The sequence below is a fragment of the Ochlerotatus camptorhynchus genome, unplaced genomic scaffold (assembly GCF_037179485.1).
Source record: "Ochlerotatus camptorhynchus isolate MF236.1 unplaced genomic scaffold, CSIRO-AGI_Acam_v1.1 ptg000162l, whole genome shotgun sequence".
Lineage (NCBI taxonomy): Eukaryota > Metazoa > Arthropoda > Insecta > Diptera > Culicidae > Ochlerotatus > Ochlerotatus camptorhynchus.
Genome location: NW_027040652.1, coordinates 701,288 through 1,187,979, shown reverse-complemented (window position 1 = coordinate 1,187,979; position 486,692 = coordinate 701,288). Strand labels below are relative to the sequence as shown.

Genomic DNA, 486,692 nt, shown 5'->3' with positions numbered 1-486,692 from the left:
AAAATATTATCTCTGCCTTTATGTTTATACAGTTGTAATTATAACTTTGAAATTCATTTGAAATTCACTTTGGTAGCATAATGTTGCTATTTTTCTGTGCTAGAAATTTCGATTTTTTTTTCAAAACATCTTTAAAACTCGGTAATTTTGAGGTATTAACGTTCTGGAAGTCTTTGATCTGCTGCCACTTCGCATTTTCCGGAGTATATATATCAGCTAGGGTAAGTGAGCCAGTTTTTGGCCCTAGTGATTCTCTAATTGACCCTATATTAATTTTCAAATTTGTGCACTATTTACCAAATTTATTTCGATGCAAGGCTAGAACAGGGATTTTGCCATATATCCTCGCCAACATAACCATGAAAGTTAATTTTAAATTTGAGTTAGGCCCTAGCTCAAAAAACTGGAGCACTACTGCCAGAACTGGCGCACTTATCCTACCAGACAACATACAATAACTAAACTGCTTCCCCATGTTTTATGCGACGCATCAAATTTAATAGGGGAAATGACGGCTTCGGCATGACAGACTATTTTCGGCAACACAAATTGAAACACTATTTTCACTGGATTTTCTAACGAAAACACTTTACGCTTTCAGCTTCAACTTGACTATATTTTTACCACTGAGAAAAAGCAATCTACCAGGGTTTTCTTGAAATGAAACACACGCACTACAAATTGTAGCTGATTTCGAGTTGCCGATAATAGAACAGCAGATTTACATGCAGTTCAAATGGAACGGTTGCCGAAGAAAAACTGGTTGCCGACAATACTCGCTCTCACTAGAGAAGATTGGAGCTTTGTAAAAGCGTTTCAAAACAGTTTTTGACAATTCTTTCGACTCAAGTTGTTAGAGCAGCTGCCAGCAAAACATTGTAAACAAACCAATACTGCATATGTGTGCGTTCCTCAGAGAAAAAGGCTATAGAAAGAAGGTCGCTGCTTAGGTTGCCGAGAATACGTAAATTCCCCTACTTGAAATCGCAATATCGTATCATTTTAAATTTTATTCCATGCCAAATTTGTAAAAAAAAATTCAATTATCGAGATCTCAAGAATAAACAAATTATAACTTCCAGATCCCAATTTTTTAAATATTTTCCAATATCAGGATTATGAAATTCTTCGGAAGTTCCAATATTATGTAAATGTTAAAGAACTTTCCTTGTCAAATAGTTAAAAATCTTATGCCAGGAAGTTAAAAAAAAATCTATCCTGAGCAGGGCTGTGAAGTCGGACGTGAGGAGTCGGAGTCGGAGTAGGAGTCGAAAAAACAGGTACCGAATCTGACTTTAATAAAAATAATAATTTTAAACTTGATAGTCCCAAAAGTTGGTCAACCGTTTTTGGTTCATGATCAATTAGATTGAATTTAAATGCCTATCGATGAAAACTAACATGAGTCGTCTAAATCCACATTCACTGTTGATTTAGGTCTAACAAACCTTCTTATATTACAGTTTTTAGTATGTGTCTTATCTCTTCAATTTCATTAAAATGTCTGAATTTTTCGATTGCTAATTTAATTGAAGAGGAGAAACAATTACAAATTTGGTTAACGTTTCAAAATTAGTGAAAAAACTTTCAAGCTGCTTTTGGTAACAGTTTGCAAAATTTCAGTTCGGTTCGGTTTAAAAAAAAAAGTAAACAAATCGTTTATCGATTGTGACCAATTTCTTTTATACAAAATTTTGATTTTATTTACAAATTGCTACAAAATGGTCAAATGTTGTGAAAATTTCCGATCTAACTTGTGCCAATTTTTCGTTATAAGTGGTGGCCCTTTTCATTAGCAATAACAGAAATATTTGTTTAAATGTCTGCACATTTTTAAGGGCTGCGAGCGAACCGGGAAATAACGAGGAATTTAAAAAGTTACGGGGAAAACCCCGGGAAATTGACGAGAGAACCGGGAAAAATAAATTAACCATATCATACGAACACATTTTACCTCAGAATTGCAGAATAAACCCAATCAAAAGAATTACTTGATCTATTTGCTGCATGATTTTTTTGTAATTTAATCACTCAGCAATAATTCAAATTGATTTTTGTTCTATTTCTATTTTAGATGTAAAGTTCAGGAATCTTTAAAAGAACATATTGTAGATTGTGGGCTTTGGAAAAAAAAATATCTGTAAAAAACGAAACTGAACTATTCACTTTTGGGATTTTATTTTTTTTAATTCGAAATCAAAATAACCATGCTGTGTTTTATTCACAATTCCCATTCAAAAAATAACTTGGAATTCTACTCTGAAGTATCATGGATTATTATAAAATTAACTAGGAAACTCTTCTCGTACTTACCGCTGATTTCTTTTTGGAATTTCCTAGAAAGTCATTTAACGAATTTGATTGGAATCCTTCTGAAAAAGAGAGAGTGAGTCACTTTTACTTATTCGTATGCAGTACTGAAGAAATCAATCTTCTTAAGAACATTACTTTCAATGTTCAGTAAACGAAAAGAACTCAGCCATTCATCAATTATCGATGTCCTCAATAACCTTAACTTGCAAGTAATCAAAGCTAATTTTCTGAAAGATCTTTTACCTCATCACAACAATTGGTGACCAACAATCACAGATATATTGGCAAACCAACATATGAAATTAAATCAGAAGTTCAGAACTAAGCTTTTTGACTGATCGTAAAATGAAAAATATTTGCTATAGCAGAAAATATATGATACATTACAAAATTCAAAAAATATTTGAGCCTCCATGGCTATTGCCCCCCCCCCCCCCCCGCTCATATGCGGCTCTGTTCGTAAGGAGAAATTTATAAAAACGTAGAAGCACTTTTAGAAATTTCTCCATACCCTTACCCATACGGGACCCTTTCTGCGAGTACCGGTATTTCGGTACCGATAAATTACCGGTACCAAGGGATTTTAAGAAAATAATTGAAAATATTAGAATAATAATTTATTTAAACGAGTCCGTCTTGGTGTACTCTCACGCTTAAGGTCACTTCTTTAAATTTGTTGCCCATTGTCGGGAACTTCTACTTATACCGTAATGGTCTCTCGTGGTTTGCCATAATCGTCTGTATATTCCTCTACCTTAGTCTCAAACACCCATAAAAGTCACGAATCGCCTTTCATATGAGAGGGGGCGACCCCGGTGTAGTGGTTAGCATCCATACCTCTCACGCCAAAGTCATGAGTTCAAATCTCACCCCGGACAAGTCACAAATGACCCAAGAACGTTAAAGTGACTATAAAAAAAAATCATATGAGAATGAACACTAAATAGTCACGAAATTTCCAGACACAGAAAAGTACAAACAGTTCTGTCATGCCAAATTTAGAGCTGGTTGGTCACGGATATTACATATCTAGATAGAGCTGGAATTAGGGTGTAACAGCTTTTGAAAACAATGGCTTCTCTCGTTGATTTCTAGAAATTCATGGCACGCCTACACAAACCAACATCCATCGGGTAGGGGAAGTCTTCCCCTATTCGATGGTGATGTCTATTTGCCAGGGTGAGCCATGACTTTCGAGAAATCATCAAATACATGCGTCTCCTTTAAGGAGCGTCGATAATCGTAATTAAGGGAAGTACACACAAAACTAGAGTACGGGTAAAATTAATCTGCAATCAGCAAAACTTAAAAATACTCTTTTATTGTGTATTGGATTTTCTGTTTAACGCTACGATGTTTTATGTCCAACGTTTCAGTTTTTGGCCTTGACATTCTTCATGGGATATAAATTTGTACCATCTGCCGTTCAGCGCAAAAAGTTTTACGATCTACTAAAACATCCTAAAGATCCCAACCCGTAGATCGAAACTCAAACATAACTAGCAATTCTTCAAGATCTTTAAAAGTGTGGACTTTTCAGATGTTTTCGGTCTTAGCAATTAATTGAAGAAACCGCTTTGAAGATCACTGAACCTCCTTCAAATACTCTGAACATTTCAAAAGTAATGAAAGTGCCTAAACATATTGAAACTTCTCTTAAGTTCTCAGGGCTTGCTGAAGTTTTTGGAAATTCCCTGAGTTTCAAGTTACGTTAATTAAACTGCACTGAGGCTTTCTGATCTTCTCTGATGTTCTAGACTTACCTTACCAATCAGGCTAAGGCCTTGTTGTCCTCTGCTGTCCGAAGAAGTCGTCTCCACTCTACTCGACCCATGGCCACAGTTCGCCAGCCTCGTAGTCTGCGAAGGGTCCGCAGGTCACCTTCTACTTGGTCGATCCACCTTGCCCGCTGAGCGCCTCTTCTTCTTGTTCGTGTTGGGTCGCTTTCTAGAACCATTTTCACTGGGTCATCGTGCGGCATTCTTACGACGTGCCCAGCGCACCAATTTTTGCAATGTGGACGATGGATGGTTCTCCCAGGTGCAATTCGTGGTTCATTCGCCTTCTCCACGTTCCGTCATCCATCTGCACTCCACCGTAGATGGTACGCAACACCTTCCGTTCGAAAACACCAAGGGCACGTTGGTTCTCCACGACCATAGAGTGGGTCTCGTGGCCATAGTCTACCACCGGTCTAATCAGCGTTTTGTAGATAGTCAACTTCGTGCGGCGGCGAATTTTATTCGACCGGAGCGTTCTCCGGAGTCCAAAGTAGGCACGATTATGCGTCTTTGAATTTCTCTGCCGGTATCATTTTTGGCGGTCACCAGTGAGCCCAAATACACGAACTCATCGACCACCTCGATTTCGTGACCGTCAATCTGAACTCGGGGTGGGAGGCTAACATTGTCTTCCCTAGAACCTCTTCCTTCCATGTATTTTGTCTTCGATGCGTTGGCAAGTCCAATCCGCCTAGCTTCAGCCTCCAGTCAGATGTACGTTTCCGCCATTGCATTGTCTCAAAGTTCCGTGCCATAATGTCAATGTCATCGGCGAAGCCAAGAAGCTGGATGGACTTCCTGAAGATCGTGCCACTCGTGTCTATCCCAGCTCTTCTGATCACACCTTCTAACGCGATGTTGAATAGCAGACACGAAAGTCCATCACCTTGCCGTAAACCCCTTCGAGATTCAAAGGGACTCGAGAGTGTCCCCGATACTCTAACAACGCATATCACTCGATCCATCGTCGCCTTATGTTCTAGAAGCTACCCGAAAGCTCGTGCAGTTCTCATAAAGTTCTACACCTGAAAATTTTCTAAATTTCTCAGGAGTTCTCTGGACTTAAGTCACCGATGAACCGACATGCCACAGGGGCATTTCGATTGTCCACAATTCGATTTGTCTTACGAAAGATTCGATCTGTCAAACGTAAGAGCAGATCTTTCAAATGAGGTGAAAGGCAAACCATAGCAATATAAATTCTACGTGTGTTCGTGTCCTTGCTCCTGATATGCCGCAATCGGATGAGTAGATCGCGGTAGTGTATAACGTATTTTAAATATGGCGTCTTGGGCAAGAATTTGAATGTAGCTTGTATGAGCTGTCACGTCGGTTCGTCGGTGCTTAAGTTTGCTCGAAATTTTCCTATAATTCGTGGCGCTATCCTGAATTTATATAAATTACACTTTACAGATATTTTTTTTAAACTTTATTATTGATGGTTAAAGATCCTAAGTTTCAAACAGACTTAAAGTGGTCATTTTATACGATGGATGAGACTATGATAGTATAGAGTTGATAGTTCCGTTAGAGTACGGCAGTGTGAAAATTGTATTTAGAGAGTAGAAAGCGAGCAAGGACAACTTTGAGAAAGGTACGAATCGGGTTGATCATCTCTCTTTACCAAACTCCCCAGTTAGAGGATAGTGAGGGGTAACAACATTTTTCTAATATTTTTCTTAACAAAATTTACGAGTAAAAACATTTTAAGTATATCATCATGGCACATAGTTGGACTTTAAAACCACAAAAATTAACCTGTCGATTTTGTCTAGTCAAAACATTTTTCATGATGAGATAGAAAAAATATGTATTTTGCATGTATTTTGTTTTTAGGAATCCAACCCAAAAAATCCAAGAAAATAGGTTTTTCCTTAGATTCCTGCGAAAATTTACATGTTAACTTTGTTTCTATCTGATGAATTGGTTGTCGTGAGTGATGCGATCTATGTTTACGATTTAAATTTATTAGGCGTATAAAATAAACAAAGAAAAAAACAGGATTGAGGTTGGGATTGAACTCGCGACCTTTTATTTAGCAAGCAGAAACGGTAACCACTATACTACCAATTTCGTTTTGTTGCTAGCCTGAAACAGTGTTGCGGAATAATTAATGAATACGCCGTTTGTTAAGCATTTACAAAGCATGCAATTAAAACATGGACGCTTAGTGGTATAAGAGCTATTATGCTGACTGTATGCACCTTTAAACAGCAATTACAATATGGAATTCAATATCATCTAATAATGGAGCTAGAAAACAATTATTAGCTGTACCCAAGCAACACGGCTTGTCATAAAGAAGTTGAAAATACTTTTTAATGACTTACGTAAAGAATCAATAATACTGTAATATACGTCATTTAATAAATTTATATAACCTAAAAAGCGCAAGGCGCAGAGCTTATACAACTAAATACTGGTCTTATAACATGTTTTGGAAACATCAAAAAACCAACGGCAAAAAAAAAACAATAAAAAAAAAACTTGAGCATGGGATTCGATCACTGGTCCTTGGCGTGGTAGACTTATTACTTCCTAGTTAGACCAACTCCGCTTGATGAGAGGTTGGTTATAAGTATCTATCATATTCTTGTCAATAGCATGAAAATTATATTCGCGTTCAACACACTTTCGATCAGTCATAAAGATGTTTTGTTAGCAGCAATTGCCATTGCCAGAGTGTTATTTTAAAGTATTTTCAACTCCTTATAAGACAACCTGCACATTTTCAGTTGTATTAATTTATGAGATGTCATAAACAAGTGTTTTCAACTTTCTTTATAACAAACCTCCGAATACCTCATAAGAAACTGTCAATCACTGCGTGAAGAGACAGTCCGGCTCAATGGCGCCGTCAATGTTTACGTCAATCTGGAAAGTTCAGAATCTCTTCAAGAACTTTATAAATTCAACTAAGATTGATTTTGTATACGACAAGATTTATAGTGGTATTAAGACAGTAAGATGCACGTTTGAAAAAACATTTTAATATAAAACTATTTTGGAAAATGTTGAATCTAGGAAGTATGAAGAAAACATCTATACACCTCATACATAACGTGGGATGTTTTCTGCATCACTTATAATACATTTATATAACAAGCCGTTCTAATTATTTTTCAAGAAGATGTTTTATGTGTTACTTGGGTATAATAAAGCATCATTAATTCAATTGAAAACAATCGAATTTAAGTGTCCATGTATGTGCATATTACACTTATTCAGTATGTTATAACACACTAAGATTATTTCACCAAAATCTGTGAAATTTTACCGAAATCTCAACAGCTGAGTAGTTCGGTAAACAGATCGGTGATTTTTCACAGATTTTCTGTGATTTTTCACAGATATTCGTTGAAAAATTACAGGAAAACTGTGAAAAATCACCGAACTGTTTACCGAACTGCTCAGCTGTTGAGATTTCGGTAAAATTTCACAGATTTCGGTTAAATAATCTTAGTGTGTAGATCAAACTTCTGGTGTTGAATCAGGAAGACAGCCATCGTTTGTATAGCTTTTAATAAGTATATTAAACAAATCAGAGCAAACAATGAGGTTTTTCAGCACATAATTTGGCAACCCGTTTTATTCAGCATTGAACACTGTTATAAAGCATTTATTCAATATATATAACTTTTGGATGTGTCATCCAGACTTAAGTTTTAAAAAAAACACTAGTTAACTCTACTGAGGTCTAAAACCAACTGAACTGATTTATTGAATTATATTATAACCAAACCTACCGAAGCCCTATCAATCAGCTGAGTAAGATAAATTTAAAGAGGGAACGTGGTCGCCGTGTTGCTGTTGCAAAGGCGACAAAACTGCTGAGGTGTCTTCCGTCGTTGGCGGGTCCAAGGGTTGGTGACATCGTTAGTTGGTGGTGAAACTGCTGAGGTGTCTTCGATCGTTGGCAGGTCCAAGGGTTGGTGACATCGTTGGCTGCCGGATGACCATTTGCTGATGTAGGAATATGCCTTGCTCGTTACTGAGCTACCTTTGTGTTGCTGGGGAAGAATTGCTGATGCTTGGACTTGGGTGCGGGTTAGTGATCGTGCTAACTGCTATGCCGATTGCTGGAGTCTTAGTCGTCGTCATCGGCGTTGTTGTTGTTGTTGTTGGTATGCATGATGACGATGATGACGATAATAGAGATGTACCAATGAAGTGATTGGTTGCTGTTGTTGCTAATGGTATGGATGACGGTGATGATGATAATAGAGATGCACCGATGAAGCGGTTGGTTGTGGTCCAAGAGAGTTCGTTCTTAACTTATATATGCTTATTTGTGACTCTAAATTGTTTGTTGGGCTGTTCTGAAAATCTCTTGACATTCCGACGGTTTTTGCAGTTACTAGAATTCATTGGAGCTTCCGTGAAGTTTCAGAAATTTGTATTGACTTTATTTAGCATCCCGTCATAGAACTTCTTGAAATTTCCGTAAATTATTCTTGAAACATATTATAAACTCACATAATTTTCCTGAAGCTCCCGCCATTTTTATGTTATTCATGGAACTATTTTAAAGTTCTCAGAACAGCCACAATGTTCACGTAACTATCCTTAAAATCTTTAAACTCAATTGAAGTCATTTAAATTCATTAAACTTTTGATAAATTCCTGAAATTTCCTATAACAGTTCTTGATTTTTTTTTTAAATTTATGTAAAAGCCCTGAGACAGTGGTATCTACTATTTAGGATCATAAAACATTCCCGTAGTTCTGGTCATATTTAAAGTTCTCAGATCTGCCCTGACGTTATCAAAAGTTTATTAAAAATTTTAAAACTATGATTCCCGCAATTTTTCTGAAGTTAATGAGAAGCTTAACAACCAGAAAAAATATTTCGTAAATCTATAAAGGAAAAAAAAAAAAGATTTAGAAATAAAAAAAAAAAAAAACATTTTTCCCATAGTTTTCTTAACAAAATTTACGAGAAAACATATTTTTCTATGTCATCATGGCACATAGTTGGACTATAAAACCGCAAAAATCTACCTGTCGATTTTGTCTAGTCAGAACATTTATCATGATGAGATAGAAAAAAATGTATGCTGCATGTACTTTGTTTTTAGGAATCCAATTAAAAAAAATCCAAGGAAATCGGTTTTTCCTTAGATTCCTGACAAATTTACATGTAAACTTTGTTTCTATCTTAAAAATAAATCTGATTGACCGCCCACGGTTGCTGCTCTGTTATTACCAGATCAGCTGCAATTACACAGAGAACCAACAGATGATGTTTGGGACTAACATTCATCCTCAATGTGTAAGAACTGGAGATCTAATATTTAGCAATACCAGCGCCGGCCGTGTCCGAATGCAGGTCAACTAGGGAATGGGAAGGAATGTGTTGACGTGGTACTCGCTGTGAAGGAAACCGAGAAATCCTCTGCGCTTCCACGAGAAATCACTGGGATGTTGGATGTGGGGAAAGGTTGCACGCACACGCAGGGATCGAATTTTGGTAGAGCGATTATAATACACAAACACACACACACACACACACGCGCGCGCACTCATCCAATTTCTATTTTTTTTAGATCAGGACCCACACTGTGGTAAGTTATGCGATCCGGTGTTAAAGAATAATTTGTTTTCTTTAAAATCTAGTGGGTATAGAATAAGGCAAAGTGAAAAATTGCAAGGAAGGGGACGGGCCTGAGATTGAACTCCCGACCTTCTGCTCAGTAAACGGCAACCACTGAGCTACCGAGCCTCGTCTTGTAAACTTTGTTTCTATCTTATCATGAAAAAGTTGAACTCTACAAAAAACCGATAGGTCTATTTATGTGGGTTTTACCAAGATGATTCAGAAGATTTCTTGAAGTTATTGTAAAGTTCATGAACTTGATGAAACTGTCATGAAGCTCTCTGATCTTCATCAAGCTCGCATTTTGTGTTCATGGAACTGCCGTAAACTTCTCAAAACTTAACCTTAAAGATCTTTAAACTTCCCTTAGTACACGATTTTCATGTAGTCCTCGGAACTTACTTGAAGTTTACATCATAGATCGACTTTTTTGTGCCCAGCTAGTTCTGATTTTAAATACCTATAAATCAAATCGATTTACGGTGCTGGTTACTCATAGAGTAACCAAAAAGAACCACCATGACAGACCTGAGTACAAATATAAAATATATGGGAAATGGCTCTTATGATGGCATATGTATCTAAGATTGGGCCAATCGCTAAAAATCTGCTATTTATCAATTTTATCTAGTAAAACGCGTCATTGAGACGGTACTAATGGATATTTTTGGTTGCTATTCAAAATTTAGTCGATTGCTGAATTTATGTATGGGCCCAAATTAGGGCCACTTAGGCCGACATTACATACATTTCCCCTATTTCAAAATAAATACTCGTTGACAGTGCTGCTAAAAATACTATAAACTCTATTTTAAATCATTAGAAATTAGTTTTAGCATTTTTCAAATGACCATTATCAAAAATACTGGTATTTTCACATGCCAGTATTAACGGCGCCGGTGGTGTAGTGGTAAGCGTGATTACCTCTCACCCCAGCAGGCCTGGGTACAATCCCAGTCGGCGCCGCCGGGATGTTCTGAGGCATAACATCTCTGATCACGCCTTTCTTCGGATGGGAAGTAAAGCCGTTGGTCCCCGGTTCATGAGTTGATGGGTCGATAGGTAGGGTCCAGGAGGGAGCTGCCTTCCTGGCACGTCGGTAGCGTTGGTGCTCAGCACGGAAAACAAGATCGATGGAAAAAATAAACCAAAGGAAAAAGTAGAAGGGTCTGTGTCTAGTCTAGGGGCACGAACGGAAGCTTCACGTAGGACCGCTAGTGGACGGAATAAATGTAAAGAGCATTTAAGTTCATAGGGGCCTCATAGCCTAGTCAGTAAACGCACGGTATTACCAAGCCGGAGGCGGCAGGTTCGATTCCCGGTCCGGTCGAGGGAATCTTTCGGGTTGGAAATTTTCTCGACTTCCCTGGGCATAGAGTATCATTGTGCAATCACTAGCAATAAGCTTGAAATGCGAATAAGAAGAAGAAGCGTTTAAGTTCTTTTAATTGATCAATTATCTATTATCTCAACTCTTTCCGTTTTTGAATTGTAGGCGTACCAAATTTGTAGTAATCTTTTTCAAAGAGAAAGTTAATTAAGAGAATCAATCAAAATCACTTGCACCCCTGCTTGCAAGTTTGGTTACAAGATTACAGCTCTGGAGAGCATTTTGTGTGGTCGTTGGGGGCTTGTGGTTCTGAATACTGATTTACTGATTAAGCTGTAAGCTTGATGGCCCTGAAAAGGGCCGTTTTATTGAAGAGGACATCCATGGCCACTTACGCTTGGCGTGTTTAGTGTAGGTGACAGCATCACGGATCTCATTTTTCAGGAACACCTTCAGCACACCTCCTAAATCAGACCGGAGATTTGTCAGACACCGCCACGGCCAGCCAGACGACGGATGGTGGTTATCTCGAAGAATTTGCGTTTGGTTCTGAATATGGCGATGAGTGTGCAAAATATTACGCAATTCCATCCTCCCTATTTGCACGCGCCCGAGGATCGGAGGCGAATGCCACTTCGACTTGTTTCGTCTACTTACTGTTCTCTGACGACTGTGCTGGGGAAGCAGCATATGCATGTAGGTAATTGGTGGATTTGTTAGTTAATTCGACGCTTTTGGACAATGCTGGATGATTACCAGTTTTTCAATAGTTTCTTGTTGAAAATCAACATTCGGAAGCATTGTTATTGATGCGTAGCCATATTTCTGATCGATTGGTGATAAAATTATTGAAATTGGACCAGGGACAGCTGAGTTATTAACGTTCAAAATCTTTCTTAATTTGTTACATGTTCTATTTTATGTTTTCACAAAGTGTACCCCCATATAGAAATCAAAGAAGTAGTCCTACGCCAAAAAAAAAACATGCCAGTATCGGTAATTCGGTACCAGAAATTCACCCGGTATTACTGGTGAAACCGGCACCTGTACGATCAGTACTACATCCCTAGCCATGACGTGCCATTGGGTTTCCTTCGTTCTACATAGAACTTCGCACGTATAGGCTTTGATTTGTAGCTTATGAGCTAACACATAGAATCAAACGTATTATTGATTTGTGCACGGTGAAATCATTGATATTATTATTGTTTCACGTATTGTTGTACTGTACCGAACGTATGATTCATTCGTTCACGTCGGAATTATTGCTATATTTGATGTTTCCGTTCGATTTGACGGAAATGGGCGCTTATGCTGAAGTAGTCCTCTACCCTATTCAAGAGATTAAGATTCCAGATTTTCAAGTTTACAGATCTGACGACAAAGATCAAGATTGGGTTGTGCCTTGATGAAATTTTCAGGATTCAGGATCAATCAGGAATTTTTAAGTTCTTATGATAATTGCGAAATAATTTCGTCCGTATTCTTACGGACGTATTAAATCTGAGGTGAATTCATAAAAAGTTCTAGGCAAAATTCCAACAACGCGAGGTTTTGAAATCTTGAGAGTGATTCAGAGGAATAATTTATGGGAAATTTAAGGTGAATTCCATTGAAAATGATTGGTGGTGAGGGGGGGGGGGGACACCATGCTTGGCATGCACAGTTGTACACACCAACTGCTCATTTGGTAATAACTTTTCACTCAGATGTTAAAATTTGTTTTTCTTTAAAGTAATTGATAGATTAGGCTCATAGCTTACTATAGATATGCGAAGATTAGGTAAAGCTTAACATTTGAATCAACACTAATCAATTTAACACTTAAATTCCGAGATGTGTAGTGAGCAATTCTCACCTCATTTTTACAACGCAAAAACAAATACCTTTTACTACTAGCATTAAAATCTACTTTTTTGTACATATCTATAACAAGCTTACACTCTATTCTATCTACTGCTTCAAAAAGAACTATGTTCCGTCAACTGTGTGCAAAGTTATAAGCAAATGAGCAGTTCGTGACCAAAACTGTGTATGCCAAGCATGGGGGACACCCCTCACCATCCCTCTCCAAAGTTGTCCTAGCTCGCTTTTCTAATATCTATATGCAATCTTCACACTGCCGTACTCTAACGGAACTATCAACTCTATGCTTTCATCTACTCCATCTATCGTATAAAAATTACCACTACAGTCTGTTATTTGAAATTAGCATCTTCAACTATGTAAATCGTTGACTTCACGTAGAAGTAATACTAAAACATATAGTCAAAGTGCAATTTTTGCAGGCAATCGGTGATAATTTTAACTATCATAGCAACAGTTGCACATTCGTGCAATTTTCAATAGAGTCATTTTGAAAAATGGTAAAGCCTTAGGTTTAACAGATGCGTAGAAATATTTCTGATCGATTGGTGATAAAATTATTAAAATTAGTCCCGTGGCAGCTAAGTTATTAACGTTCAAAATCTGTCATAATTTTGTTACATGTTCCATTTTCGGTTTTCACAAAGTGTACCCCCATATAGAAATCCCAGACGTAGTCCTACGTCAAAAAAATGAAGGAGAATTTTAAGGAAGGTAATTGATCGAACTTGTGAGAATTATGTTGTGCATATTTAATTTGAAGAACTTCCACTTATTTCTCTAAACAATAGATACCATAATTCTACAAAAATTCTATAACCGGGATTTTTTTTTGTTTGAAACGGGAAAACCGAAAAAAAAGTCAGGAATTCCAACGAGAAAATTTTCTTGTTAAGGGAATAGATCCGGGAAATCGTTTGATAATTGTAAAGTACAATTTCTCCAATCGTTTCTAAGAAGTCATCGAAGTTTCTTACTAAAAAGTAGGGTTTTCATCAAGTACTTTCGCTTACTGTTCGTATTTTTATTTTAAAATCAAATCTAAAAAGCCTTAAACGTCCAAAAGTGAGTTGGATAGATATATAAAGTATGCTTTGTCATTTGTATTGGTTGTTTTGAATTATGGAGCTCACGAACCCCGATTTCTGAAATAACTGGATTCCGGTTAGTTTGTTACGGAAGCTTACCACTTTGTGCCGGGACCGTAAAATTTTCATAATAAACCTTTATTTGAGTTGCAAGACTTTAATGGTTCCGGAATCAAATATTTATCTCTTCAATAGTTAAAGAGTTTGACTATGAATTATTTAAAGGGATTTCTATCATAAAAAAGAATAATTCCAAATCTTCCATTTTGCTTAAGGGCTGTTCATAAACTAAGTAGACAGTTTAGGGGGGGGGGGGGGGGGGTTAGCAATTACCCATACAAATTAAAACAAAAAATGTATGGAAAATTGTCTACGCAGGTGGAGGAGGGGGTCAATAATCCCAAAAAACTGTCTACGTAGTTAATTAATAGCCCCTTATCAACTTTAGTCGGTTGTTTTGTATTTCATACCTTCTATAAAATTACAGTGGGTGTCCAAATTTGTTGCAGTATACCTTCTTAGTCCGTTCGTTCATATTAAACTATCTTGTTTGTTGTTCCCATCTCCAGTAAACCGCTCCAATCCATCCACTGTTACATACTAATGTCTTAATAAGCGTATGTGGTCCCACTGAAAACTACTACATGTTTCTTCTTCCTTTCATCTACCGCAACATTTTCAGTTAAGCAGTTTTTGTTAATTTTGCTACTATATTTGCTACTTTTATATTTGCCCTACATCAATAACATTTATTTAAACAGTGAAGTTTTCTTATCAGTGTGATTTTCCTTAATTTTTTTCTAAATCGCTCTTTTCGTGGGAATCTGTCCAAAAAATCTCCTTTTTCCTTCGTTCTTCAGCTTTCCTAGGGACGCCATGAACACATGTTTCGTTATTACTACTTCGGAGTTTAATTTTTATGTTGCTGTGGCAATCGTGCGCTTCGCGACAAATACAGAACCCAGTAGAACACGTTGATGGCCAGGAACAGCAGTGGGAAGAAAATCCTTGATGCCCGGTCTATCTTGGACACCGAATTGAAGCGGGGTGTCCTTTTCTTTCGCTTCCGACGTCGCTGAGTTTGGATGGAACCACCTAGAGGCAGCTGAAGCGAACTTCGCTTGGTCGACGGCACCGGTGTTGAGAATGAAGAACTTTCGAAGCTAGGAGGAACGTCCTCATTCTTGCTGCCAAAACAGGAAAGGTCGGCCCAGGAGGTTTTCGAGGACTTTCGGACCGGTGTCATCGGAATTGAGCACATCGATAGCGGGATTACTTCTATCACTTTGGAATCGGTTCCACCGGCTCCGCTGATGGAGGTTACGGTTGAGCATTTGGATGAGATTTTGATCGAATGAAGATGGGAGCTGTCTCCGCCGTTGACACCGCATTCTTGATCGCTGTCCTCATCAGAGCTGGATGTCAGTTCGTCTGCATTGAAGTAGCACTCGCCGGAGCCGTACTTGGTGAAGTAGTGGACCACTGCGAATTGGATGATGGTCGCGAAAATGAATGCAAACGAAAGGAACACGAAAAAGTCCAGCGCCGTTGGGTAAGGAACTTTCGGTAGATCCGTGCGGGCTTCCAGACCGAGGAAGGTCATCGTGAGCACGGTGGTGATGCCGAGGGATACGCTGAAATGAATGGATGGAATTTTTGGTTTAACTGTGGGATGAGGTATGCGCAGAGTGGTTGCAAAATTACCGATCTGCCGTGGCTTCGCGGTTTAGCCAGAAAGAAACCCACGAAAGAACGACCAGCAGCACACACGGCCCGTACACCTGGATCAGGAAATTGCCCATGTGACGTTGAAGGTGGAAGCTTACCAGCAGCATCGAGTAATTCGCTGTGTGGGAAAAATAAGAATATGTAGCCTATGAATAACATTATTTATGGTAGGTCGCTGGTGTTTTCTACACGTGGAAGGATATACAATTTATCGTAGTATCAAATTTTGGGCAAACACCAATATAAGGGAGGTATTCAATTTAGTTTATTTTATATAAAAGTAATTTCAGCAAATTTCTAAAATAATGAGGGAACTATGGGAAGTATGGGCTTATGTAACATCCAACCCCAATTTATATCTACCTGGCTTTGATACTCTTAGACAGGCTTTCTAAGCCATCCAATGCATGTGCATGATTTCTTTATAAAATCGCTTCTTGTTTGCTAAAACACACCGTGCCATAACCCACTAGACTATCTGAGGCAATTTGACAATTTATTTGATACTATAAAATCTTTCTCCCTTGTATCCTCGTGACCAACAAGACAAAGGTCACTTGGGCAGCCACTGAATACCATCCTTAACCTGTACTTTAAAGTCACCAATCGAAGGGACCCATCTCGCCACGTTATCTTTCCTTCTAAACAAGCCCCCATTGTAGACGCGAACAAGGCCAGCCGACATCAGTGTCTGTGCCAGTTTGTAGCATCCAGGCAAGACCACCGCCGCCGCCCCGCACTTGACTTTATTCACGTTCATTGCGAGCTTCCATTATTATCTGGCATGTATAATGGACAGCAGCCGCCACCATCAAAAGCTCCCTTGGATAAATGTTACAACATCAAACATGCTGCTATCGAACGAGGAGTCCCTTTAACAAACCTGTGTTGGATCAAATCGGCTGAAGTTAGTATCTTCAAACCACCAGAGTATCCTTTACCGTTTGCAGGATTACAAGCTCAAAAACTCAAGCTCATCTTTCAATTTGCATGATTTACATTTTGGTACGCTTACCGTGGGATGTTAGTTTATTTTGAATTGTTCGATTGGTGTAATACAAACATTGGAGTGCTCATGAAGCGCCCATTTCTGATGAAACACCGGGACCAGACTGTAACGGACTACCAAGTGCGATTCTACCGCTGCTTGCTGTTTCTGATGTGAAATGATGTTTGTATTTGTATTGATTCGCCGATATCGAACCGAGCAATCAATTTTCAATAGCTGCACGCTGTTTGCTCCTCGGCAGTTGATTATCCTCAATTAGTCGAGTTGAAATGCGGTGTAACTAACGGGACTCTGTTTTGTTACAAGTGATTTGATTGGATTGACTGCACGATGAAATTGCAAATCTGGTTCTGATTTGAGAGGGCTGGTTATGGCAGATGCGAGCTCCTAATTGGCTAACTGAGTTGCATTGCAACGCCGTGTGCCACCCCGTTGAAGAGACCATGAGGGAAATGTGAGAAATTCACCGTTGGAAATACCATCTATTTCTGCGGTATTCGCTCATTTAAATATCCGGTGTAGCTCGTTGAATGTGAATGAGCATCTCCCGAGCAGGAGAAAATAGCTAATAAATACCTAGTTCTGACCTGATAACAACATTTAGTGTTGATCAGCATGACATTAGAGGTAGAATACCAAAAAATTGCATGCAAAATACTTTGAAAATAACAAAAAATGACATTTGGATACCAAATACCACCCAGGTATTCTACTAGTATTGCATTTGCAAAATTTGGTATGGGAATGGTATTGTGGAAAATTTTTTTTGGTAGTATTTTTATGGTATTTTACCTCTTATGTCAGGTTCATCCATACCAATTTAAGATACTGAGATATTCGTTCCTGCTTGGGCTGGTAGCATTACTGTACTAGAGAGGGATCTCCCTTCCATGTTATATTTCGGCTTTTACAAGAGTGGAAGTCTGTGTTCCTATTTCGTCGCGTATTTGTTGGGTGTTTAAGAGGATGGATTAGATGGTCAAAATGTAAAAATTGACAGCTCGAGAGAAATTAGTTAAAGGTACAGATTTCAGAAGAGGCTTTTTTAATTTGAAGGACTGTAAAAACTTCCAGAAATTTTAAAAGTTCCAGATACGTAAAGAATCCAACAACTTTGGGAAATTACGAAGCTCAGAGAAATTTCCATATTATAAAAACTTCATCATCACCAACAAGTCTGGAAAGTTCCTGAACTCTCAGAACTAAGAACATTAAAAACACCCGAATCTGCGAAAGTTCTCTAAACTTTAGGCATTTTCAGAGACAAAAATACTCCGTTAATTCTTTGATCTTACCGGATTTAATCTTACTAATTTAATGCAGACGCTTCATGGAAATCTTACGTTTCAATTTCGATGGTCTTATGAGTCAACTTCAAAGACCTTATAAGTTTACACTAGGTCAACTTAGGATTTCACATTGGTCAACTCCGGAGGTATAGTGGAATAAGTTTCCTATTAAGTACAAGTCTATAAATTTTGATCTGACCATGATGCAAGAAATCCATGGAATACCAAATCACCATCGGTCGATGGTTGTTCCCTCAATTTTTGCAGTCAAGTACCACCACTGGATCTGGTGTATTTAATCAGTTTCATAGCGCCTCCTATAAACTGCAGAAAGCATGCTCCGTTATACGTGGCGAAGCTCGCAGCTATATTTTACGCAGTAGAGCGAATTGCCTCACTACCTTCTGACCATTATTTCATTTTTACGGATAGTCTTAGCTCATTGTAGGCTTTTCGTTCAATGAGGCCGATAAAGCACTCCTCGTATTTCCTGCCTGAAATACGATCTAAACTGAGTGCTTCATCTAACTACTCCTATCACCTTAGCTTGGGTCCCATCTCATTGCTCAATTCCGGGTAATGAGAAAGCTGACTCGTTGGCTAAGGTGGGCGCTATGGAAGGTGTTAATTGCTCGTCAGCAAGTCCTCATCAGTTATCAACAAAAATGGAATGATGGTGATTTGGGAAGATGGTTAAATTCTATTCTCCCACAGGTGTCGAACAAACCATGGTTCAAAGGGTTGGACATGAGCCGCGACTTTATACGCGTTATATCAAGGCTTATGTCCAATCACTGCTCGTTAGACTCGCACTTCTATAGCATTGGGCTCTCAGACTGCAATTTATGTGCATGTTGTTTAAGGGGGGAGTACACTTTGATTTTTCAAAAAAAATGGCTTAAAATGTTCCTTGGGATATATACTTTAATTTAAAAAAGACTCCAAGTCCGCCAGAATATTCCTTACCGCTTTGCGAAGCGATTTCCTAAAACATGTACCGGCGCGCTGAGAGAGCATTTGAGCGCGCTCGGAATTTTTCTGTTTTACCGCCGTTACCGACGTAGCCAGCGGTCCGGTGATGCCCAAATCGGGTCTTCGTACATTGTAGATGGCGCCACTGTCGCACAATCGATTTTCACGTATACCTATCTCATCGCATGGCGTTTAGTTTACGGTGCGTCACTGTACGAAACACGTGAATCATGAGTCCGAACAAAAAAGTGTACGCAACGAAAAAAGGCGATAAAAACAGCAGTTACCGGATATGAGATAAGGGGAAACGGAAACTGCGGAATAGGTTTCAGATCGAAGGTGACAGCGAGGATGTTTCGGTGTCAGCGAAAAAACTTCGGATGTCGAAAGGACAGTACCACGTGAACGTGAACCAGGCTTTTGGCTACCGGCTCATCGAATTTACTGTCGGTGTTTTCTGCACTATCGGAGTTGGTTGTCTGTAGGCAGTGCGGTTCGGATTTAAAATTCCAGGAAACCAGTGTTCGTGGGTTGGGGTTCAAACTCGCTGTTTGTTGCTCCAAGTGTGAACCACGATACATATATAAATTCGTGCCCGCTAATCGGCCACGGATTCGAAATTAATCGACGTATAGTACTGGCTATGCGGATTCTTGGTGTCGGATTGAATGGCATATCAAAGTTTTGCGCCTTCATGTGTTTGCCGAGTCCAGTTTTCAAATCATTCTACACGAAACTCATAAAAACGATTTCCATCGCCACATCTTCCGGATGTCAAATGTCTATGAAGAATGCAGCTACTAAGGAGAAGGAGTTATCGGAGAAGAACGGCGAGACGAGCGGTCTGACGGTTTCCGGAGACGGCACGTGGAAGACAAGGGGCTTTTCTTCTTTGCTGGGCGCGACGTCTCTCATCGGCTGGCACACGGGGAAAATCATCGACCTGGAGGTAAAATCCAAAATTTGCAAATCCTGCGAAATCTGGGAGAAGAAGGAGGGGACCGCAGAGTACGAGGAATGGAAGGAAACTCATCATGACAAGTGCGAACGAAATCACCAAGGGTCATCGGGAAAAATGGAGGTGGATGCTGTAATCGAGATGTTCTAGCGGTCCGAAAGTCTACACGGAACGAAATACAGCAAATACATCGGGGACGGCGACGATGTGCGGTATAAGAGGTGAGGAGAAAGGAAACTAGTGGACTCTTTTGTTCTCGCGTCTTCTTATGCAGCAACAGACGTGACGTCACGTCTGCTGTTGCATAAGAACACCGCCAGAATGAAAGAGTCCACTAGTTTCCTTTCTCCTCACCTCTTATACCGCACATCGGGACGGCGACAGCAAGACCTTTAAAGGTATTATTGACAGCCAGCCATACGAAGATTTGATCGTGCAAAAGAAAGAGTGTATCGACCACGTGCAAAAGCGTATGGGGAAACATCTTCGGTCACTCGTTAAAAACACGAAAGGGCTCGGCGGAAAGGGGAAGTTGACGGGAAAACTCATTGACGAGCTGACGATGTACTATGGATTAGCTATTCGGAGGCATTCTTCATCACTCGAAGACATGAAACGAGAAATCTGGGCAACTTTAAATCATAAGATATCGACTAACGACAAACCGTAGCACAGCAAATGTCCAGTACGCCGGGATTCCTGGTGTTCCTGACAGAAGGCGAAACCGACCGGTGAGCTGGAGGACTACAATCACAATCCTACTATGAAGAAGGAAATTTTTGTCGCTCTCAAACCGGTTTACACAGAGTTGTCCCGAGATGACTTGCTGCAAAGGTGCCTCGGCGGGTTTACTCAGAACGCGAACGAGTCTTTCAATGCAACTGTGTGGCAAATGGCACCGAAAACTGTTCACAGCGGGAAGTCGGTGGTGGACATCGCAGCTGATATTGCTGCGTGCAATTTCAATGATGGGATGATGGGTATCATGGAAATAATGCAAGTACTAAATCTGGAAATCGGCCCGACCTGCTACAACTTCTGCCTGGCTGCTGACGCCGAAAGCACGAGCAAGGCGGAGTCGCGCCTCACGGATGCAGCGAAAGAAGCCCGGAGATGCAGTTTGGCGACCCGAAAACACAAGGACTTCTTGGATGACAACATAGAAGGCCAAATGTATGGAGCTGGCATCGCCGATGAAAGGTAAATATCACTTTTCCACGAGAAAAATTAAATTTTATCTTTAAACGCGTTTATCTCGCAACGGGGTTTTTCAAACTGGCGTGGGAAATAACTCTAACCAGTTATCATCAAATTTAGATATCGCCTAGGTTATCTTGTTCAGAATTATATTCTGCTAAGAAATAAGTATACACATTTTCGATTTTGTCAAAAATTAATTTTAAATCCACGATTTTGTAAGCATTTTTAGGGTGAAAAAATGGACTTTTTTTTCCTGAGGCCACAATTTTTGAAAAAATTAATTTAAAAAAAACGGAATACGTATTTCTAACCCAAATTTCATTACTAATCAGGATTTTTGTTCGATTTATGTTCCAGGATCACATGGAAAGGAGTATTTTCCTACGCCGTTTTCCGACTTCCGCGCGAGGACGCCCGCGCGACCTGGTGCACCGGCCACGGATGGACGCCAATCGAGTTAAAAAAAATACAAATTGTAGTTCGAAGGATGACTAATAAATGGGTTATAACATATTTGCCCTCCCTGAGTGTTTTATTGCTTAAAAAAAAATTAACGTACCTTACACTGTGTTGCCAGATCTGAGCTATCCACATCTCTCAGGGCCCGAGGAAAACAACCCGCGATACCCGTTAGAGATGTCTTGGCGAGTCGAGATCTCGACTCTTTGAATTTAATTTATGTATTTTTAAAATGGATAGATCTGAGGATTAAGTAGTTAGTGTCATCTTGTGTTCTCCCAAGTTGTTAGTTGCCCATCGGTGTACCCCCATGTTTGTCTTTTCATCAGAGTGTCGCTTAGTTCGAGATCAAGAGCACATTGCTCTCCAAACCTTGTGTTCACAATCCCTACCCTGCCATCCATTTGTTACAATTTGTTACCCTTAACCGAGATAGCCGCGAGTATGCGGCCCGGCTTTACTAACGTTAGTTCTAAGTAATTTTCTGATCTAAACAATGAATATCGGCTCCGCAAAGCTACAGCAAATGAGCCTGAAAAATAAACGCATTATATATAAAAAAAATTAGAAGGGTCTGTGCCTAGGGGCACGAACGGAAGCTTGACGTAGGACCACTAGTGGACGGAATAAATGTGAAGAGCATTTAGTTCTTTTAATTGATCAATTATCTATTATTTGAACTCTTTCCGTTTTTGAATTGTAGGCGTACCAAGTTTGTAGTGGGGGAGGTAGCTCATCGATTCTTCCGGTTCGCCTCCTAGCATCGTGCTATAAGGTACCAGGCGATAACCAGGGTAGTTGATCGATAGCTCGATGACATCATTTCGTTGGCGTCTGCAATGGGAAATTCTCATAGCAGGCGTTGACGATGGGACGTTGCGAGTTGTTGAATAGCAACTATCGTGGTAACTCACCGATTACCTGTCGATCTGCCAAATTTGGAAAGACGTCTGCATTGAATTGTCTCATATAATAATATTCCGCCCACTATATCACAAGAAATTGCGAGTAGCTGAGTGGAATGGAGATAAGTTAAGCATTGGGTACAGGACCAAGTCTCCCCTGGGTGGTGCCAAAAGATGAGCGCAATAGAATCATCAAGTTGCCATTAGGCACGGAATGAGACTATTGCATGGCTGGGTAGTCAAAGTCTTCCATTCGTTAGTCATTTCAGGTGGATTAGAACAGGTTTGGATTTTTCAGATATAAGATACATTCATACCATTGGCATTTGGTATTTGAGATAAAGACAGAGACAGGATGCGGAGGGCCCGCTTAGGGGGAGCGTAACCCATGTTATGGCTTCCATTTATTAAATAGTTCAGATAGGCTGGAAATGATAGGTTCATGGTGAGAAAATGTACCATATGGTGCCCGTTCACTGATCATTGCAACGTTGATGATTTCCTATAGTGACACATATCACCTTCTTAATGCTTCAGTATGCCTCAAACGATTAATTCTTAGTTGTTAATAGAACTTCCTTGATGAAATCGGCTGCTTCATGCAGACTGAGCAATTCTGATTATAGTGTCAGATTTGTTCTGTATACAGAGGAACTGGGAGGGCTTATTAGAAACTTATCACCAATAAAATAATGATCTTCTAGTAAATTTTGCATTTAATTTTATTAATATTTTATTTTATTTAAGCATATTATTTTTGTTACAGTCAATTTGCATTAGCATATGATACAAGAGATTTAATATTACTTGCTCGTTTTCGCGTAAAATAATCAATATTTATCTTACTTGTAATTACCTTTGAAAGTTTTTTTTTTTAAGTTTTTTTTTGTGATCTGAAAATTTACCCAGTTTGGTTAGAAGTTTCGAAGCTAACGCATGTCCACAGGCCTAATAGAAAGATAGGCAGAACAAGTGTATCATTAAGAATGGTTGCATGCAGGGTTGCTTCCACTCACTTGCTATAGATGAGTGATTTTCGGAGCTTTGAATTCGTTAGATGTTGTAATGGAGATTTGTGCTGTTGGATGCGGGTGGAGATTGGAGGGCGGGTGTTTGATGCATAGAGCCTGTCAATTTCGCTTTCAGAGTGTCGCAGTCAGCGGTTTTATGATTCGTGAGCGCTCGCGATTCGTAGAATCGTTGATTGTGACTGCTAGTGGATTTGACGGGTTTTGTGTTTCGGACGCTTGTTTTTGGCCTTTTCTTGTGTCTAACATGTGCAGAGTATCATTATAACGTCTACTGGTTTTGAGATTCCTGGTGGCGTGAAATATATTTGTGAGAATATCTTTTTGAGATTTTAACAGTCACGTTTTGTTTGTAGTTTATATTTTATTTATTCATGTAATTATCGTAAATAATAGTTATTCAATAATAGATAGTTCATCCATATATTCGTACTTTGACGCGAAGCGCTGTGGATTATGAGATGCTCGATGACCCTGGAGGGATCGATTTTGCTTACTGAGCAGAAAATCATAGATTTAACCCCAAGCTCTTCAACAGCACAATAAATCGCCACCATCATGTGTATATTTGATATTAAACATTAACCTTGGAAACTATTTGCATATCAAGCGAAAACGTAGTCCTGTATTGTCGCGAAGCGTTATGGTTCTGAGATGCTCGATGACCCTGGAGGGATCGTTTTTGCTTACTGAGCAGAAAATTATGGGTTTAATCCCAAGCTCTCCGTCATGACTCTTAAAATTCATTATCACTAAACAAAATTAATATGTTCTTTCGATAGCCGGCTATCGAGAGATTAAATAAACAACAAATAAACAATACATACTTTTGGTTGCATCGCCAACTTGAGGTGAATCCTAACCGAATACCCTACCCAACCCTCCAACTCCGTAGCACTTATGAGGGTATCGCTAAGTCGGTGGCCTCTCGTTAAGTAAGTACTACATCAACATTTCCTTCCCTATCCCTAGTTATGGTAAAGATGGGCGTGGCCGGGAATAGCGACAGTCATGCTTCTGTTACTCTTGTTTAGATTGGAACCAATGTTTACTCCTCAGCATTATTCCTGAAAGTAGTCTAACTGAGAATTTCAGAAGAGACGTGAGTGTCGCTAGTATCCAATCTACGAAGTATATCATAACAACGCTAACGCTAACGCTAACGCTAACGCTGTAGGCGTACCAAGTTTGTAGTATTTTTTTAATATCTTTATTAAGGAGACTTTCAGCCGTTGGCTGGCTCGTCTCCGAGAAAGTAATTTTTTTCAAAGAGAAAGTTGATTAAGAGATTCAATCAAAATCACTTGCACCCCTGCTCCCAAATTTGGTTACAAGATTACAACTCTGGAGAGCATTTTGTGGTCGTTGGGGGCTTGTGGTTCTGAATATGGACAAACAAGCACAGATAAATTCTATTCTAACTCTTTACTAATGTAAGCTTCATGGCCCTGAAAAGGGCCATTTTATTGAAGAGGACATCCATGGCCACTTACGCTTGGCGTGTTTAGTGTAGGTGACAGCATCACGGACCTCATTTTCCAGGAACACCTTCAGCACACCTCATAGATCAGACCGGAGATACGTTTGACACCACCACGGTGAGCCAGACGACCGATGGCGGTTATCTCGAAGAACTTTGCAATGACGCTTGGCGCCTCCTTTACCACAACAATTGTTGCTTGAGTGGACTAGCCACCACCTTCCTACTGCTGCTATTGCGGTTCACCACGTCGTCCGAAGCGAAAATGAGCTAATGCCATACAGCAGCGCTCTTTTATATCTTTTCAGGTTAAAGCAGAATGATGTGCAACCAAGTGGTATAAAAGCTACAAAGACTCCTCCCATTATGAGTAGTTTGCTATCAAGTAGCGACACTGGCTCTTTTCCTTTTGCGTACACGGCGAATGAGAACGACCAAAATTTGAGTTTAGCTCACTCATAATCTTCAAAAGTGCAGGAATTCAGCGATGTGTAAATTTGTCTCATGGTTTCCTGTGGAAAACCTAAAAAATCTGCCAGAAAATGAGGAAATTGACGAAAATTTTATTCAGTCTCGGAGTAGTACCAATAAACTGAGTGAATCCAATATTTACTTTTCTCGAATTCGGGAATTTTTCCCTGGAAAATCCTTGAAAATCCTGGAACAACCTGGGAAAACATGAGGCAAAATTACTCATCGCTGAGTTCCTGCACTTTATTTCTTATTTCTGAGATAACTAAACTCAAATTTGGGTCGATCTCATTCGCCGTGATATCGCCTTGAAAGATATGGGCGCCGGTGGTGTAGTGGTAAGCGTGATTACCTCTCACCCCAGCAGGCCTGGGTCCAATCTCAGTCGGCGCCACCGGCATGTTCTAAGGCATAACATCTCTGATCACGCCTTCCTTCACTTTTCAATAGGTCCTATCTACATTGATAGATTCTCTTCATCGACACTTTCTTTCGTAAATAATTCGGCTTCACAAATATTTCCTGCCGCCTTCGTCGAATTAGATGCTAGATTGTTGCTTCTTCCATCGAAAATATCCGGCCGTGGCGATTCAAAGTTGATCAAGGTTGATCAAAATAATTTGTACCCCTCTTTATTCTAATAAGCTTGGTGGCGCTGAAAAGAGCCGTTTTGTTGCCAAAGTTGGTGATGATTTAACCTCCGAAACCAAACAGAGTGCGTCTTTGTCACTTCAAAACGTAGATGACATCCATGGCCGCTTACGCTTGGCGTGTTTAGTGTAGGTGACAGCATCACGGATCTCATTTTTCAGGAACACCTTCACCACACCTCGTAAATCAGACCGGAGATACGTCAGACACCGCCACGGCGAGCCAGACGACGGATGGTGGTTATCTCGAAGAATTTGCGTTTGGTTCTGAATATGGCGATGAGTGTGCAAAATATTACGCAATTCCATCCTCCCTATTCCCGCGCGCCCGAGGATCGGAGGCGAATGCCACTTCGACTTGTTTCGTCTACTTACTACTCTCTGACGACTGTGCTAGGGAAGCAGCATATGCGTGTAGGTAATTGGTGGATTTGTTAGTTAATTCGACGCTTTTGGACAATGCTGGACATTTACCAGTTTTTCAATAGTTTGTTGTTAAAAATCAACATTCGGAAGCATTGTCATTGATGCGTAGCCATATTTCTGATCGATTGGTGATAAAATTATTGAAATTGGTCCAGAGGTAGCTGAGTTATTAACGTTCAAAATCTTTCTTAATTTGTTACATGTTCCATTTTCGGTTTTCACAAAGTGTACCCCCATATAGAAATCAAAGACGTAGTCCTACGTCAAAAAAAGTACAAGTCTAGCAGACCTGTGTGGTATGTTCAAAGGTCATAAAGGAAAAGTTCAGAGCAAGCCCTGAGATCATATGAGTCAAGTTTATGGGACTATGATGGGTCTTATTGGGCAAATCTAGCGGTTTATAACATCGCCATATATTCGCAAGAGAAGTCAAACATCAACAACGTTCAACATAAAAAAGCGCATGCATTTATTTGTTCTACTATTGATAAACAGTATTCCCAAAAAAACCTCGCCATTCTACAATGCATAAAGCTAAAACCGCTCAAGCGAGATAGTCATACACGTCCTTTTCGCCCGCTCGCCGTTCGATGTACTCCTTGTCCACCAAAGCGTCAATACACTTCCGAACAATCTGAACCTTCGGTATGAAACGCGTCGCTAGCTGGTTCAAGACTTCCCCCACCAGCTGCGAATGCAGTAAGCTTCTCCGGGTCTTCATGATCCTCACAATCGCCGCCTGAATCATAAACTTTCGATCATTTTCAATGGATCGATTGGAAGATTCCTGCTCCACCTTGACTTCCGCCTTCAATGGGTGGTTGATATTGATTCTGAGCTTCTTACTGCCGAAGGCTGTGTTCAGTTGAACCGAGGATTCTTGTTTCAAGTCCCCTTCATCGCTGCTCGTCAGTAGTTTCACCTTAAGCAAAATTTGAATTACCTGTATCAAGTAGTCTAGCTTGACGTTGACGTGTTCAACCAATTGTTGAATGGTACAGGAAGGATGTTCATTGAACTGCATCAATACAGCGATCTGTAGAGTACTGACCTGTAGCGTGTACCGTTGAAGGAAGCAATTCGTTACGACTTCACCGCGTGACATGCTGTACAACCAGATGAGCTTTCGTCCGGAAAAGCGTCTTGCGTAAAACTTTTGAAACGATTCCACAGCCTGTTCCACCGAGAACGGAAGCGTCAGTGTGAAGCTTGGACTAAGCGGCCACGTTCCATCCGACAGCACTAGAATATTGAAATCAATGTCGCTACATGAACTGCAGCAATTGTTTGACATCTGTTGGTATTTTGCGTTGAGTCCCTTCGATATTTCCATATCCTGGAGCATCCTGTGCAGCTTGCGGGCGTATTCGAAACCACAAGTTTCCTTAAGTTTGGAGATCATCAAGGCCTCGGCATCATCGCTGGTCGAGAGTTGTAGACACAGCCGCTTGGATAGCAGCTTGCTGTAAAACTTCTCGAAAGCGTCCTTATCTTCGAGAAATTTGAACACGGTAATTGCTTCGTTTAACGAGTCGTCAAAGTCCTGTTCCTCCAGATGCTTGCTAGATTTCCTCAACAGCATGTCACAGTATCTGGCAAGATTTTCCGAGCTTTTGCAGAAACTTTTGCTGGCATCTATGATGGCGTTCCGGTTGACAAATTTCCCGAAAGCTGTATTCATCGCAGCTATGAAAATGTTATCGCTGTTGAACGCCGCATGTATCAAGGTACTGTACCTTCTGTAAACCGTTAAAATTGTCTGAACGTAAAGCATCGGATCAGTCAATGCCGGGTCTCCAGCTTTGAGCATCGCGTTCAATCCTTGTTTGTGAATGTAGACTTCCAAATGTTTGCCCAATTCGGTTAGTACTCTGTCGACTTTCAATCTAACCATCAGCTGATACAAGCGAATCAAATCCGGGATTTTCTCCAAATCTAATAGATTTTTGAACTCGCCGTAAATCCGAGACAGGTACTTCTTAATCAGTACTCGTTCGCAAACAGTCATCAGTTTTTCCCGAGTGCTATTGTGCAATAGAACAACGGCACGTTTCTCCTCTTCCTTCAATCGAACTTCTACGTATTTCAAATAATCGGAAACCGAATAGTTCTTCAGAAACTCTGCGCTCTCCGCTGTGTAGAACTCTTCGGTATGCTCCAAAAATGCATCTTGGAAACATTCAATATACGTAGACAAATTTGGTCCGTCGAAAAGCGGTTCGCTCTGATCGAGATTGCTACTAAGTTCCACGTAGCTGCTGATCGTTTCCGTAACCAGTCGCGTATTGATGGTCTCACCACTTCGTTCCCGATCGAACAACTTGAGCAGTCCCGTGCTCATCTGTTTGCTCAAATTTTTCAACAGGTTCTCGCGCCATGTGAACAGCGCTAGCTGGTAGATCTCATGAACATTCGTACGCCTTTCTTCACATTCTCGTTTCTGCCAGTGCCGGTTGAGGTAGGAGCATAGGCCATTCAGAACTTTGCTGGAGAATTTAAAGTCTTCCCATTGCTTTGTGTAGAAAAGCAGCATTTCGTCATCCATCAGGTCGGAACCATGGCTGTGCAAATCTTCTAAATAGCCTTCGAGGAATCTCGTTAGGTAGTAATACAATTCCCGACCGGAGTGTTGGGATTCATCTGCTAGTTTGGTGGAATCACTCCGGGAAAACAGCGTCTGGCCAAGCTGCCAATCGGATGCTGAACGTTGTACCTTTACGCTGCAGTTGTACACGTGAGTGTACAGTTCCATGTAGCGCCCAGATCGGATGTTTTGGTCCCGTCGGAAGATCTGCTGGATGCCAGCTTCCAAATCGGCCCAAACCTCGTCTATCTTGATTTTCTGCCGAGTAGCGGGACAGGACATGGTGCACAGTCGATGGAGGTGGAATTCTCAGGTATCTTCGGAAAACGATGTATGCGCGTTGCGAACGGGTTCACTCAAGGAAACTAACTAGAAAGATGACTCCGTAGTTAAGCGTTTTCAAAGGTTGGTTGGTAGAAATGAAGGTTTGGATGGAAGAAACCTCAACTGAATATTAGCTTTCATTCATACCTGCGGGGATTCACAGCAGAGTTGTCCCACTTGCTTTCAGTGATTAATAATTATTGAAAGAAAAAACATTGAGGGTGAATAGGTCTAGTTATACAACTCCCATGCAAAGTCAAAAGGTTCGGTAGACATCAAATAATTGTTTTGAGAACCTTCAATAAGTTCTCTCCAGCAAAAAAAAACTACCATTAGAGCATAAAGAACTCTGACAGGAACCGCGGACAATTTATGAGTAGATGTTCCACCGTTAGAGGAATCTGGCAGAACTGGCATGTTGGTTCTAACTCCAAGACGAGATAATTCTTGTTGTTCTCTGCGACTTTTCCTGTCCGTCCATCTTCGTACATCTCCTTTTATTTTCCTCAGAAAAAGGACTCTGTTTGCGGCCCACTGCTGATGCCATTGTTAATGGAATGCGCGATTGTTCTGCGAATATCAGAACTTGGTATGTTGAGGTCCAATTTTTCGGAGCTTCGGTTGAGGCAAGCGAGACGGTCTGCTTCCTCGTTGCCTTTAATGCCGCAGTGGACAGTTATCCAACACAATGTGATGTTAGCTCGGGCGGCAATCTCAATGGCTTTAGTTAAGGGGTGCTTGGGACCGATGCGATTCCATATCCGATCTCCAACCCGGTGGACTTCTGCTACCGGAGGGAAAACGATGTTGGCGTACTCTTGAACAAGGTTTTTAGCTTTTTCAAGGATGATAATGTTTCTGGTTTCTCCGTAAGTGTTTTTTTTTTAAATATAGCTGATGGATCTACTGGATGCTTCGGTCGCCAGTAAGAACTGAAACGGAATGACACCAACTTCTACACATGTGGCCAAGGTAGGTGAGCTTGGAATCCGGAAGTTAGTCGCATCATCCTATTGTGCACGGGGCTTAGAGTGGGGGAGGTAGCTCATCGATTCTTCCGGTTCGCCTCCTAGCATCGTGCTATAAGGTACCAGGCGATAACCAGGGTAGTTGATCGATAGCTCGATGACGTCATTTCGTTGGCGTCTGCTATGGGAAATTCTCATAGCAGGCGTTGACGATGGGACGTTGTCGAGTTGTTGAATAGCAACTATCGTGCTAACTCACCGATTACCTGTCGATCTGCCAAATTTGGAAAGACGTCTGCATTGAATTGTCTCATATAATAATATTCCGCCCACTATATCACACGAAATTGCGAGTAGTTGAGTGGAATGGAGATAAGTTAAGCATTGGGTACAGGACCAAGTCTCCCCTGGGTGGTGCCAGAAGATGAGCGCAATAGAATCATCAAGTTGCCATAAGGCACGGAATGAGACTATTGCATGGCTGGGTAGTCAAAGTCTTCCATTCGTTAGTCATTTCAGGTGGATTAGAACAGGTTTAGGTTTAGGGTGGGCGTTGGCCAGATTTGGATTTTTCAGATATAATCCTAAATAGGACCTAGATTATTTAATACACTAGTAACCTCAACTTCTGTCACAATGTTTCATTGTGACTAATCAACACTCAATGGGTAAAATATCAAATTTGCGGTAAATTTGAAAAAAAGGGAACTTGGAGTGTAGAGTGCACTGCCCACTGGACGATTCTGAAGCCTGACCAAGTGAGTGGGTTACGGGTTTATTTGATTGTACGTCATTTCCAAGTTATATATAGATACATTCATACCATTGGCATTTTGTATTTGAGATAAGACAGAGACAGGATGCGGAGGGCCCGCTTAGGGGGAGCGTAACCCATGTTATGGCTTCCATTTATTAAATAGTTCAGATAGGCTGGAAATGATAGGTTCATGGTGAGAAAATGTACCATATGGTGCCCGTTCACTGATCAAAATTAGATTCAAATCGTCAGGCCCTGCCCTGGAATAAGGGAATTGACGATGATTTGTCAAGTTTCATTTTGCATTTGCATATAATTGTAAGTTTAGGTTTGCTTTTGTAATTGTAAGATAGATAGTTTGCCTCAATTGAAACATTGAGTTAAACATGACGAATCATACCTCTAAAATAGTAGTAGTTACAGTGCCGCATTATCTAACTTTTGTTTTGTTTGTTTACATATAACTAATACTAATACCTCCTTGTTTTCTCTCTAATTTGTCTGCTATGTCCCACCATCACGATGAGAGATGAGCTACCGTACATGGTACACGCTCATATACACTCCCAAAATAGTATGCCGCAAGTAAGTATATCACAGAGGCAACTAAAGATCCAGAAACAAAAACCGATAACGCTGAACGGCAGATTGGTTTACAGTGGTCGACCAGGGTGTGTGCGGATAAATAACAAAATTACAATTAGGGTAGATGTACCAGTTATGGCTGTGCGTTCCTGTTGTGGTGTGTTCCAATCATGGCCTATGGAAATCCTATATGCCATAATTGGAGCACATCATAGTAGGAGCGTATAGCCATGACTGGTACATCTATCCTACATCATTATTCCATACATCAGCTTGAATTACGTTGATCGATATTACATTTTTTTTTGCTGTGCACTACACCACCCGAGCCAGCAAAGTTCAACAATCCATCGTTGCTTATGCCTTTGTTGTCGTTTGGAACCAGTTTTGCGAGGTAGGTGACGATTGTGCGTATTTCTCGCGTAAATTTTGAAAAGGGCCTAGCCTGAACAATACGTAAAGAGCAAATTGAAACATTGTACGTCGCGTGAATGTGGAACTTAATGAAGGCCTAAGTACTTTTTCGTAGTTTTTAGTTTTCGGATTTGAAAGATCGTCGGTTACAGTAGCCTGCTTACTGAGCAGAAAAACGCGGTCCCAGGTCCTTACATATCAAAGAGATTTATAGTAAAATCGCTTGTGTATCGTGTATTTTGCGAAACTCGTTGTTGTCGTTGGTTCCGGGTTTGAATGGATACAAAAATTTGAGCAACGGTATTATGTGATATGAGGGGCTCGGTGGCCTTAGAGCAACCGTTTTTGCTTACTGAGCAGAACATCATGAGTCTAATCTCAGGCCCATCCACAATCAAGATTCGTCAATCGTTTTATTTGTTAATATGACTACATGGTAATAACAGCAACTCGGTGATTAAAAAGGTGCTCGTCTGCCTAGTGGCAAACGTTTTTGCTTACTGAGCAGAAGACCGTGGGTTTAGTCCCAAGCTCCTTCGCGTTATATGATCGTTAGGACATTAATTCAGCTTATCGTTTACCAAAACGAACCCTGCTGCAAACCCAACCCTCTTATCCAACATCCCAGTGATTCCTCGTGGAAGTGCAGAGGTGTTCTCGGCTTCCATCAAAGCGAGTGTCATGTCAACACAATCCTTCCCATTCCTTTCTTGACCTGTGTTCGGGCGCGGCCGGCGCTGGTATTGCCTAATTCAAGATCACCAGTTTTTACACATTGAGGATGATTGCTAGTCCCAAGCATCGTCTATTGGTTCTCTGTGTAATTACAGCTGATCTGGCAATAACAGAGTAGCAACCGTGGGCGGTCAATCAAGCTCAAGCTCATCCTATTGTGCACGGGGCTTAGAGAGTTTGCTGCCGATGACCCAACAGTAATTTCCAAACCGTAAAGTAATTTGCTGGTAACTACCTATACTGCGTCCGATGTTCTGAAGAGCTATTCTGTTGTTTGTTTTGTGTCTACCGCTAATCGCTTTAATCAGACAGATTCTACTTTCAGTTTCTTTCTTAACCAAATTGAAGTGGGCGTCGAAGTTGCATTTGCGGTCGAAGGTAATTACAGGATTGATCCACGGGTGGTGTTACGAATTACAGAAAAGTGAAATCGAGCATTTCTCGGCAGCCACGGTGAATCCGATACTGTCCACCCATTTGGAGATCGCTCAGAGAGCTGTTTGTAGTTTTGGACGAATAATTTTGGGGTTTGCACCTACCACAACAATTACAAAAATATAGATGTCCTTTGGTAAATTCGTAAATACTGAGCTCATTGCGACCAAGAATAAGGTGATAGCGGTGCCGGTGGTGTAGTGGTAAGCGTGATTGCCTCTCACCCCAGCAGGCCTGGGTTCAATCCCAGTCAGCGCCGCCGGGATGTTCTGAGGCATAACATCTCTGATCACGCCTTCCTTCGGAAGGGAAGTAAAGCCGTTGGTCCCCGGTTCATGAGTTGATGGGTCGAAAGGTAGGGTCCAGGTGTGGGAGCTGCCTCCCTGGCATCGGTAGCATTGGTGCTCAGCACGGAAAACAAGATCGACGGAAAACAAATCAAAGAAAAAAAAAAGAATAAGGTGACGGCAAGGACTGAGCCTGGAACTTTGGTGTCACCGATTAGGACTTGGAATGTTCACTCCTTCAGAAAACCCTGGACGAATTTGCCCTTGTTACCTACAATATCCCTGCCTATAAACTGTTGTAGTACAGTAGGACGCCAAATTCGGTTGTATGCTTTCGAAAGATCTAAAGCTGCGATGTCAACATGCTGCTCATGCGATTTAAACGATTGTGCTCTTGTAGTTCGGTGATGAGTCGTCGGTTGACCATGCGCTCCATAACCTTTGAAGCGCAGTTAGTAAGTGGAATTGGTCGATAATCATGTGGATTGGGATGACAAAACTGTGATGCCAGTCGGTGGGGAAGGTTTCGTCGGCTCAGATGTTGATCGCTTTAGCAAATGATAACTCGCATCGTCGGGGTCTGCGGACTTTCCTTTTGTGGAATCAAGAACGAAGATTAGTTCTGCAAGGCTGAAGGATTTGTTGAAGTCGCGATTGTTTTTGTTATCGTCTGGCATGAAGAGGTCGACTGTTGCACTTTTTTTTCTTGAGCAGTGAGAAAGCCGCCTCGGAATGCTGCGAACGATGATATTTCAGCGAAGAATTTTCCTATGATATTGGCAACAAAAAGATCATCATGGGAAACGGTGTTATCATGTTTGATACCGATACCTTTCCACCTTCTACGACCACTTAGTGCGTTAACCAGTGCTGAGATTTGTCATTGTCATTGACAGACTTTCCCGCGATATTGACAAAATTGTTCGCCACATAGTCATTGACAGACTTGATCCTCAAAAAAACCTTCGTCGAAATTTCATTCATTTTTTCGTCTATGACAACAATTCAACAGGTAAGAAAATTGTAATTTCATACATTCTGTGTTACATTATTGTTATCCAAGCAGTTCAGGACGTAGATGAGTGTTCACATTAACGGCTCCATGTAATTGTGTTGCTCAAGTCATTTAATTTCGTTTCAAATTTAGTTAATATAAAAATCTACACATGTTCGTCACTGACATTGACAAATGACATGGTTTGCCTTGACTGTGACTGTTAGTTCAAATGAGTGACCAAAGTAGAATTTTCAAAATCACCGTGTATTGTCGAGATTTTGCAGTCCTCTAATGCCGTTTTGCCTGGTTTGCTGCTGGTTCTTGGAATGTTGACCTTTGCTGCTTCGTAAATTAAACGACATAGACTCACAAGATGGTATGTTCAGCCTAGTACCACAAACGAAGTGACAGACGACTAACTGGCGAAGAAATCAATTAAAATAATGTGGTTCGCTGTAATAGAATTTTGTTAAAAGCTTGTGCCATCATCCACCAGATGGGATAGTATTTTTGTTTTGGTTTTGCACAAAGTTGATTTTGTGTACAATGATTCTTTGACAGTGTGCAAAGAGTGTATCATTTTGTCATTTATTTATGAATTTCAGTTTTGAGTAGAGTGAAAGAGATAGAACCAAAACATTCTAGTACATTTGGAGAAAATGCTAGTTCAATCCAGTAGTAGTGTTGCCATGTGGTACAATCCAGTAGTAGTGGTGTTGCCTTGTGGTACACTGAAAAATTGCAATAGCAGGTTAGTCACCAAAGTTTTCGAGCCGCTCCGTCTATCACTTCGTTTGTGCTAGTACTATCGAGGCGAGGATTATATCTTTCAAAGTCCTCCTGGTTGCCGTTATCATAGCGCCATCTAGGACGTCTGGTTGCAGGGTGGCCAGACCTACCGATTTATTGGTAGTCCTACCGATTTTCGGGATGCCTACCGATTCACAGACGAAAGGTTAAAAGCTACCGATTTTTTACTTTTCCTACCGAGAATCACAGATTTTTAGTAATCTTGAAAAATGTGCAATACCTATGTTTTGTTTTCCGTGTCGTCAGAATTAGCATTAGAATTAGAAATATTGATTTCGACACGTTTAAAGTAGAAATACTCAGAAGGAGAGATGGGCGGAGATGAGTCAAATGAACTGTCAAAATTGAGCCAATCAAACATTCTCATTAGATTTTTTCCGAGGATTTCTTATTCTTACTAGATTAAATTTGAGAGTATTGCAATCGAACAGAAATTCAATCACCTTTATGTTTCGTGTGCTTCTCAAATTCAACTAGTTTTTTAATTCAAAAATAATATTCTAACTTTATTGATTAATTGATCTTAGGTGGTAAATTAATGGAGCATGTGCAAAATATTGCGATGCAATCAATTATTATTTTTCACGTAAATCGAATAAAAAAAAAGGCAGGTGAAATGCTAGTTGCAAAATAATTTAGGTATAAATCCATGCTGCGAATTGTATTTTGTTTTCACTGCCCATCCCTCTGAGTATTTCAGGCCTGGTAACGAGTCACTTCACTTTTTTCAAGTCAGCCACTAAAAAGTCTCTTTTTTTTTTTAAACCAAGTCACTAAAGTCACTTTTTCTTTTGATCAGTCAGTATTTTCAATTTTTTTAACGTGAATTTATTTCAAGTTGATCATTCTTTGCTTTATGGCGTTTAATAGTCTTTCTCTATCGACAGGGTGTCTACTCATCTTTCTAAATATAATTACTTGAGTTTTCCAGAACTTTACCGGATAAATTCCAGGCTTATAATAAGAAAGCTATTTTTTAAATGTGTTAAAAATATGCTTTTTTGTTTTGGTAGATCAAAAACAACAGCAATTTACCCAAACGTTTTTAAGATATGGCAATCACTTGTAAAGAAACAGCTTTACAATCAAATCCATTGAAGGATGAAGTTTAACATTTACTTAATTTCTCACTTTATAAAATTAAAAAAAAACTTACTTGATTTGAGTAAGTACAAGATCTAAAATTATTCAATATCTTGAAGTTTCGCATTCCATGTACAAGTTCAAGATATTGAAAATTTTCGAAGCGCCAGAATCAAGGAAAAAAAAATAAATGATTTATTTTAAGATCGTTATTAATTTTATGAAAGATAAGAGATCTTAAATGCAGTCTCACTATCATCAGAACAATTGTAGGAACTTTGGAGAAGTTCTGAGTATTGAAAAGAAATGCTGAGAATTTCAGAGAAGCTCCATAAACAAGCTGCGGGAACATAAGGAAAGTTAATACGCTGAAAATATGGGGAACTTAAGAATTTTAAGAACTTCAAAGCAGTTCGTTTAGCATCCGAACATTTTCAGGAACTTTTATGACGTTCCTAGAATTTCAGAGAACTTCACAGGTGTCAAGCAAACTTGAGAAATATAGAAAATATGAGGGGTATCATGCAATTCGTTAAGAAGTTCTAAGTACCTCAAAAAAGCTAGATCTAGAGATCTTTGGGGAATTTCAGATCGTAATGGCAGTTTCCATAGCTTTAGTCCTGACTTTGGGAGCAGTTTAAAAATATATAATCGTAAATTTAGAAACATTCAAGATAGTTCCATGATGTGCTGAAAAAAAAAGGAAAACCCTTAAGATGTTCCGATTCAGGGATGTACAGAAACCTTCAGAGAATTTAGAAAACTTCTGAAATATTTCAGGAACATAACAAAATTCCAAAGAATTTCAGGGAAATTTAAAGGTGTTTACGGGAATTCCATTTAATTTCAAGTAGAACGGAGACCCTCAATATAGTTCAGAGCTTTAGGGAAATTTGGAGAACATCAAGACAGATCAAAGAATCAAAGGGCAATTCAAATAATTTCAAGGAAATGGTAAAACCTGAAAGTAGTTTAGAGAAACTCAGGGAATTTCTGGAAACTTCAGCAAAGCTCCGAAAAAAAATCTGGAACGTGATAATTATATGAACATCCGGAAAACGTGAGAGTAATTTAAGGGTGTTATATCATGGAGATTTCAAGAACTTAAAAAATACGAAAATTTAGCTTAGTTGATTAGAGAACATCAACGCGAATTTCCGAGTACTTCGAGGACGAACAGATAGCTTCAGAATAATTTCATTAACTTAAGCAAATTTGAAGCGACTTACGGAGTTCCGTGGAATGATGGGGTATTTCAAGAATTCTATGATTGATCCAAAAACGTCAAAAGCGTCAGGGAATTATGAATATATTTCAGAAAATTTGCCGGATGATTAAACAAATTTAGAGAACTACAGGTAAGCATATATAAGATCAGGGAAAATTAGTGAGCGTTTATAATGATTATAATACTTAAGGAAAATTGTCGAAACTTCAAGGCAAATCATTAAATTTCAGTAAAGTTGCGGGTTCTTAAAAAATACTGATTAATTAAGGGCAGTCTAGTGAACTTTAAGGAAATTCAATAATCGTTTAGGCAGTTTTAATACCACCAGAAAAGTCTAGACTGTTGATAAAATTATTTAAGGGAAGTTTCATGAACTTCTGAAAAATCTTTAGAACTTCAGTAAAAATCATAGAACTTCATTAATTATTTCGTTCTAATTCCAAGAAAATTGCGTGAGCACAAAAGTTCCAGAAATTTAGAAAAACTTCGAAATCTTCACAGAAGGATAGTGATCTTCAGGAACATTTCGAGAACTTCCTAGAAATCTATGGAGCTTAAGAGGAGATCCGCGAACTTCAAGAATTTGTATGAACATTAGCAAATTGCGGGAGCATTTTTAAGAAGTTTAGTAAGCTTCGAATTTCAGAGGGAGGTCTATTCCATTAGTTTCAGAAAACTAGTGAAAATTTAGGGCAGTTCCCAGATTTACAGATAACTTCAGATACGTTCAAAATTTATTTGAGGTCTTCCCATTCAGTAAACCTTAAACATTTTTAGGACGGTTCAATTAAATTCAGCGCAGTACAACAAGCTTCATGAAAACTGCAAAAACCTTAGCGAAGTTTTGAGAATTTCAGAAAAGAGCAGAGAACCTCAGAGCAGTTCCGTTAACATTGGAGAAGTCACATAGTTTTAAAGAAGTTCAAAGAACTTCAGCGAATTATTGAACCTTTAGAAGAGATCTATGATCGTTAGAAAAATTGAGGAAACTTTAGGAAGTCCTATAAAGTTAAGGGAAGTTTAAGAATTTAATGAGAAGTTTTGTGAGCATCAGACTAGTTTCTCAAACAAAAAAGAACTGCAAAGCAGTTTCATTAACTTCTGGAATTTTATGGAACTTTCAAGTAGTTCTGAAGACCTATCCATCAGAATAGTCCATTCTGATTTCCATTGAAATATACGATGAAGCTTCGAATTCAATTTTCTTTTAGTTTTTCTCGGAATTATCTTCAAATTCACCACAATAAGAAACCCTTAGGAAAGATTCTCCGATATTCATTGAATTTATTTCAGATTTCTTTTTGAATCTCACACCTTCCCTTGGAATTCTACTCACATTAAATGTCTCCTAAGAATTCATTGGCATTTCTCCTCACAAATTCCTTAGATTTCTGCTCATAATTTATTTGGCAAACTCTCCTGAATTTATTTTTCAAATTCCCTTGAAGATGTTCTGGAGTTATTCTCAGATTTAATTGTAATCCTCCTCTTAGTATTTTCAAAAAGATTCCAATGGCCTATGCCCCGGAGTCGTTTTCTCCCACAAACTCACAAATTATCCTCAGAAGGCCCTTGGAATTTTCCTCTGAAGAAGTTGTGCTTCTCAGAAATTACTAAGAGTTTTCATTAAAATTTGCTTTTAATTCAATTCAGGGTTTCGTGAAATTCAACTCAAAGCTATCAGGCTTCACAAGAAATCTAAAATTCTTCAGAACTACCTTGAAAGCAGATTGCATTTGATGTTTTTCTGAAAGATTTTTTTTCCCAGAACTTTCTTGAAATTAGGTCCTAAGTAATTATAATAAAATTTCACGAGCTTTTAAACTGTGCATGGAATTTAACTTCAGATTCTTGAAAATTTCTTGAAGTATTATAGCTAGTTCAAATTTGAAATTTCTGAAAAATATGTATGTTCCAAAACAAAGCAAAACAACATTACAAGCCTGTTTTTTTAAAATATATTTGTTACTGAAGATTAATCCCCTGTGCATCTATAATGGTCAAAGTGCGAATGAAACTCACGAGAAAAAATAAATGCTTGTATTTTAAAATTAATACTTTTCTTTAAAATATCCTTAGTAATAAAATTATTAAATTCTCTGAGTCTTCCAGGTATTTAAGGAAAAAACAAAATTTCCTAAGCTATACCCACACATCCCTATACATTCACTAAATTCCACACGTCATCATCATGTGTCTCAAACTTAATTTTGCACTTATTGTGAAACACATCCATTTCATGTGTGAATCTTATGCTTTGAACCCATGACTCAACACTATTGGTTCAAATTGTGACAAACTTGGACTCTATGTGCTTCACATGGTGAAATCAATAGCTTTGCACATCATAGTTCAATGTTCCACAATATGCTACTCTATCGACTTCTACTTGACCGACTTCAAAATTGAATCGATAAATATAGAAACAAAGCTGCCAAAGGGCAGAGCATGCACATGCCTTTTTTAATGGGTCTAATTTGGCCCTGGACTCTTGGGATGTGCTGCTACAGTTGTCTTGGTTCGATCTCACTGGGCCACGGTTGTTCTCATATAAGAGGCTGGTTGATAAGTATGAAGTCACAACTCATATTTTCGATGTTTACCTTGCAGAACAAGCATTTCACATCGCATTGAAATGCTAAACACTTCAAATCAATCTATTTTGAACAGTAATGTGATTCAATGTGCAATACACTTGAATTGATAGAGAAAGATTATCAAGATTTCAAAGTTTAAAACACTAGAAATCAACATGTGCAACACATTGAAACATGGTGAAATACACTTAAAATAAATGTAATTGTGCATATGAAAAATCAAGTGTTTAAACACTTCGATCAGATGAGTGGACTTTTTTGAGTGTATGTTTACTCGTTTGTGCTTAGTTCTATATCCCTGTTCAGACGTCATTTTGATTAGAAGAGGCTGCTACGATTTATTGAAACCGGCAACGAATACGGCATTTAAAAAAATTAGGTGTAGGAGAACTGTGGGTAAGACGGACAGTGGGGGTAAGACAGACAGTTGATTATTTCGAGGCTCAGCTATTGAATTATAAGGTTTTATCACATCCACTCTAAGTTTGCGATATTTAATGAATTTCACTATACACAACCTGCACTCAAAAAATTTCACACGTTTGATCGAAGTGTTTAAACACTTGATTTTCTAAATGCACAATCACATTTACTTTAAGTGTATTTCACCTTGGTTCAATGTGTTATACACGTTAATTTATAGTGTTTCAAACTTTGAAATGTTGAAAATCTTTCACTATCTATTCAAGTGTATTGCACATTGAATCACGCTACTGTTCAAAACAGATGGATTTAAAGTGTTTTGCATTTCAATACGATGTGAATTGCTTGCTCAGAAAGGTAAACATCGATAACAAGAGTTGTGACTTTATCCTATCAACCTGCCTCATATATAAGAACAACCGTGGCACAGTGAGATCGAACGAAGACTTCGGCAGCAGCATACCCCAACAGTCCATGATCGAATCCCAAATCAGACCCATTAAAAATATTTGTGAAAGCTCTGGCCTCTGGCAGTTTTGTTTATATATTTGTCGATTCATTTTTAGAGTCGGTAAAGTAGAATTCGATAAAGTAGAATATTGTAGAATATTGAACTATGGTGTGCAAAGCTATTGATATCACCATATGAGGCACATAGAATCCAAGTGTGTCACAATTCAAATCCATAGTGTTCAGGCATGGTTTATAGCATAAGATTCACACATGAAATGGATGTGTTTCACATTATGCGCAAAATTAAGTGTGAGACACATGATGATGACGTGTGGAATTTTTTAAGTGTGGTACGGGAGTTGTCAAATGGGAAAATATAAACAAAAACAAGTATAAATTGCTCTTGTGGTGATGGATGTAAATTTCGATGTGGAGTTCCTGTGATTGTACAGCACCAAATGCTTACAACAATATTTACGATCCTGTTCCTGGTTGCTTTCTAGATTCATTGTTGAAATAAGTAATTAAATTTTGATTTTACACAGGCTTGTAGAGGCTTTGTTCTAAAAATTTTACCAAGGGGGTTAGGCTGGTATTTAATGCTAATGATTCATTAGATCGGATTTACTGAATTTTGTGGTTGTCTTGAACACATATGTGCTAGATAGATCGACCGTCATCGCTAATGATCCAATTCTTGAATTTTCAAGTGTGTCACATGCAGGCATGGAAAATCATTTGCATTCATTTACATTCATTTGCCCCTAACTTTTTTTCATCAACAGAATTCAAAAATGATGTATGGAGCTTTTATAGGTTTTGTTATTAGCTACAACTTTTGTTAACAACTCAAATCCGTATATCTTATGTATGACGAACCAGAGCGAACAGAAGCCACTACTGTTTTTCAGTGAATGTATTTTACATTCACTGAAAAACAGTACCAAGTTCTGCCCGCTCTAATTCGTGATGCATAAGAGATACAGATTTGAGTTATGGGCAAAAGTTGTAGCTAATAACAAAACCTACTAAAGCTCTATACATCATTTTGCGGAATGTTGTTGATGAAAAAAGTTAGAGGCAAATAAATGTAAATGATTTTCCATGCCTGGTCACATGGCGTGTTTCGGATCTGGTTCTATTGGTCCCCAGGTGAACCCGAGACGTATTCAGACGTGAGCAATGTGTTTTTTTTTATCCTTATTATGATCTCAAATAATCACACAAATTGTGCAGGAATTCATTTTTTTGTGCGGGTGAAACCGACAGATGCTGGGGGTAAGATGAACAGTCTTGGAAATTCAATGTTTCTATATTTTAAAAACAATTGAACTGTTTTATAATATAGAAACATTGAATTTCCAAGACTGTCCATCATCTGTCGGTTTCACCCGCACAAAAAATGAATTACTGCACAATTTTAAAAGATTGTTTATAGCGAACAAGGTTTCATGGACATCGCTTTATCATTTCGCTTGAAATTATCCATAGATATCTTTGCTTAAATTTAACTTCGTAACTTGATATCCTCCCACACTTGATGTCTAGTGTCGAACTAGGAAGAGTTTATTGTAGGCACAGAGATCACATCTTTAGGAACACAAGAAGAAAAAGAAGGTAACACACGCACAATCCTCAATACTTACAAACATATAGTTTCGTCTCAATGTCATCGTCCGCGTTGAGCACCGTTGCGCCCGCCAAGGCTGTGTTGTGGACGACGCTGTCCGTCATGTTGCCCGCAGGACAGTCAACCAAATCGAACTGAGACAGCTTCATATCCTCGGCAATGGCCACGGCTGAGCGGCCACTGTTCCACCGGTACAGGACATCGTGCGTTGTGTATCCAACTGCAAACGGAGAGCAAACGAGAACGAATGAGAAGATGCTGTTGAAATTCACCGAACACAACTATGTGCTAGTAGACTAAGAAATGAACAGTAATGAATTTAATTGGGACGAAGCGTCCCACCAAGGACGACGATGACGATTTTGTCCTTAACAAACCGGACATAGACTGAGCAATTTCATTTCACTTGTACATGTTTAATGTAATTAGCTAAGGCGACGACAGAAAATTCAGGATAGTGTGTGGTGGGCTTGAGGGAGATTCTACGTAAGATTTGGTAAGTGTGATCCGAAGTAGTTTCGTAATTTGAAACATTTCCTAATAAGTAGTGGTACGGGCTTATGAATAATTAATGCTCACAAGGATCCAACATTTAGTCGCGAACGGTAGTAGGTAGAGATTGGCACGATACATTATCTTCATCCGTCTTTCAGGACGTACATCTTTTACATACTCGTAGCGCGTATGATGAATATGCATCGTAACTTTCACTTGAAGGATTCCACCGACTGGCAGGCGTTTTGTAACACATGCAAGCACATAATAATAAAGTGATTTCAACACCACCATTGTGGCGTGCATGGCAAACAAACAAGCAAACCACCACCGGTTGGTACGCGACTAATCCGTTCACTTTAGACAAAACTTGTGTCTGTAGCAGCATAAAGCAGTTGACGCTGGGAGATTGTAATGGAGTTTTCAATGTGAAATGCATCCGTTGTTTCAACGGATTTAATTTATTCACTTTTGCTGGCACGCGATTGTCTTCCCTTTGGTTGTCCTACATATTATACTGTAGGTATGGTATGATCCCGCATGAGTGTGTGACGAGCGTTCTCTCACTCTCGGTGAAGAAGTTTTACTGCTAAAGTTGGGTCCTTTCCAGTGAAGTGGCATTCCGGATGAACGGCATTCCATAGGGGAGATTTGTTCAATTCTACGAAACAATCCCGAACCATGGATTAGGATGGTTTCCCAAGAACTATCTCTCGAACTCGGTTGGATTTGCATACAGATGAGGTTGGATTCCAGCTTGTGAGTTGCACGAATCGAGTGCAATAATTAAATAATTTCAAGGATTGCAGCTTACCTACTAGGAATTAAGGAAATTGGCACGACCAGCCGGCTTTTTCTACGAACTGTTTACAACCAATAACATTTATCATCTCCGATTTGCTCTTTTTTTCTCGTTGCCAACAGATGGCATAAATCATCGGAAAAAGTCTTCCTGTTTTTCATGTCAGTTTTTTTTACTTCTGCTGTTAAATCGAAGAAAAACATATTCTGCACGATGCCAAAAACCACTCAACGCACTCTGGTTGGAAACTTTCCCACACGTTGTACCTCAAACCAGGATCCAGGAGGAATGCAGCAGAAGTATGAATAGTTCAAGAAATAATCAGTTTCACCTGAATTGTAGGCTCAGTAGTCTAATCCAATTATCTCATGTCAACTTCTATAAAAAGCTATTTATTCCATTCACTACTCATTTTCTGCAACTTGTTGTATCAGACGTGTACTAGATTTTTTTAAATCAGGAAGGATATTGGGTAAAATAGACCATTTCCTATAGTCTGCGTAAGACGGGAACCATTCATCATTCGATTCTCCGGACATTTTTTACATAAGTACAGTGCAAGTGAGTGTAATATTAATGAAGCCAATCTTTAAAACCGCTTGACATATGGGGGCGACCCCGGCGTAGTGGTTAGAATCCATACCTCTCACGCCAAAGGCACGAGTTCAAATCTCACCCCCAGACAAGTCACGAATGACCCAAGAGCGTTAAAGTGACTGTAATACAAAAAAAAGGGGTTTTACAGAGGTCACCAAAAGGTGAAACTTGCACTATTCGGTTTCTTGGATAATTATAATTCTATAATAGTTAAGTGTATAAAGTTCAATATTTTGACCCTCAATTCTACTTTCCTTCTGATTAATCTTGTTTTAAAAGGTTAAGGAAAAATCGGGCAAAATGAACTACTCCCTGACGTCTGATCAAAGTTAAACTAACTAGCTCCTTTCAACTCACCAGCTTTTTTTTAAGAAGATACAGTTCACGGTAGCTTAATCTAAGCGCTGTTTCTGGATGATAATTATAATTTCCTTCCTAAATTAATGGGGAACATGAGGCTAAACGATCCACTTCCTGAAGTCAACCGTAAACGGGACCATAACCAAACGATTTTCCGGATTTTTTTTTCACAAAAGATAGGCTATTTCACAGGACTCTTACCGTGTACCGTCTAACATAGGGCCCATGCATTAATTATATCACGCTAAATCGAGCAAAAAATTACCCCCTACCCCCTTATCGTGACGTTTTTCCTATACCTAATGCATTGCTTGTCACACAATCTTAGACACCCCCTCCCCCCTTAGAGCGTGAAATAATATATGCATCAACCCATACTGGGGCTTAAGATTCGAGTTGGGCTGATTTTCCATACGTTTCCAAAACAAATTTGTTGAGTTCATACAGTAGTATAAAAATATGGGTGATTAGTATTATGAAAATATTGGGTGAGCATGAGCATGATTGACCACTCACGGTTGCTACTCTGTTATTGCCAGATCAGCTTCAATTGCACAGAGAACCGATAGACGATGCGTGGGACTAGCAATCATCCTCAATACGTAAAAACTGGTGATTTCAAACTAGGCAATATCAGCGCCGCCTATGCCCGGATGCAGCTCAAGAAAGGAATGGGTACACACTTAGATTTTTTGCCGAGATGGGCACCACCGAGCAGCTCGGCATTTTATTTTGCTGGAAATTCAGCAAAAATATGTTTGTTAGCTGAGATCTCGGCAAAATTCCCGTTTGTTAGCTGAATCTCGGCAAGTTTTTCACTGAGATCCAGCAAAATAAAATGCCGAGCTGCTCGGTGGTGCCCATCTCGGCGAAAAAATCTAAGTGTGTAGGAATGTGTTGACGTGACACTCGCTTTGATGGAAGTCGAATAGTCCTCTGCACTTCCACGAGGAATCATTGATGTCCTAACGATCATATAACGAAAAGGAGCTTAGAATTGAACCCATGTTCTTCTGCTCAGTAAGCAAAAACGTTTTCCACTAGGTAAACGAGGTTGTTTTTTAACCATCGAATTGCTGTTATTACCATGTAGTCATATTAACAAATAAAACGATTGACGAATTTTGAATGTGGATGGGCCTGAGATTAGATTGATGATGTTCTGCTCATTAAGCAAAAATGGTCGCTCTAAGGCCACTTAGCCCCTCATATCACATCATACCGTTACTCGAGCTGTTGTAACCATTCAAACCTGACACCGACGATGCATTACTCTATATGCATTGTTCAGGCCATCGAGCCTTTTACGTCAGCTAAGACTGACGTGACGATTATTTAAGCCCCGATTAAACAAGATATTAAAATGAAATTATGTTCTCTAAAGCAGTAAATAATGTATCCCCAGCTGGGTCAAGCATGCACCCTTTTTTTCGAAACAATCAGAAGCGTTCCGCCAGAGATATGTCTGATTTTCTACAATAGTGACTTGGGATAGATCGTAATGTCTTTTCCCGATAAAACTATGTTCCGGCACTCGGGTGCACACCTTACCGACGGTATCGCTTTTTCTTATGTTCTTTTCTAGTTTTACTGATTTTTATCCAGATTTACTCAAAAGTGAGCCGATTTTTCCAGACAAAAGCCGTGGAAAACCAGGAGAAACCTCTCGAATATAAGAAAAATCCATGAATACCTCACTCAGTCTAGGATTATACTAATAGACTGAGTGAAAGATCCATCGACCCCCCTCACACTCGAGAAGCTCCCCCATGAAAAATCCGGAAAATTCATCTCACTTCTGAGTTAATTCACTATAATAGAATCCAAGTGAAATTCATGCGACGCTAGTGGTGGGAAATAGTACTAGTCGATAATGATAAATTTTTGACAGCCGGTTCAAATTCCAGAGTTTGAATGGTAAATTATTGTAAAAAAAAAGTTCAAAATAGTGAGATACGATCATTATTATGGATGATACATGTAGGAAATTTGTCAAATAATGTAATGTTATGTTTATTTTCATTACAATGTCCTTGAAAGTTAATGATAATGCGTTTGTTTCATGCACTGATATTATTTAGGTTATGTTTTGTATGATTACAGATTCCTATCCCGAAATCGACGTCCAAGTCCAAGCTGGATGTACTGGATTATGTTGGGGACTCCGTGCTAGCGGATTTAGAAATCTAGCATATTGTGTGCCTGGGCTACACCAGTAGATCAGCAGCAAGAATTGAGGGGAATGGGTTTGTGCTGCAAAGTTCCCATTCCGGGGAGCCGCCACATGAAATTAATCTCAAATTACCCCACGACAACAAACTTTGGGACTCATTATCAACAAAATGATGAGAGTATATCCGCTCTGTCTCTGATCCGTGAACAGTGACAACCTTTCTGCACTGCGCTCCCCGAATTCGGAACCCAAAAATGAAAATGTTAAGCGGTGGAGCTTGTGTTTACGTAGTTTAAAAAATCAACTTTTTTCCTGACTGCAAGCAGTGATATCATTGAAGTCATTTGTCATTCTGAAGAAGGCCACTTTTCCTACAATTTTACAAACTTTATGGTCATCAAAAACGTACAAAACAAAACAAATTTTCAATTTAAAAAGTGAAAATTCTGATGTGAGTCACGTTTTACAGATGTTTACCTTTTTATCACCTCTACGACAACAGCGCCACGGGTGGCCAGTGGTTGGTTGGATTTCACTATTGCCGAAATTGAGTCGGCCTGATTGATCGTGTACTCCCATACATTTAAGACCAAACATAAACAACAACAACACATACGGATTTTGTGTTTGTGTTGCATGTACAGCCAACTCTCCCTTACTTGATATTCAAGGGACCATATATTTAGGGATATACTAAATTACTGAACATCAGGGAAAAAATTAAAATTTCTGAATTCACTCACATTAGCCAAGAATTTAATCGTTAGATGTGATTTTCGAATGAAATTGTGTTCTCCAAGGCTATTGAGGTAATTGGTACCATTTACATTGAAAAACTCAGTTTTAACAAAACCGGAAATGAGACCGGCTTACCGGTAGTTTCGCTCAAAACTCGAGCCAAAAAATATCTCACTCGCTGATTTAAATCGTTAGCGTTTGGTTTTTACACTTTCAATCGGGTTCTCCCTCGGTAGATAAATTTCTTCGGTTGCTTTCAGTTTATCCCTCATTTGTACCATGGTGGGTATATAAATGGTGATACAGCTTTGTCACTATATAGGCGAGGAGGTCGCGGGGGGGAAAAGTGCGGTTTTAGAGCAAATTGTAAACAAACTCGGTCGCTGTCCCATACAAAAATCCAACATGGATGAATCATGAATTTGACACATTAGAACACCTATATGTAGTCACCTTGATTTGTACTACTGCTTTCAGTTCCTACGCGCTATTTCTAAACTACAAAAAATTGGGTAGAATCCACCCAGATCGGTCAAAACTGAACCTGAAGTGGTTAATACTAGGGTTCAGATGCATGGTCATTATCGGTGTCATTGCTTTGTTTTGTTGCTAAGGAATCCAATTTTTACTGACAAAGGGGCGTGCCTTTGGAGGGTGCTCTAACTCTTCGAAGGGTATAAATAGCGGGACCTTTCAATTAGAATCGATTCCTTGCGATGAAGGCAAGAATAACAACTCTATCAAAACGAATACAGGTATACCTCGATATAACGTAACTGTCACTTTTGACTTCCATCGCTGATTTCTAGCTAACAATCATTCAATCAAATAAAGTAATAACACCATCGGATGTATGAGATAATCCTTCATCTATTGATCATGCCAATTTATATGACTTAATTGTTATTTGTACCCATCGACGATGGAAGTCAAAAGTGACAGTAACGTTATATCGAGGTATGACTGTACTTCGTCATTTCTCAATAGTGATGGAGTAATACGACATGTACTACACTCAAAAAATAAATCACATTTCCAATGGAAAATATCCATTAGAACTTCACATAACATTCATGTGATCTCATAATTGGGATGTCCAATGAAGCTTATGTGATTTATCACATAACATTCATGTGATCACATTAATGTTATGTGAATTTCTGATAAAAATCATTAATTTTGTTATTGGAAAAATATCAAGTGCATTCCCATTGGAAACTATATGAAAACTTTTTTCAGTGTAAACTAAGGACACGGGCTATACTACAATAGATCAAATTACTGGTCACAGTGGGTTTATGTCCCGAACAGAGGAAACAAAAGTAGAAGGGTCTGTGTCTAGGGGCACGAACGGAGGCTTGACGTAGGACCGGCTAATGGACGGAACAAATATGTTGATCATTTAGTTCTTAACTCTTTCCGTTTTTCAAATGGTGGCCACACCAGTGCAAGTCGATGCCGACCGGATGACGGTGGCCTAGTCATGCTGCATATTGTGGGAAGCCTTTCCTCCGGTCGATGTGGGTGCTTTCGTCGTCGTCTCAGTGATGTCACATATACAGACTTTTCTAAAAATTTTGATACAGATATCTGTATTTACAGATTACAGACTTATTATAAAGATTTTTCAAATATGTGGAATATATGTTTAACTCTGGATTGTATTTATTAATATCCATAAATAATCCTTTCTTCCTTTTGGGTAGGTACGAGTACCTAACCAAATGCCAATTTTCCACTTTTTATTTAATTATCTTCGTTAATTTTGAACGGACTTTTGATGTTCTGTTTTCAGATTGCTCGTTAGAATGGGTGTTTTTCATTCTTATTGAATCCTGATGAATGTGGGCGTCTTAGTGGAATACCTGTATAAAGAGAGAGAAGGATTAGTAATTTCCATAAGGTAGTGGAATTAAATGGAAATTACTAATCCTTCTCTCTCTCTTTAAATATTCTTATTGTTTAATTAACCATATCACATGGTGACAGGTACTACGATTATTATTATTTTTATTTGTCAAATTGGTAAACAAGCCGTTTTAACAACCCACAAGCTGATTGATTACAGTTTGTGAGTCGAAGAGTCAACTGGATATTTTGAGATTTGATTAGGTTAATATTAGAAATAAAGAATATTCCATGCAATTCTACTAAGCCTCCAAATAAATGTTATGTGTTGTGACAAAATACAATAAAGTTGATAAGATATATGAACACGATTGCAAATATAGAGAAATACAGATGAAACCATCCCAAAGTTTGTCATAAAAAAATCCTGAATACACTTAAGTATATAGGTTCGAGCAACCGCTAGCGAATTCAATATACTTTTAATCTGCCAAATGAATAGATAAAGTTGAAATTGAGCATAACTAACACTTCATAAAATTTTAATGCTTATTTTTCATTTTCTAAAATGGTTGAATAAAAAAACAAATGACCTGACAAAGATTTTCGTAATCTCGAATATAAAAAAAAAATCAAGTTTTACGAAAATATGATTGTTCCTTCATTAATTTTATTTTTCAGGTTTGTCTCTCATTACTGGGACTTGATTTGCCTTTTATAAAAGATAGCAATCACTCAAAAAAAATAATCAAGATTCAGGATTTCGGGGTCGATTAATTCTTTAGAAAGCAAGCTTCTAAAATATGAACAAACCTCGGAACAAACTATTTCTGAACTTCAAATAAACTCAAAGTATATTTACGACGATCCGCAATATGATCATACTATAGAATTGAAAGAGATTTTTGTCAGCCAGAAACAGATTGAAAAGATTCTTACGGTGAAAATACAGATTGAAATTGGAAATAATGTGGCAACACTGCGTCGTATTCGTATTTGGGCCGATGCGTGCTATTCCACTCATACGTCGTGTCCGACGCTTATCCGTCCGTGGATCGAAAGCGAATGGCGAAGAAAACGATTTGGCAAGCGTTTTTACTATCGCTACTTTTCTCCTCCCTTTCTTTCATTGGTGAAATGGTGAGAGCCAGTGAAGATTTATCTATAATAATACAGATTTTTGTCAATATTTTGATACAGATATCTGTATATACAGAATACAGATTTTTCAAAAATATACAGATTTTTCAGATTTTTCAAATAAGAGAAAAATATGTTAAACTAATTTTTATATTTTTAATTCCAAACTATAATCTTTTCTTTCTTTTGAACAGCTTGACTTCAATCTGAGAATCAAACCCAAATCGTCTTTTTCATTCAATAAATTATCATTGTTTTAGCTTCAAATGGACTTGGAATCTTTTGAATGGACTTCTGATGTTCAGATGCTCTGATTTCTCGTTGGAAGAAATAGTAGTTTCCTTTTCTATTTGTCGAAGAGTCAACTGGGTATATTGATATTTGATTAACAAAATTTCAGAAATAAAGAATATTGCAAGGGGCAATCAAACCTGCCAACTGTGCCGAAACACAGCATGACACATTGTTCGGCGCATTAAGGCACACTTTGACAAAGAAGACACAAACAATATAATATTAAACGGCACCACTGTTCATAGTTGACATTTTGCCAATCGTTTCTAAGGTTTACTACTCGGGTCAAGAATTACAAGAATTCAATCAAGAAATTGTAAACGACAAACGGATACCCACTGGTGTTGGGGATCATTCGAAAAAATCTGTGAATCGTGAATCTCTTCAAACCTAGCAAAACTAAGTCCGTCTCTTCCGAATCACAGCAAAAATCACAGCGGATCGTGTTTTCATCTAGAACAGCTTCTATCGGGGCCTCACTTCAGTCGAGTTCATCTATGTATACCATGGCCGGTCCACAACGTCTTGTCGATACGGCAGTCAATACGGTTGAAACGGGTTTCCTCTAGAAACGATTCGTTTTCGATTGAGGATGAAATCATTGTGAAAAATGCCCGATGGTTGCCTTTGATGATAAATTCGAACGGCCACACCAACAATTTTATCAATATCAAGCAAATGGATCCCAACTATACAACAGGAATGGCAGAACACCTACACTATGCTGTTATTCGTATGAAAATAATACCTTGCATCCTGCGAAGATTGGATTTAATTGTGGAACGATGAGCATCGGGCATCTATAGTTTGATGAATCTTCATATTCACTATTGGAAAAGTTCACCAAAACGCACTAGGACTCACGAACTTTTTCCTTGATGAACTTCGTGAAATATCGTGAAAAATTTTCCAATGCTGCTCACATTCTAGTCCACATGCTGTCCCATTGGATGATTTATTCCAGAACACCCTTCTTATTTTTGAACATAACATTTGATACTGTCGTGTGTATCCAATCTCGAAGCGTGCAACGAAGGATCAGAGCAATATCTTCTGCGAGAGTTGAGGTACATCAACAATTTTGTTATACATAATGAACAATAAAGAAGAAAACAAGCTTATCCTAGGGGCGGCCACATTTGGCTCCCAGTCTTGCCGAGCATCTTCGGGACGGAAATATTCACATTTTCTCCTGCGTTTTTCCTCGGATATTCTTGTCAGTCATTAGTCTTAATTGCTGTAGTCTGTGATAGGACAACCACAGGACTTTAAAGCGATGTCCATAGAATAATGAAAGGTGTATCTGTAATGCTATATGCTCTTGAATCACGAATCACCCACGTTTGTCATCTGTGTGGAGCTGACTGGATTGGGCGGAATCTTCTCGAGTTCTATACAGATCTAAGGCGCCTGATAAAGCGCTTCCGCTGAAGTCTGCGTCAACGTATGACAGTTCTTCAGGGAAAGGCATCATAATCAGCAATACGGTAGACTTGGGTTATATCTTTGAGGACACGTACTTCTGAGTCGATCAGATGATTTAAAACTGGTTCGACGATGTTGCTCCAAGCGTGGGACTGAACTATGCTTGGTTTGATGGTTTGCAGTTCCTCTTCCACCTCCCGACCCGCTAACGATCTAATGAGAATGGAGGTGAATGTCTACCATGATCCATCAGAGAAATTGAGAATGTAAACAAAATTACAAAAGTCATAAGTTTCAGGGTTGCCAAACACCTTGATAAGCATACTTTAATTGTCCTTGATAGGTACGTTCGGCAGAGCGCTTGGCACAGCTTTTGACGCAACTAATAACTCGGCACGAATTAAGGTGCGAGAGTTGAACACCCTTGGAATATTGCATAAAATTCGATAAAACTTTCAGTACAAGTTTTGTGTTAAAACTTATTGAAAAATAACGGAGTTGAAAAAAAAAAAACAAATGTCCAGATAAAGGTTTTTGTAATTACAGACATACAAAAAATAAAATTCTAGAAATTTTGATAGTTACTTCACTAAGAAAATCTTCAGCCGGAAACAGATTCGCCTCTCACAACTGGAACTTAATGTTTTATATTTTCAATCTATAAAAAAGATACGCATCACTTAACAAAAATTGTGTAGGATTTGGGGATTTTTCAAATAAAATTCCTTAGAAAGCACCCATTAGTAATTTTTCAAGATTCTAAACTTAGAATAAAGTTCTTCTGAACTATGAATTAACTCAATGGAGATTTACGTAAAGCTGCACTAAGACCATAATAAAGAAATTTTACAGATTTGTTTACAGATTTTTGTCAGTCAGATACAGATTAAAAAGATTTTTTACGATGAAAATACAGATTGAAAATCGAAAAAATGTGGCATCACTGGTGAGAGCATTGAGCTCGCTTATGTGAGCATGGGCAAAGTGTCGTTTGTTCGATTTGCGCTCTATCGTTGCGTCCGTGTTTGGGATTTTTCGTTCCATGCCTGAATTTAGATTTTTTTTAAGGTGACCCCCAGTATAGAAATTAAAGACGTAGTCCTACGTCAAAAACAATACCAATTTGTCGGATTTGAGTTGGTTCCGAACTGATATTTCAGTTAAAATTACTGATCATAGTCAGTTAAAATAAACACCGAGATGCTAGTAGTCTATATAGCATTTCCAGATCTAGAACATTAGGAATGTATCTAGTCACTTCTGGAGCTCCTCTGAGTTGATTCCATAAGCTTGGATTTTCTTATAGGCATTTGATATACACTTAATAGTGTATTAATAGTGTTTAGTGTAATATTTAAAGGATAATTTACTACTATCCTTCGGAAGTTCTGGAAACTTTTCTCGTCAGAAGCTTTAGTTTCTGCAACTCATTGTGCGCTGCTCAGGCATTGATATTTTTCTGCCTGCATTCTATCACATTTAAAACTTTTGAGGCCCAACATTTGATTGTTTATATTGTTTATATCAGGTCAAGGCAAGGCTGAATATTTTCAACCATGATCCCAACCGCTCATTATTTTCAGTGGATCATTTTAAACGCTACCCGTTCTTACTGTAGGAATAAACCTGTAACGTCACTGCATGGATTCAGTTGTACCTAATTATTTGATTGAGGTACAATATTACGTTGTTTATACCTGTGAGAAGTAAATGTTAATAGTATAAAAGCCTGTAGTTGAACTGTGTACATCATCATTCTTTGAATCGGAGTCGAGCGATAAACTGGTTAAGCATGCAGTTATCCAAGCAAGCTGAAGTTCTCCTCCACCGCACCGATACAATTTGTTGTCATAAACTGACGTGGTGAGCGTTCAGTTTCTGGCAGCAAATTTAATAGAAATTACAGTGGTTGGTATCTTTCCGCTCTCGCTTCGCTTAGCTTAACATTGTATTAGAGAATGGTTATAAAATAAAAAACAAGTAAAAAAAAATTGTTGTTATTAATTCTCATCGGACAAAACTCAGAAAGCCTGATGAAGTTCCTACAACAAGATCGACAATAAAAATCCAAGTGTTTTCTACGGAAAATCCATTGTTTTCAGCAGCCAGTTTTCCTTCCATGGAGCGATGGAACCATTCACCCACCGCAAAACTTAACTTGACCTCACTTTGTCACACTTGCTGGCAGTGTATCCTTCGGTATTAGGTTCATCCGTGTTAGGGCAGCTATGGGACTGGTTGGTGGCTGGCTGCACTTTTATTTCCCTTTCCGACACGACGACCCGATCCACGTTGTAGACACAACAGACAGGCGGAACGAAGGTCGGGTGTTCCTCGAAATCCCCGTGGGAAGAGTTATGAGTATTGCTCTTAACCTGAAACCATCCCATTTTGGTGGCTCCCGCAACAGCAAACAGACGACGACAAAAGTAAGGGCAAAAAATCGGTTACAAAAGTTTTAGATGCTCTTTTCATGTTTCCATACTCTCGTGGCAAACAGATGAAGCAGCAGCAACAAGGTGAGCGTGCGACGAATGATGTTGCACATCCGCAATAAAATATATTGGCTTCCGTCTGTCTCTCGACAGCGTGGAAGTTTTATCTCTTCTACTTTCTTGCTCTTATTTTGCTGGAAATTCAGCAAGCTGATGTGGCGGGAAACATGATCGTTTTTGTCTGTATCTATCGGTTTATCAAAGCGTGTAATCAGTATTTCATTTCAGATCATCTTTCTCGACTGGAAAATGGAGACTACTTTCGAGTGAGTGAATATTTTTGAGTGCATTATTTGTGTGGCCAGGAAAGTTTATCAATTTGTCATACGGTTTGTCATAATATGTTTTGCTCTACATGACATCAGATATATGCTACCAACGAAAATACTTACATGACCCAAATTTGAGTGGGCATCTCTGGATATCCATCGGAAAGTCCTCGAGGTTCATGGGGCATCCCGCTTTGATGGTGAGTCTGCGAAAATTAAACCATAGAAAAAGCGAAAAACGTCATCATTAACAGTTTCGCTACCAAGCCATATAATCAGCACTAATGAAGATTTCGGTTCCGTTGGCATAGGAGAAAAGCTCGTGTATCGAAAAAAGCTCTATCAAATTTCCTGACAGGCACGAGATGGGAGATAAATGAATCACACCCCCTCGGCGCAGCGTCGGCAGCCCGTCCGCCCTTTGCCACGCGAACTTAACGATTTCATCGTTGTAATAATGTAGGGATAATTGGCAATTTGCTGTGTGTCTTTTTGGCGCATAAGTGAATAATGTATGAAAGCTGTGTCCTCTCGCTTGCATGGTTCATCATCCTCCAACCATTGACTGGGAGAGGAAATCGAATAGCAGATTTTCCTATTGAGTTGAGCAAAGCCATCAATTATGTGTCTAGATTTTACAAATTGGGACGAGTTGAAGATAAGCCAAACCAAGCTTAGCCGGGTAGCAGCAGTTTACAGTTGATTTTCTGAATTTGCTTTATCGTACATCGTAGCCCATCTCTGTCAGTGACAGTGAATGGGAGTAAAAATTGAATTGCTGATTGAAAAGTTTGTTATTCACCTGTTTTTTTCTTCCCTTGACCGTATTTTCGTACCTGGCCCGTAAGGGTAGGTACTTTTTAATTTCATCTGTGTCAAAGTTTATCCTGCACTGCATCGCCGCTGCCTCTCTCTGCTATGAAATTAAATTCAATTGCCTGAGTTGAGTTTTAACTGAATTTGGAACACACATAAACACACACACACACATATGTGACGACGTGCACAGTTCAGGTCTGTTCGTATCATCTAAAATCCATCAGACCTGCTGCTGGTGACCTGTGTACCAGATTGACAATGGCTCTCCGGTGGTTCCGCTTTACTAAACAACAGGAAAATTTACAAATGACTCCCTTGCTGACTAGTTTGGTTAGGGTTTCCATCTTGCTTGCGTATCGTGGAATAAATCAACAAATCTAAAAAACCGTTCGTTAGAAATAAAAACTAAGAGTGCAGTGCAATCATGGCAAATATACTTTATAAATTTGGGTTCCCTGAATTCAAATCAGATGTTAGAATTGTTTTGTGAAGAGTATTTTTTAGCAAAAATGCGATCATAGATTTATCAAAATGCACAGTTTCGCCTAAATGTAGTCAATTTCTTTTAAATTCTTCGGTAATTTGACGAAAATCCTTATATTTCTTGATATTGGAATCATTTTCAGTTTCGTAATAATTTAAATTATTGGAATTTTTTTTCACCGTGTCCTTAGTTTAGTGCATGTCACTCCATCACTATTGAGAAATGATGAAGTATTCGATTTTTTTTTTACAGTTGCCACTCTTGCATTTATCGCAAGGATCCAACTCTAATTAAAAGGTCCCGCTATCTATAACCTTCGGAGTGTTGAAACACCCTTCAAAGGCGCCCCCCTTTGTCAGTCAAAATTGGATTCCTTTGCAACAAAATTAAGGTATAACACCGAAAATGACCATGCACCTAAACCCTAGTATTAACCACTTCAATCTAGGGAGCAACGAATAGAAGATTAGGAATCACATAGATGAAGACTAACCAACCCATTTTTTCCTTTGCTTCAAGATCATCCACGGTGGACAACATCAAGTCTTGTTACATCAACAAGGCATAAAAAGTAACAAGGACTAAGATGTGTTCCTTGGAATACTGAAAAATCCTGTTCCCCTAGTTTGAAGTAGTCAGGACTAGGAATCGGTGGTAGATCTTACATCCCGTAACGTACCACGAAAAGATGATCTACCCACGTTACGGGGTTTAGTGACACTTAGTTTCGTCAAAAACCACTTTAAAGCTAATAACAACAGTCGTTGCACCCCTTAAATCTATTGTTGGAATGATGATATTGCCTACTGGTATTACCAGTGATATAAAATTAAAATTTATGCAATTAAGTATACAATTATTAGAGTTCTTAGATGAAATGCTATCAAGATTTCTCTTGATATCTATGGAACAGTTGAAAACGCAAGGCATTTTGATCAATTTCCATTCCGGTTATCCCGGATTACAATATCGATAGCGAAATGAGTATTTGCAGAAATTCTAGAAAGTGAGTAGTGCTAGCAGTAGCGTCCCGTAACCTCACTTTTTACCTGTGCACCAACTTTTAAAACCAGATTTAATTGTTTATGTTTTGAGAGTTGGTACACAGGTAGATTGAGGTCAAGGAAACGCCACTGGGTGGTGGGTCTGTCACACACAAGGGCGGAAACGAAATCTGCAAGCAACCGCTGGATTTTGAACGCTACCCGGCTTAACTGTAGGAATATACCGGTAGCTTCACTGCATGGATTCTTATACTTATACCTAATTATTTGATTGAGGTACAATATTACGTTTTTTATACCTGTGAGAAGTAAATGTATAAAAGCCTGTAGTTGAACTGTGAACATCATCATTCTTTAAATCGGAGTCGAACGATAAACTAGTTAAGCATGCAGTTATCCAAGCAAGCTGAAGCTCTCCTCCACCGCACCGATACAATTTGTTGTCATAAACTGACATGGTGAGCGTTCAGTTTCTGGCAACAAATTTAATAGAAATTACAGTGGTTGGTATCTTCCTGAACACCATTTAAATGATAAGTATAAATTACTGTACATAATGTCTAAAAATGAATGTAATAAAGATCTAAAAAAAAAATAACTGGGCGAAGATAAATTATTCAAGGTTGTGAAATTGGTGCGGAATAATGCGGATCTCTAGAGTTTTCGATTCGTAACATTCAATATCGGTATTAATAACATTCATCGAGAAGCTGTGTTAGATGCTGACTCTTGGCCTGACAATGTAAACCCCGCTACCCCCGCCCGCCTGTCGCTTTCTTGAAGCCCTCAATCCTCCCGACCTAGTCCCGCTTCCTGGTTCCTGTCATTATTGTTGTTCTGGTCCTATGATCGGAGATGGCAATGGGGGCTTCCAACATCATTCTACAGGCAAGTATGTGTGCTTGAATAACATCTCGCCGCCTGATAAATTTTCGAGTTCCAGCATTGTACTTCTTGCTTCTGACCCCATTCATCACATTCATCAACCGCTATCATTTAATTATTATTAATTTATTTGATAAGGCTCAACCAAATTAACTTTACAGAGCCGAGGATTCTTGTTCACTATACAATACATCTTAAAACTATAGTCAAAAGGTACAACACAATAAACATTTTAACTTCCGTTATCAATAAGCCTCCTCTACCAGAACGGGAGCCGCTTCAGTGGTTTACTTGTATGGCTGATTCGCCAACGAGGGTCAGAGCGTTTCCATTGTAGCAATGGACGCAAAACGTGGTCAGCACTCACACATTCATCACGAAACGTTTGGTTTGAAAAGTCGACGACGCATCGACTGAAAGAACTGCTGATGAAGAACAATGAGGAGGACCACACAATGGTTACTGCCGAGTAAACAGACGATCGCGTGATACACATTGAGAGTGGTCTGCTTCTGTCGACATCCGAGTGAACACTGAACCGGTAATGATAAATATTGTCAGCTTGAAAAGGGACGTCGTCTATTGTCAACTTAGCTAAATCTACAATACCAGAACGAACTGTTTTTTGCATCATGGGAGCTTTTGAGCCACTCAACCCAGTCGCGTCTGCTGATTCCTGCCACCATACTCGTTCTGGCCCTGTGGTTGAGATCGGTGAAGGAGGCTCCCAACCTCCTTATTCAGGCAAGTATGTATATTTTCAAGTTTACGTTTTGAGTTCAGGCCTTTCAAGTAATAATGGAAAAAAAATTGACTTATGGAAGCTTGCTCGAGTACCACGACCAGAACGCACGTAACAAGGTACCATGGGAGCCCTCGTTCTCTCTGACACAGTTTCTTGTCGATCATCTGCGGTTTCCTGCCCTGAAAGTCGTTCTGGCGCTGTGATCAGATATGGGATCCCGATCTGGTTCTTCATGCAAGTACGCATTCTTTCTCGGTGATTCTCCTCGTGATAAACGTATGGATTTCAGCACATCATCTACTGGACAAACAAGATTTAGTTTATGGCAACCCTTGCGTCGTTACTACTAGAATGTACGAGGACTTCAGAATAAGATCGACATGTTCTTCCTAGCTACAACCGACTCGGAATATGATGTTATCGTGCTAACTGATACTTGGCTGGACGATATTTTTGTCGACTCAATTATGTGACGTATCCTATACTGTATTCAGAACAGATCGCAGGTCTCTCAATAGTTGAAAAACTCGCCGTCTCTTCAAAAATGTGTACACACTTAGAAATACTGAATCTTACACGTGACGCAATCCACCTTCGACATAAAGGATGAGACGTAAACAAACATGTCATGTAAAATTAAGTGCTCCGAGACTGAAAAGTTCGAAAGTACGTTTGATTGAGCTGAATTTTGCGTTTGTTATGACTCAATTTTATGTCAAAATTGATGCTCGTATATGTCAGTCTCAGAGCACCTAAATTAACATCAATTTTTCTAAGTGTGTAGCTGTATTGATCCAGCTCTGATGAGCAGTGCTCTATTGAACAGTTTTGGATCAATATCAAATTGCAACACTGTGATATCAGCGTTGAAGTGCATTATCTGCCACCTGATATTAAATCTTATCTAAATTGATTAAATCTTTCGTACATGAAGCCTCACGACATTGCTCTCCTGTTTGGAGACTATAATCATTCCGAAATGCACTGGAAGATATCAGGGAATGGTGGCCTCACAATCGATTCTTGCAGATCAAGATTATCGGATGCACGTAGCGCATTATACGTCTTCTTCTTCTTCTTTTTCTTCTTTCCTTTATTTAACGTCGGTCTCTGTTCCGCATTCTAGTGCCAATCACCGACGGACATCGATTGCCATCCATTGACGCCTATCGAAAGTGCAGGAAGGCAGCTTCCACACCTGCGTAGGATATCGCACCCATTCAACACACATGGGCCGGGACCAACGGCATAACTTCCCTTCCGAAGGAAGACGTGACCAGAGATTTTTATGCCTAAGAAAAATCCCACCGACCTCGGCTGGGATTGAACCCAGACCCATCGGGGTGTTAGAAAGCAGTTACGCTTACCACTACACCACCGGCGCCGGCTACGACGTCTTCTGCTTCCAGGATCTCACACAGGTCTCCATACACAACAATAGGTTTCTAACGTACCGCAACAATAGGGCTGTTTCCCCTTCTGCTCATCCTGCTATTGACATCACCGTTTCTCTTTCGCTACCAGTGACATTTGAACCATCTCTAGTCAATTCTCGATTACTTTTTCGAAGGGACGTATCAGCTTTTGTAAACAATGCATTTGATCGTCGATTTGACGTAACTGGTAGCTCGCTCACGCATTCTAACACTACCCACAGATAGGGACATTTTTCTATTACCTGATAGTGGTGTTAGTATGCGTGGGCGAGCTACCAGTTACGTCAAATCGACGATCAAATGCATTGTTTACAAAAGCTGATACGTCCCTTCGAAAAAGTAATCGAGAATTGTCAGTTTGATTTTGGTCAGGCCAGCTCCAGCTTGTTAAATGATGCGCTAAAGACTGACTAAAAGTAAATTGGTACGTCCCTCGCGCGCCTCTAGCACGCCTATAATGTTGGGAATCGAAAATCTTTGACAGTGGTTTGTTTACACTTCTAGTGCAAGTTTGATCAAAGTAGTCGATTGCGTTCAGAAATAACGTCAAATGGAACTCGAAAGAAGAAAAATATTGTGTACAAACATCTGGAAAATCCGGAGTGGTCCGCTTCCAAGCTGGCTGAAGTGCTGAAGATGCCGGTGTAGTAGTGAGATAAATATTGAGAACTCGCTCCGAAAGAGCAATGGACAGTTGAGAGAGAAAAAGAGATATTCAGCTATGCAAGAGGAACAGGGGAAATATAGAATCAGAAGTATTGTGACTACCAACGGAACAAGACGTGTTTTACGCTAAACCCGAAATCTTCATCTCTCCCATTTCAATAGACATTTTAGTGGCGTACGAGGATAGAATTTTTTTTCAAGCAAAGTGAAAAATTGCAATTTTCTTTAGTTTTCGCGTGTGATTAGCGTGCATTTTCGTGGAGTTGGGGAAAATCCACAAATTTCGCCAAGGAGCTCGGCGTAAGTACTACCATTTTCCTCTTTGTGATTTGGCTTTCCGCCAATTTTCGCGCTTGGTTGGCCATTGTTCTGCGAAAATCTTTTGTGAAAAACCTCTTTTGTGTCAGAACAATACCTCGCATTGTTCTTTTGTGCCAATTACAAGCTGTAAAGAAATTTTCCGAATTGTGAAAGCCTTTAGAGAAAACGCCATTTTGAAAACGTGTAAAATAACGAGGTTGAATTTTGTCGACGATCATTCTTCTACGCACACATTTTTGGTTCTCCAACATTTTACACCGTTTACACGGACCTCAACAACATAACAACTTTCTCAGTGTGCGAAACCCAGTGACCGAAGGAAATCAGCGACCGAGAACGCGAAAAGGGAAGTTCTTGACAGTTTCCGCAAGAGTGTGCGTGGGACACGCGCGTTCTACCATCTCGACCTCACCACTACCGACAACCCGTGCGACGGAGCCAGTCGAGTCGGTGCCCGCGGTGTAGCAATCGAAGCCAGCGAAAACGACGAAGAAAGTGCATCAAAAGTGCATCGAAGAGCGTTTGAGCTGACGGAAGTCATCGAACCGATCATCGTGGTGAACACTGTCGATCAGCTGATTTGGAGTTCGAGTGTGAGTCAGTGAGGATCACTATCGGAAGAATTGTGTTGCTGTTGTGGAGCTGCTGCTGTCGCCGGCGGGATTGCTGCCTGTTTTTATCGTCGGAGAAGGACATTCCGGTGCGAGTTTAGCTGCTGCTGCTGTTGTTTTGGCGAGGATTTTGTCGACGGAGTGCTTTTTTTTTCGGATCGTTTGGTGCATCATAAATCAGGTACGTGGTATTTTGTTTACTTTTAGTGATTGATTTCATGCGAGGAAATTTTTGATTTTATTGAAGTTGAAATTTGTTTTGGTGCCATTTTAATTTTGTTTTTTTTTTGTGTTAAATTTTGTACATTTTTTTTGGGAAGGATGACTATGACATCGATAGCCGATCCCTATGTGCCTTACTCTATGCCATTCAGCCAGTATCAAGAACAGCTAGAATGGATTTTCAAGCACAATGAATATCCAGAATCGCGTTACAAAACGTCATTCCTGGCAGTCTGCGGAAAAGAAATTTTCCTAGAGCTAAAAAGGCTTTTCCCAGGGAAGGATTTTAACGAATTAACGTACAAACAAATGACGGATGAATTGAAAAAACGCTACGACAAGAATGATTCTGAAGTAGTGCATAGTTATAAATTTTGGACAAAAAGGCAAGGAAGGAATGAGTCTATGGAAGATTTTGTGATTGCAGTCAAGAATTTGGCTGAAAGATGTGACTTTGGAGATTTTAAGGACAGGGCTATTCGCGATATGCTGGTGATAGGAGTGAATGATAGTCAATTGCAAAAGAGATTGTGTGACGAAGAGGATTTGTCTGCCACTAAAGCAGAAAGGTTGATTCTCAATTCAGAGATTTCAACCAATAGAACTAAGCAACTTAAGCATGATGATGATAGGCGTGTCAGTGTTGTAGCAAGATTAGGTCATCGGTCAGACTTTTCGCGATCTAGGAGCAGATTCCGAAGTCGGAGTCGTAGTTTCGATCGTAATCGATCATTTTCTTCTAGAAGCAGAAGCAATAACAGATTTCAAAGCAAAAGAGGAGGAAATTCATCCAAACCCCTCTACATTTGTTCCTTTTGCAAGAAAACTGGTCACACCAGAAAGTATTGCTACCGTTTGAACTCAAAAAGCCCACGTAAAGGTCAAGCTAGTGTCAAGTTCATAGATTCTCCAAAGCCATCTACTTCCAAAGACTTAGGACTTTTCAAAAGACTCAAGAAGGATTTGGACTCTGACTCGGACGAGGAAACGCCTTGTCTTTTGATTTCGTCTTTCGTCAACAAGATCAATGAGCCCTGCTACGTAGAAATGTTAATAAATCGAAAGCGTTTAACCATGGAAATCGACTGTGGATCAGCGGAGAGCGTCATTCCAGAAGAGCTATACCTGAGAAACTTTGCGAACTGCGAAATGCAACGGTGCAACAAGAAACTTGTTGTCATTGACGGTAACAAACTGAAGGTTGTAGGAAAGATCTGCGTTGAGGTACAGCTCGCTGGAAATAGGAAACAGCTTAGTATGGTGGTTTTGCGTTGCGACAACGACTTCATCCCGCTGGTGGGCCGATCCTGGTTGGACGAATTCTACTCTGGATGGCGAAACACCTTCACCAATCCTCCTTTGACTGTTGGGAACATTGACTTAGCTGACGAAGAGACTGTTGTTGACGAAGTAAAGAGTAAGTTTCCGACAATTTTTACAAAAGATTTTTCAAGTCCAATAATAGGTTTTAAGGGAGATTTGATCTTGAAGGATGATACACCTATCTTTAAAAAGGCCTATGAAGTTCCTCTTCGTTTAAGACAGCAAGTTGTTGATTATTTGGGAAATTTGGAGAAAGAAGGAGTAATCACGCCGGTTGAAGCTAGCGAATGGGCATCGCCGGTCATTGCCATTATCAAAAAGGACCAAAGTATTCGTTTGGTGATAGACTGCAAAGTCTCCATCAATAAAGTTTTACTTCCAAACACGTATCCTTTGCCTTTAGCACAGGATCTCTTTGCCACACTTGCCGGATCGAAAGTTTTTTGTGCTTTGGATCTAGAGGGTGCTTATACCCAGCTGCTTTTGACTGACCGCTCGAAGAGGTTTATGGTAATCAATACCATTAAGGGCCTCTATACCTACAACAGACTACCTCAAGGGGCTTCGTCTAGTGCAGCGATATTCCAAAAGGTCATGGACCAAGTATTACACGGTTTGGAAGGCGTAACGTGTTACTTAGACGATGTGCTGATTGCGGGTAGGGACTATCACGATTGCAAAAGGAAGCTTTATCTGGTTTTGGAAAGACTGGCCAAAGCCAACATAAAAGTCAACTTAAAGAAATGCAAGTTTTTTGTATCGCAATTGCCTTACCTGGGGCACGTTTTGACAGACAAGGGATTGCTTCCCTGCCCCGATAAAGTTCAAACAATCCGAGAAGCGAAAGCTCCACGGAACGTTTCGGAACTGAAGGCTTTTCTAGGACTTGTAACTTACTACTCTAAGTTCATTCCTAATTTGTCCACCCGTATCAGCTGCCTTTACAATCTTTTAAGAAAAAACGTAACGTATAGTTGGACTGACAACTGTGCAAAAGCATTTGATGATTGTAAAGGATTTCTTTTAAAACCAAACCTTTTGGAATATTTTGATCCATATAAGCCGATTGTGGTAGTAACTGATGCATGTAACTATGGATTGGGAGGTGTAATTGCTCATAAGGTTGAAGGCGAGGAGAAACCAATAAGTTTCACCTCATTTTCTTTGAATAGTGCCCAAAAAAACTACCCTATTTTGCATCTTGAGGCATTGGCAGTTGTAAGCACCGTAAAGAAATTTCACAAATTTCTCTACGGGATGCATTTTACGATTTATACCGATCACAAGCCTCTAATCGGCATATTTGGCAAGGAGGGCAAAAATTCCATTTCGGTTACGCGTTTGCAAAGATACGTTATGGAACTTTCTATTTACGATTACGAGATAGTCTATCGGCCTTCTTCAAGAATGGGCAACGCCGATTTTTGTTCTCGTTTCCCTTTAGCCCAAGAAGTTCCTAGAGAACTGACTCGTGAATACGTGAAAAATCTCAACTTTTCCGAAGAAATTCCAATCGACTACAAGGAAGTGGCCAGAAAAACGCTTAGCGATGAGTTCCTGCAGACAGTTTTGAAATATTTGAAGGCAGGTTGGCCACAACGGTTGGAAAGGCGATTCGTAGACGTGTATTCCCACTACCAGGAACTTGAGGAGGTCGATGGCTGCGTTTTATTTCAGGATCGTGTTGTTATTCCCGAGAGTATGAAGAAAAGGGTTCTCAAGATGCTTCATATGAACCACTCGGGGATGAGCAAAATCAAACAACTAGCTCGAAGAACGGTCTATTGGTTCGGACTGAACAAGGACATCGAGGATTTCGTGAAGACCTGTGGGATATGCAACCAAATAACATCGACGAACAAGAAGGCACCATACTCCCAGTGGATACCTACGACCAAACCCTTCAGCAGGATTCACGCTGACTTTTTCCACTTCGATCAGAAGGTTTTCTTAGTCGTCGTAGACAGCTTTACCAAGTGGATCGAGTTGGAGTACATGCGATACGGAACGGACAGCAAAAAGGTTTTAAAGATTCTTTTAGGGATATTCGCAAGGTACGGTCTACCAGATGTGGTGGTTACAGATGGAGGACCACCATTCAACTCGGACCATTTTGTGACATTTTTGAAACGTCAGGGAATTTTGGCAATGAAAAGTCCGCCGTATCACCCGGAGAGCAACGGACAAGCCGAAAGGACTGTAAGACTGGTCAAAGACGTACTAAAGAAGTTCTTGCTTGATCCGGATATGAGGAGATTGGACGTAGAAGAACAAATTTCATATTTTTTATCGAATTACCGCAACATTTGTTTAGACAACAAAGGCCATTTTCCTTCAGAAAGATTGCTCTCCTATAAACCTAAAACCTTATTGGACTTAATGAATCCTAAAAGTAGCTTTAAAAACAACTTGACTAACTCGCATGATGACCACAATTTTGTCAACGCTAAAGGTTATAATAAGCCTGATGCATTTACCAAACTTAAAAATGGAGAACTGATTTTCTACAAAAATATTAATCCTACAGACATCAGAAGATGGTTGCCAGCCACATTTTTAAGACAAGTCTCTGATGCTACTTTCCAGATTTCTCTTGGGGGAAGGATAGTGTTGGCGCATAAGCGTCAGCTTAAATTGTCGCCACACCCTCAACGAAAAGGAACTTTGATTTTCCCACTTGACAGCATGGCAAACTCAAGACACGATCCAGCACTCATTTTATCGCCGAATCCAGAAGCAGCACCACTTTCGTCATCTGTAATTAGCCAAGAAGCACCACTTTTGTCATCGTTACCATCGGTAGAATCCATTTCGTCACCAGTGTCAGTAAGAGATAGTAACAGTAGTAAGAGAAGAAGAGAAGAAGAAGATAACGAATCCGATCAGTCTAATTTAGATTTCGAATTTTATGGCTTTCCGGCCGATTCTTTCATGTTCTCAAATGAAAATCAAAATCAAGATGAAGTACAGCATGAAGAAGTTTCAGATCCACTCCCTGTGGTTTCGACTAGACGTTCAAAACGAAGTAGAAACAAGAAGAGAAGGAGGAGTGATTTTGTCTACTATTAGTAGAATCAAATGAATTAGAAGGTTTTAAATTGCACGATTGTAAATATTGTTCTATGAATTTTCAAGCATGAAATTTGTGCTGTCGATAGTAAGAATTAAATTGAAAAGTTTAGTAATGAAATAGAATAATCAAATTTTGAAAAATAATACTATTTTCAATCATAAGGATGGAGGAGTTGTAGTAGTGAGATAAATATTGAGAACTCGCTCCGAAAGAGCAATGGACAGTTGAGAGAGAAAAAGAGATATTCAGCTATGCAAGAGGAACAGGGGAAATATAGAATCAGAAGTATTGTGACTACCAACGGAACAAGACGTGTTTTACGCTAAACCCGAAATCTTCATCTCTCCCATTTCAATAGACATTTTAGCCGGAAACAACAGTTTGTCGAGTGCTCAAAACCTACAAAGAAACCCTGAGTGTGGAAGGACAAAAAAAAAAAAACAAACTAGAACCAGGGATCGTCAGCTGCGCAGCAAGGTGTTGAGGTGCGTTAAAGCCAACCCCGGTCTTTCGATCCCAGATGTGACCAGAAGGTACAACGCCAACTTTCAAACGGTGTGGAACATCCTTGTCAGGGAAGGATAAAAGTCGTACAAAGCCAGTTAACATCTGAACTGGCACATGTAGCAGAATTCCGTGGCCAATAAGCGTGCAAGGCCGTTGTACGACCGTGTTTTGACGAAACACAAGGGCTGCACTTTGATCGATGACGAAAAATACGTCAAACTCGCGACTGGACGTGGGGATGTGCCGGGAAGATTCAAGTTCCTGTTTGCCGACAAGTTCGTGAAGATGGCCATGATTTGGCAAGCGATTTGCAGTTGTGGCCAGAAAACGGAACCATTCGTCACATCCACAACGATGACATCCCAAGTTTACAAGGGCTAAGTCATCTTTTGGCCACTACCAAGGTGGTTCTGGAGTGGTATGCTGCCAGCAAGATCGATTTTGTCCCTAAGCTAATTAATGCTCTAATTAATGAACTATACTGGGTAATTTCAAAGCAGCCACTTCGACGAAGTGGCGGGGTAGTAAAGGACATCCAGCAAATGCGGGCAAAATGAAATAAATGCGCTGATTCCGTGTCCGTTTCCACTGTGCGGGCGCTGATGGGCTCTATCAAGAGAAAGGTTCGAGATTTCGTTCGAACTGGAGAAATGTAACAATCTAACCATTTTCATGAATAAAAAATCATGAAATCAAAAAAGCTTGCCATCCCATGAAATCGTAACAATGATTTATGATTTCGTCATGGAAATTCATGGTTTCATAATGCAGTGGAATCAAGACTGCTACAAGCGTTACACGTACTTGGCAAACCATGTTCATAAACCGCACTCCATAGGTATCTGTCATACGCCTTTTGTCTTCCATCTTATACAAGTACTGATAGTCTAGTGTTCAAAGTATGGGTTTAATGATCTCAAGGTTCTTGGTTCGAATCCAGTCTGATGCTTTATTTTAGTCCTTTTACATTTTTTGGTTAAAAGTTACACCCATGAATTTAGATCATGGTTTCAACTCGGATGATTCATGATTTTGGGAATGTTTGCTGCGTTACGTAAAAGTCCAGTGATGCCAAATGATCAGTTTAAGATCCACGTTGTGGTAAAATGACAGCTGATTCAACTGTCTAACTGGCAGTTTTTCTGTAGCGGATCACTAACGGATACAATGTGCGTGAGTCTTAACATAGCTCTAAAACAGTTGGTTATGATCAGAGCTGGTGAACACACAATTATCGAAGAAAATGGACTGGAAAATTTATTTCAGACTCTCTGAGAAATTTTCCTCCACCATGGCCCACATTTTTCAGTTTTCATTTTTTATGGATTGCTGATATATGTAATTGTCTTATTTTTTAACGAAAACAAGTTTTCTACGATACTTGGTTTAAAAAAATACCAAGTTATGAATTTTCAAAGTTGTGTGTGAATTTCGGATAAATCAAAGTAGTTGAAGTAAATTTTCCAGGCCATTGTTTTTTGGTTATAACTCAAAAACAACTCTGATATTTTCACCAGTGAAAAATCAGAAGTATTGAATTTCCTTGCAATTTTCCTCTACCGTGACAGTATTATATATTTTTTTGGATTGCTAAGAGAATTTCCTTATCATTTCACTACACAACATTCTTTCTACAATGCCATGAGTTATAAATTTTCAAAGTACGGGAAAATCCGAAAACTTCAACTGAAATTTTCCGAAAAAATTAACCACTTGGTAGTTGAAAAAAAAAATCATAAAATTCTGCGACCCTTCGACCCACACCTGTCCCATAATAACAAAAAAATCCCCACTTGTTCGTTGGCAACCCTACGCCTACTCCATAGAACCGACAGACAGCTTACACAAACCAACTACCCGACATCCAATCGGACGGAAACAAGTGATAGCAATTAAAGTCACATTTGCGTACGCGTATTTAACGGTTCCATTTCGATAATTATTTGTGTCGGTACGTATGTTTCGACCCGCTCGTACACATGGCAAAAAGGTGCGCGAAGCAATCACAAAAGTGCATCTGCCACATCCTCCGTTCGGTTTGGACCAACTGGAACAGATCCCAGCGGGACACACTAACTGCACATATGCACACCATCATCATCGCCATACTCACAGGCTAAACCATACCTGATACAGGATTTGATAGCTCCTAACCGCAATTATTATTGCGCTTGGTGGCGGTAGTGGCTTTGGCTCAAAAGGTAGCAGCGTCATATTGTAACTGTTTCGTTCTGGCGTGGTTGTGGTTGAATGGTGGATTAAGAGTTTACACTCTCGGCTCCATGTAGTCTAATCACTCCGACCGGTGCCGGTGTGTGACTCGGTGGTTGACTACGGTGGCGGTGGTTGCCTGTTGTGGCACTCAATTTGATGCGCGGTTATGAGTGGCGAAATTTCAGGAAGTGTTTACTGTGGTTGGTTCCGGCAGTTTCTGCGCGGTTTATGCATGGTTTTGAGGTATGATAAAAGCTAGAAAAGGTGGCAATTGCAATGCTGGTGAATCATCGAATCCATTCTTTTTGAATGCATTAAATTTAGAAAAAAACATCTCTGATGACATTCAATGCTGCTAAAATGCTTGCGGTATGAATGTACACTAGGGTGCTTCATTCTGAAAAAAGTGATGAATTTCTGATGGGCCACCCTCCAGTTCGATTCATAGCCCCAAAATATGAACCTGTGCAAAAATTGGTAAAGATTGATGAAGGTTTAGAGGTCGCGCCAATGATTTGAAATTTGTATGGGAATTACTATGGAAGAATTTAAAAAATCGCTTATATCGCTATAACTTTGCTTCTACTTGTCCAAATGTCGAAAAAATTTAGTATGTTATTGCTATGGCAATAAACAAAAAGCCTACAGTTGCTACGCTCAGTTTTGCAGCGTATCAAACAAAATTATAAAAATGTGAAAAAATGGCAAAATAGGGTAAATTGACAGATGAATATGTACAAGGCAACAACGCCAATTTCATCGCAACAACAACAGGCTTGTTGATCATTGTCATGACAACCACATATTTTTTTTTTCAACGTTTGGACAACTACAACCAAAGTTAGAGCAATGTAAACGAAAATCAATAATTTCCCATACTAATTCACCAAAATCTCCATACAAAATCCAAATCATTGGCGCGACCTCTAAACCTTCATCAATCTTTACCATTTTTTGCACAGGTTCATATTTTGGGGCTATGAATCGAACTGGAGGGTGGCCTATCAAAAATTCATCACTTTTTTCAAAATGAAACACCCTAATGTACACTAAAGCTAAAAGCAAAAAAAAAAGATGAAAAGTTGAAAATCAAAGTGCTTTTGCTCCATTATTGATGAGTATAATACATACGATAGCATTTTTTGCCGCACCAAAATTGTGGTGTCGTTTTAATTGATATGACGTTCGTATTTTTTTATTACTGTTCAAATAACCCGATTGATTTGTGCGCTGCCACTGAGAATAGATCACCGCCATGCTAATCAAAAATAACAAGAATTTCTGAAAATAAAAACGCATCGGGCGCAAAAAAAAAATATCAAGATGCTGCGATAATCCACGTTGCGGAGATAACACAATTGGTGGTGGAGAAGTAGATTGTAAGATTGTGTGCCACCGAGCGAACGGCCTTGTTTGCTTGTCGTCGAGTAGACAACATTGCAGCTGAATGAATGTAATCTACTTACTGATGCTTCGTTCGGTATGTTTTTCGAAGCAGGATTTTCCACCAGTAGGAACCATAACCATAAGGATAGAAAGAGTTGAAGGCAATATTCCGCTATGTCGGGCTCAGGCAAGCAGCTGTCCTTGCAGAACTCTATATACAGCGATCAATCTGTGTGTCTGTGCGATAGTAAACTAGGTTATTTTGGATACGTTGACATATTTTGTCAGGATATTGGAAAATTGCTTCAGAATGGGAAGTTGATGAGAGCAGTTGAGAAAACGGTGACAGAGCCGTGGTTTTCTGGTTCTGTTCAATCTTTCCAAATCGGTTACAGTCTAGTTTATTGAAGAATAATAGATATCGAACTATGAATATATTGGGGCAGGGTTGCTTCCACTTACTTGGCCATAAAAAAATGTTATTTATATAATTATGAAATCATTAGATGTTATAAAGATATGTTGTACTTGTAAGTTACAAGACGAGGTTGTGAATTATGTGTTTGAAATACCTGTAAATTTTGCATTCTGAGAGTCACAATCAGCGATTTGACGATTCGTGAGCGTTCATGAATTATATAATCGCTGATTATGACTTTATGAAAGCGAAATTGACAGGTTTTATGTGTCAAACACGTACTTCACAACCTCTTCTTTTAACTTAAAAGTACAAAATATCATTATAACATCTAATAATTCAATTGGTACTTATTACAACATTTTTTTTTATAGCGAGTGAGTAAGCCAACTGAAAAAACAACCCATGGAGTAGCTGCTTCGAGAGTTGTGTGGTTTCCTGCAAAGTTTTTCTTAAACTAGGTGGAGTGGAAAATAACCTCCTTGGGAATGATTTTTTTTTTATTTTCAATACAGTCCCCTTTTATTTCGATACACTTATTCCAGCGATTTTCCAACTTCATGATCTCGTCCGAAAAGTAATTTTCCGGAAGGTCTGCAAAATAATCCTCCGTGGCGTCGATGATTTCCTCACGTGAGCTGATTTTTTTTATTGATGAGGCATCTTTTGAGGTTTGGGAAGAGATAATAGTCTGAGGGAGCCAAATCGGGTGAATACGGTGGATGTGGAAGCAATTGGAGCCGTAAGTCATTCATTTGATCCGTGGTTGCGATGCTCTTGTGCGCCGGCGCATTGTATTACGAGGCCGTTTTGCAGCGATTTCGGCCATCAGTCACTCCAATAATGCACAGTAGTACTCGCTGTTGATGGTTTTTTCTTTTTCGAGGTAGTCCACGAAGAGTATGTCATGTGTCATGACAATCCCAGAAAACCGACGTCATAACCTTTCCGACCCATCGAGCCTCCCTCGGCCGCTTCGGAGCACTCGTGCCGGCTTCAGTCCATTGCCGGGCACTCATTCTGCTCTCTAGTGGACCCTACACGATTGCTTTTATTGACAATAATCGTATTGTCAATACATTCTATATTTATGTCAATACATCGAGATTGACAATATTTCTGCATTCACATCATCAATATTATTGTCAATAATTCCCCTTCGCGTCAATATATTGATGCGTGTGGGGTTTGCTTCTGGGTTATAATAGTGGTTCCAGGTTTCATCAACAGTTACCAAAAGACGCCAAAAGTCCGCCCGAATCCGCTTCAGCAAGTCCAAACACTCTTTCGAAGTGCTCTCGCGTTTGTGTTTTTGGTCAGGAGTGAGCTAGCGCGGCACCCAGCGGCAGGATAACTTTTTCATAAGCAGAATCTCACCCAAAATATGGCGTGTGCGTTCAGTACTAATCTTTGCGATATCTGCTAGATCGCGCACCTTCACTTTCCGGTCAGTCAACACCATTCCATGTATTTTTTTGACATTGTCCTGCCGCTGCGGACTTGCGGCCACTACAAAACTCTCGAAACCAATATTTGACGGTGTAATCTGACGGAGCATTAGCCCCATAATATTTATCCAGCTTTTCTTTTGTTTCCTTCGCCGTTTTGCCTCTCAAAAAATAATGTTTTATGAGAGAACGAAAATCGTTTTTATCCATGCTCAAAATGATGCCAAACACGTCAACAACAATCAGCTGTCAAAACAAAACTAAAGGCAGTATCGAACTGAAATTTGGCATGTCTGCCTAAATATGAACGGACTACAAGGCACCATAAGCTTTTTTGCAGTAGCAGCACATTCTGGCGGTCAAGAAGGTTACTTTTCACCCCACTTAGTATTTGCTAGATTTTAGACTGACCAATTCAAATGATCTAGGATTTCAAGATTTGGTAATTTCTAAGGACATTCATCAAATAAAGCTTGTTTCTTGAAGAGTGCTAACTTAATATTGTAGTTTGATTAACCTAGTGTTTAGTTTGTATTTTGTGTGTGTGTGTGTGTGTGTGTGTGTGTGTGTGTGTGTGTGTGTGTGTGTGTGTGTGTGTGTGTGTGTGTGTGTGTGTGTGTGTGGTGTGTGTGTGTGTGTGTGTGTGTGTGTGTGTGTGTGTGTGTTTTTTGTATTTTTTGTATATTTGTTTCTGTAATAATTGTATAATTACAGAGCTGATATAACGTTGATAGTATTAAGTATATGTTTTAGAAATAGTGATTTTTTTAAATCATAAATCATATTTAAAATAACATTCTTTCTCTTCTCATACATACGATTGTCATCCACCAACCTCGAGAAGACCGCGAGAATTTGGTTCAATTCCTGTAATTTAGATTTAAAACATTAATAATATATAACGCAAATGATAACTTGGCTCTGTAAAGTTTATTCGAATGAGCCTGTACAAATAAAGTAATAAAAAAAGCTTGTTAAATCAACAAATCGATTCAGAACGTACACACTTAGAAAAATTGCTGTAAATTTAGGTGCTCTGAGACTGACATACACAAGCGTCAATTTTGACATAAAATTAAGTCATATTAGACGCGAAATTCAGCTCAATCAAACATACTTTCGAGTTTTTCAGTCTCGGAGCACTTAATTTTACATGACATTTTTGTTTACGTCTCATCTTTTAGGTCAAAAATGGATTCCGTCACGTGTAAGATTAGGTATTTCTAAGTGTGTATGGCTAAAACGTAGAAAATTCCAGTTTTTATTTGTATTTCGTGTACCAAAATGACTTTACTATATTACATGCTTCAAAACTGCTATACTTATTCTTAAATTTTTGGTAGTAATAGTAGGGGAAATGGCTCTAATGTTGGCCTATGGATCTAAGATTGGGCCCATCGCTAAAAATCAGCTATTTATCAATTTTATCTAGATGAACGCGTTATTTAGACGGTACTAATGGATATTTTTGATCGCTATTGAAAATTTAGTCGATTGCTGAATTTATGTATGGACCCAAATTAGGGACATTTAAGCCGACATTACATCCATTTCCCCTATATATTTTTTTAAATACTTGGATTAGTAGAGTTGGTATTTTCAATCAAGTTTACTTTGATTTTTTTTAATTGTGGATGAGTAAGGAATGTAATTTCAGTTTGTTCATGCGAATCATTGACAAAAGTAGGAACAAGACAACAATTCAGATCGAATAATACAGCAATCAGCACCCCACCACCACCACGAAATTTTTCGCTCTTCACATGGCTGCGGTCGTTTCGAAAGATGGTGTAGGAGTTGCCAAATTGCTGTGCAGAAGAGATTTGCTCATTTAGTCACGTTTCAGTAAATATGATGACATCATAATGGCAGCGACTGGATTGTCCCTTCAGCACAATTCGCAGATGAATCCCCATAACTTACATTTTCACGCAATATCGCATTACCATTAATGTTGCAACCACCACTGCTATTGTTCGCTGCTAGGCTGCGTGGGTAATCGGGCTTGCGTTGGAAGAAAAACTGTTGGTTGCAGCCATAGGCGTCAAGATAGGAGGGGCATGGATTTTAGGCCTCCCAATTATTTTCAAAAAGAGCAAAGTATCCTGTTGTCCCTCCAACAATGTTCATACATTTGAAAAAAAAATGCCGCATTAAAAAAAAAAAACATTACCGAGCCTGTCTACAGAAGCTGCTAAATTTTTATTCAACCGTGTGTGTGTCATCCTCTACCCCTCATCCAGCTGTGAGCGTTGTACAAATAGAACTGCAAATATTTTGATCAAATCTAATGCTCCGTAATGGCACCCTTTACGATGTGAAGATTAGTACTTTAAAAAGGACAACAACTTTAAGGAAAAGGATGTACTAATGTCAACAACAGGTACAGCAAAACATAACATAGACGCCCTTATTCGCACTATCTATTCAGGGATAGAAGAAAAAGAAGAGCCACCGCAGCCAACTGAAGCTTGAACCTACAATACCCGGGAAACCTACAATACCCGCGGCAACAGCCAGCAAACGATGCCCTGTCGTATTTAGCTTTTGACTGTTGTTGCATTTAGAAATGTATTTGATGTTATATACTGGAATAAACTTTAATTTTTTTGAGTTGGATGGCTCAATTTGTTCCAACAGTAGCATTATAAAACCTCCGGTAACGCTTAAAAACAACGAGTAAGTCGCATAGGTACACAACGACAGTTGTTCATTTTATTTCCTTTCGTGTGCTGCTTCAATCTCAACCACGGAACAGTTCAAATTACATTTTTGGACATGTTGTCTAAAAGCTGGTTGACCACTGAACCGGAAAAACCGGTCAAACTGTGAATAAAGAACAACCGGTAAAAAACGGCATGTAACCTGGAATTGGATTGCCTCCTTAACATATGTTGTATACCGTTTTAAGTCAAAATTTATTTTGAAAATTTAAAACTAGGTCTAGGATTTTAGATATTTTTCATAGATAAAGATCGTGATGCTTTTTGAGGTGGCGTGAAATGTTTTGATCAGTCCTTAAAATTGGTCCTAGTCTGAGATCTCAACTTTTGTTCGGAGCTCTAGGATCTTGCAATTAGAATTTTTGAAGTCCTAGAAATTTGAATAAATATCTAGAATTTTGATTATTATTATTTGATGAGTTCGAGATCTGAAACCAGGCTTGCAATTGCTCATTACAGCTAAAATGCAAGTTTTCGTAATTATGAAACTATGGGATACTATAGTGAAAATTTTTATTTGTAAGAAGCAAGAAGAGGGGGTAAAGTTTGTGTATGACATATAAAATTTGTCAATTTTGCTTTCAGAAGGTCACAACTAGCGATTTTATGATCGCTGATTGCTCGCTCATCGTTACAGCTAATTGCTTTTGTGACCCTTTGAAAGCTAAATTGGCAGGTTTTATGTGTCATACACACATTTTACCTTCTTGTCTTGCATCTTGTAAATAAGAATTATCATTGAAATGTCTCATTGCTTCATAAATCCGAAAAATACAATTTTAGCTCTAATGAGCATTTGCAAGCTTGTCTGCAACTGTTATACACATTTTAATTTTTGTATCTTTTACATTAATCCTGATGGATGTGGGCGTATTAGTGGATTAGATTAGTAAAGAAAGAGAGAAGGATTAGTAGTTTCCATTTTATTTTCACTACCTTATTTGCTTATCCTTGACAGATACGCGTATTTCGTCTACAATGTGCAGACTTCTTCAGGGTATTAGTATTTTTCGGCAGTCCTTAATTTTTCCTTTCGCAAACTAGATTTTTTTTCTGAATGCTAGGATTTTGATGAAATTCCAAAACCTCGGATGTCATAAATAGTTTTTGACATCCCGTACTAGGAAACATTGATTTGACTCAAATCACGATCTTACAATTCATTCGGTTTTTGAAGAGAATAATGCAGCGCAACAAGGAAACCGTCAAAATGTGGAGCGATGCAAACCGAAGCAAAAAAAGCACGACATAATTTCTAATTGGAATACGTCTGAGCAAAAAGGGCTGTTCATTAACTACGTAGTCAGTTTTTTTGGATTTTGCCTCCTGCGTAGAAAATTGTTCATACACAATTTTTTTAAATTTGTTTAGGCCGTCGATACTTGCCAACCCCCTCCCCCCTAAACTGTCTACGTAGTTAATGAACAGCCCCAAAGTTGTTGGGAAAAATAAAGTCAACAACAGAAACATATACACGGCAAATTTGTGTTAACAATTTGTACTAAAAATTCACAAAGTGATAAAAATTTAAGTAACTCAAAATGTTCATATTCAAGTTTTTTGATTTTGTTTTATACAAATGCTTATGAAAAATGCAACTTTTTGGAATGTTAAAAACTTTGGACATTTGGACAAGAACAATTTTTTTTGTTCTTTTAAAACTGTTGAAGTAAAATTCGGAGACGCATTATCGCCGGGATTCTTTTTTCGTGAACTTTAATACCAGTACCAAGCACTTATGGGCAGCTTTTGAAAAATTATGTTAGTTCCATTAACATCAGAAAGATTGCGAGAACCTTCAAGAAGTTCTGAGAATTTAAAAAAAATCTAAAAATATAAAGAAAGTTCCTAAAACTTCAGGCCGGGTTCAAAGATTACAGGAAAAGTTAGAGAACTTCAGTGGAGATCAAAGAGCTTCATGGCAGTTCCATTCAGGAAAATTTCAAGAACCGTACTGATTTTACCAAAACTTCAGATTAAAGGTCTTTAGGGAACTTAAGTCATTACGAGCAGTTCTGAGAACTCAGGGAATTTTCATTATTATCAGGAAAACTAAGGGAACTTCAGGCAAGTTCCGGGAATTTCAACTAAATATCGAGTACTCAAGGGCAGTTCCATCCAAAGAAAAAATAGCGAGAACCTTCAAAAAGTTCCTAAAATTAAAAATAGTTACATCAAGTAAAATTTTGGAGTGTTCACTCGGCTGTCGACAGAAGCAGGCCACTCTCGATGTGTGTTACGCGATCGTCTGTTTACTCGGCACTTCGGCAGCAACCATTGTGTGGCCCTCCTCATTGTTCTTCATCAGCAGTTCTTTCGGTCGATGCGTCGTCGACTTTGGAAAGCAACCGTTTAGTGATGAGTGTGTGAGTGCTTACCACATTTTGCGTTCATTGCTGCAATGGAAGCGCTTTACCCCCCGTTGGCGATACTGCCATATAATAAAACCACTAGAAGCGGCTCCAGTTCTGATGGAGGAGGCTTATTGGATAGTGGAAGATAAAGTGTTTTGACTAAAACTTTAAGATGATTTTTATGGTGAAGAATCCTCGGCCCTGTAAAGTTAATTCGGTTGAGCCTTATCAAATAAATGAATGAACAAAAAAAAAAGTAAAATTTTGGTTATTTCACAAAATTTCATTTAAAAAAATTATTTCAAAATTTTTTAGGAAATGCAGAAAACGTCGGGAATTTTGGAGATCTTTAGATCAATTTTATCAATTTCGGGGCAACTCCAGGACCATCAATGGAAGAGTAGCGAGAGCTTCCTTTAAGTTCCACAAAAGTCGTAGGAACTTTAAAGAAGTTCAAAGGAATGAAAGGAGCAGGAGATGTATTTTGAACAGATTGTGAAATAGTAAGGATCTTAACATTTTGGTCACTTCAGGGAAACTTAGAGAACTTCAAGGTGGTTCCTTCCATCTACTTCAGGGAAACTTCCGGAACTTTTTGAAGATCTAGGAACTTCAGGGATATACAGAGAGTCTCAAGGGAGTCAAGAAAACTTCAGAGGAATCCAGAGAGCTGGGAAAAAATGTGAAAACTTTAGAGAAGATCCAAGAGCCTCAGGGAAACTAGGTCTAGAGATCTTCAGGGAGGCTCGGAGATCTTAAGGGCAGTCACAATAACTTCAGAAACGTTCTGACTTTTGGACATGTTAAAAGATCTGTGAATGTAAATTTCAATACATACCAGATAGCACCATGAACGTTAGCATAAGTTTGAGAAACTTTAAGAAGTTTCGAGTATTTTAGGGGCACTGGCAGTGTTCGAAAAAAAAACTCGTATATACATTGAAATACATATATAAAAGGAAAGAGACGGTCCAACAGGGCACCCGATTGAAGCGATTTGGACGGAACATTTCGTGGATAAAGGACGGGCTCTTCTCCCCACTCATTGGGGCATCTTCCTGTTTGAGGGTTCGTCGTTTTGACCAATTGTACGATCGTGTTGCTGAAAGGACTTTGCCTATCGATCTACCCAATCCGATTTTGGCCCGTCATACAGCGACATGTTGATGATGATGATGGTCCCACCTCTTACCCCTACAAAGGTTTGAGCTGGACGATTTATCTTTAAGATAATTAAATATGACATTTTAACCAGGTTGGCAAACAAAATCGAACTGGTTTCAGTTACAGATATAAATTCTAGAGTTTACAGTTGCTTCATAGCGATATAAATGTTGAAAAGCTCAGGCGTCCACCTCTTAGTTCGCCTTTTTGTCTACCTAAAATATTCATAAGTATTACAAGCAATCAAGAGTTAATGAACAATCAACAAAGCATCCTATTACACTAGTAACCCCGCAATCTGATGCTATCATAATTTTCAGCAATGTCAGGAATGCTCACGAACCCCCAACATTTGCCAGAAAACTTACTACTAACTCAAGGTATCTTCCAAATAAGCTTCAAAATTGCATTTTTTTTTATCGAATGTTAAATTCAGTCCTCTATATCCGTAATACGCGCGCGAGGCTCAAACCTTTGTAGACTACTATTTTTTTTTACTACTACTATTAAATCAAATATCAAAAATCCATCATCACCATCGTGGCGAACAAAATAGTTTTTGCAGTGCTACAATAATTATTAAAAAGTCGTTATAACAGCTATCCATACAAAGTAATCCGTTAAAAATAACTTCGTCAAGATACATAATTTGTCAATTCATAAAAAAAAATCACTGGATAACCGTTCAAAAGACAGTTTTAACGTGTGAAATGCAATGTCTCTTAAATTCTGCTAATGTTGTTGAACGTTTAATGTGTCTAGGCATCGAATTGAAAACATTTATTCCTTTAAAAAATAATGAATTCTGTGAAGCACAAGTCAAGAAATGTGGTGTTCTTATTTCATCCGCGTTTCTAGTATTATATCTATGATAGTCACTTCCTCTTTCAATTCGATCACACAAATATCGAGGCAGCAAACCGTTAACTACTTTAAAAATGAACACCATAGTCCAATATACAATTCTTTGCTTCACCGACAACCATTGTAAGGCGTCTAGCATCAAAGTTGAGGAAGTGATGACATTCAGAGGTTATTAAGCTTGATCAAGACAAACAGAGAAGAGAGCCCACTGCTGTCGGACTTAGTTTCCGTGCTAGAATGGGTGGTAAGCCACTATCATCATATATCACTATCATCATATCACTGGCAGAGTTCGGAAATACTCAAAAATCGAATCTCATGCATGAGTTTATGCGCCTATGACCTATAAATCACCGCTGAGTTTTCAGGTTCAAAATTTATTTTCTTTGTATGCCGGTGCTATTATTTGTTATTACTCTTGTTTGTGCAGCAGGGGTTGGAAAACTAATACAACATGCATGAGCATGTTATCAATTGACGTTTGATGGTTTTTATGAGTTTGAAGCTGGAATTATTTTTCGGCGTTGTGATTGTGAGTGCGTGAATATGCATGAGAATCGCAAGCATTGCTTGCCACATTCGCACGCGAGTTTATTCTCGCAGGGAGACTAAATGAATGAGGTTTGAGATTTCCGAACACTGGGCACTGGAATATTTCAGATAACTTTAGACATTTTTTTAGGAACATTACACATATAATGACTCAACTTTTTCAGAGAATTTTAAAGATTTTTAGGGCAGCTCAATTAATTTCAGGACAGTACAAAGAACTTCAGGACACTTGTAAGGACTTTGGGATAGCTTCAAGATCATCAGGGAAGATCAGTTAACCTCAGTGCAGTTCAAATAACTTCAAGAAAATTGAAGGAATTTTACAGAAGCTCCAATATACAAGATACTCTGGGACTTTTCGAAAGCTTTAGTAATGTTCTGAGACTTTCAGGGTAGTCCAGATAATTACAAAAAAGATTAATGAATATTATGCAGTTTGCCTTTTTATATCCTTTCATTTATTTGTAAGGTTTAACCAACAATCAATACGAAACTAACGAGTTTAAATTGGTTAACTACTTGACTAGCCTATTGGTCCCAAGCAAATCGATTACGTACCCCATTTTAGTCAACATTCTAGTACTACACTATGTTTGTTTTGATTCGCTATGAAAGTTTGATAGATAAAATGAGCGGTTCGTGGATTTTCCTATGTTTCGAGGGGTGCATCGATTAGCTTGGGACCGAAGAGAGTACCAGAGCAGAGCCAAAAAGTTGAGCACGTTTCTTCGGGACCTACTAGTCTTAGAGTTACCTCTATGGTATAACCGCGTTAGCTTTACGGAACCGATCAATAATGTTTTTCTTCATTTCAATAATAATAAAAAAAGAAAGTAATTTCTTTCTGGGATACGGCTGCTTGCTTTCTCCCACGCCCGTAACTTTGTCCTTTCTTCTGTTTTTTTTTGCTTTTATGATATGCTGTTGTTGATCAAACAATTCTTTTGCCATCAAGTAAGTCAGGTCTTTACGGTAACACTAGTTTACAGCATATTTGAACTTTGTACGCTGGTGGTGATTTCGCATGTCAAATCGTGTGCTGAATCCAAAAAATGTATTCAGAAAAAATCTCAGTAGGGTAGCTTTCTAGATACAGCAAAAGAAAAAGGAATTTCTCTCAAAAAAAAAAAAAATTGTTCATTAAATTTAAATATCTCCGACTGTAATGAGACTATATCAATTATTTTAACGCCAAGTTAAAGGTAAAAAAGATTGCTTTTGATCAACTGAACGTCATTTTTTAGTTAGATTTGTGGTATTGTTGGGACAAACAATACAACAAAAAAAAATTTACCATGCTTAAAAACTTAGCTGCACGCCGATTTTTCGTGGAAATATGCTAAAAAAAAATAAACAAACTATTAATTTACAACAATGCCACTAATCGAACTAAAAAATTATGTCCAGTTAATTAAAAAGCAAAATTTCTCACCTTTAATTTGACGTTAAAATTATTCATATAGCTTTATTACAGCCGGAAATATTTGTATTCTAGAACACCAACTTTTTTAAAGGGAAATATCGGTTTTTAGCTGTATTTAGAAAACTATCCTACTGAGATTTTTTTGACTATATTTTCGGATTCAGCGCACGATTCGTCTCGTCTAGCACCTCAACTAGCGTACGAACTAGCTTCCAAACTGCTGTCACTTTGATCTTCGTCCTGATCGCACTTTTCTTCATCCTGCTTCCGTTCTTCGTCCAGTTGTTGTTTCACGGGCTGCTTCTGGGCCTTCCGCTTCGGGCAGGAATTCATTCGGTGCCCCTCCATCGTGCAAACAAAGCACACGTTCTTATTCCCTTCATAGAATACATTCCCCTTTCCGATTCTGTATATAGCTTCTATCTGGACAGGATCCGCGTGCAGCGCTTTAGCGAAATTAATAATTTCACCTAACGACGGTCTTCCAGCACCAGTTCCAAAGCTGACTTTGATGGCATTGTTCGCTTAAGGGGGTAGTCCACTCTGGAAATTTCAAAAAATCTTTTTTTTTTGGCTCAAAAAATACTTTGGAATGTCTACTTTGACATAGACTTGACCGCAAGTCCGCAAGTGACATCGTTCCAAAGTTATAGGCCGATTAGTGGACTCGTGGTCAGACGCTCCAAGCGCGCTCAGGTGAGCGCTCGGAGTACCCGCCCGTTACCGGCGAAACGGCGTGTCTTAGTAGTTCCAACTGCTGCCGCGATTATCTCTAAACGATGTTTTCAAAATTGGCGGGCCCTGTATTTTAGAAACGGCTGATTCGATTTAAATGACGATTGAATTTTCGAGCTAAGTACCTTTTTTTCTAGTCTTGTACGTAGCCGATTTTCAGAAGAATCAAAAATGGATTTTTGGTGCAAGCTTTTATCTCCAATTTTAGGGTACAAAAACGGACTGTTTTTTTCAAAACGTCGCCAAATTTTTATTTTTCAACCAAATCAGAAACGGCTACGTACAAGACTGGGTCATCTATCAGAGAATAACCACAAAAAAATTCGTTGTTCCAGCTCCAGTGGTGTGACCGCCAGATGTCCCGCCCCGCGACGACTCAGACGGGAGGTCTCCTGGGGAACCTGGTGCAGCGGCTACAGGAGACATCCAATGGCGCCAAAAAAAATCTCAATTAAAGAGGACAATTCAATTGACAAAACCATGCATTCCTTTTTTTAAATTGATCGTTATTTAACCTCAAAAAAAAAAATCGTTAAAATGACCTATTTTTCATGCCGCCAGAGTGGACTACCCCCTTAAACACCGCCACCCACTCATCTTTAATTTTTGTAACAAAAGCAACCACACATGACCAAGTTGCGGTTAGAGACAACCCGAGCAACAAACAATACACTGATCGAGAAAACAACTGTCGATAGCACTGTCGACATCGAGAATCAACTGCTGCTATTCACAGCTGAAAGCAAACTAATGCAGTTTTCTTATTTCCAAGGATGTTACTAGTATTTCGTGGAAGATCAGAGAACTTCAGGAGAATTTAATTAATTGCAGGAACTTTCAAGAAGTTCCGACACTTTCATGAACGTTGAAACTTTTCCTAGAAATTTGCGGGTCTTCATAGAAAATCCATAAATAGCTGGAAAATGTGTGAACATAAGAGAAGTTCCAATAACTTTTTTGAAATTTGGGGACGGTTAAAGATTTTACAGGAAGTTCTATGAGGTTCAAGGAAGTGTCGAAATCTTCAGGAAAATTGTGAGAGCTTCAAGATAGATCAATAAAATGCATGGCGTGGTATGGGAAATTGTGGGAACTTTTAAAAAGTTCTGAAATTCAGGGATGTTAAGCGAATATTATTGAAGTACGGAGATCTTTAGGGCAGTTTAAATTACTTGAGGGAAGCACCGACAACTTAAGGAAAGTCTAAACATTTGGGGATGGTTAAAGATCTTGAAGAATTAGTCATTTTGTTTCGGCTTTCAGTCTTTAAGAAAAAGTGTAGCAGTTTTACCAACGTCAACGCTTCGATCCAGGGGTTGCGATCTTCAACAGGGTTAGTTTTAGTTTAAGATCGTAAAGATGTTTGCATTGATCGAAAAACTGTGGCCCTTATTACGAGTGTCAATTTTACGATGAAAACCGAGAGAAGTGACCACTCACGGTGAAGTGTTTGCCGTGTAAATCAAATGGGAATCACTTCACTGTGAGTGATAAGTTGTCACTTCACCGTGAAGTGACATTGGTAATAAGGGCCGGTACAATTTTAAATCGCCTGAAGTAGGCCAAGTCTAAACTCCGAAACGTCTTTCATAAAACACCGTAGTGTTTTGATCCACCGTTAATCTCCAATATCCGAACAATTTAGAATTTTCGGATTTTATGGTGATTAAAGGGTGTCCACGATGAAATTGCCACATACAAAATTGATTCGCAAAATTCGAGTTTTCATCCGATTGCCATCAAATTTTCAGGGATTGAGAAATAACTATTAAACTTCATTTTACCATTTTACTCGTATTTTATTTACAGTCCATACGCAAATGCCCGCACCTTGGCCTTAACCCCGGCCATAAGATTCTGCACAACCTGTGAATCAACCGTTTTTTGCATGTAAACCCATACTTTCTTCAGTTCCTCGACTGTCTTCACTACCTTAGGTCGTTTAAGAAGGTGCTGCTTCATAATCGCCCAGTACTTCTCGATGGGGCGGAGCTCCGGAGTGTTGGGAGGGTTGAACATTTTCGGCACGAAATTGACTTTATTGTCCGCATACCACTTCAGCACGTCCTTGGAGTAGTGGCATGAGGCCAAATCCGGCCAGAAGATTGTTGGGACGTTGTGGGTCTTCAGGAGAGGAAGCAGCCGCTTCTGGAGGCACTCTTTTATGTACACCTGTCCGTTCATCGTGTCCTGGGTCACGAAAGGTGCACTCCGCTTCCCGCACGTGCAGATGGCTTGCCAAACCAGGAATTTCTTCGCAAATTTGGACATCTTCTGAGTGCGGACATGCTCCGGAACGCTGAACTTATCCTTGGCCGTGAAAAACAGGTTGCCGGGGATCTGTTTGAAGTCGGCCTTCACATATGTTTCGTAGTCCATGATGCAGCATTCAACTTTCGTCAGCATGTTGAGGTACAACTTCCTGGCACGGGTTTTGGCGGACTTGTTCTGCTTCTCGTCGCGATTAGGGGCCTTTTGTACCTTGAACGTTCGAAGCACAGCCTTAGTTTTGTCCTTCTGGACAAAACTTCGGCTTAGGTGCAGCTTCTTAGCCACATCCCTAACGGAGGCGTTCGGATTTCGGTTGAAGGCCCCAACTACGCGGTTGTGATTTTTGGTGTTGTACGGAATACTTTTTCCTTCACTTCTGGGCTTCCGATCGGTGGTCAACCGTTCCTCGAACCGCTTAATCACTCGCAACACCGTGGAATTCGCGATTCCCAACGTTTTAGCGATGGAACGATGCGAGAGATCCTTGTTCTCGTGATGAATGCGCAAGATTTTATCACGCACGAGCTGTTCTTTCGACTCCATTTCCGCGAGTTTTGATCACAGGACTTTAAAACTTGCAGGATGTAAATAATGCACTATAAACTAAATCCACCCAAATTTTCATTAAATTCTACCTAACGGTTAAAAAGTTAGAGCAATTTCATAGTGTGGCAATTTCATCGTGGACACCCTCTATGATAGCTGATATCAGACAAGTTTACCCGTACTCTAACTTTAATAAGAGGGATCTAAATTGTGTGTACATTCCGAAATTGCAATCATGGATGCTCCTCCAAAAAATCAGTGACTAACCAGCTCAAAGTTTACCATTGCTCATCCGGCATTACGACTGATTTGGCCTAATAACGTTCGCTTTAGTGGCATTCGGCTTACTGATGTATCACTCGATAGTCTTCAATCTGTAGAATGCCAATGATGGAGCGTTTTCTTCATAAAATGAACTGAAACCTCGCGTAATATTTGAAAAGGGCCTATGTTCAAATGTAAACAAACTAAGCCTTTTCGTAACGGTCCGGCATCAAGCAGTAATGTGAAACTAATGTTCTGCCCGACAACAACTCAGCACCACGAGACTCCTTGAACTCTGTCTCAGAGTCGGCGCACTACTGGGCAAACTGGAGGGGCTACGCGGATTAAAAGGCACTCAAGCTTTCAGTTAAACTGAAACACAACGCGGATCAATTTAAACACTGTATTTCTCCAATTACCGATAGTGTGGATTGTGTGGTGTTGTGTTCGATTTCCTTAGCACATACCCTTGATGACGATGGAGACTACGACGACTGCAGACCAGCAAGCACTCGCTGTGGTTCCGGAAAGATCCTTAAAGGCCGATCTTGTCGGCAAGATGGCGGTACCACCGCTCGGTGAAATTGCGGTACAATTCCGACAATGGCGGACGAAGCGAGGCTGACCGAACGTCGGCCGTAGTGCGATGGCGGGTTGGTTTTACCGGGCTGGTATAGCGGTTTGTGGAGATGGTTCCGATGCACAGGCGCTTCCTTCTGACGAAGCCGGTCGACGATGGCAAGGCCGCCCTCTGTCGAACCGGGAAGGGAAATTCTCCTTGGCGCTTAGGGCCTTCAGCCTGAGAACGATGTCCTTTACGGTTAGGTCAAGGTAACTAAATGTCACCTAGACCTTAGCGTGCAATGGCGGTCTTTGACTCGCCAACCAGAAAACCATTTGATTGATTGAAAAGAAAGATCCTGAATCAGCTGAATTGGTGATTTCCACTTCACCTTGATTCACTACTCGCACTGTATTCTGTTAAAATGTATCCCACAGACACTTCTGGTCTACACGCTCGCCTGAGATAAAGTGAACGATGGCCGTTCTCTAAGCATCGCAGAACCCTTCAGCTCATCACCCGTGACTCCGTGTCACCATTATGCCGCGGCCATGCGTGCCTTATTCAGCAGTCGGCCGTTAAGCATGGCCGTATCGTCTGCCCAGTGGGTTTCACCGCAAGTGTTACACAAATTTATTTGAATGCTCGATCACATGGTGCATATTTAAAATATTGTATTGAACCTTTGTAACAGAACGGTTACAAATGGCTAGCTTTGATTTGAAAATTTTCAATCATCGGCCCTTCTACGTCACTAGGCTTATCAATAGAACCTAATGGAAGAAAAAATCATTCGAACAATTGAGTTGATTGGCCGTTTTGAAAATCTAGTTATTTTTAATGATTTTTATCGATAATTCGGCACATTCTTATACGACTGGTAGCTATATGAATGGTATCAAAAATCGAACGAATTTGTTACGCGAGAAATGCACTATTTATTATGAACATGAAATAGTTCATAATAAATAGTGCACGTAGTGAAAATGTGATCTTTATCTTAAATTGGAGCAGGGAGCAGGATTGATCTTTGATTGTTCACTATATTTTGGTATATGTATTTGGATCTGTGTTTCGAAACGTTAAATATAATTTCAAAACTGAATGAATGGGCCCATTTTTTCCGCACTTTCGATCACCCTTTCTTTTGTGAAAACACTGAACATGATCTAATTTTCCATCCCCAGCCATCCATTCCAGACAAATTCCGTAACATTTCTTCAATCTAATTGCACTACACACTCGACTGGTGTTTGAGCGAAACCCAACGGAAACAGCAGGACACTTGCTTGCTCCACAACTGACCGATGTGGTGGCAGCAGATGAAAAAGTGACAATCCCACGTGCGGCTGCGGTCACGTGTGAGTTGCTCTCTGTGTAGTCCTCAATTGCTAACGACTATGTTTATTTTCCTCCTACGGCTTCATACACGTCCAATGAGATCAACCCAAATTTGAGTTCAGTTTACTCATAATCGCAAAAAGTGCAGGAACTCAGCGTTTGGTAAACTTGCCTCAAGTTTTCCTATGGAAAAACTCAAAAATCTGCCGGAAAATGAGGAACGAAAAATTTACTCAGGCTAGGAGAATCCAATTTTTGCTTTACTCATATTCGGGATTTTTTTTCCTGGAAAACATGAGACAAATTTATTTATCGCTGACTTCCTGCACTTTTTGCGATTTATAGGTAAACTAATCTCAAATTTGGGTTGATCTCATTGGCCGTGTTGGACTCAGCTAGCTTTCTTCCTTCGGCCTGTCTGTCAAATGATGGCCGTACTATGACGAGAATGGCGCAGACGGAACGAGTGCAGGTACACTTTTGGAGCCGTAGTTTCCCAAAACAAGCTCGTTCGTTGCGGATTCTACCGAGGAAAACGAGAGCAATTCAATTTGGGAAATGTTTTCTTTGTCACATAAACGGACTGACGGCTGCTTCGAGTCCGATTCGAAAGGGAAATGATCAATTTTGGGAATTGCTTCCTAATGAAAGTACAAAAAGTGATGAGTTTTGAGTTGATAGGTTTTTTTCTGGTTGGGTTCCAACTTCTTCGATTGGGTTTAGAAGGGAGTGATATGCATTTGAGGTGGACGTTTGAAAAATTGAATTCCAGTAGATTGGAAATCCGACAGAGTAACTAATTCCTTTTGGTTTCTACTGTACGTTCTAATTAATAACCAATCGTTTTTCTCCATTGCCTCAGCACCTGGACCTGGGCCAGAGGCATCAGGCCAGCCAGCAGCATTTTGTGTGAAATACTTACCGACTAGAGTAAAGCACCCGACCGTCCTGGTTAATGCGCACAAACTTGTTCGGTGTGGTTATGGTATGCAGGTAGCTTTGTTTGCCGTTGTAGAAGTACGTGTCCGGTTTCCAGATCCGCCCAAGCATGGAAATGCTCAGAGCTAGGGTTTCATACTCCCCGGTGAATGCAAGCCGTCGGTCGACCCACGACTGACGGAAGTAGCAGTCCATGGAGTAGGTCTGAAATGAAAGTTAAATGGCAGGATTAGTCTAGTCCATTTTATTTACTATGGTCAGGACTTGAGTATTTTAGATTGAAATTTCAAATACTGTAGGAAGCTTAGTTTGCAAATATATTCTGTTTGTTAGATAAAGCATTAATTGCATGCATTGGAGATGTTGATTCACGATCGACCAAATGTCCGAAATTATAATCATCCATACTCTCGTTTACGTTCGTACCGTATTTTCCATACAAAAAAACTACCGTTCGAAGGAAAACGAGAATACAATTGAAGAAGTATTTTGTATAAAAAAATATATTGGTTTAATGTCCCTAATGTTGGCCTAAGTTATTTTTTTTTTTTTTTCCTTTGGTTTGTTTTTTTCCGTCGATCTTGTTTTCCGTGCTGAGCACCAATGCTACCGACGTGCCAGGAAGGCAGCTCCCACACCTGAACCCTACCTATCGACCCATCAACTCATGAACCGGGGACCAACGGCTTTACTTCCCATCCGAAGGAAGGCGTGATCAGAGATGTTATGCCTCAGAACATCCCGGCGGCGCCGACTGGGATTGAACCCAGGCCTGCTGGGGTGAGAGGTAATCACGCTTACCACTACACCACCGGCGCCGTTCTAAGTTATTTTATTGTTATTGTTATTGTGCCTGGTCGCCAGTGTTATTTTGGTGATCAATTATACACCTTCCATGCAGCAATCAGATAGATAAAAATGAGATGGCTCTTAGATAATGCCTCATCAGAGTCGATTGAAAGTAGCCGAATATTAAATGAGGGTTAAGTTGATCCTTAACATAGAAGCGTAGATGCATAGGTGAAGGATAAGAGAAAGGAGAATTGGTAGAGAATGAGTGCTCATGCATATGCATTTGTGTTTCATTTAGTTATAGGGTAGAGCGCTACTTCGTCGTAATCGTCCATTTCCGTTCCATCGAGCAGAAAACATCAGTATACTCAATGATTTCACCGTGCACAAATCAGTAATACGTTTGTACCGATGCGTTAGGTCACAAGCTACAACACAAAGCCTATTTGAGCGTATATTACACTCATTGGTCTCAAAACAAAAGAAGCGCTCCTAGCAAACACGCTTTTTCTACCTTCATCCGTAAGACGAAGAAAATCCAATGGCGTTTCAATGCGTTTGGACGGAATGGAAACTCGTAGGACGAATTTGAAATCAAGAAGCAGTGTTAGATTCTGAACAATATCTTAATAATGTGTGGCGCTTTATCAAATTCGACGGTACCTAATGAAAGGGGAATAAATTTAGAAGTCATCTTTGATAGAAACATATCATTTGTTGTTAAAACCCGTACAAGAAAGAGGGGTTGTCCTTAGTAGGATGGAAATTAGATCAAAAACCCTATGGTTATCAATAATATTCTGTTCAGTGAGTTCTTCCGTGTCTGCGAATTCGATTCCTTGTTGCTTTCCGTCTAAACAGCTACCCGCTATCCACTCCTTGATTTTTTTAGAAGCCAAGATGGCGGCTATCTGTTTTAGAAATACTGCCGTGCCAAATACCTTATAATATGGGTATTTCCGAACGGGAACGACGTGTAGATGTCAAAATTCGATGTCCGCCGCCATTTTGAAATCCAAGATGGCGGCCGTCGGTTTTATAAAAACTGTCAAATATCCAACAATATGCACACTAAGATTATTTTACCGAAATCTGTGAAATTTTACCGAAATCTCAACAGCTGAACGTTCGTTAAACAGCTCGGTGATTTTTCACAGATTTTCTGTGATTTTTTACAGATATTCGTTGAAAAATTACAGGAAATCTATTGAAAAATCACCGAACTGTTTACCGAACTTTCAGCTGTTAAGATTTCGGTAAAATTTCAAAGAGTTCGGTAAAATAATCTTAGTGTGTGAGCATTTCCGGAACGAGGATGACTGTAGATGGCAAAATTCGATGTCTGCAGCCATTTTTAAATCCTTCGGTTTTTTGACAAAACTTTCAAATACGCCACAATATGGGTATTTCGAAAACGGGGACGACTTGTAAAGGTTGAAAATCGATGTTGGACATTCAGTTTTAGAAATTCTGTCAAATTCCCTACAATATGGGTTCAGCATCCACTTTTTCCATATACTATCTTGCTCAAAATCTACGATCCCCATAACTGAATTCACCAATACCGCCTAGAATATGAAACGCCCCTTTATTGGTTGGCTTGCCATCCCTCATTAAGAAGCCTGCACACGTATATGGAAGCCACGCACAATTTTGTGTGAATTTATGTAAACTGTATGCACTCATCCAATGCTTTGTAGCTACCCATAATTAAGAGTGGATCCATGAAAACTAGGGTGGGTCATGTTTGCATAGTGGATCACAACTCCCAACTTTCCACTGGTCTTTAGATGTGTATTGAGGTCTCCAAAAACTGCAAAATTTCAACGAATTTGGTTATGATCTGGATTTGCGGGAGAATTTAAAATTCAGTATGGGAAATTGTATGGGAAAAATTGCTTGTCAAAAATTCTAAAATGGCTCGAATTTTGACCTTTACACGTCGTCCTCGTTTCGACAGGTATTTATATTGTTGGGTAAATGACAGTTTTCTAAAACCGATGGTTGTCATATTGGATTTAAAAATAGCGTCCAACATTGATTTTCAACCTCTACACGTAGTCTCCGTTCCAGAAATTCACATATTGGAGGTATTTGACATTTTTTTAGTATTGTAGGGTATTTGACAGTATTTCTAAAACAGATGGCCGCCATATTGGATTCCAAAATGACGTCTTGCATCGATATCCAGCTTCTAAACGGCTCTCTGCGCCGGAAATATTCACATTGCACAGAAACATCCTATATGGGCAGGCTTTCGAAACATAGCATATTAAGGAAGTTCGCATGCACACTAGCGCCACGTAGTGATAGAGTTCTGACCTAATATTAACACCACCCGCATGATCGTGCTGATCTGAACAATTTTGCTGAAGACAGTAACCTTCTATATGACCAGGGTCCCGAGAATCAGCTTAGACAGGAAGTTTATGTGCACAATAGCGTCGCGTAGTGTGAGAGTTCTAAACTAATATGGCCACCATCCGAAGGGACTTGGTCACTTGCACAATTTTGCTGAAGACATCAACTTTCTACATGGCCAGGATCAAGAGATATTCTATACACTTAGTTTTTTTTCTACCAAGCTCGGCTGTGCAAATCTCGGCAAAGAAAGTTTTACTGAGATCTCAGCAAACATTTCATTTGTTTGCTGAGATTCAGCTTAGCATTATCCGAGACTCAGCAATCAAAATGTCACTTTTGCAGAGATCTCAGTGAAACTTATTTTTGCCGAGATTTGCACAGCCAAGTCGGTTGAAAAAGCTATGTGTGTATGTTGAACCCAAATTCCATATAATAGGCGCACGTCATAAGTAATATGAAAGTGAAGCACCTCTAGCGACGTTGTTCCCAATTGAACCTGAATCGGATGACACAAGCTTGTTGGTCTAAACAGTATAGTTTTATATTTTGAAACAAATGAGATAATCTACCACAGCCCTAATTAGTGAAAATCCCATAAGATGTGGGTATCCTTAATCGCGGTTCGTTATTCACGCCCCCGTTACCCCGGCAATAAGGATTCCTGACTGTATTTACAAAGCTATTTTGCGGCTATATGGTTACTTGAGTACTCATAGGTCATCAGAATGGTTCATCGGTTGGGAAGTGATGCGTTATATTTGAGGGGGTTAGAAGAAAAGGGGTGTAAGTGGCTTTGATCGATTCTCTTCATCGACTTTCTCTTTTGATAGCCACAGCTTTATAAACAGATTTTGCGCTATTTCTGCCACATAGTTTGATAAAGGAGGTTCTTATCTAGCATCCAGAATGTGTTTGCAGTTGAATTATTAACGAAAGAGAAAGTCGATGAATAGAATCGATCAAAGTCATTTACACCCCTTTCCTTCTATCCCCCTCATTTCTCAATGTTTTGACTTTATCCTATCGTTAACTTCACTACCCAACCAGCATTGTAAGCTTTATGAAGGTTTCAGAACATTTTACAATTTTAAATAATCCTCACAAAATTAGAATTGCTACTTGGGTATTGCAACTGAGTGTACCCCATTAGGCATAAATACGTTAGGCATATGAACGTTAGGCATACGGACGTTAGGCATAATGGACGTTAGGCATAAAGTCTTTAGGCATAATATATGTTAGGCATAATGGACGTTAGGCATATAATACCTTGCTGCTGTTCAACTCTAAAAACCTGTTTCGAGCATGGTAAACAATGCTTAAATTAGGCTAAGCGTTGAATAAAAGATGATACAAGTTATACAAACATAGTTTATTTAATAACCACAGTTTGGAATCCATTATTTATCATATCGTAAGTGACGTACCTAGATATTTACTAAGATCCAAGACTAGTAGCGATAGTGGTTAATCTGGCAATAAAAACTCAGCATAGTTTTGAACTATATCTTGAATTCAATCGCATCTAGAAATAAAAAAATCACTCATTTGTTGTAAAATATTCTTAAAGACATATTGCAATTGTCAAAGAAGAAAAGGTTTTCCTCAAAGAACAGCTCATGAAATAAAGAATGGTGAATTCTGTGATTTTTCATTCAATAACAATACAACAGCTGAGATTGAATAAAAGATGATGCCAAAGAACAGCTCATGAAATGAAGAATGGTGAATTATGTGGGTTTTCATTCAATAACAAAAAAAAAAAACATACCTGCTGCTTCCAGGATTCACTCCCATACTTTTCGATACGATGATTCTGTTTTGAATGAAAATTAGCGGAACCGTCTGCTAATGTGAGGGAGCGATACTTCCATGAACAGTGACGAATGGCCAAAACAAACAAGGAACAGTGGCAAACGTACCATCTGCAACCCATTACTTTGCCTGTCCAAGACGTCACAAGTTTTAAGGCTCTTTCATTATTGTCACCGATGTCAGCAATCAATAGACGGTCCCCATTATCGTCCGTCTGGAATTCATCGGGTAGATTATAAATAACGTCCACTATGCCTAACGCCCATTATGCCTAACGTCAATTATGCCTATCGTCCATTATGCCTATCGTCCGTATGCCTAACGTCCGTATGCCTAACGTCCGTATGCCTAACGTCGTGTACCCATTGCAACTACGGGTAATCATCGAAAGTACTTGAAATTTGCTCAGGCACCTTTGAATAAAACTGCAATCACTTTCGCATACTCGCAATGTGTCACGACCTATTTGACACAACGACACCCTATACGCTCTCTCATTAAAGCGCAGGGTATGTCGCAAATGTCGGCCTAAGTGTCCTTAATATTGTACCCATACACAAATTACTTTAGAAAGCATTTTACGACAATGGAGCAACCGAAAATATTCATTTGTAGTGTCTAGATGACGCATGGTTAAAAAAAATTTAAATAACAGAAGATTTGTATCCATGAGCCCGATCTTTTGATCAATAGTCCAACACTAGAGCCATTTCCCCTATGTGGCTCTGTTAAGTAAAAGGAATTGGGTCAGTAGATTAGAAATTAAGTTATTGTGTTATCAAAGAGTTTATCAAGCGTACTATGCCACTGATTTGCAATACTCGTCTACCCACGCACCTCTCATCATCCCGGATGTTATTTGTCCTTCTCGTTTTCCAACTTCGTGACACGAAAATAAAGTTTGTTTGATGTTCATGTAAACAACGAGAAGTTTTTGATTGCTGATGTTTCGTCGCAGAATGTATTCTCCCCACCATATCAATCAAACAGGGATTGATTTTCTTACGTTACGAAAGTTTTCTTTTACTCCATTCGCCCCACCTTCCAGCCTACTCAGCATTGTGATCCTAAATCCACCTTCAATCGAATCCCTTTCATCCTGCTATTGTTCCCGACCGTCATCGCCGACCGATCGGCCGACACTTGACTTGGGTTCGGTCGCTTCAACAACAGGCTCAGACTTCGAACCCGTTTGACAAGGGAGAAGGGTGCAAGCCACCTGTCTTTTATTACATGTCTCCTTTAACTTTGAACAGTTCACACCAAGCTCCCCGCAGGTTTTCGCCCACAGTTTCACTCGAACGGCGCCCGTCATTGTTTCCTGTCGTTTGAACGCGCTGACGACGAATACACAGACCCCATCCTTGTCTGACGCAATTGTTTTTTTTTTTTTGGTTTTTCACCTCTCTTCAACAAAGGCTGCCGTCTGCTGCTTGCTTGGCTGGAGGAAGACATTTTTCGCATTCACACCACATTTTTCCAACTACATGCGTCTTTTGTTGCAAAATACTGTGACGACGACGACGGAAGATATTCCTGGCCTGCACACCGGGAGGAATCTTGCTAAGCAAGCAAGTAAGCATCTTTCGGGCTATGTGCTTTGCAAATACGATGATCCACCTTCTTGCTATCCCGTACTCACGCTTCTATGAATGTGCTATCGAGTGAGAGGAAGATAAAATTGTCTTAAGCACAATAATAGGAGCTGTTTTCTCGTGGTTAAACGTGCGGAGGAGATGGATAAAAAATGTTTGAAAACGTTTAACAGCACCACTCATCTTTGACTTTGAGCATGGTTCATTTCACTTTCGTATTATGCTCTCACCCTCTCTATGCATATATGAATAAGGTTATTACTTTGGGATGTGACGAAGAATGTCTTATCATGGACAGGATTTGCTGTGGTTAAGATTTCCTTTATCTGTTTTTTTTTTCTTCAAGCACTCCTTCGTTTCACTGGAATTCTTCCGGTGTTACCTTAGGATTTCGCTAACCATTCCTTTCGAGTTGTGCCTTGAAATTCATCACAGATTCTCTTGAAGTTGCTGATGTCAATTTTTATGAAAATTATTTTTCATAAGGGGTTAGATCATTATTAGCTCCTCCTAAATTTTTCCTGGATAGACAAGAGTGATTTTTACGCTGATCTGAAGCACATAATAAATATGAATAGTTTTGGTATGCACATATTTATATGTTACATGGATGAAACACGATCAATAGCATGCTTCAAAGGAGCTTTTCCGTGCAATTCACTCCATTCAAATTTTATTCATGGATGATGCCAGAGGAGTTGGGTGGCATGCTTGGCATACACAGTTTCGCTCACAAACTGCTCATTTGCTAATAACTTTGCACAGAGTTGACGAAACATAGTTCTGTTTGAAACCGATAGAGTTTAAGCTTTTAATAGGTATGCAAAAAAAAAGAGATTTTAATTATAGTAATAAACTGTATTTGATTTTGCGTTGCAAAAATGAAGTGAGAAATGCTCGCTGCACATCTCTGGCTTAAAGCCTTAAATTCATTGGTGTTGATTCAAATGATAAGATTTACCTACTCTTTGCATGTCTACAGTAAACTATGATCCTAATCTATCAATTACTTTAAAGAAAACTAAATTTCAACAACTGAGTGAAAAGTTATTAACAAATGAGCAGTTGGTGTGTAGAACTGTGTATGCCAAGCATGTTGAGTGGGGTTGGTGGGGAAAGTTTTCCTCCTTACTCAAGAACAAAATACATTTTCTAAACATTGAATTTTTGTTTTTCAAAGTTCAAGAATCTAGATAAAAAGGTTATGAATTACAATTTCTACGTTTTCTGTGTTACAGAATTTAATTAACATTTTGTTGTCCCAAATCTCTAAAGTTTTCCATGTCCTAGAATATAAGAAATTTTGTTGAGTTTATTAGCATCATGAAAATTACGACAAAACGCAATTGAGCTGAATGGGTCTTTAGGTCGAATTTTGGATAGTAAGAGATTGTTGGACTCCACGTTGTTAAATTTCCACGATCCCATTTATGGAAAAGAAATCAAGATATTGAACCCTGTGAAATATTCAAGATTCTTATATTTGCATGAATTTTTCAATTTTCATAGAATTTTAGCATATTAACCCCCTGACTAGCCATATTATCTATGTACCGTATGGGTTCATCGAGGTGAGCTCTGCAAATACTCATTTAAGCTAAAACAAAGTTTTTTGACGGAGGACTATGTCTTTGATTTCTATATGGGGGTATGGGTGTGAAAACCGAAAATGGAACATGTAACAAATTAAGAAAGATTTTGAATGTTAATAACTCAGCTGCCCCTGGTCAAATTTTAATAATTTCATCACCAATCGATCAGAAATATGGCTACGCATCGATAACAATGCTTCCGAATGTTGATTTTCTACAAGAAACTATTCACCTTTACAGAATCATACAAGAAACTATTTAAAAACTGGTAAATGTCCAGCATTGTCCAAAAGCGTTGAATTAACCAACAAATCCACCAATTACCTACATGCATATGCTGCTTCCCCAGCACAGTCGTCAGAGAGTAGTAAGTAGACGAAACAAGTCGAAGTGGCATACACCTCCGATCCTCGGGCGCGTGCGAATAGGGAGGATGGAATTGCGTAATATTTTGCGCACTCATCGCCATACTCAGAACCACACGCTCCCAACGACCACACCACTGACTGTGTGGTGGTGTTCGGCCGTCGAAATTAGTAGCAGCAGTAGCAGTGCTTTCGGCGTGTGGTGTTGAAAGTTGTTCTCCAGTAACAACGAAGGGCTGCCTGCAAGCAGCGAGCTGCAGAGCCCACATAAGCAACCACCAAAGGAGGAAGAAGCTGCACCGCTATGCTATGGATCGGAATCAGTAGCTCTTCGTGAGTCGCTGCGGGTCGGTCATCTATGCCAAGCGTGTCACCCTGGCTCCAAACGACATACAGCTCGACAGCCTCATCCGTGTTGAACACCCAGCTCAGAATTACTCAACCATCACTGCAAAACGGTCCTTTTCAGGGCCACCAAAAATTTGTTAAAGAGTATTATTTGGACTTTGGTCAAGGTCATCAGTTCCCGCAAGCAGCTAGCTATCAAGGCTCAACCTGTCTATAGAAGGTGTAGAATTGTAGGCCTGAATGTATTGGTGAGATTAATCATCGTCCGACCATTTTCCAGAACACGCTGGCAGCAAGTGTTAAAAATCCATTTAGAATTTGAGAGAAGTGGGAATAATTGGCTTTGGGTGTATATTCAGTCACCAGAAAGCCAATAAAATCAAATTTGTGAGAAAATTAGCTCTCACGAGTTCAATCTCTCGAAGTCCCTCCTTTTTTACATATTCTGCACAAACGATACTTTCCGCCCCGCCCCATTCATATAATTCGGAAGGAAATCCTGTGAGGGGTGAATTGAATACACTTTAATCCCAAAATGCACAAAACTTAAAAATTCATAAATAACAAAAAAATCAAAATACACCTTTTAAAGTCGGGTAGATGAATCGAAAATACTCAAGTTGACAGTCCCTTGGATTCTCTTCATCAACTTTCTCTTTGAAATAAATACTACAAATTTGATACGCTTACAAATAAAAAACGGAAACAGTTAAGATAATTGATGATTGATCAATTAAAAGAACTAAATGTTCACATTTGTTCCGTCCACTAGCGGTCCTACATCAAGCTTCCGTTCGTGTCCCTAGGCACAGACCCTCCTACTTTTTTTTTTAATTATGAAATAATTAGATGATATGATCATTTTTTGAATTGGTAAGATACAAGAAGAGGTTGCTTTAGCTAAAATGAGTAATATATAAAACAATGCTGGGATTGGGAGGAACCATCAGGGCACCCGATTGAAGCGATTTGGACGGGGAGAGTGGGAATGCCAACTCCCTGGTGATAACATTTTGAGGGTAAAGGGTGTACTCTTCTCCCCATTCATTGGGACATCTTCCTGTTTGGGGGCTCGTCGTTTTGAACAATTGTGCGATCTTGTTGTTGGAAGGAGATACTTTACTGTCCCGTAGATGCGTACAATCAGAGGTTATTAAGCTTGATCAAGACAAACAGAGAAGAGAGCCCACTGCTATCGGACTTAGTTTCCGTGCTACAATGGGTGGTAGACCACTATCATGCATCATACACTAGTACACCAGTTTTGACCCCTAGGTCCGTACTAAAATTTGGAATAAATGTTCATGGTTTTATTTGCGTAGATATGTATGTATGTAAAGGAAACCACTCATTGTTGCAGGCACAACCATTAGATAGTGGACTGTCGACTTGATCAACACCTGATTGTATTCAATTTACCATTGTATACAGGGCCAAAAACGGAGGGCGGACCTGTAAGCGGAGACACTTACGCTTAGTCCCCGGGATCAAAGAGAATCTCCTTCCAACAATAAAATCCTATAACCCGGTAATGTACAAGCCATCGCACCAGGGGTTGTCCCAATGAGTGGGGAAGAAGAGCCCGCCTTCAATTCACGTGTTAACGACAGGAAGTTGGCAATTCCTCTCTCCCCATCAAAATCGCTTCAATCGGGTGCCCTGGTTGGACCGTCCCATACCCAGCATATAATGTGTCATATAATAATGGAATGAATTTTAAGAGAACAATAAAGGAAAGATCTCATTCGATATGTTGCAAAGGAATCCATGACTTCACGGCGATTTCGAAGAGCTCTCATAGATTAGAGGACGATTTATATCCTTCTGCAGTTAAACATAAACTATCGTCTCTGAATGACTCTCGATAGAACTACACGATTATTTGCGTAGATACCGTTCCGATTCAAATTTCGGACGATTCAAATTTCGGACACTTTCATTTTTAATTAAATATTACATCCAGTTAGAAACAAAGTAATAATGTTAGATGATCGTGGAGGGCACTAGTCAAAAAAAATTAAAATTTACAAGACATGTGGATCATATTCGACCGAGATAATCAACTTTTAAATGTGTCCGAAATTCGAGTTTAAGTGTCCGAAATTTGAATCGGCACGGTATATGCCAAAATCTATGTTCTTGCATGGACATAAATTTGGTAAAGAATGAAAAAATATTGAAAATTAATATAGGGCAAATTACGGAACCTCTTGGGCCCAAAACTGGCTTACTTACTATTTTTCTCACTACGCGGCGCTAGGTGCAAGTGAATTTTCTGAATATGCTATATCTTGGGATCCTGGCCATATAGAAGGTTTCTGTCTGGGGTAAAGTTGTTTAGTAAATCAAGAACTTTTGGTTGATGGACATAAGTTCAGAGTTTTCTCACTACGCGGATCAGTTGGGATGTTGTCAAATATTTGCGTGGTATCTACAATATCTTCAAAGATGTACTAGCAAGATGAGCGTTTATCACGATGTATTTTGGATCTACTATATTCCCGTTAAAGTTTTGCGGTCACCGATGGTTGGATAGTGCTGCTGTTCAGAGGTCAATCAAAATTACGCCGCAAATACGAAAATTTATTCAAGGCGTCCAGAAAGACAAAATCGAACCAACGTCAGCTTCCTACCAAGTGTTAAAAACTGTTTGAATGACTCGCTGCTGATTTCTAATAGTACGTTCAGACTATAGATTTATAACATGTTATAGCCAGTGGCGTCCCGTAACCAAACTTTTTACCTGTGCACCAACCAGATTTAATGCCATATTCATACTCGAATCGGTTGAAAAATAAACTTAATCTTCTAGTTTACTCGATATCTACACACTACCAAAAAGTTATGTAAATTTCGGTTCCTTGAGACCGACACATGGAAGCGGGCGTTTTGACATAAGAATCAGTTGAATGAAACGACGTTCTCTTCGTCGACTAGCTGATGTTTTGGTTTGAGAACACTTAATTTTACATGAAATGTTTGTTTACGTTCTATGATTTACGTCCAATGTTAATGTTTTGAGAGTTGGTGCACAGGTCGATTAAGGCTAAGGAAACGCCACTGATTATTGCACTATCTTGATGGTGGTTACTGTGTTGCAACTGATTTTATAACTCTGTAGTCTGAACGTGGTATAAAGCTAGCTTTCTTCAAATTTGTTGAGCCATTTTTATGCGAATTTCAGACGGACAACCCTATGGTGCCTTTTTTGTGTAACGCGATGTCTCAAATAGTTAAACACTGTCCTGACTGGAGAGTTATAACATGTTATAACGGTTGCTAAATAATTGCAACAAAGAAACCACCATCAAGATAGCGCTATAACATGTTATAACTCTGTAGTCTGAACGTACTATTAAACGCTGTACAGACTGGAGAGTTATAACATGTTATAACGGTTATCAAATAATTGCAACACAGAAACCAACATCAAGATAGCGCAATAACATGTTATAACTCTGTAGTCTGAACGTACTATTAGAGGCATTATGGAAAGGTTCATTAATTTTAATCATCTGAACAATATTGCACATGTATGGAACGGTTCGACTGGGAATTGATGTGTGTTGTGAATGGCTGTTCAGTCTCGACAAAATCAAAATACTGCTATTTAATTTTTGTCCAACGTTTCGGTCCGTTTGGGACCTTCTTCAGGGACTCTAAAATTGTTTATTAACATTTTAGTTGTTTGAAAATGTGTTTTAATAATTTTTACAAAATATGTTATTTTTACCAATTTTTACAGTTTTCTCGTCTAGTGTGGGTACAAGCAAGTTTATAACACACACATACACGTATTGATCAGCTGAGGAATGATCACACAAACACAACGGACTGGGTAGAAAAGCAATGGTGATCATTCTAGTGCCGTGTACTGAATTCCAGAGCGTAGAAATTGGAAAGGGTTTTCGACGGATAAATGAATTCGTACCGTTTGTGTTTGAGCGGGAGTAAGTACACGATAAAATTCAGCGTGAGTGGATACCAAATGCTAACCATATAAACACATTTTAAAAACAAAAACAGAAACTCTGACCTCGGGACATCTTCAGGTTCCACAGAACCACACTAGACGAGAAAACTGTAAAAATTGGTAAAAATAACAAATTTTGTAAAAATTATTAAAACACATTTTCAAACAACTAAAATGTTAATAAACAATTTTAGAGTCCCTGAAGAAGGTCCCAAACGGACCGAAACGTTGGACAAAAATTAAATAGCAGTATTTTGATTTTGTCGAGACTGAACAGCCATTCACAACACACAATATTGCACAGGCAAATACACATTTGATCAATATGATCGCAAAAAGGAACGACTGGACGTTTTTTGGCACAGGTTATTGGTCGGCGTATTCAGAACTATTTTCGGTTGTGAAAACGATTTGCTGCTTTTTGCATGGCAACGCCAATGCAGAGAAAGGTTTTTCGGTAAATGCAGAATATCTATTTGAAAACATGAGGGAAGAATCAAGGCCCAAGCGCAATGACAGCGGAACGGCAGTGGTAGCGGAAAAGCCCTATCTGAGTAAGCCTACTTGTTGGATTGAAAACTAGTTAGAATCAAATCGAGTGCGGTTAGGCATCTTGATGTCATTTGTGACAATTGTCAAACTTGCCGTTTCCGTTCCGCTTCCGCCCACATTACGTTTCAGTCGTAGCGCGACGTCAAATCTATGATTGTGTTACTCATGCAGGCGGGTTGGAAAACTTACAAATTTTGAATGAACTTATTCAGCGAGTTCGAAAAATCGCATTCGCTTTCCATGTAGACAAGGATCGTCGTATGAAAGAAGCTCTCGATTCCGAGAGCTCAAGATGCTCAAAAAGAATCCGAGAGTTTGCAGGAGAAAATTATTCTGCTCAAATGATAAACATTTTTAAAATTAATCCAAAAATAATCACGTAGGTATTCAACTTGTAAATTCTCTTTGTAATGTGAACTCACTGATAGAATAAAATGTAAATGATAATTAAACATAAATTATTCTGCCATATCTGCGGTTGTCATATGGAGTTCCAGAGAGTACGAAACTAACTAATGCATGAGCAGTGCATCCTCAGGTTCGGCTGCTAAAGCAAGAATAATCACTGCTCTGTTATTTTACAACAATTTATATGTTAAGAGAAAGGATCGTCTACGGGTTGATTTTTATTTGGCTGTGAAATTATGAACACAAATTGAGAGCTTGGTGACATTGATTAAATATTCCTATTATTACTTAGTAATGAATAGTGAGTCTAGTTGTGAGCAGTAGTTATTCATTATTATCTTATAATGTGTATTTATAGCCGTAGGCCTATTCACATCCTTCGTTGGTAGTCAGTCATATGTTCTGTAAAAATTGTGTGTAATTGTTTAGTTGAAGATGCTAATTTCAAATAACAGCCTAAAGTTTATACGATAGATGAGGAGATGAAAGCATAGAGTTTATAGTTCCGTTAAAGTACGGCAGTGTGAAAATTGTACATAGAGAGTAGAAAGTGAGCAAGGACAACTTTGAGGAGTGTACAAATTGGTTTGATCATTCGAACAAAACCTTCCTCAAAGTTGTCCTTGCTCGCTTTCTACTCTCTATGTACAATGTTGACACTACCGTACTTTAACGGAACTATCAACTCTATGCGTTCATCTCCTTATCTATCGTATAAAAAATACCACGTAAGTCTGTTATATGAAATTAGCAGTTTCAACTATGTAAATCACGCAGAATTAAAACACTCTGTTTCATAACTATAGAGCCAGTCTTTTTTATGAGATTCCTGAGATGTAGAAGAGTTTGTTCAAAGTGAAGTGCATAAGAAGATAGGTAATTACTACCTGTATTTATTGGAGTATGTTCATACCTCAAATTGTTCTGGTAAGGTGCGTAATAAATGAAACAAAAATTAATCTGTGTTTCATAACTAGATAGCCAGATAAAAGTTTATTTTTCTCTGTAAAATAAACATCGATTTAACATGAATTATAGCATTTTAATAGTGCGTAGGTCCTCCCTTGTTCTCAACAACCTATTCGGCATGTTTTCAACCAAGATGCGGCACGTAATTTCTTGCATTCCGTTCCACGCTGATAGGACTACCTGTTTGAGCTCTTGAACATTTTCGTACTGCTTGTTGTCTGCGTATACTTTTCGTACAATCAATCCCCATATATTTTTGATTGGATTCTGATCTGAAGAACAAGCTGGCCATTCCATAATCTGAATGCCATGGTTATTGAACCACGTCACGGTCGCTCGGCTTTTGTGAACTGAAGCGTTATCTTGTAGGAATGTCCTGGCAACTTGATGGTTTTGTTGTAAGAATGGTAGCAAATAGTTTTGAAGAAGCTGGGTGTACTCCTCAGCGTTGCCAGAATGTGTTAAAGCTTATCGGTATCACAAGTTTAAAAAAATCGGTATTAATCGGTATTTTCTATTTTAATTAATTTTATATTTTTGCCGTTTTTGAAAGCGAAAATTTTAACTTTTGGACTATGATTGGAAAATTCCGGAAGAAAACTCCGGGGAATGCTTGAAGTAGCTTCTGGAGGAAGCTGAAAATAACATCCAGAAAAAGAAGAACGAAGCTCTCCTGGAGGAAATTTGAGGAAAGTTCTGAGATAAGTCGGAAAAACATCTGCGGAACTTCCAATACATAAATTGAGAAACTTCTGGCGAAAATTTAAAGAAACATTCAGAAAAAAATCGGATTTCACATTCAAAGGAAGACAGAAAAGTTTTGGAAATCGGAAATAAATTCCAGAAGTAGCCATTTCCAGGGGAAGCCAGGAGAAACTCGGAAAAACCTTCCTTAAGAAGTTAAAAAACCAACTGGACAAAATTCCAGAACTAGACGAATGAAATTTTTGGGAGAAGTTCAGTTGAACTTCCAGAAGAAGACGGAAGAAACTTCCTGGAGACGCTGGCAGAAACTTCCTAAGGTAGATTGGAAAAACATTCTGGAGAAAGGCGGAAGCCAGAGCGCTTACGAAACAGTCGAAAGAAACAAAGGCATAATTCTGGAAGAAAGAGCTCTTGGGAGAGGTTCTAATGATCCAGAAAATTTTCCAAATGGTCATAAAACATCCCTGAAGACCCCGCAATGCCCCTGAAGTTTTTGGAACATTCCTGAAATGTACATACTTAGGAATATTCCATATTTCCTCGGAATGTTTTGGAGTACTCTGATCCTCTTTGAAATACTTGGAACTTCCCTGATTATAATAAGACTACCGGAATATCTCTAGACTTTCTTGAAGATTACGAAATTTCTTAAGCGCTCTCACAATTGTCTTGAATTTATTGTAACATCAGCATTGAAGTTCTCTGATCTTCCCGATTTTTCTATTTTTTAAAAGTGATCGACACTTCCATTAATAAGCACGGAACTTCCCATAAAATGTTCTCACAATGTGCTAATGTTCGTGTAAGTTCCCTTACATTTCTTAAATTTGCATGAGCCCCTCGGAACATTGCTGAAGTTTTCGAAAATTGCTTGAGTTTCTCAAAACTCCTTTAAAATTTACGATTTTCTTGAAATTTATTGATCTGATCTGATTGTCTCGATGTTCTCGGAGCTTCCTAAAGTTCTCTTAATTCTCGTGAAACTATTGGAACTGTTCTGAAAACCATTAAATTTTCCAGAAGTTCTTTGGACTTGTGAAGTATCCAAAATATTTATTATGTTTCCTTAAGTTCACTGGTGTTCGCTGGACTGGGTTTTAGAATTTTAACATTCTTTAATTTATCAAAACTTACACAAAAGTCTGGACTTTTATGAAGTTTCCGCAGTGGATCTGCAATCAAAATCTAGAAGCATCCCTGAAGCTCCGGTGAGGAAATTGAAACATTAATCGAAAGAGTATGTACAACATTTTTGAAGATGATTTTTTTTTTTAATTTTAAAGACTCAAAAAATTTGAGACATTCAAAAAGATACAAGTCATACACAATAATTTTCTCCGAAATTATTATCGCGGGCAGGCAATAATCATTTGATTATTTAAAAAAAAAATCGGAATAAATCGGTATAACACCTCAAAAATCTGTATTCTGAGGAACCTTATCTGTATATCGGTATCTAGTTCAGAATTCGGTATAAATACCGATATATCGGTATATCTGGCAACGCTGGTACTTCTGACTGTTCATTCGTGTTCAAGGAAAGCAATGTTCACCATTCCACTCTGACAAAATGCTCCCCAAACCATCAAACTATCACCATCTAAGTTGCGTGTGAAAAAATAACGGTGTTCTTTTCGTAAATCCCTCCAGTAAGAAGAAATACCATCTGGCCCATCCAAATTAAATTCCTTCCCATCAGAGAAGATCACCTGAAGGAATAAACTAAATTAAAAAAATATTTGATTGTGAATTAACACAGCTAAAGGGTGATACGGTCAAAATTTGGTCAAGGGAAAACGCGTGTTTTTTTAAAAAATCAAATTAAATTTCTTTTTCAAGTTCAATTAGTATAAAATTCAGGAAAAATATTCAGTTAGGCTTCCGCTTTTCCAAATCCGAATTGCCGGGCCTTACGCTTGACCCCTGCCATCAGATTTTGTACAGCCACCTTGTCCACCTTCTTCGCCGCAGAAAGCCAGTTTGCCTTGAACTGCTGCTCGCCCTTAGCAGTTTTTTTGGTCTTCTTTAGGTTTCGCTTGACAATAGCCCAGTATTTCTCAATTGGGCGGAGCTCTGGCGTGTTGGGAGGGTTCTTGTCCTTGGGAACCACCTGCACGTTGTTGGCGGCGTACCACTCGATGGCCTTTTTACCGTAATGGCAAGATGCCAAATCCGGCCAAAACAGTACGGAACAACCGTGTTTCTTCAGGAAAGGCAGCAGACGTTTATTCAAACACTCTTTCACGTAAATTTCTTGGTTGACAGTCCCGGAAGCTATGAAAATGCTGCTTTTCAAGCCACAGGTACAGATGGCTTGCCAAACCAGATATTTCTTTGCGAACTTTGACAGTTTCATGTTCTTGAAAACATCTGCTACCTTTCCCCTTCCTTTTGCCGTATAAAACTCCTGTCCCGGAAGCTGCTTGTAGTCGGCTTTGACGTAGGTTTCGTCGTCCATTACCACGCAGTCAAACTTCGTCAGCATCGTCGTGTACAGCCTCCGGGATCGCGCTTTGGCCGTCGTATTTTGTTTATCATCGCGATTTGGAGTCACTACCTTCTTGTAAGTCGATAGTCCGGCTCGTTTTTTGGCTCGATGCACGGTTGTAGACGATACACCCAGCTTATTTGCGGCATCTCGGAGAGAGAGGTTAGGGTTTCGCTTGAAACTACCGGCAACTCTCTTTGTCGTCTCAGCGGCTTCCGGTTTTCGATTTCCCCCCGATCCAGACTTCCTGGCTGTCGACAAACGTTCCCCAAACACTTTAATTACATTTGTAACGGTTGATTTGGCAACTTTTAGCGATTTTGCCAACTTTGCGTGCGAGTAGCTCGGATTTTCGCGATGCGCGAGCAAAATTTTGATACGCTGCTCTTCTTGCTTGGACGGCATTTTGACAACTGAAGAGTGAATTCCAAAATCAAAATAGGAGCAACATTCTACACACACACACCTTCAAAATGAGGGGTGTTCAGGTTTTTTAAATGCAAAATTGAAAGAAATACGTCAAGTTGATATTGACCAAATTTTGACCGTATCACCCTTTACATACCCTACTCCAATCCTACTTCAAGCTCTAGTGAGTTGCTTGCAGCTTGAATTATTCTGCGTTGCGTCCTTTCAGATAGCTTTTTCTTAGGTTCTCTTTTGTTATGTCCACCATATCCTTCAGAATTTCTTTAAAAAATGCTGATAACGTTATGTAATCTTGAACGGCGCGCATTTTCACGAATACTAGTATCACTTTCACGATAAGCCAAAATCTTTCCTTTTTCTTGATTCGACAAATACGTTTCACGCGGCATTTTAGAGCTTACACAATCGCGTCACAACACGATTATTGATGAAAGAAAACTGGACTGCAACTAAAGCGAATGGTTTTATACATAGTTGTGAAACAACAAATTTCACACATTTATCTTTTTTTATATTCACAAACCATGGTTATAAATACAAATGTATTGAGGTGTACGTTAGCTCTCTCACATGGTCATCATGTGCTAATGAATGAAGTAAACAGATACACTATCAAATACATATTTACATTTTTTCAGTGGTTCTATTACTATGAAACGGAGTATACAAACAAATAGTTAAAGTACATGATTGTTGTTTAATTTTGTAATCAAACAAATATATAAAATGACTCAACAAGTGATCACATTGCTTAAATTGAACAATTTATTAATTTGTCATGTTTTTTAAGTGAGCTGGACCACGAGAACACTGTTATTTGGTATACGAGTTAAAAACATAACAATTTTGAAATAGCTGATTTGCACGTTTCCGAAAACTTTTGATGTATATTTTGTAAGATCATATTTGAGACAGCACTATCGCGGCAACAGGCGTAGACAAAAGTTTTACAAGTCAAAATTACCAAAATTACTTTTACATTCCGATCCATGCCAGTTTGCTCGTCAGAAGTTACTCGTTCTTCGTATTAACTTGTCTTTCAGCGGTGGTTGTTATGTCAAATTCTGGTTGTCTGGGGTCACCTTCAGAAATAAGTAGACAGAAACTTATTGTTGAGCCATACTAATTTCTCTAGAACTTCAAACTATCGTCAAGTCGTTGATGCGAACAACACTGCTGTCTGCCAAATTGGAGTGAGATCAAATAAAGCCTGTGCTCCATGGTGGATCAGTGAAATATAATAATAAAGTTTTCCTTCACCTTTCCGTTCTGACATTTCCTCCGAATCGTGTTGTTTCGTTTTGATAAAAAAAAACAACAGCAACAACAGTAAAACCGCAATCGTTTCGGTGTAGTAACTACAACAAACTGGAAAACTGGGTGCTGCATGCGGTCTATTGTGGTTTGCCGCTTCCGAGTGGAGTAGATGCTGGCTTTGATGGAAGCTGGGAAGTGATGGAATCTCGATTCTTTAATGTGGTTTTCGTCCCTCCTTCTCGTTTTCATACCCAACAGCAGGGCAAAGAGCGCCTGATAGACAGCAGGTTGAATCAATCGTCAGTAGCTCATATTGAGTAGGAGTCAAGAGCTGAGTAATAAATATGGGGTGCTTCAGCCGAGATGAAATGTGAAAAACTTGCTGAAAGAGAAAAAAGTTTGGCGGGAAAAGTTTTTCCGCCTTTTGCTTTGCAACACAATAATGATGGTTTGCGTGAACCGGTCGAAGGTTATTTTGTGTGAATTATGATCCTGTTCTGGTGGTGGTGGTGGTGGTGGTGATGGTTCCACCGTTTACTCCGAATAGCATATTGAATACTTTCAAGTACTTGTTAAACAACAAAGAAAGTAATACTGAGGTTCTGTTACTTACCATGTCCACTTCCGAAATCGGTCCCATGCTTCGTACCATGATGTCGACTTCAATGACAGCGGGTGGCCCTGATTTGGAAAGAAAAGAAAGATGAGAATGAATGCAGAGAAAATTTACTTGGAATGTAATTTTACTTTTTATCAAAGAAACTCGGAGTTGATACGGACAGGTGTTTTGTTAGTTGGCTATCCTCTTACCACCTGCAGTTGATATAGGTACCCATGTTCTAGATTTCTAGTTTTCACAGAACCCTAGCTGAAGCTGACGGTTTGTTTTCATGACAAACCGAGCGATTGATACGGGTAATTACATTCGCACAGACCGCCCTTAAAGCACAAACGTTATCGCCCCTTTACTACCCGCCGTAATCTTTCGGTAATCATTTTCGATTGACTTGCAAAAAAGCAAACCAGAAAAAGTATTTTCCTCCCCTGCCATCCCGCCGCACTTACCGCCAAAGTCCGGTCGTATGCTATTATCGTAGCCCCGCAATAAATTATCCAATAATTCGGAAATGTTTCCGTGATTGTTACGTTGCGTCAGCCGGATGGCAGCGTCGACGACGGGTCCCGGCGAGCCAGTGTGAGCAGCCCAGAAGAACGACGTTCCGATCCCGAACACGGCACTGCTGAAGGAACTGAAGATGATTCGGTTGATGGCAATGAATAAATTTGCTTTCATTAAGCCCGTCGTCGTGGTGCTGCCGATGCTGCCGCCACAGGGCCACCATCGTAGCAACGGTGAAGCTGCTGTCGTCGATGGTGCCATACTTGGTTTCGCCTAGGTCGTCGTTTTTACTGCGCGGAACTACACGGAATGTCACGACGAGAATCACTTGACTAGCAGCGGTTCCAGAACGGACGCTTTCGGATAGTGGTGTATGGTGATTCCTTCGTTTCTTTCTGGTTAGTGGTTTCTGGTGGTTTTTGTGTTACGGTTACGAGACGGCCAGGACGCTGCAGATGTAGTAGTTGAGGATGCTCTCAGGGTCGGTGGGTCACCACTTTGCACACCGCCGAGATAGAGACGATGCTGATGAGGCGAATTTATCTTCATCCAATAGTGGTCTGTTAAGAAGGGAGAAAGAAGATGGTTTTTAGTTGCGTTTCTGTTGAGAACAGGTTTTGGATTTGGCTTAAGCTTATCGCAATTTTGTTAAACAAACCAGTCATTTGAATTGACCTGAAAAAAAACTGCATTTATGCATTTTTTTTAATATTTAAAGCAGTCATTGCACGTTGTTTTGTACAGATAGTGCAAATCAGCCATCATGACGGTAATGCAAAATAAATAATTTATTCGCAAATTTAATATTTTTTGTTAAAATAACTTAAATTCATCGTAAAAGTTCAACTTTTTCTAAATGATACAAACATAGAAATATATAATTCTTTAGATTCCAGCTAAACTGTTGGTAACACTAATGGTCTGGAATTGTCTATTTCAAAATGAAATTTATTACCAGTAATCTTTTAAATTCTCCTTCAAATTACCAGTGAACTATTCCATCGTCCTTTCGGAAACTTTCGGAATTTGTAGCATAACATGTAAAGAAGTCACATTAAAATCACACGTACTCCAGTGAGTCTGGGTTCAATATCCACCGAAATCGTTTGGATTTTTTGATTTTAAAAATCTCGTGACTTCCTTCGGAAGGAAAGAAAGTCCTTTGATCCTGTTGATCCTTTGTTGACGATTATCGTTTTCGCTTATATTCAAATCCGTTATCGAAGTAGTTAGCTGCGATAAATTGATATTCAAGAAGCGATAATAATCGACCAAACACCAAAGTACTTTTACCACAGTAGAATTCTGCTTCTATTGGCTAGTACCTACTAAAGATCTGCGCACAATTCATACGAATTTGATACGTTGCGGAAAATCTGACATTCAGGCAATAGATTTAGCTGCAATTTTTTCTGTAACGCCTTAACATTTGTAAACTTTTAAAGTAATTGACATCCTTATTCCCTGTTTCAATCGAAACTGATTTCTCATACAATTTTTATTTTAAGGAATAAATAATAGACTTCTATCTTTCAAAGTCAAGTATTAAAACCATGTTTTTATTCCGTTGATTGTTATTTGTTGTTACATTTCAAGTGTTCTAGTAACTATATTAGCTGTTTGCTGTTGCCATTCGTCATTCGGATGCTTGAAAACAGGCGGCTGCTGTTTATGAGCATCGGTTGCTTTCTTTTCACTTATTTTCTTGGCCTCCGGGGACGTCACGTCCATTTGCACCACCTCTTCCAGCACCTCAACTGATCCTGTTGAGTCTATATTGTTGTAGTCTATTGACGATGTACCTCCAGTCCCTACCAGGCTTCCAAATAGTACAGCCTCCTCGCGACAGTTGGTTTATACCTGAATTGACTGTTGCTTTGTGTGCTTTACTGCCGCTTGCTACCGTACGTTCAGCTCTGAATTCGAAGTGTATTGGCAACAGCACACGCACGAACGAATGAAAGCTGTATTAGAACAGTCGCATCTATACCCGCATTGCTAAAATCATCGTGCTTGGAACGTAGTGAACCGAATGGGCTGTATTTATACATTTCTTTATGACCAGGTTCTCAATGTTTCTGTCGTCATAACAGCCTTCACAAACCGACGACTTCACTCAGCTTACCCAAGTGGCTGTCACGAAAAGGCTGTCACGAGACATTATATACAATTGATATACGGCAGTGGAGTATGGAAGAAACCCAGAATAATGATCCCGAACAGATATGTCAGCCCGATGTCGGATCAATGTAAGGTCAATTTATGGTCGACGTCGGGCAAATGCCGGGTCGATGTCGGGTCAATTTTGTGTTTATGTCGGGTCAATGTCGGGCCAACATCGAGTTGGGGTTGGTTGGGGTTTGGTAGAAGTCAGGTTGGTGTCGGGTAGGCTTATATTTTTCGCCGGAGACCGCGCGTTTTTAAAAAAATATCGGATGAAAATTTTGCAATGGGCAGCACGAACGTGATAGCAACCGAACGAGCTCCGGCGTGTAGTAGTGGTAGTGTAGTAGCAGTCTTACGACATACAAACAAAATTTCAAAGACAGCAGCAACGAATCGGCAGTTCGACGGACTGCTTGTTGTATGTACGAGGAACGTTAAGAATGACCATCCGAGGCTGTCATAGCCGAACGAACAAAATACGTGACTAAGAACGAGCTGTCGTGTACTGCACAAGACGGCAACGTTGCATGTCATATAACAGCCTCACTGTGGGCTGTCGCTTATAGCTCAATCTCAAGGCTGTCGTAGGGAAAAGAAAGCGACAGCCGTTGGAATACTGTCATGAGGCGGTACTTTTGGTATGCCTGGTCCCTACACCAGGGTACGTACTGCTACTGCTCAGTTCTTTGTTCCGTTGTTTGTTTTCTTCTTCTCATTGTTGTACTGCCTACTTCCAAGCCTTTCTGGAGCAGGAATTCAATCGATGTCCATCCATTTTACATAGGAAACACACATTTTTGTTCCCTTGATAGTATATATTCCCCTTCTGATTGATGAAAAGCAGCGAGTTGGGGATTTCTCCCGTACGACACGGTTCACATAACCATATTTACCCAGCACCCACGCTAGATTGCAGTCAGAAACCTCTTGGTGGAAGATCGTACACTTGCACGTATTGAACGTTGCTCCCTCAGGTGACATGTGTACTTCGACTGCCCTTATATCAGCATAATAGAAAATTAATTTCTCACGGTTAGGTAACAAGCGGTTAATCCGATGTAAAATTATGAACATAGATTTCAGCTCCGCAATCCGGTATGTAGCGATGATTTAAACGGGATCTGTGTCCAGCACTTTCTCGAAATGGCTAATTTCAGCCGTGGTGGGTTTCGGTTAAAATTTTTCAATTCGATCGTCAGCTTTATTTCAACAAACATCTACAGTTGTTTGCTTCCAACGGCAACTAACACAAGTGAACGAGCTGCAGTCAATAGACAACCACCGAAATAATAGTTGCTATTGTATAAAAAGACTATCGTCGGTTCGCACCGAAAAACAGGTGTTTCAGTTGGCAGCTAAGAGCAAACTGACAGAACCTGAATTCTAGATAAAAACTTCAAAAAGTTCTATCTGCTTTGATTGACTCTCTTCACCGACTTTCTCTTTTGATAGAAAGAACTATGGCTGTGCAAACTTATTTCGTGTTATTTTTACCACATACTTTGACATTTCTTATCGAGCGTCCAAAACATCAAACACAACTGGGAATGTTTTTGCAGCTGAGTTATTGACGAAAAAGATAGTCGATGAAGAGAATCGATCAAAGCAGATAGGAGCTTTTTGAATGCCCTTCTAGAATTGTTGTCGAATGGAGTTCAGTAGCACAAAACCACCATTGCAAATGTTGTCTGGTTTTATTTAAATTAATTAAATCCTTTGAATTTCATTGCAAGTCCAACAAAGATATCGCTTTTAAAAATGCAGTGAATTTTATATCCCAATGATTTACATATGAACATAATATAAGACATACACACTTATTTTTTTTCGCCGAGAATCCAACAGCCGAGTGATTCTGCAATTTATTTTGCTGAGATTCAGTAAAACAATTGCCGAGACTCAGCTAACAAATAACATTTTGCTGAGATATCAGCTAACAAACAGATATTTTGCAGAGATATCAGCAAAGGCAAATGCCGAGGTAATCGGCTGTTGGAGATTTTACCGAGCTAGATTAAGTGTGTATATTACGGGGACTATACTGCCCTTATGCACCGTGGGACTCTTATGCGTATAACGGCAGTATACTCATGTAACAATTTTGGGTTTATCATAGTCTTTTAGTCCATGATTTGATCTTGATGAACGCTTTAAAACCTTGAAAACATTTTCGGAAAAAAAAAGATTCATGTCATAAGATTTTAAAATAGTGTAAATCTATATGCAGTTCAATGGTGTTTACAAGTCGTTTCTTTGAACAATTACTTTACTGTAAAAACAAAAAAAAACATTGTAAACAAAGTCGAGATTCTGTGCTGTCTAGTTCAAAAGCAAATGTAATGATCAACAAATGTCTTGACGCTATTTCCACCGAAAGATTTGACGAGACAGATTTACCATCGAAATGATTGAAGAATTTTAGTACGTTAACAATAAATTATATCATCCAAATAGAGGTGGATCTACAGCTGCAGCGAAAATAGATATCGCTTAGTGGTTATCGTTAGCTTCCGATAATTTTATAATTAATAGATCGTTAGGGGTTATCGAAGCTAGCGTTTTAAATTAGTGGATTATCGGATATCGAAGCTAAGTTTTCGGTTAGTTGTGCCCATCTCTGTGGGTTCAATATCCACCCGACCAGAATGGAATAGCTAAATTATAACATTATTATATCAACTTCTGTTATTAATAACAAATGTTGATATAATCTTATTTCAGAGCCCCTGTGTGCAAAAAATCATTACAACAATTGAAACAAAATTATAACCAGGGGGTAAGTCACTCTGCCACCTTGTGTTTGTGCGTATTGTGTTTCATGTGTGTTTCTGGGTGCTTCATCGTATTGACGGAGTTGTCAAAACTTCAACCGAAAAAAATAATTTACTGGCAACTAGGGGAAATGTCGGCTTTGGCAATACCTTAACCTATTATCGTCAGGGGGGTAAACAAGGTCCTACAGCACTCAAATTTGGCCAATAGTTGCTCTGAAACACAATGTATCCACATGCCAAAATTGAGCTCTCAAGGACGTTATTTACCCCCCTGACGATAAAAGGTTAAGGTATTGCCGAAGCCAACTTTTCCCCTATATCCTCAACCATAACATAACGCTAAAAATGACAGGCCCTCTGCGATTCCTTAGCTGTTGTTTGTTTAAAGAAAAAGCACAACCGACGGGAGGATTATTGGAGCTAAAATGACCGCCGCCAGGAGCTCCGGATATCAGAGTAAGACATGAAAAGGACCGCCAGCTATACTACTGACTTGCTCCGTCAGAAGCAGTAGTAGAGTTCCATAACCGTTTCGCAACTGTAGAGATCGAATATTAATCAGCAGCGGCTACCATTCAGAGTAACTTGTCTGAAAATTAGTTCTTGACACGGGCATTGGCCCTCTTGCTGCAGGAGGAAGACGAATGAGTACGTGTGACCCGAGAAAAAGATCAAGCAAAGGGTGCATTTGCAACTAATTGTAGGGGCCTTGATTGGGATGCCGCTGATGATAACCTAGGATTTACAATCAGAAACTTTTCCGTTGCGTTTGTCTTGGTCCGCTGCTTTCGTGGATCCAAACCGGTTTAGTATTTCTTTTCTTTGGATTGGAGATTTTCAATCCAGATCAAGAATGTTTTTATTTCAAAGCAGGGCGGTACGACCGCTTTTTTCTTTTCAAAACATAATAACAATCGAATGTAAACATTATTTGCAGTGGTGCCAGAATTGATTAAAAAATTGCTTGTCATGTGGCGGAAGGGTGCTTGAAGTGTGTCGATGTGTGTTTCTGTGGGTGTTAGCACAATGTGGCAGAGTGACTTACCCCCTGATTATAACACATATCACTGTCGCAGTCAGGGTCAAATCCATTAATAACGTTACGCTTTAAGAAGGGAGGGGATTGTGTATAGAATTATTTGACGTTTCTTTCTTCAGAGGAAATCAGTGAGCTTTTTTAAATGCACAAGACTCTTTATTGAAGTTAAGAAAATCTCACAAAGACTCAGAAAACGCCTAAAGGATGTTTTGGTGCATTACAGGGGAGTTTAGTAAACTCTAGGGATGTCCTGAATTTTAAATAGGGCCAATGGACTTCAAATAAATTCAGCGAATTTTAAAGAAGCTTATGGAAGTTTATTATAGTTTAGGTAATATCAGAAAAACTTAAGGAATATCTCAGCGAAGTTTGGCAGAACTTGAGAAAAGTTTAGGAACCTCACATAGGCTCTTCAAACACGTTGAAAAGATCCTTAGGAAAGCTTATAGTAATTTTAGAGCAGTTCAAATCAACCATAGTTTTATTTGCGGTTCTTCAAAGAAGTTTAAAAAAAATTAGGAGATCCTGAAAATGTTTTGGAAATCAAGGAAATTCAGAACTTTATATATGTCTAGAGAACCAAAAAAAAATTCAAGGAACCCGAACAAATCTTCAAAAGCATAAAATATGGTCAGGTAATCTCATAATAATTTAGGGATTCATATGGAAGTTTAAGACACTTCGTAAAATTTCTAGATAGGTTTAGCGATGTTCAAATAGTTCCCAAAACCCGTTGAGATATTTCACGTTGAAAGTTCCTAATTACAAAGTTCACTTTAAACCTTTAATTCAAAGGATTGAAGTGGATTGCTGATGTTAGGCCAAATGTCTCGTAACAACCCAGAAAATTACAGTAACTGTCATTGGATGTGAATACAGACATTAGATTCATACAGAAACTTTGCAAAAGTATCTGGGATCCCTGATCCCAAGTATCAATTCTGGTTTTATTAAGGTTAGAAATATATCATAATATCGACTTGAATAATGCTTGAAAATCTCGATAAAACTTGCAATGTTGCTTGGGCTGTTTCATGTACATATTTCATAGCATGTAGTCAATGAAAAGTAATCCTAACAAATCAAATGCTGAATTTTTCTTTTCTTATTCACATTGCAATATTTCACTACTAGCGAGCTCCATCAAAATTTTTTTTAAATAAAAAATTAGCGATCTTCCGGTAAAATTTGACACTTTCTCAGTTTTAGCACGTTCGGTAATTGTCTCGATTACCAAACTGATGACCGAGCGTTCGGCAATATTGTCATTTGGATGGGTGCACAAATCCCTAATGCACCTTTATTTGGCATAGACTTCACAGAAATTAAATCAAACTGGAAACCGATACGAAATATACATTATTGGACAAAATTTGAATCTCATGAACACAGAAAAGCTTTCATAAAACAATTTACCAGGCTTTGAAGGATCGTCGATTACGTCGGTTGCAGGTGTTTGTTAAGATGTAATGTTGATGTTAAATTTGCCTTTCCCACTACCTAGATCTAAAATGTCCTTCCTGTGACGGCCATAAAGGTACAGAGATGTATTTGGTCTCTACTAACAACGTATTGCGAAACAATAGATAACCTCACCTCACGATAAGACACCTTAAACATCTTTTATTAGTGAAAAAGAAATCAACCTAGAGCGAATTTTCCACCCCTTGCTATGCACGCTAGAAATAGGAAATATCTTTCTTTTACCTTTCCTTATTTAAGAGACTTTCAGCCATCTGCTGGTTCTCCTCTGGGAACCCCAAAATAGAACACATCTTAAGGAACATTTGACTCGAACATTTTAAAATGCTATCTCGATGCGTCTGCCTTCAGTTTGGTGATGCTTCTGATACTGAGGCACTTTTTCAGGGCCTAATAATAAAACTTTGGCTGAGGGATGCTCCAAATCTGCTCAACTAAGTAATTAATTTAAAGCTGACACTTCACATGTTTCATTGGATTTATGTCAACGATGGCTCATCAGCTCCTTCTCCACTCGTAAAAGAATTTCCCCATCATACTCCTTTGGTTATTACTGTTGAAGACAATCACAATCGAGATTTCGAAGACATCTCCAATACGTTGGTTGACTTACAATTTCCGGAAATCTGATCATGATTGCATTGCCTGTTTTACTGTCAATCTAATCTGATCGATTCTGATAACGTCGAAATCACTGCTCAAACTTTTTCACATGTCTTGGCTTATGTCATTGACAGACATGTCCCTAAGAACGTTCACCAGCTGAAATGGATCAAGAGAGCTGCGTTGAGGAAATTCACTAAATATCGCACGATGTCGCTGAAACGTCACTACGTTAAGCTCAATTATCAGTTTAAGCGAGTCATCCGGCGCTTGCATAATCTGCGAGGGATTCAAAGGAAAATCAATTCGCACCCGAAGTCTTTCTGGAAGTATGTGAAGGAGCAGTGCAGAGAGTCCGGTTTAACATAATCCATGATATTGATCGACGAAGTAGCTTCCACTCCACAGGAGGTCTGCCGCTTGTTCGCCAACAAGTTTGCAAGTGTCTTCTCTGATGAGAGTTTAACCAACGAATACGTGACGGCAACGTTCCAATTTCCGGTCAAGCTCTGGGTGGAATTATGTCAACACCGAAGTGATAACGACTGCCGCACTAAAACTTCCTTCAGTAATTCTGCGATATGCTTAACTTACAGCTTTCTGCTTACTTGACTGCTTACAACATCTGTTCCGATTGTCCATCTCGTGTGGCATTTTTCCATCAAACTGGAAATTTGGGCATATGTTCCCTGTATATACAAAATGTAGTAAACGGGACGTAGATAATTATCGTGGAATAACATCGTTGTGTGTAATTTCGAAGCTAAACATCGAGTAAGTCATTACCTCCGATCGATCTACTACCGCGACATCTGACATCGTACATCACGCAAAGTATGGTTGAAAGATGACAAAAAGACGTCATCAACACTGACTTGTCTACTGCCTTCGATAAGATGGGTAAATCACGCTATCGCGATCGCCAAGTTGGGAGGACTCAGAGTTAGCGGAAATCTCTTGAGATCGCCGATCGTCAATGGGTGCTAACCTATGATGACAGCCAATCTGACATTTTCGCTGCTACGCCAGGAATACCTCAAGGAATCTGGGACCGTTGATCTTCTTACTTTACGTCAATGAGGTGAATTTCGTATGCAGACGATTTTAAAATCTACTAACGAATCTGCTCAATCGATGATTGGCAATTCTTCCAACGTCAACTTGAAGCATTTGCCAGTTGGTGACATTTGAACCGAATTACGGTGAATCCTGCGAAGTGTTTACATTTGCTCGAAAGAAAGAACCAGTTATTTTCCAATATACTCTCCGGGACACCATTATTGAACGTGTGAGCCATGTAAAAGATCGAGGTGTCATCCTGGAGTCTCAACTTACGTACAAGCAACACTTGTCGTACATCATAGACAATTCGTCAAGGACATTGGGCTTTACCTTCAGAACCGCTAAGAATTTCTCCAACATCCATTGCCTCAAGTCACTGCTCCGTGGTACTTTCCATTCTAGAATATTGTTCTGTGGTTTGGAATCTGAACTACAACAATCGTACTGAGAGAGTCGAGTCCGTTATACGCCGCTTTCTGCGATACGCTTTAAGAATATTACTATGGAAAGACCCGTGAAAGTCGCTGTCAGCTGCTTGACTTGAAGCCTCTTCGCACCAGAAGAAATAGGGTTTTTGATCTAATTTCCGTCCTACTAAGCACAACCCGCGCTTTACCTCTCTTTTCCGAACGAGTTTAAACAAAAAAAATTGAATATTTATGTCAAATATGACTTCTAAATTTATTCACATTTCCATACGTACCGTTGGATTTGATAAAGAGTCACAAATTGTTGAGATATTGTTCAAAATCTGATACTGCTTCTTGATTCTAAATTCGTTCTACGAGTTTCAATTCCGTCCTAATGCATTGAAACGCCATTAGATTTTCTTCGTCCTACGGATAAACGTAGAAAAAGGGGATTCGCTAGGAGCGCTTCTTTTGTTTTGAGAACAATGTGCGTAAATATTCATACAATGTGCTCTAACAGGGTTTATGTTGTGGCTAATGAACTAACGTATCGGAACCGAATGAATCGAAGTGTGCTCTGCTTCTTTACGGACGCGAAAAATTTCCGAGTGTCAAATTTACGGTTTTATTTTATCTTGGCATTTTCTAATTTTAGTGCAAGAAAGTGAAAGTGATCGGTTGGAAATGCATTCCAAAGTGTTTTCGTTTATCATAATCGATGATTCTGATTGGAAGCAGGTGCAAGAGCTTCTTTGAAGATCCGAAGGAATGTTATGAAATGTTTAGCTAAAATTAAGAGGTGCACCAGTCTTTCAAGTATAGGCTTCACGTGCAAACCATCGTTCATTTGGTGAGTTCGTTCCAGTTTATTTGTTTACTTGTTTCGATACCATCTATCAGTTTTCTACAATTTTGTCTTGAACATCTTTTCAAAGAGCCACGTTCATGCTGTAATTTGTCGAGCTAACGCATGTCCACAGGCCCAATAGAAAGATAGGCAGATTTTCGGAGTTTTGAATTCGTTAGATGTTGTAATGGAGATTTGTGTTGTTGGATGCGGGAGGAGATTGAAGGGCGGGTGTTTGACGCATAGAGCCTGTCAATTTCGATTTCAGAGTGCCGCAGTCGGCGGTTTTATGATTCGTGAGCGCTCGCGATTCGTAGAATCGTTGATTGTGACTGCAAGTGGATTTGGCGGGTTTTGTGTGTCGGACGCTTGCTTTTTGGCCTCTTCTTGTGTCTAAAATGTGCAGAGTATCATTATAGCGTCTAATGGTTTTGAGATTCCTGGTTGCGTGGAATACATTTGTAAGAATATCTTTTTGAGATTTTAGTAGTCACGTTTTGTTTGTAGTTTATATTTTATTTCTTTCATGTAATCATCGTAAATAATAGTTATTCAATAATAGATAGTTCATCCATATATTCGTACTTTGACGCGAAGCGCTGTGGATTATGAGATGCTCGATGACCCTGAAGGGATCGATATTGCTTACTGAGCAGAAAATCATGGATTTAACCCCAAGCTCTTCCACAGCACAATAAATCGCCACCATCATTTGTATATTTGATATTGAACATTAACCTTGGAAACTATTTGCATATCAAGCGAAAACGTAGCCCTGTATTGTCGCGAAGCGTTATGGTTCTAAGATGTTCGATGACCCTGGAGGGATCGTTTTTGCTAAGTAACAGAAAATCATGGGTTTAATCCCAAGCTCTCCGCCATGACTCTTAAAATTCATGATCACTAAACAAAATGAATATGTTCTTTCGATAGCCGGCTATCGAGAGATTAAATAAACAACAAATAAACAATACATAATTTTGGTTGCATCGCCAACTTGAGGTGAATCCTAACTGAATACCCTACCCAACCCTCCAACTCCGTAGCACTTATGAGGGTGTCACTAAGTCGGTGGCCTCTCGTTAAGTAAGTACTACATCAACATTTCCTTCCCTATCCCTAGTTATGGTAAAGATGGGCGTGGCCGGGAATAGCGACAGTCATGCTTCTGTTACATCGAACTTGTTTAGATTGGAACCAATGTTTACTCCCCAGCATTATTCCTGAAAGTAGTCTAACTGAGAATTTCAGAAGAGACGTGAGTGTCACTAGTATCCAATCTACGAAGTATATCATAACAACACTAACGCTAACGCTAATGAACTAACGTATCGGAACAAACCTATCATTGATTTCAGCACGGTGAAATCATTGATATTATTGATCTTTTCTGATTGATAGAACGGAAATGGGCGATCACGACGAAGTAGCGCTCTACCATACTTTAAGCAGGTGTCGTGGACAAGTAAACATTATCACCCAACCCCGAATGCTTCGTAACAATGTTATGCTGAGAATGCCACTACGTCGGACAAACCATGCAAACAAGGGAGCAATAGGCCGATTGTCCTAAAATCTAAACCTCTCCTTTGGTTCACTTTAGGGTTCTGACCCAAATTTCGAACAGTTCAAGAGTCACATGTGAAAAGGGCATACAAGCTTTTTGTAAACCATCCTTTGTAGGCTCTTTTCTCGCCAACCGAGTGTCGCCCACGCAAACCAACAACATCATCGGGAAGGGGAAAGTTTCTCCTACCCGGTGATGTTGATAGTTTGCGTTGGTGTCATATGGGTGGCGAGAAAAGGGCATAAGAAGGTTTGTTTGCAAAAAGGGTGTATGTTCTTTTCACATGTTGTTCATGAGTTTAAATTTCATACATTTATTTTGCTACCAATGGAAACATTTTGTGAACAATGTCTCTGGATCAAGTTTTATAGCATTAGTAAAACCAAGCTGATTTAGACAGATATTCTGCATGTTTTAATTTGTCTAATAACCTATTATTTCTCTATTTTTGACACAAACAATTATTTTCGCAAAAAAACCGATAAAAACTAACCTTTGAACCCACTTTCCATCAGTACACCTCGTCCAAACTCCTTTCACTCAAGGTACAGCTGTGTAGCTCGTTATGAATTATGATCCGTGTAAATAAGTTATGACCCGTCGCGCGCAATAAAAACACTAAAACCCACATCATCTCTTCGCTACCAGCCATTGTCTATTTCCCGGTTTCCCACAGATTTCCATCCCACCCACCATACTGCCGCGGGAAGCAATAAATCCTTGATTTATTGACAAACCGCGTCACTCGATAGAACCCACACCCGACCGATCCGGTTGGATGGACGAAAGCTGCTATCATAGTGGTATAATTGAAGGCGACAAAATCTGGAGGCGATTTTTTTCCTCTGTCTGTCCTGTACATTCTCTCATCAATATTGACGTTTGAGACGGAGATGGAGGAAACAGAAATAATAATCATTTGTTGCGCGTTTCCTCCGCACCCCGCTTACCGATTTATGCAAAAAAAATCACGGTATGATTTGCTTTTATCCGTTTTTTCTGTCATGAAGACGGGATAGATTGGAGGTACTAGGATGGATGTTCCTATGATCATAGGGGTCCTAGCGGTGTAGGTCTTTTACCGGAGAAAATATTTAGACGTTAACTTAATTTTCATCGATAATTCTTACACTCACTTCGCTATTAAAATCGTTTTTTGGAATCCTAAAATCTTAGATATTTTATATTTATAAATTACAAACTCTAAAGTATGTGTTAAACAAACGTCACACGACACCAGTCATTTTCGCTTTCAGAGAGTCACAATCTGTGAATTTATGATTCGGGAGCGTTCACTCTGAGTGAACGCTCACGAATCATAAAATCACTGATTGTGACTGTCTGAAAGAGGAATTGGCAGGTTTAATGTGTTAAATATATACTATACAATCTCTTCTTATAACTCACAAGAACAAAATATCGTTATATCATCTATTGGTTTCATAATTCCACAAACAAAATTTTATAGCGAAGCGAGTGGAAGTAACCTTGCAATATTTGAACCATCATCAAGTAAGCACTTAACCGTAATCAAAATGAAATAATGTTGAACAAAATCGGCTGAATAAAACAAGCTCCACCAGACTTATCCACCCTATTCCAGGGCCTGTAGCGAGCCACTTTTTAGTGACATGGTCACTTTTTTTCAAGCCAGTCACTAAAAAGTCTCTTTTTTTAAGGCCAAGTCACTAAAGTCACTTTTCTTGTAATCAGTCACTATTTTCAACTTTTTTAGCGTGAATTTATTTCAAGATTGATCATTCTTTGCTTTGTGACGTTTAATCGTTTTTCTCTATATATGTACAGGGTGTCTATTAATTTTTCTAAATAAAATTTCCTAAGTTTTTCCAGAACTTTAATGGATAAGAAAGCTATTTTTAAATGCGTCCAAAATATGCTATTCTGGAAGATTAAAAACAACAGTAATTAACTCAAACGTTTTTAAGACATGGCAATCAGTTTTAAATAAACAGCTTTACAATCAAATCCATTGAATGTTGTAGTTATGCACTTGCTTAATTTCTTACTTTAAAATAGTTTTTAAAAAACGCACTTAATTTGAGTAAGTCAAAGATCTAAAAATATGCAATGTCTTGAAGTTTCGTATTCCAAGTACAAGTTCAAGATATTGGAAATTTTCATAGTGCTTGAATTAGGGAAAACAAATAAATGATTTATTTCAAGTTCGTAATTAACTTTATGAAAGATTAGAGATCTTCATTGCTTTCCCGTTAACTTCACAACAAAAACCCTGCTTGTCGCGGTGTAGGAACTTTGAAGAAGTTCTGAGGAATAAAAGAAAAGGTTGAGAATTTCGATGAAGCTCCATAAACAAACTGCGGGAACATAAGGGAAGTTAACACACTGAAAATATGGGGAACTTACTGTAAGCTTTAAGAACCTTTTAACAGCCGAAACACTTTTATAAAGTCTCCAGAATTTCAGAGGACATCATAGGTGGATATTTTGCAAATGTTAAACAAGTTCTAAGCTCCTCAGAAAAGCTAGATCTAGAGATCTTTGGGGAATTTTAGATGTTAAGAGCAGTTCCCGTAACTTTAGTCCAGACTTTTGGGGCAGTTAAAAGATCTATAATCGTAAATTTAGAAAAATTTAGAACCCTCAAGATGTTCCGAGAATTTTAGGGAAGTACAGAGACCATCAGAGAATTTTTGAAAACTTCAAAAATATTTCAGGAACTTCACAGACGTCCAGAGAATTTCTGAGAAATTTATCTTCAATAGAATTGAGAGCTTTAAGGAAGCTTCGAGAACATCAAGACAGATCAGAGAATCAAAGGGCAGTTCAAATAATTTCATGGAAATTGTAGAATCCTCCGGATACTTCAGCAAACCTCCGAGAGAATTTCTGGGACGTGATAAAAATTATATGAACATCCGGAAAACGTGAGAGTATTTTAAGGAGATTTCAAGAACTTTAAAAAATGCGTAAATTTAGTTAAGTTGATTAGAGAATATCAACGAAGTTCCATTAATAAAAATAAAAATGCGAGAACTTTTAGCAAGCAGCGATATTTTCAAGAAATTCCAAAGAACTTCTAATAAATTTAGATAGTTTCATGATATTCAGCGAAGCTCCGAGTACTTCGAGAACGATCAGATAGCTTCAGAATAATCCCATTACTTAAGCAAATTTGCAGCAACTTACAAGGAATTCCGTGGAATTATGGGGTATTCCAAGAATTCTATGATTAATTCGAAAACGTCAGAGAATTTTGAATATATATCAGAATATTTGCTGGATTACTAAACAAATTTAGAGAAGTTCTGGTAAGCATAGATAAAATAAGAAAATAAGAGAGCGTTTATAATGGTTAGAATACTTAAGGAAATTTTTTTTAAATCAATTAATTTCAGTTAAGTTGCGGTTTCTTAAAATATACTGATAAATTCAGGGCAGTCTGGAGAACTTTAAAGATATTCAGTAATCGTTTATGCAGTTTTAGTAACACCAGGAAAGTCTAGACTAGTAAAGAAGTTTTAAATTAGTGTCGATAATTTAATGGAAGTTTCATGAACTTCAGAAAATGCTTGAGAACTTCAGAGAAAATCATAGAACTATATTAATAATTTCGTTCGAATTTCATGAAAATTGTGGAATCACAAAGGTTCCAGAAATTTAGAAAAACTTCGAGAACTTCACAGTGGTCTTCAGAAACATTTCAAGAACCTTATAGAAATCTATGGAGCGTAAGGGGAGATCCGCTAATTTTTATGAGCATTAGCAAAATGCAGGAGCTTTTGAAAGAAGTGAAGTTACCTACAAAAATTGGAGGAATTTCGAGGGGAGTTCAGTTTCACTAGTTTCAGAAAATTTGTAGGAAACTTAAAGCAGTTCCCAGATTTTCAGATAACTTCAGAGACGTTAAAAAGATAATTGAAGTGTTCGCATAAGTTAAGAAGTTCACTGAAGGTTAAACATTATTAGGACGGTTCAATTAAATTCAGCGCATTACAACAAGCTTCATGAGAACTGCAAAAACTTTAGAGAAGTTTTGAGAATTTCAGAAAAAGGACAGAGAACCTCAGAGCAGTTCCGTTAACATTAGAGAAGTCAGATAAATTTTAAAGAAGTTTAGAGTCCAAATTTGATGCGAATAAGTTGTTTGTAAGAATGTAGCTTCACAGGCATTGTTACATTATTTTATGAAAATTATTAGTAAATTGAATTAAAATTCAAAAAATTCAATCCAAAAACGCCTTCTCTTTTCCATCAAGTCGCGAACGAAGCGCTCCAGAAGTGACAAAGTGGAAAAAAAGACAAACACAAACAACGCGACTGAAAGCCGTGCCAACAAGTGTAATTAAAGTGCACCTAAATGTGATGTGTAAATATTTAATTCAACTTTTATTGTCACTGCACAGCACACGATGGATGATGCTTTCTTCCGGACTCTGTTTGTGTTTTTTGTTTTGTACTTGCTTTTTTTGCTCTTCACGTTAGTAGAGCAAAGCCAGGAGGAAGCCAGGAAAAGTTTCACTTTGTGCTTTCGGGTTCTCTTTCCCTCTGATTCACTTACACGTGTTATATCTAGCAGCCTTGGTTGTTCCAGAGGCATTGCCGAGCGGGCTGCAAGGAAAAGTTCAAGTTGACAAAATACTACTGCCCAACTGCATGGAACGAAATAAATAAAGTTGACTTCGGTTAGCATAGCTTGAGTAGGGTGTATTATTTTTTTTGCGTTGGACGGTTCGGTGTGTTGTTTACAGTTTATTCGCGCTTGTTTTGGCGCTACGATGTCAGCGAAAAGGCACTTTAAATGGGAATGATAAACTTTTGAGAGCACAGTTTTTACATATATTGAAACTGATCAGCTTCAATGTGTGGAATGCTGGGGGAATAGTTTGATCGCTTAACCTAAAATTGTTAATTAAAATGATGATATTCTGGCGATATTTTTACTTTTATCCCGGAGTATTTAAGTTCCTTACATTTTTCCAATGTTAAAATATTGAGAAAATTTTATTTTTCCTTGATTGGGTCTTAGATTACCAATTAGATTGATCAACCATCGCGTTTGAAGAAAATAACAACCAAGTGTCCAATATACAAAAGGGTTGACACGTTATAATGTGAGTGAATTTTGAATAAAATAAAATATTACAGTCGTACCTCGATATAAAGCAACGTTACGTTATATCGAGTTACGTTATATCGAAGCAAAAAAAAAATTATTTTTTAAATCGAAAATTGTTCATTGTAACCCAAAGATGACCCAATTTTTTTTTCTAGTCATCTAACAGGCTTACAAAACCTTTCTTATTTAATTTTCCCTAATTTTATTAGATAAGTTCCCAAAGCTTACATGAAAGATATGAAAATGAAAAAAAAGTACTAGAGTTTGTGCCTAGGGGCACGAACGGAAGCTTGATGTAGGACCGCGATTGGTCTTTTTTGTGCTTAGTTCTTTTCGTTGTTTAAAATCTATATCCTTAAAACACTTTAAATATTTCAAATGGTGCCGTTTGTGTGAACATGGAATCGATATTAACAGTGAATGAACTGCGGCACCGGTGGTTTAGTGGTAAACGTGATTGCCTCTCATCCCAAAAGGCCTGGGCTTCAATCCCAGTCGGTGCCTGTGGGGTATTTCTGAGGCATAAAATCTCTGATCACGACGCCTTCCTTCGGAAGGGAAGTAAAGTCGTTGGTCCCCGGTACATGAGTTGATGGGTCAATAGGGTAGGGTCCAGGTGTGGGAGCTGGCTCCCTGGCGTCGGTAGCACTGGTATTCAGTACGGAAAACAAGATCGACGGAAAATAAATGAAGGAAAAAAAGTAAATCAACTTTTTAGTACAACCGCTGAATTTATTTAATATTACCGATGAGTTTTCTAGCGGTGTCTCATAGTCTAGTCAGTAAAGGCACGGTATTACCAAGCCAGAGGCGGTGGGTTCGAATCTTTCGGGTTGAAAATTTTCTCGACTTCCCTGGGCATAGAGTATTATTGTGCTTGCCACACAATATACAAATTCATGCATTGGTAATGCATTGAGGCGAATCTAGGAACCTAATGAAACGTGCCACACACTGTTAGTGTTAGTTTGTGATGTCCGTGCGAGAGAATATAGATTCATCCCATCCGTTCGCGATTCTGATTAGTACGCGACATATTCATATTTTATTTGTTAAATTTCTTAATTGTTCAATTGTTCTATTTTCACTATTTGTACTATACAAACATCAAAAAACTACAAGGGACAGCCCTATGGGGTTGTACGCAATGGTGACGTAGGACTATGTGGTCTTATATGAAAAATGTTATTTGTTAACTGCAGAAGGAGATTTTTAACAAATTTATGGTGGTCCAGAAAAGGACCGTTTTGTCGTGATGATTGAGTAATGCTGAGCTACTATTAGGGTGTTCAACACTGATGAAGCTGACGAGCTGTATGTTGTTTGGAACGAGGTTGACGCACTTGGTATAGATGGCCCACAGCGGCTCACGACGCGCAACTGAATCCGATCAGTAGCGGTGTGGCGTCTTCCTCTTTCTTCGGTGATAATTTTGATCACCATCGCAACAGTTGCACATTCGTGCAATTTTCAATGGTGACCTTTTGCAAATTGATAGTCTTATTCTTATTTGTAAAAAAAATTCCAATCGATTGGCGTTTACGAATTAAAATCCATCATCCCTGCATCAAAATCAAATCACTTTCATGCCGCGACCAACTTTGGTTTTTGTAATTGTGGGTTGTCTTAAAAATTCATGGAATGTTAGATCGAAACTTATGGGAACTGATATCCAATTAATGACCTTGAGAAATGTCCAGAAAAAAAAACTATTAAACAAATTTATGGTGGTCCTGAAAAGGAACGTTTTGTCGTAATGGTTGAGTAATGCTGAGCTACTATTAGAGTGTTCAATACAGATAAAGCTGGCGAGCTGTATGTTGTTTGGAACGAGGGCAATGCACTTGGAATATATGGCCCATTGTGGCGCACGACGCGCTACTGAATCCGATCAGTAGCGTCGCGGCTTCGTCCTCTTTCTTCGTAGAATCGAAGGCTGAATCGAGAGCATGCAGCTAGCTGCATGCCGGCAGGCTTTCATTATGTACTGGAGAACGCCAAGCACCGAAAGCACTGCTGCTGCTGCTGATGACGACCGAAATCAATTTTTAAATCTGTGTTAGGAAAAGCACTTTTCGCAGGCAATCGGTGATAATTTAAATTATGATAGCAACAGTTGCACATTCGTGCAATTTTCAATAGTGACCTATTGACAATTGATAAAGTGTTCATTTTAACAGATTTGTAGATGCCTTTCCAATCGATTGGCTTGTTTAGAATTAAAATCCATCCGATATGGACAGAGTTATAACTGTTCAAAATCTTTCATAATTTTGTTACATGTTCCATTTTGGATTTTCACAATAGAGATCACAGACAAAATTGCTGGATGTTTTCTCCGTCGAATGAAATATTTCCCAGTATGTATTGGTTTATTTCTCAATTTATAAACTTTTCGTGACATGCCTCCCATGCCTGAAATAATAAAAATCTGAGAGAGAGGAGACAGCTTTGCTATCGATCACGCAAACGTCATCGAGATCCAGTCATGAACTGTCACTGCAAACTAGGCCGAACATTAGAAATGGGGCTATCATCCTTTTGAAAACAACTTTTTTCGTGCGGGCCCAGGCTTGCCTTCGCAAACCAACAACACGATTGGGTAGGGGAGAAAAAAAAAAGAAGACAAAGAAAACAAACGATCCGTCATTGAGCTGGCTTCTCTCTCTAGGATAAAAATGATGTTTATTCAAGAATTCGGCTATGGCGTATTCAGCCCCAACCTAGATACCAGCATAGGCCTTCCTAAGCCTACATCGATCTTCTCGGCTGAGGCAGCTGCCATCTTCTCAGCCGTAACGGAGTCCAGTTTTTTCTGAAAAGCCATCATTACCGATTCGGCCAGTGTGCTGAAGGCCCTTGAGAGTCCGAAGAACCGACACCCGTTGGTGCAAGCAATCAGAATGGCTTCGAACAGTAACACCGTATATGTCTGGGTTCACAGCCACTGCAATATCAGTGGACACGAGGCTGCGGACAAGCTGGCAGCGATCGGCAGATCGAAAACCCCAGTGGAACCGGAAGTCTCTGCAGTGGATTTAAAAATCTGAATCAAAACGATTCGGCATGGGACAAGGAATGGGCTAATACCCGAGACCCTTTCTTACGCAAAATAAAAGGAGATACGAAATGCTGGTCCGACACCAAAAACTGGAAGGACCAGAGAGTACTGTCCAGATTACAATGCGGCTACACCAGATTCTCACACGATCTCGGATCCCGTGATGGATTCCACAAACAATGTATGGGGTGCTCAACCAAAATGCCAGTTGAGCATCTCATAATAAATTGCCCTGTACTTAAAAACCTCCGAGACCAATGCGGTATCGGTCTCAGCATCAGCAGAGACGCATTATCCAATGACCCAGACAGGGAAAGATCACTTCTCAACTTCCTTAAAGACACAGGCTATTATCAATATACGTAGAACCCCGCAACGAACAATGACACGACAACGGACGAACGACGGCACTTGGACAACACCAGCTCTCTAAATGACATGTCAAACGGAAGAACAACGATTACAACCCCGCAGGCTACGGACATTGACTCTCTCTCGGAAATTAACCACAGCTTCGTTCACCTTCCTTACTGTTAAAACAATCGACACAGAACTCTGAGATACTTAAACTCTGTAACAAACACTATGTAATTTATTTATTTTCTCTCTCCAGGACCCCCTCAGGAGCCCCAATCCTTCAAAGAGACAAACCAGTTACAGGCTGAAAGTCTCTATAATAAATCAAAATAAAAATGTTTATTCAACCCAGCGTTACATGAAAAATTTAATAATACTATGTATAAAATAATTTAAAATGGATTTGTAACGTTAATAATTGATTGTGGGTAGATATTTTTCAATTTTTTGACTTAAAAAAAAAGTTACGTTATATCGAGGTGGAAGTTACGTTATATCGAGGTTGCTTTATATCAAGGTATGACTGTATGATTATCACATTCTAACGTGTCAACCCTTTTGTATATTGGGCACTTGGTTGTTATTTTCTTCAAACGCGATGATTGATCAATCCAATCGGTAATCTAAGACCCAATCAAGGAAAATTAAAATTTTCTCAATATTTTAACTACCGAGCGATCAATATTCTCAACGTAGTCTACAAAGTGCTGTCTTAGATTATCTTTCATCGTCTATCGCAGCAGGTTTGTGGGAAGTTATCAAATTTTTACATATCCTCCGAAAGTGTCGCGAATATCAAGTCTCCCTGTGATCGATTTCAAGGCCGATTACTAGACATACTATTAACCGTGAAGAGCTATGAAAGATTGAGAACGAGATCGGATTTCTCGGAAAACTGACCAAACTGATCAAGGCTGATTCAGTGTTCACTCGGCTGTCGACAAAAGCAGGCCACTCTTGATGTGTGCCACGCGATCGCCTTTTTTTTAAACCCTTTATTTGTTTCAAATTCAAAATAAATTACATTTCATTTTAACCTAGGTGCTCCAGTTACTACAGTAACTTACCAGCCATAATTGTTATGATATATATCTAAGTATTTTTACATTGTTCCTGTCTTGGCAATTCAGTATTTTAAACAGGTTTTTTAAACCTGCATGTCAGTATAAAAATTGATATCTTAAAACTAAAAACTAAAACTAAATCTTATCTAAGTATGAAGAGAATTAATCGTTGCAATTGACGATTGCAACGATTTTTGCCTGAAATTATTAATTATTTTGTTGGACATTTGTTCTAAAGTCTCAACATTCGAAATTCTACATATATACTTCGGTAGTACTGTACCAGGGAGGCAACTTCAAAATCATTTTCAGAACTTTGTTCTGAATCCTTTGAAGTTCTTTTTTCCTGGTAGTGCAACAACAAGACCATATTGGCACAGCGTAAAGCATGGCCGGTCAAAAACTTGTTTAAATATTAGAAGTTTATTCGTCAGGCAAAGTTTGGATTTCCTGTTTATAAGAGGATACAAACATTTAATATATTTGTTACATTTAGCTTGAATGCCCTCAATGTGATCTTTAAAAGTTAATTTTTGGTCAAGTATTAATCCAAGATATTTCACTTGGTTTGACCAGGAAATTGGAACTCCGTTCATAGTGACTATGTGACTATTACTAGGTTTCAAAAACGAAGCTCTAGGCTTATATGGAAATATTATAAGTTGAGTTTTGGAAGCGTTGGTAGAAATCTTCCATTTTTCTAAATCAGAAGAGAAAATATCTAAACTTTTCTGCAGCCTGCTGCAAATAACACGAAGACTTCTTCCTTTAGCGGAAATGCCTGTGTCATCAGCGAACAAAGATTTGTGGCAACCTTGAGGCAAATCAGGGTGGTCCGAAGTGAAAATGATATACAATATAGGCCCAAGAATGCTACCCTGAGGAACTCCTGCTCTAACAGGTAGTCGATTAGATTTGGAATTTTGATAATTTACCTGCAGAGTTCTGTCAGTTAAATAATTTTGAACTAATTTCATAATATAAAGTGGAAAATTAAACTTTTTCAATTTAGCAATCAAACCTTCATGCCAAAAACTGTCGAATGCTTTTTCTATGTCTAGAAGAGCAACTCCAGTTGAGTGGCCTTCAGATTTGTTTGAACGAATTAAATTGGTAACTCTTAAGAGTTGATGCGTAGTTGAATGCCCATGGCGAAAACCAAACTGCTCATCTGCAAAAATTGAGTTCGTATTGATGTGAAGCATCATTCTATTTAAAATTATCTTTTCAAAAAGTTTACTTATTGAAGAAAGCAAACTTATTGGACGGTAGCTAGAAGCTTCAGCTGGATTTTTATCCGGCTTCAAAATTGGAACAACTTTTGCATTTTTCCATTTATCAGAAAAGTATGCCAATTGGAAACATCTGTTAAATAATTTTACCAAGAAAGACAAGGTACTCTCTGGGAGTTTTTTGATGAGGATATAGAAAATTCCATCATCACCTGGAGCTTTCATATTTTGAAACTTTTTAGTTATAGACCTTACTTCGTCCAAATCAGTCCCCCAGGAATCATCAAAAATATTTTCCCGAGAGAAAATATTCAGATAATCCCGAGCAACCTGATTCTCAATAGGACTAGTAAGACCCAAACTGAAATTATGGGAACTCTCGAATTGCTTAGCAAGTTTCTGAGCTTTTTCCAAATTTGTGATCAAAATTTTACCACCTTCTTTAAGCGCTGGAATAGGCTTTTGAGGTTTTTTCAAAATTTTTGTGAGTTTCCAAAAGGGTTTGGAACTCGGGTCTAATTTAGAAACATTATTTTCAAAAGTTTTGTTCCTCAGGACAGATAATCGCTTTTTAATTTGTTTTTGCAAATCCCGCCAGATAACTTTCATGGCAGGATCGCGTGTTCTTTGATATTGTCTCCTACGGACATTTTTAAGACGGATCAAGAGCTGAAGATCGTCGTCTATTATAATTGAATCGAATTTAACCTCGCATTTTGGAACTGAGGCAGCTCTTGCTTCAACTATAGAAGTAGTCAGAGATTCAAGAGCATAATTAATTTCATCTTTGGTTTGCAAAGGAATGTTTGGATCGAAGTTATATTCCATAAATGTTCGATATTGCTCCCAATCAGCCCTATGGTAATTGAAAGTAAAGCTGTTGGGATTAGAAATTATTTCTTGGGATATTTCAAAAGTTACTGGAAGGTGATCAGAACCGAAGTCAGCATGGGTAACCGGTAACCAATTGGCTACAAAGATGACATGAATCAGTTAAGACCAAATCAATAGTTGAGGGATTTCTTGCAGAAGAAAAGCATGTTGGGCTGTTTGGATATTGAATAGTGTAATAACCTGCAGAACAATCATCAAACAGAATATTACCATTGGAATTGCTTTGAGCATTATTCCATGAGCGGTGTTTTGCATTAAAATCACCAATAATGAAGAATTTAGACCTATGACGGGTAAGTTTCTGGAGGTCACCCTTGAGAAAATTCTTTTGCTGCCCTACGCATTGGAATGGCAAATAGGCAGCTATAAACGTAAGTTGTCCAAATTTTGTATCAACAGAAACTCCCAAAGTTTCAAAAACTTTGGTTTCAAATGAAGAAAGAATTTTATGCTTGATTCGTCTATGAATAATGATGGCAACGCCACCACAGGGTCCATCAAGACGATAATTTTTATAAATCAAGTAATTTGCGTCCTTCTTAACCTTATGGCCAGGTTTAAGGAACGTTTCAGTTATAACGGCAATATGCACGTTATGAACTCTCAAAAAATTAAATAGCTCGTCTTCATTATCTTTAAGAGATCGAGCATTCCAATTTAAAATGTTTAATACTTTAAAATCCATTACTGAATTTTAAAGTCATGACAATATTATTAGCAAATTTTACTCCAGTTTGAATAGCATCAAACATGGAGTTAGATTTAAGCATATCAGAAATCATGTCAATTAATGAATTCTGTAAAAATTCCATTTTAGGAGCAGTAATGCTTCCTAAGTCAAAATTGTCAAAATTTCCGTTAGAACGTTGGTTAGTATTTTGATTTCTACCCGCTGCAATAGCAGCATAGGTAGCTCCATTAACTCGCTGAACATTGTTAGCAGCGAGGGGAGTAGGTACAGATGAAACATTTGAAGCAGGGGAGATATTTGTACCTACGGGTACGAATGTAGAATTTGTTCCTCGCTGACCGTTGTTAACAGCAGAGGAATTTGTACCTGGTCGGAAACGTGGAGTGTTTCCTACCTGACGGTTAGAACGAGATTGTAGGATCGCTTTGCGAGTCTTACATTCCCAAAAATTGGATTTGTGGTTTTCACCACAATTTGAACATTTAAATTTCTTAGGATCTTCCTTCACAGGACAGTCGTCCTTTGCGTGAGAGGAATCACCACAATTCATGCATTTAGCTGGCATGTAGCAATTTTTAGTTCCGTGACCCCATCCCTGGCACTTACGGCACTGGGTGAGGTTTTGGAAATTTCCTCCAGTCTTCCTGAAGTGTTCCCACTTCACTCGGACATGGAGCATAAGGCTAGCTTTTTCTAAGGCCTTAAGGTTGTTTAGTTCACTAGACTTGAAGTGAACTAAATAAAAATCATTAGAAATCCCGTTGCGCGAATCGCCAGGACGGGATTTCATTTTCATTTTGATTACTTGGAGTGGCACAACTCCAAGTAATTTTGCCAGTTCATCTTTGATCTGATCCAGGGATTCACCACTGGGCAGTCCTTTCATGACAACCTTGAACACACGTTCAGTTTTGGTGTCGTAAGTAAAAAATTTGTGCTTCTTCTCAGTAAGATACTTGAGAAGACATTTAAATCCGTCCAAGGTTTCAGCCAATACACGGCATTCACCCCGACGTCCAATTTTTAGTGAAAACTTAACTTTCACGAAATTCAAAAGTTCCATGCGAAGAGCATGGAAATCGGTAGTGGTTATCACAATAGGGGGAATCTTTTCCTTCTTGGCATTAAGCCGGGAAAGTTTACTAGAATTTTTCTTGGATGATGGATCATTCTCATCATCCGTGAGCAAATCAAATTGATTACTCAAATTAATTTCATCAGAAGGGGGGTCGAGAGTTTGCCCCTTTCTTTTGCGTTTAGGCGCCATGGCGGCAGTAAATTTTTTATCCAAATCGACTTCCAAGCAGATTACTATAAGAATCTGAAGGATCGAAGAGGAATTTTCCAAATCGATATCCAAGAAGGATTACCTCGGGTAGGGTCCAAACAAGGATCGAAGAGGAATAAGAGGAGTTGAACAAGGTAGAAAATTTTTACAGGTTGAGCACTGAAAAGTGCTGTTTAAATTTGTTGTAGCTTTAGGTAGTAGTAACACTTCCTTAAGCAAAAAGCAAATAGATCCGCACGGCAAGAGAGCACGATGCGGACTGAACATGGAATCGATATTAACAGTGAATGAACTGCGGCACCGGTGGTTTAGTGGTAAACGTGATTGCCTCTCATCCCAAAAGGCCTGGGCTTCAATCCCAGTCGGTGCCTGTGGGGTATTTCTGAGGCATAAAATCTCTGATCACGACGCCTTCCTTCGGAAGGGAAGTAAAGTCGTTGGTCCCCGGTACATGAGTTGATGGGTCAATAGGGTAGGGTCCAGGTGTGGGAGCTGGCTCCCTGGCGTCGGTAGCACTGGTATTCAGTACGGAAAACAAGATCGACGGAAAATAAATGAAGGAAAAAAAGTAAATCAACTTTTTAGTACAACCGCTGAATTTATTTAATATTACCGATGAGTTTTCTAGCGGTGTCTCATAGTCTAGTCAGTAAAGGCACGGTATTACCAAGCCAGAGGCGGTGGGTTCGAATCTTTCGGGTTGAAAATTTTCTCGACTTCCCTGGGCATAGAGTATTATTGTGCTTGCCACACAATATACAAATTCATGCATTGGTAATGCATTGAGGCGAATCTAGGAACCTAATGAAACGTGCCACACACTGTTAGTGTTAGTTTGTGATGTCCGTGCGAGAGAATATAGATTCATCCCATCCGTTCGCGATTCTGATTAGTACGCGACATATTCATATTTTATTTGTTAAATTTCTTAATTGTTCAATTGTTCTATTTTCACTATTTGTACTATACAAACATAAAAAAACTACAAGGGACAGCCCTATGGGGTTGTACGCAATGGTGACGTAGGACTATGTGGTCTTATATGAAAAATGTTATTTGTTAACTGCAGAAGGAGATTTTTAACAAATTTATGGTGGTCCAGAAAAGGACCGTTTTGTCGTGATGATTGAGTAATGCTGAGTGACTATTAGGGTGTTCAATACAGATAAAGCTGGCGAGCTGTATGTTGTTTGGAACGAGGGAAATGCACTTGGAATATATGGCACACTGTGGCGCACGACGCGCAACTGAATCCGATCAGTAGCGTCGCGGCTTCGTCCTCTTTCTTCGTAGAATCGAAGGCTGAATCGAGAGCATGCAGCTAGCTGCATGCCGGCAGGCTTTCATTATGTACTGGAGAACGCCAAGCACCGAGAGCACTGCTGCTGCTGATGACGACCGAAATCAATTTTTAAATCTGTGTTAGGAAAAGCACTTTTCGCAGGCAATCGGTGATAATTTAAATTATGATAGCAACAGTTGCACATTCGTGCAATTTTCAATAGTGACCTATTGACAATTGATAAAGTGTTCATTTTAACAGATTTGTAGATGCCTTTCCAATCGATTGGCTTGTTTAGAATTAAAATCCATCCGATATGGACAGAGTTATAACTGTTCAAAATCTTTCATAATTTTGTTACATGTTCCATTTTGGGTTTTCACAATAGAGATCACAGACAAAATTGCTGGATGTTTTCTCCGTCGAATGAAATATTTCCCAGTATGTATTGGTTTATTTCTCCATTTATAAACTTTTCGTGACATGCCTCCCATGCCTGAAATAATAAAAATCTGAGAGAGAGGAGACAGCTTTGCTATCGATCACGCAAACGTCATCGAGATCCAGTCATGAACTGTCACTGCAAACTAGGCCGAACATTAGAAATGGGGCTATCATCCTTTTGAAAACAACTTTTTTCGTGCGGGCCCAGGCTTGCCTTCGTAAACCAACAACACGATTGGGTAGGGGAGAAAAAAAAAGAAGACAAAGAAAACAAACCATCCGTCATTGAGCTGGCTTCTCTCTCTAGGATAAAAATTATGTTTATTCAAGAATTCGGCTATGGCGTATTCAGCCCCAACCTAGATACCAGCAGAGGCCTTCCTAAGCCTACATCGATCTTCTCGGCTGAGGCAGCTGCCATCTTCTCAGCCGTTACGGAATCCAGTTTTTCCTGAAAAGCCATCATTACCGATTCGGCCAGTGTGCTGAAGGCCCTTGAGAGTCCGAAGAACCGACACCCGTTCGTGCAAGCAATCAGAATGGCTTCGAACAGTAACACCGTATATGTCTGGGTTCACAGCCACTGCAATATCAGTGGACACGAGGCTGCGGACAAGCTGGCAGCGATCGGCAAATCGAAAACCCCAGTGGAACCGGAAGTCTCTGCAGTGGATTTAAAAATCTGAATCAAAACGATTCGGCATGGGACAAGGAATGGGCTAATACCCGAGACCAGTGCTGCAAAATCTCGACAGTACACGGTGATATTGACAATTCTGCTTTGGTCACTCATTTGAGATAACAGTCATAGTCAAGGCAAACCATGTCAATTGTCAATGACAATGGTGTAAGTGACGAACATGTGCAGATTTGTTTATTAGCTAAGTTTGTAACGAAATTAAATGACTTGAGCAAAACAATTACATGGATCAATTTTAGTGAACAAGTATCTACGTCCTGAGCTACTTGGATAACAATAATGTGACATAAAATGTACTAAATTACACTTTTTGTTTCCTGATGAATCTTTGTCATTGACGAAAAAATGAATGAGATTTTGACGAAGGTTTTTTTGATGATCAAGTCTGTCAGTGACTATGTGACGAACAATTTTGTCAATATCGCGCGAAAGTCTGTCAATGACAATGACAAATCTCAGCACTGCCCGAGACCCTTTCTTACGCAAAATAAAAGGAGATACGAAATGCTGGTCCGACACCAAAAACTGGAAGGACCAGAGAGTACTGTCCAGATTACAATGCGGCTACACCAGATTCTCACACGATCTCGGATCTCGTGATGGATTCCACAAACAATGTATGGGGTGCTCAACCAAAATGCCAGTTGAGCATCTCATAATAAATTGCCCTGTACTTTAAAACCTCCGAGACCAATGCGGTATCGGTCTCAGCATCAGCAGAGACGCATTATCCAATGACCCAGACAGGGAAAGATCACTTCTCAACTTCCTTAAAGACACAGGCTATTATCAATATACGTAGAACCCCGCAACGAACAATGACACGACAACGGACGAACGACGGCACTTGGACAACACCAGCTCTCTAAATGACATGTCAAACGGAAGAACAACGATTACAACCCCGCAGGCTACGGACATTGACTCTCTCTCGGAAATTAACCACAGCTTCGTTCACCTTCCTTACTGTTAAAACAATCGACACAGAACTCTGAGATACTTAAACTCTGTAACAAACACTATGTAATTTATTTATTTTCTCTCTCCAGGACCCCCTCAGGAGCCCCAATCCTTCAAAGAGACAAACCAGTTAGAGGCTGAAAGTCTCTATAATAAATCAAAATAAAAATGTTTATTCAATCCAGCGTTACATGAAAAATTTAATAATACTATGTATAAAATAATTTAAAATGGATTTGTAACGTTAATAATTGATTGTGGGTAGATATTTTTCAATTTTTAGACTTAAAAAAAAGTTACGTTATATCGAGGTGGAAGTTACGTTATATCGAGTTACGTTATATCGAGTTACGTTATATCGAGTTACGTTATATCGAGTTACGTTATATCGAGGTTGCTTTATATCAAGGTATGACTGTATAATTATCACATTCTAACGTGTCAACCCTTTTGTATATTGGGCACTTGGTTGTTATTTTCTTCAAACGCGATGATTGATCAATCCAATCGGTAATCTAAGACCCAATCAAGGAAAATTAAAATTTTCTCAATATTTTAACTACCGAGCGATCAATATTCTCAACGTAGTCTACAAAGTGCTGTCTTAGATTATCTTTCATCGTCTATCGCAGCAGGTTTGTGGGAAGTTATCAAATTTCTACATATCCTCCGAAAATGTCGCGAATATCAAGTCTCCCTGTGATCGATTTCAAGGCCGATTACTAGACATACTATTAACCGTGAAGAGCTATGAAAGATTGAGAACGAGATAGGATTTCTCAGAAAACTGACCAAACTGATCAAGGCTGATTCAGTGTTCATTCGGCTGTCGACAAAAGCAGGCCACTTTCGATGTGTGCCACGCGATCGCCTTTTTTTTTAAACCCTTTATTTGTTTCAAATTCAAAATAAATTACATTTCATTTTAACCTAGGTGCTCCAGTTACTACAGTAACTTACCAGCCATAATTGTTATGATATATATCTAAGTATTTTTACATTGTTCCTGTCTTGGCAATTCAGTATTTTAAACAGGTTTTTTAAACCTGCATGTCAGTATAAAAATTGATATCTTAAAACTAAAAACTAAAACTAAATCTTATCTAAGTATGAAGAGAATTAATCGTTGCAATTGACGATTGCAACGATTTTTGCCTGAAATTATTAATTATTTTGTTGGACATTTGTTCTAAAGTCTCAACATTCGAAATTCTACATATATACTTCGGTAGTACTGTACCAGGGAGGCAACTTCAAAATCATTTTCAGAACTTTGTTCTGAATCCTTTGAAGTTCTTTTTTCCTGGTAGTGCAACAACAAGACCATATTGGCACAGCGTAAAGCATGGCCGGTCAAAAACTTGTTTAAATATTAGAAGTTTATTCGTCAGGCAAAGTTTGGATTTCCTGTTTATAAGAGGATACAAACATTTAATATATTTGTTACATTTAGCTTGAATGCCCTCAATGTGATCTTTAAAAGTTAATTTTTGGTCAAGTATTAATCCAAGATATTTCACTTGGTTTGACCAGGAAATTGGAACTCCGTTCATAGTGACTATGTGACTATTACTAGGTTTCAAAAACGAAGCTCTAGGCTTATATGGAAATATTATAAGTTGAGTTTTGGAAGCGTTGGTAGAAATCTTCCATTTTTCTAAATCAGAAGAGAAAATATCTAAACTTTTCTGCAGCCTGCTGCAAATAACACGAAGACTTCTTCCTTTAGCGGAAATGCCTGTGTCATCAGCGAACAAAGATTTGTGGCAACCTTGAGGCAAATCAGGGTGGTCCGAAGTGAAAATGATATACAATATAGGCCCAAGAATGCTACCCTGAGGAACTCCTGCTCTAACAGGTAGTCGATTGGATTTGGAATTTTGGTAATTTACCTGCAGAGTTCTGTCAGTTAAATAATTCTGAACTAATTTAAAACTTTTTCAATTTAGCAATCAAACCTTCAAGCCAAACACTGTCGAATGCTTTTTCTATGTCTAGAAGAGCAACTCCAGTTGAGTGGCCTTCAGATTTGTTTGAACGAATTAAATTGGTAACTCTTAAGAGTTGATAAGTAGTTGAATGCCCATGGCGAAATCCAAACTGCTCATCTGCAAAAATTGAGTTCGTATTGATGTGAAGCATCATTCTATTTAAAATTATCTTTTCAAAAAGTTTACTTATTGAAGAAAGCAAACTTATTGGACGGTAGCTAGAAGCTTCAGCTGGATTTTTATCCGGCTTCAAATTTGGAACAACTTTTGCATTTTTCCATTTATCAGGAAAGTATGCCAATTGGAAACATCTGTTAAATAATTTTACCAAGAAAGACAAGGTACTCTCTGGGAGTTTTTTGATGAGGATATAGAAAATTTCATCATCACTTAGAACTTTCATATTTTGAAACTTTTTAGTTATAGACCTTACTTCGTCCAAATCAGTCCCCCAGGAATCATCAAAAATATTTTCCCGAGAGAAAATATTCAGAAAATCCCGAGCAACCTGATTCTCAATAGGACTAGTAAGACCCAAACTGAAATTATGGGAACTCTCGAATTGCTTAGCAAGTTTCTGAGCTTTTTCCAAATTTGTGATCAAAATTTTACCACCTTCTTTAAGCGCTGGAATAGGCTTTTGAGGTTTTTTCAAAATTTTTGTGAGTTTCCAAAAGGGTTTGGAACTCGGGTCTAATTTAGAAACATTATTTTCAAAAGTTTTGTTCCTCAGGGCAGATAATCGCTTTTTAATTTGTGAAAAGTGCTGTTTAAATTTGTTGTAGCTTTAGGTAGTAGTAACACTTCCTTAAGCAAAAAGCAAATAGATCCGCACGGCAAGAGAGCACGATGCGGACTGAACGCGATCGCCTGTTTTCTCGGCAGCAATCATTGTGTGGTCCTTCTCATTGTTCTTCATCAGCAGTTCTTTCGGTCGATGCGTCGTCGACTTTGGAAAGCAACCGTTTCGCGATGAGTGTGTGATTGCTGACCACGTTTTGCGTCCATTGCTGTTATGGAAACGCTCTGACCCCTGTTGGCGTAACTGCCATACAATGAAACCACTGGAAGCGGCTTCAGTTCTGATGGATGACGCTTTTTGGATAGCGGAAGATAAAGTGTTTATTGTGTTCGTACCTTTTGACTATAGTTTTAAGATGTATTGTAAAGTGACCTACCTTAGCTCAGTCGGTAAAGGCGCAGCTACAAAGCAAGACCATGCTGAAGGTGGCTGGGTTCAATTCCCGGTCCGGTCTAGGAATTTTTCGGGTTGGAAAATTTCTCTACTTCCCTGGGCATAGAAGTATGATTGGACTGGCCACACAATTATACCAATGCAAAAATGGTACAGGCATCGAAAGCTCTCAATTAATAACTGTGGAAGTGCATCTAGAACACTAAGTTGAGAGCACGCAATAAGCTAATATGCGATATGCAATAAGCTTGAAATGCGAAGAAGAAGAAGTATAGTGACCAGAATCCTCGGCTCTGTAAAGTTAATTCGTTTGAACCTTATCAAGTAAATTAATAAAAAAAAAAATCAAGGCTGATGGTGTGCAGTGCTGTGTAAAGATATCGGATGTGTTATCGAACTCGATTGAAACTCGCAAAGGACTTCGACAAGGTGATGATCTTTCCTGCCTCCTGTTCAGCATTGCGCTTGAAGGACATGTGCGGGCTTTACCATGCGGGGTTTGATCTTCCAACCAGTTCATCTGCTTCGCTGACGACGTGAATACTGCCGGAAGAACGTTCCAGACGATTGCAGAGCAGTACATGAGACTGAAAGGTGAAGCAGGAAAGTTTGGAAATACGTCGATTATAAAATATCTGTTCACGTTGCCTGGAGGAACCAAATGCGAAGTGCAGAAGTCAAGCTGAACATTGCATTAGGTTCTAAGTAACATTGATCGATTCTCTTCGTCGACTTTCTCTTTCTTTAACAACTTTAGCATCACATAACCGTTTCTTGTTGTGTTCGTCGTATGAGATGCTAGATAGAATCTTCTTTCATCGGTGTGTGTGTGTGCTTAAAATACCTGGGAATGTCTTAACATGACCGTTGGGATGCACAGAGAAAGTCGAAGAAGAGAATCTGTCAATGCTACTCAGGACCTAATGCAATGTTCAGCTTGAAGTGTGATAATCGACGGAAATGATTTCGGGGTGGTGGATGAATTTGTGTACTTGGATTATTAGTTACGTTGGATAACAACTGCAGCAAAGAAATTCGGAGGTGGATTATTGTCGGCGGTAGTTCTTGCTATAGATAAGTACAAGACCTTGAGGTATGGTAAACTTCGCCCCCGTACTAAGTGTACCATGTTCAAGACGCTGTTAAGACCTGTAATTCTATACTGGCACGAGACGTGGACAATGCAATCACTGGGAGTTTTTGAATGACGCGTGCCTAGGACCATCTTTGGTGGAGTGTATGAAGAGGTGTATGGAAGAGAAAAATGAACCACGAGCTGGCAACTTTATGGCAGAATACATTGTAAGAATTCCGGAAACCAATCTCGCAAAAATGGTGTCTGCTTCGAATCCGGCCGGTTCAAGACAAAAGGGTCTAGGAAAAGAGAGGAGCTGGTTTTGAGCCAAATGAACTGTCACTAGAACTTCTGACTCAGCTGGTTGTGTTAACTGCTGACGATGCCTCGCTTGCAAGAGAATGCAAAAGTGCTAATGCGATATGGTCGGTTTGGTTTCACTATCGTCACTATAGTCACTTTAACATACTTGGGTCATTCGTGAGTTGATGAGGTTTCAACTCGTAACTTTGATGTGAGAGGTATAAATGTTAACCACTACACCTGGGTCGTCCCCTAGGTCATTATTAGGGTTGTTTTACCGGTAGTCTCCAGAGTGCGATACAAAAATAGTGTTCAGGTTTCATAAGATTAGAAGTTAACAACTACTCGGTTCTGGATCAACTCAAATCATTGTGCAGAGCACAATGACATGATTAATTCAAATTACAATTTTAAAATCAGTTAAACCTCCAACTCACTGAACAAACTTCAATCTGAAATCCATCCTTTCCCTTTTCACCTCCCAAAAACCTTGCCCTAACAATTCACTTAATCCCTCTAAATTTCGAGGTGTAATTCTGTGTCCTTCTACACCAGCAGGGTGCTGCTGTGCCATCAGCCATTCCCAGAAGCGAGGGTATTATCCTCGTTATCCGTTTGTCTGCGTATCGCCATCACCACACAAAAGTATGAGTGCGAAAGCGTGCTCTCACACCGTCAACGTCGACGGAAAGTGCTGAAAAACACTTTGCTTTCCGGTTGTCTGCGCTTTGCCGGGCGTGGGGGTGGTTTTTCTGGCCGGCCGCCACCAAAAAGTACTGTGTTCTGTACGGACAAATGCGAACTCGAATCTGTAGGAGGCGGAACAGAAGCAAGTTGTTTTCTTTCCGTTTTGTGGCTACTGGGTGGCGAAGCCTACCAGTTGACTCTGGTGACGATTTTGGACGGCCAGAGCGAGGTTTTTGATCATTTCATTTGTTGTTTGCGATGCACGAGTCGTCGGATGCTTTGGAGTACTAGCTACAGTCGTCGCCAGTCAGTAAAACCGATTACCTTTTGTCTCAGTCGATAATCGTTCCTTCGCTGTGAAAACAGACGGATTCAAACAGAATCGGCGAGGGAATGTTATGAGAATGGGACGCCGGCTGTTAAACCTCAGAACACATCCCATTAACTGTGCGTCTTCTCTTGTTTATTATGTTTCTCTTGGAAGAGTTCGAATTTCGAAATGCTTGTTTGCACTCCGGTTCGGGGGTGATGCGAGTATATTCAGTCACCCGCCCGTAAGGCATGAGCCTTTCCGAGGATATGGTTAGTTAACGTGAAATCGGATGTTTGCTGAGTCGACTTGGCAGTGACTCGTAAATGTCACTTTCTGCTAGAACGACTCCATAATACCTACTTTCTGATTCTGTGCGGTTCTGTGAAGTTTTTGCTTCGAATGGAATTCCGGTCTGCATTCAAGCGATGATTTACGTTCGACTCGGATAAATTTTTGTTCTGCATCCAGAGGTAACTGTCGCAATGAATACACTGTTCTTTATACGACCCAAGGAATGACTGCGAAAATGGAATGTTTGAGTTGTCAAAAGATTATAATTTATCATAAATTTATTGATTTGGCAAAGTGTTGCTAAATAGAATTGTGAATCGAAGAAATTTATCGTTGATTCTATTTTCTTTATTGGTGTCTGTACACCCAAATGTAAGATTCTTTACAGATGTCCATGAAAAGTATGCAAAATTTGCAATGTTTCGTGACACGAACAGATGCCAAAGGGAATAGATTAAAGCTTCAAGATAACTTGGAAATTAGTTATCTTGAAGCTTTAATCTTTTCCCAAGCTTCTTTTATAGCCAGGGTTGCCAGATTTGAAGATATGTCTTCATTTTGAAGACATTGGAATAACTGTCAATACATTTTGTTTTCGAAGATATTTTGAAAGCATTTCATGATTTGTGAATACTTTTGAAGGCATACGAAGATACTTGAATATTAGTTTTCCTAAAAAGACAAAAATTTGACTTCCAATTTAAAACCGTTTCTAGAAAATGTTAATTTTAAGCAAAAGCGTAGTCAGGTTTACAAAAATCTAGAATCTGGCATTTCATATATCTGAGTCCCACAGTCTTGATGAACTGAGTTGTTAAACCTCTTCTTAGTATGGAAATTTACATATTTTTCAATGTCGTGTGATTTTAAAACCCTTCGTAAATCTGGAACTGGATGTCTTGGATCGTGAAAATTTGTTTATATAGGAATTATTTTGAAACCTTGCACAGGATTTTTTATAAGGAATTTCCTTAGTACTATCATAGTATTTCTTCAAAATCCATATTGGTACTTTTTCTGGTATTGCTTTTTAATTTTCTTCATTATACTCTAGGAACTATCTACAAACTGTTTGATTTCTCAATCGAAATTTTCTCAAAATTCTATTGGATTTTTTCCCAGCGATTTTTAAGCAGTCTCCCAAAACTGAAATGAAATATTGCTAAGCATTATTTTAGATTTTTACTCTTTGTGAATTCTTTGAAATGTTTCTAGAACTCTCATGGAATCCTCCTTGAAGTTTCATTGAAATTCTCAAAGGCATTGCGTTAAGTTGTTTCCTTAGAGAGATAGAGATGGTGCTCATCTCGGCAAAAAAATCTAAGTGTGTAAGTGATCAAGTGATGATCAAGTGACAAGTGATCCCGATCTCTGCTGGCGCTTCGATGAAGATATCAACTGTCATTTACCATCAAACGTCAGCGCCCAAATGGATGTCACCTATCTAGACTTCAGAAGATGTGACGTTAACCTATTGAACAATAAACTTTCGTCTATTGATTGGTTCTCACTATTAAATCTACACACTACTAAAAAGTCATGTAAATTTCGGTTCCCTGAGACCGACACATGTTAGCGGGCCTTTTGACATAAGAATCAGTTGAAAGAAACGTGAAAATCAATTGAATCAAACGTTCTCTTTATCGACTAGCTGATGTTTCGATTTGAGAACACTTAATTTTACATGAAATGTTTGTTTACGTTCTATGATTTACGTGCAATATGGATTACGTCTCGTGTAAAAGTAGTTATTTCTAAGCGTGTACCCTCGATAGATGAAACTGCGTCAGTTTTCTACGATACGTTGCATAGAATCTTTGACGTGGTTGTTCCTCGTCATCATTGCACCTCTAATGCGTTCAGCAGAAAACCCTGGTGGACAAGTGAACTACGTCAACTACGCAACAGGCTTCGAAAGGCTCGCAATTGTTTTTTTAGTCTGAGATCTGACGAGAATAAAAACAACCTCTGCCATATCGAAAGCAGCTACAATGAACTCCTTGCATCGACCTACGAAGAATATGTCAACAATCTTCAGTCAAACCTCAAGCAGAACCCTGCATCGTTTTGGAAATTCGTGATAGACAACAAAACAAACAATGTTTTCAAGATGAATAGAAATAATTTCATGCTTTAGGATTAATTAAATAGTTATATCGTAAACCACATTTAAAACCTCCTTCTTCCCTTTTCCCATCCAAAAAATTGTAAATCTCCACTAACCTCGGTCCAGTTCCTTTAACTTTAAATATAAGACAGTAATAATGTATAACGCAAAGGATAACTCGGCTCTGTAAAGTTTATTCGATTGAGCCTGTACAAATAAAGTAATTACAAAAAAAAAACAAAACAAACAAACGCATTCCCTGGAATGTCGAGTATGACGGAACAACCACAGCTACACTCAGTGAAACTGCATCTCTATTTGCTGACTTTTTCAAAAGTGTGTTCAGCAACTCTTCACTGATTCCTCATCCCGGAAGATTCCAGCGAGTGCCATCGTACGACGTGAACCTGCCTGCCGTATTTCTTTCTCCAGAGGAGGTATTGAAATTATTGAATGACCTGGATCCTTCGAAGCGAGCTGGTGTAGATGGATTGCCTCCTTTCATCATCAAAAGTTGTGCACTACAACTAATGACTCCCGTTACCTTGACATTCAAGCAATCTCTATCGAAAGGTGAAATGTAGATAACTGCTAAAATGGTGCCAATTTACAAAACTGGTAACCTAAATCGCGTGGAAAACTATCGAAGCATTTCGAAACTTTGCTGCCTAAGTAAGGTTTTTGAGAAACTTGTTCACCAATTGTTGTACAATGCAACTAAACCGATAATATGTGAGATCCAGCATGGTTTTGTCGAACGGCGATCAACAATGGCTAATTTGCTGTGTTACACCAACACACTGTTCCACGAAGTAGAGGCTCGTCGTCAGGTTGACTCAATTTATGTAGATTTTTCTAAAGCCTTTGACACAGTTCCACACACTCATATTGTTGTTAAACTTCTGCACATGGGCTTCCCGATCTGGATCATTATGTGGCTCAGATCTCATCTAAAAAATCGCACCTATATGGGCATCTCTGCGTCAGCTTATCAACTTCAACGCTCCATCTCGTTCACTTCGTACTCATGATGCGCTTCACGTACCTTATCATAGACCAAGCTATGGACACAACAACCCTCTGAGTATACGTGATTTTAACACTGTTTATGATCTTAGCTTAGCTTGACTTTAACATTAGTAAAATGTGTTTAGTTATAAAATTAGAAATTTAGATTAAGTCGCAGTCTGAACGATTACATCGAATACGAAGGAATGAATAAATAAATATAAATACAAATCTAACAAACTTAAATATTCAAAGATTTTCTGAAAATTTTGAAATCTTACTTCGATTTTGGGGGGAGCGGGGGTTTTTAATAAATCACTAAAAACTCTTACAGAATTTGTGCATGACCCATTATCACACTTCGCAATTTCAAGATCTATGAGGTTTATACTGCGGCTCGCTCATGACAAGTCCTCCCATAGCACAAATCAGCAAACCAAGAAAAACGCGTTTTAAGTTTACATCGCACCATAGCTTCTTAACGGGTGTTCAATAAAAAATGAGAATTTTTTCAGTCATATAGGGGAATTTACGTATTCTCGGCAACCTAAGGGGCTGTCCATAAACTACGTTGACAGTTTAGGGGGGGGGGGGGGGTGTTGACAATTATCCACGGCCAATACAAATTTTAAAAATTTTGTATGGACAATTGTCTACGCAGGGGGAGGGGGGGGGGTCAAGAATAAAAAAAAAACTGTCTACGTAGTTTATGAACAGGCCCTAAGCAGCGATCATCTTTCTATAGTCTTTTTCTCTAAGGAACGCACACATATGCAGTATTGGTTTGTTTACAATCTTTTGCTGCCAGCTGCTCTAACAATTTCAGTCGAAAGAATTATCAAAAACTGTTTTGAAACGTGTTTTTCATTTGTGTGTTTCATTTCAAGAAAACCCTGCTAGATTTAATTTTCTCAGTAAAAAAATGTAATCAAATTAAAGTTGAAGGCCTAAAAAAACGTTTGAATGCATTCAAAGAAATGTTTTCGTAAGAAAGTCCAGCGAAATTAGCATTTTAATTTGGGTTACCGAAAATAGTCTGTCATGCCAAAGCCGTCATTTCCCCTAGCTAGTAAAAAAAAATTCAACGAATTCAGTATTTTTTTATTAAAAACATAATGTTTATTCTTCAAACAAACGTCAATGGCCCTGGGCAGCCGTACGACGTAACTTAGTAGCGATGCTCTCACAAGAGCGCTAGACGGCACTGAAATCATTCTCATTTTTTATTGTACACCCGTTAGTAATGAGCCAACCCGTTTTGCTGTTCTATGATTAACTATTATTGACAACATCAGTTTTGACAAAAGTGCAAATGGGACAGACTTGCGATGACCGGCAGTATAAATTTGTAATTTTCAGACATTGCTTGCTCTTTCACAGCAAACAACAAGTAGTAGTTTGAGCTACGTGCATTTACAAAAACACAATATTTTGACTAGTGGCATCCCTTGACTCGGTCAGTAAAGGCGCAGCTATTCATCAAGACCATGATGGAGGCGGCTGGGTTCGACTCCCGGTCTGGTCCACGAATTTTTCCGGTTGGAAAGCCAAGAAAGAAGAAGAATATTTTTACTTGTGAAATTGCGAAGGGCACTGCTAAAATGGACAGTGTAACGAATCCTCTTAAATACTCGACCGAATTCCATTGAAGCTTTCCGTTTTATTTACTGCGGAGTTCTTCTTAGCATTCCTATGGAATACTCCTAAGAATTCGTCTAGAGTCATCTTCAACATTTCCATCGAGTTCTCTTCAGAATTATTCTGGAATTCTTCTCACAGCTTCCTCCTGAGAACCTATGAAGAATCTATTTAAGAACATCCTTGAAATTCTTGGATTAGATGAATTAGAAATCTCCAATATTTTCTTGGAATTATTATCAGAAGTTCCTTAGGACATTCCCAATGCTGTTGTATTTTATATGTACTGTTCAATTTGAAACTAGAACAGAAACCCAACCCTCAAAATGCGGAGTTTGCAGATTCATTATTCGAGTACTAGTTTGCACCATATATGCAACTGCTCGAAAATTCTGTTTTATTTATGAGCGGGTTTGAAACACGAATGGAACTCTGTTTCAAATTTCTATGGATGTGCTTGTGGAGCTTCTAATCTGACCGATGGCAGGTGTATAAAACGAGGTGACGAAACGAAACGAGATTCTGTTATTGTACGGAGCGACAAATTGAGTGAGCAAATAACTTTGGTTTACATCATAGACATCTCTCAAGAAACCAGGTGACTCCTAATTTTCCCAACATCTTCAGGTGATTAGAGATCAACACAAACTTCTCTGGGTATTTTTTCAATACTTTTGTTTTATCAATTATTCTGAAGATCTTCTCCTGTCCAATAATTCAAATCGCGTCTCTCAGATATCCTATTATGATACCAGATTGATCAGAAATTATTCAGGGTGTCGACTACCTGGAAAAACCTGGAAAGTCAGGGAATGTCAGGGAATTTTATTTATGATCTGGAAAGTCAGGGAATGTCAGGGAATTTTAGTGTAGGTCAGGGAAAAAAATTATGTTGATCACATTGCAAAAAATCATGTGTTGAACACAAAAAAAAAACAATCTTTGAAATTTTATCAGTGCATGACGTCAAAGTTTTTGGAAAGATCCGGGCATCAGATCTACTCGTTGCGTTTATGGACGCCCTTGCCGGTATCTTTTCGAACAAGTTGCTCTTAAGTGTCCATGTCCAATGTGGATTGCGCCTAGAGGTACAAAAAGGTCGTGAGAAGCTGATAGATCTGGGAAGCTGTGGGCTATATATTTTGCATAATGCATTCAAGGATAGTGTTCGCAGTATCAGTTGGGATGTTCGCCTCCTTCGGGACCACATTAACGCCCTTCGCTTCGTACCAATCCATTACAGGCTTGGCGTAATGGCACGAAGCGAGATCCGGCCAGAAAAGCGTGGGACCACGGTGAGAGCGGAGGAAGGGCAGCAAGCGCTTCTGCAAGCATTCCTCTCGATAAATCTGCCCGTTTATCGTGCCGGTTGTAACGAACGGCTTGCTGTACCGTCCGTACTCGGAGATCGCCTGCCACAACAGGTACTTCTTCGCGAATTTGTCCATCTTTCTCTTCCGGAAATTTTCCGGAACCTCCATGCGGGACGTACCGACAAAAAACTCGAGGCCGGGGATTTGTTTGGTGTCCGCCTTGATGTATGTCAGCGTGCCGGTCGATGGTCTTCGTCTCCTGGAACATCTTCACAACGCGGGACACGGTGGAATGGTGGAATCCAAGCCTTTTGCCGATCCATCTGTGCGACTGATCAGAATTATCGATCACCGCACCCAAAATTTGCTGGTGTAGCTCTTCTTGTTTCGAATGCATCTTGAAAACTACTTGACAGATCGCGATAAAATTTTGCACACATATACACAACATTCTAAACTACTAGTATTAGTATTACCCAAAATTTCATTAATTTTTTCCCCCGCGATAAAAAGTTACACCCAAAACAAAGTGTCGCATTTTTTCCGAGTCCAGTCTTTATCTTCGAAAATGTACCAGCAAGATGAGCGTTTAACACGATGTATTCTGGATCTACCATATTCCCGTTAAAGTTTTGCGGTCACCGATGGTTGGAAAAAAGTGCTGCTGTTCAGAGGGCAATCAAAATTACTCCGCAAATACGAAAATTTATTCAAGGCGGCCAGATAGACAAAATCGAACCAACGTCAGCTTCCTACCAAGATGTTAAAAACTGTGTGAATGACTCGCTGCTGATGGCTAATAGTACGTTCAGACTACAGATTTATAACATGTTATAGCACTATCGTGCTATTACCACCCTGTGTTGCAATTATTTGACAACCGTTATAACATGTTATAACTCTGTAGTCTGAACGTGGTATTAAGCTAGCTTTCTTCAAATGAGTTGCTGTCGAAGTTGAGCCATTTCTATGCGAATTTCAGACGGTGCCTTTTTTGTGCAACGCGATGTCTCAAATGGTTAGAGGCATTATGGAAAGGTTCATTAATATTGATCATCTGAACAATATTGCACAGGTAAATGCACATTTGATCAATATGATCGCAAAAAGACGTTTTTTGGCACAGGTTATTGTTCGGCGTATTCAGAACTATTGTTGGTTGAGAAAATGATTTGCTGCTTATCGCATGGCAACGCCAATGCAGAGAGAGGTTTTTCGGTAAATGCAGAATATCTTTTTGAAAACATGAGGGAAGAGTCAAGGCCCAAGCGCAATGACAGCGGAACGGCAGTGGTAGCGGAAAAGCGTGATCTGAGTAAGCCTACTTGTCGGATTGAAAACTAGTTAAGGCCGGCGCACAATGCATACGTTTTCGGGTTTTTTGACAGATAATGCATGGGCTAACTGTCAAAAAACCTGAAAACGTATCAATTGTGCGCCGGCCTTTAGAATCAAATCGACTGCGGCAGGCATCTTGATGTAATTTGTGACAATTGTCAAACTTGCCGTTTCCGTTCCGCTTCCGCTTCCGAGAGAAGCTCTCGATTCCGAGAGTTTTAGATGCTGAAAAAGAAGCCGAGAGTTTGCAGGAGAAAATTGTTCTGTTCAAATGATAAACATTTTTAAAAGTAATCTGCAAATAAACACATATTCAACTTGTAATTTCTCGTTGTAATGTGAACTCACTTAGAGAATAAAATGTTAATGATAATTAAACTTAAATTATTTTGCCATGTCTGCGGTTGTCATATGGAGTTCCAGTACGAAACTGACTAATGCATGAGCAGTACATCCTCAGGTTCGGCTGCTAAAGCAAGAATAATCACTGCTCTGTTATTTTACAACAATTTATATGTTAAGAGAAAGGATCGTCTACGGGTTGATTTTTATCTGGTTGTGATATTATGAACACAAATTGAGAGCTTGGTGACATTGATTAAATATTTCTATTATTACTTAGTAATGAATAGTGAGCCTAGTTGTGAGCAGTAGTTATTCATTATTATATTATAATATGTATTTATACTCCTAGGCCTATTCACATCCTTCGTAGGTAGTCGGTCATATGTTCTGTAAAAAATGTATTAGTTATAAGTTCTGTTGTATGTGCCATGAGTATGCTATTCTTGAAATTTTCGAAAGCTTACCCTGCTGCTCATTTTAAACTAACCTTAATTTGCACTACGGTACATCAAGCACATCACGTTGTAGCTTATTAGGTTAAAATAACGAAGTTTTGTGGACTGGAATTTATCTAAAAACCGACTGGAAAGTCAGGGAAAGTCAGCTTTCAGGTTAAATAGGTACTACTCTGAAGATATCCATCAATTCAAAGTGTGTCTCTCAGATATTCTGAGAAACTTAGAAATTATACCAAAGATTTTCAGGTGACCAGACCTGATCAGATCAGCCCTCCAAAAAATCATTTGGATATCTTTTCAATATTTCTGGATGATCAACTATTATTCGGAAGATCTTTAACTGCCTAACATTCAAATAATGTCTCTCAGAGATTCTCTCATGATACCAGGTGTCTCAGAAATTATTCCAAAGGCCTTCGGCTGCTCATAGGTTTTCAAAAACTTCTCATGATATTTTCTCAATACTTCAGGATAATTAAGCTTTATTCTGAAAATATTCAACTGTCCAACAATTCAAATAACGTCTCTCAGATATTATATCGTGATACCAGGTGTCTCAGAAAATATTTCAGAACCTTACAGGTACTCACAGGTCTCCAAGACATTTTTTCAATACTTCAGGTTGATCTAGTACTATTCTGAAGATCTTCAACTGTCCAACAATTGAAATACCGTCTCTCATAGATTCTCTCGAGAGTGGAACATTTCGCCGTAGGACGTTTCGCTAAGGGTAATTTTTCGTCGAAGAGCAAGCCATTTTCTACGGTTTTGAACTTTTCTCAAAACTCAGTAAATTTTGAAATCAATCACGAAAAAAGAATAAGAATGTTCGTTTTTTTCAACCTGGCAAGCTATTTAACTGTAATGCTTCCTTCTTTTAAACATGAGCATTTATTTGAGTTGTACTGAGTTCAGAAATGTTCAAATAATAGATTTTTTTGATTTATAGGAATGCTTCCTTCTCTTAAACATGAGCAGTTCTTTCAAGTTGTACTGATTTCCGATTTTTTTCATTTCAACCACCATTTCCATCTATTGGTATTTCTTATTCATATTTCTTATCCAGTACATATTCTAATTCTTATTACTTTCCTAGCAGACGATGTTAAATTATACGTAATCGTAAATTGCATCCATGATTGCGACCTGCTACAACAACTGACTATCAAATTCGAAGAGTGGTGCTCAAAAAACTTATTAACGATTAGTATTCCTAAATGTAATGTAATAACGTTTCATCGGAAACTGAACCCATCGGAAACTGAACCCATATACGTGATTTGGGAGTTCTGCTAGATTCTGAACCCACATATCGGCTTCACTATGATAGTATCATCACAAAGATCAACAGACAACTAGGATACATCTTCAAAGTTGCTAATGAATTTCGTGATCCTCACTGTCTCCGGTCACTTTATTGAGCACTAGTTCGTTCGATTTTAGAATCCAATGCAATCGTGTGGTGTCCATATCAGACCACGTGGATAAGTAGATTTGAATCAATTCAAAAGAAATTTGTGAGATATGCTCTTCGTAGTCTTCCATGGCAAGATCCTGTGAATTTACCGCCGTATGAACATCGATGCAGGATACTTGGACTTGATTCATTGGAACGCAGAATTGTTGCACAGGCTGTGTTTGTCGCGAAAATTATGTTGGGTGATACAGATGCAGCAGAAATACTGGCCCAACTGAACGTCTACGCACCCGAAAGACTTTTACGACAGCGAGGTTGCTTGTCATTTGAAACACGTTATTCAGGGTATAGTCAACATGATCCGAGTCGATTTATGACGGCAATATTTAATTAGGTTTACCAGTTCTTCGACTTCAACTCAACTGCAGCATTCCAACGTAGATTACTGGACGGATGACACATGAGACTGACGATCAGGAACTGAATACCAGACGAGCTTGCATACAGAATCGCCCACCGCAGCATGGCTCTTCGTTCTATTGGACATAGGTTTAATTACCCATTGACATAGTTTTAAGTGTTTATCTTCTGACCTTTGATAATGTACTTTGTTAGCATGAACTTATTGAAAAATCTCCTAAATAAAGGGAAAAAATGAACTTATTTAATTTGTGTAACTGTTCAATGTGGGGCCTCCCTTAGCTCAGTCGGTAAAGGCGCAGCTACAAAGCAAGACCATGCTGGAGGTGACTGGGTTCGATTCCCGGTCCGGTCTAGGAATTTTTCGGGTTGGAACATTTCTCGACTCCCTGGGCATATGAGCACACTTATACTAATGCAAAAATGGTACACCCAACCGGTGGATGTAAGATTCGCTTACAATTATGTGGGATTCATCATCAGAGGATGTAAGTGGAGACCGCATGAACCGAGGATGCGATATACCTAGCTGCGGTCCGATGTAAGAAAATTGGAGACCGAAAAATGTGGAGTGTATTAGTGAGTGAAATTAATTATGTCGAAAAAAAATAGAAAAAAAGGTTGCCGACTGGACTCGAACTACGGACGTTGCGACTATCAGACCTGTGCTTTCTTCACTGCTCTCTCCATGCTTCTGAATATGGTTAGCCTAAAAGCAAACATGAAGCGCTCATTTTCTCGCATGCTCGACTTCGTATGCTTTTTCTGCTGGAGAGATTCGAGACAAGTGTGTGCGTCGTTCTACAATGTTCTACAATGTGCGTCGTTCTACAAGCTTACTGGTATAGTCGAAAGCGTAGATGGAACACGAAATAAAAAAAGACAAAAAACCATTACATCGCCTGCATGGTCAATTCCTAACATTCGTTGCGATGTTCATGAACAGAGGATGATAGGAACTGGAACTAACATTCATTGCAATAGATTTTTGGTTTGCGTGTAGCAGGTATCGAAAGCTCTCAATTAATAACTGTGGAAGTGCATCTAGAACACTAAGTTGCGAGCACGCAATAAGCTAATATGCCATAAGCAATAAGCTTGAAATGCGAAAAAGAAGAAGAAGAAGAACTGTTCAATGTAATTAGCTTGTAATGTGACTAGAACTGATATGTGAAGTTTTTATGCCCTTTCAAGTAAAGTCATCCTGCTCAAATGGGCTTTTCCTCATCGTGCTACATTTCATTAAAGCGTCAAGCTAGATGAAAGTAAGTTAAAAAAATAAATAAATAAATAAATCTCTAAGGGGTTGCTTTACATGGGAATATCTGTTATTTAAATGCGTTTCAAATTCATTTTAATTATACATTGATTAATGATTAAAATTCGGTTTTCGACGAAACGTCTTTCGCCGAAACGTCCTTCGGCGAAATGACACAGCCCCATTGCAAATACCTTCAGGTGCTCATAGGTCTCCAAACACATCTCTGGATATTTTTTCCAAGACATCCTGGTTCAGTGGCAGTGTTTTGTTTTGACAGCAGAACCGTCCTGAACCTTTTCTAGTGGTTCAAACTTGTTACCTGACACAGGATTACGTTGTTGTAATCATTTTGTTCCGGGAAACATTCTTGAATCAGAATCGTGCTAAGATCACCGAAGCAAACAAAATTTGCACACGCACACATATGTAGGGATGAACATCAAACACTTTTAAAAACTGTGCGTTGCGCTGATCGTGTTGTATTTTCATTTTTGACAGTTTCAAATTTTAGAACTGTCGAGTAGTTTGAAACTCAGCATTGTGAGCGGCCTTACAGTTCTCTTCAGAATTCTTTTGGAATGCTCCAATAATTTTCATCAGGATTCTTTTGAGATCCTCCTCAGAACTACCTTGGAATCTTATGCTCTCATCGCAATTTTCTGAGAATTAACATTAGGTTACAGCCCGAATCATGAGGTTCTCAGAGCTACCTTGGAAACATTCCTAATTTTTTTCTTGAAGCTCTTCTCATGACTACATTTAAATGCTCTTCAGACTTCCTTGAGATATATCCCATGAATTGCCTTTATGTGCGATTGAAAGTTCTGTAGAAATTCTCATCGAAATAATGTTTATAATGCCAAAAATCAAAATTTCTACTAGCTTGGATTTCTTTTCATTCAAGGTCCTGGATCTTCTGGAAATTTGTTCTTACTTTTAGTGGTTTGAAATGTTATTAAATTAAGCCTCAGAATAGCCGAACTACCATTCATACTGGCGACAACGCTCTGATGAGACAACGAAAATCCACCCCTAAGCTCCTCCCCTGATCCAATCCTTCGACTATGTACCCTTCTAACCTCGAGTAAGCCGTTCGGCCCAACTTCTACTAGACATAGAATTAAGTGAATTTTGTTACAAACAAAGAACAATGAAATATCGGCTCCGTAAAGCTAACGCGATTGAGCCTTCCAAATAATCGAACTGAAAAAAAGCCTCAGAATTTTTATTTTTAGTTCCACGTTCTTGCAAATTCATGTTAGTCTGAAATCGCTTCGTGATCTGTTGACATTTTCTAAAATAATTGCAATTCCATATTTTTTCTGTCCAAAATTTGGCTTAATCACCCATATGGTCAATTCCATTGATTTGCTCAAAAAATCTTTGGTTCAACAATATTAATACGATGAAACAATTAGAAAAGTTTTCGAATATAATTTACTGTAATCTTAAGGCAATAAAGTATGTAGAGATCCCCGCAATCAAGATTACGAATATTGTGAAATTTTCAAAATCCTGAATATTAGAGAAAGAGGAATTGGGGGGTTCGCCCCTCCCACCCAAAGAAACAATTTAAAAAAAATGACGACGAAGATATTTGAAGATATTATTTCAATCGTATTAAATACATTTGCTAAAACCATCTGGCATCCCTGTTCACAACTGTCATTTTCCAAATTTCCTTCGTTCCCCTTTTCAACAACCAACGCTTCAAACAGTTTGAAATTTGTTTGATAACACCTTGAATCGATTGTCGTTTTCTCTGAGTAGCACATTTGTTACCACCTTACAAATCGGCATCAAGTGTGCCACTGTAAATTTTCCCCCGATTGACATTTTCACCCAAAACTTAGCGCAAACTCTTGGGAATGTAAAAGGTATCACTCTGTTGCCTCCTTCCTCTCTTCTCGAATGAAAGTTAACAAATGTCTCGTCATGCATGTAAAGCACCGAGGAAGCATGTGTAATTTTAACTTATTAAATGAATTTTCACGCGAATTGAACCTTCACCTTCACCGAGGCACCAAAGTCAGCATCCATGCCAACGGAATTCCGATCTCTCACCCGCTAACGAAGATCAGATTTGTATTCATTATCATTGCTCCGATAAAATGCTCGTTTAAAATCGCATTTTCTCCGGATGTCTGCACACGTGCGCCTTTTATGTCTGCGGGAGGTGAGCGAGGAGGAGTTGATTCAACAGGAAGGATAGCTAGCTGCTATCCATCGGTTCGCTTCACGTGAAACCTTCCAAGATGCTCTGCAGGAGAGTGTGAAATTCTTGCCTCCTTCCAGCTAAGGCTAAGCGAACGTAGGTAGGTATGTGTTCAACAGGGTGCAAGGCGTTAGCAAGACGGTAGCTAATAACAATTACCAGCTCTTATCGTTAAACGCTTCAGTGCCGAGCGCTCGTTGTAATCCTGGAGGAAGTCTATTGAGATATAAAGTCTTTAACTGGATCAATGTGCTCTAGTGTCTCGTCACCACCGTTGCCGGAGGCATAAGTAACTTCTGATCAGTGTACTTAATCAGCACACACAAGGATTAAAGTCATTGTGTAATCGATTTTTGTCGCATGCTTCGAGTTTCCATCACTCTTGGCGGAGGGGGCTTCAATTGTAGGAAGATGAAGGAAGCTGTTGACCTTCGAGAGCATAAAGACACTCAATTTGTTGAAACTGGATATAGCGTACCGTCAGCAAGAACGTACGATACGATGTATAGGGAGGGAAAGGAGGCAAGCAAGCGAGGAAAGAGTTCCAAGTCCACGTGCGTGTTACGTCGCGTTTTGCACCCATCTGCACAATCTGAACGATCTCTGGCAGCTACTAGCTATAGGGCTAGGACTCCATCATGTCATTGGTAAACAACTTGTTCTTGGCCGTCACGTGGTGGCAGAAGAGAAGGGAAAGGCAAGTGCACTTGCTCTCAAGTGAAATCGATTTTTTTCTGGTCGATCCATATTCTATCAACTTTTTTGATCTGTGATAACTGGATTATGAATGAAATTGCAAAGTAGGACAGTTGCAGCCTTGTTTACCACCACCGTTTCGGAAGGTGTATCAGCTTTTGATTCAACAAAGTCACCCCATTTCGAGTAACTTCAGTAGTAAAACGTTTGACGAATTATTTGCAACAGCTGCGAATCATGATTGTCCCGAAAGCGAAGACAACCCACCTTAATCTCACCACAAACACGTTCGTAGCCTCCAAAGAGTTATCATCGTGAAGATTCCACCCACATGTGAGCAAACCACGAAAATCCACGCCATCCAGTTTTTATTACCGTCGTTAGGTGGGAGGCAACGGTATTCACGAGGTTAAATTAAATCATATCCCGACACATAACGAGCGGTAAATCTCGACAAGCCAGAAATTGCATCGTATTTTTTTCGACGACACTTTGGAAAAGTTTGCCCTGGGTACATAGGTACCTTCAATCGCACGCCCCATCACCTTTCAATCAGCGGCTCTTATGGTGGTGCTACCATGCAAAGCGTCATGCCATCTTAGCGCCAAAATCTGATCAAAAAGCTGCTAAGCTGCTGTCTAAGGAGGAATCTGCATCTCGGATTACTACGGATGCTCCTACTGGAACTCATATACAACATCTTGCACATGCACAACCACAGCTATCAATAGAGATTCAGTTCAATTCAGTTTACTTGCCAATATTCGACGATACCCAATGGGATTCGAAAGTTGGCAAGTACCCTGAACACCTACAGCGGGCCAACAAAGTTGGTAATGCGATGATTTCATGTTTACCACCTAAAACTGAAAAACTTCGATAATTTCAGACGGCTTTTCCAGGTAGGTATAATGTTTTAATAGGACGTACCTTGCGTGATGATTCGTCGCACTACACTTCATCAGTTCTGCTTATTTATTGGTCAACCCTTGCTACGCATGCTTTTCGACTCCGGACGCATCGTGAAAGACACTGGAGACGTTGCTAATTTTAAAGTTGTTCGAAAGGTCTAATTTCACTGAAAATTTTCAAATTTTCTATTCTAAAACTCCGGCAGCTTCCCGAAATTCAATAACTCATCACTGCTTTTTGATTTTAAATTCGTCTTACGAGCTTCAATTTCGACCAAACGCATTAAAACGCCATTGGATTTTGTTCGTCCTACGGATGAAGGATACAAGTGGACTAGAATGATATCACTGCTGAACAGTTCCAGCCAAATAAGATAAAACAAATAAACTTGACCTAATCCGAATTTCATGTATCTTAGCATAATTGTGTTTTGGGCAATCATTCACATTTTTACAAAAATTCGGCCATTTGGATTTTGTATTTTTTCAAAATGGTGTCTGAAATTTTTCAATAAATTGTAGCACGAAAACTAGGGTAGAGAACTACTTCGGCCTAATCGCCCATTTTGGGCCTATCGAGCAGAAAACTTCAAATAAATCCATGATTTCAGAGTTAACAAGTCAATTATGCGTTTGGTATGATACTTTAGTTAATAAGCTACCGAACGAAGTCAATGCGAACGCGTGGTATGAAGGTTTGCACCCATTATTCCCAAAAACAAAAGAAACGCTCCAAACGAATCAATTTTTATCTTCATCCGATAGACCGAAGTAAATTCAATGGCGTTTCAATTGCGTTTCAATGCGTTAAGCCGAGTTTAAAATCCGTAGGCCGAGTTTGGTGTCAAGAAGCAGTGTTGGACTTATGACAATATCTCAACGATTGGTTTCTCGTTTTCAAATATTACGGTTCGTACGTAAAGGTAAATAAATTTGGAAGCCATCAGTAATAATAACTTTCCGTTTGGTGCTAAACTGAACTAGATTAAGATTGCTAAAAGGGTTATGCTTAATAGGCCAGAAATGGGGTAGTTAACCCTACTAGGAAACAATACGGGGGTTAAAACTAACCACTTTTCTGTCAAACACGAACCAGCTCGTGTAGAGATAGAGATAAAAGAGTAAGAAGCTAGTTGTCTTCTCTTCCTCTTTGCACGAAAACTTCACTTCTGATCGAAAGGACATCTGAGACAAAGTTGTTTAGAAATGTAAAATCATTAATTTTTTTCAGTAATTTTGAGTTTTTAATTTATACATTAAAAACTGAAATATATCTTTAAACTGTATCTTTAATGTTTATAATTTAGTTTTTTTTAAATAATGCTCACCGTGAAAGGAATTGAAAGCCATAAGCTCGAAAATCGAAGTTACTTTCAATGAAAGGGGTGAACTAAACAACAACGAGAAAATCAACAGCCAGCCTTTCATTCTAATCGTGATTCTTTTCATTTTCGTTTCGTGCCGATGGTCTAGCTAGGTGTTATAGGAATGATGCGTTAAACAAGTTTCATGAAAGAAACAAAATTCGAGTTCATTTTAGAGCCTCGAAATTGTAGAGCCCTGCTTGTGAGTTTTTCACTGAAAATTTTCAGATTTTCCTTTCTAAAACTCCGACAGCTTCCGGAGTTTTAATAACTCATCACTGCTTCTTGATTCAAAATTCGTCTGGCGAGCTTCAATTTCGTCTTAACGCATTAAAACACCTTTCTTCGTCTTACGGATAAAGGATTGGACTAGAATGATATTATTGCTGAGCAGTTCCAGGCCAAATAGGGTTGAACAATAAAAAAAAAATAACTCGACCTTCTCCGATTTTCTTAAATCTTTGCATAATTGTGTGGTATGGGCAATCATGCACATTTTTGCAAAAAATCGGAAATTTTTGATCTGGTGTTTTTTTTTTAATGGCGTCTGTCATTTTTCAATAAATTCTAGAATGAAAACTTCACTTCTGATCGAAATGACATCTGAGACAACGTTGTTTAGAAATGTAAAATCGTTCAGAAAAATACCGATGGATTACCCGGAAGTACGGCGGAAAGCCAAAATATACAATATGTGCCAAAAGACCGGAATCTGACAAATCTGTCGCAGTGCCGTCCTATAGAGGTTTTTTTTTTCGGTTTATTGAGCACTATGGTACACAAAGATAATTGGAAAGCCAAGGACACCAAGCAACTCACCAACGGGATCAAAAGTTGCATCCGGAAAATCGATGTGGCAGCCGTCCAACGCTCATGTTCCAATATCATGAGTAAGCTGCGCGGCACGGCGGACCACGTGTGATCAGAGATTTTATGGCTCAGAAAATCCCGTTGGCACCGACTGGGATTGAACCCTGGCCCTTTGTGGTGAGAGGCAATCTCGCTTTCCATTAAACCACCGGCGCAACTAGTATTTACTACCTTAGAAAACCTTAAATTACTTGGAAAACCAGTATTCCTAAGGGACTTTTGTGTTTATCCTGAAAAAAAACCTGGAATTCCCAGAATTAGAATCAGAATAGAATATATTAAAATTTGCCAAGAATTTCAAAACATTTTAAAATGCAATCAAGTTTATCTTCCTTGTTATTCACTTTTACTCTTTGAACATAATAATTCTGGAGAGGATTTATCGTCAGTAACAACTTGAATCCTGAAACTTGAATTCTTTTTTTCGAGTTCTCAACCATGAATAATTTTTACAGATTTTAAACATAGACACATTTTTGAGACTCTGGACCTAATAAAATCATACCTGGAGAAGTTATCAAGAATCTGGATCGAAAATAAATATTGAAGACGTCGGACATTGAATGTTTTCCAAGAACCTAGATTTGAATAAAAAAAAGAGCCTTGCGCAAAGTATAACAGATTATGGACTTTGATGAACAAATTTGATGATACTTTTCAAGGAACTCATAATGATTTGAAGGGAATTCAGAGAAGAATGGTTAAGGAAACTTGAAGTGAAATCTGAGAATTCGTTGCAAGTTAGCTCTGTTGAACTCCACATGAAAACGAAGGTGTAACGTAAAGAGAATTCTAAGGTAGTTCTGAGTATAATCCCAAGGGAAACCTGAGTAGGATTCAAATTAAATTTCCAACATTCTTAGGAGGATTCCAAGATTTTATTTTTCGTTGATTTGTTTTCCGTCGATCTTTTTTTCCTTGCTGAGCACCAATACTACCGACGCAATGGGAGCAGCTCCCACACCTGAACCCTACATTTCGATCCATCAACTCATGAACCGGGGACCAACGGCTTTACTTCCCTTTCGAAGGAAGGCGTGATCAGAGATGTTATGCCTCAGAACATCCCGGCGGCACCGACTGCGATTGAACCCAGGCCTGCTGGGGCTCGACCGGCGCCGCTGAGGGTTCCAAGAAAATTACAAAGAGATTTCCAAGAGAGTTCTGTCTAAGAGATTTGTAAGGAGAACTACAAGATACTTGTGAGTAGAATTCCAAGAGATGGTGGAGAATCCAAGGGAAATTGAGGATGATTTTATAGTAATTCTAAGAAGTATTCCAATGTAATTCTGGGGAGTTTCATGGTACATTTCAAAGGAACACTTAAAAGATTTTCAATTCTATTACAGCAATAATTTTAAGAGAAATCAAAGTAAAGTTCCTAGGGAATTCTGAAGAGTATTTCATGGAATTATCGGGACTGCAGCTAGATAATTCTGACTGGAATTTAGAAAGAATTTCGAAGATCATTCCATGGGAATGTTAGTAGATATTTAGCAAATATTTTAAATTAACAATATGGTCCACTTCCCGAATTCTCATATGCTTCTGAAAAAACGCAACCATCTCCCGGTGAGAAAGGTAACTAGAACCATTCGTGGCATTATTATTTAAGCCTGTAATCAATTCATAAGGTTAGTAAGATAAAAGGTGTGGCAAACAGTATGCATGCATTCTTACATGCATACCCTGACGTCATGACATTATAGTAGTTATCACATTGATATCACGTAATATAATATGATATCAAGATAGCCTATATTACGTGATATCAGTTACAGTCTGAACATATTATTAGCTTAAAGGTGAACAAAACAAATAAAGAAAAAGGCAGATTATATCTGCCATCCATCTTAACATACCAGATTGGCAACTAACAGGAAGCAAACTGTCAACACGCTAAGAATCTTTTACCTAAATTTGGGTAATTGGTTTACACGACCACTGAGAATAGCTCAGAGAGAAAGAATCGGTTATACTTTAAGGTATGGAGAAATTTCTAAAAACTGCAGGAACTCAGCGCTGAACAACTGAGTAGAAGTGACTCTATGTCTGAGTTATTCTCAATGGTCGTGTATACAGATTTGAATTCACCAGAATATTCTCGAGCAACATGTGAAAAAGGCATACAAGCCAAACGTAAATAATGCATTTAAATGGCAATTGTTCACGAATTACAACACGCTCACACAAACTAACTAGGTATAACATCTGATGGAGCAAAATTTTTCTCAGATGCTGATGTGAGTATATATTCCGATAAATCGTCGTTTAAAGTAATTGTTTTCATTTAGCACATAGGCCCTTTTTACATGTTGCTCTAACTACTAGCTTCGCAACAAACAATGCAGAGTCACAAATAAGCATATAGGAGAAATGGCTCTAATGTTGACCTATGGATCTAATATCGGGCTCATCGCTAAAAATCTGCTATAAATCAATTTTATCGTGATGAACGCGTCATTGTGACGGTACCAATGAATATTTTTGGTCGCTATTGAAAATTTAGTCGATTGCTGAATTTATGCATGGGCCCAAATTAGGGGTATTTAGGCCGACATTACATTCATTTACCCTATATAGAATAAATGCTGTATTACAGTGTACAATGCTGAATAAAACGAATTGTCGAATTACATGCTGAAAAAGCTCATTGAGATCGATAGACGCACTTCATTCCACTGTTTGCTCTGATTTGATTAATTTACTTATTAAAAGTTGTATAAACGTTGACTGGCTTCCCAATTCAACGCCAGAAGTTTGATCTAATAACAAACTGAATAAGTGTAATTTGCACATTCATTGAAACTTTAATTCGACTGATTTACGTCTACTAAACGTTTTCTAGCTCCGTTATTAGATTTCATTGCATTGCTTTACAATATTGCTCACGAAAACGAATTCATTGATCTAGTTTAAATCATAGTATCATTTACTTAGAAATTGTAGAGGTGAAGATATGACGTTGAATTAATTAATCATTCCTACATGACCTTGATGAATCTAGAGTTGCGATCGGGAGTGCTGATAGCTTGCTTGACAGCTTTTATTGATTATATGATGTATTCTGATTTCAGGAGAATTCTTCGGGAACTCCTAGGTAATAAATCGAACTTATTAAATAATGTTGAGGGAACTGTAGAGTGAACCAAAGAGCCTTCTGGAGATAATTTCTATAGTATTATGGAGAAAATTTTAAGGGAATACCAGAGAAAGACGAATTCTGAGGAAACTTTGAGATGAATATAAGAAATCCTGTACAGAACTCCGAGAGTATCAATATGATTTAAACATAGATTTTTTTCGAGATCACAGAAGAAAAGTTATGGTTAAAAATAAATAAAAAATCTGAGTCATCGAAATGTTTTGTTTTTTTAGCTTGAGATATTGCTTAGAAATTTTTGCTTAATTTTGAATTTGGAAAACTCAAGTCTTCAAGATTAGGGGAGTTTTTATTGCTTGACATTCATGGTTTATAAAGTGTGAGTCCTCAGACCAATATTCCGGGCTTGGAAAAATTTCCAGGATTCTGGACCATGAAAAGCTTTCAATATTAAAAACTAAAAGAAATATTCGAATAGCATGGTTTTAGCCTATTTTGATTAAAGGTTTCATTGATAACCTGAAAATTTTCAGTTGAAGTCCTGTAAAAAAACCTGGAAAACTTAGGGAATAATATTTAGCATAATGACACCCTGATAGAATATTAAAAAAAAAAAGTATTTAGATTTGTTTAATGGTTTTCCTGAAATATCTAAATCTTTTGATTGCTGCATTATTATTTTTTTTTTCATTCAAGAGGCGATTTGAAAAATAAAACTTAAAATCTTATAAATTGTTTACTACTATTCACTTTTAATATCCGTGCATTAAATAAAAATTGCATAAACTTGGTTGTTTTTGATAACTGCTGGGCTACTTCAATTAAAAGTTCGGCTTGGATTTCACAAAATATAAAATGTGCTTATTTGAATCCTTTTCTTCTAAACTTATGTCCGTTATGTCTATTTTTGTAAGAAATGGTCAAAAGTTGTGAAAATTTCCTTTCAACTTGCGCCAGATTCCCGTTCCAGTTTGTTGAAAGTTGTGATTGTTTTCGATTTCGATAAGCATTGGGATCAATTTCATTAAAAGTTTACAATTCTGACCAATTACGTAGTGGGCATTGCAATGCAGGCTGTGAGCACAGTTGGATATTGGTTTGATCAATCCCATAAACAGTTATGGCCAGTTTCTTTGAAAAAGGACATGATTAATTTTTTTGATAATCATGACTGCTGAAAAACTAGACCCTACAGTTTAATTGGAATTAGAGAAAAATTGCGATCAATTTCGTTCAAAGGTTTTAATGTTTATCTTGATGCAGTCAATTTCTTTAAAAAAATATGAACATTTAATTGTAAGATGGCGCAAATTTCGTGATGTGAAAGTAGTGATTAATTTCGTTATAAGTTGTGACAAAATCCAATACAAATTCTATTAAAGGGTTTGTTACTTCATACATGAAGTTGGGAGTTGAAAGAAAATGCTACACCAATATCAACATGGTGCTTTTAGTGCGATGATTAATTAACTAGAGAAAGTACTGAAGATGATAGATTGATACTACCGTTAGAGTACGACAGAGTGAATATTGAACAAAACTTTATGGGTTAGGGGACTTGAGGTATTCCATGATGTCACTTTCGACAACGTTAGGCTTAAGGTAGTGATGGACATCGCTAGAACTATTCCCCGCCACAGACAGTGCGTGAGTAAGTCAAACGCGCATTCTTTTACCTGTGAATTTGCGGAAATACCTCAAGTCCCCTCACCTATCAAGTGAGCTAGGCAAAGGAGTGTGTGCATTTGATTAGTATTGTCGTATCAATGGTCCTTCGCTCAATTTCAACTTCTGTTAAATTTTCAGACTGCCGTACTCTAACGGTACTATCAATCTATCCTCTTCGATACTTTCTCTAGCTAATAAATTGTCGCACTAAAAACTTCATGTTGATATTAGGATAGCATTTCTCCCAACTTTCCAATAATAATTTTATCAAGTTTATAAGAAAGACCGTCTTTTTTACCAGAGGCGTAGTTTCTTGCTCGAGACTTTGGTGAATTTCGAATAATAAAGTGTCCATTTTCTATCCAGAAGTTTGCACTCGATTTTGTTAGAATTGACGATTATGTTAAAGATTGTGATCGCGCACGGACAGAACTTTTCCTACGTTGTGTTTACGGATGTATGAATAAAAGACATAGTTTGCTTGACCGTCCTGCCATGGCGGAGGTATTCGAGATACTGCTCTATTTATTGATAGTGTATAGGGATACAATACAACACACAGCTGGTAGGGTAGAAACACAGGTAGTGGACGTTTGCACAAACAGATTGAGATCAGTTTACTTCAAAGTTATTCAACATCGTTTGGAGTTGTATTCAGTTTATTTTAAAATCACTATTTTGATAAAAATCTATGGCTTTTATCGTTCGAAAATAATACTATTTTTTAAAGGTTGTTGTCAGTTATATCGAATTAAAGGCGTTGAAGTGTTTCATACCTACATACCTACTTGGTATTATTGTTCAAGTATATTCCCATTATATACCAGAATACGTTAAATATATCACTGGAATGGTTGACTCTGCATTTCCATCGACCAAATACTTGTATCACCAGCAGCATGGATCTCTTTGAGTCTGTTTCTATTTAAAATTAGCCTTGAATCAATTTTATTAAAATATCTTCTTATCATATTCCTTATAACGTTGGATCAGAGACTCCAAACACATAATGCAACCAACGATACAGACAAAACGCTTGCTACGACTACCACGACAAACTCTCTCTGCAACACAGCTCGATCGGAGTGGTAGAAGGGTAATGATATGGACAGTGAGCATGCATAAGGGCGTCAATGCGTTGATAATAACTCGCTAGATTTAACGTTTCTCGGTGCGTTCGCTGTTGCTTTTGATCAGAGATGCCTGCTTTACAGACTTTTAGTTTTTTTCACAGACATTTTTTTATTCGTTACAGACATTTACAGACTTTTCAGCTTTTCACAGATATTTACAGACTTTTGTAATCAAGCGAAAATTTTAAAATTTATTTGGTTACACTGTTTTACATCTTTAATCAAATTAAACGTGAGATGCATTTTGCAACACGCATTAGAAATTCGCCCGTTTTCAAATCCACCACCCGAACGAGCTGTCCCTGTTATAGACGGTCATAGAGATTGCTGACGTTTATCGTACGCTCACTACGTCACGTATACGTATACGCAAAATGTTTTCATCAGGAAAAAAATTTTCTTCTTCATTTCCAAATTATTTCCCAAGAAATTCTTTGGTTTAAAAGTGTTTGAAAATTCAATGGAATTTTCGGAGTTGGAGACGGTAAATTTCAAATCAGAGGAGTCGAAGTTAATCGATTTTCTTCCGCCTCCACAGCCCTGGTTGTAGCTAATAAAGTAACGCAACGGAACAAACGCATTATTGATTTGTGCACGATGAATTATTTAAATGAATCAACTATGGTCGAACTTTTGCCCCACCTTACTCTATCAGTAAAAGCTACCTACCGATGGATAAAAAAATACTAAATCTACCTAATAGACATACAAAAATCTGAAGCGCTATTTGTATTAGGTACTGACGAATTCAACTCACCCTGCAGTATAAGAACCCTGTTTTTGAAATCCATCATCACACACAGGATCAGATCATCCCAGATCAACATACCAGGATCATTATGGAAAATAACGGCAGTTCCAACGTCCCCACGCAAGCCGATGCTCATCGAGACTCGGTTCAAATAAGTGACGACCTGCTGTATTTTATTCGGATGAAAAACGTCCGGAGAAGGCAATACCAAAGAACGCGGGATCCCGCTCTACTTGAGCTGTATAAAGCTATGAAAAGGGAAATTAGGCGACAAATGAACCATCTGAAGAGTGAACATGCCCGAAATCAAACTGCTCAATGTACTTAGAGTGGTTATGAGATGATTTTGCGGGTTGTAATTAGTTTGTGAATTTTGCTGATAATAAATGTTTTAATCAAAATTTAACTTTGTTATTAATTTTTGATCTCATATCTTCTGCCTGTGCCTGTGTTAAATCTGATAACACATCGGCACTCCTTTCCGGTGGTAAGAAGTGGATTCAAAACCGCGCGACATGACGGATCAGTGAATCTCTCACGTGTGAGTCTGTTATATCTACATGTGACCTCAATGTCACCCCCCCTCTACACTGTTTAACACAATTTCCAACAGCGGAGGAAAAAGAGTCACCGTGGAAATGTTCCCAGCTCTGATTTATCTCGTGACTTACCTATCGGGGAATCTCAAATCCTTAGTGTAAAAGGGAATTTGCTCGCTTGCTGATCAACCGAAATCCCTCGTGGCGGAATAGGAGATGACAAATACCGAACAGCGTAGGGTGGAGCTACAGGTTTCCCATTGCCTTACCCAGTCCTACGAGGATGCTCTTTCGTAACCAGACTTTTGGAATGCAGAACATCGACAGTGAATCGTGTCGCTTGATAGATTTGCTCACAACACCTTTTTAGCATCGCCGAGATGGCGGGAAAAGGGGCTGTAGGGATTTTCGAGGTGAAAATCTCTGCTGCTCCGTTTCGGTACAGTAGTTAGGTAGATAGGTATAGGTATGCAAAGAGCAAACGCAAGGGAGGATTCGGAAATAGTTTATCTTCTTTTCCAGTGCATTCACAGGATTAGTTGGAGCGAGTAAAAGAATTCCGTAACATGTGCATGCACTGCGGAAGGCACAGAGTGGAGCTGGTAATTCGTACACAGTGGAAGGATTTATTTGCATTGAACTGTAAGGTGGTTGTCGTTTCCACAGAGGCTCCATAAAATCAGAGTAAGAGTAAAATCACAGACAAACAGACATAACACATTGAATATTTCTCACTGTAAAACATCGTCGCTAAAACATTACCGCCATCTGTTGAGTACACTGTGGTGGGTAGTACGCTGAACAGATGGGGGTAGTGTGTAAACGTCAAACTCAAGGGAAATGACTATGCGCGCCACAGGTGGCGGTACTACCAACTACGATACTTTTAAATTGACCGTTAAATGCTTGTTCGATGAACAACCTGCGAGAGTTATGTCTGTTTGTCTGTGGTAAAATGTTGACTCACTATAACAGGACTTCAAGTTTCACTGTTTTCATCAATTATACGTTTGGTTTACATCGAGGCCCTTCATGACTAGATCTTTCAACCTTTAGGGCAATTACAATTTTCTTCAATTCTTAGAGTTGAAAACCCGTATTCAAAATTACAAAATCTCTTGAATAATGTCATATAATGCATCCTACTTTTGTTTCCTTTAATTAAAACACCGCATGGTGTCACATAATCCTCATTAATTCACATGGCACCGGTGAGATCCGGCCGGTAACGAACTAGCCCACCCGACAAAAAGCAATCAATCAGTATCAAGTATTCATCCCCCGACCGAGGCCAACCCAGAAAACCGCTAATCCTTCGAGCGGCTTATCCACCTCAGAACACGACGGGGTCCATTCCCAAAATAATCTCTCCTACTCTCTGACCCACGAATTCACATGTTCTTACATCAAACGGTCCCCCACAGACACGGCTGCCTGGCAATGGGCCAATTCCCCAGCATCTCACTCCTTTCCCCTCCGGACAGTTAGGGGTACGTGGGGTTATACGCCCCCTTAAGGGAATGCCCCATTTTCATTACATATTAATCAAAACTAATTCCATTTCAGCGCATTTATTAGTCTGCATAATCTTCTTGATGTTACCGAAAACATCATGCGAAAATATGCATTCATCACCGAAAAAAATATTTTTTACATAAAAATCTTCTCAAAATAGCGTTTTTTTCGGAGGTGCGCCGCATCGTTAGTGTTATGATTGTTGCTAGATGTTATATAGGTTGCATACATTTATGCGCATCCGTAAGTTATTATTGCGGGAAGTATAAATTTACGTTGCATTTAGAACACTATCTGTATCTCCTGTTTTTCGTAACTCATAAGAGCAATGGATCATTGAAGATGCTGAGGTTTTGACAGCACCGTACTGTGGCTACCACAGTATTTTACATTGGTTCGTCCGTATACAGTAACGCCAAATGAAAGCTGTGGTGGGTTGAAAACTCAGCCATCTAAAATGATCCATTAAAACGTCAATGGCTGTTTAGGAGTTACCAAACCACATGGGCATATGCCCCACCCTCAACTCAGAATTTTGTTCATTAAAAACGCTAATTTTTAATCGATCAACATTCCGTTTTCACACTGATCACGAAGGTAGGTAATGCCGCAAGTTGATTCATATATCAAATGTTATGAATCCTCTTATTTTTGCGTTACAAACCGTTGAACAAATCTTGCATCAAAAGGCACTACTACAGACTTTTATTTTTATATTTTTTCAGAGAGCAGAAATAGTAATTCTCTAGATTAAAATAGCATTTAGCCCCAAAATACTACCTTTTGGTGCAATGTCGAGTTGATGAAAGTGTCTGTGAAGGGAAATATCGTGGTGGCGCGTATTAGACCATTTCCCCCTACAAGCAACTCCCGCCCCACCAGGTAACGCTATTGTGTCACATGACAATCAAAAGTGATTTTTTGTCCCTTTGTCCCTGCACATTCAGTTTTTACCCTCTGACGTAATTCACGCATCCACTGCGATATGCTGCCTCGAGCAGAAGAGATTAAACCACTGCACCCACCTGAACAGGCCGCGTGATACAGGATGTGCGTTGGGCTGTCGGTCGGAAGGAAGGTACGTCTGCCTTGTTGATAATTCATCGACACCGCAAAACGGTAAGCCGATAAACAATTATTGTTATTGCTGCTGCTGCTGCTGCAATATCAGTGGCGGGGGATGATCATTATGATGGCCGATTGCGATATACAAGTGCTGCGTGTGTATCGCGCGATGTCCAATTCCCTTGTTCAACGATATAGGTTTTTCATGCTGTGCCGTGCCGATGGGAATCAGAAATCGGAAAGTGATTTCTGTCGATGAGCTGGAAAATGAGTTGACAATGAAAGTAATCATAAGCATGAGGATTACCATTGAAATGTGGAGCAATTGTAGTTTCGACAAAAGCTCTTCATACGGAAAGAGCTCTTGGTTACCGAATTAGCAGCATAGCTGAAGTAGTTGTAAGTACCTAAATTGATGGAGTTATACTATTCGATTGTACCTGGAGGTAGCATATTTGACTGTACAAGCCTATGACTGAACCGTTCATTCATTCAAAACTACAGAATCAGAACGGAGTTCTTCTATACCGACCTGATACAATAAGTTGTCATGAATTTACTTTCTGAATTACAGGTTAGAAAGTCAGTCATGCAACAAATTTAATAGAACTTACAGTGGCTGGTATCTTTTCAAGCTAGTTATAAATTTTTAAATGATGTCAATAAAATGTTTCGGAAAAAATATTGTTTTTCATTTAGTTGCGTTCATTTTTTCATCGTAGGTTTGATAACACAACTATCAGGGAACATAGTCTCTTTTATCATGTAACACTCCCTCACACACTTACGACATCAGAAACAATCGGGAACTTCCACGAGCCACCCTGTTTCGATTATTTTCTCTACTTAATATTTATTATTTAAACGTAAAAGGTAACGTACCGAATACCGGATGGTACGTTAATCCATATATTTTTTCATCTATTGAAATTATATGTTTCTACAAAAGATGACTTCTAAATTTATTTACCTTTCCATACGTACCGTTAGATTTGAGATATTGTTTAAAATCTAACACTGCTTCTTGATTCAAGTTCCGTCATACGATTATAAATTACGTCTAAACACAAGGAAACGTCACTGAAAGCGTTTCGGCATACAGATGACGACTAAGAGTGTTTCTTTTGTTTTTGAGAATAATGGATGTAAATATTCGTAATATGCATTCTTACAGATTTTGTTTTGTAGCTTTTGAGCTATACGCTATGTACCAAACATATGCTTAATTCGTTCACGTCGGAATTCTCTACCCTACGTCTGACTTGCAAATGTGTGTGATGAATCTGAACGATACTAGTAGATAAGTGACCCCTTCATGGAGCGTTCAACGGCTCCACCGTGAACGATCTTGAAACAAAGTGTTGGCGCTCGGCCAACGGGAATTGAGATAAGATTCCGGTTTTTAATAACTAGCATAGGGGAAATGTAGGTAATTTCGGCCTACATGTTCCTAATTTGGGCCCATACATAAAGGCAGCAATCGACTAAATTTTCATAGCGATCAAAAATATCCATTAGTACCGTCCCAATGACGCGTTCATCTAGATAAAATTGATAAATAGCAGACTTTTAGCGATGGGCCCAATCTTTGATCCATAGGCCAACATTCGAGCCATTTACCCTATGTATGTATGTATGTATGCATATACATTCCAACTTCCAATGTCCGGCAGTGCTTTTATGGAAGAAACATGTTTGAAATATAATCTATTATTATCTTATAGGGTAGAGAACTACTTCGGCATAATCGCCCATTGTGGGGCTATCGAGCAGAAAAATTCAATTAAATCCATGATTTCAGAGTTAACAAGTCAATAATGTGGTAATTTGTACGATACTTTAGTTAATAAACTACCGAACGAAGCCAATGAAAAAGGGGGATTTGGGGGTTTGCATCCATTATTTCCAAAAACAAATGAAGCGCTCCGACCGAATCAATTTCTATCTTCATCCGATAGGCCGAAGTGAATTATTGGCGTTTTAATGGCGTTTCAATGCGTTAGGCCGAGTTTAGAATCCGTAGGCCGAGTTTGACGTCAAGAAGTAGTGTTAGACCTTTGACAATATCTCAAAGATTGGTTTCTCTTTATCCAATCTTACGGTACGTACGGAAAGGTAAATACATTTGAATGCCATCAGTAATTATAACGTTCCGTTTGGTGCTAAACTGCGCTAGATTATGAAAGACTAAGTGCGAGTTGTGCTTAATAGGCCGGAACCCTACTGATCCCATTGCAAACATTTTTAGCCCGGAAGTTGAAAGGTGATAGCTCTGTTGAGATTCAGTAACCCATTTCAGAATGCCTGGTCACTCACGTCCATTCCGAGGTTACTTTCACTTACAACAAACCACGCACACACGTAGTACCGATATAAAATGTAAATTAGTACTGCGTGTACACTTCCATCATCTAGTTGTAATCAGTTAGATCTCACCGCTTATGTATTGTGTCCTCGACACGGAAGCATCTTATGTCGTTTTCGTTTTTGCGGTGTAGCTACACCGGTGCTACACCGCCGAACACCGAAAATTTTTAGGGTGTAGCTATCGGCTGCACCTTTGTTTACAAACAAATGATGATAAACTGTCAATGACTCGCGCTTATTGCTGCTTACACTACACCGGTGTAGTGTAGTAAAAACGAAAACGACATTAGTCTAACCTGCAAAATCATCTTTCCCGGTTATTGTCCAGGGGAAGAACGCAGAACACAACTCTTCAAACAAAATTCTTGCCCGGGAATTTTCACAATAATTTACAATATTAAAACACTGATAAATTAATCATGATGAATCTATACACATGATAATAATGAATACGAATTACTTTTTGCCTTGGTACAAGCCAAAAACCACGCGTAAAACACGGAACTTGTGACAGCGAATTAAAACTGACCGTTTTCGGGCAGAGCCTACTGCGCCCACTTTCCGGTTTTTAATAACTAGCGTGTATTAATAATCCTACAATAGTGTAGCTAATTATGAAATTTAAAACATTATACATAATAGCCAGTACTTACGTTTAGTATTTTTAATTGTTAGATAAACGGCCTTTTGTTCCTATTTTCCTGTCCTCTATATGTGTTTTTGCTGTAATTTATTATATTAATCATCTATCTTTTCTGGTTTCAAATTTCTATTACAGTATACGGCGCCCAGTTCAATTTCCACGATGTAAAGTTTCACAAAGAGATTTTTACTCTAGTTTTAAGGTAAGCTTTAAAAGATTTTAACTGTAAGCTTTCAACTCAATGTTATGTTATAATTTAATGTTTACCGTAGCGTTACACTTAACTGTCGATATTATAGTATGAGTTTATGTGATTCAGGGAATAGTTCACTATTATTTTAGTTTTTAATAATTGACGTTTGTAAGAAATTTGTAGCCGTCACTGGTCGATCTCGAATAAGTATGCGGCTTAAGCGCCACTCCGGTAAAGGAGACCGCATACCATGTTGAGTTTGCCCGGATGAGACTGCCTCAAGGGCGAGTCCAAGTGTAATCTTCCTAAAAAGAAGAGATCGAGCCAGCTTCACTACCACCGAAATTGATCGGGTAGAAAACCTTATTGCTAAAACAGCATAATCTCTCACACCCCGAAATATTTCCCCGAAGCTCACGGTAAGAGATCACACAAACCTAAGCGACGTTACACGTCAAGCTTTCCTCATCGGTAGTTCCACTTATTTCCGCCAGAGGTGCAGCTTCAACAAAAGAGGTACGCCACATACAAGTCAAATTCCGACCACGCGAAAGACAACATAATTACCCGGACCCGAAACAACGTGAAGACACTTTCTTCCTTTCATTCAAAAGTTTTAATAGGACTGATCAACAACATTACATTCAATTCAAATCAAACATTTATTTTATAACGGAAAACGGTAAGTTGAGGTTTATTGTAAACTCATGCTTTTCAGAACTTTGGATTGCTTGTATTTTCCTACTCCTCTTTCTTCTATTCCTCTACCTATACTTGTGTGCGTGCGGTTCTTCTATCTACCTATCATATTGTGCTGTGCTCTTGTGTTTTTCTTCTCGGTTAATCTCGACGACGACGATGCAGCAAGCGGGGAACGGCAAAGCTTGGCACCCGGGTGTCTCACATTAAAGGGTTGGGTGGGCATCCATATATTACGAAACGTGTGCACGTTGTCCTGCCGACACCCAACCTCACAAATATTGGACTTATCCAAATCTTAGCAATTCATGCTCTTCGACCTTATGGTCGGCAAAAAAGGTCCTCCGTGGCGCCCTCGCCGGACGCCACACTCAACAAAGAAACAATTGGAACGGACTCACCAGTTGATGATGCTGCTGTTGATTGCTGCGCTGCTGTTACGGGCGGCGACGATGCTACTTAGCGTTCGACCGTTGGTGATTAAACGGCCAACGATTTCCACGTGGTTGGACGGATGGTAATTCTACCACAGGTGGCGCTTGACAACCACCAAGCCCCGACAAGCGATGTGGATGCGGATCGCTTTCCACCGGCCAAGGTGACGGTTGCCGGAATCTTTCGCCCCGGGGATGCAGATGATGGCGTTGGAAGAGGATGTAGCCGTCGGCTGTTGAAAATACCATTAAGCACATTGCACAGATTTTCTTTACCGAGCAGCACATTACCTGGTCTAGCTTGTTTTTTGCACACACAAAGTCTAGCCTATGACGCACACTACTTTTAGATTGATAGCTATAACTAAACAATCAACGAGGAGAAATTAGAATTCAAGAATAAAGTAAAACCACGTTGCTTTAACTCACTATACAAATCTATCAAATAACGCGAACAAAAAAGGACACACTTCCACTGTTATCTGCGGTTCGGACGAAAGTGAGGCGAAACCGTGACCCTCAGATTAGGGAAGGTGACCTCGGCCGAACTTAACGGAAGTTCGATTTTCCCGCGAATTTCTTCGAACTAGATCGGCAATGCGAGAGATCATTCCGATCGCTGGTCCTTCGTTCAATGTCGGGTGTAGCCACAACTCTCTCTTTTCCCAACTTTCCCGAAGATTTCACTGGACTCGGCCTTGGGAGAAATTGCACAAGGTCGTGTGGCTTTACTCACGAGATATTCTATTTTTATAGTAAATCGACCAGTGTCGTTTCGCTACTGGCGTAGTTTTTGGCGTATAGATTAGATCCATTTCATCCTACTTTAATTATAGCTAATTTGATATTTACAACAATGAGTGACTGGCTGTTTTAATATTTGCAACATGGAGTGACTGACTGATTTAATATTTACAACACGGAGTGACTGACTGATTTAATATTTACAACATGGAGTGACCGTTACATCACTCCCTACTGGATTACGAAAATTTAGTTGAATTGATTCAACTAAATTTTCGTACCGGATTTCTTAGATAAATGTTTTAAATTGAAAGCTAGCTTAACTATTGAAGTATTAACAGTTCGTGGTCATATGTGGTCATCGTCAATCCGAAGATCGACTCATCCACTATTTAGTCCTCACAATCCATCACAGACCGTGGCACGTACTGACCATCAGCGTTTCTCAACTCAGGTCTCCAGCGAAACGTCAATTTACTTATGCAATTTAATTATGCTAAACTTCCATCTATGAATTTGGATAATTGGAATCTGGTCTAAATAACTTTACAACGGAAAACAGTTCTGATTGCTGGCTTAATTCGGATTGTTTAGTGCTTCCCTTTATCCCCACAACATCATAATATGCTTTCCTCCGAGTTCGTTCCAAACTCAGTGAAAACATCCCCAAATCAAAAATTATCCTTAACACAAGCTCATTCAGCGTTGATCCCTACCCCAATCATTACGTTGAGCACCGAAATCTCGACTGAATTCACCGCAAAAACTGTTAAGCAAAAACTGGCCCACCCCGGAGCTTCCCTCCAGGCAAATTGTCCATTTCTTACAAAACGCAAATTCCCCAAACTCTTAATTGAATTTCCACATCAGATTTATTATCTGATCAACGGAAATTTAACAAAGACTCCAACCGATAACGCGTAACGCCTACGCTTCACACTTGACTTCACACCCAAGCACTAAACGCACCTCTTGCCATCACGCAATCGAACTGTCAGAGCAAAACTGAACCTCAATCAAAACGAAGTGAAAAAAATGTGCTGCTGTAGCTGTCCGTAATTTTATTGTTTCGGGAAAAAAAAAACTGAATTTCATGTCGGAAATTACTTCAAAACTACGATGTTGCTGATCTGCTGGTTTTTCATCGCAATTGGATTACGGGGAGAGTATTCTACTGCTGATTCTAATTGCAAGATTTAATGTACTTTGTGTTTACTTCACAGGAGCTGCGACGTGGGATACTATTGCAACAACAAAAGGACTACTTCGGATTACTGTTCACTACCAATGCTATGGATTTGGATGCTATTACACGAAATTGGCCAATAAATTATCTGAATCTGATGTTAAATGGACAAACTGAATGAAACTGCTCTATCTACCAATTCTGAGGAACAAGAACCATGAATGGGATTGCGCAGGCTTGTTACCGTGAAAAAAATGTGAACTGTTGCCCGGATGATTGACACACAGACAGCGACACGAAAAAGGACTCAATACTGACGATGGAAGCGCAACTTAAAACGAAAACCTACATCTACTATGTACAACAAGCAAAAAGGACGACTGAAGCAAATCAACCGACACCAAACAAAATGATTTATATTACAAAAATGGATATGTACAATACTGGTGTCAACTAGAAACTACAACTAACCCTAGAAGTAAGTGCTAATATAGAATTAATGTAGGATAACTAACAACTAATATTCAAATTCTTCTCTTTGTTGCGTCGTCAGAATGCTCTAAGCTGTCGTTAATGGTCAGCTGAGATACTGTTGTTTCATTCATTACTGCATTATATCCGAGCCCATTCATAAAGTTCGTCACCAGTAGATATTCATTTTTTGTGGGACGGCTCAACTCTTTGCTTGAGGAGCACTTTCTGAACGGCTGGTTATGTTTTTGTGCTAGCTCGAGGCTGCTTTGTCCACTCATTGAGAATTCATAGCTTGACGAGGACTCATCTCGATAAACGAGGAATTGATAAAGTTTCTGCAAATTACTTGATTTTGGTGCATTCTAGATGCTTAGTTGCCTTTAAAAAAGGTATCATAGCTGAACCAACTGCATCTACTCAACTCGTTTCCAAGAAGTGAGATTTGATGCCATAAATGTTTTTTTCGAGTATCCATAGGATACATCGTTACCTTGAAGAGGCTGCATAGCTTAAAGACAAATAAATTAGGAGGCGGGCAACCTGAGCTTTTTTAGGTATCGACAATTAAATACCCCGAGCCTTTTGCCCACTTCGTCCTCTAAATCATAACAGTGATCTCCTACTACTCTCTTGACAACCGCAGGGACGTACTTAGGGGCCAATTTCGCGCAATAACCTTTCCCCTTGTCCGAGAGTTCTGTGTTTTTCTTCAAAACTTTTTCTCCCACGGTAAACTTTGGACAATCCGTATTGGCTCTCAGATTGTAATATCTGGAATGCTTTTCAAAGGCTTTTTTAATGTTTTCTCTAATTTCCGAAAACAGTTTCTCTCTATCCGGGTCGCGTAGTATCTGGACTCCATCCGCCGTGTCTCTCAGATGCCGATACTCTGTGCCATCTGAGACCATGTTCCGGCCGAACATGACAAAATAAGGTGTGTATCGGGTAGCCTCGTGGACTGAATTTCTTATGGCGTTGGCAATGGTTTGAATATTGTTCGCCCACTCCTTGTGGTTGTTCTTAATAGTCGCCCGAATGGCTGTTGTAAGGACACGGTTAACTCTTTCTGCGTCGTTTATTTGAGGATGGTAATTGGGAGTGCGCCAATGAGTAACATTGTAGCGCTTCAGCAGTTCCTGAAAGGATTTCCCCACGAATTGAGTCCCATTGTCCGTAAGAACAACTTCAGGGACGCCAAATAATTGGAACACCATGTTCTCTACGAACGGTACTAAAGACTCCGCTGTTGCCTGTCTAAATGGTTGGATGAGCACAAATTTGCTAAAAACGTCCGTGATTACGAGCAGACACGTATTCCTGCTCTTCCCTGACACAGGAAGCGGTCCAACGTAGTCCATGGTAATGAATTGCCAAGGGTAGTCAGCAATCTTCTTCTGTGCTACCAACGGTGCTGTTGTATTGATATTCGTTGCCTTGCTTGTTTGGCCCACCATGCAGTCTCGGCAGTACAATTTGACTTGTTTACTCATTCGTGGCCAGAAATATTTTTCCCTAATCGACGACAGTGTCTTTTCAAAACCCAAGTGCGCTTTCCCGTGAATGCTCTTGATAATTTCCTCTCGTTCCGTTTTTGGTGCGTATCGTTTCCATGAAAATCTGGTGTCTTCCACTTTCCCTTGCTGTTTCACCAATTTGTAGATTTGGTTGTCTATCACTCGAAAATCTGCGTAATTCTGTGGGTCTCGATTGATTTGGTTCCTTAGGTCTTCGTGCTCCGGGTCTATTGCTAGGGCAGATATCATATCCAGTGAACGCGACAAACAATCTGCTGTGATATTCTGTTTCCCTTTCCGATACTCTAATTCCACATCGTACGATTGGATTTTTAAGGCCCATCTTATTAGCTTAGAATTCCCAGATTCGATTCCCATCTTAAATAGCCAGAGTAGGCTTCTCGCGTCCGTGATCACTTTAAATCTCGTATCCTCCACAAAATGACGGAAGTGCTCTATTGCGAGTATAACTCCAAGGCATTCTTTTTCAACACTGGCGTATCTGCGCTGTGTACTAGACAGCTTTTTACTGAAATATGCGACAATTTTTGACTCTCCTTCTACCTTCTGAATCAGTGCAGCTCCAAGTGCATTATCAGATGCATCTGATTCAATAATAAAAGGTTGAGTGAAATCGGGATTCACCAGTATAGGTGCTGACACCAATGCCGATTTCAAGTTTTGAAACGCCTCTTCTGCTGCCTCGGTCCAAATAAACTTCTTTTGCCCCTTCCTCAAAAGATCCGAGATTGGAGCGACGATCTTGCTGTAGTTCTGAATGAATTTCTGGTAAAATCCGGCTAGTCCCAAGAGTCGTCGAATATCTTTTATAGTCTTTGGCCTTGTGTAATTCAGGATCGGTTCAATTCTCGAGTTGTCGATTGCCACTCCCTTTTCAGTCAACACGTATCCTAGGTAGTTGACCTGTCTTTGGCAAAATTTAGATTTGTCCAGAGAAATTGTAAGGTTAGCCCTTTTTAGACGTTCTGCCACCGTTTTTAACAACTTAAAATGTTCTGACAAGGTTTTTGTCGCCACCACGATGTCATCCAAATAAACAAACACGTGAGGTTCCAAATCAAACCCTATAGCTTTGTCCATTAGTCTGCACATCGTAAAGGGTGCATTTGTCAGACCAAATGGGCAAACTTTGAAACGGTAGAGGCCTTTGGCTGTCCTGAATGCGGTGTAATCCCGTGATTCTGTTTTCAAAGGAAACTGGAAATATGCGTCCTTAAGATCAATCACCGAGAAAAACCTCGCGCTTTCCAGACGATGAAAGATTCCCCTCATATCCCGCATAGGATACGAATCTTTCTTCGTGAGAGCGTTTATTCTACGGGAATCTAAACACACTCTCAGTTTCCCGTTCGCTTTGCGAACCGGAACTAGAGGGTTTGCCCATTCGCTAGAGCATTCCTCGATAGCGTCCAATTCTTTATATCGCTCTATCTCACGATCCATTTCGGCTTGGATTGCAGGCAAACATCGATATACCGGTTGTCTCCGAGGTCTTGCTTCCTCTCTGATTGTGATCTCATGCTCTATTAACATCGTGCGGCCCAAACGACCATCCGACGTGCACGGAAATAGTTTGACCACATTCGCCAATTCTCGTCTCTCATCTTCTGTCAAATCGTGTTCCGTTTCGATAGTATCGGGGGTGATTTTTGACGGCTCTGGAAGATCTATTCCCGGAATGTCCAGTGAAGCTACAACAAAGTTAAACAGCACTTTTCAGTGCTCAATATACCTGTAAATTTTCTACCTTGTTTGACTCTTATTCCTCTTCGATCCTTGTTTGGACCCTACCCTGGGTAATCCTTCATGGATATCGGTTTGGAAAATCTCTCTTCGATCCTTCAGATTCTTATAGTAATCTGCTTGGAAGTCAATTTAGATAAAAAAAATTTACACCGCCATGGCGCCTAAGCACAAAAGAAAAGGGGCAATCTCTTGATCACCTTCTAATAAAATTAATTTGAGTAATAAATTTGATTTGCTCACGGATGATGAGAATGATCCATCATCCAGGAAAAATTCTAGTAAACTTTCCCGGCTTCATGCCAAGAAGGCAAAGATTCCCTCTATTGTGATAACCACTTCGCACGGAACTTTTGAACTTCTCGAAATTTAAGTTTTCACTGCAAATTGGACGTCGGGGTAAATGTTATGTATTGGCTGAAACCTTGGATTAAAATGTCTTCTCAAGTATCTTACCGAGAAGCAATACACATTTTTTACTTACGACACCAACACTGGTTGTCTTGAAAGGTCTGCCCAGTGGTGAATCCCTGGATCAGATCAAAGATGAATTGATAAAATTTACTTGGAGTTGAGCCTGTCCAAGTAATCAAAACTGGATTTCTAATGATTGTTACTTAGTACACTTCAAGCCTAGTGAACTGAAAAATCTTAAGGCCTTAGAAAAAGCTAGCCTTATGCTCCATGTCCGAGTGAAGTGGTAACACTTCAGGAAGACTGGAGGAAATTTCCAAAACCTCACCCAATGCCGTAAGTGCCAGGGATGGGGTCACGGTACAAAAATGGCTACATGCCAGCTAAATGTATGAATTTTGGTGATTCCTCTCACGCAAATGACGGCTGTCCTGTGAAGGAAGATCCAAAGAAATTTTAATGTTCAAATTGTGGTGAAAACCACAAATCCAATTTTTGGGAATGTAAGACTCGCAAAGCAATCCTACAATCTCGTTCTAAGCGACAGGTAGGAAACGCTCCACGTTTCCGGCCAGGTACAAATTCGTCTGCTGTTAACAACGGTTAGCGAGGAACAAATTCTACATTCGTACCCGTAGGTACAAATAGCTCCCGTGCTTGAAATTCTTCATCTATACCTGCTGCCAACAATGTGCAGCAAGTAAATGGAATTACAGAAACCAGCAATCGACATGATTACTGATATACTAAACACTAACTGTATGTTTGATGCTATTCTAACTGAAGTTAAAATTGCGAACAATATCGTCATGACTTTGAAATTTAGTAATGGATTTTAAATCATTACTTATTTTGAACTGGGATGCTCCATCTCTTAAAGATAATGAAGATGAGCTATTTAGTTTTTTGAAAGTTCAAATCTGAAACAAATGGTGATCTCTAAATGGCCAAACTATAAGCGTTTTAAACCACCACGTTTTAAGACACTCGATCCACTTCTTCAGGCCTTTAATATAAAAAAAAATGGTTTTGAGTCACCAACATTCCCGCATTAAAGCTAGCGATAGCTCATCTCCTGTCATAAATCCTCTCGACCATCATAATTCCCAGTGAGAGTGTATAATTCTTTCTTCATTAACACTTTTATTGCCTGGGAATGTCCCCTGTGAAGTGCTCGGTACTTCCAGCAATGAATGCGCATATCATATACCAGAATTCGTTTGTCCCTAGCAGTGAGAAACGAATAATGTCCTCATTCGTAATGAAGATATGAATTTTATTTTCACGGGGATGGTAGCTATGTGGGAATATGCGGAGATTTTTTTTTTTATTTTAGATTTCAGTCGGATGGTTGTTGACGGTCGCTAAACGTGCTGTTCCCCGTACTCGGCATAATCTATTTGCATATGAGTGCGCGCGTGGCTGCTGCTGCTTCGGTGCTGCATGGAAAACGATTTATACATTTTACACCATAAAAGCGTTTCCAGTAGCCGAACACAAAGGCTACCCCAGACCGACGTCGATGACGATGATGAGATGGGAGAACATTTGCGTGAATTTAAATGTGTTTGTCTCTGAAAGTGCGAAGGATTTGCTGTTTACCTTTTTGTTTTAAGTGTACTTTTTCCCGTTGGTCTGAATTTGATTTTCACTCAAACGTACAGTTGAAGGTGGTTGGGAAAAGTTTCGCCTTTCATGTTGATGTTACCGGATGGTTTGTGTGGTTTCGTTAGGAATTTTCTATGCTTCCATTTGTGGGTGGTATATTAAATTTTGGGCAAGGTAAAACAAAATAATTCCCAAATCGCTTTTAAAAGTAATCCACCAACGACAACTTAATTACAGGTTAATTGATCCACTCGCTGGCATGCCATCGTTATAATTGACACAAATCCCACTAGCGTTGTGCCCCAACTACCATCCGGAACACTCTTACTTATTGTCGTCAATAGCAGAAGTACCTCTACATGCTACTGAAATTCTTCTCCCTCAAAGGAGGTGACATGCTACCACCCCAATAACTCGCAACGCAGCATGAATTCTAATGAAGAAAAACCCATGCCACTGCAGGAAATGTCACATCCTTTCCTGCATCCGTCGTACCACCAGCCTTGGTAGAATTGAAACACCTACTCCATATATACTACTGTGACAACAACGGCAGCCAGTCAGTGGTGTGGTTTCACGCAATTTTAAAATAGGAAAAGGATGAAAAAGTGCAATCCCTTTTGCAGGAACAACAGCGACGACAAGCAATGGCAACCGAGGAATCTGGTGCACATGCAAATAAATTACAGCTGAATAATTGCAAATAATAGCATTTTCCGACCCAATCGATTTAATTGATTTTTAATGCCCTTGATGGAACTGTCACGGGTGATTTCTTTCTGTTCCGAGGACGGTGAAACAATTCGTTGTACAGTCTTCTAGATTAAAATCTTGTATTATTTTAAAGATCGCCGCTTCAGGTCATTGAAATCTCCGTGTGATGCAACGAAAATATTACTCTAGTTTTCTTAAATTTTAACAATTCTTTTAAAAACCTCTTCCAGAGAGGACAACCGCGTTTTCATTTAACAGCGTGGGTATGAGTACCTATCTATAGCAGCCAATGTCACTCATTGTTTTCCCGCACAGCAGAGACCGATGATGGGCACTGCACACTATCAGCTGCGACTGCAGTACCAAAGGTGGCCGTTTTTCTGCCTTTCTTTCACGAGCATCCAGCCAGACACAAAAGAATGTCGTACCGGAACCCGTGGGGAGCTCATTATGGAAAACATGCGAAGGCGCTCGAATGGAAAGGTGGCATGGTGTAGTGAGTGAGGTTTTGTCTAGTCTGCTCCGTCATCGTCGTCGTTGACTTTCCCTGTGTGGAATTCTGGATCTCAGTGGAATGCATTGTATGGGAGTTCTCTTACCGCTTTTTGGTGTAATTTGCATTCGCTTGGCATGTAAAAAGCACGGTGGCATTATGAAAATGATGTGAATAGCGGAGTAGTTTGTCACAATCGGTGACAATCTCAAGGAGGTTGGCAATCGGCTTTAGAATCAAATGCCTTCTGATCCATCCGGACGTTGTTTTTTTCCTGGTTGGATAATGATGGAAGCTCTCAACTTTGTATCCCCCACTCCCCATTTGATAGACAATGTATGAATTGTATTCCCTCTCCATATCTTAGTAGGATCTCAAAATGTAAACCTGCAAAATCAGAATCGGGGTGACGTTTACTCACTTACACTTTAAAATTACGGCTGATAAAAATCTGTGTTTTATAGCGACAAGCCCACACTAGAAGCACAGACAGACGTAACTCTTTGAAAAAGTTTTTTTTTTAAAACATAGTATCTCAAAACATAGGACCTCAGTAGCGACATCTTTCAGGCTTCTCGCGGAAAACAAGCTTGCTCGCTAACTCGCAAACAATATTGCATAAAAGTTCTATAGAATGTATAGAAAGGTCAAAGTGATCCGATGCCAGCGCTGCGGCGAGTAGTTCGCGGAACTGATAATATTCAAATCAACCGTTATATGTGTGAACGAAGATACACAATAAAGAGTTACGTCTGTTTGTCTGTGCTAGAAGCATAAGCTTATATTTCTGTATGTCTATTCGGAGTTTTTCAAATGTATATGCCTATTTTTTAAGCTTATAACATGTTGTACATATACAGGCAACGAAAGTAAATCAGTTGAGAACTTTGAATTAATTAGTTGCCTAAACATTAGCATCTGGATTTTCAGTGAAATGAACACACGTAAAGTGTTAGGGAATAATGACATAATGGTGGCATCTTGCGAGATCCAATCATATAATCAATGAACGTGTGAAACATCAAGTTGTTATTAACACATTAGTGGCCTCGTAACGTGGGTAGATTACCTTTTGGTGGTGCGCTACGGGATGTAAGATCTACCACCGATTCCTAGTCCTAACTACTTAAACAGGGGAACAGGATTTTTCAGTAATACAAAGAACACATCTTAGTCCTTGTAACTTTTATGCCTTGTTGATAGTGACAAGACTCGGCTTTGTCTACCGAGGATGATCTTAAAACAAGAAAAAAATTAGTTAGTTAGTCTTCATCTATGTGATTCCTAATCTTCTATTCGTTGATCCCTAGTTTGAGGTGAATAAGACTAAAGGTTCTGATGCATGGTCATTATCGGTGTCATTCCTTAATTTTGTTGCTAAGGAATTCAATTTTGACTGACAAAGGGGCGCGCCTTTGAAGGGTGTTTCAACACTTCGAAGGGTATAAATAGCGGGACCTTTCAATTAAAGTCGGATCCTTGCGACAAGGTTGCAAATACTCATTTCAGCTAAAATAATGTTTTTCGGAATAATAAAACCAAAAGATGGCATGATGACATGTTTTACTTGTAACTTACAAGAAGAGGTTACAAAGTATGCGTTTGAAACAAAAAACCTGTAAATTTTGATTTCTATGAGTCACTGTGAATGTGTGAAAAATCGCTGATTGTGACTCTCATGAAGTGAAATAAACAGGTTCAATATGTCAAACACATTTTTTGCAATCTCTTCTTGTATCTTACCAATTCAAAATATGATCATGGCATCTAATTATTTCATAATTAAAAAAAAAAACATTGTTTAAGTTGAAATGAGTATTTGCATCCTTGTCTTGCGATAAATGCAAGAATGACAACTGTAAAAAAATCGAATACTTCATTATTTCTCAATAGTGATGGAGTAATACGACATGCACTAAACTAAGGTCACGGGATACACTACAATAGATGAAATTACTGGTCGCAGTGGTGTTAGGTCCCGAACAGAGGAAAAAAAACACACATTAGTGGTGAGAACTCCAAAACAATTATTATTACTTTTGACATGATATCAATGCATAATATCACTCAAAATAGAGCATTTCCACGTGAAACAGTAATCTGGTTGGTGATGATTGTTTCCGATTTGAGTGAAACTTTGCTCATATGTTGGTAATTTTGAAAAACGACGTATCTTAAAATGGATTTATTTTTTTCAAAAAATCATAACTTGAAAACGACTTATTTGATCAAAATTACATCTGAGAAGAACACAGCAAAAATTAATTTTAATATTACATCCACGAGGATGCACTTCAATCATGTCGAAAATCTCATGTAATTTTTATGGCCACAAAAATTAACAATGCAGTCAAAGCAACGTAATGTCAGTTCATGCACTGTATTAATGATAATTTTGTCACTTTTGGCAAGTAATAATACCCCATGTTTGGGGTATTATTTGATGTGGTATCGAAATTTATTTTTTGCTGTGAAGTTGTAGCTCATTATATGTTCTTTGATAAAAACAAACATTGAAATTTCAAAATAATCAGTTAATTAATGTCATTCAATAATAAAACGTTGATTTTCTCGGAGGATCCACCCACTTCAGTAAAATCAGCGTTTTGTCAGTTCAGTTTCCTTTTTGACAAGTAATATTACACCATATTTTTGAGTTCATGATTTGATGGGTCGATAGGTAGGGTCCAGGTTTGGGACCTGCCTCCCTGGCGTTGGTAGTATTGGTCCTCAGCACGGAAAACAAGATCGACGGAAAACAAATCAAGGAATAAAAACGATATTCGTAGAAGTTGAGCAAACTTGGTTGACAATCAGAAGAAGTTTGTATAAGCTATGGAAAAATCTTAGAAGTTCACGGAACTTCTTATGAATTGACGATACTTTCCACAGATAACCAGTGAAGCAAAATATCATGACACTCACGTGACACTCGTCTTCGCATCAACCGACTATCGCTGACAGATAGTTTTGTCAAGCAGTGAGAGTTAGAGCACAGAACAGAAGGGGAAGTGCAAACAAATCGGTGAATCAAAAAGTGCTCGTTTTTCTGCTCAACGAGCGATGTGATGTGGTAGCGTTCCACATAGGCTTTCTATGTGCACTCACACTATCATAGCATGCTGCCTATCTTAACTGCAGGCCGAAGATGCCTTCTACCGCTAGGTGCGCTAGTGTGCGCAAATGACCAGTGGAGCCACTTTCTGATTTGAAGTTCCACTCCTGTGGTTAGAGCCATGGCAAACAACAATCACCAGTAATGGTCGGTGCTCACAAGCAAAACGTTACACTCGCTGCTGATAATGAAAAGCACAACGAAAACAGTAAAGACTTCTGCAGTACGATCATAAGATAAAGCGAAACGACAGAAGAAAATGAAAACAATGCCTACGCATTCCAAGTTCGTCTCGGCAGGCGCGAGTGTGTGAGTTACAAACAAAGTAGGCAACATTAAACGGAAGCTGTTGGGCTCACTCACCAACACACTCACATAAGCAAGCAAAGCAGCAACTGCTTCAAAACGAGCACAGATAAGTCTCGTGATTGTCAGGAATGACCAGATCGGTGATGGATCACAACAGAAGACGAGATTCACCAGTTGCTTTTTACTTCTTTCGTCAACTTGATGGATGGTCATGGAGAGAGCTTCGACGAGCACATTGATAGGAATGTACAAAGCGTTACTACCATCAGCTGTTTGATGATGGTGATTGTGATAGGTCACAACTCTGCAGATAACTTCATCAAATTTCAGGGAACATTGGGCAACTTAATGGATTGAAAAGATGTTCAGGAAAATTTGTGTGGGTTCGACTGACGTTACGTCAATGAAACTTTGTGGAAGAACAGGAATCTTCGAAGATGTTCAGGAAACTTCCTAGAATTTTAGAGAACTTCGCTGATGCTTATTCGTGGGATTTTCAATAAGATATCAATATGTAAATATCATGTCTTCTGAATATTTTTCAAGACTTAAACTGTTATGCTGTTAAATTCAATTGTCGTCCTCCGATATTTTCCCAAGACGGCAGGTTGACCATGAGGTATTCATGATATTTTCAGCTGTTCGATGATTCCAATAAAATTCTCTGGTATTGTTCAATGCTTCAGGTTGATCCAGTATTATTCTGAGTTCTTCCACTATTCAAAAATTCAAATGACATCATTATCAATACGGCAAGGTCGGCAGGTTGATTAGGAAGTATTCAAAAAAATCCAGCTGATCGAAGGTAAAAAAAAAAGTCATCTGGATATTTTTCAAGGCTTCCGGTTGATTTCTTCTTCTTCGCATTTCAAGTTTATTGCTTATCGCATATTAGCTTATTGCGTGCTCTTAACTTAGTGCTCTAGATGCCCTTCCATAGTTATTAATTGAGAGCTTTCGATGCCTGTACCATTTTTGCATAAGTATAGTTGTGTGCAAGTACAATCATACTCTATGCCCAGGGAAGTCGAGAAATTTTCCAACCCAAAAAATGCCTAAACCGGGAATCGAAACCAGCCACCTCCAGCATGGTCTTGCTTTGTAGCTGCGCCTTTACCGACTGAGCTAATCGAGGCCCCAGGCTTCCGGTTGAACTAGTATTATTTTGATACAAGTTATACAGAGCATTTCCAGGTCAAATAGCAATTTCATGAATTTCAGACTTGAACTTCTCTGATTTGCATGAAATTTTGCATAATTGTTTGTTTTGGTCAGTCATTAACATTTAAGTTAAAATTCGACCATTTTGAATCTCGCGTAGTCGATATTTTTCAACAAATCTTAACTCGATTCAATCGAAATGATGGTAAAGATAAAGTTTTAATCCCTTTTCAGGGAAAATATACACGGTAAACAATAGTAAGTAACTTGGGGTAAAAAATCCCAAAAAGTGTTATAATTTTAAATAACAAAAAATGATCTTCTGTTAAGTTTTCAAGTTGGATATTTTAAAATGACTCAATCTGTAGGACAACAACATTTAGTCAACTGTTTAAACATTTTGTTTCTACATTTTTGGTAATTTTTTTTAACAGGAATCGATTTTGTAAGTCTAAGAAATGTTTTTCTGTGCCAAATTTCTAAGATTTGTCCATTTGTTCTATGATTTTTTAGTTAATAATGTCAAACTTTAAAATTTCACAGCATTTTTCATAAGTTGTTTAATGAAAAATATTGATAAAATATTGAAGAGAGTCGTTTCTTACTATTAAAAGTTCTAATTTTGTTTTCCAAAAATGCAGCAAATTTTTTACCGTGTATTTTTTTCCTGAAAATAAATTGTTTTTTCCTACAAATTTGTTTCGGCCATCATTTCGATTGAAAGTAACATTTTCGAGTTAGGATTTGTTGAAAAAAATCGAACATGTAGTTTGAATTTTGAAATTACTGGCTGGGCTGGTAGCAAGTCACTTTTTAGTAACTTGGTCACTAATTTCAAGTCAGTCACTAAAAAGTCACTTATTTCATCAAAAAGTCACTAAAGTCACTTTTTTTTACGATGAGAGTAAAAAATTTTACTTCAAAAACTCACATCAAATCTCAGCTTGATTGGTAACACATTTGTGTTAGAAAGATTCTATAAAAATCAGTGTGTAAATCTGACTGACAAGAAGATTTGCGAACACACGGAAATGTTAACTGTTCAATTAATGTTGACGGAATCACTCATATTTGATTTTTTTTTTATCTTGAAATTGTCATAGATCGGTTACAAACTGTCAAAGGTTTTGAAAAAAGTTTCAGACTCAATATTCTGACTATTTTACTTCGATATCTTGATTTATTTCCTAGCCTAAATCTCAAAAAATAGTCTAGAAAAAATTTCAAGCACTCGACATTTTTTCATATACCAGAAATTGGAAAAATCATTGACACCTGGTAGCTTTAGTATTTGTCCAAAAACCAAAAAAAAAAATCATGACACAGAATCTTGAGTTCCTTTTTAAGTCCATTGAATTGTATAGTATTTTTTCCGTAATAACAATCTGGTACTACAGAAGCAAATGTCCTGGTTCTTGTTTAAGAAAAAAACATTATGTTCATGATTATACAATGTTTTCTATGTTTCAAGAGCATTTAAAATGTTCAAGGATTGGGTTCAAAAATAATGGGGTAAAATGTTCAAAATAAAGAAAATCATTGCAGGTTGCACAATTTTCTTAATTTGTTTGTCTAGGATGTTTAAGTCCCAGCAATAAAAAATATGGTCCAAAACTCTCTAATTTTTCACGATCGAGATTTTAAGTCCTAGACGCTTTCAAATTTTGTTATATAGGGGAAAATGCCAATTGTTATAGGCCTAAATCCCCCTAATTTGGGTCCATACATAAGTTCAGCAATCGACTAAATTTTCAATAACGACCATAATATCCATTAGTACCATCCCAATGACGCGTCCATCTAGGTAAAATTGATAAATTGCAGATTTTTAGACCAACATTAGAGCCATTTCCCCTATTCGTAATCTTTCCATCTGGGATAATTTTCCTCGTTCATAATAATAAGATTTTTACTTATAGCGAATTCGTTTATTATTCAGTTCCAACCTGGATCGGGTATCAAGTTTGGGTCTGCTTGTTTTCTGACAAACGTCAGTTTGCTCGTTTGTTTTTAAAACCTAGCTCAGGTTGAGGTTCGCACTGACAAAAAGTTCGGTTTCGCACTGGGTTGGAACTGGTTCCAACCCCGATAATAAACGAATTCGCTATTAGATTGCGCGCTCCAAAGAAGAGCACGATGTGTTTATTAGAATGCTCATGGCTATCTTAGATCATTTAATTTTAGACTGCAGTTATTCACGTCGCTAAACGTTTCGCTTCATATATAACCTAGATGTTTAAAATGTACTGTCCTAAATTGTCAAAATTTGTCCAAACTGACTATTGGCCACGAAAAGGCTTGCCAATGCACATCAAAAATCGATTACATACATCCGAACATTTGTTTATCTCAAATCGACGGAAGACATTTCGCGCAACTACCATAAACCAGACTAGTTCATGTTGATCTTCGTCAAGCTTCGTCTACAATTTGGACTTCTACATCAACACATGTCAGACAGCCTTCAGGTTCAATTGGCTAAACTTGGTGAGTTCGTTCCATTTTGTAAATTTGTATCATTTCAAACCAGTAACGTTGGGAGATCACCTTTTTGTGGTGCGCTACCATCGAATCCTAGTCGTGACAACTTCAAACTGGGGAATCAGGATTTTCCAGTAATCAAAGGATCACATTTTAGTTATTTTTTCCTTATATGACTTGATAATAGTGACAAGACTCGGGTAGTGACCACCGCCGTTATGCATTTCTAAATTGTATACAGTAATGCCCCGTTTTTGTCAGCCCCTGATGAATTTAGGGCTGACAAAAACGGGACACTGACAAAATCGGGACATTTTTTTTCGCTTAATATTTTAACATAATATCTTTAAATGCTGTTTGATAATGCAAGATTTATGCTTTAGGAATCATTCAATATATACGAGCCCATTTAGGGGGGCGGGGGAGCTGGAATTCCAATCTTTTCATAAGTGTCATATAAGAAAAGACATTCTTCCATTAATGGTGTGGAGGGGTGGAGGGGTGGCTAAATGGACTTAGGTAAGAATTAAATGGCCACTCAATGCATGTGTGGTGAAGCATTTTCTGTAAGAAGAACAATAATAATACATAGTGCATAATAAAGACTTGCATATGTCCCATGTTAAAATTCTCTCACACACACACACACACACACACACACACACACACACACATACACACACACACACACACACACACACACACACACACACACACACACACACACACACACACACACACACACACACACACACACACACACACACACACACACACACACACACACACACACACACACACACACACACACAAGAGAGGCCAGGGCTGCACTGAAACGAAAGATAAAGCTGAGCAAGTCAAATAGTTTCAAGGAGTTGTGCCGCGATGCCGATGCCAACCCCTGGGGCAACGCATACCGAGTTGCGATGGCGAAGATCAGAGGCCCAACAATGCCGGTTGAAATGTGTCACAACAAGCTGAAAGTCATCGTGGAGGGACTTTTCCCACAGCATGACCCAACGAACTGGCCACCTACACCATATGGCGAGGTAGATGAAGACAACGTTGAACAAGTCTCCAACGAGGAACTCATAGCAGCAGCGAAAGGGTTGAAAGCGAATAAAGCTCCCGGCCCGGATGGAATTCCCAACGTGGCGTTGAAGGCGGCGATCCAGACGTTCCCGGACATGTTCAGGATGGTGCTGCAGAAATGTCTGGACGATGGTCAGTTCCCTGATAGGTGGAAGGTACAAAAGCTTGTGCTGTTGCCGAAGCCCGGAAAACCGCCGGGGGATCCTGCATCGTATAGGCCAATATGCTTGCTGGATACTGTAGGAAAGCTCTTAGAGAGGATCATCCTCAACAGACTGACGAAATGCACGGAGAGTGAACACGGATTGTCGGAGAGACAGTTTGGATTCCGGAAAGGGAGATCGACGGTGGATGCAATTCGGACAGTGATTGACAGAGCCGAGAAAGCTTCCAAACAGAAGCGGAGAGGAAATCGATACTGCGCTGTGATTACGATCGATGTCAAGAATGCATTCAATAGCGCCAGCTGGGAGGCCATCGCCAAGGCGCTCCATAGAATGAGGGTTCCAGGCTACCTCTGCAGGATTCTAAGTAGTTATTTCCAGAACCGGGTCCTTGTCTACGTGACAGACACGGGGCAGAAATCGCTTAGAATCACGGCGGGGGTTCCCCAAGGCTCCATTCTAGGTCCCACGCTGTGGAACGGAATGTACAATGGCGTGCTGACGCTCAAGCTGCCCAAAGGAGTTGAGATCGTTGGCTTTGCGGACGATGTCGTCTTGACGGTAACCGGTGAGACGCTGGAAGAAGTGGAAATGTTGGCGGCTGAGGCGATAGATACGATTGGTAACTGGATGCAAGGAGCGAAGCTGCAGATAGCCCACCACAAAACAGAAGTGATGTTGGTCAGTAACTGCAAAGCAGTGCAGCGGGCAGAAATTACCGTTGGAGAGCACACCATTGCTTCGAAGCGCATGCTTAAGTATCTGGGAGTGATGATCGACGACCGGCTAAACTTTAATAGCCACATCGAATATGCTTGCGAGAAGGCGACGAAGGTCATCAACGCAATAGCCAGAATCATGCCGAACAATTCTGGTCCAAGCAGCAGCAAGAGACGTCTTCTGGCTAGTGTTTCCTCATCAATACTAAGGTACGGAGGTCCAGCCTGGATTGAAGCGCTGAAAACGAAGCAGAACCAAAGGAAATTGAGCAGTACGTTCCGGCTCATGGCCATGCGAGTCGTGAGTGCGTACAGAACCATTTCGATGGAGGCAGTATGCGTTATCGCCGGTATGATCCCAATCGGCATCACCTTGGCGGAGGACTACGAGTGCTATATGACGAGAGAAACCAGAGGAGTACGAAAAATGGTGAGAACGGAGTCGATGGCTAAGTGGCAGCAGGAGTGGGATGCAGCAGAGAACGGTAGATGGACACACAGGCTAATACCGACTCTTTCGACCTGGGTGAACAGGAAGCATGGAGAAGCCAACTTCCACTTGACGCAGTTCCTGTCTGGTCATGGCTGCTTCAGGAAGTACCTGCATCGGTTCGGACACACAACGTCACCCTTCTGTCCGGAGTGTGGGAATGTGGAAGAATCACCAGAGCACGTGGTTTTCGAATGTCCTAGATTTGATGATGTGCGAGAGGATATGCTCGCCCTTAGCACGGAGAATGTCGTCGAAGAAATGTGTCGAGAGGAGGGCACCTTTAACGCCGTCAGCAGAGCAGTAACGCAGATCATGTCAGCGCTGCAGCGAAAATGGCGGGAAGACCAACTAGAAAGTAGTAATGTGCTCACACAAGTGCGAACTGAAAGCCGAAGCCGGGAGAACTCTCCGTCAGAGTAGGCTGTATCCACCACCAGGGATAACCGAGTAGAACGTGACGCTGGGAGATAAATGGCTCACAAATTGGAGAGACGATCAGCGAACTGGAAGCGCCAATTAGCTGAGGTAAAGTGAGGTGCGTAATGCACGGCCCCCTCCGAAGTAATACGACAAGTGGTTCCGGGGGAAAAGGGCAAGGCGTCAAAGGAGGTTTTAGTGCGGTAAGAATCCCACACACCGTGTCACCGCGACTGTGCGCCCAGTCGTCAAGCGGTGGCACGATGGCCTTTTTGAAGGTTTCCTCCTTGCCAAAAAAAAAAAAAAAAAAAAAAAAAAAAAAAAAAACACACACACACAAACACACAAACACACAGTCGTGCTGTTCTGCTCCCAAGAAGAGTGACACCTTCTTGAAATGACGAGTGGGCTAATAGTGCGGCTGCCCCTGTCCCGGTAAAACCTTGGCAGGCCTCCGGATACGTTCAAAACTCGTCACCAATTGGTAATTGGTGAGTAGTAGGCACAGATATAACATTACTGACTTACGCCGATCTGGCTCTGAACACGGCCCCCATGAAGGACCGTGTCAACCCTAGCATGGCTTCCCTGCTTGCATAGACAACCATGGGATCACGATAGGAGACTACATACAAAGAGTGGAGATAGCGGCCCGGAGGGGGGACCCATCAGAATGGAGAAAATCGGAGAAAAAAAAAACATAAAAGACGAAAATGAAAAAAACAAAAAAAAAAAAAATGAAGGACGATGGCAAGACGCCAGACAGTGAAAACGGAGGAGCGAACGTGTTCGCAAAAAGCGGAAAGCTGCAGAGATCACCAGCGTCAAACCAGGTGACCACAGCGAGTTCCAGTAGTAGCATACCTCAAGTGGAACAGCATGGACCCCAAAGAGAGCAGCTAGGTGCGGTGCCATGCCCAATATTCACACCGAAATCCAGCAGTGGCAAAAAGCAAGAATTGCAGCTTGGCAGAACCAAAATGACGGAGGTTAGGAGGAAGATCGATGAACTCTATGTGTTCGTGAAGGATAAGAACAACATACACAAGGAGGTCAAGCTACTAGCGACGGTCATCAAATCCGGCATAACTGTGGCAGATCGGGAACTGCAAGAATGGAGAAGAAGAGCTGAAGCGGCCGAAAGACTCTGCTTGAGGCCAAGGAAAATGCAATGCTGGCTGAAGCGCAGGAGACGCTGAAGGGACCAACGAACCCACGTCCGGAGAAAAGAGATAGGGAAACGCCATGAGACGAAGAGGACCCCAAAAAACACAAGGACGACGGATACGGGGACAAGGAGCAAGAAGATGGAGTAGACAGTGATTGGCGTAAAGTCGAAAACCAGAAGGAGAAGAGGAAAAAACTGAAGGAAGAGGAACAAAGGAAGAAGGAACAGAAGAAGAAGGAGGAGAAGGAAAAAAAAGGAAGAGGAAGAGAAGAAGAAGAAGACGGAAGAGAGGAAGAAGGAAGTCAAGAAGAAGGAAAACCCCAGGCATCGTACGGAGAGAAGTAAGGGCGACGCTCTGGTATCGAGGCGAAAGACAAAACGACATACGCAGCACTCCTCCGGAAAGTGAGAGAGGATCCGGAGTTGAAGCAACTAGGCGAGAACGTGGTGAAAACCAGGCGCACCCAGAAAGGCGAGATGCTCTTCGAGCTGAAGAAGGAGTCGTCGGTGAAGAGTTCAGCCTTCAAGGAACTCGTCGAAAAATCTCTTGGCGAGGACGCGAACGTAAAAGCCTTATCGCAGGAGTCAGTGGTCGAGTGCAAGGATCTGGATGAGATCACAACGGAAGACGAGGTACGATGTTCGCTGAAGGTGCAATGCAATCTGGGAGATGTGCCTATGACAATCCGGTTGAGGAAGGCGTACGGTGGTACACAAACGGCGTCGATACGACTTGCGACGGACGCAGCTAACGAGTTGCTGAAGACAGGACAAGTCAAGGTTGGGTGGTCAGTATGCCCCCTGAAAGCTATCCCTCGGGTTACCAAGCAAATGAAGAGATGTTCATGCACTTGAACTTTGGTCACCAGGCGAGAAACTGTAAAGGCCCTGATAGATCGGATCTGTGCAGGAAATGCGGAGAGAAGGGGTACATTGCTAAAGACTGTATGAAGCAACCGAGGTGCATGCTATGCAGAAAGGCGGACGGAAACGGTCATTTGACGGGAAGTTTCAGGTGCCCAGCTTACAAAAAGGCGATAGCGGGCCAATAGTAATGGAGATAACCCAAATAAATCTCAATCATTGTGACACAGCACAGCAACTGTTGTGGCAGTCGACAACGGAAACAAAGTGCGACGTTGCAATGATTGCGGAGCCGTATCGAGTCCCTCCCGATAACGATAACTGGGTGGCCGATAGAGCAGGGATGGCGGCAATACAAGTTATGGGCAGGTATCCCATACAAGAAGTGGTGACGAGGTCTTACGAAGACAAAATCGGGGGTAGACAAAATCGGGGGAGACAAAATCGGGGGCTGACAAAATCGGGTCACCACTGTATTTCAAATCAAAAATATTATTTATTTTCATAGAGTTTACATAATCCTTTTCCCTTTGTCCTTCTTCTTTTCCTTTCCCTCTTCTCTTTTCAGAAAGCGAGTAATGGCGCTATTTATTTGTTATTTGTTATTTATTTAATTACATAACCATAAGCCATAAATGGCTAGGACAAAAGTTACTGCTCATGCCTCAACCGTCAGAAGAAAATAGAGCATCACTTAACCTTTCTAGCTTTGATGCTTCCAACAATCAACCAATTACATACACTGTAAATTTAAAGGCACTTTAGGGGTGAATCAGGTGTGGGGGAATCGGGATTTATAAATCTGCGTCAAGCAATGCATAAGGTATGGGTAAGATGTATCGAAAGGGGGAGGGGTGTTATTCATCAAGAATGTCACGTTACGTTTTTAATGCATGCCGTCTTATTGAACTGGAAAATATAAGAAAGGTTTAAGCACCCGAGTAGGAGAGTGGGGCCTCCTTTAGCTCAGTCGATAAAGGCGCAGCTACAAAGCAAGACCATGCTGGAGGTGGCTGGGCTCGATTCCCGGCCCGGTCTAGGAATGTTTTGGGTTGGAAAGTTTAATCCTTTAAATTTGTCTAACCTCTTAACCGAATCCCTTTATGAAGAGCTTTGAGTGGATTGGTTTATTTCCTTTAAATTCCGTTATAATTGCTTATCTTTTGACAGATACGCGTATTTCGTCTACTACTTGCAGACTAAAGAGTCTCGAGTATTCGTTTCTTTGATCCATTGCTTAATAGAGATCAAGGAAAGGAAAGGAAATAAACCAACCAACTCAAAGCTCTTGGAAAATTTGTCGACTTCCCTGGGCATAGGCTTCCATCTATTAACGTCCTTTTAAACAAACTACCTAGAAGAGGTGGTTATAGTTCATTCAGGACGGCTAAATCGTTACCAGCACCAAGCCGGTTAGCATCCCCAGGTAGCGATAATCACGGGCTACTTAGAGTTTGCTAAAACCTATCTATTTGCTCTGCTCTGTCATCATCATCACTAACACTAGTGACTTATAAACAATAGTGCATTAGTGACGACGATGATCGCCCGTTCTTGTTCGCATTACTGACGGCAAATATCACCGCCAGCAACCCCACCGGGCACCGCGAGGAGGTAAGAATCGGAGTTCAGGTGCACAGAGGTCGCAAATTGACAGAAGCTGGCAGAGCCCGACAACCATTGATAAGCGTTCTTATGCACCTGCTTTGCCCGGCCCCTGGGCATAGGGTATACTTTTTATTGCTACACAATTATACTAATGTAAAAATGGTACAGGCATCGAAAGCTCTCATTTAATAACTGTGGAAGTGCATCTAGAACACTAAGTTGAGAGCACGCAATGAGCTAATATGCATATGAAATGCGAAGAAGGAGAAAATATCTTATTAATAACAAATCCAGATATTAAAATAACATAACTGGCCACCTAAATATGGTATTGACGAGCCTGACATAGGACGTAAAATACCAAAAATAATACCTCAAAAATGTTTTACCAATAACGAACTAATAGGGGACGACGGGTAAGACGACCACCCTTTAGTTTATTGAAACAATCAACACTTGAAAAAAAAAATAATGATGCAGAGTTCTTCAACTGGATTACTAAGAAGCGTCTGTCGTCAGTTACCGGCATTACATATCGGAAAATTGAGCCTACACCCTAGTGCACGATTTTCAACTTTTTACTTAGTGGATTTCTAGGAAAAGGCATTTTTTCTCAAATAGCTCTTACTTTTAATAAACGCAAGCAAATAACCCAATAATTGATAAATTTATGATGATTCAGCAGCCAGAAATTCAGAAACACATCTCTTTAAATTGTGCTTTTGAAACTGTTTTTTCTAAAATTTAAGGGCATCTGTACGCCCAATTTTGATATACACTGTACATAAACAGAATACCAAGACCAACGATTAATTGCATAAACATAATAATTTTCGTTGATACACTCAAAGTTATTTCCAAGCATGTTATTCTCTACATTGAAGTGAGATGATGAAATATTCACTGCACTGGAGTTAGGGAGCCTTGCATTTGTTATGTCGTGCGAAATTGTAGAAAAAATGTTCGAGAAATTTAGGAACCCAATGCATTGATTTTTACATAATATTATCATTCTCTACTCCCTTAGAACGTAATATAATAAATGTATCACCCCTAAAAGCTATCCCAATCGAGAGATTTTTGTTTATGTCTCTTTACTCTCACATTTTGAGACACAAAAACCCTCTCAAAAGTTTTCACTGGAGATGCACTGAAGAGGTATGAACTGCTTTAAGGTGAATCGCTGTGGAAACCCTGTTCCTGATTAATCTCATTATCACATCGAAATACCTAATGCACAAATATTAGCTATCACTAAACACACGACAATGAAACTGGTACTTCACCTTCGCTGCAGTGCATTAAATAGGAAGTAGCCATTTCATGAGCATCGTCGCAACGGTGTCCGAGACTTGTGGGCTAGAAAAATTGAAGCGATAGGGCATTTCAGCTATCACGACGGCCATGTTTGGACTCTTCAAAGAATCACCTTAATGGAGTGCGTTAGGGATCATCCATAAATGACGTAGCCCATTTCAACCAATCTTAGACCGCCCTTCCCCTTCGTAGAGTATTTGGTTATACCAGCTGGGTGGCATGCCGCCATGTTATTGAAACCAACATCTGAAACGTCACAATTCCAGTGTGAACTGCAAAAATGGATTGACTGAATTGTCTTATTTTTATCAAATGAAATTATTTTCCCTTTTATGTCATATAAATGGTTGACTTCGTGGTAGAAAATCAGAAAATAATATTTTATGAGTCCTAAGTTTATTTTTCACAAAATGTAAGCAAAAATATTAAGAATATCCAAAATATCAGTCACGCCTTTTTTGAAATTCTGGCTTGAATCTTCTATTTGTTTACAAATTATGAGCTGTCAGTGGGGCCCGCAATTCGCGGGTCCGCAGCGATGTTAGCTCTTTTCAAGGCAAGGCAAACAAGATAGGGATGCCACCTAGCTGGGTTATACCTAATACATGGTGGGTCACATCTTCTGACATCCCCCCCCCCCCCCTTTTCCACTCAAATGCTACGTCATTTATGCATTGTTCGCTTTTTTGTTTCTTTATTTAAGACATTTTCAGACTTAGGCTGGTTCGTCTCTAGCATTGTTCACTTACTGTGGGCTTAAACTATCGACATTTGGTATTACGACCAATATCACAAACGCAGAAAATACATTGAAATATTGTAGATTTTTTTTTTCCAAAAAAGACAGTACATTTTTACGGTAACTTGCTGAGAAGAACATTGGTGGTTAAAAGATGAAAACCACTGATTGAAAGTTTCAACATTCGAAATCAACATTCATTTGGCTCAGGGTTTTAGATATTGTTGTTAGGTCATCGGATTTGTTTTTCAAACAATGTACTGTACATGATGCATCCTCATCCAGAACATGAGCGCTAATGGACAATAAGCAATGACTGACTTGTGATGTTATGAAGCCGCACTTTTTCCCAATTGTTCAAAGCACACTCCATCTGAAATCATTTATTTTACCAAATGGGAGCCATCCTTTTCAACAAATAACCTCAATCATCAACGTCAACATTACTCACCTCATGAGAATCCGTCAGATCAATCCCCTCAAACAGTAAAGTGATATGTCTTGACTTCTGCTATCTGATCACTTATCATCTCCCACCCTCTAAGTCCCCATCAACAGAAGTAAAATTCTCACATTTTCTTCGATTTTCACTTCTTTGGCCCAGTATTTCTCTACAGAGAGGTACCGTTATTTGCGGATGAAGTTTTAGTCGGTATTCCTTTTCCAAATTCCTAGCTGCCTTATCTTTGGTAGTAAGAATACAAGCCACAAATTGTATATTTATTGCCAAAAACCAGCAATCAAGGAATCCAGAAAAACAAAGACACCCGGCTAAAACTCCTTCCGCAATCAATGGTACCCCTCTGTAGTTACATCAGCCAACATCATTGGAACGTGTGCTCTGTGAAGTTATGGAGCCAGAGCAACAAACACTTGCACAGTATATTTCCTGTTCTACTGTCACCTGTTTGGCTATTTGAGCTGGGAACTTTCTAATTTACAGTTAGAAACTGGAAGCCAAACTGTCGTTTGCAGAATGTGTCCGGGAGGAGCGTTCCCATGGCAACAATTTCTAGACGGAGGCTGCACACACAACATTTGGTAATGAATCTTTTGTCTTCTTCTTTTACATCGTTCGGCATTTAGAGGCCAAGTCAGTGCTGGGACGAAAACACAGGGTAAATCTCTAGACTGGGAAAAAAAATTGTCGTAACTTTTAATTTAAGAGCCTGGCTGGAAGTGGTCCAATTTGTATGGAGGGCGGCTATCTTTCGGGTGTTGGTAGAAAGGGACACAGATTTTAAATTAATTGAAATGCCCTTCAAATATGTATCCTATTAAAAGTTCTTGCCAGGCTGCCTGTTGTGATTCGTGCAAACTTTGCTAATTGAACGATAAAAACAATTAATGGAAAAGTGTCGAAGCGGTGCAAACGAAGACATCTAATTGAATAATAATGATCCTCACTCACTGGTACTCAATCGATCTCAGATGTCAGGATTCGAAACTGCAAGTTAGTAAATATCTGTCAAAGATAAACATCACTTTCAATCTGTTCAGAGTCTTGGTCTCGTTTCAAATCTTACGACCTAACTCATACCCAAAATTCACATCTCTTGCAATGGCCCTCGAAACGCTCAACACCAGAACAGAAAACGCACAATGTAACATGTTCAATTTGTCCCATTTCCTCCTCTGGATCCTTCTCCTTGGTGACATTTTGCATCCGGCAAGCAAATTGATTCCATACAAGAAGAAGCCGGATAGACTCGGAGTGTAAAAAGCAGAGGAAATGATGGATAACAAGATAAATTTACAGTTCGCCTGATGCTTTTCACTAGAGCTGCCATGTTTTCCAATGTATCCGAGCAAATTTCCAGAAACGATTGATTATCCGCAATCCCTGCGCAGAAATGGACGATTCACTCTCCCAGTGGACCGGGGAAAGATTTCAGCTTCCTGTTATTAGATTATGATAGCTTTCGATACGGATCTGAGCCGATATTCCATAAATAAAGTTATCGAGCATTTCACATTCCTTCTACTAACGTTCACAGCAAGAAAACGAATTGATCAAATGATGTTCTAAAGCTTTTAGATGTTTTCCGCTGGAAACTAGTTGCTAATTGAGCGTTGAAATGTAACAGCAGCAGTTCGATCGAGCGAAGAGAAGCGTGTTTCGCGAAGCGCTAAATTAGTTTTCAAACGACTCAACGAATTGGAAGCAATGTACCACTCCGTGTAGATTCAGTTGGTAAGACTAGCGTTACAAGCATTAAACGGAGGATGTGGGCTGGAGTAAAGATGGTTATATAGATAGAAGCGAATGTTGTCATCTCTGATTGTGTTTACGTATGGTTTATAGGAAAGTTTTGTTTGATGAGAAATTAATCAAATTCGAAGCCACTGTGATTTTACCTACGGTACTATGGCATACAGATTGAAACATAGCTTGTATGCATAATTGGCTTGTTCCATGAAATTTTGTATGACTGAGCTAATTCTGCTGATAGAGGGCAAAAAAATGTATTTTTTCTCCAACGTGGTTTTACCGAACTGGTGGGAAATTTTCGTCCACTTCCCAGGGCAAAGAGTATCACTGTACTTACGTTTGGTATAAGGTCGATCATTTGGTCGTGAGACAAATTGAACGTTTTGAATTTTACGGAGTTGGCAGTGAGGAATTTATCACCACTGATGGTCGTTTGATATCAAACCACGATAGCAAATCCTCCAGATTATTCGGCTTTGTTCAAAAGTCAAAAGGTCGGAAAGGCAAAAGATTGATCAGACAAAGGTCTGAAAGACAAATACAAGTGAACCAGGAATTCGAGACATCAAGGAAAAAGCCGGGAATTTGAAATATACTAATATATACCCCAAGTAACCAAAAGATCCGCGTTCAACGATAAAAATCACTTCCAAGTTCCATAAAGCTCAAATAAAGTTCCGACAGAACCTTCAAGTTCCATAAAGTTCGAATAAAGTTCTGACAGAACTTACAAGTTCCATAAAGTTCCGACAGAAGTTCCATAAAGTTCCATAAAGTTCAAATAAAGTTCCGACTTTCTCCCCAAGCAACCAAAAGTTCCGCATTCAACGATAAAATCCATTTTCAAGTTCCAAGTGCATATAAAATTCCAACACAACTTTCTGGCTGGGAGCTATAGAAAGCACACGAGGAACTTCAGGCTCCAAAAAGTTCCGAAGCTTACTCCTCGCAACTTGAAGTTCGAAAACAGTTCCCAACAGCATCCCTAAGACACTTCTGAAGGCTGAACACATGGCCACAACAAAGTTCCAAACAAGTTCCCAGCGGAACTTCTTAGCAACTTGAAAGTTTCTAAAATGGTCCACCATAGCCCACATGAAGCAATCCGTACAAGTCTTTTTTAGGAACAAAAATTATTGTACGTAAATATGAAATGATCAGTGCCTCAAATAAATCATAATTCTTATATTTGAAGGGCAAATTTTCATTTTGTCGAAAGTAACATTCGCACCGATCCGAGAAAAATAAAGTTTTGTTTTTATGATCGAAAAGTTATAATCTGCTTATCTCATAGTGATAGCAATGTTTAACATATTATGCAGGGTTTTAATCATAAAAAAACATGCTTCATGCTAAAAATACTGTTTTTTGAGTCAAAAGTTAATATACGTCGTTTGGTGGCCCATAATGTTACTTTAGTCAAAGTCTATTACCAGGATATTTGGGAGAGTTATCAATCACGTCTCCTCGTTATTTTAGGACCACCGAAATCACCTTAGCAACAAACAGTTCGATTTATTCACTTTAATAATGAGAAAGCGAAACGACGAACCCACTTAAGACAAACGGCATCTCCATAGAAATCGGGTGATTACGTCAAAAAGCAATTTGACTGGTAAATAAATTTAAAAATGGGATATGTGTGTGTGTATTCCCTCTAACCCCCAGTGGCCGGCAGTATTATTATGGAGGAACTCTCTCTCTCTCTCTCTCTCTCTCTCTCTCTCTCTCTACAATGTCACATGTATGGTCGTTGTAGACAGCTTTAGTTCGGGAGTAAGAAGGTGATAACTCTATTGCAGATCCAGCAACCCATTTTAGAATGTCTGAAGAGTCACGCCCATTCCGAGGTTACTTTCACTTACAATAAGCCCCGCATGTATGCATCACCGTTATCAAATGGATATTGGTCTTACATACACGCTTCTAGGTTCGAAAATATTCTTTGCAAACCTGGCACCTTATTTAGTTTATGTTTTTTTAAATTGTAAAATGTATTTGGACTAGTCTCACCATGTTAATTTGATCCTCCAATCCATGGGTTCCGTAATTTTGATTTTCTCTAAGCTTTGCATCTCATTTCGTGATGCACCTTTGTCGTAATACTTCCTTTAACGAACACAAACTTTCTTGCATTGCCATGGTCATCTGGGAGGAGGCTCGCGTGTAGTGCTTTCCCTAGGAACAGTTCGCGGCCACCAACCGCCAACCGCCCAGTCTTGGGCGTATCCAGCGAGAGACCAGCAGCCGAGCACTTCTGCAAGTGGAAAACCCGCTGATTCACGGCAACGTCGGCCACCGAATCACTACCAAAACTCGCGACGAACACATTATCAACACGTGCCCGGGCCAATTCACCAACAGGACCGATCTCTCAACAAAACTACACGCCGAAAGTGTTGTATCCGAATTTGGATACAATAGATTCAAGTTCAACCGAGCCACTCAAGGCACACACAGGCAAAACACGATATATCACTAAATTACACAGCAAAAGAAAAACACGACAACTTTCAAGCGAGGCCTACTGCGATCAAGAATTTAAAAAAAAAATGAGATATCATCCTATATTCGGTCAGTAGGGGAAATGGCTCTATTGTTGGCCTATGGATCTAAGATTGTGCTCATCGCTAAAAATCTGCTATTTATCTCTTTTATCTAGATGAACGCGTCATTGGGACGGTACTAATGGATATTTTTGGACGCTATTGAAAATTTGGTCGATTGCTGAATTTATGTATGGATCCAAATAAAGGGCATTTAGGCCGACATTACATCCATTTCCCCTATTTAGTTTAATAGCAGAAGCATCGATTGACACTGATAGCTCGACTTTGTTTACCTTTGTTAATTTCAACGTAAAGAAAATTTGCTCTTGATTTATGCAGTGCAGAACTCGCCCAGAACGGAAGATGTTCCTGCAACCACTTCTGAGTGCGGTTCGAGGTGTGGCACGGAGCCCCATCTTGTTACAACATTTGGCTTCGGATCGTACTGTTCTCTGGCCCACGAAAGAACATACTTACTTAAAATCCCGATGTAGACCTCCGTGTTGACCTTGTCGCCTTCTGGAATGAAGACCGGGTCTATTTTTTGCCATCGGAGGCCACCAATCCAAACACCATAACGCTACAGGATGCTTGGTCAGATACACGTTCTTGTGCTCGTCGGCCACGTCTTTTACCGGAAGAGAACTTATATACCGGTTGGTTCTGGAATTTGATACGGGATCGACGGTAAACATGCTCTCGTCGGTGAACAGGATTACCGGATTTTTCCGTCTAAGGAAGTTCAAGATTTTCTTGCATCCTTCGATTCGTTGCTCCCGGATGCGGTTGGTAATCAGTGAGTTTTTTTCCGTGCCCTCGACTTCACCTCGCAATCTTCCTTTACGATCTTCCGTGTTCCTTTGCCATTTTCCTTATTGAACGCACTGGATTCACCCGAATCTTCCTTTTGATAGCAGCGATAACCCTCGGAACCCGAGCTGACCTCGGACGACCTGTGGCCACCTTCGCGGATAGTTGTCCTTTCTTTTCTCGGTCTAAAACTCTTTTGACGGTCCACCGGGACATTTCCACGGCGATTGAAATGTCTTTTTGGGACAAATCACGAATACGCTGCCACTTCGTCATGGTGCAACTGTCAAACTAAGTAAATCATTTTCTTTTATACACAGCCTACTACCATAGAGGTAACTCTAAGACCAGAAGGTCTCGAAGAACTTTTTGGCTCAGCTCTGGTACTCTCTTCGATTCACCCCTCGAAACAAAGGAAAATCCACAAACCCCTCATTTTATCTGCCAAACTTTCATAGCGAATCAAAACAAACATTGTGTAGTGGTAGAATTTCGACTAGAATGGGGTACGTTAATCGTTTGCTTGGTACCAATAGGCTAGTCAAGTAGTAAGCCAATTTAAAATCGTTAGTTTCGTATTGATTGTTGCTACTACGGTATGAGCTATAGATTACGTGCATGCAAAGAAAACCAAGGCATTGTATGCACAGGTGAAACGGGAACCTTATTTGTACGATGGTGCAAACATTATCACGCATACGGTAGAATAGATTTTAGAGATTACAACCAGGTATTTCAGTTTTCAAAGGAGTTTTTGGAAGAACTTTTAACAAGAATGCCAAGTCAATTTTGTGAGTTCAAAGTAGAATGTTTAGGTGTCGATTGTAAAGAGGATAACAGGTATATGTCTAATGCATATAATCAATAAGTTCTGAGAAGAGTGTTAATGAAAATTCCATAGAAATTTCGAGCGTATTGACCTTTGAGGAAATTAGAAAGATAATTTCCAGTGAATTCTTAAGAACTTTCCAAGGGAAACTGAACTATTCCAAGGGTTTTGAATTTTCAGGGTGTAGAACTTCAAGATAAATCTGAGCAGAACTTCAAGAAAGTTCTGAGGTGAAATGGATGAGAGTTTTAAAAGAATTTAAGTGACCTTTAAATATGCAGAACTATTGAAGGAAGCTGCAGTGAATTCTTGGATGAATCATTACCAATTCGAAGAGAATCCTAGGATAAATTCCGTGAGGTTTTTGGGTTGTTTTGCAGAGAATTTTCAAGGGGCCAGAGAGACTCTAAAATTTTAGAGAATTTCAGTGAAGGAATATGATTCTAAAGGAAATTCCTAAGAACATTCATAAGAAATCCTGTATATAAACAAAGTCAAGGTCCAGAAAAAAATGTGCTGTCTTCGTAATTACCCATTTAACATAGTGCTTCATTCGGTGGCTGTATATCGCATAGCCGAGAAAAAAAACCGAAATTCCGGGAAAAAACCGGAAAATTAATCATATCGTCCGGTCATTTTCTACAGAGATGGCGCTGTTCCGCTGGTTGGAAGTGATAAAAATCACCATATGGAAATTGAGAGAAGCAGGAATATGTCACTTTCGGTGCATATTTAGGTAAAATAAGCGAACGACAACCTAAATTAATTAGTCAGGGACTCTGTCGTTCAGTTTTTTCCCGGAAAATATTGTTAAACAAGCTACAATTAAATAAAAATTAATTTTCCCCAAATAGTTTTACCTGCTTTACTACCAGTCCCCAGAAAGCCAAAAAAATCAAATTTGAGAGAGAAAATTTGCTCTCACGACCGCAATCTCTCAACGCTCTCAACACGCCCTTTTTTTGATGGCACTCGATTTGTGATTTCCCTTTCACAGATTACAAAATAGAGTACCTAACAGTACAAAACATGTCTGGTACCTCTATATATATATATGCATTTAGATTAACATTCGAAGTCCCTCCTTTTTTACATATTCTGCGCAAAAGATACTTTCTGCCTCACCCCTTTCATAAAAATTGGTGGGAAATTCTGTGAGGGGTGAGTTATTTATGTGCAGAATGTGTAAAAAAGGAGGGACTTCGAATATTAATCTTAATGCATATATAGAGGTACCAGACATGTTTTGCACTGCAGTGTCCTCTGTGAACAATTAACGAAAAACAGATTGTGTGTAGTTTTCGATAGATGTCACCGCAGGCAACAGCAGTGACATCTGATGCAACATGAATGCAGAAGCTTGACAAAATGATTAATTTCCAATCGGGATTTGCTGACTACCATCCAGCTCTTAAGGACGAATGGTTATCGACGAATTACCGTTTAAAATTTAAATTATTTTAAATTATTTTAGAGAGTTATATTTCATGTTACTTTTCTTGCCAGTCCAGCCAGAATCAAGGATTAAATGAACTGTGTGTGGTCAATTCTTCCCAAATTTAATAAAACAAATTATTGTATTCTTAAGGCATGGATATCGTGCTTGCAGTTTTTAAAAATAAGCGGACTAGGATCAGTGCTGTCATGGTAAGTTTCTTCTTCTTCATTCCTTTATTTAACGTCGGTCTCTGTATTGCCATCCATTGACGGTAATCGAATGTGCAGGAAGGCAGTTTCCACGCCTGCGTAGGATATTGCACCCATTCAACACACATGGGCCGGGACCAACCCTTCCGAAGGAAGACGTGACCCGAAATTTTTATGCCTCAGAAAAATCCCACCGACCTCGGCTGGGATTGAACCCAGACCCATTGAGGTGTGAAAGCAGTCACGCTTACCACTACACCACCAACGCAGCCACGTTTCATGAGAGTCCATAATTGTATCGTAGAAACGTATAAATACATGTAAGGACAATTTAGTTCCCTCTAATAGACACTGAGGCATTTGTATAGTTTGTTTGTAATCAACTCACCATAAATCATAAAAAAGTACTTACAGGAAAGAGAGTCATTCATATAATCCAATCACTTCGGTTTGTTACCCATCGATTTTTTTTATTTTATAATAAATGTTATTTGTTAACTGCAGAAGGAGCTTGTGTTTTGTGTATGAATAGGAATTTGAGCGGAGTTCTCTCTGTTTATACTTTTTAGTATGACGCGCTTGGCATAGATGGCCCACAGCGACTCACGAAGAGCTACTGATTCCGATCAATAGCGGTGCGGATTCTTCCTCGTTCTATGGATGCTCATGGGAACTGCAGCTCGCTGCTTGCAGGGAGCCTTTCTTTGTGTACTGGAGAATATCACCACTCACCACGCGGTGATTGAACAAACACCGTTTGGTGAAGCCGGATGGAATTCAACTTTGACATCTGTGTTGGGGAAATTGCTTTTCGCAAGTGACACTGATCGATTGATGATAAAATTATTGGAATTGGTCCAGGGGCAGCTGAGTTATTAACTCATTATAATCTTTCATAATTTTGTTACATGTTCCATTTTCAGTTTTCATAAAGTGTACCCCCATATTACAGACGTAGTCCTACGTCAAAACATTCGTAAACTCGATAGGGGCTTCCCTTAGCTCAGTCGGTAAAGGTGCAGCTACAAAGCAAGACCATGTTGGAGGTGACTGGGTTCGATTCCCGGTCTGGTCTCGGAATTTTTGGGTGGGAAAATTTCTCGAATTCCCTGGGCATATAAAGTATGATTGTATTTGCCACACACTTATGCTAATGCAAAAATGGTACAGGCATCGAAAGCTCTTAATTAATAACTGTGGAAATGTACCTAGTAGAACACTAAGTTGAGAGCACGAAATAAGCTAATATGCGATACTCAATGAGCTTGAAATGCGAAGAAGAAAAAGAAGAAACCTTGATAAGCTACTCTATTCCGACATGGTTATTTTACGTGACAAGATTCATCTAATGCCAAAACTCTTGTGCGACACAACAAATCATCTCTGGTAACACAAATTCATAAATATTGTTGAGCAAACTACTTAACAGCCAAAACTAGTCATACAAAGATGATATAAACTTGTATCGAACATGTATGTAGCTTGGAACGTCTTCCTTCGGAAGGGAAGTAGTTGGTCCCGGCCCATGGATGCGATATCTACCGAGGTATGGAAGCCGCCTCCCTGACCATTCGATTGGTGCCAATGGATGGCAATCGATGACCGTCGGTGGAACAGAGACATAACGTAACTGTCACTTTTGACTTCCATCGTCGATATCTCAAAAATAATAATTCAATTATTCAAATTGGCATGACCAATAGATGAAGGATTACCTCTGATGGTGAAATTACTTTGCTTGTTTTAATGATTATTTGCTAGAAATCGCCGATGGAAGTCAAAAGTGACAGTTTCGTTATATCGAGGTATACCTGTAATAAGAAGAACAATAATAAGAAGGGGGATCCAAACTTTTTATTATCATTTCGATGTTTTTGTGGTGTGACAAGCTCCATCCGCGAGTTTGATTCTGTGTTTCTGTAGTGTTGCAATTTATCGGCCTTGTGTGCAGAGCATAAAATTGACCTAGTAGCGGGAAAGCAAAGTGCATTTCCCACAACAATTTATAAGAAGAGTGATTAAGAGCTAAACAAAGATCATTGACTCAAGTCCAAGTATATGTCAAGGCACTGCATCCTTCAGCAATAGCCAAAACCACAAACTCCGAACCAGATAATTGCCTGTCCAAAAAGTCCATCCAACCAGAAAAAAAAATCATCATTCCCATAATGAATGCACTTTACCCTTTCCCCTTTTTCGATTCAACAATCCCAAGATTGCACATTTGTATGATTGCAGTTGAAACATGGTCAGGCATTGAACGGAAAGCCAAGAGCCATCAGAATCATTCCATCAGTTGCACATAGCAAAAAAAAAAATGGAACCGCACACACTCCCCGCATGGAACAACGCAGCGTAAGCCAAGCCAAGGAGGGGGGGGGGGGGGGTTGAATGCTACTATATTCCTATTGAAACACTGTTATGGGCGATGCGCTGCTGATATGGTCGTGTCTGTTTCAGCACAGCACAGAGTCCTTTCGACGATGACGATGATGCCCGGTCAAGTCTAATGGTGGAGCGATAAAAATAACAATATGCCATGCTTTCAGCATTGTCGGTGTGTGCCTGGTTCCCTCGGTCCCTTCCCCTCGGTTTCCATTGTATTGAAATCTGAGAGACAAGAAATTAATTGAATACATTTCACATCATGACTGCCTGGGTGGAGGGACAGTGCTGTGTTGGTGGATCGAGTCCAAAATCTGTTACGGGACTAACCACAAAGGAATGGGCACTGCTGCTTTAGCCTTCCGACCGAGTTCGGGCTTGTGACTCATGTGTAAGAGATTTTTGTTCCCCAAGGATGTCTGTCTGAGTTCAGATTGTCTCCATTTTAAAGAGACTGATGGGGGGTCCTAGAATCAGTGTTATTAATGACAGTCATAATTGTTGCATCCGTCTCGGCGTTAATGACACCTTCTACATCCGGTAGTTGACGGACTGTATGTCGTTAGCGCCGTGTAATCACCGTCAATTAACTCCCACGAAATGCATGGCACACTATGAAGCATTTGTTATACGTATCCAGTTGGTGGGTGGTTATGGCGTGATTAATTAATGTTACACTTATTTTCTAGCTGTATTCTGCATTCCATGGTGCTTTCTGGCATTGGTAAGTCATTAGTGGTAGGTCTACATAGCAGCTGCAAGCTGCAGACCGAAGCACACGACAATGGTGCAAGGGCAGGCTTTTAATAGCTTGCAACCCATTTGGAGGAAATTAAACTTCCGCTTAATTGTAGTGGACAAATTAAATATATGTCATCAGCTGCAATCTTTCATCTACGTTTCACCTGCTGCTTTCGGGCTACGCATTTTTTTCTGGTTGCTCTGGTGATGGTGGATGATTCGATTTGCTTTCGTTGATGGAAAACTGGTGATTAATTTCGTTTTAGTGTGTCATTCTGAAAAAACGTAGGCAAAAAAGAAAACAAAATTTAAACACCAACTTCAGTCAAAATATGTATGTTTGGAGAAGTTAAACTTTTTGGATATTCTGATCAAGATTTCTACCTATTTCTTAGAAACCGAAGATCATAGAAGAACCTCTGTCCATTTTTATAAAACGTATAATGAATCAAGCTTGACAATACAATTGGACATTTATATCAGGAGATGGAGGGGTTAATCGAATGTTACTAAACTGATCGCCATAAAGTTGAATGAGTAATTTTTTTTTTTTTTTTTTTTATTATGGTCACTTTAACACTCTTGGGTCATTCGTGACTTGTCCGGGGATGAGATTTGAACTAGTGACTTTGGCGTGAGAGGTATGGATGTTAACCACTACGCCGGGGTCGCCCCTTATTTAATATATGTACTCATATAATGAGTAATTAGACAAAAGCAGCATCGTAGTGAATTAAAGGTGTTTCTGCTTAACATCTTTTCTGAGGAAATTAATTCCATTGACATGTAATCTATGGGTAGCGTAATTATTCAAAATCAAAGGGAAATTTATGAAGGCAATAAATGACAAGTATTGCATTTTAAGTAAAAAGCGAATTGTTATTTTTTTTTCAATGCGCTTCAAAATAGCTCCCACGATCATGTTCCGTTCTGTCGGTGCACTTGTAGTGCATGTACACAGGCTTGATGGAGATTCACTCGCGAGTTTGAAATGAGCCGAGCGTACCCAGTAAGAATTGTCGGTCCGATGCGACTCCGATGAGAAACCGATGCATCGGACTATCGGCCTGACGTAAGTCCGATAAAACAGTCCGATTTGACCCCTTGTATCGTGCTAATTTGCAACCAAAACATCGGAATTGTAGACCTCGAGAGCGTGCTCTCGCTCGGTTTGTAGCACTGATGTGACTCCGATGTGGAACAAAATTTTGCATGGCGCATCGGGCTCTCATCGGGGTGTCGATTTTCGCTTTTGAGCGTATTCCTATCAGAATGACACTCCGACGTGAAGCCGATGCGGGGCAAAATTTTGTTCCTGGCATCGTGCTCGCATCGGGGTGTAGATTTTTATCAAATTTGGATAGGGTAGGGAACATCTACGGCATAAACACCCATTTCCGTCATATCCAGCGGAAACATCAAATAAATAAATAAATTCGCCGAATCAATCGAGCCCTTGGTATGACAGTTTACTTCAAAAGCTACAAAACAATTTATAATTATGAGAACGCATCAAATGAATGTTTACATTCATTCTTCTCAAAAACAAATCAAGTGCGCCGAGCGACACCATTTTTTCAGCCTGCACTCGTATGCCGAATGGATTTCAATGGCATTTCAATGTGTTCTGCCGGAATTGAAACCGTATGACGGAATGGGCGTCAAATAGTGGTGTAAGGATTTTATCATTATCACAACAATTTGTTACTCATTTGGTAATCAACCGATGCGATTGGTAAATCCATTTAGAAGTTGATTGAAACATTCTACTATTTGTTAAGTGGTTAAGAGCAAAAGTGTTTTGCGCTTACTATGACGTACACTAGGGTATTTAACCCAATTGTTATAAGAATTAGCATAATGAATATAACAAAAAATATAACAATAATGAGAATAAGAATAACTATACGTTAATAATAAAAGAAGGAATAACAAAAATAAAGAATAGACGTAACAAATAAAATAATTTAAATAAATTAAAATTTAAATTTTCTGAAATTGTTCAAAAATCACATTTTTATTTAAATTATGCTAAATGTGATGAATCTACACGCTAGGAAGTTCTTTAAATTATATTACGTAATTTTAGCACAAGTGGAAAAAAATTCGATTTGACACATAGATGAAACAGCTGGGTTTCCAAAATCGACATCCATGTGTAATATGAAGAAGCATAATAAATAAAATAACTACCGTAATAATAAGGGTTAGCAAAATAATAATAAAAGTAAGCATAATAAGATGGCGGACTATAGTTACACTGAAATTGGGAAATATTGTCAAATACCCCACAATATGGGTATTTTTGGAATCAGAATGACGTGCAGAGACCAGAAATAGATATCTAACGCCGTTTTGAAATCCAAGATGGCGGCTTCTGGATATAGAGAAACTTGGAAATACTGTCAGATAACCCACAATATTGATATTTTTGAAGTCGAGTTAACGCGTAGGGTCCGGAAATCAATATCAGATGCTGTTTTAAAATCCGAGGTGGTGGATCTGATTAGAGACAAACTTTACAAAACCGTCAACTACCTCACAATATGGATAATTTTGGAATCGGGGTGACGTGTAGGTACCATAAATTGATGACTAACGCCTTTTTGAAATCCTAGAGGCAGCTTTTGCTTAGAGATAAACTGTGGAAAACCGGTAAATATAGCATGGCAAACTTAGTAATGGACTTTTTTTTTGCTTATTACAGCGCTCGTAGTAGACGTATTGCGAAGCTTTTGACGTGTATTTGTTGACATCGACAATAGCAATAACAGTGTTTTTTGAGTTTATAAAACGCTCTTGTTTTGGAGTCAGTAATATTAAGGGAAAAGTTCGAGAATTTCGAGTAACCAGGAATAGTATGCACTTGAGTGAAAACCGATTTCAAATCCGATAATTCATATTCGAAATAGACCCAAATCATGTTGTTTCATTACTAAGTGGGCCATGGTTTACCTCACAATATGGGTAGGGTAGGGGGGGGGGGAGAGGGAGGTAAGATAGGTCACCAAAGGATCATGTGATATCTTTCTCTGTGATGTTATTTGGGGGCTATTAATGGTAAAGGGTGATACGGTCAAAATTTGGTCAATATCAACTTGACGTATTTCTTTCAATTTCGCATTTAAAAAACCTGAACACCCCTCATTTTGAAGGTGTGTGTGTGTAGAATGTTGCTCCTATTTTGATTTTGGAATTCACTCTTCAGTTGTCAAAATACCGTCCAAGCAAGAAGAGCAGCGTATCAAAATTTTGCTCGCGTATCGCGAAAATCCGAGCTACTCGCACTCAAAGTTGGCAAAATCGCTAAAAGTTGCCAAATCAACCGTTACAAATGTAATTAAAGTGTTTGGGGAACGTTTGTCGACAGCCAGGAAGTCTGGATCGGGGGGAAATCGAAAACCGGAAGCCGCTGAGACGACAAAGAGAGTTGCCGGTAGTTTCAAGTGAAACCCTAACCTCTCTCTCCGAGATGCCGCAAATAAGCTGGGTGTATCGTCTACAACCGTGCATCGAGCCAAAAAACGAGCCGGACTATCGACTTACAAGAAGGTAGTGACTCCAAATCGCGATGATAAACAAAATACGACGGCCAAAGCGCGATCCCGGAGGCTGTACACGACGATGCTGACGAAGTTTGACTGCGTGGTAATGGACGACGAAACCTACGTCAAAGCCGACTACAAGCAGCTTCCGGGACAGGAGTTTTATACGGCAAAAGGAAGGGGAAAGGTAGCAGATGTTTTCAAGCACATGAAACTGTCAAAGTTCGCAAAGAAATATCTGGTTTGGTAAGCCATCTGTACCTGTGGCTTGAAAAGCAGCATTTTCATAGCTTCCGGGACTGTCAACCAAGAAATTTACGTGAAAGAGTGTTTGAATAAACGTCTGCTGCCTTTCCTGAAGAAACACGGTTGTTCCGTACTGTTTTGGCCGGATTTGGCATCTTGCCATTACGGTAAAAAGGCCATGGAGTGGTACGCCGCCAACAACGTGCAGGTGGTTCCCAAGGACAAGAACCCTCCCAACACGCCAGAGCTCCGCCCAATTGAGAAATACTGGGCTATTGTCAAGCGGAACCTAAAGAAGACCAAAAAAACTGCTAAGGGCGAGCAGCAGTTCAAGGCAAACTGGCTTTCTGCGGCGAAGAAGGTGGACAAGGTGGCTGTACAAAATCTGATGGCAGGGGTCAAGCGTAAGGCCCGGCAATTCGGATTTGGAAAAGCGGAAGCCTAACTGAATATTTTTCCTGAATTTTATACTAATTGAACTTGAAAAAGAAATTTAATTTGATTTTTTAAATAAACGATTTCACCGATTTACACGCGTTTTTCCTTGACCAAATTTTGACCGTATCACCCTTTATACTCTGACAGAATGAAGTATCATGCAACCCTCCTACAAGAAAAAAATGTGATACATAATACTTTTTTGAACAAGATTTAATTTTTTTATGTGGCCTTTGAATAAGCGCGGAGCAAGATGGGGCAAGAAGGGTCAGTCACCAAAAATTAAAATTAAAATGTTAAACCTTGTCAAAACATTGAGTGTATGTCAACAATGATGAAAATGCAGGATAAAATTTAATGTCGGCAACATCAATACTTTTACCCATTATCGTCAGCGACATCGGCCTTCGCGTTTCTGCGGACATCGGGTGGCCAACATTAAGCATTCTTAGACTTTATTTACCCCACCCACACGATAATAGATAAATGATTTGACGAAGTCAGCATTTACCATGCTCAGCAAACTAAAAAAACAGCTTCTATTCACCTTTTTTCAATACATTTTTAAGATAACAATTTATAGAATGTATATCACGACCAAGGATCATGATTAGGCTACTTTCTTGGCAGTTTTATAGAACTGAAATTAATTTATCAGCCGATAGTGTACCGTCTGTCTCGCAATGCCAAAAACGTCGCAATTAGAAACACTGGAATAAGAGATTAATTAATTAATTTAGTTTTATTTAGGAGGCTTTCAGCCTTAGGCTGGTTCGCCTCAACTGGAATAAGAGACCAGCGGAGAAAAAAAAAACATGAATTTGGCAACAAGATAAACATCAAAGTAATCCTGGCATCACTTGCATTTGTAACTGCTTGCGAGTGACTTCGCCAATGCACCGACGATCGAGTACATGAGTGATTGTTAAACGATTTCAATACTCCTCCCTAATTGAAACAAACCATTTGTAAACATTTCAGATTTTAACCGCTTTTGACAGTTCGATTGGAATCATAACAGTGTCTCCGCTGGTCTCTTATTCTAGTGTTTCTAGTCGCAATGCACCTCAAATCCAAAACAAAGCTTAGGTTGATAGATGGCCTATTCTGCTCCTTTCAAAATGATTAGTTTTGCCGCAGTAAAGGTGAAACAACATGTTTTTTTTTATTTATTGTAATATTTCTATGCAATATGTCAATCTTTGTATATGATGCGATGGATAAATAATGTATGTATATTTAAATACATGTTTTTTTTTATTTTAAATAAGCGTATGGTTCACCCTGTCACGTATTGCTGATGGCGTGTATTGCCTAAGGAAAGCTGACATTTTACTATGCATATTTTTAAAGAAAAAAAGGAGAAGGGTCTGTGCCTAGGGGCAAGAACAGAAGCTTGACGTAGGACCGCTAGTGGACGGAACAAATGTGAACATTTAGTTCTTTTAATTGATCAATTATCGTAACTCTTTCCGTTTTTTGTTTGTAGGCGTATCAAATTTGTAGTATTTATTTCAAAGAGAAAGGTGATGAAGAGAATCCAAGGGACTGTCAATTTGAGTATTTTCGATTCATCTAATCGACTTTAAAAGGTGTATTTTGAATTTTTTGTTATTTATGAATTTTTAAGTTTGTGCATTTTGGTATTTAAGTGTATTAAATTCACCCCTCACAGGATTTCCTTCCGAATTATATGAATGGGGCCAGGCGAAAAGTATCGTTTGTGCAGAATATGTAAAAAAGGAGGGACTTCGAGAGATTGAACTCGTGAGAGCTAATTTTCTCACAAATTTGATTTTATTGGCTTTCTGGGGACTGAATATACACCCAAAGCGAATTATTCCCACTTATCTCAAATTTTATATGGATTTTTAACACTTCCTACCAGCGTGTTCTGGAAAATGGTCGGACGATGATTAATCTCACCAATACATTCGGGCCTACAATTCCACACCTTCTATAGAGACCAGGTTGAGCCTTGATAGCTAGCTGCTTGCGGGAACTGATGACCTTGACAAATGTCCAAACAATACTCTTAACAAATTTATGGTGGTCCTGAAAAGGACCGTTTTGTAGTGATGGTTGAGTAATGCTGAGCTGAGCACGACGAGCTACTGATTCCGATCCTAGCCTAGTGGTGGGACTTCTCCTTCCTGCTCTATGGTTACTCATATGAGCTCTGCAGCTTGCTGCTTGCAGGCAGCCTTTCGTTGTTGTTGTTGAAAGCACTCCTGCTGCTGCTGCTGAACTCGACACAACCACTTATGGTGATTGAAAGAGTACCATTCAGTGGGACCGCATCGAATTCGATTCTTAAGTCTGTGTTAGGGAATGCGCTGTTTTCAGACATTCGGTGATAACTTTGATCACCATTGCAACAGTTGGACATTTGGTATTTTTCAATAGTGATAGTGAGATTGAAAATTAACGAAGGGTTCATTTTAGCAGATTGGTAGATACATTTCCAATCGTTTGGCTTTTTTTTTCCTTTGGTTTGTTTTTTTTTTTCGTCGATCTTGTTTTCCGTGCTGAGCACCAATGCTACCGACGTGCCAGAAGGCAGCTCCCACACCTGGACCCTACCTATCGACCCATCAACTCATGAACCGGGGACCAACGGCTTTACTTCCCATCCGAAGGAAGGCGTGATCAGAAATGTTATGCCTCAGAACATCCCGGCGGCGCCGACTGGGATTGAACCCAGGCCTGCTGGGGTGAGAGGTAATCACGCTTACACCACCGGCGCCGTTTCAATCGTTTGGCTTGTTTAGAATTAAAATCTGTCTGCTATTGGTCGAAACCTGACCTCTTTTCGTAATGCTGTGCATTTTGGTTTTTTTTTAAATTGCGCGGATTCTATAGATCCTGTGGAGATCTATCTAGCCCTGATGTATGTGTTGGTAGAGGGAAAAATGTAAACTTTGCGGGAAACGATGTCTTAACACTCGAAAGCAATTTTGTGAAATATGTTGTAAAACGAACCCTAGCTAGTTCTGCATGTTTGATTTTATTTATTTGTAAAGACGGCGGGAAATACCAGCTGGCGATTTGTTTTTATGATAGCTCCTTACTTGAAAACAGGCAAAAACTCACAAACAGGCTGCTTTTTCATGGTATACAGTGTGATAATTCAATAATCAATAAATTATCTCAACATTTAGTGGCAAACCATTCATAAATTTTGGTAACATAAAAAAAAATGTATAATCCACATTAAATTTCATATGTAAGCGCCGATTGAAACAATCTTTGTTTCACTATTGTTGGTGATTGGATTAAACGAAAGAAACGAATCGTGCGGAATGAAAGCCGAGGAAAAACTAATTGCACCAATATATTCAGTCCTACAATTCCACATCTTCTATAGACAGGTTGAGCCTTTATAGCTAGCTGTTTGCGGGAACTGATGACCTTGACCAATGTCCAAATAATACTCTTTAACACATTTTTGGTAGCGCTGAAAAGGACCGCTTTGTAGTGATGGTTGAGTAATTCTGAGTTGGGTGTTCAACACAGATGAGGCTGTCGAGCTGAATGTCGTTTGGAGCGAAGGTGACACGCTTGGCATAGATAACCGACCCGCAGCGACTCACGAAGAGCTACTGATTCCGACCCATAGCATAGCGGTGCAGCTTCTTCCTCCTTTGATGGTTGCTTATGTGGGCTCTGCAGCTCGCTGCTTGCAGGCAGCCTTTCGTTGTTACTGGAGAACAATTTTCAACGCCACACGCCGAAAGTACTGCTACTGCTGCTACTGCTGCTACTAATTTCGACGACCGAACACCACCACAAAGTGGTGTGGTCGTTGGGAGCGTGTGGTTCTGAGTATGGCGATGAGTGTGCAAAATATTACGCTATTCCATCCTCCCTATTCGCACACGCCTGAGGATCGGAGGGAATGCCACTTCGACTTGTTTCGTCTACTTACTACTCTCTGACGACTGTGCTGGGGAAGCAGCATATGCATGTAGGTAATTGGTGGATTTGTTAGTTAATTCGACGCTTTGGACAATGTTGGACATTTTTGGACATGTTTGGACATTTGCCAGTTTTTCAATAGTTTCTTGTTGAAAATCAACATTCAAAAGCATTGTGCGTAACCATATTTCTGATCGATTGGTGATAAAATTATTGAAATTGGACCAGGGGCGGCTGAGTTATTAACGTTCAAAATCTTTCTTAATTTGTTACATGTTCCATTTTCGGTTTTCACAAAGTGTACCCCATATAGAAATCAAAGACGTAGTCCTACGTCAAAAACGGTTGATTACAAAACATTAAAAATTATTCATAGCAAATCGATTCCATTTAAGACACCATGAATAAATATGATTGTGCAAGAACAAAGAAAAATAGACATGAAACTATCACTGACTTATCTTACCCCTCTTTACCCTATTTTTGGAATGGAGGTGACGTACACGGTAACCAGCGTAAACACATTAATGAGTAAAAAAATACACATTTTAAGAATGTAGTACTAGTCAAAAAATGTGTATTTTTATACTCATTAATGGGTCAAAAACAACTTATGCTTCGTTGATGGACGCCATTTGCCTTGGCGAAAAACTTTCAGCAATTTTAACAGAAAAATGGAGAAACTATGGTCCAAACTGTAACACAGCAACGGTGGACAAGCTAGAGGGTAAGTGATTTATATTATTTTCATAGCTAGGCCCTAGAAAAATAATCTTTATTAAGATTTTCATTGTCCGGTGTCTGGCTGTGATTTTTTTTTTATAAAATATTATTAAATCCGATCAATCTTTATTTTATCATTGACACAAATAAGAAATCTCCGATATTAATAAAAAAAATCATGCGTCCTTATAATATTTAATTTCTTTGAATGATTACTTTTTACACATTTTGCGTTCTTGAAAAATGTGTAAAAAATACACTTCTTTTGACGTTTGATGGGTTTACACATAAATGTGTAAACACAGTTTACACATTTTATGAGTAGATCCCTTTTTTCACGAAATGTGTGAAATTTTACACATTAATGTGTTTAGGCTGGTTAGCGTGTATAGGGACTAGAAATTGATATTTCACGCCATTTTGAAATGCAAGATAGTGGCTTCCGGTTAGAGCAAAAATAAGATAAAGCAGTCAATTTTCATCGATAACTGATCCAGCCGAAGCAAACACATTAGAATGTAAGTCAACCGACGAATGCGATCCACAGAGCTTGGCATAAAGACAGCCCGGTGAAGGGTTGGTTGGAAATGCTAACATGAAGCTTTAGTGTGATAATTTATTAGCTAGATAATGATCTTTAGAAGAGGGTAGGTGGATAGTTCCGTTAGAGTACGGCAGTATGAAAATTGAATAGAAGTTGAAAATGAGCGAAGGGCCATTAATGCGACAGTTTTTAAAGTCAGACGCACATCTTTTGCCTAACCCGTACGATGTACGCGATGTGCGTCTGACTTTAAAAACTGTCGCATTAATGGCCCTTCGCTCATTTTCAACTTCTATTCAATTTATTAATTACGTTAATTTTTTTCAGTTTATTCATCATTATACAAAAAACGATCGGTTGTTGCTCTAACCCTAAAAACTCATCCCAGAGTAATTGATTTATTCTATTTAGTTGAGCTTTGCAATAAGTTGATTCACTTACCGCTTTTAAAATTACTATTGTGAGAGTAATTCTCCGGATTTTTGGTTGGTTTTAGTTTGATATGAGAGTTGCTTTGGGATGAGTTTTAGAAGAAGATCGTTGCAAATATTATCATTACGTTGTGTCAAATATGCATGGTGGATCACAGCTCCCTTATATTTCATATAAATATTAAGGTCCTCAACAATTGCGCCAAATTTATACGAATTTGGCTACGATTTGAATTTGAGGGAGAATTTGAAAGTTTGTTTGGAAGAATCGAAATAAAAGAATTCATCTACCTGTAGTAAAATCAAAAATACATTAATCTTCCAGCAATCGCGGTACGCTGAGTATACGTGTAAAAAAACATACTATTCAAACATGACTTTTTTCAACAACATCCATGGATATTTAAAAAAATGTGTAAACATCACTAGAATGAGAAAGAGTTAATTTTAAAATACAATACAAATCCGGAAGGGTGACCCCGGCGTAGTGGTTAACATCCATTCCTCTCACGCCAAAGTCACGAGTTCGAATTTAACCCCCGGGCCCAAGAGTGTTAAAGTGACTATTATAAAAAAAATCCTATCCGAAAAATTCCTAGACCAGACCGGGATTCGAAACCAAGCCGCCTCCAGCATGGTCTTGCTTTGTAGTCGCAGCCTTTATCGACTGAGCTAAGGGAGGGCCCTGCTTTATACCTACAGGTATAAAGAGATTGAATATATGTACCAAGCACTAAGCCTTAAGTATCCTTGGCCAATATTTAGTAAGTTTTGAATGTTTGGAAGTTAAATGCATACACTGGAGTCGCTTTTTACGCGGGTGATACGTCCCGCGTAAAAAAAAAACCGCGTAAATTCCGGAATCCACGTAAAAAAAACGGCGTAAATTCCGAAATCCGCGTAAAAAAAAACCGTGTAAATTCCGAAATCCGCGTAAAAAAAAAACCGCGTAAAAAAAACAGTGTAAAAAAAAACCGCGTAAAAAGCGACTCCAGTGTACTTTTATGTCAATTCCCATACAAAATATGATATTCTCCCACAAATCCACATCCTAACCGCATTCGTTTAGCTTCCACTTGGCATAGAGACCTTAATACACATCAAAAAGCATTGAGAAGTATGGGATTTTAATGTTGACTCACCCTAAAGATCAATTTAAAAAAAAAAACAATGATACTTACCGAGCTGTTCAAGTTTTTTTTTTAATTATTTCGTCAGTATAACCTATATTTATTTAGGGATAAAAATAATTGAATAACGATAAAAGGATGAGAATAAATAACATAATAAAATTATTCACGGAAATACGATAGAATTTTGTGAAGTCATTAAAATTTGCAAATCGATTTACGTACTTTCGGTCATGCTTGGTTCCATTCATTTCTCTGCATTGGTTCTTGGTCTGCAAATCGAACTTAGTCAATAATACGTTAACTTATACTTTAAAATGATGTCGTTAACTTACATTCTGGTGTATCAAATTGAGAAAATTGTTCTTCCGGGACTTAAAAAAAAATCGGAACCGACAATGATTTTTTTGTAATCGTTTTAGTCGAATATTGAAAGCGGAAAACATGACAGAAGGGTCTAACTCAAAACTTAAACAATGACTTGGATCATCGGTTTCTTACGAATGACAACACACCCACTCAAACTAACTAAATCATCTGACAGAGAAATGTTTGTTCTATGAGCTAGTGTAGTCAGATTTCGTGGGTGTGTGGTCATTCAAGAGAAATCGACATGCAAAGTCATTGTTTACGTTTCGAGTTATACCCTTCTGACATGTTTCCCCTATTTTGTAACATTTCAGGACAGGAGCACGACAGCTCATTTTCTCATTTTTTCATTTTACTTTGCATTCTACTCTCTTCTTCGCTCAGTTCAAGTAATTCCACTCGCGAAAAGCAGAGAAGAGTAACTCTCCAGCCCGACAGCAGCTAGTTCGTCCGACGGCATTCTTACTGGGTATCATTTTTCTGAGGAGTAGAATGCCTACTGCCAAATCATTCCACTGAGCTTCAGAGCTTGTGAGCGAAGGGGGATAAAATGAGAGTGAGGTTTGCTGCCATTCATGTTCATGTTTTCTATCACACGCTCTTACTCTCACTCTGGGTGAACTCTGAGCTTCATGCGTCGAACTAAAAAGTCATCCGTCAAATCATCCTCTTGCTGAATTTCACTGTACCTCTCTCTCGAGGAGATTTGTTTTTACTTCTTCCATATTCCTGCCGCCACTCACTCGAGGTGAGGGCTAGCTAAACTCGCAGGACAAGAGTGTTTTAAAACCTCCAGTGAGTTTGAGGAGTTTCAGCAAGCCTGCATGTACATACTCTTTTTGTAGCTCCTCATCAGTGACGGCATAATCATTAGCAAATTTATATTTTCCGCTCTCATACGCTCCTTATATCACGCGTGATATTGTAGCAAAAGAAAATGCTTGATATTGATTTACAAGCTCCTTTAAAATTGCGAGACTATTCAAAACGTGTAAAGTTTAAGCTGAAAGTTGATTCGACGCAACATGATTCCGTTGCATCTCGTTTTCTTAAGGCCGGCGCACAATAGATACGTTTTCGGGTTTTTTGACAGTTAGCCCATGCATTATCTGCCAAAAAACCCGAAAACGTATCTATTGTGCGCCGGCCTTTAGAAAGAGAAGGTATAATACGAGGGGTGCGGCAAGTAGATGGCAGACAAGATTACTCTCTTTTTTTAGATCAGTGTATTTTTGTCAGATTTTTTTTTCTGTTTTTCGTTGGATTTGCTGCATCCACTTTTTCGATGCTGTAAAAGATGCATGAGATTGCAATTGATTTCAAGGTAGATGGCAGAACAGCGATAGGTACGAGGATAGGTATTTCTCTAGGAAAATACATTTTAGTGTAAGTACGTAGCGAAAAACGTTCGTTGTTTAAAATTCTGTAAGGAGTTTGACGCTTGAAGTGATGTGTTAATGTAGTGATATTATTATGAAGTAATTTATCGTTTCTAGTGAATCTAGCAGACATGAAACAATTCAAATGAACGAACCATGATTTTAAATTGGCTGCCCGTATATATTTTGTACTTAAATGAAAACGATCAGCTGCAACATCGGATAAACCACGAGGATGTTATTCCCCATTTACAGGTAAATAAATTAAGCTCAAACCATATTACATGTTAAGCGTTTATTCCAGAGAAGAATCGGTAAAATTGTTCGTAGCGAGACTGAACACCTACAGTGGTGCAAAGGCCCAACGCGGAAGACTTTTATCATGGGCAGCTGCTTGCTGCTAAGTTTAGTCATCATATCGAACAGTAATAATCCATCTCTATAAGTGCAGACATTAATGTGTTAATAACTTCTTTTTTTTCTTCAATGGGATTCGTCCACGGAGAAAACGTAAAAACCACCACTTAATCTGAATGCACACAAAATCAATCAGCTGCAGCTGAAGCTGATACGGTTCTTTCAGAATATCCGGAGGAAAGTCTTCAAAAAGCAAGTTGAGAAGACTCCTGGCTTAGGGCGTCTATATATTTATACTATAATATACATGTATACCAGTAGTCATAGTTTCATCAGACATGTTTATCATTTATCAAGGACGTATGGGTTAAACACTCGGACGTAGGTCAAGCCTCTAGAGCAAAGATATCAAATAAATCAAATAACAGCTATGTCAATCAACATGAAGAACCATATCGATACCTATTCGGGTTACGCGTGTGGGTACTTCCATCGAGGAAGACATCTTTTTCTTTAGTCGAACGAATATAGCTTAGATGATTAGTAATCGAAAGATAATTTAAAATAATATTGTCAATGTTAAACTGGTAAACTTACAAGCTATTTCTCTTTCAGAATTTCTTCAAGAACTAGACTGTGGACACGTTCAGATTTAGAGGAAATTGAGAAGCTTCGTCCATATGCTACATAGACAGTTTAGGGGAGAGCGGTTCAAGGTTTCTTAAATCTCACATATACTGTCTACGTAGTTAAGCAATAACCTCCCTTTTCTTTTACAATCCAGTGTAGTAAAATCTGTGATAATGTGAGCAGCTACATATCATATTGCACACATTTGAAACATGTTCGAAATAAGATTCTCTAAATTTACATTGTTCCCATCAGCACTCGAATTTTCCAATATTTTTTTAAAAGTGATTTTCGTATCTTAGCCAAATTGCCCCACTTTTCCCGTGAAGTGGGTTTTTCAATCACAAGCTTCTTTCATGGCGTTCGCAAAGGTTTTAGAACTTCTTCCAAAAATTGTGATGTCTCAAATAAAGTTTAAAACATATTTTTTTAAAGATTTTAGTAACAAATAATAATGCGTCATTAGTAATATGGTTGGGATTTAATCCATGGACTCAAACCGCTAAGTCTAAAATGCAAATCACCTACATTTTTTTTTATATTTCACTTAACTACCAGTAGTAGATATTAATAACCAATTAACGAAAACAGTCAGTTCGTTATCAACATTTCAAAAGGGCACAACTGCTTTTGTAAACGATTACTACCCAAGCAACAATTTTTATTTTATTTAAGTTTTATAGCAGTTGATATAACCAAATTATAAAACCTTCACTGACGACCACATTGCTTTAACAATCTCCTGAGAACCGCAATACAGCCATGTCATGGCCAATTGGCCCAGTTTTAATGCAGTCATTAAAACTTGATATGCGAACTACTTTAGGAGCATAGGATTTATGTCAGTTTTATCACACTCTAGACGTGATTGTTAAAAATGAAAACATAAAACCTCCTCCAGGTCAGAAAGTTTTAACAGCCTTCTAATGACTACCATAAAACTATATTACAACCGCATAAATCGCTCCTGAAGAAGTTGATAAAACATGATACGCAAAACATTTTGACAACTTTGAAGGTTTTAAGTTGGGGTTTTTGGATGATAGTTATAATTGAGAAATATTTTATTGTGGTTTTATTCTTTCGATGTTTGATGTGAAATCATGATCCTTGTCAGTTGGTAATAATGGCTGATATTATTGTACATTGAAAATAAGACGACTTTATTATAATTTTAAACCAATCTGTATATGCTTCACAGCATGCCGTGCAATATTTATGGTGATTATTATACCAAATAGGAGCATAAATTTAGTGCGCCATACGAATACTAAAATATAGGGATATTTTTAATTTGTCTGCATTAGCACCATGCATTAAAGAGTCATTCAAAGATTATCTATTTAGGACAAAACTGTTACTACTGTTGAGCAATAACCAGTCACATATTATTTAATTATACATAGATGTATGAAAGTGTTTTATTGCCTATCAATTAAAGCGTAATTATTCATACTGTGTGAAATTTGTTCATACGGCGACATTTTTTTTCGTTATAACTTGCTACTCCTTAAAAATACCTCAATATAACATATTCTCCTAGATTGGAATTCTATAGCATAACATAAACCTAATGGTTGTATCTTAGCATTTCGTAGTCCAAATTGAGAGCGTTAAGTTATATTTAAGCTATATAACTAGCTTGCTGGTTTTATTCGGTACAGCGAATCAAAACATAACAAAAACCATGCCCACCTGTCAAAAAGTCAACATTCCAAGCGATCCTCCTATTTTCGCTTGTAATCAAGATGTAAGAAATGCTTATTGGATCCACTAAAAGCTTTTTCAATACAAGGTTTAAAGCCGTGATGTCAATACTGGCCATCTCCAAACGGATTTAGTGAAACTGTCGGCGTTGCTTTAAGAAGGGTTCGTGGATCTTTCGGAAGTGTATCGGAAAGCCGCTTGTTCAATATTTTTAAGAGCTCCTTCACCGCACTGTGCCTTATGTAGGGATCGTATAACTGTAGTTCCTCCAGGAGTTTCATATTGTCGATCGTCTCATCTTCATCGTGTTCAGAAGCACTGAAGGGGTTTTCATTTCATATATCTGAATAGATTTGTTTTTTATAATGACAAAAAATTTCAGAGTATTTTTTGTTGTAGCAATATATTTCTTATCTGTGAATCTTAGGCCTCTGATAAAGATGATAGTTGTAATGAAGCTTTAATGAAGGCCTAAGACTGCTTCAAGTTTTATATCGGTCATAAAAAGTGTACCATAAAACATAATTGTATGTTTTGTTTTGGTTTTATTCTTCAGTTATAAGTAGTGATGCAGAACCACCTTACAGCTACCGTTAAAACTATGAAGTCTGAGTTTTAATTTAGTAGTCATAAAACAGTTTTATAGACGACTTGACGGCCTGATTTTATGACAAGCACACAAAACCGTAACACAACCACAGGCTGGAAGGGATGCTATGATAAAACAATGATAAAATAAGAATAAATCTTCCAAGCATTTAGATTGTTACTTGGGATAATGCCTTCGATTTCTCACGAATAAAAGCTCACATATGCAAACTTACAACGTCTTCTAGTAGGGGGATGTATAATCTACCTGTTGGTATGTTTAGTTAGCAAGAGTGAGCTTTTTTCACAATGAATCGTGGGATGAAGTCATTGCTTACAAAAGCAGATTCGCCCTAATGAAATGTTGACGTCAAGTTGATTTTCGAAGCAGCCCTTTCCTGGAAATATAATCTTGTTGCTTCTGTGATGACTGATTGCATTCACTCAATGGTTGAGTTCAGATTGAAAAATTTCCTGTGGTTCCTCCAGCAAGACCTCCACCGATATCGTAGTCATCTCCTCCGGTTGCTTCATTATCTCCTACTGAATATCTCATGTCTAGGGTTTATATTATTTTTTTGTATGGAAAATACGGTTCGAACGAAAAGGAGAATATGGGTGAATGACTTGTTATTCAGCAAAAGGACTTGATTATTGAGCAACAACGAAGCAGCTTCATGGGAGTTAGTTCAATAATGGAAAATTGCCTAAAATGATTTTGGAATGTTATTAGATCATAGCACAAGGAACTCACTTGTTAGCTTTATTCTGATTTGCCTTGGTTTGCTGCTCTTTCAGTTACAGTGTTGCACCACTTACCATAGATTCACCGCTCTTTGGCCGGTGTATCATCATAATTCATTTGTCGTATGTTTTCTTCAGAGTCACCATTTATTTTGTTTCCCACTGATGATATATTGGGATAGGTTTCGGAATCACTCATATCTGATCCGCTCGGCGATTCTGAGGGCTGTGTCAAAATTTACTGCGTAGTGTTGTTGATCGACTATGCAATGCAGCCGTTCCCAGGTTTTATTCTTCTGCTTCCATCACGTTGGAGATAATGGACTGATATGAGCATCCAACTAAATAAGGAAAATCATAATTTATAATAATTTCTCGTAGACAACACTCTTAGCTCTTACGCAAGTATATAACCGTTTATCGAGCGATCTGATTCAGCTGTCTTCCACACATACGTCGAGCATCACGACCAGGACATTTATCCAGACGTCCATATGTTCAGGAACTCTTCCATTTCCTTGAAAAAATGTCACATTAACCATTGTATTTTGTTTTGTTCATTGGACGTAATTTCCAGCGTATATATACATACTGATTCCTTTAACCGTCTCCAATGATCTCCAAACCATCTCGCGTTTACACAAGCAAATTTTCTCCACTACATATAACGATGCTGCAATACTAATTTATTATAAATTAACACGTTTAACCTCGCCTTTAACTTATAATTAACGTAACAACGTTATCACTTGAGCAAAGTAAAACAACTCGGAGAAAAACTGATGTTGAAAAAGGTAAATAAACAACATTCGTTTTTTTTTTTCGTTCGATGATTGGTTCGTTCATGAGAAGATGCGAGCGATGTGAAAAAAGATGAAAGATGCGAGAGTCGATGGAAATAGATGTCACAGATAAAAACAGATAGTGCACGGTGCATAGATAAAGTAAAGATGAGTGTTATTTATGGAAAATAGGAGATAATCTGGATGTGTCGCCCCCCTCGGTATAATAATGCTATCTAGTTGAAATTCTAGTACTACACTATGTTTATTTTGATTCGCTATGAAAGTTTGACAGATAAAATGAGGGGTTCGTTGATTTTCCTATACTTCGAGGGGTGCATCGATTAGCTTGGGACCGAAGAGAGTACCAGAGCTGAGCCAGAAAGTCGGAACATTCTGGTCTTAGAGTTATGGTACCCAAGTAACAATTTTGGTTGTATGAGGGTTCTGTAGACCATGATTTAGACTTGTAGAATACTATAAAACCGCGATAAAACCTGCAATGTTACTTGGGTAGTATACCCTTCTTAATCAGTTGGCCGTCTTGACTGCCGTATCGATCCTCTCGACCGACCATGGTGTGGAACAACTTTGTCGTTGTGAGGCTCGAACAGAAGCTTTTCTGGCTGAAACCACGAGCCGCGGGGATTTTCGCTACGAATCGGATGAGATAAACTTAGTTTTGTTGGTTTTGAAGAGGTAAGATATTCGTGGTGCACACAATACTCACAGAATTTTTCTTTTGAATTCTTCGAATAGTAGCAAGGCACGATCCTCTAACCACGAACTAGGAAAAGAGAAGCGCGGATTGAAAACAAACTGCCTTGGCAACCTATACCTAGGCAGTTTCTAGCATCACTGCCAATGCAACCAAAATAAGCGCTGCTCGATTGGCTTTGGCTTTGACAGTTCGTTTGGCTCAAAACCAGTCAGTCCGCTCGTCTCTTATACTAGACCCTCTCTAGTCGAACCCAATGTGAAGCCCAATAGAGTAAACAAAGAAGTCAACCTTAGCAACGATTGGCAACACGTCAATACTCGACAGTGATGCCGTTTTACATAATATTGTTTGTATCCTACTTGTCAACGTGTGCCGAATAGCGTGCCAAGCTATGGTTCGGCACAGTGTGCAGAGTTTATTACCCTGAGCTGAGATGATTTCAAGCTACTTTGCTGAGAAAACATTTTTTCTATCTCATACCGTTGTCATTTAGAGGCATTTTTTTCTGAATTGACTTAGGGGTGGGCCTGAAAAATTTAGTTGTCACCTTAAGATGTTTTTTAGGACTAGTTTAAATATTAAATACACTTTTTTGTTGTACACAAGTGCGTGATGAAAATTTAGCAAAGCAAAAGTCCTAGTGCTTTTGGCTTATGTTTTAGCAGATTTGTGTCTTCTGTTAGTTTAGCTCTTCAGTAAAGCTGTAGCTGAAATGACTTTCTAATCTAATCTAATCTAGTACAAACGTAGCCAGTACGAGAAAGCATCCTGGAAAGTGATTAGGTTAGATAACGCCTAAACAAATTTCTTGTCAACATTGATATCTTTGATATGACACAAACATCAAAACAGCCAGGCCTACTGCGTTGTATTTGCCGCAAAACTGAAATTGTGAAATAACTGTAGTTTAAAAAAGTATATTTAAACAGCGATGCATTTTGTGAATCTACATGGGTGGAAGGATACTGACATACTGTCCGAGTTATGTAAGAGTAAATGTAACAATAACAGGTGATGAAATGAATGGTTTATATAATATAGCGTAATGGAAAGATCTCACCAAATGCCTCCAATGTTAACCAAATTTCTAATGTATAGTAAAAAATGGAATGATCTCACCAAAACTGGTCTACTTGACTGATCATCAACTTTTCTGGGCTCTGAAAAACTGCTATGAATTGTTACAAATGGAGTCCTCCTTCGGTTGCTTCTTCTTGATGTGGCTGCATTGAACGATTGGATGTTGGAGGCAGCGTTGCCAGATATACCGATTTATCGGTATTTATACCGATTTTCAAACTTGATACCGATATACAGATAAGGTTTCTCAGAATACCGAGTTTTGAGTTTTAGTACCGATTTATAACGATTTTTTATTAATAATCAAAATGATAACTGCCTGCCCGCACTGAATTGTCAGAGGAAACTTTTATGATAGACTTTTATCTTCTTGAAAATTAAAATTTTTGAGGCTGCTCTAAACAAATGTCATCTTCAAAAATGTCTTATGCTTGATACACTTTCGACTAAGAGGCTTCCATTTTCTCGCGTTTTTTGGTAACCAAGGAGCCGAGAAACAGCTTATGGTTCATCCCAATAATTTCTGTAAATCGGGAAATACTGTTATTCAGTGGAAAAATAGGCCCATAAAAACGTTAATTTTTGAACTTCCTGAAATTTCTTTAATCGTCCCTTTGAAGTTTCCTCCAACTTTCCCTAGGAATTTCCGTCCACCTTACCCTGCCCTGTTAGTTATTTTCCGATTCCTTCCGGAAAGCTATTTCGACTTCCCTTGGAAGTTTCTTCTGGCTTCGCTCGAAAGGTTCTTCCATCTCCTCCCGTCAGTTTTTTCAATTACCCCGGAACTTCAGAAATGCTTCCAGAGTATTATTGCGGTTCCATTAGTTTCAGGAAAATTTTAGGAACTTTTCAGAAGTTCTAAAACTTTAGAATAGTTTGGACAGTTTCGTTAACTTCTGTTCAAATTCGAGAACTTGGGAATCTCAGGGAAGCCCAGAGAACTTCAATGGAAACTGAAATATTTTGGAAACTTCACAAGCCCAAAGAACTTCAATGAAATTTAATGGTTTTCAGGATAGCTCCATTTGTTTCAGGAGAATTGAGATAACTTTAGGGAAGCTCTGAGAACATCAGGACATATAAATTCAAGGAGATTTCTGAACCTTTAAATGAGTTCCGAGAAACTCAGGGAATTTCTGAAAACTTCAGTCGAGTTCCAAGAGGTTCGTGAAAATGTTAGAAACATGAACATTAGAAAATTGTGAGAACATTTTAAGGGAAGCTCAGTGTTTTTATCGGCAGTTTCGAGAACTTTAAAAAATTAAGAAATCGGGAAGATCAGAGAACTTTAATGCTGATATTCATTAATTTAAAAAAAAATGATTGAAAGCGCTAATGAAGATCCAGGGACTTTTAAAGAAGATAAGTGATTTTCCGGTAGTTCCATAATAATCAGGGAAGTTCCGAGTACTTCGAAGATGATCAGAGAACTTCAAACAGACCCATAAACTTTAGGAAAATTTCAAGAACTTTCAAGGAGTTCCGGGGAATTATGGGATATTCCGAATTCAGGAATGTTCCGAAAACCTCAGGAAAATTGTGGGATTTTCAGGGATGTTTTATTAATCTCAGGAAAATTGCTGAAACGTGCTAACATCCCCCAGAAATCTATTTCTTCCAGATATTTTCCCATCTTCTCCTTGAAGTATCTTTCAACTGTAGCGTACGCCTTCTGGCGTCCGACTTTTTCCAGAAGTTTCTTCCAATCTACCTTAGGAAGTTTCTCCCAGTGTCTCCTGGAAGTTTCTTCCGTCTTCTCCAGGAAGTTCAATTAAAGTTCTACCGCATGTATCTATCGAGTTCTCCCAGAAGTTTCTTTCGTATTCCTCTGGAAGTTTCTCCATAAGTCACTCTCTGTAGTATTTTTTTCCGACTTATTGGAAGGTTTTTCCGAGCTTCTCCTGACTTCCCCTGGAAATGGCACCTCCTAGATTGGATTGCGATTTCCAAACTTGGTTGGCTTCGGGATTTTTTCCGAAAGTTTCTACAAAAAAATGCCAGAAGTTTTTCAATATTTGTCTTAGAAGATCCCCATCGGATTTTTTTCGAAATCTTTTAAAATTTCCTTCAAACTTCCTCCACGACATCTTCTTTATTCTTCCTTTGGAAGTTTTGTCGGTACCATTAAGAGACTAATTCAAATATTTCCCAGAAATGTCTTCCAACTAACATGGAAAGTACATCTTTCGAGTTTAGTCCAAAAGTTTGAAAAAAAATTAAAACTAATTAAAATAGTGAATACCGATAAATACCGATTTTTAAATCATGAAAACAATCTGGCCACGCTGGTTGGAGGTTCAATGGAGATTGCTTTTATTTGTACCTGAAACTTCACTGGGGATCCAGCGTTTTTGTTAGGGGGACAACTCAATTTTTCCTGTACATTACGTGGACCCTGATGGAGATCTCTGAAGTTTAGCATAATTTTTCAGACTTTTTCTAGAATTTAACTATAAGAAACGGAAACACCAGCACTTAATTCTATCAATAACAAAACCAACGCGGAGCGAAAGCCCAAAAACGTCATTTTTCTTCTAGAACGGCCTACTTCGATCCAATTTTTCTAAATCAAGTTATCTTATTGCAACCATTCGATGATGTGCATTAGACTGATGCAAAATTTAAAATTTTCGCTCCACAGTGCTCAAACGGTACCAAATTGGACCCTGATTAGCCTCCCAAAATTTTAACTCATTTTGTTAGAAACTGACTTGGCACAAACCATTTGAAGTTTATATGGGAATTACTATGGAGAAACCATAATTTCGGTTCATATCGATCTTAAAATTCACCAGTTCACTCTACTTTAGAAAATGATAGCTGAGCTTGTTGAAAACTTTGTTGAACACCACTTTTCGATCAAATATAAGGAACAAAAATTATTAATGATTCAAGGCACTGATGTCTTATGATTATGCTCAATCAACTGTTCAGCAGACCACATTGGTGTTTATGGCGCGTAGAATGGAGGCCAAAATTATGGCTACTATGTCACACTGCAGAATACAGTGTTGCCCACAATTTAGTTGCTTAATCTTGCCATAAGATTATCAATCTCTTAAACAATTAATAACTATTTAATTTGACGTATGGCTGAAAAATAATTTTCTGCAAAGTTGTAGCTGATGAAAATTTCCATAAGAATAGCAATGGAATTTGTTAACAGTACAATATGTAAAAAGAGTAGAAAACAATGAACAAAAAGTTTTGTTTTCCCATAGTAACTTCAAATGGTTTGTGCCAAGTCAGTTTCTTATCAAATGAGTTTAAACTTTCGGAGGCTAATCAGGATCCGATTTGAAACCGTTTGAACACTGTAGAGCGAAAATTTCAATCAGTCTAATGTGCATATTGTCAGAAAACTCTCTTGAACTTCACATATTCACAAAGGTTTTCAGAACATTGTTCAAGACTGTATTGGTCGTGTAGAAAATCAAGATCATGACTCCACAATAGTTTAGAGAGTATTACATATCTCGTTCGATGATGTGCATGTTATCAAAAGGCTCATAGAGACCATTGAGACTCCATTTAGCCTATAGATCTTGTAGATCTTACCTCCAGAATACTTTGGAGAAGCATTAAATATCTTATTGAAACCATTAAATGATGTGCATGTTGTCAGAATGCTCTCTTGAACATCACGAACTCATAAAAACATTCAGGACATTGTTCAAGACTTCATTGAAATATCTGCACACATAGAAAATATTTGGAAAAGGAGGTAGTTCTGGTGGTTCTTCAAAGATTCAAAAGCCCAATATTGAAATTCAGAGGACCCTGAATGTACCAATTTAAGTATAGAACGGTACCTGGAATTTTAGTCCGTGTTCCTTTTTTCATAATTCATAGATCATTGCATTTAGTTTGATTTAATTTTTAAGTTTGAAATGTTTTTTTAACGACAGGTCTGAGTCTCAAACGTTTTATTTGCACGGGATTTAAATATTGATGAAAATAAAAGATCCATATAAATGTTCTAAATTGCATTTTAAAGAATGTGTAAGAGGAATCTTGATAAAAAAAATCAATTGTTGAATATTGTAATATCATATAGGAGAAATGGATATAATGTCGGCCTAAATGTCCCTAATTTGGGCCCATACATAAACTCAGCAATCGACCAAAAATATCCATTAGTACCGTCCCAATGACGCGTTCATCTAGATTAAATAGATGATAGAGAGCAGATTTTTAGCGATGGGCCCAATCTTAGATCCATAGGCCAGCATTAGAGCCATTTCCCCTATGTCTTGAAAATTTACATTTTTATTAAATAAGTTACGGACTCAACTTATTGTTTAATGTTGTCATGTTTTGATAGATCGACGAACTGAAATTTGATCGTGAATCAATCCAGGCTGAATATGGTCACAGTTGAACAAAGCAAACGTATCATACACATTAAACGTACCCCAAATTTTCAGAAACACAAAACTCACTTAGGTTGAAGCAAACAAAGACTGAAACATCAAGGTGTTTATACTGTTCTCAGACCAAGTATAGCAGAACCAGAATTTGCTCACAACCAACAAAAACAAATTTGACGACAAACCGCCGAAAGCAATCGGTAAACACGTTTTGCATGTCCTCGAAACGACCAACCGAAACCGGGCAAAACCGGGAGAAACCCCGTTAAATGAGGTGACGAAAGGCAAACATCCCTGTCTTGTGGCGACTGACAATCCGTGAAATGAAAAATGATACCGGAAAAAAAAAATTGAGCAAGCAAAAATTGATGGGGTCCTTGTGGATTTTCCCATTATTTATTCATTCATTTATCTGTTTGTCAAAATCTTTCAACACCGTCTAAACTCCAATTTCCTCCCCTGGGGGGTATCCTAACCATTTGCTGCCCGAATGGAAAGTGTTTGATACTTCGACAGAGATTAGCGATAGGAAATCTCGACTAATACCAAATTTATCACGTCACAAGTTGGGTAAAACTTTTGCTTCCTTAATGTCTCTCGTCCGACACCACAGCACAAGATGGTAATAAATAGAGAACGGTGGTGCTGTGGTTGATGATAGATCCTCCTCTCTCCGGTATTTCTTCCATCACGAAGGTTATTATCAGCTCAAATCGCTTCCAGCGATTTGTCCATCCGTCCGTGGCATTTCCCTTGTGCTTCCTCAGAGTTCAATGAAACGAGTGCCATTGCGGGCAAGAAAAGCTTCAATATTCCCTCATCCTAACCTACCATAGAGAGTAAATGACTCGAGGATGAATTTCTTTGCGCCTTTGTGAAAGGGACGACTACTGTTCTACTACTCGTTTCCTAGTAGGTCATAGCTTGTACGAAAGATACAGCGCCGAGCGGGTACTGATATCTTCAAGATAGCCTAAGATTTTGAGAAGGTCGCCCTCCAAGCAGTCTCTGACGAACCGATCATAAATCTTCGCCCTCTCAGCACTTTGAACGAGTTCTAAATAAGAGCCTCGTTATCACTTTTCCATTAAATCACATGCTCTGTAGGTAGGTCGATTGTTAGTGCAAGAGGCGCCAGTTTGGCTCTCACATGTGATGGATTTCCTTGTCTACAGCACGTCCATCACCCCCACCAACCGACGCCGGGCGTAGAACTTGGGAGTCTAACCCCGAAGAGGAGAAAATTAACATACTCTCGAGAATGAAGGTTCCAAGAATGTCTTCTTGGCTCGTTCCTTTCTCAAGATTTTATCTGTTGCTTGTGGGCATATGTACGATATGAATGGGAGATCCCTTCCGCACTTTTGTTGAGGGTTGTGGCAACGAAAAGGATTCGTTTAACTGACCTAGACGACGGCAGGGTCACCGACGGGGATGGCTGTCATTCGGATGGACGTTCATCCTATCCTCTGGCGAGTAGAGGATCGAATAGATAACAATATTTATTGCCTTTCGACTCGTGCGAACTCTTCGTCCCATTTGGCGCTAAATTGTCCGTTCGATTAGGTTGACCTTTGTCACGTATGTCTGGAGGAAGATATATCATACAGGACAAACCTTGTTGCTTCAAGGCATGTGTACATTTTGGTTAAGTGAGTTGTTACTTTCGTAACGGATGGTGTATGAATTTACCTTTGTTGTTCGATATCGAGACAGCAAGAGTTGACGGAATGTCCATCTACTTGATTTTGACGCTCGTATGCAGGGTGTTCGGTTCCTTAGTGCAAATATTTTAAGGAGTGATAGAAGATCATATTTGATGAAAAAAGTTGTTCTACGCATATGATAAAATTTCCTAGATTACTGACAGTTAAGAAAAATTTATATTTAATAGTGTCCTTTCTACTTCAAGTAAGCAGAATTTAGTTACATTATAGAGATAAACATGTCTAAACTTGGTTGTGTTTGCCTTTGTTATTTCAAAAGATACGTTATAAACTGTATTGTTTTGTCTAACCAAACCATGCCTCTCAAAGCGTTCTACAGCTCTCTCTTTGACACCAACTTTCTTTCTGGTTTAGTTTGGTTGCAATTTTGTTGTAAGCACATCTTGCTGGGTCGTTAATTAACGGTTGCATAAAACACGAATTCAACCCCACCGTGTGTTACTTTTGACGTCTGTATGAGTGCGCACAGCACACTTGATCGCTGCGGTGAGTGACGGTCCGGGAATCAGGGATGCCAGATATATAGCAATTTTTGTATTTATACAGGCATTTGATCATGTATACATACGTCATACAGAGTACAGACTTTATACAGACATTGATACAGATTTATACAGACATTGAAAGCCATCCACCAACATCGAAACATAGTTTCAATAAAGAAAACATATATTTGTTGTACAGCTGATCTTTACCAATATGCTGGGTTGTACTACTACTTGGAACTGGCCTAATTTTGCATGGTTTAATCTTTCTAAGTCTGAATTCAAATAAGTTTCTATTAAAGTTATTTGCAGACTCCATTCCAATTGTTTCAAGGACATATTTCCCAACAGACACTAGTGCAGTTGAATTTTCTCAAGGGGCCTCAGGAGGGGCATGAAGTTGTTCGCCACCTCGTGGTGTGCCCTGGAAACGTTAATTATCGAACCCAAGGGAGAGATATTGCGGCTAAACGAACTACCGCAGAGTAAGGACGCTGGAACCCCATCCAGCTCGTCCTACACAGCTAAAAAAAGTAGTGTAAATTTCCGTTACTATGATGCACATAAATGGAGCGTCATATATCATACAAGTTTAGATTATAGATCGTGTAAATTTATGAGACATGTCATGCAATATTCCATATATTGTATGCAACTGTCCACTTTTGTTTGCAACATTTCTTGCTAGCTGCTAGTTTACGTGAAAAGCAAATTTAAATGTATTAATGTTTGCATGCATGGATGTTTGCATCACCAGTAAAATTCAGAATTTAGGAGGTTGATAAGCCCTGCACAAACCCTCGTTGTGCAAAGGCAGGGGGACACCGGGTTCTTAGAGTGCTTAGCACACGCAGCTGGTAAGCGGTCACATCTGTCCTGTTTGGCCCTGGACAGTTGGCTGGCTATCACGTCTGCTCTAGAACTCAGGCGAACAACTAACAGCGATCAACAAGAGGAAGGCCCTGCACAGTTGCTCACTGTGCAGTAGCGAGTGTCACGTCTGACACAACACTTAGTGATGCGCCATAGCGCAACCGGCCCCCTCCCATGACGTAATGCTTTCGGCCGGTTCCGGGGATGGCAAGAGCCTAGAGCACATGATAAGGTTTAGTGGGTCGGGAGTGCTACTTCTCCCATCCCCACACTCTGAGTTAACTTCTCAGGTGTCTGGGTGCAAATTCCCCCCTGTAAAAAAAAAAGAAAAAAAAAAGAAAAAAGGGACCTTAGGAAGAACAAATTACTTCTTGGGAACGATTGAAATGATTTTTTATGGATTCATTAAAATAACGCTCTGGTTTTATGATGCGGCAGTGTTTAATGGAATTTTCCGATGGTCCCTAAAGTTTTCAGAACGTTTCAGGAGCTTTCAGACCGTATCTGATCCTCTCTGAAGCTCTGAAATTGGCACATCCTCTCTTTGTAATGCGCACTATTTGAGTGTACCAAAAAGTGTTTCATCACTTAGTCCTGAATCAGTCAAACCAACGAATCCTCAAATTCTAATTCCACAAAACGACTTAAGCGCCCCTCCGTTGAAGGAGGCCGTCTGCGTGTTCTGAGTTCAGGGATGCCCAGCCTGATACCCGTATCCACAGGCGAGTCATTATTTAGATTCAATCCAAAAGTTTAGCAACGCATCAAGAACCTAAAAGTCAAGTAAAAAACAAACTCGTTTCGACAAACTTAAAAATTACTAACGCGAAAAACAAAACTTATATCAATTTTTAAAGATTGCAACCAGAAATCATAATATATTATCTAATTAATAATTTAATCGACCAAACATAAGTCCAATTAAAAACAGCTCAATGTTCATCCCGGGTCTTGGGTTTAGTCTGTAGAGCTCATATTTATCGTCAGAACAATCTTTCGACTTTTTCGGTCTATTCGTGCTGTCCTACACAGACCTCCCTTAGCTCAGTCGGTAAAGGCGCAGCTACAAAGCAAGACCATGCTGGAGGTGGCTGGGTTTGATTCCCGGTCCGGTCTAGGAATTTTTCGGGTTGGAAAATTTCTCGACTTCCCTGGGCATAGAAGTATGATTGGACTTGCCACACAATTATTCTAATGCAAAAATGGTACAGGCATCGAAAGCTCTCAATTAATAACTGTGGAAGTGCATCTAGAACACTAAGTTGAGAGCACGCAATAAGCTAATATGCGATATGCAATAAGCTTGAAATGCGAAGAAGAAGAAGAAGAAGAAGAAGTACACAGACAAAATTCTGAATTTTAACTGTAGCATAAAATCTCCCTTCGTTTAATTTTGAGCTATACTTGGCATAAACAGCGAAATCGTCTACAAGATGGCATACAATATTCCTAGTTTATGCGATATTGCGCTTAAATTTACACGAAATATCGTGTAAATATACGCCAAATTCAGCGATAATTTTATGTGCGCTATATCTCACAGAAATTTACATGATTTTTTTTTCAAACGGTGAATCTACACTAGGGTGTTTCATTTTGAAAAAAGTGATGAATTTTTGATAGGCCACCCTCCAGTTCGATTCATAGCCCCAAAATATGAACCTGTGCAAAAAATGGTAAAGATTGATGAAGGTTTAGAGGTCGCGCCAATGATTTGGATTTTGTATGGAGATTTTGGTGAATTAGTATGGGAAATTATTGATTTTCGTTTACATTGCTCTAACTTTGGTTGTAGTTGTCCAAACGTTGAAAAAAAAAATATGTGGTTGTCATGACAATGATCAACAAGCCTGTTGTTGTTGCGATGAAATTGGCGTTGTTGCCTTGTACATATTCATCTGTCAATTTACCCTATTTTGCCATTTTTTCACATTTTTATAATTCTTGATACGCTGCAAAACTGAGCGTAGCAACTGTAGGCTTTTTGTTTATTGCCATAGCAATAACATACTAAATTTTTTCGACGTTTGGACAAGTAGAAGCAAAGTTATAGCGATATAAGCGATTTTTTAAATTCTTCCATAGTAATTCCCATACAAATTTCAAATCATTGGCGCGACCTCTAAACCTTCATCAATCTTTACCAATTTTTGCACAGGTTCATATTTTGGGGCTATGAATCGAACTGGAGGGTGGCCCATCAGAAATTCATCACTTTTTTCAGAATGAAGCACCCTAATCTACACTGACCTGACTGTTCTTCTACGTGGATCTCTTGGCGGTTACGTTGTGATGATCACAGTGACGCGGTTTGAATCCGGCGTGACACTGTTAACCTGCCGTAGCGTTCGGGTCGAACGTGACGTTCGAACGGAGGTGTAACGGCGGAAATATTTCACATAAGCGGATAACGGTGCGTGGCTGGGAAAGCTCGTCGGGATGAGTATGAGAGATCTCGTAAGGCGGTGTAAATTCACCGTTCTTGACGGACTGGTGACGTCGCCATCAGTTTTGGTAGTGCGGAGTGCTCCCTAGCACTTGCCCCAAGGAAGTGGGTGATGCGATTTCCTAATGGCGTTCGTTTTACGTTCCCAGACGAATATACGGCCCGAGACCAACACCCATGCAACCCGCCTATTAACATGGAAAAAGGACTAAGCAATAATTCTTCGGCAAACCATAAGCCATTTAATCTTACCTATTGCCTACCACAGCTATTGCGCAGTGATGGTTTAACGCTTGTTCAGCGCTTCGAACCTTTTTTTAGTTCCTAGAAGTTTTCACAAAACTTCAATATTCAACCCTTGTCTAAGAACCTTGAATAAACCAAGCATTTACAATCAAAAACATCTCACTGATTGTTTTAAGGTTTTGGGAATAAATTGGGTTCTTTAAGGGTATTGAGGTAAATGCATATTCGTAATATGCATTTAAAATGGGGCTCGAGAGTGGTTGATTTTCGATTTGGCTGTCACGTTTTTGCTTCCGGTAGAATTTTCCCTTAGGGCCGTTGAATTTAAGTAAAAGTTTCCAATTATGTCGCGTGTTACCACCATATTCTGTGATCGGTAGTTGGTAAAATCATATACGCAAAAGTGTTTTAAAATAATCGGAAGAGGAGAATCCATTAAATGCGATTCGTGTTCATAAGAGCTGTACTGAAATGGCTGCTTCTGAGCCCCGGGCAGCGTGTATTTTTACAAGTGGCTTTGAAACCAAGGTGGAGCCTCAAACGAACTCGTGACTTCCCGATATTATGATGGAGGTGTGGCGGATCGCTGAACCTATAAAAGGAGAACATTACTCGGGGAATTTCAGACAGATGAACCAGAATGGTATATGTTGGTTCCTGTCATGAAGTGGATCATCTACAATTGGGATTGGGACAGCGGCTTGTTACAGACTTGGTGAGATCGTAATTTTTATCGTTTTTTGTCAGTTACTTTGTTTCCGCGAATCCATGTTTGAGGTTGATCATGTGCCCACGGTTTGAGAAGGAGTAGAGATCGAACGTGACGTTTTTTTTTTCGTGGAGTTTTTTTTTATCTATAATCGGTTACTGATCAGGTCAAAACCAGGCCCAGGAGACGATTTCTAGATTGTCAGCGAGTTCATTAAGACAGAAGAAGTCCTGCGAGAGCTGCATCTCATTGTATCTAGTTCTAGTTCGTCCCGAGGGGGGCGACACATCTAAATCTCAATTCTAGATGCTCAAAAAATCTCACACTAGCCAATAAATCTTTGAAAAATCTTCTTTCATTTCTCGCATCTACTTGCATCGCGCATCATCTTTTTGCAGGAAATCTTCAAAATCGTGATAAATCTTCTTTCTATCTACTCAGCGTACGCGCAGCTAGCCACAGCAAAACACAATATTACCTGCATCGTAGGTAGAGTCGTACCCCTCCGTTCGTCCCACGATTAGTTCCATCATTCGTCTCAGCGTTGAGTCGATATAAATATAAATTTAGGTGCTCTGAGAGCAATATATACAAGCCTCAATTTTGACATTAATTTGAGTCATAACAGACGTGAAATATAGCTCAATCAAACGTACTTTTCGTCGAGCAACGAAGTTATCAGTGTCGGGGTACGTAATCAATTTTGGTACACTGGAACTATTTTAAATAAAGGGTGATACGGTCAAAATTTGGTCAAGGGAAAACGCGTGTAAATCGGTGAAATCGTTTATTTAAAAAATCAAATTAAATTTCTTTTTCAAGTTCAATTAGTATAAAATTCAGGAAAAATATTCAGTTAGGCTTCCGCTTTTCCAAATCCGAATTGCCGGGCCTTACGCTTGACCCCTGCCATCAGATTTTGTGCAGCCACCTTGTCCACCTTCTTCGCCGCAGAAAGCCAGTTTGCCTTGAACTGCTGCTCGCCCTTAGCAGTTTTTTTGGTCTTCTTTAGGTTCCGCTTGACAATAGCCCAGTATTTCTCAATTGGGCGGAGCTCTGGCGTGTTGGGAGGGTTCTTGTCCTTGAGAACCACCTGCACGTTGTTGGCGGCGTACCACTCCATGGCCTTTTTACCGTAATGGCAAGATGCCAAATCCGGCCAAAACAGTACGGAACAACCGTGTTTCTTCAGGAAAGGCAGCAGACGTTTATTCAAACACTCTTTCACGTAAATTTCTTGGTTGACAGTCCCGGAAGCTATGAAAATGCTGCTTTTCAAGCCACAGGTACAGATGGCTTGCCAAACCAGATATTTCTTTGCGAACTTTGACAGTTTCATGTGCTTGAAAACATCTGCTACCTTTCCCCTTCCTTTTGCCGTATAAAACTCCTGTCCCGGAAGCTGCTTGTAGTCGGCTTTGACGTAGGTTTCGTCGTCCATTACCACGCAGTCAAACTTCGTCAGCATCGTCGTGTACAGCCTCCGGGATCGCGCTTTGGCCGTCGTATTTTGTTTATCATCGCGATTTGGAGTCACTACCTTCTTGTAAGTCGATAGTCCGGCTCGTTTTTTGGCTCGATGCACGGTTGTAGACGATACACCCAGCTTATTTGCGGCATCTCGGAGAGAGAGGTTAGGGTTTCGCTTGAAACTACCGGCAACTCTCTTTGTCGTCTCAGCGGCTTCCGGTTTTCGATTTCCCCCCGATCCAGACTTCCTGGCTGTCGACAAACGTTCCCCAAACACTTTAATTACATTTGTAACGGTTGATTTGGCAACTTTTAGCGATTTTGCCAACTTTGCGTGCGAGTAGCTCGGATTTTCGCGATGCGCGAGCAAAATTTTGATACGCTGCTCTTCTTGCTTGGACGGCATTTTGACAACTGAAGAGTGAATTCCAAAATCAAAATAGGAGCAACATTCTACACACACACACCTTCAAAATGACGGGTGTTCAGGTTTTTTAAATGCAAAATTGAAAGAAATACGTCAAGTTGATATTGACCAAATTTTGACCGTATCACCCTTTAAGTACGATTACATTTGCAAAAATCACCTTATTAGCGCCCCTCGGTGTCACTTTGTATGGGAGCGAGCTGTCAGTTTGTCAGTCACGCAGACCAAAAATATATGACATTGAATGTTAGTTACATTTCCTATCTATTTACATATTTATTTATTCACTTCAGCAGAAAAAGCATACGAAGTCGAGTATGAGAAGAAATGAGCGCTTCTTATTCGCTTTTAGCCAATCCATATTCCGAAGCATGGAGAGAACAGCGGAGAAAGCATAGGTCTGATAATATTTATTTTTTTTTATTTTTATCGACTTGATTCATTTCACTCACTAATACACTCCACATGTTTTCTTCTCTATTTTCTGGCATTGGGCGACCGACCAGTGGATATATCGCGTCCTCCGTTCATGCGATCTCCACTAACATCCTGCGATGATGAATCCCTTATAATTGTAATCCTTCCGTTGCGTGTAGCGTTAATTACGTGTTCACTATATTTACGGTGCAGGAGTTTGATACAACCAAGGTGATTTTCTGAATTTCAAAGAAGGTCTTTGGCCTTCAGAAAAATTCAGTTACATTTGTAAATGCACAAGACTCTTCATTGAAGAATCGCACAAAGACTCAGGAAACGTCCAAAATATGTTTGGGTGCATTGCAGAAGAGTTTAGTAAACTCTAGGGATGTCTGGTAATTTTTAGAGAAACTTCCTGAATTTTAAATAAGGCCAATGGATTTCAAATAAATTCAGCGAATTTTCAAGAAGCTCAATGAACTTTATTGCAATTTAGGTAATATCAGAAAAAACTCAAGGAATATCTCAGCTAAGTTTGGCGAAGAAAAGTTTAGGAACCTCAGATAGGCTCTTCAAACACGTTGAAAAGATCCTCAGGGAAGCTTATAGTAATTTTAGAGCAGTTCAAATCAACCATAGCTTAATTTGGGGTTCTTCAAAGAAGTTTAAAAATAATAATTAGGAAATCCTGAAAATGTTTTGGAAATTACTTTAAATATCCAATAAATTTACAGGACATTTAAGGAAATTCAGAACTTTAAATATGTCTAGAGAACCAAATCAAAATTCAAGGAAACCAAACAAATCATCAAAAACATAAAATATGGTCAGGTAACCTCATAATAATTAAGGGATTCATATGGAAGTTTAAGGCACTCCGTGAAAGTTCAAGATAGGTTTAGCGATGATCAAAGAGTTCCCAAAACCCGTTGAGATATTTCACGTTGAAAGTTCCTAATTACAAAATTCACTTGAAACCTTTAATTCAAAGGATTGAAGTGGATTGCTGATTTTAGGCCAAATGTCTCGTAACAAGCCAGTAACTGGCATTGAATGTGAATACAAACATTAGATTCGTACAGAAATTTTGCAAAAGTATCTGGGATCCCTAATTCCAAGTATCAATTCTGGTTTTATTAGGGTAAGAAATAAATCATAATATAGACTTGAATAATGCTTGAAAATCTCGTACATGTTGCATAGCATGTATTCAATGAAAAGTAATCCTAACAAATCAAATGCTGAGTTTTTCTTTTCTCATTCACATTGCAATATTTCACTACTAGCGGGCTCCATCAAAGTGTTTTTGACGTAGGACTACGTCTGTGATTTCCATATGGGGGTACACTTTGTGAAAAACGAAAATGAAACATATATCGAAATTATGAAAATTTTTGATTGTTAATAACTCCGCTGTCCCTTAACCAATTTCAATAATTTTACCCCCAATCGATCAGAAATATTTCCACGCATCGATAGCGTATTTTACCAAAACCATTGAAAAACTGATAAATGTCAATCATTGTCCAAAAGCGTCGAAATAACTAACAAATACACCAATTACGTAAATGCATATGATGCTTCCCCAACACAGTCATCAGATAATCGTTTCAAGACGAAACATGTCGATGTAGCATTGTTGCTTCCCCAACACTGTCATCTGGGAGTAATGATAGATTCTCATCGTCGATTTTCTCTTTTGTTAATAACTCGGTAGATTTAACGTTTATCAGTGAGTTTGCTGTTGGTTTTGATAGCCAATATAACCTTTTACAACTATGCATTGAACAAACTCTAGAAAATTGTTTCGCTTATCTGTAGCTGTAGTTGCAAAGAGAAAATCGATGAAGAAAATCGATCATTGCGTATATGCATGCTCACTGTCGAATAACACTATTTTCTAGGGATGCCTAAAAGGCCAATTATTCGATTAACGATTAATCGTAAAAAAAATCCAGCTATTCGATTGACCGACTTCTCTTCTTATTTCTACACGTTTGATTTAGCGCAGTAGAGAAAATAAATAAAAGTTTATTAATTTATCTGAACAGGCATTGAGAAGAACTATGACGTGAAACGTTTCACGTCATAGTTCTTCTCAATGCCTGTAAGTTTAACACATAAGTAACAATTTTGGTTTCATGAGGGTTCTGTAAACCATGATTTAGACTTGTAGAATGCTTTAAAACCTCGATAAAACATGTAATTTTACTATGGACAGGATCATAAATTCGACGAAAAAAGTGTTAAGCGTCTTTCTGCTAAAGGCTAAGATTTACCCACTTGTTGAGAGAAGGAGTTTAACGAGAAAAACTCAAAAGGGGAGGACCTTTAGCTGGGTGGACACTGATATTCTGCGGCCTTCCAACCTGTCGCAGACACCAGTTTAACCCCTGTCTAGCAGCAGACGGACCGAGACCCTTGCGAGTGCCCAATCATTGAACCGAAGAATATGGGATTGTCCAGTCCGATTTGCTGATCCAGCTGCCTAAACGTCATCATCATCTTCCAAAGGCTTTAAGTCTGTACTGCCATCGGCCCTTTTCAGGGCCACCAAGATTTTCCAAAAGAGTTAAATCTCTGAACATGTCCCAACTAAAAATCATATCAAAAGGTTCTTTTCAGGGCAATCATAGTCATATTAAAAAGTATAAACAGAGAGAACCTCGCTCAAATTCGTATTTCTACACAAAATACAAGCTCCTGCTGCAGTTAACAAATAACATTTATTATATAAGATCACGTAGTCCTACCCCACAGGGCTGTCTCTTGTAGTTTTTATAAAAAAAATACCGATCTTCCTTTAAAATTTTACATTTTGTCGGTTTTAGCACGTTCGGAAATTGTTTCGATTACCAAACTGATGACCGAGCGTTCGGCAATATTGTCATTTGGATGGGTGCACATATCCATAATGCACCTTAAGTTGTCATGACGTCACAGATCCGCATGTGACTTTATGGGACGCTAATTAAATCAACCTGGAAACCGATACGAAATATACATTATTGGACAAAATTTGAATCTCCTGAACGCAAAACAGCTTTCATAAAACAATTAACCGCCCTTTGTCGATGACGTCGGTCGCAGGAGTTTGTTAAGATGTAAGGGGCTCTGTGGCCTAATGACGGCCATTTTTGCTAACTGAGCAGATGGGTTCTATCATCTATCGTGGGTTATATCCCACTACCTATATCTAAAATGTCCTTCCTGTGACGGCCATGGAGATACAAAGATGTATTTGTTCTCTACTAACAACGTATTGCGAAACAATCGATAACCTCGCCTCACGATGAGACACCTTAAACAATTTTTATTAGTTAAAAAAAAATCAACCTAGAGCGAATTTTCCACCCCTTGCTACGCATGCTAGAAATAGAAAATATCTTTCTTTTACCTTTCTTTATTAAAGATACTTTCAGCCATCGCCTGGTTCTTCTCTGGGAACCCCAAAATAGAAAACGTCTTAAGGAACATTTGACTCGAACATTTTAAAATGCTATCTCGATGTTTCCCCCCTTCAGTTTGGTGATGTTTCTAATACAGAGGCAGTTTTTCAGAACGCGAGTTTTGTAAAGCTCGCTGATCTTATCACACCTGTAGGGTGACAGATCGGTACCGTATATTGTGAACTTTAACATAGCTTTAACTGTAACTTTAATGTAATTCAGAAGACCATATCAAACTTATATATGGTTATTTTTTACTATCCAAGAAAAGTGTGATGCAATTGATCAAATATACGCCAACTGACGAAATGATCCAACTTTGCTCTCTCCGATTTTCGTGAAACTTTAGATAATTGTTCGCTAGGGGCAATAGACCAATTTTGGGATGGATTTCGGCCATTTTTGACTCGCATCTAGTTTTTCAAAATGGCATATTCGATATATTTCAATAAATCATAGCACGAAATCACGGCTCATCAAATTTAAATCACGCCTCAGACAAAGTTGTTAAAAATTGAATTTGTTTTCAAAGTGGTTCATTTGATATTTCAATCTATGAAATCGGTCCAGTGGTTAAAAAGATGTGAATTTTGAAACAGTAATTTTTGACAAAAATTGATTTTTTGGACCACCTTAACATGGAAATGGTCATCGCAATGATAAAATAAAACAATAATACGGGTCTAATATTTTGCGATAAGGAACAAAACTAAAAATGTTTACAAAATTCTGAGAACCATTATATCGTTTTGCTATGGAATGGCTGAATATATATATACCTATATGTTTTTTTTTTCATTTGATTCACTTGAAAAATGCCAAACAAAAGCAGAAATCACCCCTGACAGCCATCAAAAGTTCGGTTACCCTATCGCAATCGTGAAGCGAGCGTGATAAAATTAACAAAGGCATAAAATCGATTGTTCTATCGCAGAACATCGGAACATTCAAGTGAATTTCCACAACCCCGAAAAAAGGGGAACCCTTCAAATGACACAAAAAAGTGGCAGCCGCTTCGGGGAGTTTTTTTTAAGGATCGGCTGCTGGAAGCCACCTAAATCAAATTGTTATAAAATTTCAATCTGATATCACGGATCCCGCACCCGCACTCTTTCCCAATTTGAAATCAAACTGTATGGAGTCTGTTTCAAAGATTTGATCGTGCACACCCCCACCGATATCGCTTGATATCTACCCTCTTTTTTTCCGTTTTTAAACATCAGCACCAACGGATTCAATTTACACGATGCCTTTTTTTCGGTGAGGAAATTATTTTCCTGTTGGTGGTAACCCGTCCTTGTCGTCGTCATCGTCGTCGTTCGAGAGATGCTTTTCGGTTTCACTTACAAAATCTGTCGAGCAATTTACTGGTTCGCGAAGGATATGAATAGCAGCAATGACAACAAGACAGTAAAAGTAGATAAAGCAGCAATGTGCTATGAGCGTCAGGAACGAAACAAGACGCGTGGAAAAACCGAGGAGTTTTCATCTGAATAAAAGATGGAAAAAATCACCGCAACCATAAAACCTATCGTGGCAAGGCGGGAGCAGATTTTGTCATGCTGCTACCCGGTGCTAAATTAAATTACATCATTCGATATTGAGATCCGGAGATATGGTAGCATGTTTAGATGGAGGGAAAGCCGGAGACTAAATGAGGAAGTGGAAAATTGATGCGATAACAGTATTATGATTTTTATTGTTTTATCCCGAGTGGATTCACGCGACGCGTCGTTGACTTGGGACGAACGAGGGAGGAGGGTAATGCTTTTATCGGATTTTCTTTGAGGCAATTTTTACCTCAATTAAGCAACATGACAAGTGCTTTCCAGGGGTTTGAGAAATTGGCATTGGCGTAGCTTTAGGGTGTGCATTTACGGTCAGACACATTCAAATTTGTGTAGAACTTAAACCTCCGGGCCTTTGATCGTAAATTTAATTTTCGAGGGAAAACATATTTTCACGGAAGAAATGGAAGATCTCATTCGAAGATGGTTTTTTATTTGATAGAGAGCTAGACACACACTAGCGGCGCCGGTGGTGTAGTGGTAAGCGTGATTGCTGAGGCATAACATCTCTGATCACCCCTTCCTTCCGAAGGGAAGTAAAGCCGTTGGTCTCCGGTTCATGAGTTGATGGGTCGATAGGTAGGGTCCAGGTGTGGGAGCTGCCTCCCTGGCGTCGGTAGCATTGGTGCTCAGCACGGAAAACAAGATCGACGAAAAACAAATTCATAGACATACAAAGTTGCTTGAAATAATATTATTATTCTAGCAGAAAAATTTAATTAGGGTGGTCCTCATTTAAATTTTCAAATCCTTTTTTACTTGAAGCTATGGGGTGTTTCCAAGGGGTAAGTCACTCAGCACATTGTGTCGAAATTAGATTCGGCACAGCTTGGGCACATTCATCGGCACACTTTCGGCATACCTTCGTCACCTTCGGCACAATCTCGTAGGCATTAGGTTGTTCTTTGACTATATGTTTAGTATTACTTCTGCGTGAAGTCAACGATTTACATAGTTGAAGATTCTAATTTCGAATAACTGACTGAAGTGGTAATTTTTATACGATAGATGAGGAGGAGATGAAAGTATAGAATTTAAAGTTCCGTTTAGATTACGGCAGTGTGAAAATTGCATATAGAGAGTAGATAGCGAGCTAGGACAACTTTTAAGGAAGGTACAAATCGGTTTTATCATCTCTCATTACCAAACTCCCCCTTTGGAAAGGGATGGTGAGGGGTGTCCCCCCCCCCCCCCCCGCCACCACTGGCAAAAAGAGATGATCGCCAACCGCTCAAGTACCAACGATGTGTTTGAAACAGTTCTACTGATTTTTACCGCACTCCAGTTGTTACTCGAAGGAAGGCATCCAGTCGTAGGTTTGGAAATTGCAGCTATTGTTTACCCCTACCACGGTATGTGCTCCTGTCATCGTCGACTTGACGATCTCGAGGGGACACGGGCGGGGTAGGTGGTCGAAAGGTACAGTAGCAGCAGTTTCTATATGCAAAGTTATCGAAAATTATGCGTAGAATCCAAATAAATTATTATTTTACTAAAAAAATATGCATTTTCATCAACTTGTAAAAATCAACAAAAATTTAAAAAATTATAGATTTCTTTTTAAGAAAGTTACCAGCATACACTTTTCGCGAAATTTAAGGGTATTCCATCAATTTTCTTGAAAAAAAAATTATAAGGATCGAAAGGGGGGGGGGTGTTTTGAGATAATCATCGTTTTACGTTTTTTAAATACGAATTTACGAAGTTTTTCTTTCAGTGTATTTTTTCCGCAAAGATAATTTAATTACCTAAAACTTTTTATCATATGCCATTTTCATCAGATCAATTGTTTTCAAGTTATGATTTTTTGCAAAAAATAATCAATTTTTTTATACGCCCGTTTCAAAAGTTACTCTGGAGGAAAAAATCATATTTAAATGAAAAATGCAACCATTAGTAGCAGCGAACACGTGAGCAATGTTTCATTCAAATCAGAAGGGGTCGAGACAAAATTGACATTTTTTTAACGATTTGAGCTGGAAATGCTCTATAGAAGTACATTGTACTAACGTAATGTACTTCTATAGCGGCTTAGGGAGACTCTATAAGCCACCATAGGAACACATTGCACTAAAGTACCTCCACTATTGGTGCATTTATTCTACACATAATTTGCGAAAAGAAATTGTATCCATGGGTGTAATATTGTATTTGGTTTTTGCAATCACATTAGTTATTCATACAGTAGCATGCATTACGTCAATCAATATTACATTCTTTTTTGGTATTTGTGTAGTATTTTTTTAATTCAAGAATATAAATACAAGTAAGAATCCTATCTATACTATTTCGATAAAACGATATATCAAAATTTGATAACAATATGCTTTCAAAAACAACATATCATTTTGATAATATGTTTGGGTTCAACTCTGTTTGGAAGATCAAGACAGAATAAATCATGGTTTCACATGTCTAAAATCTCTTAAGGTCCGTTTAGACTATCTGATTTCTTGGTCTGATTTTTTTTACTTTTTCCTTTATTTAACGTCGGTCTCTGTTCCGTAATCTAGTGCCAATCACCGACGGACATCGTTTGCCATCCATTGACGGCAATCGAATGTGCAGGAAGGCAGCTTCCACTCCTGCGTAGGATATCGCACCCATTCAAACTCACATGGGCCGGGACCAACGGCTTTACTTCCCTTCCGAAGGAAGACGTGACCAGAGATTGTTATGCCTCAGAAAAATCCCACCGACCTCGACTGGGATTGAACCCAGACCCATTGGGGTGAGAAAGCAGTCACGCTTACCACTACACCACCGGTGCCGGCAAATGGTCTGATTTTGACCGCCGCCATAATGAAAAATCAGTTCGAATTTACTTTTGACACACTTTGTCGAACCCCCCTGTTTGCTGGTGTTCACACTGCTTGCACATGTCGAAAGAACTGCCAATTTAGATTTCAAAACAAAACTGTATCAGGAATCAAAAGTAAATACTTCCATCATGAATTACCGGAAAATTGCTCTAGTTTCGGCAGACGTATTTGCTTCTATTATTTTAAATGAAATGAGGAAGAGAAGGTGAACTTTGTGGAGTAGGAAATGGTTGCTCAGGAGGAACACCGGCAGGGATCTGGCTCATCTTGTCTATCAAGCGTTGCGATATGAAGATGATGGATTTCAAAACTTCGCCAGGATGTCGATACCAACTTTAGACAAGCTAGTGGGAAAAGTTCTCACTAGATATACAAGATTCCTTGAGTTCTGAAAATTTCTGTTAACAACTCAATTCTGCAAGGTCTTCAAACCTTCTGACGTCCCTGAAGTTTTGTTTCTGTTCTCCGGTAAAATTTCTTTAAAGATCAACAATCTTTCCTTACAATCTGCTAATTTCTCGGTAGTTCTACAGATTTCTTTGAAGTTCTGTGTGTTCTTCAGAAGTTCTGCAAATTTTCCTAAAAATCTACAAAGTTCCTGAATCCCTGAAGATTTAAGATCCTTGAAGATCAACAATTATCTCTGATGTTTACAAAATTTCTAATAACCTATAAACTTCTTGACAGTTCTGTAATTTTCTCTGCAGATTTTCATGATTCAATGAATATCTGCAAATATCTCTGAACATCTATACAATTTTCTAAAGAATTAAAAGAAATTTTTAAGCTTTCCGGAAGTTTTAGGAAGTATTCTGAAGTTTTTCTAATTTTTCTGAAGCTGTGCAAATATCTCGAAGGATCAGCGAGCTTACCTGAAGTTCTGTAAATGTCTTTCAAAATCCAAGAACCACAGTAAAATTCTGAAAATTTATTTAAACATCTGCTAATTTTTCAGTAGATTTACGATCTATCCTCTGAACTTTTCTGAAGATCCTAAAATTTATATCAAATTCTGTAAAGTTTTCTGAAGTACTGTATTTCTGCTCTAAAGATCTACGAACTGCCCTGAAGTTCCATAAATTTCACAGTAGATCTCCGAACTTTTCTAAAGTTCTTTAAATTTCTTTGTGGATTCTTGATCTAAAGATCGGCGAACTTTCCCGAAGATCTGTGAGTTTTGCTGAAGTTTTTCAATTTTTTTCTAAAAACGTACGAACTTTCTGACGTTCTACAGACTTCTCTTAAGGTCTACGGACTTCTTTTAAGGTCTACGGAATTCTCTGAAGTTCTTTAGACCCACACAGCTAAAAAAAAAGTAGTGTAAATTTCCGTTACTATGATGCACATAAATGGAGCGTCATATATCATACAAGTTAAGATTATAGATCGTGTAAATTTATAAGACATGTCATGTAATATCCCATATATTGTATGCAACTGTCCACTTTTGTTTGCAACATTTCTTGCAAGTTGCTAGTTTACGTGAAAAGGAAGTTTACATGCATGAATGTTTGCATGCATGGATGTTTACATCGCCAATAAAATTCAGAATTTTTTGGTGTGTATCTATTTCCGACTTCCATGGAGTTCTGCAAAATATTGTACTTCCCTGCGATTTGTTTTTGGAATTGAGGTGCTTTTCTGACATTTAACGAATTTTTCTGAAGATCTCACATTTGTGTGAAACTGTGAAACTTTCTGTCAAATTCCTGTAAATATCTTTAAAGTTCTGTAAAGTTGTCTTAAGCTCCGTAGCTCTATTCCCAAGATCTACAAATAAAAACTTGAGGCTCAATAAATTTCTCAGTAGATCTGCAAACTTCTCTGATGTTTTGTAAATTCCTCTCGGGTTACCCTGAAGATTTGAAAATTTCGATGAAGATTACCTCAAGTTGTCAACATTTATCTGAAAATATTTGAGCTTCTTTGAAGGTTTAAATGTCTCTCTCAAGATCTAAAAAATTTCTTGAAATCGTGTAAGTATTTTTTTTTTAACCGCTAAACTTCCCTGAAGTTCTGCAATTTTTACTGAAGAGCCATTAACATTTCTTAGATTCTTGTGATTTTTTTCAGAAATCCTGTAATTTTTTTCAAAGTTCTGTAACTTTGTTCTGAAGATCTACGAACTTTTCTGATGTTGAATAATGTTACGAGGATCTCCAAACTTCTGTGAAATACTTTATATTTCACTGTAGATTCTTGGACTTGTCTGAAGTTATGAAAATTTCCCTGAAGATTTGCAAAATTTCGCTTATAGTTTTACAAATTGATTTGAAATTATTTTTGCTTGCTTGAAGTTTTGAAAATTTCTTTGAACATTTATCTGAAGATCTACGACCTCTCTTGTGATGTTGTTTTTATGAATTTCTGTCAATTACTTTTAATTTGTTTGTAGTTCTGTTCTCAAGATCTACGAGTTACCCTGAAGCTCAACAAATTTCTCAGTAGATCTCCGACCCTCTCTGAAGCTAAAAAAAAAAAAAATTCTATGTAGGCTCTCAGACCTGCTGTCTGGCATGCTTATTCTTGTACAATACATGCTTCGTATGCTTCCTTTTGCCAGTCTCTCTTTTTCGGCTGTTTCCTTTTTACGACGATTTTGATCCTCCACATACAAATCAGCGAAGAGCGAGCGTGACAAGGCTCTCTGAATGAACTTGTCTTGTTCGCACACGTTGTCTTAGATGTCAGATGCTTGTCAAATCCAGTGTCCTTAAGAAACGTTTCGAGAAACTGAACGAAAAACTTCTTTTGAATTACGAATGAAATGATAATTGGAAAATTCCCTGAGTGGAACCTAAATTCCCTGAATATTCCAGGTTTTTCCAGAAAAATAAAATTCCCTGTAAATTCCCGGTTTTCCAGGTTTTTCCAGGTAGTAGACACCCTGTTTAACTATCATAGCAACAGTTGCACATTCGTGCAATTTTCAACAGTAAAATTTAAAAAAAAAAAAATTATCAAGTCTTAAATTTAACAGATGCGTAGAAATATTGCTGATCGATTGGTGTTAAAATTATTGAAATTGGTCCAAGGGCAGTTGAGTTATTAACGTTCAAAATCTTTCATAATTTTGTTACATGTTCCATTTTCGCTTTTCACAAAGTGTATCCCCATATAGAAATTACAGACGTAGTCTTACGTCAAAAATCAACAGCCCCTCCCCCCCTAGGCCCCCTCCAGATAAATTTTCTAGCTACGCCAATGCATAAAACAAGCAACTCATGGGCAACGGTTACGATGACATCGATCACACAATTTGGCAATGTACGGATAATGACGCCACCAGAGAGTGACTTTTGAATACCCTCGAGGCCCAAGGAAGACAACCCTATATTCCTATCAGAGATGTGTTGGAAACCCGCGATCTCTGCTACATGCAGTCGATTTATGTGTTTCTGCAAATGTCTAATAGGGTTTACTACCCCATTTCCGGCCTATTAAGCACAACCCGCACTTAGTCTTTCTTAATCTAGCGCAGTTTAGCACTACACAAAATGTTATTATTACTTATGGCTTCCAAATTTATTTACCTTTTCTGTATGTACCGTAAGATTTGATAAAGAGCAACTAATCGTTGAGATATTTGTAGTGTATGTGATATGGTTGATATAAAATAAAAATTAATTTACTTTAATTTCGTGTGAAGCCGACAAAGTGCATTTGGCAACACTGGGAGTCGACACACATGACATAGCTAGACGATTCATACGCGCCGAGAGCAGTTGAGTATGACCTTCGGAAAGCTCCGAATACACAAATGTGATTCGTACAGGGCATCTGATCGTTCCTTTTTTCTAGCGAACGGCAGCAGCAGTATGAATTCAATTTCACCACTCCCTTATGTGCGGTACTTTGTATACCATTCAATACCCCCACATTACGCTTTGCATTCATACATACCGATGCACAGTAAAGCGAATAGATACCAAAAAGCATTCCCACTCAGTGCTGCACAATTTCGACAATACACGGTGATACTCAAAATTCTGCTTTGGTCACTCGTTTGAGCTAACAGTCATCGTCAAGGCAAACCATGTCAATTGTCAGTAGCATTTTTGTCAGTGACGAACATGTGCTGTTTATTAGCTAAATTTAAAATGAAATTAAATGTCTTGAGGAAAACATTCTCATGGAGCCATTAAAGTGAACAAGCATCTACGTCCTGAATAGCTTGGATAACAATAATGTGACTCAGAATGCAAGAAATTACCCTTTCTGTTACCAGGTGAATCTTTGTCATTGACGAAAAAATGAATGAGATTTTGACAAAGATTTTTATGAGGATCAAGTCTATCATTGACTATGTGACAAACAATTTTGTCAATATCGCGCAAAAGTCTGTCAATGACAATGACAAATCTCAGCACTGTTCCCACTTTCTCTTCTTCAAAATCCTCTCCCGTACAGTCGCTCCCTTTCGCTCTGGTTTCATTCCCATTTTGATTTCGTTCGGGTTCCTTTTTTCGTTTTGGGTTGGGAATGTCCGAAAAAACAGTCAATGAACGGCATTCATCGAGCAAAGTGGTTGGTGTGTTTGATGCTAAAAAATAATATGTTGGTTTGAAAGAACAATGTTTGGTTTTTGAATAACAACATTCAAGAATCAGTATGATTTCCCGAGCAAAGTCTGAGATCAAATTGAAATCTAAATTTGATGTTGTGATTTCGCTGATAATGATTGCTGTCGTTTTGGTCGTTTTAACGGTTAAAATTTCATAATTGAGAGCAAAAAAATCTTCCTGTGACATCACATTGAAAACTATTTCTGCTGTCAGTGAGAGAAAATTGAAAACTCTATTTGATATCAATTTTTCCTGTTGATAACAAAACAAATATTCAATTTGATGTTATGCTAAGGTTATGAAAACAAACCCGCAACAACATATTTTTGATGAGCAAATGTACAGCAAAATGAAAACAAAATTCATCAATTGCGTGAACTGAAATAAAATTATGATTTCAGTTTGATGTAGATATCAAAACTTGATTTTGATTTGCTGTCATTTTGATGCTGGACTTTGCTCGGGTTTTGTTTATCAGAATGAGAGTATTTGAATGAATCTATAGTGCCTTTTCATATCTGATTGTTTAGGAATTTTTCGGGTTGGAAAATTTCTCGACTTCCCTGGGCATAGAGTATGATTGGACTTGCCACACAATTATACTACTGCAAAAATGGTACAGGCATCGGAAGCACTCAATTAATAACTGTGGAAGTGCATCTAGAATACTAAGTTGAGAGCACGCAATAAGCTAATATGCGATAAGCAATAAGCTTGAAATGCGAAGAAGAAGAAGAGTAGATGTTTGTATATTTTTTGACTTATGAATGTCATGCCGAGTGCTTATATATCATCATCGTATGACATTTGACGAGTTTAGTCACGTTAGCTCCGTAAATATTAATATTTTCATAGATTTCTTGAGTTCTAAAATGTATCAAACATCCATTTCCCACTTCTACAAGTTACGCTGTTTCCGGAAATATCCATATTGTATGGTATTTGCAGATTCATAGTGTTCTAGTACATCGAAAGTCGTTATCGTGTATTCCAAAATGGCGTCGAAGATCCATTTCTGGCATCTACATTCTGCACCGGTTCCGAAAATATCTATATTGTATGGTATTTGACGAGTATTCATAGTGTTCTAGCATATCGGAGGTCACCATCTTGGATTTCAAAATGGCATCGAACATCCATTTCTGGCATCTACATTCCACACCGGTTCCGGAAATATCCATATTGTAAAGTTTTTGACGAGTATTTATAGTATTCTAGCATACCTGAAGTCGCCATCTTGGATTCCAAAATGGCGTCAAACACCCATTTCTGGTATCTACCTTCCGCACCGGTTCCGGAAATATCCATATTGTATAGTATTTATCCAGTATTCATAGTATTCTAGAATATCGGAAGTCGCCATCTTGGATTCCAAAATGGCGTCGAACATACATTTCTGGCATCTACATTCCGCACCGGTTCCGGAAATACCCATATTGCATAATATTTGACGAGTTTTCACAGTTTTATAGCAAACATAGGTCGCTATCTTGGATTCCAAAAAGGCGTCAAACTTCCATTTCCTGCATCTACATGTCACACCGGTTCCAAAAATACTCATATTGTGTGGTATTTGACAAGTTTAATTGTTTGCCTAATCGTGCGGGAGTCCTTCATTTACGCGAAATCCACGTCGCGGATCGCTGTTTTCCAACGCTTAACCCGCGCTAATATGACTGCCGATATATAAAAAAAGATATCATCGAGATGAATCGTATCATACGTATATATTCAAAGCGCTGCTATCTCACACTGGAAAGGAAAATAATGTGTGTGCGAAATACTTCCGTGCGGTAGCCGATAGGTAATCCGTCTGAATTTACAGCTCCCGCAGTTGGCAATCAACTTGACCAGAGCAGAAGGAATGAATTTAAAAATCGGCATCTGCAAAGCAACTGCACAAAGCACAATGCAGCGTAGAAAGGAAATCTGACTGTTTTTAGATCCCATTCAGTGCGACTGTTTTTTCATCAGGTTCAGTGAATGCCGATCACTGCGAATGATGAATGCGGATAATGTACAAGTTCATGCAGTCACAGGCAGAATGCGTTCCCTCTTCAAGCCCTGGATTCGTGTGTCGTGTCATGGAAAACGAAGATCGGCTTCGAGACGACATCAGACATCAGACGAGGGAGATAGAATAAATGATTATTATGATCCTCTGGGATAGAAGAGTGCAAAAGGATGGATGACTGGTTCATCGAGCTGGTTGAGGCTGGCTAGTCGCTCGTCTCGCATTCTTGTGTCTAATTTTAAAGCGGATGGACGTAGCTGATCAACGCGGGATGGTTTGGCTGGCGTCGTTCCAGTGACAAAAGATCGAGGCTTGCAACCTCGATCTGAGTTCACGACAATATTGTCAAAAGTCTAACACTGCTTCTTGACGCCAAACTCGGCCTACGGATTCTAAACTCGGCCTAACGCATTGAAACGCCATTGAAACGCCAATGAATTCACTTCGGCCTATCGGATGATGATAAAAAGTGATAGTACCAAACGCATAATTGACTTGTTAACTTTCATATCATGGATTTATTTGAAGTTTTCTGCTCGATAGGCCCAAAATGGGCGATTAGGCCGAAGTAGTTCTCTACCCTATAAGAATTTAATTCCTTTATCTTTTGTTTCTCTTTGCTAGTTTTTGTTTATCTTGTCCTTCCGTCTCCATGAGTCTCATAGTCGCCCACTGGTCACCATAGCCGGTTGAACTCCAGACGAATCTATAACCGCACCGTTCATACTGGCGACAACGCTTTGATGAGACAACGAAACCCTCAAACTCCTCCCCTGAGTATTCGGCCCAACTCCTACTAGTCATAGAATTAAGTGGTTTTTGTTACAAACAAAGAACAATGAATTATCGGCTCCGTTAAGCTAACGCGATTGAGCCCTCCAAATGAACTAGATAAAAAAAAAGTTAAACTAAACATTTCCAAAAAATATGGATTGAACAAAACCAAAACAGTTTGTTCAATCTTCACGGTGTCAAATGGTTAACTGTAGGAAACCTGATGCACATTATGAAAGGGTTAATCACGACTAACTTATGACAAATTTCAACAAATTTATTTTCAAAATATCTTGAAAACAGCTACATTTAGGATGTTGCTTCACCACCAAATAGCCTTAACAATCATATTATTTAAATATAATGTACTAATTCATATAATACCCCGTTCACATTACAGCCTATATCACGTAATATAGGCTGTCTTGCAATGAGCACTCATTCATAGGATTTCCAGTGAAAACTAGATGTATGAGTGCTCATTGCAAGATAACGTATATCACGTGATATACGCTGTAATGTGAACGGGGTATAAATCTTTAAAATGAAAAAGGTTTTGCTTTCAGTAGCTTTTTTAATGTAATACAACGCAGATTTGGCGTGAATAGGTTATCAAACTTTCTATGGCGTGCTGGGAATTTGCTTATGATATTAGTTATGTAGTAAATTTGGCACTGATTTGCTTGTCAGATTAGCTCTAGCACGGATTTGACACGTTTTTAATTTAAAGTTTGCGTGGATTTGGCACAATTTGAATTTACAGTTCGTGTGTACCTCGGATTTTATTTCAAATTTCTTGTATCAAACCTGTTAATGTTTTTCCATCTTAAAACAACTTTTATATTTTTATGTCTTAAGTATTTAAAAAAAAAATATCGTACGTTGTAGCAATTTGCATATAAAATTTTATTATTTATTTTTTCAAATAAATTTACAATTTTTTCTATGCTTGATAAAGCTTAATTGATTCTCTACAACTTCTTCTCAGACGACATACACATACGCCCTTTTTAAAAAATAGCCTTGAGTCGAAAAGGTCTCTCGACTAGTGGAAAAAAAATATGATCTCCCATACCGAACACATGCTGGAAGTTTCATCCAAATCGGAGAGGGTCGAACTGAGACGTTTGCTCATGTAGCAGAAAATTTCTCAATGTCCATAGGGACCACCCTATGCCATCACCACCGAATACTATCACAAATTTTAATGATTGCCCATTAGACTGATGCAAAATTTGACTTTTTCGCTCCACAATGCTTAAATGGTTTCAAATCGGGTTCTGATTAGCCTCCCAAAGTTACAACTCATTTGGTTAGAAACAGACTTCGCACAAGCCATTTGAAATTTACATGTAAATTACTATGGGAAATCTCAACTTTTTGTTCATTGCCTTCTAGTCTTTTTCCATATTGAGCTGCGAAACTGTTCGATAACCTTTCTTATAGAAAATTTTCTCAGCTACAACTTTGCTTAAGATCTTTTCTCTGTAAAACGAGACAGGAAAAAGTTATTAATTATTTAAGAGATTGGTAAACTTATGACATGATCAAGCAGCTGCTCTGTAGGCAACACTGTATTTTGCAGTGTGACATAGTAGCCATGATTTTTGTGTCCTATTCAATGCCCCAGAAACACCAGTGTTGCCTGCTGAGCAGTTGATTGAGCATGATCATAAGACATCAGCGCATTGAACCATTGATAACTTTTGATCCTTGCATTTAATCAAAAAGTGGTCTTGAGCAAAGTTGTAGCCATCTCTGTTTCTCACCAAATGGGTTCAAATTTTGAGAGGCTAGTCAGGATCCGATTTGGAATCGTTTAAGTATTGTGGAGCGAAAATTTCAAATTTTGCATCACTCTATTGCCCATAGCAAAAAATTCTGAAAATGTTCATGGAGCTTGGAGAGACTCGTGTCCGGTGTCTGGTATTTTTTCCGATATTTAGCATGGAACTGCTCATAAGGTACTGGGTACCATGGTGCCCCGTAGTGCACAGAAGCGTTGAAGTGAAACTCTACAAAATCCTTATCAGCAACGAAATTTAGTAAGCATAACCACTTGTTTTGTGAGTTAACGTATCGTAAACTATCCTTCACTATTTGCTGTAAATAATATAACTACACACTAAAAAAATCTGAATTTTACTGGTGATGTAAACATCCATGCATGCAAACATTCATGTATGTAAACTTCCTTTTCACGTAAACTAGCAGCTTGCAAGAAATGTTGCAAACAAATGTGGAAAGTTGCATACAATATATGGTATATTGCATGACATGTCTCATAAATTTACACGATTTATAATGTAAATTTGTATGATTTATGACGCTCCATTTATGTGCATCATAGTAACGGAAATTTACACTACTTTTTTTTAGCTGTGTACTTTATAAATCGTTTCACCGCATGAATGTAGCAAAATGTTCTCAGATTAAAACAGCTTGAGCAACATGATTTTTTTAAACTATTGCATTATGTTCACTGGCACTGATAGTTTTATCATTTTATTGTACGGAAAAAAATCACTAGATCATGATCAAAGCCTTTTTCATTGCCTTGGTGCCTCTCTTTTGTGCAAAACTTTATCTCACTATGATTTTGTTTGACCTGTAAACAAGTATTTTTTTAGCGGAGTTTCAAAGTTTGCTCGTACAGGAGCTACCATTCATTAAGTATTGAAAAATTCGTAAAATATCAGCGCAGGAAGCCACACAAATTTGCATAAAAAATTTCCATAACCTAGAAAACTTTTTCACCACATTTCCAATTATCTTAAATACCTTTAATTTAAACTGCTGCTTCTGCCTTCCGTACATTGCTGAACTGGCTAAAAAGTGGAAACTTGCACAGAAAGGATTCATCCATCGGCGTACGCTGCTCTGCAGTTTCCTTTTCTTACATCGTTGCCGGTAAAAACACAAATTAATACTGTTACCAGCAAATTTTTTTATTCACCACCTTCACACTCTAGTTTGTTACTAGACTTGACTATTATTATTCAGAAGAAGAAAAAAAAATCACCATAATAATTCCCATTCACATCCTTGTACATACACGCTCACTAGCACAAGCAGATTAAGCTTCCTTGCTTGAAAACAGTTTGCAACGTTTGCCACTCAATTGTTAACAACGGCCCTTCGGTTAATTTTTTCAAAATTAAATTTCACATCCTTCCCGAGTGCCTTGCGGGGCCCTAGAGACGCGGGCAATTTTCCTAACTTTCCTCGACGCGCCACCGCACATTGTCATCATCATATTCTTCCGGTATCAAGCGCCTTCAAGAACAAACCAACAGAAGGGTACTTCCGCACTGTTAAGTGGCAAAAAATTGAAAGATTAAAAGAAACCAGATTTCTCTGAAGTCCCACACCACCACCACAATGGAATGGCAGTTAGCAAAATGTGCTTTGGAATCCGTCCAAAGGAGCTGTTCCCGGCATCCGCGTTCGACCGCGAGCAAATCACAACAGCAACTGAAGAACGCTTTCCACGAAGCGCCGTTCAGAAGCCGTTGTTGGTCTACTAGCAGTCCTACAGCTGAGTTGCTGTGAATGAATGGCAGTAGGGTGCCATCAGCGCGCAGAGCGGTAGCGGTGAATGGGAACTGAGTAGAATGAGGGAAAACCTATTCTGGATCGGGAGCTTTTCCCACGTTTGCACGTCCGTCACCGGCAGTTTAGCAGATCATGGTGGGGCTGGGAAACCGGCGGGTGATGGGTGGGGTTACAATGTTCATATGCCGGTATTTGATGGTGGCTGCGTACTGGTTGCTTTCATCAATGGCGCCAATATATCGCTGTTGGCCAGAGGAGGATGGTCTGAATTGCTGCGTGCGCAAGCACGTGGCAGTATTCAGCAAACGAGGAGCGACGCGAGCCGAAGTTAAGGTTCGGAAGGTTTGTTTTAGTGAGGTTTGCCATTCAACACGTGGTGCTTCGGAAGATCTCGTCGAGTCAGCTGAGTATTATGAAGATGTTGTTGCTCATCTTGTCTGGTGACGTCTTCATTTGGGAATCTTATTTATACTCTAATCATATATCATTGCAAGTTTTTTCACCTGCTCATCGCCGAATGTGCAATTTGTGATTGCTTAAATTCTACAACCAACCGGTGGAAACTACCGATTTTAAATTGGCTTACTACTTGACTAGCCTAATTGTCCCAAGCTATTCGATTAACGTACCCCATTCTAGTCAAAATTCTAGTACTACACAATGTTTGTTTTGATTCGCTGTGAAAGTTTGGCAGATAAAGCCTAAACACAACGTGGGGTGACCCAAATCCAAACGATCACTAACCAAAATAATAGACTTATCTTCTTTTTTTGCAGCAGGTGTGATTTCGTATAGTTCTGTTTCTCTCTTTTCAGCAAAACAACAACAAAAAAACCTCTATAACTCTTCTCCATTCTTTTAATCTCCTACTATCCCCTATAAATGTATCAGAAACTAGTGAGACTGTCTGTTCAAACAGAAACAGGCCTGCTAGTGGAAGAAGGTCGTTATGCTATACGGTCTAGCATAGGCCTACGGCCAGGTTTCAGTAGGTACACACTCGCTTAACGGCAGATTGGTTTACAGTGGTCAACCAGGGTGTGTGCTGATAAATTACAAAATTACAATTACATCATTATTTCATACATCAGCTTGAATTATGTTGATCGATATTACATTTTTTTTTTGCTGTGCACTATACCACCGGAGCCAGCAAAGTTCAACAATCCATCGTTGCTTATGCCTTTGTCGTTTGGAACCAGTTTTGCGAGGTAGGCGACGATTGTGCGTATTTCTCGCGTAACTTTTGAAAAGGGCCTATTTATAGCCTGAACAATACGGAAAGAGCAACTTGAAACATTGAACGTCGCGTGAAAGTGGAACTTAATGAAGGCCTAAGTACTTTTTCGTAGTTTTTAGTTGTCGGATTTGAAAGATCGTCGGTTACAGTGGCCTGCTTACTGAGCAGAAAAACGTGGTCCCAGGTCCTTACATATCAAAGAGATTTATGGTAAAATTGCTTGTGTATCGTGTATTTTGCGAAACTCGTTGTTGTCGTTGGTTCCGGGTTTGAATGGATACACAAATTTGAGCAACGATATTATGTGATATGAGGGGCTCGGTGGCCTTAGAGCAACCGTTTTTGCTTACTAAGCAGAACATCATGAGTCTAATCTCAGGCCCATCCACATTCAAGATTCGTCAATCGTTTTATTTGTTAATATGACTACATGGTAATAACAGCAACTCGGTGATTAAAAAGGTGCTCGTCTGCCTAGTGGCAAACGTTTTTGCTTACTGAGTAGAAGACCGTGGGTTTAGTCCCAAGCTCCTTCGCGTTATATGATCGTTAGGACATCAATTCAGCTTATCGTTTACCAAAACGAACCCTGCTGCAAACCCAACCCTCTTATCCAACATCCCAGTGATTCCTCGTGGAAGTGCAGAGGTGTTCTCGGCTTCCATCAAAGCGAGTGTCATGTCAACACAATCCTTCCCACTCCTTTCTTGACCTGTGTTCGGGCGCGGCCGGCGCTGGTATTGCCTAATTTAAGATCACCAGTTTTTACACATTGAGGATGATTGCTAGTCCCAAGCATCGTCTATTGGTTCTCTGTGTAATTATAGCTGATCTGGCAATAACAGAGTAGCAACCGTGGGCGGTCAATCAAGCTCAAGCTCAAGCTCAAGCTCAAGCTCAAGCTGTGAAAGTTTGACAGATAGAATGAGGGGTTAGCGGATTTTCCTATGTTTCGAAGGGTGAATCGATTAGCTTGGGACCTAAGAGAGTACCAGAGCTGAGCCAAAAAGTTGAGCACGTTTCTTCTGGACCTACCCCAGAGCGTTAGCAAAGCAACACTCGACAAAGAGTGTATGGTTCTCCCATTTACTCCGCACACTCTTTTCCAATTAATCTGTGAGAAAGCGATCCACACAATGAGTGGTACACTCCGTGCGGCGCAGGGAGCGAATCTAATACAACAAGCGCTAATGTCTTCTTTGAATTCTTTGCAGACTTTGCTTGCCTCGACTGCATGCATAGGCGATGAAAAAGAGCATAACGAAGAAGAATTTTGTCTTTTTGCTAGGTTTCCCATTTGCAACCTTACACTGCGTGGCGCTCTTTGCGTCGGAGCTGTCGGGGCGATGGCTACACATTGCGCATTCGTTATTTCTGGGTGTGTGCCTGTCTTCTCTTCTCCGCTGCTTTACACTTGCGCAGGGTGAAAGACAAGCATACTTTGTGTTTGCTTGATTCTCACTTTTTGTATTTCATAAAATCAGTACATTGCACACCTTGAGTGATCAGATGACAGCCCTGGTCAGACGAGAACTTAGAATATTGTTTGCGGATATTGGAAACAGTTTCTGAGATCAACATGGAACGAGTGTTGGAGAGCAGCCAAACATTTCAATTCTTATTAACTAAGCTGCCGAACGCTGTTACCATAAAAGCTAACAAGAATTAATATAAAGGTGAATTATAAATAATTGCTGAACCCTAGCAGCAGGCTTGCAAAAAAACAGTTGCGGGAACATCTTATTGTAAAGGCTGAATAAAAGTAGATTGGTACGCCCCTCGCGCACCGCTAGCACGCCTCTAGTGTTGGGAATCGAAAATCGTTGACAGTGGTTTGTTTACACTATTGTAGAGAACAACTGGTGCAAGTTTCATCAAAGTAGTCGATCGCGTTCAGAAATAACGTCTCATGGAACTCGAAAGAAAAAAAAATATTGTGCACAAACACCTGAAAAATGCGGAGTGGTCCGGTTCCAAGCTGGCTAAAGTGTTGAAGATGCCGAAAACAACAGTTTGTCGAGTGATCAAAACCTACAAGGAAACCCTGAGTGTGGAAAGGAATCAGCGGACCTAAGAACAAACTGGAACCAGGGATCGTCAGATGCGCAGTAAGGTGTTGAGGAGCGTCAAAGCTAACTCCGGTCTTTCGATCCAAGATGTGGCCAGAAGGTACAACGCCAACTTACAAGTCGTACAAAGCCAGTCAACATCCGAACCGGCACATGAAGCAGAATTCCATGACCAAAAAGCGCGCAAGGCTCTTGTACGACCGTGTTTTGGCGAAGCACAAGGGCTACACTTTGATCGATGACCAAACATACGTCAAACTCGATTTTAAGCAGCTTCCCGGTCAAAAGTTTTACATCGCGACTGGACAAGGGGATGTGCCGGCAAGATTCAAGTTCGTGTTTGCCGACAAGTTCGCGAAGAAGGCCATGATTTGGCAAGCGATGTGCAGTTGTGGTCTGAAAACGGAACCACTCGTCACATCCTCCACGATGACATCCCAAGTTTACATCGAAGAATGCCTGAAAATGCGTGTATTGCCGTTCATCCGTAAATTGGTAATCATTAATATAAATTTTACATTTTCGCAATATATTCCACACAAAGTTGACCAATATTACAAAACCATGCATTGACCTTACTAACTACCATAACCATAACCATTAAAGTTCTAAAACCATAAAGGCTCTTAACAACCCATTACTTGTATGGTCCATTTCTAAAAAAACCAAAATTCATAAGGTTCGAACTTTAACACACAATCGTTCATGTAAAGTTCTTTAACCATTCCAGTTAAAATTTAGCAGGGATTATAATCTATTTTTAACCATTGTTGATAAGGTCAAGTTATAGTTCGCGTTTATGCGGATATCTCTTTTTCTGATGATTTCTAGAACAAGCTATCTGCGAGAAATCAATGGGTACACGACGTTAGGCATACGGTCGTTAGGCATACGGACATTAGGCATACGGACATTAGGCATACGGACGCAAGGCATAACGTACGGTAGGCATAAAGGACGTTAGGCATAATCGACGTTAGGCATGATCTACCCGATGAATTCTAGAAGGATGATAATGGGGACCGTCTATTGATTGCTGACATCGGTGACAATAATGAAAGAGCCTTAAAACTTGCGACGTCTTGGACAGGCAAAGTATTTGGATGCAGATCTTACGTTTGCCACAGTTCCTTGTTTGTTTCAGCAACTCGTCACTGTTCATGGAAGTATCGCTCCCTCACATCAGCAGACGTTTCTGCTAGTATTCATTCAACAAAGTATGGGAGTAAATCCTGGAAGCAGCTGGTATGTTTTTTGTTAATGAAAAGCCACAGAATTCACCATTCTTCATTTCATGAGCTGTTCTTTGGCATCATCTTTTATTCAACCTTAGCTGTTTTTTGTTATTGAATGAAAAATCACAGAATTCACCATTCTTTATTTCATGAGCTGTTCTTTGAGGAAAAACTTTTCTTCTATTACATTTCCTGAGAACTTCGAGATAAGGGCGTAATTGCTTTTGTAAACAAACACTTGATTTTAAGATTTCTCGCGAATTGAAGCTCAATCTAAAAAACTAACAACACAAACAGGTAGATGAATGGTTCCTCTATCATTTGGTATAGTTTTTTTTCACGTGATTTTTCTTTTATTCACGAGTAATCAGCGATTGACATGTTTGTTTACAAAAGCAATTACACCCAAATCTCAAAGTTCTCAAAGCTTTATTATTTCTAGATGCGATTGATTTTCAAGATGTAGTAAAAAACTATGCCAGATTACTTTACCAGATTATGATATGATAAATAATGGATTTCATTGTTTACCATGGTCGAAACAGGTTTCTAGAGTTGCACAGCAGCAAGGTATTTTATGCCTAACGTACATTATGCCTATCGTATATTATGCTCAACGTCCATTATGCCTAATGACTTTATGCCTAACGTCCATTATGCCTAACGTCCGTTTGCCTAACGTCCGTGTGCCTAACGTATTTATGCCTAATGGGGTACACTCCTATCTGCGAGAAATCAATGAATGTAAATGTTAAAAACAAACTGATTTTTTAAGCGTCACCTTAAGTAACCTTTTTTAAAATAAGTATAAAACGAAAACCATTAGACCTAGAAAATTGGTATCTTGAGAAAAGTTGCTTCAAACGAACTGTTCTACAACTTTGTAGAATATTGTACTAGATCTCATATAACTAAAAAAAAAAAATTAACTCCCTAACCATAGGGATCATCTTAATGTCACTGACCTCAACAAATTGTCCATTAAAATATATAAATACTTTCCCGAAGACATCATACACCTACATTTTTTTTTTTTTTTTTTCATTAATTTATTTGATAAGGCTCAACCGAATTAACTTTACAGAGCCGAGGATTCTTGGTCACTATACAATACATCTTAAAACTATAGTCAAAAGGTACAACGCAATAAACACTTTATCTTCCGCTATCCAAAAAGCCTCCTCAATCAGAACTGGAGCCGCTTCCAGTAGTTTCATTGTGTGGCAAATTGTTGTACGCCAACGAGGGTCAGAGCGCGTCCATTGCAGCAATGGACGCAAAACGTGGTCAGCACTCACACACTCATCACGAAACGGTTGCATTTCAAAGTCGACGACGCATCGACCGAAAGAACTACTGATGAAGAACAATGAGGAGGACCACACAATGGTTGCTGCCGAGTAAACAGACGATCGTGTAGCACACATCGAGAGTGGCCTGCTTTTGTCGACAGCCGAGTGAACACTGTACACCTAAAATAAATGGCATTATTTAATGTCTATAACTAAAATGCGCAAGACTAAGGCGTTCAAGTTTGTGCTACTGTTTTAAAATTGATTATATTCATGAAGATCGAATTTTTCGGTTATATGTATTTAGAAACCTCCCTAGGGTATTCTACAGCAGCGACCACTTTCCAATCACCGTCTCTTCACCTGAATGCTCACAGGTTGCCACGAAGTGGAGAAGATGCCTCTATGACCAAGCAGATTGGACATCGTTCGAACGACTGACATCCAGCAGAGCAGCATCAAACCGGATGACGAGATTGGGGTTGATGAGTTCGTCAATCGGATATTATCAGCAGCACGAATTGGTTCCAAATCGGTACCGTGGTGGTGCACGGAAGTGAAAACGGTGATTAAGCGGCGTCGAAAACTTATGAGAGCAGTTTTTTTTTCATTTTGTTTATTTGGCAGGCTCAAATGTTAAAAGAATAACTTAGCGGAGCCGAGTAACATGGAATACCAATTTTGGTACTCAAAATACAAACAAAAGATATACAAATGCATATTATTAAAGGATTTTCCTGGGTGGCGATCGAAGCGGCGACAAAGCGATCTTCTCCCGTGCACGCAACTTCTTTCTTTCCCGAATTTGTTCCTCATTTTCGTTGAACCCGAAACGTGATCGCTGCTGCTGCATCTGAACATCGTTTCCCGTTGCATGCTCTCCGCTACTCTCGTCGGTCGTCGGGGTCGTCTCGTCCATTTCGTTATCTTCATTCAACATCTCCAACCCCGTGTCCGTTTCCTGGTTGCTAATGTCAAACGACGCACCTTCCACCACTACACCAGCATACGTACTGCTGCTGTTTTGTTTTCTTTCACTTTGCTTTCCTTTTTCCTTTAGTTGCTTCTCCGGTTCCTTCCGAGCCTTCCGCTTGGGACAGAAAAGCTTCCACAGAAAAAGCTTGCACAGAAAACATTTATCTTTGTTGCCATCATAAAATATATTTCCTTTGCGGTTGAAGAAATACAATGACGTGGGGATTTCCTTCTTCACATCCATATATATATACCGCGTATCCCTGTATAAACCTCAAAGCACAGATCAGATGGAAATTTCTCCTGGATGATGCGTTTAATTTTTCCATATTTCCCCAGCACTTTATCCAGCTCGTTGTCCGGTACCTCTGGTGGCTCCTAAATAAAGCTAAATTAATTAATTACCTCTGGTGGCAAGTCATACACACGCACATACTGGATAAATTCACCAGCATGCGACATGCGTACCTTTGCCGTCGTTCCATTCGCATAATGGAAGATTAAATCCTCCGAATTGTATGTCAGAGCATGGAGCATCGCTTCCTCTGATTTGAACTTTATGAAGACTCCCCTTTCCTCACCAATGCGATAAACAGCTTCCATTTCAGCCGGATCCGCGTCGAGTGCTTTGGCGAAATTTATAATCTCTCCGATGTTTGGTTTAGCATCATAATGGCTGAAGCTAAACTTGATGGTGTTTTTTACTTCACACATCTTGCACCGTAGCAACAAAAGGCACAAACTGATAGCAACGAACAAAGAGCAACTATATAATAGCGAGTATCAAAAACATGCTATCGCGTGGTTCACACCGAAATAAAAATTCGACTGCTGCTGTAGACAGCTGTGGGACAACTGGTCTGAGAGCAGTGAAGCGCAGCAGAACAGCAGGATCGGACACAGCGGATGTTTTGAAGCAGTTCCAGGAAGCGAAGGCAGCGGCTAAGAAGGTAGTGAAGGAAGCTAAGGAACATTCGTGGGAGGACTTTGTCCGAAAAAATATCACCTAGCAGCACAACGGCAGACATGTGGCGGACGATGAACACCCTGAGAGGCAAACGACAATACAGCAAGGTGGTTATCAAGCGACCCGATGGCTACACGGAGAAAGTAGAAGAAATAGCAGAAGACCTGGCCGAGCACTCTGTGAGAGATCGGCGACCTCAAGCTTTCCTCAACTGTTTCAAACAGCGAAGGAAAGAGCGTAACGGGATCGCGTGGGTTTGCTTCTGGACACCGACGACATATATAACGTGGACTTCACCCTGAATGAGCTTCTGTGGGCACTTGACAAAGGACGTAGTGTCTCTACAGGTCCTGACTCGGTAGGGTATCCGATGATCCGACGTCTGCCTGTATCCGTCAAAATCGCACTGTTGCAGCTTCTAAACAGAGTCTGGCGTGGTGGCGTTTACCCTATCAGCTGGCGAATCGGAATAATAGTGCCGACCGATTCCGAAGCCAAACTGTTCTGAATCTGGACCTGCTGCTTTCCAACCTATCACTTTGACCAACTGCATCGCAAAGGTGTTCGAACGTATCGTGAATAGCAAATTGACGACTGAGTTGGAGTCGAATGGACGACTGGACAAGAGGCAGCACGCCTTTAGAGCTTGGAGAGGCGTCGATACATACTTGGCGGAGTTGGATAGGTCATTTCCAAATCGGGACGAACACTGCTTGATTGCATCGCTTGATCTGTCGAAAGCTTACGACACCACTTGGCGATACGGTATCTTGCGCACTCTGCGTAAGTGGCAGATGGGTGGGCGCATGCTCAACGTACTGAACAGCCTCCTCACCGACAGATCTTTCCGGGTGAACGTGGAAGAACATTTATCGGGTGAAATGCCATTGGAGAACGGAGTCCCCCAAGGGCCAGTGTTGTCTGTCACGTTATTCCTTATAGCGATGCAGCCGATTTTCAGAGTGGTGCCGCATACTGTTACCGTGCTTCTCTACGCGGACGACATTTTGCTGGTGGTACGGAGGAGTAAGGAGCGTCCTCTGTATAGGGATCTACAGGCTGCAGTGAAAGCTGTCGACAAATGGGCGAAAAGCGTTGGCTTCACAATTTCCACGACAAAATCAAGAATTTTCTACGGCAGTCCCAACGCCCGTCGAGAACCCAGCAACGATATATTTATCGACAGTACAGCCATAGAGGTAACTCTAGAACCAGAAGGTCTCGAAGAAACATGCTCAACTTCTTGGCTCAGCTCTGGTACTCTCTTCGGTCCCAAGCTAATCGATGCACCCCTCGAAACATAGGAAAAATCCACGAACCCCTCATTTTATCTGTCAAACTTTCATAGCGAATCAAAACAAACATTGCGTAGTACTAGAATTTCGACTAGAATGGGGTACGGTAATCGATTTGCTTGGGACCAATAGGCTAATCAAGTAGTGAGCCAATTTAAAATCGTTAGTTTCCACCGGTTGGTACAGCTGTACCGAGGACGAATCAACTGAAAGTTGTTGGCGTCAACCTTGACCGGTCGCTGTCCTTCAAACATCATTGCAAGATAGCAGATAATATATTTGGAACTTCATGGAAAAAACTGACTCAAATCTGACCCCTTTTTTGTTTTGTCTCAGTGGTATAACTGGCATAGTTGGACATCGATCCGTCAAAATAAAATTTTCGTGATATTGACACTGAGCATTCATAAAGACCAATGTCGAAAACATAAATAATGGCTTCTTGCGTAAATTACTCGTAGGTCAAAGTCAATCCATGTAAGTCACTATTTTTATCGGATCGGAGGACTCTTTCTCTACACAATCATTGTGTTGGTTTTCTTGAAGGAGTTTTCATTTTCGAGAAATTTACACAAAAAGTAATTGTTTACGTTTGCAGCATTGGCCCTAACGAAAGTTAGCATTCGACGTTGCCGGCCACTCTGCAACTCTTTACTCCTGGTAAAATCCCATAAGCATCTGACAATCTGTGCATGAAATCTAACGGACTTTGTCTTATCTCTTAATTTCTCCAGAAAGCCGCCGTTTATTCACGCAGAGATTGACAGAATCATATGGGATTTTCATAGGAGTGAAAGGGTAAGGAAATGTTCACCAAGTTTCACGCACAGACTGATGTTTGCTTATGGGATTTTACCATAGGAGTGAAGAGTTACAGAGTGACCGAAGAGGCGAATTGTCAATAGTCATGGTAATGCGTAATGAGATGGTGTTCGTCCGCTGTTTAAATGCTTGACGGAGTTTGACGTGTGGGCATTCTTTTTTCTACTAGCTCGACAGGGGGCTTTTCAAAGGATTTTATAGTTAGTATTTTCAAGTCTGTCAGAAGCTAATCAAGAGCGATGTTATTCAGTAATATTGGCTATTTAAAGATACATTATTTCTTTGTCTTATTGGTTTGCATTGGATTCAGACGGAAATTATGTTAATTAAATATAATTTAATGCAAACAATTCAAAAGATTTTGAGGATTACGTTGAATAGGTGTAAAACTATTATTTTATCCGAGGTATGTTGAAATATTATTAACTGTGCTTTTAGCTAGTCAACTTATTATTACATCACGAAATATCGAGTTGATGCATACTAAAGATAATTTTCGTTAGTAAATAGTGTTTAACTTTGTACAGATAGTTAGGAGTCCCACTCTAGGACCTTAGCTATAGTGCTCGAAAAAAACTTTGTTATGATTGTGTGTAGCTACTCTTTTGCCTTTTTCAATCAACAAGGATCAACCTTACCATGTTTTTTGTTAAAAAGTAATTGTAGTAGTTCTTTGTGTTAGGATTTTTGGGGAAATTCTCAATTGACGGCAATTTTTTCTTATTATTAGAGCGACTTTCAGACACTGGCTGGTTCGTCACTTTGGACGGCAATTCGTAATGAAATCAAAGTTTGATGCAATTAGTTCCAAAAAATAGAAAGTGTCCCAAGAAGGAAATGTTACATACATGTTTCTTCTAAGTTTACCACAGTTTTGCTGTGTGAATCAAGGTGATGAAATTGTTAAAGTTAGCTATATAATTTTAAATATAGCACAAAATGGTTAAGGAAATGTTAAGACATGAGTTCAGGAGTGCTAGAAACACATAGAATTATAAACCACGGTAGAATCATTCAAAATAATTGACAAGCCCCTTGATCCCCTTTCTCATTTTACTGCTGGTATAATCAATTTGACAGATCGATGTCCTTCTATACCACTTGAAATCACTGAAATGGGGTCGATTTCTGATGATCGAGTTCCACATATGTTATGTGAAGATAGTCAAAACCACGTGCGACTCTAGGCTGCGGATCTTGAAGATGATCGCGAGGGCAACGCGATTCTTTGTTGTGTATCGGTGGTGCAGACTCTCGCACCCATCTACAACCGAATGGTCCGGTTCGCCTCAGGGGCGTACGTAACCAGTCCGATTCCAGCGATTCCGTCACAATGTAGCGTTTTTATCGGCGGAGGCCTATACAATCAAGTCGGCTGTCATCGCTGCGAAAGCATCAACCAAATGTGTTATCATTCTGTCTGATTCGGCCAGCTGTCTTTCGACTATAGAGAGTGGAAGATTGCAGCATCCGTGGATCCAGGAAATCGAGCGTTTATTACGTGGACGGCCGATCCACTGTTGTTGGATCCCTGGTCATGCCGGAATTCACGGTAACGAAGAAGCAGACCGTCTAGCCAGTGAAGCACGAAACAGTCCATCAATCAACGTCGCCGTACCAAGGATTGATTCCATCAAGAACATGAATCACGTCTTTCGTCAGCTATGGGTAGCACGTTGGGCACAATTGACAGATGTCAAGCTGAAGGAGGTCAAAAGGGAAACGATGAAGTGGATTGATCAATACAGCTCTGCATATCCACGCGTGCTAACTCGTCTGCGCATTGGTTATACTAGAGTTACGCATGAATTTCTGCTGAAGAAAACAGCTCCGCCAGCGATTCCTTGGACTTTTTTTACGTAAGGTAGCATGGGTTTTGACTGCCTTTATCGAAGTTTTGGATTGTTATTGATCGATATTTTGAAAAACTTCAATATTTAGGGGAAAACGGGTGAATTAGGCCACTTTTCGATTTTTAACATGAAAGGGGATAACGGCATTCGATTTCTTGGACTTTTTTACGTATAGCAGCTTGGTTTATGTCTTTATAGAAGTTTTGGATTGTTATTGATCGAAATTAAAAAAAAAAATCAACTTATAGGGGAAAACGGGCAATTTCTGCCACTTCTCGATCTTTGACGTTGAAGGGGTTACCAGCATTCAATTTCTTGGACTTTTTTACGTAAGGTAGCATGGTTTTTGAATATCTTTATTGAAGTTGCGGATTGTTATAGATCAATATTTTCAAAAATTTCAACTTATAGGGGAAAACGGGTGAATTGGGCCACTTTAAGATTTTTGACATCAAAGAGGTTACTGGCATTCGATTCCTTAGACTTTTTTACGTAAGGTAAAATGGTTTTTGAATGTCTTTATCGAGGTTGCAGATTGTTATAGATCGATATTTTCAAATATTTCTTATTTATAGGGGAAAAAGGGAGAAATCGGACGTTTCCTACCATTTTTTCGGAAAGGAGTTGACACCATGAGATTCCCCGGAAATTTTTACATAAGATTCAATTGCGTCTGTTTTTTTGCTCGAAATAAGCCACTGTGCAGCGGTGCGAATGCTGTGGGGACCGTTGTTGACGTCCGTTACAATATTCTGCACTGCAGGAAATTTGAAGCGGCCAGGACGATATACGGAATCGATTCCACAAGCCTTTTTACGGCGTTACGCAACGACGAGGACTTTGAGAAGCGGTTGCTGAAGTTTCTGCATAAAACCAACTTTTATCGGAAGCTTTGAAGAGCGATGATAGAAAGGAAAGGAAAGTGCAGGATGTAGGAAGAAAACGGAGGAAAAAGGAGGACCGCTGAAATAATGGATGAAGAAAAAGCAAGCGACGCAGAAAAAGAAACGAAGTCTGAATGGAAGCAGATGCCGGACAGGAAATGGAAGAAGATGCAGTGGAAGAAAGTTACCGATGAATGTTGGAAGCAAGTGAGTTTATGAAGAAGATGGAAATACAGAAGATGACTTAGAGGAAATCGAAGAAGATGGAGTGAAAAAGAATGAAGATGAAGGAGAAAACGAAAGTACGACAGAAGATGTGAATGAGTATGAAGATGCAGAAGAATGAAAATAAAGATGAAGCGCTAGGAAGGAACGGAGAAATCGAAAAATAATGTGGAGAAGATATATGGAAGATCGCGAAGAATGAAGATGGTGAATATAAAGAGAAGAAGTAAAGAAGAAATTTATGGAGAAGAAGTGTAAAACATAAGATGAGCATGCAGACGATGAACCAGAACGAATGGAAACGAGCAAACGATAAGAAAGCTAAGTGAATTTTGAATTGTACCGTAAACACTAACACTCAACCTCATATCAGTCTGAACACACCCACACACTGTTTACACAAAAACCAATTTAACTGACATTAATGCATCCGCAGGATGTAAAATGTCACTAATAATGAACAACAACAACAACAACAACCCTAGGGTATCGATTTTGTCTTGATCTAGAGCGTTAAAATTGTTTATGTTTATTAAAATATGCCTAGACAGTGACCCAAAAAAAAATGCCATGATATTGCCTACGAAAAATCCTTTCAATAAAACAAGAACCACCCCTAGACATTTTTATTTATAAATAAATTATTTTGAACGAAAAACGTGGCCTAGGAAGCAACAAATTACATGTATGTTGTTTACAATTTTAAGGAGAAATCTGCTATGAAAAATCATCGGCTGGAAATTCCTCATAAGCAGTTCCATGCCAACTGATGAATCGATTTTATGTTTTCCTCTCAGAATTCCATGAGACTTCGTATTTGTTCAATAGGAGCAATGAACCAAGTTTGTGATGAAATTCGGCCATTTTTCCCACCCCTATTTAAAAAAGGAGCATTCGATATTTTTCAATAAATAATTGCTAGGAAACTGCTCCGCTAATCGAAATAAAGACTGAGACAAAGTTGTAGAAAACTGGATTTCCTTTTTTTTTAAATATACACTGAAAAAAATCACAACATTTTCGTCAAAAAATGAAAAAAAGCTGTTAAAAACTTCAATAGCAAAAATTTGAATTTTCAAGATTCAGACATTATGTTTAAGCTTGCAATTATCAAAAATGCAAACTTTTCTAAAATGGACAAAATGCACCAACATTGTAGAGCATCAACTATCAGTACAAATTTTATTCATTTTTTTTTCAAAAACAAGAACTGCCATTACATTTATTGCATGGAACGTATGCAGATATATAAGACTGATATGCGAATATCGACATTTAAAATGTCTAATTAAAAATAAACTTTCAACCGTATCACTAACTCACAACGCTAATAATCCGATCAAATGTTTACAAATGTCAGATTTCAATACAAACCTCAAAAACTCCGCAAACGGATAACGAAATGATTCAAAATTCTATTATTACTAGTACTACCACAACGATTATAACACCTACTCTCTTCTTCGGTAACCAACAGCAAAGCAACGGCAGGAGATAGGAAAAGGAAAAACGGTCCAACGTGACCTCCTGGCTTCACGGGAATTTTCTAGTGCAGAGACGTGCACTGCACGTGCCCATGATTGGTATAATAAAAGTTCTTTATGTGTGTAGCGATTACCTTTCAAGACGATGCTCCATAGTGTATGATTACATTTACAAGGCAAGTGTTGAATCATAAGTACCATGAAAGTAGAAATCGTGTCATCTCGTTAGTAATGGAATGTGCTTCCCTGGCAACCTGTTGGGTGCAGATTTCATCCCTTTGTGGATTGCAGTAATCTTCAATCCTCATGCCAGATTTACCACCGCTTTTCAATAGTAATTTAGCTATATACTCGATTGGGGCATATGAACATTCAAAAACAGCCAAACATCTTTTGTTGTCACCTTTTTAAAATGATACCAAATCCACTGCGTTGTAAGTAGTACTTACTCACTGCAAGCAGAATAGAGGAAATTCACACTCAAATGCATTCTTCCATGGTCTAACGAACTGCTTGCTGTCGAATGACGGTGACGACAAGCGGTGTCAGTTCTATCAGACTCCGGGGCTCATAGTCAGTAAGGAAAAGAATACGGCAACGCCAACACGGACAACACTATGCGTTATAGCATTGCACAAATGGGAGTTAATTCGATTTGAATGAGCCTGTAATCTGCACTTGATTCGAAGCGACCGGAGATAGTTGGTGTCGCTCCAATGGACACTCGGTTCAGCACCAAATGCGTTTCGCTAGGGTGGATTGGGTGATTTTTGGTACCGTCTAGGAAGTGACGATTAATTTAGATTCCGGATGATAATTGCTTAATCCAACCTAGTTGTAGCATTGTGCGACAATTGCGTGCAAAACTGGTAGACTGCATGGCAGTCTTCCGTCGCTTTCCCACTTCGGAGTGATAATTAAAGCAATCATCAGAACGACGGCGACGACGACGACGACGGCGTGCGATTGGAAATTGAATTACCAGTAATTTGTTTTCAGACTACACAATGTGCGTTGATATCGGCAAACGATGGGAAAATGGGACCAACTGGGATGCATAGCACCAATTGTTGGTGGTGCCGTCCTGAAGAAGACATTATCGATTCTCAATCGGAAGTTTAATCGTGCTCCAGCGGTGGTGAAAATGAAGATGTTTGGGATTTAATTGAATTCATTAAGAGCGCAGCTAAATGGGAAGGCGATGCGCTTGGTGCATAATCCTGAACAAGGAGTCGAGAACATTGAATACTGATCCTTTTAAAGCTTACTGTTTTGTGTTAAGTAAACACATCAAACGCTGTCTACAATTGAGCGGGTAAAAGGCGGGAACAGGTTCGACTTTGTAGCTTGCCTTTTCCGACTAGGCTAAGCATTTTGTCCTGTTGAATGCATTTTACTTTTTGTTAAATTAATAAATTATGAATTCTAGATAGAGCTGGAATTAGGGCGTAACAGCTTTTGTAAACAATGACTTCTACCGATGATTTCTAGGAATTCAAGGCACGCCCACGCAGACCAACCTAACCATCGGATAGGGGAAGTCTTGCCCTACCCGAGGTAGATGTTGGTTTGCGTGAGCGAGCCTTGAATTTGTAGAAATCATCAAGAGAAGTCATTGTTTACAAAAGCTGTTAGGCCCTAATTCCAGCTCTATCTAGAATTTAGCATCATATCACCTACCATTACGGATAGACCAGGCCAGTGACAAGGCCTATACTAACAGCAGCGTTTGACAGTAGGCAGCATGTCCCGGGCTAAAATCGTTTATTTTGCTGTGCTGAGACCGTTGTCACGTATAAATTGTTGCCTACGCGCCTGCCACTGGGCTGAGATAGACACACTTTCAGCACACGACGATTCGTCTAGACAAGCTTTGTCTTACCGGTTCATGAAGCGCCTTAATATAGACCTCCAACCACAGTTCCTACCGGAGTCAGCACATATCGTCGGTTTCATGCAACACTGTCACAACTCAAAACAACTCGTCGAAAATGACCGCTTGTTTATTTACGTTTTATATAGATTTTATGCCCGGATTGCAATGTTTTTTAAATCCATAGTTAGAGAAATATACGGCCTTTGGAAATAAGGTGTAACAAGTGATATTATTTGGTTTTGGTATGCTTTTAAAACCAAGCTTGCAAATCCGGAGTGATTCGAGATTTGGGCGTAATTGCTTGTGTAAACAAACACGCCAATCGCCGATTTCTTGCGAATAAAATCTCAATCTCCAAAATTAATGACACACTCAGGTGGAGGAATTAATCTTCTATCATTTTTTTAATAAGTTTTTATTGACGAGAAATCGGCGATTTACGTATTTTCTTACAACAACAATGACGCCCAAATCTCAAATCACTCCGGAAATGCTCATTAAGGTGCCGCCACACGGCGCATGATATTTATGTTATAGTTCTCTATGACATAGCCGATTTAGTTTTCTATATCATAGTTCTATGAGATTTGGGGAACAATTTTCAAAAACTATCAACTATGACCTAATAGTAGCTATGTAGTAGAAAACTATGACGTAGTGCTGTAAAATAGAATTTTCGAGTGTACACACGATTGATTTTTTATGCTTTTTGGTTCGCTCAATGAACCTGTGCACTTCATATAAAAATATTTGCAGAGAAGCAAAAATAGGTACTTCCGATAACAGAAAACAGAAAAGAATTGCAGCAGTTTTAGCGGAGAAGTCGTACAATCTGGACAAAACCTTGGATTGCTCGGCGTGAAGGCTTCGGAATCTAGACTCATCTACTGAAGGAGTTGAGCGATGAACATCGAGAATACTGCCGTAATTTTGTGAGAATGACACAGCAGGATTTTGATTATGTCCTGGAGAAAGTTTCACCGGTTACTACCAAGCAGGATACCAATATGCGCAAGATCCGGAACATCCGTTAAAATGGTCAATTCATGAAACTTATCCTAGAACTCAACGTTTTTTTAAACCATGAATTGACATCTTATTAATATGAATTCGAAGTTGTGATCGGAAAATTGACTCTTGGGTCCACGAAATGGCCTTCCAGAGGATCAAAATCATCCCTTAAAGAGGTAAACTCATGAAACTGATCCTAGAGCTCTTCTGATCGTTCGAAATCACTCATAGATGTCTCATCAGAATAAAATGGGAGTTGTGACCGGAAAATGGACCCTTGGGACCAGTTCACAACCCAAGTAACAATTTTCGTTTTATGAGAGTTGTGCAGACCATAATGAAGGCTTGTAGAATGCTATAAAATCTCTACAAAGCTTGCAATGATACTTGGGAAAGGTCACCAAGCCGTATTTAGGAAGACAAACATATTTGCGCCCAAACCATCACTTTTAGGTATATGGAGTATTTTTGGAAAGTTTCTTCGTATTTTTTTGTCAATCTTTTTATGTTAGTGAAATTAGGGTGGTCCATAAAATTCGTGAATTGAAAATACAAACTTTTTCAATGTTTGAGATAGACCACTGCAGTGTTATAAAAAGTTGTATAATAATCAATTTTAATCAATTTTGCTTCAGATATCAAATTTTTATCTCTTATGGTTCATTATTTATGATTATTTTTAACAAGCAGGTTAGGGTGGCCCCTAGAAAATCGGCTTTCTTTAAATATCATTTTATAAGTTCATTTCTCGTAGAAACTTTGTTTTAAATACTTTCAGAACTTTTTATGACGCATATTTTTGTTGAAGCGACTAAGTTGATATCTCCTTTATTTGAAAAGTTATGACTAGTTTTTGGTAAATAATTTGACTTTTTTTTTTTAATAAAATGAAATACTTTAAACAAACAACGCTCTCACCATTGTATCACTAAAAATGAAGAAAAACACGATCTTTCAAATGATATCCAAAGTTTGGAAACCGGTTTGCTCCTTTTAGAGATATTGACAATTCAAAAAAAAATTGAAGAATATATCAATTAACTTTTTAATTGAAAAAAGATATCAACATGGTGGCGTCATCAATATGCGTCATCATAAGTTCTAAATGTGTCCAAACCAATGTTTTTACGAGAAATGAACGTATGAAAAGTTATTCAACTCAGTGTGTTTTTAAGGGGCCACTCTAACCTGCTTGTTTAAAAATTCATAACTCATGAACCATAAGAGATATAAATTTGGTGTCTGAAACAAAAATGTTTAGAATTGATTGATACAACTTTTCAAAACATTGCATTGGTCTACCTCAAATAATAAAAAAGTTTGTACATTCAATTCACCAATTTTGTCGACCAACCTAATTTCACGATCGGCCAAAAATATGAAGCAACATTACCTAAGACTCTATGTACCTAAAACTGACGGTTTGAGCGCAAACATGTTTGTCTTCCTAAATACGGCTTTGGAACTCGTGCAGATGGGCTTCCGAAATATCCGAAACATCCGTAAAAGTGGTCCATTCATGAAACTGATCCAACAACTCCGTATTATTCGAAAACTCTCATAGACGCCTTATAATTATTAATTCGGAGTTATGATCGGAAAATAAACCCTGGAGACCATGAATGCTCCTCTGGACCATATAGACGCTTCCCTGGAAGATAATAAACGTCTCTTGATAATGAACTCGGATTTGTGACTGTCAAATGGACCCCAGGATCCATTGGATGGTGCTGCGGAATATCCGGATATTATTATGATTATCCGGATAAAAATTGTGGATCGTTCAAGAAAACTCTATGGGTTTTTAGAACTGGTCATAGACATCATTTTTCAATTTATCATCACGGATGATTTCTAGGTGGTATTTAAGTGTTTAATAACGTCTAGGTGCTAATTGAATTTTTGAATATTATTCCTTGGAATTCTTGGATTTTTTTGAATTCTTAGAGATATTTCCTTGGAGTTTGGGACTATATTTAATGTTTATAGTTTTATTCATCATATCAAAATGTAATCTAGGCCATTTAAAAATACCGTCTTATTGAGTTATTATTCATATTAATTTATGGGTAGTTTAAAAAAATCGCGTAACTCGAGGATCAGTTTCATGAATTGACCACTTTTACGAATCAAAACTCCGAAGTTGTTGCCATAAAACGTCTATTACTTCTTCTTCTTACTCGCATTTCACGCTTATTGCGTATGGAATATTAGCTTATTGCGTGCTCTCAAATTAGTGTTCTAGTTGCACTTCCACAGGTATTAATTGAGAGCTTTCGATGCCTGTACCATTTTTGCATTAGTATTAATTGTGTGGCAAGTACAATCATACTCTATGCCCAGGGAAGTCGAGAAATTTTCCAATCCGAAACATTCCTAGACCGGACCGGGAATCGAACCCAGCCACCTCCAGCATGGTCTTGCTTTGTAGCTGTGCCTTTACCGACTGAGCTAAGGGAGGTCCCAAACCGTGGAGCTCTAGGATCAATTTCATTAATTGACCACTTTTACGGATGTTCCGGATCGTCCGGTGGACCATCCCATAGTCTCCAGAGTCCATATTCCGAACACAACTCCAAATTCATTTTGATAAGATGTCTATGAGTGGTTTCTAAAACAAAAACAAATGCACCGCGCACAGACTGTTGTCAAAAAACTATGACCAATAAACTATGAACTATTCCGGCTTGATGGAATAGTTTATAGCTTGCAGCTATGATATAGAAACTATCGCTAGAGTGTACACACGACAATGAATTTGGCTCTATGTCATAGCTCTAAACTATAACTTGCAAGTCATAACTATGAGCTATCACGTCATAGTTTAGATGTTCCTATGGGCTATGATATAGTTTTCTATCACATAGCTCGCTATATACTAGAAATAGCCTCCGTGTGGCGGCACCTTTACAGCTAGGGTTACCATATGGTATCCTGAAGGAAGGCATGTCCTCCTTTTTCAATAATTTTTCTACATCCCTCTTTTGCCCGAACATGTCCTCCTTTTTAAACCTTGCATTTTTTCCAGTAACATATTCATAAAATTGTTTTCAAAGAGCGTTGTTTGCAGAGCTTATTTATTAAATTATGTCGCAACCTCATCTTATATAGCAAATGCCATTCGATGGTGGGACTAGGAGTATACTACAGCTGTCAACCCCCCTACATTTAGGCTGCGGTTCATTTGTTAAATTTTAACATATATTCGACACATCAGAAATCTGCCAGAAATAAGTCTGGTACAATAACAGTCTGTCAAATTAAAGTTAAAATTCACCAAATGGAACACAGCCACACAGATTGAATCTAACATGCGTTCCATTTTGACGTTCTGGTTCTATGGGATTTTAGGTATTTTGTTTAGGCCGCTGACACATTGAGACCGATGAGGCGAAATCGAATGTAAAGTATAATATCAATAATAGGATTTTTTTGTATAGAACGCTAAGCGTGCCTCTTCGCTCCCACTATAGCAGTGGCCTTAAGAGTCCTATGCTGAATCAATGGTAAAATTAACATGTTGCTTAGATGTTCCATGTTGGTATGACATATATTCTGATTTTTGTACACGATAAAAGTTGGGATGGTTTTAAAGCTGTAAATCTGTAGTTTTCATGCAAATCAGCTAGATCATTTCCAAGTATCAAAAATGAATTATGAAGGCTAGTTTGCTGCATTTTTCAGAAGTATAACGAGAAGATAAATTGAATTGGTAACGACTTAAAGTTTTGAACAATCTCAATTAAACCTTTCCAATTCATGAATTTTGTGATAGCGCAAATTGTCATTGTCCTCATTTAATGTTAAGAAAATGAATCATTGTCCTCCTTAGTCTCCAAAGCTCAAATGAATTGTCCTCCTTTTCAAGTTTTTGAAATGTTAACCCTAATTATAGCTAAAATGCTATTTTTCTGAATTATGAAACTATGATATAATGATAGTTTTTATTTACAAGATGTGAAATGATGAGGTAAAATTTGTGTAGGACACATAAAACCTGCCAATTTAGATTTCAGAGAATCACAATTATCGATTTTATGATCGCTGAGCGCTCGCGATGCGTAAGCACTTAGCGATCATAAAATCGCTAGGGGGCTGTTCATAAAATAAGTAGACTGCGTAGATAATCGTTCATACGTCCATAATACATTTGTGTGGACCATAGAAACTCGTCACCCCCCCCCCCCCCTCCCCACCTAAAGTGTCTGCGTAGTTTATGGACAGCCCCTGATTGTGACTCTCAGAAACAAAAAGTGTCATACAAACAAACAAACTCAAAGATACTCTTCATGCATCTTATGTTTAAAAAATATCAAATCTCATAGTTCCATAGTTCCGAAAAAAATAATGTTTTAAATGTAATGAGCATTTGCAATCTTGCTTTTAACCTATCAATGGAAAAAAAATGTTAAATTTTAAGTTGTGACAGCATTGCATGAAACCGACGATATCTCAGAAGTGGTAGAAATGAAAAACGATACATTTACCACACCCCCACCAACTCTGTCTACCGCTAGCTGGGGAGACAGTTCTCGTTTTTCTTTCCATCCCCTCATTCGACCTTGCATTTGGAGGATGGAATGGGGAAAGCATAAGTGTGTATTCTTTTGTAGCAATAACATGCGTTCCTCGATAGTTTGCTCTATCAATTCCATTGACACGTAAGACTCTTATCTTCGACCGCTTGGTCCCATTACCAAACGCAAACGAATAAATTGTTCTAAAGCATCGATTGGTACTCGAACACGTACCATTATGGATTTTTTTTTACTTAATTTCTATGTTCTACTGCACGGCCAATGAGATCCGCCCAAATTTGAGTTCAATTTACTCATAATCGCAAAAATTGCAGGAACTCAGCGATGAGTTCTTGGTTAAACCTTACGCACTTCAGTTCTACTTTGCATGCATGAACGTGAAGAGCTGTTATTTTTATGAATTGCCATACATGTATGTACAAATTATTCCATTCCGTATTATCGACTTCCGAATGATAACATGTACTAAATAACCCTTTATTCTGAACGAAAAAAAAACACTGATAAAAGGTGGAAAAATTCAATATGCACTCGAGTGCGCATGAGAATGATGAGGAAAAATCCAATCAAATGATTTTTCCTCAAGTGGCTGTTCCATTTGTCGGCGCTCTGTAACTATACCTCAGCCGATTTCCCATTGAGCGCCTCGCGCCGTCGTCAGTCGACGGTACAATGCATTTTACACATTGCACACCTGTAGGGGAAATCAGGGTAAGACGGACGCCTTAAAGATTGTTATTGTTATACCGTCAATAAATACAGCATTAAGCTAATAATATCAATATTCTGTAAGTTAAAATCATATGTAGTTTACGCCAATTATAAATCTTACCAATTAGTTAATAGTTAAATAAAAAAATGGTCGTTTTTTTTAGGTGCGAGATGGTTAGCACAAACACTAATCCAGGCCTCCGTCGTTCGGTAAATTTTGAACTACAGAACTTTTCGGTAAAAGTTTAAAAATCAGTGAAAAATCCAATTTTTAATAAATTTAATCCGAGCTTGTACAGAATTTGTTCAGTTTGCCCCATTTATTCATGAAAAATAAAATTTATTCATTTTCTTGATATCTCATGTGCAACGGTCATTTGAAAATTTTACCGACTTGTTCTGCTGTTCAAAAACCCGGTAAAATCCTACCGACTTCGGTGATCTGAATCAAGTGTGCAGGAGTTAAACTTCGAACAAATGATCGTGCGAAAGCTGACACCTAGTAACTTGTCAGCGGTTTTCCAAATGGGAACATATTTTAATGTTTAACAAATATGAGTGTATCAGATTTCAAAAACTCGTCTAAAAATCTTTATTAATCTTTATTAATTTTCTATGATTACAATTTATAAACTTTCTATAGTTATTAGTCAAATGAGCTGTATTCCTGCCAAACTTGTTAATTATTTTCTTCTGTTAAATTATTCAAAGGAAATGAAACATAAAAAGACCTTTACGTCTCACCCCAGCAGGCCTGGGTTCAATCCCAGTCGGCGCCGCCGGGATGTTCTGAGGCATAACATCTCTGATCACGCCTTCCTTCGGAAGGGAAGCAAAGCCGTTGGTCCCCGGTTCATGAGTTGATGGGTCGATAGGTAGGGTCCAAGTGTGGGAGTTGCCTCCTTGGTGTCGGTAGCATTGGTGCTCAGCACGGAAAACAAGATCGACGGAAAACAAACCAAAGAAAAAAAAAAAATAAATAAAAGACCTTTTAATTCAGATAGGGCTTGGATCTCATTTCGAGCCTACTAAAGCACAACCCGTCCTTTGCTGCTATTTTTCGAGTGGATTTTTTCACAAAATGGAATGTTCTCACTGCAGAAGACTTCTAAATGTATGCGGTACGTACGGAAACCGCAAGATTTGATAAAAAGAATCAAATTGTTGAGATATTGTTAAAAATCTAACACTGCTTCTTGACCTCATACTCGGTCCACGGATTTTAAATTCGGCCTAACGCATTGAAACGCCATTTAGACGCATTTGAATTCACTTTGGCCTATCGGATGAAGATAAAAATTGATTCGGTCGGGGCGCTTCTTTTGTTTTTGAGAATAATGGGTGCAAACATTCATATCACGCGTTCTCATTAACTTCGTTCGGTAGCTTTTTAACTAAACTATCGTACGAAACGCATAATTGACTTTTTAACTCTGAAATCATGGATTTATTTGAAGTTTTCTGCTCGATAGGCCCAAAATGGGCGATTAGGCCGAAGTATTTCTCTACCCTATGATATATGATAAATATTGAGAGAGAAAAAAACACCCCCGTGCCAAAATTATGTAAAATAAACTCAATTTAATCGGGCCTGAAAATAAAAAGTTTGCCCCGGGCTTTAACGGGAACTTGGGAATTACAATTTGTTTCGTATGGATTATTGGCATTGTCCAGTTTACTATTTATGAAAACGCTTCTATTTGCAAACGTAAAAACAAAATTCAATTTGGGTTAATGACGGCTTCGGCTTTAAACTACTTCGATAACCAAAACAAACGATTCCTTAGTCTTTCAGCTTCACTCTGATTCAATTTTAACGATTGACCAAACGTATTTTGCCAGGTGTCTAGTCTAGTCTAGTCTACACATACACAGCCAGTACTTGAAAGAATCCTGGAAAATGATACATCTATCATTTTTCTTGTCATTATTAATGCCTGCTGCACATCAAGGATGTGAAACAAACAATAAAGCGGCCAGGCCTACTGTGTAGCGTTTAGTTAATTTTTGTGGAAGTGAATGTTTACCATGTCTACTTAATAAGTATAGACAGTGGTTAACATTTAATCCACAGGTAATCAAAGAGCGGGGACATACCGTACCAACCGCTCCGTATGCAGGATTTGAAAATAGGTTATATAAATCGTTGGGAGTGACAGAGCTAAGAAAGTTAATGTACACTCCTTGGTTGTCCGATCTCCTGGGATGGAACACGCACCGCCCACCCACTGCCATCCCTCAATCGATCCAGCCGACCTCAGTCGAAGGACAACAGAGAGTGGTGTGCGGACGTAACCCATACGGAGGGAATGCTGTATTCGCCTAGGTTATAGCGCCCTTGCTCGCTATTCGTTATTCGCTGTCTACAATGAGAAGAAACAATGCATGAAATTTATAGTGAGTAATTTTATAGAATATATATATATATATATATTTGACTTAAATTGATACATATATTAGCCGTCACGATTGAATGCGCATGTTTAAACAACGTTGATCCAGGTACCTTTTTTTATAATTACTTTATTTGTACAGGCTCAATCGAATAAACTTTACAGAGCCGAGTTATCATTTTTGTTATACATTATTGATTTCTTATATTTAAAGTTAAAGGAGCTGGACCGGATACTCGCGGTTGTCTCGAGGTTAGTGGGGATTTACAATTTTTTTTGGATGGGAAAAGGGAGAGGGAGGTTTGAAATGTGGTTTACGATACAAATATTTAATTAATCCTAAAACATGAACTAATTTCTATTCATCTTGAAAACAAACATAAAAAAAAACCCACATACAAACTACGTACAAAATACAAACTAAACACAAGGTTAATAAAACTTACAATCTAATGTTAATATTCTTAAAGTAAACATATATGAGTTTCATAAACTCCAGATCGCGTCTAGCCAAAATATCCCGAACTGGAACATTAGGTTGTCTACCTCGAGCCCGAAGGGAATCGTACAGTTCAGATCTGACTCCGCGATGCTCAGCACAAGACCAAATAATGTGATCTGCGTCCTGGTAACCTTGTCCACATTCACAGAGATTGCTGTACTTCAGCCCAACACGGAACAAGTGAGCGTTTAACGAATAGTGATTGGACATGAGGCGAGACATCATACGAATGAAGTCTCGACCCACATCCAACCCCTTGAACCAAGAACTCTTCGACACCTTAGGGATGATCGAATATAGCCATCGTCCCAAACTCCCTTCACTCCACTTATTCTGCCAGCTGACGAGGTACTGTTGACGATAAATGAAGAAAAATTCATCGTAGGCGATTTGTCGATCGTAAATATCGCCTTCCATAGCGCCCACCTTTGCAAGTGAGTCAGCCATCTCATTGCCCGGAATCGAGCAATGAGATGGGACCCATGCAAAGGTGATGACAAAAGATCTTAAAGATAAAGCACTTAAAAGCTCTCGTATTTTCATGAGAAAATACGAGGAGTGCTTTACCGGCCTCATAGAGCGAATAGCCTCGACAGAACTGAGACTATCCGTATAAATAAAATAATGATCTGGTGCAAGTGAGGCGATCGTTTCTAGCGTATAATGTATTGCCGCCAGCTCAGCAACATATACGGAACAAGGAGCTTGAAGCATTCGAGAGGCGCTATGAAATTCGTTAAAAATACCAAAACCAGCGGACGACTCTATTAGTGATCCATCTGTGAAGAACGACCTTGCGGAATCAACTTGGCCAAACTTTGCAGCGTAAATTGACGGAACAATCATGGAACGATGATGTTCTGGGATCCCACGAATCTCCCGCGTCATAGATAAATCAAAACTAACTGAATTGCCGAAGTCGGAGAAGCATACACGATGAGGATTATGCTGTGAAGGGCTGACATCCTGAGTTATGTACACGTAGTACAATGACATAAAACGAGTTTGAGGGTTCAGCTCAAGAAGCTTTTCAAAGTTTTCGATTACCAGTGGGTTCATAACTTCACAACGGGATCCAGGTACCTATTATTGTCAATAATACTTACATTTCGATAAAGATGATGCTGCCTACTTTACCTGTTATGTGATACTTATCATCACAGAGTCCAACCTTGAATCGCAGACCAGGTCCACTAACAAAACAAGGGGTTTATGGTCTTCTTCTTCTTCTTCAGGTTCGCTCACCACCCGGAATGAAGGCACGGTGCGGTTAGTAATATCAAACAGGTTACATGCAAACGAAAAAACGAAAAAGAGATACAACCAGGATTAGTTTTTTAAAGTAATAGTTTCATCTGAATACCCGACTAACCATATCTCAGTGACATTGTACCACTCTGAACCCACACCTAAAGCTATTTTGTGATTATATGGTTACTTTGGTATTCACATGAAATGTTGTGCAAGTACCAGAGGTTCAACAACGCCCAACTATGGACAGCTCAATGTTAATACCATTTACTCTTTGAATCAGCTTACACCAACATGATAATCTACTAAGAAACATCTAAGAATGTATAGAGATAAAGTTCAAAAATACAGTTTTAACTGATGGTACTTTATAAACGTCAAACTGTTCAATATTGGACCCTGCCAACACACGGCGCCTGCACGGCCTTGTGGGCCGTCAGAATGGTTCATCGGTTGCGAAGTGAAGTGCTTCTTAAACTGAAGCGATACATTTCTCAATATTTCAACGTTATCCTAACGTAAATTTAATATTATCACCCATATGCCTGTCCACGCCCGAAACCCATCCACCACACAAAATCAAATAAAAATGTTTCTGTATGGCAAACACGTCCAGACATAAACGAGAATATGGGTGTATATCTTCACTGTAACAACTACGGGTAATCATCGAAAATACTTGAATTTTACTCAGGCACTTTTGAGCAAACTGCAATCACTCTCTCATACTCGTAATGTGCCACGACCAAATTGGCACAACGACGCCCTATACGCTCTCTGACCAAAGCGCAGGGGACCAAACGTATTTTGCCAGGTGTTTCTTTTAACGAAACATACGCACTACAAAATGCGACTGATTTCGAGTTGTCGATTTACACCCAGTTTAAATGGAAAGACTATCAAAGAAGAAGAGGATGTCGACAATAGTCACATTCAACTGAGAAGTTTGGTGCGTTGTAAAAACAGATTCAAACAGTTTTGTACAATAAAAATATAAGGGTCTAAAATTTAGTGATAGGGAACAAAACTACAATTTTTTACGAAATTCTGAGAACCACTATATAGTTTTGCTATGGAATGGCTGCATAATGAATCCACGGTTCCCCTACTTATTTCAACAAATCTCGATTACTTTTTCAAAGGGACGTATCAGCTTTTGTAAACAATGCATTCGATCGTCGATTAAGCGTAACTGGTAGCTCGCCCACGCATACTAACACTACCATCAGATAGGGGAAATTTACCCCTACTTGATAGTGATGTTAGTATGCGTGTGCGAGCTACTAGTTACGCTAAATCGACGATCAAATGCATTGCTTACAAAAGCTTATACGTCCCTTCGAAAAAGTTATCGAGAAATAGTCTTGAAGTGAACCAGGAACACTGGCGTGCACAGGGTGGGGCAAGGTGGGGCCCTCCTTTTATAAATAAGATTTTTATTTCCACATTTACAAAAATTATGATATAAAATTGATTCCGTGATAACTTGATTTGAAGGTAAAATAACTTCATTTCATAATATAAGGGCACTGAAATCCTTTTACTGCGTCAATTCCTTTGAGATGGTGCCCTAAAATTGCTTCACAAAGGTGCATGAAGGGACAAACTTCAATGAAATTTTTTGGTCAAAAAATTGCACCACAGCGGTGCATACAAAAAATTTATGGTGTAATTTTTTTTTTTTTCAAGGTGGTTCATGGAGGGCTAAAAGAAGAGGGTAAATTTAAGATTGATAAAATTCACCTTCGTGGTGGCAAATCGAAGAAAAAGCATTTTATTGAATATTTCTGGTGTAAATATATCATCAAGGTGGTGTATTGAGGGACTTATCAAAATGAATAACTCTGGTGGAAAAATTGAATCACGCTAAAAATTTGGAGGTGCAAATTTAACTGAAAATTTCTGGTGGAAAGTTCACAACAGGGCGTTACAATATCAGCTTCAATCGACCAAATCGATGCGACGAAGAGACTGCTGGCTTTCTTTTTCTGTTAAAGTCGAACAGCTTCGCAGCATTCTAGAACCTCATTCGGCGTGCACAAACAAATGTTCAATCGCTTGCCTCTCTTTCTCCCGTCGCTCCATTGGTCTTCCTTTCGGTGAATCGGATGAGCGAAAGAGCGCTCGACTTTAATAGTTTTATCTTTCATGAAACACATCAACAGAGGTTTCATGACGTATATGAGGGAAAATAAAATTACACATTTAAAGCATTTCTCACGTGAAAACACTTGAAGATTACACGTAATAGGTATGTTTAATTTATCTTCCATCCACATATTTATCTAAAAAAAAATTAACGAAAACGGGACATAACGCATTTTAAACAAATTGAAAGAGCGGTGATAGAGTGTTCGTGAAAGGGGATTGAAAGCTATAATGAGGTCTCGTTTAACTAGAAAATCGACGTTACTTACATTGAAAGCGATGAGCAAAGCAACGACGAGAAGATCCACAGCCAGCGTTTCCTTCTAAGCGTGCTTCTTTTTCATTATCATTTCTTGCTGATAGTCTAGCTAGGCGTTATAGAAATGAAGCGTTGAACACGTTTGTATGAGAGAAACAAAACTCGTAACACTGTGGTGAATGTACAAGCAAGGTTTATTCATTTTACTGGTGAATAATTTGCATCCTTCTGATTAATGCAAGCTTCATTGAAAATTTATGGTGGAAAATTTGCACCATTCTGGTGCATGAAGAGGCAAAGTCTGAAAATTGCACCACAAAGGTGCATGGTGAAACAAACTTCACTGACCATTTTTGGTGCACCGTTCTGGTGAATGGAGGAGCATGTTTTATTGAAAATTTCTGGTGCGAAATTTGCATCGCCATGATAAATGAAATGAACAGAAGATTTATGGTGGAAAACTTGCACTGGTAAATGAAGGCACAAGCTTTATTAAAAATTTAGCTATATTTGAAATTTCTGGTGGAAAATCTGCACCATTGTGGTGAACGGATGGGCGAGCTTTTCGGAAAAATTTTGGTCTTAAATTTGCATCCTTCTGCTGAATAGAGATACAAACTTTAATAATAATTTCTGGTGTAAAATTTGCACCATTATCATGATTGGAGGGAAGCTGATTTACTGAACATTCTCAAAATATGAAAATAGGGGCAAGCTTTATTTGGTGGAAAACCTGCAACATTCTGATGATAGGAGAAGCAAGCTATATTGAAAATGTCTGGTGGAAAATGGAAAAAGGAAATCTGCACTAATCAGAAGATTGCAGAAGCAATTTGTATTGAACATTAACGGTGGAAAATTTGTATCGTTCTGGTGAGTTGAACATTTATGGAGGCAAGTTTGTATTGAACATTTCTGGTGTAAGATTTGCAACAATTGCTGCATGGAGGGGCAAGCTGAATTGAAAATTCCTGATGTAAAAATTGCACAGTTCTGATCAATGAAGGGGCAAGCTTTATTGAACATTTCTGGTAGAAAAACTACAACGTTTTGGTGAATTGACGGAAAACTTAAACTTGACTTCCGAGAAGAACCTCAAGGGTATTGAATTCTGAGGACAACTCTAAAAAAAAATTCTGGGGATGATTCCATGAAAATTCTGCGAATAATTTCTAATGAATCCTGCAGATAGTTCTAAGACAATTTCGAAAAGAATACCGAGAGAATCAAATTTTGAATGAAATTCCAAAGGGATGTTGGGGAAAATTTCAAGGAAATTCCGAGGATAAGTTCAAGCTCACATGGGGAAGAATTTCTTGAAAATACAGAGGAAATTCTTCTGAAACTTTAGGGAAATTTCAGTTCCATGGAGTTCTGAGAAAAAAAAAGTTCTACAATATTCCGAAAAGAACCTTAAGGATATTGAATTCCTAGGACAGAAAATATTTGGGGAGAATTCAACGAAAATTCTGCGGATAATTTCTAGTGCATGAATTTCTGAAGGAATTTCAATTATAAGGTGTTCAGAAAAAATAATAATGAGGAGTTCTAAATATAATTCCAGTACTTCTGAGAAGAATTTCAAAAGAGCTATTGGGAGAGTTCTGCAAAATCCGAGAAGAACCTCAAGGATATTGAATTCTGAGGACAGTTTCAAAAGATTTCTGGGAAGTATTCCAAGAAAATTTAGCGGGTTATTTCTAATGAATCCTGTAGATAGTTCAAATATAATTCTGAAAAGAATACCGAGAAAATTAAATTTTGAGTGAAATTCCTAAGGGATTTTAAATAAAATGGCAAAGGAGTACCGATAAATTCTAGCTTATTCCGGGAATAATTTCTGGATAATACTGAGGAAATTCTTCTGAAACTCTAAGGGAATTTCAGTTCCAAGGTGTGCTGAATAAAAGTCAAGAAAAGTTCTAAAAATAATTCCAGAGGACTTCTGAGAAGAATTTTAAAAGAGTTCATAGAGTTCAAGAAACTTCGAAAAGAACCTCAAGGAATTCGTTTTGATTATATATATTTTTGAAATTTGACAGCTCCCTCACAAGTAGGGTATTCTGGAATGCATAAATTTCATAAATTAAGAGTGGATGTGACATAAAACCTATTATTCAATAGTTAAACCATCAAACAATCAACTCAAGACCAACAATTGAAATGGCCTTAACTCCATTTTGTAAACAAACCTTGTAAGGCCATTTTCTCGAGAACCGAAGTCCGCAAAGGTAAACCAACATAATGAACAGATAGAGATACTTCTCTACCCGATTGTGGTTTAGGTTTGTGAATGAAGGTTTCGGTTCGCGAGAAAATAGCCTTACAAGGTTTGTTTACAAAATGGAGTTAAGGCCATTTCAATTGTTGTTCTTGAACCGTCCATCTTACCCCGAATATCCCTAGTTTTCATCGTCAGCCGCTTGTCGTCGCAGCAACGTGAAGTGAACGGTGAAAAATATTGTATTCCTACATGTTCACCTATTCTCTTCGCTTCCCCCATTCAGTAGGTATTCATGTGCATTCATTCAAATGTGATCCTTTTTTCCCGCCCACTGCCCGGGTTGTGGTACGATGGGGTTCTAAGCGTTTTGAAATCGGGAAAATTTCAGAACCATTCTCGAGCTAAACTGGTTGCTGCACCCAATTGTTCAACTCTACACATCCATTGTGGTAGAAGTGAAAATAATTGCCACCGGCTGCAAAATCTTGGAACAGGGTGGCATCAACCAACTACCAAGAAGGGTGACGCAGCTTACAACATAACCGCATATTACATACTACTTTCTTTCTCCCTGTACGGTGGCATTCAAGTGGTAACTATGAGCATACGTGACTATTCAAACAATTTGCAGATTTGGGAAGAATGCTAAATTTCATTTAACCGTTGTTGGGTCGGGCTTTTTTTGCAGTAGGTATTTTTTGCCCTCCACTGGGTATTAGTTTTCGCGGATTTAGTAGTCGGTGTTTGGGAGGGAGAAGCAGATTGCACACATGGAATAGATTTTATAGTTTGTTCTACTTGTCATGGAAATTTTTGCCATTGAAATCAAATCAAAATAGGCGAAGGTGGCAAATAGCCTGTTTTGCTTTGAGCGTGTAAAGATTGTTTGCGATTGTCCAGTGTGCAGTGAGAAAATGTACTTTTCTGTTCTGTATTTTTTATGCCACTAAATATTTTGACAAAAAACTTGGTTAATGGTATCTTTCAACATTGATTTGGGTATATTAATTGAATGATTTAAAAAACGATATCCCATTGAATAAGATAGCTGGAAACGACAGTTTGTCATACATTATTTTATTATATATACCGCGTTGTGTTGTCTTGTTCAACTGTAAGAAAAGCATCATCAAACTGCTTGGCTCTCAATGATGGTTCGTGACAGCTTGAGTCTGGCTCCTTTTGACGTTCATATTTTTCGAGTCTGCTTCTCCCTTCCAGGTCGGTATTAATGCACCCAAAACATGGCAAATGGCATGACCATCAAATGCAAGTGAGGATTTCTTAGATCCTCTGTATTTTTTTTTTACTTTTTATTGTTCCAAATTCAGATCAATTTACATTCATGTTTTAACCTAGGTGCTCCAGCTACTACCAACCTTATTTGCTATGATATATATCTAAGGGTGTTTAAAGGTTGCGCAATGTCGTAGGTGGTACAAGCTCCAAACTGTTGGTAAGAAGGAGACCCACCTTCATCCGTTGCTGTTAGATAGTAATTTATGATTAAATACTACCACTTAGATAAAGGATGTGTCTCCCTCCAACAGACCAGAGCTGTACTGGCCACGTCCTTGCATCTGGTGGGGAAAGGGGAGGAATGTTAGTCCGACACTTACTTAAGAGAGATGCAGAGAACTCTATGACCCCTCATAAGTGTCATGGGAAGGGGGGGGGGATTTTTGTTAGTAGGGAGGGTAAGCCATAGGATACGCCCAGCCGGCGTTGCTGGCAATCGTTATCTCAAGCATTTAATAAATAGAAGCTGTAAGTAGTTTATCTGCCCGTTGTTCTGTCCATTACCTTTCAAAACAGTCTTCAGATTTTGGAATTAAGAAACGTTATCAGCTCGATCCTGTTGCTCCTTTGCGCCTAAAATGTTTGTTGATCCTAAACATATGCACAATTCGTTCTGATCGATAGGAGGTTCTCATATGTGAAAGGTTATTAATAGAATGTGGAATCGTAGATTAGAATGAAGATTCATCCTTGGCCTAACTCCCACTGTCTGGCAGTGGCATTATGGATAAAGTCTGCCTGCCATCATTTCTTGAATGTAAGAAGCTTGAACCCGGGAGTTAGAAGGTTAGCTCTACCGCAGCTACAATAGCCCATTTCAATAACGCAAGCATTCCGAAGCCACTTTCACACATGATAAGTCCCGCTCCAATACATTATCGATGCAAATATACACCATTGATAATGTACTGAAACTTTCAATCAAGCAGTAGTGCAGTACTTGATTGACACGTATTTAGGCTGTGTTCCAATTGTTGAATTTTCACTTAAAATTGACACTTCGAAAATAAATTATAATGTTCGAAAATCCCTCTGCTGTTGATCTTCCGATTTTCTTTGTCAAAATTGATTCCTGGTCAGTCAGAGATAAGTCTGGTACAATAGCAGGTTTATTTGAAAATTTTCCATCTGTTAAATTTAAGTGAAAATTCACCAAATGGAACACAGCCTTAGTAAGTTTTGAAATAATTGTCTTGAATTATATGGATATTTCCTATCGAGGACAGAGAAACGAAAAGGTAAATAAGCTTAGCTGAGCGTAACTACGCGTAGGTTAGAACAGTCGGCACCACATGCAACTGATAAGATTTTGAAAATTTTCACTTAATGCACTTTTCAACACTTCTGTACTTTCAAATTAACACTTTTTAAAAATGAAATTGTAAATTTATAACATTTTCACTAGAACGAAAACGACGCAGCAAAACAAAAACAAAAATTATTGGCACCCCTAAATCATGTCCGACTAACCCTTAATTGTGCATAGCGTCTTTTCTCATGGCAATAAATATGTTATGTATGGTCCGTTTGTAAAATTCAAGATTTCAGTTTTCCTTGGCACTCTACTACTCATGTGCATAAATTAAGTTTAAATTGATGTAAAGCATCATTCTATTTAAAATTATCTTTTCAAAAAGTTTACTTCATGAAGAAGACAAACTTATTGGACTGTAGCTAGAAGCTTTAGCTGGTATTTTATCCGGCTTTGAAATTGGAGTAACTTAGTATTTTTTTTTTCCCATTTATCAGGAAAGTATGCCAAATTCCGGGTGGCCACTCAACGGAAAAATCGGCAGAAGTAAAAATATACCGGGAGTCGAAACAACCAGGAATTTGTTTGAAACATTTTTATAACAATGCTTGTCCGATATTTCTAGTATTTCTCTGAAATCTTGAATACTTCTTTAGTTTAGTATCTGTTTATCGTGCTCAATTGTTACGGAAATAATAAACTTATATTAGTACTTATGTTGACAGTGAAATTTCGTTTGCAGATAAACTATTTGTAGATATATAATTAAAATTATAATTGTTGGCTACTTATTAGGCCCAGATTAAAGGCATGTACCCTATTTAATTAAAAGTGAATTCGTCCATACACCATAATGCATGCCCATACGATCGAAGGTGGCTCACCCTCTAGCAACACGGGCAAACATATTATCAATACTCAATAATATTAACAATCATATGGATGCCAATATTGATGAACATATTGACGCAAAATCAAAAAAAGTTTGATTTCATGTTACAATATTTTCCCTTTTGTTTGACAACGGCAGCAGATGGGCAACTTTTGTCGAGGTGGTTGTGATTTGACTCGAAATATCCCATGAGATACAACATACAATACAAGCGCATGTAGAGGGTTTTGCGGGAGCCTAATAGAAATAATAAAAAACTCACTCTTTAGCTTTCTTCACTTAAGAGAAATATTTATCTCCATAACGATCAACGTCCCCAGGTGCATCTTTCTGTGGCTTCTCAATGGTTGGCAAAAAACGCTTCTGAACATGATTTTTATTAATTCGCTCTTGAACCGACTGGCCGTTGGAATCTCAACGGAAGATCCATCTAAACCAGTTCAATCCAAGACCAGAAATTACTTAGGAAAATCCCCAACATCTTCGCTACTCTGTGACTAACGGTTCAGCCTGACCCGATGCCGACTCACTTTTGCGAATGAACGTATCCAAAGTGATAACGCAATACCACATGCCATCATTTGCTTGCCATACGGCCGATTCAAAGTGCATTTGATGCAGTTTTTGTCTCCTTCTCCGCCGTCGCGACACTGACTGGTCACCGGTACACCAACCAATCAATCGATGTTGCGACGCACAGTGAGGCGAGTTCATACAAAAATCGGTCGTAATGAAAAATGTTGCTAATCGAAACTTAATTTTCCAAAAATTTTGCTCCTGTATCGATATTTTGTATTATTTTAGGGTGGTTCCATGATGTGTAACAAAGAGTTTGTTTTGCAAGCGTCATTTTAAATTGAAAACATCAATGTCACCCATTTCTAGGATGTTTGTAATATTAATAAACATATTTAGCACTGTCGATCTAGTCAAATGATGGTGGATCCTTAAAATAACAGAAGAAAAAATTGAAAATAATCAATATTGACACAGTACCCAACAAATAATTTTAGCTGCAGCTTAGCTTATACAGGCAAAAAATAGCTGCATAAGGCAAATTTTGGCTCTGCAGCTAAAATTGTTTGTTGGGTAGCATAATGTTGAGAAAAACGTGGTCCAAATATTTAGAAATATTTTGAAATCCTCTTTTAAGACAGTACTAATCCCATTTTTCCAAAATTAGTAGCATTTTAGTTATAGATGTCTGCATTAATTTCATTGTTTATTTATTTATTTATTAATTTATTCATCTGACTTTTTGTCGTCTAAATGTGATGGGGAAAATCCAATTAAACTGGCCTAAAAACCTCATATCTTTTTACAATACAATACAAACATTACAAAACAAGCACATCCGTGAACATAACATAAAGTAAACATGGCATCAAACATCAACTGTAGACAAAGCATAAAAACTTATAATTCAATCAACTAGATTGGTGGTGAAACGAAAGAAAAAAATATACAGGTAGCATAATCGTTACAATTTAGGAGCAATGGAATATTACTCACCTTTCACAATAACTAATTTCACTCGATCCATTAATGCAAATCAGTCAGTCTACGCTTAAATGTTGTCACAGTATATAGAGTTGAAGTCGAAGAGGATGTAGACTTCGTTGAACCTAACCGACATGAAGCGGACGAGTTCATGAAGGCCGCACAAGGAGTTCCGGGGTTCAAGCAGCAAAAAGTTCCGTTGGGAGATCGTAGTAAGCCGCACTTGAAATCTGACGTGCTTATTTTTGCTGTGCAAATTTGTTGCATTAAACATCATCAAAACAAATTTTGTTTGTGCTGTAATTGAGTTTTAAGTATTCATGAAATTGTGCTATAGTGGATTTCCTCCCGGAAACCCGGTTCTCCGAGTTCGGATGCCACACTTTTGTCGTGTAGTTCTATCGAGAACCTTGTCACCGTGGGCGAATTTGAACCCGGTCTGGTTGGAGAATTAGCCCAGAAAAGTCTGTCGCGAGTTTTGGTGGTGATTCGGTGGTCGACGTTGCTGTGAACCAGCAAGTTTTCCACTTGCAAAAGTGCTCGGCTGATGGTTTCTCGCCAGTGTCGTAGATTGCGAGCAATAATCGTATATTTAAAATTAACAATCAACCGCTGAAACTATATGAACTATCAAGCATCTCTGTTGTTTATTCCATACCAAGCGAAAACTTAAACATATTTTGTCGTAAAGTGTTGTGGTTTTTAGAAATTCGCAGGGTTTTTGCTTAGTGAGCAGAATATCATGGGTTTAATCCCAAGCTCTTCCACACCAGAATAAACCGCCATCGTTGGGTTCCGAGAGCATAAAGCGCAGTTAATAACCAAAAGTTGAATTGTTTGAACCATGAATTTCGGAAAGGGTGTATGCGTGATCAAGTTTGGAGGACATTGTTGGCTGCTATCGGGGACGTCGTTTCATTTCAATAGCTTTTTGTTAAGTCGGTCGAAGATTGTGTTAGTGTAAGGGGCACGGTGGCTATAGAGCAACCGTTTTTGCTTATTGAGTAGAAGATCATGGGTTAAAACCCTTGCCTTGTTAAAACAGCAAAGAAAATCGTTGATAATATAAATCGGTAGAACGATTCGGAAAAATAATATGAATTTTTAGACAACACTGTCGTATGGCTGATCCGATCCGGAAGACATAGTTAACTACTTTCAGGAATTTCATTTCATTGTAATAGCTTATTGTAACCGATAATGAACGATCGTCGGTCGTAGCTTGTTGTAATGTAAGGGGCACGGTAGCCTTAGAGCGAACGTTTTCGCTTACTGAGTAGAATTTCGTGGGTTAGCTCGCAAGCCCCTTACACTACTGAGTGTAATGAAATTCGATTAAAAACAAGTAGAAGGGTCTGTGTCTAGGGCTATTATCTTAACTCTTGTATTTGAATTGGTGGCCTTAAAAGGGGCCGTTTGTTTGTTGATTGTTGGCCCTGAAAAAGAAAATCCACTCGCTTGGACCTGGTGCATAGATGACATCACTTCACGACGTCGATGATGGTAACGCTGTAATGCGTAATGCACTTAACAATGATGGCCCACAGCGATGGATCTCATGACGCATCTGTGGCCGATCAGAAGTAATGCAACGTATTTACTACGCGCTGGAGCATTCCTGGTTGCAAGTATATGGCAGCATTCATACCAGACCAAGACGTGCTCCGGCCAGCATTGAATTGGATTGTTGTGAAAGGACAACTAGAGCTACTTGGCTCTTTCACACCAGTGCAAGTCGATGCCGACCGGATGACGGCTACCCAGTCATGCTGTCTATTGCGGGAAATCTTTAATCCGGTCGATATGGGTGCATTCGTCGTCGTGTTTGTATTGGTGCGAGACTTTGACTTTAAATGATCTTTATTTATTGTGTTTGTGTGGTTTCAAGTGCCATTTTCAAGTGACACAGATGCGTCTTTTCAACTTTAGTACATCTGAAATTTTAATTATTATTTACAGTTCCTAGTCCTATCAGGCTTGTTTTAAAGTATGACCACCTTGATGGGATTGCACGGGAAAAAATCCGATTCCATTATCATGAACAAAAAATCATGAAATCAAAAAACTTGCCAACCCTTGAAATCATAACAATGATTCATGATTTCGTTATAGAAATTCATGATTTTATAATGCAACGGAATCATTACCGCTTCAAGCGTTACCTGAAAAACCGTGTTCACTGCACTACATAGGTATCTGTTATACGCCTTTTGCCTTCCTTATGTATTGATAGTCTAGTGGTCAAAGTATGGGTTTAGTGATCGTAAGGTTCTTGGTTCGAATCCAGTTTGATGATTTATTTTATTTTTTTACATGTTTTGGTTTAAAAACTAAAAGTTAAACTCATGAATTTAGTTCATGATTTTAACTCGGATGATTCATGATTTCCCGAATCATGAGTGCGTTACGCAAACATAGCTCATGATGTCATGAATATTATTCATGGTGTATTTTCATAACATGAAAATACGCTATGTTCATGAAATCATGAGTCATTTATCTCATTTCGGATTTTAGATTTGTTCCCGTGTGGTTTGATTTGAATTGGAAAAAAGAGACAACTTATAACTACTATTTATAACTACAACTAACCTACAACTACTATATACACCTAATTTTATTGGTGCGATACGTGCCGTTCCACTCATAGGTCGTGTCAGACGCTTATCCGTCCGTTGCTCGAAAGAAAATGACGAAGAAAACAATTTGCAAGCTTTTTTATTACCGTTCCTTTTCTCCTCCCTTCCTTTCATTGGTGAGGGGAGGGGGGAGGGGGTCTAAGATTTTGTGACAAGCAATGCATTAGGTGTAGGAAAAACATCACGATAGGGAGGGGGTAAATTTCTCCTCGATTTGACATAATTAATGTATTGGCCCTAAGTCCGTGTTTGGGGTTTTTCGTTGCATGACTGAATTTTGATTTTTTTTTTTTTAATGTAACCCCAGTATAGAAATTTAAGACGTTTGACGTAGGACTACGTGGGTACGTACAAGAAGTTATATTTGGGTTTTAGTGAAGACGTGTTGATTGGAGATCCATATCAAATTCTTCTCAATAGCAGTCGGTGAGGCCGTCGCCTGGATCGAAACATAGGAACAACAAATTGAACGAAAACTTGATTGTAATTGTGTTGTGATATAAGGAGCTCGGTGGCCTAGTGGCGGCCGACTTTGCTTACTGAGCAGAAGACCGTGGCTTCAAACCCAAGCTCCTATGGAATCGTTAGGACATCAATTCAGCATATCGTTTACCAAAATCCTGCTGCAATCCCAACCCTTTTATCGAACATCCCAGTGATCGTGGAAGTGCAGAGGTGTTCTCAGCTTTCATTAAAGCGGGTATTACGTCAACATATTCCTACCCATTCCTTTCTTGACCAGCATTCGGTCGTGGCCGACGCTGGTATTACCTAATTTTAGACCACCATTATTTACACATTGAGGATTAATGCTAGTCCCGAGCATCGTTTATTAGTTCTCTGTGTGATTACTATACAGCTGATCTGGCAATAACAGAGTAGCATCCTTGGACGGCCAATCATGCTCATTCTCAAGCAGCGATCTCTATATTGTGGTAGGTTCAAAGGATCTCGCCACAGGAAGGAATACCTCACCATACCTTCATTTTCTCTAAATTTGCTTCGATCCTTTTTTTTCCTATGTTGGGGACATAATACCACCGCGACCATTACTTTGATCTATTGTGGTGTATCCTCTTTTTATTTATGCCATAACGTAGCGGTAAGCCACTATTGTTTGAGTAACTACTACTACTGTTGTAAGCAATCATCCCAAGCAGGTAATACATTCCTTATGAAATTTATTACCTGATTGGGAGCAGCAGCCCAGATTTCCCAAGGTCTCATCAGACCCTTATCAAGATATCTGCATCGTTTATGAAGTAGTGCAACACAGTCACACAGCAAATGTTCAGAGCTTTCACTCTTTAAGTTACAAAAGCGACATTTATCTTCATGAAGTTTACCAATGATTTTCAGGTGATATTTACAAGGACAGTGTCCTGTTATCAAACCAGTGTATGTACTCAAATCTTTTTTTGAAAGATTAAGTAACTTTTGTGTATGAAAAGCGTTCGGCTTTATAAAACGTTTAGATTGCCGAGAATTTAAAGTACTGGTCCAGTTGTACTGTACCTTTGTTTTTTCCCAGTTTTTTAGCTCCATTTTTAAAGCACAAAAAGAAAGTCCAAAGAATGGTTCAGGGCCGATGAATTTCGTGGATGACCCTATTTTTGCCAATTGATCAGCTTTTTCGTTTCCTTCGATTCCACAATGACCAGGAACCCAATAAAGGTTAACCGTATTTCGACAGGACAGTTGCTGTAATAGTTTAGTACATTCCCACACCAGTTTTGACGAGTAAGTTTTTGATTTCAAAGCATTCAGCGCCGCTTGAATATCTGAACAAATGCATATATTCGCATTTTTATAGTTTCTTTTTATGCAAATCGCTGCACATTCTAAGATGGCATATATTTCAGCTTGAAATACTGTCGGCCAATTTCCCATGGACACCGAAAAGTTAACCCCAGAGCCGGTAATACCAGCCCCGACCATATTATCTTGTTTCGAGCCATCTGTATAAAAGATTAATGATCCAGGACTAATATTCAGTCTTCCTGCATCCCAGTCAACACGAGTCACACCAGGAACTTGGAAATTATGTCGCTTTAGCATGCAATCTTCGTTCATCAATATTAATGGACTTATCTTAAACTCTTTTAGAATGCTCAAATGTTCAATAAGATCTCCATCGAAGAAATTCATGGACCGTTTGAGCCTTAGAGCACTTTTCTCTGCATCCAGTTGAATAAATTGATGAAGAGGAAGGATATTGAGTAAAGCATCCAAGGCTGTAGAGGGAGTACTACGCATTGCTCCAGTTATGGAAATAGTAGCAAGCCTTTGTAGCTTGTTTAGTTTGACTTGTGCCGTTTGTTGCTTAGTTTTCGGCCACCATATAAGTGAGGCGTAGGTAATCCTGGGTTTAATTATAGCCGAGTATATCCAGTGTATCATATTTGGCTTCAGACCCCATTCTTTTCCAAACGTTCTTTTGCAGGTCCAAAAAGCATTTGTTGCTTTTCCTATTTGCTGATCAATATGTTTGTTCCAGCAGAGTTTACTATCCAAAGTTACTCCTAAAAACTTTACTTCTAAAGATAGTGACAGCTTTACGTCTCCTAGTTTAAGATCATTGATAGAGATTTTACGTCTTTTAGTAAAAGGTACAATAGTTGTTTTTGTAGAATTGATATTCAATCCCTCATCTTTGCACCACGATAGTGTGAATTTTAATGCTTTTTGCATTCTTTCGGAAACAACTTTATCGAATTTTCCACGGACTATAATGACAATGTCATCCGCAAACCCAATTATTTCGAATCCTTGGTGCTTTAGTTTTATAAGAAGGTCATCAACAACTAGGGACCACAGAAGGGGAGAAAGAACACCTCCTTGAGGACAGCCTTTTACAGCTGTTACTTTCACTACTGAATCTCCTAGATTAGCTGATATTTCTCTTTTGGATAGCATTTCTACAACCCAGTTGATTATGTTTTTATTAAAACCACGATTTCTCATGGCGCTTATCATCGACGTGAAAGATGCATTGTCAAATGCACCTTCAATATCAAGAAACGTTGCTAGTAGAATGTCCTTCGCCGCAAAGGATTTTTCTATTTTATTAATAAGAGTATGAAGAGCTGTTATTGTTGACTTGCCTGACTGGTAAGCAAATTGTGTCTTACATAATGGTTTATTAAGAAGTATTTCTGATTTGACATATTCATCTGTGAGTTTTTCCATTAATTTCAAAAATATTGATGACAGGCTTATTGTTCTAATGTGGACCGTACACGATTGCTTTTATTGACAATAATCGTATTGTCAATACATTTTATATTGACGTCAATACATCGGTATTGACAATATTTCTGTATTCACATCATCAATATTATTGTCAATACTTGTAAGTATTGACAATATTTCTAACCGTGTGGGGTTCGCTTAAATGATTTTGGTGAAGATTTATCTCTTTTGTTCGCCTTTGGTATGAATACCACTCGGACTTGTCTCCATTTTTTTGGGATGTATCTCAATAAGAAACTAGACTTGAACAATTTAACTAAAACAGGAATTATTATAGATTTACAATTTTGAATATGTGCTGGAAAAATTCCATCTGGGCCAGGGGATTTGAAAGAACTAAAAGAATCTATCGCCCATTCAATTCTTGAGTTTGTAAATATTCTAATGGCAAAGTTTTCAGCCTCTTCATTTGACATTTCTAGCCCACATAGTGAGATATTTGTTTCGGTAGCTCTATCACGTTCACCACGGTCTGAAGATGTGGCATTTTGCATGCAATCATGATTTTGTAGTTGATCATCAGTAGGAAGGGACCCTGGATAATGGGTTTGCATCATCAGTTCCAGAGTTTCTTTTGAGTTTTCAGTAAAATGTCCGTCAGTCTTTTTGAGAGTTCCAAGACCGTTGCTTCGATCCTACCAGTCCAAGTTGACTGGAATGGGCACACACTTAAAAATAACTATTTTTACACGAGACGTAATCCATCGTTGACGTAAATTATGGAACGTAAACAAACATGTCTTGTAAAATTAAGTGTTCCCAAACCAAAACATACGCAACTCGACGAAAAGTACGATTGATTGGATTTATTTTCTCGTTTCTTTCAACTGATTCTTATGTCATTTGAGCCTCTTGCATGTGTCGGTCTCAGGGCACGGAAATTTACATGACTTTTTGGCAGAGTTGGATTCCAAAACCGATCGCAGTGCAGAGACTATAGGCAGAGAGGATCGATAAATTCGCAGGATATTTTGAACATAAATCCTAGCTGTCGGTGGGTTCCAAGGCGGATAATCAAAGCTGCCACAGAAGGAAGAAGTGATAGTTTGTTTACTAAAACGAACAATGACGATAGTATACGGCAAGTTTTGCTATAATCACCCTCCTCGTGTTTATTCGCAAAATTCACATTAAAGACTGATCACTTGTTGAGAAAATTAATTCGGCAAGGCATTTGTAACCAGCATATACCTTCCGGCCGTAAGAAACAGCTCATAAGCTGTTCAAATTCGCCCGTAATTGTTTTTGTTTTGGCACCGGTTATGGAAAAATAGTGAACTTTTCTTGAACATTGACGGCAAATAACTCATCAACACAGTCACCTGTGATTATCTGCTTTGGGTTGGCTCTATAGATAATATCGCTGTAGTGCAATCGGAAGCTCAGCGCTGAAACCAGGATGACGCCCAGATCACGAACATGAAGATCACGCTCAAGGGACTGACAATTAATCGAATAATCGTACGTAATCGGGTTGGGCTTGCGATGAAACGATATAATGTTACATTTGTGGATGCGCAACCTCAGTATCTTCCGGGTGCAGCAATCAGAAAAAAGTAGAAGGGTCTGTGCCTAGAGGCACGAACGGAAGCTTGACGTAGGACCGCTAGTGGACGGAACAAATATGTTGATCATTTAGTTGGTGGCCCTGAAAATGGCCGGTTGTTTTTCAAATAGTGACCACACCAGGGCAATAGTCAATGCCGACCGAATGACGGCGGCCTAATCATGCTGCCTATTTCGGGAAGCCTTTCCTCCGGTCGATGTGGGTGTTTTCGTCGTATTCGTCGTCTTCGTTTTGGTGCGATGCGTTCTGTTCCATTCATACGTCGTGTCCGACGCTTATCGGTCCGTTGCTCGAAAGCAAATGACGAAGAAAACGATTTGGCAAGCCTTTTTATAACCGCTGATTTTCTCCTCCCTTCCTTTCATTGGTGAAATTAGGAGCGGTTAACCGAGCATTGAGCTCGCTCATGTGAGAAAGGAGAATGAGTCGTTTGTTTGATTTGCGCTCTATCGATGCGTCCGTGTTTGGGATTTTTCGTTACAAGTCTGATTTTTGATTTTTTTTTAATGTGACCCCCAGTATATAAATTAAAGACGTAGTCCTACGTCAAAACATCATTCGCTGCCAGACTGTTGAGCAGTTCAGTCGATTTGAATTCTCTCTAGTTTCGTTCGTTCGTTCGCAAGTCGAATTAGCTCCGCGTTGTGTAGTGACGCTCTCGCTGACCCAGCCATGGGTAAGAAATCGCGCGGTAACGCGAGTGCCGGTTTACCGGGAAAACAGACTCTCCCAGGAGACGGCGCGACCACCGAGCCAGCCCAGAAGAAGCAGAAGAAAACCCCATTGCCCATCCCGACAGGCGTTGCGGACCCGCAGCCGGGGCCTCCCGGAACTAAACGACCCAGACCTGAAGACAGCAGCGCCACCGTATCAGCAGCAAAAAAGCTGCTGAGCAACAATCCGTTCTCCGCCCTGCAGAACGGAGCGCAGCCGCAGTCGGACCCTGAGACGGTGCCGAAAAAAGTTAAGTTGCCACCCTTCTATGTGAAGGGCTTCCCTCCCGGGCTATGGGAGCAGCTGGATTTCTACATTAAGCAGGGCCTTCGCTGCACCATTCAACGGTGCACGGAAGGCTACAAACTGATGGTCCCGGCCGAAAAACACTTCAACGCAGTTCAGGCCCTCTTGGACAGAATGAAGCTGGAGTACTTCTCCCACGACATCGAGGCCACCAAGCCGCTGAAAGTGGTGCTGCGCGGGCTCCACGACATGGACACCACCACCTTAATGGACGAGATTAAGGCGAACGGCCTCAAGCCGGTCGAAGTCCACAAGATGACCCGCAGCAAGGCCATCAAGTATCGTGACCAGCTCTACCTGGTCCATCTGGAGAAGAACTCCACAACCGTGAAGGATTTCCAGACGACACGCACACTGTTCCACATCGTAGTGAAGTGGGAGCGGTATAAACCCACCCACCGTGGCGTCACTCAGTGCTCGAACTGCCTATTGTTCGGGCACGGCACCAGGAATTGCCGCATGGCCAGCCGCTGCATCAAATGCGGCAAAAACCACAAGATCGACAACTGCGACAGCATCGAGGAAGCCACTCCCACATGCGCCAACTGCGGTGCCGCCCACAAGGCCACGAGTAAGGCCTGTCCGAAGCGGGCCGAATACGCCGAGATCCGGAAGAAAGCCTCGTCCAACAGCCAGCCCGGTCGCAAGAAGGTTCCAGAAAACAACGCGCAGAACTTTCCTCCGTTATCACCGGTCCAATCACGGCCAATTCCAGTGTTGCCGCCGCTCCCGCTCAACCAACAGTTGGCTGCTGCCCAGTTGGCTGCCGCTGCAGTACCCGGTCAAGCCTCCGGGCCATCGACGGATCCCCCTGCTCCGGGATTGGCCGGTACAACCGGTGAAGCTACAGACGATTCTCCGCTGTCAACGGATGAGATCGTCACACTGTTGGCCCAGGCCATCATCATCAAGCGCACCTGCGCAACAAGAACACAACAGCTCCAAGCTATCATCTCCTTCGTCGCTAATTATGGACCGTGAACCCATAAAGATCGCCAACTGGAACGCTCGCTCCGTAGGGGCGAAAAACATTGAGCTTGCAGACTTCCTCCGCAAGCACGACATCGACGTGGGCCTTCTCACCGAGACCCACCTCAAGACCGGTGACAGCTTCTGGCTGCCCGACCACAGCATTGTCCGGCTTGATCGCACCAGCTCCAGGGGGGGCGGTGTCGCGGTCATCATCAAGAAAGGCATCAAGTACTGCACCCTACCCCACTACCGCACTTCCATCATCGAGGCCGTCGGCGTTGAGGTGGAAACATCGACCGGAAACGTCCGGTTCATCGTTGTCTACTGCCCCCGGCAATGTACCGTTAGCAATGGTACAGCACAGCAGTTCAAGAACGACCTTGCCATCATAACCCACACCAATGCCCGCTTTGTAATCGGAGGGGACCTGAACGCCCGGCACGAGGCCTGGCGGAACTACCAGCAGAACCAGAACGGCCGCCTGCTATTCGACCATTCCCAGCATGGTCTCTATTCCGTCTGGTTTCCGGACGAACCAACCTTCACATCACCGACGGGCAACCCATCGACGCTGGACCTGTTCTTGGCAAACACCAGATTAGCCAAGCCGGTTGCCGTCAACGACCTGAGTTCGGACCACCAACCGGTGCTGACCGAGCTGGGCTACAACGTGGCCCCTGCACCGTGCCAGCGGAAGGACTACCATCGAGTCAACTGGGTCCAGTTTCGACGCGTGGTCGACCGCCACATCGACGACAACCCACCGCTCGACACAGTGGAGGACATCGACCGGGCCCTGGAGGGTCTCCATCAAGCCATATCCGTGGCTGACGAAGAGTGCGTTCGACGAGTTCCTGTGAGGGGTAAGTTTCAAGCAATTGATTCCCACACCAAACTCTTGATTCGGCTCAGAAATGTTCGTAGACGCCAGTTTCAGCGGACTGGGGATCTGCAGCGTAAATACGAAATGGTCGATCTGAATCGGCAGATCGCTTCCAGAATGGTCTCAATCCGGAACGAGAGTTTCGGGCGGCTCGTTCAGAACCTGGACGACCGTTCCAGACCATTCTGGAAGGTTGCCAAGGTGCTGAAGTCTCACCCCAAGCCCATTCCACCACTTAGAGTCAATGACGAACGGCTTATCACCAACGAAGAGAAGGCCAATGCAATTGGGGAGCACATTGCCCAGTCGCATTTGCTTGGCTCTACAATCCCAAGTCCACTCGAGAACCAGGTTGTGCAGTGCGTCCAGACGTTAGATGCCTCCCCTTGTGCCGTCCCTCCAGAAGAACGGATTACAGAGGAACAAATTTGCTCAGCGCTGAAACACAGTACGAACATGAAGGCTCCCGGGTTTGACGGAATATTCAACCTAGAGTTGAAAAATCTCAGCGCGAGGGTGCACTCGCTGCTGGCTGCCATCCTCAACAGATGCTTGGAGCTGCACTACTTTCCAAGCATCTGGAAGGTGGCAAAAATCATCCCGATCCGCAAACCTGGGAAAGACCCTTCACTACCGTCAAGCTACAGACCGATTAGCCTGCTCTCAGCGCTGAGCAAGCTGTTCGAAAAATTGATCCTCAGCCGACTAAACAAGTTTGTGGAGGAACATGACATTCTTCTTCCGGAACAGTTCGGGTTCCGCAAGGGGCATTCCACCAATCATCAGCTAGTGCGGGTGATGAATAACATCAGAAGTAACAAAGCTGTATCCAAGTCCACAGCCATGGCCTTGTTAGACGTCGAAAAGGCGTTTGACAATGTCTGGCACGACGGACTTATATACAAGCTTTGTAACTCCAACTTTCCACCATACCTTGTGAAAATCACCCGTAACTATCTCCAGCAAAGGTCGTTCAGGGTGTCGTTGAATAGTTCCCTTTCGGGACAATTTCCGATCCCAGCAGGTGTTCCGCAAGGGAGTCTGCTGGGACCACTGCTTTACAGCATCTACACGTCGGACATCCCTCCTCTAGGAGACGGTTGCGTGTTCTTTCTGTTTGCAGATGACACCGCGATAGCCGTCAAGGGTAGGATGCCTCGTGAAATTACGAACAAGCTCCAACGATGCCTTGACACCTTTACTGATTATGCCACCACGTGGAAAATCAAAATCAACGCCTCGAAAACCCAAGCGATCATGTTCCTTCACAGACAATCATTAAAACTTAAACCGTCTCCCTCCTGTACCGTAATAATGGATGGTACAAGGGTCGAGTGGTCCACTGATGTTACTTATCTCGGGATGTTGTTCGATGAGAAGCTCCTGTTCCGCTCGCACATAGAGAAAACCCTAGTTAAGTGCTCCGCCTTGGTTAGGTGTTTGTATCCGCTCATTTGCCGCAGATCCCGCCTCTCAAGGCAAAACAAACTGGCTGTTTACAAACAGATCATAGCCCCCGCGATCTTCTATGCCGCCCCGGTGTGGGAATCGTGCGCTCAGACCCACAGGAACAAAATCCAGGTTGCACAGAATAGAGTGTTGAGGATGATCCTAGATCGTCCATTCGACACAAGAATAGCAGACCTCCATCAAGAGGCAGAAATTCCCAAAGTAGATTCCAAAATTGATGATATGACAACTAAATTTATTCAAAAATGCAATCTTTCTGAACATGCTTTAATAAGCAATTTGTACATAGTAGGTTAAGTGTATATAGTAGAGTAGGTTAGTTTTAAGCTGTCAATAGTAGTATTAAGTAGTTTCTCTTCAAATTCCACAATCCCACCAAGGTGGTCGACCGTGTACTAAGTCTAGGACTAATTCTGTAAAACAAATTTTGAATTTTGCCCATACCTAAAGATGAAGAAAGCAATTAAATCACTTAGTAAACATTTATATGGTAATCGTCCAAGTTAAACTAAAATAAAGATCATTTAAACTAAAGTTAAACCTACGTCAAAACTATTCAGTAGCAGTTGTAGAGCATAGCAGTTCTCGATACCTTTAATGATCATGTATATTTTGACGTCATCAGCACGTCACATACGGCAGCCAAATGGTAGTACTAAAGCTTTTTACTAGAGTGCTGCTATGGACGACTGTGACCACAAAACTGAAAAAAAAGGTTGTTCCAATCGAGCAAAGCAGTGCATTTTGACGGTTGATTGGAACAACTTTTGACAGGCGCCCATACTTCTATTTAGAGGACTTTAGGTAGTACGAGAGAAAGCTCTTTGATGAAGAGTAAGAATAACAAAGGACCCAAATGTTTTAGCAATAAAATAAATTTAGTGAACAATAATCTAATCTAATCTAATCTATTCTAATACGAACGCAGCTAGTACTAGGAAACATCCTGAAAAATGATTAGGTAAGATGAGGTCTAATCTAATTGATGTTTACAGCATATCTGAGTTATGATATAAACATCAATACGGCCAGGCCTACTGCGTTGTATTTGCCGCAAAGATGATTCTTGGAAATGAATGGAAACATTTCTTGAATCTACAGGGGTGGAAGGATGCGTGGACATACCGTACCAAACGCTCCAAGTTACTATGTGTAGTTGTTTGTAATGTGTAAATATTTGTACAATATTGAAGAATCATAAAATAATGCAATGGAAGGATCTTACCGAATTTTCTCCTATGTTGATAATGATTCTTTTGCACTTAAAAGTTTCGTTGGGTGCATCCGCTCCTTGTTTATCATGGGGTTTGGGATGCAGTTCCTCGCCATTGCTTGTGGTTATGTTTAGTAATGTGATGGAGATCATTTCTTTTACTAGAAACTACTACTGCGAAAACAAAGAGAAACAGAAACAGAACAAAACAAAAACAACAATCGCAAAAGTTTTCAGGGCAAGAAAACCGCAGACGCAAAGACTATTAGACAGAAATTTGCACTTTTATCACACTTCTTAAATATCTAGTTTAAAAAATCACTTATTTGACGATATGTAAAATATAAAGCACAGTAGGTGCAATGAAACGATCTTCCAATATGCCGACATTTTACCAAAAATGTTCTGCATATACAAATTCTATTCCCATCAAAAAATTTGTCGGTTGCAAGATACTGGCACTAGAACGTCTCAAAATACTGCAGAGCATTGCTGTGTCCCTGGTTTCTATTTTCTTCAAAAACACTCTCACTTGAACAAATGATACATAACACACATCAACGACATTATTTTCTCGATCTATCATAGCAAATTGGGTTCTTTGATTTTGAAAAATATATCGGTTTTTACATATCATCTGAAAGAGCTTCGTTTTCTGAGCACAGCGATATTTTTTTCGAACCCACAAACTTTCATCTCGATTTTTAAATCAAGATTTAAAGCAAAATAACAACTTCACTGTTTGACACTAAACTGACAAACTGACAGCTCGCTCCCATACAAAGTGACACCGAGGGGCACTAATGAGGTGATTTTTTGCAAAATCGATGAAATTTTGGGTTTGGGTTCCATTTTTAATGCAGATTACGAATATGCATTTACCTCAATACCCTTAAAGAACCCAATTGTCCGGCATACATCGTCGTGTTTTATAAATGATTTACGGAAAACTTTTCGAGACTTAGTGAAGCACTAAGTACTTCGTGGAATACTATCTGTAATGCCTTTAGTATGCCCTGATTATCGCACCTTTTTCTCGTTTTCACGCAGTTAAAACGACAATAATCTGATACAGACCCTCCACATTTCTGGTCTCCAAGATTCACTCCTGAACTCCTTTTAGTGATCGATGGTGTGCAAAAACACCGCAGGCAAATTTCGTCACCAGAACTATTCACAAACTTCAAAGTTTTCAAAGAATCACACAACCGAAAAAGTAATTTTAGACGGGAAACACTCGGGAATGCTAAAGAAATTCGTGACAGCGCAAGAAACTCTAAAAAAAAATAAGTTTAGTAAACAATAATGGATTTAAACTATTTTTTTTTTTAAATTGTTCGTTTATTTACTAGGCTCAGTCGTGTGAAACTATGCGGAGCCAAAAATCAGTAATGTTTTAATTTACATTTGAAACAGCAGTAGTTCTAGGTTAGTATCGGGTACCAATTACTCGTGGCGGGCTCGAGGTTAATGGGTAACAATTTCGATTGGAAGGAGCTAGGTAGGAAACTGGTATCTGCTTCCCTCAGATACTACTCTCGAACGGTTGACCAAATCCTAGCTGGGCAGGGGCAAATAGCACAAAAACAGGAGGATAATAAGACTGGGACACAATGGCTTGAAATTGTTTGGAAAGAAGGAGATGGTCACATCAAACTCTCTCAGACAAACAAAAGGTAATTTTATTGAATAAATTTATAGTGTTCATTGTTACAATAATTCAATTAAAATTATGTGTTGAACTCAAACAGTTGATTGGATGCGCAATATGTCATACCTCGGTAATAGATATTCAGTTTTTCAACAAATTCTTATCTTCAATGCACATAATTCGATTCTCGTCGGATTATTCTGACATTTTACATTTGAGGCTAAAATCTATCGGAGAATCTGAAAACATTTTATAAAACAATAATTATTTAAACAATCAAATACGTCCGCCTTCGTCCCACCGTGCACTTGGTTTAGATCGCTGCTTCAAATCATCATCGTCGATGTCTGATGATGGTCTGACAAACCGGAGTACTGTACCTATGCGCATTGTTCTTACTGGGTTCTCTAACTTATAAAGGTGTTTGGCAAACGTAGAAGTCGAATCAGTCGCGATCGTGGCTTTAATCGACACTCAAGTCCCACCGGGATCAAACAAGTGCAACGCGACGCCCGTAGCTACACGTGGGGAGTGCAATTCATTAAAGAAAGACTGTTGATTAATGTGTATTGTGAGTAAATAAAAAATGATAAAAGTGCGGTTTGGAGTGGTACTATTGTTTGTGATCGGTACTTTCGCAAAAGAGCCGAGCAGGTCAACGAGACCGAATATCGTTGTGATAGTGACAGATGATCTGGTATGGGGGAAGTGTGCAAAATTTCTGGAACAATCAGCTGATGGTGCATTTTATCTTCTTCGCTCAGGGTTGGAATGACGTCAGCTTCCATGGATCATCCCAAATTCCTACCCCAAATATCGATGCTCTGGCTTATAATGGTGTCATTCTGAATCGACACTATACACCTCCGCTGTGTACTCCTTCAAGGGCATCGCTGATGACCGGGAGACATCCGATCAATCTTGGAATGCAGCAGCACGTCATCGAATCGAACCAACCGTGGGGATTGGGGTTGGACCAGAAACTGATGCCGGAGTACTTCCGGGAGGCAGGCTATCGGACACGTTTGGTTGGAAAATGGCATCTTGGATTCTTCGAAAAGGCATACACTCCTACAAAACGTGGATTCGACAGCCATTACGGCTACATTGGACCGTACATTGATTATTGGGATCACAGTTTGCAAATGAGTAATGTAAGTATAGTAGGTAAGTTGTCAAACCAATCAAATAAAATTTTACAAACAAGCATCCGCACGAAACCCAATTAGCAAAAGAATAATAAATGCAGGCAATTCGGATAATAACACTTCCGACTGCTTACCTGCTTTATTACCTTTACGCTTTATCATTAGGGTTCAGACTATTCCCGACTCAATTTGCATATTACACACTCTGCGTATCAGTTCTCGCAAACACCGTATAGTCATATAACCCGCATAAAAGAATCTTCATACTCCTGGAGCGCGTCATCTGCTACAAATTAGTGACACAGACATCTCGTTCAGGTATTTGAGATTTACAAGCTCTGACAAGCGTAATCAACGCTTGGAGTCTCCTAGACATAGACGCCTATATCAATAGGAACAAAAGGTAATTTACAAAGCGCACTAATTCACCCCTAGAATGCAAGGGGCAGACACTTGTTTCCAATCAGTTGCCGGTCTGGAAGCATACAAAACCTCACCGCGGAAAAACGTGATGATCGTGAACTAGTTCTCTCGGCGCTTGGGCGGTGGACAAGGTTGGGCGATCGGCTAACCTCTCCAGATACAAGTACAGCCTACAGTTTGAATTATTATCTTATCACACGGTGGGACCTGGGACTGCCTGGCTGACTGGTGGCGCTTGTGAGAAAGAATTAGCATTTGTTTGAGCGTCTTGCTACAATTGCTTGCCCACAAACGGGTGATAATTTGGATGGGGAGTTTGTGATTTATCCCTCGCTTGGGGGGCGAGTAGATATGCTGTAGTTGTGGCGGGAGTGCATGTTAACATTTAGTTGGATTAATTTATGGGTGTTTATTATGGGATTCGTGACGGCAGTGACATTGATTACTAAATGCTTGTAATTCGTTATCTCACTTGGGTCCGGTTTCTAAGAGGAAATGCTTGCTTGAATCGGATGTTGGATCTCGTAATGTTTATTGAATTAAGGTTATTGAAAGCACAACCAATCTGTATGGAAGCAAGCTATGATTTTTTAGCTTGAAGTCTCGTTGCTCGCCAAACCAACCTGGCTTGGCGGTTATAAGGCATTGGGTGATGGGTTTGAATTTTAGTGAACGATTGATAATCACTGGATCAACGATCACACGATTCTAGGACATTACCTGGAAAACCATTCACCGGAAATCAATTTCCTAGTAGTACATTACCCGGAACACTTATTCCCGGAAGCGTTTGAGTTAGTCTTCCCTTTTCTGAAGATCTTGCTTTCGACGATATATTTTGATTTTCTAGAGCAGTGTTTCTCAATCTGAGTGGGTCGCAGGCAGTGATGCAAAATATCATGACACTCACGTGACACTCGTCTACCCATCAACCGACTATCGCTGACAGAACGTTTTGTCACGCAGTGAGAGGTAGAGCCATGGCAAACAACAATCACCAGTAATGGTCGCTGCTCAACAAGCAAAACGTTACACTCGCTGCTGATGATGAAAAGCACAACGAAAATAGTGAAGATTTCTGCAGTACTATGATGAGAAAAAGCGAAACGACAGAAGAAAATCAAAACAATGCCTACGCATTCCAAGTTTGTCTTGGCAGGCGCGACTGTGTGAGTTACAAACAAAGCAGGCAACATTAAACGGAAGCTGTTGGGCTCACTCACCAACACACTCACATAAGCAAGCAAAGCAGCAACTGCTTCAAAATGAGCACAGATGAGTGTCGTGATTGTCGGGAATGACCAGATCGGTGATGGATCACAACCGAAGACGACATTCACCATTTGCTTTTTACTTCTTTCGTCAACTTGATGGATGGTTATGGAGAGAGTTTCGACGAGCACATTGATAGGAATTTACAAAGCGTTACTACCATCAGCTGTTTGACGATTGTGAGTGTGATAGGTTGCAACTCTGGTCGCAGGCTGCCCTGAGGTGGGTCGCAGACATTTAGACAACTTGGTTATAGGTTTTTTTTTTAAATTGCTTGCAGAATTTATGTGATTTCAAAATTATGCTGAAGTATTAAATTTCATAGAAATGTTGGCATTATACAGTCAGATTGGTGTATTTAGGGCCATTTTAACGTTTCATTAATATTATGAGAGTTGTCACACACCTAAAAATTATGAATTTTAATGGTGATGTAAATATCCATGCATGCTAAAATTGAAGCATGCAAACTTCCTTTTCACGTAAACTAGCAACTTGCAAGAAATATTGCTTACAAAGATGGATGGTTGCATACAATATTTAGAATATTTCATTAAATGGCTCATAAATTTACACGATCTGCAATGTGAATTTGTATGATATGTGACGCTCCATTTATGTGCATCATAGTGACAGAAATTTACACTACTTTTTCGAACTGTGCAGTTAGGATGGATGTATGAGTTAGGTAAAGGAGTGTGTGTACGACTAGTACTGTCGCATTAGTGGCCCTTCGCTCATCTTCAACTTCTATTCAATTTTCACACTGCAAGAACAAATTTTAGGGAAGGTACAAATCGGTTTGATCATCTCTCTTTACCAAACTCCCCCGTTGGAGAGGGATGGTGAGGGGTGTCCCCCCCCCGCCATCACTGGCAAAAAGAGATGATCCCCAACTCGCTCATGTACCGACGATGTATTTGAAACTGTTCTATCGATTTTTTCCGCACTCAAGTTATCTGAAGGAAGGCATCCAGTCGTAGGTTTGGAAATTGCAGCTATTGTTACCTCTACCACGGTATGTGCTCCTGTCATCGTCGACTTGACGATCTCGAGGTGGGTAGATGCTTTCACAACAGTCCATGAAATTTTCACCAAACTATGTATTTTCTAAAATAATCATAAAAATTAAATTTTCCTTAGAAAATCATCCATCCCACCAGTAAAAACTTGAATTGCGTTGAGGAACGTTTAACCTGCACCCATGCAAATTGTTCCTAGAACTTGTGAGAAAATTTTGAGAAGATTTAATTTGCAGCATTCTACGAAATTTTCACAAAACTACGTATTTTCTAAAATAATCATAAAAATTAAATTTTCCTTAGAAAATCATCCATCCCATCCATATAAACTAGAGTTGCCTCAACGTTCAACCTGTACCCATACAGATTGATAATGTTTGTTTAAAGATATTTAAAAATGCTATCTTCCATGTTTGATGGTTATATACTTTCAGGGGTAAACAGAATAATTAGCTGGATGTAGGTATTCAAGGGTATTTCGATATACTTGTTTTAAAATCACGTTTTTGGTCATTAAGTTGCGTAGAATACACTTAAGTAATATATTTTTTGGGTTAAATCGGCCTAAAATCGCCCAAGAAATCTAAATCCGAAGTCAGATTTTACATATAATTTATTCTAAAGAGTTTTATATAAGTGAGTATGGTAAATTTTGAGGTACGTTAAAAATGAACCTCAGATTCGGAAGGTACGCTATTGGAGCACTACAATGGTGAAGGTTTTGGAAGGTTTAATGAAGATTTTCGAAAAATCACCCGTCTATTCAGCAGGACACTCTAAAACAAGGAATTTGCGAGGTACATTCAAAATCCTTGAAGGTACGCTACGGTACGCTGTTGGTACACCACGAAAAAACAAAATTTTATCAACTTTTGTGAAAAGTGGCCTGCTGGATAGATTGACATGGTACAGTGGGGTAAAATATTCTTCGGTCGCGTTTCTTCAATTTGGGCTAGGCTACTCTCCAACACTACCCATGCGCTTAGGTAACTCATTCAGTGTTTTCAGATATTTTTTGAACATTTGAGGCCATTTTTGACGTAGGACTACGTCTTTGATTTCTATATGGGGGTACACTTTGTGAAAACCGAAAACGGAACATGTAACAAATTAAGAAAGATTTTGAACGTTAATAACTCAGCTGCCCCTGGTTCAATTTCAATAATTTTATCACCAATCGATCAGAAATATGGCTACGCATCGAATGTTAATTTTCAACAAGAAACTATTGAAAAATGGGTAAATGTCAAGCATTGTCCAAAAGCGTTGAATTAACTAACAAATCCACCAATTACCTACATGCATATGCTGCTTCCCCAGCACAGTCGTCAGAGAGTAGTAAGTAGACGAAACAAGTCGAAGTGGCATTTGCCTCCGATCCTCGGGCGCGTGCGAATAGGGAGGATGGAATTGCGTAATAATTTGCACACTCATCGCCATATTCAGAACCAAACGCAAATTCTTCGAGATAACTACCATCCGTGTCTGACATATCTCCGGTCTGATTTACGAGGTGTGCTGAAGGTGTTCCTGAAAAATGAGATCCGTGATGCTGTCACCTACACTAAACACGCCAAGCGTAGATGTCATCTACGTTTTGAAGTGACAGAGACGCACTCTGTTTGGTTTCGGAGGTTAAATCATCACTAACTTTGGCAACAAAACGGCTCTTTTCAGGGCCACCAAGCTTATTACAGTAAAGAGTAGGAATAGAATTCATCTGCCTGTTTGTCCATATTCAGAACCAACGATCACAACAAATGCTCATGTAATCAAACTGGAAGCAGGGGTACAAATTATTTTGATCAACCTTGATCAACTTTGAATCGCCACGGCCAGATATTTTCGATGGAATAAGCAACAGTCTAGCATCTAATTCGACGAAGACGGCAGGAAACATTTGTGAAGCCGAGTTATTTACGAAAGAGAGTGTCGATGAAGAGAATCGATCAATGTAGATAGGACCTATTGAAAAGTGACGCGAGATTTGTTTTCCGGTCTGAGCTCCAATGCTACCAACGCCAGGGAGGCAGCTCCCACACCTGGACCCTACCACTCGACCCATCAACTCAACCCGGGGACCAACGGCTTTACTTCCCGAAGGAAGAGATGATATGCCTTAGAACATGCCGGTGGCGCCGACTGAGATTGGACCCAGGCCTGCTGGGGTGAGAGGTAATCACGCTAACCACCGGCGCCGATATCTTTCAAGGTGATATCACGGCGAATGAGATCGACCCAAATTTGAGTTTAGTTATCTCAGAAATAAGAAATAAAGTGCAAAAACTCAGCGATGAGTAAATTTGCCTCATGTTTTTCCAGGATTTTCCAGGGAAAAATTCCCAAATTTGAGAAAAGTAAAGATTGGATTCACTCAGTCTATTGGTACTACTCCGAGACTGAATAAAAATTTCGTCAATTTCCTCATTTTCTGGCAGATTTTTTAGGTTTTCCACAGGAAACCATGAGACAAATTTACTCATCGCTGAGTTCCTGCACTTTTGGCGATTATGAGTGAACTAAACTCAAATTTCGGTCGTTCTCATTCGCCGTGTACGCAAAAGGGAAAGATCCAGTGACGCTACTTGATTGCAAACTACTTATAATGGGAGGAGTCTTTGTAGATTTTATACCACTTGGTTGCACATCATTCTGCTTTAACCTGAAAAGATATAAAAGAGCGCTGCTGTATGGCATTAGCTCATTTTCGCTTCGGATGGCGTGGTGAACAGCAATAGCAGCAGTAGAAAGGTGGTGGGTAGTCCACTCCTTCACACCTTACAAGCAACAATTGACTGGTCGTGGCAAAGGAGAAAAAGGTCTGGTAATGGAGGAGCCAAGCGTCATCGCAAAGTTCTTCGAGATAACTGCCATCGGTCGGCTGGCTCGCCGTGGTGGTGTCAAACGTATCTCCGGTCTGATCTACGAGGTGTGCTGAAGATGTTTCGGGAAATTGAGGTCCGTGATGCTGTCACCTACACTAAACACGCCAAGTGTAAGTGGCCATGGGTGTCTTCTTCAATAAAACGGCCTTTTTCAGGGCCATCAAGCTTACATCAGTAAAGAGTTGGAATAGAATTTATCTGTGCTTGTTAGTCCATATTCAGAACCACAAGCCAACAACGACCACACAAAATGCTCTCCAGAGTTGTAATCTTGTAACCAAACTTGGAAGCAGGGGTGCAAGTGATTTTGATTGATTCCCTTAATCAACTTTCTCATTGAAAAAAAAAATACTACAAATTTGGTACGCCTACAATTAAAAAACGGAAAGAGTTGAGATAATAGATAATTATCAGAGATCAATTAAAAGAACTAAATGTTCTTCACATTTATTCCGTCCACTAGCGGTCCTACGTCAAGCTTCCGTTCGTGCCCCTAGGCACAGACCCTTCTATTTTTTTTATTGATTTGTGATAAATAACAATTTTGTCGTTTCTAGATATTTTATCTTTCTGTGCTTTTTTTGGCTTTAGAACATCTGCATATACTAATGGAGGGTCGCGAGATTATAAAATTCCCAACAGTGGGTGTCAATCGAAAAAAAGCTTGAGAACCGCTGTTCTAGGGAATACATCCTTCTTTGAAAACGTTAATAGGTAATTCAAATCTTTTTGATTTATGTCATTCAAATCGTGTTTTCAAAACCAACAACAGGAAATGGCAATGTTGCACTGAGTACTTATTATGATTTCTATTGATCTTTTTTTTTTAATATTCATGACCAACACGCTTCATGGTTGACTTAGGGAGTACTTAGCGTTGCTTAGACTGACTGCACATATCAATGATTGCTACTCGGTGATTGAGATCCAATTACTAATCCCAATCACACACTCCGATCTGCCAAAGGCTAGTCTTAAATACCGTAAAACGGGGTATCTTTGATAGTATAATATAATGATTAAATTCACTCTCTGCGCTTTTTCTGAATTAGAAAGTTTGGTTTCATATTGTAGCTTAGGGTATTTCTGTTGATACAGTATGTAGTTTGTATGTAGTATGTGTTACATATTTTACAAACATATTAAATAAAAAATTTCGTATTTTTCACCTGGTTGAAAAAACACTCAAACCATCACTTATGAAATGTATTTCCGATATAGTTATCACTAGAGTCGGTGTATAATGAGTCACGCCAAGAGTGTAGCCAAGTCTACCTATCGAACTGTCAAACCAGCTACCTATCGTGCAAAGCAAACAAACATTACAATGCTATGAAAGGTATTGCAATAAAATATAAAATATAATCGAAGAAATGATAGTAAACACGCAGTGAGCATTCATTTGTCATGGGATACGTTTGGTAATGATCAGTAATGATAATTTTTACTATTTTTTGTTAAGATAATTTGATAAAATCACTGATATAATGATTTACTACAGCCGCTATTATTTTTTCTCGCTAAAAGTCATTTGAAGTTGATGTAGAAGTCCTCTGTTGCCAAGTTAAAAGAAAGGAAATCTTTCGAAAACCGTGATGCGAGTTCAACTGTTTTTCTCTTGGCGTGACTCATTATACACCGACTCTAGTTATCACCAATTCAATGTTGCATTCTAATTGCTTATGATGTTTTCTAATTATATACTCATTCAAAAATTCATATTTCAATAACTAAATTGACTGAGTTTCACACATTTTTCTTCACATTCATCGACCATTATCAAAGTAACCCCATATCAAAATACTGATGTTCGGTCACAACATTAAAAATAGTGCTAATGGTTTAATTTCCGTTAAACATAATGCTAACGAAGTAACTCTAGGAACCTCAGTACTTGTTTTAAAAAAAATAAAATTTGAAAAACATTCATAGCTGTAAAAAATATTTAGAACATTCTTTCAAAAACTATCAATGTTACCCCGTTAGACGGTACTCACAAACGGGAAGTCAAGAACTATGATAATTAATTTATAAAATCGTTCTTAATGTTAATGCTAGACTTGTTCAAGATTGCTTTCATGTCGTTGGCCACATCTTGCTGGACCTTATTAATTAATCATTGCACACACATGTGTCACAAGTTTGGAAGGAATCCTTAGTGGTTCCTATTCAAAAAGTTGCAGGAACGATTAAAGCCGAAGAGTTTCGTCCCATCAACATATTGCATACATTATAGAAAATTTTAGAACTTGTTGTTAGAAGCCAGCTGTTGGAGTATTTAAATACACCCAACCGAAGGATGTAAAATTTTCTTACACTTATTTATGTATTTATTTATATTTATGACTAAACATAAACAGTCATTATTGGACCCAATGATGTAACCTAAACTAAATATGAAAAGTACTAAAACAAAACATCAATAAGTCAATAGTCATCTCGTAAAAAAGGAACATTGCTAGACAAACTAAACTGATCTAGAAAAAAAAGGACTAAACCTCCGGCGAAGCAGCTGGCGAGTCAGGTAAAAGTCAAATAGTGTGGAGATCCTATTGAAGAGTATCTGTAAACCACCGATTACGCTGAACATGCTATAATTAGTTCTCTGTATGGGCAGGCGCAGCATTGAATTATTCCATAGGGCTCTGAGTTGAACATTGATGACAATTTGCTCAAGGAGAACAGGGCAATCGGTGCGTACTTGCAAAATATCTGCAATTAGCAATGGCCTTGCTGTATCTCTTCGGACCGACAGGGGCTCGAAATGGATCAGTTGCAAACGACTTTCGTAGCTAGGCAATCGGAAAGGATCCGTCCACGGCAGTTTACGTAGCGCATATCTCAGGAACCGTCACTAAACAGACTCAACTCTTTCGACACCGTTGTTGTAGTGAGGAGTCCAGACAACCGAGTAGTATTCTAATATGGAGCGAGACAAAGAGCAGTACAACGATCTAAGGCAATAGATATCCGTGAAGTCTTTGGCAATCCTGAAGATAAACCCTAGAATTCTGGAAGCTTTGTCGACGGAATACGAGATGTGCTGCTTGAAAGAGAGTTGCGTATCAAGAATCACACCTAGGTCCTTAATTTGGCTGACGGATGAAAATGGAGAATGAAAAATATGGAGTGTATAAGTGAGTGAAATGAATCATGTCGAAAAAAATAGAAAAATATTACCGACTGGACTCGAACCACCAACCGTTGCAATTATCATACCTGTGCTTTCTCCACTGCTCTCTCCACGCTTCGAAATATGGATAGGCTAAAAGCGAATACGAAGTGCTTATTTCACCTCAAAGGCAAGTGTGTGCCTCGTTCTACAATGTTATAAATAAAATGCTTGGTAGTATAGCCGAAAGCGTAGACATAAGACAAAATAAAAAAAATAAAAAATCATAACATCGTCAACTGCATGGTCAACTTAAACTAACATTCAATGTCAAACATTTTTGGTTTGCATGCAGTAATAGTTTGTTGATACCAGAATCGGGATATCGGGATAGTCATTTTAATTAAACCGCGTTGAATTTGGTATTAGCGAAGTGAAAAGGTAACTTGGAGCGAAAATATGCGATTGTTGCTGTTTTTTAAACAATTGCTTGTTTTGGTGTTGAGGACTTGACACTGATGAAGTCTGCATTTAGTAGACGAAATACGCGTATCTGTCAAAAGATAAGCAATTATAACGGAATTTAAAGGAAATAAACCAACACACTCAAAGCTCTTCATAAAGGGATTCCGTTAAGAGGTTCGACAAAGTTTAAAAGATTGAACTTTGAAGTTTATTTGGGAGATGCTTTGAATTAGTAACGAGTGTTCAATAAAAAATGAGAATTTTTTCAGTCATGTAGCTTGTAAAAAAGATTCAACGAATTCAGTATTTTTTTATTAAAAACATAATGTTTATTCTTCAAAAAAACGTCCATGAATATTGGAGGGCCCTGGTCAGCCGTACGACGCAACTTATAGCGAATTCGTTTATTATCGGGGTTGGAACCAGTTCCAACCCAGTGCGAAACCGAACTTTTTGTCAGTGCGAACCTCAACCTGAGCTAGGTTTTAAAAACAAACGAGCAAACTGACGTTTGTCAGAAAACAAGCAGACCCAATCTTGATACCCGATCCAGGTTGGAACTGAATAATAAACGAATTCGCTATTAGTCGCGATGCTCTCACAAGAGCGCTGGACGGCACTGAAAACATTCTCTAAGCTTTTTCACATTTATATCGCTGTGAAGCAACTGAAAATTGTTGAGGGAAATTATATCTGCAACTGTAACCAGTTCGTTTTTTTTTTGCTTATCTGGTCAAGATGTTATACTTAATTATCTTAAAGATAAATCTTCCAGCCCAAACCTTTGAAGGGGTATGAAGTGGGACCATCATCATCATCTTCTACTGGAACAAATTCACCAAATCCAACCATGATCGATGTCCAACGGTACGGATTTATACATTATGAATTCAAATTGCATTTGTTTGAGAAATAGCAGAAAACGACCTGGAACTCGTCCAACATATTCCAAATATATACATTCTGCATAAGAAAGACGGAGCAGAATCATTCTTCTCGATTATCACCGTCACAGTGACATGCATGACCATCAATCCGGGCACCTCCAGCCGATTTATGCCACATAATAACCAGATATGATTTACTTTTCTTCCATTTCATTCTCAATTTTGCTTGGTCATTCACTCCCGCTCAGCCAAATGTCAAGTTCAAACAAGTTCGATTATTACTGCGCATTTTGCACCACTCGGGATCAAGGACTCGCGAGGTACGATCTGAGCTGCAAAGTATGCAGTCGTCGTATTATTGTCATATTAGGGTGGGTGAGCCAGTAGTGGAGGAACTAAGACAATTTATTTATTAAAAAATTAATAAACGATGTATGGCTCTTATGATCAATTTTATCTAGATGAACACGTCATTGGGACGGTACTAATGGATATTTTTGGTCGCAATTGAAAATTTAGTCGATTGCTGAATTGATGTATGGGCCCAAATTAGGGGGATTTAGGCCGACATTACATCCATTTCCCCTACATACAATTTGTACACGTCACACTATAGCTTTCAATCTCTATTTTGCTACATCGTAATTAAATTGTATACGTTTTCCGAAAACAGCGGCATCGGTGGTGTAGTGGTAAGCGTGATTACCTCTCACTCCAAAAGGCCTGGGTTCGATCCCAGTCGGCACCACCTGGATTTTCTGAGGCATAAAATCTCTGATCACGCCTTCCTTCGGATGGGAAGTAAAGCCGTTGGTCCCCGATCCATGAGTTGATGGGTCGATAGGTAGGGTCTAGATGTGGAAGCTGCCTTCCTGGCGTCGGTAGCATTGGTACTCAGTACGGAAAACAAGATCGACGGAAAACAATTAAAAAAAAGTTGCTAACTTTGGTTCCTATAATAGTGGAACGCATTGGTTTCTTATGGGTTCCACTTTTATATGAACACTACCGCAACTATAGGTGCAAAGGAGTCAAAATCTTAAGAAAAATCAAGTGTTTTCCGTTATTTTTGGGTTACTTTTAAGTTTGAATAAATACAAATCTTCTTTATTTTAGGAGAGCTATCAATGAAAAATAACCTTATCGAGTTTTCCCTCATTATTCCGGCACAACTCTTATGTCGCAACTATAGGTACACCACTATTATTGGAAAACCTACCCTATTTTTTTTTTTTCTTTGATTTGTTTTTCGTCGATCTTGTTTTCCGTGCTGAGCACCAATGCTACCGACGTGCCAGGAAGGCAGCTCCCACACCTGGACCCTACCTATCGACCCATCAACTCATGAACCGGGGACCAACGGCTTTACTTCCCATCCGAAGGAAGGCGTGATCAGAGATGTTATACCTCAAAACATCCCGGCGGCGCCAACTGGGATTGAACCCAGGCCTGCTGGGGTGAGAGGTAATCACGCTTACCACTACACCACCGGCGCCGTTAAGTGTGGTGTGTTGTCCGTTGTCTAGTGTTAAATATTCAGCCTGTGCAACCTCTGGTTGAAGACGATGTCAATTGTCTTGTCAACTCTGATGACAATTGCATGTAGATTTTGTCAAGAAAGGAAATACAATCCGGAAGAGAAATCATAGAAAATTCTTATGATGAAACTTAAGGAGTATGCTGATACGAATCGTGCGAATAATTTCAATGGATTTCTGTCCAATATTTCTATGGAGATTAATTTTAATAAAATTTTAAACGCAATTTCTGGAAGATTTTCAAAACCATTTTGGCAAAGTACTTGAGTACTTAGGTAATACTGAAAAGGATTTCAAAACAATTCTGCCCTTACCAACAAAGCAGTTTGAAGGGAATTATCGGATAAGCCTGAAAAGAGTGTGACGGTCATTCTGAAGAGTGTACCAAGGAAAGAATATTAAGAATATTTTTAGAAATTTATAGAGAAACATGGACACAAAATTGAGCCAATTCTTGGGAATTATTACCAATTTGATGGAGTTGTGGAATTGGAGAGTGATTTATAAGAGATTTCAAGAGGTTATGCTAAGAACTCTTAGAATGTTACTGGAAAAGTTTAGATATTTTCAAGATTATTTTAGGGGAACATAGAAAAGAAATATGATGGAATTCTAGGGTGATTCGAATTGAACTAAAAAAAGGCGAAAAGTCGAGTTACCCGTAGTTTATGTAAACTGTGTGTGAGTTCCACGATGTTAGGCTTTGATTCAGCCCGGTGAATTTTGCTTCAAAATAAAATTGCCTTCTGGTCTGCTGGATGTTGTGTGTTCATCTGATCAACCTCAGAGTAATATTAGAATCACTTAGAACTAATAAAATCTTTAAATTCGGGTACTGCATCAAATAGTAAGGACTACATCGACTATTAGTTCCAAAAATCCATCCCTTCAAATTTCCTTGATTCTTTGCTTCTCATTCTTTTAAAAAAGTTAAAGTTTAAAAAACAATTCTAACCACATTTTCTGCTGTTTTCACCCACATTTAACTCAATTTTTGAAATGCTGTGAAATGAATATTTGAACTTTTTGGGCACACCGTGTCTATACTTTTCAACTTTCTGATGATTTTAGCAATGCTAACAAGTTATTTGCTTTATATAATTTATTTGAACATGTAATTTATAACCATTCTAGTACTTTAAATAAGTTCCAGATGATCATACTGACCTATTTTCACGGAAGATTGGCACATCACTTTGATTTCAATAGCATCATGTAAAAAAGAGGATTTTTTGGGGCATTCCAGATTTTTCCAGATTTTATATTTTACCTGATGGATCAGATTTTTCTGAAAATGACCTGGCAACGCTGCCTTCAATATAGGTAGGGGTTTTGATCTAATTTCCGTCCTACTAAGCACAATCCACGCTTTACCTCTCTTTCTTGAACGGGTTTCAACAATAAATGAAATGTTTCTGTCATAGATGACTTCTAAATTTATTCCCCTTTCCATAAGTACCGTTGAATTTGATAAAGAGCCATATTGTTGAGATATTCACTCCTATTCTGTATTTCGTTCGAAACAAAATTCCTATACAAAAAATTTTTTTTTTTTTGTATGAGAATTTCGTTTTAAACGAAATACAGAATAGAGGTGATTGTTAAAAATCTAACACTGCTTCTTGATTCAAAATGCGTCCTACGACTTTCAATCCCGTCGAAACGCATTGAAACGCCATTCATTGAATTTTCTTCGTCATACGGATGAAGGTAGAAAAAGCGAGTTAGCTAGGAGTGCTTCTTTTGTTTTGAGAACAATGAGTGTAAATATTCACACAATACGCTCTAAAGCTTTGTGTTGTAGCTTGTGAACTAACGCATCGATACAAATGTATTACCACAGACAAACAGACATAACTCTGGCAATTTGTTCATCGAATACGCATCTAACGGCCAATTTAAATGTTTTTAGTTGGTAGTACCGCCACCTGTGGCGCGCATAGTTAATAACCCTTGCGTTTGACGTTTACACACTACCGCCATCTGTTCAGTGTACTACCCATCACAGTATACTCAACAGATGGCGGTAGTTTTTTAGCGACGATGTTTCATATTGAACAATATTCAAAGAATTATGTCTGTTTGTCTGTGGTATTACTGATTTATGAATGGTGAAATTATTGATTATACTGATGTTTTCTGTTCGCTCAATAGAACGGAAATGGACGATTACGACGAAGTAGTGCTCTAACCTACATCACTTATCAACATTTTCTAACGAAAATTATACATCCGTGTAAAACTCTTGATAACCACAATAAATACAATATAAAATGCAACAACAATGATATCGCCGATTTAAAAAGCTAAAATATTGGTGCCTCTTGCCCACGAATACGGCATCCATGGTGATTTTCTGAGCCTCAACAAATTCCTGTCGAAGAAACGACTTTCCACCCCTGTTCCCATCTCATAGGATCTCATTAGATGCCGTAAGAAAACCCTAATAAAAATACCATAAATGAACGGTAGTCCAAATTGTCGAGCTTTTCCACATATGGTTTGGATGATACCCCAAACACGTCGTTAAGCAAAATAAGCATACACATTTTTATTAGGGAACACCCCGAAGGGACCGACTCCGCTGCTTCGAGATTTTGGCGTAATTGCTTTTGCAAACAAACACGTCAATCGTTGATTTCTCGCGAATAAAATCTCAATCTCGTGAATAAACTAAACCAAATGATAGAGGAATCATTCCTCTAAATTTTGTCATTTTTGCAGGCTCAGCTTTTATTCGCGAGAAATCGGCGATTGATGGGTTTGTTTACAAAGCAATCACACCCAAATCTCAAATCACTCCGGAGTTTTCAAGATCCTCTACAACATCAAAGGCAATTTTTAATGCTGCTTGAGTTCCGGAATTGTTACCACGTTCCAAAAACCCGGATGAATTCAAATCCCGTCAAGCACGTCGAAAACCCGAGAGCTGTGAAAATAATATTCCCTTCTGCACTATTTACTTCAACGATTCTGATGACGCCACTTCGGCCTACTTCGGTTGATGTTTACTCTCTAATGAGCTAGCCTGGTATATGTAAGTCGTATGATTGTATAATCGTTGTACTCCTTTAATCTAATACGTCGATTAGTACAACAATACAAATCTAGATAGAGCTGGAAATAAGGCGTAACAGCTTTTGTAAACAATGACTTCTATCGATGATTTCTAGGAATTCAAGGCACGTTCACGCAGACCAACCTAACCATCGGATAGGGGAAGTCTTTCCGTACCCGATGAGGAAATCATCAAGAGAAGTCATTGCTTACAAAAGCTGTTAGGCCCTAATTCCAGCTCTATCTAGAAATATCGAGTAATACCTTTGACAGACATGATTGTAAAATCATGTCTGTCAAAGGTATTACTCGATATTCAAGGGGCCATTGACTTAAGACTGAGCTAAGGGAGGTCCCAAGATTGTCATGGAGTTCGTAAAACAGTTCTGTTGGAAATTATTTCGGATTTCCTGCGGAGTTCTTATCAGAATGTTCATGGAATTGTGGTCAAAACTATCATGGAATTGTCATTCATATTAATTTTTGCAGTATTCTCCAAATTTTATTCAGAAATGTATTGAAGATCTCTTCGGAATTCCTTAAGAATTAATTCTTGAATTCCCTAGAGGTTCTCATCAGATTACACTTGAAAATTTCCCAATCCTCATTTATATTCTCCTTAAAATTCTTCCTGTTAGTACAAGATTCTAAGCCCTGAGAAATTGTAATGGTTCTCAGGGCTTAGATTCTTGATTAATTTTTCAAATGCACTCCCTTTACAATTATAGAACAGTCAGTTCAGCATGCTTATCAAGTGAAAGTAGAATGACGGAACTTTTGAAATTTTGCAAACTCTGACATCTTCAATACTTCTATTCGACTTGAACATATTTCTATCCCTGGAGTAAATCTGTGAGAACATTTTCTGCAATTTTCGAGCATTACAGCTTTTCAGGTATGTTAAATTTTAAATTTTATGAAAATTACTGAAAAAGGGGTGGGGGACATGTTTGCTTTGTGACAAAGTTTCATATGTTAAATTGATCACAATTGTTGTGCATAGCTAAGATAAATATTAAAAAATCTTTAGTGGTGAACTGAAAACAGAGGAATCTGTCTATTTCAGCATGCCACCAGTGTCTACAAACTCCAACAACTGAATGTTGTTTAGCCACTTCCATAGTTGTTAAAACATTCTAAGCTGTAAATTGCAAAGCCTGTGCTGCACATCACGTGTTTCTCTGTGCCATTTCCCCATTGCACGTTCAAATTCACCTTGAACGAAGGAAAAGTGAGTACCTACCAGCCAACCAATCTAGACGCGACGAAGCATTTGATCCACCTCGCAATCAAAACTCAAACTAGGAGAAATCACCCACCATCAGTCTTGATCGCGGTTCCGATCGGTGCGCTTCAATTTTGTGGCTAGCTCCAAGCTTTTGTAGAAGACAGCGTGAAAAAGCCTAGCACTAGAAATCAAAATCAGCGCTTCTATAGCGTAAAAAGAGTGTCACATCAATGTAAATGCTTGAAGGTAACAGTGCAAGTGACTGAACGCATGAAACCGTGAACCCTTTTTTTTTCGAGAAATCTCAAATGCAGAGAAGTAACCGTTGAGTATACCAACTCAATGTATTTTCTGGATTAGTAGTGCTTTAACAAGATGCAGTCCACATCAGTTTTGCTGTTGATCGTACTGACCGTTGGGAAGCTGGAAGGTGCCAATCTATCTCCGAATGTGGTCGTTATCATTGCTGATGATCTTGTACGGTGAAGCACTCGTTTTTATTAAGGTTGATGAACTAACAGTGTGAATTTTCCTTCAGGGTTGGAATGATGTGAGTTTTCACAGTTCAAAGCAGGTCTTCACGCCGAACATCGATGTCCTGGCGTATCAAGGGGTCATTCTGAACAGACATTACTCTACACCGCTTGGAATGCCGTCCCGAGCGGCTCTAATGACAGGAAAGCACCCCTTGAACATCGGTATGCAAAATTCCACGATTGAGCCGGATCAACCGTGGGGGCTTGGTTTAGAGCACAAACTTATGCCGGAGTACTTTCGGGAAGCGGGGTATGCAACCCAGTTGATCGGAAAGTGGAACCTCGGATTTGCCAGGAAGGACTACACGCCGACCCATCGTGGATTTGATGGTCACTTTGGTTTTCTCGGACCTTACATCGACTACTGGGATCACAGCTTACAGTTGCATAATGTAAGTTTGATCGCGAGCCGTGTTTGTGCGAAGATGTAACGTTCATTCAATAGAAGAAGAGCGAAACGGGCGGAAAATGTAATAGCAGACCTACCCATTAGAAAGGCCGTCTCTGCCACCGGCAGTGAAGCGATAATTTTTTGTTGATTGAAGGCAATTACCAAGGTTTTGATTCGATGCAATTGTGCGCCTTAATGTAAGACTATAGCGAGGCGATTTTACTTTATTTGTTTATCCATACATGGTGGTGTTTATTCATACCCCTTCGGTTTCGGCGAATGTCAACAACCGATCGATTAAGATAAACTTGCAAGTTTTTGTTTTCTATCAAAGCTCTACTGAAACCATAATCCATTTTTCTAGACCTCGACCCGTGGATTGGATATGCGTCGAAATATGGAAGTTGATTACTCAGTTAATGGAAGCTATGCGACGGATTTGTTCAACGGCGAAGCAGTGCGGCTGATTCGAGAGCACGATCAGAAGAAGCCGCTGCTCTTGGTGCTGACACATTTGGCGCCGCACACGGGCAACGAAGATGATCCCATGCAAGCTCCCGCGGAGGAAGTGGACAAGTTTGACTACATCAGGGACAAGAAGCGGCGCGTGCTGGCCGGTAAGTGGCAGTAGAATATGTATGTGTTTAACTGTATGGAAACTCCGAAATTGCTGACCCACTGCGATCATAAAGACATGGTTTTCTAATGGATTTGACTTGCAACTTTTTGCCTTGGGCTATCGATTTGGAATTTCTGGAATTTGGCTGAACAGGATATACTATTATTGGTAGGGTGAGGTACCTAGGGGGCTACCAGAACAATTGGCTAAGCAGTGGACTACCAGTGAGGGTGGATCATCCAACGACCTTTTTTGATGGATAGCTAGATCTGGAGGACTATATCTAGTCTCAAGACCGGCTGGGTGATTTACTAAGCTAATCCGTGCTCGGATTTTGATTGGAATTAGAAAAAGCTAGTAGATTACTATTTTGATCGTTTATTATCCTACAATTTACACTCAGTGTGGGTGGGAACGATATGTAATGTGTGAGGGTTTTAACCAGTGCTGATAAATGTTGACATGTGTTCATAACAATCTTCCGATGTGTACCTGTACACCGCAGCTGCAGGTGTACAGGTACACTGAGGCAAATAAACGTTAGAATTTCATGAGGCTCGACTTATGAACGATACATATGAATTTCATAAGCGTGACTTATGATTGATTTTCATCTAACATGAGGTAGCTCTTATAGATCTTTAACCATTTCAATTTTCCAACACACGGGACCCGTAACTTCAACGTCCATGGTTCGGTTCCAGTCTGCTCCATTTTATTATTTTTTTTTGTCAACATTATTTTCCATAAGGCAAATCAATAAAATTCCTACCGATTTCTCGTGGCTAAAATTCATAAGTGGTTCTTATGGAATTCTTACGTTCTATTGGCTCAGTGACTTTTGAACGACAGCATGTAAAATCACAGAAGAAGACACGTTATCGCTTGCATTTACCGACCGTCACAGAATTGCTGCAAGCTTGTGTATGACGAAAAAATGTCACTGGATGGATTAATTTATAATTTGGTCAGTTTTGCCAAATTTTACTATCTATACATTGGAGTGTTTATTATTCATTCTTATCTTATGATTCCATGCTTTTAACTTTAAATATATGCGGTAATTAGCAAGAAAACTGCAAAATTCCAAACAATACAAAACTTTCTAGGTCTCGTTTTCTATTGTGTGTGGTCTCGTTTTCAAATGTACTATAGTAAACAAGTACTAAAACCGGCCGGCCGGGAACTACTGGAAATACTGGGCTACCGATGGTGGTGACTACGTAGTGATGATGGTGGATACGGTGGAGGTGACAGCAATGGCGACAGTGGTGTTGATGGTAATGGTAACTGCACACTTAGAAATAACTAATTTTAGACATGACGGAATCCATCTTTGACATAAAAGATCAGACGTAAACAAATATTTCATGTAAAATTAAGTGCTCCGAGACTGAAAAGCTCGTTACTCGACGAAAAGTACGTTTGATTGAATTGAATTTCGCATCTGTTATGACGAAAAATGACGCTCGTATATGTCAGTCTCAGAGCACCTAAATTTACATGATTTTTCTAAGTGTGTGCGTGGTAGCGTATGGTGACTCTGGCATGCTGAAAAGTTGACATCTTCGGTGGGAAGCTATGCGCTGTTCCAGCTCTAGGGAGGTTCCCCTGAACTTATGGAACGATGCGGTTAAACATCGTGCCATGTAAAGTTTCGGTTGGCGTGGCCTTCCCACCTTCTCCTCGAGGGTTCACGGAAACTCTTCTAACGGGAATTTCCGAAACCTGTCTGAAGAGACCACGTCCAGGAGTAAATTGTCCAGGAGTAAATTGTCCAGGATGGGAGTTCAGTAAGTCAAAAATGTTGTGCATTTTATTTTAATTAAGCTTTAAAAACGAATTGCCTTCTTTTTGAAAATAGAGAAAATCGTACTTCATCAAAGTTGTAGTTGAATTAATTTCAAGCAATATTGTCATTTTTCTGACACACTTAGACTTTTTTGACGAGATGGGTACCAAAGAGCATTTCGACATTTTGTTTTGCTGGATCTCAGTTAAAAACTTACCGAGATTCAGCTAATAAACGGGAATTTTGCCGAGATATCAGCTAACAAACATACATTTTGTTGAATTTCAGCAAGTTTTTCACTGTGATCCAACAACATAAAATGCTGACCCAAGCAACACACATGTCCTATGACAGTTTATATAACCTTTGTATGACTGGTTTTGGTTGTATAGCAGTTTACTCAATATACGTCTATGAATTTGTGTTACTTGGGGAGCTGCTCGGTGGTGCCCATCTCGGAAAAATATAAGGGTGTAAATCTTAATTTAATAGTTTTGCACAGGAGGAACCCTTGGTAATTCAATTAAAATGTCCTAAATCTTGCTTATAAATAACAGAATTCGATTTTCCCTATCACCAACAAACGATACAGTACAGACCCAATTACCCCCAAGTCTTGTGCAAATATTCTACTTTTTATCAGTGTAGGGAAAATATCTAAAATCAGATCTCAGTCTATCCCATAATCACGCTTGATTTTCGAGGACAAGTCAAGCTGAACATTGCATTAGGTCCTAAGTAATATTGATCGATTCTCTTCGTCGACTTTCTTTTTCGTTAACAATTTGAGCGCATAACCGTTTCTTGTTGTGTTTGTCATATTAGATACTAGATAAAAGCTTCACTTATCGATCTGTGTGCTGAAGAAACCTGGGAATGTCTTTACATGGCCATAGGCATACAAAGAGAAAGTCGACGAAGAGAATGTGTCAATGTTACTTAGGACCTAATGCAATGTTCAGCTTGACGTATCAACAAGCAAAAATCAGCGGAGGATATTACAACTTATGATATCGTTGCTCCAAATATCAAGCTATCAGAACTCATCAGCTGCGATTATCAACCACTGCAGTGCACTGTGGTGAGTTTGACATTCAAAATTTTGCTTTGCCGAAACTTCCATCACGACTAAAGTAAAGATATATAGCAAACTTCTCTATCTCCGTATAAAAAACGATGTGCAACGCACTTAGTTTTGTGTCAGCTGCAATTTCAACGTGTGATGAGTAGCCTCGAAGTATCAAAGGAGCTTGTAAAATTAATATCAAGCATGATATTTTATTCCAATATCACGCGTGATATTAAGAGCGTATGAGAACAAAACAATATTATTTTTCAAATGATTATGCGATCACTTACTTGCACTTATAATACTTTAGTAAGTTTCATGATTCATTTATATCCCCAAGGCTAAGCAGCCAATGGCTGAAAGCCTTGTAAATAAAGGAAAAAAAAAATCATTTATTATTATTTCACAATTATGACCATGATTATGCTGCGTAATGCAAACTTGTGAAATTCAGTTTGATCAATTCTAAGAAGCATAAAACATTTTATTTTAAGCCAGAAGCTACTTGCACTTGGATACTTTTAAAAAGATACTATGTTCAGCGACTCTGAAAAATGTTAATTCGTTTTAGAGGAAATTCTTTCGTAACACTGTTGATATATATATTTCTATAATTTTGTTATTGAATAAAACACTAAATTCGAAACTTATTTTTTGTAGTGAACAGGATTTCAGTGAAATATGTGGCATATAAAAGTTCTTTGATGTTTCTAAAAATGAGCAAAATTTCAAAAAAGTATAAGGGTCTGTGCCTAGGGGCATGCACGGAAGCTTGACGTAATACCGCTAGTGGACAGAACAAATGTGAAGAGCATTTAGTTCTATTAATTGATCGATTATCTATTATCTTAACCCTTTCTGTTTTTGATTTGTAGGCGTACCAAATTTGTAGCACTTTTTTCAAAGAGAAAGTTGACGAAGAGAATCGATCAAAATCACTTGCACCTCTCCTTTCAAGTTTGGTTGCAAGCGCATTTTGTGTGGTCGTTGGGGCGTGTTGTTCTGAATATGGACAAACAGGCAGCCCAAGTAACAATTTTGGTTTTATGAGGGTTCTGTAGACCATGATTTAGACTTGTAGAATGCTATAAAACCGCGATAAAACCGGCAATGTTACTTGGGAGATAAATTATATTCCTACTCTTTATTGTTATAAGCTTGGTGGCCCTGAAAAGAACCAATTTGTTGCCAAAGTTCGTGATGATTTAACCTCCGAAACCGTACAGAGTGCGTCTCTGTCGCTTCAAAGCGTAGATGACACTTCCATGGCCGCTTACGCTTGGTGTGTTCAGTGTAGGTGACAGCATCATGAATCTTATTTTCCAGGAACACACTCAGCACACTTCGTAGATCAGTCATTGTTGCTTGTTAGGTAGAAGCGTGGCTAGACAGCAGCGCTATTTTATATCTTTTCAGGTTAAAGCAGAATGATGTGCAACCAAGTGGTACTCGATTATGACGACTGGGTTTGGGAAGAACGTTTATTTCATGAAAACAGTCATACAATTATCACTTTTTATTTGTACATTCGACAATGTTTGGCATATCCACTTTTTCAATAGTTTCTTGTTGAAAATCATCAAACGAAAGCATTGCGTAGAAATATTTTTATTCAATTAGTGATAAAATTATTGAAATTGGTCCAGGGGCAGCTGAGTTATTAATGCTCAAAATCTTTCATAATTTTGTTTCCTGTTCCATCTTCGGTTTTCATAAAGTGTACCCCCAGTATAGAAATTAAAAATGTAGTTCAAGAAACAGCAGTTATTTCAGAAAAAGAAGTTTTCCTTACATCGATCAAACTTCATACATACGCAACCAGTCAAGCAAAAAACTATATCAATTGATCGTTAATATTTGATGAACCCACCATCGCTGTATGGCTTAATGGCCATCTCTCTATGAATGACTGTATAAAATCACAGGTGATAGTTAGTACCATACTATCTTCGGCAACATTGTATTTTCGAATACAGTGCAAATATAAAAGAAGAAGTTTATAGCCATATGAAGATTTCATGTGTGAGAACATGCACTTGATCCTGAACGGGAACGATACCCTTAGCAACTAGACATGCATTGCCATGTTCATTAAGCCTAAAATCATAATTTAGCATAAATGTACTTAGCCATAATATATTCTAGGGTCTTCAACTCGGTTTCCAAATTGTCTTTGAGTTCAGATTATTTAAACTACTGGATCAACCAGGGCTTGCAAGATGTTCTCAGCAATGATATATGGTCAATCAGATTCATACAGGATATACGCACCATCTACGATTGAGTTTCATATATTTTGAATGTTCTTCTTCTTCTTCGCATTCCAAGCTTATTGCATATCGCATATTAGCTTATTGCGTGCTCTCAACTTAGTGTTCTAGATGCACTTCCACAGTTAATAATTGAGAGCTTTCGATGCCTGTACCAAGTCCAATCATACTTCTATGCCCAGGGAAGTCGAGAAATTTTCCTACCCGAAAAATTCCTAGACCGCACCGGGAATTGAACCCAGCCACCTCCAGCATGGTCTTGCTTTGTAGCTGCGCCTTTACCGACTGAGCTAAGGGACACCTCAGAATGTTCTAGCGATGCAAAATCGTCTGAGAGTTCAAAATAAATGATGCCCCAATATGATTCATTACGTTTATCCGTAAAATCCATATAACACTTTTATGCTTATTAAATGTTTAGATTCTACAAATTGTCTTGAATTTCAGACCAAACGATCTACTAGGTCAACCACGACTGAAACAAATTTATATAGTAGTAAAACTCTTTCAAGCAGACTCATAGACATGGAGTCTATATATGTGTATCAATTACATTTTATTCCATGTAGGTTCTAGGTTCCTCAAATCTTCCTGTACTTCAGATCAGATGATATACTACCTCAATACTAACTAAAACATTTGTTTTAGCTATGAACCAACCGGACAACCAGATTCATGGAGTGCACAACATTTACATGTATGCAAGAAGTTTTTCGGTCTCCAAACCGTCTTGGAGGTCAAATCAAACGATTTACTCAATCAACCACAACTGCTACAAAGACTACGACAAATTTATACACAGAAAATATTTCTGAATTCTACTGGTGATGTAAATATTAATGCATGTACAATTCTTTTTCACGTAAACTGGCAACTTGTAAGAAATGTTGCTTTCAATGATGGACGGTTGCATATCATATTTGGCGTATTTCATTAAATGTCTCATAAATTTACACGATCTATAAAGTAAACTTGTATGATATATGACGTTCCATTTATGTGCATCATAGTAACATAAATTTACACTACTTTTTCGAACTGTGTAGGCTAGGACGTATGAGGAAAATCTACTAGTTCAAATGATTTGAATCTATGGATAATTTGGGGATCTTAAAACATGTTTTATCCATGAAAGTGGAACCAAAATTATACGAAGACTTGAAGACACCTATGGCATGTTCTCCAGGGAGGTTTGCTGAACCAAGAACATCTTAAATATACGAAAATCGTTCGGAAAATATGCGCTTGAACTCCATGAAATTGTTGGGATATGTAACGTTTCTGAGGACATTGGCTCAGTCGATGATTATCTAGTAGATCATTTGAGCTGAGCTCCAGTATGGTTTGGAGGTCCTAGAACATCTAATACACATAGAAATTGTTTGTAACTGATGTGTATTGATTCCAGGAAACTGTTTGGACAAGTATCGTTGTTATTGACATTGTATCAGTTGTGATTGATACAATAGATGAGTTGATATAAACTCCAGGACGATTTGGATTACCTAGAACATCTTATATTTATGTAAGTGAATATGTGAATAATCTGCATAAATCAGCTTCAGACTCCATATATCAATTTCGCTTCTAAGAACATTGACTCTATTATGTATAAAGTCTTGAATGGACTCTCCACGATAATTTGAAAAATCAGTGCCAACATTTCAAAGGGGCGTAATTGCATTTGTAAACAATGAATTTCGTCTTCGATTTCTCGCGAATGAAAGCTCACTTATGAAAATGAATGACAACAGCAGGTAGATGAATGTTTTCTGTCCCAGCTAGCATTGGTAATTTGAAGGGCTGGGCTTTTATTTGCGAGAAATCGACGGCTAAAGCCATTGTTTACAAAAGCAATTACGCCCCTTTGAAATGTTGGCACTGAAATGTTGAACACCTTATAGAGTAAGTGAGTCAGATGGCATTAGTGTTCCAGTTTTTGGGCCTAGGGCCTAACACCTATTTGAAATAAATGTTTATGGTTTTAATTGCGTAAATGTATGGAAAAATATATGTTCTAACTTTGTATCGAAATAAATTTGGAAAAGAATGAAAACATTTTGAATTTAAAATAGGGCCAATTAGGGAACCACTTGGGCCAAAAATTGGCTCACGTAATCTATATGTTAAATGAATGTTAAATGATGCACATGACTCTATGAATCTGTTAGGACTTGAATTGATACTAAGTCTCAGTCGTGGTTGTTTTAGTAGATCATTTGATCTCAACTTCAAAGCAATTTGGAGAGCCTAGAACATCTTACATACATGGAAATGGTTCACAAATGATACGTATCTTTTTTTATCGGCTCTGACGCTCTTTTAACTAGCTTTAGCTGTCTTAGTGTTTTAACAGTTATTAAGTGAGAGCTTTCTATGCCAGCACCAATGCATGAATTTGTATATTGTGTGGCCATCATAACGATGCTCTATGTCTAAGGTAGTCGAAAAAATTTCCAACCCGAAAAATTCCTAGACTGGACCGAAAATTGAACCCAGCCACCATGATTTTGCTTTGTAGCTGCACCTTTACCAACTGAGCTAAGGGAGGCAATTTGAATTCATGATGTATGAATTCGCACCATTGGACATCGATCATAGATAGATTTGGTGAATTTGTCCCAGTTGAATAAATGTATTATTATTGTTCTTGATTGCCGTTTGAAACCTGGTGGGATAACCTCGATCGAGCGTTATCTATTGTTCGGTTGTTGCGGTTGGGTGCCAGTGATGAGTTTAGATTTTGCTAATTTTGAAACGTATCTAGGAATTCCTGAAAAAGTGCAAAGAGTTAGAATAATTGTTTTTTATTAGTAATTTCTGGATGTAATTAAGGTAAAGCTGGTGAAATTTCGTTATGTGTGAATTCGCCTCATTAGACTTATTTGACGCAAATTGAAAAAAAAAATTTACATTTATTATCATTATTGATTCCCACTTCCCTAATAAAAAATACAATACCCGAACGATAACATTAATGATAAAACTATTCCTCAAATGGTTTTGATTATTTCCTGAACACGTCGTTAAGCAAAATAACCATACAAATGTTATCCGGGTTGCAAAACGATGTGCGATGAGAGCGTTTGTTCATGTTGATACTTGATAATCTTTGCGAACGTGATTTGACATCCAGGCTTAGCACGCGGAAATTTAATTATGTTTGCAATTGCCGCTCATTTCTACAATGCTTAATAGACGAGTGCACGGATGGATTTGAGTTAACTCACTCGACAAAAAGTGACACAACAGCGGGGCCCTGTTTACTAAAAATGAACACATGAATAATACTCACGTAACATTTGAAAGCCTTTTTCACGCGAACCGAATACTCCCACGCAAACTAACAACTCCATAGGGTGGGGAAATTCTCCCCTTCCCGATAGTGCTCTTGGTTTGCGTGGACGTACTTCGGTTCTCGTGAAAAGGACCTAGCAAATTATTCACTAAAGTTGATAGGCCCTTTTCAAATGTTACGCGAGAATTATTAATGAGTTCATTTTTAGTAAACAGGGCCCCGCTGTTGTGTCAATTTTTTTTCAGTAGATGAACAAAAGTTCACCCGTGCACTCGTCTATGGATACTAAGGTCAGACATACACACTTAGAAATAACTACTTTTACACGAGACGTAATCCATATTGGACGTAAATCATAGAACGTAAACAAACATTTCATGTAAAATTATGTGTTCTCAAACCGAAATATCAGCTAGTCGACGAAGAGAACGTTTGGTTGAATTAATTTTCACGTTTCTTTCAACTGATTCTTATGTCAAAAGGCCCGCACATGTGTCGGTCTCAGGGAACCGAAATTTACATGACTTTTTAGTAGTGTGTGGGAAATCATTTACATTTATTTGCCTCTAACTTTTTCCATGAATAGAATTTCATAAAATTATGTATAAAGGTTTTGTAGGTTTTATGATTAAGGTTCAATTTACTTTGATGCATATTCGAAAATTAAAATGCAGTTTTAAAGCTCGCTTCATTTTGTGTAAAATAGCAAAAAGAATAGAATGACACGAGCTTTTTGCAATTTTAAATGATGCGTCGAAAAAACTGGACAATACTATTGGACAGGTGAGACAATTCCCTATCTAATCGCAGACTTGCAGACTTTATCAGTGAAATAAATCAACACACTCAAAAAGCTATGAGCTAAACAGTTATTTAAAAAAATCATGCCGGCTAAAAAAATTATTAGGGAGTGAATACAAAAACTGATCTCTAAAACATTCTAACGCAAATGTCACCGTAACATGATCTTCCGTCTACACACTTAGAAATAACTACTTTTACACGAGACGTAATCCATATTGGACGTAAATCATAGAACGTAAACAAACATTTCATGTAAAATTAAGTGTTCTCAAACCGAAACATCAGCTAGTCGACGAAGAGAACGTTTGATTGAATTGATTTTCACGTTTCTTTCAACTGATTCTTATGTCAAAAGGTCCGCTTACATGTGTCGGTCCCAGGGAACCGAAATTTACATGACTTTTTAGTAGTGTGTAGATGAAACTTTGTGGAAACTAACCGGATTTGTTTTCACCTATGATCATCGGGGGGTAAATGAAGTCCTCGAGTGCTCACAGCACCGATTGGCCAACTTTGCGCGCTTAAGGACTTTGTTAACCCCCTGACGATAATTTCAACCTTACTACATTCAACTCCCCCCACAGCAATGATCTCCAAGGTCGACGAAGGAGTTGGCCAAATAATGCAAACCCTCACGGAGCGGAACATGCTGGACAACTCGATCGTCCTGTTCTACGCCGACAACGGTGCCCCGACCGTCGGAATCCACTCCAATTCGGGTTCGAACTGTCCGCTGCGAGGGGTAAGAGCTAATTTCCCCGTATTCAATCGGTAAAATTGTTAACTATTTGCTTCGTTTCAGCAAAAATACAGCCCTTGGGAGGGAGCCGTCCGAACGGTAGCCGCCATCTGGAGTCCACTGCTGAACATCACCGCCGGCCGAGTTTCAAACCAGTGGATCCACGTGAGTGATTGGTTACCGACGTTGGCGCATGCTGCCGGTATCGAGGGCATTCCGATAGGCAGTGAAATCGATGGACGCAATCAGTGGGAAGCGCTGAGGAATCCGAACATTACCGTGAGGAATGTGGTGATGAATAACATTGATGAGCTATTCCACTATAGTAGCTACAGTCGGGACGGATGGAAGTACGTAAACGGTACTTCCTGGGAGGGAAAGTTTGATCACTGGCTTGGTGAGTTGGGCGATGAGGATGAGTTGAGCGAGGAAGAGTATGTGGTGAGGCTAGCGGGATCGATAGTTGGAAGGATGATGCCACTGGATTTGGATCATATGGCTCGTCTTCGACGAGCGGCGACCGTCGAGTGCGAAGTTACCGGTCATGAAAAGTCTTGTGATCCGAAGAAATCCGCATGTTTGTTCAATCTGCTGGAAGATCCCTGCGAAAGGAATAACGTGGCGTCGGAGCATGCGGATATTTTGGAAGAATTAAGAGAGGAAGTAGAGCGGTATCGAGTTGCAGCTGCTAAGCCCAGGAACAAACCCGGTGATCCTCGAGCGGACCCCGGACTCCACAACAATACCTGGACCTGGTGGCAAGATGAATGCGATAACTGGACAAACATGTACCAATTCCCACTGATATTAATCGGAATTTCCATTGCCATAGCAGCGTTCCTTCTGCTGCTTTTCCGACCTTTTTAGAATTAAATTTTAAGTACTAAATGCACGGTGAATAAATTTATCCGAAACAGGTCCCCAATCGCTCGTTGTCGGTTGCATGACGACAGCTGAACTTGAACTATCCATTTGCCATGCAGGAAGCACAATTCAACGAGACAACGACCCTTATCAAGGCGCGCCTTCAACTGGCACAGCAGACGGCTTGCGAGTCAAAAAGACGACATGTTACGATTTATGAACAGTGCCGGCAGGGTTGAATCCTCTGTCAGAAGATTTATTTAATTAATTGAATATCGATACGAATCTTATCGAAAATCAATCACATTCATTATCAAATGTCAAGTGCAAAATTAGTCTCATGATCTTTTTTTTTGCAACTCCTCGCATTTGCCACAGCGCCATTGACCATCGCCATCTGACGATATAACCGACAAAACAATACTAATTAATTGTCTTCGTTCGATCCGTACACCCCCAGCCCCCCCGTTGAAATCAGCTAGCTCATAGTCTCAACCTTCTTATGGTTTAATTTTAAAAAGTGGTCATCATCATCGTTCGTCAATTGGTCAGAATTTGATCAATCGATTACTACTCAGCCAAACAACGTAGCGTCTTACGTAGGCCGGGGGGTAATTACCAGTTCGAAACAAATAAGAACATCCAACTCACGTGCTCGGCATGCTTTTGCCGAGCGAGGTAGATACCTACCTACCTAATTGAGTCTGCCGAATGATTTATGAGATTACGGCTAGGAACAATCGATTCGGTTAAACGTCAAGTGGATGATATGGATAAGCGATGCATCTGCGTCTGTTGAATGACAATCTGATGGTGTTTTGCTGCATGTTTTTGGTCGTAAATATGGTTGAAGTTTGAAAGTAAACAGAGCATTCAGCAAAGCTAAATCGTTACTAATACAATGACACCGGCACACTGGGCCTGCGTTAGGTGGCAAACGGAAGGGAAGATTTCCATAGCAGCGAAAAAAGTTTGTTTTCGATTGTCAATAAATTCGAAGCACCACCGTGTGTCGTTGTATGTAAAAGTTTTCTATCTTATCACGTGTTGCAATCAATCCAGGGCTCGAGTAGGCAAAGAAGGTAAGAAAATGTGTTTGGTTTATTGCAAAACATACAGAAAGCTTAGCAGTTTGAATTATGTATCCGATTTGAAGGGGTAATGAATTGAATGTAAAAAAAATGGATAAACAGATGTGCTGAAGGGAAACGTTTATTGATTTTATTGGCAACATTGTTATTCTAGAAACAGATTTTTTTTTTAATATTTCAAAACGGATTTAAAATATTTTTGCTAATTTACATCATAGTAGTGGCAAAACGTTTCTCGTTTTTCAGTTGCCAAAAAACGGAATAATTTTCTATTTAAATATGTGCTTTTCAATGTGTTGGTTCTTACCGCAAATGAGTTTAAAATAGCATTATTTTATTTTTCTACTGGAGAACTTAGCATTGGAACTTATAATATATCACTGGTATCTGAAAACTTCCCTAAAACATGGAAAAAGTCTTTCCTAGCGCTTATAACCGTGGAATTGTTTTACCATTATGTTTCGTATTCCAAAGCTTTTTGAAACGATCGTTAATGAAAAACTATTCCATAAAATCAAAAATAGAATCACTAACATGTATCAAATTGGAGAAAAACGGAAATTGAGCCTGAACTTCTCAAATTTCCTGAAGCATACTAATCGCCAACAAATACCGCAAAGTGCCATAATTCTACGCAGCGTCTAATTCTACACATTTCACCAAAACTTTGCAGTATAATACAATTTTATCTATGTTTATATTTTTCGTGGATAATACCTACCTTCATGTACAAGTAAACTCTAATTACAAACAATTTATAAATATTTCAGACATTTTCAAAACTGCGTGAAATTAGGCCTTAGGTCGCAGAATCATAGGCGTAGCCAGAGGAAGGCGGGGGGGGGGGGGGGGGCGACTGCCACCCCCCATAAACTCAGTAACACAAAGGCTCTCGGGGAAATGGCGTTCGGTGAAATGGCATTCATCCAAATTTTCCATAGTAAATTTTTTTTTGCACCTCCCTAGCTCGAAACCTGGCAGAATTATGGCACTTTATACCCCGTTCACATTACAGGGTATATCACGTGATATACGCTGTCTTGCAATGAGCACTCATACATCTAGTTTTTACTGGAAATCCTATGTATGAGTGTTCATTGCAAGACAGCCTATATTACGTGATATAGGCTGTAATGAGAACGGGGTATTACGGTAGTTAGATTCAAAAGAAAGTTCTAATTTATGCCGACAACAGGATATCAGTCCCATCTGGAAAAACAGCATGCCGAGAAAAACGCCGTTGAATATTTGATTGTCCGTAGGCTCTTAGGGATGGCACATGAGCCAACCTAATTTTGACATTTTTCACGATATTTTCTGAATAAAACATGCAGTGGAAAGTAAGGCAATATGGCCACCCATTTTACAAAAAAAAAATGTTGCAAGCTTAATGCTTGAAGCCTACTTCAACTATCCATTTGATTTAAGGTGATTACTTGTGAAGTCCACAAATGGCCGCCACGTAGGCTATAAATTCACTTCCACATCGGATTTTTAATTACACAAATCTCAGAAATTAGAGTCCCATTTCACCTTATGGACAGATGTAAATAAATGAGGTAGTTATGATTTGATATATTGAGAATCCAGCCCAGAAAATGTGAAAAATAACATAAAAATATTATTGAGCCATCAGCGTGAAGGAATTGGTGGGCGTTGGCCAAATTTGGATTTTTCAGATATAATCCTAAATAGGACCTAGATTATTTAATACTCTAGTAACCTCAAGTCCGTGCTCTGTCACAATGTTTCATTGTGATTAATCAACACTCAAAGGGGTAAAATATAAAATTTGGAGTAAATTTGAAAGAAAGTGAACTTGGAGTGTAGAGCGCACTGCCCACTGGACGAATCTGAAGTCTGGCCAAATGAGTGGGGTATGGGTTTATTTGATTGAACGTCATTTCCAATGTATATATTGATACATTCAAACCATAAGATAAGACAGATATAGGATGCGGAGGGCCCGCTTAGGAGGAGCCTAACCCATGTTATGGTTTCCATTTATTAAATAGTTCAGATAGGCTAGAAATGACAGGTTTATAATGAGAGAATGTACCATATTGGGAAAGCAGAATTTTCATAGGATTCAGAGCGGCTGAGCTGTTCGTTTGTAGTTTGACCTTCCTTCAAAACCAATTTGGCTCTAGAACAATTTTAAACTTGTTCAGCATTATTCACCACTGCCAGTGGTGGCGGGGAGGACACCCCTCACCATCCCTCTCCAAAGAGGGAGTTTGGTAAAGAGAGATGAAAAAACCGATTTGTACCTTTCTTAAAAGTTGTCCTAGCTCGCTATTTACTATCTATGTGCAATTTTCACACTGCCGTACTCTAACGGAACTATCAACTCTATACTTTCATTTCTTCCATCTATGGTATAAAAATTACCACTTTAGTCTGTTATTTGAAATTAGCATCTTCAACTTTTTTGGACTTTTTTAAAGTGTCCATTGACCATTTCATGAACGTTCGCATTTCTGATAAGCTTAAATCTTTAAAAAAAAAATACTTATTTTGTTGTTGAAGTTTTTAACAGTTTTTAAATTTCTAACAAAAATTTGTGATTTTATTTATCAGTGAGTATTTTTTTCTGAGAAGGCAATTTAAATTCCAACAACTTTTTCTCGGACGTCATTTCGATTAGAGGAGCCATTTTCGTACTTTGAATTATTATTATTTTTTTTTTCATTTCGTTTATTTGGCAGGCTCAAATGTTATAAAAATAACTTAGCGGAGCCGAGTAACATAGAATACCAATTATGGTACTCAAAATACAAAAAAAAATATATACAAAAAAAAATTTTATCATATCATTTTCCAGGGTGGCGATCGAAGCGGCGACAAAGCGATCTTCTCCCGTGCACGCAACTTCTTTCTTTCCCGAATTTGTTCCTCATTTTCATTGAACCCGAATCGTGATCGCTGCTGATGTTTCTGAACATCGTTTCCCGTTGCATGCTCTCCGCTACTCTCGTCGGTCGTCGGGGTAGTCACGTCCATTTCGTTATCTTCATTCAACCCCGTGTCCGTTTTCTTTCACTTTGCTTTCCTTTTTCCTTCAGTTGCTTCTCCGGTTCCTTCCGAGCCTTCCGCTTGGGACAGGAAAGCTTCCGGTGTCCGTCCGCCTTGCACAGAAAACATTTATCTTTGTTGCTATCATTAAAAATATTTCCTTTGCGATTGAAGAAATGTAATGACGTGGGGATTTCTTTCTTCACATCCATATATACACCGCGTATCCCTGTATATACCTCAAAACACAGATCAGTTGGAAATTTCTCCCGGATGATGCGTTTAATTTTCCCCTATTTCCCCAGCACTTTATCCAGTTCGTTGTTGGGTATCTCTGGTGGCAAGTCATACACACGCACATATTGAATGAATTCACCAGCATGCGACATGCGTACCTTTGCCGTCGTTCCATTCGCATAATGGAAGATTAAATCCTCCGAATTGAATGTCAGAGCATGGAGTATCGCTTCCTCTGATTTGAACTTCATGAAGACTCCCCTTTCCTCACCAATGCGATAAACAGCTTCCATTTCAGCCGGATCCGCGTCAAGTGCTTTGGCGAAATTTACTATCTCTCCGATGTTTGGTTTGGCATCACAATGGCTGAAGCTAAACTGGATGGTGTTTTTTACTTCACACATCTTGCACCGTACCAAGAAATCAGATGATGCCATCCCTGCTTCGTCATCTCAGTCTGGTAATGGACAGGGACAGATAAGCCCCCGATCGCGAGCCTACCCAGAAGACTCGACTGGCCCATGGGTTGTTTACTTTCAGCCCAAAAAGAAACCTTTGAATGTAATGCAAATTACTAATGATCTGACGAAGCGGTTCTCGGCCGTGACCGAAATCTCGAAGGTGAGGTACAATAAACTTCGCGTTGTCGTCTCTAACCTGAAACAAGCTAACGAGATTGCTGCCTCCCAGCTCTTTACACTCGAGTATAGAGTGTACATCCCAGCTCGTAATGTGGAGATCGAAGGTGTGGTCACCGAAGCGAGTCTGACCCCCGAGATCTTGGCGAAGCAAGCGGTTGGCCGTTTCAAGAACCCCTTGCTTCCCACGGTTGAGATACTGGAAGTCCAGAAGCTAAACTCAGTATCTTTCAGCGAGGGTAAAAAGAGCTTTACCCCCACAGATTCGTTTCGGGTGACCTTTTCTGGTTCAGCCCTTCCTCACTACATCGAGTTGGGAAAACTTCGGCTACCTGTGCGTTTGTTTGTTCCTCGGGTCATGAACTGCCAAAACTGCAAACAGTTGGGACACACGGCCTCTCACTGTGGCAGCAAGGCACGCTGTTCCAAATGCGGGGAGAAGCACGAGGATGGCGCCTGCACAGTCACTGCACCAAAATGCGTGTACTGTAAGGGAACTCCTCATGGTCTCTCGTCGTGCCCGGCGTACAAACAACGCGGGGAGAAACTAGAACGCTCTCTTAAGGTGCGTTCCAGGCAGTCTTTTGCAGCCATGCTAAAAACAGCCACACCATCAACCAACGACAAAAATCCCTTTGCTGTTTTGTCTGATGACGAGTCTGACTCTGACTTGGCTGAGGAGGGAGTTTCTTTCAGTTTTCCGGAAGGTTCTGCACGGAAACGAAAACGCATCCGTTCGCGGAAAGTTGCAGATAAGGAACCCCAAATCAGCTTGCCCAAATCAAGGAGTGATGGAAAAAAGGAAGTTTCAACTCCTCCTGGTTTCCGCAGAACTGACTATAACCAGAATTTTCCATCTCTCCCGGGGACATCAAAAACCCCTGATGGCCCATTTTTAAGAACAGAAGCCCCTTCTTCATCCGGGTTGTTCTCATTTGATAAAATTGTGGACGATATTCTCAAGTACCTCTATATTTCTGATCCTCTCAAAAGCATTGTTCTGGCAATGCTTCCTTCTGTGAAGACCCTCTTGAAGCAATTGACATTGAAGTGGCCCCTCATTGCAGCAATCATTTCCTTCGATGGATAATTTTCCAAACGAGGTCGGGGATTTGATCACTATTCTACAGTGGAATTGTCGAAGTCTTATTCCTAAATTAGACTCTTTTAAGTTTTTAGTTCACAATAATGATTGTGATGCATTTACTCTTTGTGAAACTTGGCTCTCTTCAGATATAGATCTTCCTTTTTATGATTTTAACATTATTCGACTGGATCGTGAAGATTCGCGTGGAGGAGGGGTACTTTTGGGGATCAAAAAGTGCCATTCTTTCTATAGAGTGAATCTTCCACAATTTCCAGGTATTGAAGTTGTCGCATGTCAGGCTATTATTAAAGGTAAGAGCCTTTGTATTGCTTCCGTTTATATTCCTCATAGAGCCGTTGTTAATCGAAAACAACTTTCAGATATCTGTTCGGTACTTCCTGCTCCACGGTTGATTATGGGAGATTTTAATTCCCACGGTACAGGCTGGGGGGAACTGTATGATGACAACCGTTCTACTTTGATATATGACCTCTGCGACAGCTTTAATATGACAATTCTTAACAATGGAGAAGTAACACGTTTGGCTGGCCCATCCTCGAATGGAAGCAGATTAGACCTCACACTTTGCTCTAACTCATTATCGTTGGATTGCACGTTGAATGTGATCCAAGATCCCCACGGTAGTGATCACTTGCCGATCAAAGTTTCAGTTGCCAGTGGGTTCAATCCGTCGGAACCCGTTAACGTCGCGTACGATCTTACCCGTAATATCGATTGGACAAAGTTCAAGAATGTGATAGAAGATGCCCTAACGTCGGTAGAAGGGCTTCCACCGTTGGAGGAATATAACTTCCTCTCCAATCTGATCTTGGACAGCGCGCTTCAAGCTCAAACTCGGCCGGTTCCAGGAACGTCTTTCCGTAGGAAACCTCCTTCCCCTTGGTGGGACCAGCAATGCACTGAGGTTTATCGTAAAAAGTCCGACGCGTTTAAGCTTTTCCGGAAACGTGGAACACCCGTACATTTCGAAGCGTACTCGGCTCTTGAACGCGAACTCAAGAGCCTCATCAAAGCCAAGAAACGCGGATACTGGCGGCAATTCGTGGACGGTTTATCGCGCGAAACGTCGATGAATGCGCTTTGGAACACGGCGCGAAGGATGCGTAACCGGTCTTCAAACAACGAGAGCGAGGAGTACTCGGATAGTTGGATTCTCCAGTTCGCGCGAAAAGTATGTCCTGATTCTGTGCCGGCACAGATGATTCCTCGCGAAACGACGAATTCGGTAGACGAGATCAGCCAGCCTTTTTCAATGCTGGAGCTCTCACTCGCGCTCCTTTCGTGTGGCAATTCGGCTCCGGGGGCTGATAGAATCAAGTTCAACTTGTTGAAGAACCTCCCAGACGTCGCTAAGAGGCGCATGTTGAACTTGTTTGGTCAGTTTCTGGAGCTAAAAATTGTTCCGGATGATTGGAGGCGGGTGAGAGTTATAGCCATTAAAAAGCCTGGAAAACCCGCGTCAGATCACAACTCGTATCGTCCCATTGCGATGTTATCGTGTATTCGAAAATTGTTGGAGAAAATGATCCTTTTTCGCCTGGACAAATGGGTTGAGTTGAACCACCTACTCTCAGATACTCAATTTGGTTTCCGTAGGGGCAAGGGAACGAACGACTGTCTCGCGTTGCTTTCCACTGAAATTCAGTTGGCTTTTGCTAATAAAGAGCAAATGGCTTCTGTCTTCTTGGATATTAAGGGGGCTTTTGATTCAGTATCGGTTGAAGTCCTTTCAGACAAACTCCACGCTTGTGGCCTTTCTCCATTAATTAATAACTTTTTGTACAATTTGCTGTCAGAGAAACATATGAGCTTTTCTCATGGAAACTCTACAGCTTCACGATTTAGCTACATGGGTCTCCCCCAGGGCTCATGTTTAAGCCCCCTTCTGTATAATTTCTACGTCAGAGAAATTGACAATTGTCTAAGGGACAACTGCACGTTGAGACAACTTGCAGATGACGGAGTAGTGTCTATGACAGGACCCAGAGAGGCCGACCTGCAAGGACCCTTACAGGATACCTCAGACAATTTGTCTACTTGGGCTATCCAGCTAGGTATCGAATTCTCCACGGAGAAAACTGAGTTGGTCGTTTTTTCTAGGAAGCATAGCCCAGCACTTTTGGGTAAGCCGATCACTCATTCCATGTCTTTCAAATATCTTGGGGTCTGGTTCGATTCAAAATGCACCTGGAGATCCCACATTGAGTATCTGAAGCGGAAATGCCAACAAAGGATCAATTTTCTCCGAACAATTACCGGAACGTGGTGGGGAGCCCATCCGCAAGATCTTCTAACGTTGTACCGGACAACGATTTTATCGGTTTTAGAGTACGGTAGTTTTTGCTTCCAGTCGGTGGCTAAAACGCACATCATCAAACTGGAACGGATCCAGTATCGCTGTCTTCGTATTGCATTAGGATGCATGCACTCGACTCATACGATGAGTCTCGAAGTGTTAGCGGGCATGTTGCCACTCTCTGATCGGTTTTCGGAATTATCCCTCAGGCTCCTCACCCGTTGTGAAATTATGAACCCACTGGTGATTGCAAACTTTGAGAAGCTTCTTGAGCTAAACCCTCAAACTCGTTTTATGTCATTGTACTACGTGTACATAACACAGGATGTCAGCCCTTCGCAGCATAATCCCTATCGTGTTTGCTTCTCCGACTTCGACAATTCTGTTCATTTTGATTTATCGATGACGCAAGAGATTCGCGGAATCCCAGAGCATCATCGTTCCATGATTGCTCCGTCAATTTTCGCTGCAAAGTTTGGCCAAGTTGATTCCGCAAGATCGTTCTTCACAGATGGATCACTAATAGAGGCGTCCGCTGGTTTTGGTATTTATAACGAATTTCATAGCGCCTCTCGAATGCTTCATGCTCCTTGTTCCGTACTGAACTGGCGGCAATACATTATACGCTAGAAACGATCGCCTCACTTGCACCAGATCATTATTTTATTTTTACGGATAGTCTCAGTTCTGTCGAGGCTATTCGCTCCATGAGGCCGGTAAAGCACTCCTCGTATTTTCTCATGAAAATACGAGAGCTTCTAAGTGCTTTATCTTTAAGATCTTTTGTCATCACCTTTGCATGGGTCCCATCTCATTGCTCGATTCCGGGCAATGAGAAGGCGGACTCGCTTGCAAAGGTGGGCGCTATGGAAGGCGATATTTACGATCGACAAATCGCCTACGACGAATTTTTCTTCATTTATCGTCAACAGTCACTCGCCAGCTGGCAAAATAAATGGAGTGAAGGGAGTTTGGGACGATGGTTATATTCAATCATCCCTAAGGTGTCGAAGTGTCCTTGGTTCAAGGGGTTGGATGTGGGTCGAGACTTCATTCGTATGATGTCTCGCCTCATGTCCAATCACTACTCGTTAAACGCTCACTTGTTCCGTGTTGAGCTGGGGGACAGTAATCTCTGTGAATGTGGACAAGGTTACCAGGACGCAGATCACATTATTTGGTCATGTGCTGAGCACCGTGGAGTCAGATCCGAGTTGTACGATTCCCTTCGGGCTCGAGGTAGACAACCTAATGTTCCAGTTCGGGATATTTTGGCTAGACGCGATCTGGAGTTTATGCAACTCATATATGTTTTCTTGAAGAATATTAACCATAGATTGTAAGTTTGATTAACCTTGTGTTTAGTTTGTGTTTTGTATGTGTGTATTTTTTTTTTTGTAGATTTGTTTCTGTAATAATTGTATAATTACAGAGTTGATATAACGTCGATAGGATTAAGTATATGTTTTAGAAATAGTGAAATTTTAGAATCATATTTCAAATCTCCTTTTCCCTCTCCCGATCCAAACAATTGTCATCCAATAACCTCGAGAAGACCGCGAGTAATCGGTTCCAATCCTTTAATTTTAGATTTAAGACATTCGGCTCTGTAAAGTTTATTCGATTGAGCCTGTACAAATAAAGTAATTAACAAAAAAAAAAAAATCTTGCACCGTAGCAACAAAAGGCACCGAACTGCTAGCAACGAACAAAGAGCAACTATATAATAGCGAGTCTCGAAAACAAGCTATCGTGTGGTTCACAACGAAATAAAAAATCGACTGCTGCTGTAGACAGCTGTGGGACAACTGACTATGAATTATTAAAAAATATAGAATTCGCCATTTCGAAAAATTAGGCGTGAGCCTAAATGGCCGAATTCCACCACAAACTTGGTCGATTGTCACTAACAGTTATGGCATAATCATTTACAAGCTCCGTTGATATTGCGAGACTATTCACAACGTGTAAAGTTGAATCTGAGAGTTGAATCGACGCAAAAATGATTCCAGTGCACGAAAGAAGCTATCTCTTTTTTCTCTTCACAGATGGCAGACACGAAGCGACTACTGCCAGCCGTTATGGAAGTTTCAGTTGCGTTCGGGTGTAAAGCCAAAATCATGAAACTCAATCTCACCACAGCTTGGTGAGATTTGCAGCTGGTGGGTTTTGTTTGCTTGATGTTACGTCAGATTGAAGAAAATATAATTGATAATAATTGCGCCTTGTGGATTTGACAGACTGTCGCATGTAGCTAAAACCATTTACGCCACTGTAAGAATTGAACTTACTAAATTTGCCGATAAGACAGAAAACTGCATATCATGCAATTGCACTCACATCAGTAGCGTTCACTTCTACCATAGCCTTGCCACAGACAAACAGACGTAACTCTTCATTGTGTATCTTCGTTCACGCATTTAACGGTTGATTTGAATATTATCGGTTCCGCGAACTACTTGCCGCAGCGCTGGCATCAGTTTACTTTGACGTTTCTATACCTGCTTTAGAACTTTTATGCAATATTGTTTGCGAGTTAGCGAGCAAGCTTGTTTTCCGCGAGAAGCCCGAGAGATGTCGCTACTGAGGTCATATGTTTTGAGATACTATGTTTTCAAGAAAAACTTTTTCAAAGAGTTACGTCTGTTTGTCTGTGGCCTTGCCAAACAGAATTATTAATTTACCTTTCCTACACCCAGAACAGCGAACCCGTATGCGCGGATCATGTTACATCTTTCAATACGCTAATAGCCTAGCAAGCACATTGACACCAATGAAACATATATCTAATGGTCACACCGATATAGGCATCTCACTTTGCTTACAGTAATTTAAATGTAAATCACACCATACCAATGCAACAATTTGTAAAATGTATTATGACAATAATTCCAGCGGCGCCGGTGGTGTAGTGGTAAGCGTGATTGCCTCTCACCCCAGCAGGCCCAGTCGGCGTCGATGGGATGTTCTGAGGCATAACATCTCTGATCACGCCTTCCTTCGGAAAGGAAGTAAAACCGTTGGTCCCCGGTTCATAAGTTGTGATGGGTCGATAGGTAGGGTCCAGGTGTGGGATCTGCCTCCCTGGTGTCGGTAGCATTGGTGCTTAGCACGGAAAACAAGATCAACGGAAAACAAATAAAGGAAAACAAAAAGAAGTAATTAACAAAGTAACCTATTTAAATCTTGCTACCACACAATGTCTATTCAAAACTATCTAGACATAAACCCATAAACTCTACATGGGAAAGATAACCAAATTAGCTCTTTATTATTTTAAAATAGTCAGTAGGTCAATACATGATTTTATGATCAAGAATTATTTGTTAAACCTAAAACAATCACAAACCGTTACCCGGAAAATGCATCTGAGGAAAAGCTATCGCTGTTTTTCTATAAGTGGGCATTTTGCCCCAGGGGTGCATTATGGGCTGTTCTCCCTTATGGCCAGGCTCTCGAGATACAGTTTATATAGGAATTGCACATGCACACTAGCGCTGCGTAGCGAGAGAGTTCTGAACTAATATGGCCACCATCCGAAAGGACTTGGTCACCTGAACAACTTTGCTCAAGACAGTAACTTTCTATATGGCCAGGATCACGAAAAATTCTATGTTGGAAATATGATCCATATATTATAGCGCCCGTCATAAGTAACATACAATTGAAGCGTCTCTAGCGGCGTAGTTCCCAATTTAACCTGAATCCAATGGCACAGGCTTGTTGGTCTAACCCAGTACAGCAACTTTGTCCAAGATAGTATAGCTTTATGTATTGAAACAAATGAGATAATCCACTACAGCCCCCATTAGTGAAAATCCCATAAGCTGTGGGTATCCTTATTCGCGGTTCCTTATTCACGCCCCCGTTACCCCGGCAATAAGGATTCCTGACTGTATAATGTTAAACATAACAATAAGACAATACAAGAGACGTTTCTCAATGGAACTGACAGCTAGACATCTAGAGTGTATGAGTGAGCTGGTGTTAATGGTGCTGAATGTTAACATAAACAAAGCAGACATTCATATGAGAATAAACTGCCAGTTCTACTGTGATCGGTCAAAAGCTCTTGGTAAACAAAAAACTCAGCTGATCGCAACTGTCTCGTGGACAGCCTCATAATGGAAAGGTCTCACCTTATGTCTCCTAAATATGATACCCATCAGTGTTGTGAAAAAATAAAAAAAATCCAATCTCACCAAAGAACAAGATCAAGCTTGATTTTCGTAGAAAAAAAAAAATCAACAAGCAAACAACTGCAGTTGATATTGCAAGCTGTAATATCGCAGCTCTGAAAATCAAGGTAACAAAGCTATACTAAACAGCTGCAAATATCACCTAATTGTGGTGAGATTGAGTTTCATGATTTTTGCTTTACACTCGAACACAACCGAAATTTCCATAACGGCTGGCAGCAGTTGCTTCTATAGTCGCTATATTCATAGTCTGGCGGATAGAATCATGGGAACCAATTGAGCTGTCAAATAGCGGAACCAATCGAGCAAATCACGACCAACAACAGAAAAGAGCACATCAGCTATTGCGAACAAAACCTCGGAAACCCTTTTCTCGTGACTCAAGGCTCGCCTACGCAAACTAACACCATCTTTGGGTTGGGGAAAGTTTCCCCTATCCGATGATGCCGGTAATTTGCGTTTGATTGGCGAGGAAAGAATAATCAACGTTTTGTTTATAGAAGTTGATAGTACCTTTTCAATTGTTGGTCGCTCTTTTATAGATCGAAATTCTACACGGTTAGAAAAAAGTACCCAAAATTAGGTTCTTTTCCCTCATCTAGGCACTATAGTGCAGGAACCCAACATTAGGTATAGCGGGTCAAAGTAAATTTCATTTACTTGTGTGCAGTTCGTATGGAATTTTCCACTGGCTTTTTAACCAAAAGTAAGTTAGTTGTACCCAACAGTAGGTAAATATGATTATACTCAACGTTGGGTTCCCACACTTTACTACCCCTGTTGGGTGGTTTTGCTCCTTCGTTTTTGACAACATTAGTAGGAGAAAAGGAGACAAACTAGTCAAAAGTAGGTCAAAGTTAACTGGCCGATGTGGACTTTTTTCTTACCGTGTATCCGCCACACTATGAATATAGCGACTATAGTTGCTTCGTGTCTACCAACGGTGAAGAGAAAAGAGATATAGCATTATTATACCTTCTCTTTCTAAGAAAACGAGGGGCAACGGAATTATTTTTGCATCGATTCAACTCTCAGCTTCAACTTTACACGTTGTGAATAGTCTCGCCACAGACAAACAGACATAACATATTGAATATTTCTCACTGTAAAACATCGTCGCTAAAACATTACCGCCATCTGTTGAGTACACTGTGGTGGGTAGTACGCATAACAGATGGCGGTAGTGTGTAAACGTCAAACGCTACGATACTTTTAGATTGTCCGTTAAATGCTTGTTCGATGAACAACTTGCGAGAGTTATGTCTGTTTGTCTGTGGTCTCACAATATCAAAGGAGCTTGTAAAATCAATATCAAGTATGATATTTTGCTCCTAAAGGGTGATACGGTCAAAATTTGGTCAATATCAACTTGACGTATTTCTTTCAATTTTGCATTTAAAAAACCTGAACACCCCTCATTTTGAAGGTGTGTGTGTGTAGAATGTTGCTCCTATTTTGATTTTGGAATTCACTCTTCAGTTGTCAAAATGCCGTCCAAGCAAGAAGAGCAGCGTATCAAAATTTTGCTCGCGCATCGCGAAAATCCGAGCTACTCGCACGCAAAGTTGGCAAAATCGCTAAAAGTTGCCAAATCAACCGTTACAAATGTAATTAAAGTGTTTGGGGAACGTTTGTCGACAGCCAGGAAGTCTGGATCGGGGGGAAATCGAAAACCGGAAGCCGCTGAGACGACAAAGAGAGTTGCCGGTAGTTTCAAGCGAAACCCTAACCTCTCTCTCCGAGATGCCGCAAATAAGCTGGGTGTATCGTCTACAACCGTGCATCGAGCCAAAAAACGAGCCGGACTATCGACTTACAAGAAGGTAGTGACTCCAAATCGCGATGATAAACAAAATACGACGGCCAAAGCGCGATCCCGGAGGCTGTACACGACGATGCTGACGAAGTTTGACTGCGTGGTAATGGACGACGAAACCTACGTCAAAGCCGACTACAAGCAGCTTCCGGGACAGGAGTTTTATACGGCAAAAGGAAGGGGAAAGGTAGCAGATGTTTTCAAGCACATGAAACTGTCAAAGTTCGCAAAGAAATATCTGGTTTGGCAAGCCATCTGTACCTGTGGCTTGAAAAGCAGCATTTTCATAGCTTCCGGGACTGTCAACCAAGAAATTTACGTGAAAGAGTGTTTGAATAAACGTCTGCTGCCTCTCCTGAAGAAACACGGTTGTTCCGTACTGTTTTGGCCGGATTTGGCATCTTGCCATTACGGTAAAAAGGCCATGGAGTGGTACGCCGCCAACAACGTGCAGGTGGTTCCCAAGGACAAGAACCCTCCCAACACGCCAGAGCTCCGCCCAATTGAGAAATACTGGGCTATTGTCAAGCGGAACCTAAAGAAGACCAAAAAAACTGCTAAGGGCGAGCAGCAGTTCAAGGCAAACTGGCTTTCTGCGGCGAAGAAGGTGGACAAGGTGGCTGTACAAAATCTGATGGCAGGGGTCAAGCGTAAGGCCCGGCAATTCGGATTTGGAAAAGCGGAAGCCTAACTGAATATTTTTCCTGAATTTTATACTAATTGAACTTGAAAAAGAAATTTAATTTGATTTTTTAAATAAACGATTTCACCGATTTACACGCGTTTTACCTTGACCAAATTTTGACCGTATCACCCTTTATATCACGCGTGATATTGATATATGAGAGCTGAAAAATGTCAATTTGCTAGAAAAATAACGCTCCTATAGTTGCGGTACGTTAGAAGCGTCAGGTTCCTATAGGTGTATTGAGTCTCCATGCACAACTATAGGAACCTAACGCTTCTAACGTACCGCAACTATGGGAGCGTTTCCCCTAATGGTTATGCCATCACTGATACCCATAATTGCATCCTGTCGATTGCAAGCTGGCAATGAAACTCCACAACACGGGTAACAGAACGTCATCTGACTATCCAACGCAACAGCATAACCATGATGAAAAACTGTTCCACTCACAGAAGAGAAAATATTATTCTGCCAATGGAACCGAAAATATCGGAAACCCAAATTACACCTCCATGAACCGAAAGTCCGTTGAAAATGGACCTGAAAATATCCTGCACCCACGAATTTCTTTAGAAAAATGTTATCAAGGACAGAGCGCCTTCGGCCAAAAATCCGAAAAAAGCTATGAAAAATATAGACGAATAATTTGACAACCGGAAAATGTCCGCGTCCATCGAGAAGCAAAGCACACTTCGATCTCCTCACTACTAGCACAGAGAACAGACATGGAGGCTCGAACAAAATTTCTCTAAAAACTTGTGTAAAGATTCCTATTCGACTTAAGCACCACTAACGGCGACTTCCCCACTTAAAAACCCTCTTTGACAACATGATGGCGCTGGCGTTGCACAAATTACACTAGACACTAAGTGCTAGTAGCGCCAAGTGGCAATTTCCAACAGAAAATTTACCGATACTAGCGCTAAATTGGTCGAAAGTGAAAAATTTATAGAGAAAATCAGGAGATGCTAACACCACGTAATGGCGACGTTCCCACTTATTTTACACAAGTTTCTGACCGAACTTGAACGTCTGTTCTCTGTGCTACTAGTACACTCAGGTGTTTTTTAAATGGAAGATATAGGTATTTTGATTTGGATGCCATTCGTATTCATAGTGAATAGACAATATGGAGGTGAAAACGAACCACTTTTCTGTCAAACGCGAACCAGCTCGTGATTGGACGTGCGTAAAGTAGAGATAGAGGTAGATATAGATAGAGATAGATATAGATAGAGATAGAGATAGATATAGATAGAGATAGAGATAAAAGAGTAATACACAACTATAGGAACCTAACGCTTCTAACGTACCGCAACTATAGGAGCGTTTACCCTAATGTGATTCGAATCAAGTTGATATCGAGTCGAGTCGTTATCGAGAAATCGTTACCAACGCACCGTGAAAATTGCGACTCAGCGGCACCAACCGCGTAAAAAAAGACATTAGTGTATGATAATCTATTATTAATCTATTATTAAATTTAGCACTTTATTACATTCAAAGTGGAAAATTTTCATTGTTACTGAACTGAACGGAAAAAATATGAGGGAACCAATAAACAACAATCTTCAACACGTTTCCAATAAAAAAAATGTGTCAGCGATGATAACTCTGAAAAAAAAAAAACCAGCTCCCGCTAGAAATGTAGCAAATCGGTTGTAGCAAACGTTACGAACGACTATTTCTGACGTGTGTAGTATTTGTATATTCATTATCACAGTTGCTTTTATCTGCAATTTATGTTTTCTGGCTCGAGATGCGCGATGGTAATAGATCTTTTCAGTTGATAAACAACCTAGTCGTTAAACCAAGGTCATTGAAAAGATTTTTGCATGCGAATACCTCGGCGTGCTGAGAGAACAGTGTAGTCTGAATAAAATTCGATATAAGTATCCATTATCCATTATCATGTTGCTTATTTCTATTCGCGCCACTTGCTAAAAATGTGTGTCGTCAGTACGAATATCTTCTGAATGCGAGCACGCGATCACAGCGCGACATTATCTATTATCACCCATAAACTGTGTTGACAAAGCCTATATGTGCACGATTATTGTTGATAATCTACTTCCGAAATATCAAAAAATTATCCCGTTGCGTCAAAATCGTTTCACACCCGAGACACTTAAAAATATTGACAATGTATTCATTTTGCTGCACCCTATTTACACAACTGAGTAATGCTGAAATTAATTCATTTCAGCCGAGACCATCAACAGCAAGCGGTGACAGTGGTGCTGCTAGTCTTTCCGTGCAACCGTTAATCTACGGGCTATTCGGAGGATATTTATATAGCAATATCTACATACCAGTGTTCGTCACAGTAAAAGTGCAATCAACTTTATCAACACCCGGTTTTGCAACTCACCTAGGTATCCCATCGTTGTTGACGAAGGTGACGCGACAACGGCGCCAGCAGCAGCGGTACGAGTGATCCTGAAATTCAAACAACCTGTCGCGGTTGGTTCATTACAGTGGTGCTAGTGCAATTGCAGGCAATCCCAAACGGACGAGTTTAAATAACTGAGTACAGTGGTTGGCAAAAGGTTAAAACATTCCTTGTTGGTCGTTCTTAAGGAGACGTATCGTGCGTCTCCATGGCCTTTAAACGAAAAACCAACATTTTTAACGCATTATGTAATCTGTAAATGCGTTATAAAATTCTGATGACTAGTGTGACACCCTTCTACTATCTGGGCACATCTCATCTCTCGATTGTCCAAATAGAGAGATCTGAACCCACAGATCGTCAGACTGATAAGGCAAAGACACACCGTCAACCACCTCAACACAAAGGCCGGTCGTCGCTGAACAGCACAGGACTTCCATTTCGGTTGGCAGTGAGCTGGTTAGTACCGGCCGGTTTCCGTACCATTCGAGTTCTGGACGCCGTCGAATGTGGTCGCGTTGCCGTGGTCCGTCCCCGAGTGTCGTCTAAATTAATCGAGTATATTTCTCGGTAGAGGCCCGCAGTAGCTCCACCATAAAATAAATTAATTTAAATTGTTCGCGAACCGCGCTGATGCAGCAGTGGAGAATGAGAGCAAAAGTGGTGATCTTCCGCGTCGTGTGAAAAAAACAAGACGTTAACATAACGTAAACAACTTCGCTAAACAAAGTTTCTCCATTTGTAGAACAATGCGAGTGAAGTGATATCTACTAAAGTGCGCCGTGTTACCTAATGGCATAACAGAGTGATAAATCGGTGAAGAAGAAACGCATAATTGGGTTCAGAACTGCTCGGAACTTAATTGAATTGAGTCGTTGGAGGAATTACAGGCTGATTGAGGCAGTGATAGAGCTTTCGAACTTAATTGGGCAGTGATTAAGTGCGTTGACTACCAACGTGCTGGACTACCCCACTCGGGAAGATATTGACGGGAGAAGGCGCACGAGACACACAGATATCGTTTCACTCAAGGTTGTCGCAAAAGGAACCGAAGAGGTGAGAAAATTGTGAATGAAGCCGAAATAGCCGTTGAACTCAAATGCTGATTCACACTTTGAATATTGGACAATCTAGCGAAATTGAAACCTTATATGTCTTCGAAATTTGTAGAGCCATTTGCGTCACAGTCAATGATTTTGAAATATTTGCAAAGTTCACAATGGAAATTCCCACTATGATCGTCGGTGATAACATACACTTTGTACTTCGGGTGTTTTCCAAAAATACCAGTGCCTTGATTTATAAAGTAAATACCTACATTCAACCTTTGGGTCCCATCGCGGTTTTTTTTTCGCAATCCCAACGAATGAGTGAACTACAGTGCTTTCTCGATTTTGGCAGCCCCTCTCCACATCAGATGCTTTTTCTTCTATCACATAAGCTTGATTCCATCATAACCTTTGGTACAATAAGTCCACTGAAAAACTGATAGGGGTTTGAAGAAGAGTAAAAAACGATTTACAAGAAAGGAGGTTGTCAAAACCGAGATAGCTCTGTAAAAGCAAAGTAAAGCCACGCGTCTATATCTGGCTGTTGACAATTGACATAATAGCAAACTTGTGTTGACAGTTTAAATGTTTTCTGCTCAAAACTAAATTACAGAGATTTGTATACTCTATACAGTGATCATACGCTCGTGAGTGTTTCCATGTTAAAATGCTTTTTAATTTTGAGTGCACTAATTGAGTACCAACTAAAAAGCAGTTACAACTATGTCAATTTAGCCTTCCTACTTCTTAGTGCATACTTGGGTATGATCAAGCCAGTTAATTTGCAAGAAAACCCGCAAAACCGTCTTGATTATCGAATGGTATTCAGTAGATTATATGAGGTTGCATTCCAACCAGCGACTGATGACGAATCTGATTTCAACAAAGAGCCGAACATTGTGTCTAAAAACGGAAATCAATGTTTACATACCTCATTTGCACCTTTTTACAATCGATGACTAATTAATGGTCCGTTTAAAAGTCATCATTTTGTATCTATTTTCGTGACATGATTGACATCACTCACTTGAGGGTAATAACTGCAAAGGCTCCCTGCTAATTATGGTACCGTAAAACAGGGGGAAGTTGATCACTTTTTACGGATAAGCCTGATTTTTTTAACGAAATATTGGACACACAAATAAATACGTCTCACGTCTGTTTTTGCAATTTTTTTTCTAATGTATGAATTTAGTTTATAAATTGCGTGTTTAGTTTATTTTTAAATACATAATCTGAAAGAGCTTTCTTTTTTGAGCACAACGATTTTTTTTCGAGCCCAAGGTCTTTCATTTTAAGTTTTAAATCAAGATTTAAAGCAGAATAAATTTAAGAAGCAGTTAAAAGATGCATAGCACATCACTTCCTCAAGAGCCAGGTAGGCTATTCAATTGATATATTAAATCAATGTGCTATTATAATCAACAGAAATAAACGAAATTTTACTTTCAAAGTGTTTTTATGTTACTTCATACGCGAAGCTAGCGATTTTTCAGAGTTGGTTGGAAATGCTAACATGAAGCTTTAGTGTGATAATTTATTAGCTAGAGAATGATATTAAGAAGAGGGTAGGTGGATAGTTCCGTTAGAGTACGGCAGTATGAAAATTGAATAGAAGTTGAAAATGAGCGAAGGGCCATTAATGCGACAGTTTTTAAAGATAGACGCACATTTTTGCCTAACCCGTACGATGTACGCGGAGACTTGAAGTATGTCTCCAAGTCTACAGGCAAAAATGTGCGTCCCTCTTTTGCTCATAAACTGACAGCGGCTGTGGAATAGTTCTAGCGGCGTTTTCATCACTACCTAAAGCCCCACGTTGCGAGAGCATTTCCAGTCGATGGTGTGTTATAATGCAATTCTTCTTTACCCAACTATTGTGTTACTCCTCTCGTCATGACCAACTTGGTCATCTCAGAGAGAAGGCAGTAGGGTGGTTGTTGCGTGCTGTACCATCATCAGCATTGTTGACGGTTACTCCCGCCTTGAGTTGTTACATTCAAAGTGTTTTTATGTTACTTCATACGCGAAGTTAGCGATTAGCGACCAAGTTGGTCATGACGAGAGGAGCAACACAATTGGGTAAAGAAGAATTGCATTATAACACACCATCGACTGGAAATGCTCTCGCAACGTGGGGCTTTAGGTACACGGCGAATGAGAACGACTCAAATTTGAGTTTAGTTCACTCATAATCGCCAAAAGTGCAGGAACTCAGCGATGAGTTAATTTGCCTCATGTTTTCCCAGGTTTTTCCAGGATTTTCCAGGGAAAAAATCGTGAATTTGAGAAAAGTAAAGATTGGATTCACTCAGTCTATTGGTACTACTCCGAGACTGAATAAAATTTTCGTCAATTTCCTCATTTTCCGGCATATTTTTAAGGTTTTCCACAGGAAACCATGGGACAAATTTTACTCATCGCTGAGTTCCTGCACTTTTGGCGATTATGAGTGAACTAAACTCAAATTTGAGTCGTTCTCATTCGCCGTGTAGTGATGAAAACGTCACTAGAACTATTCCACAGCCGCAGTCAGTTTATGAGCAAAAGAAGGACGCACATTTTTTGCCTGTAGACTTGGAGACATACTTCAAGTCTCCGCGTACATCGTACGGGTTAGGCAAAAGATGTGCGTCTAACTTTAAAAACTGTCGCATTAATGGCCCTTCGCTCATTTTCAACTTCTATTCAATTTTCATACTGCCGTACTCTAACGGAACTATCCACCTACCCTCTTCTAAATATCATTCTCTAGCTAATAAATTATCACACTAAAGCTTCATGATAGCATTTCCAACCAACTCTGAAATTTTACTACTAATACTTCCTCAAAATTGTACATTTAGAGCAGTAGAAAAAAAGAGTTCTATTTAAATCTACTTAGTGACATACTAGACAAATCATCTCATACAAATATCATGAATATTGTCGAGAATCAAAAATTGAGCGGTGTAGCGATCAAGTTCACCTCAATGATCAACTTTACCCCGTTTTACGGTACTAAAATTAATGGTGTTGATAAGAACATCCATAAATGATTTGCAACAAGGTTCATACAGACAAAATATGTGTATGTCAACGATAGTAATGCATACACAGTGCTTTCCCGAATTTGTCAGCCCCTTCTTAAATTTTAGGCTGACAAAAATGGGAAACTGACAAAATCGGGAAAAAAAATTCCATTATTTTTGTGATCAAAATTATTACAGAATAATGAAATTCTCATAGGGTACGGGATGCTATGGGATCATATGACCATCAGCGCTTATTTATGTGTTTTGCAAAACAAATTTTTCTCACCACAATCACTAGAAGAGCTGCAGAACAGTCATCTGGGAAATTGTTTATATCAATTAGTCTTTTAATAGTAAGAGAAAACACGCTGTTGGTCATATAACACCGGGGTTCGTTTTACCAGATCTTATCCTACATATGGCTATTATTTGTAAAAACGCTTTTAAACCATCAACTAATTAGAACTATCGAATCAATTTTCCTTTGACGATAATGAAATATGTATCAACTTTCAAAGCAGAGGGGGGTCAAAAAGCCAGACCTGTATTTACGTTGGCACGGAGTGGAATCCACTAGTTGCCTAGTGCAGCTCAACTAAAGCCCATCCCTTACTCTCTCCTCTGCCTGTATCCCCCGGGACCACGCTGAAGCGACTACTTCGAGGGGGCTGGCACTTCTTATACTCTCAGTGCTAGCTGGCGTCGCAAGATCGCTGCTCCTTTCTCCATTCCAAGTACTTTCCTCTGGACACATTTCATCGACGACTTTCTCCACATGCTCCGGTGTTTCATCTACGTTGCCACACTCCGGACAGAGGGGTGACGCTGCGTGTCCGAACCGATGCAGGTATTTCCTAAGGCAGCCGTGACCAGACAGAAACTGCGTCAGGTAGTGGTTGACTTCTCCATGCTTTATGTTCACCTAGGTCGAAAGAATCGGAAATAATCGATGTGTCCATCTACCGTTATCCACCGTGTTCCACTCCTATTGCCACTTTGCCAAAGACTCCGCTTTCACCACTTTCCGTACTCTACCGGCTTCTCTCCGACTGTAGCACTCGCTGTCCTCCACCGGGTCATGCTGGTAGGGATCATTCCGGCGATAGCGCATTCCGATGAGATGGTTCTGTACGCACTCACGACTCGCATGTCCATGAGGCGCAACGTACACCTCCGTTTCCTTTGGTTCTTCTTCGTTTCCAGTGCTGCAAACCAGGCTGAACCTCCATACCTCAGTATCTAGCCAGAAGACGCCTCTTGATATTGCTGGGAATAGAGTTGTTCCGCATGATTCTAGCTATTGTGTTGATGGCCTTCGAAACATTCTCACAGGCATATTCGACGTGTATGTTGAAGTTTAGCCGGTCATCGATCATCACTCCCAGGTATTTCAACACGAGCTTCGAGGCAAAGGTGTGCGTTGGACCAAGGATGGAGCCTTGTGGAACTCCCGCTGTGATTCTAATCGATCCCTGTCCCATGTCTGTCTCGTAGACCAGAACCAGGTTCTGGAAATAACTCCTCAGAATCCTACACAGGTAGCCAGGGACCCTAATTCTATTCAGCGCTTTGGCAATGGCTTTCCAGCTTCGCTGTTGAACGCATTCTTGACGTCGATCATTATCACGGCGCAATATCAATCTCCTCTCCGCTTCTGTTTGGACGCCTTCTCGGCTCTCTCGACCACTGTCCGAATTGCATCCACCGTCGATCTCCCTTTCCGGAATCCAAACTGCCTCTCCGACAATCCAAAACAAAGGCTGTTAGGGCTGATTAGGTTGAAGCATTGTCTCTTTCAATTGACAATGTTATTTATCTCCGTTGAATTCGAGGATTTGCGATGACGAAATCTTTTGAAAATTGAACTTTCATGTTCAATTCAATAAAATATTTTTTATTTTATAAACATAAATGTTGCTGAGCATAAAGCAATGTTTTTATTACAATTTAAAAAACAAAAGAAACATGTTTTCCGTAGTAAAAATGATTTTTCCAGCAAACAGTAAAACTAATAATTCCTAGTAGGAGAATATTATTGTAATGTGAATGAACTAAAATGTAAAAGGTATTTTGGATGATAGACGTGTGCGTTGAATTGATTGATATTCGAATGAAAAATCACTTAAAATCGTCAATCGTTAATTTTACCCCGTATGCACATTTTACCCCTGCTTCCCCTAACATTCACATTACAGCGAAGGGTAAGAATAACAATTATTCATAATGTAGAGTTTGATAATTTATGTTTAAAAACACAAAAATTTAGTGAAATCTGCAGGCTGACAAAATCGGGAAAGCACTGTATTGACATCTCCGTTAATCTGGACGACAGTTCGTGCATATTAACGGGGTTCATTTTTAATTTGAATTTCTAGTAACGGTACGACCATCTGGTAACCTTATTTACTGGTTTTTTTTTTTTTTTTTTTTTTTTTTTTTAACTCTTTATTTGTTCCAAATTCAAAATAAATTACATTTCATTTTAACCTAGGTGCTCCAGTTACTGCAGTAACGTACCAGCCTTAATTGTTATGATATATATCTAAGTGTTTTTACATTGTTCATGTCTTGGCAATTCAGTATTTTAAACAGGTTTTTTAACCTGCATGTCAGTATAACAATTGATATCTTTAAACTAAAAACTAAAACTAAATCTTATCTAAGTATAAAGGGAATTAATCGTTGCAATTGAGGATTGCAACGATTTTTGCCTGAAATTATTAATTATTTTGTTGGACATTTGTGCTAAAGTCTCAACATTCGAAATTCTATGTACTTCGGTTGTACTGTACCAGGGAGGCAACTTCAAAATCATTTTCAGAATTTTGTTCTGAATCCTTTGAAGTGCTTTTTTCCTGGTAGTGCAGCAACTAGACCATATTGGCACAGCGTAAAGCATGGCCGGTCTAAAAACTTGTTTAAATATTAGAAGTTTATTCGTCAGGCAAAGTTTGGATTTCCTGTTTATAAGAGGATACAAACATTTAATATATTTGTTACATTTGGCTTGAATGCCCTCAATGTGATCTTTAAAAGTTAATTTTTGGTCAAGTATTAATCCAAGATATTTCACTTGGTTTGACCAGGAAATTGGAACTCCGTTCATAGTGACTATGTGACTACTACTAGGTTTCAAAAACGAAGCTCTAGGCTTATGTGGAAATATTATAAGTTGAGTTTTGGAAGCGTTGGGAGAAATCTTCCATTTTTGTAAATAAGAAGAGAAAATATCTAAACTTTTCTGCAGTCTGCTGCAAATAACACGAAGACTTCTTCCTTTAGCGGAAATGCCTGTGTCATCAGCGAACAAAGATTTGTGGCAACCCTGAGGCAAATCAGGGAGGTCCGAAGTGAAAATGTTATACAATATAGGCCCAAGAATGCTACCCTGAGGAACTCCTGCCCTAACAGGTAGTCGATTAGATTTGGAATTTTGATAATTTACTTGAAGAGTTCTGTCAGTTAAATAATTTTGAACTAATTTCATAATATAAAGTGGAAAATTAAACTTTTTCAATTTAGCAATCAAACCTTCATGCCAAACACTGTCGAATGCTTTTTCTATGTCTAGAAGAGCAACTCCAGTTGAGTGGCCTTCAGATTTGTTTGAACGAATTAAATTGGTAACTCTCAAGAGTTGATGAGTAGTTGAATGCCCATGGCGAAATCCAAACTGCTCATTTGCAAAAATTGAGTTTGTATTGATGTGAAGCATCATTCTATTCAAAATTATCTTTTCAAAAAGTTTACTTATTGAAGAAAGCAAACTTATTGGACGGTAGCTAGAAGCTTCAGCTGGATTTTTATCCGGCTTCAAAATTGGAACAACTTTTGCATTTTTCCATTTATCAGGAAAGTATGCCAAATAGAAACATCTGTTAAATAATTTTACCAAGAAAGACAAGGTACTCTCTGGGAGTTTTTTGATGAGGATATAGAAAATTCCATCATCACCTGGAGCTTTCATATTTTGAAATTTTTTAGTTATAGACCTTACTTCGTCCAAATCAGTCCCCCAGGAATCATCAAAAATATTTTCCCGAGAGAAAATATTCAGAAAATCCCGAGCAACCTGATTCTCAATAGGACTAGTAAGACCCAAACTGAAATTATGGGAACTCTCGAATTGCTTAGCAAGTTTCTGAGCTTTTTCCAAATTTGTGATCAAAATTTTACCACCTTCTTTAAGCGCTGGAATAGGCTTTTGAGGTTTTTTCAAAATTTTTGTGAGTTTCCAAAAGGGTTTGGAACTCGGGTCTAATTTAGACATATTATTTTCAAAAGTTTTGTTCCTCAGGACAGAGAATCGCTTTTTAATTTGTTTTTGCAAATCCCGCCAGATAACTTTCATGGCAGGATCGCGTGTTCTTTGATATTGTCTTCTACGGACATTTTTAAGACGGATCAAGAGCTGAAGATCATCGTCTATTATAATTGAATCGAATTTAACCTCGCATTTTGGTACTGAGACAGCTCTTGCTTCAACTATAGAAGTAGTCAGAGATTCAAGAGCATAATTAATTTCATCTTTGGTTTGCAAAGGAATGTTTGGATCGAAGTTATATTCCATAAATGTTCGATACTGCTCCCAATCAGCTCTATGGTAATTGAAAGTAGAGCTGTTGGGATTACAAATTATTTCTTGGGATATTTCAAAAGTTACTGGAAGGTGATCAGAACCGAAGTCAGCATGGGTAACCAATTGGCTACAAAGTTGACATGAATCAGTTAAGACCAAATCAATAGTGGAGGGATTTCTTGCAGAAGAAAAGCATGTTGGGCTGTTTGGGTATTGAATAGTGTAATAACCTGCAGAACAATCATCAAACAGAATATTACCATTGGAATTGCTTTGAGCATTATTCCATGAGCGGTGTTTTGAATTAAAATCACCAATAATGAAGAATTTAGACCTATGACGGGTAAGTTTCTGGAGGTCACCCTTGAGAAAATTCTTTTTCTGGCCTACGCATTGGAATGGCAAATAGGCAGCTATAAACGTAAGTTGTCCAAATTTTGTTTCAACAGAAACTCCCAAAGTTTCAAAAACTTTGGTTTCAAATGAAGAAAGAATTTTATGTTTGATTCGTCTATGAATAATGATGGCAACGCCACCACAGGGTCCATCAAGACGATCATTTCTATAAATCAAGTAATTTGCGTCCTTCTTAACCTTATGGTCAGGTTTAAGGAACGTTTCAGTTATAACGGCAATATGCACGTTATGAACTCGCAAAAAGTTAAATAGCTCGTCTTCATTATCTTTAAGAGATCGAGCATTCCAATTTACAATATTTAATGCTTTAAAATCCATTACTGAATTTTAAAGTCATGACAATATTATTTGCAAATTTTACTCCAGTTTGAATAGCATCAAACATGGAGTTAGATTTAAGCATATCAGAAATCATGTCAATTAATGAATTCTGTAAAAATTCCATTTTGGGGGCAGTAATGCTTCCTAAGTCAAAATTGTCAAAATTTCCGTTAGAACGTTGGTTAGTATTTTGATTTCTACCCGCTGCAATAGCAGCATAGGTAGCTCCATTAACTCGCTGAACATTGTTAGCAGCGAGGGGAGTAGGTACAGATGAAACATTTGAAGCAGGGAAGATATTTGTACCTACGGGTACGAATGTAGAATTTGTTCCTCGCTGACCGTTGTTAACAGCAGAGGAATTTGTACCTGGTCGGAAACGTGGAGCGTTTCCTACCTGACGGTTAGAACGAGATTGTAGGATCGCTTTGCGAGTCTTACATTCCCAAAAATTGGATTTGTGGTTTTCACCACAATTTGAACATTTAAATTTCTTAGGATCTTCTTTCACAGGACAGTCGTCCTTTGCGTGAGAGGAATCACCACAATTCATGCATTTAGCTGGCATGTAGCAATTTTTAGTTCCGTGACCCCATCCCTGGCACTTACGGCACTGGGTGAGGTTTTGGAAATTTCCTCCAGTCTTCCTGAAGTGTTCCCACTTCACTCGGACATGGAGCATAAGGCTAGCATTTTCTAAGGCCTTAAGGTTGTTTAGTTCACTAGACTTGAAGTGAACTAAATAAAAATCATTAGAAATCCCGTTGCGCGAATCGCCAGGACGGGATTTCATTTTCATTTTGATTACTTGGAGTGGCACAACTCCAAGTAATTTTGCCAGTTCATCTTTGATCTGATCCAGGGATTCACCACTGGGCAGTCCTTTCATGACAACCTTGAACACACGTTCAGTTTTGGTGTCGTAAGTAAAAAATTTGTGCTTCTTCTCAGTAAGATACTTGAGAAGACATTTAAATCCGTCCAAGGTTTCAGCCAATACACGGCATTCACCCCGACGTCCAATTTGTAGTGAAAACTTAACTTTCACGAAATTCAAAAGTTCCATGCGAAGAGCATGGAAATCGGTAGTGGTTATCACAATAGGGGGAATCTTTTCCTTCTTGGCATTAAGCCGGGAAAGTTTACTAGAATTTTTCTTGGATAATGGATCATTCTCATCATCCGTGAGCAAATCAAATTGATTACTCAAATTAATTTCATCAGAAGGGGGGTCAAGAGTTTGCCCCTTTCTTTTGCGTTTAGGTGCCATGGCGGCAGTAAATTTTTATCCAAATCGACTTCCAAGCAGATTACTATAAGAATCTGAAGGATTATTTACTGGTTTGTTTTGATTTTGCGTTCCATTTCGCTTTTCTCCATTCCATGCGCTAGATGATGTTTGAGCAATTTTTAGTTTGAACGGCGTGCAGCTTAGCAGGGTTTAAACTAAAAAGCGTTCAGATTAAAAACGATCAGATTACGGGACCTTTCAATTAAAGTCGGATCCTTGCGGTAAATGCAAGAATGACAACTGTAAAAAAATCGAATACTTCATCATTTCTCAATAGTTATGGAGTAATACCAACAATCAATACGAAACTAACGATTTTAAATTGGCTCACCACTTTAGTAGCCTATTGGTCCCAAGCAAACGATTAACGTACCCTATTCTAGTTGAAATTCTATTACTACACTATGTTTGTTTTGATTCGCTATGAAAGTTTGACAGATAACATCAGGGGTGTGTGGATTCATGCAGAACATGCAGGGGTGAGTGAAATAGCTTGGGACTGCTTGGGACCGTTGTTCTGGTACTGAGTGAGCCAAAAATAATAATGATTTTCTTCGGGACCCAGTGGTCTTAGAGTTACCTCTATGGTAGTACTGCTGCAGCGGCACTAGGTACTGCTATCCCGGACCGAAGAAACGACTGGTTTGACGGCGAATGCAAGCTGTTAGTCGAGGAGAAGAATGGGAAGATACAGACAAGCGCGGAACAGACAAACCTCGTTTTTTCGAAAACGAAACGTCAGCAGGAAGACTGGGATCGCGACGCGATGGAAAATTTGTATCGCGCAAATGACACTCGGAAATTCTACGAGAAGTTAAATAGTTCGCGCAAAGGCTACGTGCCGTAAGCCGATATGTGCAACGACTTGGACGGTAACCTTCTCACGAACGAGTGTGACGTGATTGAGAGGTGGAAGCAGTACCAACAATCAATACGAAACTAACGATTTTAAATTGGCTCACCACTTTAGTAGCCTATTGGTCCCAAGCAAACGATTAACGTACCCTATTCTAGTTGAAATTCTATTACTACACTATGTTTGTTTTGATTCGCTATGAAAGTTTGACAGATAACATCAGGGGTGTGTGGATTCATGCAGAACATGCAGGGGTGAGTGAAATAGCTTGGGACTGCTTGGGACCGTTGTTCTGGTACTGAGTGAGCCAAAAATAATAATGATTTTCTTCGGGACCCAGTGGTCTTAGAGTTACCTCTATGGTAATACCAACAATCAATACGAAACTAACGATTTTAAATTGGCTCACCACTTTAGTAGCCTATTGGTCCCAAGCAAACGATTAACGTACCCTATTCTAGTTGAAATTCTAGTACTACGCAATATTTGTTTTGATTCGCTATGAAAGTTTGACAGATAAAATGAGGGGTTATTGGTTTTACCTATGTTTCGAGGGGTGATTCGACAAGCTTGGGACCGAAGATAGTACCAGAGGTGAGCCAAAAAGTTGAGCACGTTTCTTCGGGACCTACTTGTCTTAGAGTTACCTCTATGGTAATACCATAGAGGTAACTCTAAGACTAGTAGGTCCCGAAGAAACGTGCTCAGCTTTTTGGCTCAGCTCTTGTACTATCTTCGGCCCCAAGCTAATCGATTCATCCCTCGAAACATAGGAAAATCCACTAACCCCTCACTTTATCTGTCAAACTTTCATAGCGAATCAATACAAACATAGTGTAGTACTAGAATTTCGACTAGAATGGGGTACGTTAATCGATTTGCTTGGGACCAATAGGCTAGTCAAGTAGTGAGCAAATTTAAAATCGTTAGTTTTCACCGGTTGCTACTACCTTTAAAATGGGTCACAATTGTATGAATAAGATCTGGATACATATTTTAACACTCTTCCGGGAAAATATTCCCCAATTGTAGATAAACATTTTAAAAGATCCTATCTGCATTGATCGATTCTCTTTGTCGACTTTCTCTTTTGTTAATAGCACAGCTGTACAACTTTTCCCTGTTGTATTTAACGTTTTGCACGCTAGATAAGAACCTCCTTCATCAAACTATGAGTTAAAATAGCGCAAAACGTGTTTGTATAGCAGTGGTTCAAAGAATCGTTCAAAGCAGATAGGACCATTTAAAATGTTCATCGAGAATTGTTTTGCTCAGGGCATGAAATTTCAATACCTGTTTTCAATAGCTTTCACTTCTCAGAACCACACTAAAAACGAGTGTACCCCATTAGGCATAAATACGTTAGGCATACGGACGTTAGGCATAAAGTCATTAGGCATAATGGACGTTAGGCATAAAATACCTTGCTGCTGTGCAACCCTATAAACCTGTTTCGAGCATGGTGAACAATGCTTAAATTAGGCTAAGCGTTGAATAAAAATGATACAAGTTAAACAAACATAGTTTATATAATAAGCACAGTTTGGAATCCATTATTTATCATTTCATAAGTGACGTAGCTACATATTTATTTAGATCCAAGATTAGTAGCGATAGCGGTTAAGTAATCTGGCAATGAAAACTCTGCATAGTTTTGAACTATATCTTGAAATCAATCGCATCTAGAATTAAAAAAATCACACATTTGTTGTAATATATTTTTACACACATATTGCAATCGTCAAAGAAGAAAAGGTTTTCCTCAAAGAACAACTCATGAAATAAAGAATGGTGAATTCTGTGATTTTTCATTCAATAACAAAAAAACAGCAAAGGTTGAATAAAATATGATGCCAAAGAACAGCTCATGAAATGAAAAATGGTGAATTCTGTGGTTTCCTGCCATAATTATCGATACAACGATTCTGTTTTTTTTTTGTCATCAGAATGAAAACTAGTGGAACCGTCTGCTGATGTGAGGGAGCGATACTTCCATGAACAGTGACGAGTTGTCAAAACAAACAAGGAACTGTGGCACCATCTGTAACCCAATACTTTGCCTGTCCAAGACGTCGCAAGTTATCATGAGCTCCAAAAATTAAGGCTATTTCATTATTGTCACCGAGGTCAGCAATCAATAGACAGTCCCCATTATCATCCTCCTGGAATTCATCGGGTGGATTATGCCTAACGTCCATTATGCCCAACGTGCATTATGCCTATCGTGCATTATGCCTAACGTCCGTATGCCTAACGACCGTATGCCTAACGTCGTGTACCCACTAAAAAAAAATAACGACAAGTGCTTCTACAAGCACTTTCAAGTTTATTAACTTTTAAGGACGATATTTACTTAAATAATACCATTTGCATCGTTAAAAACGCAAGCCGTGAAAAATGTTGTAAGCTGAAACAGTTTTGTTTACCTTTTTTCTACGCACCGCATTACGAAGGTTTGTGTTCATCTATCATCGTATCCCGTGTTTTCAATTTAATTGAAACAAATTGTGTAAAATAATGTCGGTTCGGATGTTTACTGGCTTGGTACGGCTTGTATCCTTCCTTGGCAAGGATGTTCTGCACCGTTTGAAAGTTGGCGTTGTACCTTCTGGTCACATCTAAGATCGAAAGACCGGGGGTTGGCTTTAACGCACCTCAACACCTTGCTGCGCAGCTGACGATACCTGGTTACAGTTTTTTTGTAGGTCCACTGATTTCTTTCCACACTCAGGGTTTCCTTATAGGTTTTGATCACTCGACAAAATGTTGTTGTGGGCATCTTCAGCACTTTAGCCAACTTGACCGAACCACTCCGGATTTTCCAGCAATTTGTGCAAAATATTTCTTCTTCTTTCGAGTTCCATTAGACGTTATTTCTGAACCCGATCGACTACTTTGATCAAACTTGCACTAGTTATTCTCTATAGGGTAGAGCGCTACTTCGTCGTAATCGCCCATTTCCGTTCTATCGATCAGAAAAGATCAATAATATCAATGATTTCACCGTGCACAAATCAATAATAGGATTGTTCCAATGCGTTAGTTCATTAGCTACAACATAAACCCTGTTAGAGCGCATTGTATGAATATTTACACTCATTGTTCTCAAAACAAAAGAAGCGCTCCTAGCGAATCCCCTTTTTCTACGTTTATCCTTAGGACGAAGCAAATCTAATGGCGTTTCAATACGTTAGGACGGAATTTAAACTCGTAGAACGAATTTAGAATCAAGAAGCAGTGTTAGATTTTAGACAATATCTCAACAATTTGTGACTCTTTATCAAATCCAACGGTACTTATGGAAAGGTGAATAAATTTGCAAGTCATCTTTGACAGAAATATTCCATTTTTTGTTTAAACTCGTTCAGAAAAGAGAGGTAAAGCGCGGGTTGTGCTTAGTAGGACGGAAATTAGATCAAAACCGCTAGAGCTTTTCGACGTTTAATCGGCGCACACTACTGCACCATTTAAATCGAACGGGTGCGAGGAAGAGGGAAACAGATTAGTGGGAAAACAAACCATCCATTCATCCATGTGTGTTAGATAGAGAATGACGATTAAACTGTCAAATTTTCAATTCTCAACACTATAGGCATGCTAGCGGCGCGAGAGAGGCGTATCAATTTACTATTAATCATCCTTTTTGTCTGTTTGTTTGTGCTTTTTGTTTTTTTTTTTTACAGAACATTATTTGAAATGTTTTAAACATTATTTTCTGAGTATGAATTACATGAGAAAAACCTTCAAAAATGTTACCAAATGTTCTTATTTTACGATCTTTGTCGATTTTCAAGTATCCATAATTTTAAACATTCTTAATGTTTGCATTTTTCACGAGCTTTTTTTTCGTAAAATAAAATCATAAATCAAACATTCAATTTTGCCAAAAATTAAATTTTTAGCATTTTTTAAATTTTTACTTGAAATTTCTAAAAATCTTTTTTTGTATATCTTTACCATAGACCATTGTTTATCTCTACAACGTTGTCTCAGACTTCATTTCGATCAGAAGTGCTGTTCCGGTTTTTTGAAGAAAAAAAAATCAAAAGCGTCTTTTTGAAAATTGTGCCTGGTCCAAAATGGCCGAATATTAGCAAAAATGTGAATAATTGTCCGTAACAAACAAGTATAAGTATGCAAAGTTTCATGAAAATTTTCTGATTCGTCATTTGGTTTGGAGCTGCTTAATGAAGTAATCTTTCAAATTTCACATCTACACTAGCACCGCATAGTGGCAGAATTTTGAACTAACATACCTACTAATTGATTAATATTGACTTTCTGAACAACTTTTCCGAAGGCAGCAACTCCCTCCCCATGGACATGGAGGTCGACGGTACTGAAGCAAAGGGTTGTGTTTAATTTCTTTATATTTGCAATGATGTTGATTTCCTATAGTGACCTCCTATCACCTTCTTAATGCTTCAGTATGCCTCAAACGCTTAATTCTTGGTTGTTAAGAGAAATTCCTTGATGAAATCGGCTGCTTCATGCAGACTGAGCAATTCTAATTATAGTATCAGATTTGTTCTGTATACAGAGGAACTGGAAGGGCTTATTAGAAACTTCTCACCAATAAAGTAATGATCTTCTAGTAATTTTTTTTAATATTTTATTCTATTTAAGCATATTATTTTTGTTACAGTGAATTAGCATTAGCAGCATACGAGTGATTTTCGGAGTTTTGAATTCGTTAGATGTTGTAAGGATGCGGGAGGAGATTAGAGGGCGGGTGTTTGACGCATAGATCCGGTCAATTTCGCTTTCAGAGTGTCGCAGTCAGCGGTTTTATGATTCGTGAGCGCTCGCGATTCGTAGAATCATTGATTGTGACTGCAAGTGGATTTGGCGGGTTTTGTGTGTCAGGCGCTTGCTTTTTGGCCTCTTCTTGTGTCTAACATGTGCAGAGTATCATTATAGCGTCTAATGGTTTTGAGATTCCTGGTTGCGTGAAATATAATAAATTTGTGAGAATATCATTTTGAGATTTAAGTAATCACGTTTTGTTTGTAGTTTATATTTTATTTCTTTCATGTAATTGTCGTAAATAATAGTTATTCAATAATAGATAGTTCATCCATATATTCGTTCTTTGACGCGAAGCGCTGTGGATTATGAGATGCTCGATGACCCTGGAGGGATCGTTTTTGCTTATTGAGCAGAAAATCATGGGTTTAATCCCAAGCTCTCCGTCATGACTCTTTAAATTCATAATCACTAAACAAAATGAATATGTTCTTTCGATAACCGGCTATCGAGAGATTAAATAAACAACAAATAAACAATACATACTTTTGGTTGAAACGCCAACTTGAGGTGAATCCTAACCGAATACCCTACCCAACCCTCCAACTCCGTAGCACCTATGAGGGTGTCGCTAAGTCGGTGGCCTCTCGTTAAGTAAGTACTACATCAACATTCCCTATCCCTAGTTATGGTAAAGATGGGCGTGGCCGGGAATAGCGACAGTCATGCTTCTGTAACTCTTGTTTAGATTGGAACAAATGTTTACTCCACGGCATTATTCCTGAAAGTAGTCTAAATGAAATTTCGTGAGTGTCGCTAGTATCCAATCTACGAAGTATATCATAACAACGCTAACGCTAACGCTAACTTTTCCAAAGACAGCAACATTCCCAGCTAGTCATGATCTCAAGATATACTCTTTAGATGTTCAAGTATCACTAACAACAACATTGAAAACCTCTAATGAAAATTTCATCAAGATTTTAGATTCAAATATTTTTTTACATAAACGTATCAAAACGTCAAACTGGTGGGTCATGACCATCATCTTGAGAAATGCGGATTTAGAAGAATATAAACCTTGAATCCGTTGTTGTTTCGAGTGCCGTTAGACGGCTTTTTATTTTTTGTGGAATTATATTTTCTAAATAATTAATGCAAAGTTTTTTTTTAAATCAATTTACACATAAATGTATTTTTAGTACCGTCATAGATTAACCTATAAATATCCTTTCATAAATAAGCGAAAACATTTTATTTTATATTTCTTTAACGAATTAACATCTCACTGACAAACGGTGCCTATCGATAGCTTACAGGCAGTGCAGGTCAGTACGTCATCCGCGGCCAGAGGTGATAGATTTTACTCTCTGAATTGTCCATCAACAATTGTCGATTGAAATTTGAAATGCCGATTAAGCCAAAATGTAATTAGAAAGCTCTAAATACACAACAGTTGAGTCAGTTAAGAGAAGATGTATAGTTCCAGATGGTGCATAATATAGGCCTAAAATATGTGGACTGATGATTCCTATGCAAATAGTTTCGATTGTAGACACAAAGATACTTATCACCGTCACCGTTGGTTTTAGTATATTGGAAAAAATAATTTGCTTATACATGTGAAACAACAATCGAAGATGATTCAATTTGTTATATATGTAAAACAGATACTGTGGAATTCCGCATAGTTCCTGTTCAGTACAGTATAGTTTGCATTTCTGGTTTATGAATTTTAGACTTCATAAATTTCTTTACTTAGCACAACTGCACAAACAGTGTCATTATGAATTGCCATTAGAAACATACAAGAAAACTTCATAATGACACCGGGAAATACAGAGAGTCTTTTGATAGCACCGCCTCCGTGTCCCAGCTTGTACAGAAGATAAGCGATTGGCCGTTGAGTTCAAGTTCATTATCAATAAGCGTGATTTCATCATTTCATTTCATCGACATGTTGCACTTTCTTTCAGAGGGTCTCAAGTTCAACCACCGTACCATGGTACTCTTCCCCGTCAGCATCTCGCTGACAGCGGTCCTTCTGTTGCACAGTATCCCTGCTTCGAAAAGTGAACCCAACAATGGCCAACGACCACCACACATCGTCATCATCATGGCCGACGACATGGGCTGGAACGACGTGGGCTTTCACGGCTCGAATCAAATTCCAACGCCCAACATCGACGCTCTCGCCTACGATGGCATCATACTCAATCGACACTACACGGCACCGATGTGTACCCCCTCGAGGGCATCCTTGATGACCGGGAAGAACCCGATCAGTATCGGGATGCAGCATTACGTCACAGTTTCCGACGAACCGTGGGGCCTGGGACTGGATCAGAAGATCATGCCGGAGTACTTTAAGGAAGCCGGCTATCGGACGCATTTGGTGGGAAAGTGGCATCTGGGATTCTCGGCCAAACAGTACACGCCCACTATGAGGGGGTTCGATACCCACGTGGGTTATTTTGGACCCTATGTCGATTACTGGGACTACACGTTGAAGATGGGACCGCCCAAGGACTACGTGGGTTACGATTTGCGTAATAATTTGGAGGTGAATCGGAACTCGAATGGAACTTACGCGACGGATTTTTTCACACAAATGGCTTCGTCGATCATTGAGAACCATGATGTAAAGGATCCGTTGTTTCTCATGATGAGTCATTTGGCACCGCACGCGGCGAACGACAATGAACCACTACAGGCACCGGAGGAAACCATCAGGAAGTTTGACTATATTTCCGATGAGAACAGAAGGATCTACGCTGGTGAGTTTTTGAGTTTTATCAATTTAAATAGACTGTATGAAATTAATTGCATTCTTTTTAGCCATGGTGTCAAAGTTGGACGACAGCGTTGGACAAATTTTCAACAGTTTGCGATCCAAAAACATGTTGGATAACTCGATCATCTTGTTCATGTCGGATAATGGAGCACCAAGCGTAGGCCTACATGCGAATAGTGGATCAAACTATCCGCTGAGAGGAGTAAGTTAATCATAGATCTTATTTCTGAATCATGTACCAACCTCCGCTACTCAACAGATCAAAAACGTTCCATGGGAAGCGGCTACGCGCAACATAGCTGCCATCTGGAGTCCCCTACTTCAGGAACGGCAACGTGTCTCGAATCAGTTTATTCACATATCCGATTGGCTGCCGACGCTGGCATCGGCCGCAGGAATCGATATCCCCTTCTCCAAGGATCACTCGGAAATCGACGGCCTGGATCAGTGGGAAGCCCTATCATACGATACCGGCAATCCCCGCCGGGTAGTCTTGAACATGATCGACGAAATCTACGGATACAGCAGCTACATGGAGAATGGGTTCAAAATTGTCAATGGAACTTTCTCCAATGGTGAATACGATGGATGGTACGGACAGCTGAATGCCAGCGATCAAACTCCCAGCGACGATGATAACATCAATTTGGTACTGCAAACCGAAATCATCCGATGGGCAGAGGAGGAGTCCATATCCAAGGATACTATCAAATACCTCCGAAAGCACGCCCGGGTCAACTGCACTCGTGCACCGGATGCAAAGAAGTGCAATCCGCTCATCCGACCTTGTCTGTTTGACATCATCAACGACCCTTGCGAGTTGAATGATCTCTCGCAAAAATTTGTCCACAAATGTCGGGAGCTCCGTTCGACGGTACAAGCCTACCGCCGGTTAGCAGTAAAGCCCCGGAATAAACCTGCCGATCCTACAGCAAACCCGGCCAACCACGGTGGCATCTGGACCTGGTGGATGCCGGACCTCTCCAAGGAACAACTCGCGCAGCAAGCTGTCGATGAGGCTGAACATCGCCAGGCATACCTTCCGATTCCTCCACCGCACTCGAGTCTACCGGAGGACATTCGATTGCCCGTAATTATAACCATTACCGTAGTTGGGGTCCTATTTGTTTCCGGGGCCCTTCTCTATATGTCCAATAAAGATGTAATGCGACTCTGTTCAAGGTCCACGGGTACGACGGTGAACTCAACGGTACAGGTTACCAATTTGACTCAATCGGAGAGTGCCAGCAGCGACGATAAGCTATCGGAAGTGTTTGCAAACTCCCCGCTGCAGTCGCCCTCAATCCGACCCGATCCTAAGGTATACCATATCAGTAATAGTAGGTTGGATAGGTATTGAATTGTTCGGTTGCACCGTTCGGTACTAACCTTATTACTACGAGGCAAGGTTTCAGTAGTAGAAGTTGGAAAATTTACAGGTTGGGACGGTAGTTTAGTCTAAAAGATTCCACATGGTTTAAGGCAGTGGAAGCACAACTAACTTGTGGGCAATATTTGTACATAATTCTTACGGTTTCACTCAGCTGTAGCTAGATTTGTAAGGTGCTTTATTTATCATCGACCAATTTCATTCTTTGCAGGACCAAACGAATAGTTTCAGAAGGAAAAGATCTCGCTGTGAATATACAAGTGTACTTAAAAGAGGAACATTTTTTGCATTGAAAACATACCTGTCTGTAGTTTTGTTGCTGGAAAGAACTGTCCCTACTATTAACTAAAGAATTTACTACTTCAGATTATTTTCATCCATGTTTAAGGTGTTTTTGTGTAAAACATCCTTTCTGCAAGGATCTTCTCAGTGTTGAAGTTATGGCTGAGAACGAGAATCCTATCACCAAGGTGTCTACTACCTGAAAAACCTGTAATCTTCCGGGAATTTGATTTTACCTGTAATTCTCCGAGTATTTTTAAATTCAAGCAATTTAAAACAAAACAATATACTGAAGTACGCCAGAGAGAGGAATTTTAAAATATTTCATAATACAACTTAATTTCCTTTGTTAGTTACTTGCTAGTTACTCATATTCTGGGGTGGATTTATTTTCAGTAACAACATAAATGATTAGACTTGAATTCTGTTTTTACGGTTCTGGAACATGGATAACTTGTACAGAATTTTAACTAAGACTATTTTTTTAAATCTTGGACCTAATGAAATCAAATTTAGAGAACTTTTTAGAATCTGGGACGAAAATAAATATTCAAGACATAGAATAAATTTCAAGAATCCAGATTTCAAATAAATTAAGGGCCTTGTAAAAGATTCAAAGCTCATTAACTTAAAGGAATAAAATTGATGAAAATTTTCAAGGACCTTTAAGAACAATTTCAAGGGAATTCAGAGCAAAATATCAAAGGTTGATTTTTTTGAAAAGTGCTATCTGTGGATTCCTTTTAAATAAGTTCTGACGAACTCCAGACTCCAGGTGAAACGTAAGGAGAATTCCAAGGTAGTTCTGAGTAGAATTACAAGAATCCTCAGTAAGATTCAATGTAAATTTATAAGAGAATTCTGTGGACAATTCCAAGGCAATTTCAAAGAGAATTCCAAAATAGTTCTGACTAAAACTACAAAGTAATTTTGATTAGACCCGTGAGCTCGCAATAAGAGATATCTTTAATAGTAAATAGCTTCTGACGATTTTTATCGCTTGTAGATTGTAATCAGATGTTTCCCAATCATAAGTCATATAAATTTGTGTTCCTTTTAACAATGTTCCATTTTACTTTGGTCCATTCCATGAGTTAAATGACGTTTAAGCCATTTTCAGTTTGCACGGCGTGTAGATTAGCTGGGTTCAAATTAAAAAGTGTACAGATTAAAAACGGGCAGATTACCGGTTGTCCACGGTATGCATTTACCTCAATACCCATAAAAAATCCACCAGTGAAAAAAAATCCAATAAATGATTTTCATAATCATTGTAACCATGATATCTACTGTCAAAACATGGGCTATTATCATCAAATCACAACGAAATTCATGGTTCACAACAATAAAATGATTTTACTCGAACAAATTTGATCTCTTCACATTAATTTTCATTGTTTAAGCATTCAAGGATCCTAATTTTTCATTTAAATCAAAAATATAAATGTTCATTTTATGTGAATACTTCAAAGTAAATTAAAAACATACTTTAAACGAAAATATTAATGTTTGAATTAAATTCAAAAGCATGTTTATTTCAACAACATAAAATTTTCAAGGTGTATTCAACTCTGCACACCCTAATCTGTGTCGCTAGATTTAACTGTGCCGAACGTGCCGAAGTAGGCCGAATTGTACCAATCAAGGTGCCAGTATCTTATGAGTTTGGTAACCCTGAAGCATTGGCGTAGCTAGTGGGGGTGCCAAGGGGGTCAGGCCCCCTCCAGAATTATCTAGGCGCCCCCCCCCCCAGCCCCCCCAGAAATGTTGGTGTCCTTTATGTAGACTACTTTTCATATGTTCTGGGCTAGAAGCAGAAATTTGAGGAGCTTCGTAGAAGTTAAAGGAATCTTATTTTATTTCAGGTAGGCTCATATAATTTTAGGGTACATTGTTAAAACTGGATGGACTGATGGACTTGGAATAGTTGTGAAAATTACGTACAAATTTATAAAATTACGTTCTTGGAACTTCGTTATAGAAGTGCAGCAAATTTTGTAGAAGTTTTGCGAATTTCGTAGCAATTTGAGGAGCTGCGTTAAACTTCATATAAGAGTAAGGAATTTTGAATAAGTTCAGGGAATTTTGTAGAAGATCTAAAAATGGGTGAATAAACTTCTAAGAACTTCAGGGATCCTCATTTAGGGAACTCTGGTGCAGTTTGTCAACGATCTTACTTCAAAAAAGCTCTGAGTTTTTCGGAGGTTTTGGGAACTTCGTTAAATTTCAAGGAACTTTCTTACAAGTGTCTTTCCAGAAGTACAAAGATGTTCAGAGATCTTGATAGCCTTGTATGGAAATATGGAATTTGGAATAAATTCAGGGAACTTCACAGAAGATGCGGAAATTTTGAAAAACTTAAGGGAGTTTGGTAGATGTTCAGGAATCGTAGCATAAGTTACAAAATATTCTTTCAGCACAGCACAACAAGAAATATTCAAAAGATCTCCATATAGACGTGGATATTAGTAAAGTTCTCTGGATATTTTTCCAAGACTTCAGGTTGATTCAGGATGATCCAACTGTTTAAAAATAAATGTTTTTGGAAGACTATAAGTTGTTCAGGAAATATTCAAAAGATTCAATTAGCTGAATCCGATGGAATTTTGAATGATGAATCTAGATTTAATGGATATGTTTGTACATTCTCTATAGGGAAGACCCGTGCCTTGGTGATTTAGTTACATTGTCAAGAATTAGCACTCCAGCAGCCGGAATTCACCATAACAAAGAGATGGAAATTTCTACATATTTTTAAAATGTATAAATTTCTTTCTTTTCGACCAAATTTATGCCCCGAATTCAGCTGCAGGATGATTTGAATGCCTAAGCACATACAAAGTCCTTGCTTTGTGTGTGTATTTTTTATTTAATAAATCAAGAACAATGGAAAAGCTCCTGTTAATAAAAAGTTTCTAAGGCTTAAATGTTTGAAATTTATTCAGTGTGCACTTTCCCATGTTTCAAATTCAAACTCCTAGAATTTAATTTTGCTTCCTATGTTGGAGATTTAACTGATGATGAAATATTCAAAACCAAAAAAAGCTGGTAACAAAATTCATAGAATTACCTAACTCTGAGCATTTTCTTAAGTTTCAGATACTTAAATTTATGAAATACGGACGCTTTTTTTTATTTCACTACAAAAAGCATAAACAAACGATCATTGCTTGTTCAAAATCAGTAAGCTTTTGAGACTCTCCCAATCGAGGTCCCAATCCTTGCTATGAAATAAACATAATCAAATGTATTGTTTCACCATTAATATAAAAGTAAGCCTCAATGTCACATTATTGGTCACAGAAAAATTTACCCAAAAACAAGCTGCCTTGACGCAATTTGATTGAATAGCATCTTCGCAAGTTTTTATTTAACCGTAGTTTAGCAAAAAAATAAATAAATGAAAAGCCTCGTCCAGATAAATTATCTAGCTACGCCAATGCCCTGAAGTTATGACTTTTGTGATTGCGTTTACATTTCCAATTTCGTTGATGGTTTTGGCAAATATTTACTTCGCTACAAAAACAAACACCAGAATTCACATGGACGAGTGTTCAATCCCATCATGAAACAACATCCTTGAACCAGGTCATCTGATCGACTCAGAAGTACGTGATCTCGTAGACATGACCCAAGCCTATCGTGTCACTGATTATGATGTCTTCCGCAATGTACCACCGATGAAAACCATAAAATATAGGGGGATATTTCCGAAGTATAACTGATCTGGAGAGTACTGAGTTGTACCAGCAATCAATACGAAACTAACGATTTCAAATTGGCTCACTATTTGACTAGCCTATTGGTCCCAAGCAAATCGATCAACGTCCCCATTCTAGTATAAATTCCAATACTACACTATGTTTGTTTTGATTTGCTATGTAAGTTTGACAGATAAAATGAGGGGTTCGTGGATTTTCCTATGTTTCGAGGGGTGCATCGATTAGCTTGGGACCGAAGATAGTACCAGAGCTGAGTCAAAAAGTTGAGCACGTTTCTTCGGGACCTTCTAGTCTTGTCTAGTTCGGGACCTTCTAGTCTCTATGGTTCTACCAACAATCAATACGAAACTAACGATTTTAAATTGGCTCACCACTTTAGTAGATTATTGGTCCCAAGCAAACGATTAACGTACCCTATTCTAGTTGAAATTCTATTACTACACTATGTTTGTTTTGATTCGCTATGAAAGTTTGACAGATAACATCAGGGGTGTGTGGATTCATGCAGAACATGCAGGGGTGAGTGAAATAGCTTGGGACTGCTTGGGACCGTTGTTCTGGTACTGAATGAGCCAAAAATAATAATGATTTTCTTCGGGACCCACTGGTCTTAGAGTTACCTCTATGGTTCTACTGCAGGCAGGACTCTGTGGTTGTTGTTGCTCATCTGCCCACCCATGGGCTGTTACCGAGCAGCAAGTTGCTTAGTGTCGTCATGCGAAACCGTTGACCCCAACCCCTCTGCCGCGAATCAAATTATAGAGATCGAGCAAGGCCTTACTACTGACATTAGCAGAACTAATCGGTAGGCCACTTATCGCATGAGGGTCTCTTGAGACAAACTAGTTAAACAGAAAGATGATGACAGAGATGCATCTGCAAAATGAACGGATCGTTAATGATGGGTATGTGCTTGACGGCGGACTCAAGAAATGGAATGTATTTCTCGATGTAATTGCATTGATCTGTTCCTAGTAATCCTATACTATTCCGCTAAGGCAACTGTATATAGGTACAGATCTGATGGAATATTTGAGGTTATCGACATTCCCTAGCAGTACAGGGCCTTCTATGGACATCCTTATACAATCATGTGGATTGCCCATCGATCGTTCGCAATTCAAACCAATGACTGGCAAGAATATCTGAGGAAAAAGCCGGGGAAACGAGAAAATTCTCATCCCGGAAGACCCTTGGCTAGATTGGGATTTGATATGATATGTGATATGGAGCTACCACTCACTGTAGCGAAGCAACTGTTGGTAGACTGTGGAATATCCTCGCTTTTTGACTTGATCAAGTCTCTAATTCTACTCAACCTGCCATTGTATGAAGGGCCAAAAATGGGTTGGGTGAACCCGTGCACAGCAAAAAAATAATTTTGATATCACGTCAAAGTGGATGCACTACAATCAACAATCAATACGAAACTAACGATTTTAAATTGGCTCACTACTTGACTAGCCTATTGGTCCCAAGCAAACGATTAACGTACCCCATTCTAGTCAAAATTCTAGTACTACATAATGTTTGTTTTGAATTGCTATGGAGGTTTGACAGATAAAATGAGGGGTTAGTGGATTTTCCTATGTTTCGAGGGGTGAATCGATTAGCTTGGGACCGAAGATAATACCAGAGGTGAGCCAAAAAGTTGAGCACGTTTCTTCGGGACCTACTAGTCTTAGAGTTACCTCTATGCTACAATCATGTCGAAAATATGGTGTAATATTACTTGCTAAAAAGGACAAAATTATCATTAATACAATGCATGAACTGACATTACGCTGCTTTTACTGCATTTGTTTATTTATGTGGTCATAAAAATTACATGAAATTTTCGACATGATTGTAGCAACAATCAATACGAAACTAACGATTTTAAATTGGCTCACCACTTTAGTAGCCTATTGGTCCCAAGCAAATGATTAACGTACCCTATTCTAGTTGAAATTCTATTACTACACTATGTTTGTTTTGATTCGCTATGAAAGTTTGACAGATAACATCAGGGGTGTGTGGATTCATGCAGAACATGCAGGGGTGAGTGAAATAGCTTGGGACTGCTTGGGACCGTTGTTCTGGTACTGAGTGAGCCAAAAATAATAATGATTTTCTTCGGGACCCACTGGTCTTAGAGTTACCTCTATGATTGTAGTGCATCCACTTTGATGTGATATCAAAATTATTTTTTTGCTGTGTGGGCAACATCGCCCACGTGCATCCACGGGATAAATGAGAATCTCTTTCCAACAACAGAATTACATATACAACCGGTCAAAAAACAAGCCAACAGGGCGATGTCCCAATAAGTAGGAAGAAGAACCCGCCCTCTTTTCACGAAATGTTAAAGAGAGGGAGTTGGCATATCCACTCTCCCCATCAATTTCGCTTCAATCCGGTGCCCTGGTTGACCGTCCCGTACCGAGAATTTAATGTTTCATATAATAATGGAATGAAAGTTAAAAGAAAAATAAAGGAAAGATCTCACCCGATGTTGCAAAGGTATCCATAACATCACGATGATTTCGAAGATCTCCCATAGATAAGAGCTGCCGCTACTTCTTCAACCGGTGTTAAAAACAGCACTCTCGCCTTTCGTTCCTCCCACAGAAGCGTAAATCCCCATCAACCCCGAAATACACTCTAGCTGCTCGAAGTAGAGGGACCTCAGCAGAGAACAAAGGACTACGTCCAGTTTCCATCACCAATCACTCGCGACACAATGGCTTCAGCAGCGCCATTTCCTCACCGGCCGAATCAACCCAACCCAACTGGGAGACGGAACGCCAGCACGGCACGAGCTGCTAACGTTGAAAGCCAAACACGTACCTTGGCTAGATTGGGATTTGAACCTAAACGATTCTGAATCCATTCCGGATCGTATCCCCTCTAACGACACCAAACGTAGAACCATAGAGGTAACTCTAAGACTAGAAGGTCCCGAAATAACGTGCTCAAATTTTTGGCTCAGCTCTGGTACTCTCTTCGGTTCCAAGCTAATCGATTCACCCCTCGAAACATAGGAAAAACCAATAACCCCTCAATTCATCTGTCAAACTTTCATAGCGAATCAAAACAAACATTGCGCAGTACTAGAATTTCGACTAAGGGTACGTTAATCGTTTGCTTGGGACCAATAGGCTAGTCAAGTAGTGAGCTAATTTTAAATCGTTAGTTTCGTATTGATTGTTGGTAGAACCGTGGAGGCACCACATTTGATCCAGGATTAGGACGCAACAGACCACCCTTAATCTGAAATTAAGAGGGTTTTTAATGTAACGAATGCAGTAAGGGCAAGATTTTAAATATTTTGCCAGCAGTCGCTTTAATAAAATTTGAATGGTTATTTTGCTTAACGACGTGTTCAGGGTATCATCCCAACCATTTATGGAATAGTTCTATCATTTTGGTTATCGTTCGGGTATGGCATTTTTTTTAGGGCGCCTTAGTATTGAAAGACCACATAAAGTTGATTGACAATACAAAACCATCCATCGGCCTTACTGACTACATTAACCATTGACATTAAAGTTCTCAAATCATAAATAAAAAGGTTTTAATATAATTCCTTTTTCGAATGGAGAAAACATCAATTAGGAATGGTAATGGTTCTTAACAACCCATTATTTGTAAGGTTCACTTCCTAAAAAACATAATACATAAGATTGAAACTTTATCACACAAACGTTCATGTAAAGTTCAAAAACGATTTCAGTTAAGTTTAGCAGGGATTATAAACAATTTTTAATCTTTTTTGGTAAGGTCTAGCAATGGTTGGCATTTATACGGGGTGCTGAGCCAAAAAGTGGAGCACGTTTGTTCGGAACCTTCTGGTCTTAGAACCTCCACCGACAAACCGACATGAATGACCATAGCAAAAACAATAAATTTTCTGACCAAAGCACACTACTGACATCTGGCTCCGTGTTCGTGGGAAATATTTAGCTAAGCCATGAACCCGTTAATTGGTTGTTGAATTGGTTCGTGTCTGATCTAATCTGGACAAATTATTTTGATCTATATCAAAAAATCCTATGGTTTTGACAGATCGGATCACTGCACATTTAAATCGGCCGTTTACGATTTTCGGGCATAAGTCAGAATTAAGTGTCATGTCAGTTTGTCGGTGATACCTCTATGGTAATACGACATGCACTAAACGAAGGACACGGGATTTACTACATTAGATCAAATTACTGGTCGTTAGGTCCCGAATAAAGAAAAAAAAATTAAAACTACTTTGACCGGCTTTACGAGAAAAAATGCCTTACTTTTGGGCATTTTTTTTCTTACCGCGTAGATGTATGACCCCTGATTTCCACTCTGCGTGTTTCTTGTACATCAGGTGGAGATGGCTTTAATTCTGAAAGTTCCATGCTGAAATATTTCATCTTGAGCGTCTTGATGTGCAAAAAACAAAACACATATTTGCAAAGGGCCAATTCGCCACGTGCAAACAATGCCTTTTAATGACGATTTCTCACGAATTACAAGACTCGTGCACGCAACCCAACTGCACCATATCATAGAACAAAGTTTTTTCCTCCAGATGTTTCTGTTTCTTTTTAATATAATTTTTATGTTATAATTCGTGAGAAAATGACGTTTCAAGTAATTGTTTTCACGCGACTCATTGGCCCTTTGCAGATGTATGTGGAGAAATCTTGGATGAAAAAATGAAACGTCAAATCTTCAAAACAAAAACGAGGTGCTTCTTACACAATTTTTAATTTTCTAGAATTGTGCAAAAATATTGAATCAAAATCTAAAATTCTATCAACAAAATGTCCTCGATACGGCTGTTCAACGCATCCCCAAACTATCGATACGCCTATACGATACTGAGTTGCTTGCGACCGTCCATCAATCGATTCTACTCGTCATCCCAGGCGAAGGATGCCGGAGAGGACAGTGATCTGCCGGTAACATTCGTCGAGGATGATGACCAGCTAGCCGAACGGGAAGCTCGCATCGAGCAGCTACGGAACAAATCTCGTCTGCTACCGCAGCATCGCAACATGCTACACAACCAGCGGCCGTACGGGGAGTCCCAATCGTGGATTCACGAAACTGTCAAGTACAAGCGCATGATGCTGGGCCGATACGGGCTGGAAGAAAGCCAAGTTGATCCACGTAAGTTCCTGCTTACTGTTTTAAAAAAAATGCCTATTATAGAAGTTGTAATTCCAGGAATCTGCTACCCAACCAAGGCCGAAGCACTGGAAAAAGCCGAGTACGAACGCGTTGCTTTCCCAAAAACCCTCCAAGAGATGATGGAAGAGAATAGGAAGGCCCAACAGGAGAAGGCTGCTCGCATCAGGACACGTGAGGAGGATGTTGCCAAGAAGATGGAAAAACTGGACCATTGGGTAGCGGATTTGAATACTAGGATTGCGAAGAAGGAAGCGGAGGCTCGCGCTGCCAAGGAACGCAAAGATCGTTTGGTGGAGGAAGTTCGAAGGCACTTCGGGTTCCGAATTGACCCTAGAGACGAACGCTTCCAGGAGATGTTGGCCCAGAAAGAGAAGGAAGATCGCAAAAAGGTCAAGGAAGCCAAGAGGAAGGAGAAGGAGATCAAGATGATGGAGAAACTGAAGAAGCGGACGGCCGAATTGGAGAACGATGGCTCTAAGGATGGGGCAAAGGCGAAAACCGAGGATGTCGATAGGAAGTAAGAAGATTGTCGTGTCGGTATTTCTGTAGAGAACTAGAAGATTTTATTTGATGGGAAAGAGAACTCCTACGAATAAATTAAGAAATAATGAAAAACTATTCCTATTTTTTGGTTTTAACGCTGTCCGCCAGCTGCTTCCGGGTTGGTAGCACCCGATATGAGAATAAGAATCGCTACCGGAACGATGTACATCCACTAAAATTGAACAATTTGCTTGAGATAATTAAGTGAATAAATTAAACAGCAATCATCTTACATATTTGGCAAAGAAGCCACGGGTATCCTTGGTTTCACCCCGCTCTCGTGCTTCCCGTTCACGTTCCAACTTCTGGATGAAACTGGCTGTATCCGGAATCGGTGCATTTTCCATCGGTTTCACATACACGTCGGTGTTGAATTCATCCAACACCTCAAAGTCTCGAGTGGTCAAGTCCCGGCAGTTATCCGTATTGCCATTGTTGACCGACTGAGTAATGGCCGTGACGGATCCGGCATGATCCAACGAAACCCAAAGAACGTCCGCCAGTTGAGATTTTGCCAATGCGCACTGTAAGAAGGAATATCTTAGCTTTCGGGTTTGTCCGGAAAATATATTGAAGCATTACCGCTTTGGATGACGTCAGGAACTTGGACCGGGATCCATCGGCTTCCAGAACGTGAGCTTCCAACCGGTAGAGTCGGTTTTCTTCGGCCAACTTCCGGAACTGGTTCCGCTCATGAACCGTTAGCGGTTCCTGCGACAGGGACACTGCCCCGCTATTCAGACTGGTGATGGTGACATTGCCTCGGGTAATGAACTTGTGCGGTTCGTGAATGTCCAGCGCGTGGTACAGCTCGATGTTCAGCCAGCCGTCATACTCGAGGTGGGTCTGGGTGGAGGATTAAGGTTTAGTTTAGCATTGAAGCAATACACTGGTCTAACCGATTTACCGCATTTAGTACAAAAACAAGATTGCACAGTACTGTAAAGAGTATTTTTCTAATCATTGTGTGTAATAATTGCAAAAGAAAACACTGAAAATCTCTGAAGGAACTTTTTCTCCTCTTTCTAGAACACTTTTTCCAAGATAAAAATATCGATCAGCCGAATTTTATGTCTTATGTTGACGTTTCTCGGATGATATTCGTGATATTATGGCTTATAGTTTTATACCGTTTATTTGTCACTTGAAATATTTCATGGACACTGCACTAAAAATAAGAAGCAAAACTTTCAAATTTTCTTAGTGTTTTATCAGCAAAAAATACGATACGAGATTACGATCTGAGAGAGATCGGGATTAGAGTCGGTGTATAATGAGTCACGCCAAGAGAAAAACAGTTGAACTCGCATCACGGTTTTCGAAATATTCCCTTTCTTTTCACTTGGCAACAGAGGACTTCTACATCAACTTCAAATGACTTCTAGCGAGAAAAAAAAATAGCGGCTGTAGTAAATCATTATATCAGTGATTTAGTCAAATTATCTCAACCAAAAATAGTAGAAATTCTCATAAGTGATCATTACCAAACGTATCCCATGACAATTTATTGCTCACTGCGAGTTTATGATCATTTCTTCGATTATAGTTTATATTTTATTGCAATACCTTTCGTGGACCTTTCATAGCATCGTAATGTTTGTTTACTCTGCACGATAGGTAGCCGGTTTGACAGCTCAATAGGTAGACTTGGCTTCACTCTTGGCGTGACTCATTATACACCGACTCTAATCGGGATATCATAGCAACTTTCTGTGGTATGGTCGTACCTTTTATGATATCGTTAGTGTATGGTACCCGTTTATTAGGGGAGTCGATCGCTTTAATGGCGGTGAGCTCCAACTCGGATTAACGTTTAATACCGTCCCTGTTTGGATGATCTGCAAATTGTTTGCATAGCATCGTGTTGAATAACTCTGATGTCGACATCAAAGCAGCCGGACATTCTTGATCGGGATTTAATCCGAGGATAATACCGATTGGAGCTTACAGCCATAAAGGTTCATTCTCTCAGCCCCGCTCACAAATCGGTGCCTTTTTTCCAGAGCACAAATGAAAACTCGTTCGTGACTTTCTCATTTTTTGTTTTCAATTGCGCTTTTTAATTTCATTAAAAATTCAATTCAATTTCATTGATCTTGTTTTTAGTCGATCTTGTTTTCCGTACTGAGCACGCAGAAAAAACTATCGTCGAAACAAAAATATTTGAGGTAAATTTAAACGTAAACTCAGTTTGTTCTAGCCACAAACATAAATTAGGTTGATTTCAAAACGTATTCCACGTTAGAAGTCATATGAAATCAATGTTTAAAATAAAAATAATGTTACGTTTATTTCAAAACTATTCGTGTTGAAAACAAACGTATTTGTTTTTGTTTGGTATGACAGCTATGCGAACAAAAATAAATATGTTAATTTTAAACATGCTTCTCATGTTTAATATAAACATTCATATTTTGAAATTATTTTAATAGTTGATTACAGGGTAAAGCAAGATAAAACGGATTGCAAAGAAATGAAAAACAAAAGATCTTCGGGCAGGGCATCTAAATTCCTGCTCTGTCACCCTGCTATTAAGGGAGACCTGTGGGTACTGGGGTCCTGGGCCGGGATGCGGGGATCCGTCGGAGTGGGTGTCCGGGGGTTCCAGTTCAGTGGAACAGGTGAAAAATTATGATATTAGCGTCGTTTTGTCGTTTCAGTCACTGGTCCTCATACCGGTTTCTTCCTACGTCGGAGGAGGATTCGAAATGGATTCAAAATCCATTTCGGATTTTTGTTGTCCTTTCGAAGTCACGTGTGAAGGAGGATGATATAGGGATCGGCATCAGAACCTGAAGTTGATACTGTGAGGTTGTTGAAATAAACATGCTTTTGAATTTAATTCAAACATACATATTTTAGTTTTAAACATGCTTTCAATTTACACGGATCCGAATTTTGTTCATTTAAAACAAAAATATAAATGTTTATACTCTAAACATATGAATTATTCAAAGTAAATTGAAAGCATGTTTAAAACTAAAATATTTATGTTTGAATTAAATTCAAAAGCATGTTTATTTCAACAATATAGGATTTGGGTAAACGGGTTTTAGCGTGTCATGCCTTTTTATTTCCTTCTTGTTACATTCGGAAAAAGTTGTCCCAGCTTTGCTCAACCTCAACAGAAAACGGCCATTCATTCAGGATCCTCCTCCGATACCGAACATGAAAAGAAACCGGTATGAGGACCAGTGCCAGAAACCGAAGCAGAAACGGCAAAACGACGATAATAACACAAATTTGCACCGGTTCCACTGAACTGGAACCCCCGGACACCCACCCCGACGGGTCCTCACATCCCGGACCAGGACCCCAAAACCCACAGATCACCTCGCAGATCAACCTTAATCGCACCCGAAAAAGAGCAGGAATCAAGATGCCCTGCCCGAAGATCTTTTTTTTTTTTCATTTCTTTGCAAACCGTTTTATTTTGCTTTACACTGCACTCAACTAATAAAATAATTCCAAAATATGTATGTTTATTTTAAACATGAGAAGCATGTTTAAAATAAACATACATAAATACGTTTATTTTCAACACGAATATTTTTGAAATAAACGTAACATTATTTTTATTTTAAACATTGATTTCACATGACTTCAAACATGGAATACGTTTGAAATCAACCTAATTTACCGTTCCGATTCAAATTTCGGACACTTTTATTTTTAATTAAATATTACATCCAGTTAGAAACAAAGTAATAATGTTAGATGATCGTGGAGGGCACTAGTCAAAAAAATTTAAAATTTACAAGACATGTGGATCATATTCGACCGAGATAATCAACTTTTAAAAGTGTCCGAAATTCGAGTTTAAGTGTCCGAAATTTGAATCGGCACGGTATGTTTGTGGCCAGAACAAACTGAGCTTACGTTTAAATTTACCTCAAATAATTTTGTTACGACGATAGTTTTTCTGCGTGTAGTAGGTCCCGAAGAAACGATTTCTACTTTTTGGCTCAGCTCTGGTACTATTTTCGGTCCCAAGCTAATCGATTCACCCCTCGAAACATAGGAAATTCCACGAACCACTCATTTTATCTGCCAAACTTTCATAGCGAATCAAAACAAACATTGGGTAGTACTAGAGTTTTGACTAGCATGGGGTACGTTAATCGATTTGCTTGGGATCAATAGGCTAGTCAAGTAGTGAGCCAATTTCAAATCGATAGTTTCGTATTGATTGTTTACTGTCTCGTAGACAGCCTTATTAACGGAAAAAAGCTTGCTTGCCAAGTCTCAAACAATGTTGCATACAAGTTCGATAGAAAGGAAAATCCTTAAAATTAATCAGCCTCTACTGTAATTTAAAAAACCGTCAGGTTGATGCACCCATTTCATCGTTTTACTGTCAAACTGATGTTTACCCAAATTCCTTTCATTCGTGGCTGTCGATGCATTTTTGTTTTAGTTCTGTGGGATGCATTTAATATAAATCGTCGTATTTTTTTTATAAAGAAATGCACCAATTTGTCGTATCGAATCAGTGGTTAATGTGTATGTGTGCTGCACTTCTTCTGTCAACGGCGCCGTGATGCATCTATCAAAAACCATGACATCATCTTGAGACGTCGGTCGGTCGATCGGTAGTGAATCGAATCGTAAATCGTAAAGAGGCTAGACACAGCAGGAGGACAAGCAAACAAAAGTGTGTCGTCGCTCCCCGGTCGAAGAGAATAATTTTTGTCATCGTCAGTGATTTGTGCAGTTGGGTACAGTTTTGATCGTGTGATAGAGGGAAGGGGAACAAAGAACATCCTTCGGCAGGGCACTTGCCGTGTAGGGAATGTGAAGGAAAATAAAGGTGATTCCTGGAGTTCCACTATAATGGCGACATCTAGCAGCAGTGCAAACAGCAACGCAACTATCACCAACTATCACGACATTTACGTTCAACAGGTAAGGCGATAACAGTATTTTCATTAAATTTCTAAAGATTGTGCTTGTGTGCGACGGAATAAGAGTAGGTATCTAGTTTACTTTACTACGATAAGGTCAGGGAGGGATCAATTGAGATCGATCGTTTGGAATTGGGTCGGATTGATTGAAGGGGTGTTCTCCGGAACGGTATTTGACCTTGAATGTTAGGGTTGTTGTTCTTCTGAGAGTCAGGAGTTTTTTTTTTTTTTTTTTTTTTAACTCTTTATTTGTTCCAAATTCAAAATAAATTACATTTCATTTTAACCTAGGTGCTCCAGTTACTGCAGTAACGTACCAGCCTTAATTGTTATGATATATATCTAAGTGTTTTTACATTGTTCATGTCTTGGCAATTCAGTATTTTAAACAGGTTTTTTAACCTGCATGTCAGTATAACAATTGATATCTTAAAACTAAAAACTAAAACTAAATCTTATCTAAGTATAAAGGGAATTAATCGTTGCAATTGAGGATTGCAACGATTTTTGCCTGAAATTATTAATTATTTTGTTGGACATTTGTGCTAAAGTCTCAGCATTCGAAATTCTATGTACTTCGGTTGTACTGTACCAGGGAGGCAACTTCAAAATCATTTTCAGAATTTTGTTCTGAATCCTTTGAAGTGCTTTTTTCCTGGTAGTGCAGCAACTAGACCATATTGGCACAGCGTAAAGCATGGCCGGTCTAAAAACTTGTTTAAATATTAGAAGTTTATTCGTCAGGCAAAGTTTGGATTTCCTGTTTATAAGAGGATACAAACATTTTATATATTTGTTACATTTGGCTTGAATGCCCTCAATGTGATCTTTAAAAGTTAATTTTTGGTCAAGTCGATCGTTTGGAATTGGGTCGGATTGATTGAAGGGGTGTTCTCCGGAACGGTATTTGACCTTGAATGTTAGGGTTGTTGTTCTTCTGAGAGTCAGGAGTTTGATTGTCTCATTTGCATTGCATAAGTGTGAACTACAGCTTGATTCCTTTCTCTTGCAGACCAATATCAACAATCGCAACAACGACAGTGAATTAGATAGGATAGAACAAATGAGTACAAATCCGACCCCTCCGCCTTCATACAATCAGCTTCCTTCGACAGTGACAGCAGGGATCAGCATCAACAACAACAACAACAATAGTAGATTAGTAATGGTCAGCAACGAACGCTACCAGCTGCCGGGAACCAGCAGCAGTAGAGTCGGCTCCACAGGGAACGTAATTATCGTCCACGGTAGTGGCAGCAGTGGTGCGGTCAGTGCCGGTGGCCGTCGAGGCGATCCCCCTAGCTATGAAGATGCAATAAACCGAGAGGAACCGCCGCCGTCCTACGATTCGTTGTTCGGGCGAGTCCGAGAAGCGCACAAATCGTCCACCGGGATGATGGACTTCCTGAAGAACGTTGTGATATTGCTGCTGGGAACGCGTAAGTTGTTAGGGAAATAATGATCATTTTTAGTGAGTTCTACAGTCATCCCAGTATTATGGGTCACCCACAATTATGGGTCACTTCATTTTATTATAATTTAGGTGCTCCAGCTACTACAGTAACTTACTAGCCTTAATTGTTATGATATATATCTAAGTGTGTTTTACCTTGCCAGTATTTTAAACAGGTTTTCTAAACCTGCATGTCAGTATAACAATAGACATCTTAAAATACTAAACAAAAACTAAATTTTATCTAAGCATAAAGGGAATTAATCGTTGCAATTGAGGATTGCAACTGTTTTTGTCTGAAATTATTAATTATTTTGTTGGACATTTGTTCAAAAGTCTCAACATTTGAAATTCTATGTACCTCGCTAGTACTGTACCAGGGAGGTAACTTCAAAATCATCTTCAGAACTTTGTTCTGAATCCTTTGAGGTGCTTTTTTCCTGGTAATGCAACAACTAGACCATATTGGCACAGAGTAAGCATGGCCGGTCTGAAAACTTGTTTAAATATTAGAAGTTTATTCGCCAGGCATAGTTTGGATTTCCTGTTTATAAGAAGATACACACATTTTATATATTTGTTACGTTTGGCTTGAATGCCCTCAAAGTTAATTCTTGGTCAAGTACTAATCCAAGATATTTCACTTGGTTTAATTGTTTATTTGGTTCGACATCAACAGACTGGGTTTAGTCCTAATGATGGATTAAGCAATACTAGGAAATACAATATAGTCAAGAAGTAACAAGCTGCAAAGGCCGTGAAGTCCAACTTAATTCTTAATTCTTAAAAATATATCACAGGATCTCTGCGTCTCGCGTGCCAAGTGAAAATCAAATAAGGAAGCCACACGATTGAAAACCATTTTTGTAGCCCATTGATAGCACCATATGAACTATAGTTTGTACGGCGAAAAGGTATCCTCAGCATTACCCTCCCAATGGACATGGAGGTTGACGGTACTGAAGCAATTTTTAATTTCTTTATATTTGCAACGATGATGATTTCCTATAGTGACACATATCACCTTCTTAATGATTCAGTATGCCTAAAACGATTAATTCTTGGTTGTTAATAGAACTTCCTTGATGAAATCGGCTGCATTATGCAGACTGAGCAATTCGGATTATAGTTTCAGATTTGTTCTGTATACAGAGGAACTGGGAGGGCTTATTAGAAACTTCTCACCAATAAAGTAATGATCTTCTAGTAAATTTTGCATATCATTTTATTAAAATTTTATTTTATTTTAGCATATTATTTTTGTTACAGTCAATTGGCATTAGCATACGATACAAAAGATTTAATATTACTTGCTCGTTTTTGTGTAAAATAATCAATAATACCTTTGAAAGTTTTTTCAAGTTTTTGTGATCTGATAGATTTCCCAGTTTGGTTAGAAGTTTCGAAGCTAACGCATGTCCACAAGCATTATAGAAAGATAGGCAGAAAAAGTGTATCACGAAGAATGGTTGCATGCACTTGCTATAGATGAGTGATTTTCGGAGTTGTGAATTCGTTAGATGTTGTAATTGGGATTTGTATTTGTTGGATACGGGAGGAGATTGGAGGGCGGGTGTTTGACGCATGGAGCCTGTCAATTTCGATTTCAGAGTGTCGCAGTCAGCGGTTTTATGATTTGTGAGCGCTCGCGATTCGTATAATCGTTGATTGTAACTGCAAGTGGATTTGGCAGGTTTTGTGTGAGGGACGCTTGCTTTTTGGCCTCTTCTTGTGTCTAATATGTGCAGAGTATCATTATAGCGTCTAATGGTTTTGAGATTCCTGGTTGCGTGAGATATATTTGTGAGAATATCTTTTTGAGATTTTAGTATTCACGTTTTGTTTGTTGTTTATATTTTATTTATTTCATGTAATTATCGTAAATAATAGTTATTCAATTATATTCAATTATTTAAAAATAAATTTACGAATGACTATAATTTGGAAACCTAACAATTGGGCAGAATCACTAGCAAGAATAGGTTGCGGAGTGTTCGCCTTCGAAAATATCGAAAGACATTAAATTGGAGGCGGATTCTGGTACGAAATTACAGGCTGCTATTTTGAGCAACTTATCGTCATAAAATTAAAAATAACATTTAGGTATTGGTCAAATAATGTGGATAGTAAGCTAGATATGTTATGGTATAAACTTTTGCAACGTTTTTTGTTTGTTTTTTTTTTTTTATATTTTTTTAGTTGATTATTCTTGAACGCAGTTAAAACTAGGAGATTAGGAAGAAATATAATCATTTGGTGCAAACACACAAACACACACACATACACACACACCCTGATACACAAACACATCATGACATTAGAAAAGAAAACATTCAGACATTAAAACTGACGTAAGAATGAGAAGAAGACATAGAGAAAGACAGACCAGCGATTACCGAACTATAAAGATTTTCAAGAAGGTTATGATTAATCAATATCGTGAATCCGGTGTTTAATTGGTCACCATAGACTAATCCGTCCGGCATCGTAGTCACTTGAAAAATTTTCTCATCAACCCCGATCATTGGTATCCTCAGCATTGCATTGTTACGGAGTGCTCGAGTGCATACAGGGCAGCAGTATTCTAAATCCGACCGGACGAGGGAGCAGTGAAGCGACTTCAAACAGTAGATGCCGTGAAACTTTTAGCTATCCTGAAAATGAAGCCGAGCGTTCTGGATGCCTTGTCGATCACGTACGAGATATGCTTGGCTGTATGTGAGTTGACAATCTAAGATCCCAGATCCTTAATGTGATTCACACGATGTACGTCAACGCCTTCTAGGATATAACTAAATGTAATTGGATGTTTCTTCCGTGAGAACGCGATTACTCGACATTTTGTTTGATTTACAACCATGCGGTTCAGTTGGCACCAATTAGCAAAAGCGTTGAGTTGGAGTTGGAGAAGGTGGCAGTCAGCGATGGCTCGAATTCGGCGATAGGTGTTCATGTCGTCTTCGAACGATAGTCGTGGACCGTCGAGGACGAAATTGACGTCGTTGAAATACACAAGAAATATCAACGGGCCGAGGTGGCTACCTTGCGGATGGTTCAACTTGTCGAAGGCGGCTGATAGGTTAGTGTAGATGACATCTGTTTGCATATGGTCTGTCATACTCTCCATAATGTACGAAGTGGGACATAGAAGGTTGGAAGTAGTCGACCGCCCTGCCATGAAACCATGCTGATCTTCGCTCAAATGCTGCTTGAAGTGAGAGACTAATGGTTCCATAAAGACCCACTCGAAAAGTTTAGATATGGCACACAACGATGTGATGCCGCGATAGTTGTCGATGTTTCTTTTTCATCCACCCGACTGGAGAGGGACATTTCGAACAGAAGGCAGAGAGGAGCCACCAGGCTATCGATGTTGCTTGAGAAAGACGGAAAGCTCCGTCAGGTCCAGGCTTAAATGAAGACTTCAGTTGCGAAGCCGCCCTAGTTATCATAGCGAGGTCGATGTTGAAAGCTGCCCAAGATTAACCAGACATTGGAACATTACTGGCATTACGTGCTCGTCAGGTAGGTTATCATCCGAGAATATACTCGCAAACTTGGTTGAGAACAGACGGCAAATGTCCTGAGGGGATGAAACTTCTTCGCCGTTCAGTACCATAGTCGATGGAAGGCCAGACTCCTTTCGTTGCTCATTCACATTGGTTTGACCAGGAAATTGGATCACTGTTCATAATGACTATGTGACTACTACTAGGTTTCAAAAAGGAACCTCTAACCTTATGTGGAAATATTATAAGTTGAGTTTTGGAAGCGTTGGCAGAAATCTTCCATTTTTGGAAATAAGAAGAGAACATATCTAAACTTTTCTGCAGTCTGCTGCAAATAACACGAAGACTTCTTCCTTTAGCGGAAATGCCTGTGTCATCAGCGAACAAAGATTTGTGGCAACCCTGAGGCAAATCAGGGAGGTCCGAAGTGAAAATGTTATACAATATAGGCCCAAGAATGCTACCCTGAGGAACTCCTGCTCTAACAGGTAGTCGATTAGATTTGGAATTTTGATAATTTACCTGCAGAGTTCTATCAGTTAAATAATGTTAAACTAAATTCATAATGTAGAGACGAAAATTTAACTTTTTCATTTTAGCAATCAAACCTTCAAGCCAAACACTGTCGAATGCTCTTTATATGTCAAGCAGAGCAACTCCAGTTGAGCAGCCTTCAGATTTGTTTGAACGAATTAAATTGGTAACTCTTAAGAGATGATGGGCATTCAACTAGCCCATGGCGAAATCCAAACTGCTCATCTGCAAAAATTGAGTTCGTATTGATATTCCATAAATGTCCACTTCACTCGGAAATGGAGCATAAGGCTAGCTTTTTCTAAGGCCCTAAGGTTGTTAAGTTCACTAGTAGACTTGAAGTGAGCTAAATAAAAATCATTGGGAATCCCGTTGCGCGAATCGGCAGGACGGGATTTCATTTTAATTTTGATTACTTGGACAGGCACAACTCCAAGTAATTTTGTCAGTTCATCTTTGATCTGATCCAGGGATTCACCACTGGGCAGTCCTTTCATGACAACCTTGAACACACGTTCAGTTTTGGTGTCGTAAGTAAAAAATTTATGCTGCTTCTCAATAGCATACTTGAGAAGACGTTTGAATCCGTCCAAGGTTTCAGCCATTACACGGCATTTACCCCGACGGCCAATTCCGTTCAAAGTGCCGTGCAAAGAGCATGGAAATCGGAAGTGGTTATCAAAATTGGGGGAATCTTTTCCTTCTTGGCATTAAGCCGCGAAAGTTTATTCGATTTTTTTCTGGATGATGGATCATTCTCATCAGCCGTGAGCATATCAAATGGATTGCTCAAATTAATTTCATCAGAAGGGGGATCAAGAGATTGCCATTTTCTTTTGCGCTTAGGCGCCATGGCGGCAGTAAAACGTTTATCCAAATCGACTTCCAAGCAGATTACTATAAGAATCTAAAGGATCGAAGAGGAATTTTCCAAATCGATATCCAAGCAGGATTACCTCGGGTAGGGTCCAAACAAGGATCGAAGAGGAATAAGAGTCGAAAAAGGTAGAAAATTCAGGTATACTGAGCACTGAAAAGTACTGTTTAAATTTGTTGTAGCTTTAGGTAGCAGTAACACTTCCTTCAGCAAAAAGCAAATAGATCCGCACGGCAAGAAAGCTCGATGCGGACTGTGATGGTGGATTAGTTCTTCAACTCCAGCCCCCGATCATGTTGGCAGATCAGCTTAGTTTCACGTACCCATTTACAAATTGTAGATGTCTCCACTGTTCGTAAATAATAGAGTCATCCGTTGATGGTGCAACTATATTTTGGTATCACAAAACATGTTTTCGTTTCTTTTCATGTGGACGCCAAAACGAGCCAAGCGCAAATGAGGCGTATTGGCGAAGTGCGTAATACCAGAAAAGAGATAATTATAATAAGACCAGTCGAAAAATTACACCATTATTCATTCGATTTGACAGAGTTGGAATATATTGCTTATTTTAGAATACCGAATTACATACATACCATAGAGGTAACTGTAAGACTAGAAGGTCCCAAAATAACGTGCGCAACTTTTTGGCTCAGCTCTGGTACTCTCTTCGGTCCCAAGCTAATCGATGCGCCCCTCGAAACATAGGAAAAACCAATAACCCCTCATTTTATCTGTCAAACTTTCATTGCGTAGTACTAGAATTTCGACTAGAATGGGGTACGTTAATCGTTTGCTTGGGACCAATAGGCTAGTCACGTAGTGAGCCAAATTAAAATCGTTAGTTTCGTATAGATTGTTGTACATACTCTAATGTTCTGTAACTATCCGCTAAGCCCAATAGTTCCTCCAAAGCGCTCTAAGAGTCGGATTGGCTTCAGGATTTCGAGAAGAGAGTTTTACTTCGCGAGCTTGGTTTCGTTCGTTCAACCAGTAATTGTTAAAATCTGTTCTCCCTCTTATTTTCCAGTGGGCTGCACAATCATCCTGGGCATCACGATCGTCATCCCGGTATGTATGATCGTCTTCGGAGGGGTCTACCTGTACGACTGCCCACAGGGCGAGTACATCCCGGTCTATCTGCTGGTCGGTGGCGGTTTCGGCGTACTCAAACAGCTACTTCACCTTTCGACCCGAGTCCGTAGCCGCGAGGAGCAGGAACTGGAACGGCTCCGGCAATCGCCCACCCAGACCCTGATCAACTGCTTCATGCTGGGGTGGTTCATCATCGGCTCGTTCTGGATCTACCGGATCTACGAACCCAACTACGACCCGGCGATGGGCAAGTACTGCAACAAGTCGCTGTACTTGTTCACCTTCTGGTTGATCACCTCGGTCTACATGACGCTGGGCATTGTGACGGTGGTGCTGTGCGGTGTGAGCATCATTAGCATTGCCATCCACCGGAGGACATAACAGTTGAATGCACTGTTCGAGGTCTGAACTGCCCGGAGCAGGTAAGGCACGGCGCGGCCGGATCTTCACGAGCGAATCGATTTGGGCAGTTAAGTAAGGGGAGGGAGAAAGAGAGAATGATAACGTTGCGCTTATGCAGGGGAATTTGAGCTATTCCACCACTCAAAGATGGCGCTGTGCAGGCTTTACGATCGAGGTCAAGAATTGAAACAAACCAAATTTTTGAAAAAATCTGGCAAAACAGTATTTTTCGCTTTTTTTTTCGAAGGAATTGGATGCAGCTTTGATTGTGCCATACATGAATGCGCAGAAAGTTCTATTGACAGCTCTCTTAGACAGTAAGGATTATATATGTAGACTAAAAAAACGCGTCGCCACTGTGGACGTATTTACATTTTTTTTTAGATTTTCACTATAACGATCGACTCGAAAGACCAAGGAATACTGTAGTTTTTTGTATGCAGAATCGATCACGTAGAAATGTTACATATTAAGGATCTCCTCATGTGTATTCCCAACCGGTTTTTGTTGAAAGCGCGATAATCAACCTCAATCGAATCCATAATGATTAAGCAGATTTATTTTTAGTGAGATGTTAAGATATTATTACGTTATTTAGCACACGCGCAAATATTTAAGCAGATTGACTCGATGTTTGTACAAACGGCTCATCGATGCTGGGGAGTTGCTGCTTGCCTGGGAGTTGAGGTCGATCTGTCCTCTTCTCTTATTTTCAAAAAATCAAATCATTCATATTTCTGAGGACAGACTGAACCACTTTGCTCCACTAAGTTCTCTGATTTCCACCATCGTTAGCCGACTCCATTACTGTACAATTTAGGAATTACATAGGAATGTATCGATATTTACACTATAGTAATAAGAGGGCGTTGAGACCAAACCAAAAGCCGAAGTAGATTGCAAGACAGCATTATTCTCTCGCTAGAATAAAACGAGCGCTGGTATCGCCATAATGTTAACACAGCAGCTGATGAAGCATTTTGGATGTTAGTCATTTTAGGTTTTAACTCCCGCATTAGTCGCATCTCAGTCTTACAAAATGATTATTTTTTTTTGTTTTTGAAAACCGTGTACACAACAGGAAACAACAATGATGCTAGTGAAGAGTATTGGTGGCAATTTGACTCTATACACAACTTATTACTATAAATAGTCTACTGTAAATCGAGAGAACTGTTTACATTGGCTTGGTGCCTGACGCCGCTGAACGGATAAACCTTAATATGAAACCTTTAAAATCCTAACATTAGGCGAGTGATACCGAGGTCGTATGTCATGTCAGAAAGCTATAAACAATACGATACAACAAATTAGGCTTTTCACTACCATTGACTAAGTTACTATTACTATTGATATGACTAACCGTTAGTGGATGCGAAACGAACAGCAATTGTTGGTCGTGATAAGGAAAGAAGAAGAAGAAGAAAAATCCTTTCACTTCGTATATATTTGTATGTTCCCTCCTACTACATTTTTCCCTATACCAGTTACAAATGAAAATATACTATGAAATTTAAAACATAATCTGTAATAACATGCAAATCATGATTGTCTCTCGTTAGTGCGTTTATCACTGAGCAATCCATGGATTTATTGAAAGCGACTCATTTGTTCAGTATCTTTTCATCCAACACGTCCACACTTCCGTCCGCAATAGTTCGAATGATTATTGTATTGCTCGAGCCCTTAAAGAATATGCTTCGAATTTCGGATGATTGCCTTATGGTTGAATTCGTCATCAGCTGATGACTATAATACCATAGAGGTAACTATAAACGTGCTCAACTTTTTGGCTCAGCTCTTGTACTCTCTTCGGTCCCAAGCTAATCGATGCACCCCTCGAAACATAGCGAATCAAAACAAACATAGTGTAGAACTAGAACTTCGACTGGAATGGGGTACGTTAATCGATTTGCTTGGGACCAATAGGCTAGTCAAGTAATGAGCCAATTTGAAATCGTTAGTTTCCACCCGTTGCTACTACTGTGTGTAAGACGGTTAAAAGTTGTCACATCTAAGCCAAATACTCTTGCACTTGACTCAGTCTGTCATGCGGCACTACGAATCGAAGTGATTGATCATTGATTTTCAAGTGAGTTGCGTTTCGAAACGCAAATGGTGAGTTGACAACCTGGAAGGAGCGGAATACCTAGCCCTGGTCCTCACAAGTTCCTACTTCACGCCTCCTCGAGTCATATGATAACAAAAGACTACCAGCTGAAACATGGACACAGCTGGGTGGCGTAGCCTGGGCAATGTTGCCAGTCCGGCAATAGCAAAGTGAAGAGGTGCGACGCGAACACTGGCGCGGTAACCATAGTACGGTGATAGAGGAAATGCTTCACCAAACCTGAGCGTCTGTTCACCATGGAGGTGCGGCTCAAAACGGCGTCTGTTCTCCATGTTAGGAGCGGCTGATCACCGTCCTAGTGCCAGCTTGGGACTCTAAACAGAGCTGTGCACGATGGTCCCCCGGCGAGACAGGGGGTTGGGGCAGGCCCAACAAGCCGCCCTGGAAAAAAACAAAGTTGCAAATACCGAAGAAATAAATACGGATCGGAACAATCGGCACAGACCTAAGCGACGAAATAAGGACTACGATTGGAAACTCGGAACATGGAACTGCAAATCGCTCGGCTTCCCGGGTTGCGATAGGTTAATCTATGACGAACTTCAACCACGCAACTTCGAAGTCGTAGCACTGCAGGAACTTTGCTGGACGGGACAAAAGGTATGGAAAAGCGGGCATCGAGCGGCTACTTTCTACCAGAGCTGTGGCACCACCAACGAGCTGGGAACCGGCTTTGTAGTGCTGGGTAAGATGCGCCAACGCGTGATTGGTTGGCAGCCGATCAACGCGAGGATGTGCAAGTTGAGGATTAAGGGCCGTTTCTTCAACTACAGCACTGCCCACACGAAGAGAGACCCGACGACGAGAAAGAAACGTTCTATGCGCAGCTGAAGCAGGTGTACGACGGCTGTTCGCAACGGGACGTCAAAATCGTCATCGGCGACATGAACGCTCAGGTAGGACAGGAGGCAATGTATAGACCGGCAATCGGGCCAAACAGCCTGTATGCCGTATCGAACGACAACGGCCAACGATGCGTGAGCTTTGCAGCCTCCCGGGGTATGGTAGTTCGAAGTACCTTTTTCCCCCACAAGGATATCCACAAAGCCACCTGGAGATCACCTGACCAACACACAGAAAACCAAATCGATCACGTTCTAATCGACGGGAAATTCTTCTCCGACATTATCAACGTCCGCACGTACCGCAGTGCGAACATAGATTCGGACCACTACCTAGTTGCAGTATGCATGCGCTCAAAACTCTCGACGGTGCATAACACACGTCGAAGTCGAACGCCGCGACCCAACATTGAGCAACTACGCGCAGCAGCTGGAAGTTGCACTACCCACGGAAGAGCAGCTTGGCGCAGCTTCTCTTGAAGATGGCTGGAGGGACATCCGTTCAGCCATAGGTAGTACTGCTGCAGCGGCACTAGGTACTGCATTCCCGGACCGAAGAAATGACTGGTTTGACGGCGAATGCAAACTGTTAGTAGAGGAGAAGAATGCAGCACGGGCGAGAATGCTGCAACACCGCACGAGATTGAATGTGGAGCGATACAGACAAGCGCGGAACAGACAAAACTCGGCTTTCCGAAGGAAGAAGCGTCAGCAGGAAGACCGAGATCGCGAGGCGATGGAAAATCTGTACCGCGTAAACGACACACGGAAATTCTACGAGAAGCTAAATAGTTCGCGCAAAGGCTACGTGCCGCAAGCCGATATGTGCAAGGACTTGGACGGTAACCTTCTCACGAACGAGTGTGAGGTGATTGAGAGGTGGAAGCAGTACTATGACGAGCACCTCAACGGTGAAGCAGCAGAAAACGAAGGTGGCACGGCAACAGACCTTGGAGCACGCGCAGAAGACGACAGGCTACCGGCCCCTGATCTTCAAGAAGTTGAGGAGGAGATCGGTCGGCTGAAGAACAACAAAGCAATTGGTGTAGATCAACTACCAAGTGAGCTATTGAAATACGGTGGTGAAGCACTGGCTAGAGCGCTGCACTGGGTAATTGCCAAGATTTGGGAGGAGGAGATATTACCGGAGGAGTGGATGGAAGGTGTCGTATGCCCAATCTACAAAAAGGGCGACAAGTTGGATTGCTGCAACTACCGCGCGATCACACTGCTGAGCGCCGCCTACAAGGTACTTTCCCAAACTCTATGCCACCGCCTATCACCATTTGCAAGAGAGTTCGTGGGGCAATACCAGGCGGGATTCATGGGTGCCCGCGCTACCACGGACCAAATTTTCGCGATTCGGCAGGTTCTGCAGAAATGCCGCGAATACAACGTGCCCACACATCATTTGTTCATCGATTTCAAATCCGCATACGACACAATCGATCGAGATCAGCTATGGCAGATCATGCACGAGTACGGATTTCCGGATAAACTGACGCGATTGGTCAAGGCGACGATGGATCGAGTGATGTGCGTTGTTCGAGTATCGGGGACACTCTCGAGTCCCTTTGAATCTCGAAGGGGGTTACGGCAGGGTGATGGACTTTCGTGTCTGCTGTTCAACATCGCGTTAGAAGGTGTGATCAGAAGAGCTGGGATAGACACGAGTGGCACGATATTCAGGAAGTCCATCCAGCTCCTTGGTTTCGCCGATGACATTGACATTATGGCACGGAACTTTGAGATGATGGTGGAAACGTACATCAGACTGAAGGCTGAAGCTAGACGGATTGGACTTGCCATCAACGCATCAAAGACAAAATACATGAAAGCAAGAGGTTCTAGGGAAGACAATGTTAGCCTCCCACCCCGAGTTCAGATTGACGGTGACGAAATCGTGGTGGTCGATGAGTTCGTGTATTTGGGCTCACTGGTGACCGCCGAAAATGATACCAGCAGAGAAATTCAAAGACGCATTATGGCAGGGAATCGTGCCTACTTTGGACTCCAGAGGACGCTCCGGTCGAATAAAATTCGCCGCAGCACGAAGTTGACTGTCTACAAGACGCTGATTAGACCGAGACCTGGACTATGCTCGTGGAGGACCAACGCGCCCTTGGTGTTTTCGAACGGAAGGTGTTGCGTACCATCTACGGTGGAGTGCAGATGGATGACGGAACGTGGAGGAGGCGAATGAACCACGAATTGCACCAGCTGCTGGGAGAACCATCCATCGTCCACATTGCAAAAATTGGGCGACTACGGTGGGCTGGGCTCGTCGTAAGAATGCCGCACGACGACCCAGTGAAAATGGTTCTAGAAAGCGACCCAACAGGAACAAGAAGAAGAGGCGCGCAGCGGGCAAGATGAATCGACCAAGTAGAAGGTGACCTGCGGACCCTTCGCAGACTACGAGGCTGGCGAACTGTGGCCATGGATCGAGTAGAGTGGAGACGACTTCTTCGGACAGCAGAGGACAACAAGGCCTTAGCCTGATTGGTAAGGTAAGTGCGTTTCGAAACAAAGTGATTTGTCGTTGAAAAATATGTACTGTAGATCAAAATGATTGTCATTTGAATCGGCACCACCGTTTTCATCCATTAAATTTGATTAGTTTTACTTTTGGAAGCAAATGTCTAAAACGCACATGCCAAACAATATTCGCGAAGATGGCAAGTCAACAACAAATGAAGACAGAGCAAGAAAGCGATAATTCTCCATTTCGTTTTCGAGTTTTTTTTTATTTATTCAAAGGGGGGATGTTTCTCAGAGTCTTAAACTATGTTAATCATCGATCGAGTTTCCACTTGCTGCAATTACGGCCTCCACACGCTTCCGGAATGCACGGCAGGTTCTAATAATGTAGTCTGGATCCATTTATCTACAGGTACGGGTCAATGTTTGCCTGAGGCTTGCTGTACTCGGGTGGCGTTTAGAACAGGCCTTGGCCTTCATGACGCGCCATATTGAATAAACCAGCGGATTAAGATCGGGGCTGGATGGTGGCCTCGACGGTGGCCACATATCCTTCGCCCAGAACGGAAGATGTTCCTGCAACCACTTCTGAGTGCGGTTCGAGGTGTAGCACGGAGCCCCATCTTGTTGAAATACAACATTTGGCTTCGGACCGTACTGTTCTTTGATCCACGGAAGAACATACTTACTTAAAATCCCGATGTAGACCTCCGTGTTGACCTTGTCGCCTTCTGGAATGAACACCGGGTCCAGTTTTTGCCATCGGAAGCCACCAATCCAAACACCATAACGCTAGCGGGATGCTTGGTCAGATACACGTTCTTGTGCTCGTCGGTCACGTCTTTTACCGGAAGAGAACTAATATACCGGTCGGTTCTGGAATTTGATACGGGATCGACGGTAAACATGCTCTCATCGGTGAACAGGATTACCGGATTTTTTCCCTTAAGGAAGTTCAAGATTTTCTTGCATCGTTCGACTCGTAGCTCCCGGATGCGGTTGGTAATCATGTGAGTTTTTTTTTCCGTGCCCTCGACTTCGCCCCGCAATCTTCCTTTACGATCTTCCGTGCCGTAAAGTCACTGATCCCGTGTTCCTTTACCATTTTCCTTATTGAACGCACTGGATTCATCCGAATCTTCCTTTTGATAGCAGCGATAACCCTCGGAACCCGAGCTGAACTCGGACGACCTGTGGCCACCTTCGCGGATAGTGTTGTCCTTTCTTTTCTCGGTCTAAAACCCTTTTGACAGTCCACTGGGACACTCCCACGGCGATTGAAATGGCTTGTTGCAACATTTGCGCGTGGGACAAATTCCGAATACGCTGTCACTTTGTCATGGTGCAACTGTCAAATCATGCAAAGAAAACCAAGGCATTGTATGCACAGGTGAAACGGGAACCTTATTTGTGCGATACCGTACATTTTCGGAGCTCTAAAATGAACTCGAGTTTTGTTTCTCTCATACAAACGTGCTCAACGCTTCATTTCTAAGACGCCTAGCTAGACTATCAGTAAGAAACGGAAATGAAAAAGAAGCACGCTTAAAAGGAAAGGCTGGCTGTGGATCGTCTCGTCGTTGCATTGCTCATCGCATTCAATGTTAGTAACGTCGATTTTCTAGTTAAACGAAACCTCATTATGGCTTTCAACCACCTTTCACGAACATTCTATCAACAATCAATACGAAACTAACGATTTTAAATTGGCTCACTACTTGACTAGCCTATTGGTCCCAAGCAAATCGATTAACGTACCCCATTCTAGTCAAGATTCTAGTACATACTACACAATGTTTGTTTTGATTCGCTATGGAAGTTTGAAAGATAAAATGAGGGGTTAGTGGATTTTCCTATGTTTCGAGGGGTGAATCGATTAGCTTGAGACCGAAGATAGTAGCAGAGCTGAGCCAAAAAGTTGAGCACATTTCTTCGTGACCTTCTAGTCTTAGAGTTACCTCTATGGCTTTACCATAGGCTCATTGTTGGCTTTACTTCGTGAAGCAGCTTGCTAAACAATTGGCTCGTTTCCTTCTACCGCCCCGAGTGAGGTATGTCGCACAGGCTGCTTGTCATGAAAAAAGGAAGAAGATTATGTAATTATTGCTTTCCACTTCTGACATAGCGTTATCATTCGGTTCGTTGATCGCTTGTCATTTTGTCATATGGAGATATTTTTGATTCCTTGGAGAGGAAATGAATACGAAATAAAAATCGAATTGGCTGTAAACAGAGTTACGTTATCGTTTTTTTTTTTAAAATCATGCTTAGACATTCTGGAACACCCTATATTGTGATCAGCTTTCCGATAATTGTAGCTAACTGAGGGACTAACTGTGGGTTGGATGATGGACGTTCCTCCAAGGTAATCAGTAAAGGAGGGCGATGAGCGGTATACTTCACCAGGCCCCTCCCCCTGCGCAGACAATTGTCCATACACAAGTTTTAAAAGTTAAACTGTCTACGTAGTTAAGAAGTTTTTCCTCGATATTTTAAATGATTATCTATTTTCCGAAAATCATAAAATTATTGTTTTTCAACATAACTGTACAGAAAGGGTTCACTCCAAATATTCATGTAAATCGTAAATAAATAGTGTATATTACCAACCATCGGCTCAACATTTATTAACCAATTCGATTTTTGTTTTCCCAACCTCTTTAAATTTAGCCCGCTTGGGCAGTAGAGGCAACCGGTGGTAACTAACTTGACTATCCTATTGGTCCCAAGCAAATTGATTAACGTACTCCATTCTAGTCGAAATTCTAGTACTACACTATGCTTGTTTTGATTTGCTATGCAAGTTTGACAGATAAAATGAGGGGTTCGTGGATTTTCCTATGTTTCGAGGGGTGCATCGATTAGCTTGGGACCGAAGAGAGAACCAAAGCTAGGCCAAAAAGTTGAGCATGTTTCTTCGGGACCTACTAGTCTTAGAGTTACATCTATGGTTAAAATATGTAGTCAAAATCTTCAATTCTACAATAAAATCCTTCACATGACTGCTAAAAATTAAAAAAGGTATTCGAAAGTATTCTTCAATTGCCACATGTCGACAAACGTCACAATACATAAAACGTCTTCGAAATGTCTGCGTAATAAAAAATGTCTTCACATAATTTTTTAAGAGGCCGGTAAAGCACTCCTCGTATTTTCTCATGAAAATACGAGAGCTTTTAAGTGCTTTATCTTTAAGATCTTTTGTCATCACCTTTGCATGGGTCCCATCTCATTGCTCGATTCCGGGCAATGAGATGGCTGACTCACTTTCTAAGGTGGGCGCTATGGAAGGCGATATTTACGATCGACAAATCGCCTACGATTAATTTTTCTTCATTTATCGTCAACAGTCACTCGTCAGCTGGCAGAATAAATGGAGCGAAGGGAGTTTGGGACAATGGCTATATTCGATCATCCCTAAGGTGTCGAAGAGTCCTTGGTTCAAGGGCTTGGATGTGGGTCGAGACTTCATGCGTATGATGTCTCGCCTCATGTCCAATCACTATTCGTTAAACGCTCACTTGTTCCGTGTTGGGCTAGGGGACAGCAATCTCTGTGAATGTGGACAAGGTTACCAAGACGCCGATCATATTATTTGGTCTTATGCTGAGCATCGTGGAAGATCTGAGCTGTACGATTCCCTTCGGGCTCGAGGTAGACAACCTAATGTTCCAGTTCAGGATATTTTGGCTATACGCGATCTGGAGTTTATGAAACTCATATATGTTTACTTTAAGAATATTAACCTAGGGGAAGTACAACTTGATCTGAAGTAATATTTGAGATAAAAATTGCTCAAATTGGTAGTTATTATATTTTTTAGTATAAATATTAATGATATTAACCGTCAAGCGGAAAGCTTCAAAGTAAAAAAAAATAACTGTGTAACTTTAACGCATACACTCAATGACGTTGCACCGTTGTTGTTTATGTTTACTTCAGCTTTCTGTTTGTCATAATTTTTGCCTAGATTTTTGTTTTCGATAGCTCTGATCGATTTCGAATTCGGTTTTTCATGATAAAAACGGTCCCCCAGCACCAAATCTCTCCAAGTTGTATGCTCAGGGTGAATCGAGCGTAATACAACCACGGAACCATCACTCTGGGATTCCGTTAACAGGGGCGGCGTTGTCAATCGATTCCCGTTACATCGGAGAACAGCACATTGGTTCGCAGACGATGAAAAATTCGTGGAAATTAATTCCTGCGAATGGAAGTGCGGCCGATTATGTGCACTGAGAACAGCTCCCAAATAATGCCAAATTTATGAGAACAAGGAGCGGATTTTCTTGGTGGTGGCCAGCAAGATCACAAAAGAATGACTTGCCTCTCGTGTGAAATACATTTTTGATTAAACGAATGTCAAATGTACACTTAAAACCAAAATAGTCAAAAACAAAAAAAAAACAACTGTCAGACTAAGTATATGATTCTCAAATATCACACATATTAAAATATTTAATACTTCCACCATCGGTATTGATACTGATACTTGGAGCTGTCCTTCCCCTAGATATTAACATTAGATTGTAAGTTTGATTAACCTTGTGTTTAGTTTGTATTTTGTACGTGTGGGTTTTTTTTATGTTTGTTTTCAAGATGATGGATTAATTAAATATTTGTATCGTAAACCACATTTCAAACCTCCCTCTCCCTTTTCCCATAAAAAAAATTGTAAATCTCCACTAACCTCGAGACAACCGCGAGTATCCGGTCCAGCTCCTTTAACTTTAAATATATTACATCAATAATGTATAACGAAAATGATAACTCGGCTCTGTAAAGTTTATTCGATTGAGCCTGTACAAATAAAGTAATTAATAATAATAAAAAAAAAAAAATTATCCAAATGAAGACATGTCCTAAAAATCTGGTATCCCTGGTATTATGCAATGATCATATCTTCATTGGAAATCATTTGTATGACATTTGCTATCAAGATATGTAATATCAGCTTTAGTGTGAATATCTGGTCAAGTAAATATATTCATTATGTCGAACATACATTATGCTCATCATCAGCATACCTAAGATGTTTGTGCCTTAGGTCAGACGTACAGATATGCTTCTAATCGAAGGACTTTTTTCTTTCTAAATTAAAACACATACGACATTTTCATATTTATAATGTATACACCATGTTAAAAGGGCTCTATGTATTCTGAACAAGTCATAAATCACGTATATGTATCGCCTCAATGTTAAACTATTTTTCACATATCACTTTCAGACTTTTAAAACTCATCGCTAAAAGGATGCACATTTTTCTTATTACTGAAATATTTTCTAATCATATTTTTTTTACTCCATGCGCGATTTTGAGGATTACAAAGTTGAAGGAAATGCTTTACTAATGTCAACATGAGACTTGGTGCGAAATTGACTAGAGAATGTTATGAAGAGAACAGAATTGATAGCTCCGTCAGAGTAGGGCCAACAATCAATACGAAACTAACGATTTTAAATTGGCTCACTACTTGACTAGCCTATTGGTCCCAAGCAAACGATTAACGTACCCCATTCTAGTCGAAATTCTAGTACTACGCAATGTTTGTTTTGATTCTCTATGAAAGTTTGACAGATAAAATGAGGGGTTATTGGTTTTGCCTATGTTCGAGGGGTGAATCGATTAGCTTGGGACCGAAGAGAGTACCAGAGTTGATGCTTCTCAACAGAATTAAAAATATATTTCAGAACCCTGCGAAGTCATAGAACATAAGTCCTAATGTTAATATGTAGTCTACGATTTGATTGATTGACGAATAAATAAATAAAGTACCAGAGTTGAGTCAAAAAGTTGAGCACGTTATTTCGGGATCTTCTAGTCTTAGAGTTACCTCTATGGTAGAGCAGTTTTAAAATATGATTCCATTTTATGAATTGCATCACGGGAAAAACGCTGAAAAAATAACCCATTGGGTATTTTCTCTTGAAAATTTGAGTAGAAGTAGTTTAGAGTGCATTATTTACACTGTATTTTTATCGCTGTCAGTTTTTTGAAACTTCGAAAAATTGGCGTCTCCTGAAAAGCAACGTCGCGAAATGATTTTGCACAAGCACCTGGAAAGTCCTCAACTCTCTCATCGGGACATCGGAAAACAACTCGGAATCGTACAGTCAACGGTGAGTTGTGTGATTAAACGTAGCTGCAAAACTCTGAGCATCGAACGGAAGAAGAAATGCGGTCAGAATGGATGTTCTATTAGTGATCAGGATTACAAGCGTTTCGTGAAAGTGTTTAAGCGGAATCCCAATGCTTCGTCCAGGGATGTGGCCAAAAAGTTGAATCTGTCCAAGTCTTTAGGAGGACTGCATACGTACAAAGTGCAGAAGGCTCCAAATCGTGACGAACGGCAAAATACGGTGGGAAAGTCACGGGCCCGGAAACTGTACACCTAGATGCTGAGGAAGCCTCATTGGCTTATCATGGATGATGAGACCTACGTGAAGGCGGACTTCCGGCAGCTTCCGGGGCTACTGTTCTTCACCGCTCAGCATATGTTTGATATTCCGGAGGAAGTAAAGAAGCAGACACTTTCAAAGTTTGCCAAGAAATACATGATTTGGCAAGCGATCTGCTCATGTGGCAAACGGAGTGCGCCGTTCGTGACTACCAGGACTATAATGGGGAAGATCTACCTCAAGGAGTGTCTACAGAAGCGTATGCTTCCTCTGTTGAAGCAGCACGCGGGCCCTACGATCTTCTGGACGGATCTAGCTTCGTTCCCTTATTCAAATGTTGTTATGGAGTGGTACGAAGCCATGAACCCCCCCCCCCCCCCCCCCATCGGTTTGTGATACTAGAAACGCAGTGGTAGTAATACGTTACGTATCTGTAGGTAGTCCGGTAGAATGGTAGTAGCGAAAGTGAAACGTATAGGCTGTGATTCTTCGTACTGTCCAGTCCATCTTCTGTTGTGAGTTTGGAGAGCCGGCAAGCATCCAATACAGCTACAACTGGCATATTGACGTCGTTGCGTTTAATTTCAGTTGGGTCTATATACTGGTCATATACTAAACCATCGATCTCCACCAAATGAGATGGTGCATACAGATAAAACGATGAGCGTAGATATGAGCACTTTATAAAGTTGTTGGAGTCTTTTCGTTTATCGAACGTGATCTTTAGTTTTTCGTCGTTCATCTTTAAAATTTCTATAACAGACTTGTATGTTCAGTTTAGAAATTCTGCAATATGAAATGCGTTTATTGCACATTTCACTCGTCGTAAAAAAAACAATGTATGTAGAGTTTGGGATACACAGCTAGTTGCACCCACCGCTTTTTCTCGGTGGGGTTTCAAACAGTCGGTCTGATTTTTTGCATGTGAGTATCCAAGTAGCCATAGGCACGTTATCTCCCCTTTTTGGTTATATACAGCTGGACAACGGCCATACCAGTGTTTGTAAGTTCTGATGAGGCCCGTACAAAACCAAAAAGGCGAAATAACGTGCCTATGGTTACTTGGGTAGTGCCAATGGAGAACTAGTCACTCGCAGAAAATCAGAGCGCTTAGTTGAAAACCCACCGAGACAAAGCGGTGGGTAGAACTCAGTGGAAAACACGTTCTTCTGAGGAAAACTATAATCTAATCCTACTGACTGATGAGGGTTCGATTTCCATTGTTTACAGCTTTCCCCGAAGAACGCGTTACCCACTGAGTTCAACCCACCGCTTTGTCTCGGTGGGTTTTTAACCAAGCGCTCTGATTTTCTGCTAGTGACTAGTTCTCCATTGACACTACTCACATGCAAATAATCAGAACGGCTGGTTGAAACCACGCCGAGAAAAAGCGGTGGGTGCAACTCAGTGGGTAACGCGTTCTTCGGGGGATAGCTGTATAATGAATACGACCGCACTACAAGCCTACCGGATTTGTCGGTAACTGAGGGTCAATTTACTTGATTCGTGTTGTCATTCAAATAGCTCTCGCTAAATTTCAACTTCTATTCAAATTTTAAAACTGCTGTACTCTAACGGAGCTATCAATGCTGTCCTCTTCATAACTTTCTCTAGCAAATAAATTTCACATTAAGTCTCATGTTAACATTAGTAAAGCATTTCCTTCAACTTCCGAAATATGCTTATCTCGTGATATTTCTACGATTCATTTGACAAATCTACGTATGAAAATATAAATTTGTGTCCCGGAAAGTATTAACTTAAATCGAGCTTTTAATTTGTTGCAAGTACACAAAGTATACAGTCATCTTTCGCTCGTTGGGCTAAACCCATGGCCTACTTAGGCTGTGAACCATTTGCCGATTTAAATTTAACTCGTGGTTAAAAGTGACATTTCGAAAGTTATTTTCTATGTTCGAAAATCCCCGTGCTGTCGATCGACCGGTTTTTGAGCCACAGTTGTCAAAATTTAACTTCTTGTCTGTCAGAAATAACCATGCTCGGATAGCAGGGTTAATCGATAACTTTCCATCTGTCAAATTTTAACCAAAAGTTAAAATAATCCACCAAATGGTTCAGAGCCTTAGTGAAAGGCTTTCGTTAGTTGGGCTGAGCTGTCAAAGCTGAAAATTGCTTGCGGATACATCGATTGTCTATTGTTATCAAAATCGTTTAGCAACTATCCAAATTGTTCATCCATGAGCCCCTCGAAAATGAATCTGCAATGTCAGAAATGACGTTTGACTTCGATTTAGGTGGGCTACAGCCCAACTAACGGGAGTCCAACTGAAACGTAGCCCACTTTAATAGCGAATTCGTTTATTATTCAGTTCCAACCTGGATCGGGTATCAAGATTGGGTCTGCTTGTTTTCTAGCAAACGTCAGTTTGATCGTTTGTTTTTAAAACCTGGCACGGGTCGAGGTTCGCACTGACAAAAAGTTCGGGTTCGCACGGGTTGGAACTGGTTCCAACCCTGATAATAAACGAATTCGCTATAAGATAGCCCAACGAGCGAAACTCGACTGTACTAGGTTGTGCGCAGGTCCAATAGGAATGTGATACGCGAAGAAAACTTTGAAGAATCATCAATGGCTCTCACGCTGAAGGACAACAATTCAAATCCCATTGCCGTGTCAAAATTAACCACTTCATTCGAGCAGTTAAAATGACGTTTGCTACCACTCGAACTTTGAAATAAAACATTATTTCGAGACTATTTCTTCTAGAACCACGAGATAAGTAGCCAACATTTGTGCATTTCATAAAAACATAGAAATTGGTTGGTCCAGTTTTGTGAAATCGCTGGTAGAAAATCACGCCAAAACTGCTTGACAAAGTGGTCAATTACAATTCTAATAATTTGTAGCATTTCCAGGTTTCGTGTTAACATTGTCTTTAATTCCAGTGATTTCGAGAAAATATACATTAGGATGGGTCAACTTAACGACTCTCTACTCCCCACAGCTCTTTCGATTCGTATCGAAGCCCCCAACAACTCTGCCAAATTTGAATGAATTTGGTTACGATCTGGATTTGCGGGAGAGCTTGATAAATTGTATGGGAAAATGTATGAGAAGCTGTCCGAAACTGTTCAACTACTTGGCACAAAATCAGAAATCGCTCAATTTTTAACAAACCTGATGGAGAAAACTATGCAAAACAACTTCGTTCAAGGTCGTAAATCGATTCGACTTTTGTGCAAAACATATTATTCTTTATTTATGGCCATGTGTTCCGCACATACCTTCTGGTGGATTTAAGCTTGTAGGTATGAGCGGAAAAAAATAATAACTTTTTGCACAGAAGTTGAATCGGTTTGCTGTCTTCGACGAAGATGTTCTGTATATTGTTTTCTCAATCCAAATCTAAGTCTAAGAAATTTGAACAATTTTTGAAATTTTATCAAGCTAATTAATAGATTTGTTCCGTTTCCCATACATTTTAACCATATCAATTTTAAAGCTCTCCCGCGTAACCGAATTCATTCAAATCTGGCACAGTTGCTGAGGATCCCAATACGAATGGAAAGACATGTTGCAAGCCGGAGGTTGTGATTCGCCACATAAAGTTAACCCACCCTAACATACACAATTAGATTTTTTGCCGAGAGTGGCACCACCGAGCAGGTCCGCATTTATTTTTACTGAGAAATCAGCAAAATTCCCGGTTTGTTAGCTGAATCTCGGCAAGTTTTTCACTGAGATCCAGCAAAATAAAATGCCGAGCTGCTCGGTGGTGCCACTCTCTGGTCAAAAAAATCCAAGTGCGTACATACATTGATACAATACAATGTAATATTTTAGATTATTAAGATTATCACCCCTATTCTATATTTCGTTCGGAACGAAATTCCTATACAAAAAAAAAAAAATATTATTTGTATGAGAATTTCGTTTCGAACGAAATGCAGAATAGGCGTGTATATGTACCTATAATTTAATCGTGATGCTTGTGAGCTTGGTGGGTGGAAAATTAACTACACACAATTTTACTAACGTTTCACTACACTGGATTTAGTTATTGGTTGACCGAATCTGAGTGTATATGACTAGAAGGCCATAAATTCATTTCCTGTTAAACATTTTCCCTAAACAACTACTAGTTTTAAACGAGAATTTCTCATTCCATGATTTTCTTTGGTTCGAGCGTTGAACACTGCTCTCGCCGCCACTCTCCTCCCGTCCCATACGTTTTCAAATCACCGTCAGCAGATAGTAAGCCATCACTATCGCGGGAACCATGGCGAATGCCAATCCCACACTGGCCACACCAAGCATCCCTGCATTCATCAGCAGTTCCTTGGTCACCGAATCGAAGCAACCTTCGGTGAAGATTGTCAACGAAGTTTGCAGCTCCTGGCAGGGCCGCTTGCGACCGCCGTAGTCATCCTGGCAGCACGAGTCCGGAATACGGTCACGCCAATCGATGAAACTGTCCACACCGCAGCACTGCAGCTCCTCCTGGGTCATGTCCCAGGAGATGGTCATCATGCGGCGCCGGCCGTACTGGGACATCGACTCGTACAGGTAGTCTTTGAAGGATTCCATGGCACGGTCCTGGAAGAGGTAACCCAGGATGGTACCCACGAAGAGCACTGCGAACAAGAGGAAGAATAACAAGAAGTACTGGAAGAAGAATGGTTAGTAAAGGACTGAGTCTAAACTCATGTAACAAAATAAGACCAAGCTCGTAAAAATTACTTAAATCTTTATTCATTTAAAATTAAGTTTTACAATGACACAGAAGTTCAGATATAGATGCATAAAAGCTTGACTGATGGATGGAATGAATATCATCGGGTTCGATTGATTTACTTTCGGCACATTGTTGTATTTTTTTTCAGATCCTTATCGACTTACTCTAGATAAGTATATTAAGTTAAATATTAAGAATTGGTGTGTGCGATGAAAGCACATGAGCACACACACTTACACAGAAGATGACTGCTTTCTCATTTTGTAGCGTTTTTAGTTTTTAAATGCATGCTCAGCATTTTCCTATTTACACAGTGTTGAGATTCCGTATCAAGTGAATCAAAGATCTTCGATTGCGAAGGCTCGTAGAAAACTTAAGCGCGTGTGCCTTAACATTGTACTTTTGTTTTGCTCTCAGGTAATCATCAGAGCAATGATAGGCGATCAAGTGGTAAAAGAACAAGTTGTGATCAAATAAAGCAGGAAGCCACGCTACTCGATCATCCGGAACAGCGAGCACGAGAAGATCATTCCGAATATCAGCAGAATGGCGACGATGATTCCGGACGCACCGATGAACGCCGCATTGTCCCGTATCAGGTTGGACGTAATATCGAGACAGCCCTGGATGTAGATGTTCTCCGGCGTCGGGTGGTCCTGGCAGGGTTTGTAATCCGTGAAAGTCTTTTGGCAGCAAGACTGAGGGATTGAACCGCGCCAATCGTTGTAGTGCTTGACGCCACAGCACTTGAGCCGCTCCTGGGTCATGTCCCACGCCTGGGTTATGGAGCGCTTGCCATAGGCACCGTAGAATGTCATCGATGAGCGCATCTCCTGGTCCATGGTTTGGGACACCTTCTCGCGGAACACGTACCCCAGGATGCCGCCGATGAGCATCGTGACGAAAATCAGGAAAATCAAAATGAAGTACTGAAAAGGAAGCCGGGAAACGAAATTTGGATATTGTAAGGTGAGGCAACGGTTTTTGTTTGTCTGTTTGAGTGATGTGACGTTGTGGGGGTGGGTGTATGAGGCCAATGAAGTGAGAATGCAAATGAAATGATAATGTAAAAGTGACGGTAATGGTGCCAAATACGAGTGCTTTCCATGTGAAAGTAGTTTCTCTGTACAAACCTGCACAGTTTATCGGTTAACAGTTGTCTGCAGACAGCCAGGTGTACATTCAAAGTGTACATATTATCTGTGATAGTGTGATCATTAGACTGATGCAAAATTTGAAAATTTCGCTCCACAGTGTTCAAACGGTTTCACATCGGGTCCTGATTAGCCTCCGAAAGTTTAAACTCATTTGGTAAGAAACTAACTCAGCACAAACCATGCCCAATGTGATCATGCCCAATGTGATCATGCCCAAGTAACATTGCAAGTTTGATTGAGGTTTTAAAGCATGCTACAAGTCTAAAACATGGTCTACAGAACCCTTTTAAAACCGAAATTGTTACTTGGGTTGTCTTTTAACAACCTGAACCCTGTGAACGAATGATAACCTAAATGATAGCACTATTCCTCAAATTGTTTGGATGCTACCCGGAACACGTCGCTTAGCAAAATAACGGTAACAAATTTGCTGACTGTACAGACTGTTCTGCAGAGCTTGTCTGTTGCAGATATTTTGTCATTCAGTTCTTTCTGAAGTGATTCTGATCTTTTCCAAAGTGATTCCAAACTTTCCAAATGTAATGTAATGTCGGTACAGATGGATCTCGTTTTTGGAAACATAGTTAGAGTGCACTCTCTACAACTCGATTTTGAAGGGACCATAGAGTTATAGAATAGCAATCCCTTACAAATTCGCTATCACAGTAGCCATGACATTCATTTTTACTACGGTTCTAAATATATCTCGATATCGAGTTAGCGGACATCGAGTTGTGGAGAGTTTTTTGACGTTGGATAACGTCTTTCGGCAACATACGGGGGTACAAAATTGAAAACAGTCATTTTGGATGCGTTACGAAAAATTAAAAGATTTTGAACGATAATAACTCAACCGTCTCTCGATAGATTTACGAGATAATGGCATCAATCCATTGGAAATATTTCTAGCAATTTGCTGAATGTTTCAAAACTATTGATTTCATTCTGTAAACTATTGAAAAATGGTTAAAAGTAAACCATTGTCTAAAGATGGTGAAAATCGATTGATTTTTTTATATTCTTATACTTTCTCCAACCGAGACATCAGATGCGAGTATCTGACACCTCTGATATTTTCTGTTCTACTATATAAGCGTTCAACAAGGTCGCCCGTTCCATCATTGTCTATCCGATCGTCGACCCAGCAGCAGAGCAGCAGAGCAGCAGTACCAGAGCAGCGGAAGCAGAGCAACGGCAGCAGAGCAGCGGCAGCAGAGCCTGGGGGCGAAAGGGCAACTACGCCGAGTGCGTTGGTGCCAGTGCTCCGGTATACTGGGCCGCCGTCATGGAATGCCCAGCTGCTGCAGTTCTCAGTCGGTCGTATTCACTGTCTGCTCCGCAAGGGCAACTACGCCGAGCGCGTTGGAAAAATGGCCCTTTTCAGGGCCACAACATTATCAAGAAAGAGTTTAACGTACGTATGCGAGTATCTGACACCTCTGATATTTTCTGTTCTACTATATAAGCGTCCAACAAGGTCGCCCGTTCCATCATTGTCAACAACATCAGCCCAACAAAACGACCCTTTTCAGGGCCACCAAACTTTCGCAAAAGAGTTATTAAGGAATATTCCTAAAATATAATATACACAATTAAGTACAACACATAACAGACGTTATCCAACGCCAACCCTGCGGTCGTATCTAGTATACAACCCTTCCAACTTTTTTTTTTCCTTTGGTTTGTTTTTTTCCGTCGATCTTGTTTTCCGTGCTGAGCACCAATGCTACCGACGCCAGGGAGGCATCTCACACACCCGGACCCTAAATACCTATCGACCCATCAACTCATGAACCGGGGACCAACGGCTTTACTACCCATCCGAAGGAAGGCGTGATCAGAGATGTTATGCCTCAGAACATCCCGGCGGCGCCGACTGGGATTGAACCCAGGCCTGCTGGGGTGAGAGGTAATCACGCTTACCACTACACCACCGGCGCCGTTATATTTGTGGAGAGTTGGCTGTCCTTAATTTATGTTGCCAAAATCTAGACCTTGATGTGTCATAATTGAGTGCTAATATGCGTATACTGAAAAATCAGTACGTTACAAGCCAATACGTTACGTTAGTGTAATCTCCATTTCGCAAGGCAGTCCAAGAACAGCATATGAAATGAAAGTTGAAGACAAAAGTAAAGTTCCAATAGGGACGTAATAATGATGAAGAATGAGAAGAACTTATCAACACATCAATTTAAAGAATCATTATTTCAAATGCACACCTACTACCCTGGTGACAGAATTCTGAACTAAACAGTGCACCATCCAAAAGGTCTTGGCATCTGAACAACTCGGCCAAATACAGCAAGTCACTACATACACTTGTGCCACATGGTGAAGAAATTTCCAACTATATTGACCACCAGACAAGGGAACGTCCATTACTTATGTCACGCAAATGTGGCCCAAGGCGAAGTCTTTTTTTACGCAGTATTCAATTTACGTCCCTCTTTTTACGAAGTAAATCCCAAATAACGAGTTTTTTTTTTACGAAGTAAATTCCAAATAACGAGTTTTTTTTTTTGATTTTGGGAAACTGGGAAAAACTGTCAAATACCCCACAATATGGGTATTTTTGGAATCGGAGTGACGTGTAGGGACCGGAAATCGATGTCTGCCCAACAAACAATTTGAGTTGATCAACAGCTGAAAAAGCTATTTTTTAGCTGAAAAAGCTTACGTTTGCCTGAATAAGCTCTTATTCAACATTCAATGTTTGTTGGGTGACGCCATTTTTAAATCCAAGAAGGCGACTTCCGGTTACATAAAAACTTGGAAATTCTGCCAAATACCCCACAATATGGGTATTTTTGGAAACGGAGTGACGTTTAGGGACCGGAAATCGATGTCTGTCGCCATTTGAAATCCAAGATGGCGGATTCCGGTTACAGAAAAACTTGAACATTCTGCCAAATACCCCACAATATGGGTATTTTTTGAATCGAAGTGACGTGTAGGGACCGCAAATCAATGTCTGACGCCATTTTGAAATCCAAGATGGTGACTTCAGGTTACAGAAAAACTTGTAAATTCTGCCGAATACCCCCACAATATGGGTATTTTTGGAATCAGGGTGATGTGCAGGGACCAGAAATCGGTTACATAAAAACTTGGAAATTCTGTCATATACCCCACAATATGGGTATTTTTGAATCGAAGTGACGTGTAGGGACCGCAAATCAATGTCTGACGCCATTTTTAAATTCAAGATGGCGACTTCCGGTTACATAAAAACTTGGAAATTCTGCCCCACAATATAAGTTGCCTGTATCTCTTCTAATAAAAAAGATATACCCAAATATAGTTGAAAATATTAATAAATTCAAATTAATTTAATACGAGTTTAAAAAATAACATACCTCTAATTTTTTTCATATTGTTGAGAATAACATACGTCCTTTCAAATGTTGTAAAAAAACTATTTTTTGTTTGCCCCAAACAAAGATATTAACATTTGAAAAGGGCATATTTTTAGTAGAAAAACGTCAATAACTCTTGATCGACGAAAGATATTGACAAGCTTTGTGCAGCAAAAATTTGCACTTTCTAAAGATCTAAAAGTTATTTCAAGACACCTTTGCTGAGAAATTTGAAATAAGAAAACTAGAGCAAAACAACTGTTTTTTTAAGAGACATCCTAACTCAATTCAAGAAAATAGCTCTAAATCAATCAATTTAAGAGATACAAAAAAGTTTTTTATACAAAGTTGCTTGAAATCAGCTCAGCTATAACTTGGCCCAAGAATGTATACCTTAATTTATTCAAACAAAAAAGTTAGATTTTTATTTTAATGATAATAAGAACCACCCTCGAATTCATTGTCATAAAAAAGAGGGCCCAACTATAAGGAACAACTTTGTTAGTCTAAAGTTTCAATTTCAGGCTCAATACATATCATTCCCCCTAAATCTGCATTCTGGACACTGTGCAGTGGTACAGCGAAAATGGCGTCACAGTGGTTCCCGAGGACATGGATTTGGCCAATACTCCTGGCCAATTGAACTGATAATTATTAATTTACAGGCAACCAATTCGCGATATATTCCACATAAAGTTGATCGATGTTACAAAACCATTCATGAGCCTTACTGACTACCATAACCATAACCATTAATGTTCTCAAACCATAAGTAAAAACGTTCTAATATAGTTCTCTTTCCGAAAATGTATGAAGAAAACAAGAATTTGAAATGGTAATGTTTCTTAACAACCCATTATTTGTAAGGTCCGCTTCCTAAAAACCATAATACATAAGGTTAAAACTTTATCACACAAACGTTCATGTAAGGTTCCAAAACCATTTCAGTTAAAGTTAAGGAGGGATTATAAACAATTTATAACCATTATCGGTAAGGTCAATTTATGGTTCGCGTTTATGCGGGATGGTAAGAAAGAAGACTGAAACAATGGTCTTACAATAATACATAATACCTACTAATAATAGCTGTTACATTGAACTATCGAAAATAAATCGCATTTTTAAACCCCAACCCCTTTTATAATTCATTAATCCGTAAGTAACCCACTATAGGAAGGGGTTCATAAATGAGAAATTTATCCTATTATATGAGAAATATTTGACCTTTTTTCATCCCTTCGGGCTTTAGTAAATTTCAATCTTTTATCCATTTCGACCTTTTGTTCATTCGATCTTTTGTCTTTCGAGCTTTTTATCATGAGTCGAATTGATGAGCTTAGCATGCATAATCACAACTCTAGATAGAGCTGGAATTAGGGCCCATCAGCTTTTGTAAACAATGACTTCTCTTGATAGTTTCTAGAAATTTAAGGCTCGCCCACGCAAACCAACATCCTCATCGGGTAGGGAAAGACTTCCTCTATCCGATGGTTAGGTTGGTCTGCGTGGATGTGCCTTGAATTCCTAGAAATCACCGATAGAAGTCATTGTTTACAACAGCTGTTACGCCCTAATTCCTGCTCTATCTGGAACTGATGTGAGCCACGAAAATGAAATGTATTATCCGCCATCGACCACTCACCGTCAGCAGCATGCACTTGTACTCCTTGGCCGCGCCGATGCATCCGAAGAAGGACAACAGGCAAACCAGTGCCGAGGTCGCAATCAGCACGTAAACCGCACCGGAGAACAGGTTCGTTCCGAGCAGCTCGTTGATAAAGTTCTTATCTACCACGGTCCACACGCCGAGTCCGAACACGATGGCACCACCAAACTATTGTCGGAAGGGGAGATTACTGTTCGTGATTTCAGTTGTTACGCGATTGTCACACACACATACACACGTGAGTTGCGTGTGATTCCATACTTACGAAAATAACAAAATTGGAGATAAACATGCTATACTTGACACACTGCCCGCAGCAGTCCATTCTGCCGCCCAATCCCATGGTGAGACGGTTCCGTGAGGATCTGGAAGACGGGAAAAGAGAGAGAGAGAGAGGACACTGTGTTAGTCGCTTTCGGTTGCAATTTTTTTGTTTCTATTACGAGATAAAAGTTTCCTTGCGCGAAGCCAAACCCATTATCGTCTTATTTAATCCGATGAGTTTCTCATGATCGTAACGCATATAATTTATTGCATTTCATAAAACTGAGCTATCATGTGTTTTTTTTTCCCGCGCACGTTCATCGCTTGCTTTGCAAGCCACTCATCGAAGTCACCTCCAACTGTCTATCGGATTTCCGCAAGCACTTGTCTAATCCATTTGAGATTAGCGCTTATTCATTCATTGAATTCACTCCACAATGGTGCGATCTGATTCCGAACGGAATATCACTCGAAATTTGTCACGACGATGACGATGATCGTGCGGTCGTGGCCTCAGCAGACTGGCACTTAGCAGTCAGTAGTGGGTTGTTAGAGCGAGCCGCAAGCCGCGCAAAGATAGATGGACAGAGAGGTCATTCTCGGGAGCACCACTGTTTTGCGATTGTGAGGCGAGTAAAGTGAAGGGATATCTGTGCTCGGCGACGACGGCGTCCAATGCCAAGGACTCGGTGGCGATCGGTTTGTGAACGATGACCGGAGCGGAGTGGACAGAAAATAATACGAAACTTGGAACCGGACGAAGCCTTGAACGGGGTGACTTGTAGCTTTTGCGCTATCGCTTTTTTATTTTGAACTGAAGCCACCACGATCGCTTCATGATGATCAATTTTGGGATCGAGTCGACATCGACAAGAGCTTCGGAAATGAGGTTTCCAATTTCAGAACGTCTGTACGTGGTATCGTTTGCTCCGTTTGGGGTGAGAATAACAAATTCGTTACACAGCATTAGACACGCAATTGACCATGACCTCATTGTACGACTTAATTCGGAATGCTGCAATGTGCGCTCAAGAATATTCGGATCAATTGACGGCATCGCCGTAGCCGGCGCAGTCAAGAACCTCGGCCTGTGTGCTGTTTTTTTTGTTTGTTTCATCTGGTATTTCACAGAGCCTATAATTGATTATAATTGATACCAATTACCTAGACGATGACGCTAGTACAACTCGAGCAGTTCATAGACTTTTATTCCGCTATAGGAACTCGAGACAATTACACGCCGTTGCACTTGATAATGACCTCGCGATGATTGCCCACCCGGCTACTGACAGGCTGCTGCTGCTGGTAAAGGTCTGTCGATCTACCGTTGAGTCGTAGAGCAAAAAAAAAAAAAAGAAATACAAAATCGAGAACGTGCGACGATGGAGTGCATTTCCTGATTCTGTGTAGGTAGGTACATACATACTGTGATTTGTCTAGAACGCGAAATCTGGTTTAGTGGGGCTGTAAGGCATTTCACACTTTTTACTTTGCTTTACTTTTTGCGTGACCTGTTTTGTGAGAGTGAAAAGTTTTGATTTTCTTACAGAGAGATAGGCTGTTTTTTGCTTCTGTTGGAACCGACCGGTTTGATAAGTAATTTAAACAGTGCTGCTTTTAGAGGAGTGGAGTATGTTTGATAGGGTGGTTCAAAATGTCGATTTAGCTCAACCAAGCTCAATCGATTTTAAAACAGGTTCTGATCATTCTTCCACAATTTGAGCTCATTTGGATGCGATTTGATAATGCACTGGCCCCTTGAGGCTTATGTGGGAGTTTATTTACGAGTATGCCTGCTATTTAATTTTCTCAGCTACAACTTGGCTGAAGATCATGTTTTAATTGACCATCGAATTAGTTATTTATTAGGCAGATGATATTCTTCTGACATGCTCCATCAACTGCTCAGCAGGCAATAGCAAGATAGCGTGTTGTTGGCTTCTAGAAAGTTGCGGTTTTTCGTAACATGATCAACTTTTCGAAACTTATTATGCCTTGGAGACAAACTAGCCTGATGCTTACCATACTTCTCAACACATTTATAAACTTCCATGAACTTTTTCGGACTTCTTAAAGTTTACTCATTTTTCTTAACGATCATGGATCTTCTCTAAAATTCGTTGCAGTTCTCGAAACTTCTTTAACATTTCTAGATAGAGCTGGAATTAGGGCCTAACAGCCAGTGTTGGAAAAGTTCGCGATATTTCACGAAGTTCTCCAAGGGAAAAGTTCGCGAGTCATAGTGATTTTTTGCGAACTTTTCCATCACTGCTAACAGCTTTTGTAAACAATGACTCGCCCACGCCCACGCAAACCAACATCCTCATCGGGTAGGGAAAGATTTCCTCTATCCGATGTCTAGGTTGGTCTGCGTGGAAGTCATTGTTTACAAAAGCTGTTACGCCCTAATTCCAGCTCTATCTAGATTTATGTAAATTCTTGAATGTTAAAGTAACTGCTTTGAGATTCTTTATTCTTTCCTGAAGTTTTCAAAATTTATCATCTTAAGTTTGTTCAGTTCTCATGAAACTTGTTGTACTGTCCTAAATTTAATTGATATGTGCTAAAAATGTTCAATCTTCCGTGAACTTCTGAACTTATGAAAAGACCTCAATAATTGTCTTAACATCTCTGATGTTCTCTAAAAATCTGGAAGCTTCTTAAAATTTTCCGCAAATTTTCTGAAATTAATGGAACTGAACTCCCCCTGAAACTCCGCCTATTTTTGGAGTTTACAAGACTTATTTGAAATGCTCTTGTGTTTTGCTAATGTCCATGAAAGTTCTATGAAGTTCTTCAAATGTCTCTGAAGATCTTCAGTAACATTTCGAGTACTTCATAGAACTTTCATTTACATTAGCAAAACACAAGAGCATTTCAAATAAGTCTTGTAAGCTCCAAAATAGGGGGGAATTTCAGGGAGAGCTCAGTTCCATTAATTTCAGAAAATTAGCGGAAATTCTTTAGAAGCATCCAGATTTTCAGAGAACTTCACAGATGTTAAGACAATTATTGAGGTCTTCTCATAAGTTCTGGAACTTTTATAAGCTTTTATAATCAATAGACTACTATGATTTTACTGATGTTCTCAAGATTTTTCAAAAGTTCATGGAACTGCCCTTAATTTATCGACACTAATTAACGTTATTGAAACTGCAAAAAAAAAACCACTGAATTTCTTTAAATTTCACTAAATATTAAAAAAAATAATTAAACTTCAACTGCAAATTTCATTAGGTTTTATAAAAATTTTAAACGCTCCCAGAACTTTGCCTTCAATCAAATATATTATATTAACAATATGATCCACTCTTTCGCTTAGCTGGCGAACCGAATTTTCAGCGATGAAAGCACCTCTGTGGCCAAAAAGGCTACCAATGTATTTGTTTATCGTCACGAGGGGTAAACCAAATGAAAATTTGTTTAATAATTCAAATGAATGTATTTCAGCATTTTAATTTATTTGATGACAACAGTGACATGCCCGACAAATTTTAAAGTAATATACACACTGTTATTAATGAAAATAATTTGACTCTTACTTTTGTAATAAGTGCTATATTCGCACCCCTCGATTGTAACTGAATGATTGTTGCTGACCTTTTTCAACGCTAGATGGAGCGTGAAGCAATATTTTGCGGGTTGCCATTGCAACATTTGGAAAAGGCACGAATGGATCATATTGCTAATATGATATATTTGCTTCAATCTAATTCTATTGCTGAATCTAAAATCTCTTCTCCTCCGAACTTATCTGGATATCCCAGATGTTTTCTAGGCTCACCTGAAGTTCTCTATATTTGTTTAATGTTGCGACATTTTTTTATATGGATCATTCCAGCTCAAGTGGGTACACCACATGTGGTCGATGTCACCAATTTGAGCCAAACTTGGCCAAAACGCTTATTTTGGCATTCTGAACTAAACGCCTTTCTTGATTTTGCTCTGAAGTACCTAGATCCCTTTCGGCTACAACCCTGGATTTTCGAGGCTTTTAAAAATTTCAACTTTCAGAAGAGATTACTCCACAACCAAATAAGCTATTCGTGATCTTAGAACGTCAATTTGAAGGTTTTTTTTCACGTAGATTCTTATAGGTGTACCCAAATTTTGTTTTTGTTATAGTAATTACAGTAAGAACAAGGCTGATTACCGGCAGGTATCCAAATTATAAAAAATTGCCTATTTTCACGATGGGCGGGAATTTTTATTCCTTAATATATTGGGCTCAAATTTTCACCACACCTTGGAAAACTCTTCTACCTGATGTGTTTCCAAGGGCAAATGATTTGGACAAATAGTTTTTGAGATATGACCAAATGAGTTCTTCTGACATTTTTTCGTATTGCTCAGTAGATATATAACAGAAATTCAATTTTGTGATGCTTTTCTCTGTTTGTTTAACTGCCCAGTCGTAGAGCTCTCGTGGGGTTGTAATAGTATTTCCGTATTCTTGGGCAAGGTTTGCTCTTTTTGCCATTCGTTTTAAAGTTCCACCAATAGCTTCACAGGGACCTTTGCCATGAGATGTTTCAAAGAAATGACAATCTGCTTCCAATTTGTGCATTGATTTGAAGCTACATAGACTGGCAAATTTTTTTTCTACTCTTCTAATGAGCAGCTGCTCCATCTGACATAAAAGTAATTTTGGAGAAATCTATTGATAATTTCAAGAATTCTATCAGTTTTGAAATGAACAATATTTTTTCCTTGATTTGTTTTCCGTCGATCTTGTTTTCCGTGCTGAGCACCAATGCTACCGACGCCAGGGAGGCAGCTCCCACACCTGGACCCTACCTATCGACCCATCAACTCATGAACCGGGGACCAACGACTTTACTTCCCAAATCGTGATCAGAAGAGATGTTATGCCTCAGAACATCTTGGTGGCACCGACTGGGATTGAATCCAGACCTGCTGGGGAGAGAGGTAATCACGCTTACCACTAAATCACCGACGCCACTACAATCTTATACTATATCCACCATAAATATTGCACGGCATGTCTTGAAGCATACATGCTTACCTTACCATACCAATCAGCCTAAGGCTTTGTTGTCCTCTGCTGTCCTCTGCTGTCCGAAGAAGTCGTCTCCACTCTACTCGATCCATGGCCACACTTCACCAGCCTCGTAGTCTGCGAAGGGTCCGCAGGTCGCCTTCTATTTGGTCGATCCACCTTGCCCGCTGCGCGCCTCTTCTTCTTGTTCCTGTTGGGTTGCTTTCGAGGACCATTTTCACTGGGTCGTCGTGCGGCATTCTTACGACGTGCCCAACCCACCGTAGTCGCCCAACCCTCCGTATTGGCCGAACCCTCCGTAGTCGCCCAATTTTTGCAATGTGGACGATGGATGGTTCTCCCAGCAGCTGGTGCAATTCGTGATTCATCCTCCTCCTCCACGCTTTGTCATCCATCTGCACTCCACCGTGGATGTTTTCGAACGGAAAGTGTTGCGTACCATCTCCACGAGCATAGTCCAGGTCTCGTGGCCGTAGAGGACCACCGGTCTAATCAGCGTTTTGTAGATAGTCAACTTCGTGCGGTGGCGAGTTTTATTCGACCGGAGCGTCCTCCGGACTCGAAAGTAGGCACGATTCCCTGCCATAATGCGTCTTTGAATTTCTCTGCTGATATCATTTTCGGCGGTCACCCGTGAGCCCAAATACACGAACTCATCGACCAGCTCGATTTCGTCACCGTCAAACTGAATTTGGGGTGGGAGGCTAACATTGTCTTCCGTAGAACCTCTTCCTTTCATGTATTTTGTCTTTGATGCGTTGATGGCAAGTCCAATCCTTCAGTCTGATGTACGTTTCCACCATCGTCTCAAAGTTTCGTGCCATGATGTCGATGTCATCGGCAAAGCCAAGAAGCTGGATGAACTTCCTGAAGATCGTGCCACTCATGTATGTCCTAGCTCTTCTGATCACACCTTCTAACGCGATGTTAAATAGCAGACATGAAAGTCCATCACCTTGCGGTAACCCCCTTCGAGATTCAAAGAGACTCGAGAGTGTCCCCGATACTCCAACAATGCACATCACTCGATCCATCGTCGCCTTGACCAATCGCGTCAGTTTATCCGGATATCCGTACCCGTGCATAATCTGCCATAGCTGATCTCGATCGATTGTGTCGTATGCGGATTTGAAATCGATGAATAGATGATGTGTGGGCACGTTGTATTCGCGGCATTTCTGCAGACAATCCCGCCTGGTATTGCCCACGGGCACCCATAAATCCCGCCTGGTATTGCCTGTCTCTTGCAGATGGTGACAGGCGGCGGTATAGAATTTGGGAGAGTACCTTGTAGGCGGCGCTCAGCAGTGTGATCGCGCGGTAGTTGCAGCAATCCAACTTGTCGCCTTTTTGTAGATTGGGCATACGACACCTTGCAACCACTCCTCCGGTAATATCTCCTCCTTCCAAATCTTGGCAATTACCCAGTGCAGCGCACTAGCCAGTGCTTCACCACCGTATTTTAATAGCTCACTTGGTAGTTGATCTACACCAGTTGCTTTGTTGTTCTTCAGCCGACCGATCTCCTTCTCAACTTCTTGAAGATCAGGGGCCGGTAGCCTGTCGTCTTCTGCGCGTGCTCCAAGGTATGTTGTGTGTCACCTTCGTGTCCTGCTGCATCACCGTTGAGGTGCTCGTCATAGTACTGCTTCCACCTATCAATTCCTTCACACTCGTTCGTGAGAAGGTTACCGTCCAAATCCTTGCACATATCGGCTTGTGGCACGTAGCCTTTGCGCGAACTATTTAACTTCTCGTAGAACTTCCTTATGCGTTACAGATTTCCATCGCCTCGCGATCTCGGTCTTCCTGCTGACGCTTCTTCCTTCGGAAAACCGAGTTTTGTCTGTTCCGCGCTTGTCTGTATGGCTCCACATTCAATCTCGTGCGGCGTTGCATTCTTCTCCTCTACTAACAGTTTGCATTCGCCTTCAAGCATACATAGATGGGTTTAAAATGATAACTAAGCACTCTTTATATATACAAATATGTTGAATATCAGATTTATTTCATCTAATATTTTGATTCATGATCGTAAGGCAAATATTGTTAGGGAATAGAAACACAATGTAATTTAACTGAATGCATCCAATTAGTTAAATAAATCCAAAATAAAACTTTTAAGGCAGTCAGATGGAGAGCATAAAGCTATGTCCATTTAGAATCCGGAATAATAAAATCATCTGTATCTCGGTAACAGATTGCCGTACAAATAAGGTTAATACATCAAAACAAAGGTAATTTACTGTATTTTTAGGAAAACATATCAATACAAATCATTTCCCTTCGTTTCTAATGAAAATTCGCACTTTCTTCTTTATTCCTCCCATCAAACGCTGCACACCTCCAGAGTCAACTTCATTAGCACATTTGTTCCACATCTGGGCTTCCGCTTCATTATTGCCCAAAATCTCTCGATGGGCCGGACCTGTGGGCAGTTGGGTGGATTTATGTTTTTATTGATGAAATCTACGTTATTATCGCGGTACCACTGGATGACTTCCCGGCTGTAGTGGCAACTTGCCAAATCTGGCCAAAACTTCACGGGACTTTTATGGGCTTTAATGAAAGGTAGTACGCGGTTTTTGAGGCATTCTTCCTTGTACAGCTTCGAGTCCATCGTCTTATTCGTAACGAACACTTTGGTCTTTGCTCCGCAGCTGCATATCCCTTGTCAAATCATCAGTTTTGGCTAATTCGTCCATAAAAGTAAACTTAAACTTCGCAGGAACATTTCCTCGTGCCGTCGCCATGTAGAATTTTTGGCCAGGAAGCTGTACGAAATCCATTTTGACGTAGGTTTCATCGTCGATGAGCAGGCATCCTTGGTACTTCATCAAAACCTGCTGGTAAAATTTCCGAGCTCGAGTTTTGGTGACGAAACTTTGTTTCAACGTTCTGTTTGGTTGCTTGCTGGCTCGATAAGAACGATATCCTGCTCGCAAATGAATTCTTCGAACGGTACTGCGAGCAGGAGCGTATTTTTGTGCGATTTCATTATCGTATAGTCCAGGGTTTGCTCTGACGGTTCTCAACACCTTCTGGTTCAGCTTGCGGTCATATGTTCCACTACGACGCTTACCTTGAGGTACTCGATCCACGCTCTTTCGCTCCCTGAAACGTTTGAGCACATCACACATCATACACGGTTGATTTGGCGATTTTTATTGCGGACCACGTTGGAATATCAACGTGGGTGTGCAGAATTGTTTCTCTCCTTTCGGCTTCCATCTGGAATAATTTGTGACTCACTGCACGAAACACTGTGAAATTTATACCACAGAAAGTGGGCGCCTAGGTAAACAAACCGCTGTAAAATAATTCTTGCAGCGGTCACTTTCCATGCCGTTGCAACACAATAAGTGATTCTGGATTCTAACTGGACAGAACTTTAACAGGTTTTCACGATTTCTGCTGGAGTGTTTCAATCTGTTTTAGCATAGTTTTATAGCGCTCCTATCGTGGTTATAACTGCTAAACCAAGAGAAGGTTTTATGCTGCATCTTTTATAGTTCACTTGTAGAATGCGCAAACACTTTGATAAAACTGTTGCTCCAATAATGCTTCACCTGATATAGGTTTTAATGATTGCAGTAAAACAGAGCCAAACCCCATAATATAAGTTTACATCGGAGGTTGTTAAAACCATATGGTTGGCATAGAAGATTGTATAACAAACTCTATATAACTCAAATAAAACCAAAAATGTTACTTGGGTATTCCGACAAATTACCATTCTGGAACACTGTGAACTGTTTTCTAATGCTTAATCGTTCTTACAATTACTCGTTAGAATTTTTATACATTATTTTCTTTAATATTCTCTTGGAATATTTCTCAGAATTCCTACAAAAAACTGACATTTTTCTTAAAATTGCAGAGCAATTGCTACTGTAACCTCCTTAGGAACTAATTCCTCCTCAAAACATTCTTGGTCAAGCTCCTACACCCAACCGGCATATGAAAGATTATATTACAGATTTACATGAAATGTATGCAGAATTTGAAATGTTTCGCGACATGAACAGATTCTGTAATGTGGTCGCCACATGTTTTTTTTTATAATTTTTTTAACGTTTGCATTAAAAAAAATGGACAAAAATTGTCGATTTACCTTCACCCGCACTGGCGAAACTACCCATGCAGCATCAATCATAGTAACCCATGAGTCAGCAGACAAAATTTGACAGCTCTATCAGTCGAAATCGCAAAAACAGTGAAGCAACTCCGTTCAGAAGTGTGTGCGTTCAAAGAACGGCACCCCGCCGCGTCGAAAACGGACATCGTGCGGCACTTTGTGGACGCCGGATACGCCCGTTTAGGCATCTACAATCTCTTGGCACTATTAGACAACAATCAGAGCATCGAAAGAAAGCCCGTTTCCGGACGGCCGACGACCGTGAGCGACAAGAAGCTCCAAAGGGATGTTCAAGAGGAAGACCGAGGGAAAAGTGGCTACATCGCTGCGTGCGCTTGGCCGGGAGGTCGGTGCAACCGCCCAAACAGTGAAAAAGTACCTGGCGAACATGAACATACATGTCAGGAAGCGGAAGTCACGTCCAATGACTTTGAAGCTGCAGGCAATGACGCAGCGGCAGCGGCTGAATAAGATGGTCAACTCGTTTTTCCCGGTGAATCGCGACGTGGCGGTGGTGATGGACGACGAGACCTATCTCACCCTGGATGGCAACGACTGGCAGGGCACTTCGTATTTTACTTCCCCCACGAAGGAAATGAGCTCCGAGGTGAAGTAAATTTCACACACCAAGTTCCCCAAGAAGGTGCTGCTGTGGCTGACAATCAGCGAGAAGAGGATGTCAAAGCCGCTCTTCTTTCGCTCCGGACTGGCCGTGAACGGGGAAATTTATCGTACGAAATGTCTGCCGGAAGTTGCGTTGTTCATCAAGAAATGTCATGAGGGCGAAGACGCGGTGTTCTGGCCGGATCTGGCGTCGGCCCACTACTGAAGCGATCGTTGGAGCGGCTGAATATCGATGTGGTACCCAAGTCGGCGAACCCGCCCAACGTCCCCCAGCTGCATCCCATCGAGAATTTCTGGGCCAACCTAAAGCGTAAGATCTACCCCAACAATTTTGACGCGAAAACTGAAGAGGAATTGATAAATAAAACGAAGAAGGAACTCAAAACCATGCCTACACGCATGTTTTCGTCCGCCATGGCGAATTTTCCGGTTAACTGCCGGAAGGCCGCTCGCAAGGGCGTAGATTTTTTTTGCAAGTAAGCTCAAATAATTACCTTCCATGGGAAATTTATCAAAAGAAATTATCTGTCTTAGCTTCCATCCGAAAAAAAGTCCATTTTTTTCATGCAAACGTTAGTTTAAGAAGCGAACAAAGTTTGTTTCCCAAAATTTATTGCGTCTAGAAAAGGTGAAGGCTTTATACAAAAATGTGCATTCTGCAAAAGTTTGCTTTGCATATAATGTAATAAATTCAACCTTACATTGGTAATAGAACTTGGTTTTGCGTGAAGATTTTTTTTTTGTTATTCTGCTCCCTTGGAATTATTTTTCTAAATTCCCTTGAAACCATATTTAGATTCAGATTCTCATTGATTTCATGTAAGAGTTTCTCCAGTATCATCCTCAAGGTTTCCTTGGAATTCTCCTTAAAACTCGGTAGGAATTTTCCATAAAATTTCTTTAGATTTTTTCTCAAATTTCTCTTTGGAATAATCCTCACAACACCTCAGGATATCTGAATCAGAGCTACCTTGGAATTCTACTCAAAACTTCTACTCTAGGAATTCTATTCAAAATTCTCAAGTAATCTTAAACTTAATTTACCAAAGTTATTCAATATTCTTAACATTGATTTTGATACTGAATTAGGGGGAAGAACGCAAATCCCTCCATTGCCTCCTCTATATATGCCAACGAATTAAATGACAATGGAATTAATTTCATGGAACATCTGCTCAGAAGAATCTTTCCGAATATGCCCTTTTGGCTCATCACCCTTGGCGAGGAATTTTCACAACCCCCTCACTACGTCCATGTATATTAATCAATATCCCATGCAGATGTGAATGCCTCTCAGCTCCTAACGTGGCAAAAATTGTTCGACGCTTCTTCATATAATGGGGGCTCGATTCGGGCCACCCACTCAAAATGTTACGTTAGGCAGCGCTTCATAACCTACCTCACAAAAATAGAGATGCGTCTGCGCTTCCCAGACATTCTTTTGAGCACACTGAGTCAGTCGACTCATTATCAACAATTTTGTTTTCCAATCGGACGCATCAGCCCAATTGGTTTAAATATACCTGGAAATCCCCCATCCATGCATGTTCATTTGGGAATTCTGCTGCGACCGGCTGGCTGTGGAATGCACCCGAACAACAAGCCTCTCGCACTGGTTCCGGGAAATGATAACAACGTTAATTACCATTCCCAATCATGCCCATAAGGTGCGCAATCATCGGGCTGCATGATAATTATTTGTAACAGTCAGTTCATTGAACGCATAAATGCACCCGTTGTCATCACTGTCTATTGGTCAGTAATTGGCCATTTTTTGTACTGCTTCGGTATTTTCCATTCTAATGCAGCACAATGACACTCTATTTGGTCCCATATTTACACCTTTACAACTATATAATAAAACCTCCTCCTCGAGCGTCGGTCAGGCAGGCAGGAAGTGCATGTTTTTATGGTTCATTTGCGTGATCCAGAATAATAGAATTGACTCATTGCCTATGTGCCCGAGTTTTTGCACTCCGTGCACCAGGTGAATGTACCTTGTTCTTCAGGTCTCGTACCAATCGAGGCCAGTGACATCGTGACCCGGTCGGTCTGGGTTGTTTGTTTTAGTAATGAACTAACGTTCGCGTTTAAGGAATGACCCAACACCATAATTCATCAGAAAGCATTTAAACCTAATACCCAGTTGTGGAAATCCCTACGGAGTGGTTACGTAGTACCGCTAAAATGCTTCAATACCTCGTAAAGATGCTTGCAAGATAACCCACAATGCTTAATCATCGAACATGTAAACTCCTCCCCTGGTTGAAGCCTAATCACCCCTAGGCTGCTACAAGCTGACAATTTTTATCTCCGAATCAACCACGGCTCACCGCGGCCACCACCGAGCTCCTATTTGGCAAACCGATTGGGTCTCGACTAAACGAGGTGTGGTCCGTTATTAGTGCGCGCGCGTCCGACCAGCTTTTTTATGTTTGCCTCCCCTCATCATCGATCCACTTCAAAATAAGAAGCTCGACTTCTGCGGGCTCTGCGGCTTCAAAATTATGCAATCTTGGCACACTTTGCAGCATCCAATGATCGGCGACGGCGCTGGCAGATGAGAGCGCCCGCCAGAGGTACGAGAAAAGCAAAAACCTTAAACAATAAAAACAACCCGACCCTCTCTAAGGTTAATGAAGTTGCATATATGCAATCTGACCTTTTGAACTTCTATCGCTGTCAGCGGCAAAGTGACTGCTGCACTACCCTTCCTCTCTCTATCAGGGTGGAGAAATGTGGCGAAATTTCATAATCCCCATGCAGCCAAGCCCATCAAATCGTCACCCGTCGCACCGTCGTCAGAGTGCCGCCGATTTGCGATGGACATTATTGCCCGCGATGTGATGACGCGAAAATGGTGCGATCGACTCTGATTGGGTACTAGGAAGTGAATTTAAAGCCACTCGTTCGAAGTTGAAGTGACCGCTCAGATATGGCTGTTGGCACGATTCCCATCCATGTTGCAAAACCGAATGCTAGGTGCAGGTACAAACCTAGTATTGCCATAATTGTGCAATTCTTCGCAGTCAGGCGAGTCAGACCCAATGAGGTACAGAGAGAGGTGGCGCAGATCGTGAAATAGGGTTGTATTAGTAAACCAAAAAATCAACGTAAACGCAAGTAGTGACGTCACTACTTGCGTGTACTTGCGTGTATCGTACAGTGGTTGTGTGAGTGATTGCTTCACCTCGGTAATCCAGCTCATTGAGTCAGACCTACCAACAACGAGCCAACCAACCAGCCATGCTGGTGATCACATGCTCAGTTGCAAGCGCGACAACGACGACAACCAGGACGGGTCACAGCAGCAGAGAGAGAGAGGCCCAGTCTTTGGTGGATGATTTTGGTCTAATGCGGCGACGAATGCGACTTATTTTATTGCCCCTAACGCCTCTATCGGATGAGATATCGCCAGGAGGGGTCTACGCAAAATGGGTGATAAACTCGTTTGAGACATGGTAAGATGTCAACATTAGATGGTTTACTCGGTTTGCCAAGTTGTTGCCAGACTGAGTTGGGATAGGCTATGTCTTACGTAAACATTGTTCTAATGACCATTGAACTCGAGTTATCTCAAATCAAGTCTTGAAGCTTTTTCGAAGCCTTGGAAAATGGCAATCCCATAAAAGTTGATATACATACACAGATAAAAATTATGAATTTTAATAGTGATGTAAACATTCATTCACATAAACTTGTATTTCATTTCACGCAACCGAGCAACTTGTCAACAATGGGCTTTTGTATACAATATTTAATACATTGCATGAAATGTCTCAGAACTTTACATGATATATAATGTAAACTTATATGATATGTGACGCTCCGTTTATGTGCATCATACTGAACAGAAATTTACACTACTTTTTAGAACTGTGTAGGTCTAAGTCCGAGTAAATTTGCCAAGACTGGAGAAGTAATACAAATTTCACGAAACTTTTATTGGAATCTGGCATTACTTATTACAGAAGTTACAACTGCCGTGAGATGACAAAGTAACGTAAACGGCACCTTGGTAAATTACTGACACCCAAAAACAGTCCAAACATGTTCAACATTTGTGTGAGCTATCCACACATTTTCGGAGAATCAGTGAAAATGTTGTTACGCTGGAACCTTCATTTACGAAGGGCAAACATACTTTTGAATAGAAAAACCAATGAAGGATCCATAACACATTTGAAAACACTTATTTTAAAAACATCCAAATGATCCATTAATCACCGGAGTAGATTTCTAAAAAGGTGTGAATGATCCTTAAAATATATCAATATGATCCATATTTTATGTAAAAATTAGCAGCACAGTTGTAAAAATGTACCGCTGTGAGCGTTAATATTGTACGAATGTTTCATAAAGCATTCAGCAATGAAACTTAAACTAAAGAAAGTGTTCTATAGAAAATCAAGTTCGCGCACTTACACATATAGGCATGATCCATAAATTAGACATATATGTTTTGGACATTATTTTTTAAAAGTTGTTCCATGAACCATGAAAAGTTGCTCCATTACTGCGTAGCTGCTTAGATTGACCGTCCTGCCCCTGATTTTTTTTAGTTTGAAGTTTGAAGAAGGATTTTCCTATGGGTGCTTCTTTTAGAATCTTCTTTTAGAAGCTCCTTTAATTTCCTTGATTTGTTGTCCGTCGATCTTGTTTTCCGTACTGAGTACCAATGCTACTGACGCCATGTAGGCAGCTCTCCCACCTGGACCCTTCCTATCGACCCATCAACTCATGGACCGGGGACCAACGGTTTTACTTCCCTTACTTCTCGAAGGAAGGCGTGATCAGAGATTTTATTCCTCAGAAAATCTCGACGGCACCGACTGCGATTGAATCCAGGCCTTTTGGAGTGAGAGGCAGTCATGCTTACCACTACACCACCGGCGCCGCTAGAAGCTTATTTTAGAAGCTTCTCTAAGAAGTTTATTCTGAACGCTCGCTTATCGCTACGATCTGTTCACATAACAAAAAAAAACACGGACAGGACAGTACACCTGAGTACCCAAGTAACATTTTAAGTTTTATGAAATACTACAAAGAAACTATAAAAAACATTCATAAAACCCTGGTCAAGGCTATATATCCATTAAAACCTCATTAAGACTAGAATATATCTTTTGGCCTACCCTGTCAAAGGTTCTGATGGGTGTATTCTCGAAGCTCTTCAAGATTGATTTACTGCAAAAGGTTGAATGACGAACGCATTGAGAACCATTTAAAAGCTACAATAAAAGCTATTTAGCAACAATAAGAACCCTTTCCGAGCCATTTCCCCTAGCCGCTTGTTAAATCCACTAGGAAAGCATCAATCAAGATAGAAAAGGGTTTATGAATCCGATCTTATCAAAATAATTAAAATAGAAACTGATGGTATAAACATCTTGTTGAATATCCAAATTTATTACAATAGTTCTCAGTAAGTGGCCTAGTTTTAAGTGCCTTATTAAATGTTATTTGAAATGTACGTGAAAGACTGAAAAAATAACTCCGCCCTCGCAAAACGTTGATTTGACTAATTACTAAAAAAATATATATATATATATATATATATATATATCTATAGATATAGATATAGATATTGATAGAGGTTGGTGGATATTTTTGACGTAGACTACGTCTTACGGGAAGGTACTGGGGGTAAATCGAAAATCTAAAATTGCAACCGTCACGAAAAGATGTAAAGTTTTGATCGCTTATAACTTTGTCATTTATAGATGAAATTAAAATCCAAATACACCAATCGATAGGAAATAACTCTCGTAAGCTGTTACAATAAACACTTTTTCAATTTTGCATAAAAAACTGTTTTAAAAATGTGCAAATAAAAAGTGATAATTTTATCACTGTTTTCATGAAATAAAACGTTCTCCCCAAACCCAGTCGTGATAATCGAGTACCATTTGGTTGTACATCGTGCTGCTTGAATCTGAAAAGTTATAAAACAGCGCTGCTAATGTGCCTCAATACATTTTCGCTTCGGACGGCGGGTAAGCAGGTAGTAGTAGGAATAGCAGCAGTAGGAAGGCGGTTCCTGTCAACCGCACAGCGTTCGAGTTTTGCACCTCGAACTTTGCGCGTCGTCTCGATGGCGCAAGCGCTCCTTGCCTGAATGATAACTACAACTCTCGATTACTTTTTCGAAAGGACATATCAAGACTAACAATTGAAAAGGCCTCAACTCCATTTTGTAAACAAACCTTGTAAGGCCATTTTGTCGCGAACCGAAATCTACATTCGCAAACCCAAAACACAATCGGGTAGAGGAGAATTTCCCCTATCTGTTCATTTTGTTTGTTTGCGTTGGCGGACTTCGGTTCGCAACAGAATGGCCTTACAAGGTTTGTTTACAAAATGGAGTTGAGGCCTTTTCAATTGTTGTTCTTGATCAGCTTTTGTAAACAACGCATTTTATCGTCGGTTTGGCATAATTGATAGCTCGCCCCACATACCAACACCACTATATCAGGTAGAAAAAAAATCTTCTATCTGATGGTGGTGTTAGCATGCGTGGGTGACCTACCAGTTACGCCAAATCGACAATCAAATGGATTGTTTACAAAAGCTGATACGTTCCTTCGAAAAGGTAATCGAGAAATACCTCTTGGGCTGTGTACCAATTGCCGAGTTAAATTTAACTCGTGGTTAAACGTGACGTTTCGAAAGTTATTTTAAATGTTCGAAAATGTCGGAAATTGATCAGATTTCAAACAGAACTCAGCCACGGTTACCAAAATTTAACTTCTAGTCGGTCCGAAATAACCACGCTCGTAAGCAGGGTTATTCGATAACTTATCTGTCACTTTTAATCACGAGTTAAATTTAACTCGCCCATTGCGACACAGTCTTGGAAGTAAAATTACGTATATTTTGTTGAACAATTAACCCCTCCCTTCCCCCTCGGAGCGTGTTTTGCAATACACCTAATACATGGCCGGTCCCAACTTCTGAAACCCCTCTCCTCCCTCAACTACTACGTTATTTATGAAAGTTCCCTAATCATTGGGCAACAGTGAAAATCAGCAGCACACACCACACAAAACGGGTTGGAAATTTAGGCGAAATTTCGGTATTGATCGTCAATATTTCGCAATCAGAACATTTTAAAATACTAAATATGGTTTTTTTTTAAAGATTTCGTGCGTTTTATGAACGCACATCCATTATTTTGCATAAGAAAACGGGGTGTTTCTGTGGTAAAAAAAAGGATTTCCCTACACAGATTACAGACTCCTGTACCGAGCATTGACATTATCAGACGGTACCTCTATTTATGCTTTAAGATTAGCTATGAAAGTGCATCCTACTTGGAAAATTATGCCATAGAACGGTTTATAAAATCCCAGATTTTTTGCTGATGGGGGCGAGGCATAGCAAGCCGTTCGATTGCAAAATTCTTCAAGTAGGAGGGACTTACAATGCTTATCTCTTAGGCCGCGGCCAGGGTAGAGGCGACACGAGACGCGACGCGATGCGACTCACGCAAGGAATAATAATAAATAATAAGATTCTTTTGAATTGGTCGCGTCGCGTCGCGAATCGCGTATACCCTGGCCGAACCCTTAGGTGGCGGCCAGGGTAGACGCGATTCGCGACGCGACCAGTTAAAAAAAAAATTATTATTTATTATTATTCCTTGCTTGAGTCGCATCCCGTCGCGTCACGTGTCGCGTCTACTCTGGCCGTACCCTTACTCATATCTGATTGTAATTTAGGAACCAAATGAAATAGAATATGTATTCGCATTTTTATGAGGTCCTGAATTTAACCAAGTTTTACTAAGTAGGACATCCAAAATATGTACATAGGACCAAAATCATAGGTTACTTCTATTGTATTTTAAATCGATATCTAGAAAAAATGCACGAGAATTTCACTACTCAGCTTAACGTAGTTTACGTCAACCATACGGTCGTGTCTTGTACACAACACCACCAATTTTTGATTATGATTTTCGTATTTAAATGTTTGCTCATTGCTAAATTTCCCAAATTTAGTTGTATCCAAGGAAATATACATTGAAAATCGAAGATTGTAAAAAAAAACAAGCAAACTAACTGTAACATTGCGTAGGCATAAAAGTTGATTTTCATGGGTCATTTGATTTGCTTTCAAGAAATCCTTAACAAATTCATAAGGTTTTAAAATGGCTTTTATGAAGAAAACTTGCAGGCTGAATTGTATTTATCGAAAGCCATTTTGCTTAATCCTAACCTGTTCAGATTTATGGGAGCATTTATGGAGGCAAAGTTGCCTGCAAAAAAGTTAAACGTCAAAGTTTGTTTATCTTTAGATAGTTGTGACTCCCGATGGATTGGGAGCAGTTACTGAGATAGTTTGCGATACTGTTTTACAACATTTCGCATTTCGAACAGCTGGAAGTGCAATCGTTCCCGATAAAGATCCCCTTCTTCCGGATGGTTACAGAAGTGCACCATCCAGCGATACAAACTTTTGACGTTGGATAACGTCTTTCGGCAACATACGGGGGTACACAATTGAAAACAGTCATTTCGGATGCGTTACGAAAAATTAAAAGATTTTGAACGATAATAACTCAACCGTCTCTCGATAGATAACGGCATCAATCGATTGGAAATATTTCGAGCAATTTGCTGAATGTTTCAAAACTATTGATTTCATTTTGTAAACTATTGAAAAATGGTTAAAAGTAAACCATTGTCTAAAGATGGTGAAAATCGATTGATTTTTTTATATTCTTATACTTTCTCTAACCGAGACATCAGATGCGAGTATCTGACACCTCTGATATTTTCTGTTCTACTATATAAGCGTCCAACAAGGTCGCCCGTTCCATCATTGTCTATCCGATCGTCGACCCAGCAGCAGAGCAGCAGAGCAGCAGTACCAGAGCAGCGGAAGCAGAGCAACGGCAGCAGAGCAGCGGCAGCAGAGCCTGGGGCGAAAGGGTAACTACGCCGAGTGCGTTGGTGCCAGTGCTCCGGTATACTGGGCCGCCGTCATGGAATGCCCAGCTGCTGCAGTTCTCAGTCGGTCGTATTCACCGTCTGCTCCGCAAGGGCAACTACGCCGAGCGCGTTGGAAAAATGGCCCTTTTCAGGGCCACAACATTATCAAGAAAGAGTTTAACGTACGTATGCGAGTATCTGACACCTCTGATATTTTCTGTTCTACTATATAAGCGTCCAACAATGTCGCCCGTTCCATCATTGTCAACAACATCAGCCCAACAAAACGGCCCTTTTCAGGGCCACCAAACTTTCGCAAAAGAGTTATCAAGGAATATTCCTAAAATATAATATACACAATTAAGTACAACACATAACAGATGTTATCCAACGCCAACCCTGCGGTCGTATCTAGTATACAACCCTTCCAACTTTATTTTATTTCGCAAGATAGAGGTTTGCTGTCTTGGGCAAAGTTGTAAAACGTAGAATATTATGAAAAGTTGCCCGAAACATAAAAGTTGTACATCTTCAAACAACTGAGATATACGAAGTTTTATAAAATTCGCCTGAAATTCACGTGTTTAGTATTATATTTTGCACAACCGTTCAAAAGAATAGTTTTAAAGTCTGTTCCAGTTAGTATTTGGCCGCTTCTTTTTAATTACTGTAGCGCCTCTAGTTGGTTGCCTTAGCAAGAATCTATTGAGAGCATTTTGATCCTGAAGGATTGTTTATCTAGTAGTGAAATCAAGATTCATATCCTTGTTCAAAAGTTATCGAAGATGGTGAACAAATTCTGCACACTCACGTGCAAAATCCAACGTAGTCAAGAGGAATGATAGCAAAGGCTCTCAAATTTCCAAAATCGACTGTAAATACCGTGCTTAAACGTTACCGGGAAACACTAACGTTGGATGGTACAAAACAAAACAAACGTCGAAGTGGAACATACGACCGAAAACTACGAGCGAAGGTCATAAGGGCAGTCCAAAAGAATCTTGGGATCTTCGTGATTTGGCGAAGTACAGTTCGGCGAATCTGTATAGGAGAAAGTTTCCGGTCGTACCATGCAAGCAATCATCCCAACAGGACGCTGAAACAAAACCTGGTTGCCAAAAACCGTGCAAGGAAGCTGTACGAGCAAGTTCTGACCAAGTATAACGGATGTATTTTGATGGACGATGAAACTTACGTAAAAATGGACTTTGGACAAATCCCGGGCCAAAAAAAATTACTTTGCTAAACGTAAGGGGGATGCTCCGGATAAATTCAAAATTGTCTTTGCATATAAATTCGCTCGCAAGTTGATGATTTGGCAAGGCATCTGCAGTTGCGGAAAGAAAACAAAGGTTTTCATCACTGGAGCGACTATAAATGGACAACTTTACAAGGAGGAGTGTCTCCAGAACATAATTTTGCCGTTCATTCAATCACACGAAGGTCCCGTAAAGTTCTGGCCTGACTTAGCCAGCTGCCATTACAGCCGTGATGTCATATAAGCAGAATAATATCGATTTTATTGAGAAAAGTATCAATCCACCAAATTGTCCAGATTTTCGTCCCATTCACAAACTTTGGGCAATTATCAAGTGCAAATTGAAGAAATGTGGCAAAACAATCAAAACACCATCTGATTTGAAGAAATGGTGGGAAAGGATGGTAGGTGAGGTTGACAGTACTACTGTGCAAGACATGATGAGAGGTATTCCGCGAAAAGTTCAACAATTCATCCGAAAAGCTGAAGAATTTTTGTATAAAGTTAAATAAAAATCCTACAAAGTGTTAGCGTCTTTGTACTTTATTTCTCCTTGGAGAAATGACCTATTTTGTGCGGTCAAATTCTAAATGGAACAGACTTTATAATTATTCCTGTATCGGTACTGATCGATCCAATCTTTTCCAGAAAGTGAATTAAATTATGAGACCGAGAAAAAATACATAAGTGTTATTGACATCTTCCAATTTGTATTAAATTTGGAGAAGATATTTATTTTGGTCTAACTTTTATGAATTCAAATTTGTGTGCCAATTGAAGCAGGGGAGCATTTTCTATTTTTCGTGATTTTCAACAAAGCACTACTTTCTTTCGACAATATTTTTGAAACAAATTAAGCTACAATTAACATAATAGTGTGTTTTTATGAGACAATTAGACAAGGTATCTAAATATGAATTTATTGAGCTTGTTCAGTATTGCCAAATATGTTATATTTTCGATGAAAAACATAAAACGGAATTTTCTCAAAATGAGTACCTTTATATTTCCATTCTGAGAGCACCATCCTGTTTTACATAACAAACACTAATCAGCAAAAAGTAGTTTGCGTATTTCCTGAGATGTAATTTGGCACGTCTACTATTTTTAATGATTTTAATTGTTGCAATTCCACATCATAATATCTGGTTTTTCGTCATGCGGTAGAGTAATATAGCGGCCAACTTTTCCTAACTAAAATAATCGTGCGCAAAAGTAACTTTTGCGCATTCAAAAGCGTGTGTAAAAGTAAATTTTGCTCACGCTTCTGAGTATTGCTTGAAAAATTTGTTAACCTATTTTTATGTCGGGCGTTAACGAGTTAAGTTCTGAACTAGTTCGATTTTTCTAATATATTTAATTTTGCTGCCGATTCAAAATTCACAACAGAACAATAATTTCTTCCACTTCATAAAAACGTTTACACCGTTCAAGATTCGAACATTTTCGAAAGTTGGTTAGCTCTAAGATCTTCATGAAGAAGGCCCATAACGGCATTAATAGTGGAACTTGACGGAAAAATTCACCTCGCTTCTACCGTTCGACGCAATTAAATGAGTAAATTAACCAAATTCATTAATTTTCCTATCTAAACCTCACACCCTTAATGCTCGTACATGCATGAGACCGGCCGGCCACGTTCCGTTGTACCGACCACGTATGGTTAATTATTTTAAAAGGGTCGCCGCTGCCAGGTCAGCCCTCGCATGTCAATGAAACATAATTCAGCGGTCGAAGCGAATTAGCATAACCCACCTTTCTCATACACTGACTAACCGACCAACCGACCGGCTGACAGGTGTTGATCGCCCATTGCTAACCGACCGGAATCGAATTAACCATAATGATAGCGTCAGGTCGGGTAGTTTGCGCTTCCATTAATTAGGTAAAATTTTAACTAATTTTGAGCGATGACAGCCGTCAGAAGGAAGTCGTTAAAATGTTTGAATTTCTTCATGAATCACGCATTTCGGAAAGCACAAACCAAGCGATTCCCAGATCAAGGCCAAAATAGAGTCAGGTGACTTGTTTACGATGGTAGCTAACTCTGCGTGGCAAACAGGAAGGAAGCCCTTTAGACGAGAAGTGCTCAGTGCCAATCTTTGTGGTTAGTCGGTGTAAAATTGATTTGAAAATTGTGTACCCCAAAGTGAAGACCAAACAGTGTGGATAAATATGTACACAATCAAAGGCGGACGAAAAGCAGGGCAAAAGAAGAGGAACTGCGTCAATATGAGGCTTCGCAAAATGTGGGCTTTTGTTGGTTGGATCGTGATTGATGGACGTGGAGTGGGTTCTGGAATCTCTTGACCCGAAAGAAATGGCCGTTAAAGTGCAAGAACCTGTTGCTGAAATCCTGTATTGGGTAAATTTGAATATAATTAATGGTGCGGGCATTTTTCAGCTTTTTCGTGTTTTGTGCGTGTTCACCTTCTGGGCTTCCAGGGCATAGCAACTGACGAGATCATTAAAGTTTTTTTTTACTGCTGCGAGTAACTATAGTCAAGATCATTCGAATGTTTCTCCATTTAGAAATACGACACGGTTACATGAGGGATTTTTTAGGCGTGACTGATGTGCAGGGTTGCTTCGACTCACTACGCTATAAAAAATGATTTTTTGAATTTTGGAATCATCAGTTAGCTGGTAAGTAAAAAGAATATTAAAAAATATGTGCTTGGCGCATAAAACCTGTGAACTTCGAATTTAAAAGCAGGCTTGCAATTGCTCATTACAGCTAAAATGCTATTTTTTGTAATTATGAAACAATGAGATACTATAATGATAATTTTTATTTGTAAGATGCAAGAAGAGGTGGTAAAGTTTGTATATGACACATAAAATTTGTCAATTTTGCTTTTAGAAGGTCACAACTAGTGATTTTATGATCGCTGATTGCTCGCTCATCGCATTGCTCATCGTTACAGCTAATCGCTAGTTGTGACCTTCTGAAAGCAAAATTGACAAATTTTATGTGTCATATACAAACTTTACCACCTCTTCTTGCATCTTACAAATAAAAATTATCATTATAGTATCTCATTGTTTCATAATTACAAAAAATAGCATTTTAGCTGTAATGAGCAATTGCAAGCCTGTTTAAAAGAGTCTCAATCAGTGATTTTATAGCAAAGTGAGTCGAAGCAACCCTGCTGCGGCGCAACGAAAAACAAATTTCATTAAGTTCCTGTTTTCGGCTTATCGTTGACATTCGGGTCAACTAGTCTTCCGCACCCTTGCCCTTGTGGTTGATTTTTTTTTTGAATTAGGTGCGTTGAGTGATGGCGTTCAAAGCAAAAGCAATTTTAAAACGGACTGATTCTGGCGAAGCGAAGGGAACGTCCATTCGCTTCTTGAATAATTTCGATAGGATGATGGAATTTTAAGCAGATTTAACGCAGTTTGAAATAATAAATGCAGAACCAATCTAATTACTGGTTTTGAAATCGGTCGGTTTGGAACACCTATATGTGTATTTTGAATCAAAGCGGCAGATTATTTTTTTTTAAATCGCTTTATTCTATGGAGTAGATGGTCTATCACTACAGAAAACGCTAGCGATGGAGGGCTGTCCCCCGTCAAATGAAGCGATTTCTGAATTTCACAATATATGTATCTTTGAAATAGTAATATGCTGAGGTTAACTATAGGTAGGGTTAACTATCCCATTTCCGGCCTATTAAGCATAACTCGTTCTTAGTCTTTCTTAATCTACACAGCAAAAAAATAATTTTGATATCACATCAAAGTGGATGCACTACAATCATGTCGAAAATTTCATGTAATTTTTATGACCACATAAATAAACAAATGCAGTATAAGCAGCGTAATGTCAGTTCATGCATTGTATTAATGATAATTTTGTCCTTTTTAGCAAGTAATATTACACCATATTTTCGACATGATTGTAGTGCATCCACTTTGACGTGATATCAAAATTATTTTTTTGCTGTGTAGCGTAGTTTAGCACCAAACGGATTGTTATTACTACTGATGGCTTTCAAATTAATTTACTTTCCGTACGTATCGCAAGAATTGATAAAGAGAAACCAATCGTTGAGATATTGTCAGAAGTCTAACATTGTTTATTGACGCCAAACTCGGCCTACGGATTCTAAACTCGGCCTAACGCATTGAAACGCCATTGAAACGCCAATGAATTCACTTCGGCCTATCGGATGGAGATAAAAATTGAATCGGTCGGAGCGCTTCTTTTGTTTTTGGGAATAATGGGTGTGAACCTTCATATCACGCGTTTCATATCACGCGTTCTCATTGACTTCGTTCGGTAGCTTATTAACTAAAGTATCGTACCAAACGCATAATTGGCTTGTTAACTATAAAATCATGGATTTATTTGAAGTTTTCTGCTCGATAGGCCCAAATGGGCGATTAGGTCGAAGTAGTTCTCTACCTTACTCGGAATTCACGAAACGTTTAAGGTTGTGATAACGTTTTTTTTAAAATCTGGATAACAGCTGTAAAGCTAAGTGTCACAAATAGTAGCAGAAATACGTGTTTTAAAAATGTCAACAGGCAACAGGCAAACAGATTGAACACACTTGTGTATAGATATACGAGGGTTACACGCGATATTTAGCCATACATTCGAAATACATTGTGCGTACTCCGAATCAGGGCCCCACAAAGTCACTTTCAATCGAAAATCGTCAAACGACGATGAAGCTGTCAACCATCCCTTTCAATTGAAAGTCATTCTGTCTTCTCTTCGAGCAGATCTCCGTCAACATCAAAAGAACCACTTTCGATCAGTTTTCATGTTCATTTCTTTTTTCAATGTCAAATGAACTTACTTTTGCATTGAAGCGCAGCTGTTCGAACCAAATTCGCGCAGTTTTTATGATTTTTGTTGATTGTTCACTCGATTCATTTAAGCGTATGCGCATAGATCTGTGCACGTGGATGTCAAATTTATCATTGTCGGGTGGTTTGTTTACCCATCAATATGGGTATTTTTTGAATCGGAGTGACGAATATGAATGGAAAATTGATATGCGACACCAATTTTAAATCCAAGATGGTGGCTTCCAGTTTAAGAAAAAGTAGGAAATGCTGTCAAATACTTATCAATAAAGATATTTTTGGAATCGGGAAGATGTCTAGAGAATGAAAATCGATATTCGACGCCATTTTGAAATCGAAGATGAGGGCTTCCGATTTACGAAAAAGAGGAAATACAGTCAAATACACATCAATATTGGTATTTTTGTAATTGGTATGATGTCTACAGATCGAAAATTGATGCGACGCCATTTAGAAATGCATGATGGCGGCTTCCGATTTCAAATTAAGTGGGAAATACTGTCAAATACCCATCAATATAGGTATTTTTGGAATGAAAATGGCGTCTAGAGGCCGGAAATCGATATCCGACGCTAGTTTGAAATCTAAGATGGCGGCTTCCTATTTCAGAAAAAATGGGAAATGCTGATGCCGTCCCATCAATATGGGTATTTTTGGAATCGAGGTGACGTCTGGATATTTGAAATCAATGTACGACGCCATTTTGAAATCCATGATGGTGGCTTCCGGTTTGAGAAAAAGTTGTAAATTTTATCAAATACCCATGCAAACGGTTTTTTTTTTAGAATCAGGGTAACATCTAGAAGCCGGAAATCGATATCCGACGCTATTTTGTAATCCAAGACGGTGGCTTCCGATTTGCGGAAAAGTGTCAAATATGCTAAAATATGGTTATTTTTAGAATGGGGATGAGACGTAGCCGAAAATTGATGTCACACCACCTTTAAATCGAATATGGCGGCTTTGCTTCAGAAAAACTGTGAAATACTGTCAAATACCGATCAATGTTACTAACGCTAACTCTAACGCTGTCGTGCTTCCCAAAAATGTCCTCATTGTTTGTTCTCACTGATTGTCCAAAGTACAAACAGCAGGGAGAAAAACTCCAAAACAAAGTACAAACAGCAGGGAGAAAAAATACCTTGCCAGATCATAAGCTTTCTTGCAAATTTATCGACAAAAACGAACTTGAACTTGCTAGGGACATCACTTCCGGGCACGTCTTTTGGCCACTAGATTCTGCTTCAGTGTCCTTATTGGTTGCTTACTGGCCCGAAAAGATCGAAGTCCTTTTCGCTGACGAATCCTTCTGACGGCGCGTTGGCTGGCATTGAATTTCTTGGCGATATCATAATCCAACAGCCCTGGGTTTGCCCTAACCGTTCTCAACACCTTTAAATGCAGCTTCCGATCCTTAGTTCCACTACGACGCTTGCTATGATCCTGCCGATCGATAGTATGTCGTTCACGGAAACGTTTGAGAACACTGCCCACGGTCGATTTAGGCAATATCAACGACTTCGCGATTTTTAAACCTGACTACGTCGGATTTTCCAAGTAGGTTCCAGAATTAATTTTCGGTTCGCGGCTTCCATCAAGTATAACTTATTTTAAACAAATGGATCGTGATAAGGAAACATTTCAAAACAAACTGCTGTCAAAACATTCTAGATCCGACCCCTAGGAGCACTGTAGTAAAATAAACAGTGCGTCCAGATATTAAGGTGTTTTCTTGAAGAGTCAATATTTTCATCGCACCTCGCAATTTCAAGAGCACAGAACTCAACACAAGATCTACGAGGTTTATACATCTGCAAATTGCAGACATTGCTTGCTTTTCCGCAACAAACAACAAGTAGTAGTTTAAGCTGCGTGCATTCACAGAAACCTTATTATTTTTACATGTGAAATTGCGAAGTGTAGCACGAAAAAGGACGCTACAGGGAATAACCTTAAATTACTCAAGCTTTATCCAAGGGGGGAGGTGGCTGCCAAATACGAACAATCGTCGCATACCTCGCATAACTGGTTCCAAACGTAAACAAGCCATAAGAAACCTACTGGGTTTGTTTACGTTTGGAACCAATTTCATACAAGAATGATCAGTAGGCTGATTTGACAGCACGTCCCTCCCCAGACTTTACCTTGGAATCCTTTTTACGTTTCGCCTGGAGTCTGCAGTTCGTCAGAAGTACATAGGAAGGAATCCACTTTCCTAAAAAATCATACTTTGATATCTTCCTCTGAATTTCCGTGAAATTATTCCTTAAGATCCCTGGAAATTCCCATCAATTTTATTCATTAAAGGTCAAGAACTTTGAAACTTTAGCAAGGTTCTTAATTGATTTGAAATCTGGATTCTTGGAATTTATTCTATGTTTACTTTCAGTCCTTCTTCTTCTTCTTTTGCTTCCTACGCAGGTGTGGAAGCTGCCTTCCTGCACATTCGATTGCCATCAAGCATACTTTTATGTTCAGAAAAGTCGAGAAATGTACCAACTCGAAAAATTCTTAGTCCGGATCGGGAAACCAATCCAGCCGCCTCCAGCATGGTCTTGCTTTGTAGCTGCGTCTTTACCGGCGGAGCTAAGGGAGGTCCCCAATTTCCATTCCAAATGCTTGAAAATTTTCCCCATGTTTGATTTCATAAGGTTCAAGATTTCAAAAAATAGAACCTCCTAGGAACACAGTTCAAGAACGCTTGCGCAAAAAGACTAGGGTGGAAAACGGATTCGAAACTCAAATGTCATTAGCCAAATACATCCGTAGACTATAGATCCACCGTTGTATAATTGGCAATACACCCGTGTACTGAATGGGAATTGTGGGTTCGAATCCCACCGGTGCACTTAGATTTTTTCGCAAATTTTCTCACACACACGTCTCTTACCGATGATATGTACTTACCTCTCAGTATGTTCAAACTTTCTTATAAACAATTAAGGGGAATTTCCGGTTCAATTGGCCTAAACTTTGGATTTTTTTTCCAGGGAACTGGTAAGAGTTAGAGACCTGAGTTTTTTGTCAAATCTTTATTCATTCTTGCTCTACAACTGGGAATTTTTTCAAGTCCAAAAATCCAAAATGGCGGCTGCCCGGTGGGAAGAGTATAGTTCAGAGAATGGAATGAACTAGAATCTTTGAAAAATCTCAAAATTTGACAAAATGGCGGGCATTTGAAAAAAAGTCATTTACCTAGTTACCGCCATTTTGTCAAATTTTGAGATTTTTCAAAGATTCTAGTTTATTCCATTCTCTGAACTATACTCTTCAAGAAACTGAGCCGATTTTCTTTCTAGGTGACGATTTGCGACCTCTAGGCTGCTCGCAGTTTTGAGAAGTACCCGCCGGGCAGCCGCCATATTGGACGCCATTTTGGATTTTTGGACTTGAAAAAATTCCCAGTTGTAGAGCAAGAATGAATAAAGATTTGACAAAAAACTCAGGTCTCTAACTCTTACCAGTTCCCTGAAAAAAAAATCCAAAGTTTAGGTCAATTGAACCGGAAATCCACCTTAAATTGACTGCAAAGTTGCTAAACCGTGAACAAAAAAAAAAAAAAAAAACAGATTAGCAAATCGCGTTAACAGAAATTTGCTTTTCTGATGGCCGTTAGGTTACTAGAAGTTAAAGTTAAAAATGAACCCCGTTAATATGCACGAAGCGTCGTTCAGATTAATGGGGGTCCACGGTATATCTTAAAAAGTTGCTTGTTTAAGAAATCTGAAAATTCCCTGATAAATCCAGGTTTTTTGAGGTAACATAAAATTCCCCGAATGTATCAGGATTTCCAAGTTTTTCCACGAAGTAGACTCCCTGATTTTTTTTTTAAATTTGTTTCGTACAATTCTGAGACCCTTCGGCCCAAATCTATCCAGAAGCCAGAAAGTGACTAAAACTATCTAATGCTCAATTTCTCGATTCCCGGGCAAGAGCCAAGTTTCCTGAATACCGGCTAGGCTAGCCTAGGTCGAGAAATGGAAACACTACGTACAAGACTCCCTGTCAAATACTATGCTATCGACCAGGGATGGATCCACCTTCAGGCACGTAGCCATGGAGGGGTCCTATGGGGCTGAAGCTCCCTCCCCGAAATTATTATCATCATGTGATAAAAAAAAAATCTGACCCAAGATAATGGATATCTGTTACCTGTACTGTACAGGTAATGTATATCCATTACCTGAACAAGTTTTTTTTTTATTTTTCAGGCCTATAGCCCCCCCTGGCTATGGGACTCGGGCTGTACCTATATATTGTGCATGAACAATTTATGTTTGCAGCAATTCTGTTAGAGATCATGGGACCATCGAGTTTTTTTTATGAAAGATCAGCCTCGTTTCACTTCCGTAGGAACTAGGGTGTAGACCCAATTGAAGATTGCAACGATTTTTCCCTGAAATTATTAATTATTTTGAAGGACATTTCTAGAAAGAGCTGGAATTAGGGCAAAACAGCGTATGTAAACAATGGCTTCTCTCGATGATTGCTCGAAGGACATGACTCTCCCTGGCAAATCGACATTACCATCGAATAGGGGAAGACTTCCCCTACCCGATGGATATGTTGATTTGTGTAGGCGTGCCTTGAGTTGCTAGAAATCGACGAGAAAAGTAATTGTTTACAAAAGCTGTTACGCCCTAACTCCAGCTCTATCTACATTTGTTCTAAAGTCTCAACATTCAAAATTCTATGTACTTCGGTAGTACTGTACCAGGGAGGCAACTTCAAAATCATCTTCAGAGCTTTGTTATTAATCCTTTGAAGTGCTTTTTTTTCCTGGAAGTGCAAGATCTAGACCATATTGGCACAGCAGGGCCGGTCCAAGCACTTTTTTTTAAATATTAGAAGTTTATTCGTCATGCAAAGTTTGGATTTTCTGTTTATAAGAGGATACAAACATTGTATATGTTTGTTACATTTGGCTTGAATGCCCTCAATGTGATCTTTAAACACTACCACTTTCAATAGGATTACAATCTAAATCATGTGAGCAGTATAATACAGATTTTTAAGGAGAGACGAGCTGACGTTGAAGCAAAATTTGCTGAAATTTTCAATGCAGCCTCAAAGCTGTATATGTCTGTTTTCGATAGCGCAATTACGACTTCAGGTGATACCAATACGTGCAAATCAACCAGTAGAAACACCAGAGGAAAAGCGGTTTTCATTCCATGTCTCGATGGATTGATCCAAAACATGATGGGACGTTTCACACAAAATGATGACATCCTTCCGGTGTTCCAATTATTGTTGGCCTGGTTTTACAAATATTTGAGGGTCATCTCAACTTGACAAACTTAACTATCAACTCGGTGATTTCACCAGCGTGGTTGCAGTAAAGGAGGAATACGACCTCTGGTGCCGGACATCCATAAATATTAACAAGATTTTTGAGGCATTCGGGGTGCTTGATAAATGTGACTCGACGTATTTTCCAACAATCAATCTTTTGTTGAAGATTTTGGCGATACTCCCGGTCACTACAGCCACACTGAAACGAATTAAAACTAATGGGAAACCAGCGACTTTCGGGCTTGGCTATAATATCAACTAACTGGGATTATGCCATTGGCCCGAACCACGTGTTTGATATACTAGCAAAGAGTAAAGCTAGAAGATTACTTCTGTAATAACCAGGCGTAATGTCCAGGATGTGGCCCTACGTTGTGTTTAATTTATTGCTCAGACTTTTGGACAGCAGTTTGGAGATCGGCAATTTATTCAAATGAAGAAAAAGAATACATTTTACTTTCAGGCAGCACCCTGATCTAATTACATTAAATATTTGCACTTATATAGCTAACTGGAACAATACAAAATATCACAGCATAACGATCACTTCAAATACAAATAAAAAAAGTTGAAGGGTCTGTGCCTAGGGACACGAACGGAAGCTTGACGTAGGACCGCTAGGGCACGGAAAAAATGTGAAGAAAATTTAGTTCTTTTAATTGATCGATCATCTATTATCTTAACTTTTTCCGTTTTTGATTTGTAGGCGTACCAAATTTGTAGTATTTTTTTTTCAAAGAGAAAGTTGATGAAGAGAATCGATCAAAATCACTTGCACCCCTGCTTCCAAGTTTGGTTACAAGATTACAACTCTGGAGAGCATTTAGTGTGGTCGTTGGGGGCATGTGGTTCTGAATATGGACAAACAGGCAGATAAATTCTTTTCCTACTCTTTACTGTAATAAGCTTGGTGGCCCTGAGAAGGGCAGTTTTGTTGCCAAAGTTGGTGATGATTTAACCTCCGAAACTGTACAGAGTTCGTCTGTCACTTCAAAGCGTAGACAACATCGATGGCCGCTTACGCTTGTCGTGTTCAGTATAGGTGACAGCATCACGGATCACATTTCCCAAGAACACCTTCAACACACCTCGTGTGTTCTCGTAGATCAGACCGGAGACACGTTTGACACTGCCACGGCGAACCAGACGACTGCTTTTGCTGCTTCTGCTGTCTGCTCACCACGACGTCCGAAGCGAAAATGAGTTGAGGCTAGACAGCAGCGTTGTTTTATATCTTTTCAGGATAAAGCAGCAAGATGTGCAACCAACGACTGGGTTTGGGAACAACGTTTATTTCATGAAAACAGTGAAAAAATTATCACTTTTTATTTGTACTTTGGATAATGCTTGACATTTCCACTTTTTCAATAGTTTCTTGTTGAAAATCATCAGTTGGAAGCATTGCGTAAACAGATTTCTGATCGATTGGTGATAAAATTATTGAAATTGGTCCAGGAGCAGCTGAGTTATTAATGTTCAAAATCTTTCATAATTTTGTTTCATGTTCCATCTTCGGTTTTCACAAAGTGTACCCTAGTATAGAAATTAAAGACGTAGTCCTACGTCAAAAAAAAAACAGCGATGGCAAAACAAAAACATAAAAAACATGCAGAATGACGAAGGCAACTCAATGTGTGAGGAACAAGCATTGCACCAGCTGCTATCCACATCGCAAAAATCGGGTGACTACACTGTACCAAAGCATCATCCTCTGTTCGAATGAGATCTCTTTTTCGAATGATAGCTGCAACCGGATGACGGTTGTTTGTAATCCGATGATACTCCTCTCGAATTTAGGATGAACATTGATACGAGAAGCGAACGGACCTCAGTTGAAATACGTTAACGAAATCCATATGGCATTGGTTCAGCCCCATAACGCAAATCATCCAAATCGATGACGTAAATAAATATATCGAACGTCATTTGCTGATCTGAGCTGACAAACGAGGTGGAAAAATAGTCATCGCTATCAGAGGTGGTACGAACATTGGTAAAGCGTGGAAACCGATTGAAGTTTCCTCTACCAACAAACGATATTTGTATCCATGATGGAATGGCTATTCAGTATGTAAATGTAAACAATGGAAATATAAATCTAATTTAAAGCATTTTCAAGTTATCCTGTTATAGAGCCAATTTTCAAATAAATGTCATCCTTTATTTGGATGACAGTCATATGGATGCTCATCAGCATTTGCACGGCGTTCAGATTAACGGGGCTCAAATTAAAAAAGTGTACTGATTAAAAACGGGCAGATTACCGGGGGTCCATGGTGTTTTCTAATAACCTTCTACTAAGTTCAGGCGATCAAGAACCAAGCCTAAGTAACTTGTTTCCTACTCTTCCATTCTAGCTCTACATTCTTACCAAAATCTAATCACTTGCGACGACCCATGACGATAGTAACGAGCACAACTGTCATAACTTATATCATCTAGAGAAACAAACGAGGGAAACATTGATCTCTTTGAACTACTCCCGCTGGGCCAACATTAACCTCCCGTCCTCCGCTTCTAGGTAACCATCCGTTCCAAACATCGGACCAATTTATTTAATTTTATTTACGACCGTTCTAATCGAAACAACAACACTTGCCTTTGTTTCGGTTGATTTTGTACATGTGTCGTATATCATAATAACGATACTGGGTGCCATTGGTTTCTAGGAACAGAAAAAAAGTCCCCTTCATTCCCGACAGTCTGTCACCCGATGCTGTTCTGTTTTGGAGCCGAAGAATGATTTATACAGCATTCAGCATTGAGTGCCTGGCGTGAACTCATAAGTCACTCGAGAACCGTATAAAACCGTATAACCCACGACTCGATCGTTCCCTCTGTGTCCAATTTAAGTTTATCTAAAATATGTGATCTATATAAATTTCGGATTTAGCCCGGCGATGCTAAATTACTCGCTCGAAAATCTGGAACCGCCTTTCGTCGCCTGTTTTGTGGTGTTGTGGGAGTAGGTAGTAGAGTGGACCGGATGATTAAAGAACGATCATAAACATAAAGAGGCGACAGAAAGCAAGGGGGGATGACATCTGGTTCTACGCAGGGAATGGAAGTGAGTGTTGTAAAAATAAATGGGTACGAATGAAGGCGATGGGACACATTGGTTTCTAACTGACATATCTTAAGTGTAATGTTTATTTTTGGAAAATACCATCACAATGAATGGTCTATTTTATTGGTCTGCTTACAGACATCCCATCAATTTGAATTTTGATATTCAGCTTGTCATTTCAAGTCATTTTTACCCATCCTAGCCTACTCGGTTTCATTAAGCCAGCTCAAATTACCAACTCATTTGTCAAAGTTTCAACAACAACCAGCGTGCCTCCGGCGTCGCGTCATCGTGTCAATTCCGGGGAATCAATCCTACACATCTACATCTAATAACACAGTACAGGGAATGCCTATGCAAATCAGATGTAAATCTCTTTTCGAATCATAGCAAAACAAAAATCAAAGCCTTCGAAGGACAGCTGATACAAATTGGAACGAGATTTACGGGCTCCTTGAATTCCTTCCAAAATAGAAAACCAAAAATTTAGGCTATCGGCAATTTTGATGGTGATCGCCCGAACGAGTGCCCTTTTTCGGGGGCGCGTTGAAGCCGATCCAGCACCGGTTGAAAACCGGTTCACCGATTTTAATACAAATAAAAAAAACTGAAGCTAAAACAATTCAAAGCATGCGGACCTTTCTCCTCTCTACAGTCGTCGCCGCAGTGTGCACCATATCGTTAAAACGAGCAGCATGGGGAGAAAGAGATCGTCAGACGATGACGATGGGATCAGTTCGGCTTGAGCGGGCTTTCGTCTGGCTTCAAGACATTGAGCAAACGGAAAATTTTGATCTGATTGTCACCGATTTGGGGTTGGAATATTCTCCGGATCAATTTGGTTATGCGTACAGTTATGACACTTGGTCACGAAGTTGATTGAATTAGATGTTAGAAGCATACATTCGTGCCGAGATATAGTGTTGATTCCGGATGCTGACACCGAACCTGGGTGACACCCCCGTTTGCTCGTTAAGACCCATGTTCATCAATATTCATATTGAGATTTTCAGCTCTCTTGGCGCGTTTCGTAATGTTGTGAAACTGTTTCTCTGCTCACATGTGCGTTTGTTGCGTTCTGGAGGCGAGCGTAGGCTGACTGGAATTGCTCTATTAGAGACTAATTTTCCCAAACCATGGTCGTCGTCACAACAAAACACTGATCGAACATCACCGACATTAACACCTTTACGTGGTTTATGTTTCAATTAGTTAAGGTTAATCGACACTTTCGGGACAGATATTAGAGGGCTTCATGAATACATTTCTATTAAAATTCCAAACCAATCGCAATCTAAGCCGTTCATCGCGCTGGGAAGACCGAGCCGGAAGCATTGTGTCTGTCCAATTTGATTAATTACCCACCGCGCTCTCATCGATTGTGTCTGTTGAATGACTGTTGAATTGGTGGGGCCGCCGTAAATTAGGTAAGGGCTGTTGCCGTCACCGCCAGCACCGCCACCCCGCAAACGAATGTACCACTTCTGTTAATCACAGGTGAGTCAGTCGGATTTTGTTTTCAAATGAAACAAGTTTGTCACTGTGTGCCATACGTAGAATAATAAATAATACGTGCCACCGGACAATGCGACGGGATGTACCTGGGAAACGACGCCCAGCTGTCTGGAGCAGGGGTTGAAACAGTTGACGTTTTTTACTACACTCGCTTCGTTGTCGTGTGCGACGGTCTGTTTGTATTCGTACACTCATGCTCTACCGTCGTCTCTTTCACAAAACACAAACGGTAGAATAACATTCGAGCAAAAAGAAAATTATCAAATAACTATCATATGACAAATGTGATTTCGTTCTAATTTCTCAGTTTTGTGTAAATTAAACTATTTCTGATCAGAAATGTTATTACTAGGACATCATTGCTTGCCAGTTTCAGAATTCACACAAGCACAACATCAGCAGCTCTTATTATGTGAAAAACTAAAATACACACATTCGTGACGGTCTTCGGCGGCAGTGTCGTATGACAGAGCCTGTCATATGACATTTTAGTTTGGTACTGTACTATGATAGCTTGTTTTGCAAATGTCGGAGGCAACGGCAGACGATTATCATAGAAAATGTGTCGACTACCGTGACCACTTACAAGACTGGTCTGGAGAATCGAATGCTATAGTGGGTATGTAGAACTTTGTCTGATTAATTCACGGAAAAGCGTGTATGATGCAACATGCATTCAAAACAAAACGGTGACTTTCATTGATGATTTCCATAATTTAGTACTAATATATCTTATATTTTCTTCTAATCAAATTTATGTTCACCAATCGTCAATCTTTTGCGACGGTGAACACGGATCACAAACTTATTTTAACGGATGTTGCGTTTAAAGAAGCACTACCCGACTCAAATCTGATGTGGTGATGAAAAATACCAGGAGGAGGTTAATCAGTTTAGAGTTATTGGCAAACAGGGCTGATAGCAGTGAGAAGCAATAACAATAGTTACATCAATTACATAAAATACTAAATTGGGTAGGCTATTCGATTTATTGGCGATACCTCTAACAACAAAAAATTAGGAAAATTATTTTACAAAAAAAAAAGATGCTAGATGCGGGAAATTCACAATTCTTTGAGATTAAGACACTTTTTGACGTTATCAAGCTCAATTGAGAAGCTTCAGAGTGAATTTTTAAAATATTATAACCCATCTAGAAATTTACGAGATTTGTATTTGTATTTATATTTTAAATTCATCTGACATCGTGGGCTTAATGAATTAGAATTTATCTTTAAAACTTTTACACACTGCACAAAATAAAATCATTCTTATCGACTCCGTAGTCAGAAGAAATGTTGAAGTCAATCAAACTATAATTATCGTGGAGTCTTCGACTTATAGTATCGATAGGATTGTTGGATCCATACAGTGTTCGTCTTAATTGTTTGGCACCAGCATTGGTCGATCTTGAGGTAAGAATCGATTCATTTTTTTTTTTGAAAATAATCGATTCGCTGATTTAATCAATCATTTTGAATCGATCTTTTTGAATCTTTTCAAATATTATGGATCATAGGAGTGCCGTGGTTGTGGGTAGTCGCGGGTAGTCGGCGACTACTTAGCTGCAAACCGAACAAATGTTTACAAAATAGATAAATACAGCAATCAAATGAGAGCAAAATCTCAACGCATATGTTAAATTTAAAAAAAAAATACACTGCACCCAAGTCAGTCCCCTCGAACACAGCGCCCCCAATTAATAAGTTCGACGAACAGTTTAAAAAATATTAAATTTGAAATAACTAGCGGCTGATATACATGTTCAGGTAAATTAAAAAATTGTAAATTTGGTATGGCATGCGCCCCTGGTAGACAAGTTCAGAGAAAATTTATCAAAATCTGATAAACACGTTCTGGAAAACATTTAAAAAGGATTTATTTCAAATGATTTACGGCCCTGGTAAGCATGTTTAAAAGGATTGAAATCGTTCAAATTAAAGTCGATAGCGCCCTTGATATACATGTCCAGGGATTTTTTTTAAATGTGAGATCTGGAAATTTTTTAAAAAATATAAAGTTTGAAATAGTTAGCGCTCTTGGGAGACAAGTTGTGGTAAAAGTTGATTAAAAATGTTAACTTTCAAGTGGCTTGCGCCCCTGGTAGACAAGTTCAGAAAATTAGAAATTGCTAGTGTACCTGGTAAACATGAAATTTGAAATAGTCTGCGCCCCTGATCTGATCAGGGATACGAGGGATCGTTAAATTTGAAATTGATTGCGCCTGATAAACATGTTCTAGAAAAAAAGATAAAACATTAAAATTGTTTCAGCGAATTTGAAAAAAAAAAAAATAATGTCAATTTGAAAATAGCTTGCGTCCCTGGTAGACAACTTCAGGGAAAAAATTAAAAATAAGTCAAATTTTAAATGCCTTGAACCTCGGGTAAACATGTGCAGGTAAAAAATGATCCTAATTGTTAAATTTGAAGTGGTTTGTGCCCCTTCTAAACATGATCAGAGAGACATTTAAAAACACATATAAATGTGAAATAGGTAGAGTCCCTGGTAGACAAGTTTAAGGAAAAATTTATAAAAAAAATAAAATATCTTGCCCTTCTGGTAAACATAATCTAGGAAAAATTTAAAAATAATGTTAAATTTTAAATGGCTTGCGTCCCTTGGAAATATGATCAACGAAAAATGTATAATGCTAGCGCCCCTGGTATAGACATGTTCATGACACCAAAAAATATTCTTGAAAATTGATAAAATCTTTAAATTTGAAGTAGTTAGGAAGAAATTTTTAAAAAATATTAAATTTTCAATGGCTCTGGTAAACATGTTCAGGGGAAAATTAACAAAATCTTAACTTTGAAATGGCTTGTGCCCCTGATAAACATGTTACGGAAACAATCAATTAAAAATGGTAAAATTGAAGTTGCCTGTGTTAAAAAAGGTAAATGATAGCACTGAACTGTTAAAAAGTTCATCTGATTGTGGTTAACCACTAACGTTGCAAATCCTGATTGGCGGAATCACTTAAGAAAATAATTAAATCACTTCATAAATATTCGGAATCACTCCGGAAAGTACTATATCATTTCAAAAAGCACTGAATAAGATATGAAAAGTTCAAAATCACTTCAGAAAAGTTTGGACTCACCTCGGAAGTGTTGAATCACTTCAGAAATGTTTTCAATCTCTTCGAAAACTACTGAATTACATAGTAATGTATTTTATCACTTTAGAAATGTTCGGAATCACTTCTGAACGTACTGAATCGATTCAGAATGGTTCGGAATCACTTCAAAAAGTGCAGAATTACTTCAGAAATTTTAAGAGTCACTTCACAAATATTCGAAATCACTTTGGAAAGTACTGAATCATTGTGGAAAGTTCACTTTGAAAATAATTGAATCACTTAGGAATGCTCTGAATCACTTCAGAAATGTTTGGAATCACTTAGGAAAATACTGAATATCTTCAGGAATGTTGAATGTATTGAATGACTTCAGAAAACTTCGGATTCATATTGGAAAGTACTGAATCATCCCAGAAAGTTTGTAATCATTTTTGAAAGAACGGAACCTCTTCGAAAATAATTGAATCAGTTAGGAATGCACTGAATCACTTCAGGAACGTTCGGAATTACTTTGGAAATACTGATTCGCTTCAGAATGTTCATAATCACTTCGGAAAGCACTGAATCATTCCAGAAAGTACTGAATCACTCCAGAAAAATAGGAATCTCTGCTGAAAGTACTGAATCACTTCAGAAATGTTTGGAATCACTCCGAAAAGTACTGAATAATGATTCCATATAGTTTGTAATCACTAACGAAAGTACTGAATCACTTTAGAAAGACTTGAATCACTTTTAACAGTTTGAAATCAATTATCAAAGAAATGAATCTCTTTAGGAAAGCTCTGAAATTCTTCTGATAGTATTGAATGACTTAAGAAAATTTCTGAATCCCTTTGGAAAATACTTAATCTTTCCAGAAAATTTGTAATCGCTTCCGTAAAAACTAAATAATTCCAGAAAGAACAACTTCACAAAACTTCGGAAAGTACTGTGTCAATTCTCTCAAGTTTAAAATCACTTCTTCAAGAGTTAAATCACTTTTTTATAACTTAATCATTTCAGAAAAGTTTGGAATCTCTTCAGAAAATATTTAATCACTACAAGAAAATTAGAATCACTTTCGAGAGCACAGAATCATTTAAAAAAGTTCAAAATCTCTTCTGAAAGAACTGAAACACTTTATAACATCTCGGAATCAGTTGGAAAAGTACTGAATTACTGCAGAAAAACTTCAAAATGTACGTTATTCAGATAGTACAGACATAATTGAGCTTGAGTATGATTAACCGCTCGCGGTTGCTACTCTGTCATTACCAGATTACCTGAGAAAGAAGCAACAAACGATGCGTTGGATGCGTTTAAAAACTGGTGATCTCATATTTTACGATAGGCAATAACTGCGCTGACCGGTTCCAAATGTAGGTCAATTAGACCTTCGAAAACCAAGAGATCTTCATCACTTCCACGAATTTTAAGGGAGTATTGATTCTTAGCGCTAATCCACTCAATTGTGACACATCGAAAAAGGTCTCGATTTTGGCAACATAGATGAAGTATAGTTAACTCTCAACAAACCGATGTCCACTAACTGGATATCAAGTTATATAACCATAATAAAAATGAGTGACATGGCTACTGCAATAGCGAATTTGCATGGGATTGTTATTCTATAACTCAACTCGAGTTGTAGAGAGTGCACTGTAGTTACGTTGCCAAAAACGAGATCTGTCTATACTGACATTACATTACATTAGGAAAGTTTGAAATCACTTCAGAAAGTACTGAATAACTTGAGAAAAGCTTAGGATCACTTTGGAAAGTACTGGACCATTTCAGAAAAAATAGCACGTACAGAATAACTTCGAACTGTACTGAACTTTACAAAAGTTTTAAATCACTTCAAAAAAAAAATTGGAAACAATGGATCCATGTATTCAGCTCATAACATATTTAATAACTTCAGAAAAGTTTGAGTTCAATGGGGAATATGTTGAATCACTCAAAGATAGACTCACTTCCGTACGGGTTAAATTCTCTGGTCAGATTTAACACTTTCGGCAGTAATGTCACGAGTTCTTGGGAACGTCTAAAACAAGAACCTGATATAAACGTAAAAACCTAGCACTGAAACAGTAAACGTATTGCCTATACAGGTTTCCAAAGGTAACATCAATTGTAACAGCACAAACATCTCTGGCTATTATTTCAAAGATTTGCGTTATTGACACGCACATATGCTCGAGAAGTTAGGCATTCCACTTATGCTAAAAGTAGCAAAGTTTGGGCTCACGAGGTTTCTTAGATAAAAGTTTCCTTTACGAAAGTAAGGTTCTTGTACGAGAGCCACATGGGATGTGTCATTTTGCATTAATCTACATATCTATATTAACAGTAGTCATAATTTATAACTACTCAGAATATCACAAATCCACCACCTCCAGCATAAATTGAACAGCAACGTAGAAACCAAATTGGTAATAATTATAAAACGCCAGAGGTATTCTGAGTATAACGCATAAAGTGAATCCATATATATGTATCTATATTTTTTGTTTTTCGATTTTGACTATCACGATATCCATAATCTTCCCTTTATTAAGTCTAGTACTTGTGACTTAAGAAGGGGGCCACGGAGAAACAAAATTCCGTTGGGCCATTGCTTCGGTTAGCGGTAAGGACTCTATACTGCGGAGGTTTTGATTTGATAACATACTGGTAGTTTTTGAAACTTTGTTTTACCCACGAATGTTAAGAAATTGTTCAAGGTTTTTTTTTTCTGAAATAAGGAGAAAGTCATGTATCTTCAGCCCCTCAGGTCTTTGCCACCTTCGCCACCTGTAGAGTACGGTGCTGCTCGATAAAGTGTAAATGTTTTGCAACGTATAATATAAAAAGTTGGTGCAGAATAATGCCAAGTTCTGTCAAGTTGATATAACGTTACATAAGCTATCTTGTTATGACATTTCACTTTTAATAGTCATTTAGTGTGATGAATGATATCATTTAGAAAAAAATTGTGTAGTACGTACGCAGTAAAAGTTGTGAGTGTAACATACATACATGATGAGAAGATAGTAAATGACTATTTTGATTTCATTTGACATGTGGAAGTTTTTGCTCAGGATACTTGATTAGGTGAGTGATTTAACAGGCTATAATATTCGTTTTGTTGGTATTCAATGAACGATTTAAAAAACGAAAGATAAACATATGACACAAAACGATTAGATGGTCGGAGTGTAAAAGCAGGTAAGTAAGAAAAGTACTTAATTCAAATATCCCAAAACTCATCCGAGAGGGATCCCAAAAAAGCTAATTGAGCCATGCGTTTTGCATTGAGTCGATATCGATTCTGTGTGGTTTCACCAGTTTTAGAGAATAGCCTCTCTGACGGAGCACTTGTTACCATTCTTGATAAACAGTCTCGAGCAATGGAGTATATATGGGGATATTCATTTTCTCCCATGCTTGAAAAGGATCGGCAGAACGTGGGAAAACATGCTGATGCCAGAAATTTTGTAATTCTGCCGATATGCCCCCATGGCGATCTAGTTCTGACATAGCAGAGGACTGATGAACCTGAAATATGTCATAAGAAGTGAATGTTTGTACATATGTAGATTAATAACTTTCTTTACCATTTCGTCATAAATATCCCACAGGTCTCTGGTTGGTTTTGGTGGGGGGACAGATGTGAGCATATCATCGTACAGCTTTCCCCCGAAGAATACGTTACCCACTGAGTTGCACCCACCGCTTTGTCTCGGTGGGTTTACAATCAAGCGCTCTGATTTTCTGCGAGTGACTAGTTCTCCATTGACCCTACTCACATGAAAAAAATCAGACCGACTGGTTGAAACCCCGCCGAGAAAAAAGCGGTGAGTGCAACTCAGTGGGTAACGTGTTCTTCGGGGGATAGCTGTATACTCCTTCGGTACTATAGATCTGCTCAGCCACAATTTTAACTGCCCGAACGTGAGCTGAAGGCTCCAGTTACAGTGTCTTGAAACGGGGATCAAGGAGCGTTGCAATAGCAAATGTATCTCCCAGCTCAACGTTCATGTTCAAGGCAAAGTGATGTGCAAAGGTGAAGACAAACAAAATCAATATTAAATTGCAAATGCACTGCAATTTTTTTGATCGAAACAAAAATCGAATGAAAAGGATCGATCTAGTTGATTTTTGTCGTATTTGAGATCGATTCAAAAAATCAAATAATCGAACCAAAAGAATCGATCTTTTGTGATTCGATCTAAGATGGCCCATTGCGTCTAACCACTAGCGATTCAATACCAAGCAGTGCACAGCAATGGTCGTTAGGAGGCAGCCGTAATGGATTTGAACATGGTAAGCAACGCAGGGCACTTCTTACAAATTTATGCTGCATTGATTCTATTCGTGAAATCCACATACCATCATATGGTGTCCAGACAGAAGAAGCAAATTCGAAGACAGAGAGGGTCATCAAACTCATTAGCTATCTTGAATATAAATCCTAGTTGTCGATTTGCTCGATCCTCTTTTTCCGAATAGTGCATTTCGAATGTACCATTGATAGTATAGTTATGTAGGATAGGATTTTTCATTTTTCGGAAGGATATGACGCAACATTTGGACACAATGACAGTGAGATTATTCAGCGCACACCAACTGACAAATAAATCTCGCTGTTGTTGCAATTGCCGACAGTCGTCACTGCTCATACAATCAAGTAGATTTTCAAATCATCTGCGTAGAACACCAAGATTTAGGCCCGGATGAGAGCGAGCTTATATTTAGGCCCGGATGAGCACAGATTTAGGCCCGGATGAGAGCGAGCTTATAGCGAAGTTTGCAGGACACGAAAAAGCTAATGATAATGGAATACAAATGAAGTTTTTCACGCGTACGCATAAACTAGCAGCCAGGAACACAACCCAAGTAACAATTTTGGTTTTATGAGGGTTCTGTAGATCATGAGTTGACTCGAAAATATTCATAAAGAAAATTCGTGGTTTCATGCTTGTAGACGTTCAAACCGATCATAAGCTGCTCACGTTCCGGATTCAGATCAGAGGTAAGTCATCAACAAAAAACAACAATTGCAAAGGTGAGACGAATCGGATTAAAAATAATACGGAATCTATAGTCAACTGGGACGTAACAAACATCGCTACAGAACGAAACCTATAGAAAGAAGTACCACGACAACGATCAATATGGAAGATGGTTCATTATCAACGTCGGAACTGTGGGATAAGCTAGTTGACAAACTGAAGAAAGCAGCAACTGCTTCAATCAACAAATTGGCAAAGATTCCTAACTCTCCAAATCGTCGGTTCGCTTTGGCTAATATAAAAAAAATGTTTGTTTTGGAAAAATAGATGCCCTTTGAGCTCACGTAGACTGAAAGACCTCTCTGAAGCGCGGCGGAACTATAGAAAGCTTTGTGAATAAAAATAAGAGAAGGAAGAAATGGAGTTCTTCAACAATCTCGAGAAGTTTAAACCAGGGGAAAGAATCAAGAGAACCTATAATTACGTAAAAAAAAAACAAAAAAAAAAAAACAGCAGCCTAGAAATTCCTGGACAGTTCATTGAACCAATTCATAGACCCGGAATCAATTAACCTTCTGCCCGAAGAACTGGATACTTTAAACGAATAAGATGCATCTTTGGAGACACCAGACATCGCTCCCATAGAAACAATAATCAAAAGCTGTAAGAATGGTAAAGCTGCTGGGGAAGATGGGATACAGATTAAACTGCTAAAATATGCCTACTTAAGAGAGTATGGAAGGAGAGCAACATTCCTACAGGATGGCGGAAAACTCTAGTTATTCCCATCCCCAAAATTAAAACCCCCAAGACAGCAAAGGATTTCAGGAAGATTGTATTAGCTAACATCGGGTACAAAATTTGATTGGATGTACCAGCCCTATCGGATCTCATCAAGCAGGCTTCTTAAGTCAACGTTCAACGTTGGGCCACATCTTTGCTACGCGCCGCATTTTGGAAGAAAAATGGAATGCTAGCGCCGATATAATAGTGATGGCTTTAGATATTGAAAAAGCATTTGACAATATCAGCCTCACGGCACTTCCAGTCATTCTTATGGGTAAAGGAGCATCGAAAGAACTGACCAATAGAATAACGAGATGCCTCAATATGGAGGAGCAACAGATTCTTTGGAAAGGACAAAATACAGCTCCAAAAAAATCGAATGAAAGGGGTTAAACAGGGATGCCCTCTTTCTCCTTATATATTCGATCTTTTAATGGAAGAAATAGTTATTGCTGGGCATGTTTACAAAACAACATCTTCGGTAGTCTACCTTGGAGTACCGATCACGAAACGACTACACCGGAATTTAACCACCCGTAAGCGCTCAAGGGATGCACTTATTGCCTCAAGAACCATACTAGATTTCCTAAAGGAGAGAAGACCAACAATGAAGATGGGCACGATACTATTCGAGACGGTTATTGCACCAACTATGGTGTATGGTACTCAAGCCACAGTACTTACAAAGAGGTCAAGAAAGTCCCTCAGAAGGTATCAGAAGCAAATATGTGGGCAGATAAAAGCACTCTGCAAACCCGAGACAGGCACTAACTCCACTTGCGAACCAAAATCGGTCACAAAATAGATCATGATACGTCAGCTGAGATATTGGGGACACATAGTTCGTAGACCTGATAATCACCTTTTAAAACTAGCTGCTGAATACAGATTGCCTTATAAGAAGCGTGGCAGAACTGCATTCACCTGGTGGGATACCATAGCCCAGAACATGTGGAGATTTGAAAATATGTCTGTGGATGATTGATATAGCACCGTAGAGAGTAGGGAAGTATTTGAGAAGACAGAGTTCTCTGTATCTCTCTTAAGTAAGTGTCGGACTAACATTCCTCTCCCATCCCCACCAGATGCAAGGCCGTGGCCAGGACAGCTCTAGTCTGTTGGAAGGAGACTCATCCTGTATCTAAAAGGTTGTGGTTAACCACAAATTACCCAACTAACATTTTCTGCTTTGTAAGCCAACTTTTGCAGCGTTGTGCTGTAAAGTAGCTGAAAAAAGCTGCATATACAGCTACAAGCAGAAGCTAGCAAAATTTTTTTGTAGAGCGTTTACTCAACTTTTTCACAACCATTATTCAATTTACCAATCTCACTGAATAACAACAGCCAATAAACGCTAATGTCACTTCTATACACATCCTAATCAACTTTCAACTATTACTCATTTGATGGCTTCTGCACAACTAACCACTCTTGCTGAATAACATAAACATCAAAAGTGTTTTTTCGACAACTAAGCAACCTGTTCCCAGCTAATCAACTGTGTTAGCGCTACTTTGGACGCATTTTTACAGTCAGCTAGGTTTATTTTTAGACGTGTGCAGTTTTACAGCTTTTACTCTGCTCCTTTACAAAGGTGAAGTAACTAGTCGAGAAAAGTGAGTCATGTGCACTATTTTAAAGCCTCTACTCAGCAATTTTGTTGTAGAAGGGCATGTAGATTTTTTTTTTGCATCAGTTCAAAGTGTTGGCGTAGCACAGTTGTTAGTGTCAAGGATTGCCAATGCGGTCGTCTCGAGTTCGATTCCAGATTTCCGGTGCAGGATAAATAATTTGGTGGTGTTGCTTGCAACTAATTTGGATTAATTTGATTTACAGCAAAATATAAACTCAATTAATTCCTTCATTTAAAAATATTGTAGAAAATATTTAACCCGGCTTCCAGACAAAGCTGTGTAGTGATTATTGGATAACCGGGAAAAAGGTTGAATACGCGCCTTTCAAGTCCGCATACAACTAAACAGCAGGATAACAGCTATAAGCGTTAATGGATATGCAATAAGAGCTTGTCACAACCGTCCCAACAGCCATAAGTAGCTGACTAAGTTCGCCAGATTTGTTTGTATAGAGGTTGAATAAAGGTTTCCTCATATCGTATAACATTTGAATACAGCTTGAGACTGAATAAATGAAATGAGTAAAACGTTTACTTTGCGAAAATTGTTAGTTTTGTACTATCTAACAGCAACGGATGAAGGTGGGTCTCCTCCTTAACAACAGTTTAGAGCTCGTACCACCTACGACATTGTGCAACCTGGTTTATGCTATGCTATGCTATGCTATCTGCGTAGAACATCAAGCAGCAGATTTCAAGGACGATTGACGATCAGTTAAATATGATCTCAGCCACCTACAAATACTCGAAGATGCTCCTAACCGCTCCAGCTTGGCTAACAGGATACCCGGAAAAAAATAACAATACAATTACCATAAAATAAAATACAATTACATCAAAATCTATTGCCAACAATCGATCTTATTGTACGCATATTGTAAAAGAAATTTTATCATATTGTTATTTCAATAGATTTACAATACGTCCCATATAGTAAGAATTTTCAACAATAGAACAACAATACAATTAATGGTAAAAAGCTCATCTTTGTTCGGGAAAAAGTGATTTTTCCTATGGTTAAGATACAAACAACCCCCTTGTTCTATTGTAGATTTACCCATTTACCATAGATTATATAGCGAAAACAATACATTCTATGGTTATTTTATCGTTGTAGACAATATGATTCATTTTAAATACAATAAATTCTTTGTATGGTTACAATACATTTCATTGTGCCTCTATGGTCCTTTTTTATACGGGTATCCTGATCAACTGAATCGAACAAAGCCTTTATGTCAGTGTAGATACTGTCGACTTGACCTCCTTGGTTACAAAACGACTGAAGGTTGCGGAAAGAATCCATGCTGAGATGTCGAGATGTATGTTTTGCAGGCTTCAAACATTACGTCGTTAATGATTATCTCAAAGCATTTGGATCCAGCAGGTAACGGCGTTATTCCACGATAGTTGGACACATCCACTTTACTGCCTAAGGCTCAAAAGATCTAGAAAAGTCATGCCAGGTGACCTTGTTGATCATCTAAGCGCCTTACAATACTTCCAAAGAGGACCAGTGATGATTATGAATGGAGACTGGATGAAACCAGAGGACAACTATGAAATTCCCTTCAACCTATGTGAAACGGCACGTTCGGATTGGGAAACTGGAGGTCCTAACGTTCGTTTAGGCTCAATCATATTTTTCACAGATGGCTCAAAAATTGGAATAAGAACAGGTGCACGAATCTTTGGCCCTGGGACAAATATTTCAGTTGCAATGGGACATTTTCCAACAGTGTTTCAAGTGGAAATTGTAGCCATACTTGAATGTGTACATGTTTGTCTGAGGAGGTAATACCTGTACTTGTGCAAATATTTGTATTTTTTCTGATAGTCAAGCAGCACTGAAAGCACTGAGTGCTTACAAATGTACATCAAAGATCGTGTGGGAATGTATTCTCTCACTTCGGCAACTGTGCCAACGGAACTCAGTAAACTTATATTGGGTACCAGGACACTGTGACATTGAAGGCAATGAAAGGGCAGACGACCTAGCAAAGTTAGATTCCAATTTACAGTTTTTTGGCCCAGAACCATACTGTTGAATATCATACTTTACGGTAAACATGGAACTCAAATGCTGGGGAGAGCAAAGGGTGATGGCCAATTGGACGACTGTCACAAACTGCAACCAGTCGAAAAGATTTATAACTCCTAAATATAACATACACCAAAAAGCTCTAGGAGCTCAATAAAAGAGCTCTTGGTATACACACTGGCCTAGTAACTGGGCACTGCCGTAGTAGATATCACACGAAGAACATTGGTCGGGTTCAGAGTGATATCTGTCGTTTCTGTAATTTGGAACGTGAAACCTCGGAACATCTGCTCTGCAGTTGTGGTGCATTACACAAGCGTAGATCTAAACCCTGAACGTCATGTATTTGGAGCAGCGTCTGGTGGCTTTTAAAAATCGAATTGATTACATCTGTTTAAAAATCACTCGAGACATATTCATGTTTGCACACTTACAAGAAAATGTGTTTACTTAGTGTCTTTTTAATTAAATTATTTTTTTGGAGGACTCAATTGTTTCTAAATATCTTTAATTAATATTTTATTCTAGTTGACATGATTGTGGTTTATAATTATAATTAAATTAGAACAATCATTGTAATCAAAATTTTAGTATAATTTTTTTGTAAATCAAGAAGTGAGGGAGTTTGAGAAGTTGTTACTATAATTTTTGATTGAGGAAAAGCTTCGTCAATTTGTGAATTACCTTCAGGAAATTACCTATAAGAAATTGGATTAGAACAAAAGGTAAATTTGGTTCTAAAAGGTTTGCTTCGTGAAAATCATAAAATCCATATATACTCCCGACCGGGAAATGTAAGATTCTATTACAGATATGAAGTATGAAAGTATGCAGAACTTGAAATGTTTTGCACATGAACCTGACGGTTTCTGTAAACAGTTTTGAAAATAATTTTTAAGACAGCTTATTTTTTGAACAATTTTTTTTTCCCCAAATGTATTGTATCTGGAAAAATATCACATTCTGGAAAAACTTGCTTGTATGCAACACATATCCAGAGGATATAGTGAATCCAAGCTTACATTGGATGTAAGAGAAATGGTGTGTTTTGCGTGTGGTTACGTCCCTACTGCAGTTGCTCAAAAACGAGTCTTAACATTATTCAAGACGGCTGGTTCCTGGGAGCTCTCTCAGAATCCTTCGAAACATTTTTCACTGTTTATGGTAATTTGTAGAACAGTGGTCTGGCACTGGCAATGGCTTTTTCTATCAAAAACTCAATAAACTCCAATAAGGTTGTTCACTGTACCAGCTTTAAGCACCGCTCAATAAGCCATGGACATTACTTTTTAGAAATTCAACTCCAACTTCAATCATAAACGCTCCTTAATAGGCATTTCATGCAAATCAGCCGTTCGTCATTCACCCTGAGTCTGAAACGAGACACATTCCATCCGAAGCTAATTTTCCTCATCAGCAACCGTGCCCCTGCCACAAGCGCGGTTTCAAAGACCGGTAGAATTTATATTGAATCAATTGGCGTTCGGATAAGCTCGATATTTTCCTCCCAACGTGACCGTATGGAACTGTAACTACCATGCTTACCCGAGTGTAGGTATGATCAACTACAATTTACTAACCTGTTTTGTGTTATTCTTTCTGTTTAGCGCGCGGGTAGATGGAGCTAAAGGCTTCCGCTCCGCAATCTCCGCCACTACTAAAAAAAAAACCGCGCGGCTGGCTAGTGGTAGTGGTTTTAGCGCAAATACCGGGCTACTTGTTGGACCCGACGAGTGCCTCTTTGTGCGTCGGTGGAAATCCTTTCCAATTGCAAGTAGTCACTTGGGACAAGTTCGCCTTCCACGATGGAATCCACTCGGTGAAGTCACTTAAACTACCGACTGCAGTGTAACGATGATGACGACTAGCTGGAAGAAGGCATGAATCATTCGACAACTGCACACCACTGACAAACAAAAAGCTTCACGTTCAATCGTATGCAGATTGGTTTGGATCGATAATTATCGGCAACTAGCGCGAGTTAGTGGTTCTTTTGTTGATGGTTTTTTGCATGTGAGTTGCTGAAAATTATTCCGATTTGCTTCTTTTCTTCTTCAACTGCACACAGAAAGCACAACGCACGCTGCACTTAATGATTGTTTCGTTTCATGAATAATTTAAATATTCAAATTGTTTGTTTTCGATGAGTGGATTGCTAAGAAATACCTACATGCTGGATGTAAAAATATATACAAAAAAAAAATCAGCAATGAATGCGACCTTCAAATAAAGGTGTCTAAATAAAAACGGCGCTAAAGCTGCTCACTGCTCGATGGACTTTTTGTGGTTGTTGTGTGTACTGTGCTTTCGTTAGGCGGACGTTTAAATTGAGCATTGAAAATCGAAATTTTGCGGCGATGTTAAGGGTAAAGTTTGTTGGTTTTTCATACAACATTTCATGGTAAATCTTTTAAATTTGTCGATCCTCTTAACGGAATCCCTTTTTGAAGAGCTTTGAGTGTGTTGGTTTATTTCCTTTAAATTCCGTTATAATTGCTTATCTTTTGACAGATACCCGTATTTCATCTACTACTTATAGACTTCATCAGTGCCAAGTACTCAAAACCACTGAAGAATCCATCTTTTGTCTACCAGTTATATACTAATCAATAGGTACTAAAATCAGCAGGTATCCACTGCCATGTAACAATTTACCCAACCAGGTACCTAAATTTAGTCTCCAACGGTTAGAGGTGGTGTTGAGTACTTGGCACCAGGCATGGAAAATCATTGGCATTCATTTAGTGCATTCATTTACATTCATTTGCACCTAACCTTTTACATCAACAGATTTTCGCAAAATAGTATATGAAGTTTTAGTAGGTTTTGTTATTAGCTAAAACTTTTGTTAACAACGTATCTCTTATGTATGACGAACCAGAGCAAACAGAAGCCACTACTGTTTTTCAGTGAATGTATTTTACATTCACTGAAAAACAGTAACAAGTTCTGTCCACTCTAATTCGTGATGCATACGAGATACAGATTTGAGTTATGGGCAAAAGCTGTAGCTAATAACAAAACCTACTAAAGCTTTATGCATCATTTTGCGGAATGCTGTTGAAGAAAAAAGTTAGAGATAAATGGATGTAAATGATTTTCCATGCCTGCTTGGCACTGATGAAGTCTGCAAGTAGTAGACGAAATCCGCGTATCGGAATTTAAAGGAAATAAACCAACACACTCAAAGCTCTTCATTTCATGGTAATTTTGTAACACCAAGCTGTAAGCAGATTGGAGTTAAAGTAGAACAGTTTTTACCTGGTTTTTTAAGTGGGATGCGCAATTTTTTATAGAGAGTACCAGGTATTATAAGCACTCTTTCAACAGTTTGCCATTTGTATTCCGATGACGTTTAGCTGTTGTTTATTGATGTGTATTGCACACAGATCTTGCACAAATGGTACAGTCTTCCCACCCTGTTGTTCAGGAAATGAGCAGTTCAAACAGCCATCCGGAAGTTTGGTATCCTCTTCACCATTCAGAATCCACTAAAATACCATAGTAACATTGCAAATTTTATCAAAGTTTTAAAGTATCCTTCAAGTCTAAACCATGATAAAGTGATAAATTTAAAATGGTTTCTTCTTCTTCTTTGTCTTATTTGTCTTCGAATTTGAAGCTTATTGTTTATCGCCTAGTAGCTTATTGCGTGCTCTCAACTTAGTGTTGTAAGATGGCCTTGCACAGTTATTAATTGCGAGCTTTCGCTGTCTGTACCATGTTTGCAATAGTTTAATTGGGTGGAAAGTACAATCAAACTCTATGCCCAGGGAAGTCGAGATTTTTTCCAACCCTATAAATCCTAGACCGGACCGGGAATTGAACCCAGCCACTTCCAGCTTCCAGCATGGTTTTGCTGTGTAGGTGCGTCTTTACCGACTGAGCTAAGGGAGGCCCCCAAAATGGTTACTTGGGTACGGTCAAAAACTGGGACCAGACGACCGAAATATCACACAAGTTTCACCAATAATAAGAAGAGTGCCTCTATTCAAGATTTGACTAAAAACTGAACGTAGCCCGACAAAAAAGTTAGCATCGAGATGGAGAAATTACATTCGAGTATTTCAGTTGAGTTTTCTCGAAGACTTACTGATGCAGCTGGAGAGGTAGCTCATCGATTCATCCGGTTCGCCTCCTAGCATCGTGCTATAAGGTACCAGGCGATAACCAGGGTAGTTGATCGATAGCTCGATGACGTCATTTCGTTGACGTCTGCAATGGGAAATTCTCATAGCAGGCGTTGACGATGGGACGTTGTCGAGTTGTTGAATAGCAACTATCGTGGTAACTCACCGATTACCTGTCGATCTGCCAAATTTGGAAAGACGTCTGCATTGAATTGTCTCATATAATAATATTCCGCCCACTATATCACAAGAAATTGCGAGTAGCTGAGTAGCATGGAGATAAGTTAAGCATTGGGTACAGGACCAAGTCTCCCCTGGGTGGTGCCAAAAGATGAGCGCAATAGAATCATCAAGTTGCCATAAGGCACGGAATGAGACTATTGCATGGCTGGGTAGTCAAAGTCTTCCATTCGTTAGTCATTTCAGGTGGATTAGAACAGGTTTAGGTGGGCGTTGGCCAGATTTGGATTTTTCAGATGTAATCCTGGATAGGACCCTGTCGTTGAACGTCGCGTGAAAGTGGAACTTAATGAAGGCCTAAGTACTTTTTCGTAGTTTTTAGTTTTCGGATTTGAAAGATCGTCGGTTACAGTGGCCTGCTTACTGAGCAGAAAAACGCTGTCCCAGGTCCTTGCATATCAAAGAGATTTATGGTAAAATCGCTTGTGTATCGTGTATTTTGCGAAACTCGTTGTTGTCGTTGGTTCCGGGTTTGAATGGATACACACATTTGAGCAACGGTATTATGTGATATGAGGGGCTCGGTGGCCTTAGAGCAACCGTTTTTGCTTACTGAGCAGAACATCATGAGTCTAATCTCAGGCCCATCCACATTCAAGAATCGTCAATCGTTTTATTTGTTAATATGACTACAATGTAATAACAGCAACTCGGTGATTAAAAAGGTGCTCGTCTGCCTAGTGGCAAACGTTTTTGCTTACTGAGCAGAAGACCGTGGGTTTAGTCCCAAGCTCCTTCGCGTTATACGATCGTTAGGACATCAATTCAGCTTATCGTTTACCAAAACGAACCCTGCTGCAAACCCAACCCTCTTATCCAACATCCCAGTGATTCCTCGTGGAAGTGCAGAGGTGTTCTCGGATTCCATAAAAGCGAGTGTCATGTCAACACAACTCTTCCCATTCCTTTCTTGACCTGTGTTCGGGCGCGGCCGGCGCTGGTATTGCCTAATTTAAGATCACCAGTTTTTCCACATTGAGGATGATTGCTAGTCCCAAGCATCGTCTATTGGTTCTCTGTGTAATTACAGCTGATCTGGCAGTAACAGAGTAGCAACCGTGGGCGGTCAAGCTCAAGCTCAAGCTCAAGCTCAGTTGAGTTTTCTCGAAGATTTTACCTTTTATTCATTATACCATTGGTCCCTTCGACCTTCTGTCGTTCGACCTTCTGTCGTTCGACCTTCTGTCGTTCGACCTTCTGTCGTTCGACCTTCTGTCGTTCGACCTTCTGTCGTTCGACCTTCTGTCGTTCGACCTTCTGTCGTTCGACCTTCTGTCGTTCGACCTTCTGTCGTTCGACCTTCTGTCGTTCGACCTTCTGTCGTTCGACCTTCTGTCGTTCGACCTTCTGTCGTTCGACCTTCTGTCGTTCGACCTTCTGTCGTTCGAACTTCTGTCGTTCGACCTTCTGTCGTTCGACCTTCTGTCGTTCGACCTTCTGTCGTTCGACCTTCTGTCGTTCAACCTTATGTCATTCGACCTTTTGTTTTTCGACCTTTTGTCTTCCGACCTTTTGTTTTTCATTTTTTGTGTTTCGACATTTTGTCCATTCAAACTTTTGTCTTTCGACCTTTTGTGTTTTAACATTTTGACTTTTGATCTTTTGTCATTCGAAATTTTGTCTTTCAACCTCCTGTCATGGCGATGTATGTCATTCTTATATGCGATGTTGACTTAAACTGTAGCAATTCACGATGCTATCTGTACATTGTTATACGACTTCTGGTTGTCTGGGTATTTGCACCAGTAAAAATGCAAAGTTAGTCCATTATCGTTTCTAAAAACTCGAACATTCACTGAAAAACAATAACAAGTTCTGTACAAGCTAGTTCATCATACATAGGAGGTACAGATTTTAATTATTCCAGGATCTGAGAGTGAGAAGATCCCAGTCTTAAAGATTTTGGTAGAAAAATTTAAAATACCGGACTATGTAAACTTTTCAAGACATACCCAAAAACTTGAAATCATATACCGTCAAGTCTGGAGTCTGGGATTTCCTCAGTTTCGGAGCCTTAGTCTCATGTAGTCGGAATGAAACTAATTTTCTTAACATATTCATCCTGCTTTGAAACATGAGCAGTAGGATGCGGCATATTTTTCGACTGTTCATGAAACCTAAAATTCGTTCGTTTTTCTGGTTCAAATTGGCTTGGAAAGAGATGTCTTCGAGCATGAGATTTACAGGTGGTCAAGGAGGATTTTTTACCTTTAAGAAATTGCTTTTACTAAATTCATCGTAACTCTATCATCTTTCATCCAATTTTGGATCTCTTGCACTATTATTTTTATAACTAAATTCAAAAAATGTTTTTTTCAAAACAGAATCGGACTTATCTTGCACCAAGCATGAGTTTGACGAGGATTTCTATACAGTAATGTCCCGATTTTGTCAGCCCCCTGATAAATTTAGGGCTGACAAAAACGTTACACTGACAAAATTGGGACATTTTTTTTCGCTTAATTTTTTTAACATAATATCTTTAAATGCTGTTTGATAATGCGAGATTTATGTTTTAGGAATCATTCAATATATACGAGCCCATTTAGGGGGCGGGGAGAGCTAGAATTTCAAACTTTTCGTAAGTGTCATATAAGGAAAGACATTCTTACATTGATGGTGTGAAGGAGGGGGGGGGGGGAGGCTAATTTGACTTAGGTAAGAATTGAATGGCCACTCAATGCATACAGTCCGGAATCCTTATTGCCGGGGTAACAGGGGCGTGAATAAGGAACCGCGAATAAGGATACCCACAGCTTATGGGATTTTCACTAATAGGGGCTGTGGTGGATTATCTAATTTGTTTCATTATATATAGAGCTATACTGTCTTCGACAAAGTTGTTGTACTGGGATAGAGCAACAAGCCTGTGTCATTGGATTCAGGTTTAATTGGGAACTACGCCGCTAGAGGCGCTTCACTTTTATGTTACTTATGACGGGTGCTATAATATATGGATCATAGGTCCAACATAGAATATTTCGTGATCCTGGCCATATAGAAAGTTACTGTCTTGCGCAAAGTTGTTCAAGTGACCAAAACCTTTCGGATGGTGACCATATTAGTTACGAACTCTCTCACTACGTAGCGCTAGTGTGCATGTGAACTTTCTATATACACTGTATCTCGAGAACCTGGCCATATAGAACGTTGCTGTCTTCAGCAAAGTTGTTCAGGTGATCATGTCCTTTTGTATGGTGTTCATATTAGTTCAGAACTCTCTTACTACGCAGTGCTAGTGTGCATGTGAACTTCCTATATAAACTGTATATTGAGAACCTCTCCATATAGAACGTTGTTGTCTTCAGCAAAGTTGGTCAGGTGACCAAGTCCTTTCGGATGGTTGTCATATTATTTAAGCCATGGAGAAAATCGAAGAAAAAAAAAAAAGTCGGAAAGACGCCAGATAGTGAAAACGGAGGAGCGAACGTGTTCGCAAGAAGCGGAAAGTTGCAGAGATCACCAGCGTCGAACCAGGTGACCACAGCGAGTTCCAGTAGTAGCATACCCCAAGTGGAACAGCATGGATCCCAAGGAGAGCAGCTAGGTGCGGTGCCATGCCAAATATTCACACTGAAATCCAGCAGTGGCAAACAGCAAGAAATGCAGCTTGGGAGAACCAAAATGACGGAGGTTAGGAGGAAGATCGATGAACTCTATGTGTTCGTGAAGGATAAGAACAACATACACAAGGAGGTCAAGCTACTAGCAACGGTCATCTAATCCGGCATAGCTGTGGCAGATCGGGAACTGCAAGAATGGAGAAGAAGAGCCGAAGCGGCCGAAAAGGCTCTGCTTGAGGCCAAGGAGAATGCAAAGCAGGCTGAAGCACAGGAGACGCCGAAGGGACCAACGAAACCACGTCCGGAGAAAAGAGATAGGGAAACGCCACATTTAATTCTCGAAAAATGTCATTATTGAGCTCGACAATCAATAAAATACGAATACGACTGTACAAACATTGTTTTTCACATAGTCACTGATAGACTGGATCCTCAAAACAAACTTTTTTCAAAATCTCATTAATTTTTTCGTCAATGACAAACATTCATCTGATAATAAAAAGTGTTATTTCGTGCATTCTGAGTTACATTATTGTTATCCAAGCAGTTCAGTACGTAGATGCTTGTTCACTTTAACGGATCCATGGAATGGAAGTAATTAAATTTCGTTTCAAATTTAGCTAATTAAAAAATCTGCACATGTTTGTCACGGACAATTGACATGGTTTGACTTAACGATGACTGTTAGCTCAAATGAGTGACCAAAGCAGAATTTTGAATATCGCCGTGTATTGTCGAGATTTTGCAGCACTGGTGAGGGATATAGATGTAAACTACTACGCCGGGACCGCCCCCTTTTGAATTTCTACAGTTAAGTGAACCATTTCTATGATGTGTATTTTTTCTTCTGCTTCACAGGTAGTAGGATATTGCTCAAGACATCATTGAGTCTGTAGAACTTGTAGATTTTAGCTCCAGAATAATTTGGAGAGCATTACATATCTTATTGATACCATTTCATGATGTGCATGTTGTCTTGCGTTTCACGGACTCAATACATTTTCAGGATATTTTTCAAGTCATGATTGAGCCTGTATTAGCCCAAGCATAGTTTAGGGAACATTACATATATTATTGATATACATATACACATATATATTCCATGGTGTGCATTAGGCTCTATAATCTCTTTTCAAGGCTTAAGCTTGTAGAACTTCTAGCTTTTAGAACCAGAATACTTTGGCGAGCAATACTATATTTTTGATTCCATTGAATAATGCGGTTATTGTCAGGACATAGTTCAAGAGTTTATTGAGCCTGTAAAACTTTTAGATCCTTACTCCAGAATCATTTTGAAAGGATTATCTTCCTTACCACCACTACAATTCCATGATGCGCTTGTTCTCAAAAGGTTCCCTTGAGATTCACGGACTAATAATGATTTCCACGACATTGTTTAATGCATCATTCGGCCTGTAGAACTTCAAGATCTTAAGTCCAGAATAATTTGGAGAGCATTTAATATCTTATTGATTCTCATAGGCTTTCTTTAGGTTCACGGACTCATACAGATTTTCCCGACAATATTCAATACTTCATTGAATCTAGAACCAGGGATATGGAACAGCAAAAATCACAGTCGAGTAAGTAAACACATAGATCTGTGTGTTGGCACGTCGAGAATAAAGAGATGTGCAATGAGCTTAACCTATGAGCATGTGCTAATGAAAAATGTGCACTCTTGCAGAATGTGCTTATTTTCAGTTGATTTCGAGTTCTCTTTGTGCTTTTTCTTGTACGCTCGTACCCACATTGCACGTCTTTCATTTTTTTTACGTACTCTATCTGGTCTCTTACTCTCTAAAAAATCGTGTGCAGGTGACTAATAACACACAGCACAACTTTTTTTTTAGCTGTGAGCGTGTTTCCAGACGATCCCTGACTAGAACTACAAGATCTTAGCTCCAGAACAGTTTACTGAGCATTAAATATCTTATTGATTCCATGATATGCTTTCTTCTTCTTCCTCCTTCTTCGCATTTCAAGCTTAATGCATGCTTGCAACTTAGTGTTCTATATGCGCTTCTACAGCTATTAATTGAGAGCTTTCGATGCCTGTACATCAGTATAGTTGTGTGGCAAGTACAACCATACTCTATGCCCAAGGAAGTCAAGACATTTTCCAACCCGAAAAAATCCTAGACCGAGCCGGGAATCAAACCCAGCCACCTCCAGCATGGTCTTGCATTGTAGCTACGTCTTTACCAACTGAGCTAATGGAGGCCCCTGCTATGCTTTAGGATGGTTCAAAATGTCGATTTTGCTCCACCAAGGTGAACAAAAAGTTCACTTTTCCCATAGTAATTCCCAAAAGGCCAGTGCCGTATGAGATCGCAACCAAATGAGCTCATATTTTGAGAATCGACTGAGTTGGTTGGAGCATCTTGTCAAAAGGTTCTCTTGAGCTACACGGAATAATAAAGATTTTCAGGACATAAATCAAGACTTCATTGAACCTATACACAGCGATTTTTTTAATATTGCATCCAAGCGGTTGCACTTGAATCAGGTCAGAAATCTCATGTAATTTTTATGGCCACAAAAATAAACAAATGCAGTAAAAGCAGCGTAATGTCAGTTCATACACTGTATTAATGATAATTTTGTCCTTTATGGCAAGTAATATTACACCATATTTTTGACACGATTGAAGTGCATCCACTTTGATGTGATATCAAAATTAATTTTTTGATGTGTAGAACTCCAAGATCTTAACTCCAGAATAGTTGGGTGAACATTAAATATCTTATTGATAATTACCATGTTTACATGAGGCTTTAGGTAGCTCTGATGATATATATGATGATATATGTCGGAAATGTGCGTATCTAAACACTTCGAGCTTGTAGAAGGCTTAAGGGCCTAATTCTAGGACAATTTGGAGAACCTAGAAATCTGCAGGATCTTGAAAAGCTGTTAATGATGACCAATGAGATTCACACAGTGTAGAGTAATCCTAATGGTGGTATTTTTTTGAGATCAATTAGGCAGGGATTTTACAATAAACTGGACTTCAATGAAGTGCTGTGAAGGCCAACTTATCTTCTATTGATACATATCAAATTTAGTGCGACCACTTAGCTCAATTTTTAGGACTACAGCACTGATACTAAGAATGCTAAAACCATTTCTAACTACAGCCTTGCAAATTTCTTTATACGACCTCATGACCCATTCGGTTGATCTAATGATCCATTAGCTATACCAATGCAATAATTTTACAGCCTCTCAATAATAACAAATGTTAACATGCAAAACGTGTGATACATGTGACCTGCTTATCGAGCTCAAAACTAAATCAATTTCAACTCTTCATGCACCGTTTCCACTTAGCTCACGTGTTTATGGTTGCACGCAGACGGTGATTGTAATAAAATAGAAGGCCCTCTGGCGGCTGACCGCATGGGACACGACGACTTTGCGACGCTACGGGACACGGTGTAGCAAATAATAATAATATGGTTACACAATGCTTAAAATTCGATATTAATTTTTACACCGTCCGCGTCCGGAAGAGGTAGGTATGTGGGCAGCTACTGGGCAACGGCAGCAACACGTACTACACACAGGTACCTACAATAATCGTCTCGTTTAGCAGTAGCAGTAGCAGCAGCAGCAGCCTCGAAGCCAGTAGTTACAACAGAAGGTCCATAATAGCAGCAACAAAAACAACAAACACAACCATCGAAAACATCATCATCAACTTCGACAAAAATCGTACATCTTTTAAGAGAGGGCTTTGTCGTGCACAGCTTTTCTTCCTTTCTCGGATTCATCACCGGATCGTTTTCAGTTGCCATATTTTGGAGCTAAGTTATGCCCTTATATTTACGATATAAAACATGCACACACAATAACACAACACTCTGCCGTGATCGTTAAATATCACCCGAAAAGAAATGATCTTCTTCTACCTTTTCGGGGAGGCTAAATGTAACGAACGAGAGTAGTCACCTGAATAGCACACCCGCACACACGACCAACTTGTTCGCGTATGTTTTCGTTACTAGAAGCCACTCGTTTCAAAGCCCAATAACGCCGCAACGAAAATGCAACGCACACGACGGCGGGATCACCACTTTAACTATATCGGACAGATGGGGGAAAAGGTACTTCCTTCTACGGACACGGTTCGAGATCGACTGGCACTCTGTCTGACTGGGTGCTATGGTGTTGGATAGGTGGTTGGTGAGTGAGGCACGCGATCGATCGATCCATGTGAGTGGTTTCAGCAACAGCAACCCAACCAACAAACGGCTACGGCGGCTGACCGTGATGTATAAACGCTACGGACGGACGCTACTACACGGACGAGGAATGCGGCTCAAAAGTGAGTTGAGTATGACTCAACTTTGACAAAGTGAGAAAATTATCCGAGCAGGAAAAAACTTCTCGAATATGAAGCAAATCGTTGAAAATTTTACTCTGTTTAGGAGTATACTAATAGACTGAGTGAATCCCTCATATTCGAGAAGCTTTTTCCAGGAAAATCTCGGAAAATTCAACTCCCAAGCAAAATAGAGTCGAATTCAAGTCACTTTTGAGTCGGTTTCAACGTCCGTGTAAATAATGCACAACACCACCACTCATTCACTAGGTTCAACAACAACACTTACTAGCATGCTGTTGGTTGGTATGGAGACGTCGCGTTGGATACCGCGATGATGGCCGGTTTGAGTTACCGGCAGTGAACTAACAAAACATGCAAACGTCGAAGAGAGTGGGTGACTTCGACCCGAATCGCGGCGGGGTTCGTTTAGTGGTTTGTGGCTTCACACCAGCTGTGGTTCCAGGCGTTTTGAGAGAAAGTTTTCAACGAGATCGCAAAAATATCTTCACCGCTTCTTTTCAAGTTGGTGCGAGTATAGTAAAATAAATTCAATTTGTTCAATAAAAATTCGTTTTTTCAAGAGTGTTGAAACATTTTTAAATTTTTAAATTAACCAAGTAGGGGAAGATGGATTCCACAG

At 39.5% G+C, this 486,692-nt stretch overlaps 9 protein-coding genes across 11 annotated transcripts; 4 read left to right on the top strand and 5 right to left on the bottom strand.

Annotated features, from left to right (window-relative positions):
- Positions 1–14,816: 14,816 nt before the first annotated feature.
- Grd (Glycine receptor) lies at positions 14,817–262,775 on the bottom strand. The gene is made up of 8 exons (XM_065222260.1): positions 262,121–262,775; positions 109,513–110,127; positions 109,061–109,128; positions 88,779–88,999; positions 55,619–55,701; positions 42,876–43,079; positions 15,679–15,820; positions 14,817–15,608 (listed from the first exon to the last, which is right to left on the bottom strand). Exons 2-8 carry the CDS (start codon positions 109,826–109,828, stop codon positions 14,885–14,887), a joined length of 1,758 nt encoding a protein of 585 aa, XP_065078332.1. The 5' UTR covers positions 109,829–110,127; positions 262,121–262,775; the 3' UTR covers positions 14,817–14,884.
- On the bottom strand, positions 27,094–29,415 carry LOC135701460 (cullin-1-like). Its single transcript, XM_065222269.1, has one exon. The coding sequence runs from the start codon at positions 29,413–29,415 to the stop codon at positions 27,094–27,096; it is 2,322 nt and encodes a 773-aa protein (XP_065078341.1).
- Positions 262,776–314,190: 51,415 nt separating the features above from the next.
- LOC135701437 (arylsulfatase B) lies at positions 314,191–343,191 on the top strand. 2 transcript variants are annotated; one of them, XM_065222231.1, is made up of 5 exons: positions 314,191–314,455; positions 314,523–314,912; positions 332,087–332,339; positions 342,159–342,316; positions 342,377–343,191. In XM_065222231.1, exons 1-5 carry the CDS (start codon positions 314,345–314,347, stop codon positions 343,178–343,180), a joined length of 1,716 nt encoding a protein of 571 aa, XP_065078303.1. In that variant the 5' UTR covers positions 314,191–314,344; the 3' UTR covers positions 343,181–343,191. The 2 variants fall into 2 exon arrangements, with proteins under 2 accessions (XP_065078303.1, XP_065078304.1); XM_065222232.1 differs by lacking the exons at positions 314,191–314,455; positions 314,523–314,912 and adding an exon at positions 331,373–331,723.
- Positions 343,192–361,086: 17,895 nt separating this feature from the next.
- LOC135701452 (arylsulfatase B-like) lies at positions 361,087–381,400 on the top strand. 2 transcript variants are annotated; one of them, XM_065222257.1, is made up of 5 exons: positions 361,087–361,713; positions 378,907–379,707; positions 379,769–379,926; positions 379,984–380,814; positions 380,907–381,069. In XM_065222257.1, the coding sequence occupies exons 2-5, from the start codon at positions 378,933–378,935 to the stop codon at positions 380,982–380,984; spliced, it is 1,842 nt and encodes a 613-aa protein (XP_065078329.1). In that variant the 5' UTR covers positions 361,087–361,713; positions 378,907–378,932; the 3' UTR covers positions 380,985–381,069. The 2 variants fall into 2 exon arrangements, with proteins under 2 accessions (XP_065078329.1, XP_065078328.1); XM_065222256.1 differs by having other exon boundaries at positions 378,909–379,707; positions 379,984–381,400.
- Positions 381,401–389,824: 8,424 nt separating this feature from the next.
- On the top strand, positions 389,825–390,820 carry CRIF (growth arrest and DNA damage-inducible proteins-interacting protein CRIF). Its single transcript, XM_065222229.1, has 2 exons — positions 389,825–390,251; positions 390,309–390,820. The coding sequence occupies exons 1-2, from the start codon at positions 389,903–389,905 to the stop codon at positions 390,791–390,793; spliced, it is 834 nt and encodes a 277-aa protein (XP_065078301.1). The 5' UTR covers positions 389,825–389,902; the 3' UTR covers positions 390,794–390,820.
- On the bottom strand, positions 390,813–391,861 carry EMC10 (ER membrane protein complex subunit 10). The gene is made up of 4 exons (XM_065222230.1): positions 391,723–391,861; positions 391,398–391,661; positions 391,049–391,339; positions 390,813–390,987 (listed from the first exon to the last, which is right to left on the bottom strand). The coding sequence occupies exons 1-4, from the start codon at positions 391,777–391,779 to the stop codon at positions 390,907–390,909; spliced, it is 693 nt and encodes a 230-aa protein (XP_065078302.1). The 5' UTR covers positions 391,780–391,861; the 3' UTR covers positions 390,813–390,906.
- A 3,403-nt stretch (positions 391,862–395,264) lies between these two features.
- LOC135701434 (uncharacterized) lies at positions 395,265–405,167 on the top strand. The gene is made up of 3 exons (XM_065222228.1): positions 395,265–395,720; positions 396,732–397,158; positions 403,123–405,167. The coding sequence occupies exons 1-3, from the start codon at positions 395,649–395,651 to the stop codon at positions 403,566–403,568; spliced, it is 945 nt and encodes a 314-aa protein (XP_065078300.1). The 5' UTR covers positions 395,265–395,648; the 3' UTR covers positions 403,569–405,167.
- Positions 405,168–419,608: 14,441 nt separating this feature from the next.
- On the bottom strand, positions 419,609–420,090 carry LOC135701433 (CD63 antigen-like). Its single transcript, XM_065222227.1, has one exon. The coding sequence runs from the start codon at positions 419,992–419,994 to the stop codon at positions 419,641–419,643; it is 354 nt and encodes a 117-aa protein (XP_065078299.1). The 5' UTR covers positions 419,995–420,090; the 3' UTR covers positions 419,609–419,640.
- A 47-nt stretch (positions 420,091–420,137) lies between these two features.
- On the bottom strand, positions 420,138–485,786 carry LOC135701457 (tetraspanin-11-like). Its single transcript, XM_065222267.1, has 5 exons — positions 485,677–485,786; positions 475,370–475,657; positions 426,590–426,689; positions 426,301–426,492; positions 420,138–421,071 (listed from the first exon to the last, which is right to left on the bottom strand). The coding sequence occupies exons 3-5, from the start codon at positions 426,665–426,667 to the stop codon at positions 420,634–420,636; spliced, it is 708 nt and encodes a 235-aa protein (XP_065078339.1). The 5' UTR covers positions 426,668–426,689; positions 475,370–475,657; positions 485,677–485,786; the 3' UTR covers positions 420,138–420,633.
- Between the last annotated feature and the right edge of the window lie 906 nt (positions 485,787–486,692).

Excerpts from the sequence above, each read along its gene's own strand:
- LOC135701460 (XM_065222269.1), bottom strand. The coding sequence starts at position 29,415 with ATGTCCTGTCCCGCTACTCGGCAGAAAATCAAGATAGACGAGGTTTGG.
- Grd (XM_065222260.1), bottom strand. The coding sequence starts at position 109,828 with ATGGCACCATCGACGACAGCAGCTTCACCGTTGCTACGATGGTGGCCC. Across the intron at positions 109,129-109,512 it reads CATACGACCGGACTTTGGCG|GGCCACCCGCTGTCATTGAA; the intron begins GTAAGTGCGGCG and ends TTTCCAAATCAG. Across the intron at positions 15,821-42,875 it reads TGAGACGAAACTATATGTTT|CGAATTACTCGATGCTGCTG; the intron begins GTAAGTATTGAG and ends TTTCCCACACAG.
- LOC135701437 (XM_065222231.1), top strand. The coding sequence starts at position 314,345 with ATGATAAAAGTGCGGTTTGGAGTGGTACTATTGTTTGTGATCGGTACT. Across the intron at positions 314,456-314,522 it reads TGATAGTGACAGATGATCTG|GGTTGGAATGACGTCAGCTT; the intron begins GTATGGGGGAAG and ends TTCTTCGCTCAG. Across the intron at positions 332,340-342,158 it reads GAAGCGGCGCGTGCTGGCCG|CAATGATCTCCAAGGTCGAC; the intron begins GTAAGTGGCAGT and ends CTCCCCCCACAG.
- LOC135701452 (XM_065222256.1), top strand. The coding sequence starts at position 378,933 with ATGGTACTCTTCCCCGTCAGCATCTCGCTGACAGCGGTCCTTCTGTTG. Across the intron at positions 379,708-379,768 it reads GAACAGAAGGATCTACGCTG|CCATGGTGTCAAAGTTGGAC; the intron begins GTGAGTTTTTGA and ends CATTCTTTTTAG. Across the intron at positions 379,927-379,983 it reads CAAACTATCCGCTGAGAGGA|ATCAAAAACGTTCCATGGGA; the intron begins GTAAGTTAATCA and ends GCTACTCAACAG.
- CRIF (XM_065222229.1), top strand. The coding sequence starts at position 389,903 with ATGTCCTCGATACGGCTGTTCAACGCATCCCCAAACTATCGATACGCC. Across the intron at positions 390,252-390,308 it reads AGAAAGCCAAGTTGATCCAC|GAATCTGCTACCCAACCAAG; the intron begins GTAAGTTCCTGC and ends TTGTAATTCCAG.
- EMC10 (XM_065222230.1), bottom strand. The coding sequence starts at position 391,779 with ATGATTAGAAAAATACTCTTTACAGTACTGTGCAATCTTGTTTTTGTA. Across the intron at positions 391,662-391,722 it reads TTGTTTTTGTACTAAATGCG|ACCCACCTCGAGTATGACGG; the intron begins GTAAATCGGTTA and ends TCCTCCACCCAG. Across the intron at positions 391,340-391,397 it reads TCCTGACGTCATCCAAAGCG|TGCGCATTGGCAAAATCTCA; the intron begins GTAATGCTTCAA and ends TCCTTCTTACAG.
- LOC135701434 (XM_065222228.1), top strand. The coding sequence starts at position 395,649 with ATGGCGACATCTAGCAGCAGTGCAAACAGCAACGCAACTATCACCAAC. Across the intron at positions 395,721-396,731 it reads ACGACATTTACGTTCAACAG|ACCAATATCAACAATCGCAA; the intron begins GTAAGGCGATAA and ends TTTCTCTTGCAG. Across the intron at positions 397,159-403,122 it reads GATATTGCTGCTGGGAACGC|TGGGCTGCACAATCATCCTG; the intron begins GTAAGTTGTTAG and ends CTTATTTTCCAG.
- LOC135701433 (XM_065222227.1), bottom strand. The coding sequence starts at position 419,994 with ATGGAATCCTTCAAAGACTACCTGTACGAGTCGATGTCCCAGTACGGC.
- LOC135701457 (XM_065222267.1), bottom strand. The coding sequence starts at position 426,667 with ATGGGATTGGGCGGCAGAATGGACTGCTGCGGGCAGTGTGTCAAGTAT. Across the intron at positions 426,493-426,589 it reads TCTCCAATTTTGTTATTTTC|TTTGGTGGTGCCATCGTGTT; the intron begins GTAAGTATGGAA and ends TTCCGACAATAG. Across the intron at positions 421,072-426,300 it reads ACAAGTGCATGCTGCTGACG|TACTTCATTTTGATTTTCCT; the intron begins GTGAGTGGTCGA and ends CTTCCTTTTCAG.